This window comes from Canis lupus, chromosome 8 (assembly GCF_003254725.2).
Source record: "Canis lupus dingo isolate Sandy chromosome 8, ASM325472v2, whole genome shotgun sequence".
Classification (NCBI taxonomy): domain Eukaryota; kingdom Metazoa; phylum Chordata; class Mammalia; order Carnivora; family Canidae; genus Canis; species Canis lupus.
The window spans coordinates 60,393,179-60,969,894 of record NC_064250.1 but is presented as its reverse complement, the minus strand read 5'-3'; the positions used below and the strand labels follow the sequence as shown (position 1 = coordinate 60,969,894).

Sequence of the window (576,716 nt, the reverse complement as noted above, 5' to 3'; positions counted from 1 at the left end):
GGATTTGGATGATCCCTTCTGTGAGTAATTCTCTACGCTGTTGTTACAATGTTCTTCCTTGTGCTGCGGAGACCTAGCTTCCTGGGCCCCTGAATGACTCTGTGGAGGAAGTCCCTGAGCAGCCAGGGTTAGTCCTGTCCATCTATTACATATGCAAGGAGTAAACTCCTATGTTCATTAACCTTTTAAGTTGGGGGTTTCCTTATTATTGCAACTACCTTGTTAGGCGCTGTGCATCATCTTAACCACCATAGCCAGTTCATATTGCAAGAAGGCTACCAGCCATTCTCGACGTTCTCTTCACCTCTGTGAGCTGCAGAGGCCTTGGACTTCTGTAGAAAGTGTCTGTTATACAACAGTTTATTTACTGCCCGTATCTACTACCCAGTGACAATGCCTCTTTTTTTTATGCAAGTGCCCTGCTTCCCCAGTTAGACAACATTGTAGATATTGATTTTAGAGTGTAAGAAATGTGACTTTTAAAATTTAATTTTGGGGCTCCTGGGCGGCTCTGCTGGTTAAACATCTGGCTCTTGATTTAGGCTCAGGTCATAATCTCAGAGTCCTGGGATTGAGCCCTGAATTGGGCTCTGTACTGAGTGGAGCGTGATTGAGATTCTCTCTCTTTCTCTCTTGGCCCCTCCCCCCTCTCATCCTCTCTCTTTCTCTCTCTCAAATACATAAATCTTTTAAAAAAATAAATTAAAATTTAGTTTCTTTCTTGAGTTTCCATGCTACTGGCACAGTCCAAAGGAAATTCTAGTTAATCTGGGGCTTTCCTGATTTCTTTTGGAGTAATGTCTAAGTTCTGGACTATGGAGCTTTAGGCACCTGGTTTTCAGTATCACCATCTGGTACAGACATCCTCATTGCTGCTGGGTATTTCACTGTCACTTAGTGTGTGGTTTTTATCTCATTCTTGACTGTAAGGCTGCCCACCATTGGTCCCAATGTTGGTCTCCGCATTTTCATGCTGTTTATATGTATGTGAGGACAAGAGGCTTATGAGAGAGTCCAAGCTATATAAAAATATGTCTATGGAACAATGGGTATAAGAAAGGACTAAGGACAAAAAAAAAGATTAATATTTTAAAGATTAATTGAATTATTTGAGAGGGAGAGAGCACAGAGAGGGAGGGGCAGAAGAAGAGAGAGAGAGAGAGAGAGAGAGAGAGAGAGAAAGAATGAATCTCAAGCAGACTCCTTTGTGAGCACAGAGCCCAATGTATGGCTTGATCTCACAACCCTGAGATCATGACCTGGGCTGAAATCGAGAGTCAGACACTTAACTGACCCACCCCAGTTAATATTTTAATATTTCAAAAATATAATTCGACCACAAAAGGAAAGCCCCTGGGGTGCCTGGGTAGCTCAGTTGTTTAAGTGTCTGCCTTTAGCTCAGGTCATGATCTCAGGGTCCTGGGATTAAGTCTCGCGTCAGGCTGCCTGCTCAGTGGGAAGTCTGCTTCTCCCTCTCCCTTTGCTGTTCCTCCTGCTTGTGCTCTTTCTCTCTCAAGTAAATAAAATCCAGAAAGAATGAAAAAAAGAAAGAAAGACTCTTGAGGATAGAAACTGTATCCTGACCATATCCTGGTACACTATCCAGTGAATCAAATTTACCACCTTAAATATTTGCTGAGGCCATTCAGTGATAAAGAAGAGCCAATGGGTTATAGAAGCAGAGGAAGAAAAGATTCCCAACCTTTTTTGAAAACAGTAATCTTGAGACGCCTGGGTGGCTCAGCGGTTGAGCGTCTGCCTTCGGCCCAGGGTATGACCCTACCTACCAGCCCTTATGTCTAATCATGTTGGAATAACCAATGCTACTTGTTTTCCTCCTGCAATAAACAACTAAGCAACCTCCCAAAATTATTTTCAGATATTGGACAGCAGGACTATAATCCCTAAGAGAAGGGGAAAAAAAGCAAGGTGAAGGGAGCTGTAAATTGAAAGTTTCTCAGCATCCACAGGTATCTGGGAGACAACTGAGTTCCACCTAGTCAATGTGGAGAAACTCACTGACCATAGGATCCTCAGGCTCTATCTCTCTGGTTCTCTCTTCTGCTTCCCTCTTCAGTTTTTAAAAACTGTGGGATATGCCAGTACAATCTTCCTAGCTTAGTCAGCTGATCAGTAAACTTAATTCCAGCTGCTACCTTAATTTCCCTTTGTCATGTATCCTAACATATTCCCAGGCTCCAGGGATTAAGATATAGACATTGCAGGTGGCCTTTATTCTGCTTACTACAACCACTGAGGTATTTATTAGAGACCTCAGAAGTCATGCCATAGTAGTGGAGATAAACTAGCTCTAAGGTAATGGATACTCTAGACCCAACCTAATGAAGCTGTAAAATAAGCTCAAAAGAATTAAGCTAATCCACAAGTACATTAAAACTTGCCAAAATAAATGTCAAAACTCTTTTTAAAAAGACAACATAATCCAGACACAAAACAATGTGATATTTATGATCACAATCAAAGGTTACTAGGCATTCAAAAAAGCAGGAAGACACGATTCATAACCAGGAGAGCAATTAATCAATAGGAACAGACCCAGAAATGACAGCAATAAGAGAAATATCAAACAAGGACTTTAAAATAGTTCTTACAAATATGCTCAAGAGGAAATGACATGAAAACTATAAAGAAATACAATAAAACTGGGATCCCTGGGTGGCGCAGCGGTTTGGCGCCTGCCTTTGGCCCAGGGCGCGAATCCTGGAGACCCGGGATCGAGTCCCACATCGGGCTTCCGGTGCATGGAGCCTGCTTCTCCCTCTGCCTGTGTCTCTGCCTCTCTCTCTCTCTCACTGTGTGCCTATCATAAATAAATAAAAAATTAAAAAAAAAAAGAAATACAATAAAACTATAAATAAATGCAAACTATAAAAAAAGAAATAAATAGAATTTCAATGGAACCAAATGAAATAAAAGTCAATGGATAAGTGTAACAAGAGATTGGACACTGCAGAAGAAAAGATGAGTGAACTTAAAGAAATATAACGAAAGAAACAGAAAAAGAAGTTTGAAAAAAATGAAAAGAACTTTAGTGACCTGCAAGACAAGATCAAGTAGTCAAATATCTATGAGATGGGATCTCTAGAAAAGGGGGAACAGAAAATATATTGGAAGAAATAATGGCCAAAAATGTCCCCAAATTTATTATTTTTTAATATTTTATTTATTTATTTGAGAGAGAGGCAGAGACACAGGCAGAGGAGGAAGTAGGATTCCTGCAGGGAGCCTGATTCAGGACTCAGTCTTAGGACCCTGGGATTTTGACCTGAACCAAAGGCAGATGCTCAACCACTGAGCCACCAAGGTGCCCCAAAGTGTCCCCAAATTTAAAAACTAAAAACATAGGTTCAAGACACTCAGTGAATACCAAGCAGAACAAATACAAATAAAAGCACATCACAACACATAATAATCAAAATTGCTGAAAACCAGTGATGAAAAAGTTCTTAGAAGCCAGAGAAAGAAAAAAACATTATAAACAAGGGACATGGACAAGTAGACTCACAGACTTCTTGTCAGGGACAATGCAAGGCAGAAGACAATGTGAATGCATTATCACAATGTGAAGGAAAAAAAAGTTAAAGTAGAATTCTATATCTAGAAAAAAATAACCATCGAAAATGAAAGCAAAATAAAACTTTTCATCCAGGAGACCTGTACCATAAGAAATGTTAATATCAGCTTTGCAGGCAGAGGAAAATGATGCCGGTTGGAAACCTGGATCCACACAAAGGGAAGAACACAGACATGGTGAATGTGTGAGTAAAGACAAAATCTATGTGTCCCTAACTTAAAAATTTTTTTAAAAAAAGGATGAAATGTTTAAGGCAAAAATAATAACAATGTATTTGTGGGGTTCATCATGCATGTTAGAAGTAAGATGTATGGCAACAATTGCATAAAGGACCCAAAGAGGGAAATGGAAGTATATACTATTATAAGATTCTTAGGTTATATATTACAAGATATATCATGATTTGAAGGTAGACTGTGATGTTAAAGATGCATATTATGAATGATATACCCTGCTCCACCTAAAAAAAAAAAAACAGCTATCAATAATAAGCCAATAGAGAGAAAATAGAATGTAAAAATCCAAGAGATTTTTACTGAATCTAAGAGAAAATCCAAGAGAAAGCAATGAAAGAGGAGGGGAAAATAGCAGACAACCAAGTAAAAACCAAAAGAGTAAGATGGTAGACTTATATCCAACCCTAGTAGTAACTATATTAAATAAAAATACTTTAATTAAGAGTCAGAGATTGTCAGACTGGATAAGAAAGCAAGACCCAATTAAACATTGCCTCCAAGAAATCTAATTTGAATATAAAAAAGGTTGAAGTAAAGGAATGGAAAAAGATCTACTATACAAATATTAATAACAAGAAATCTGAAGTGGCTATATTAATATCAGGCAAGGGATAAAGAATGTGACAAAAGAAAAAGGGGGACAATTCACAATGATGCAAGATCAATTCATTAAGACGACAGTTGTGTATTCAACTAACTGTGTATTCACAGAGCTTCAAAACCCACAGAGCAAACACTGAAAGAATTGAGAAAAGATTTCAGATTCTACAGTTACGAGTGACTTTGAAACTAAACATGGTGGGGTGGGTTTTTTTTGTTTTTGTTTTTGTTTTCAACAAAAGGTTATAGGAAAACATAGGATATAGGATAGCCACATGCAAAAGAATGGAGTCGGACCTGACACCACAAACAAAAATTAACTCAGAATGGATCGAGGATCTAAATATGAGTTAGAACTATGGAACTTTAAAGAACACACAGAGGACAAAAAAACTTTGTGATGCTGGATATGCATTGTGACACTGGGTATACATTGGTGTTACGGATATGACACCTAGAGCACAGGTGACCAAATAAAAAGGAATAAAATGGTTTGCATCAAAATTGAAAACTTCTGCCCATGAAAAGGTACTATCAACAGAGTGAAAAGGCAACCAATGAAATGGGAGACAATACTTATAAATTATATATGTGATCAGGGACTGGTAACCAGAATATATAAAGAACACTTACAACTCAACAGTAAAAAAAAAAAAAAAAAAAAGAAAGAAGAAGAAAAAGAAAAAAGAAAACAACCAAAAAACCAACCTGATTAAAAATGAGCAAAGAATTTAGACAAACTTTCCTCCAAAGAGCATATACAAATGGTCAGTAATCCATGAAAAGATGCTCAACATCACTGATTATCAGGGAAACCCATGTCAAAACCACAATGAGATACCACTTCACACCCATTCACATGGCCAGTTTAAACAACAACAACAAAAACCCAGAAAATAACAGATATTTTTAAATGATTTTATTTATTCCTGAGACACAGAGAAAGAGAGGCAGAGACACAGGCAGAGACAGAAGCAGGCTCCCTGGGGGAGCCCGATGCAGGACTCGATCCCAGGACCCCAGGGTCACACCCTGAGCCACCCAGGTACCCCAAGAAATAACAGATATTGGTGAAGATGTGGAGAAATTGAAACCACTGTGCATTGCTGGAGGGAACATGAGATGGTATCTCTGCTGTGGGAAATAACATGATGGTTCCTCAAATAATTGAACGTCGAACTACCCTGGGCTCTGGCAATTCCACCAGAGGAAGGAGAAGCAGGGGCTTGAGCAGATATGTGTACCTCCATGTTCACACGAGCGTTACACAGCTGAAAGGTGGAAGCGACCTGTGTCCACCACTAGATATGAGTAAACAAAAGTGGTAAATGTGGTTATGTACAATAGAACAGTATCGAATCTCTAAAAAGAGGGACGTTCTGACGCCTGCTACCCCAGGAACAGACTTGAGGACGTCAGGGCTGAGTGACATAAGCCAGTGAGGAGAGACCACACCCCACCATTCCTCTAACGAGGTCCCTAGGCTTCAGATTCATAGAAACAGGGGGTGGAATGGTGGTTTTCAGGGAAGGCGAGGAGGGGGAGGAGGATGGAGAGTTAGTGTTTAATGGTTGGGGGTTTCAGTTGGGGAAGATGAGAAAGTTCTAGAGACGGATGGTGGTGCTGGTTGCCCGACAGTGTCCCTCTACTAATGCCCACTGATCCGTAGGCTCTCAAATGGTTACAATGGGAAATTTTACAGTGTGTGCATGTGTGTGTGTGTGTTTCAAAAATAAACAAATGAAGAGGAGGAGAGAGTCAAAGGATTTGAAAAGAAAGCCTCCATATGTTTTTGGCGGAGGTGATTACATTTCTTTCCTTTTTTCCCTGCTTTTTCCACATCAGAGGGCACATTTTCTCCTGCAGCCCCACCCAGAGCCCTGCTCCCCTCTATGAGCACCCCCGAGTCCCTCCCCATGTGCTGGGAAGCTGTGGCCAAGCAGGCCGTGGGTCTGTAGGCCAGGGGGGAATGCGTCTCTTCGTGCGTCCCGGGCTGATTTAGGGGACGGCCCTTGGCACAAGCTTAAACAGGAAGGAGAAATTCCCGACACTGTTATTTTCTTTTACAACAGTGTCAGGATGCAAGCCAAAGCTCCCAGTATCCTTTAGCCTCAGTTCCTCTAAAAACCCTGGTTCCCCTATCAGATCCCATGGAGAAGGACACTTGGGCTGGCTCTGCAGGTGCACAGGGACCCAGGCCTCCTGGGCCTCACGGACTCTGGCATGGCTCAGTCACCGTGGCCTCCAGGGGCCTCCAGCTTGGCCACAGGAGCTCCCAGGGGACCCACATGTCAGGCCAAATCCCAGACGTGAAGGTGGACTTCCTAACTGAATGACTGAATAAAGGATTATTTTATCCAATAATCAACAGGCCCTGTGGATAGTTCATGCAACCTGGTGACAGCTCAAATCTGAAGCCAAAGTGCTGCCTTTACACAGAGCGACTGACATTGATATAATAATTTTTAAAATAGGAAAAACAGGGGTGCCTGGGTGGCTGAGTGGGGTAAAGCATCTCCCTTTGGCCCAGGTCATGATCTCTGGGTCCTGGGATTGAGCCCGGAGAGGAGCTCTGAGCACATGCCCATGCTTTCCCTTTCTCTCTCTCAAATAAAATCTTTTTTTTTTTTAAATGGGAATAATATTAATAACAACAATATTGGCTAACATTTGGGGGCGCTTTTCATACATGGACTTAATCCTCACAAGAGGGCAGGTTTTATGACTGTGCCCATTTCACAGACAAGGAGACTCAGCCACAGAGCCACCACATAACTTCCCCAGCGACGTGCTTATCCCTCAATTTGAATTCCCATCACTTGACACCTGCTTTCACCAGGAGATGTCTCACTGGAAGGCAGACCGATTTGAGGCTGGCTCTATGTGACTGTATTATTCGAGTTATTTTGCAAGCGAGCCATGGGAAACCACCTCGAGTCTGCTAAAGTAAGTATGGGAATTTGTTAGTGATATAGCCAAGACCATTGGGTATATAATCTGGTTTCAGGCATGGCTGTATCCAAGTGACCAAATGGTGGTTATCTGTCTCTCCCTCACACATACACATATGCACACGCGTACCTTTTCCATCCCTAGAGTCTGCATACCTGTCTGCTGGACAAAAGTTAAAATGACTTGGCATCAAGCCTACATCCGAAAGTTTAAATTCTAGTAGAAAGAGCTTTTTTCCCCCCTCAGAAGTCCCAGCATGAATCCTGGGATTGCATTTGGAGGCCTATCTTGAGTCCCCTAGTATCCCTAAACCAATCGTTGTGGTCAAGCAGAAGGACACCTTGCATTGGCCTGACCTGAGACCATTTGCCCATCTTCATGTCTCGGGGTTAGGGAGGAGCTTGGCTCCACCTACACTGTGTGAACCCAGAGCGAGAAAGGCCAGTGGAGTTGTTATCCCAAGAAAGAGGGTGTGCATGCAGGGCAGACAAAAGTAACATTCCCTATTGCTGCCGGTAAAGCGGTTCACGGTAAACCCTGAATATTATTTAATTTCAAGCTGGAGTGTGTAGGGAATCCCTGTTTCATTGGATTGGATGTCCTGCTTTTTCACTACAAAGCTTGCTGACCAAAGTCCTCTTCAAGTCCTAACAGCTTTGAATTCATGACTCATGGATCACTTAAGAAACTGAGTCACCACCATATTTCTACTTCCATTTTGACATTCATTCAACAAGTATAGACGGCGCCCTTTAGCTGTAAGTAGGATCTGGAAATACAGAAGTGAATCAGTGTCAGGGCCCTCTCCTCTGTTCCAGCCAGGGCTTATGTCCACTGGCCTTTCCTGGGGGTGGCTTGACTTTGTAAATCGCACGAAGCTCTTGCATGTAATGTTGGGTTTTCCTATACCACCATGGATGGAATTTCAAGTAGTAGCAGGTAGTCAATACATGTTTGCTGATTGATTACATGACAGCGAAGATCCATCCTCCTGTACTTATTATTCTTTCTCTATTGTTTATCTGTTCCCAGACCAAGCAGATCATGAGGGATGGAAACCTCCAGCGATCTCTCCAAGAACAGTGATGTCATGCTATTCCTTACAGGTGGTGAGGATGGAAATTATTTGCTGTGGGAGCCCCACGTCTATTGTCATTTGTGTGGTGGTAAATGTATGTGGGAATGGGAAGTCTCACAACTGCCTTTCTTCCCTTTCTGTATTTTTTGCTAACCTTGATCTGGAATTTTAATCTTATTGGGTTATTTCTGGTGAGGTGTTCAAAGACTTTCAAGTACCTCTGCCCTTTTTTTGAACATTAGCTTCTTTTGCGGTGTGTTTGCCTCCTAATTATTGCAAATATAGGACAATAACTATGAAAACAGACAAAAGGCCACGTTTTATGTTCTTGAATTTGATTGCATATTCACAGCTCCACTTAGTACCTCTCTCGTTATTAGGTTCATTTCAATGTCATTTTCAAGGTGCCTGCCAAAATCATAGTCATTTCAATCCAAGTTAATATACATTTAGGGACTAAGTTGGTTCATTTGATTTAAACACAGGACCTCAATATCTGTGTTTACACATGGCTGAAAGCTCCTCGTATAGTTATTGTAGACCGAGGCTGCTGAATACTTATTTAATATATTTATTAATTCATTCATCAAATATTTACTGAACACCTACCCTATGTGAAGGTGGCCAAAGGTACAAACTTCCAGGCATAAAGTAAACAAGTCCTGGGACGTAACGCACAGCATGATGACTGTAACTAATAATATGTGCTATGTATTTGAAAGTTTCTAAGAGAATATATCTTAAAAGTTCTCATCACAAGAAAAAAATTGTAATTATGTGCGGTGTGGACATGAACTAGACTTCTCATGGTGATCATTTCACAGTATACATACATATCAAATCATTATGTTGTACACCTGAACCCCATATCATGTTCTATGTCAATTCTATCTCAATTTAAAAATGGATATAAATAGGGACGCCTGGGTGGCTCAGCAGTGGAACGTCTGCCTTCGGCTCAGGTCATGATCCCGGGGTCCTGGGATGGAGTCCTGCATCGGGCTCCCAGCATGGAGCCTGCTTCTCCCTCTGCCTATGTCTCTGTCTCTCTCTGTGTCTCTCATGAATAAATAAATATTTTTTAAAAAATGAAAATAAAAAAATTTTAAAATAACAAAAATAGGTATAAATAAATAAATAGGTTCATACCTCATGTGCTATGAAGAGATGTAAAACACTGTATGGGATAGGGTCAGGGGAGAGCTTAAAAGCTCTTTGGCTTGCAGCTGGCCACTTTCTTGCTGTGTGTTCACTTGGTTGCCTCTGGCACATGTGCAAACCTGGTGTCTCTCTCTGTGCTAATCTCCTATTCTTATAATGACACCAGTCATATTGGATTAGTGCCACCCTCACAAACCCAGGTCTACTTAATCACATCTTTAAAGGCCTTGTCACCAGAGGAAATCACATTCTGAGATATTGAGAACTAGGGCTTTAACATATGAATTTTGGGAGGACACAACTCAGCCCAGATCTGGGGGTAGGGAAGACCTCTCCGAAAAGGGGAGACCTGAATAAGGAACAAGTCCTGGCTATAGGGTGAGTCATCCAGGAGTAGAGTGCCTCTGGCAAGAGGTGGGGGGACAGTGAGCACCCAGGTTCAAGGCTGGAATATCGAGGAGGCTGTGGTGGCCAGACCCAGTGAGAGAGGGCAAGTTGACCACAGGTTCAGGCAGAAGGCAGCTGATGACAAACCTTGGAGGCATGGTGAGGACTTAATTTTTTTTCTTCTGAATGTCATAGGAAGTCATAGGAGTGTTCTGAGCAAGTTGGAGACATAATCTCACATATGTTTTTAAAGGATTATTTTAAAATTTACAACAGATTTTCCCAAGAATTCAGTGGGAAAGATCACACCAACCATGAAACCTGGAAAAGTTTCTTGGAATAGTTAAAAGGAAGACCCCAGAGGTTACTCAGGGGTCTGAATAAATCTCTACTGATTTTTTCTTTCTTTTTTTCTTTTTTTTAGCAATTTCTTCCCTCAAGGGTTAAGGTATCAGCTAAGAATTATTGGGAGCACTGGATTACAGCCAAGTCTCCTACTGCCACATTCACTGAGGTCGAGTTAAGAACAAGGGAAATATCTGGCTCCATTTATATATGTATATAAAACCTTTTTCTTGAAGAAAAACTTGGGTTAAGATGATCTGGTCTGGATTAATTTATAAGGAGTGATGTTACATTGACCTCACTTGGAACCACTTGAGTCAGGGCAAGCTTCGAGGTGTCTTTTCCCTCTTTCACAAATGCCATCTCTAACCCGGAATCGAATCCCACATCAGGCTCCCGGTGCATGGAGCCTGCTTCTCCCTCTGCCTGTGTCTCTGCCTCTCTCTCTCTCTCTGTGACTATCATAAATAAATAAATAAAAAATTTAAAAAAATGCCATCTCTAGACATACATGGAGGAACAAGAGAGTGAGTAATGATGACTTTTGAAGTTTTGAGCAACTTGTTGCCAAAAAGTAAGGGATCTCCACAAAGCAGTTCCTGTGCATCACACTAAGACTCTATCCTGAATTAACCAACCTGGGCGTTCTGAAGCCCCACATACAGGAAACCTGCATGACTTTGGGGTATACATACCACAAACCATCAAGGTATTTCCCAAGGTGCTTATCCATCTTTATAGCACATTTACGTTGTACTTGGACGCAAGCATGACATTCAACAACAAACATATTCATTGAATACATCAGGAGTCGTTTTCATGGGAACTTGTAAACACCAACCATCAATTTGCCCTCTTATGTCTCCATTAAACTTTGTTACAGAGGGCTGCCTTCCAGGATCTATAAAAAGTTTCCTCATATAAAAGAGTATAAAAATATTAAACACACACACAGACAGAAACTTCCTACTGAAATAGCCTGATTAGAGTTAGTAAAATTTTAGCTGAGATCCGTTATGTGTCAAAAATAACAGTGGATCACTTTTTGAGTCTCTCTTCCTTTTTGTTTTTTTTTTTTTTAAGACCTATTTATTTTGAGAGAGAGAAAGAGAGACAGGGGCAGAGGGAGAGGGACTCCTAAGCAGACTTCATGCTGAACCCGACGCAGGGCTCCATCTGACAACTCTGAGGTCACGACCTCAGCTGAAACCAAGAGTCAAATGCTCAACTGACTGTGCTACCCAGGTGCCCCAGACTTTTCTCTTTTTGAAATACAGTATCTGTTTTATGAAGAGGGACACGGTAAGTAGAAAGAAATTTAACCTATGTCTAAATCACTTAGAGATCATTGGACACAACTTTCATGTGAATATGAAAGCTTTCCTCACCCCACCGACAGGGAGAGAAGATGAACTAACCTGTTCTGGCCAAATCATTAGAATCATATATGTATGAATAAAGTCTTTAGCGAAAGAAATAATCTGCTGTGGATTTTGGTTTTCTGTATCTAATGTGTGTTTGAATATGCGCCTAAAGATCGTCTTTGGACGCGCGAAGACACAAATGCACAACACACACCACCCGAGGACCACAACATGTTCTCCAGAGTCTTGGTAGTGAAGGATGCAACGCGGGGCAGAAGCCAGCGTGCCTCAGTCAGGTCCTCGGTCAAGCATTTGGAGGCCGTCCTCACCGGCTGAATTATAAGAATGCTACAGCAGTAAAGTAACGTTTCGTTTGCTTTAACGAGCAAAGGTAGAGATAGTTAGAGATTATTGATGGTCCCACCATCGTCAGTGGAATGTGGTCCGTGCATTCTGAAAACAGGAAGCCTCACTTCGAGCCTTACTATTGGGTCCTTGCTGTGAAGGGGTGGCCAGTGCTATTAAGTTGTTAGATTAGCAAGGTTCTACTGCATTTTCGCTTTAAGCCGGAGTGCTTTCACAGCTGAGCTGTAATGCTCTGAAAATGCCTACATAACAAGATCCAGACGTGGAGCTCAATCCCAAATGGTAAATGGCCAACGGCGTTTATACACTATTACCTTTGCCGAAGCCATAAAAAGTCAGCACGTCTGAAAAGACACTGTGCCTAAATCCAAAAACAGAGAGGAAGCCAACGCAGGAAATAGGCAGCTCTTTCCATCATAGCAGAACTTCATAGGACGGGAGGGTAGTTCCGTTTTCTAGAGAATACCAGTATGGATTCCAATCCCTTCTTAAGAAGGGAAGTAGAAAGGATGACCCAAACTATCCTATTGATGACTGAATGTTACATTTAGCTCCCAGGAGAGTCCATGGAACAGAATTTCAAGTGGCTCGCATCACATACTTGAGTAAACACGAGCTTTCCTAATAAACTGCCTTTCGGAGCAATCTAAAGTACTAAATCCCTAAGTTCACTCAAACCTGAATTTCTCAGGCAGGCAACAGAATCGAATCGTAGAATGAGAGAGCTAGAAAGAAAACCCAAATGCACCCTGCCGCACTTAGCGGAAGGAGTTCAAGAATCACCTTGCAGAAAAGTACATTTCAGTTGCCCATTTAGGTGCAAGTTTGCCAGGGTGCTGGGATCCACGAAGAGGTTGGCTGTTGCACAGACCCTATTTGCCTTGGCCTGATTCAAGGAAGCCTGTGACTTTCATTCCTCGTGTGATCGATGCAGTGGACGGGTGTGACCCCGGCCGCGTGCCGGGGAACAAAGAACAAGACCTAGCTGTGGGCTTGGGAGGTTGCAAGTGGACACGCACACCTGCAGCAAAGGTGAGAAACACTGGTGAAGTTTTAGGGACGGGTTCAAATAAAGCCAGGAAGGGTTTGGGGACTTGCAACCTAGGACAGAAAGGTATAATTTGTTTCTTGGCTTCATTGCTTAAGGTGGATTCTCAGAAGAGTTTAGGGCAGGGCCAGCGATGCAGAAGCATTCGTGAGTCACGATATCAAGAAAGTCAGATCTTGGGACACCTGGGTGGCTCAGCGGTTGAGCGTCTGCCTTTGGCTCAAGGCGTGATCCTAGGATCTGGGATCGAGTCCCGCATCGGACTCCCTGAATGGAGCTTATTTCTCCCTCTACCTGCTTCTCTCTGTGTCTCTCATGAATAAATAAATAAATCTTAAAAAAAAAAAAAAGAAAGAAAGAAAGTTGGATGTAAAGCAATGCATGGAATCTATCAGTGACTACCTTGGCAGCGTCCAGAGTTACTTAGGGGGAAGCTACTACTGTTTCTTTCCCGGGAGGATGAATGATGGCATCTCACTGGCTATCTCTGCACACTTAGGGATGTTAAAATGAAATGAAACCTTTGCACATGAACAAAAGTCACAGTCATTGTTTTAATAACACATGCGAGCCCCAGGAGTCCTTTTGGTGCTAATGGTTCTGCTATTTCACAAACCAACATTTTAATACATTGATGTCCTCGAATATATACTACCTAGAAATGTTTTTAAATGAAGAAAGTCTGAAAAAAATAAGATAAATGTTATCTTCTAAAAAGAATAAATAAAAATAAGTTCCTGACTGTGTATCTGTTATCCCATCACCAAGGAATGACTGAGTAGATTTTCACTGTACTGGAGGACATGTGTGGAATGACCTGACTTGAAATATGGGCTCCCCCCCAACTTGCACAAAATTTACTTGGAATCAGGTCCCGGAGGGCTGCCTCAAAGAGAATGCAGTCATCACTCAAAAAAGAGTGGAAACTGGTAGAATGTGTGGGGAGGGGAAGAGAGGGGAGGAGACTGCCAATGACCAATGAAGAGATGCACCATGTGTATTATCTTAGGCCATGTTCTCCCAGAAATGAACTTGGAAATGAATATTCATGGACAAAGATTTTTTGAAGGAACTATTCCCCAGGGAATCAGTTTGGGGTGGGGGGTTGAGGGTGAGGTTGGGTGGCAGATAGAAGTCATGCCTCTGGGGGATCCCTGGGTGGCTCAGTGGTTTAACTCCTGCCTTTGGCCCAGGGCGTGATCCTGGAGTCCCGGGATCGTGTCCCACATCAGGCTCCCTGCATGGAGCCTGCTTCTGCCTCTCTCTCTTTCTCTCTCTCTCTCTCTGTATCATGAATAAGTAAATTTTTAAAATCTTAAAAAAAAAAAAAAAAGAAGTCATGCCTCCGATTTCGTCTGGGCAAAGAACTGGGCTTTTGTATCAGGCACCAGCCAGTCATTGACCACGGGCCCCCAAGGAGCGTATAGGTTTCCAGGCCCACTGTGGGAGGGAAACGTACAAGCCAAGGGCAGGACACCTAAGAATGGAAAAAAGGATTCTGAGGGGGTCAGGTAAGACCTGGTACATGTGTGTTCACCCCATGTATTAAAACCCAGGGGCAGGACAAGAAATAGATATTTCAGGTGTGAGCCCAAGGTTCCCAGGGCCCAAGACACCAACTTGCAGAAGCTGGTTTACAATTGAGCAGCTTGTCACAGGGACCAATGTGCAGGTGGCAGCAGCAGAGATTTGTACACTTAGGTTCTTCCACAATGGCCGGGGATCCCTAGGGGCAACGCTTGGGGGGGCCAGGGGCTGCTGAACTCGTCCCTCTTCTCAGGGTACCATTGGGGGGCCCTGGGTGCGGGGCTGCTTGGAAGGCAAAGACAGTCTGACCCCGAGCAGCTAAGAAGCCTCTTATTCCACCCGCATCTGGAGATGCTGAGCCGGTTCCCACGGAGATGACTGCAGCCACCCGGGGTGGACCCTGGGGATGCAGAGGGAGTCGGGGTGTCAGGTAGTGGCAGTTTATGAGGACCAGAGGAGCCGTGGAAGGCTTCCTGGAGGACACGGACTTTGCTCTTGGCCTTGAAAGTCAGCAGAATTGAGACAGGGACAAGACAGGAGGACGGGCCTCCTGGAGGAGGGGGGACCACAGAGGTGACACCTGCCGCGTACTGTCACCGCACAAGGTCAAGACGGCCTGAGCTGCCACGAAGAAAAGTCGGGGCCCAGGAGGCAGGCTGTCCCCACCCTGGGTCCGAACACGGGGTCACCGTCTGAGCAGGCTCCCTGACTCTCCTTGCTCCAGCTTCTTGCGGATTCTCTGCCCAGTTGCCCGCTCAGACCCGCTTTCCACCGGCCTCCTAATTACCACGCACCAGGTTCCCAGTACAAAGAAACGGATGATCCAGGCCAGGACGAAAGAGCAGAACAAAATAAAGACGGCAGGGGGTGTTTTCAGGGAGCCGCATCACAGAACAGGCAAATTTCAGAGACTTTTGCAACAAGGGAAAGCTGATGTGTTGATTAGGAGCCTGTGTCAGTAGGAAGGGGACACGCAGGGCAGGGTGGGGGCTCCGGGTAGGGTCGGGGTATGCATTGTCCTCTGTGGTCTGTTGGCCCCTAGGACAGAGGTCTTAGCCTTTTGTGTCTTGTAAAGCACCTGAATAAAGAGCTCTGGGTATAAATACCCGATTCAACAGGAAGTACTGCGGCCTTACCAGCTCCAGCCGGGGGTGGATTGGGGCTTTTTCAGAGCAGATTCTACCCAGAGGAGCTGTTTGCTGCAGAGATGGGCCAACAGAGAGGTTCAAAACAACAGGAAGTGCAGCAAAGGCGTGAGGGAGGTGCCAAGGCACCCACGACCCGGCAAGGGGGCTGGCGGTGCCAGGAGCCTCCACCCAGCTGCGGGGATTGGAGCCCCAGCCCGGGAACCAGGCTGAAGCGGTTCTCACCCTGGCCTTGCACTTGCCGCCTCCGTGGTCAGGTGTCGCAGCGGGTGCTGCTGGACCAAGGAAGGGTGGGACAGTTCTGCGCTGCCGCCAGGCCGCGTTTCCGAAAAGCGCAAAATTAAATAAGGTGATCCACATAAAGCACTTGGGATATAAGTGCTCAATTAACGGTAATTTTCGTTGTCGGTCAAGGGATTGCCTGAGTGCACAGCCCAGCTCTCCACTCCCTAGACAGGTGATCGCGGGCCAATTTCTTTCCTTTTTTTTTTTTTTTAAGATTTTATTTATTTATTCATGAGAGACAGAGAGAGGCAGAGACACAGGCAGAGGGAGAAGCAGGCATCATGCAGGGAGCCTGACGTGGGACTCGATCCCAGGGCTCCAGGATCATGCTCTGGGCTGAAGGCGGTGCTAAACCGCTGAGCCACCCGGGCTGCCCAATTTCTTAATTTCTCTATGCCTCAGTTCTTTTTTTCTTTTTCCTTCTGTTTTTTGTTTGTTTGTTTTGTTTTTTGTTTTTTATGATTGTATTTCTTTATTTGAGAGAGAGCATGTGAGCAGGTGGGGAGGAGCAGAGGGAGACGGACAAGCAGACTCACAACTGAGCTTGGCCGCTCAGATCATGACCCCAGCTGAAATCAAGTCAGATGCCCAAACCACTAAGCCACCCAGGCAAGCACCTCGGTTCTAATCTTCAGAGGTTTGGATGAATTAATGCATCTATAACATCTTGGACCAATGCTTAGTGCTCAATAAATTTTAGTTTTATGTTATTAAGATATCTCTATGACAGCATCATCAGCACCCTCATCATTTAGATCCGGGAGGGGAAAAAAGCACATTGGGAATATGCTTATTGAAAAGAATCCCCAGAGTTGCTCTGGGGGTCCAGGAGGGGAAAGGGGGACTGGGGTCTCTCCATCTTTCTCTCTACAGAGACTTTGGACAAGCCCTTGGGTGGCTGGGACATTTGTGACCAGGGAAGGAGAAAGAAGGACAGACCGGGAGAGAGAGAGAGATTGATTTTAAGGAATTGGCTCACAGGGATACAAAGGCTGGTGAGTCCAAGATCTGGAGGGTTGGCCAACCTGCTGGAGACCTAGAGAAGAGTTGCAGGTCAAGTCCAAAGGCCAAGACTGCTGGGAGAACTCCCTCCTCCTCTGGAGAGGCTGTTTATCTATGGAGGCCTTCAACTGAATGGGTGAGGCCCACCCACAACAACAGGGGTAATCTGCTTTATTCAAAGTCTGCTGATACAGCTTTTCTGCCCCTGGACGCCGCCGAGTAAGCATCGTTAAAGTCTCCCCTCCCATCGCCATCATGTCTAAGTCAGAGCCTGGGCAGCTGCGGAAGCTCTTCATCAGAGGTTTGAGCTTTGAAACAATCAATGAAAGTCTGAGGAGCCATTTTGAGCAATGAGGGACGCTTATGGACTATGTGGGATGAGAGATCCAAACACCAAGCGCTCCAGAGGCTTTGGGTTTGTCACGTATGCCACCGTGGAGGAGGTGGATGTAGCCATGAATGTAAGGCCACACAAGGGGGATGGAAGAGTTGTGGAACCAAAGAGCGCTGTCTCAAGAGAAGACCTGGTGCCCACTTAACTGTGAAAAAGATTTTTGTTGGTGGCATTGAAGAAGACACTGAAGAACATCATCTAAGAGGTTATTTTGAACAGTACGGGAAAATTGAAGTGATTGAGATCATGACTGACCAAGGCAGTGGCAAAAAGAGAGGTTTTGCTTTTGTGACATTTAATGACCATGACTCTGCAGACAAGATTGTCATTCAAAAATACCATACCGTGAATGGCCACAACTGCGAAGTAGGGAAAGCCCTACTGAAGCAAGAGCCAAAGAGGCCAAAGTGTGTTCTGGAAACTTTGGTGGTGGTCGTGGACGTGGTTTTGGTGGGAACGACAACTTGGTCGTGGAGGGAACTTCAGTGGTCGAGGTGGCTTCGGTGGCAGTCGAGGTGATGGTGGATACGGTGGCAGTGGGGATGGCTAGAACGGATTTGGTGATGATAGAAGCAACTTTGGAGGTGGCGGAAGCTATAACGATTTTGGCAATTACAACAATCAATCCTCAAATTTTGGACCCATGAAAGGAGGAAATTTTGGAGGCAGAAGCTCTGGCCCCTACGGTGGTGGAGGCCAATACTTTGCTAAACCACGAAACCAAGGTGGCTCTGGCGGTTCCAGCAGCAGCAGCAGCTATGGCAGTGGCAGAAGGTTTTAATTATTGCCAGGAAACAAAGCTTAGCAGAAGAGAGCCAGAGAAGTGACAGGGAAGCTACAGGTTACAACAGCTTTGTGAACTCAGCCAAGCACAGTGGTGGCAGGGCCTAGATGCTACAAAGAAGACATGTTTTAGACAATACTCATGTGTATGGGCAAAAAACTCGAGGACTGTATTTGTGACTAATTGTATAACAGCTTATTTTAGTTTCTGTTCTGTGGAAAGTGTAAAGCATTCCAACAAAGGGTTTTAATATAGATTTTTTTTTTTTGCACCCATGCTGTTGATTGCTAAATGTAATAGTCTGATCATGACGCTGAATAAATGTGTCTTTAAAAAAAAAATACAAAGTCTGCTGATATAAATGTTAATCTTCTCTTTAAAATGCCTTCAAAGAAATGTCTAGAATAACGTTTCACAGAATATCTGGGTACCATGACCTGGGCAAATTGACACATGAAATTAGCTATCACACTTCCTCCAATGGTTTTTGGGACCATTGACTTCCCAGATGGGCCCTAGGAGGAGCATGGGCAGAACTGAGGGACTATGAGACATTAGCCAGCAAAACCCAAACCCTCAGGTCCCGGAGCATTGATTGAGATTTCCTAAAATAACCAGCATGAGGGCGTGTAATTCCTGGGATGGCAGCTGGGAACTTCCATCATAGTGTTGGGCCTTTATAGTAAAGTGACACCATCTGCATCCCCAGCCTGGGTAGGCCTGGTGACACATAGGTCACAGTTTCTTCTTAACTAAGTAGATCCTGAAGATTTGTCCATCCGTCTCTAAACCCAGTGGCCAGCGTATGCTGGGACAGGGTGCCAGTCCTCAATAATTGTTCAATGAATAAGTTTTCACAAATGCTTATCTAGTAGTGGCATAGATAAGTGGCTAAGATGTTGAACTGGAAATAGACACTATGACTCATGTTAGTCCAGTGGTCCATGCACAAGATCTTGACAGCAGCCACCCTCAGTAATAGCCAGAGCCCCACGTGGGGTCTCAGTTCCACCTCTGTCCATGGGACCTTGGGAGGGCCTGTCACTCTCTAGACTCTCTTTCATCGTTTGTAAAATTAGGGCATTAGACCAGATGATTTGTGAGGTTTTTTTCCAGCTCTTGCTTCTACAATTCAGTAAGATCATCCGCATGGTGACCAAACACCAGGATATTGTGCATGGAATTCACAGGGATAAAAAGAGATTCAGGGAAAGACACCCATGGACTCCTGTTCTACATTCTCTACTCAGTTTCAGAACAATTGCGTCTTGGAAAGACCAGAGCAGGTGGGTGATTCTTTGCCATCCTGAGATTTCACTATCTTTTAACGAACTATCTTTTAACGAACATTAGTCCTAATGTTTAAAGAGGTATTTTTTAATTACCTAAGATTATAAAATGTAAATACACATAAGGAAGAAATTCAAGATGCCATAATCACAGGGCCCCCCAAAACCCCGTCTGCATTTTTTGGCATATATCCTTCCAGAGTTTCTCTATGAACATATATACAATTTTGTTTTGTCAAAAAAAAAAAAAAAAAAAGAGGGGGACCATGTTATATGTCAGTTATTCTATATTTTGATCTTTTAGGATATTAGGACCAGTCCTCCTTCCTGGTTTGTTTCTTGGTGATTTTTCTCCTTTTCAGTGACTAAAACCTCCTCACCATGTTATCTTAGATTTTGGTTTTATTGTAAATGCTAACACATAAGAAGCAGGGGTTTGCCTCTGTGGCTGGCAAACTCCAGAAGTTCAAAATATGGAGAACTCTGGGGAGGGTCAAAACAGGAAGGAGCTTTCACAAGTGAACCATCCCTCAGTTGTGGGTTGAATTATGTCCTCCTGAAAATATGTTCAAGTCCTAGCCCCCGGTACGTGGAAGGTGACTTTATTTGGAAGTAGGGCCCTTGAAGATAGAGCTGCGGTAAGGATTTTAAGGTCACCCTGGATAAGATATTTGCATGCTGGCAGAAGGGTGGACCCGAAATCCAATGCCTGTGTCCTTGTAAGAGAACAGAGAGGGAGTTTGAGGCCCGGACACAGGAACACACACATGGGGAAAGGCCATGTCTTCACATGGAACAGAGATTGCAGTGATGTGTCTACAAGCCAAAAAACCACCGAGGATTGCCGACCAGCACTGGAAGCTAGGAGAAAGGCATGGAATGATTCTCCCTCAGACGCAGGAAGGAACCAATCCTGCGGACACCTTGATGTAGACCTCCTGGCTTCCAGAATGGTGAGAGAATAGGTGTCTGCTGTTGGAAGCTACCAGGCCCATGGTAATTCCTCATGACAGCCCTTGAAAGCCACTATACCCTCCATATCTCGTGCTCTTTTCTTGCATTTTGTTTCCAGACTTGTCGGGTAAACCCTTGAAAGCCTGCCTCTCCAGCAGACCTGCCAAGTCAGGCCTGGTAAGCAGAGTTGGGCCAACTTGGATTTCCTAAACATGAACATCACTGGTGTTTCCCCTAGAATAAGAAGCATGTGATTTACAGAGAGGGCCCTGGCCCGAAACACTCAAACTGATGAAAGACATCGTTAGACCATAAGCAGAATTCCAGCAGTGATGTACAGTTTACAAAATATTTAGATGAAAGCCCATCCAAGTCCTCAAAATAAAAATAAAGCCACGACTTCATCAACTCCCAGTGCCAGTTGTACAGTCACCTCCATCCAGGAGAGCACTGGGGTCTGGTTAGGCACCCACCCAGGTGATTACATGTCATCTCCTCCCTTCCATCCGTGCTGCTGCTAACAGCCGAGGAGGGGCTGCAGGCAAACGTGTGCACTGTGCGGAGAGAATTCTGTTCTAAATAAACATCTTTTTGGCTCATAAATGCTGTATGTGAGAAGAGTTCTTGAGATCTTTTTAGCTATTTTTCTGTCCTGTCCTAGCATGGCAAGAAGCAGACCTCGCTGCATTTCCCTTGCCTTTTGTTATCAGGCCAGCAGAAAAAAAATGCCCATTACACTTGCTAAGCAAAGTTGCAAGAGAGGATAAGAGGCAGCACTGCTGTGTGGATCACGCGCCTACCATGACAAGGGTCTCTAAGAATCGAAAATCGATGGACTTGGAGCGAGTGCTAATGGTCTAAAATCCGAGCAACCGGTTTTTCAAATGTTTGCTTTAAATTGTGGTCATTAAGTCCACATGGTACAAACTTCAAAAGTTAGTTTATTTGATGCGATGAGCACTGGGTGTTATTCATATGTTGGCAAATTGAACACCAATAAAAAATAAATTTATTTTTTAAAATGTTAGTTTATTTGGAGGATGTTTTCTATTGGGCTAACAGCTTTTATTTTCCTTCCACTGTCACTCGTGGTGAATGAAACGTACAATCTGTACTAATTGCAGTTTAGATCCCCCCTCGCAAATGAAGAAACAGAGGTTAATAGAGTCATGAGAACATCCGCTCAGCAGGGTCTTCTATTTTATGTGTGTCCCATTTCTTCCCATGAACCAGGCCCCTGCGCTGGGTGCTGAGACCCCAGGGAGGCCGTGGGCAGTCCCCTGCCTTCTGGGAGCTGGCCATCCAGCAGGAGCGGAGCAGTGCCCCCACAGCGGGACCATGGAAAGGTGTGTGTGGGGAACATAGCAGCCCCGAAGAAGGCACCAACCTTAGTGGAGACAATGTTGGAGACGCAGCCAACGACTCTTTAGTGGGTCAGGCCTGAAGAGTTGGGTCAGGGTTGGGGAGGTAGGAAAGGAAGGCGAACAATACAATGGGACTCGCACATGCAAAGGCCAGTGGTTTTGGGGATCGGAGAAAATCTGAGAAATAGGAAAGTGCCAAAGAGTAGGCAGATGGAGGCTGGGGCGCTAGGGGCCAGGGGAGACCCCTGAGTTGAAGTCAGAGGAGTAGGAACTCGATGACAAAGGCCACCCTGGATATTGAGCCAAGAAGCGTGTTCTTTCTCTTGAGGCACCTGAAAGAGGCCGTAAAAAAGTGTTAAGCAGGTGCGAGGCAACCGGATTTGCATGGCACGGCCAGAATGACAGGAAACCAGAGGGGAAAGACCGTAGAACTAAAGCTCAGTTGTACCAGTCTTATCGGGAGACAAAACACACCACCTAAAGGGGTGGGGTCCACTTTTATGGAGTAGAGGATGGCCGTGTAGTTAGCGGAACTCCCCCGTTACACACTTTGTCTGTGCAACCTAAGCATAGAAACTGTTCATAAACTATTACTCTGGCTCTAGTACCTGAGAACAATGAAAAAAGAGACAAGACTTAAGCTGCTTTCCTTACTCTGAAGTCCTTGTCTGGCTCAGGTACTTGGCATCAAAAGAAACCATCTTTCATTCCCATGCCTGTGGCCGGCAGGCCTCATGACGGGTGACTTCTGAACGTTTCCAACCAAATTCCCTCCGTTGAGAGTGTTAAGCAACTTGTAATTTTAAGCAATTTAGCCAGATTTCCATATACAAGCAAGCACATTCTTTGAACCAACCCATTGTACAACCTCATTTATCCCTGCAGGTAATAAACTACTATAAATGTGGAATTAGGTATAATCCAGGGTTCTCTGTGCATGCATGTGTAGTCAGACCAACAAGAAACAGATGCACTTATTAGGTACAATAGCTGCCTTCCACTTCACTTACTGCTGATGAATTATTTCTTTTCTTAATTCCAAGTCAAGAAAACACATCATATTTCCCAACTCATGCGATCAAAGAAGAAGCACCAGAAGAGCTAATATCGACAGCAATTGTACAGAAATGTGTTGGTGTGAGATATGTGAGTCTGCTGGTGTAATATCTAGAAATAGAGCATTCTATATATTTCTTTTTTTTTTTTTTTTTTTTTTTTTGGTCTCCACGGGCTATTCAAAGGCATCTCGTTCATTCATTCATTCACTTACTCATTCAACCAACTTTTTAAGGCTCCTACTGTAGCTATGTTTTTAAATATTCAAGGTGGTGGGATTTCCTGTCAAATCAGATACATCCCTGCCCTCCAACAGGTGAAAAGTGGCTGAGGAATTAGAATATTTCGTGGTCTTCAGAAAAGGACACTATTTGTGTGGCTCCAAGCTCCATCTCTTCTTGGTTCTAAGAGGCAGTGTGGGCTCTGGGGCCAGACTATGCAGGGTGTGAATGCCACTCACAGGTGTCACCGCCTTGGCAAGTTATTTGTCTGCTATACTACTCATTTTTCTCATCTGCAATGAAAATCCTCATAGAGCCTAACTAATACTAATATGATTGTTGTAAGGATTAAATAAATTAAGATTTGTAAAGTACCTCAAACAAGGCCTGGCACGTAGTAGGAACCCAGGCATTTTTTGTTATGACCATACATGCCTGGAGCTCCTGCCTGGGAATCATTTACTGTGAGCCTACTATGTGCAGGGCAAAGCCCAGCTGCTGGAGAAGGCCCCAAAAGCAGGACTTGCATTCCAGCAAGTAGAGAAAACCTATGCACCAATACCCATCCATGAGGCAGATGTGGTCCAGCTTACGGGCCAGCTGCAGAGTACTAGCATCAATCGCCTCCTGCTGTGTAACAAATCCCCACAGACGTAGTGGTTTAAACCAACATATATCTATTGTCTCATGGTTTCCATGGGTCAGGGATCTATACGTGGCTTAGCTGGGTCCTCTCTTCAGGTTCTTGTACAGGCTGCACTCAAGGTATTGGCCAGGGCTGGGCTCTCACGTGAAGGCTCAAGCAGGAAATAGTCCTCTTCCACATGCATGCTGGCAAAATTCAGTTTCTTGAGGGTTGTTCAACTAAGCCCCTCAACTCCCTTCTGGCTGTTGCCCAAATGCCCTCAGTTCTGTGCCATGAGAGCGTGCAAGCCAAAGACATGATAGGGAGACATTCTGCTAGCAAGATGGGAATCACCATCTCATATAACATAATCACAGGAGGTAATGATCTGCTCCGGGCAGTGAGGGAAGCCAAACTCTCCATAGCACCCATCTCTCTGATGCTGAGCCACGCACTGTGCATCGACATGCAAATGGGAATCCAAACCATCTTCATCTCTCCAGCAGTTTCTTCAAAGTTTGATTCTGGAGAAGGCAGAAATAAGCTCGGTTCAGTGTCTCATCTGGTCAACAACCAGAAGTTTGAAGTCCATTGTTCATATATTAATTTTTTTTCCTTTAGCAGTTGTGGTACCATGTCTAGATCCCCTCATGTCCTTCCTGTTGGTTCAGTGTAGCCATCCCCCAGTTTCTACAAGCTTTGCTCCAAAAGTTCCTATCTGTAACTTTCCTTTTTTTTCTTAAAAAAAAAATTTTATTTATTTATTCACGAGACATACACAGAGAGAGAGAGGCAGAGACACAGACAGAGGGAAAAGCAGGCTCCATGCAGGGAGCCCGATGTGGGACTCCATCCTGAGACTCCAGGATCACGCCCTGGGCCAAAGGCAGGCTCTAAACCACTTAGCCAGCCAGGGATCCCCTGTAACTTTCTTTAGAGAGTTAATCTATGGTACCCTGGAACCACTTCACTCAGATGCTTCCAGAACCAAAAGAGCCTGGGAAGTTATAAACACCCACGGTGGCCTGACTGACTGGTATAGACATATACAAATCTGGATCCCTTACTTTTAGGTAAGAGAAACTCCACTGGGTAATTTATTCTCGAAAGCTCCTCAAGGGTACAGATTGAATATGGAACTTTACTTGAAATCACAACCTTGCCTGGCTAATTTTTGTTACCTCTTCTGTTTTTCCTACTCCCTTACAGTTTCTCTGGGGGCAAATTGCTTAATTAGTTGCACACAATTTCTCTCCTTGGAGTCTGCATTTGGGGGACCTGCCTAAGATCCCCCAGATGCAGTCCACAAGTAGTCCCAGGAAACTAACTTTAGGGATAAGATTCTGGATGTAGCTCATTCGCCAGCAGGATGAAAATGGGGATCCCATCCCTCATGGGAGGAAGCATTCTGTATTTTTTTCAATTCATTCGAAATTTAATCTGTTTTATATTATATTTCTTTTTATTTTTTTTAAGATTTTATTTATTCATGCGAGTCACACACAGAGAGAGAGAGAGGCAGAGAGAGAGAGAGGCAGAGACACAAGCAGAGGGAGAAGCAGGCTCCATGCAGGGAGCCTGACACAGGTCTCGATCCCTGGTCTCCAGGATCACGCCCTGGGCTGAAGGTGGCACAAAACCGCTGAGCCACCCGGGTTGCCCATTATATTACATTTCATACAATAATATCTCATTTTGCTAAAACTTGAGGACATAAACACAAATAGAACTTTAATTACTACCAAGTCATAAAGCATCAAGAAAGAAAAAAACACCTTTACTAATCCTTAATATTAATGTGGCATCTCGTATCTTCGTACCATTGCAGTTATTAAGACTTTCACTCTTGGTAAATTGTAATGGAATACAGATGGAAGGGGATGCCCTGGCTTGCATGTAATCTCTAGCTTTTGAGAAATACAGAGGAAATAATCATAAATCCTAATCATAAGGACAGAATTGGGTGGAATTGGGCTTGAGCAGGTCTAGAACATATGCATAAACTTCATGAAATACAGGCCTAGATCTCTGTGTTAGCGACCAACAAATGCACCGCTATCGGCTCACACCTGTGGGTATCCCCCATGGCCAGCTGATAGAAGAAAGATCCCCAGTTTGGCTCAAAGATAGTCTGACTCAATACATTGGTACAAACTGGAAATGGACAGTTGCTGAACTATTGCCCCAACCAGAGTGGGCTTTGAAAAGACCAATGAAGGTAAACTGTAATAGGTAGAGCTTTGGGCATTGCACCTGGTGACCCAATTTGTATGAAGGGAGAGGTGGCTCCAGGTAAGGAGACAGACATGTGGTATTGCACATTCGTGCCTACCAGAGAGCATTCATTGCAGAAGAGGCTTTAAGCAACCAGGTGGGCAGGATGTCTTGTCCAGTAAATGTCAGCCAGCCTTGGTCCGTAGCTACTGTGGTCCCTGTGCAATAGGCATAGGTCTCTGAATGTCCTGGTTGTCGTGGCAGAGATGGAGGTTATGCATGAGTCAAAAAGCATGGGCTCCTTCTCACCAGAGCTGATCTAGTGCTGCCACCGCGAATGTTTGACCTGTGGACAACAGAGACCGACTCTGTGTCCCCAGTATAGTGTCCTTCAGGACACCAAAGACTTGGTGGCAAGTTGATTATGTGGGACACTGCTCACCCTGGAAGTGGCAGCATTTTGTTCTGACTGGGATTGATACAAATTAGTGTATGAACTCACCTTTCCTGCCTGAATTGCCTTGGCAGGATCGACTATCTGACAACTCAAAATGTCTGATTTACGGACACAGGATCCCATATGACATTGTCTGCCCTTTTTTTTTTTTTTTTTTGACAAAGGAGTCATGATAATGGGCACATGACTATGAAATCTACTGATCCCACAATATAGCATTCAGAAGCCTCTAGCATGCTATATCGTAACCACATTCGGAAGGCAGAGGTGGGTACTACCTCGGACATGATACTCTGTGAAGTTGGACATCATCCTTTAGAATGCAGTACGTGCCTTAAACTGATGGTCATTATTTGCCATTGTGTCTTCAGTGAGTGAATACGTGGGTCTGGAAACCAAGGGCTGGGAAGAGAAGTAGTCTGGTTCACTATCACTCCTCAGAGACCTTTTTGGGCAACACATCCTTCCAATTCTCGTAACTCTAGGGCATTACGTCTAGAGGTTCTCATTCCTGGAGGGAAAATACTTCAGCTGATCCACTGGAGTCTCTCTTGCTGCTCCCATGCCCAGTGTTAACTGAAAACAGCAGTTTTTTATTGCAGCAGCCACTGCTTGATAAAGACATGGTAGTAAGGAGCTCAGGCTCCTCAAGGATGGAGGTTTGGGTCACCCTACCAGGCAAGGCCCCTAGTCTGGCAGACAGCTAGTCGCAGATGAGGAGATTCCAGAATGGATGGTAGAGAAAAGGAATGATGGATATTCATTACATTCTTGGCACCAGCTCCAGTGGCAGGGGCGGTGATTTGTCCTATGAGATCCATAATCAATTAGAATCTTGAATAAACTGTGACAAAATAGACTAGACTTTGTATGAGCAGCACATGAATCTGAGTGGTGCAAAGGGTGGACTCCAGTGAATGCTTTCGGTAACTGCCCAGAGCCCCCCTTTACTGGTTCATGGTACCTACCCCGAGCCGTTGGGTAGGTCTATCCTGAGGGCTCAGGCCTCCAACCTCCTTCAGAGAACCACCTTCCCTTAATTGACAGGAGCCACTTCACCCAGAATCATTCAGAACAGGAAGCGCTGGGCGTCATGTCCCCCCATTCCCTCTAGGAAGGCCTGTAGCCAGTGACTGACTGGGGTGGGAGTTTAAAAAACAAAACAAAAAACCAGCTCCCTTGCTGGGGAGCTTTGTCAAGCTGACTACTCGCTCCCTTGCTTGCCTCCTTCTGCCCTGTTCTGCTTCCCTTTCTCCCTTACTGGTTTCTCCTGGAAACACTTCCCTCATTGCTTGCACACAATCCTTGGCAGCCCAAGACAGTCCCTTAACAGAATATAAACTCTGTGTGGACAGACACTGGCTAGAGGGGTTAGAAAAAAAATCTTTTCATCTCCCACATACCTAGCCCAGCATGGGATACCTGCCGGGAGTCAAATACCGATTTTGGCAAATCTTAGATTTTCTCCCTTTAGGAAGAGTCAGAAGCTCCTAAGTGGCGGTTCTGCAGTACATTACAAACCAGGGCACCTGTCGATTATCGACGATGTATGGATGCATCCTGTATGTCCCAGATCTGGGGAGTTGGGGCAATCTTGATTTTATTTTTTCCATCCTCTTGTCAGACCATTTCCAGGCATGTGCCCCGCTCGGTGTGGTGCATGTGTGGGGACAGCCAAAGGGATGGTGCCAAAGGGATGATGAGCCAGCCCGGGAGCCGCTGCGGGGAGGAGGGGGGCACTGGAGCATTATAATAAAGCCGGAACCGTGAAGTCGAGCGAGCCTGGGCTTCAGATCCCGGCTGCACCCCCAACCTGCGGTCTGCCCTTGGGGCCGCATTGCATTCGCGTCGGGGAAGTTCGCAGCCTCCCCCCCCCCCCCACCCCGTCACAGGATGGAACGCGAGCTAATGCGTGCCCAGCGCCGCGCGGTGCTCCGGGGCACCGGCCCCGCGACCCCGGGCAGCTCGGGAGGCGCTTCCTTCTGCAGGGGGGAGAAGGGCGGGTCGGGAGCCCGCGGAGCAGCCTGCGGCCCTTCCCGTCCTCGCCCAGCCGCCTGCGGGGAGGCGGGGCCCGACGCAGCGCTCCGAGCCCCCGGCGGGGCGGGGGGACGTCACCGTGGCCGGAAGGACCGAGGCCCCGAGACCCCGAAACCCCGGGCCGCACGCGGGCTCCCGGCCGGCGACGCCGGAGCACTGGGAGGGCCCGCCCGCGCGAGCGCCGCGGAGGCCGACGCCCCCGGCCCCGTCTCCTAGCAACGCCCGCCCCGCCCCAGCCCGCCCGGCGCAGCGCGCAGGCGCGCCGCCGTTGCCATGGCAGCGCGGCCGCCGCGCCCGACGCCGGCGGCGCCTGCGGGCAGCGCGGGCTCCGGGCCCCACGTGGGCGGCGGGGAGGCGTCCCCGACTGGCTGGCGGCGCCTCGGGGGGGCAGGTCGCGGCCTCTCCCGGGGCAGGTCGAGGGCTCGCCGGGAGCCGCCTCCAGGTGTGGCCCGGCCGCGAGGTCGGTTGGCTCCGTCTCGCCTCCCGGCCGACTGGGCCGTTCGGCGGCCCGGAGACTTTCGGGCCTGTGTCCCGGGGACGGAGGTGGTCCTCCGGGTCGGGCCCGGGCCGAGCGGGGTGTTCCGGGTTTAGACCCTCGGACCTTTTTACCTTTTTTCTCACCTGCGCACGAGCAGTACACACACACACACACACACACACACACACACACACACACGCAGCCTCACGTCCCAGCCTTTTCCCTCTCGTCTTCCACCTGAAGGATCTTTCATCTCGGAAACAATTTGCAGAAAAAGGAGGGGCCTCCAGATTCAGCCTTGGAAAGCAGCCCTGGAAATAAGTATCCTATTTCTCGAGGGCCAATTTTAAAACTCTAAACGTCCATGCCTGGAAGGGTATCCTGGATTCCGGGCTGGCATTTGCATTCTTCGAAATCCCTCTCTGCAGTGAGCTGCGTTGGGAGAATTCCGTTGTGGGGTATTAAATTTAAACATAACATCTACCCCTCTGGCTAGTGTTAGGATAGCTCTGCTAAAGGACCCGCTCACAAAGACAAAGCCACCGGGTTCTCAGTCATTCTCTGGCTGGAGAGTATTTTTAACAGAGGCGGAGTCAGTCACGTGTCTGTGAGTTTAATCAAATTGACAAGGGCTCTGAGCGAGAACGCTTGCTCCCTAACGGTAAGACAGCATTAGAAACAGACGCATTCTCTTTGGACTTACTTGAATCAGAGCTTTTCAAATGGAATCTTCACTTGCATATATTTCTCTCGATCTGCTGCAACTGGCAGATTTAAATCAAAATCCTATTTCTTATATTCATTTCTATGGCGAATGTGTCTAGGTTGAGATTATGCATTTTCTTGATCAACGAGGAAATGCGCAGCAATCACTACGAATTGAGCACCTTGCTGATTGAGCAACACTTGAACCTGAAGGCAAGGACGACGTAATCTTAGAATGGAGAATCCTCCACAGTGTATTTCACAAGCATTTTCTCAGCTAACCTTTTTCCACTCCAAAGGATCATTCACTTGGAACTTCTTTGCCAGAGTATTAAATCTCCTAGAAAATCACTTTCACATACTTTTTAGTTTGAAAATGTGATTGTGGTTGGGCAAGTGCTCGTGTAATTTATCTCTCTCTCTCTCTCTCTTCTCTATTCTCTTACTTATGGATCATTTTTTTCCCAGCATCAAAACAGAACCTTTTATTTGCATGTTGGAGAGTAGAGGATAAATTCTGAAAGCTAAGTGAAAGATCTGAAAATAATGCTTTCTTTCTCTCTCTTTTTTAAATATTTTATTTATTTGACAGAGCACGGGCAGGGAAGGGGCAGAGAGAAAGAGCAGCTCCTCACTGAGCAGGGAGCCTGATGTGGGGCTCCATCCCAGGACCCTGGAACCATGACCAAAGGCAGAGGCACCCCTGAAAAGAGTGGTTTCGTTCGCACTCTTGGGGGAATAGAAAGGTAAATATAAAGCTATGTGTTTCTAATTACTTTTTTGTGCATAAAGCAAATCACTAAGATTACTTATCTGCTTCAGATTTGGTCATTTCAGTGTAGCTTCAACAATAGCACAAACAACAATGAATTTTATAAGGAAATAGTGGCATTTGCAAACATTTTTATTTGGTAATTTTCATAGCATCTGATTATTCATTCACTATCCTAAAGGTTTTTACATAAAGGTTATTCGACTGTTTGAGCCCAAAACAACTGGATTGTAAAATACTGATAAAGGTCCACATATGCCTGGTGTGGCAAGTAGAACTGACCAGATTAGCCACTTAACTGGTTGGTTGTGCTCTGGAAATAGAGATCTGGTTACACACGAGTTAGCTCAACCTTCAGTTTTTAGACTTCATTAGCCGCTCTGAAGGGTTAATTGAGAGCAGAGGAGCCCATAGGACTTATTGCATATCCCGCCATATTAATAACATTGGAATGTTAAGAACTTCACTAAATTTTCCCCATTATTTACTAATGTGGAAATGACCTCCATACTACCATTCCAGTTCCAGGGGATTTCTCCCTTCTGTTTTATGATTATTGTTTCCTCAGGAACCAAATACAGGTTTACCCTGAAAGTAGGGTGTTGGTATGAAATCTTTGGTAAGTCAAAATGGCATAAAGCAAAGAAGCAATGACTGCTAATTTATATGGAGAAAATTTTGACCGTTCCCAGACCCCAAAAATAACCTCCCATAGGCCTTTCTGATGCCTTAGGACACGTCTTGCTAACAGATGCACAAAATAAATGGAGATAAAAAAAATAAAATAAAATAAATGGAGATAAAGCACAAATGCTCAGACACAGGTCAAAGCTATGAGGGCTTGATGCTCAGATACTGAATGCAACTGCTGGGGAAGGAGCTGGAAGGGGCCCTTCTCGCCGCTCGGAGTGCCTGCTGCCTATATAACCGTTTGCAGCAAAACACTGAACGATATTTTCACTTTTTTTTTTTTCCTTTGGTAAAAGTGAAAATCCTCTTCTGATCTTCAGTTGGCAAAAAAAAAAAAAAAAAGAGTACTAATATAGGTCTTTTGCAAAAGTGAAGTGGTGTGATGTGAACTTTTGAAAAACGGGGCACTTGTGCTTATCAAACACCAGATCCATTCTGCATGTTCACCTTCTCCTCTTTTCCAAATAATCAGTGACCCTACGCTTTGCACATCTCATCGTTATTACCGACTACCAGCCTCTTATCTAATCCTGCATTAAACTCGATTTACTGTTTTATCTATACTACTTTAATCTTTTAGAGGCTTATCATAATATGGACTCCTTAATGAAATATTTTATCACATGAATAAACTAACCTTGCTCCATTTTTCCAGATTCCTCTACTTTTGCTCATTTACCTATATTTCTTTTATCCTTCTTTAAATATTCATGTTTTCCAGTTTCATTTCTTATGCAACGAAATAAACCAAAATGCTTATCTTGTTACTACAGAAATGACTGTGTTACCACAAAATGTGAAATGTTTCTGTTTAGTGCTTAATGTCTTAGGGTTGGCTCTCCTGATCTCAGTAAAATATTAATGCTTCTGTTGCTAGAAGATTCCCCCATCCTGACATCCTAAAATATTTCTTTCCATCAAGCGGCAAGGACACCTAATATTCTCAAATCATTCCTTTGGATTTAAAGAGGCCATATAGCATAAGGGTAGTTGATAAGACTCTGAACCCAGGCCAGGACTCAAGTCCTGGTTCTGACGCTTATGAGCTGTGTGACTTATAATCAAGTTTTCTTTTAACCTCTTGGGGCTCAGTTTCCTCATGTGTAAAATGAAGATGACAAGCAGTTGGCTCATTAGGTTTGGGGATTTTTAAGGATTAAAGGTGTAATTCTTGTGAAGTTCTTGGACAATGTAGTCATTGCTCAATGCATGTCAGCAGTGGGCATCACCATTATTATTCTTATCTCTATTAAAATATTGTTTCCACTGTTACCAATTAGCGTAGCCTGAATTAGTTTATTAAGCTATCCACAGACAGACGGTATTCTGACAGGACATAAAACATATGTTTTGATGAAGGAGAGGAAAGGTACAAGGAGAAGGGAAAAGTCTAGAGCATGAGCTAGCGCTGGAGGGGGGCACACGTGGGCTTCCTGGAATGCTGAAGCACAGCACGGGCTCATGGGGGTCCTGAAGTGATAAAGTAGAATGAAAAATAGAGTAGAATGGTGTTCATAATATTAGTCATGACATAGACAACCCCACAAGAGAGATGATTTTTAAATATATGTAAGATTGTGAGACCTCCCATACTGAAAAAAATATGAAAAAGTGGGGCATTGGGACACATGCTAAAGACTTAAGACCTAGATGGGAAAACTTTTTTTTTTTATTAATCACTCGTGTTTCCCTGGCAGATGTCAGAATCCACTGTAGAGAATCTAGGCAGAGAGAAATTTATTATACGGTGATAAGTGGCTCCCAGACTTGGTTTTAGGATTGAGGAAAACACTCAAGGCTGAGCTTCAAGAGCACCTCCCCACACAGAACTGGGCCACAGCAGAAGTCACTGTGTCCTGTGCAACAGGAAACCACCTCCCCAGGTAACCAAGCTGCCCCTAAGTCCTGCTGGCTTGGGAGTCACAGGCCTCGGTCACCATCAGGAGTCTGCCTCTTTTGGGAAGCTCCCAACAGGAAGTCCAGAGCCATGGTGCCCTCATGGAACCTGCACCAGCAAAACAGCTGCCCTCCTTTGACCCCTGCTAGCGACCACATGTTGAACCCCATAGAAGAAATTCTCAATGGCTCCTTGGCCATGCTTGCCAGTAGAAGCAGCAGAAGCCAGAGGCCAACCTGGAATCATGCGAGCGCATCGTGAGAAGTTGAGTTATAGCCTGAATTTTGCTTCAAGGAAGTCTGCAAAAGGAGTCTGGGGCATTCCCACCTCTGCAGTAGAGGAAGGCATATGAAGAGGAGGGTGGGATGGCTACTGAACACTAATCCACCTTGTCCACTCTGGGCCACTCCCTCAGTGGTTAAATGTCCATACAGTCTCTTCTTCCCAAATGTATCTGGGTTGGATTCTCTGCATCTTCATCTTCCCTTTAGCTCAGTCACAATCCCATCTTGATGTCTCACCACCTCTGGGTTGACTTGGAAAATTAATCATGCCCTGCAAAACCCTTCATTAAACATTGAAGGCAAAGGGGAGGGAATAAAAAGAAAAGTGGTTGATATGTGTGATATGTAAACAGCGAGGGGAAAAATGACAGGCTACTGCAGTCCTCACTTTTGCTGTTGTCACAAGTCCATAGTTGGTATTTATAGCTTCTTCCTCTACAACCCATTTCAGGCAGTCTTTGCTCCCAGCAAGTTTGCTCAGGTGGCCAGACTTCTTTGCCTGGTGGCAGGACCTACACCTTCATGCCTGAGGGGTCTGAAGGTCTAGATTTGCTTAAGCTTCTCTAACTTTTGCCACTGGATGTGGCGGTACAAGGAGGTACCCCAGAGGCTCTACTGGCCCTCACGATGCAATAGCAACCTCAATTTTCTGATTGTCAGAAACCCAGTGATCATGAGGAACTCAGTGACCAGGTGAAAGTCTTGCCTGTAGTACAGTGGAACCATGTGTTCCCTGAATGGAAGAGTCCATGAATCTCTAAACAACAAGTCAAAGTCAGAGAGATGCAAATAATTTTTTTTAACATATGCTCAAGCTTGATAATGAGGTGCCTTTCCTGTGTCTATCCCCTGGTTCCCAGATCTATGAGATTTGCTGATGGAAGAAACAATCCCCGCATAAAAATAGCTGGTTTGAAGCATATACCACATCCTGGAGGAAAGTACTGTGCAAGATGTGGCTCAGCTGTCTCCCGCAGGCCCTTCCTCTTTCTGTGCGGCAGCGTTCTGAGGGATGGTCACCGAGTAGGCTCAGTGAGTCCCATGGAGGTCAGCCACCTGCTTTTTAAAAATCTAGCTATAGGGCTAGATTTAACCCGCGTGGCTCAGCGGGTTAGCACCGCCTGCAGCCCAGGGCGTGATCCTGGAGACCCTTGATCCAGTCCCAAGTTGGGCTCCCTGCATGGAGCCTGCTTCTTCCTCTGCCTGTGTCTCTGCCTCTCTCTCTCTCTGTGTCTCTCATGAATGAATGAATGAACGAATGAATGAATAAATTTTAAAAATTAAAAAATAATAAAAATTAAAATCTAGCTATAAAATTAGCTTCTTGGTCAGAAATAATGTTGTATGGAATGTTGTAAGAGTGAATAACACATTTGGTGGATTCACATGTGGTATGGCTGCTTGACACATGGCAGAGAGAAGGTAAACCCAAATCTAAGTATTACAGTGAGGACAAAATGTTGCTCCTCCTGTGATGGAAGAGCTCAATTATACAAAACCTGCTACCAGATGGGATGATGTGTCACCACAGTTTCAGTGTTAGGGTGCTATTGGTAAGATGGCCCTTGGTGGTGGGAAGTGTCTGGATCTGCCCCGTTCCTGCCACCATGGCTGCCTTAGGCACATTCTAGGGTGGTCGAGGAGAACAGCTGACTTGCATCCATTGAACAAGGCATCGAGTCCGCCTTATTATTTAGATTCCCCAGTGCAGTGCCGCTCTTTTGTAAGCAAACTTATGGGACGCATTATACCCTGGTCCACTGCAGGAGGCCTGTACACATACCTATTCCCTAGACCACCAGGAAACCAATCACCTGTTCTTTCTTACAAGTCCCTAAGTGTCCGGTTAGATAGACTCATACTTTTGATATCTCTCTTTCTGTACAAACTGAACAACCAGATGATGAATCATTTAAAATTCTAACCATTAGGAGAATTGCTGTTTCCCCACCTCCTAGTGAACCTGTAATGCTGGAGAAATCCACTATCACTGGAGCTTGCATATCATGCAGAACCATCCATGAACCAGGCTCAATTATTTTTAAATCTCTTTACCTTTAAAAAAAAAAAAACTTGTTATAGGAAACTCCTCTGAGGGGTATACACGTGTGTTGAAGGAGACGTGTGACGTGGGGTAGGCATTTTGGGAGTGTGAATCACCTACTCTTGCATCTTGGACCATCACAACCTGCTCAGGCCCAGTATGCTATAGGGTGTACTACTTCCACTTAGGCCAACATGGGGAGTGAGTGGACCCATACAGTGCCCAGTTCCTGATGGGAAGATTGGTCACATGATCACTTGGTTTTCCATTATCAAGCATTCAGCAAGCTAGGAGCTGTTTAAAAAAAAAAAAAGTTCCTTGCCAAAGAGGATGTGGCTTTATTTCAAAATATTAAAATCATCTGCTGTGAATCTCTTACTGGGGCTCACCACAGGCTCTGTAAGCACCCTTACCTGTCACAAATGCTTTGCACACCATTAGATATTCTGGATCATAAGAGTCAGACTGCAGAACTGCTCGCATTAGATCAGCTTGAGAACTTTCTCTTGCTCTCATTTCCACTCAAAACTAATAGCCCTACAGCTTACTTGGTAAATGGATCAGACACCCAAACACAGTGTAGGTTGCTTCCTTCAGAACCATCTACTATGACCATAGTCTGGAAAGCTACCACAATCAGCGAGCTACCACAGTCAAGAATCCTCCCCTGGAACCTGCAGCCCCAAACCACAGTGGTCCTCTGAAAATTCTCATAGAAAAACGAAATGCCTCTATGACCATGCTTGCCAGAAAAATAGCAACAGGGCCTCCACTTCATTTTTGCCTTCCAACTTCTACCTGAGTGTGAACCTACCTTGTATCCATCATCCCAACTTCAAGAGAGTTCGAGAAAAATAGTTTTAAGGTTTCTAGTCTCTACTATAGGTTAAATTGTGTCCTCCACCCCCAATTCATATGTTGAAGTTCCAACCTCTACTACCTCAGAGTATGACTTTATTCTGAAATAGGGTCATTGGAGAGACACCTGGGTGGCTCAGCGGTTGAGCGTCTGCCTTCAGCTCAGGGCGTGATCCAGGCGAGAGATTGAGTCTCGCCTCGAGTTCCCTTCAGGGAGCCCGCTCCTCCCTCTGTCTGTGTCTCTGCCTCTCTCTGTGTGTCTCTCTTAATAAAGAAATAAAATCTTTAAAAAAAATGAAATAAGGTAATTGGAAATGCAATTAGTAAACTCAAGATGAAGTCATTAAAGTAGTCACTAATCCAAAATGACTGTTATCCTTATAAAAAAGGGGAAATTTGGACACAGAGAGACACACAGGGACAATATCATGTGAAGCCGAAGGCAGAGATCAGGGTCATGCTTCTACAAGCCAAAGAATGCCAGAGATTGCCAGCAACCAGCAGGAGCTAGAGGAGAGGCCTGGAACAGCCCCAACCCCCGGGGCCCTCAGAAGGAACCAACCCTGCCTACCAACAACATGATGTTGGACTTCTTGCAGACCCCGGAAATGTGAGGCTATTTATTTCTATTATTTAAGTTATCCAGTTTGTGGAATTCTGTTATGGCAGCCCTGGCAAGCCAAGATAGACTGTGTAGCCACTCCTACCTGTAATTTATGGTGTCCTTCTCGTGGCTTCTAAATGGGGCTCATCAAGTCTCATCACTGTTTGCAAGGAAAGTTCAATCAGTGTCTCCAGTGATTTTACTTTTACTGACCAATCTGCAACATCCATCACTGGAAAGCAACCCCCTCCCAAAATATTTGGGGTGATGTAATTGCTTCTTTAATGAGTAGCCGTATTTTCACTCTGAGATGATTTAGCACACCTTTAAGACATCCAGCCTGTAACATTTATGTTTTACGTCAAGAAAGAATCTGTTTGTATTTGGTCATTCTTGTTTAAAAGAACTTAGCCTTGCGGTTAAACAGGCCAGTCTTGTCATCGTAAGTAAAAATTATAATCGCTTTAGGTTTCTGATTTCTAAATCTTTCTACATTTATACAAAGGTTTAGAACATTTAAGAGAAATTGAGACTCAACATGACGACAAAGTTATAGTAACAGTTATAAGTGACATAAATATAACTATAGTTATAAGATTCTACGTAGTTTATTAGATTTACAAAAATTATACAAACACTTGGGAAGTTTTTTGTTTGTTAAGATAGACACTTGACTCACATTACAAGGAAATCTAATACAAGTATATACATGCAGTTAAAAATGCTTAAAGGCATTTTAACAGAATTTATTAAAGCCTCCTGAAGAGTGTTAAATATAGAATAATAAGATTTGTAAGTCAAATCCAAGAGAGGATTGGCAAACTTTCTGTAAAGGGCCCAGTGGTAAATAGCTCAGGCTTTGTGCACCCTGTGGTCTCTACTGCAAGTCTGTAACTCTGCCATCCATCGTAGCACAGAAGCCACAATAGGCAATATGTAAATGAACAGGTATGGCCATGTTCCAGTAAAACTTTACTTACAAAAACAGGCAGCCAGCCAGACTTGGCTCACAGGCAACCGTGGGCCAACCTCTGATTTAAAAGATTAAAGATTTTGAAATGTGTAAGTTTTCAAATGTATGACTTCAGTAAGTCAAATATTAATTATAAAAACAACATAACCACTGAATAACCTTCACTGTGCATAAAAGCCACCTTCAAATTTATCTTAAAAAGTCACATTGAAATGAACGAGGTGACATTGGGAAACAATGTCAGGTGGCAGAACGAGGATGAATTTTGGAGTTTGATACCTAGTTTTCAGTCCTACCTCTGGTACGCCAGTTAAGTAAACTATTTGGAAAAAATCATTTAGCATCTGATCTGTGTAAAGAGACCATAATCTTCATTGGACCTATTCTCATTAGGTTGTTGTGATAGTCAAATGAGGCCTTACATAAAAGTGTGCATTGAAACTGGAAAGCATCTTTCAAAAATAGAGGATTATCACAACCAAAGTATAAATGCATTTGCACATGTTGTATGTCCACAAAGTGTATCAAGAATTTTGAATAATGTCTTACCATACTTATCACTTGAAAAACTCTCATCTTGGTTGTAACTACTCTACACTCTTCTCATCAGAATTTGAATTCATATAATACTCAGAAATTTGTCTCTTTAACATGAAAAATATTAACCTTGGCATTTTATGATTTCAACAGATTCATCATGGTTTCTTTCTAAGGCCAACTTCTTTCCCAGGAAAAGCCCAATTTTTAAATTTAGTTCATGCTTTTTGTACCATGGTTTGCTGTATAATTTTAGAGCTCGCAGGAATCTTCAGAATCATTCCATTCAATCCTATAAGTGTTCATAGATGAGGATACTGAAGATTTGATGAGCTTGCCGGAAAGCACACTATTAGGGGAACATTTATAACTTAATCATGTTGTAAATGAAAGCTCAAAACCAGTCATGATGGACCCTTTGTATTTGTAAGACTTGTGTGGTGCGTATGTTCCACACCTTACACAAATAGTGGATGACTACAAGGGATGCCTAAGTGATTTACAGCTAAACGTGCATAGTAACAGTCCTTTCAACATCTATTAAAGTGAACTATTTGGAATCATCTACGCAGGAAAAAATTATCACTCGTTCCTCTGGGTTCTTTATTTTTCTCATTTACACTGTAATTCCTCGGTAGGTTTCATAGGATATACTGATAGGAGAAAATAGTAAACAAATCAATTCTAACATTCTTTTTCAGTGTTTGTCCACAGAGGGTTTGCCTATTTAGTTTGCTACTTTATTTTATTTAGTCTAATCAGCTCCCTATAAGAAATACCACTGAGGAAGATTGTCTAAGGTAGAGATGTTTTCATGCTGGCATTGAAAAGCATTAATAGAAGTTAAATGTAGAAATCCCAGCATGCTGAGATAAGTTTACAACTGTAAGATATAATTTCCTTCCAAGTCTTCTCAAATCTGGAAGGTTGAGGATGGTTCATTAAACTCAAATATTTATGTAGTTTTGATAGTCTCAGGGAAAGGAACTGATTTTCATTCTTTTATCATAATCTTGTTATGGAGTTCACAATGCTATCTACTAAACTGGGTTTTTCTCAAAGCAGGAGACAGAGTTCTCGTGCAGACACGGGCCAGTATGATCAGCATGGATTCATGTTGGGAGTTCACGCCTTCTCACCAAGCTGCTATCCAGTATTTTCCATATGTATAGAATATACATACAGAAATAGACCACAAACCCGGGGGGTTGTGGTAAAATTGGCATTATACTTATTTATTGTGTAACCTGTTTTTGTCACTTAATATGGATGTTTTCTCTGATTAAGTGTTTTTTTGAGGCATGATATTTAATGGCCACATGGTATTCCATCAACCAGATGAGCCATCATTAATTTACCCACTCTATTGTTGGACATTTTTGTTTCCAATTTTTCACTGTTAGAAATAATGCGGTGACGAATATCCATGTATATAAATCTTTGTGCCCTGTTTCTGATCACTTTTGTAAGATAACTTCTTCGATGTGAAATTGCTGGTCCAAGGAAAAGTGAATATTTGTAAAACTCTTTGTACATAATGATCACAATAATACCATTTATTCTCTCTATATGCTGGGCACTGTGCTATAATGAGCACAATCTCATTTAATCTTCACAATAAATTTATGAGATAAGCACTATTAATATCCACATTTTTTCGGAGGAGACTGAGGCTTATGCCCAGAAAATGGTTAATACATGACAGCAGGTAGCAGACCCAGCATTTGAGCCCAAATGCTGTCTGTCCAACTTCAAAGCTGATATTCTTAATTCCTGCACTATATTGCCACTTCCATATTTGCAAAATATCTTCCAAAAAGATTATTACAATTTAGATCTCTACCCACAACACATGAGTGTGCCTATTTCCCTGTGCTACTGAGGAGTCTTTGATTACGAGGGAAGCTGAACACATTTTTTCATGTTTGTTGGCCATTTGTGGGTTGTCTGTTCACGTCCTTTGCATAGAATACATGTCTGAAATCTTTCCTTTTGAGAGTCAGATGATCTGAATTCTAATCACAGCTCTATCCCTAATTAGCCATGCGATGTCAGGAAAAATCACTGCCGAGTTCTGAGTCTCTATTTCTTCTTGTGGAAAAATAGGTGCTTCAATCAAATAATCTCGTTGGCCATCTCTAAAGTTTTGTGATTCCATCTGTTGGTCCACCCATTACCTGTCCTTGTCACTGGGCAGCGTGGGAGGAAATAGGGGGTCACCTGTAGTGTATGTCTTCATTTATATATTTAAGGAAGCCTCTACTCCAAACCGTTTCTCCCAGCCCCTAGGATTCATGTGCCTGAAATCCCAACCTTCATTCCCTGAGGCTCTTGTTCTTCATTCTGTTGAGCGTCTCCTTCCTGCTCCAAGGTGTTTCATTCTTTGGCTTCACTGGCATCCTTCTCTGATGGCTTGCTCTGCTCAGATTCCGTCTCAACTCTCTGCCCGTATTTCTGTAATATGTTGGGATTGCCCAGCTTTGCCCTTGGCTCACTGTTCTTTTTATTAGATCCTTCTGAGACCTAATGATCCAGATGGGGTTCCCAGGACAGGCCATGATCTCTTGCGTCCAAACCTCTGAACGTGTTATTCCCTCTCCCTGGAGTTTTCTTTCTTCCTTTCTTTACTAAACAGAGTCCAAGTGTGTCTTCTGGAAAGCAGCCTGGCTAAAACTTGATACATGGGCTAGGAGTCAGTCGTGTCCAAGTTCTACCGTGCACTAACCTCAGGACCTTGGGTAACGTAGGTGTCCTTCTTAACTTTCATTTCCTCATCTGTATAATGGGAGGAATGACAGTAGCTCCCACTTAAGATTGCTGTGAGAAGGATGTGAGAGAGTGCACCCAAAGCTTGGCCCATGATGCTAGATTTTTTTTGTGCTTTCACGGCACTGAATGGGTACGTCTATCATAGCATCTAACATACTGCATTCTGAATATTCATTGCTTTATCTCCATTTGTTAGCACCGTGTCTAGCGCACTGTAGGCATTTAGCAGCTGTTTGTTGGGGGAATAAATGAATCACATTGCAAATACCTTTGGGAAGCTTTCTTTGGGGGGTGATTGTTTTGTTTTCTATTGTTTTGCTGGTTTATTTATTTGTTTGTTTTACTAACACCCTATCAAAAATTGCTTTCTACCCTGACAGGTAAGGAAATAAAATTAATGCCCTGAAATGATTAGAAGGTTAAGAACAAGGATGTCCAGGGATCCCTGGGTGGCGCAGCAGTTTGGCGCCTGCCTTTGGCCCAGGGCGCGATCCTGGAGACCCGGGATCGAATCCCACGTCGGGCTCCCAGTGCATGGAGCCTGCTTCTCCCTCTGCCTGTGTCTCTGCCTCTCTCTCTCTCTTTCTCTCTGTGACTATCATAAGTAAATTAAAAAAAAAATTTTTTTTTAAAGAACAAGGATGTCCAACCCAGAGAGACTGAAGAGCTCCAAATAGGGAGGTAAGAATATGTGGAAGAGGGGCACCTGGGTGCCTCAGTTGATTAAGCATCTGCCTTTGGCTCAGGTCATGATCTCAGGGGCCTGGGATCGAGCGCCCTGCTCAGCATAGCGTCTGCTTCTCCCTCTCCCTCTGCCTGCCACTCCCCCTGCTTGTGCTCTCTCGCTCTCTCTCTGTCAAATAAGTAAGATCTTAAAAAAAAAAAATATGTTGAAGACAAACTTTACATCTTTGTGCTTTCATTGTGGTTACTCTACAAAGATGCCCTAACCACCCCCCCTCCTTTTCTCCCTCACTCTGGCAGATTTTCTTTGGCCACATGAGCTCTCATCACAGGCAGGTTCAGGTCCATCCATACTTGGAGATACCCTGTTACCTGTTTATCCCTGAATGTGTCAACACAGCTTCACAGAGCAAATGAGCAATAAAATATCTCAAACCAGATATCGTCACTAAAACAAAAAAATAAATTTAAAGAAAAGCAAACACACTTGGAAAATGTACTGGCCAGGGGCTAGAGATAGCAGAGAAACCAATGAGAAGTGTATATGAAAAGAGAGAGGTCTACAGGCTTATTGAAAATTGAGATGTCTTTGGGGGAAGAAAAATCAATACAGTCTATGAATCTTTTAGTATAGACTCATGGTGAAAAAGCATGACAGCAGTTTGTGTGTGTGGTTTTTTTAAGGATTTAAAAATAATTATCTATGCACATTAGCTGGTATTTCTTTAAAGGGGGAAGAAAAAAATAAATCCTCATGAGTGCTGTATTTCAAAAAGATTTTAAGACAGCAAAATTGCCTTCCATGCACAAATGGATGCCTGGTCCCTCCCTAACGTGCCCCACAGGTTTATCATAGGTTCTGAGAGCCTCACACACAGGGTTCTCATTAATCAATTCTGGGATTCACACTAAATGCTTAGTGTTACAAAAACAACATCTACCTTCCCTCACACCTCTCCACGATCCCCTAAGCCCAACCATCTTTCCTTTTTTTCCCCTTCTTTTTAAAGTATGTATGTATGTATGTATGTATGTATGTATGTATGTATTTATTTATTTATTTATTTATTTATTTATTTATTTATTTATGACAGAGAGAGGGAGAGAGGGAGCATGAGCAGAGGGAAGGCCAAAACAGGCTCCTTGCTAAGCAAGGAGCTGCTAAGCAAGGAGCCTGACATGGGTCTCGGTCCCAGGCCCTTGGGATCATGCCCTGAGCCGAAGGCCCACTGCACCACCCAGGCGCTTCCCCAACCAACCTTTCTAATGCCTTTAGAAAGTGATATGTAGCTTGTTGAGTTATGCCCTGGAAATGTAATGTCCTTTACTTCTCTGCTGCCTTCCCGTGTCCCTTGGAGTTGTTATTAGGTCTTCCCTGTAAACGCCCCTTGGAGACTGCCCGTTCCCAGTACCTCGCGTGCTGACCTGAGGCATTCACACAACGTGAAAGACAGAATGCTACTGAACACACAGAACTACATTTCCAACTACATTGACTTGAGAAATGAAACCTCAGGGCCAGTGTATGAATTACCCACAGTATGGAAAGGCATAGCCCAGCCTTCTGTACGCTTCTGGTCTTTATGAGCACACATGGAGTGACATACCCTTTTGACATTTGATAAAAGCATTTTCAAAAATATTTTTCCTTTCCAAGTATCTTGTGTTTCCCCCTCCATCTTTATTCATTTTGGATGCTTACTTTTTAAATTATATACATTTTTTTATTGGAGTTCAATTTGCCAACATACAGCATAACACCCAGTGCTCATCCCACCAAGTGCCTCCCTCAGTGCCTGTCACCCAGTCACCCCAACCCCCCACCCACCTTCCTTTCTACTACCCTTTGTTCATTTCCCAGAGTTAGGTGTCTCTCATGTTTTGTCACCCTCACTAATATTTTCACTCATTTTCTCTCCTTTCTCCTCCATTCCCTTTCACTATTTTTTATATTCCTCAAATGAATGAGACCATATAATGTTTGTCCTTCTCCGATTGACTTATTTCACTCAGCATAATACCCTTCAGTTCCATCCACGTTGAAGCAAATGGTGGGTATTTGTCATTTCTGATGACTGAGTAATATCCCATTGTATACATAGACCACAGCTTCTTTATCCATTCATCTTTCGATGGACACCGAGGCTCCTTCCACAGTTAGGCTATTGTGGACATTGCTGCTATAAACATGGGGGTGCAGGTGTCCCGGCGTTTCACTGCATCTGTGTCTTTGGGGTAAATCCCCAGCAGTGCAATTGCAAGGCTGGTTCAACACTCGTAAAGCAATCAATGTGATAGATCCTATCAACAAGAGAAAAAACAAGAACCATATGATCCTCTCAATAGATGCAGAGAAAGCATTTGACAAAATACAGCATCCATTCCTGATCAAAACTCTGTTCAGAGCGTAGGGATAGAGGGAACATTCCTCAGCATCTTAAAAGCCATGTACGAAAAGCCCACAGCAAATATCATTTTCAATGGGGGAAACCCTGGGAGCCTTTCCCCTAAGATCAGGAACAAGACAGGGATGTCCACTCTCATCACTGGTATTCAACATAGTACTAGAAGTCCTAGCCTCAGCCATCAGCAAACAAAAAGAAATAAAAGGCATTCAAATTGGCAAAGAAGAAGTCAAACTCTCCCTCTTCACAGATGACATGATACTCTACATAGAAAACCCAAAAGACTCCACCCCAAGATTGCTAGAACTCATACAGCAGTTCGGTAGCATGGCAGGATACAAAATCAATGCCCAGAAATCAGTGGCATTACTATACACTAACAATGAGACTGAAGAAAGAGAAATTAAGGAGTCAATCCCATTTACAATTGCACCCAAAAGCATAAGATACCTAGGAATAAACCTAACCAAAGAGGTAAAGGATGCTTACTTTTTAAAATGTTAAAGAGGGGCACCTGGGCGGTTCAGCGGTTGAGCGTCTGCCTTCGGCTCAGACTGTGATCCCCAGGTCCTAGGAGTTCCACATTGGCCTCCCCCCAGGGAGCCTGCTTCTCCCTCTGCCTATGTCTCTGTTTCTCTCCCCGTGTCTCTCACAAATTAAAAAAAAAATGAATCTTTTAAAAATAAAATAAAATGTTAAATAAAATTGATGTCAGGATAAGAGTTTGAAAGGGACTAGATGGAAATGTAAGGCTTTGACTCTGTCTGGAATTCCCTCTTCCTCTTGATGTCACTAGCATGTACTCATCTTAAAGACCCAGCTCAAGCACCAGTTCCTGGGATAATTACTCCCTGTCTCTGCAATCTCTGTTAGACTTGGCTCCTCTGAGCTTCTGGAAGCCTCTCCAGCCCCCACCACATCATCTTCCCCTGTAGACTGCACAGTTCTGGATGGCAAGTACCAGACTTTACCTATCTCTCTGCCCAGTGCAGCACAGACACATAGTATAGCTCACCTAATATTTATTAAATGAACAATCAAAGGAATGAATGGATGGATGGATGGATGGCTGTTCAGAGAAGGAAAGGTAAAAAAAAAAAAAGTAGCAGGTGGTAAGCAGGTTTTAGAAAGTGAGAATTAAGAGAGCCAACACTCATTCAAACAATTTATACACGAAGTCCTGGAGTGAAATCCATTTTTCAGCCTCCGCTGAGAGATCTGTTATACAGATTTTTGCCCAAAGTATATGTCAATTCTGAGTAAACTACAGTCCCAGTTAAAACTGTGAAATGAGGAAGAGCTGCGAGCTGCATTCAAGCATACAGTTATAGCAACTTGTTTTAAATACAGCGATAGCTGCGTTTTTCAGAATTTACCCTAGGGGAAAAAAAAGTCCGAAGAAAAATCTATTTCTGTTATTTTCAAGTGTAAATATTCAAATGCACGCGTTATCCCACACCGAAGCAAATGCATCTGAGTGATCTGTGGCAGTGGAAAACGCTTGCATGGCAAGAGCAGAGGCTGACTTGCTTGGTGGTGGTTTGAGCACCAAATGTTTTCCTTCTCCCCCAAAGATTTCCTCTACCTTCCCTTCTAGAACTTGTAAATGCCCTTCGAATGAAAGCCAGTCTTCTGAAGGGTTGTCATTACGTTTCTAGGAACTGTTCGATTCAGCTCAAGTTCAATTCAATGAACTTTTATTAACTACTAAAGAGTAAGTCCTTAAGAGACCCACTAGAGTGCATATCACCTTTGTACTGGTTCAAGGGGAACAGGTTAAGTGTTGACAAAACAAGGTGCATGAGAAGCCTAATCCGTCACTCATACAGCTCTTGGAATATTCCTCCTCGAACGCAGAGCTGATGATGTCACCCTGCTACCCCCTCAAATGCTTCCCATGACCCTGTCTCCTACAGAATAAGTACCGAATTCCTTAATGTAAAGGATGTCTATCTAGCTTATCTGGACAGAATGCCTAGTGCCCCCCACCCCAACCTCACCGAGCTCCCCACACCCCTCTTAGGAAGCAAATTCTCTCAAGCATCTCTACCAGGGCGAGAGCATAAAGACCATATTGGTTGATTAGAGATAGCCCTTCTTTAAAAACCTAAAAGAGTTCCTAAAATCAGAGTGACAATCAAAAGAGATTCTTACAAAATTTCTCGAGAAATATTATGGCCGATCCTTATATACATAATTACTGAACAGCACGTCAACAAGCTCCTACTGAAACGAAGCCTAGAACTGATATGATCTCTGGTGTTCTATGGCACGACTGGGGTGTCAACTGCCCTCCTGTCCTTAGCCGGCATCCTCCGTTTATGTGGCTATCATCATTGTGTGTGACTCACTTCTGGAAACCTAACTATGTCCGCATGAGATCTGTCACCTTTCTGTAGTGCCAAACTATCTAGCTGTCATTCCTCAGACCTGAAAACTCAGTCTTCCTGCCTCATCTCCACAGGGTTCATCTACTATCATGAATACGTCTTTATCATACACGCCTATGTTTTATTGTTATTGATTCTGGACAAATCCCATGAGGCCCTGAAACAGCAGGTCCGGCCTTACAGGATCCTGGGACAATGGGATTGACCGGAGTTGGCTCTCAATACTTGATTCTTCCTGCTAGTCCCTCCCACCTGCCTTTACCACCCTCTGCATCCGACTGCCCTTGGGCACATGAGCATGGACATTTCTGCTGTTCCACATTGATGTCCATAATGAGAGCCACTTCCCGAGGGCTTGTGTTGTGTGCTTTTAGGAAGGTGACGGGGGTAGATTTAGACTGGGGTTTAAGTTTGGGCTCTGTCACCTAATACCTCGGTGACCTTGGGCAAGTCTCGGGCAGAGCTTTTGGTTTCAGCTTTTTTCTTTCTTTTTAAGGTTTTATATTATTTATTCATGAGAGACACACAGAGAGAAGCAGAGACACAGGCAGAGGGAGAAGCAGGCTCTCTGCGGGGAGCCCGATGTGGGACTCAATCCCAGGACCTTGGGATCATGCTCAACCACAGAGCCACCCAGGAGTCCCTCAGTTTCACCTTTCAGAGCTTCCATTTCCTTATCTAAAGAAAGGAAAGAACTGCTACTCATGGTTGGTATATATATGAATATATGTGTGTGTTTTATAAAATTGTTTTTGTGTGTATATGTATAAAATTGGTCATCTCTTCCCTTCATGTTTAGTGTCTTTGCTTTTATTGTTTCTCCCTTATTCTGGAATGCTATTTGCCTCCATCCTCCTCTACCTGTCAAAACCCTACTCATATTTCAAAGTGCAATTAAAATGCCACCCTTTCTAAGACACTTTCTGAAACCTTGCATATCGATTTGCCATGGTTCCCACCTCTCCCTCCGTATACATTTTGTAACCTGGGTTTTCAAGGGTACGTGGACCCTAGTATAATAACAGAGCCACAACAGGCCCCACCAGCTTTTCTCCAGCCCTGTCCCAGCAGCTACAGGAATTACTCCAGCCAACTGTCCTTGCCCAACTACTTGCCTCAAGGAAGCATTTGAGCCTTGACCCTAAACGACCTTGTCCCTAGTTCTTCATATTTTCCCAATTCTGTACTTTACCTTTGTCGCACTTACTCAATGAAATAATCACTGATAGAGGTATGAGTTAAATCTGTTTACCCCAAGCAGACCAGGAGCCATTTGAAGCAGAAGCCAGTAGCTGACTGGTTGGCCTAGTCAAGGGCCTGGTGCATGGATGACACCCGGGGAAGGATGGGTCATATCTGAGCACAGGCTCCGTGGGTGCCTTGGGCTTGTTCATCCACAGATAGTGTTGCTCTCCAGGCTTTCGTGTGCCTCGCCTCCTGTTCCCCCCATTGCTGACACCTGTCAAAGAGAAGCCTTTCAAAGGACCTTCTGTCTTCTGAGGCTGCCAGGATGTTCACAATGGCAGATGCACGTGGTCCTCTCATGTGTCCTCTTTGATCCAACTCTGGCTGGACTGTCCAGTTGCTCAAAACCATGGGTCTGTGCCATGTCCATGGGGTTTCCAAACACAACCCCAGTGGGAGGTAAGACTGCTGCATCAGCAAGGGAACAGCGTGATCTTGAGCACTGGATACCCCATGGACATGCAATTGATGGAAAGATTGCATCCACTTGGGTCTCACCCCTTAGGACTCAGGACGTGACTAAAGGCCACGTTGTACTTAGCCTGTCTCTTCTTCCCTGATCTGGGAAGCACTAAATCTGTAACCAAGTTATATGTTGCCCTGCTATCTCCTCTTGGGGTGACTTCTTCCCCAAATGCCTCTTGGCTCACTGGGCAAATAGCCTTCTGTAGGTGTGCCCTATGGCACTTGCGGGCACTCTGAGACATCATCTGGCTTCCTGCTGCACAATCACAGCACTTGATATACTTGCCGTTTTATTCCAGTCTTGAGATTTCAGATCTGTCTCCCCTAGATTTTGAATTTAAAAAAGTGATTGTATCTTATTTGTCTTTGCATCTCTCTCTCTCTCTCTCTCTCTCTCTCTCTCTCTCTCTCTTTCTTTCTCGCCCCTGCCACAAGCTCCTGCCTAGCATCTAGTCCAGGCTTTGCATATACTAGTTGCTTAATAAATATTTGTTACATGGATGACGGAATCAACAGATTCCGTTATCAAGGGAGAGCAGGCTGGGCAGAGATGCCTAGAGTCCTCAGGGAACCCCAGGAAGGCACATAGGAAAAGGGAGGGGGGGGCAGAAAGCAGCAGCGACACCTCTTCTACCTGACAGCCGAGCCTGTGTCTGAATGTTCTCCTCTTGTTTTCTGGTGATGAAAGGGAAGGAAGGAAGCAGTACATCCCTGCCTTACAGGGCTTCTGCGAAAAATCGATACGTGCTGTTTACAAATTATTTCCTTTCCATTTAAGTATAGGTCTTTGAAGGAGAAAAAGAAGTAAAAGAGAGAGGAAGAATCTGAGACGTAGGGCTGGGGAGAGGTCAACGCAGACTACCCGGGTAGGTTGGCCAGATCTTTAGACCAGCTCATGTCACTCTGCTTTCCCTAGTGTCAGGTCACAAGGCTTTTCCTCTCCTGATGTAGCCACACATTTTTCTTGGGGCTGAATATTTTAGAAAATACATTTGTCTAGGATGGTAGCTATTTTTTGAGTTCTATGCTCGCATGCACAGTTGTTCCGTTCTACTAGACACAGTTTACCGCCATTATGCAATAAGTCTTTCACTTCTTCAGAAACATATCGTCTATTTTTACAGTTCCCACTCTCTGTGGTGAATGTTAAAGTCCCAGAAGGAGCGTGCAGAGAAAGTAAGGATTTATGCACCAGCCACGCTATTGCTCAGGGCTTCAGGGTGTGTTTCCTTCATGTGTTTGCAGGTGACCTGGAGAGTGGGAACTGATTTAACTTCTACTTGACCCAAGTATCCTAATTGGAAAAATGATCTTTGGCTCATTAAAGTAGGCCTTTTTGATGGCTGAAGCCTTGAAGGTTTGGGTTTCTATACAGCAGAAAAAAATAAATAAATTTCTCCTCCCTATCCCTCCTTTTCTTAAACACAAAATGTTAAAATTAAACTCTTGTTTTCCACTGACTGCAGCATTTGCCCCCCCAGGGAGAGGCTCTGATGCCAGATTCAGAAGCTAAGCCTACTTCTGAAGAATGGACACAAAAATAACGTCTTCAAGTCTTCAGCACACATCTGTGTATTTGAATTAATGTGTTGTGTTCCTTAAACCTTTGGAGCAATGGAAACCCTGAAATTAAAATAGTGAAATATGAGTCCTATCTGGCCTCAGCCATCCTCCTGATTTATTGGGGGTGCTTACACCTTAGTCTATGCCTTATGGTTCCCCATCTGAAAAAAGAGGTGCTGGATTTCAAGGTAGGTAATGATCTGACATAAATTCTCAAGCGCAATAATGTTCTTTCTCTGTTGGGGCAAAAATAGGATATATAAATGGGAAGCAGGACTGAAAATGTGACCCTAATTTCTCAAAGAATTCCACAGAACCTTTCAAGCAATGTCGTGATCCTATCCACTGAAGAAAGCAGGTTTAGGGGAAATACAAATTATCCTTGACATTCAGATTAGCTGCTCATGGTTTTGAATATTCAAGTGTGTCACTCTTTCCATCTACGCAATATGCTTGGTGATCCCCCGATGTTTCTAACATTCCAACATTCAGTTTGGAAGAGGAGGTTGCATTACAAAATTTGTCTCATGGGGTAGGTATGCAAAATCTAGCTGTTGGTAATTCACTGCCCCTCCCTGTTGATTCCCTGTATTCTTCTCCTTCTCCGGGATGGATTCAGAGCTTCATGATCCGTGTGCCATACCGGAATGAAAGGCACGGGGTAGGGAACACAGTCGAATGGGATTATCGTAGTGTCCTATGGTGACAGATGACAGCTACACTTGGGGTGAGCGGGGTGTAATGTATAAACTTGTCAGATCACTATGTTGTAGACTGGAAACTAATGCCAACACTGTGTGTCAACGACATTCGAAAAGTTTTTGGAAAAAATTTGTGTGCCGCAGAGGTGGTTAAAAATTTCATAGCAGCCACATTAAAAACAGCAGAAAGAAAGCAGTGGAATTAATTTGAATAATCTGTGTGATGTTTTAATACTACATTCAAAAAACGATCATGTGGGACGCCTGAGTGGATCAGTGGTTGAGCATCTGCCTTTGGCTCAGGGTGTGATCCTGGAGTCCCCAGATCAAGTCCCACATCGGGCTCTCCGCATGGAGCCTGTTTCTCCTCCCTCTGCCTATGTCTCTGCCTCGCATTGTGTCTCTCATGAATAAATAAATAAAATCTTTAAAAAACAAACAAACAAAAAAACCATGATCATGTCAACATGGAATCAATATAGACGTTTTCATTTGATAGTTTACATCTCTTTTTTGCACCATGTCTTGGAAATCCAGTGGGTCTTTTACCCTTACAGCACATCTCAACTCCGAGGAGCCACGTTCCAAATGTAAAATAGCTACATGTGCTAGTGGCTACCCTCACTGGACCACATAGAAGGGGCACAGCACTCCAGAGAGTTCTGTTGGACAGCACACATCTAAGCCCATTCGTGAGGATTTTTGTCTAGAAATTTGTGTCTCTGTAGACGGCATCACGTGTCATCTTTATTTTCCAAAGAACCTTAGGCAGCACCTTCCTAGCCCTCAGAATAACAAGAAAGCCCATTGCTGACTATTTCAGCCTATTTTTCCTCTGGGCTCCAACTACACTCTCTCGTTCCCTGAAAGCAGAGGAAACACAGTCAGATGCTCTCCTCGGAAGCACCTGTTCCGCCTGCCTCTCCCTCACTGCCTCGTGAAGCTTCTCAGCTGGTATGAAAGCTAATTTGTGTAACATTCCTTAAAGTTCCCAACTCTCATTTTAAAAGGGCCTGCCTCCACCCCCCGCCCCTTCAAAACTGCTCAAACGAGTGGCGTGCCTATAAATGTTTAACAGCTGGCTCTCAGGAGGAAGAAGCCCCGACGGTAGCGTTTGCCAGCTTGTGTAGTGTAAATACTCCCACTCTGGACGGTGATCTCAAGCCACTAGTGTGACACATCGAGATGGGAAGAGATGCTCACTACTAGCTGGTGGGAGACGACTCTACACATCGCTGGAGCGCAGTGAGCTATTTCTGAATTCCCCCCATTTTCAGGAACCTATAGAAAATGTATCCTAGAATATCCTTCTCATACAAAGTAAAGCTGTCCAAAGGCTTCAGTGTGTTGGGTAAAAGTGAGATTTGAAATATAGTTGAATTTGGTAGGAAGGCTCACAGCTCAACAGAATATATAGAAGATTATAAGTGCACCATTCTTATATTCCCCATCTATACTCAAAATTAACAATACGGACCTAATCACTACGAGGGCTGTCGAAAAGTTGCTGAAAGTGATAGGTGAGATGTCAGCCAGAGAAAGACAAGGACTGTATGACATCATTCAGACGCAGCATCTAAAAAAGCCTGTAAAACAGAGAGTAGGGGCACCTGGGGGGCTCAGAGGTTGAGCATCTGCCTTTGGCTCAGAGCATGACCCCAGGGTCCTGGGATCGGGTCCCACATCGGGCTCCCCACAGGGAACCTGCTTCTCCCTCTGCCTGTGTCTCTGCCTCTCTCTGTGTGTCTCTCATGAATAAATAAATAAAATCTTTAAAAAAAAAAAAAAGCAAAATAGTGATCACCAGGGACTAGGCAGGGGTCAAGGTGATGGTGTTTAAGGTTGGACTTGTAATGGGTAAGATATAAATTATAGAGCTCCCAAGCACAGTAAAATAAATATAGACAATAATATTGTGCTGTACGTACTTGGATAAATATCACTCCCTGGGCAATCATATGACAATATATGGATATATGGCCATCACAGGCTGTAGACCTTAAACTGCCACAAGGTTACAAGTGAAATGTATTCAATAATAATAATTTTTTAAAAAGTGCTGGAGGTGAGATCAGCTTTCATTAGCACCTTTTCATTCTGGTCAGGTGATGGCTGTATTACCCATTGTTCCATAGGAAGAAACAATATCACATACATAAAGAGCTTGAGAATGTATCTGAATTTCTCATTGACCCATTCTTCTAGGAAAAAAAAAAAAGAATGTGCTTTCTTTTCTTTTCTTTTCTTTTCTTTTCTTTTCTTTTCTTTTCTTTTCTTCTTTTTTTTCTTTCTTGTCTTTTTTTTTTTTTTTTTTTTAAGAATGTGCTTTTCAAGGCTGAGATAAATGGCACAAAGGCAACATGGTCCATCTTAAATGGGAACACAGAATGTGGGACCCTAAGTTATAGTGTGAACTACCTCTAACAAGCTGTAGGATCCGGAACAAACTTTGAAACTACACAGGGCCTCCTTCTCCTCAACTATAAAACCAGGGGCTGGACTAGCTCAGTGATTCTCATGATACACGACCATCACTATTTTTGTCATTTCCACATGCCACCTGCACTATTTTCTCTATATTTTTCCTAAAGCAACTCATCTCTTTTTAGTTAAGTACTGAGTCTTTTCCCAAGTAATAACATCTATAAAATCAGTCTTGATACACTAGCTATTTTTTCCCTAATAAACATTGATATGCAAACACAAGTGTGAATTTAACCGTGGCGTGTGTACCTCCTAAAATCATCTTCCATGCCACATGTGGTTAGCATTCTGTGGGTGATGTGATGTCTGTGGGTCCCACGGCGTTGTCGGTTTACAAGCCAAGTCATAATTTCAGCCACTTCAGTGCTCACTGTGGAAATTTCAGGATTGATTCATATTGCAGTGACACTTGTCAATCAAGATGAGTGAAACTAATGGATCCTCCAGCTATACTGTTGTCCAGGCCTCTCATTAGAGATAAAAGGTGGTTTGAGACTTCTATTCTGAAATGTATTTGCTCCTATACCAATATAACTTTCTCGTTCCATCAAGCCGCAGAAAGATCTGATCAAAAATTTAAATGAACGCATTTTGCATATAATATTTTGTCTCTCACTATTAAGCTCAGTAAATAGGTTGAAATCTGCATATAAATCACTTATATTTGCCTGCTTGTCTCTATGGGGGTTGCAGCTATGGTGCTTTAAATATCATGTGAAATCTTTAAGAGGTTGCTGGGCATGGGAGAGACATAGATTTTTATTAAAAAAAATTATGAATTAGAAAGCAGGACTTTCTTTAGAATTGATGTGGCTTCAATAATTTCAACCAGATGAACCGTTGTCAACAATTTGCATTTAAAATATAATTAATTATGTTAGTCTGCCTGCTATTATACTCGGAAATTGAGATACCATACATGTTTATAATAGGAAATTTCTCAATTGTCTTTTTTAATCCACTATGAAGCTGCACATATATTTCCACAGTAGGAAAGAGGAAAAAAAATTGTGCTGCTAAAGTAATACCAGTCTTTTCTAGGATTATGAATCAGTGGATGGTTTGTGGGATTAGTGATTTCTCTTCTCAAATGAAAACCAGATGGGTAAAGCCAAAAAGCATAAACAGTTAAGGGAAAAAATTGGCAGAAAAAAGTCACATTTGATAATTACATTTGTTGTTATACCTTCTCTTATGTAACGAGATAGTCAGGAACTCGGTTTATAAGATAATGTAACTCCTGAGCTCTGATTTGACCCAATAAAAGTTCAGACTGTTTTGTTTGGGAATGATTAGGTAGCTATATGATAATCGGGTAGCTGTTTTTATTAGAAACAGAAAATTCTCGTCCACACAAAAACTTTCAGGAAATGTTCATCCTGCTGTTTGTTTAAACGTATAATAATAAGTTTATGTTTATGGTTACAACTAAAAAAAAATAGGGTGAACAAACTTAGTGCATGGCCTGTATGATGAAGTGTTTGCAACATCTATAAAATTACTAAACCATACATTTTAGTAATATTTGATGTTTCACCACAAATGCAAGGATCTAATTTGTATCTGCTTTTGAATAGGAGAGCAGAAAGTCATGTTAATCACTCAGTGTTTTAGAGAACGTGATACTGAAGAAATAACATGCAGTTTGCTATTAATCTAGGCAATTTGTCTAGAATCCCAGATGCATTGGCTCGGCCGTTCACCCACATTCCGTGATGGCTGCCATAGCCCGAGTCTGTGCTGGGCTCTTTGCAAGCATCATCCCGTTGCTCCCCCTACTTTTCAAAGGAGGGGGATTGAGGCGCCAAGGGGTTAAGGGATGAGACTGCCCAGCCAGTACAGGGCAGAGCTGGGTTTGAACAGAGACACAGCAGTAGGGCTGTGTTCTCAACTTCTTCCTCCAACCCAAGCTCTGGGCTGGGTGCTGGGAACACAGTCAACTGTGGCTGATGCAGCCCTTTACTTAGAACCTGGGAAAATGTGGAACCTGAAGACGCCCTGGAAATCTGGCCAAACTCCCTTTTGTTCTGCATAAGAAGACAGTGGTTTAGTGTATCTTACTGTGTACTTGATAGACAAGATGTATAGATACAAATGTAGAGATAAAAATTATGAATTGGGTCATAAATGCTGATAATGTCATTCACTAAAGGCTGCAGTATCTTTGAAGCTTGACTATGTATAAGCTAGTACTTGGGTCTATTCTTCACTCAAACATATGGTAAGAATACGGGTGTCAGGGAGTATTATAACTATGGCACAAATGGAGACAAAAAATGAAATAACAATTCTGGTTGGTTGAGTTCAACAAATATACATTGGGTGCCTCTGTACTGACTACAGACATAAGGCTGGGTGAATAATGATGGACTCGACATGCAGGGCGCTGGGCCTCATGGCCGTTACCAGGAGGTGGGAGAAAAGAGACATTTAGCATCATTAATCCATACAGTGTGATGAGGGGAGCTTGAGGGTGTTGTTGGCACATAGCAGGGACACCTAGCCCAGTGAAGGGGTGTCAGGGTTGGAGGGGGTGTTGGGTGGAGGACAGGAAAGAGAAAGGCGATCTGGATAGAAGGATGTTCAATGCCAAGACCTCTTGAGTGATATCTGCAGCTCTTTTGGGTCACTGTGCCAGATTCCTCCCATTTGCTCCCCTACTTTCCACCTTTTGCCCCCAACTCTCTGACAGGAGACTCATTTGCAGAGACCTCATCAGAGAGCACCCATGTGCTCTATGGCTGCTAGTTGAGTTCAGCCAATAGGGAGTCCCAAAAGGAGACTTAGATGCAGGGAGGTGACTGAGTTTAGGTCCTAGTGGGGTGGCTCACTGGTGGTGTCCTAGGACACTCATCCACCTAGCTCTCTCTTCTAGCATCCTTTAACTGCTCTCTCCTTGAGGCAAGGACAGCCCTCAAGCACTGCGCTATCCTAGAGTTTCCCTATACCCCTGCCCATCCCTTTGTACACAGTCTCTCTATTAAGGCTTCCTTGAATTTTCCCAATTTCATGTGGAGGAGTGGTGTTGATTGGTGAGTAGGTGAGGATAGACTCACGAGCTGGTTTATAATCCAGATGAACAAAGCTTGGAATGTAGCCCAAGAGTAGCGATGGCCAAGATCAAGGAGAACCTCGTAGGTGTAAGGTTAAGATTTTGAATTTTATTCTTAGAAGTCTGGCGGGGGGGGTGGGGGTGGGGAAGAAGGCTAACAGGGCATTGGAGGATCTTCCGCAGAAAAGTAACAAGATCACAAATATCTTTTCCAAAGATTTCTCTGGCTGCTGAGTGAAGAATAGGCTGTTGTGATCATAAGACCATGTGGAGGGTATAGTCCTGGCCCCAGGGAGATGCTGGGCAATGGCCAGCAAGCTCATGAGAAATGGTCTGGATCTGTCTTAAGGCTTTAGCTAACAAGGAGTAAGTTTAGATAAGATGTGGTGGTGGGTGCTGGGAATATGGTGAACTAAAATGACATGGGGCACCTGGGTAGCTCAGTTGATTAAGCATCTGTCTTCAGCTCAGGTCATGATCCCAGGGTCCTGGGATCAAGCCCCTGCATCAGGCTCCCTGCTCAGTGAGGAGCTTGCTTCTCCCTCTCTCTCTGCCCCTCACTGTATTCATGTGCTCGCTCACTCTCTCTTTCCCAAAGAATTAAATAAAACCTTTAATTAAAAACAAAAAACAAAAAACAAAAAACCCTTTGGGGCAGCCCGGGTGGCTCAGCGGTTTAGCGCCACCTTCAGTCCAGGTCCTGATCCTGGAGACCAGGAATTGAGTCCCACATCTGGCTCCCTGCATGGAGCCTGCTTCTCCCTCTGCCTGTGTCTCTGTCTCTCTCTCTCTCTGTCTCTCATGAATAAATAAATAAAATCTTTAAAAAAAAAAAAACAACCCTTTAATAAATAAATAACAAAATAGCAAATAAAGTTTAAAACAAAATAAACAGGATTGTTGCCTTTCTGGAACTTTTACTGTAGTTGAGATGTGCTTTTGATGAAGGATAGTTGGGAAAAGGGCAAGCAAGGACAAGGCCCCCTGCCCTAAGAGGAAACCACCCTTAGGAGGATTTTACACTAACTTCAAAGGAGCCCTCTACCCTTTCCCATGTGATAGGCAGATGACAGAAACCTGATTGGGTGACAGGTGCTTGGAGAGTTAATAAGATTAAAATAGCTCCATCAAGAAACCAATAAAAACCTCTAGATGTAGAAACTCTCCTGGCAACCCTCGTGGGTACTCTCCCTCCTCAGGAGCTTTGTGTTATCACTCCGTAAACTTTGCTTTGCTGCCCACCACTCTTCATCCAGTCTACTTTTTCATTCTTCGAAACAGCATGACCAAGAACCTCTGGCACTAAAGGAAAATAAATTCTATAACAACATAAATGTAAAGTTCCAACTGCTTCAGTGCTTTGAAGAAAAACAAAGCCAGGACTACCGCAGTATATAGGGAATCTGTGTCAGGGGATGGGGCGTCATCAGGGAAATCTTCCCCTTGGATCCAAAAGATCCATATGTCCTACAAGGTGGGCGTGGGGTGAGTGGAGAGGAAACAGGGTGTGCAAATGTCCTGGGAATGGGAGAGAATGTCTGAAAGGATCAAGTAGAAGCCCAGGGAGGGCAGTTAGAGGGAACGTGTGGAGATAAGTCTGTGGGACAGAAAGAAAGGTTAAACTTCTAGGTAACATGCGTAAGAAATAAAATTGAAAAAAAAAAAAGAAATAAAATTGAGAAATGGAAGTCAAAAGGGAAGCTAAGATGATATATCATAATTATCAAAGTCATTTCACTATTAGTTTAATGCAGGAGCGAAACCGCTGATAAAACTGTTAATATCATTGTATCAATTCCGTATTGATGATACATCCTTCACTGAGCACACTTTCCTTATACAAACATTTAGAGGGGAAAAAATGATAATAAAATGTGTGGAAAAGGAGTTTGGTTTGTTTGTTAGTTTTAGGGAGTCCTCTCAAGAAGAGGCAGACCGGGGGAGGGGTGATGTGGGGTCCACTTTTAGACCTGATTCCTGCCTTGGGTTTGCATGATGGACTGGGCTTGACTTCCTGATCTGGGGCTGTTTCTGCCTTGGAGCTCTGTTTCTCTTTGCTAAAAAAAAAAAAAAAAAAAAAAAACTGAAGTGAAATTCACATAACATAAAATTAATTATTTAAAAACTGAACAATTCAGGGACGCCTCAGTGGCTCAGTGGTTGAGCATCTGCCTTTGGTTCAGTTCGTGATCCTGGGTTCCTGGGATTCAGTCCCATCAGGCTCCCTCCACAGATAGGGGGAGAACTTCTCCCTCTACCTGTGTCTTTGCCTCTCTCTCTGTGTCTCTCATGATAAATAAAATCTAAAAAAATAAAAATAAAACTGAACAACACAGCGGCATTAGGACATTCACAGTGTTGGGCACAACTACCTTCATCTTAGGTTCCAGATCATTTCCATCACTCCAGAAAAAAAAACCCTGGACCCCTTAAGCAGCAACTCCCTATCACCTACCTCCTCTCAGTCCTACTAGTCATTTACCTATTCTGGATCTTTCTCGTATAAGTGAAATCATACAACTTGTGACCTTTTGTGTCTGGCTTCTTTCATGTAGATTAAGCATTTTTGATGTTTACCTGTATTTTTTTTTAAAGATTTTATTTATTTATTCATGACAGACACAGAGAGAGGCAGAGGCACAGGCAGAGGGAGAAGCAGGCTCCATGCAGGTAGCCTGACATGGGACTCGATCCCGGGTCTCCAGGATCACACCCTGCGCTGAAGGCAGGAGCTAAACCGCTGCGCCACTCGGGCTGCCCCGTTTGCCCGTATTATAGCAGGCATCAGTATTTCATTCCCTATATACTATTCCACGGTGTGGATGTTCCACATCTTGTTTATCCCTTCATCTGTTGATGGAGATGTGGGTTGTTTCCACTTTGACTGTCCTGAATAAGGCGGCAGCACATATTTGAACATTGTCATATAAGTGGCTGAGTCTCACTTTCTCACTCTTCTGGGAAGTGAAATATACCTAGCAGTGAAATTCCTGGGTCACATGGTGATTCTTCATGTAATTTTTCGAGGACCCCGTCTTTGGGCTTTTTTGTTTCTTACTTCGGGTCAGGTTGAGGTTCTGTAGGCCTCACCCAGCAAACTGTTGACCTCACAATGGCATCTGATTATCTGATTATTGACCAGAACCTCAACCATGTTCCTGAAGGGGTCTGCTGAACATCAGGGAACAGGAGGTGGGGAGAGGCCTTGACACTTAGGGAGATGTGGAAGTCCCTCCCCACAAGGAGGTCACAGAGGGCAGTGGTTGGACACTGTTGGTGTCCAGCCACATCTCTCAGGCCCATCCCCCCTCTCCAGGCACTACATTCTCTTGTCCAAGGGCTTTCTTTGGCCAACAGAGCCCACTCTTCCTCAGGAGGCAGGCAGGGAATGCAGGGAGAATTCATGCACTCCCCTCTCCTCCGCGGCTCCTCTCTTTCAGTGACTGGTGGCAATCTAGAGGAAAAATCCTTGACTCAGGTTCTCTGATGGTCTCCTGAATTGTCCAGCTTGGTGATGCTCCTTTCAGTGGCTTTCTTCCCTTCCCTGTGCCTCCTCCCCACACCCCTGCACACACCTGCTCTTCCATATAAACCACTGGTCCCAGCATCATTGTCTCGACTTGCACTTTGGGGGCCCGCACTATGACAGTGTGATGGTTAATTTTATGTGTCAACTTGGCTGAGCCACAGTACCCAGTTATTTGGTCAAACACTATGCTGGGTGTTTCTGTGAAGGTGTTTTTTTGGATGACATTAACGTTTAAATAGTGGACCTTGAATGAACACGTTGCTTGCTGCCTGCTGTAATGCAGGGGATCTCATGGGATCAGTGGAGGGTCCTGAGAGAACAAAGACTGGCCTCCCCTGGGCAAGAACAAATTCTACCAGTAGACTGCCTTCAAACTTGAGCTGCGACTGAAACTGTTCCCTGGGTCTTGAGCCCACAGGCCTTATCCCACAGATTTGGATTTACCAAGCTTCCATAGTCACATAAGCCAAATCCTTAAAATCTCTCTATCTCTCTAACTCTCTCTATATATATACTAGCACTATCCACAATAAGTACACATATTCTGTGTCTCTGCAGAACCCTAACCAATATAGTCAATGAGTGACCTTAATTCACAGGCAGTGCTTTGCATGTGAGCTTTGATGCCCTGATCGGTGTTGGATGAGCTGGTGACATAGAGGAAAGAGCACACATCTGGGAATCACTAGAGCGGCTGCTCCATTCATGGGTCCCACATCAGGCAACTCTAGCAGGTCTTTGAGGTCCCTTTGGGCCTCAATTTCATTTTTTTAAAATATTTTATGTATTTATTCATGAAAGACACAGAGAGAGAGGCAGAGACACAGGCAGAGGGAGAAGCAGGCTCCCTGCGTGGAGCCTGATGCGGGACTCGATCCCACGCCCTGAGCCAAAGGCAGACGCTCAACCCCTGAGTCACCCGGGTACCTCTGAATTTCATCTTTAAAATTGGAAAAGTGATAGCTTCCTTGCCCAACTCACATGGTTGTTGTACAAATTAAATAAGACACTATTTAATCACCCTGAAAATGACAACATACACAAAGTATTATGTATTATTTTTGTTGGGCTTGTCATTCTGCCCCACATACCTTCTAGAAATAGCATATTAGCAGCAGTTTTAAAGCCAGATAAACACAGGACATCCATTCACCCATTCAGCGCCTGAACAAGCTGGCCTTTCTATCTGGAACGGCTCTTCTCCTGCTATTTTCTTAATTTTGAGGCAAGGGAGGGTGCTGGGGGTAAAGGGAGAAAGAAAGGTCAAAAATCGTGCTGAGGTCTCTGGCTTGCACACATGTGTGGATAGCGATGGCACTAAACAAAAGAACAAAGTAACTTGGTAAAATTAGGTGTTGAAAACTACTTCTCTGTTTCAAGGATGCTGCCTGACATTAGAGTACGTTACCCAGGGAAGAGCGTAGTTAGGCGTATGTGTGTATGCGGTGGACAAGTGGGATGGTGAGTTTTTAATGGGGCCAGTTCAGTTGATGGCGTTTATGGGAAATGTAAATGATCATATACAAGATCACTCCGAATTGAGAAATAGGCTGGAAAAAGAGGTGCTAGGAAGAGCGGCTGGCAGTTCATGTGTCACACCATGTGCCCATGTGCCCACCCTTGTCCTAAGCCTGTGATGTGTATGATCTCAACTAATCATGAAATAGTAGTCCTGTGAGATCGGTCCTTTCATCACACGCATTTCCAAGATTCCATAGCTAGCATGTGGCTGATTTGGGGGTTTAAAGCCAACCGTCTGCCCATGTTCACAGGCAGCAAAGCTACAGAGATTGGGAAGTTTTCTTAGGCCACAGGCAGACAGCTGAACTCTAGGGAACAGGAACATATCCTGGGAGATCATGAGAAGAGGGCTTCTCCTGGAAAGGATGGAAGAGCAGAGTTTGGAGAGAGGAGGAAAGCTGTGTAGAAGCTGGGTTAGTAACTCTGAGGGAGGCACATGTTTCCAGAGGAGGTTTTTCACCTTTTTTAGGGAGGCCGAGGGAAGGAGGAACAACACACGTGTTGCGGTTAGCAACCCAGGTGGTATTGGGGTTGCTGCTGGGGTTGCTGCTGGGTTGCACAGACTCTCAGTGGGTAGGCAGATTTAGAAAGGGATTGGGGCTCAGTCTTGAGCTTTCAAGCCAGGGCAGGGTCACCAGGACTGTCCCAGGACATCACTGATGTCTCTGATAAAGGAGGGACACTGATATTGTCACATCATTGATCTCTCTGATAAACTAGTGTTGCCACTGGCACATTCTTTTTCTTTCTTTCTTTTTTCTCCTCTCAGCAATTTGTCATTTGCTTTATTTGGTTTTACCAGGTTCTCAGCTTCTCTGTAATCGTGTGACTCGGATCTGTCTTTGCTACAAGTGTGCAGCTTTGAATGATGAGTCTGTCTTTTCTTTTTCTTACCTTTAGTAAGTCCCATCTGACACTGGAGAGAAGACAAGATAAAGATAAATGTAAGAGTGGAGATTGGGAAGTTAGGGCAGCTCTCCGTCTGTTCTTTGGAAACAGTTATGCAGAGGAAAGGTTTTTTGTTCAGTTCCTGGTTGCTGCACGGACCCAAATATAAGGCAAGGTCTCCCTCCTCCCCAGTATACTCCCTCAGAAAAGAAGTTGTTGCCTGAAGTTAGAATCTTTACTAAGTCCCTCATATTACAGGGTGCCCTCTGAATTGCTTTATTTTGATTTTTTATTTTTTAAAGGTTTTATTTATTTATTCATGAGAGACGCAGAGAGAGAGAGAGAGGCAGAGACACAGACAGAGGGAGAAGCAGGCTCCCTGAGGGGAGTTCGATGCAGGACTCAATCTCAGGACCCCAGGATCATGCCCTGAGCTGAAGGCAGATGCTCAACCACTGAGCCACCCAGGCCATCCCTGAATTGCTTTGTTTTGAATCATAAATGCCACTGGGAGATGTTCCTGGTTTTATATCATGATGGTGGTTAAGTTGTGGCGTCAGTTAAAAAGAAAAAGAAAACGTGAACACAGATCTAGTAATTGCAAATAGTAAGATGACCTCCCAACTACATGGGTTGGAAATTGTTCAGAATAAGCCTTTTAAAAACCAATTTAAGAAAAAAAAAACAATTTAAGAAGTGCAGCAAGTCAGATGAAGATAAATCCTATATGATATCACTTCTATGTGGAATTTTTAAAAGCCAAAGTCATAAAAGCTGAGGAGAATGGTTGTTCCCAGGGGCAGAGCAGTGGGAGAGTTGGATAGATGTTGCTGAAGGATACAAACTTGCAACTAGTAGATAAATATGTCCAGGAGAGCTAATGCACAGCAGAAGGATGATAGTCTTCAACATTATAAACTTCAACATCGCTAAGGGACTAGATCGTAATTGTTCTCACCATAAACAAGAAAATGATAATGATGTAACATGATGGAGGTGTTAGCTAATGCTACAGTGGTGATCATACTGCAATGTATGAATGTGTCAACACATTGTACATTTTAAACATATACAATGTTATATGTCAGTTATATCTCCAAAAAAAGAAAAAAGATAGAAAAGACAAACAACTTTAAGAAGCAATGAATTTAGTGATTACCTTGAGGAGTTCACAAATAGTAAATGACTACTTGTGGCTTAGGATACAATTTCCAAAGTCATTATTACACAGAGATTCCCAAACTACTGTATCTTTAACCATTTAGATAGAAACAAAGGTGATGGGCTCTGGGAAACTCTAGAAAAGTAAAAAAGTGATTCCCGTGATGACAGAAATGGTAAAGCACATGAAGACTTGAGATAGAATCATGGCATGATGGTTTATGAGATTTTAAATATACCTAATTAAAGTACATGTTATGAGTAGACAGCCATTTCATCTATGTTTCCTAAATGTTTGTGTTATATTCAAATTGTCAAAAGGCTTTTGTTTTATATTTTCTCATGGGTATTGCCATATATATATATATATATATATACACACACACACACACATCGCCTTGTATTTGGGCATATAAATTACTCCATAAGCCATGAACTCAATGGGGCTAAGTATTTTGGGCTCAAGATTGAAAGATTAGCACCTATGAGCACAGCAAAGAAAGATGGGACCACTTGGGTAAAAGAGGCCGCCTCTAAAGGCCAACTCAAGACTTGTGTCTCCACAGAGCATAACGATGGTCAATGACACGCCTCCCAAACTGATCTGCTGTTTGTGCTGGCTGCTTGCCACGATGCCCTGATCGAACAACAGAGGCTGAAGAGAATCTCACCCAAGGTCATGCTCCTTTGCCAAGGCATCCACAACCAACAGTTCGTCACCATGGTACAGAAGCCCAACCCCAAGGCCCCAATGCAGAACAACTCTGAAGGGCCATTGCCACTCCAGAGCTCCCGGCAGGGTTAACTGACGCCTTGGAGTGCTGTAGCTCAGCTTCTCTTCTTCCCAATCTTCTATCTTCTCTTTCTCCCTCAGGTGTTCATCTCAAGACCAACCTCCTGCATGCCAACTTCTGCCTCAAAGGAAGAGGGAAGCCCAACTGTAAAAGTGTTGAAGAACACAGTGAAAATGAGGAATATGATTCACTTGAGCTCACTGAGTATTGACTTCTTTATTGTCAGGCTACAAGAATGATGGACAATGAGTAAAGATTCTGCTTTTCTGCACTGAAGTATGTTGGCCGTTGGGACGTTGGGGCGTTGAGGGGGAAGTGCCCATAACATTTCAAAATAAGACAGGAGGTGAATTATTTCTTTATGACTCTAATTGTGCCAGTGAAGACAATTTGTATGTTACCAAGTGACTCACTTAACTGGTTTTTCTCACTAATCTTTTCAGGTCCCAATACCACAATTGTTTTCATGTTTTGTTTGTTTGTTTTTTAAGATTTTATTTATTTATTTATTTGAGAGGGAGAAAGTGTGTGCACAAGCAGGGGGAGCAGCAGAATGAGAGGAACAAGCAGACTCCTCCCTGAGCAGGAGGCCAGACTGGGTCTCCATCCCAGAACCTCAGGATCATGAGCTGAGCCAAAGGCAGACAGTTAACCAACTGAGCCACCCAGGTGCCCCTGTTTTTGTTTTTTAATTGAGGTATAGTTGACATGCAATATTATATTACTTTCAGGCATACAGCATAGTGATTCAACAATTACATGCATTACGAAATGCTTACATGCAGTTACCACCTGTCATCACACAAAATTATTAATATATTATTGACTCTGTTCTTTATGCTGTAACTTTCATCCTTGTGACTTATTTATTTTATAACTGGAAGTCTGTACCTCTTCATCCCCCTTCACCTGTTTAAATGAAGGCAAAAAGGGTTCATCCCCCCCACCTCACTCCTCTCTAGCCACCACCAATTTCTCTCTATATTTAGGAGTCTGTTCCTATTTTGTTTGTGTGTTCATCTGTCTTGCCTTTTAGATTCCACATAGAAATGAGGTCATATGGTATTTGTCTTTCTCTGTCTGACTCATCTCACTTAACACAATACCCTCTCACCCATCCACATTGTTGCAAATGGCAAGGTCTCATTCTTGTTATGGCTCAGTAACAGTCTGTTGTATGTATATACTGCATCTTCTTTATCCATTCATCCACTGGCAGACACTTAAGATGCTATGGAAAATGATGCTGCAATAAACATATGGGTACCTATGTCTTTTCAAATTAGTGTTCATTTTCTTCTGGGAAATATCCAGAAGCAGAATTACTAGATGGTGTGGCACTTCTATTTTTACTTTTTTGAGGAAATTTGATACTCCAACACCGTGATTCTTAAGGTAAAGGAGGACCAAAGACTAACTTTTCGTAGGAACCCAAACTCAACTCTAAAGGATTTTGTCACAATGTTTGAAGATTTTTCAGTTTTGCACTTGATTTTTTAAAACTTTATTGAGAACAGAAGAAAAGGCTGTATTAAAAAGTCACATCCAAATGCTGTAACAGAACATGAACAAATAAAACTAATGAATGGATTATGGATCTCTCTGCCAAGTTGGAAAATCCAGCCTCTGGCTTTTGGTCCTGTATGCTGATTAACCTAGCCTCTACCACTGTGAAGAGTCTTTAATGAGAACTTCTTTCTACCTTCTCTCTCTCTCTCTTTTTAAAATTTTATTTATTTAAGGAAGAGAGAGAGAAAAAGAGCACAGAGGGAGAGTGAAAAGGAAAAGCCCGCTCCTAGCTGAACAGAGCCTGATGAGGGCTCCATCCCAGGACCCTGAGATCATTATCTGAGTCAAAAGCAGATGCTTAACTGGCTGAGCCATCCAGGTGCCCCTCCTTTTTTTTTTAAGGTAACCTCTATCCCCAAAATGGGGATCAAACTCAGGACTCTGAGATCAAGAGTTGCACGCTCTACCAGCTGAGCCAGCCAGGTGCCCCCCAACCTTCCCCTTTTGTGTTTAACTCAAATACCCAACACTGCCTGACAAAACCATAAAACACTTGGTAACTTTAGAGATGCACTATGATGGTGACTTAATGCTTTTCTAACTTTGTAGAAAGAAAATAATAATGGTAATTAAGGAAATTGAGTGTGAACAACACCAGTGACACCAGCATGACTTTGACTCTTTTTGAGTTTCAGATTTTGTGTATGTTTAAATGTAGCAAGTGATGCCAAGCTGTTTTCCTAAGTAGTTATACCAATTTACACCCTGTATTTTTCTCAGAGGATCCATTGGTCAAAAATCATTATCAACACTTGGTACACTCAGTTTTGTTGTTGTTGTTGTTGTTGTTGTTGTTTAATTTAAGGCGTTTTGAGGATCATCCTACTTATAAACATAGACACAAAAATACTAGTAATCTGACTCCAAGGATGTGTAAAAATGTAATACATGTAATGAATAAGTTGAATTCATTTAGGAATGCAAGACTGGTTCAGCATTCGAAAACCATCCATGTAATTTCCACATTAACAGAACAAGGATTAAAGTCACAGAATAGTTTCAATTAAGAGAGCAAAAGCATTTCACAAAATTCAGTATCCATTTATTCTGATATAGTGGTACCTTGTTGTGGTTTTAATTTACTATTGTTATTATTATTAGAGAAGTATTATTAACATTTTAACATATAGAGTTATATTAGCTTCAGGAATACAATATAACAATTCAACAATTCTATACATTTCTCAGTGCTCATCAGGGTAAGGGTACTCTTCATCCTCCTCTATCTGTGGTTTTAAATTTTAATTTCCTTAATGGGTTATGTGGTCGAGCTCATTTTACATGCTTATTTACAACTTGAATGTCTTCTTGTGCTCTATTTCAAGTCTTTACTCATTTTTAATTGTGTTGCCTGACTTTTGCCTATTGATTTGAATAGATACAAGTGCTATGTCTGTTACATATATTGGAAATATTTTTGCTCATTTTATTATTTGCTTATTTAGTCTTTACCTGGTCTCTCTCTCTCTTTCTCTTTCTGGTATCTCTTAATGAACAGAAGATTGCAATTTTTATGGAGTGCAATTTATTAGTCTTTTAAAATACATCTCTCCTCATCTAAGGTCATGAAGATATTTTTCTATGTTGTCTTTTAGGAAGCTGCTTTATTATTATTATTATTATTATTTAGTTTTTATATTTAAGTCTATATTCTACCTCATTATTTGGATCATATGAGGCCAAGTTGTGTTCATATGAAGTCAGGTGCCATTTTGTTACTTTCAATTTCTAATTGCTATTGATGTTTTATAGAAATAGAAATTGATTTTTGAATATTAAACTCATATCCAGAGATTTTGTTAAAATCACTAATTAATTATAATTAACAATGAAGAATCCTTTTAATTTTATACAGGTAAAATGATGTTTTCTCAGAATAATGACAAATTTTTTTTTAAAGATTTTATTTATTTATTCATGATAGTTACACAGAGAGAGACAGAGAGGCAGAGACACAGGCAGAGGGAGAAGCAGGGTCCATGCAGGGAGCCCGACGTGGGATTCGATCCCAGGTCTCCAGGATCGCACCCCAGGCCAAAGGCAGGCGCCAAACCGCTGTGCCACCCAGGGATCCCAATGACAAATTTTTATATTCCTTTCCAATCTTTATATGTTCTATTTCTTTTTCCAGTCATTTTGAACTAGCTAAGCCTTTCAGTATGCAAAATCATCATGTTCCCTATCTCAAATGAAAAATTTGAGCATGGCATTGTTAAATATGCTTGTCTTAGGGTTGTTTGTTTGTTTTCAATAAATACACTACATTAGAAGGAAGAAAGTTTCTATTCCTAGTTCGCTAAGTATTTCAAAAAGTGTAAATGAATATTGAATTTGAGGAAATGCATTTGCTTTATCAATTGAAACTATCCTATGGGGATGCATGGGTGGCTCAGTTGGTTAGGTGTCCAACTCTTGATTTCAGCCCAGGTCATGATCTCAGGGTTGTGAGATGGAGCAACATGCAGGGTTTGCACTTGGCAAGAAGCCTACTTGGGATTATCTCTCTCTCCCTCTGCCCCTTCCCCCTGCTTGAGCTCTCTCTCTCTCTCAATTAAAAAAACAAAAAGAAAAAGAAAAAAGAAACTATCCTATGACTTTAATTTTTTATTCTGCTAATGTGAAGAATTATATTAACTGATTTTCCAATGCTAAAATACTCTTGATTTCTAAATAACTCAAGTTGTTCATTACATGTATCACTTTTTTACATATCACTGGAGTCCGTTTCTTAGTATATTGCTTAGTATTTTTGTTTCAATGTTTATGAGTAAGATTTTCCTCAAATTTTGTGTTTTCCATAATATACTTTTTTATGTTGTGGTATTAAGGCTATGCTGGCTTCTTAAAGTATTGTTGGAAAGTATTTTTTCTGTTTTCTGGATGCTGTTGAGTAAGAATGAACTTTAGTACATCTTTAAATAGTTGGTAGGTGTTACCATGGAAACCAGCTGCATCTGAAATTTTTTTGTGGGGAACATATAAAAAATTCAATTTCTATAGCATATATAGGACTGTTCAGATTTTCTTTTTTTTCTTGTGTTAGTTTTGGTAAGTTTTGTTTTTTGACAGATTTGTGTATTTCATTCTAAGTTTTTAAATCTATTGGTATAATATCTTTTCTTTATCTCCTTAATATTTGTAAGGCCTGTAGAGATGTATCTCTTCATAACTAGTATTTGTCATTTGTGCCTTTTCTCTGTTTCTTTTTTTTTTTTCTTGATCATTATGCCTAGGGCTTTATCAAAATTTTTGGACTTTTCAAAGAACCAACATATTTCATGCCAAGTGCAGAACCCAGCATGGAGCCCCAAGGAGTGGGAATGGGTTCAATTTCACAATGATGGGGCTCCATCTCATCACCCTGAGGTCATCACCTAAACCAAAATTAACAGTTAGACTCAACTTAATAAGCCACCCAGGTGCCCCTCCCTAACTCTTTGAGCTGGTTGCTTAGCTAATTGATTTTTAGTCTTTTTATTTTTTCAAATCCATGCATTTAAGGATAAAATTTTCCTCTAAACACTGCTTTAGATGCATCTTACTGGTTTTGATAGATTATGTTTTCATTATTACCCATTTCAAAATATTTTCTCTTTTGCATTGTGCCTTCTTTTTAACCTGTACTAATTAGAAGCTATGCTGTTTGATTTATAAATATGTTGGGGGTTTCTAGTTTTTTTATTTTTAATTTCTATTTAATAAAATGGCAGCCCAAGGATGCTGTGTATGATTTTAGTTATTTTAAGTTTGTGGCCCAACATATAAACAATTTTTGTAAATTCTGTGTTTGAAGAGAATGTGTATTCTGCAATTGTTGAATAAAATTTTCTATATACATTCATTAGGTTTCTTAATCCATATTATTCAATTATTTTGTAGTTTTACCAATTTTTTTGTCTATTGCTCTGTTACTAAGTGGAGTATATTAAAATTTTCCATTATCTTTATAGATTTGTCTCATTTTAATTCTATCACATAGAGACCTATAAATAACTATCCCTTCTCTCCAGTAATGTTTTTTGCTTTAAAATCTACAGAGAGGGAGGCAAACCAAAAGAGACTTTTAACTATAGAAAACACACTGAGGGGAAGTGAGGGAGATGGGATAATTGGGTGATGGACATTAAGGAGGGCATTTGATGTAACAAGCACTGGGTATTATATACAACTGATGAATCACTAAAATTCTACCCCTGGAACTAGTTTTATACTATATGTTAACTAAATTGAACTTAAATTTTAAAAACTCTTAATGTAAAAATAAATAAATAAAGTCTACTGTGACTGATGTTAATATAGCTACAACATCTTCTCACTGTGTTTGCAGGGTGTATATTTTTTCATCTTTTTACTTTCAACCTTTCTGTATCCTTATACTTAAGATGTGACTCATGTAAGCAATGTGTTGTTCTAATTTAGTATGAAGTTTTTTGTCTTTTAATTAGAAAATTTGTAAATTTACTTTTAATGTAATTACTGATCAATGTGGATTCAAGTTTACCATCTTACCATCTGCTTTCTATTTATCCTACATGTTCTTTGTTCCATTTTCTCTCCTCTTTTGTCTTCTTTTTAATTAATTCCATTTCATTATTATATTTTCCAGCTCTCTTGCTTGTTATTTATACATTCATTTTAGTGGTTGTCTTATATTTTGCAATGTGCATTTTTAATTTATTCAAAGTATGATATAAATGACTGCTCTTCTTCTCTGATAATGCTTAAAACTTAAAACATTAACTCCATTTACTCCTCACATTTTGGGCTGTTTTTGTCATGTACATTAATTTTATATATATATATATCTCAAGTCCTAAAGACATTGTTATTATTTCTCTATATAGTAAACATATATTTAAATTTATCTATGTGTTTATCTTTCATTCTTTCTTGCAGATACCATTTAGGATTTTCTTCCCTCTTCCTAAAAATCTCCCTTTCATATTTGCATTAGAGCAGATCCACTGCTAAAAAAAGTGGTATCCATTTTTGTTTGTCTGAAATGTATTTATTTCATTCTTATTGTTGACGAATATTTTTGCTGAGCATAGAATCCTACATTGGCAATTATTTTATTTCAGCACTGGGAATGTGTGATCCCACCGTCTTCTGGATTCCATTGTTTTGTTGAGAAGTCAGCTGTAAGTCTTATAGTATTGCCTCTTCAAAACTAATATATTATTTTTTTCTGGATGCTTTTAAGAATTCCTCTTTGTCTTTAGTTTTTTTAGCATCTTCACTATGTATATAGTAATACATAAATATATATATGTAATATGTATGTATCACTTGAGTGTTCATAACACTTCTTGAATCTCTGAGACTACTACTATCTCTGCTTATCTTATCACTTCAAATACCAGGCTTACCTTTCTTAGGTTTACTCTTGTTCAAATCTTAATCCTAAAAATTATCTCTGCTTTGATATTTCTATGATATTTTCAGAGTTTCTAGGGTGTGTGTGTGTGTGTGTGTGTGTGTTTTAATATTCTATTCAGCTCTTCTAACTTTTCTCAGAAGCAACATTGGTATAGGACATTTCCTTAGCCACTGTTAGAAAGTTTCAATTAATGTTTTTAAAAACAACTTACCTACAATTGAATATCTATGTGTCTTTAAGGCCATAAAGTTGTTTGCAGATATAAAAATTGAGAGAAACATGAAGGTAAATGATTTGATAGGGAGCAAAGTAAGGACAGTCAGGGACTGGTTGGGAATTAACTTTAAGACTTTTTAATTATTTAAGTTGATATAGTGCTCTAGATGATAATAAACATCACACACTCATGAATGTGAAAATCAAAGTCATTGGAATTGAAGTGTGAACAAAGTGAGGTAAGAATTCAGACAGATTACCCATTGGAAATCAGGGATCCTTGAAATGACTCTGGGACCTATGACAGAGAGGGAGACTAAGCTGTCTTTGATGAATATGGGGAGCAAAGGAGAATTATATTGATTGTTACATGAATCCTTTCTCTATGTAATGCTTCTGAACATGCTGGCCTTGGTATCAGTAGATGAGAGATACAAGGAGTGGTTAGAAAATATGTAATTAGATGGCATGAGGTTCAAAGAGAAAGAGGAGTATGAATGAAGGTATAGGAATGATTATTTGGCTGCAACAATGAGAAGCTAAGGAAATACAGGCATACCTCATTTTATTACAGTTCACTTTATTGCATTTCATAGATATTGCATTTTTTACAAACTGAAGGTTTGTGGTAACCCTGCACTGATCAAGTCTACCAGCACTGTTTTTCTAAGAGTATTTGCTTACTTCATTTCTCTGTGTCACATTTGGGTAATTCTTGTAATATTTCACACTTTTACATTATTATATTCGCTATGGTGGTTTGTGATCAGTGATTATCACTCACTGAAAGCTCAGATGATGGTTAGCATTTTTTAACAAAAAAGTGCTTTTAATTAAGGCATGCACACTGCTTTTTTAGACATAATGCTAGTGCATATTTAACATACTGCAGTATAGTGTAAACATAACTTTTATATGCACTGGAAGCCAAAAAATTCATCTGACTAGCTTTATTGCAATATTCACTTTATTGCAGAGGTCCAGAACCAAACTCACAATGTCTCCAAGGTATGCCTGCACCAGGCCCTTTTTGTCTCCCTCCACCTCTAGCTCCCTGCCCTGTCACATGTCAGTCCTGTGAGAGTGAGCAAGTTTTCTTGAGGATCCTATGAAGAGCATCTGTATCCTTAAGAGAGAGCAGGTTTGGGCTATAATTAGGAAGCAGAGGGAATATTCTGTGAAGTAATGGAATATGTTAGGAAATCTGCTCAGCACTTAACAGGGATTCCAGAGGATGAAACTGAGGGCTTGGGAGGGAGAAGAATGTCCATAAAAACACTTCCATGCCATTTGAAGAGTGTGATGATGAAGTTAGGGCTGAGACATTCTAGCAATCAATATTGAGACCACTAATGTTTATTCATGACAGTGTGAGAGTAAATTGAAAAATGGTTGCTGACAACACAGCATCCCTCAGATAACTTAAAGCCAAAGAGATCTACAGATGGCTTTAACCCAATTAGGAAATGAGTAACACAATAACAGGCATAGTTTTTATAAATTATGTACATGGATAGGAATAACTTAGAGTACAATGATTTACTTATTCAACTTAAATTGCTTTAAGAAAAACCCCTTAAAGAAAAAGATGGCATGATAGCATCTGGCATGGTGCAGTGCTATGGTGTGATGTGACATATCTACTGAAGGCAAGTAACAGACCGAGTTCAAAAGAAAGGCTAGAGTATTACAATCACTCTGATTTCAATCAGACAAATAGATAATATTTCCATCTCCAGAAACACATAGGAGAAACAAGAAAAGACAAGACAACAAAGAGACAATGGTGACATTAATAGAGGAAAGTTTTTGAAAAACTACTATTATAAGAAAATGTAGCCTAGAACCCGAGGCATGTTTGAAATGAGTACTCACTGGCTTCTCAGGAAGTTGTTAGTAGATGGGATCCTATTTAAGCAGACATTCTTAGGCTTGAGACCATCCCTTTGCTTCTGAGATGCCAAGGGCTTAAATGGCATTTCTAGAACAAATGTGATACGTGAATGCAGAAAAATATATAGTGTAAGGTACTGTTAGATTCCCTTCTCCCCCACCATCTTTGTATACTGTCAGATTGGTCATTTTCATGGTAATAAGTTCATAGTTGAGAGTGGATGAAGGGAAGACCTATTAAGGTTTTTGCAAAAACAACCAGCATATTCTTTGATTTTTTTTTTCCTTTTAGACCACGCTTAAACTTTTCTTCCCAGAATTTTTTTTTTCTGCCTAAGTTGTCTTTAAATAATAAAATCCGTACTCGTGTGCACTGCTTGTAATGACTTCAATGAAACATTTAGGTCATTTGAAGCACAGGACTGTTTTGTGATTCACATCATTACAAAATATGTCCCATTAAGATGATGCACAAGCTGAACTGGAGCTAATGAACCTGCCTTCTTGCAAGATAATTCAAACTTTAAGAGTGATATTAACTTAAATAAAATAAGAAAGGGAAGAAAAATCAGGTTCATTGTACACCAGAGATCATGATCCTCTCAGTTCATAAAAGCGTATGTGTTGCTTGGTTACTCTCAGACCATTATTAGAGTGGTTGTAGAGCCCATATACATATATAATTAAGTACCCCTCTGTGGCCATAAAAAGACTGCTGTGTTTCCACAGGGAGTGTGCAAGGAACTTGATTCATAAGCCTTTAAGAGAGTGTGGGTACCTTTAACCTTTCTGGAAAGCAGGATGGAATGTGTGGCATATCTCCACTTCCTATTCAAAGCAAGGGTGGGAACACTATAGCCTGAGGCCACATTAGGCCCACTGTTTGTTTTGTAAATAAAGTTTTATTGAAACACACCCACACCCATTTATTCACATATTGTCTGTGGCTACCTTTAGCCTGTAACAGCAGAATTCAATAGCTGCAACAGAGACAGTATGGCCCAGAAAGCCTAAAATATTTAATATCTGGCTCTTTAAAGAAAAAGTTTGCAATTTTCGACCTAAAGAAAAACATTTGTTCCATAATTGATGGCCATATATGTAACTGCAGAATGAGTAAAGCCTATATTAAATTAATGAAATATTATTTCAGAGCACACCATTTACATTACACATAGTGTCAAAGTTCCAGGATCCTCTTGACCTACTTAGAAGTCTTTTAAATAAAAAAGCCTACGCTCGGTATTTTAATCTCTTCTTCCATTGTCAAGAAATAAAATAAATAAATAAATAAAAACAATAGCCACTAGTTTTGTAAACCCTCCTGAAACACAATGTCTCGTGTTCCCCTTCTGGCTCTGTGGCAGCTGTTAACCATCAAATACTATTTCTAGAACTGTGCTGACATCAGTTGACGATCATCCACAAAGCTGTTTGGCAGGACATGCCCTGTGCGAGTCTGTTAAAATGAAACGGCTCTGTTAAAATTAACTCTATTCACATCACAGGGAAAATATCTACATTTGCCAAATCAAACCCTTCCTATATCAGTGGGAAGAACCATTTTCCAACCTCTAAAAAGGTAATTCAGACGCAGGAGAGGGAAAAAAAACCCTCCAAAATTAAAATGATAAAACAAAAATTTGCTTGACAGCAAAAGTACTTCCAAATGTATGAAATTGAATCCAAAACTGAGCCTGCAACAAATTTAACTGACAAGAAAGTCTGCATAATGGACTTGGTTTTATTATTAATGCTAATATGGGTACATTTTTGTTCTATTGTGCTGATGGCAAGAAGATAAATGCCCACCCAAGGCACTAAAATATCTCTACTCCGCTGAAACACTGATTGTAGTTAGAATGCAAACACTTATTCTTCACTTGTAAGGAAAAAAGAAAAAATATTTTTTTTTAAAGGAAGTGCTACTATAGAGGCCATTTCAGAATCAGGTATAAGCTTTGAAATAGAATTTCTTAAAATAACTAAATGCAACTCTTAAACACCAGCATTTTGTGAAATTTAAAATTATGTGGCTCTGACTCTGTCAAAATGATAACTCTATTCCTTACGATTTTTAATTAGCACTTACGAATTAAGAATTAGCCTTACAGAGTCCTTATGAGCAGTGATGGAAGTTTACATTCAGGGCAAACAAGTCAAACGATGTACATGTTTTATACATCTGCTCTCCCCCCCACCCCACATCTCCCTGAAAATCAATACTCAAAGTTCTCCCCCCCCCCCCACAAGTCACCCTAGGGGACAAGCAGCAGCCAGACAGGGGGTTGTGAGAGGTGGGGACTGTGCCCAAGAATACCTGGCTGTTTTCAGGTCTGCAAGCCAAGGATGGAAGCTCCACAGTTGTTGGTAGTCAGCTGGGCCAAGCGTCCGGAAGCCAGGGAATTCAGGCCAAGCTGGGCTGTGTCAAGCCAGTAAATGAGTTCATCTGAGAAGGAGCCATTGGGTTCTGCAGACCAAGACGAGCAGAAGGTCAGAAATTCTGGGAGGTTAGTAACAGCAGGAACACAAAATGTAGGAATGTCAGCAGTTAAGATGAGTCTACACATACTTGCTTTGAGGGGTCGGCTGTGTGCAGTGTCCCAGTTGCAGACACTCTGAGTGAAGCTGCGGGGGACGAACCCTGATCCCAGCTGCTGCCAGCCACTAATTACAAGGAGGCTGTTACAGACCTCCCTGAGGTCAACATTATTTAAATAGCTATTATACCTGTGCTCTAAGCCTGTGCTAATTGGTCCAAATGCTTCCACCACTTGTCTTCTCTATTAATTTATTGAACCTTGTTCTACTTTCTAGATTGCTTCTATCTGTGGTGGACAGAAATTTAAGATGCACCCCAAGGTTCTCCCCTTTGCCCGGGTATACACCCTGTATCATCATCTCCTCTTCCTGAGTGTGGGTGGACTAGTGGGTAACAGAGCTATCATGCCTCTGATTGTTACTCATCTCAATTGCCTTTTGAGTTAACACAAAAGGGAAAATACCCTGGATAGGCCTGACCTAATCAGGAAACCCTTTTGAAGAAAGTGAAGGGCCAAAGAGATAATATCCTGCTGGCCTCAAGGGGAAAAAATAAACCATTACATGGAGAGATGAGGGAAACCCACGGTAAGGACCACAGGAAGCCTCTAGGAGCTGCAAGCAGTCCCTTGGTCATACAGATATGACAAAAAATTCTGCTGACAACCAGTGAGTGGGGAAGACCTCAAACCTCAGGGGAGATCCCAGCCCACACCTTGATTTCAGCCTGGTGAGACTCAGCAGAGCCTTCTGACCCGTGGAAACTGTGACATAATAGATTTGCCCTGTTTTAAGCCACTAAGTTTGTGGTAATTTGTTACACGGGAATAATAAGAAATGAATACATTACCCGACGGAACTTTCTCCCATAATGGAAAAGTCTTAATTTACACTGTTAATCTGGTAGCCGCTAGCCACATGGGGCTATTGGGGATTTGAAAAGAGGCTAGTGCAACTGAGGAACTTAATTTTTTAGTTTATCTTATTTTAATTAACTTAAACTCGAGTGGCCTTATGTGACTAGTGGCTACCCTACAGGGCAGTGCAGCTCTAGATGAATGATAATGAAGACAACAATCCTTTAATTTGAATCTTCTAGATTACAAATAGCTCTCCTCCGAATTCAATTTTCAAAATTCGATCTTAAATCCTCCAGGAAGACCATCTCATACAGTTTCTCCTAAGTCATGTGTGACTGGCTATGCATGACCCAGCTCCTGGTGAGACACACTCTCTGTTTTCAGCCCTTCCCTTCTGCAAACTGTAAGGCTTCTTCCACTCACGTGAGTGTCTTCAGCTTGTGCTCACCTGAAGTCTTCAGGACCCTCTTCCCTTTATTCTGCATTTGTCTAAGACCTACTTAATACTTCCAGCCAAATGTCACTTTTCTTGGAGAAGGATTCCCCAGCGCCCTGCATTAGTTAACTATTGCTAAGTAACAAACTATGCCAAAACTCAGGGGTTGAAAAAAATAATCATGTTTTTATTATAGTCCATGTGCCTATGGGTCAGTTGAGTCGTCTGATATAAGCTGGGCTCACACGTGTGCCTGAGGGATGGCTGAAGGCTCTGCTTTAAACTGGAATTGACTGGGGCACATTAGCAAGGGCAGGTCGTGCAAGGGTATCACTCTTCCTTCTGGGACCAGCAGGCTGGCCTGGACATGCTCTTTGCAGGAAATGGCAGACGTGTAACAGGCAAGGATAAACACAGGTGGACTCCTTAGGTTTAGGTTCACGATCGACCCATTGTTTGCCTCCTATTGGTTAAATCAAGTCACAAGGCCAAAGCCAGAGGTGAAGTGTGAAAAGTGGAGTAGCCCCTTTTGTGAGCAGGACTGCAACAATCATATGACAAGGGCTTGGATCCAAGCAAGTGTGATGAATTGGAGCCCCAGTGGGATCTTTCATATTTCCTTCATTTAAATTAGATCCTCCATTCTTAATATCTCATAGAAGAGATTTTCTTTCAAGGCCCTAGTACTTGGCAATTGTGCATTTACTTATGAAATCATTTGTTCACTGACGGTCTCCCCCACAACACTGGGAGCTCAGTGAGGCCAGGAATCATTTTTATTTTATCCACTGCTGGGCCACCAGAACCTATGACACCCTTGATTATTTCTTGAATAAATGAATAAATCAAACGTCTGAAGACCATTTTAAAAGCTGAATGTGTTCTGATGAGCAGGAGCCGATAACGCCTAGTTAAAGGTTATGCAAAATTTGGCAGCTGTCATCAGAGCACGAGGAGGTGTTTAACAAATTAATTTATGAAAGTCGAGAGTAGTTGAAAAGTGAGAATGTGTGTGTGAGTGTGTGTAAAATTTGTATGTGTATGTATGAATATATACAGGCCAGGGAGTTGGAAGGAAGACAGAAACAAGGAATTGACAAGTTTTAACAATCACAGACCAGGTCCCTCTCTCCAAGGAATAATGCTAGAATCTTCTAATAACCAATGAGTAATCAACCAGACTCTACTTCACGTAGGAGCCAATAATAGAAGAATGAGAGACTCTTTGTATAGAATATGGTTTACATTTGAAGATGCACCTTTTCAGTCGGGCAGGTGTCTCCAACAATATGATAGTCCTATGACAAAGCACACGTCAAGTCCACTTTTTTTAATATAAATTTATTTTTTATTGGTGTTCAATTTGCCAACATCTAGGATAACACCCAGTGCTCATCCCATCAAGTGCCCCCCTCAGTGCCCGTCACCCAGTTACCCCCACCCCCCCGCCCACCTCCCCTTCCACCACCCCTAGATCATTTCCCAGAGTTAGGTGTCTCTCATGTTCTGTCTCCCTTTCTGATATTTCCCACACATTTTTCCTCCTTTCCCCTTTATTCCCTTTCACTATTTTTTATATTCCGCAAGTAAATGAGACCATATAAAGTTTGTCCTTCTCCGATTGACTTACTTCACTCAGCATAATACCCTCCAGTTCCATCCTCGTTGAAGCAAATGGTGGGTATTTGTCGTTTCTAATGGCTGAGGAATATCCCATTGTATACATAGACCACATCTTCTTTATCCGTTCATCTTTCGATGGACACCGAGGCTCCTTCCACAGTTTGGCTATTGTGGACATTGCTGCTATAAACATCGGGGTGCAGGTGTCCCGGCATTTCATTGCATTTGTATCTTTGGGGTAAATCCCCAGCAGTGCAATTGCTGGTTCATAGGGCAGATCTATTTTTAGCTCTTTGAGGAACCTCCACACAGTTTTCCAGAGTTGTGGCACCAGTTCACATTCCCACCAACAGTGCAGGAGGGAAGTCCACTTTTGATTAGTAGCGGTAGCAGATGTTTTTAGAGATTTTTTTTTTTTTTCTCATCACTTCATGGCCAGTCGGGATCTCAAAAATTTAAAAAGTCCCTCCGTCTCCTATGGCTATACTCCAATTATTCTGTTATTTGAGAATTCTCTGAAATGTTTCTCAGCTTTGTTATTTGGGAATTCATAAAAGGCATATGGAAAGGATCACGGAAATGTAGCTGCCCTGGCTTAGCTGCTGTGTTGCTGGGATGACTGTAGAGCCATCTTTGATTGTCCCTGAGCCACACAGAATTTGAGGGCCAAACACAGGTTTTTGGGTTTGGTGTTAGTCTAGTTAATCTCAGATTCCGGTAAAGATTTTGCGCGTGTCTTCATTTTGTTTGCAGGCGTGATATGCATATGTGTATATGTCCTTTTGAATCAGGATCACAAAGAGCTGCAGGGTGTTAATGACATATTACTTTCTTTCCTACCAGCAGCATCTTGAACTCTGAGTCACCGACAGCAGTCTAATCATAGCCCCGCGAACCAGCAGGGTGCAGAGATTCTAAGGGCCTTAGAAGCAGTGTCTTTTAAAAGTTGTGCATTTGCTGTTGACCCTGATGTAAAAGCATGCAGAAATACTTATTGAGCACCTACTATCTTCTGGTGCTCCAGAAGGTGGATGACCAGTTCCCTGTCTTCACGGGGCACACCATCGGGTACACGAGGCAGACATGCGGAAGCAATGGATTCCAAAGAGGTGGGCTGCGTGAGTGAGAGAAAGATGCGAACAAAGTCAGGGAGAAGGGGAAAGATGAACTGATTAATTTTGCTCAGAGGGTGCTTTGAGAGGAAGGTGATGCCTGAGCTTTGGATGAGTAGGAATGTGACAAGTGGGTAAGAGTGAAAGGCGGACCAGGCAGGAAATGAAACTTGAGAGATGTCAGGGTCATATCATGGAGGACCTACTTTGTTCAACTAAGAGGTCTGGGTCTTACTCCTCTACCTCAGTTGTTTCTCAAAGGGTTGTTTCTGGAAACTTGTCAGAAATGCAAATCGTTGGTCCCCACCTCCGACTGAGTCGGAATTCTGGAAATGTTTTCACAAGTCATCCAAATGAGTCGGCTGAGTAACCACATTTGAGAACCACTGCTCTTGGTACATGAGGAGACACTAATATATCTGGGTGGGGAAGTGGCTGGACCAGATCTAGATTTTTAGGAAGGTGTCTCTGGCCATGACGTAGAGCGTGGATTTGACTTGGGATAGGGGGTGGAAGAGAGTAGAGGCAGTGACACCGCGAGGGAGAGGCTGAGAGTGTCAGTGGGAGCCACGATGAGTAACTGGGATCCCCAGGGAGGATCTTGCCTTTGCTCTGAGTCAGACACACAGAGCTTAAAGGTCTAGGTCATTGGGAGGCTTCACACCCCATCATGTAAATCAGTGGCAGAGGAGCCCCGAGGCTGTTGAAGAATTACTACAAAGGGTTTATGAATCCATGTACTCACCTAGACTCCATGTATGGGAGCTACAGCTTCCGCTGCACACAGTCGATTCACAGTAACAATATACATATTCATTTAAAATAACTTCCGAATCCCTAGCACCTTTTGGTCATCCTGTGTTTGCATTGGATACTAAAATATGGCTACCACTCCATAGGGGATCCTGGAAATTCTGGAAACATTATAGGGAGTCCTCACACTTGATAAAGCTCATGATCCTCTAGATACGGTGTCTGGAGTGCCACTGTGTTAAAATCGTTGGTAATAGAAACCCAGTGTAGCATTTGAAGCTCGCAGACATGGAAGTTTTATTTTTTTATTTTTAAAGATTTTATTTATTTATTCATGAGAGACACACGCAGAGAGAGGCAGAGACACAGGCAGAGGGAGAAGCAGGCTCCATGCTGGGAGCCCGATGTGGGACTTGATCCCAGGACTCCAGGATCACATGGGCCAAAGGCAGGCACTGAGCCACCCAGGCGTCCCGACATGGAAGTTTTAATGCTGTTGCAGCGCCCTGATACTTTCTTTTGCTTTACAGGTTGCGTTTGTAAGCTCAGCACTCAAAAGACTGTTTAGTTCCTATTAGTACTTTGCATAGGATTAGGGTGCTGGCCGCAAGGAAGTGATGATTCTTACATTAGCGCTTTCCAGTCTAAAAACCCCACATCTCCTGAAGGTCTGATTAGCCGAAAGATTAAGTTATTTTACAACCTAATTATAACTTCTTTTTACAAAGAAGAGATCTCTTTATTAAAACAGATAGCAAACATGAAAAAGCAAAGAAGATAGCCCCACAGAGCAAATTACTAAAGAAAATATACACCTAAGTATCTTTGCTCTGTTTCTCCCCCATCCTTGAATCTTATCAATCATCGTTCATCTTTGTTTTAGTCTTAAAGCTTCGTGGACAATTTCCATTCTCAGTGGTTGGAGCCTTTATACCTCCAAAGCTTCTGGCTGCTGTGACTAGTCCCATAGCTTTCCCCAGATTCCCAACCCAAGTGCCCAGCATGAGTCTGTGTGCACATCTAGTAGGATTAATGAAAGAGGTGGACTTTCTGGGGCAAGTGGCTCCTCTGCTCTCACTTACGCACTGCAAGGTTGAGGCCAGTGGGTTCATCCTTCATTTTGTTAAAAATCTAAGACTTGTTCTGAACTTCCTTCAGTGGGAGCCGGGATGACTCTAACTCCTGGTTGCTCACAGCTACACCCACCAAAGCCTTGTTTCTCCTCAAGCTTTGAGTTGCACTGTTTTTCTCTCTTGTGACAACAACTCTGTGTGTGTGTGTGTGTGTGTGTGTGTGTGTATACATATACTACTCATATGTGTACAGAGATTTTAAGGAATTTTTTTTGTAAATAGACTTATTTGTAGAGCAAATTAAACTTTATAGCAAAATTGAGGGGAAGTACAGAAATTTCCCCTGCCCCCCCCCACACACATAGTCTCCTCCACTTATCAACATCCCCAACCCTAGTGATACGTTTGTTATACTTGATGAACCTCCACTGACATATCATCATCACCCCAGAAGGCCATGCTTTACACTAAGTTTTACTCTTGGTGCTGGGTAGTCTCTGAGTTTGGACAAATGTATAATGACATGTGTCTGTCATCCAATATCGCAGAGTAGTTCACTGCCCTAAAAATCCTCTGTACTCAGTCTATCCATTCCTCCTCCGACCTCTCACCCCTAGAAACCATGCATCTTTTAGCTGTCAGAGTCTGTCTTTTTCCAGACTGTCATATGGATGGAATCATGCCGTATGTAAGCCTTTACAGACTGGCTTCTTTCACTCAGTAATATGCATTTAAAGTTCCTCCGTGTCTTTTCATGGCTTGGTGCTACCATTTCTTTTTAGCATTGAATAATGTGTACTTGTCTGGAGGTACCAGGACTGTAGTCTTCTTTATATTAAGGCATTCAACTGATTGGACGAGGCCCATCAAATTCGCTTTACACCAAGTCAACTGATTTTTAACTGTTACTCTTATCTAAAAGTTATCTTCACAGCAGCATCTCTACTGGGGTTTGGCCAATTATCTGGGTGCTATGGCCTAGTCAAGTTGACACATAAGATTAACCATCCCCTGTCCGCCCCTTGTGTCCTTGGCACCCATACACATCCCTTAAATCGTGCTTTATCTCCAAATAAAGACAAAGACAAGGCCGTAACTCCATCTAACGATACAACTACCCTCCATACAACTGAAAACACGTTCACCCTTTCCCCAGAGGAGGATGAAAAGTCCTTAGGTGGTATTTACCCTTCTCCTTGGTATCCTATAATATGAGTACTATGATGTAAAATTAGCAATATTTAAATAGTATAATAAAAAGTCATTTTATACATAAAAAATCATTTGTGTTACATTATAAGTTGATAAGGGAGAAGAAAACAAAGACATTTGATATCTATATATCTTCCTATAAATATCTACCTATAAACATTTACAATGTAATGATTACTGTTCTTATGTCTGTAGCTGATTGCGTGCTCATAGCTGGTATTTATAAATACCTTTACCCCGTCCCCATCCCGTATTCCTTTGGCCGTCAGCGAGCGCCTCCACTGGTCATGGTTCTTTACCTGGCTGGTGACCCAAACCTTCATTCCTGAAGGATGTGGGCCACCGGTAGTGCTGGGTTGCTGGAGTTTCCCTCCACCTTAATCACAGTGCATGGGGATGGTACGAGACACTGTGGAATTTCATGTATTCCAGACACACACTTCCTTACCTACACTGTGGGGCGGCAGGCCAATTTCCCCTTGGTAACCAGGAATAATCACTCCATTCAGCATAGGACTCCTTTGCCTGTTGATCAGAAGCAGGAGGAGGCCAAAATGTCTGGATGGCAGTCCTAACTTCCAGTTCAGTGGAGTCATTGCTGTAGACAGAAGACTACTGCCCCTTCCATGATGGAAGCAGCCCAACATAATCAACCAGGTATCTGGTTAATGACCTTGGGTGTGATGCTATACCAGGGGCTCAGTGTTGGTCTCTGCTGCCAGAAGACTGGACACTTAGCAGTGGCTACAGCCAGCCTGACCTTGGTGACTGAAAGTCCTTGTTGCTGAACCTGTGCATGATGTCCATCCCTGCCATCCCAGCCATTTTGTTCATGAACCCATTGGTCAATGACAGGACTGGCTTGAAGAAAGAGACTGAATAGTATCCACAGAGCTGGCTGTCCTACCCACTCTATAATTAAAATTCTTGCGAGGGTCCCCTTTTGGTGAGCACTCATAGGGGACATAGACATTCTAACATTTTTTACCTATTCAGAGTGGTCTGTCCACATACTTCTTCCCCAGAGACAATTTTCACCAATTTTCCAATCATAACCCCTCCAAGTCAAACCACAGACCTCACATGGCCACAGACCATGAATCCATATCTAATTGCATGTCTGGACATTTCTCCTTCCAAGCAAATGACCAATCAGGTACATTGCTCCAAGTTCTGCCCCCTGAGAGTATTTCATGTCACCGCTGCCCTTCACAGATGTTCCAGAAAGGCGCTGCAGTGTTGCAGCTGTCCACTTTTGAGGAGTGGCTACGTATCACGCAGAACTGTTGTACACAAGACACATGTGTTCTCTTCTTCCAGGTGATCACACGGAACTGTCCATGAGGGCATGGGTGCAGGCTGGGAGAGAAAAGGCAGTACAACAGGAGGAGAGACCCCGGAGAGTTGACACTGCAGTTCGACTCCAAAGGCAGCCTCTTGTCAGAATTCTCTCTCACTAGGTGGTGGTTGGTCTTTTTTAATTAAGACCTTCAACTGATTTGATGAGGCCCACCCACATTGTGGCAGGTAATCTGTTTTACTCACAGTCTACTGATTTAAATGCTAATCTCATCTCTAAAAATGCCTTCATAGGAACATCTGGAGTAATGTTTGACCAAACATCTAGGTACCGAAGCCTAACCAAGTTGACATGAAATTAACCATCATACTGTTCTTTTCTAACAGATAAAAGCTCATCCTCCTAACCTCCACCATTCCTCCTTCTTTTTTTCCTTCACTCTTTTTCTCCTTTTTTTTCCTATAAGCATTTCCTGAGAGCCCACTAGATTCCCAATCCTATAGGCCTACTGATGATGCTGAGCTGTCTCCTTGGTAACCATGTCTAACCCAGAATGGAATACAGACTGCCTTCTGAGGCAGACGATCTTCTTTAAAGGGATCATATATCCCTTTCCAAATTTAAACCCTAACTTACAAGAACACCATTTTACTATTTCTTTTAAACAGAAAAATAGCTGTTGTACAAAGAGATTAATGACCGAGGCTGGCAGGAGCACTAATTTAGATGCTGCTGATTTAAAATTTGTGGTGATTTGGTCAGAGATCAGCTCAGAGATTACTTTTGTATTACAGGGTTTGTCGTGGAAATGAATGATTTAAAGATATTTCAGAGGAAAATATTAAACCCGCTTTAGAAAATAAACTGCTTTCACCCCATTTAGGTGGTGGAATATATAATTAATGAAACACGTAAGTTCCACTACATTTTAAAATACGTTTATTAAAGCAGCTCCAATGATGTCCTATGTGTCAAAACAAACTAGAAAAATTTTGTAAGTCTACTTTAAATGATCATATTACTCACAAACTTTTTATCATGGGGACTGCTTTTCTAGACATGGGACTGCTACCCAAACTAGTACAGGAGGAGACTGAGCCCAGACCCTACGGAGTCACGTGCCCAACGTCACACATTGCCATGCTGCAATGTCTGTTCTTTCCAAATGCCCAGAATGGGCACAAATCTCTCACCACTGTCCAGGCTGCAGCAATGCTCATGGTGCATTCCCAGCATCAGGCTCCTCCTGCCAATCCTAATGGTCTGCCGGTCTTCGGTCTGTGGCCATGACGTGCCTCAAAGTCTTGTAACACTGACATTTAAAATCCCTGGTGAAAAAAAAAAAAAAAAAAAAAAAAAAAAAAGGGATCCCTGGGTGGCGCAGCGGTTTGGCGCCTGCCTTTGGCCCAGGGCGCGATCCTGGAGACCCGGGATCGAATCCCACGTCAGGCTTCCGGTGCATGGAGCTTGCTTCTCCCTCTGCCTGTGTCTCTGCCTCTCTCTCTCTCTCACTGTGTGCCTATCATTAAAAAAAAAAAAAATAAATAAATAAATAAATAAAATCCCTGGTGATACTCTGCCCTTGAAATTGGGTACAGTCTTAGCACACGTACACTTTTGCTAGTCATTAATGGCTCAAAACATCTAACCAGAGCACAAAATGAGTATCAGAAAGAGAGTCCACCACCATCGAAACCATGGATTACAAGACTCTTTGAAGTGGCACATCAGAGTTTACTTTGCTTAAATACTAATAGTTCTGTAGTTCTTTTGCACTTTTCTGGGTATCAAAAAAAAAAAAAAAAAAAAGGCAATGATGGTGGTCATTAGGGAAATTCTGCTAGAGTTTTCAAGAGGAAACTTCCAACTTACCAGAGCATGACAAGATTGTGAACAGGACTATCAGAGAAGACGATAAGAGGAGATTTCAATCTTAAAACACCTGTATACGTTTGTCTTTTTTTTTAAGCCTCCATGCACGGGCTGGATACACACCTGCACCCATCTAAACTAGACCATAAGCTCCTCCAGAGCAAGAACCCAACATTCCTTGAAACGGCAAATGTCTGATTGTTAACATTTCTTCTTCCTTCTCTTCTTCCTTCTCTTCTTCCTTCTCTTCTTCCTTCCTTCTCTTTCTTTCCTCCTTGAGTTTCTCCTAAAGAGCTGTCTCCCTATCACGTAGGTCGTATTCAAATGTACCTTCCGGTTTATGGAATTATATGGGTAACTTGTTACTGTGCCATGACTCATTGTCTTTCCTTTAGTCACTGTTGTTTGGTCTTTCTCCTTCTTCATAATCTAGTTGAAAATTGGCTCTCTATGATTTAATAAAAAATATTCAGAGGAGGGAGATTCTGACTACATCAGGAGCTAGATTAAGGAATGGAGACATAGACTTGGTTTTCTGTGTGTATGTGTGCGCACAAGCATGTTGGTCATATAAAAAGCATACTTATGTTAAATATTCTTCAACCACTTAAAAGCATTTCCATATTTTATATAATCCATCCCACCAAGTGATCAAGAAACACTTCAACACTTCATCCTCTTCAAATGCAGAAACAAAGTGCATATTCCAGAAGCAAGTATTAGACAGAGGTAGCTGATCTGTCTACTTAATGGTGTCTAGTGCCAGGGATGCCTGGGTGACTCAGTGGTTGAGCATCTGCCTTCAGCTCAGATCATGATCCTGGAGTCTCAGGGTCAAGTCCCTCTTCGGGCTCCCTGCAGGGAACCTGCTTCTCCCTCTGCCTATGTCTCTGCCTCTCTCTCTGTGTCTCTCATGAATAAACAAATACAATCTTAAAAACAAAACAAAACAGAGTCCAGTGCCAAAGAGAGAAGGTTAGTGTGAACCAGGCCTCTCTTGGTTCCCCGTAGGTAGTATCAGGAGCGGGGGTGGTGATTTTTTGGCACGCATATTTCCATCACCTCCATGTGCCCATGGCAGGCATCGTTAATCAACCATGGGATTCCTTCCTGCTGGGCACAAATGTGAGCTCAGAAGCTTTCCAGATTTGTAACCCTCTGAGGACTATCCCAATGGTAGGAGTTGACGTGTCAGATAAGACCCACTGAACATTTCTGGTATGCAAAGTGGGGTTTAGAATCCAAGAGGGTGGTTAAAAGATAAGAGGCTGCCTACTGTCTAAAGTAAAATATCCTTATGGTCACCTGAAGATCGTGGGAAGAAATCCCCAGGGCAGGGGTAAAGGCGATGTGTTTGTCATGAGGCAGGTGAGGAATGAGGAGGTAAAGTCCATTCAATCTTCAGTAAACAATTACCAAGAATATAAATATCTGAGCTGCTAGTAATTTTCTTTCCATTTTAGTGTTCTAAGTTACAGTTTCTTTTTTTCTGAATTCCTTGCTCTAAATTACAGAACTTTAAAACGATGGAACCTCCCCTGCATGAAGGAACCTCCTCTTCATCCTCTCCATTAATGAGCTATTGATGTCTCATGAATAAGTTGCACAAATCTGTTTATACACCACTTTGCTCCCCCTGCATCTGTCCCCCCTCCAGGCGTCGTGCTTACTGCTCTTGCTTTGTCTTGTTTGGGTGTTGGTTTTTTAATTACAAAGGACATCGAAATGAATAGAAGCCCCACTACTCTGAAATTCATTTACCGCTTATTGACTTTTCAGTGTTATGAGCAAAACAACATGTATTTTCCTATCAATTTAGCTTCAGACAGTGTGACTCGCTATGGGCCTTCCTTCCTAGAGAATACTGCTCCACCTTTGTTTATGGGTGGGCTTTTCGTTCACTTATTTTTAAACAAAGAATCCATTCTTCAAAGAAAATAGACTATGGTATTAGCTGCTATTCTTATTCATTTTAAAGGAACAATGCCTTTTTTGCAGCAATAACTACCCTGGCCAGAGGTCATTTTTTCAATCATGTCAGTCATAGAGAACACAGCTCAAAGAAAAAGGCCTCTGAGAAGTTAAAATGAGCACCATAGATCTCGCTCACTGAGCTCGTCGTGCATTTTATTTCCCACTTCTTTTGCTGTCACGCAGCAACTGCCTTTTCCCATTTTAGACATGATCTTAATAAACCTGGTTACCTAGTTTCTTAGCCCGCAGAAGATTAGAAACAACTAATTCAAAGGAGATCGAGAGGTCTCTAGAAATCGACACGATGGCTGGTGACCAAAGACAGAAAAAGAACTGGGCCCAAGGATGCAAGCTCCGTGGCAACTAGAGGCCGTTTGATGTTTGGTCACATAGTCCTACATAGAGCGACCAGTAATCTCCATTACCCTGGAAATCCTGTTCCTAACTATGTCTCTGAATCGTCAAGTTTATTTCATGTTCAATATTTTCCATTTTAGGAGGGACACCTGGGTGGCTCAGCGGTTGAGCGTCTGCCTTTGGCTCAGGCCGTGATCCCGGGGTCCTGGGATCGAGTCCCACTTGGGGCTCCCCGCAGGGAGCCTGCTTCTCCCTCTGCCTATGTCTCTGAGTCTCTCATGAATAAATAAATAAAATCTTTAAAAAAAATTTTTTTTTCCGTTTTAGGAGAGGTAGATATATAATATACTTCAAGAGACTCCTGGATAATGGAAGTAATACAGTAAAATGAGAATAGGGTGGGCTTCGGAGTAAAATAGATTTTTTTTTTCCTTCCTGCAGTTTAATTGAGGTCTAGATCTGAAGTATAGATCCCAGGTATAGACCTCAAGTAGGGACACTGCGTGCCCACATTGGGCTCTGTGTTTAAATTGGGGAAAAAATGAGTATAGGAAGCATTTCACCTCTTTCATCTTTTCTGAATAGTATTTAAAATTTATGGGGCACCTAGGTGGCTCAGGTCATGATATCTGGGGCCTGGGGAGGAGCCCCGCATCCTCCAGCTTCCTGCTCAGCAGGGACTCTGCTTCTCTCTCACTCTCCTTCCCATGGCTCCTTCTCTCTCTCAAATCAATAAGTAAAATCTTTTTTGTTGTTGTTGTTGTTGTTGTTTTAAAGATTTTATTAATTTATTCCTAAGAGACAGAGAGAGAGAGAGAGAGGCAGAGACACAGGCAGAGGAAGAAACAGGCTCCACACAGGGAGCCTGACATGGGACTCAATCCCAGGTCTCCAGGATCAGGCCCTGGGCTGAAGGCAGCGCTAAACCGCTGAGCCACCCAGGCTGCCCAGTAAAATCTTTTTAAAAAATAAAAATAAATTTTAAAAATTAAAATTTTTTTTCTAAAATAGACTTTTTTAGAGGTCTACAGCAAAACTGAGGGGAAGGTACAGACATCTCTTATGTAACCCCTGCCCCCACACATGCAAAGGCTCCCCTGTGATCAACACCCTCCACCAGAGTGGGACATTTGTTACAGCTGATAAATGTACACTGACACACCATTATCATCCAAGATCCATACTTTCCATCAGTGTTTGTTCTATGGATTTGGACAAATGTATAATGACATATGCCCATCACTATGGTATCATACAGAGAAGTTTCACTGCCTTAAAATTCCTCTGTGCTCAGCCTATTCATCCCTCCTCTGACCTCCCACCCCTGGAAACCACTGATCTTTTGACTGCCTCCATCGTTTTGCCTTTTCCAGAATGTCACATAGTACGTAGCCTTTTCAGACTGGCTTCTTTCACTTAGTCATATGCATCTAAGCTCCCTCCATGTCTTTTCATAGCTTGATAGTGCATTTCTTTTTAGCCCTGAGGATTATCCATTGTCTGAATGCACCACAGTTTATGTAGTCATTCACCTACTGGAATATAGCTTGGCTACTTCCAAGTTTTGGCAATCATAAACAAAGAGGCTATAAACATCCATGTGCAGGTTGTTGTGTATTGTGTAGATGTTAAGTTCTCTACCCCTTTGGATAAATATCAAGGAGCACAATTGTTGGATCATATGGTAAGAACATATTAAGTTTTCTTAGAAACTGCCAAACTGTCTTCCAAAGTGGCTGTATCATTTTGCATTCCCACCAGCAACTGAATGAGAGAGAATTCCTGTTGCGGCACATCCTTACCAGCATTTGGTGTTGTCAGTGTTCCAGATTTTGTCCATTCTATTAGGCATGTAGTGGTATCTTGTTGTTGTTTTCATTTGCACGTCCCAGATAACATATGATGTGGAGCCAGTTTGGGAGATTTTTAAGTGAACTGTAAATGCAGTCCTTCTCTCCACTACAAATCACATAAAGTTCTTCACCAGACTGTAAGGATTTCTTTTCGTTGATTCATTCACTCACTCATTCATTCATTCACTCACTCAGCTTTCAAAAATATAGCGTGCCTACTACATACCAACCAGCACATACCATACTGTGCTAGTTTCTAGGGATAAAATAGTGAAATAATTGTGGTTGTTAAAAAAAAATAGTATCAAGAATGCTTCCTGTTCAACCACGATCAAAATCCTAGAAAATATGGAAGCTCCCCACTATAACACTTGACATGTGTCAACTTCGAGTTGACATTAAATTAGGTCAACATTCAGTGGTGACAGAGGGAGCAGGATTCATGTTTTGTTTTGTTTTGGTTTTGTTTTTTAAAGATTTATTTATTTTAGAGAGACAGCGCACATGAGTGTGTGTGTGTGTGTGTGTGTGTGTGTGGTGTGTTTACGCCCAAGTGAGTGGAGGGGAGGAACAGAGGGAGAGGGAGGGAAAGAAACAGACTCCCCACTGAGCATGGAGCCCAATGCAGGGCTTGATCTTACCACCCTAAGACCATGATTTGAGCCTAAATCAAAAGTCAGACACTCAACCAACTGAGCCACCCAGGTGCCTCTCAAGATTAATGTTGTGTTTAATTTCCTCCCAAATATAGAGAATTAGCTGAACTAAGGAAGATATAGGAAGAGAGGGGTTGGTCTTGAATTGGCAATCAGCAAGGAGAAGACTTCTCTTCTGCTCTGCTGGTAGGCATTGGCATGATATCAGCCCCTGCAAAGACTGTATCAATTGGATTTTGGTCAACAGGAGAAAGGTAAATGGGTACAACCCCTAGTTTTGACAAGTGGTATTTTGTTTAGCAATGAGAGCAGGTCTTCATATTAGGCTAGTCTTCTATCATATCTTAATAATCTATTGAAAAATATTTATTACTTATATTTACATCAAAAAGTTTATCTGAGATCAGGTTTGAAAGATGGATTTAGGGATGTCCGGGTAGCTCAGTGGTTGAGCATCTGCCTTCGGCTCAGGGCGTGATCCTGGGGTCCTGGGATGGAGTCCCACATCAGGCTCCCTGCAGGGAGCCTGCTTCTCCCTCTGCCTATGTTTCTGCCTCTCTCTTTGTGTCTCTCATGAATAAATAAATACAATCTTAAAAAAAATAAAGATGGATTTATGTGTTGTAGTTACTAGAACTAGAAAAGATGACTTTATTCATAAAGTGGTGTTTATTACTTTAAAGATTCAACAAAATACCAAAGAAAAGTTACTTTAATTTGGGGCATAAAGAAAGGGGTCAAAGTTATATGGCATTCCAAATGGCCTATCACAGCTCTGCCCAAGAATAGAGGGAAAAAAAATCTCACAGTATCTTAGAATTTATTTTCTTCTCTTTATTGATTTTGGCCCTGGCAAGTCTTAGAATTATGGTCTCAAAGACCCTGGGGATTCTCAAGTGATCACCTGTTTCATTTTACTGATCAGAAAATTGAGGTTCAAAAAGGTTAAGTGATGCTTATGGTTGTCTCTTGTATTGGCAACAGAGAATTTACTGGACACAGACACGGAGGAAAGACACAGCTGTTGTTTTTTTCTCAGAAAAGCCTCTCAGGCAGCACAACATCTGGAACATGATATTTGGAATATCTTATATGGCTATCAAGAGTTTCATAAACAAGTCAGAGGTACTTTCATAAAAGGAATTATTAATCAGTTGTTGCCACATTGCTTTATCTGCAGTGCCTATGTTAGCTCTTTTCTGCTAAATTTGATAGCAGTTAACATCAGTTTCAACTTTTGCCTCTTTTATTTTCCTCTAAGTGTGCCAACACAAAATGTCCAGGGTTGTTCCTTTGAATTTCACAGCTTCCTTCTGTACCACTTTGCTTTAGCAGCAAGACACACACTTGCTGTTTATCTAATAAAATTGTAAATGTGTGTATGCATGCATGTGTGTGTGTACAACCTAGTGGTCTAGGGAATTTAACAACCCAGTTTAACAACACAGTAAATGGGATTTTACATTACTAGCTTTTTTTCCTTCTATGTGGTGAAGAAACGATTGGTCTTTTAATTTAAAGTCTTCTCTTAAAAAGAAGGTTGCATCAACTACAATAAATGCTGGATAAAAATGTTTCTGCTAATTAATTTTTCACTGAGCCAACCAGTCTGCCAACCAAGCTGCTTCTTTACTTGAATTCACATTGATAGTGAAATATTTTAAAGCAATAGATTTGTGGTTTCTTTTCTTTTATGACTTTTTTGATTATTTAAAATCCAATACTGCAGAGTGTAATGATCTTTTCAACAAATATTTGCTATGACTTTGGAATTAAGTTGTATTATTTTAGGAGCACAAGGTAAATAAAAAATTATTTATTAATTCTAGGTATGGAAATCCTAGATTCCAAATGACTATATGACCATGAAGAAAGCTCTTAACCTCACTGGGTCTCATTGTCTATATTTATAAAGCAATAGAAATGGGCTAGAGGATCTTTTTTTTAAATAAATATTTTATTTATTTATTCATGAGAGACACAGAAAGAGAGAGAGAGGCAGAGACATAGGCAGAGCGAGAAGCAGGCTCCACGCACAGAGCCCAACATGGGACTCGATTCCGGGATCCCAGGACCACGCCCTGGGCAGAAGGCAGGCACCAAACTGCTGAGCCACCCAGGGATCCCTGGGCTAGAGGATCTTTAATGTATCTTCTAGTCTAAGATGTCATGTCTCTGTATGCTTGACTTGGCCAAGAAGTATAAGAGTCTTATCTAGTCCCAAGGCTTCAAATGGCATCTAGATGTGAATGATTTCCCAATCTTTTATCTGTAGCCTAATCTGTCTCTGGAATGCTGGATCATGTACCAAAGTAGTTATTTGCTATCTCCATTTGGATGATCAGTAGGCATCTCTAATGTAATATAGCCCCAGCAGAATTCCCAGTCCACCCCATTGACCTCCAAATGAGCTTTCCCTTAGTTTCCCCAAATCTGGGGGATGGCTTTACTGTCCACAAGTTGCTTAGGCTAGAAATCTAGGAGTTATCTTTAGCTCCCTCTCCTTCTCCACCAACATCCAGCTATTGACAAATCCCATTGACTCTGCCTTCAAAAGCTATCCTGAGTCTTTCCATTCATGTTCCTCTCCTTTCTCTTACCTTCAGCCAAGCTCTCTGTAGCCCAGCTTCTGGTATTCCTCTCTGCAAACTACTTCCTGCACAAAAGGTAAAGTGAGCTTTTAATAATATAAATCAGACACTGTTCCTCTCCGCTTAACGCTGTTCTGTGGCTTCCTACCACAACTAGGATAAATTGGAACTCCTTACTCTGACTTATAAAGCTCTACATGATATGGCTTTTGTCTCTGTCCACTGCTGCATCTTCCCCTTTCAACTTTCCTCAGTTCCATTCAGTAATTCCATGACCTTATTTCCTTTTTTTTTTTACCATCCCCGTCCAATTCAGGGCTCTCCAGAGAGGACCAATAGTGCATTTATATTTATATTTATATATACATTGCATTTATATTTATAAAGGGTAAATTATAAGGAATTGGCTCATGGGATTACAGAGGCTGAGAAGTTCCATGATCTGCCATCTGCGAGGTGGAAACCCAGGTAAGCCAATGATGTGGGTTCTATTCTGAATCCAAAAGCCTAAGAAGCAGGAATGCTGATGGAATAAATATCAGTCTGAGGGCAAGAGAAAACCAATGGTTCAGTTCAAGTATTTAAGCAGAGAGAGCAAATTCTCCTTTTCTCTGCCCTTTTTTTCTGTTCAGGCCTTCAGTAGATGAAATAAAATGCCCATCCATTGGGGAGGGTAATTTGCTTTGCATAGTTTAACAGTGCAAATGCTAACCTTATCTGGAAACACTGTCACAGACACACCTAAAAATAATGTTTAACCAAGTATCTGGGCAACCAAATGTACTGTGACCCACTCAAGTTGACCCAGAAAATTAACTATCACACATGTCAACCTTACTCATCTCTTAGGGTCCTTGTGATAATTCTCTCATCTGCCTCAAGTATTTTTCCAATAATCGCACAGCTGGTTCCTTCATGTTATTCAATTATCACCTTGAGAGTCACCTTCTCCAAAAGAATCCTTCCCTAACCATCCAATGTAGTCACTCACATTACTATTTATCATGTCATTATAATCATCAGCACAACACTTATGACTATTTGATAGCTTTCTTGCTATTTATTTATTTATTGCTGTATTTCTCCAAAGAATGTAAGTTCTATAGGGACAGATACCTTACAGTGACCACCAAAATACCCCTAGTACCAGAATAGTGCGGCATATGATAGGATCTCAAATACTTGCTGAATTAATGTTGAATAAAGGACATCTCTCAGAACCTTAAGAACCCTAGATAGTGTTAACCAGATAATATTGTTTGTCCCCTTAAATATTTGCTTACAAGTGAATGGTGATTTTGGAAGGAAATTTATGCATTATGGACACATTATAAATCTCTTGAGATCTCTTAAGGATTTATCTAGTAGAGTAGAAGTACTCTAAGCATAAGGTGATACAGTTGTTCTAAGTTCTGTGTGAAAAAAAAAAAATTCTGTGTGAAGTACCATATGATTGAAAATCAAGAGGAAAAATAGTCAATAGAAACAGGCCCATAGATAATCCAGACATTGGAAATAGCAGACAAGGCCTTTAAAATAACTATGATTACCATGTTCAAGAAAATAGAAAAGATGACTTAGAATCAATCCATTAAAAAAAGAATAATGTGAGAATTCTAGAATTGGAAAACCTGCTCTCTAATATTAGGAACCTATTGAATGGGTTTCATAGTATATTAGACACAGAAAAACACAAGAAAAACAAGTTAATTAACAACATTTAACTAAAGCATAGATAAAAAGAGTAGGGGGGAAAACAAGAGAAGATAAAAGATATATGAGATACAGTGAAAAGTTCTAACATATACATAATCAGAGACTTGGAGAGGAGAGAAAAAATGGACAGAAGCTATATTTGCAGTAGACTGGCTGAGCATTTTCCAAAACTGATGAAAAATATCAATCTACAGATTCGAGAAGTTTAATGAATCCCAAGTAGGATGAATACAAAGAAATCACACCTAGGAACATCATATTACACTGCTGAAAACTGAAAAACAAAAACAAAAACACTAAAACCAATCAGAGTTGTGAAGCTAGATGAAGCTGGGAAGGACATAGACAATCCAGAAACTGGGCGGGTTTGTCCTTGAATAATCTAGAACACAAGGTGAATTCATTTTAGTCATAGCTATACTTTTATTTGTAACAATAGATTTGAAAAAATAAATTTTATATTGTCACACATTGAATTCGTCATTTCTGCTTGCTACTCAACATAATTTTCACTCATTCATTCACTTACTCATCCATTCAACCATTCTTGCAGATATTTATCCAAGTGCCTTTTGTGTGTCAGTCCCTGGGTTACCCTCTTGGGATATGGTAGCAAATAGGAGAGATACAGTTTTTGTCTTTTTGGCACTACCCCACATACTTAAAAAAATATATATCTTGCTTACTACTCCCATCCATTCTACAAAAATGCACATTTTACAGATGAAGAAACTTAAATGCAGAGATATTAAGTAAATTTAGCATGGTCCCAGAGCCGGAAAGCAAGAGTGGTGATTCAAAACAAGGTGTGTCAGATGTCAAAGGTTAGATTCTCTCTCCTGAACCACCTTGTCTCTATGGAAAGTCATCACATTTCCCTTTGTTTATCCCATCCCTACAGATCCTTCCAAGTGCAACTGAAATCCTTTATTCTCTCTGAGATCTTCTTTGACTAAACCATTGACTCTCTTCCCCTGATGGCCTATAGCCTTCTTCACCTGCACCACACAGGTTATCACCACATTTTATGCTGTCTTATTGAAAGATATTTTGAGTGATTTGTGTAGTCTTCCTCAAAGCCCTGGAGGATGAGGTCTTAGCATTCTTCTGGGTTCTTTTGTACCTAGCACAACACTGAGTGTCATTATAGATTTGTAGCTTAATTAAAATCAAAGTGTAGGGCAGCCCTGGTGGCTCAGCGGTTTAGCACTGCCATCAGCTCAGGGCCTGATCCTGGAGACCCCGGATCAAGTCCCACATCAGGCTCCCTGCATGAATCCTGCTTCTCCCTCTGCCTGTGCCTCTGTCTTCCTCTCTCTGGGTCTCTCATAAATCAATCAATCAATCAATCAATCAATCAATCTATCTTTAAAAAAAAATCTAAGTGTCATCCATTTATCCTAACTACTGGATTAAGATTGAACCAGAAGGCAAAGGACAACATTTTGATAAGCCCATAATGATCTTTTTAACCTGAGGGATATGGAGTCCACAAATTACCCTGAAATCATTGCCATATATATATATATATATTAAAGGATTTTATTTATTTATTAGAGACAGAGAATGAGAGCATGGGCAAGGGGCAGATGGAGAGGGAGAAGCAGATTCTCCACTGAGCAGGGAGCCCGACATGGGGCTCAATCTAAGGACCCCAGGATCATGATCTGAGCCATCCAGGCACCCTGCCATATTTTATTTTATTTTATTTATTTATTTATTCATTCATGAGAGACACTGAGAGAGAGGCAGACATAGGCAGAGGGAGAAGCAGACTCCCTGTGGGGAGCCTGATGTGAGACTTGATCCCAGGACCCCAGGATCATGCCCTAAGCTGAAGGCAGATGCTCAACCACTGAGCCACCCAGGGGCCCCACCACATTTTATGTCTTTATATATGTATGTGATTGCCTCAAATTCTCAAGGGAGTGTGAGATCCACAGAAGGTTAAGAAACATTCAATGTCATCCTGATGGCCTACTTATTAATGCCCCATCTCACTTTTCTCCACATCTACCTTTTTTATCTAGAAAATTAGAATTTACATGTTCTGAGGCATCACAGGTCATTTCCCCCTTGACACTCATCCTTGTGGCCTGGAAGAGAAGAAGTGCCTGTTTTCACTCTGGAACAACAACAACAACAAAGTTCAATCCTAATCATTTTGAGGCAATTATGAGAAGTAAGACACGCACCACTACATTTCTGACAGGCTTTTACAATCCAGTTTTATTATTCAGCTCTTACTAAAATGCTACTCCCCTGGGAGAGGAAAAAAAAATCTCTGTATGAGTTCTTTAGCACAACAAACATCTTAAAGGAAATATGAAGTAAAAATCACATTGATGTAATTTCAAAGATTCAGTAGGGAGTAGGAATGACCAGGGACCCTCTATCACCCCTGAGAAAGAGAGGGATGATGGAATAAGTAGATTATATAAAGTAGGGTGAGCTGCATTGGGAGGTGGGAAGGTAAGGAGGCACACACAATTGCCTAAATCCCTGAGCCGTAGGGATAAGCCACTGAGGAGAGTTGAGGCTGAGATTTTCTGGTGACGTACACCCTAGTACAACAACCCAGGAATAATTTTTAGAGCAATGCTAGAACACATCCTCCCAAATAGATTAGCCTTCCTATCTTGACATTAACAAAAGCAAATCCTACCACATGATCTGGCTATATAGTCTCCTGCCAATAACAAATTTAAAGTACATCACGGGGGCACCTGTGTGGCTCAGTGGTTGAGAGTCTGCCTTTACTCAGGTCATGATCCCGGGGTCCTGGGATCGAGTCCCACAGTGGGCTCCTGGCAAGGAGCCTGCTTCTCCCTCTGCCTGTGTCTCTGCCCATCTCTGTGTCTCTCATGAATAAATAAATAAAACCTTAAAAAATAATATAAAAAATAAAGCACATCACAGTGTTTCACCCTCACCACTATCAAGAAGTGGTGAACTTCTCATTTAAAAATTCTCCTGGCCACACCTGTGGATCTGCCCTTGGAATTCTGTTCTAGAAATTAAGATGACAGACTGTATAGAGCCCTATCTTACATCGTGGGATGGACTAAATTGGTGCTTCTAAAGGTTCTTACTTCTGCCAAATTCCTATGAAAAGGAAACATTGCCCAAGGGAATGAATTTAGGGCTCTTGTTTGTGTTACTAACTTTGTCTCTAATCCAAGTTCCCATTTTGCTTGGCAGATATACTGAAGAGGCACACATGGTGATCAATCCCACTTTTCAGATAGCACGAACCAGGGCGCACGAGGATAAGGAGGGATGGCATTTTCACAGTAAAGGAAAGCTATGTGTCTAAGACCGTGGTTGGCCTTTGGGCACAGCAGAGTGTCCAAAGCTTCCTGGCTTGCCCTCTCTCTGTTCCACCTTAGCGCTGTGATGGGGCATTCCTTTGAATCTCTGAATCCTGTAAGGAGGATCATAGACAGGGATGATTTCGGAAGCCTATCTCCAAACCTCAAACCTTTGCATATGTCCCTCTTCATCGAACTTTGTTCAAATATCAAAACTAGCTTTACTCCAAAGCCATGGTACATGCCTTGACCCCCCAAATTGATAAGTGGGTTTTTGTGTTGCTTCCCTGTCCTGCTAAATTATCTAGGAGCATAGGCTCTCTAAGGAAAGCTCCTCAAACTCAGCCCGGGGGCTAGGGACTCTTTAATCACCAACGGAATATCTGAATTCAGACTGTTGATCTGGTTTCTGGGTCCCTGTTGCTTTGCTGGCTCCATACCTCAGCATGTGAGTGCACTCTGTGATGCAGCCACTGTACTAGGCCACCTGCTGTGGTGGATGCATCCCAGCACCTGTAAATGGGTTGATGCCATCCCAGTCCACTTCTGGGTTCAATTTTAAATCTTTCTCTGGGTCCTGATGCTTCCCAATCTACCCGTCCTGTTACAGCCACTGGACTGCATCTACCTGGGTTCTGAGGTACAAAAATATGCCTTGCTCAAGAGCAGATCCTTAAAACTCCCCTGCCCAAGCTCTGGAATTGTTCTAGACTCTAGAAATTTCTAGAACCTAAAGATTGGCTTAGGGCTATTGCCACACAGGTGGGGTTAATGGTTTCAGCTGCAAGGAGAGGAGAACTAGAAGCTGGGGAAATGGGGGCTGTCAAGGGAGTCGTAAATAAGCCTCTCCTGAGAACAGGAAGAGAATGCAAGGAAAAAACAATAAAGAGAATATTAATCCCAGCTTTATCTTCTTCTTTTATCTCTCTTCTGGTGATTCCTAGGCCCAGCTGGGGCTCAGACTCACTACGTGAGATGACTGATGTGGGTGGTCCAGGGACCTCATCCCAAGAAACACAGCTACGGAGGTTACCACTACCTGTGGCCCAGCGTATGTGGCATCACAGGGGAAGTCATGTTCACATCTAGAAAAGGACCCATTCGGACCCCAGACAGGACAAAATCCTGGTTAGGACAGATTTCAGTACAGCAGCCCCAGGATGTCCTGCGATCCTGCAGCTGTTCCAGACTGGAAGGACCAGGCACAGTGCCCCGGTGGGGCTGAAAGCAAAGGAAGACAGACTTTCTCCGTCTGGGCCAGGGAATATCAGGTTTCACGGGTCTCCCTCCACGTTTCCATGAAAGGCCACCGAAAAACCTGTTTAAAAGACTAGTTTGTCATTTGTGCTAGAGGAGATCAGATTCAGCTTTGAAGAGCAGCAGCCATCCTCCAAGACCCAATGGCATCTCTTGGAAACCTTCACTTCATACAAGCTCATGCAGTGTTAGCTGGCCTTGAGTGGTGTACACAGCAGGTGCCCAACCTTCCTTGCCCCCACATGGAGGGCAAGCCCCATGCCCACCACCCCCTCATCACTAATGACTCTGCAGTCAACACATTCTCAGGTCAATCTTTTTAATTTTTTCCTTAGTTTATAAAAGCAATATATAGTTATTATAAAAATTCAAACACAAAAAAAAAGACTTTACTAAAATTGTTAAGGACTTACGAAGGTACAAAAGATAGGCAGTTACTCATACTCTGCTCTTGTGCTAGAGAGGAACGTAATGATGTAAGGAAAGGACCCTGCTTTAAAAAAAAAAAAGATTTTATTTATTTAGTCATGAGAAACACACAGAGAGAGGCAGGGGCACAGTCAAAGGGAGGAGTAGGCTGCATGCAGGGAGCCCGATGCAGGACTTGATTCCAGGACCCCGGGATCATGCCCTGAGCTGAAGGCAGATGCTCAACCGCTGAGCCACCTGAGTGCCCCAGGACCCTGCTTTTAAAGAGCAATCACTTAGCAAACCGTATAAACCATACGTGCAAGCATATAAATTACAAGACAGTATCTGGTAGTCTCTGCAAGTTGCAAAAACAATAAACACCTTTACAATGTTTTCCCATGTGTGATCTATGATGTCATCCATATTAGAATCACTGAGGGGTTTATTAAACACGTTCATTTCTGGACCTAACCCCAGACCTACTGAAACAGAAGCTCTGGAAGGGGGACTTTGGAAATTGTGTGACTGAAAACCATATCATATGAATCCTTGCACCAAAAATTAAGAACCAGTGCCTTGGAGCCTGGAAGATAGAAAATGTTTCCTCCATCAGGTGACCCAATGCCAATGTGCTGGTGACATAGGAGATTCCCTGAAGCAGGCTCATGGGTAATACCACTGCAGAATTCATCACATTGTGATGTAACTTCCTTTTCCTTGTCCATCTTTCCAGTGGATTAGGAGCCCCTCGAGGGGAGAGATTTGTCTTCTTTGCTGGAATTGAGTTGGGCCATAGCTGGCCCTCAATAAATGTTGGTTGAACAAATAAATAATTGTGTATGATCTAAACAGGTTTGTCATTTGTGCTGGGCGAGATCAGATTCAGCCTTAAAGAGGTTTGAACAACCTACAGAATGGGAGAAGATATTTGCAAATGATGTATCAGATAAAGGGCTACTTTCCAAGATCTATAAAGAACTTATTAAACTCATCAGCAAAGCAACAAACAATCCAATCATGAAATGGGCAAAAGACATGAACAGAAATCTCACAGAGGAAGACATAGACATGGCCAACAAGCACATGAGAAAATGCTCTGCATCACTTGCCATCAGGGAAATACAAATCAAAACCACAATGAGACACCACCTCACACCAGTGAGAATGGGGAAAATTAACAAAGCAGGAAACCACAAGTGTTGGAGAGGATGTGGAGAAAGGGGAACCCTCCTGCACTGTTGGTGGGAATGTGACCTGGTGCAGCCACTCTGGAAAACTGTGTGGAGGTTCTTCAAAGAGTTAAAAATAGACCTGCCCTACGACCCAGCAATTGCACTGCTGGGGATTTACCCCAAAGATACAGATGCAATGAAATGCCGGGACACCTGCACCCTGATGTTTATAGCAGCAATGTCCACAATAGCCAAACTGTGGAAGGAGCCTTGGTGTCCATCGAAAGATGAATGGATAAAGAAGATGTGGTTTATGTATACAATGGAATATTACTCAGCCATTAGAAATGACAAATATCCACCATTTGCTTCAGCGTGGATGGAACTGGAGGGTATTATGCTGAGTGAAATAAGTCAATCGGAGAAGGACAAACATTATATGGTCTCAGTCATTTGGGGAATATAAAAAATGGTGAAAGGGAATAAAGGGGAAAGGAGAAAAAATGAGTGGGAAATATCAGAAAGGGAGACAGAACATGAGAGACTCTTAACTCTGGGAAATGATCTAGGGGTGGTGGAAGGGGAGGTGGGCGGGGGGTGGGGGTAACTGGGTGACGGGCACTGAGGTGGGCACTTGATAGGATGAGCACTGGGTGTTATTCTATATGTTGGCAAATTGAACACCAATAAAAAATAAATTTATTTAAAAAAAAAAAAGAGGTTTGAGTCCAGGACAGGGTTCTGGGAGAAGAGACACAGCAAAATTTTAGTGATGGGAAAATCAAGGTCAATAATCAAGTGTGTGAGAGAGAAAGGATAATTTAGGTGAATAAGTGTTATAGGCTAGAGAGCAAGAATATGAGAGAGGGTATGAGAGTCCTCGGGTGCTCACAGAGGGGTATAAACCATGTGCTGTATATTCTGTGGGTGACGGGAGTCACGGAAGACTGGGGGCCAGAAAATGATGGAACCAGAATGCATTTTAGGACAACTCATTACATGGCCATGGGCAGCTTCCCTGGGAGGAGGAAGTGAGTGGGGGCAAGTAGCCGTGGATGAGCCCTGGGAGTCACTAGGGATGAAAGACTTGCTGAGATCTTCCATTCAAGCATCAGAATCATCCAGAGTCCTTACCCCCCAAGACATTTTTGTTCTTTTTCTAGCATCCATCTTCTCAGACTCCCAGGTCTGATGGGCTTTTCTCCCCTCGACTGCCCAAGGAGCACATCTCACCTGGCACAAAGATAACTGGGAAGCATTGCAGAGGATGTCGGAGATAGAAGTAGTGGTCAAGAGATGAAGGGGGTTGAACCAAGGCAGAGGCTGTGGGGATGGTGTGGAGGGACCAGGGATAAGAACAATTTCCGAAGCAAAATCTACAGAATTTAGTGAATGAACGTCCAGGCACAATGAAAGGCATGTTAAGGCTAATTTTGAGGTTTCTGGATGCTAATTCTAGAAATACAGACAGAGGGTGCTTAGAGCAGAAGGACAAATAATTCAGATTGGGGCATATTGAATTTGAATTTGACATAACAGCAAAATTTCCAGGTGGAGGGTTCTTGGAGCTTACTTGAGACAGACCTTTGAAGTTCAGGAGGAAGTTGAGTGCTGATTATTGATGATTTGCGTTATCATTCGAAGGTGCGAAAGTGGATGTGATCACCAGAAAGAGCAGGTGGAAAGAAGAAAAGAGCCGATGGTAAAAACACCAGCATTACGAGATGGGCAGAGAAGGAAGAGCCAGTGAGAGAAACCAAGAAGGACTCGCTGGAAAGGCAGAAGGAAAACCAGGAGAAAGCGGAGTTCGAGAAAGGCAAGGGTTTCCAGAAATTGCAGTAGCAGGCTTGCCCAGGGCGAACAGGTAGAGTAAGCCACAGGGCACTCGTTAGTGCATTGTGGGAGCCAGGTAGAGGAAGGCATGGGAGGAGGGGAGGTGGATGGAAACCACGGCCCCCCACTCTTTGCCCAGTATCCAGGGATAGTCACCTTCCTCACTGAGTAACAGCCTCTGGACAACCAAACGCAAAGGAATTCCACATGACAGATGGAGGGCGGTGGTTTTCCTTGAGGCCTCTGCTTCGATTCTCTTCAATCCACCCTGCTTTCATTTAAGACCCGTTTATTCAGGGCTGCTAATGGTAGTGTCAGTGAAAGCCTTAATGATAATCTTTGCCTTCTTGTTTTGTAAGAAAGTATTCCACTTCCCCATTTAACTTGTTTGGAGAATCTTCTGAAAAACTTGCCTTCCTGGTTTTTATCAATGGGAGTTCATATTTTCTCAGTCTTTTAAGGAATCAGCTCGTAGCTCATTGAGACAAAATGATCCATCTCACATTGAAAGCTTCTTATTGTCGAGTTCAATGTCATCATGAAGAGTCAATGGACGAATTACAAGTATTTACCATGATGTGATTGCTACGAGACAAAGAGAAAAGGCTGAATAAAGAGGATGAAGTCTGAATTGAAACATTTTCTTCTCTATTTAAAAAAACAGCAAGAAGAGGGGAGCCTGGGTGGCTCAGTGGTTTAGCACCTGCCTTCAGCCCAGGGCATGATCCTGGAGTCCCAGGATTGAGTCCCACATCAGACTATGCATGGAGACTGCTTCTATTTCTGCCTCTCTCTCTGTGTGTCTCTCATGAATACATTAATAAAATATTTTTTTTAAAAAAACAGCAAAAATGATGTTTTCCCTGTCACTATGGAGGTTTTGTTTTGCTTTGTTTTATTTTATTTTCATTCTGGCTCAAACTCTAATGTTTTACATTGTTTGAAGTCATAGAAAAGACTCTACCCTGCCTGTGGTACCAGAAACACGAGTCTACAACCTACATTTTACCCATGCAGAAAGATATCAACGTCTCTGGTTGACTCATGTATCACCAGCAGCCAAGGTAGTTAAATTCACCATAGGAGCACCTGGCTTATTCCACGGCCACGGATAGCCCCACACCTAAGTGTTATGGCAAGAGGAATCTGGTCATAAGAAGAGTGGGCGATCAGTGCAAACCCAGCACTACTGCTTGAAAAACAGTCGCTGGGTTGTTACAACTGGTATCCAAGAAAGAGACTATGGGACATGGCCCTTGTGTCAGTTGACAGAAGCTGACTCTGGATGATCTAAGCAGAAAATTCATTCATGTACAGCATGGTGGGTGGCAACAGGAATCCTCCGGAGGGCCGGAGGACTAGCTCTAAGATAATACAGCTTGGATCAAGGCCCAAAGTCATGTTGTAGACTGGTCTGCTGATGGCCCTGTCATTGCCCCCAAGGATGCTGTCCTCTGCCCTAAAGCTGCTGTCCCCTCTATGGCTACTGGATTCAGAACCATCCCACTTCTTCCTATCATCAGCTGCAGGGAGGATCTAGAGTATAAGCCTCCCCTCCACTGTAAGAAAGGCTGAGGAAATGGCGTTTGGCATCTCCAGTTTTCAGTGGGGAGGCAGCTCTGCCTCCTGAGGTTGGGGATTCCCCAGACACAAGAAGGAGGTCTTGGGCAACTCAAAAACAGATGTCATTCTTGCCCTTGAACCTGGGACTAGGTCTTCACCTTCATTATGGGCCTAGACCCATGCCCCGAACAGAGCACATGCCAGCAAAATTTTGGTTATGGATGCTCTGCCAGCATCCATTCAGGAATGAGTTACATGGGGCACCTGGGTGGCTCCTTGGTTGAGTGCCTGCCTTCAGCTCAGGGCATGATCCCGGGCTCCTGGGATCAAGTCCCACAGTAGGCTCCCCTGAGGGAGACTGCATCTCCCTCTGCCTGTGTCTCTGCCTCTCTCTCTCTGTGTGTCTCTCATGAATAAAAAAAATAAAATCTTTAAAGTTAAAAAAAAAAAAGAGTTACACCTCCCAGATTGCTATTAGCCTAGAGAGTTAAGCAACTTGACAATACACGTAGTCTTTGCTTTTTAAAGGTGTGGCTCCTTTGCTGAGCCCATTGTAATGTGGCCATAATAGTCACCATATTATGTGGCCATATTATAGTCGCCTTTTTGTGAGGAAGGGGAAGGGGCAGGGAGAGAGGGAGATAGAGAATCTTAAGCAGGTTCCAGGCCCAGTGCGACATAGAGCTTGACCCTGAGATCATGGCCTGAGGTGAAATCAAGAGTCAGATACTTAACCAGCTGAACCACCCAGGCGCCCATACAATCACATTTTTTGATGGGATCTTTGTTAAGGCCATTAATGAAATTCACTATCCACTCAATGAAAATCTCCTTCTGACCCCCATGAATACATTACAATTTGCATGGCATAAAAAAAATAAGGGAATAAAAGTGTGTAAACCCTCTGGTCTCTGTTAAGTGAGAGAGAGAAAAGATATCCTCAGCATTTTAAGATGAACATCTCAAAACCATACTCGGGGTGGCAAACGATATAATCTGTAGTGTTATTTGACAAGATTGTTCTCCTCATCACTGTCCACCGAAAAGCAAAGCATGGAGCTGATTGACTGGCAAGCCATCCATTTTCTGTGAAATAAGGAAAGCACTGGGGGCTGAAATGGTAAAGTTATCAAATATCTTACATCCAAACAGCTACCTTAAAATGACTTCCACACAGGCAACGTTTTCTTCCTGACAGTAATGTTTGCCATTTTAGCGTACAATATGGTGCCTTGCAGACACTAGAAACTCAATGAATTTCTTGCTGGTGATAACTGCTAGAGATAACATAAATTGCCTCTTATTATTTTGGTAACAAAAAACTTGGTGGGTTTTATTTTTTTTTTTTTGGACCCTAAGGCGGAATTTTCACGTCCTAGACCAGAAAGTATAGGTAAAGCGTTAGACCTACTGTGCAGGCATTACTGATTTTGATGCATTTTCAAAAGATTATTGTTGCTGTTGGAGCCTTTGTTGCCAAGAAAGAAGAGTTCCTGTACACCACTCATCCAACTTCCGGTAACATTAATATCACAAATAGCCATGACAGGTGTTATCAGAACTAAGAAATTGACATCGATATGAACCATCAACTAAACCGCACACTTCTTCGAATTTCCCTACCATTGCTTGTCATTGTGAAACTTGAGTACTTATTTGAACTTGAGGGTCCCACCCAGCCGCAGAACCACATTAATTCAGATGGACTGGAATTAGATACAGAGGTGGTCTAGAAAGACTATAAAATCTACCATTTTATTTTATTTTATTTTTTGCTGAAGAATTTTTTTGATTACTTTCATTGTACTTTATTTTTTTTAATAATAAATTTATTTTTTATTGGTGTTCAATTTGCCAACATTCAGAATAACACCCAGTGCTCATCCTGTCAAGTGCCCACCTCAGTGCCCGCCACCCAGTTACCCCCACCCCCCGCCCTCCTCCCCTTCCACCACCCCTAGTTCGTTTCCCAGAGTTAGGAGTCTCTCATGTTCTGTCTCCCTTTCTGATATTTCCCACTCATTTTTTCTCCTTTCTCCTTTATTCCCTTTCACTATTTTTTATATTCCCCAAATGAATGAGAACATATAATGTTTGTCCTTCTCCGATTGACTTATTTCACTCAGCATAATACCCTCCACGATGTTTCTAGCAGCAATGTCCACAATAGTCAAACTGTGGAAGGAGCTTCGGTGTCCATCGAAAGATGAATGGATAAAGATGTGGTCTATGTATACAATGGAATATTACTCAGCCAAAATCTACCATTTTATATGCCAACCGTCAATATATTTTAAATTTTGACTTCAAATAATTTGTGTGCATGCCCTGATGTCATGCTCCCTGGAAACCAAGAATGTGGATACTCTCATACCCCACTTTACAGCTAAAACAGCAGGATTTGGGATTTCCAGCATTGTTTGCAAGATAGTTTAGCTGGGAAATGGCATGGCCAGGGTGTGGACGAAGGCCTCCCAGGGTCCAAAGCCCATGGCCTTGGCCATCACTACTGCAGTATGGACTGAAGGATATTTATCACAGGTGTGGTACCTTGGCCTGTCCATCTGCAGTCTTTGCCCAGGACCCACCTCCAAAGTTCATTGGGATGAGCTGGGGCAGGTGAGCCCGATATGGGAGGTCGTCCTGTAATGATGACATGTGACTCTAAGTGAAGGAGGGTTTTTTTCTGTGATGTGTGGAATCATTTCAGCCCTCAACTCCCACCCCAACCCAGCCCCCTCCAACAGGAAGCTTCCCCTGGCACGGCAGCTTGGGGCCACCCTGCTGCTGGACTGCCCTCCAGCCAGAGCAGCTGGGAGGAGCATGGTGCAAACATCCCCATGTGCCTTTTGCTTTTTTTTCCCCTCTGTGTTTCAAGGCTCAATTAACGCGTGTAAAGTGATCTGAAATGCAGGAATAAAAAGAGCTGGGGAGCTGCAGAGTGCCGGTCATTACCTGAGGTGAGACAGCTGAAAGAGAGGGGCCTAGGGAGACAAAGGGGGTCTGGGGAGAGGCGAGGCGTTCAGCTCAGCAGCCAGCTGGTTGGCACAGAGCCAGATCGGGCTGTTTCTGGCAGCGCTCTGCCCCAAGCTCTGTGTCAAGGCCTCTATTACAGTTCTGCTCAGAATTCCTCCAGGACTGAGCCCAAGCAGGACTGTAACTGGTCCCATGGAGAGGGGACGGGATGCCACCCATCCTCCACCGTTTGCCAACACAGAATCGTTTGCAAATTCCTAGATTCGGTCAATGAAGGAGGGGATGTGACCAATAGCAAAGATATGAATGATGCAAAGTGAGCTTTGTTCGTTCCTTTTGACAAGCATGGGTTCGTGGTAGTGATTTAGTACTGTCACCTGTGGGAGGCAATAAATCCCTTATAAAGTGATGGGTGGAAATAATGAAGTCCGAGTCACGTCTCCCAAGTGTGTGTGAGTGAAAGGATGAGGCTACTGGTTTCGCGGAGAACGTTAAGTCTCATGACATCACACGGTGAAGGCAGGTGGCCTTTTATTGCAATGGAAACACGCGAAGAAGCAAGTGAAACATCTTGCTTTCACTACCACTTGATACCACCTGTATCTAGAAAGTCAGGGAGGGTTACACAGTTCGCTCCAGCAGGGCGAAGATTTCTGGGCACCTCTGTGTGTGCATGAACAGTGGCTATCTATACAGCCTATTCTAAACTGTTTATGATGATGGAGGAGAAAAAGATTTGTTTGGATAACCCGAAGTTTATATTAGGCTTTCATCGTGTTTTTATGTCCTGCTTAGGCTAATGGTTGGGTTGTTCTCCATCTCTTGAGCCCACAAACTGAGGATGTGGCTGCTGGCAGCACCCTGCAGCTTGGCAACTGGAGCAGAAGGAGGCCCACTTCCCCTGACTTCAGTTGGAGAATTCCAGAGGACTCTAGTGGGTCTGGCAGGGGGCCGAGGGTCCGCTCCAGGGCCAATCCTATGGAAGGGGAGGGAGGGTCACCCTCTAAGTTGCCTTCTCCTGTTCAACACCAGTCCACCGTGTGACATGGAAAACCCCCAAAGGAGAGGCAATAGCCATCCCCACTGCCGTTTGTTCCAACTGAGCAGTAAGAGGCCAGAAGACGTTATTGTCCCCAGCCTGCCCCAGAGGACTTCTCCGTGGCCAGGACCCACGGCAGTCATCACCTTTGTTCTTTTCTGAGCATTGCGTTTGTGACTGACTCCCCCTGGAGTTGTGTCTGTGTAATACTTTAGCACATGTAATAGCATGTGTCGCCCATGGGCCACTGAGAGGTCGTTTGAAGACACCAGTGATGGTGTCCTTCAGCTGCGCATCGATTCTTGCCTGATCTAGTATAATAATAACCTCCTAAGTCTCCCTGTCTGTGTCTTGTTTCCTTCTAAATCATTCTCCCTACAGGCCCTAGAATGATCCTTGTAAGACAGAGAGTCCCTTTCAATACTTTGATGGTGCTTTTTATGTCAACTTGACTGGGCTAGGGGGTGCCCAGATATTTGCTCAGATACTAGATATGTCTGACATGGTGTTTTGAGTGAGATTAACATTCGATCAGCAGACTGAAAAAAGGGGATTGCTCTCCCTAATGTGGGTGAGCCTCATCTAATCGGTTGATGGCCCCTGAATAGGACAAATCAGCTGAGTAAGAAGAAACTCCTCCTGCCCAACTGCCTTGAGCTGGGACATCTGTTCTTCTCTGCCTTTGGACTGGAACTGATACGTTGGCTCTTCCTAGATCTCGAGCCTGCCAACATTCAGACTGGAACCACACCATTGGCTCTCCTGGGTCTCCAACTTACTGGCTGTAGATCTTGGGACTTGTCAGCCTCCCTAGTTGTGTGAGCCAATACCTTATCATAAATCTTCTCTCTATATTTTCATCCTACTAGGTCTGTTTCTCTGGAGAACCCTGACTGATACAAATACCTTCTGATTTACTAACTTCATTCATTCATTCATTTAAGAAAATTTATTGAGCACCTATTATTGGCTGATCACTGTTTCACGTTCTTGGCAATTATCAAGGAACAAAACAAAGAATCCTGGCCCATGGAACTTTTATTCGTGTGTGTGTGGGGGGTGGGGGGGAGTTGGTGATGGAGGGAGCCAGACAATGAATAATGGGAATAAGAGGATTAGTAATATGTTAGAAGGAAAAAGTGGAGCATGACATGGAGGATCAGGCGGGATCGAGAAGGGGACATTTGAACAAAGGCTTAGGGGAAATAAAGTGGCCTGCCACATGGACGTTATGATAAAGTTCACACCAGTGGACACTGGCCCCCACAACATCTCCAGTGGGATCTGTAGGCACTTCCTCATTAGAAACCTTTGTTTTAGCCACACTGCTCCCAAGCAGCACTCTGACCTGCCTTGACCTTTGCCCAGGCCTACAACATCCTGTCCCGTGAAGATCGAAGAAGATCATCTTCTCCCCACTTGTGTTTATATCTTAACCCCTCCTTGCCCTGGAAGGTTCCGTCTCACGGCTTCTACCAAGGATGACTACCATGGTGATTTCTTGACCATCTTGAACTGGAGAACAATTGTCCCCTATTCATCGTGCAACCTTGGGTAAGTTTGTTCATCTCTGAAATGGGAATAAAATAGTCCCCTGGTTAAGAGGACTAGAATGAGAAAAAAAGCACATAAAATGACTCAGTGACTCTTAGCTGCTACAATTATTGCTCCTATGTCCCTCCTCCCCTGTTCTGTTATCCCAGAGACTCCAGAGTCTGCCCCTCCGCGGCTGGTCACATTCCAGAACCATTTCCAACCAGCCCACCTTCCCTGCTCCACACCCTGGCTGGATGTCCTGTTTCCTCACTCATAGCTCCCACCTTCCTCTCATCAACCTCTCCCCAGACCACGTTCTGGCTTCAGTGTTTTCTTGGCTTCCCTGGGCCTCTTATCCCTTGCTGGGTGGGATATTTCTTGATGTTTTAACTATTAAACTCTGTGCTTTAGCTCCCTATAAGCAAGCCCCAGACCTGCTGGATCAGGCCTATGGCCCCTGCTTGGGAAGGGAGGCAATGGGGTTTCTATAGTAGAGGGGAAACAAAGCCACCTCACTGTTTACCACAGAAGGATTTTTTTAAAGACATTATGTTTTTAATGACTGTTTGCAATGTACAGACAAATTGAGACGATAGTACAGAGAGTTCCCACATACCTCATACCCAGTTTCCCTTGTTAGTAACAGCTTACATGTTAATGTGTTTTTAAATTTTTTACTTTACTTATTATTATTTTTAGAGGGAGAGAGAGAGAGCATGTATGCAAGTTGTGGGTGTGTGGTGAAGAAGAACGAGAGAGACAATCCCAAGCAGGATCCATACTCAGAGTGGAGCCCAACATGGGGCTTGATCTCATGACCCTGAGATCATGACCTGAGCCGAAATCAAGAGGCAGACGCTTAACTGACTGAACCACCTGGGTGGCCCCTTATATGTTAATGTATGGTACATTTATTACCATTGATGCACCAATATTGATAAATTATTGCTACCTAAAGTCCATATTTTATGCAAATTTCCTTAGTTTTTCCATTCCAGGATCCATCTGGCGTATCACCATACATTTAAGATACATTTTTAAGGGCAGTTTGGGTGGCTCAGTGATTTAGCACTGCCTTCAGCCCAGGGCCTGATCCTGGAGACCGGGGATCGAGTCCTACATCTGACTCCCTGCGTGGAGCCTGCTTCTCCCTCTGCCTGTGTCTCTGCCTCTCTCTCTCTCTCTCTCTCTGTGTCTCTCATGAATACATAAATAAAATCTTTTTAAAAAGATACATTTTTAAGTCATCTCTGTACCCAATGTGGGGCTCAAACTCGTGACCCCAAAATCAAGGGTGACATGCTATGCAGACGGAGCCAGCCAGGTGCCCCACACCACTGTACATTTCATTATCTCCTAAAGCTCCTCTTTGTAGTTGTTAGTGTGTCCTGATTTGGACGACGTTGACCTTTTGGAGGACATGCTGCTCAGGTATTCGGTGAGATGCCTTTCCACTGGAATTTGCTGATTGGCACAGGAGGAATTTAACGCAGGGGATTGCTCACACAGATGGTAGAGGATTTGAGATGGAAAGCAGAGACCATGAAGTCATGGTCATTTCAGCAGAAAGCCATTAACATTTGACACTGGGATGTTAGCAGAATGAGGCAGTGTCACCTAGGCCAGGAGTTGGGGTCAGCTGGCAAAGCCTCAGCCAGTTGCCGCCACTGGGGCAGATCCCATCACAGTCAAGAAGGAGGTGAAGAAATCCTCTTTCCTCCCATTCTCCACTCTTCTTTCAGCACGTCCTGTTAACCATACCTCGCCTTTAACCAGCCCACCCGGGGGGCTGTGAACACAGCCTGCAAATCTGCTCCAAGTAGTACAGAGTAGAGGGTGCCATTGCCAATGGCCCATGACTGGGACAGTTGGCATTTGAACACAGAGCGCCTGTGACGTGGTTTTACTATAGCACTAGCGCCACTGTTGTGCAGTTCTTTGCTTGTCCATGGGCTCTGAATGATGAAGAGGGCTTTGAGGGCATTGTTTGTTTTTTTATACCCAGAGCCTAAAAGAGTACCTTGATCACGTTAGGTTTTCAACATTTGAGGTATATGCAGTTGAATGAATGAATGAATGAATGAGTTCCTTTGGACCACCCACCTCTTCTGATGTGCTCCATCCAGCTTTGAGGAACCGCTCACCACCAGCACCACCAGCACATCTTTTCAGCTTCTCATGACCTCCAACGGCTGCCAAGATGATTCTGAGCCTTGCATTTGCGACATTTGAAGGCCACGTGCATGGTGTGACTACCAACTAATTAGAGCAGTTTTCAACAAAGGGATCAAATTAATTCATCAAGGAAGTTTTACATTAATCCTCCTGAGTTGTTTTTCAGGAAGGTCATCTGCATCTCCCAACGATGCTGCCATGCCCAGCCTCTTTCTTATGAGCTGCCCAAGAAAAGGAATGAATAATTTTTAAGAATTAAATGTCTGTGTCTTTTCAGCTAAATGTCACCCAGCCCTCACCTGCTGGTATTTAAGTGGGTGGGACACATCATCAGAGAAGCTACATTTCCTTGCAGCAGAGGGGAGGAGGCAGTGGACTGACACCAACGGAACTGACTGTGGCTTTCCCATGGGTGCAGGAGGGTTGAGAAGCCACACCCGGTAGTCACTAGGTCTGGGCAAGGACACCCTAGATATCTCAGTAACAGGACACCTGGTATCTGAAACACCTGAGGTTCCAGGCTTTTTCGAGGACTTTTGGGGCTGAGACTGCATGTAGATAACCGAGTTCCACTTGAGAGGACCTCACTCCTCCAGGTGCCAAGCGGATCTCAGTCTCTGATAGGACGCAAAGGTGTCTAGGGAACAGGAGCCTTCCTCAGCCCCAGAGTTTTCTAGTTTTCCGTCTGCCCCAGACAGCCGCGGGACAGAAATCTGACCAGCCAGCGTTCTTGTTTAGTGGAGACTAAAATATTTTCAACTATCCTCTTGTTTCCATTCTGGTTAGTTGCTCTTCTAATACAGGTAAGAAAAGGTGGCTACAGAAGGCTACTTGCATTTTTGTTTCGGATGCCTCACGTTCCAGAGCTTAATGGGGGAAATCGTTGGGAGGGCAGGTGGCGCACTTGAGAAGGCTGAGGTTGTCAGAAATGTTGGGGACTGGGGTTGAGCCCCCAGCCCCTGGGTATACTAGCTGAGCTGATTTATCCTACGGGACTTCCACTTTCTCAATGGAAAATTGGGAATTAGAATGTCTGTCTTATCACAGAGGTGTGGTAAAGATATGAGATGTACGGGCGAGGACTTTGAAGATCTACAAGTGTGACATGTTACAACTAGGTTTTTTTTGCATGGACATAAGGCAGCAGAAAAGGTATCTTTGATGTTTAATTAATACTAAAAATCCTCCATTACATTTATTGGCCATGATCGGGAAGGAGGTGAGCTTGAGTAATTTTCAAAGGGACCCTTTCTGCTCCAGAAATAGAACCCTGAAAACACATTATTTGATTTTCGTTTTGGTGTCAAACCACAGCACCATTGTTATGAGCAGTTTTACAGAATTGTGACCTTCAGACTTGGTGATATCAAGACTGAAGGCAGCTCCCAGTCCTGAAGCCTTTCAAACAGGCCCTTCAAACTAAAGCACTTTAATTTTGAATTAAGGGCTAATAGAATTGCCCTCTTAAATGAGCACTTGCAAGTTTAAATGTTGCCTTCCAGGTGGGCTGCAGTCCATGAATGTGCTAGGAGGTTGCTGAAAGCCCTATTGGGGACCATGAGGGGAATCTGCTATAGGGGTCCATGTGACACCCTTTCCTGCAGTTAGAAATCTAGAACTTCCATTTTCCTAATTGTTCATAAGCTGATCTGTGTATACATCGAGGACCATCATTTACTTTCAGTTTACCGAATTTGTGAATTTTTCACATTTGTTTCAATTCGTAATTAAGTTTTCTCTATGAGGCGCGCCACATGCCACCATTAATTCTTCCTCCTTGATTGCTTAGGAGATACCCGGGTGCATATTTTGATGCAATTTTTGAGGTCTTCTGGAAATCAAATGCCTCTGCGTTTGGCCATATGGGCCTTTGTTATTTAAAATAGCATAGGACAAAGTAAGAGGAAGCAAAACGCAAAGAGGACCTGTTAGAAAACAAAACACTGGAAGCCTGTGTGTAAAAAAAAAAAAAAAAAAAAAAAAAAAAATGTTATGAACACACCAATTTAAAAAAAGAAATTAATGAATTTATTTTTTATTGGTGTTCAATTTGCCAACATCTAGAGTAACACCCAGTGCTCATCCGGTCAAGTGCCCACCTCAGTGCCCAACACACCAATTTTGAATCTTTCTTTTCTTTTTCTTTTTTTTTGCCTTATATTTTTGAGATCTGTCTTTATGGATCCCCCCTCCCCCGCCCCGCCGTGTGTCTTCCCGTCTGCTAAGGTGCCGAATTACAAGTGCCACAGCGGGCAGGCAGACCGCTAGAGAAACCAGTTCCTGCCCCGGTGCCCGGTGCCGTAGAGACGCGGAGGGGCTGCAGATCCGCACACCGGCCTCGGGCGAGTTCACTTGTAGCCGCGTCTGCGGCCAGGGCTTGACCCCGGGCGCCCGCCCCCCCGCCCGTCCGCGCGCGCGGGGCCCGGTTTTGAGAGGGGCCGACGGGTCTGGCCCGGGCGGCCGGGGCCGGGGGTGCGGGGAGGTCCCGGGGCGCGCGAGCCCCCGCCCGGAGGTCCGGGCTGCAGAGCGGGCGGCGGGGCGGGCGCGCGGCGCGCACTAGGACCCAGCGGGGCTCCGGGCCCGGGTGGGAGCCGCGCCGCCGACCCCGGGCGGGCGCCGGGGCTGGAGCCGGGGTTCCGGCCGCGATCGGCTGCAGCTCGGCCGGGAGACGGCGCGACCCGGCGGCGGGGCCCCCGGCCAGTGCAGCGCCGCCGCAGCCCCCCGATGCGGCCGCGAGGAGCAGCGGGGGGGGGCCCCGGCGATCGAAGGTAACGAAAATGGGGCTCATTTCCTGCCTCCCGAGCTTGTGCTCGGCTCCAGCATTGTCACGAGAAGCCCTCGCCGTTCTGGCGGCTGCATTTTGGGGGGCATCGTTCCATTTCTGTTTGTTTGTTGTTTTTAAAGGTGTCGCCCCCTCCACCCCCCCACCCCCTCCACCCCTGCACTCTCCCGTTTCCACCTGGGTTCGGGAGTGATTTATAGAGCATGCAGCCCAGATGGGGGGGAAGATGCGGGGACATCGCAAGTTGACTATTTTTCATTAGTTTTGGCTCAAAAGTAAGTTCATTAAAAAAAAAAAAAAAAGAAAAGAAAAAGTTTCGCAGGAATTGGTGAATCGTCTTTCAAAAATTCTTTCGGAAGACCCGACGGATGGTTAATTTAAAAAAATGTGTTTTGTGTGTGTGTGTGTGTGTGTGTATGTGTGTTTTTTTTTTTTTTTTTTTTTTTTCCTCCCCCAAGTAATTGATGCGATTCTGGTAATGACTTCCCAGGGCTTGACTTTTGTGGGGGGTCCCCGGGCGTTACTTTTATTTTCAAGGCACTAGCGTGTTGCATGGGGAGTTGGGCTCGGGGAGAGTTTACAGCATTTTGCTGTCGCCACTGTTTTTTTTTTTTTTTTTTTTTCCTATCAGTTACCAACCGTGTCCGATCCGGGGTGTGTGTGTTGGGGGGGGGGGTGGAGACCCCTTTGCAAACCCTGTCGCTGGTTATCCTGATGTGACATGTACAGAGGAGAGTTTCCTTTGAGGGCAGAAGCGAGGATCTCTGTCCTTTTTTGGAGCCGCGTTGTTTTGAGGAGCAAACCCTGATCCCTGATGACTGGCTGGGAGGCTAAAGACAGACTATTTCTCATGCTTTGTTTATACTCCGGGGCTGACATTTGGGGAAGGGAAAGGCGGTCCTCCCCGGCAGCTCAGCTCTTAATTGTGGGGTCATTAATTCACTCCATTGATTAGTTTCCACTGGCTGGGCTCGGGGAGCCCCCGTGTCACAGGGCGGGCTTAAGGAGGGGACCCGTCTGCAGGCGGTCGGGACACAGGCTTGCAGATGCGAGCTGTGCCTGCTGCGGCCCCGGCTGCTGGGGCTCCCGCGCGGAGCTGTCGGGGGGCCGCTTGCTGCGCGCCCCGGGCTCGCGGAGGGAAGAGGGGACCCTGTTCCCTGGCTCCCGGGGAGGCATCCTGTTCTGTTCCTTTTGTTCGCTGTTTTTCATTGATCGCCAGCTCTGCCTTGAGAGGGGAGAGCAGCCCAGAGTGCAGAGCGGAAGGCGGCCCAGATGACTACAAACCACTTCAACTCTCACCCTGATTGGTCAGCGAGATGGAGACTTAGGAAAACAGCCACCCCGGACCTCCTTTTTTTTTTTTTTTTTTTTTTTTTTTTAAGTCTCGCTGTAATTTCAGGTTAGCTTTTCCCAAGCGCGCGGATTCCTGCAAGATGGCTTTTTAAAATTTCGGGTGCCGTTTGCTCGAGACAGCCTTTAAGTCTCTCCCCCCCCCCCCCCCCCCCGTTGTTGTCTCTATCCGGATAAAGTAGGCCATTTTGGTGACAAATTTCTTTGCAGACGTCAGCTACTAGCTTGCATTTATAGACCTATCACTTTACGATACATGCTGCATGCTTCTTTCTCCTCCGGAGCCGTACGATGCAAAGTTGTTCAACTTAGAATAATTTCTCCTTGGCGTGTGTGTGTGTGTTTTTTTTTCTTCTCTATTTTTTTTTTTTTTTTTTTTGACCTGGATATTTAAGCGTCGCCATTGGCAGATGGATGTTTAGCTGGATCTTTACTTGGGTCGTTTAAGTGTCCTATGCATGGACACGGATCACGCACTAAATTTAAGTCTGCCACGGTTGAAGAAAAAGGCAAGGAAGAGCAAACAAAATGAGCTTGCACACTGTTATAGGAAATTGTGGCATCTGGCTTGAGGAGGATGCGTTCCACGTCCAAGAAAAGGGGCATTCTTTGCCTTATAAGAATAGGAATTAGTAAATATTGTGGCATTGTGTATCTATAAAACCAAAAAAAAAAATGCCTAAGACCCGTGGACATCTTCATCTGAGCCTTAAAGCAGCTCAATTACAGAAGCACTGTCTCAGAAGTTGTTAAATGTATAAACACTTTTCTGATTGGCTTAAAAATTTAGACACAGGAAGTGGATGGTATCTAATAACCGATGAGTGGAGACTTGGTTGTCATGGAAACCGGGAATAGTAACCCCCACACCCCCATACACTACCATAACCACCCCCTTAAGAAAAACAGCAACAACAACAACAACAACAACAACAAAACCCTGCATGTCATCACAGATGCCTGGAGAACATGTTGGCTTCTGTAAGCTTTCCCACAGCATCTGCTGAAACCCGAGACCATGCCTGTCAGATCAAGGTCATTTTACAACAACAACCAAAAATGCAGCCTCCTGGATTTCGTAACTATTTTCTTAAAAATAAGCGAGGAAGAGAACCTCTTAAGGCGAGGATGAGCCCACGTGCTTACTTAGCAGTTTGCTACCACTGAGCTGTGCAAGGAAAGGCAAAGAAGCAGGTATTGGAGCGCTTAATTGTGGAATCAAACTGATCTGTAGGTCTGCGGTGAGAAGGAAGCTCTTTTTAGAGCCCTAAAGACTAGAGCGTTACCTGTGGCTGAGAAGTCACTTGGGGAAGGTATAAATGACGAGTTTCTGTTTGCAAGAGGGGTCCAAAGTTGAACTGTGGCAATTGAAGTCAAAGAACTGGCATTTTGGAATCCTGCACCAAGGTTTCAGGAGCAGGCATAAAGAAAGGCTGTGTCTGGTGCTTTGGGAAGTACCGGGGAGGGTGTTCTCAGTGGCTGAGCAGGAAGGAGAGAACTCCTAACTAGGGCTACACTGTGCTCAGAACTGCAGTTAGTATTTGATGAATTTAGAACAGTTCCCTCTTCTCTTGCAGATGAGAAGGCTAATCCGGAATCAAAGTTGCTAATAGTTTTCAGCATCTCAGGGAGTGAGTGGTTTCAGTGAGGTGGGTGAGGAAGGGAGAAAAGTTTGGAGACCTTCCCCCTTTTCACTTTGCTGAGTGAGGAAATAACCAAGGAGGCCCTCTCCTCGAGGTTGACTTGGGCGGTCAGCGTGGAATAATAATATAATATAATGTCAACGCATTTCTGACGTTTCTCTAATCTTGTCAGTGGTGGCCTTTAAATTCTAAATTCTTGATATTCCTTTAGTGATGGCTTCCTGCCAATCATGATTGATTGCATTGTCCTGCTTTATCTTAATTGAAAATGGTCAGTTTTAAATCTTTCTTAACACTTGGATCTTTTTAAAAAGCAGCACATTTTCCTTGTTTTTATCAGCTAATTGCATGGGGCGGGGAGAGAGAAAGTGGAAAGAATCCTGACCGTATTTTAATGTTTATATAACATCCTGCCCCTATGCCAGAGGAAATACAGTGATAGAACAATCACCTGTTGGGTTGATGCAGCGTATATATTTCATGATCCCATGTTGTCAGATATTTAACTGACTGGGATTTGGTGAAAAAGGTTGCATTTCATGGCACAAGGCTTCTCTTTTAGCAAAGGATTTCCTGCAGGGAGCTTTCTTATCTATAAGTATGGTCATTGGCAGGAAGCAAGTCGGTTGCTTGTTTTTACAAACTGAAGGAAATGAATGGGATTTGTTGGTTTCTAGAATCTGCCTTCCTTCTCCATTGTCTGTCAAATAGTTTGCTCAGAATTTCTAAAGAGACTCCACATCTTTGGCATTTCTGTTTATTTGTTTTTGACTTTGGGGTTAGAAAAATTGGGCTTTAGACTGCTATGTACAACTTAAATTTTACCAATACAAATGAATAAGACGTTCAGTCGTGTTCAAATTCATTTTCAGTGGTCAGATGTACACATAACTCACCTGAAGCTGGCATTTTTTGATAGCTATGCCAAATTTCTAATGATTAATCCAGAATACCAACCAAATGCCAGTTTCATGGAGAGATAAAGAGAGAGGAGCATCTTCACTCTTTTCTTTGCATCCAAGAAGAAAATTCGTAAAGACTGAATGTCAGGTATATATATATGCCTCCTTTGCTGATGGCAGAAGGTTGGTGGGGGGGGGGGGGGAGCCCGAAGTGGGGGGTGAGTGTGGGAGTGTCAGTCGTACAATCCTGATGAGAAAAACAAATCTTAACCTTGAAGAGATTTCTGGTGCAAAAACTCTGGTTTACTTTTAGGATATTGTAAATAAATGGATTTGATTGTTTTACTTTATGTATGTTTCAAATTCTGGAAGAGAAAACAAGGGTGAGCTTCCTCAAAGGAAAATAAATACATAAACCTGCATTCCAAGGAAACAGCCCCGGGGGGAGGGGGAGGCAATGGGTGAAGAGCGTCTGGAGAGAATGATTTGTTGCAATGGTTTTCACACATTTTTGAAGACATCATTTTTGTTTTATATTTAGCACCAAAAGCGGAATCTTATGCAAGACCCTAGTACATGAGCGGAATAGGAACAGAGCTGCTTTGGGGGAAACCAGGAACCAGGAGCCCAGAGCCTGACGTCTTCCCCTGGGCTGTGCCCGGGGCCTCGCCCTAGAACCCTAGTACCTCCGGTGAAACAGTTTGAAAATCACTGCTTTTAAAGTGTCCAAAATATTCTCTAAAAGAACGCCCAAGGGAACGGCTTGCAGAGCCCTGGAACCTCTTTCGCTGAAGAGAGAACTTCTACCCTGACAGTTTAAGAGGCGCTTGTGCTCAGAGTGAGTAGGAAAAAGGCCTGTATACCGTGTCCTCTAATAAGCCAGCACGTCTATAGCGAGTGATTGGACTGGCTGTCGGTATGAAAGAGCCCCGGACCAGTCTGTAGGAAGGGAAGGGAGAGGGTGTTTTGGGGGTTACTTCCAAACCAGGGCCCCCCTTCCTTTATGAGTCATGGGAACGTCTCACAGAGCCATTTGAAAGTACTTGGTTGCGATTCTTCCAGAATACGTGGATTTACTCTGTTGCCACCTCGGGATCTGTTATATCACTGTTACTCTAGTTGTCAGCGAAAATTATTTCATATTAAGTGTCGTTGATGAAATGAAAGTTTGCCAAGCTATATAATCTGCTTGGCAGACTCAGTAGTGTTTTGAGTGTTGAGTAAAATGATAACACACAGATGATGTTTGAATATCATCAAATATAGTCGCATTATCTCCTCTCTTGTGCGAGTTACTGAAACGGCAGTGTCAGGGTTGGGCTCTCTTAAACATCCCGGAGCTACGAGTACTAAGATTTCTAGGTGTGGTGGATGGAGAGGTCCTCTTCTGCTCCACTCTGGATTTTCAGGACCCCTCGGTTCACGTTAGCGCTGTTAGAGAAGCGAGGAGGAATCAGTGGACACTTCTGGCAAACTGTGGTGCCTCCTGCTTCTTGTGACCACTGCCATCCTCCGTGCATCACTCGTTCCCTGAAGGATGCTCAGGGAGGGAGTTTGTAGAAGTAGGAAGGACAGGAGCGCCTGGGTGGCTCCGTGGTTGCGCATCTGCCTTGGGCTCAGGCCCTGATCCCAGGGTTCTGGGATCGAGTCCCGTACTGGGCTCCCCGCAGGGAGCCTGCTTCTCCCTCTGCCTCTGTCTCTGCCTCCCTCTGTGTGTCTCTCGCGAATAAATAAATGAAATCTTTTTAAAAAGAAGTAGGGAGGACAGACCCCTCTCTGCATTCTCCTTTTCCTCCGCTCTGCTTATAAGTTCCTGTTACCTGCCTGGGGTTGGAAATGGCAATTAGAATAATCGGTGTTCTGGGAAGTCGCAGGTCTTCCAACAGTTTGTGCTGGAACTTTTCCTTTTTCTTTCTTTTCTTTGTAAAGTAGGCTCCACATTCACCGCTGGAACTTTTCCGTTTTCTTTCTTCCTTTTCTTTGTAAAGTAGGCTCCACATTCACCGTGGGGCTTGGACTCACACCCCTGAGATCAAGTGTCCTGGGCTCTACCCACTAAGCCAGCCAGGCGCCCCCAGGGGAACTTTTTCTTTCTTTTTTTTTTTTTTTTAAGAAAATATTTCCTCTACAAAGATGAAACTAGGAAGAGCACAAAATAGTTGGAGGTGGTAGTGGATGGAGAGAAAATGATTGTGGTTGACTTTTATTTGTTGAGTTGTGTGGAAGAAAGCTTTTCATGTGTAGGCTGTTTAAAGCTATCTTATTCCTCCTCCCACTGCATTTCAAAGAAGAGTGAGTGTGTACCCGCAGAAACCAATGGAACTGTCCCAAGGCAACCAATGGAACTGTCCCAAGGCGTATTCATGAAAATAGACCAGTGATTCCTCTTGAGTGAGCATTTAAACTCCGAGGTTCTTGGGGACTTGTGTTTCCCAACTCAAGGATATGATCCAGTAACTGGGACCTGGCAGGAACTGCTGATACAGGACTCCAGACATTATGCAGAGTGTGCGCTGGGTACCTTTGTGGATGTCACTTCCTTAAAATTCGGATAACAGCAAGTCCTCCTTAAAGAGAGGATTTTAGTTTAAAAAAAAAAAAAGAAAAAGAAAAAAAAGAGGATTTTTTTAATTTTTTTTTTTTTTTAAAGATTTTATTTATTTATTCATTCATGATAGACATAGAGAGAGAGAGGAGGCAGAGACCCAGGCAGAGGGAGAAGCAGGCTCCATGCCAGGAGACTGATGTGGGACTCGATCCCGGGACTCCAGGATCACACCCTGGGTCAAAGGCAGGTGCTGAACCGCTGAGCCACCCAGGGATGCCCAATAGAGGATTTTAGTATGTTATAACAGATAGATTTTAGATGATCTCAGGTATCTCTTCACACCTGGCAGTTTCTGATTCCGCAAACTGGACATTTTTGCAGCCTTTAAAACAATTACTGTTTAATGACTAATACAAATCTCTGAGTTAAAGTAGTCACGTTGTTTCGTGGGACTAGATTGAGCATTTATGATGGTCTCTTGAAAAAGAAAGAAGTTGCCCTGGGTAAGTTTGGCAATATTGGGTAACAGAAAAAATTGTGTGACACTGGTAAGAGGCTTTTCTTTACAAGCGCCTCACTGGGGTGCCTGGGTGGCCCAGGTCTTGATCTCAGTATCCTGGGGTTGAGTCCTGCCTTGGGTACTGCGGTCAGCGGGAAGTCTCCCTCTGCCCCTCCTCCTGCTCATGTGCGCTCTCTCTCAAATAAATAAATAAATAAATAAATAAATAAATAAATAACATCTTTTTTAAAAAAAGTTACCACCCCTATATGACTTTAATTGATTCTTAGAATAATCTAGTTTTCATATACCACTACTGTTGTTACTACTCAGTAATGATAAATATGCATTAATGTCCCGTTTTACAAATGAAGAAACTGAGGCCCTGTGTTCCTAGGGCCACATACTCATTGGTAGCCAAGCAGTTCTCGTAACTCCCAAATTCCAGGCATTTTTTTTTTCCCTACCTCACTGGGGCTACCTCACAACTGTTCAACCGTTTCTGTTCCAGGGTTGATGACTTCCCCTTCCATGCTTGAAATGGAACCTCCTCCTGGGAAAAATCAGAGGGCAGGGTAGGGAATATTTGATGTGATTTTGGCAAGAACTAGGGTTTAGCTTCGTGACATTCTGTGTCCCCACGTCTGGCTGTTAGGGATGCAAGGGGCTTTGTAGTTCCCTTGACAGAGGCTTCCGTAATTCCTCTTCATCTTCTGAATTTTCTTTCATCTACCTCTGAGCACATTCACCTCCTTGGTAAACCAAAGGCTCTTACCACAGGGATGTGACTTTCCTGAATTACCCAAGTATTACACCTGGCCTTTCTGTTGTGGCCTCCACAGAAAGAGATTTCCTGGGACATTCACTTTTGTAATTCCTGTGAGCTGCCCAACACACTCAGAGGTGCAAATGCAGTGACATCTCCTTTGTTTTCTGAATAAAAACCAGTGGGCCTAACTTGTCAGATTAGCGGGTTGTCTGGTATCTCCTTCTTGGGGGCCCCCCTACCCCTAACTCCTAGAAACCCCATATGGCTTTGTACAGACCCAAGTGGAGCGGGGTCACTTTGACTTCCTCATCTAAGCCCAGAGCTCTGCTTCTTGCAAGCTGGCAGAGCAGACTTCAGCCAGAGAAAGTTCCTGGGGGACTTGTTTATGCCATTGGCCGCAGTCAGAGGTTGGGCTGGCGCACGCTGGGATGTCAGCCCTGAACGGGAGGTGGCCAGGGCATCACCACCTCCTATGACTGCTCTTATTCTTTCACTCTTTCCACCAGAAAGGTTGACATTTTAGAAGAATGATAATTTTATTTATTTATTTATTTATTTATTTATTTATTTATTTATTTATTTATTTATTTATTTATTTTAAAGATTTTATTTATTTATTCATGAGAGACACAGAGGCAGAGGCAGAGCCAGAGCCAGAGGGAGAAGCAGGCTCCCTGCGGGGAGCCTGATGTGGGACTCCCTCCCGGGACCCCAGGATCACGCCCTGAGCCGAAGGCAGATGTGCAACTACGGAGCCACCCGGGCATCCCAGAATGATCTATCTATCTATCTATCTATCTATCTATCTATCTATCTATCTATTTAAAGATTTTATTTATTTATTCATGAGAAACACAGGGAGAGAGAGAGAGGCAGAGACACAGGCAGAGGGAGAAGCAGGCTCCATGCAGGGAGCCCGACGTGGGACTCGATCCCGGGACTCCAGGATCAGTCCTGGAGCCACCCAGGGATCCCCTGATCTTTTTTAAATAATCCTCTGAACTTCAAAATGAACGAAGGCCCTGGGAAAATGTTTTTTTTCAGTCCAAACAAATGAGAGCAAGAGATGTAGCGCAAGTTCCAAGCATCCAGGCAGAAATTGTGAATGAGGGCATTCATTTGGTTGTGGTTTTTCTCTGTTGCCACCGTTTATCCCGTTTCCCAGGTTGGAAAACTTGTCCACCTACTTGTTCTAGATCCATGTATCTAACTTACCACCGGGGCTGCTTGCTGCTTTCTTGGAAATCCACCTTCTATTCATCTCCTCCTCTTGAGTTCTGGTGCCTCATGCCGGGGATACTGCAGGTCACCTTGAAGGGGCTCTGTCCCTCCTGGTCCCTTGCCTTCCTAGGGACTCTTGCAGACCAGTCGCCCCCAGAACCCTCTGGAAGTGCCTTTACCCCTTAGAGCTGTGCGTGACCTTGACCTAAGACCCAGTGATATGGAAATAAGACTGAGTAACGTGGAAATCCTGAACGGGTCATTGTGAAATCCTAGAGTCCCGGAGAAGCACTTGGCATGGAGCCTGGCACGTAGTCACAAATTATTGTAGCGATTTGTATTGTTGTGTTGTTACCGTTGTTAGGGCCCTCGGCTCCTGAGAGCCATGGCGGGTGCTGGCTCTCTGTTGCCCACCTTACCAAGTCTTCCTTTGTCTTTCAAGACCTTCTGTGGTCTGGCCCTCCCTGTTAGGGCTCAGGGAATGCTTCTGGAACTGATCCCTGAATTTGCTCTCTCCTTCCAGCTCCCCTGACCTTGTTTATATTGTCCCTGGTTCCTATGATCCTCTGACCACAACCTTCTTCCTCCATTCACATGTTGGAAAGACACCAGTTTTACCCATCCTGCAACTCCAGTATATAGAGAAAATGCAATTTATTCGTTTTTTTCTACAGTAAACCTTCTTCCCCGGCACATACCCATTTATTATATCAGGAAAAAGAATAACTTTTTTTTTTTTTAGATTTTCTTAATTTATTTGATGGGGGGTGAGGAGAGCACAAGCAGGGGGAGCAGAAGGCAGTGAGAGAGGGAAAAGCAGACTCCCTGCTGAGCAAGGACCCTGATTGTGGGGGCTCAATCTCAGGACCCCGGGATCATGACCTGAGCCCAAAGCAGACACTTAACTGACTGAGTCACCCAAGCACCCCAAGAATAATAACTTCTGATCCTCTTTTAAAACTCAGTGTGGTCAGATAATCCACTTGGTCTCTTATAGTATTTCTAGTCTTCCTAGGAGAATAATGCCCATTTGCTCATGTTGCCCCCACTCCTTTGTCTGATGGTGTGTGTGTGGGAAGTAGTGTTGAGCACATTCCTTCCTTGTATTTCTGATTGAGGTGAGCAGATTCAGGCTCCTTAGGTGGGGTGACCACTGTTCCTGGGGGCTAAGTCTCTCGCCCACTGGTGCTTCTTGTTTTATACGAGCAGCTGAAGCCTGTGACTCTTATTACATGTAGTCTAATCCAGTGATTTTCAATGACCCACAATAAGATATAGACCCATGCTCTCTAAAATAAATAAATCTGGGGATCCCTGGGTGGCTCAGCGGTTTAGCCCCTGCCTTCAGCCCAGGGCATGATCCTGGAATCCCGGGATTGAGTCCCATATCGAGTTCCCTGCATGGAGCCTGCTTCTCTCTCTACCTGTGTCTCTCATGAATAAATAAATAAAATCTTAAAAAAAACAAAACTATTTATTTATTTATTTATTTATTTAATTTATTATTTTTTAAAAAACTGTGCGTGACCTTGACCTAAGATCCAATGACATGGAAATAAGACTCAGCTCAGCCTCCTCCTCCTCCCACCCAGCCCCTGACCTCACCACTCTCTCTGCTTGGGCCTGCTGTCGCACTGGGCTGATGAAGCTGTGCCCCACACTGGTGTGGGTCATCTCTTCTCAGGGCTCCAAGGGGTATAGGGAGATGGGCACAAGGACGTCTCTTAATGGTACTTTCTGCAGTCAGGAGGCAGTCACCCAGGAGGGGTCAGGCCAAGCAGGAGCCACTCTATCCACTGTCCTCTTTTTCTTCTCTCCTATTTCTTTCCCATAATTATCTGGACCCAGAAAGGGGTGGACGTCCCCTTAGCTCCCCTCCTCCTTGCACCCTGAAGGCAGATCAGGGACTGCTCTGTCCCTGATGGGTGAGATTAGTGTCTTCTGCCATCTTGGTAGATTCTTTTGTGTTGGGTCCTCTAGATTCCTGGTAAATGGTGGAAAATCCTGTCCTGGGACAAAGCCTGACTTTCAAGGCTGTGGAATTTCTGCCTGTGATAGCGTCTCCTAGTTTCCTATCTGTCTATTCTGTGCAAATTTTAGCGGGGATCAGCTAACGATCACAATTCTAAGACTCCGTTGCAGCTAAGAATGGCAAAATTCTAGCTTCTGGGATTCGAGTAGATGTGTGGGGTGTCCGTGTGGTTTGTGTCCTTGTTTTTCTTTATAGCTTTATCACATACTTTTTTTTTTTTAGCCCAAAACTACAATATTGTTCAGTTTTGCATGCTTTGGTACAAATGAAAACATTATAGATACGTGTATGTGTGTGTGTGTGTGTGTGTGTGTGTGTGTGTGTGTGTTTGTACTGTCTCATGGTTTAAAATGTTTCTTATTAGAAACAAAATGAAAAACCTCTGTATTATGGAAACTTCAAAAAGTGCCTGTGACAATTTATAATCCTCACAGTAGTGAATAGGTTTTTTTTGTTGTTGTTTCATGTTCTCAAGACATTTAATATTGTCAGACTGTAGAAGTTCTGCTAGTATAATAAGTGTGAAATAATCTCATTGTTATTTAAATGGTTTTGGTTATTAATAAGTTTTGAATATCTTTTCATAAGTTTATTGGTTATGTATGTTTCTTCGTTTGTAAAGTTCCTATTTGCCTTTCATCTTGTAGTCAGAAACTTTTAGTTTCTTAGATCTTCTCTGTAGTATCTCTTTCTGTTTATTTTCCACTTGTATCTTTATTCTTTTTACTTTTTTGTGTTTATTATATTTTTGAATTTCCTAAAGTGACAGCTTTTGAAGTTTTCTTTTCTATTTTTTCTTTTAAATATTTTATTTTAAAGTAATCTCTATACCCAACATGGGGCTTGAACTCAGGACCCTGAGATCAAGAGATGCAGCCTCTTCTGACTGAGCCAGTCAGGTGCCCCAGAAGTTTTCTTTTCTAATGCAAAAATACAAGCTGTAAATGACCTATATTAGTGCTGTCTCAGGAATTGTTATATGTAAAATTTTCACTGTTGTTCAGTTCTAATTAACTCCTAAATTTATTATGACTTTTTATCTATGAATTATTTAAAAGTGTTTTGTATCTTTCAAGTTATTTTTTTCATTATTGATTTCTAACCATTGTATTTTTGTCATAGAAAACAGTCTTATGATGTCAATTATGGAACATTAAGTCAAGCTTGTTAACCTAATTTTTAAATCTTTACTATTTTTATCAATACTTTGCTGATGTATTTTTAATTGAGAGAGAGAGAAGTGAACTAAAATTTCTCATTGAGAGTAGATTATCACTTTTCTTCATATATTTTGAAGTTGCATTATTTGGTGTATATATTTAGAATTCTTCTGTCATCTTGGAGAATTGAATCTTTTATTATTATGAAGGAATGCACTTTAATGTTCATACTGCTTTTTGTCTTCAAGTGTATTTTGTCTGATGTTCATGCAATAATACAAGACAATCGTGGGAAATAATCAGCTTCCTCTTTATTAATTCTTGCTGCTTGTTTTTCCATCCTTTGTTTTTTTAAACTCTTTGTATCCTAGTATTTTGGATATATCTTTTATACATGACATAAAGGTATATAATGTTTTTAGGCAGCCTGTAAATACTGAAATATGTAATGTTTATATTTTGTAATTATGCATGTTTCAATTTACTCCTTCATGTTATTTTATCCTTTCCATTTGTTTTGCCTCTTCCACGTTTCTTTTTCTTTCATTTCTTGCCTTCTTTTGAATTGATGAGGTTTCCTTTCTTATTTTATTTTTTTCTATTGTGGTTTTGAAGTTTTACACTTTTACTATTCTTTTAGTGGTTTTCTGGAAGTTTGGGCAGGTATACTTATCAAAGTCTAAACCTAATTCATATCTTTCCTTTCCTCCCAAACAATGAAAGAATGTTAGGCTACTTAACTCTAGTCTCTGCCCCCCACTTCCCAACTTAGGTCCCATTTTTGATCAGTGTTTTAGTTGTATCTTATTTTTTTTTAAACTTCACACATTAGACATTACTATTTTATTCAGCTTTACCTACATATTTACTACTTTTTTTGCTTATAATTCCTTCCTCTGCCCCCAGTGACTTACTCCTGAGGGTCACTTCTCTTCTTAGATTTCACTTAGAGAGGATAGGTTGAGGGAAAACTATTTCAGTTACTGTTTGTTGGGAAGTTCTATTTTTTTCCTGTTTTCTAAAAATATAGTTTTGCTAGGTATAAAATCTTTTTGCTAGATATACAATTTAGTTATTTTTCTGTCAACATGTTAACAATTTTCTGTTGTTTTCTGATTTCCTCTTCTGAGAAGTCAATACTAAATCTAATTGTTGCTTGTCATTGAAGGGTATTCTTTTTTCAGTAGTACTTTATGGCTGTTCTTAAGATATTTTATTGTCTTTGGTGTTCTGTGGTTTTATTGTAAAATATCTAGATGTGAATTTCTCTTCTATGTATTTATTTTGCATGGGATTTTTCTGGGTTTTGTGTATTTGTAGATTGAATTTTTTCATCAGTTCTTGAAGATTCTCAGGTTATTGTCCCTGCTCTCTACTCCTCTTTTCTACTTCTAGATTTCAGAATAAGTATATGTTAGACTTTTGTTCCTTGTCTTCTCTATGTTTTAACCTCTTTTTCATGTTTTCTGTCTCTGTCTTTAGTATCTCTATGTGTTAGGGTCTAGATATTTTCAGTGTTTGTCATTTTCCACTATCCAATCTGTCTGATCTTGCCGGCAGCTTATATTACTTATTTCCTTCTATTATTTAAACATTTATTTTATATTGTGTGTCTGATGATTTGAAAGTTTGAAGTCTTTGTGTGTTCATTTCTACTATCTCTTGTTTCTGCTAGTTGTTCATGATGCTTTGTTTCCTTATGCATGTGTGTATGGGGGTTTTGTCTTATTTTACTGTGACTTAATTTCTTTTTTTGTGTGTGACTTAATTTCTTTCTTTTCTTTTCTTTCTTTCTTTCTTTTTCTTCTTTCTTTCTTTCTTTCTTTCTTTCTTTCTTTCTTTCTTTCTTTCTTTCGACTTTGTCAATGGGAATTCTTTGAGGTTTGCACTGAGGTGAATTCTCTAGATTTTGCATTTGTTTCTGCCAGGTGCATGGCATCATAAACAATCTGCAAAGCGAGGGCTTAAAACTTTCAACTTGAGGTTTGGGGAATAATCACATAATCAATTCATATTCAGAAATCCTGTGAGGGCTCTCTTGTGATTACAGATTTTCAGTAAAGACTTTTCTCTCCTCTACTCAATACTAATTTTGGAGACAGGCAATCCTGGTGGCCTTTTGGAGTCCTATTATAGCAGAGTACCTCCTAGTATACTTTCTTCGTACCTTGGTGAGTCCTGGCTTTGTGCTACCAAGATTATTTGCTGTCCCCTATGCTGTGCTTTGTTATAAAAACAGAAGCTCAAGTTCTCCTGTTTGTTACATGCCTTCAAGGTGAAAGCTGATGTAATTGCTATGCTCTGGTATGCCTCATTTTCTTGTTGGCTCATACTAACATCATTTCAAACTATTTTGAAGAAGTATTTTGTTCAGCATCTTTAGTTGTTTGAAGGATTGGACAGGTATCTTTTTTGCCATAGTGCCAGAAAAGGAACTCCCATCCTTCTTTCTCTTTGTCTTCCTTCTTTAATAGTGCCCGAACATATGAATGCCTCTGGGTAACTAGAGTAGGGATCGCTGTGTGCATAAAGCAATAGAGAAAAAGCACAATCATTATTTTCAAAGTATTACTTCCTTCTACACATAATTTAAGCTCTAATTTGTATTAGTTGAGGTAATACTATCTGCTTCAATAAAACCGACAGTGCAATGAATCAAAACAATTCAACTTTATTCCTTACATATCCAAAGTGAGTGTCCTAACTGGAGAATGGCTCTCATTCAGGTGGTGATTTAGGGAACCAGGCAGTTTTCATTCTGTGGCTCTGCCATGTTCAACCAATAGCTCTCAAGGTCATTGGGCTACTTTGGATCACAGTAGCAGAAAAGGGAAAGAACATAGAAATTTAGGAGTGACAGATTTTTACTGGCCATCCTAGATGGGCACCCTCCACTTCCTTTCCCCATAACCAGCTGATACTTGGTAGGATTGTCACATCTGCCTGCGAGGAGGCTTGCTGGGAAAGGTAGTCTGGATGTGTGCCTAGGAGGAAGAAGAACAGGTGTAATAAACAGCCGGTCTGTCTGTGCCATGTATTTCTTTTCTGAAACTTTGGCCTAACCTGTTTCTCACTTCTCTGAGGGCCTTTTTCACTTAAAATCAGTGACACCAAGTTTAGGATTTAACCGTCCTGAATTATTTCATGTTCATCCAGTTTAAATCCCCAACTATATAATAACTTCCTGGAGGGTGTGAGTTTTGTGCTGAACATTTGAAAATGTGCCTTGTCACACAGTTTTGAACACACAGTATGCGCTACAGAAATTAAACCCCCAAATGAAAGGAGAGCATTCTTTTGTTTTAAGGAGATGAACGCTAATGTATTTAGGGATGCAGCATTGTGATCTGCAACTTATTTATTAATGTTATTCCTTTACATTTTTTCCTTAGACTTGAAATTTATCAAAATAAACATTTGGAGAAAAAAACTTTGAATTCCCTGAAGTTTGAAGTGGGCACTACACACAATAGTGGCATTTCCACGAGGGGGTCATTTTAATCTATCTCACTTGATTCTTCTGAAATGTCTTGCTGTCAGCCCTCTTGGTATCCTCCAGGTTGTTATGGAAATTTATCCCATTCTTCTGGAAATATTCGTTGAGGTCTATGAGGTGCTAGATACTGTGGAGCAGATGGTTCTAGGGGTGTGAGAGAAGATCCTGTCCCAGAGCCAATCAGGTGAGGGGGTACAAACAAACTGCTTTGAGTGGAGAAAGACCTTTGCAGTTGATTCTGTATTTGATACAGCAGTGGTGAGGTTCTAGTTGTTTTTTTTGTTTGTTTGTTTGTTTGTTTGTTTGTTTTTTTATAGGATGGGGAGGATCAAGGCTTGGTGCAATCTTAAGTCCTTTAGGAGGGACTTTTCACTTCTTTTTCCTTTACTTTTAGGCCTTACTTGAGACTAGCCCTTTTCCAGGCAAGTAGCAAACCAGCAAGTTGAGTGTAGCTCTTATACATTCTCTAGGGCCACAGATAATCCAGCCGAACTGGACCCTGACTTATTGGCCTCAGTATCACTCTCTGCTTGAGTTGAACTCATTTCTTTGTTGCTAGGCTCTATGTTTTCAATTCTCTATTTTTATTTTCTGTTGCTATTGGTCTTAGTAAATGAGAATGACATATGGACTTGAGTTAAACTGTTGGAATCATCGTTTGTTTTCTTTTCATTGCATAGTTTTCTTTCTGTACTGTACTGCACTGTGGATGGGAAAATACACTGACATCTTAGTACTCTAATCTATTATCCACCTGCTCGGATGCAAGCACAATGCATGTGGCAAATTACTTTATATGCCAATAAAGCCTGTGTTTTGGAAAAATGTTGGGCTGTTTATATTCAAAACATTGTTTTGAATCAAGCCATCTAAAATATGCAGATTAGGAATAGGAAGTGGTGTCCTGGATAGCATCCTCAAAATTCCAGGAAGGGTCAGGCTGCAAAATACAAGATGTGATGAGTCTATAATTAGGTGTAGACCAAGTTTTATTTGCCTGAGCACCTCCTCGGACTTAGCTCTGGCACTGGGCAGAGAATAGCTCTTGAGTCCAGAGGAGTTCACTTTAGATGATGACCCAGCAGGTAGATGTGGCTCCCTCAGTAGCCAAGACAGAGCAAGCCATTGTTTCATTCGTGGAACAGGACATAGAATTTCTGGCAGGTAAGAGGAGTACAGCATTTTTAATAAAATTGATGAAGTGCAGAGGGGTGGGTGCACAGTGCTCTTCTTGGAAATTGTGTCTATTATATTCTTAATTCTAAAGCTTCTCTCTTTAGAATTTTTTCTTGTGTTTGAGAAAGTTACCAAAACTACTCCTTTGGAGGTTCTGAGTCTTAGCCAAAGACATTAATGATATATACAGCCCAGGACCTAGCATACAGGGTAGAATTAATTTATATACATATATATGGATTTATTTATTTATCTTTAGGGAGAGAGAAAGCATAAGCATGGGAAGGACAGATGGAGGGGAGAGAGAGACAGAGACAGAGAGAGAGAGAGAGAGAGAGAGAATCCTCAAGCAGAATCCCCGTGAGCATGGAGCCCGATGCACGATATGGTCCTGTGACCCCAAGATCATGACCTGAGCCAAAATCAAGAGTGGAATGCTTAACTGACTGAGCCACCCAGGTGCCCCGTTAAATTAATTTATATTTTTAAAAGCAGAGTACTCTGTGCAGTATTATTGGGGTGACATATATCCTGACTTGTTTGTAATAGTTTTGGTGTATGCCTACTGCCTCAGTGTAATGACTCCTTTTATTTTCAAAGTCATTGTGGTTTATATGATAAATTATTGTCACCTTACATATAGTGGTAGTCAGTGTATCTAACAATAGTAGATCTGATTTGTTCAGACCAGCTCATCTGCTGAGAAAAGCTGCTTAAAATTAAAAAGAAAAAAAGTTTGGAAGCATTGGAGAGTCATCAAGGCAATGAGGAATGGTAAAGCCAAGATTCAGGAAAGGAAAGCCCTAAGAGATGAGCACAGCTTTTGGATCTTTTTCTTGAGACAGTTGTCACTTCCAAAATTAGTAGCCAAGAGACTAAAAAACTTAGCAGAGCTTTCAACAGACTCATGTGATTGGGGGCATTTTAACTGTATTCAAGTCCTGCCAAGGAGCAGAAGCCCTAGTAAACAACCTGGGGTTTCATTTGGAACCCTGAGTCAAGACAAACCAGAAATAGAAAAACTCACACAGGAACTGAAGCCAAAAATCAAATATTTTCAGATTAGTGTCCCTAGCTTAGTTGCTTGCCAGAAACAAAAGTTAAAATCCTCTCTGGAGGAAGATACATCTTACAGAGCCTCATGTTGTTACTAGAGTTTTTCATGTACTGTATCTATCACCTGGTGAAAAATAACTAGACCTATGAGAAGACAAGACATGATTTAGAAAATCAACAAATAAGACATACCTGAAAGTGTTTGTCTTTCTCTGAGTGACTTATTTCACCTACCATTATATCCTCTAGGCTCATCCATGTTGTGACAAATGGCAAGATCTCATTCTTTTTTATGGCCGAGTAATATTCCATTGTATGTTTATATCTATATATCACATCTTCCTTATCATTCACATGTGGAATTTAAGAAATGAAACAAATGAACAAACAAATGAACAAAGAGATAAAAAATCTGACTTGAATACAGAGAACAATTACTTGTGGTTGCCAGAGGGGAGGTGGGTGGGGAGATGGGTGAAATAGATAAAGTGGATCAAGAGCACACTTCTACTGATGAGTACTGAGATATGTACAGAATTGTTGAATCGGTATGTTTTATACCTGAAACTAATATAACACCATATGTTAAGTATTTAAAAAGAAAACATAAAGGATATAGGAAAGGTTTAAAGATGTATTCTAGATAACTGAAGTTCTTTAAAGTGAGAAATAAAGATAAAGAAGAAAAAAAAGGTACACCCAAAAGAGATCCAGAGAGTGGATTAATCAGAGGTGATCTCTAAAACAACTGTGATTAAATATTAAAGGTTTAAAAGGTAAGATGTAAAAATATTCCAGACAACTGAAAATTATAAATAAGAATCTGGTACTGAAAAATATATTTACTGAAGTTTAATAGATAATTGATAAATCGATGAACTTCTTGGGGTGATGGAAGTCCTCTAAGACTGGATTATAGTGATAGTGATGATTGCACAATTGAATTAATATGCTGAAACCATTGAGTATACACTTACAATGGGTACATTTTATGGTTTGTAAATTGTACTTTAGTAAGTGTTAAAACAGCTCTTGCTAAAGAATAGATGAGGTCAATGGAGTAGATGCAGTTGAAGAGAGAGTTAGTGAACTGAAATACATAGGAGAAGAAAATACCCAAAATAAAGTATGGAGAGACAAGATGATGGAAAGTAAATGCAATTTTTTGAAAGACATGTGAAATATTATAGAAAGGCCTAATATACATGTAATTGGAGTTTCAGTAGAGAGAGAATGGAGAAGAAATAATTGGAAAGAAATGGCTAAAAATTCTCCAAGACTAACAAATGACATAAAGCTGCAGAATAAGAAACCCTAAGATAGCAAGCAGGTTCAGTACAAAGAAAAGACAAGTTGAAAAGTAATCATGGCTGGAAGAGTGGTTAACTCTTATTTTCAAAGGAACAATGATAATATTGACAACTAGCTCTTCAATGAAACAATAGAGATCAGAAAGAAATGGCATGAGATCTTCAAACTGCTGAAAGACAATAATTGTTAACTGTGAATCCTAAGGGATTCCTCAAAAATGACAAAAAAACTAAAAGTACTTTTTAAAAGAATTATCATGAGCTCATCTACACTAAGGGAGGTGCCAAAAGGCATCCCTCATTTTTTTTTTTTTAAAGTAGGCTACGTGCGCTCCATGGAGCCCAACGTGGGTCTTGACCTTAGGATCCTGAGATCAAGACTTGAACGGAGATCAAGAGTCAGATGCCCAACTGACTGAGCCACCCAGGTGCCCCTAAAAGGCATCCTTTGGATAGAGGTAAAATTATTTCAGATCAAAGCTCAGAGATGTAGGAAGGAATGAAGAGTAATAGAAATAATAATCAAGTAACTAAATAAATATTTATTCTACAAAATAATAAAAATTATTCCTGTTGTAAATATATGGTGAATAAAATATAAAAGAAGAACTTAAGTCTGAAGAGATTAAGGAAGTTAAAGTTCTATGATCCATGTATTGTGTAGGAAATGATTTTAAAAAACTAATTTGTATTAGCTATTAATATATCAGGGGTGCATGTTTTAAACTCTGGATAATCTTCGGGGTACATGGGTGGCTCAATCTATTAAGTTCTGCCTTTGGCTCAGGTCACAATTCCAGGGTCCTGGGATTGGGCCCTGCATTGGGCTCCCCACTCTGCAGGATGCCTTCTTCTCCCTCTCTCCTGCTTCTCCTTCTCCCCTGCTTGTGTGTGCACTCTCTTTCTCACTTTCTTTCTCTAATACATAAATAAAGTCTTTTAAAAAATAAACTGGATAATCTTTAAGAGAATGGTAAAGGAATATAGAAATAATAAGCTAAAAGAAGGGAACTAGAATAATATAACATACTCAGATAATTAAAAAGAGGGTAGAAAATGGAGAAAAAGGATCCTATAGTAGATAAAACAAATAATAGATTTAAGCCCAAACCTACCAGCAATTATATGAAATATAAACAGGGTAACTACTCTATTTAAAAATCAAAGATAATCAGTTTGCATTTGAAAAACTTATACACTGCTTTAAAGAGACATACACTATTTAAAAAGATGCAGAAGGGCCAAATGTAAAAGGATGTAAAAAGATATAACATACAAACACTAGCCAAAAGAAAGATTGCATATATATATACATGCATGCATGTGTGTGTGTGTGTGTGTGTATACACACTTTTAAAAAGATTTATTTATTTATTTTAGAGAGAGAACACATGCATTCATGAGTGGAGGGTGGAGCAGAGAGTGTGAGTGAGAATCTCAAGCAGATGCAGAGCCCAGTCTCACAACCTGAAAATCATAACCAGAGCTGAAATCCAGAGTCAGGCATTCAACCCACTGAGCCACCCAGGTGCCCCACATAGCTATATTAACATCAGATAAAGTACACCCTTTATAAGGCAAGAAGAACCATTGGAGATGAAGAGAGATATTTCATAATAAAGAAAAATTTAATTCACTGGAAAAATATATTTCTAAATGTGTATGCACTTACTAAACATACATACACACAATTTTAAGACCTGCAAGGAGAACTAGAGCAATCAATATAATTAGAAATTTTAACACATCTTTCCTAGTAACTGATACACCCAGTAGACAATAAAAATCAGTTAAGATGGGGTGCTTGACTGGCTTAGTCAGTAGAGCATGCAACTCTTGATCTCAGGGTTATAATTTCAAGCCCCACATTGGCTACAGAGGTTGCTTAAAGATAAAATCTTAAAAAAAATCCATTAGGATATAGACAATTTGAACAAAGTTAATTAACAAACCTGATCTAATTATGAAACCGTGCACTTCATAGACAGAGAATATACACTCCTTTCAAGTGCATATAGAATATTTGCCAACATTGCCCATGTTCAGTCATGAAGCAACTCAGCAAATTTTAAAGGATTGAAATTACTCAGGGTGTATTTTTAGATCACAGTGACGTTAAACTAGAATTCAGTGACAAAAAAGGGTAACTGAAAAATCCCCATATATTTTAAAATCAAGCAATCATGGGCCAAAAAAGAAATAGCAATGAAAATTAGCTGATATTTACTTATTTATCTATAAAGATTTATTTATTTATTTTAGTTAGAATGTACATGAGCAGAGGGCAGCACAGAAGAAGAGGGAGAGAGAATCCTCAAGCAGACTCCCTGCTGAATGCAGAGCCCATTACAAGGTGCAATCCCAGGACCCTGAGATTATGACCTGAGCCAAAGAGTCAGATGCTTAGTTGACTGAGCCACCCAAGCACCCCTCAAATTAGCTAATATTTAGAAATTAATGGCCATGAAAATATGACAAGCCAAAAGGGGAATGCTGCAAACACCAAGCTTGAAGGGACATTTGTAGCCTCAAATGTATGTATTAGAAAAAAAAAAAAGAGGCTTAAAAATAAATAGCTTAAGGGCAGCCTGGGTGGTTCAGAGTTTTAGCGCTGCCTTCGGCCCAGAGCGTGATCCTGGAGACCCAGGATCGAGTTCTATGTCAGGTTCCCTGCATGGAGCCTGCTTCTCCTTCTGCCTGTGTCTCTGCGCCCCCACCCCCCCTCATGAACAAATAAATAAAATCTTTAAAAAAAAAAAAAAGCTTAAATATTAATCTCAAGAAGTTAAAAAAGGGACGCCTGGGTGGCTCAGCAGTTGAGCTGAGCCTTTGGCTCAGGACATGATCCCAGAGTCCTAGGATCGAGTCCCACATCAGGTTTCCTGCATGGAGCCTGCTTCTCCCTCTGCCTATGTCTCTGCATCTCTCTCTCTGTCTCTCATGAATAAATAAATAAAATCTTTAAAAAAAAAGTTTAAAAAGGACGATTAAATTTTTTAAAAAGGTAGGAAGAAAATAGCAAAAATAAGAGAAGAAAGTAATGACATAGAAAACACATATCCCATAGAATCATCATTAGTGCCCCAAACTAATAAAATCAATAAATCCTGGTGAAAGTAATTAAGAAGAAAAAGGATAAATAACCTATATCAGGAATGACACAAGAGACGTCATTACATTTAAAAGATAATAAAGGAATGTGATGAATAACCCAGTGGCAATCTTACAGAGTAAAATTTTAGAAGAAAAGAACAGATTTTCTAAAAATGTCACTTACCCAAACTGACATAAGAAAAATAAGAGTCTGACTAGCCCTGTATCTACTTGTATGAATATGTAATTAAAAACCTTACCACAAGGACAACTTCAGACTCAGATGATTTTTCTGTTGAATACATTAAATATTTAAGGAAGAAATAACACATATTTTCTACAAACTCTTCCAGATAATAGAAAAAGAAAGCACATTCTCAGCTTGTTCTAAGAAGTCAGCAGAATTCTGATGCTAAAATCTGACGTGATAAGAAAGAAAAATTCTAGGCCAATTTTATTCATGAATGTAGATTCAAAACTCCCTAAACAAAATACTAGCAATGTTGAATCTTGCAATAAATTACTACATCATGATCAAGTTGATTATGTTCCAGATATGCAAGGTTAGGGTAATATATTTAAAAATCAGTCAGTGTAACTCAGTATATAAAGAACAAAGAATAAAATATAGAATAATGCAGAATAAAGACAAAAATCATATGATCATCTCAGTAAATGCAGGAAATGTATGTGTTGTAATCCAATATTTATTTTTAAAGACTCACTCAAATAAACAAGAAATTTTCTTATTCTAAGAAGGTATCTACAGAAAATACTCTTATTAAAAAATAGGAAACTGCATGCGTAACGGAGGGTATGTTAAAACTTTCCCCATGCTGGTAGGAAAGGACAGACCAGTTATCATCACCTCTGTTCATCATTGTCTAGTGGATCCCTGCTAATGCAGTGAGGCACAGAAGTGGAAATAAAAATATTAGGATTAAAAAGGAGGTAAAGCTGTAATTATGGGGAGTTTCAAGTACTATATATGTAGGAAATTCAAAAGAAATTTCAGGTAAATTGCTGCAACTAGAAAGTGAAGTTAGCAAGTTTGCAGATACAGGTAAATATTTAAAAATGTGTTTCTATTTATCACTAAGAAACAAATTGAATTTAATTAGAATAAAAATGATCAAATACTTAGCAATAAATTTAACAAAAGTTATGAAGGCCTCCATATTGAAAAGCATTTAACCTTACTGAGAGAAATGAAAGGAGATCTAAATCAACGGAGGAATATTTCATATATATATATGAATATGAAGTTTTCTTTTTTTCTTTGTTTTGCTTTTTAAAGATTTTATTTATTTATTCATGACAGACACAGAGAGTCAGAGATACAGGCAGAGGGAGAAGCAGACTCCCTGTGGGGAGCCCAGTGTGGGACTCGATCCCAGGACCCTAGGATCATGACCTGAGCCGAAGGCAGACGCTCAACCGCTGAAACACCGAGGTGCCCCCAAAATATGAAATTTTCTAAAGATGTCAATCTCAAGCTGATATTCAGAGTCAGTGCAATCTCAGTCAAAATCCCAGGAGGATTTTTGTGAAATTTGATAAGCTCGTCCTAAAATTTGTACAGAAACATGGAGGACTGAAATAGCTAAGACACTCCTGAAAAAGGTAAGAGAAGAGGACTTGCTCTGTCAGATATTAAGGTTTATTATTAAAGTAGAGGAGTTGAAGCAGTATGGCACTGGTGCAATAGACCAGTGGAAAAGAATAGAGTCCAAAAAATAGAGTTATGGATATATAGACATGCTATTGGTGACAAAAATGACACTGTAGAACATTAAGGATGGAACCTATTTTTAAAACTTTATTAACAAAGTTTTTTTAACCAAGTTTTTTGTGGGGCTTGAACTCATGACCTTGATATCAAGAGTTGCATGCTCTACTGATGGAGCCAGCCAGGTGGCCCAGAATTATCTTTTTAAAATAAACAGCTGTGGGAAAATTAGGTGTTAATATTAAAATATAATAAAACTTAAACTTACACTCTACACCAAAACCCCTTCTAAGCGAATTCAAGAGCTAAAAGTGGAAGATGAAATAATAAAATATCCAGAAGATGATGTAGGATAGTGTATTCATAATTTTGGCTAGGGAAAGAATTCTTGCACAAGACCTTAAGAGAACCAATCATAAGAAAAAGATAAAATTGGATCATATTAAAATGAAGAACTTAAGTTCATCAGAAGACCTCAAAAGACACAGTTAACGAGAGAGGCAAGTTAGAGACAGATTTGTAACGTCATGAGGAGGAAATACAAAGAATGCTTACAAGTCAATAAAAGAAAGACAAAATTGAAAAATGGGCAGTAGGCTTAAATGGGGACTTCCCAAAAGGTGATAGTCAAGTATCCCGCACACATGGGAAAAAGTGCTCAACCTCCTAAGTCTTTTGGGAAGTATAAATTAGAAACTACATCAAGTGTGACTACATTTCCACCACAATGCCTAAAATTAGAAATGACTTCGGGTACCAAGAGGTGGGGAGGATTGGGAAAAGTGAGAATTCTCCTGCGCTGGTGGTGAGGGTGTAAATTGGTACAGCCACTTGGAAGAGGTTGGAGGCTTCATGAAACGCTAATTGAAATGGAACATAAGCATATTCCTTGAGCCTAAAGTTCTTCTCTGATGCACAGATTCAATGAAAAGTGGATACGTGTAATCCAGAAATCATAGATGGGAATGTTCATATGGTGGTGTTCATAGTGGCCCCAAAGGGGAAACTACTCAACAGTGTCCACGCACATACATGGACATACACACATTTTATTATCTATTTATGCAAACGAGAAACAATATGCGAGTAAACAAAGTCGAGCTGTTCAATGTAGATGAGTTTCATCCACATGTGTTTGTGAAGGAAGCCACACACACGTACCTACACACACATCTGTATTTCATTGGTATAGAGCTCAACAAACAGGTGTAACGGAACTATAGACGTTAGGGATACCTGCTGAGATGCAGAATGATAAAGTGCTATACAGGTTAAGGTAGCTGTAAGGGAGGGCTGCGGTGATAATTAGGAGAGAGAATGATGAGGGAGTTTCAGGGATGCTGGCAAAGTTCTATTTTTTTGACTTGGGTGGTGATTACATGGGTATCTGTTTTGGGATAAATCACTGAGCTGTAGATTTTGTTTGTGCACTTTTCTCAGTATATTTCACAATATCAACATCTTAAAAATCAATAAATAATGTACCCTTGCCACTATTTTCTTGATTGTGAGTCAATGTAAAATATCACCTATTGACTTGCTATTATAATTGAGACCCGTCCTCCTTGCCTTCTTTTGAGTTGACACTATATTATGTAAACACAGTTCATCAGCGAGACCGGTGATATACTATGATGACAAATCCTTTCTTGTGCAGCTTTTAGGTTTTTTTTTTTCCTGTTGAAAACCATACCTCTTTTTGATTCATGTATATATTTGTATATTTACAAACATATGCTTCCCTCCTTCAGTCCTTCTTTTCTTCTTCTTTTTTCCTTCTAATTCTTTGCATGCCTTTGAACAGCATCTTTCAATCCGATTTTGCTCTTGGCCAAACGTATCAGATAACGTACCAGTTCCATTTTGTTTCTCCTGCTCTGATTTGTCCTTGTTGCTCAATGAGCCTGTCTGGGAATAGGGAAATTGTGCGAAGATTTCTATATTGTTTTTGTTCCTTGGATCCCACATTTTCTTCTTTTTTGGTTTGCTACTTTAGGTGGGGCACGTCACTAACAATTTACTAAGCAAGCCTAGGAGATAAATTTTCCAAGAACTTAAATCTCTGAATATATCTTTAATGTACCCTCCCCTCCTTCATCAGTAGTTTGGCTAGGCATATAATTCTAGATTGAAAATCATCTTTCCTCCGCATTTTGAAGCAATACTCGATTGACTTTTAGCTTTTACTGTTGCTTTTGAGAAGTCATGGGCCATTTTGACATACATCTTTTATATGTGAATAGATTTTTTTCTTCATGGAGGCTTCTGGAATTTTAATTTTATCCCTGCAGTGAAATTTCACGATACTATACTTTTGTTGTGTCTTTATAGATCACTTTGCTGTGGATTTAATCAGGCCTCTCAGTTGGAAGATTCAGGCTCCTGTTCTGTGAAATGGTTCTTAAGGATTTTGTGTTTATATATTTGCTTCTTTTATTTTTTAAAAGATTTATTTATTTTATTTGAGAGAGAGAGAGGTTTGGGGGAGAGCACGAGTGAGGGGAAGGGCAGAGGGAGAAGGAGAGAGAATCCTCAAGCAGATGCTTGCTGAGTGTGGTGCTTGACCAGGGGCTTGATCCCATGACCCGGAGATCATGACCTGAGCGGAAACCAAGAATCGGACGCTCAACCAACCAAGCCACCCAGGTGCCCTTGTGTTTGCTTATTTTATTTTATTTTATTTTATTTTATTTTATTTATTTTTTATTTTATTTTATTTTATTTTTTAAAGATTTATTTATTCATGAGAGACACACAGAGAGAGGTAGAGACACAGACAGAGGGAGAAGCAGGCTCCCTGAAAGGACCCCAATGTGGGACTTGAACCCAGAAATCCGGGATCATGCCCTGGGCCAAAGGTAGATGCTCAACCGCTGAGCCACCCAGGTGTCCCTGTGTTTGCTTATTTTAAATCATTTTTTTTCTTACCATTTTCTCTGAACACTAAGAAATTCTAGTAGTCGAACTTTGGACTGATCCTTTTCTTATTGTTTTCCTTTTTTCTTGATATTCTCTTTGTCATATTGCCTTACCTTCTGGATGGTTTCCTTTTTATTTCCAAATCATTGGTTTAATTTTTAATTTTTAACTTAGCCCATTGTATTTGTAATATCCAAGAGCTTAAAATTTTTTCCTGCATGTTTCTTTTCACAGCATGTTTTTCTTTTCTTTTTAACAGAAGCATTGCTTTCTCTTACAAAATATATCAATTATAATTTTTGATATTTTCTTCTGTTTCCTGCATGATCTCTCTTCTTTTGCACCTTCTTACTTTTTAAAATATTTTATTTATTTATTCATGAGAGACACACAGAGAGGCAAGACATAGGCAAAGGGAGAAGCAGGCTCCATGCAGGGAGCCCAATGTAGGACTTGATCCCAGGACCCCAGGATCACACCCTGAGCCGAAGGTGTGATACTCAACCAGTGAAGTCACCCAGGTGCCCCTCACACCTTCTCATTTTCCTGACCATTGAGATGTCTGCCTTTCAGTGTAGGTTTTACTTTCACTTCTAAGTGTAAGGATCAGAAGAGCTTATTGGGAGCTTTGTGCTTGAATAGGGCTCACTCATGAACTGAGCAGCTGCCGTTCGGAGTGCCCAGGTAGTGAGCTAGTTTCTTCAAATTTCAGTATGTGTCAGGAGTTGTCCTCTGGGGCCATTGCATTTTTTTCAGAGAAGGATCTTCTAGTCCCGTGTGATGTTCTGAAAGTCAGATAGGGAGGGGACAGACTCTCCCTGTTCCATTTGCCCTCTGCTCTCTGCCTGATGGCCACCCCTGCTTCTCTTCGACATCTCCAGCATGAAGCCTGGCTCATAGTGGGAAAAGGGGAGGGGAATTGTGTGGTTAATGCCCAGGCGGGCTGAGAACTTGGGGGTCTAACTTCTCACCGTTGAGTCCAAGTAACCTCCATATCTCATTCCCACCTTCCCCTGTGTCATCAGAGGCCTCCAAATCCTGAGCCTTTCTGGGATTCTGTAAGGCCAGTCCACTCATGTTGGTGGGTTTTCCCCTCCACTGGAATTCCGGTGTCAGCTTTCTTCATTATACTGAAATTCAGCTATCTCTCTCCCATTTACCCACCGTCTTCAGGACATTGGTTGACAGCTCTCATCTGCTGTTGTCCCCTCTCTCATTCTGTTTGTCCTCATGGGCATATGTTGACTTTCTGAGGGCAGAAACCATGACTTGCACATCTTTTGTTTTCTTGCGGAGCCAAGCACAAAGGCTTAGGAAGCACTTGATTGATTGATCAGTTGATTGGTTGACTGATACCTGCCTCACTCATCAATGAAGTACTCTGCCTTTCTGGCCTTCTTGAACCTTCCCTCCATGTTGTCTCTTGTTTCTTATTTGTGGGTGGGTAGGTGCAGATGATAGCATCTCCATGGGTGATACATCCAGCTCTTGGTGGCTTCTTGCTCCTTTCTGTTGCCTGGGTGCCCTGGATCCTGCCAGGCATCACCCATCACCTGTGCCAAACACTTCCACCTCCTTTGTCCAAGCCATCTTGATTCCAAACTGGAAAGGAGGAGTAGAGTGGGGAAGGGGGACAACTCTCAGATGCCTGAAGGGGCTGAGTTTCCCTTCCTCTTCTAAACACAAACAGGGTGCTCTTAAAATAGCTTTTCAGAGATTTTTGATGTGAATATAGCCACACAGCCCTTCTTAGGATTGGCTTATTGTTGAAAATAAAAATATCTGGGAACATATATGCCACACTTCATGCTCATGACAGATTTTGAGAAGCTACATCTAGATTGCTGTTTGCTGAGTGGTTTCAGGATAGAGAGCAGCCAACTTCCAGGCCTGGGCTGGCGTTCACAGCATCTCTAATTTAGGCTGCATGGCGCTGCTGCATCTGTAGACCTCAGCCGGGTGGGCTTTTTCTCCCTCTTCTCCTCATACCTTTGAAGTTGGCAGTATGAAATATTTCCAAGGCTGTGTGCACTGTGGGATCCTAGAATCTTGAGGAGCTCTGAGACCATGCTCAGTGATAAGTAGGGCCCTTCTCCCTCTCTTTTCCTTCTTAGTAACTGGGAAATTGTTTAAGCATGGCCAGTTTCTTTGGCTTTCTCGAGGTTTTTTTTTTTTTTTTTTTTTTTTAATTTAAATGAGACTCACTTGATTTTTCACCAGTAATTTGATTTGGTGGAAATTACTAAAGGTTCTGACCAGAGCTATTGTGTTTTGCTATTCCTATAACATCTCATGCCATCAAGGTAGCCTTCATTTGCTTTCCAAAGACTAGGACCTGGAAAATAAAAAAGAAAAGAGTGTATTGTGTTTGAAGTGGCCCACACCTAGAGGTACACTTGAAATGCTTCCGTAAGTCTGGTTTCACGGTAATCTGGAGGGAAGAATGCTCCTTATCTAGAGATTATAAGAACACATTGTTTTACACAAAGGCAATATGATTTTAGTCACATAATCTGGAAGGGCACGTGGTAAACACTGAGCTATGCTGTGTAGTTATTGCCAGGAAGAAAGATGGCTACAGTTCAAATATTCATTGTTTTTTTTTTAAGATTTTATTTTTTTATTCACGAGAGACAGAGAGAGAGAGAGAGAAAGAGAGAGAGGCAGAGACATAGGCAGAGAGGGAAGCAGGCTCGCTGCGGGGAGCCCGATGTGGAACTCGATCCCAGGTCTCCAGGATCACACCCTGAGCCGAAGGCAGGAGCTCACCAACTGAGCCACCCAGGTGTCCTTCTTAAAGAATTAATAATATATATATATATATTTTTTGGGGGTAGGTATTTCCTTACCTTAAATTGGTTGATGGTTAATGATACCATACAGCAGGTCCCTTAATTGGTGGCATATGTTTTGCAACTAGTAAATCTTTGAGGGCACACCAAAAAGTTGCACAGTTGAGTGACAGATATGTTACACCCTGTAAAAGATGTGTGTTTGATTATGTCTCACAAAATTCCAGGCTAGATGTATTTTGGGCATGGAAGCTTGATTGCCCATTTGTCTTTATATCAAAGTGGCTTGAAATCACTTTTGCAAGGGGATTGTTGGCTCTGCCCACAGGTGCCGAGTGCTTTTATTTAGATTTGTATCTTTGCCAAGCCCTTCTTTTTGTTGTTGTTGTTTTTTTTTTAAAGATTTTATTTATTTATTCATGATAGACACACAGAGAGAGAGGCAGAGACACAGGCAGAGGGAGAAGCAGGTTCCATGCAGGGAGCCCGATGCAGGACTCGATCCCAGGTCTCCAGGATCACGCCCTGGGCTGAAGATGGTGCTAAACCACTGAGCCACCCGGGCTGCCCACACATCCCCATACTTAATTTTTTTTTTAATTTTTATTTATTTATGATAGTCACAGAGAGAGAGAGAGAGAGAGGCTGAGACACAGGCAGAGGGAGAAGCAGGCTCCATGCACCGGGAGCCTGATGTGGGATTCGATCCCGGGTCTCCAGGATCACACCCTGGGCCAAAGGCAGGCGCCAAACTGCTGCGCCACCGAGGGATCCCCCCCCATACTTAATTGACAACACAGGAGAACTACATTCCAGATGCTGGCTGGAAGTTTTACCTCAAAAATACTGCTACCAGCACTGATTGGACTTTTGGTGTAGCAAGGTAATGCTTATGAACCATTGCACATTGTCTGGCCTAGTCCCAAATTCAGCTTGACCACTAGAAAGCTCCATACCTGCCATATTAGCCTTGAGCATTCACCGAATTGTGCTTTGTTCTGATGCCATTGTGCACTGTGGATGTCATTGCTACAACAAAAAAGCTTCCGGCACCCTTTGGTGTGTTTGTTACTGTATCCAAACCATGGTTCCTGGGCTTTATTTAATTTGTAGATAATTGTTGCTTGACCCAGACAAGTGGCTTCAAAAGTTTTGAATTTGATCGCCTACAGATGAGGCACGTACCTGGTACTCCAGGATCACACCCTGAGCCGAAGGCAGGCACTTAACCACTGAACCACCCAGGTGTCCTTCTTAAAGAATTAATAATATATGTATATATATTTTTTAGGGGTAAGTATTTCCCTACCTTAAATTGGTTGATGGCTAATGATACCATACAGCAGGTCCCTTAATTGGTGACATATGTTTTGCAACTAGTAAATCTTTGAGGGCGCACCAAAAAGTTGCACGGTTGGATGGCAGATATGTTACACCCTGTAAAAGATGTGTGTTTGATTATGTCTCACAAAACATGATTCCTGTGGCCATTTGAGTTTGCAAATCTTGCTTTACACAGTGTGGTGGTTAATTTTATGTGCCATCTCAATGAGGCCGTGGTACCCAGATAGTTGGTCAAACACCAGTCCAGATGTCTCTGTGGAAGTATTTTTAGATGAGATTAACATTTAAGTCAATAGGCTTTGAGTAAAGCAGATTCCCCTTCATAATGTGGGTGGGCCTTATCCAATCAGTTGAAGACTTTAAGAGAAAAAGACCGAGATCCCTTGAGGAAGAGGGAATTCTGCTTCCAGACTGACTTAAGACTTGAGCTGCAGCATCAGCTCCAGCCTTCTGGACTATGCTGTAGACATTGGGCTCTCCAGTTCCCATAATCCTATGAGCCAGTTCCTTAGACTAAATCTTTCACTCTATGCATCTACAGATCTGTTAGTTTTGTTTCTCTGGAGATATTTAATGCAGACAATGAACTCTTTATAGGGACCTGCAGGAGAAAACAGTTGGTTTCCTTATATCTTGTGAATACTGAGTCATGTAATTGAAAATATTTCCTTCTCTTTTTTTTTTTTTGAAAATATTTCCTTCTTTGCATTAACTTTAAAAGCTTACAACCAAATCTGTGTTTTTTTTTTTTTTAAGATTTTATTTATTCATGAGAGACACACAGAGAGAGGCAGAGACACAGGCAGAGGGAGAAGCAGGCTCCTAGTGGGGAACCTGATGTGGGACTTGATCCCACAATCCCGGGATCACGACCTGAGTTGAAGGCAGACAGTCAACCACTGAGCCACCCAGGTGTCCCCCAAATCTGTGTCTTAACTGTAGCTGCTTTAGCAAATAGCTACTGATAGATACGGACTACACACGCCACAAGCAGGGAGACTCACCAAGAGAATGGTGATGGGGATACTATATTAAGGTTGTATTGGGAGGCTATTTGGTTAGCGCATTTGATTTGAACCCACCTCTTCATCATCCTCCATTTGGTAAGTGTCTCAGTCCTTTCAAAGTGCTGTAACAAAATACACAAAGGCCGGGTGGTTTAGGAAACATCAAATGTATTGGCCACAGTTCTGGTTGGCTGGGAAGTCCATGATCCTGGCACTGGTGGATTTGGTGTCTGATGAAGACCCACTTCTTGGTTCTCAGATGACTGACGCTGTGCCGCAACATCACATGGCAGAAGGGGCTAGGGATTGCTTTGGGGTCTCATTTGTAAGGGTGCTGATTATAAGGGGTCTTTTTCATAAGGGCTCCACCTTCAGAACTGAATCCCCCTCCAAAGGCCCTACCTCCTAATACTCTCACATTGGGAAGCTAGCATGCCGACTGATGAATTTGGAGGGGGGCACAAACATTCCCTCTGTCACAATAAGCCATTTTAAATATTTTTAGAACAAGACAGAGGCATATGCGACCAAAAAGATAGTCTACCTTTTTTTCATCCATCTATTTCAAGACAGCCTTACACTTTTGAGTCATGATCAGAGAGAGCAGTTTCAACTGAGCAGTTTACTAGCTTTGTTCCGGAGGCCATATAAAGTCTTCAGCTGCCTTACGCAAATGCACCACAAGCAAGGTAGACCAGGTCATCTTCGGACCTGGGTTTTGTGAGTCCATAGTAAGAGTCCCACTGTGCAGGGTGCTTTGGTAGTATTTTCTTTATTTTTGGCATTGAGCTCAGCTCTTGGAGTGCACTTTCTCCTACTGACCTCATCTCTTCTCTCACTTCCCTGCTTTTGTCTCGGTTTTCACATTTGGATATATTCCCAGCTGATTTGAAGCCTGACCATTCATTTTTTTTGTCTGTGCACCATACAGTACTCTTGACTCACTTCTCCATGCTAGGCACTGGGACTGGGTGATTTGAGAGTAGAAATACAAAGCAGAATAATAAAAGATTATGGAAATATTACAGGCATGAGAAACAGCCTTGTGGCTCCTCTTATTTCACTCAAGCTTTCCCGCACATGGTCCTTCTCACTTAAAGCCACCTGGACCACTCTATTCAAAATTGCAACCTGCCCCATCCCTGCCATCCCTGGCATTCCCAAATCCCCCTTGCCCTGCTCTACTTGTTGTTTATGCCAAGCACTCTTCATCTTTCAGCATAATATATAGTTTACTTATTTGTTGCTTATATTGTTTATTTATTGATATTATGTGTCTCCCTCTGCTAGAATGTCAGCCCTACAAAGGCAGGCTTTTTTTTTTTTCATGGGTTTTGCTCACTGATGTATATACCAAGGGTCTCCAGTAGTGCCTGACCCACAGTAGATGTTCAGTAAGTATTTGTTTATTGAATGAATTTCAATAAGGTAAACCTCAAAGATTTAAAGGACTGAATTTCTCTAATATGCATATAATGAGGGAACCATTATTTTAAATGACATATGTTCTTACTTAACTATAACAACAACATAAGTAGAATTCAAAGTAGAAAGTTAGAAATGGCAGAAGAAAGAGAATTTTGGGGAAGTTTAGATGAAGAAACCATTACTCAAACTGGGCTCAAGGTAGGCTTGAGGAAAGTTGTAACACCTCAACTGGGACCTGAAGGGTAAATGGAAGTTGATGGGCAGAAATGTAGGTAAAAAAAACCATTAAATCACTTAAAGCAAATAGGACAACATAAGCAAAAATTAGGAGGTGCCTTGTTGGCTCAGTTGGGAGAGTGTGTGACTTGATCTCAGGCTCATGCGTTCAAACCCCACATTGGGTATAGGGATTACTTTAAAAAAAAAAAAAAAGCAAACATTTAGACGGAAGTATGAGATGTGAGTGTAGGGCCTTATGAATTGAGTTTGACTGGAGCAAATGGTGCATAAAGAAGAATACTAGAAAAATCAGAAGAAAAAGTGAGATTGGCCAATTTAAAAAAATGGACAAAAGATTTGAACAGATACTTCACCAAAGAACTATGTGGATTGCAAGTAAGTACGTGAAAATATGATCACCGTCATTGGTTATTAGGGAAATGCAAAATAAATCCCCAGTTCTGCACCGTCAATTTGAATGGATAACATTTTAAAAACTGACCATACTTAGTCTGACAAGGAAGCAAAGAAATTGTAACTCTCATACGTTGCTGGTGGGAATAGAAAATTGTATAACTGGTTTGAAGACAGTTTGGCAGTTTCTTAAAAAGTTAAAAATGAGCCGACCATAGGATCTGGCCATTCCAGTCCTAAGTATTTACCTAAGAGAAATGAAAGCATACAGCCATACACCCCAGGGTGTGATCCCAGGGTATACAGATCTTCATAGCAGCTTTATTTAGAATAACCCCAAAATGGGTTTAGAATTACCCCAACCCAGGGGTGCTTGGGTGGCATAGTCAATGAAGCATCCAACTCTTGGTTTGGGCTCAGGTTGTGATCTCAGGGTCATGAGATTGAGTCCCGTGCTGGGCTCTCCATGGAGCATGGAGTCTGCTTAGACTCCCTTTGTCCCCCTCTCCCTTGGTCCCCCTCCCCCACATTTTCTCTCTTTCTCTCTCAAATAAATAAATCTTTTAAAAAAGAGAAAGGAATTACCCCAACCTAAATGTTTATCAACAGGTGAATGGAAAAATTATGGTACATTCATCCAATGGAACACTATTGAGCAAGAAAAATAAATGAATTCTTGCTACATGCAACAATGTGAATGAGTCTTAATTTTGTTAGTGAAAGAAAAAGAGTACGTATTGTCTGATTCTGTATATGCACATATATATTTCTAGAAGGTGCAAACCAATCTATAATGACAGAAAGCAGTTGAGGGCTTGCCTGGTGATGGCAGGGAGGAGGGGTTTCAGAGGGACATGAGGAAACTTTTGGAGGTAATGAGTATGATTACTAGCTTGACTGTCATGATGGTATCACAGGTGTAGACAAATGTTAAAACGCATCAAACTGTATTCTCTAAATATATCTTGTATCCCAGTAAAGCTGTTTACAGAGGTGAGGCTGGAGTTAGTATACCGTAGGTCATCATGGGTAAGCCAAGGTGTTTGTATCCTCCCTGGGGCTGTTCATTTATTCATCTGGATTAAAAAAAAATATCATTACATGCCGATGGTATGCCAGACATTCTTTGTGGCCATTCATAGAGAACATGGGAGAAGGAAGTAGGAAGTAAATGATGAGTTTCATTCTGGAAACGCCAAGCTCAGGGTGTCTGAGGAATAGTCTAGTCGAGCTGTGTGGCAGGCAGTTGGAGACATTGAGACCTGCCTGGGAAGAGAGAGGGGTAGAGCTAATGATTCAGATCCGTCCCACAGAGAGAGGACTACTGCAGCCCAGAGGTATAAAGAGATATAAGGTGTATTAAAAGTACAGCATGTAGAACACATGCCATGAAATCCGATGGGCATATTAGTTTTATTCTCCCTGAGGCAGAAGACCTGAAAGAGTTCTTTGTCTTGCACCCTTCCCAAGAAAGCAGTGAAATGTTTGTATTCTGAGTCTAGACTCCCTTGCCTCAGAGGGTTGTGGCAACGTCTTTGTGTCCTGGGGCTGAATGTTGGGTTTCCAGATATTTGGAAGTTGACCTCTACCCAGACTTTCTTGAGGAAAGTAGATGGAAGTCACGGATGTGGGGAAGGCAGGTGATGGAAAGTGAGGGTACAAGAACAGTTCGGTTTTGAAGATGGGAGTTCTGGGCGGGGGGCGGCTGGTGGATTTCTGGAACTTTAGGAGAGGGCCTGGGGGTTAGGGGGAATGCCTGGAAGGAGAGGCCCATGCTTGCTTTCCTTGAGCATGCAAGAATGTGCTGAGTTCTATGATGGGGTGGAACGTGGATGCTGGAAGGACTTAACATCAAGCACCATGGCCCCTGGAGCCACAACCAAGGACTCCTGTGGTCCCGATTGGTTTAAGGGTAAAGAACAGGTACTGGGAAAGGGGGTGGCTGATTGGCGTCTTGGAGGCAGGTCTAGGAACTGACCCCCACAGAGCATTTCGCCCCTTCTTTGGGCCCTGGGTAATCCTCCAAGGTGTTTCTCTAACCCTGGGGAAGGGGGAAGGTCCCTAAAAACACTTTAGAAATAATTTCCATCGAAGGATGTCTTGAGATCCAGATTTAATTGGATTTGGAAGAAAGAGAGTCCCATCCTATCCCTTGTACTCAGTGTGCACCAATTATGGAGCATGCGGATGCCTATTGCAGGTGAAACCAGGTCAGGTTTCACATGCTACGGGGAACACATGCTACGGGGAACACATGCTACGGGGGAGATCAGCCTCTTCTGGAGAGTTGATTAGGCCATTAGGTGTTGGTACAAGGAATCGTACAGATGAGGACTGGGCAGGGGTGGGACCCTCTAGAGATCACCTCTTCCCTTCCCTTGCCTAAATCTTTCAGTGGGATGATATCACATCGTCCTTAAAGGGTATAGGGTGGTTCAGAGGTCGAGCGTCTGCCTTCAGCCCAGGGCGTGATCCTGGGGTCCTGGGATCAAGTCCCACATTGGGCTCCCCACAGGGAGCCTGCTTCTCCCTCTGCCTGGGTCTGCCTGTCTCCGCATCTCTCATGAATAAATAAATAGAATCTTAAAAAATAAATAAAGGGTCTGGGGGAAGTTGGTCCACGTTTGGCAGTATTCTGGGGTCCTTTTGTGTCTATGTGATTACCCACTTTGAAAACCCCACACAGTGGTATCTGCACAGAACATATTCTAGTTAAAATGACACAGCATGGTAGTCCCAATTGTCCTCTGAGAGTTTACAAAACTCTTTATAGTCTGGAAGGAAAAGATTTCTCCAAGAGAAACTCATTTTCTTCACCTATTTTATAGATGACAGCGTGATAGAGGAACAAATTCTGATCTTCCTACAACAAGTTCCCAGGTGATATGTTTCTGGAAAATCTTAGGAGTGGATGGTCAGTACTAATCTGGTGTGGGGAAAGATGGGCCACAGAGCCTTCGATTTGGGTTCTAATTCTGGCTTTGCCTCCAATTACTTGGATGACCTTGGACGTATCCCTGGAAATCTCAACTGTCTCCTCTTTGAAGTAGGAATAATCTATCTCACAAACATAGGAAAATAGAGGCAAATGTATTTACTTATTCGTTTATGTACTTACTGAGCAAAGGTTACCAGGTATCTCCCCAGTGTGCCTGGAGATTGGTGAGTTGAGTGAGGAGGGAATGAAATGGCAGGATTCCATCGTGTCAGGTCTTATAGCAGGAGGAGCTTGGATTTTCTAGTAGGTGTAATGGGAACCCGCTAGAGAATTTGAAGGGAGTCACGGAGTCTGCTGCATTTTTTTAAGAGAACGTTCTGGCTACGGTATGCAGGATGGAAGTGGAGAGACCAGTCAAGAGGTATGATAGTATCTGGAAGGGGAGAGGAGCTTCCACTGAAGTAGAAAGAGTCAGGATGCATTTTGGAAGTACAGTCCATGGATTGGAAGTGGAGAATGGGGGGAGGATAAAGGATCCACAGAGGATTATTTTAGGATTTCTTATGGTGATGTCCTTTCCTGAGAGGGGAAAGACTTAGGGCGGGGAGGTGGTGACCGGGGTTTCTGTTTTGGACAGCCTACCCCTGAGAGCATGTTGGGGACTTTAGGAAAGGCAGCTGGAGTCTACGGGCATGTGGAGTTGGACGTGTGGTGCCACAAAAGCCAAGAGAAGAATCGCTTTGGCCAGCCAGCCTGGGACACACAGTAGACACTCAAGGAGAGTTAGTGTCCCCTTTCATGTTAATACTATCATTCATTTATTTTAGGTCTCTCAAAAGATAGAATATTACCTTTCATCCCAGCATAAATTCAATTTGCGGTGGCATTTTTTTTCCCTCTTTCATATGTCTCTCAAAGTTGAAATATAGAGCCCCAAGAGTCATGGGTTGGTCACCCCTCTTCAAAAGCATACATTTACCTGCCTGCAGATCCACCAAGTGAAGATTTCTCTTTTTCTGCCTTAAGTTCACATGATTTAATTTGCCCGAGTAACCTGCTGTCATAGGTTTTCATGGAGTCCTGGTATCTAACGGAGTAATTAATGCTTTAGGCTTTTAGGAACTGTTTCAGGTTTTTATTAATCACTGTTGTGATTGCACATATGAATTATGAAGGAGTTATTTTGGTAGTTGGATTTCCCCTTCAGAAAAATTTCCATATTTGTTCATTATGAACTGATAGCCTGGAGAGGAAGAATAAAAATGGAGAATGTTCCCTGGGTCCATTGCAGACATTTCAAATATCCAGAGTAAGGATCACTTTATAGTAAACAGAGAGAGGGTGAGTTGTTTGAAGTTGGTAGTTAAACGTTCCCCCCCCCCCCACTGCAAATTATTTGGGGATTCTTTGCGACTGCCCTGAATGTATGGATTTTGTGACCTGTTTAAAGATGGGTGACAACATCCGAAGGAGTTTGTGGGTTTTGTGTGATTTGTCTCTGATTCCCAAGTTTGGAGGAATCACTCCTAGGACCTTCACAGTTCCATGTGCTGTTCTTTTGGGAGACAGAGCTCTCCAGGTAACTGAGAGGAAACAGAAACCCATCCCCCTTATTCCTTCTAATTTTATTTAGGGAAAAAGTCATGGATTTTCAACATTATGTGATTGTATTTTGAGATCAGCGTATATGAAAAAGGACCGTGTGATGGTTGGTGTCAAGTGGTTAGAATTCAATTCTAAAGTGTAGGAGACCAGACCCAGTAACTATTTTCGTGGAAGCTCCTCCCCCTGAGGCATCCACCCCAGACATCTGCAGGCATCGTGCATAATAAATGTTGGTGTGGCTCCTTGTGAGTCCTGCTCGCTGCTTTCCTTGGCATGGGGGAAATGTTGATCTCCCCCGTGTTTATAGGAAATTTTACTCCCTGCCTTTTACTCTGACAAGAGAAGACTAGTGGCTTTACTGGGAGCAGGGCTCTTTTCAGTGATGAGGGTGATTTTCCACGATTCTCCCATACTTGGAAAAGATTTTTGAGCCTACAAATAAAAGACAGAGTAGTCCTATCACTGTACTGATGGAGGCAGCCACTCTGCTAGGATCCAGTGCCTTGACTATTAAGTGAAAATACCTGTTATTGCTCTAACTGCCATTTTTACTCTTCCTAAGTGGCCGGTTGGGATGGGGAGTTGGGGGGGTGGGTAGGGGAGAAGCAGCCGGGTTGGGCAGGAGGAAGTCCCATTTGCAAAGCCACCGGGCGGAAGTCATCAGGTGGGGCCTCAGATGTGACCTGAGTTCTGTGCAGATAAGGGGAGGATCCTGTTCTGTGTAGACGGGCCACCCTGCTCGTTCCACGGTAACTTTGCTGTGACACACCGCGCCCTTCTCATCCGATGGTATTTTCATCTTAATGGACTTGCAACCTGCTTTCTGTAGGTAACAGCATTTCTGACAAAGGTGATAAATTTGCTAAAGCTTAACGTTCAGATTCCTTCCCCATATGAGTGTTATATAATTATATATACATTTGAGCTCAAAGGTCCCAGTCTAACAAACTCCCTTCACGGGAGTACCAGCTGAGTGCCCATTCTCTCATTAATTTTATTTGACATTTATGTCAACATTACATTCCTAGCCTAAAAGGAGAAATCACTTGCGTACGCAGGGGCGTGTTTTCAAGCGGAGTATGTAGTTTGGCAGTGCAAAGCAGCCAGCTAAGTCTGCTAAAGCGGAGTTTTCTAAATTAGTTAATATGCAATGGTCTAAAACGCACCAAATTTAAATTGTTCTAACAAAGCCCCAAAGGCCGGTGCACGTGTCTGTTTGGATATTTCTAAGGTGTTTTCCTCCGGGGCTTCCAGGCTAAACTGGTGTCTCTGGAAAATTAAGTTGGGAGCCGTCAGGGCTGAAAAGAAAGAACTGGAAAAGTAAGACACGATGGTGTCAGGAGGGGGAGAATTTGCCTCCATGAGACCCGGCGTAAAGGCCCAAGACCCCCTGATCCTTGTCCCACCTACGGTGACTTCAGAGCCGGAGAGTCACCAGTTGGACCAGTCTGCGTGCAGTTTGCAGTTCAGCTGGATGAGGGGTTCACAGCCCTGCTGCCGAGGCAGGAGGCGCCCCATCCGAGGGCAGGCGCCCCATTATTTCTCTGACCCAGTGATCACACAGCCACGGCGTGGCTAAGGCTGACAAAACAGTCAACAAAGGCATGATTTGGGGTTATTGGCCCTAAACAAGCAACGATTGTTGGGATACCATCAATACCTGTGGCTTGGGGTCGAGGCTGCCCCCAGAGACGAAGGGCACTTACCCGTAAGCAGCATCCAAGGGACCAAACGTGGCAGTTTCTTTTTCTTTTGGTTCCAAAATGCTGACTTTTACATACTTTGTGGTTTGTGTGCTCTAGAGCTGGGGTTTGTGCGCGGCTCTAAGGATGGATTGCAGACGGGGCTTTTGTTCCACAGAGAATTCAGCGGTGCTGGAGAAGGCCTGGCCTTTGGCATAAGTGGGGAGCGGGCCGTTGTCAAGCCTCCCTTCCCCACGCATCTTCATTCTAGTATTCACCCCTACTCCCCATGGCCCCCAACCCCCAGCCCTGCCAGGGTTCACTGACCCCAAACATGCACTCGGGGCCCCTCCAGGCTGTCTTCAGCATGATTCTTGAAGTGCCAAGTGATTGGTGACCAGCCGTGGCAAGGTCCCTCTAGGGCGTTACTAGAGTGATTTCAACTATGATCTTCTGGAGTCCTTGTCTCCTTGGCAGTGTCTCGGGTGGGCTGGCCAGTTCACGTCATCCCTGAGAGGTAGGAATTCATCAGGGAAGAGGAGGAGGAGAGCAGTTGCAGTTAATGAAGGAGAAACTTGGCGTCCGTACTGGCTTTCGTCATCATCAGCTCAATGGCCACCACATTCTCAGCATTTTACTGTAGCTTTGAGGATTTTGTAATTTTTCTTAACTGATCTCATCGGCTTTAGCCTGTGACTAGCCCTGGTAGGTATGTTTGCGTTTGGGGGTACGTTCTGGTGGCCGTGATACCGTGTTTTGTTCCAGAGTTCTGGTATATCCTTCCAACCCTCTTAAAGGCATGACATGTAGGACTAAGAGAGTCAGAGTTTTCTGGCTGTCAGGGCAATTCTGGATTTCCTAGGGAAGAGATTTGGAGAGGTGGAAGGGGCCTGGAGGTCTGGGCCACCTTTGCATGTGTAGATAAGCCCAGAGAGGTAAGGAGCTGGGCCTCCGGACACCTGCCCAATCATCCTTCCTCCTTCCAGCCACATCCTGCAGGATGACCAGAGAAACTTCTCCCTGTGTCGCCCGTGCAGTGGGATGCAAAGTGGTAGCCATCCCTAACCAACTACGTTCCAGCACCCTTTGAGGATGTGGAGTTGAATCCCGAGGTGGGAGGTTCAGAGTCGGGGGGCGGGGTGGGGGTAGGGGGACTTGGGCTGACACCCAGCTCCCTTGAGACCTCAGTTCAGTTATTGTCTTCCACGTGTTCTGAGTGGAAGATGACTAGAGGCACCCCCTGGCACGTTCTCTCTCTGCTCTCTTCCTGCCAGCTACCGAATGCATCCCTGCCAGGCCTTTATCACCCCCAAAGAAGACCTAAAATCTTATTAGGGAAGTATTTACCACAGAACTAATCTGTCCGTATTGAGGCCATGGCTGCGTTTCTAACTCAGTTAAATGAACTACCATTCCCTCGGAAAATATCCATTTCTCTGGATCTCTTGCTGCCGGCACCAGCTGCCCACGGGTGTCTTAGTCTATAACAAAGTACCGCAGACAGGTGGTTTACAAACGACAGGCATTTGTTTCTCACAGCCCGGGAGTGGAGGTCTGGGATCAGGGTGCCAGCATGCTTGGGGGAGGGCTCCCTTCCAGAAGGTCGCAGACTTCTTGTTGAATCCTTCCCTGGTAGAAGGGGCTGGGGAGCTCTCTGGGGTCTCTTTTATTTACCTTTAAGGGGGCAGGGCAAAACTGCACTGTGGCCGGGTGGCCACATGTCCCATTCCCTATGCTTTTGGTTCTCAAGTAATCAACAGCACCCCATTTCGTTCTCAGAAGGACCCAGGTTAGATGATCATGCTGCACATCACAGACTCAGCTTTTGGCTCAGAGTCTCCACCTCGTCTGTGGGGGCAGACCGCCTGTCCTTGCCACCTTGACCTCCAGAGGAGCCACCCCTGGGGAGGTAGGTGGCTCCAGGTTTGGCTCCGGGTTGCAAGGCAGTAGGGGTAAGAGAGTCTGATTTCGAAATCAACTTTTCTGATTTAGGAAAGTGGTCTCTTTCCTAAAGTCATAGAGGATTTACTTAATTTAGATCCTGCTTGATAGGTTAAAAAATAATGTAAAGTGTTTTTTCATAATTTTTAGTCTCCTATTGTGTTAAACCAAACCTCTAAAGACTCCAATTATTCCCTTGATAAATTTTTAAAATGGAAAAAAACAAAAACCAAACCCCCCAAAAGGCCCTCCCTCTCCTAACACCCTCACATTGGGTATTAGGATTCCCACATGTGAATTTGGGGGGACATGACCATTCAGATCACAGCGAGGGGTGACACTTTTCAGCCAGGAAGTGGTCGAGGGTCTGTTCCATGGGGGACTGAGTGAGTGGCTGCAGGGAGCGGCTCAGATCAACGACAAGTGTAGACCGTGACCTCGGACATAATTCCCTCGGCCTCCAATCCCCTTAAAAATGACTCCTCTTTGCCACTAGGAGACCTTGCTTTATACGGATGTGCCCTCTGCCTTTAACCTTCAGGCCTGGGATGGAGAACTGTGCTTGAGTTCTTGCCCCCCGCCCCTCACTCCGGCACTTATTACAGTGCCTGGCTCATTGCCTGGCCTGGTTAGGGGAGCTCAGGTGAGGTCCACACTGTGTGAAGGGGAGCTCGTGTGCAAGCTTTCCTCTCTTGCACTGCTGAGAATTGGCTAGTGAACCGGCTCAGCAGGTGGAGGGCCCAGTCGCATCTTCAGCAAAAATACCCAGAAAGCAACAAGTACAGCTGGTCTTCTCCAAGTGCAGCTTTATTGGCATCTGGCTTCTTGTAATATATTTTTAATATACTATGTATGCTGTATCTGAGTAAATCAGCAGGTATGTTTTGAAATTAAATATTTGCTAAGGGCTAGGTTCTTCTGGTGTTAAATTATTGATAACAAACTTCACAGACACTGTATGAGACTTGATGATATATGATTTTTGAGTGACCTGCCATTTATTAGACTTTATCTGCCCACAGAATCCATTTCCAATTCAGACCATATCTACTTTGGGATTGCTTGCCAGAAATCTATTCCCAGGTTTCTCCTTATTTCAGTGAAATATCTCTGTCTCAGCACCTTTCCCAAGGTGGCTGATCTAATCGGGGGCCAATCATTTATCGCTTCTCATTTCCTTTGGCAGGTCTGTCAAACTGGGAAGTGCATCTCAGGGACACTCAGAAGTACTGGGCGGCCCACCCCCTTCGCCCTTTCCCTCTGCAGCGGAAGGTTGGAAGGAGGGAACTCCCCCAACCAGGGCCCTGCTCCGGGGCCTGTGAACAGAGACAGGACCACCTTCACGGCCAGGGAAGCAGAAGTGGTCCCCCTGCTTTCCCTTCTGTCGGGAGCTGTCAGGAACCTCTCTGCGCTGAACGGTGCTCAGTGACCCTCCAGCAATTAGAACTCATTTGCAAGGCAGAGAAGGCCACCGGGCCCTCAGATCTTTCTCAGCTCCCTCTTCCTGTGTGACTTCTCTGCAGACAGGTGCATGCTTCTGGCTGCTGCAGGGTCCAGCTGGCGGGAGGACTCTCTACCTTGTCATCACAGAAATAAAATTTGTCACCCCGGTGTTCCCAACCTCTGTTCTTTCATGTTTAACCAGCGCTTTGAATCTTTATAAACATGTCAGGGTTTCTATTTTTATTTCCCAATTAATTCAGAAAAGGAGCAGAAGATGTTGCTAATGATAGAAAAGAGAAAGGACACGTAGAACTGAGGGGGCTTCGGTTTTTGAGTTTGATAAGACAATTGAGTGAATATGGGCATCCAGCAATTCGAGCAATTTCTTGGGCTTGCTTGCCAGTACTTTGGTCATTCTTGGGGTGTCCTGGAACTGGTCAGACTTATGAACAGGTCCAGGGGCACCTGGGTGGCTCAGCGGTAGAGCACCTGCCTTTGGCTCAGGGCATGATCCTGCAGTCCCGGGATCGAGTCCCACATCAGGCTCTCTGCAGGGAGCCTGCTTCTCCCTCTGCCTGTGTCTCTGCCTCTCTCTCTCTGGGTCTCTCATGAATAAATCAAATCAATAAAATCTTAAAAAAAATTAATGAACAGGTCTAAACCCATCAAATACAGTGAGAAGATTTTCTTCCGATACTAACAGACGATGATACTTCATTTTCCCATGCACGAGGGAGAACAAAAGTTTTTGCATATATTAATCTTCAGATTATTTGAAATGTATTGTTTTTAACACTACTTCTGAAATTATATTCTCTGAGTACACTAACCCTAATTTACCCTTTGTCTTGATGATTCAAAATCATCTTTCTAAATACCTACAACTGTGGACTTTAGTGATAACAGTCTCAGGGGTGTAGTGTTTTAATTAAATGAGCATTTCCTCTGTCCCATTGTTACCAAAAAGGCTAAAATAGTAGACATGAAATAATGGAAAGAGTCCTAAACTTAGAGCCAAAACTCTGGTTCTATGTTTAATCGTTAATTAGCTGTTTGACCTTTAGCAACTACCTTAACCTCTCTCTGAAAATTTATTTCTTCATCTCTAAAAATGGAGGAATTTGGACCATTGCATTCCCAAGGTTGTTTAGATTTCTAAAATTTTATAATTTTATGATGAAGGGCCAGGGTATGCTGTAATGTCAATTGTCCTAAAGGCTTTTGAGTTTAGGATTATTTGTTTCTTTATGATATGGTCCCACATTGCTAAGATTTTCTAGATATTGTGTTGGCTTTGATGCTTTTCACCAATCCCTGGGTTGTAAACTACAGCCTCCAGGCCAAATTCGACCCACCACCTGTTTTTGTAAATAAAATTTTATTGGAACAGAGCCACACTCATTCACTTACATCTCTAGCTTCTTTGGAGAACCGAGTAATCACAGCCGTGAAGGTATGAGCCAGCCACACTGCCTAAAACATTTGCTATCTGATCTTTATGGGAAAAGCTTGCCAATCTCTGCTTTCTTCTTTAAAAAAAAAAAAAATAATAATCACACACAAAAAAATTTTCCCCCTTTCAGTCTATTACTTTTCATTGCAATCACTATCTCCCTCCAGGATTTTAGTTTTAATTTACTAATCCACCTGGCTAGAGGCTAAGATGCCAGTCGACACAACTAACCAGAATTAAGTTCAAAGAAAGAGTCAATAGGTTCTAACAAAACTTCAAGGGGACGGTCAGGGCAGGTGCCAAGTGCTTGGGCTCTTTAGCTGCTTAGAGAGCCTGGCTTTTCTTATTTATGTTTCTGGATCATTCTTGATAGTTATCCTGTGGAGATGAAGTCTTACCACCCCTGGAAATTTCTAGAAATCGTTGCTTTAATTTTGCCGATGGTTCTGGGTTTGCCATAAAGTCTGCTGCCTGTACGGGTACATATACCACCTCATGCGTGTGGCTTTACCATCATGGGGAAGCTCCCTGGGAAGGCAATGAACTCAACCTGAGACCCAAGGGATGTCATGTGTTTCAGCATCACCCTTCAGCCGCCCTTCCCGCCGTTTGGGTGGACCGGTTGTGATACTGATCCTCCAAGTTATAGAAAATGAGATGAGCCCCAAGCCATCGTGGGCAAGACACTGCGCCTTCCAGTCTCCCCCCTGCATCCTCCCCTGCGTGTGGCCAGGTGAGTCAGCCTCACCAGAGCAGTGCGTCGTAGGCTCAGGTCATGAGAAACTGAGACTTTGATCCCCGTGAAGCCCCTGTTCCTGCTCCACCTGGGTGGCTCAGTGGTTGAGCGCCTGCCTTTGGCTCAGGGCATGATCCTGGGGTCCCGGGATCGAGTCCTGCATCGGGCTTCCCGCAGGGAGCCTGCTTCTCCCTCTGTCTGTGTCTCTGCTTCTCTCTTTCTGTGTCTCTCATGGATAAATAAATAAAATTTTATTTATTTTTATTTTTTATTTTTTTAAATAAAATTTTAAAAGAAAAAGATTAAAAAAAATATTGACTCAGATATGTGCCAGGCTTCTGCTAGTTGTTGGAGTTAGAGCAGTAACAAGGACAGAAGAGGCCTTGCCAGGGTGGAATTCATATGTGATTAACAAGTAAACACGTGAAACAGTTGCAAATTGTGATAAGACACAGTGAAGGATACAAATGTTAGGAGCCAGCCCTCAAGAGGGAATGTTTACAAAGAGCCTTAAAAATCCAGAAGGAGCTTCATTATGCAGATGAGGGAAGAAAGAGCTTCCAGATGGTGGGCACAGCATGTGCAAAGATCCTGAGGCTGATGGAGCCCAGCTCAACAGGGTGAATGTGTGGCCTGGGTGGAAGGCCCAGGAGGTGGGCAGGGGCAGGCTGCTCCCGGGGCCGGGGAGGGGGTGGTGGTGGTGGTTATCGTTGCTGCCATGGTGAGAGCCCCTTACCAGTTTCACGCATTCAGGTCTGTACTGAGCGTGTCACTTGTGCTGCCGTGTGGAGTGTCCTCACTGAGACCAGGCACGTGATAGCCCCAGACCAGACTAAGTTAAAGCTCTGGAGTAGAGAAGGTGAGGAGAACTTTCTTGTGGGTTGATGTAGAAGTCAAGGAGGGGCGGGGAGGTGCTGGGATGCTGACATCTAGCAGGTGGCATTTCTTGAGATGAGAGAAGTTGAGGGGAGTGGAAGGACAGATGTGGGGGGGGAAAGTCTAAAGTTCTGCTTTGAAGTCAAGTGTGTTGGTGGCACAGGGCACCTTGTGGGGCCGGGAAAACTTGAACCAGGGCAACTGTTCTTATCCCTGCCATTCGTGAGTCACTCTGTGCTCGGATGAATGACTAGCCCTCCCCCTGCATACGAACCTCCCCTGGGCACCCCTCCAAACCCAGATATATGCCGTGTCGCACCTTTGTAGTTAGCACCATCGCCCGCGCGTGGTAGGTGCTCAGGCACCAAGCGTCCCCAGCTCATTCAGAGAACCCGGTTCCAAAGCAAGAAAAAGAAACTGGTTGAGGGGGAAGCGATGCCAGGGAAGAGGGACTTTTGTGGTGTCCAGTGACAAAATGGCTATTTTTCTAAGAAGGGACTTGGGACACATGATGAAGAAACGGGAACACATCCAGAGGCCCAGCCTTCGCAGCACCTGTCTTCACTTGTGTACCTGGAACCTCGGATCAGCTGTGCCAGGAGCAGGCTCGCACTGCACACCTGTCTTCTGTCTCCTTTTCATTTCTTCCTCTTTTCCTCCTCTTTGCTCTCTTATTGGCCCCTTAGAAGAGGGAAAAAAAGGTAAAGTGATGAAGAGGAGGAAGAGGGAGGGCCAAGCCGTGGGCTTCATTCAGGTGTAGGGCGAGGGATGTCATTTGGAATACGGAGCTGCTGTCACACACACACACACACACACACACGAATGAGTCGTGAGTAATTTCATCTCTCAAAACCAGCGCGATGAACATTATTTTCGCTCCACGGTTTTCACTATTCTGGAAGATTGAAGCTAGTGATAGTGGTACCACTTATTCACCTAAAAGTGCATTTCTGTGATAGGTCCCATGTCCCGAGCTAGTAATTTTTGACAATGCAAAATAATGAGGGCAGTGTCTTGCGATTTTTAGCAGCTGAGCATTTGTTGCATCGAAAAAAAAAAAATTTAAGTTATTCCTTTCCCTGTAGGAAAGTAAAGAAATCCGCGATAAAATAATAATTAAATGCTGACAGTGCTAAATTTCTACCCAGCATGAGCTGGCAGCGGTTTCGTACCAAAACATTAGGTCATTTGAAGAAGAAAAAAAAATCTGATTAAATACCTCTGTAGGCTTCTCTGATTAGCCGTTCTTAAAAGAGTCTGTGACAGTAATGAAAGGGTGCAATTTGACAGCCGTAATTTCCCCTTGAAAGAAAGGTAACAGAATAGTGGGTGCGTGTGAGGTTTTTACGGGAATTTCTTGTTGGTCTTTACTAGTGGGTTTGTTTTACTAATCACCAGTTTCTTGCAGGTCTGAGGAACCCACCAAGCAGGAATTATGTGAGATGAAAAGTCTTCCGGGGGGTTGAGGCTTGGGGGGGGGGGGACAATTTCGATGCCAGCCTTTCTCTCTTTTCTTCTCGGCGCAGTGGGTTTTGTATTTCTGGGGTTAAATGACCTTGACACGGGCAGGTTTGGGAAATGGAGTGTAGGTTGCAGAGATCCTCCGTGCATCCCGTGTATTAATTTTCTGCGTCTGGCAGCTCCCAGCGTCTCATTGTATTAACTCGCCCTGGCATGAGGGCTGGAGGCCAGATTTGACGGGAGATGGAATGATTATGTGGCATATAGTAAATGCAACAACCACCACTAATTACTCTTTCTTTTCACTTTCTCCTTGGCTTCCACGGGTGATGGGAGGGCTTCTTGAATTGGGGAGTGTTTACCTTGTGGCAGCCCCATTATATACTCTCACCCTCAGCGGATTCACGGGAACAGCTGACTTTCTAGGCCATAATGTGATAGAATTGGAATTTCCAACCTACAAGCAGACTAAACTGCTCATCTGGCCCCAGCGCTTGGTTTGGAAGATGAAGATCTTTGAAGGGGAGGTCAGCCTGGGAGGCTGTTGCAGAATGGAGCCTACAAGTCCAGTCTCCCAAGCCCTGGGCAAAACGGGGTTTCCCTTTCCAGGGGCTGAAGGAGAGCCAGTGGATTTCGTGTCCTACGGCTGCTGTAGCAAAGTACCACATGCTGGGTGGCTCAAAGTCACAGAAATTTATTTTCTTGCATGTTGAGGAAGTTAGAAATCTCAAGTCAAGGTGTTGGCAGGGCCCTGCAGACTGAAGGCTCGATGGCTTTCTCCCCCTTCTGGTGTTGCTGGCCATCCTTGGCAGTCCTTGGCTATGCCCGCAGAGCTCCGGTGTCCACCTCCAGCAAAGCATGGCTCTCTTGCTGTGTGTGTCTCTGTGTCTCTCCTCTTAGAAGGACACCAGTCAAGTTGGTTTTGGGGTGCACCGTATTCCAGTCTAACCCCGTCTTCACTCATTGCATCTGCAAGATCCTTTTCTGAATGAGGTCACGTCGGGAGGTTCTAGGAGTTAGGACTTGGGGGGCGGAGGTGGGGGAGACACAATTCAGTGCCCAGCAGGAGGCGTGGGGTTGGGTTTTCCAGGGAGGGTTTTTGGAGACGTTTAACTGTGATGAATCGCGATCACCTTCAACTGTACTTTCAGAGCTTGTTCTGTCTTTATGCTTTTCCTGTCAAGTGCAGGAACCTGAGTCCTTTCCATTTATTATTAATGATGATGATGTGTAGCTTTCACTTTTTAGCAAGGAGCTGGAGGCATGTGAGTCAACCCAAGGATTAGCCATAAAAAAAAAAAAAAAAAGGATGACATTAAAAACAATTCAGAGACAAGATTTGCATTGTAGATATTTTCGTAGGGATTCTCTGGGTTCTTTTTTCGGTCTCCAAAAAGGCTTTCAGTTTGGAGGGTCCATCCTATTTATTTTCTATGTTTGTTTTGTATGTATTTATAATTTAGAATATACAACAATTTGTCCTATAATTTAAGCAATCCCAATTATCCCGTCTTTCTTCTTAACTGTTATTTATTTATTTATTTTTCCCACCATCCCTCAGTCTAACTTCACCTTCTGCAAAGAGTGACCACTTTTAATTTCTTCAGTCCTGTCATACAGCATCCCTGGTGGCACCCCATTTCCTACTGTCATTATCAGCCTGCCGTGGCCCTCACACCAAACGGATCTGCTCCCTGACCTCCTTGGGGTTCTTCCTACCTCCCTACCTCCGTGCTCTGCTCTGGCTCCTCTTTGCCATCTGCTGTGGTGTCCCCTTTCCCTGCTGCCCCCCGCAACATGCCACCATCCCCAACCCCTCTCCAGGGCTTGCATCCCTCATCCTCAGCTTCCTGGATGCTACTCAGACAGGAAGTGATCTCTTCCTGAGTGAGGGCTGGCCCACCTCCTTGTCACTACCTCATTTGGGCCTCCCAGGACTGCTCGGTGGTGCCATCTCTTTGTAAAATAGTGGCTGGCAAGCCACAAGAGCCCACTTCTACTCATGCTGCCCTTCCCGCTTTGTGTGGCTGTGGGATGCTTCCGAGACGGCCTGCCTGCCTCTCTGTGGTTCTGAGAATCTGATGACATAGAGTATTAAAATCACTTGAAAGTCCTCTCCAAGAAGTGCTATTCAAATATTTTTCACATAATGTGCCTCTGCATCCTTACCTGTAAAATGGACCAGTGAATCTGAATACCCGGGGGGATTAATTTGGTAAGGCACAGAGGGTAGTACCTGGCCTGCAGTGATTCATCAGCCCTAGCTGTCATCCTCCCCGTCATTGTCACTATCTTTGCAGGTAGGATTGTGTGCCTCTTTAGGACTGAGGTTGTGTTTTGGAATCCCCGCCATGCAGAGCATGGAGCCTTGCCCTGGATGATCAGTAAACATTTGCTGGCTAAACAGAAGGTCCCGATCTTGCTGTGTACAGTCCCTGCACCCTCCTCCTCTGTCTCCTTTTTCCTGGGACATTCAAATTCCCCACTCTCCCCCCTCATCACTCTTTAGCCTGGAGGTTTTTAAATGAATAGAAATCAACTCTCTGACAGCAGTGTTGATTTTGGCTCTAAGCCTAAATTAGTTTGATAGGTGAATCTCTGTGGTAACGCGGATGTCATCATTCAAAAGTGGTCCAAATTCATTTTCTTTTGATACCTCCTCGTCAGGATGTAACACGGGCATGTGTTGAAATGGAATATCCTCGATTCGTTTAATTGGATGTGGTTTTGACAGCATCAAGGTTGGTGTAATATCCCTGTGGTAACCCTTTGAACGCACCTGTGAGGACGGAATCGTGCTGCAGAACAGTGGGGCAGAGGGAGCCTGCTTCTCCCTCTGCCTGTGTCTCTGCCTCTCTCTGTGTCTCTCGTGAATAAATAAATAAAATCTTTAAAAAAGTGGTGAGGCAGAAAATTTCTGGTCCGTTGTGTGGTGTAGGGTAGCTGGGTGTGGGTCGATGAGTAGAGAGAAAAACCTTGCAGGTGACTACTTGGAGGTAAACTTTAATATGTTGCCTAAAAACTCCTGGTACAATTTGCTCCCTTACATACAAAATTTGCCAATTACATGCTCTTTGATATTAGTGTGATTTTTGAATTCCTCTTGACCCTCCTCCTTGTGTGTGAATCTTACGGAGACACTTTCCTCAACGCATCCCATTCTACCCATACCTACTTTTTTACATGGCCATAGGAATAGAAATTCCTTTGGGCAAAAATATGAGCAGATCTGTGTGTCTTCTCCATGTATCCGTCAGATGCCCTGAAGGGCGCTGATGCTCCAAGTCTGTTGATAAGACAGACTCTTTCTAGCACATAGGACTTGGGTGATTTTGTCAAGAATTCATGGTGTGGTAGCAAAAGTAGTGATGTTCATTTAGGAAGAGTTTTCCTGCATGGAGCTGATTGGGAAAATGTTCAAGTCCGACTGCGTAGATACAGGTCCAGGAAGACAAGTGGAGCCGCTACAGGGGGATCCAGGAGACCAAAGAAATCTTGTCCTTTTGATGTGATTATGAATGAGTATCATAATCACGCTGGAACCTCTACATACACACATACTCACACTCACACACACATGTTCCCTTCTGAGCCTTGTTACAGGATCGCACCCACCCAACCAGAGCAGCAGTAATGATAATAAACAGCCTTTCTTGCAAATGCCACTGTGCATCATTCACGGACAACTCTTCTGTAGGTAGTTTGGGAAGATCCCCTCTTCAGTTTTCTTCTAAATTCACATTCTGGAAAGCCCAACCAGTTTAATTTGGCCGATCCTATGGTGCTCTGCACAGACTCTAAGGGCACCCCATTTCCTGCCCTTGCTCCCCCCTTGTACTTGCCTTGCTGGGCCTCCCTGCCAACAGAAGGCTCCGCTTCCCCACCTCCGGGTGTGCCCCATACCACCCCAGCCCCTCCATCCTATGCTGTGCCCCTCTGGCCCTGTGGCATGGTGTCCCCTCCCCTGCTGCCCCTGGGCGCGGCCTCCCTGTGGGGGCTCGCATCTGCACCCCTCCCTCCTGGACGCTGCCTGACAGGTGACATGCTCCCGGGGAAGGCCCCCTTGTTGGGACCTCACTCTGATCTCACAGGGCCTCCTGGGGACGCGGCAGGCCCTCACTGTGGAAGCCAGTTCCTGGTGAGGCCTACCGGCCAGGACCTGGTGCCTTCCTCCCTGTCCCCCTGTCCCCCTGCCCCCCTGTCCCCCTGTCCCCGGCCCACGCAGACCCCCCACCTTTTGCTCCAGTTGCTCTGCCTCCCAGCCACCCCAGCAGGGCCACACCTGCTGCCCTCCGGCTCTTCCACCAGGTGCCCATGTGCGGCCACCAGGCGCCTAGACTCTCATCTGTCACCCGCTGCCTGCGCCCCTCGGTTGGCCTGGGCTCAGGGCATGGCAGGGGTCACGGGCTGTAAGGGATCTGGAGCGCCTCCCTTGGAAATTCCAGAACTGAAGCTCTGTCCGGAGCCTGCAGGGCAGAGTCAGGAGGGCCAGACCTGTTTTCCGGGCTTTGGCTGCTGTGTGGGCTCAAGAAAGTTGCTTTTGTCCCCCGAGAGCCACACAGGGCTTTGGAAAGCGTCTGTCTCCGAAACGGTCTTACAGCACCCATTCAGGGGGTGGCATAGCCAGTTTTACGTTATCCAAATCCTCCGAGATAGCAAAAACGTAAATCCCTTGAAAGCAGGCACTACTGGGTGATGTAATTTGGGGTCCGTAAGGATAGGTCATTATAGAGCAATGGGACTCAGACTTGCAAACTGGCTCTGGAGCCACTTCTAAAACTGCTGGCCACATCTGCCACCGTTCATCAAGCCGGCGGAGTCCAGGGCTAGATTTTTGCTGTCCGCAAAGTCTGTGCCAGGACTGAGTGGTGTGGGCACCTTGGGGCAGGGGAGAGCCCTGCCTCCTTGCTCCTAGCCAAGATAGGCTATGTAAGGGGTCCCACGTTCCTCCCCCAGAGGTCCGGGGGCTGTGTGGGACCACAGCCAGGCCAGCTGGGCCTGGGCTCATTCCCGGTTTGTGCAAGGAGAGCAGGCCGGCAGACCCTCACCGTTTTGGGAAGACTCCCTCCTTCCCCCAAAGTGCAAGTTTGAGCCTATACAGTTGTCTCTGTCCCCACGGCTGCTGCTACCCCATCCCATCCCAGAGCTACCGAGAGAAACTGTCCCCAGGACTGGCACCCTCCCCTGGGCCTTAGGAGGACCTTGGCACCCTGATGCCATGCACGTATGCAGAAGTTCTGATATGTGGCATCACAAAACTCCGCGTCCTGTGAGCTTGTGGTTGCGCTTTTCTAGTATATGTGCTGCCGAAGCGAGCACTGGTTGCGCTTTTCTTACCCCTTTTGGTAGCACCGCGCCTTCCAGGGGAGGTAGGCGAGGGTATGAAGGGCTGAGTGAGCTCCGCGTTCAGACAGGCCTCAGGCTGCTCCAGTGCCAGCAGGTGGCACGAGATGTGTTAAGCATCTCAGGCAGGTAATGAAACCAAGCTGCGGCCCATCTTGCCCCCTTGTCCCCCCGGCTTTCTAGCCGGTGCCCCAAGGCCTCCTGGAGCCACCGTGATGGTGCCACCTCGCCTGCTTCTTCCCTTACCCCGGACTGGGTCTGCCGAAGCCCTGAGCTCTGGAGGCACCTGTCTCTCCTCACTGCACTCCCAGGCCGGCTCAGCCTTCCCTGAGGGATGGGGCTCACCCCTACCTGGTGTGAGGCTTGACCTGAAGCAGTGTTTAAGGAGCTTGATCCTAGAATCCCCTCACGTTTTAAAAAGACTTTGTTTATTCATGAGAGACCGAGGCAGAGACACAGGCAGAGGGAGAAGCAGGCTCCATGCAGGGAACCCGACGTGGGACTCGATCCCAAGACTCTGGGATCATGCCCTGGGCCCAAGGCAGATGCTCCACCACGGAGCCACTCAGGTGCCCCGATCCCAGAATCCTTCTTGCCTTGTCCAACTTTGACCTTGAGCCCTGTTTTTTTTGTTTGTTTGTTTGTTTTCTTTTTTTATCAGTTCTCTAAATTGGTCCTCAGATCCCCACCCTGTTTCTGAGCCCAACCTTCCAGTCTATGTACCTGGCTGGGGACCCAGGGACTGGGGGCTTGTGCTCTGCCTTGACCTGTCCACAGAGTAGAGCCTGCCTCTCACCACCAGCCAGACAGATGGGCCCTGCCCGCCGCCCCCAGACTGTCTGCCTGTCAGCTTTGCGTGTGCGCTGCTCCTAACCTGCTTCGCTCGCCACGTCGGGCGTTCTGTTTTCTGCCTTTACACTGCCTTTCTCCTGCCCTACCACTTGTTTGTCCTCGGTACACAGTGGGGATACTTCATGCAGGTTTTGACCATATGCTCCTGGCCCAGGTGGGTCGTAGATAGATAGATATTATCCGGAGAAGTAGAAGCAAGCCTTCAGTGCCCATTTTCATTGTCCCGTCAGTAACTATATGCTGTGAATTTTTACATCTATAAGGTTTCTTTATCTTAAGCTAATTCTTAATTTTTTAAAAAGATTTTATTTATTTATTCATGAGAGAGAGAGAGAGAGAGGCAGAGACACAGGCAGAGGGAGAAGCTCCCTATGGGGAGCCCAATGTGGGACCTGATTCCAGGACCCCGGGGTCATGCCCTGAGCCAAAGGCAGATACTCAACTGCTGAGCCACCCAGGCGCCCCTAATTCTTAATTTTTAAAAGCAATTTTGTCTACACTTACATATGTTTTGGTGCTGGGACCTAACTTCTATGCAACATGAGGCCATGTTTTGTGTGACATTGAAGATATCCTCCTAGCGCCTGTGATAGGATCTCTGCCCTCTGCACCTGCCCCAGCCCAGTGACTGGAGCCCTGCCATAGCCCTGCCCGGAGCCCCTCTGTGCAGCTCACCAGACAAGTCAGGTTATTGCACAGGCCACAGGCTGGGCATGGAGCTGGCTGGTTGGAGCCAGTAGCAGGACCACCCAGAACTAGGTTAGATTCCCACAGAACGGCCCACCTTTTGGCTGTATTGCTGAATTACAGTGGCTCCCTTGTGTCAGGGTAGAGCTCCATCAGCCTGCAGTGGTGTTTCCAGACCACCCTACCATGTGTACATGCTCAGGATTTTTCAGTGAGGTGAAGACCGACCCTCCAGTAAGAGCAGGAATGGAGAGGAGAGTTTTTTTCATCTTTTTATGGAAAGGACTACTCTCCAAGGAAACCAACAGATGGATGTAACTAAAAGGATGTGATCGGTGCCTTTGCTGCAGGTGTAAGGTCAGACTTGTAGACCATCACTCATCCGGTGGTCCAGCCAAGCAGGCCTTGCTGACACTCAAGACCTTTGGTGATAGTCGCAAGGTTTTGGATCTAGGCCCCACCCGATGCAGCTGGGCAGATGATTGCCAAACCACAGCTTAGATCCCTGAACCCCCGTCCACCGAGTCCTTTCCTGCCTATCAGGTTCTGGGTCGCATGCAGGCCCTCAGAGGCAGCTCTGATTGTGTTAGCGTCTTTCTCCTTTTGCCCCATTGCTGGCAACTCCAGATCCCTTGCCCTCTTGCCCCCTCCTTCCCCCCTAACGTGGGGCAGGATGCATGTCTTCAATTTTCTAGCTTCTTTCTAGCCCTTTTCCCAAATCAACCAATACTTTCCATCCCCATACCCCTTTCTGGCAAGCTAGAGACCGCATCCCCAGAATGGACCAGAGACCACTTAGGAATCAAAATCCTAGGTTGGATCCAGAGGCATTCCTTGTCAATAGGCAAAAATTGACAGGCCCCTGTGGGATGTGACTGTCTTCTCTTCTCTCTACCCCCACCCCAACCCCCAGGGGGGCTCCTCCTTTGCCCCATCCTGGGAGTTGGTGCATTCATTCTCCTTCTGAATACTTCAGTAGGGGAGGCCTGTGCTTCCTGGAGAAGGGAGCATGTCCATCCTCCTCTAACCTCCCCTCCACCTGAACATCCTGCTCACCCAGGGATGACAGGCTCATACGCTGGTGATGTACATGGAGAGCCAAAGCTTCTCTAGGCTTTGGCCCAAACAACAGGAGGAGAATCATATAGTTTTACCATTCTTTTTTTGCCTGTTATACAATGAAAACTGGCCAGGTAAATAGAAAATGCAAATTCATCCCTAGAAAAGAAAAAAAGAGAGAGAGAGAAAACACTTCTTGTTTTTTCTACAATCTAAGAGGCATTTTGATGCAGTAAACATAGGCATGCAGAAATCATTAGACTAGAAGGTAAAGGATGTGAATTCTAGGCCTGGCTGGGACTTAACTGTGAGTCCTTTGGCCAGATCTGCTAACAATCTAAAGCTCAGCTTCCTGAGCTCTAAAATAGGAATAAAATTTTTATGCCTCCTTACCAGCTTATTGCAGTTATTAAATTAGACAAAATTCTATGAAGGGGCTGAAGGCACTATAAAACACTCAAAGACCAGTCTGGATATTATTTAGTAGAGAGATTGCCTTTAATAAAGATAAAGAAAGTAGTAGAAAGTCATCTAAGACAGGAATGTGCAGATGGGGCACCTGGGTGGCTCAGTCAGTTAAGCATCTACCTTTGGCTCAGGTCATGATCCTGGGGTCCTGTGATCGAGCCCCTCATCAGGCTCCCTGCTCAGTGGAGAGCCTGCTTCTCTCTCTCCCTCTACTCTTCCCCCTGCTTGTGCTCTCTCTCTCTCTCAAATAAATCTTAAAAAAAAAAAAAAAAAAGAATGTGCAGTGGATAGAAAAGGAAATAAATGGCTCTTAAACGTGTTGAAAGATGCTTATCTTCTCACTGCTACTAAGAGAAATATGAACTAAAACTTTTAAAGATCAAGTTTTTACCTGTTAGATTACTGAGGTTCAAAATACAGCTGGCCCTTGAACAACAGGAGTTCAGCTGTGTGGGTCCCCTTACAGCGCTGAAAATGTGTTTTCTCTTCCTTAAGGTTTTGTTAATAAGCTTTTCTTTAGATTATTGTAAGAGTCCAGTATATAGTACCTAGAACAAACAAAATATGTGTTAACTGACTTGTCAGTAAGGCTTCTGGTCACCAGTAGGCTATTAGTTAATTAAGTTTTAGAGAGTCAAAAGTTCTATATGGATTTTGAACTGTGTGGGGTGAGGGGTGTCCTGTCAGCACCCCTAACCTCCTCCTTGGTCCGGTGTCAGCTGTGGTTGATGGTGCTCTGTTAGCCAGGGTGAGGAGAAGCAGAGCTAAATTGTCGATGGGAGTATAAATTGATACAGCCTCTAGGAAAAGCACATTGGTCATATTAATTGAAGCAGAAAATGAATATATTGGTGGGTAAGCAAATCCATTTCTTGAAATTTATCCTTTAGATGTACTTGCACTTGTACAAAATAAGGCAGCTGTATATGTACCACCCATAGGGAATGAATGATCTCAAAGTATGCTAAGTGAAAAATGCTAAGTATGGGAGTTTACAAAAAAACATTTGATTTTTCTCCCCCCCCCCCCCCCCTTTGGTAGTATTTCCTGTTTTGCATTGGTTCTGTTTTTGTTTTTTGTTTTTCTGCTAAGGGGTGGAATTGGGTGGCTGGTGACAGGGGTGGTAAAATTTACTCTACTTTTTTTTTTTTTTTTTAAAGATTTTATTTATTTGTGAGACACACAGAGACACAGGCAGAGGGAGGAGCAGGCTCCATGCAGGGAGCCCGATGTGGGACTCAATCCCGGGTCTCCAGGATCACACCCTGAGCCGAAGGCAGACACACTCAACCACTGAGCCACCCAGACATCACTATTCTACTTTTCGATGTATTTTGAACCTTTCGAATTTTATACCATATGCAGATATTACCAAATTAAAAAAAAATCAAAAGTAAAAAAAGATCAAAGTGAACAACCAAAAAATATGGCCAAAGCCCCCAATTTTTTTTTTTTATTTTCATCTGGCTAAATTAACATTTAAAATAAAATAATGAGAGGAAGAAAGTCAAGGAAAGGGAATTACTGGCTTCTTGGTTTGTTTGTTTGTTTGTTTGTTTGCCTTTATCATGCTTGACTTTCATATGCCTTTTTGTTGGTTAAAGTGAAGAGTATTTTCCTTTCACTCTTTGGGTGCGGGCAAACTCGCTTGCATGGACTCCTTACAGCGGCAAAAAGTGACATTATTTCCACGATTCTAATGAACCAAACGGTCCTGTCTGTGCTTTTCCCTTGATCTGCCAGTCATTATTTCTGAGATCTGAGTAACCCTTGAAAAATTGTGAGCAGCAGACCTAACCTAGATACTCATTTTCCCTGACCTACCCATGAGTGGTGGAGCTGGCGAGAAGGGAGCCTTGGGGCCTGCTGCCCAGAGGATTAATCCCATGGGCAGAGAGCTAGCTGTCTGGGGCTGGGGCTCCTAATTGGGTATCGAACATTTTTTTAAATGCCTCAAGTTCTACCTCCTTGCTTTATTAGAAATTACAAGTTGTGTATTTGGGGGTTATACTTCCAGAGTTCTGGTTTCTTGATTCTTTCTTCACTTGCCACATGTTTAGGCAAAGGGCTCCTTTCATGGGGCTGGTCTTTTAACTCAATTAAGCCATAAGCACTACTTTATAGTTCTTCCTTCCCGTCCCCTTTGTGTAACATGGGGAGCTGGGTGGCCTCTTTGCCGCGAAGGCCAAGTGGAGCCCCCCAGACCAGGCGCGCAGGCTTTTGAAAATTTTCAGATGAAGAGGCCCAGTGTGAATGAGTGCCAAGTGGGGTGTTTGAGAGAGCCCCTTCATGTTGACTTACTGTCTGTCGCCTTCGTTAGGAGAATTCACCACAGCCCACGTGGAGACCCCCTCCAGGCTCCAGTAAAGAGCTTGTTTTATTGTGTACACAGGCAATTTGGAGTTAAAGGCTAACGTCAACGGAGGCCCGTGTTTACTTTTCTATTGTGAACCAGAGTCACTTGTTTGTTTGGACGGGGCTCAGCTCGGCTATCCATTATTCATACCTGTGAGTCGGAGATGACATGCATGGTCGTGACATATATGTGTGAACTGCGTGCTTATATTTGCTGGTAGGGACTTGAGTTTGGCTAATGTTTTCCCAGGACGTTTCCAGCAATCCTTACAGCCTCACTTAAGCAAACAAATAGTGATATCCGTCACGGAACAACCAGGCACGCAGTTCTGAGTGCTTTTTCAGATGCTCTTTACAATGATTGGCCCAAGGCCTATCCTAACATCGTGTACTATAGAAGCAACTCTCAGTTCTTTGAAGAAGAAGGATAAATCTCGGGGCAACAGATTTCCTTCTGTTTTCCTTCAAGTGTTTGGCTCTAATTCAGTAATTAGTTATACAGAGATCATCAAATCATGAAAATGATGGCATTCGGGATTATTACCTTTTCTTAAGTGACAATTATGAGGTTCTCAGAATCTCTGGGCTCCTGGCTTCTGGGGGTCTTGCATAAGAACTTTTGCCATGGCATGAGATTAAAACAAAAACAAATAAACCAAACAGCTCCAGCAAGAGAAGGTTCTGATGTCCAAGACTGAGTCACGGGTGAGGCCCTAAAAATAGCATACACCTCAAGACAGGCAGCTATCTTGCAGAAAGGAAAGGAAGAATGCTGGGGGTGGCGGTATCCAGACTGTTGTTCTACGAGCACGTCCTGAGAATTTACGCTATGCTCAACACTGTACTGGCTGGGCCCGTAGTCAACCAGATAGACATGACCCACCTTAAGGAATAAACGCAAGACTAGATGCTCTAGAAAGCTGTGTAGGGACAGCAATGCTAACAAGGGTCTCCCTCATGCCTCTATAGAAGGCGATATTGCCCTTTGGACTCCAGCTTGAGGATAGGAGAGAGCTGGGGGTACCGCTTTTTGTAGGGGATGAGAATGATTGCAGAGACATAGTGGTGTCGGTAGGAAGGACAGGTGTCGTTAGGGCAGGTGGGACAAGGGATGGGTTCAAGGGAGAAGGTAAGTATCAGGACCTATTTCTGTCTCAATAGCTTTGACTTGAGTCCCACACAAGTGATCTGAATAGTACAGAAGATTAAAAATAAAGGAGATGAACCCCAGAAAGCTAGACCTACAGCTCTTGAATCCCTCAGCACAGTGGAGTGCCTCACAGAAAGGATGTTTTCCCCTACCTCACCATCCTATCATTTGTAATTAAAAAAAAAAAAAAATTGGCTCTTTTGCCTTGTGCCGTGGTAAAAATATTTCTTTAATTTTTGGTAAGTAAATGGAATCTTAAAGCTTAAACCTCTGCCCTGGGCAAGGAACCAAAGGATGTCATTGTGCATAACTTCAAAGGCTGATAAGCTGTTTAAAGTCACTACCCTCTGAAAGAGTTCCTTTCTTTTAAGGTCAGCCAGAAACATCCGTGTGCACCACGTCCCACCACGATTCTGACGAGAAGTAGAAGACCGTTTCTTCACCACATGTCTGTTGAGACTCCTGTGTGCATTCCTCTACCCCACAGAATATATTTTCTTTCTTTGCTCCCTACAACGGTCGTACTGTGCTTTAGATGATGGATGTCCAGTAAGCATGATATTAAAAACAGCACCTTTTCCATCTGGAGGAATCAAAGGAGCAGTGATCTGTGTTGTCCCGTTTCCATGTTGGTATGAAGCAGTCACCCAAGGACCTGGGGGTTCTTGATGTTTTGGGGGATTATGACCGGTGTGATCTATAAACTGGTGAAAAATAAGCTGCTTTCTCGCTGTCTCTGGTCATCCACCATTGAAAGCCTGTTGCTGACAGGTTGTACAGGTTTAGTTCAGAGTCTGCTGTTCATCCAGGACACTTCGCTCTCTTTTTTTTCAGTTTTATCCCTGGGCCACGCCGAATATGCTGGTTTCTCTCTCTCACCAGCAGACAGTTGGGCACAGCAGATGCCCGCAACCTGTGAAAGCAGGGGTGGAGGATTTTCAGTCAATTGTCCAGGAAATAAGGAAATACTGGCTGTGCTGCTGGAAATGTTTGATGTTCACTGCACATTCTTTCATGCAGAACATCTCCCAGTTATAATAATTTTTTTTCTACGTTTTGACTTTGCAAACGGAGGTCTGCACTGTCAAGTCTCAGAGGATGAGGCCTCGGAGTAGAAGGGATGGAGTCCTGGAAATGATTCATTACCCCCCGAGGTGGAGGGTAGGACATGGATGCTTTGATGGCCCAAGATGGTGGCATTTCTTTTGCGTCTCTCTGGCCCAGCACTTGGAGCCCTGAGCTCCCCCACCCCATGCCTAGGGGTTGCTTAATGCAAGTGTGATTTAGGTTTCTGATGATTGCTTGTATTTCCCTTGTCCTGCACCTGACTTCCTGGCCCTGAGGATAGAGAAAGAATTCTCTAGTCCTGCCCAGTGATGCCACTGTGCATTGCTTGGTCCAGGGGCATCACGTTGTTGCCTTCCATAGAAGGAGCCTTAGCCAGCCTGCCAGAAAAAAATGTGACGTAAATGAGGACTTGGGAACCTCACAGTTTGAAGCGCCCATTTTCACATTCCAGACTGATGCCCTCAGGCAGACTGGAGATAGCTTAATACAAGCATATTTGTAACACTCCGGTTCCAACCAGATCAAAGGGCAGAGAGCCTGCCTGGCTTGCGGCCTCCAAGATGAAAACTGGACTCTGGAACAGAGTCTGTGTGACTTGGCCATGCCTTGAATCCAGGAAGAAATACCAATTCTGTTATGGATATTTGAGCCATTGGATGGAGACTTTGAAGTCTCTTTGCCTCTAATAAATTGGATTCAGTGCCTTCCTCACCCTGCCCCCCACCTTGGACTAGTTTAAGATTGGGGGTTTCTCCTCCCATTGGGGCTCTTGGGAAAAACGAAGGGAACACACACAAGCCCGGGTAGGTGCTAGAGTGCTGGGAGCCAGGGAGGGCTCCGCTCAGACACTGGATCTTTAGGGGTGTTCCAGATGCTTTTGTGACTGGGGTGAACGGAGGAACTGAAGGTAGAAATCGCTCCTCACACAGAATATGGAACTGTTGCCAGCCTTTTTTAGATGCTTAGATTCCACAGACTAGTAACATTTCAAGAGAAAATTTCTATTCATCATCATCTTCTTCTTCTTTTTTTTTTTTTTTTGGAAATAAGGGCTTTAAAAATTACCATTCGTTATCACCATAATTTCATAAAACCACACAGACCTTTGAACAAACAAACAAACAAAAATTCGGTAAGAATTTGGTTTCAGAACAAAAGCAGTCTTTTAAATATTATGCATTTAGCATGATAACAAACAAACCCTTAATACATATTGTTATAATTTTCCTCATTTTGCCTCTGGCCTGTAAAAACTTTGTCACTAAGCACTATTGGTCTGTGAAGAGATATTTGGAAACTGTGTTAGGTATTTGAAAATTGTATCAGGTTACGTAGGTTATGTACCATATAAGACACCCATCTATCCATACATACACATATACATACCCTGAAAGAAAAATTATAATTATTATGTTAATAACACATTTATATTACACTTTTAATTATGGATTACTTTCACATATATTATCCCATATGATCAGTTAGCATATGCCCTTAAACATAAATTAGTCTTAATAGCCTGAGCTAAATAGAATTAAGAATTAGAAGGGAAATCTAGTGTTTAAATTGTTAGTGTCCTAGAGTCAAATATGAATAATTTTAAAAATTATCTACTGCTTTGATTTTTCTGCATCTGTGTTACCCTGCTGTATTAGCAAGAATAAATAAACATAATTCTGTGATGTGCATATGCACACATCTTCATAACCATATGTGTAGCCTGCTTGGATACATGCATGTATGATGTTCTTTCTAAATAGAAAATCAGGGCATATATTCTGAGAAACAAATATACTTGTGGGGAATAATAAAATTATCTAAAATACAGTATGAGAAAATCTGAGGGGTGCATGAGGCAGGGATTAAGGGGGAAGTGAGAGGAGGAGGGAGGAAGAAAAGGCAGGCAAGTAAAAGAGGGAAGTTTTACTCAGAGTAGGGGTGTTTCTAGTCTCAAGTTTGTGTTACTTATTTATTTATTTTTTTAAAGATTGAAGAGAGAGAGCATGTGCAGGAGCCAGAGGGGGGTGCAGAGAGAGAGGGAGAAAGAGAATCTCAAGCAGTCTCCCCACTAAGCATGGAGCCCCCAAGCAGGGCTCGATCTCAGGACCCTGAGTCATGATCTGAGCCGAAACCAAGAGGTGAACGCTTACACTGAGCCACCCAGGCGCCCCTCAAACTTGTATTTAAAAACAAATAGATATTTTGACTTCCTCTTAAGTGTCTCTGTCTTGAACATTTGAAGATATAGGTGTTTCTGATTTAGAATGTTCTCTTTGAACAAGATAATACAGCATTTTCCCTTTGCCAGCTTCTTTTTCTTTGGTCTCCTAGGATTACAGTCTCCCTCAGGTTCCCTAAAGGACGATGCTAGCATTAGCGTTCTGGTTTGCAGGTGTTTCTCTGAAGTAAAACCTATTTCAAGACCTGTAGCCTAGTTGTTAAGTCTGCAGTCTTCCTTTTGAAGACCCTCTACCAAGGAAGAACTTGAATTAGGCATTAATTAGTCAACTAAAGTCTTCAGACACAGATATTTACTGGGTGCCTCATCCATGTCAGCCTTGGTGTTAGGCAGGGGAGAGACTAACAGAGCTCAAGATAAAATAGCATCTACCTTTGGAGAGCTCATAGTCTATTGGGAAGACAGACCAACTAGGATACAACAAATAATTAATAGACATAGTGATTAATTCTGAATAGGAAACAAATGGGGTGCTATCATTGATAGACTTGAAAAAAGCAGGCTTGCAAAATAAATCAGATAAAGAGAAAATTCGACACTGATAATATTGTGTGTGTATGTATATTTATATGAAAAAGACAAAGATTATATGCTATGTTTGTATATGATATATTTATAACATAAAGCATTATTTTAAGAAAGGAAACCATTAGGAAAAGAAAACACTAATTGAATTTTCTCATGGCATCTGCTTATTGAGTAATTCTTATGCAAAGCCGCAATTTAGTAGATGACTTACAGGGAGCAAAAGTCACTCCGGTTGGAAGGGTAGAGCCAGTTGGTCAACTTAACATGAGCACTGTGGACTCTTTGCATGACATATAGCACTAGTGGTTTGACCAGATATCCCAGAGTATCCATAAACTAAAAAATAAAATAAAATAATAAAATAAAATAAAATAAATAAAATAAAATAAAGAAAAAACAAAGAAAGATTTTGTAATCTTTTGAGGTTATATTTACATGTTATTTTGTTCTCTCCCAGTAAAAAACAAAATCATCTAACACACGATGAACATCTCTTCTGAATAAGTCCCTAAGCTTGCACTCGGAGGACAGGAGAGAGGATAATGATACATGAAGGTTGAATATAGAGTAGAAAGGGTTTGGTGCAGGAGCAAAGCTACAGGTAACAGAGGGAGAGCCTGGTTGGGGAGCGGGAGTCCAGCAAACAGTCTCTGGGTTGGCCTTCCAACTGCACCTTAAAGCACGGCCAAGCATCAGACTTCTAGAAAGTGGCAGTGCCATGCACCTGCTCAGCCACCTCCCCAAGCTCTTGGGAACACCTACTAAGCCTCTTCTTCACATTAAAACTAACAACTCTTTGTTTCCTGAGGGCATATGTCTTGTTAGGGAGCAATAATAATATATCAGTTTCCATCAAGTTGTGTTTTATCATCCTAATGGTCACGGAGGAGGCTGCTTTTAGCTCCTGTAGTGCATTTTAATGTGTTGCAAGAAACATGGAACCTGACTAAAGGCGTAATGGATCCATAATGGGTGAGGAGCTGGCGAGGCCACAAATGGGACCTTCCGTGGCTGGACCGTGAAAGTGCTTCACTTGCAGTCACGGTGGCCTGTGCGCTAGAAGGAGCCGATGAGCAGAGTCTGCAACGTGTGGGCAGAGTTGCTGGTCTGCGTCAGAAGTGATCCGTTAGGAATGCTGCCAAGGGTGTTTTTCTAAAAGAGAAAGAAAAGTTTGCTACTAAGTGTGAGCCTAAGTTTTGGGCATTCAGAGGCCAGGCGGGAGGGCCTGCTTTGCACCAGACCCTGGGAAAGGACACGCGTGGCCTTTGAGCCATCAGCCCTGACCATTTTTGGTCTCGTTAGTCTAGTCAAGTGTATCTTGGAGGTGGCTTTCATAAGTGAACACCATAGATGCCAGACTAACTTTTTTTTTTTTAAGATTTTATTTATTTATTCATGAGAGATACACAGAGAGAGGCAGAGACACAGGCAGAGGGAGAAGCAGGCTCCCTGCGGGGAGCCCGATACAGGACTCGATCCCAGGACACTGGGATCACGCCCTGAGCCACCCAGGGGCCCCGGATATTGTTGGTCTTTTTTTTTTTTTTTTTTTTTTAGTTTTTTTTTATATTATATTATATTGTTGGTCTTAAAATAAAATCTTGTGTATCCCAGACCTGACCACCCGGTAGAATGAACTTTAGTCAGTCCTACTGTCTGATAAATTAGGCTTTAGTTGGGTGTTGGGATATTTTTTTTGTCTTTCCCTGATTCCTGAGTTTGGAAGCGAGTGAGTTACAGTACATTTTGATTCAGTTTTAATCCATCAAAATCAAGTTAGTTATAAGTGATGGAAGAGCTCACTTTGTGTAGTCCAGGCTGCCTGGAGACATCAGCCACATGCCAAAAGCTTGCTCGTTGCCCGGCAACCTTGCCGGAGGAATAGATTTTCTGCCACTGGCTCCCTTTTTAGTCGAGGTGGAATCTATTAACACTACTATTCTGGTCCAGAGAACCGGAGCTGGAATTTAACTGAAAGGAATGGTCAGAGTTTTTTGTTTTCTTTCTTTTTTTTCTTTTCTTTTTTTTTTTTTTTTTGATAACCAAACATCATGTTTCTAGCTTCTAAACTCCATTGCTAATTCCACTGACTTCTAAAGAAAGGCTTAGAGTTTATTAATATTGCTGAACGTTACTGAAGCTGAGCAGGCCAGTCCTGTGCCTGTTGGGCCCGTCGGGAAGCGCAGCGTTTGACTTCTACAGAAAGTGTCACACGGGGAACGGGTGGGACCAGGAGCCTCCCCACTGCATGTGGAACAGATGAGAAGGACCTCCTTTGCCCCCAGACTTTTCTAGGTTCTCCCCAGGTGTCCTGGCCGGCTCCCACTCTCAGAAACTTACCTTCTGGCTCTGGAAGCTGTTATTTCTTCAAGTATTCGCGATCTCGCTCTGATTGAAGAGCGGCTGTGTATTCCTTCCTTTTATCCTTCAATCAAAGAGTGTCTTTTCTCCTTTTGTAGCTAAATACTTCACCAGCAGGATTGATGGTTTCCATGTACCAGGGGAGTTTGCTTTACTGTCAGCTCTATTGTTTTGCTCACGCTCTTAATGTAATAGCTTTGGATTGTAGCAAGGGAAGATGTTGGTGAAGCCCAGCGTCTGGTGGCTGGAGTTATGTGCCTCTGCCGAAATGCAATTTTAATAATGGCCTGTATCAGCTCAATGTGTCTTCTTGCCCCTTTGTAAAACAAAGGAAGCTCTCAGAGCGTTAACCCATTGGAGGCAGGAGAAATCAAAGTCACCAGGAAGCCCTTAATGAAATCACACTTGCATCCCAAATGAGAATGCCTGCAAACAGGCTGCAGAAATTCTCTGGATAGGAGAGGAGGGGGTTGTTCCTTTTTTTCCGTGAGTGGGCATTAGCCACCTCATCAATCCCACTCTTTTTAAGGGCCAGATGCAGGAAAGTACAGTTTGTGATTTGGCAGAGAAATGAGTGAACTTGATAAAACTGTGACTAACTCAGTAAAATAGTCTTGGAGCGCATTTCTTTATTTGTTCCAATCATTCTAGACTTATGTTAGTTATGAGTAACTCAGGTATTTGGGTTTATAGTTTCCCAAGTAATCTTAGAATCTGACTGATGTAAGTAAGGGAACTTCAAATGCACAGTTCAAGTGCCCAGTTTTACAAAAGGAAACCAACCAGCGAGCCTCTTTCTCAGCACTGCCTGTGGAGGTGGCAGCCATGTCCTACTTGGCATCACGGCCACCCTCAGACCTCTAGCGGAGCCCAAGATCGTTAAAGAGAGGACCGAGGGGTTCATCTGGGGCCAGTCAGACCCATATGTCAAAATTAAGTGCGACTGGCAGAAACCCAGATGCATTGGCAATAGGGTGCTCAGATTTTAAGGGCTCGATCTTGATGCCCAGCATTAGTTATGGGAGCAACAAGGAAGCAAAGCCCATGCTGCTCAGTGGCTTCTGGAAGTTCCTAGTCCACAACATCATGGAGCTTGAAGTGCTGCTGAAGTGCAACAAGTCTCACTGTGCAGAGATTGCTCATGGCGTCTCCTCCAAAAACCACAAAACCACTGGGGAAAGAGCAGCCCCGTTGGCCCTCGGAGTTGCCAATGCCACGTTGCCCAGTGAAGAAAGTGAATACACAACTTATGTGCATGTTGTATTTGTGTTAATAAAACCATAAAACTACAAAAAAAAAAAAACCCCAAAAAACAAAAAAAACAAAACCCCAAACCCCACCCAAAACAAAACAAAGGAAAGTAGTGAGGTGTAAAAGTTCCCTCAGGGATGCATAGCTATGTCGAGAATGAAGAGCAGGGACTAAATCCTGGCCAATTGACTCCTAATGATGATACTGCCCAGATGATGTATTTGAGATGAAATGAGTGAGGAGAAGCGCCTGTATACATAGTTCTCATTTCATTAATACGTCCTGCAGATATTAATGCACGTGGTGTGTGTGTGCATGTCTGAGGCTGGGTGCTGCGGAAAGACAAGATCTTTACCTTCACACAGTCACATTTAGAGGTAGGGAAATCCCATGGTGGACAATGAAGCAGGTAAGAGAAATACTGGGATAACTACTTAGCCAACATACAAGGTGAACACAGGCGACAGATAACAAAGTCTAAAGTACTTTATTTATTTATTTATTTATTTTTATGATAGTCACAGAGAGAGAGAGAGAGGCAGAGACACAGGCAGAGGGAGAAGCAGGCTCCATGCACCGGGAACCCGATGTGGGATTCGATCCCGGGTCTCCAGGATCGCGCCCCAGGCCAAAGGCAGGCGCCAAACCACTGCGCCACCCAGGGATCCCTAAAGTACTTTAAATTTTATCTTTTAAAGTACTTTGCTCTCGGGGAACACTTCCATTCTTACCACCATCCGAAAAGTGAATTGGATAAAACTTGAACCTCTGGAAGTGTTCATTGTCACACATGAACGTATCACAACAGAGAGAGCTGTCTGGCCAGATAGTGAGCTCTCATGACATGGTGTATGCAGAAGATCTCTGCTGGTAACTATCTTAGGGCTCTTCCTCCAGTCATAAATACTGTGACCCCACCATGCCATTTGTCCATCCATCCATCCATCCATCCCTCCATCCATCCCTCCATCCATTCATTCACTTCCTTCAGCAATAAATACATATTAGACATTTTCAACTGAACCTTTGAAATTTTTTGTGCAACAAAAGTATCTTCAAGACCCAGGTGGACACACTTCTATCGAGGACGATTCCATACAAACTTCTGTTAGCTGCAGTGTTGGGACATTTTATCCTAAAAAATTTGATTTTTTAAAATTTTTATTTATTTATGATAGTCACAGAGAGAGAGAGAGAGAGAGAGAGAGGCAGAGACACAGGCAGAGGGAGAAGCAGGCTCCATGCACCGGGAGCCCGACGTGGGACTCGATCCCGGGTCTCCAGGATCGCGCCCTGGGCCAAAGGCAGACGCCAAACCACTGCGCCACACAGGGATCCCAAAAGTTTGATTTTTAAAGTCACAAAGCTCATTCTTTTTCTTTCAAATTGGTTGCTTTAGTGCCCCAGGCACTTTTATATGCAAGATTTTTTTTTCTTAGGGTGCAATACTGTGCAACTCCATTGTGAAGCTTTGCTTTGGGTTTGGGTCTGTATTAAGCGTGTTTTTTTAAAGGGCAGTTGGGAAAAACTAATTTACTTGGCCAAGGGAGGCATCTGTTTTTAGAGTCTTGATCTTACCATGTGCCACATTACCGCTCTCTCTATACTTCCTCAGAAATATCCTGGATCCCAAAATCTGCTATAAATTTACCATAGATGGATGGATTTTGCATTTCCCTCCACTCTCGTACTGCACACACCACTTAGAAGAAATGAAGTGAGAACACAACTAAAAGTGTTTATCCCGTTGTTCTTTGCATTTTCTTTGTTCTCCAGATGCATCATGATATCTGGAGATCAGATTTCATAGACAAGTAGAAACAGCTGGGGGCACTTGTTTTTGTAATTTCATTTTAACTTCATTTCCTTAAAAATTTGTCTTAAAAATCTGTCTTGAGAAGAGTTTTCTTCGGACTTTTCTCCCATATTGGTGTGCTTTTTTCTTTCCCCATAGGGTTTCATTTTAGCCTGAGAAGACACAGCCATGGTGGGCGACCCCTAATGCACCTCTCTCTGAGTCCACTATGATATTTTCTAAACATGGAAGGTTTGCTTTGTGCTAAGCGCTCTGTGAATGATTTAACTCAGTAAATACCTCCACTCACTCTTAGGGGCAGGTAATGCCATTATTCCCATTTGGCTGATGTGGAAACAGGCTGAGAAAGCTTAATTAATTTTTTTAAAAGATTTTATTTATTTATTCGAGAGAGAGAGCGCAAGTGCACTTGTGAGCTGGGTGTGGGGTCACAGAGAGGGAGGGAGAGGCAGAGAATCTCAAGCAGATTCCTGCTAGCTGCAGAGCCCAACACGGGGCTCAATCACACAACCCTGAGATCATGACCTGGGCTGAAACCAAGAGTCGACTTGGTTAACTTGCTTAACTGACTGAGCCACCCAGGTGCCCCAAAAGTTTAATCATTATTTTTAAAGATTTCATCTATTTATTCATGAGAGACACAGAGAGGGAGACAGGCAGAGACACAGGCAGACAGAGAAGCAGGCTTCCTGTGGGGAGCCCAGTGAGGGACTATCCCAGGACCCTGGGATCATGCCCTGAACATGACGCAGTGGGCAGACGCTTACCCACTGAGCCATCCAGCCATCCCAACTTTAATCAATTTTTTAAGATTTTATTTATTTATTTATTCATGAGAGACACACAGAGAGAAACAAGAGACACAGGCAGAGGGAGAAGCGGGCTCCCTGTAGGGAGCCTGACGTGTGACTTGATTCCGGGTCTCCAGGATCACATCCTGGGCTGAAGGCGGCGCTAAACCGCTGAGCTACCCGGGCTGCCCAGTTTAATCAATTTTTAAGCCAGAGTCACACAGTGTAAGTGGAGAGGCAGACCAAAGCTTATTGTTTATATAATTTAACCAAAGTTAATTACTTATATAATTTAAAAATCTTTCTATTGCTCTTGATGCTAGCTAATATCCACCCCCTTTTCTCCATTCTAGGTATCCCCCTTTTTCTTTTAATCTGTGATGGAATCCTTAAAATACAAAGGGGGAGGTGATTTGTGTATCATTTTCATTAGACCAGTATTTTCTGTGTGCTTTTTTCAGAACACTAGCCTATAAGATGTTTCTAAAAAAACAAACAAAAGACTCTTGCGTTAAATTAATTTGGTCAGAACTGCACATTACATCCCCTTCTAGGAGATTCTGAATTCAACTTTGCATATTAAGAGGTCTGAGAGGTCCTTCAGCAAAAAAGTCTTTTTATTTTTAAAATTGAAAAATTTTATTTTTATTTAATTTTTCTAAATTTCCATTTGACTGCACACCTCTTCTTCTTTTTCTTCTTATTCTTTTTTTTCCCTCCTAACACCTTTAAAAGCACAATTTGGAAAAGTCTTCAGTGAAAAGACAAATAATGAACTTGGTGCATCCGACTATGCAATTGAAGGTTTTGTAAAAGAAGTGGAAGAAAACAGAATGCTCTAAGGCCCCCTGAAGATCACAGCCTCCTGCTTCACTCGGTTCACTTTAAAACTGTTTTATTTTTACCCAGATTCCTCCAAGGCAAGAAATGCAAGTCTCCTGCTCTTAATCACCTACCCTGAGACTTATATTTATATATATATATATATATATATATATATATATATATATATTGCCTAATATATGACTAGTTTCTTTTGTTTTTGTTTTTGTTTTGCAATCACTGCCCCTCGGCACCCACCAGTGTATGGTAAGCTCCTTGAGGGGAGGAACTGGGCTATGGCATCTTTATGGTTTGATGGTGACTTAGTAACTATGTAGAAAATAGAGAAATTAGCTGCATTTAGGAATAAAAGAACAAATGCAGTCTATGGATCTGTTTTTCTGAGTTGACTCTAGCCAAGTAAACAACCCTCTTCTCTTTGAGTGACAGTGAGAAATTTGAGAAGCTGCAGTAACTCATTTATATCACTAGGGTTCCATTTGGAAAATGATACCTCCTGTAGTCTAATTTAATTAGTAATTGTGTTTTCAGTTCCAATTGAAAGCCCCAGAAGAAAGGATGGTAATAAACTGTGGTATTTTGTATTATTATTGTTATCTAATTATATTTACTATTGTGATGGTTTTAGATTAAGACACTTTTCAAGAAGGTACTTGTCAGTGTTATCTAATTAGTTTTTCTCCACCTCTGGTGTATCCTAATGTCCAGTATTAAGTATGAGCCCTCTTTTACAGACATATAAATCGATGCACACAATTTTGTTATTATTGTTTGTTTGTTTGTTTGTTTTAACACATGGCCTGAGGTTTCATGGCAAGTCCATTCTGGATACAGAGTCTGAGTTTCAAGTGTTCTCCGAGAGAGGTCACCTGTACATTGGCAAAGGCTGTGTGGACCTGGGGATGATGGCCCTACAGGAAGTTGGAAGATGTGGGGTCTGCTTTGGCCCTGCCATTACTTATTGGGTGGCTTTGAACCGTTCACTCATTTATTCATCAGGCATTTTATGGAATACCCATCAGGTGTTCGGTGCTTGGCTAGATGCAAAGACTACACAGATGAGTAGGGCAGTGCCTTGTTCCAAACAAACTTGTTTAGTCTGCAGACTCAGACCCATAAAGGAACATGTTCAGAAAAATGCCACGGTTTTGTGAGAAGTGTGGGCAGGTAGAGTGGGAGCCCAGAGGAGGGAGGAACAACATTGTGACACTACAGAAAGGCTTGATGGCAGTACTGATTTGGGGTTGAGTTTTGGGGGAAAGAATAATATTATCAAGGGATTATCAAGGGATTGTGTCATGATAAAGAGTTTGGACTTGATGCCTCAATTAATTTTCTGATCATGGAAGCCAATGAAGAGTTTTAAATAGGAAACAATACAGTCATTTTTGCACTTTAGAAATATAGGGGTGGAAGATGAGTTGACTTCATCTCTGGGAGCCTCATTTTTTTTATCTGTAAGATGGGCTCACTTCTCTTGCCTCATTGGTTGGGTTGGGTTGAGTTGCGTTTCTGTCTTTGAAAGGCAGTAAGAACCGCTGATATGCACTCACTGCTTTCTGAGCACTTGCTCCTCAGAGCAACCCTGTGAAGGTCAGTATTGCTCTTATATGTGTTCTAGAGTTAGGGATGGTCACAGAGGTGGAATACGGACCCAGGGACACACAGCCTAGTGCTAGTGGCACAGTCAGGATTGGAACTGAAGTCTACCAGATTCTGGAATCCCGGTTCCCTGAGCTACCCATGCTGTTAAAGTGCTGGCAAGTCTTTCATCCTCATCGCTCACCTGAAACATCTTACCTGGTGGCTGTGTTTTTGCCTCCAGTGACTTTAGCAAAGAGTTGATGTAGTGGAAAGACTCAAATCAGCACCAAACAAATGTGCCATTGTTTTCTACTATTTAATCTTTGTCTCTGATAATATGGTCTTTTATCATTAAATAGGTCCACATTTATGGAGTAGAATTATGTGACTTTAATTCTTTTGTACTAACTGGGTGTTACAAACAATGTATGTTTCTGAGGGCAAAGTCATAAATCTTCCTTCCAGTGTTAACAGAAAATCAATCATGACTCTGACTCCATCCTTTTGGGGAGTTCTTTGGAAGATCCGTATTATGAGTAGGTAAAAGTAGATTTGAAGAGACATAATGAGACAGATTAGAGCAAGGGAAAGACCTTGGATGGGGTAAGTTTGTCAAGAGTTGTTGCCAAAGAACAGAACAGACAAAGGTAAGGAAGTAGATTTGGCAAAGTCAGCAAGCTCTGCTTGTTGAAAAGACAGTCTGGAAAATGTTCTCCGAATTCACACACACAGGCAGTTGCAATCAAGGGCGAGTTAACAGCACCTCTTTGGTAAAAAGTTTATTCACTATATTTTCTCCATACTAGGTCACTGCAGGGTGAAAAAAGGCTGCATTTTCTGCTAACTGTGAATGAGTGCCTTCAGGTATTGGTGCTCGAAGATTCAGGAGGTTCAAGAAGAATAATTAAAATAAAATGCTGTTCCATGTCCTGACCTGTGTTCAGTGTGCCAAAAAAATAGCCCTGAAAAATGCCAGGGTTACACATTTTGTGGTCTGAGAGGAACGTTGTGATCAGCCTTCAGCTGCTCATAAAAAATAAATACTGCCGTGTTCTTATTTGGACTGTGTCTTGAAGATCTTTTAGAGTAGATTTTCAGCTGAAATTTCACCTCAACTAAAAAAAAAGAAGAAGAAGAAAAAGAAAGAAAGAAAAGCAAAGCTGTGCCTTACTTAAAACATTAGGCATGTCATGCCAGAGTAAAATAATGGAATCAGAAAGAGAAAATGCTCCATTGAGATAAAACAGCTGTCTTTTATACTCACCACTTAAGTATAATTCACCTGCTGTTTGTAGGTTATGCTTTAATGGGAAGGAATATTAAGGGAATGAGAAAGAATTTCTTTATTAAATGGAAGCTCATTGCAAAATATATATATATATATACATATATATATGTGTGTGTGTGTGTATATATATATAAATATATATATCTCCCCAACTGAAGCAGCTGTTTTAGAAGAGCAGGTTCTGGAATGTGAGTGAAAGTCTATCTCCCAAGATCCTGCCGCCTGGTATGTGGGAAGAGTGGAGTAAATATAAGATGCACAGAGCTGTCGATAGAACAGACTTCACGGCGTCGGTGTGAGGTTTAGGGGGTGTCACTGCCCAGCTCACTGTTTCTCAAACTTGGATGTACTTTGGAATCACCTGGGTAATTTGGGGGGGAACACATAATGCCCGATTCCATACTCAGAGATTCTGGTCTAATTGCTCTGAGGTGTGGGATTTTTAAAAGCTCCCCCAAAGACTCATGCACAGCAATGTTTAAGGACCACTGGCCCAGAGGATGACTAATTTCTTTGTCCCCTTGTGTTCTTTGCAGCGAGGGCCCTGTACTCCAGGGACATAGGTTTGAAAGCCTTGGTCCTGAGTGGGGAGCTGAAACCTTCAAAGCTGGACTCAGAGAGTACTTCACTAAGTCTTCAGTTTGATGGATTCCTCTCTGTAAAGGGGCTAAAAAGTAACATTACAATGTTCTTTTGAAAAATGAGCCCTGAGATTTTTTTTTCCATCACAGAGAAAGTATAAGTGTGTTCTCTCTGAACTTCATCGTAGGAAAAAAGAGAAAATGAGCACATCCAGATGCAGGCAAAGTTCCGAGTACAGTAATGGAGAGATGGGGGAGCTATTGTTGTTGACCAGGGTATGGGGGGGGGTGGATTGAGTCTTGATCCTAATTTGCTGCCGTTTAAAAAAAAAAGAAGAAAGGAAGGAAGAAGAAGAAAAGAAATAGAACTTCATTCTTGATTACAGGTCAGCAGATCAGAACCACGGATCCCAACTCAAGTGAGAGCTTTTCTTTTTGGGATTTCTAGGGAATGCCAGACAGTATGGTAAAACCTAAATAAGAAGAAATGTGGCTTTTACTTAGTACTTTGCTAATGATAAGCTTTAACCTTCAATAATTCATTTAACTTTTATGAGACAGGTTTTCTTTTTTTCTTTTTTTAAAAGATTTTATTTATTCCTGAGAGACACACACACACAGAGGCAGAGACCCAGGCAAGAGGGAGAAGCAGGCTCCCTGTGGGGAGCCTGATGCGGGTCTTGATCCCAGGACCCCGGGATCACGACCTGAACGGAAGGCAGATGCTCAATCGCTGGCATCCCTGAGACGGATTTTCTAAAGTGGGAGTAATACTTTCCCTTCTGTCTTCTACTCCAAAATCAGACACACTTTGATAAAGGGTTTTTAATTCCCTATAAGCAGTTCCCTCCGGAGCCAGTACCTTAGCATGGAGTGATTGAGAACCAGAGCCTTTGCTTCATCACCAGCCAGAAATAACGTTGGGAAGTCTCGGGGTGGGGAGTGGTGTCCAGGTGGAGCCAAGAGACAGAGAAGGCTTGAGTGGTACTCCTCAGGTGGAACGTGCTCACGAATCTTGAGATGCTGTTAAAACACAGATTCTGATTCAACAGGTCCAGGGAGGGGCCGAAGAGTGCGTTTCCCACAGACAGCATTTCCAGGGGATGCCAATGACGCCCATCTGTGGGTCACACTTTGGTGGCCTGGCAGTTCAGAACAGCTCTGTGCTGGGGTGGATGCTTTCCTTAGGGCAGCTGGAAGAGATCAGTTGTGGCCTGTGAAGGCTGGTGTTGTGTAGTTGCTGTCCAAGCAGCAGATCAGTGAAGCACAAATATGGGCATAATTTTGTGTCTTTGAGTTCAGGCACCTTGGTGTGATCAATGCCTATTTATCTTCGAGATGGCCCTTTTTATAGATGCTAATTTTTATCTACGTTCCATTTTCTATATGACCCTCAGGAGAGCCTGAGTATAAAAATTTAGTTTTTTTCCCGTTAATTTTTCCCTCCATTTTTATTGAATTCCGGCATGTCTTGGCCTCCCATCTTTCTCTATGATTCAATCTACCCTATCTCTTGAGTCTTTGTTCCCTACATGCAGAGCAAAGTTTCTTTTATCTGGTACCTACAACGATTTCTTTAAAATTCTATAGATAAATGCCAGAATTGTTCAAAATAATCATCCGGTTGACCTCATCCTCATTGGCTATCAGTGGAAATGGTGGCGTAAAATCAGCCTGCCAGCACTGTTCTAAATAAGATCCTCTAATTATATATTTTTTGCCCAACTGATAGACTTTTGTTTTGCCGCTATAAGTCGGGGGCTGTGTTGTGTTTCCCTGATCGCTTCATGATGTTCTTACACACTGTTTTTAGGTTTGTAAAGTTTAAGAATAGATGTAATTTCATGTGTTCTAATTTGAACATGGAGTTTGGGAAGGGAGGAGGGTTTTAAAAAAATATGGTTGTGACATGTTTATTATAAACATGTGACAATGGAACCAGTGATTATGCTGGTGGTATGTACATATTGTACCTTGTCAACAGAGAGCTTTTATGTTTGTGTATTTAACGTGGTATTTTCTTTCTTTAAAAAAAAATTAGAAGTGATGACATTTCTGGGAAGATTTTAGATGCATTCTGGTTTGAAATAGTCCTCTATGGGGGTGCCGGAGTAGCTCAGTTAGTTAAAGGTCTGCCTTCAGCTCAGGTCATGATCCCAGGGGCCTGGGATTGAGTCCCACATTGGGCTCCCTACTCAGTGGGGAGTCTGCTTCTCCCTTTCTCTCTCCCTCTGCCTCCCCCCCTGCTTGTGCTTGTGTGATCTCTCTCAAATAAATAAATACAATCTAAAAAACAAAAAAGAGTCCTCTATAACTAGGCTTCTTCTTGAAGTTTCCATGGCTTTCTCTCAGAACCACAGACCTTTTGAAATTTGGCTGATTCTGACCTGTCGTTCCCCATTCTCGAAGCCCATGATTCTTGCACAGCAGAGCCTAATTAACACATGACTGCTGGGCTCCATCTCCAGAGTTTCTGATTCAGGAGCTGTGAGGTGGGACCTGAGAACTTGCATTTCTCCCATGTGGCCAGGTGATGCTGACGCTGCTGCCCCCCCCCCCGCCCCCCCGCATCACACCTGGAGGACCACCGCAGGTTAAGCCTTGGCGGAGTGCTGTCTGGAACCAGCAGCGTATCTTATCATACCTGGGATCTTGTCAGAAATACAAAGTCTTAGGTTCCAGCCTGCACTTACTTGCTGAATCAGAGTCTGCATTTTTCCCAAGGTCCTATGTAGTTTGTGTGCACACTGAAGTTTGAGAAGCCCTGCATAAAGTAACTTGGAACACCAGAAATGCTCTGCCTATAGCATTGAGATTATATAGCCACCGACGCATGGGGAGAAAAAAAGAAGTCACAGCATCTTCTCTGGCAGGCTGAGGTCAACCTGGCCATAGTTGAGTTTGCTTAGGGGAGTTCGATTCTATACCATTCCAGAAGGAAATGTTTGATTATTCCTTTAATTCTAGGGAAAATTATGTGTGCATTTATTTGAAACCACTTACTTAAAATCATCATATTTACAAATTGCTTATTGTAAAAAAAAGCAAGTGCAAATAATCAGATTCATTCATTGCATGTTCCGCCAACAAATTTTGGAAATACTCAAGAGATTGTAGCAGACAGATGGGCCCATAGATCTGGGAGATTTGTTAGGGGCAGATTTTTCACCACCTTTCTTTCTTTCTTTTTAAATTTTTTAAAATTTTAAGTAATTTCCACACCCAACGTGGGGCTTGAATTTATAACCCTGAAATCAAAGGTTGCATGCTTTGTACTGACTGAGTCAGCCAGATTCTCCTCTTCTCCACCTTTCTCAACAGCCACAGGACTATATAGTAAAACCTGAAGTTCATAATTATAATCCCGAGATATTGGCTAATCCAGTGGAAAGTAAACAGCAACAACAAAAGGTTTTCTGGAATAGTCAGTTATTCAGAACCAAAAATGCTCCCTTCCTGAATAAGTAAAGAGTCTGTGTTTTTTTTTCTTTCAATCTGATTAAATGACAAACCTTTGGAATTCTCAGGTGTTACTTCCTTCTAAGAGGAAAGTAGTATCTGACATTGGCAAATGTATATATATTTTCTTGTCCCAGTTTTCCAGTAATTATAAGTGAAAAAAAGAGGAGTTGAGGAAGAGAGTAGCAGTATGGAAAGATAATAAAAGTATCTAGACTTTGCAATTTTGTAAAATATTTTTGTATTCTTTAGTTGTAAGCAAAGAATACACTAAGAAAACAGGGTACATCTTCCTGTGGTATCTATTTAACATGAAGGATTGTGGCAGGAAATGTTATGCAATCTGGCTAGTAATTAATATTAAACATCATATTTATGTTCAAACAGACCATTTATGTACTAGGAAGTAACATGTACAGATTTTTAAGATACAGTGTGAGGAGGTTGCCTGGGTGGCTTGGTCGGGTAAGCCTCTGACTCTTGGTTTCTGCTCAGGTCATGATCTCGGGGTTGTGAGATCTTGCCCGTCATCAGGCTCTGCCCTGGGTGTGGAGCCTGCTTCACATTCTGTCTCACCTCTCTCTCCCTCTGCCCATCCTTTTCTTCCTTAAAAAAAAAAAAAAAAGATACAGGTGAGACTTTTTAAAAAAATATTTTATTTATTTATTCATGAGAAACACAGAGACAGAGGCAGAGATAGAGGTAGAGGGAGAAGCAGGCTCCATGCAGGGAGCCTGATGTGGGACTTGAACCTGGATCATGGGATCAGGACCTGAGCCAAAGGCAGACGCTCAATCGTTGAGCCATCCAGGCATCCCAATACAGGGTGAGACTTAAAGAAATTTGGTTTTTGTGGCTGGTTGCTGTTGGGGTTACATCTCCAGATCCCTGGAGTTTTATTTGTTTTCTTCTATACAGATTCTTTGGTGGGAAACTTTAAGAAGCATGTCTTAAGATATCAGGTAATCTTTTTTTTTTTTTAAGATTTTATTTGTTTATTTGAGAGAGAGAAGCAGAGAGAGGGGAGGGGTAGAGTGAGAGGGAGAAGCACACTTCTTGCTGATTGGGGAACCCTCCGCCATCCCCAATACAGAGCTTGATCCCAGGACCCTGAGATCCTGACCTGAGCCAAAGGCAGACACTTAACTGACTGAGCCACCCAGGTGCCCTCAGGCAATCATTTTTTAAAAATACCTTTATTGAGGCATACTTGATACGTAACCCGCTGCACATTTAGAGTGTGCAGTCTGATAAGTTTTGATATGTGTATCCACCTGTGAATCCATCCTAACAATCATGATAATGAAGATACTTGTCACCTGCAAAAGCTTCTTCAGTCTCCTTTGTAATCTCCCCTTTCATCCCTCCCTACCCTCCATCAAGTAGGCAAGAGACCTCTAATCTGCCATCTGTCACTTACAGGTTACTTTGCACTGTCTAGAATTTTATATAAGGGCAATCATATAGTATGTACTTTTGGAGGGAGTGTGTCTGGCTTCTTTCATTCAGCATAATGGTTTTAGGATCCATCCACGTATGCAAGATGTATACATATGTAGAGTATGACTTAACCCTCCGGTAGTATCCGGAGGGTAGTATCCCATTGAATGGATATATGGCCCTTTGTTTTCCCGTTCACCTTTTGATGGACTTTGAAGTTGTTGCCAGTCTATGGCTATCAGAAACAAAGCCGCCGTGAACACTTGCGTACAAACACACGTATGGTCCTATGCTTTGTTTCTTTTGGGTAAATGCCTAAGATCGGAACGTTTAATTTTTTTTGGACTGTTTAATTTTTAAGAAACTGCCAAAATGTTTCCCAGATTATTCGTACCATTTTATATTCTCATATAAACGTGAAAGCTCCAGTGACTTTATATCTTTGCTAAGACTTGGTATGATCTTTATAAGTTTTAGTCATTCTACTAGGTGTTTGGTGGTAGTATCTCGTTATAGATTTCATTTGCATTTCCCTGCTGACTCATATTGTTGAGCATCTTCCCATGTCCTTCTTTGCCATTAATTTATTTTCTTTAGTGAAATGTCCATTGAAGTCTTTGCCCATTCTGTTGTTGGGTTGGTTATCTACTTACTACTGAGTTTTGAGCTTTTAAAAAATATATTTATGATATAAATTCTTTGTCAGATATGTGATCTGCAAATATTTTATCATAGACTCTGACTTGTGTTTTCATTTTTTGACCATGTCTTTGGCAGAACAGATATTTTTCATTTTAAAATCCAGTTTATCAATTATTGCTTTTATGGGTTGCACTTTTGGTGTTACATCTAAGAGGTATGGGCTTAACATGATTTTCTCTTTCGTTTTTCTCTAAAAGCTATATAGTTTTACATTTAGATCTGTGGCCCATTTTGAATTAATTTTTATATGTGATGCAAGATATGCATTGAGCTTCATTTTTTAAATATATGGATTTCAAATTGTTCCAGAACCATTCATTGAAACAAACTTATTTCTCTACTAAATTACTTTTATACCTGTTTAAAATTGATTGACCAAGTATGTGTGAGTCTATTTCCAGACTCTTTATTTTGTTGCATTGATCTATTTGTCTATCCTTTTTTAAAAAGTACTTATTTATGGGGCACCTGGGTGGCTCAGCAGTTGAGCATCTGCCTTTGGCCCAGGGCGTGATCCCCGAGTCCTGAGATCGAATCCCACATCAGGCTCCCTGCATGGAGCCTGCTTCTCCCTCTGCCTGTGTCTCTGTCTTTCTGTGTGTGTCTCTCATGAATAAATAAATAAAATCTTAAAAAAAAATAAAGTACTTATTTATTTATTTAAGTAATCTCTACACCCAACATGGAGATTGAACTCATGACCCTGTGATCAAGAGTTGCACACTCTTCCCACTGAGCTGGCCAGGTGCCCTGTCTTGATGCTAATCCCACAATATTGATTATTGTAGCTTTATAATGGGTCTTAGGGTCATGTAGTGAAATTCCTCCAAATTCGTTTTCTGCCTGTTGTTTTACCTGTTCTCAGTTCTTTGTGTTTACACGTGATTTGGTAATCAGCTTGGCAACTGCTACAAAAAAACCCTGATGCTCAATTTTTAGATTAATTTAAAGAGAATATCTTAATAGAATTGAGTCTTCTAATCCATGAACATGGTCTATATGTCCATTTATTTAGGTCTTTAATTTCTCTCAACAATGTTTTGTACTTCTTACCATATGAGTCTTGCACATCTTTTGTCAGATTTATCCCTTGGTATGTCCATGTTTTTATGTTACCGTGAATTCTGCTTTTTAAATTTTAATTTCTGATTGTTTGTTAAGATAAAGAAATACAACCGCTTTTTGTTTATTCATGTTGTAGTGTGCTGTCTTGCTGAATTCACTTATTCTGAAGGCTTTTTTTTTTTTTGTAAATTGTTTGGTATTTTCTACCAAGATGATCATATTATGCAAATACAATTTTACTTCTTCCTTTCCAGTGATTACATTTTACTTCTTTTGCTAGCCTGATAATTCTGGCTAGACCTCTAGTACAAGACTAAATAGAAGTGATGGGATGGGGTGCTTGGGTGGCTCAGTCAGTTAAGCATCCAACTCCTGATTTCTGCTCCGTTCATGATCTCAGGGTCGTGAGATCAAGCCCCATGGTGGGCTCCGCGCTGGGTGTAGAGCCTGCTTGAGATTCTCTCTCTCCTCTGCCCCTGCTCCTCACTCTAAAAAAAGTAGAAGTGGTGAGAGAAAATCTTGCCTTGTTCCTGATCTTAGGAGAAAAGCATTCATTCTTTTAAGTATGATAGTATGATAGATACATTCGCTATAGAATTTGGCTTTGTTTTTTCCTCTTTTTTTTTTTTTTTTTCTAATAGATGCTCTTTAATAAGCTGGGGAAGTTCCTTTCTATTCCTAGTTAGCTGAAGATAGATTTTACCAAGAAGAAATATCAGATTCTGTCAAATGCTTTTTCTCTGTTTACTGAGATGATCATATGATTTCCTTTTTAGTTGTTACTGTGTTTACTGAGATGATCATATGACTTTTCATTTTTAGTTGTTACTATGGTGAATTATATTGATTTTTTCTGATGTTAAATCAACCCCACACTCCTAGAATAAACTCCACTTGGTCTGTATTATCTTTTACATTTATTCTTAGATTTGATTTGTTCATCCTTTTTTTGTTGTTGTTAATAATTTTTGCATGTATATTCTTGAAAGATATTGGTCTTTAGTTTTCTTTCCTTGTATACCTTTGTCTAGTCTTTCTACTGGAGTGATGTTGGTCTCATATAATAATCAGTGGAGAAAATTCTCCCCTCTTAAATTTCTCAGATGTTTTGTTTATAGTATTAGTTTTATTTGAAATGTTTGGTAGAATTCACCACTGAAACTAATCTGGGCTTGAAGTCTTTGAAGGGAGATTTTTAGCTATAAGTTCAAGTTTACAAATAGATGTAAGATTATTCAGATTATATAATCTCTCTTTTTTTTAAAGATTTTATTTATTTATTCATGGAAGACACACACAGAGAGAGGCAGAGACACAGGCAGAGGGAGAAACAGACTGCCTGCAAGGAGCATGAGGTGGGACTCGATCCTGGGTCTCTAGGATCACATCCTGGGCTGAAGGTGGTGCTAAACCACTGAGCCATCCAGGCTGCCCTATATATCTCTTTCCCGTTGATTGCTGTTAATTTGTATCTTTTAGGGAATTTGTCAACTAAATTATTGAATTTATTGGCATAAAATTGTTACCACTGTCCACCTATTATACTTTTAATATCTACAGATGATAGTAGCATCACCTTTCTTATTCCTGATATTGGTAATATGTTTTTTTCCTGATAATACTGATTAGAGATTTATCAGTTCTATTGACCTTCTGAAAGAACTAGCTTTTGGTCTAATTAAAATCCCCTATTTCTTGTTTTTTAATTTTTTTCTATTTAATTGATTTTTTCCCTCTATTCTTTCCTTTCTTCTCTTTGCTTTGGGTTTCATGTGCTGTTATTTTTCTAGTTTGTGAGGTGGAAGACACTGAAGTTACTGATTTGGGATCTTTCTCCTTGTTTATATAGACTCTTAGGGTTATAAATTTTCCTCTTATTCTGCTTTAGCAGTGCCCTACAAATTGTAATATGTTGTTTTCATTTTCATTCAGTTTAAAATACTTTGTCATTTCCCTTTTGATTTATTCTTTGACTTGTGGTTATTTAGAGACATGTTATTTATTTTTCAATTGTTTGGGAATTTCTCAAATATTGTTCAGTTATTGATTTCTTTTCTTTTTTTTTTGAGATTTTATTTATTTATTCATGAGAGATACACAGAGAGAAGCACAGACACAGGCAGAGGGAGAAGCAGGCTCCTCACAGGGAGCCCAATGTGGGACTCAATCCCAGGACCGGGATTGTGCCCTGAGCCAAAGGCAGATGCTCAACTGCTGAACCACCCAGGCGTTCCTCTGTTATTGATTTCTAGTTTAATTCCATTATGGTCAGAGAACACATTTGTATAACTTTAATCCCTTTACATCTATTGATATGTTTTATGGCCCTGAATATGGTCTATCTTGGTAAACATTTCCTGTGCACTTGAACGGGTAGTGTTCTGTTGTTGGGTTTGGTATTCTTAACATTATATCAGTTTTGTTGATAGCATTCAAGTGTCCTTTCTTTGCTGATTTTCTGCCTTCTTATTCTCTCAGTTATTGAGAGAAGGTTGCTGAGATCTATAATTATGGATTTATTTTTCCTTATAGTTCTATCACTTTTCTTCATGTATTTTAAAATTCTGTTGTTAGGTGTCTACATATATAGGGTTGTGTTGTTCTCTTGTTAATTGACACCACTGTATTTATGAATTATTCCTTTTACTTTGGTAATATTCTGTAGTTTAAAATCTACTTTGTCTGCTATTAATACAGCCATTCTGGGGGATCCCTGGGTGGCGCAGTGGTTTGGCGCCTGCCTTTGGCCCAGGGCGCGATCCTGGGGACCCGGGATCGAGTCCCACGTTGGGCTCCCGGTGCATGGAGCCTGCTTCTCCCTCTGCCTGTGTCTCTGCCCCTCTCTCTGTGTGTGACTATCATAAATAAATAAATAAATAAATAAATAAATAAATAAATAAATAAAAGTTTAAAAAAAAAATACAGCCATTCTGTCTTTAGATTAATACTAGTATAGTAGATTTCTTTATATTTGTGACTTTGTAGTTAAAGTGGATTCCTTGTAAGCAGCATGTGGTTTAATATTATGTTTTTTTCTCATTTGACAATCTCTGTGTTTTAATTGGGATATTTAGATTATTTACATATAATATAGTTATTGATTTAGTAGAGTTTAAACCAACCACTTAGTTATTTGTTTTATGTTTGTCCAATCTGTTCTTTAGTACTCTTTTCTGCTTTTCTGCCTCCCTTTGGAGGGATCATCCTTTTTTGATTCTATTTTATTGTTTGTATTTACTTAATAGCTGTATCTCTTTGTATTATTTTATTTTATTTTATTTTATTTTATTTTATTTTATTTTATTTTATTTATTTTTAAAGAATTTATTTATTTAGTCATAAGAGACACAGAGAGAGGCAGAGATATAGGCAGAGGGAGAAGCAGGATCCTTGCAGGGAACCCAATGTGGGACTTGATCCCCAGACTGGTATCACCCCCTGAGCCAAAGGCAGACGCTCAACCACTGAGCCACCCAGGAGGCCCTCTTTGTATTATTTTAGTAGTTTCTTTAGCATTTGTAGTATATATCATCATCACAGTCAACCTTCAAGTTTTATTACACTAGTTATTGTATAAGAATCTTTCAAAGAGTATATTGCTATTTCTTTACTCCTGACCTTTATAGTCTGGTTATCATATCTTTTATTACTTCCATATTTGTTACAAACCCCACCGTTCATTGTTAGTATTTTTGTTTTAAACAATTGGATGCCATTTAAAGTTGCCTTTTAAATAATAAGAAAAAGGTATTTTATATTAGTCTCCATAGTTATTGTTTCTGGTACGGTACTTTTTATTCTTTTGTTTATGTCCAGAGTTCTATCTTGTATCACTCTCCCTGGGCCTGAATGATTTCCTTTATCATTTCTTACAGTGCTGATCTGCTGGAATTGAATTCTTTTAGTTTTTGCATGTCTGAAAAAGTATTTAGTTCACTTTGTTTTTAAAAGTTATTTTCACTGGATATAAAATCCTAATTTGACAGGTTTTTTTTTCTTTTCGCACTTTGAAGATGTGTCTCCACTGTTTTGTGACTTGCATTGTTTCTGATGAGAAATCTACTGTCATCTTTATCTTTGATCTTCTGTCCCTAATGGGTTTTCCACCCTTTCTGAGTGCCTCCACCATGTTTTGTTGCTGAGTTTTGGTTGTTGTTGTTGTTGTTTAATCCCTTTTTTCTATTTTTCCCTTTTTGACACAAAGAGGTGTGGCTCTCTTTATATGTCCCTTGCTTGGTGTTTATGGATCTTCTTAAACATGAAATGTATGTCTTTTTTTTAAATCAAGTTTTTAATTTTAATTGCAGTATAGTTAACATACAATGTTATATTAGTTTCCAGTGCATAATATAGTGATTTAGCAATTGTGTATATTACTCAGTGCTCATCATGATAAGCATGCTCTTTAATCCTCTTCCCCTATTTCACCATCCTCCACCCACCTCAAAACTTAGGTCTTCAAACAAATTTGGGAAATTGTATCTTCAAATAATATTTATGCCTTGTTCTTTATCTTTCCTGTTCTCTCTTCTCCTTCTTAGACTTCAATTGCTAAACTTGGATAGATGGATAGATAGTCTCATAGGTCCCTGAGGTTCTTATTGCTTTCCATCTTTATTTCTCTCTGGTTTATAGACTGAATAAGTCTGTTTTGTCTTTGAGTTTATAGACTCTCTTATGTTCTTTCTATTCTGCTCTTAAGCCCATTCAGGAGATTGTTTTACATTTCAGATTTTAATTTTTCATTTGGTTCTTGTTACTATGAAGTGTGTTTTGTTTGTCATGCATATTGATTTTTGTGCTAAGATAGTATGTGCATAGTTTTAATAGGCTTTTAAAATCCTTGTCGGTTAATTCTAATGTGGGTCATTTTGGGGTCAGTCTTTTTGATTGCTTTTGACTTTTCTCTGGAGTATAGGTTATATTTTCTTGTTTCTTCATATGTCTAGACATTTTAGATTATAACACAGATGTTGTGAATGACATATTGTAGAGACTCTGGACTCCGTTATTCTTTTTTAAAGATTTATTTATTTATTAGAAAAAGAGAGAGCAAGATTGCATGAGTGGAGGGGGGGGTTAGAAGGAGAGGGAAAGGGGATCCCTGGGTGGCGCAGCGGTTTAGTGCCTGCCTTTGGCCCAGGGCGCGATCCTGGAGACCTGGGATCGAATCCCACGTTGGGCTCCCGGTGCATGGAGCCTGCTTCTCCCTCTGCCTATGTCTCTGCCTCTCTCTCTCTCTCTCTCTCTGTGACTATTATAAAAAAAAAAAAAAAAAACAAAAAAAAACAAGAAGAAGGAGAGGGAAAGAGAGAGGGAGAATTTCAAGCAGACTCTGTGCTGACTGCCTGGTACAGGGCTCAACCTCACAACCCTGAGATCACAACCTGAGCCGAAACCAAGAGTGAAACACTTAACCGACTTAGACACCCAGGCACCCCTGGATTCTGTTTTTCTTGAAAAATATTGATTTGTCTTGTTTTGTGTCATTAGGCAGTTATCTAGAGTTCACTGTAATTCCAACCCTTGTCTTTTTTTGTGGTGAGCAGCAGCTAAATCTCTTTATATTTCGTTTAGCCTTAGCTTATATGCTTGTTATCTTCCCCACATGGATAGTTACAGATTGAGGCAGAGTTTTTCCACAAAATGTAGGGCTTCCATCTCTCAGACTCTCCTTCCTGGGATTTTGCCCCTTGCTTTATAGCTTCTGTGTTTGCTGTGGACTCTGCCTTCTGGTGCTTCAAGCTGGTAACACCTTGAGTTTCCAGCTATGTTTTAAGAGCCCATATGGCACTGACTTGCTTTTTTCTTAAAAAACAAAGTCCATCCATCACCTTTCCTTTTTATCAAGTGTAGATTCCCCTATAGTTTTTGCTTTCCACTACATTGAGGTATTATTTTTGTTTCTTTGTTCATTGATTTGTTATTTAAAACTAAGGTTGGTAGTTGTTATTTTCAAGAAATTGGTCTGTTAGAAACTACTTCATTATTATGAAAAGCAAAACCTTTCTCTTTCTTGAATTTTTAAAGCTCTATCCCTGGCTCTAGGTTCTTAAATCTCCCTCGGTTTCACCCCCTACAGTGAAGACATTGCCTCCTCCCTCCTACCCTGGGCAGTTCTAGTCTTGATTCCTGCTCTTCCTTGAGGAATTGTGTACTCTAGTGTCTCCATCATTTCAGGACAGGTTTTATATCTTTACACCTGATTTTCTGGCTCCAGGCTCTCCCCCTCCAAACCATCTTCAACATCTTCAGCCAGAACTTCCTAAATACCAACTGCACAGTTTCTGCCTTGCTCAGACCACTTCAGCAGATCTCTGCTGCCCATGATGGTGGTCTCCTTAGCCATAGATGGTGATATGTCAGTACTTCTGGAAGCTGGCTGCCCTTGCATTTTTCCCCACCCCTTTCTGCATAGTTTCTAGCTTTCCTGAGGGGCAGGGAGGCAGAATGAGTGGCAGCATGTCATCTCAGCTGCACAATTAGGACTGCACTCTTAGCATTAGCATAAACACCTCAGAAATTCAGGGAAAAAGGAAAATGTGGTTTTCCTTCAGGTATTGGCATCCTGTGGCTTGCAACCTGCTCATACACATGCATCCCCATTTGGGCCCAGCCTACCTGACTGGCCTCAATGAACTCCTCCAGCTTCACCAGTTCCTCTAGCTTGGCCCACCTTCCCTTTGAGCAGGCCGACCGTGCTCGTTCACATCTCTGTGGATGACTGCTTGTGAAGAACTCATCCCAATTCCTGTTTCTTTTCTTACACAAGCTCTTCCCCGATTTCCAACGATTGAAAGTTATGCTGGGCCTTTCTCTTGATATTTTTGAATTCTTTAACAGGGTTTCATTACAAGTAACAGAGGCCCCCCCCCCTTCAAACAAAGGAGACCTGGGTGTCTGACTTGCCTTTTTTCATTGTCTGAATCCTGATTCTCTCATCCTGAAAAAGATTATCTAATTGGTCAGGCTTGGCTCAGCTTTGTACCCTTTCTCTAATCTGTCTGGGGCCAGGGAGCCAGGTGACATGGTTTTAAACATGGCAGCCTGGTGTAGAGCATTGGGGGGCGGGGGGGGGGGGCAAGCAAGGAAAGAGAGGTGCCCACTAGGTGGCAGTAGTGTACACAAGCTTTGTTGGGCAACACTGAGGCCGGTTTGCCTGGGGCTACAAGGAGGGGGGCCCTTGCTCCTGAGAGCAGGAGTTCAGAGACTGCTGCTGGAGGGTTGAGGAGGGCAGGGTCACTCCAGGGAGAGGATCCTTGGAGAGGGTCTCACACCTGTGTCTCCATGATGTTGCAGGTCATGGGGGAGGGTCTAGGTCAGGAAGCTCCAGAGGGCAGTAGTAGCATAGGGACTTATACCCCACAAGGTTCTTTCGCATCAATGACCAGCAGATAGTGGAGGTGGTTTTGTAAGGTGTATGAAACAGACAGGCTTTAAATAGCAAAACATATGCTTGTTTGGGCTATTTAAAAAAATAATGGGATGTATGAAAATTTGAATTTGGCACCAGCAGACTTTCGAGCTAACAGGTCTCAGAGTGTAGTGAAGAAATTATTAACAATCAAAGGGCCAGAACACATGGGTCATCTTTGGCTCATTTGTGTAACACCCAGAGTTTGTGTAACTTAATCTCTGTTGATGATGGTATTTGGGCGGAGAGTTGAAAGGAGGAGGAGACAGTTTCTGAAGAAAGCAGAGGCTCCTACCATTGTGTTTCCAGCTCTTGTCCCAGTTGTCTCTGCGTTATAGATGTTGGTGTGTTCACCATCTCCTGTAAGCTCATTGGTATATCACCTGGATTTCAGTTAAAGTAGCTTATACTTTTTTACATGTGGTAAATCCCATTTGTTGAATGAATGAATGAATGAATGAATGCTTTTTTTTCTCTCTGAAATGCAGTCTACTTGTAGAAAGGCATATCCCTTACTGGTCTTCATTTCTTCCCCCCTCTTCTGGGCTTCTCTGTATTACTCCTTTGATACATGCCATCTTCTGTGGTTGTGTTTGCACTCCTACTGAGATCATAAACTTCTCAAAGGCGTGACACTGACATGCATCTCTTTAATCTTTCACCTTGTTAGAGTTGTGCCTTGCCCAGGGAGTGGGAAACGCTAACCCATCTGGTTGGGGTGCTTGCAAGCAGACGACCAAGCCCTCACGTGAATGGGAAGAGCAGAGTCTGGAACTTGAGTCATGTTTCAGGAGAACCTTGGCGTTGGCCAAACATGACTCATCTTGGAGAACCAGCACGAATAGAAGGTCACGTGATAAAGTCAGTGCCGGGGAGAGTGTGGAGGAGAGCTGGCCAGGGCCTGTGGACCAGTGAGCAGTTCGGAGCTGAGACTGGGAGCAGTAGATGCTAGGTCACAGTGTCTTTTCTACAGGAGGTCTGCTTTGCAAAGCTACTGGAAGCCTGACACTTGGTGCTTAGCACAGAGCTTTGCATGCACAGCCACTAAATATTGTTGCATGTTCCTGAACCCTCAGTAGGATTTTAGTCACCAAAGTCAGAATGTGTATCACAGCAGAAAGACAAGCTACTGCATGTAGAATACGAAGTGTGTGCTCATCCTTGAAATTTCATTTGCTCATTTACCTCTACACCTTAGAAGAGTGGAAGCATGGATTTCCATCCGGCTGCTGTAAGGATATAAAAGATTAAAGCAACAGAGAGAGCAGAGAGAGAAGAAACTGTAGCCAGATTCCATTTTCCTAAAGCTCAAAGTCCCTGAAGCATTTATCTGCACAGATAGCCATCTCTGCACGCATAGTATCTGCACACAAATAAAATTCCCTTCTGTGTGTAGGTGCTTCACAAACAATGCTGTGGACTCTGCTTCCCCAAGATGCACAACTTGCGGATGAAATCAACTATTAATCTGGAGCAAGCGGGTGCTTAATTTGGACTGTTTGGATGTTGTTTTTTTGTTCACACCCAGTGGTGTTTTGGAAACCCTGCGACTGTTTCCAGCGGTGTGGCTTTGGACCGATGCTCTGGCGGAGATGAGCACACCTGCTCCTAGGTCCCAGAGGCAACCAGGCTATCACAGTTACGGCCTCTAAATGCGCCTCAGGTACCACGGGCCTCAAGATTGGCTTCTGTTGCACGTCAGCACCCTTGGCATTCATGCCCAGGCGGTATCAAAACCGAACTTTTAACTTTGCGCTCCGTGTGCCATTTGAACAGTTACGCGCGTGTTCACACACATTCGGCCTGGTTGGTTTCAACCTCATGGTCTTCAGGGTATTTGAAGCACTTCTGAAAAGTAAAACCTGATACCTCCCTAAATGACAGTGTGTGCCATGTGTTGACAACGGTGACCTTCTTGGTGGCCGTAAGCCCTGGGCGCAATCTTTCTCTGCCCTTCTCCAGAGTGGATTGGCGATCTGGAACTGGCCTTTCCAGAATAACGCGGAATAACGCTCAACCACGAATGTTTTGGCATCTCTGTGCTGTGGAAACAACAAACAGATGTCGATTGATTGAACTCGTGGACCTCTCTTCTTTTGCGGAGAGCGCAACAGATAGACACACGGGAAGCGCTGAGTACAGGGAAGCTACTAGAATGGCAAGATGCACAGATGGAGTGGGGACTATAAAATTCTTCGAAAGCGCAAGCTGAATGTGTGATGAACTAAAATTAAATGTAGTTGTTTTCGGCAGTGTGAGTAGTGGAAAGAGGGCCGTCCTGACAGGCAGCGCAGGCTCTGTTCCTAGCAACGTGCGTGACCTTGACCAACCTCTTTGGGCCTCTGGTTTTGTAGCCGTGAGATCTGGTCGCAGCACGTCCAGCGCGTAGGCATCTGGCTCTAAGACTGTGTAGTAAGGAACCTTTCTTTGGGTGTGTAATTGCATTTAATTGGGGTAACGTTGCTGTTGTCCTGGCCCGTGATCCACACAGAGGTTCACCCCAGGGAGGAGGTGAGGACGGCCCGAGCTTGCACTGGCAGATGTTGAGGTCTCCAGTCCGATTGATGCGGAGGCCAAGGGCAAATCCGTTTACAATAGCCCGCTCCCTTTGGGACCTGCAGCAGAAAAGCGCAGCGGGATGCAGAATGTTGCTCCGTTCTTCCCGTTCTTCCCGAAGCTCCAGCCCTGTGGGATGGGAGTGGAGCGCTTGCTTACCCGGCCCTTAGGACGGCTTCTCTCCATTCCTCTTCTTCCCTCACTCACTGCTTTTCTCTTTTTCTGGCATCTTCTCCTCTGTTCTGGCTTGGCTGGTTGTTACCTTGTCTTCCGTGGTCAGCAGCCCTCACCTGGTTCTCCGGTCACCCTTTCACAGTAGCTAGAGGAAACAAAGATAAAGCCATGTCCCCTCCCTTCTGGCTCATCTGGAAATGCTACCAACTTTTCTCTAAGTGGAGGGTGTGTGTGTGTGTGCGCGCGCGTGTGTGTGTGAGACAGAGAGAGAGGTAGAGAGGGAGGGAGGGAAGGAGAGGAGGGAATGAAAGAGTAGGAGATTGTTACAGTTGGGGCAATAGTGAATCGGGCTTTGAGATAAAAAACAAACTCAAAACGGTGGTATGGGAGCCAGCGTTAGACAGCATGGAAGGAGGGTTTGGGGAAGCTGTAAATGCGTAGTTTCTTTTTTTTTTTTTTTTTTTTTTAAGATTTTATTTATTTATTCACGAGAGACAGAGAGAGGCAGAGACAAAGACAGAGGAGGAGCAGGCTCCATGCAGGAAGGCTGATATGGGACTCGATCCCCGGTCTCCAGGAACACACCCTGGGCCAAAGGCAGGCACTAAAGCGCTGAGCCACTCAGGGATCCCTGCGTACTTTCTTTCTTGTATTTCACTCCTACTGCTTTTGATGTGTGAAGGTTGGTCCCTGTGCCACCCAGCAGCCCTTGCTTCACGGTCCTAAAGGGGATCCCCACACCTGCCACTTTGGCATCTTGATTATTTTGAGCCGAAGGCCCTTGAAAGACAGCTGTTACCGGAGGGGCTCTCCGCTGACCCCATCTGTACCTAAGAAGGACATGCATTTCCTGTGAGGAAGGTGGCCTCCCAGGACCAGGAAGAGGAGAGCATTGTTCTCACTGGTGATGGGGAGCTGAAGCTCAGATGAGGCTGTACAAGGCAAACTTACTGCAGTAGCACTTATCTCCCTGACACATTTCCTTGTCACTTCCCACAAATCCCTTGTTCCTTTGCTTTGTCACATCTCCACAATGTATCCCTCTTTGTTAAAATGGCATATAAACCCCTGGGTCTAACCACCTGGGGCTTGTACTTCTTTCTGTGAGACCCCCTGTGACACATAAAAATGTTAATACCACATAAAATTTGCTTGCTTGCTTCTCCCCCTTTTAATCTCTCTCTTGTCGGTTTAACCTACAGGCCCCAGGTACCGAACCTAAGAGGGTAGAAGGAAAGTCTTTCCTCTCCTAGAGTTCTGAGCAGCTGTCCTACAGCTCACCAGGTGCGTGGCTTCCTGCCCTGCCCTGGAGGGAAGCAGACGTAATTGTTAGTTTGATGCCATAGGCAGATGGCTACAGGCAAACAGGAGCATGTGTCTAGAGAGTCTGCGCTGTTAGGACTGCAAAACCTCGTTAAGCCTAGGTTAGTGTAGGTCCAGCATATTTAGGCGGTGACCCTAGGCCTCAGGGCAAACTGAGCTGTGAGTGAATGTGAATTGTAATGTGAGTTATAACTCAAGTGGGTCCTCTGAGAACCCTAACCCCTGGGGATCTGAATCTGGATCAAGTCAAGTGAGTCCGGACCCTCATGAATGCCCCTAGGCCAGCCCCGGCTAGGTATGCACATCTAGAATGGAAAAGGAGTCGAAAGTGGCCTTTGGGGTAAAGGCAGGCAGGGGTGAGCTTGGTCATTTCAATCTATGACTTCAAAGTCCTAACTTCCAAGCTCCAAACATGTCTTGTCATTCTGAAGGTGACCATGACCACGGGTCCTCTGGGCCCTTCGGGGGAGCTGCCCACAGCTCCGCACTGATTGGAGATGTGTGCTGGTGAGGTGCTCAGCAGCGTGGATCCTGGCTTCCACGGGACACACAGCCCTCTCTGCTTGGTTAGGGCCTTTGGGGGGGATATGCTGGACTGGTCCCAGGGAAGGTCTGACTTTTACCGGTTCTGCGGATGTCACGAGACTCCTCTGGGATCCCTGTCCTGGGTCTTAGAACTGAAGCCACTGTCAGACCAGATCCCACGTTCTGGTTATAAAGAGGAGCAGATGGCAGAGAGTTATTGGGGGTTTAGGCGGCTGGGGTTCTCATCCCAGGCCCACCACCAGATAGCAGTGAGACCCTGCACAAGTCATTTGCCTCCCTGAGCCACCACCTTATCTCATGTGTGAGGAGGAATCACCATCCTGCCTTCTGGCTTCTCTTGAATCCTCCCCATGTGCAAGCAGGAGTGGGAGGCCCCTCGCATGGGGAGGCCTGCTTGCCAGTTGCGATCTGCCTCTTGTCTGTGGGGGCCCCAGGAGGAGGAAGGAGGAGGAATCTGGGCTGAATGGTGAATGAGAGCTGGAAAACCAGGGGGATGCCTTTCTCCACGAAGCCCATACTTGCAGGACAAGATAAAAATATCTCCTCCAGTCTAACAACGGACCTTTTTGAAATATTGAAGAGGTAGTTTTCCCAGATTGGAAAATAGCATATTAGATATAAGCAGGTGATCTCTGAAGTCTGAGAGGATGAATCTGGTTGGTACCTTAACAGTTTTATTAAAAACTAATTTTTTTTCCTTCATTCTACAAATACTGAAGAGCCTATCATGCCATTATGCACCACACCCTGGAATAGATATGGCAATGAACAAAACAGAAAAAAATCCTTGCCTTCTTGGGGCCAATTGGCTAGTGGAGAGATGGACAAGGAACTGTGTTGGGTGCTGTGCCTGGCATAGAGTCTGCTTGTCCCTCTTCCTCTGCTCTTCCTCTTGCTCCCTTTCACTCTCTCTTTCTCTCTCTCTCAAATAATAAATAAACAAAATCTTTAAAAAAAATAAGAGCTACTTGATAGTGATTTGATTTTTGGCTATGTGCAGAGCCTTTCTTTGGGAGCAGGAGAAAGGCCTAAAATCATCAGTCACAGAATATGTTCTAGATCCCACTACTCAACGTGTGGTCCATGTTGAGCTCCACCATCCCCCGTGTGCTAGTTAGAAACACAGAGTCTCAGGCCCTATCCCGGACCTACTGAGGCAGACCCTGCCTCTGGTGGGGCCTGCAGGTGATCTATGGATGTATTCAACTAAGAAGCACCATCTAGAGCCATCTGTGGCTTTGGGCATCAGAAGCCTGGGAGTCTGAAGCGCGGCCCCTGAAGACCCAGGCGATCTAGGGCAGGCCCGCCAGTACTGTCCGCCTGAGCCTCTTCCTCTGTGGAAGGAAGAGATGACAGTGACACGGACACGCCCCTGCCCCAGCCCTGCTCCTCTGCTTTTCCAGGCACACATCACTCTTAGCACCCTGCCCCTTATTCACGGGACCACCCTCTCCGGGGTCATGTGGGGTGCGGGGGTGCTCCAGGATGCTGGTCCGCTGGCTTTTGTGGCATGTCTAGGATGTGTTTCAGTGGGCTCAGAGATGGCCTTTCCTCCTAGCAGAGTGTCACCGATGGCCCAGGTCTGCGTGCGGCCTCCCCGCATCACGGGCTCCCTGCCCACTTGGGCAAGGCTCGGGGGCTCATCTAGAGACCACCTTCCCATCATCTTTCGCCGGGTCTCTTAATGGGCCCCGGGGTTGCAGGTGCAGGAAGGCTGGTTGCCTTTGTGGGTGCGTGGAGATGGCGCGTCCCGGGAGGAGCAGTGCTTCTGCATCGTGCCGGCTGGTCCCCATGAGGACTGGGCATCGCGTCCTCAGCCTGCCCTCCTGGAGAGGGACAGCGCACGGCCCTGTGGCCTGGGTACGAATCCCGGGGTCTCGGCATCCTAACTGTGGCTTGGCTATTATTAACTTCTGAGGAACTTCGGGCGAATCACTTCGCGTGCCTGGCTATCAGGCTGCGTATTGATAAAATGGGGTTGCGATCATTTCTGCTTCACAGGCAGGTTTATTGAGGCTTCATTATATAAATGCTTCTTAAGTGTGTGATTTCCGGGCCTAAGTCACTAGGTATCCTAACCTACTTTTTTTTTATTTTAATGAGTGTGAAATCCTGTCTCTCCTTCTGTCCATTTAACGACTGCAGCATTGACGAGCAGATAGTGGCAAATGCCTATTAATGTTACTTGCGGATCAGCGTGGGTTAAGAAACAAACCAGACGTCGACCTTCCCTGGCTGTTTCTGAATTAGTCACACACTTCCCATTATTTGTGTATGTCAGCAGTATGACCCAAATAACGTTAGGGTTGATCTCTCTTGGAAAATGTTCTGGGCTTCTCCTGACAATAGAGTTAAAGGCAAGCTGATGTATGGCTCGCGATCAAATAGAAAGACCTTTTCAGCATAGCACTTGCTCAACTAGGGAGTTATTATTGAACGTTGGTTTCTGGACATGGTCAAATTCTCAGGTTTCTCAAGTGTTTCCTGGCCTGCTAAGGGCTGGAGTAGAAAGCAGGCCACATTTTTCCATTGGTAGAGCAACCCGATCGCTCCAGTGGCCCCGCGTCTTACCTTACCGCCTTGGAATTCCAGATCGGCCCCATGCTTGCTGGGCTTGGGTGTTTTCAGATCTTCGCTGTTGTGCCGATCCATGGCCTTCTGGGCTTGCCTGACTGACGACTTAATCAGCTGCTGTCCATGCTGCATAAAGCAGCTGGGCTCAGGGACGCTATTTCATTAGCTGTGTAATCTTAGGCACCCTCCAGGTTAAGGCAAGCAAGCGAACCACACAGCATCCACAGCAACCACCCAACCACCGAACTCCCTTGGTCACCCTGGGTCTCTGATCAAGTTTAGGCTGCAGAGATAAAGTCAGACCATTGCAGCTGAGCTTGGCAGACCCCACAGAGGGAGCCAAGTCCCAGATCGCCTGTGTTATCCAGACCTTCCCACTTCTGCCTTGGATTCTGTTTCACTGCCCAGGATGGAGATCATATTTGCCTTCTAGGGTACTTGAAGGCCTGTTGAAGAAGGACGTGCTTCCTGGCAAGTTCATGTCTGGTTTGGAAGCTCCTGGGGCGGCGGGGCGAGTGGGGATTGGATGCAAGAGCTCAGGGTCTCAGGTCTCTAGAAGGGCAAATTGGGATTGAAGAAGTGATCGCTGTTGGTCCTATGGGCCGTGACTGCTTCTGCAGGGAGTTTGGTCTGGTAACATTGCAATAAGTCATCTTATAAAAAGTTCGTACCAAGAAGGGCATCTCTACCAAGCAATATGAAGCCGCTCCTCAGGGATTTTCCCCAGCCCTGGGGCTTTGAATTGGGGTGAGGAGCGGGGAGCAGGCTGGAGACCTGAACAGCTGGACCATGTTATCGTGGACACCAACACCGTCCTCGCACTGAACTGTGGCTCTTTGCCCTGCTCCCTGCCCTTTGCTGTGCTCTCTGATGTCCCTGAGAAGAGCACCAGTCTTCATAAACTGGGGCCGACTGAAAGACCAGTCCATTGTTTTGTTTTGTTTTGTTTTTAAGATTTTATTTATTTATTCATGAGAGACACAGAGAGAGAGGCAGGGACACAGGCAGAGGGAGAAGCGGGCTCCCTCTGGGGAGCCCGATGTGGGACTCGATCCCAGGACCCCGGGGTCATGCCCTGAGCCGAAGGCAGACACTCAACCTCAACCACTGAGCCATCCAGGTGTCCCAAGACCAGTCCATTGTGAATTATTGCCAGGATAGATCCAAAAGAATGCTATCATTTCTGTTCTCCCGACTTCTTACCGAGTTGGTAAAAGATGGCACACTTCTGTCACGAGTCCTGCCACCTACTTCTCATCTCCAAGTGCATAGGAATCATAGCGTTGAGTGTTTGGACCTCTCCATGGCGTCGCCATCCTGCAAACACATGGGATGGATTCTTGACACGTGGCTTGGAAAGCAAGGGAGCATAATTATTGCCATAGATTTTAGTCTCCTGCCAGGGTTCGTGTCTCCCAAATGCACGTGAGTGGATTAGCAATGTGTGTGACCACTTGGCTGGTATGCTCCGTGACGGAGTGACCCAGTTAGAGGCTTGGCCCGGGCTGGTTGGGCACTGTCCGGGAACCTTCCCAGCTGGGGCCAGGGGCTTGTGCTATTCTAGTCAAGAGTGCAAACAAGCAGCAGAGCCAGGGGGACAGTCCCTGCTATTGGTTTAATCCCTGGCTCATTTCCCTCCTAGCCATGTAGATAAATAGACTGGAGTAAGAAGACAATCCAACGGGCCCGACATTAGAGCTTGTGTCACCGTGTCACCTATGTCTTTGGGAAGCAGCCATTGTAAGAGGTCTTCAGGTTTTGCATCCAATTGCTAACCAAACCTGAAACACTTCCAGACTCCTGAATGTGTTAAGATGCCCAGTGAGGCAAGAATCATTACTGCACCCTCAGTAGTGACCAAGCAGACCTCCAGCGTGGTCGTGACCTAGTGAAAATCCCACACTAGCCAGGCTGGGACAGCAGCCCAGCCCCTGACTCCGTCTGCCCTACTATTGTCTCTCAGATGGTGAAGTGGCTCAATCTATAAAACGTGTGGTTGCTATGAATTACTGTTGTTGGTAAGGAGAATTGGAAACATTCGCATTTCTAGATTACCTTTCAAATATTCAAATTCATGCACCAGTAGCATATGGCTAGAACTTTTATTTTTTCACTCAGATGTCTTCCAATGTGCTGCATTGAATTCCAAATCCACATCAGGTTTGAATTTTGAAAATGCCAACTGTATACTAACTGAATGTGAGAAATGAAGAAAACTTTCATAAATGTTTTTTTTTTAAATAAATGGTGATTTATTTTTCAGCAGTTGGATAAAGCAGCTGTATGGATTTTTTTTTCCCATTTTGTTTCATTTGCATCTTGATAATATTGAGGGAACAATATTGCTGATGTATTCTTAGTTAATTTTCTAACAAGAGAGTTCCACAATACCACGTAGCAAACATCCAAGGAACACGGACCCTGGCATTCTTTCCCGTCATCTCTGCTGGCCAGGAACATGGACTAGGCTTTGGGTGGATGGAGAAGCCTTGGTTGTCCTCAGACAGCTGTGTCTGCTGTGTCTTCTCGATCTGTCCAAAATTTTGGTCCTGTAATTATCCGACTCTGTTTTCTTCCCGTTTGGAATTGAGTTTCATTTGCAGGTGCCATTCATGTCACTTACCAGAGAAGAGATTCTCAAGCACTTTAGAACTAATAAAGGAGGGCTTTTATCTGCTATGTTTTCCTCAGTTGCGAGAAAATTAGTCTGAATGTGCGGATTTTGCATGACCTCAGTCAGAGACACTATTGCTGGAAAGAACATTAGCGTGAAGTCAGAAAACTGTCTGATAGAATCCGGGGACGGGGTTCTAATAGCTTCCTGAGCTTTGAGGTGCTCATTTGTAGAAACCTCCCCCAGCTCTACCGTCGAACGTATTACCACAAAGTGCGATTTATGCATTGTACATCTTCAAACCTAAGTCAGCATTTACTGTCAAAGAAAACCTTATTTTATGTACTGCTAAGAAAAAAATGCTGCCTAATATAATTAGATGCACTCATTTCAGGGAGCTGAAATGCAGAAAAATGTGCATTTTAGAATTGGTGAAATGTAACTTAATTATGAGTGGAGCTGCAGTTGGGTTGTTGAGATAATGCTAAATTTTATAATTTTGTACATGTTGATGGAGATTTATTTCTAACATATAAAAACCTAAAACACCCATGTATCCATTACCCAACTTTGGCAGATCTGAACATTTTGCCACATTTACTCAGATATTTTAAAAAAGGAAACATTGGAGCGCCTGGTTTGGTTAAGCCTCCGACTCTTGGTTTTGGCTCAGGTCATGATCTCGGGGTTGTGAGATTGAGCCCTGTGTTGGGCTTCACACTCCGTGTGGAGTCTGCTTGAGAGTCTCCCTCCCTCTCTGCCCGCCCCCCCTCACAGGAGTACATGCTCTCTTGCAAATAAATATAAAGATCTTGATGCGCCAGGCTGGCTCATTTGGTTGGGCATCTGCCTTCACCTCTGGTCATGATCCTGGGGGCCCTGGGATTGAGCCTTGTGTCAAGCTCCCTGCTCAATGGGGAGTGTGCTTCTCCCTCTCCCTCTGCCTCTTCCCCTGCTTGTGTTCCCTCTCTCTCTCTCAAATAAATAAATAAAATCTCAAAAAAATTAAATCTTAAAAAAAATAAAAATAAAAAATAAAACATTGATGATACAGTTGCAAGCCCCTATGTGCCTCACGCTCTAATCTCAAGACTCCTCTCTCCCTCATGACCCATATAATCCCTATCCTGATTTGGTGCTTATCATTCCCATGCGTGTTTGTAAACAGGTTTGTGTCCACAAATACATTTAGCATTTTTAAAACACAGCTTGTTGTCTACTAGTATCCATTTCCTTTTAATCATAGAACCTCGGAGCTTTATTTTATTATTTTTTAAAGATTTTATTTATTTATTCATGAGAGACAGAGAGAGAGGCAGAGACACAGGCAGAGGGAGAAGCAGGCTCCCTGTGGGGAACTTGATGTGGGACTCAATTCCAGGACCCCAGGGTCATGACCTGAGTCAAAGGCGGACGCTCAACCGCTGAGCCCCCCCAGGCGTCCCAAACCCCAGAGCTTTAGCTGAACGCTGCCTGCCAGCCATTGCTAAGTGACTAAGTTCTGGCTAATAGATGAACATGACAAGGGCTATACAACTTTAGGGTTTTGCCTTTAAAAGAAAGGAAAAAACCCTTCGTAGTGGTAGTGAGCTGCCTATCCAAATGTGGGAAACACACCAGGAGGTAATAGAGCTACAAGGTCGAAAAATCCTGCCTCAACGAGGCCCGCTCCCTAACCATATCCCACCCTCCCTGGTCCCACCACCAGATTGTCTATCATCTTAGGCTGGGAGATAAACAAACTTCTTTTTATTTAAGTCATTGGTGTGATTTGATCTCCATTAGATCCAAAAATGTTCCAGTAGAAGTGGTTTACATTCTGATGATGTACATTACTAGTGACCTATTGTATTAAAAACTTCCTTTTGCTTAGTAGGATTAGGATAAAGCGAATTGATCTAATTCATTGCATCCTTAGATTTAAAAAGGAAAACAATACATTTTTTAGCTTCCCCAGTGGCCATCTCTGTTAGTGTCCAGTCCTGGAGTGGACATAACCCTGTTGAGAGCACATTAGTTAAGTGCAGTGATTATCTTCCATATGGAGCTAGAGCAAGTTCATACACACTGGGGCTGGCTGGCTGCTCTGTCCCCAACTGGAGACATCTAAAGCCATTGTCACAACGGAAAGGGAAAAGTTTCCATTCCCAGGAGGATTTTCTTCCCAACACGACTGAGTGTCCATGTGAGCATCGTAAAACTGGGGCCTTCCTGGTCATTTTCTCCAGGAGCCTGGCCCCCAAAGCTCCCCGCCATCTGCACGACGGAGTAGAACAATCCAGGAAAAGCAGGGCCCTCATTAGCTGGCTGGCATCCTTGCAGCTCTGTGCCCAGGCACCTTGCTCATTGGAATGCTTGCTTCCTACAGAGTGCTGAGGTGGCTTAGGGGTTCCACGCAGAGGCGCAGTGTCTGTTTCAGAGCCATAGGTGGATACTAGGGGGGCACAGGGACCAGTTCCTTCCTGTGCCACTTTGTGGCCCTGATTGTGCCTGAGGGGAGCACACCCACCAGGCTGCCACTACTCTCTCTGGCCAGTGTGAACTCTGGCCTTTGAGGCAAGTCTGCTTATTGGTTTCCCTCTCAAAGGGCGCTTTGAGTGCTGCAAGGCAGCTGGCCTCTCCTTTTGAGTGGTGGTGGTGCTATCACTGCCAGTCATATGGGGTACACCTTGACGTTGGGCCTTTTGCCCCCTTTTACCTTATGAATTGGATTCTTAAACCTAGCGGTTTAGCGCCACCTTCAGCCCAGGGTGTGATGCTGGAGACCTGGAATCGAGTCCCACATCAGGCTCCCTGCATGGAGCCTGCTTCTCCCTCTGCCTGTGTCTCTGCCTCTGTCTCTCTCTCTCTCTGTCTCTCATGAATAAGTAAATATATAAAATCTTTAAAAAAAAAAGAATTTTATAACAATAAATAAATAAATAAATAAATAAATAAATAAATAAATAAAATAAAAGATTGTCAGGTGAGTAGTTCTCAGACTCCTGCAGGCCATACATGGATCTGATGCAAAGATCATGGGTGTCCCCTATGCTGTTGTGCCGACCGCTTCCAAACACATGTCAGGGTCCCCCAGAGTGAACAGGAAGGTGAGCCCTGCTCTAAGAGATTCAGCCCATGAGTTAAGTTTACGGTGGAAAAAGCTCAGCCAAATGATACAAAATTCCTTCCTTCCACAGAGGCTGGAAATTCTGCAGCGCCGAGTCCAGCACAATAAGGAAAAAAGGCCAGGGTAGCATGCGAAAGTCAGAATTCTGCATTCTGCCTAATTGAACTGCACATTTCCTTGGACAGTTTTTCGGATTCTAAAAAAAAAAAAAAATTAGAAATAAAAATTCCCCTAAACCCGGTTCTCACATCGATTTGCCGAGTAATCGGTTCCCCAGAAATTCCATTCTATTTTGAGTGTTTTGGCATTCATTGCTAGTATCTCCAGAAGTTATTTAATTTAAAAATGAAAATTAAACGTAAGCTAGAATTTAAAAACAAGCTGGGTGTGCCCCGAGAGGGCTCGATTTATAAACCTCATCATGCCAAAGAAATGGCCAAAGAAGTAAAGGACATTGCTGCGTAAAAGCACTCAAAAAGGTTTTAAATGGTAGGCAAATTGCTCATTAGGTGACTGGCTTTAGGCTAATTGACCTGGAGTCAATGGCATCCAAAAGTTGACACTTTTGTGCCCAGGGACACTCTCTCAGGCCTGTATTCATCTTATTTCAGACAAAATTCTAATCAGCTCTCTTATTTGGTTTCCCAGCCTCTGGCATATTAGATGTGAATCAAGCAGGGAGGGAGTGGCGAGAGCCAGGCCACTTTGCCTGGTGAGAAGGCCAGCTGATACCCTGACAGCCAGGAGCGGGAAGCAGAGGCCAGAGAGAATTAAAATGTAAATATAGGGATTAGCAAATCACAGTAGTGTGGGGCCTGTTCCTATGTGGGTGACCTCCTCCCCTGCCCGCCCATGCCTCTGTGGCTTCTGAGAGCACCTGTGTATCATAATGTGCATGATGCCAGTCACATCATGACAAATATTTATAACAGGCTAAATCACATGCTCTGTGCTTTGCCCAATTCATTGTTTGGTTATACAGTCCAATTTAGAAGTGTTTTCATCCAAAGGAACCAAATCGTACTCTTGGATGGGGCATCCATTTGAAGGTGCCCAGTTTCCCCCTGCCCTCCGTGAGAAGACTGCCCAGGACACCTGCCCATAGGATGTCTTCCAGGGCTTTCTGAAACTCCACCCCCGCCCCCAACCCCGGGCCAAACTACAACAATTCAGTGGTCTGGAAAAATTTCACTTCTAGGAAGTCCTCTTTCCCCCAAATATGTAGCATGACTGAATCCGGTTAACTCTTGACATTCAGGGTAATGTGTTCAGGAGGCTTGTGAATAGCCCAAATCATGATGAAATGATGGTGGCTGTGAGTCCAGAGTGGCTTACTTCCTTAGGGTGGTGTGTTAGTCTAGAGAAAGAGAACCACTTGTTTGCTTGTTTGTTTCTGTCTTTCTATTTATAAGTGTTGTTACTGCAGTTATTTTAAGTCCTTTACAACCAACTTCATTTGTGAGCATACCCGGGGGCATATGGAGAGACCACTACGTCGGGTAATAGAAGATAAGATTCTGCTGCTTGATGTCTGACCGTGGGCCCATCACTGATTTTGAGAACCTCGGTGCTCTCTAGTGAGAGATGAGGTTGAGGACACTTGCCCAGCTAATATTATCATAGTATAGTCTTGTCATAGTCAAATGGGATGACCTGTGTGAAAATGCTTGGTAATACCCAACAAATGTAGATAGAGAAGTGCAAAGTAAACGTAAGGAGCCCCTGCTGTATTGCTGTGGCTCTGCTCCTTACGTTGGTAAAGTACTGCTCATGATCAGTTAAAATAGGTCATCTTTACCCGCCCTGCTAATACCCAAAGGCTAGGCTTTATACTCCCCCTAACATCATCTTGAGATGCTTTTATTTTATTTTATTTTAAAGATTTTATTTATTTATTCATGAGAGACACAGAGAAAGAGGCAGAGACACAGGCAGAGGGAGAAGCAAGCTCCCCATGGGGAGCCCGATGTGGGACTTGATCCCAGGACCCTGGGATCATGCCCTGAGCCGAAGGCAGACGCTCAACCACTGAGCCACTCAGGGGCCCCTTGAGATGCTTTTAAAAAGTGACATCCCTTTCACTACTAAGGTGTATTTATCTTTTTTCTGTTTTGCTTTATCTTCGGGATGAGTTGATTATTATCATAGTATGTAGCCAAAAGAATGATTCAATTTGGGGAAGTGACAGGAAATTTTTGCGTATTGTTGGTAGGATGTGTTTGCCATAATCCCCACGAATACAGTAGTGGTTTCTTTAAAACGTGCCAGTTCGGAGTCACGGATCTGCACTTTTCAAGCCTACAATTGATTGTTTAGTGCGAAAATTGTATTCAAGTGAAGCACATCAGCATGCAAATCTAAAGTGTGGCCATTTTCATCTAGATTGAATATTATTAACTAGCCCAAGGGATAGGATGTAATTAAGATTTTGAACAGCTTACTTTTGTCTACTGCCATGAGTAACCTCAACATGTAAAGTGGCATACTGGTTGGAATAATAGGAAGATGGCCCGATGTGCCCAATATGTATACATTTTGCCTCGTAGGTGTAATAAAAGAATATTTGACTTTTCGCCACTGTTCCAAACATCTGATGAGGGCAGCGATTTGAACTTGAGGCAAATAAGAGAATATTCCGATTCCAGGAAAATCACATTTCTTTCTGAATGATGGCGGATTTCCATCTTGTTAGCCATTCACTCATTCTAATACCTTTTTCCATGGGCTTAGGAACAAAGACCGAGCGGGGCCAGATGAAGCCCTTGTTGAGGGTTTATGCTTTTTGCCTAATTAAAGCTATTGGATTTACAGCCTGCTCATGCAGGCTCTGGTTCGAAGGAAGAACAACTCTTTTTTTTTTTTTTTGTAATTTTTATTTATTTATGATAGTCACACACAGAATAAGAGAGAGAGAGAGGCAGAGGCATAGGCAGAGGGAGAAACAGGCTCCATGCACCGGGAGCCCGACGTGGGATTCGATCCCGGGTCTCCAGGATCGCGCCCTGGGCCAAAGGCAGGTGCCAAACCGCTGCGCCACCCAGGGATCCCGGAAGAACAACTCTTAGCTTGGATCCACTTCAGAAACTTTGCAAGACCTCCCCCTGCCTCCCCCAGAACTGATAAGGCACATGTCCCAAAGCATCTTTCTTTTGGTGCCACTCCATGGTGACTTCTTCTTTGGTGTGAGACAAGATGTTCGCTTTTTTGAAATAAATTTAAAAACAAATTTATTTATTTATTTATTTATTTATTTATTTATTTATTTATTTATTTATTGGAGGGGGTCCTACCCACCCCGTATTAAAAGAAGGAAACAAAGTTGTCGATTCCTCCCAGGAGAAGTTAGTGAGGGGCTCCGTTGCCCTGCTCTACTACCTTAAGCGGCTACCCAGCAGGCTGGGTTGGCACACAGCTCATTTCAGCCATCCGTATTTTCAGGTGTACCGTACGTATTTAGTACATCATTTGATAATGCTAAAAAATATTAAAGCAGTGTGAGACTAAAGGAGAAAGAAGATGAATGTTAGCATTCCCCTGGGGTTCATGGGTGAAGGAATTAACACAGCGTGGCACTCTACCCTAGCTGTGTTTGTTTCCATGGCAACAGCTACGTACATGTTTCAGACTATCTACAGTGACACAGTTGCAGAAATAGTAGCTTGCAGGTTTCTGATATCGCATCAGTGGACAGGCAGCACGCACTATATTAAGTAAGTGTAAAAGAATTTAAAATATAGCTCTGATTCCGAGGTCTGTGAGCTCAGCGGAGCCATGCGTCGGGGGTGTCGACATTCCCCTTCCTCACGGCGGCAAAATCTGGGCAAAGTTGAAAGTTGCAAGATTCGAGTGCAACGATTGCCCTTGCTCGGGTAAATAGCAAATGAAACAAATGTGAGTGAGTTGCAAAGGTAAGGAAATGGCCTTGGCGGATGACAGGTTTAAGAAGGAGATGGTCAGGGAAGCTAATTTTCGGGGAGGGGGGTTAGTGATGGGCAAGGAATGAAAGCTCTGGTTGAAAATAGCTGAGTCTGAAAGCAAAGCTAATGGGCAGCAATCCTTAACTGCTGCTGAGTTTATGGCAACTAAGGTCTTTGAATGTATCAGTGTGGACATCGCTTCCGTATAAAAACGATCAGGTGAGGAGCAGAGAGGTTGGTTAGGTGTGCAGTTAGAGGGAATTTGGGGCTCCATTGTCTTTTCTGAATGCTTATGTAAATACCTCTCTTCTCGTGGGGATGACCCTGGTTTGTCTTTGACATTTTGCCGCTACTTTTTGGTACCATTTGCTGGGCTCTCGTGTGTTTATGTTTTGCTGCCACATTGTAGCCTGATAAGACTCTGTGTTGCTTAGAGAGCAGCCAAGTAAAGGATGATAGACTTTGTAAGTGTGTGACTTTGCACTCAGATTGTACGGTAATTTGGGAGAAGTGTTCAGATGTGTATTTATTTACGCGTTCGACCTCTGCTTTTGAATAGCAGCCTAGGTATTAGGTTAATGGATTTCAATGTGCACGTTATGATTGCAGGAGCTTTCAAGTATGTTGTAGTTCAATTTATACTGAGTCTTTAATGTCAAAATATTTTTATTTAGGCCCATTATTCAGTTTAAGCTACATTTACCTTACAGTTTTATTATTCATGTATCAGTGAAGAGAATGTAAAATGGCATGGTAATTTAAGCTAATCTATTCATTTGAGGAAGATTCATCTTCTGACCATAGGTGGACTTTTACAAAAAGTGGCATGAGACGTGCAACTCTTTCGGTATGTACGAGACTGTTTTATGTGCATAGGAAACTATCTACGGTGCCCACTGCATGTTGTTCTTCACAGCAGTTATTTGATTAGATGTTAGGAGAGCACCTATTGCAGGGGGAGAAGGGGCTGTGCTCTCTGGAGCTTCCCCAACACCTGGGTATGTGGGGGGCTGGGACCGACTTTGAATTCTAAATCAGGGACCTGAACCCTAGAATATTAAACACCCCAGTGGATAGGTATGATTTGCCTTTCTAAATAAGGTGGTCCAAAATGAAATTAAGGTTGAAGCCTTCTATCTATGCCCATCTGTAGCCTGAGCCTCCCAGACATGGGAACGGAAGGATGTGTTTTCTATGGGGAGTTTGTGTTTTGGTGGCTCATGCCCAGGGCGGCTCCTTTCTCAGAGGATGAGCCCCCCCTTTCCTAAGACCGTGCTCATTTCTGTTTCAGTTGTGGGACACTGGCAGGGGGCGGGCAGGAGGGCAGGTTTACAGACCTCCACCCCCATGCCCAGCTTCTCTCCATGACAGCTGCAGAAAGCCACCTGTGCTTGTGCCCGTCCCCCTCCGCACCCCTATGCAGAGGAACCAGATGCCATTGGTATAAGGTTAATGGATTCATTTGTATAAGGGTTTACATGATTATCTGCTATGACACTTGAGGGGCCCTGGAAACTTTGGGTTTATTAACCTTGGGTTCTGAAACCAGAAATCAAAAAAAGCGTCAATGAACTACTTGGGATGACTGACTCAACTTCCATCTGCTTGGAAGTACTAGAGCAAGCCCTTCCAACCATCGAGATGTTTGGGTTGGTTGGTTGGTTTGTTGGTTGGTTGGTTTTTGTTTATCGTCCTCCAGAAATATTTTCCAGTGTAAACCCCCACACGGAAAACAACAGCAACAACACATCCACCAGTCTATATACCATGTTGTTTTAACTCTTTTTTAGGAATAGAAAAGCACATGAACCTAGACGTAGAGCCCTAGGCTGAACCAGTCATCCGAATGTAAAATCCTGGCAGTGCTTGTAGGAAACTCAGTTGCTTCCATTTGAAGGTCCAGGAAATTGATTTGGAAAAAAATAAATTTGAGGGATTCCCAGATAGTGGCAGCATGGAATAAATAAGAGAAAAAATGAAGGTACACGCTGATCTTATTGCCAATCTTAAATGGTAATAAAATCTCCAGAATAAACTTCCTGCAGTGTTGCTCATTTGGAGTGTCCACTGCCCAAAACTTCTGAAGGTTCTTGGTGATCACGGGGAAGGCTGGCGTCCAGGGCTTTCCCATTGGTCCCTCTTCAGAGCTCACTCTCTCTCTCTCTCTCTCGCTCTCTCAATCCTCTCTCCTTTGACCATCTTACGATGCTGCCCAAAGGCATTAAATACCATGTCTTGACCATGCTGGGAAGTTTCTGGGCTTTTGCTCTGGCCACTACCTTTGCCCAGATGCCTTTCCTCCCATCTTTCCAGCTTTAACCTTAAAGAACTCTCCCTTGCACTCTCAGTGGGATGACTCCTCCATCCTTCATGTTCCCATAACAGTTTCTTTGTCTGCAATCATAGCCCTTATTGCACAATATGAAGACTAGTTGTGTCTGTCCTTAAGTGAGATGTAAGTGTATTAAAGACAAAGGACCATGACTCACGGACTCTTGTAGCTTTTGCCACACCTGAACAGTACTTCAAGCTGTCCTATTTCATTGAATCCTTAACACCTCCTAAAGATATATGTCGTTGAGTCATCTCCAGTGCTCGTGTTCTCTGCTCGAAGAGGGTCTGTGGGATCCTGAGGCTCCTAAGGCTGCGTCTGTCACAGCACCAGGCATCCAGACCAGTTCAGCCTCTTTCAGATGCTTCCAAACTTCTGGCGGTTGGGCATCATCTAAACACAGAAACCAAGTGAATGGCTGATTTCTGTTTTCATATTTCGAGAATCACAAGATTTTACAACCAGAAGGAACCTTAAGGAACTGAACTCATATTACAGAGGAGAGAACTGTGAGTCTGACCTGTGAGGGCCTTTTCCAGAGCCACATGGTTGGTTAGCGACCCGGGCATGTGGATCTGGCCACTAATCTCTCTACACGATCCCATCTATGGACCCTTCCTGGCCGTGGCCTTGGGTTTCACTTAAGACATCACCAGTCAGCTCGAGCTTTCTGCCCTGTGTTAAGATCGGCTGGCTTTCCCTCTTTAAGCACCATCCTGGGACGGCAGTCCTGTTACCCACTCCTTGCCCAGGGCTGATACCGCTGGGATAGAATGAAAAACAAAAGTGGACTTGAGGTTTTTAACTCCGGGGCCCCAGGAGCAGCGCTGACAATTCATTAGCCATCGCCTCCCCGAGGACACGGCAGCTGCTGAACTCGGTCAGGTTCAGAGCCTTAAAAAGAGTGGAAAAAAGAAAGCACATACTTTCCAGGGCCTGGGCACCGCAGAGCCGGGCCAGCTGGGCGCAGCCCCGTGGCAAGAAGATCTCTTCAGTTTCGGAAACACGAGACCCCGGAGCTTGCACGCAGGGCGGGGCGGGGAACGTGGCTGCAGCTGGAGCTGATTGGCATTGGGTCTCTAAGCCGCCTTCTGCCGTAGCCCTGTCAGGCCCTGCCCCTCTGGGGTGCCCACGAGTACCTAAGGAAAGAGCCAGCCCGCCAAGTTGACATAAGGAGCAAGCTGTGTGTGTGCATGTGTGCATGTGTGCGTGTGTGTGTGCGTGTTTAAAGCCCTGCGTCTGAAGCCCACAAGCTTTTTCAGAGGAACTCCTGGCTTTCTGTGTAAACGTCTACTTCCTCTTGTCCAGAGCTGGCCTGGGAAGGGAATAAAGCGCAATTCGGGTTTCCAAGTTGGAAGCCTGATTAATCTCTCTGCCAGTTACATATGGAAATAAATTAGTAAATGGTCCATCTGGGACTAAACTCCTACAGAGATGATAAATTATCGCCATCATATATGTCACTGTTGCCGGAGACTGAGTTGTGCTCACCAGGAGCTTGCTGAAAGATAACTGGATGCTCTATCGTGGTCGAAGGAATAAAATTAAAAAAAAAAAAAAAAAAAACGAGTAAAAAAAAAAATTTGCCTTGAAATGTTTCTTGGGAGGAGGGTTTGGTGGATGCCAATTTGCTCCTTAGGCTTGCTGCTTCTGCAGCTATTTAAAAGGTGAGTCTCAAGGGCATAGGGAACATTTTGCTTTTATACTTTCAAAGGCCAATACAGTAAGTATTAATTCGTACCAAACGTCTCGATGGGCCAGATAATTCTGTACCGTACAGTAGCATTGCACTTTGAATTGTCATAGCAACTTCGGGTGTCTTTTCTTCTTTAGTCTCAGTGAAGGTGGGGCAAGTCGGCCTCTAATTCTCAATCAGTGGGAAACAGGTTTGGAGGGTTAAGTCCCTTACTCCCAATGACTCACATGGCTTAAATGGCAGAACTGGGATGAGCAACCAGATATCGCCGACTCCAAGTCCCTTCCCAGTCCTGTTCCAATTCTGCCACAATCTTGTGTGATGTCAGGACGTTTCTGTATCCGGTCATTCGCCCAGCAGCGTCAGGAACTAACACATTCTATTTATGCCAGGTTTCTGGAGGCAAAAGCCATACCTTCTTGATTGTGCAGAGGTTTTTTTTTTTCCTTCTCTCATCGGAGATGTCGAGTGCTGGTTTAACGTTTTTCCTCCCGACGTGTCTTAATTTGTTTAAATTGAGGTATAATTGACATATAACAGTCTATTAGCTTCAGATGTACAACAGAGTGATCCAATATTTGTGTACATTGTGAAATGATCACCACAATGTAAGTCTAGTTAGTATCCCTCACCTTCCACAGTTACACAAAATTTTGTTTCTTCTCATGAGCCCTTTTAAGACCTATTCCCTTAGCGACTTTCAATTCTGCAGTATTGTCTACTGGTGAACTGTAGTCACCATGTTGCGCACTTCATCCCCATGACTTATTTACGTTGTAACTGGAAGTCTGTAGCTCTTGATCCCTTTGCCCCTTTCTTTCCTCTTCCTACTGCGGGGCTTCACTTTTTTTCCTGTGATTAGGGCACACCGCCATCCACATGAATTATTTTTTATAAAACTAAAACCACAGATGTCTTCAGGGGCTTTTTAGGTATGGTAACATTTTGCCCCTTTGCAGAATGGCCCGAGGCTACCGTGACATCTAGATTCTTGGGCCTACTTTAAAATTTTCTTTTGTGTCTTCCTCCCAGGCAGAACTGCAGCAGTTAATTCTTGAAGCAGTGGAAGTGCACCCTTCTAGAAAGTGTAGTGGGGAGAAAAAAAAAAAGTACAGAAAAGCAAACTGGCTTTAGAAATCTTTGAGTCATCAAGTTTATCAGACATAAATTTCTAAACAGAAGCAGTAGGTGCCACGGGATGGTCTTCACACAAGAAAGAGAAGCCGCAGGCCCCTAGCATTTACCTGTCTGTACTTGGAAGCCACCTTGTCTCACCCAGAATGCCTTCAGGTTTCTCACGTATCAGCCAGACCTGGTTGTGCCATGCACCTGCCTGGCCCCTCACACTTCCTCACTTCTGGGCCTTTGCTTCAGCTTTTCCCTGTTCCCACCTGTCAAAATTCTGTCCAGATCTCAAGGCCCATTATTATTGTGACTGTCTTGATACATTTCCTTACCTGCTTTCTCCACCCCAACCAGAAAGAAACATCTCCTCAGAAACCAGCTGTTTATTAGAGGAAGTCACACTGCCTGTAGTTGTCTGCATATGTGTTTTATCTCCCATAGTGGATGATACATTTCCTTTTCTTTTCTTTTTTTTTAAAGATCAATTTATTTATTAGAGAGAATGAGAGGAGCGTGCACAAGCAAGGGGAGTGGCCGAGGAAGAGAGAGAATCTCAAGCAGACCCCATGCTGAGCATGGAGCCCTAGGTGGGACTCGATTTCATGACCTCCTGAGATTAGGACCTGAGCCAAAATCAAAAGTCGGGTGCTTAACCTACCAAACCACTCATGTGCACCAAGGACGATATACTTAAGGCAGGGATTTGGTCATCCTCACTCTCTCTGACTCTTTGTCCCTCTACAATCCTTAGTTTAATGCTTTGCCTGTTATTAAAGGTTAACACAGGGGATCCCTGGGTGGCTCAGCAGTTTAGCGCCTGCCTTTGGCCCAGGGCTTGATCCTTGATCCATGTGTCGGGCTCCTGGCATGGAGCCTGCGTCTCTGCCTCTCTCTCTCTCTCTCTAGGTCTATCATGAATGAATAAATACAATCTTAAAAAAAAAAAAAAAAGGTTAACACACAGTAGAGTAGCATAGTTTTCTTTGACAACGACAGAACAAGTGTCTTTGAATGGGTGGATAAATTAATAATCAAAGGCTTCTAAGAATGACTTGGAAGTCTTATTAAAACAGATTGCTGGGCCCCACCTCCAAATACTCAGATTCAGTAGATCTTGAGTGGGGCCCAACAATTTGTCTTTCGAACAACTCTCAGGGGATGTTCTGCTGCTGTTTCAGGGACCATAGTTGAGAATCGGCGATCTACTGAATTTATTTCCTAGTGTTCTCAATGCCGAAGTTCATAAGATAACATCATTCTTTTCATGAGAGAGTCTATTAATTTGTCTTCTCCAAGGCGTAGGCTAAGAAAATATCTTCCATCAGAAATTATTATGCAACCTATCTCCTGTACCAGCTTTCCTATTTTGTAAGATTATTGGCTAATGGTGGCCCAGTAATTGGTAGCCTAAACATTTAGTGGGATTGATGGGATCTTTTCCCTCAGGAGTAGAGCCAGAGGGACTCCTGGGTGGCTCAGCGGTTGAGCTTCTGCCTTCGGCTCAGGGTATGACCCGCATCGGGCTCCCCATGGGGAGCCTGCTTCTCTCTCTGCCTGTGTCTTTGCCTATCTCTCATGAATAAATAAGTAAAATCTTAAAAGAAAAAAAAGGAGTAGAGCCAGAGTAATTTTATTTGATAACAGAAGAGAGCATCATTGCCTTGCAGCCCGTTTACCTGGTCCGCCCAGCGGATCAAGGCTGGTCCACGTGTTGGAGTGCTGGCCTTGAATGCTTGCTGGTGCTCTGATGTTGTTCCTTTATATAGACAAGTGTTTCTGTGCCAGGTGTAGAGAAGTAAAATAATCTCGTAAATGTCACAATGACCATTGTAGTAAAATAAGATAGTCTCATATCAGTGGCATGTATTTTCAAATTTCTGGGTCCTTTTATGCCCCACGAGGCAGTTTCAAGAACACTCCATCCTGAAAGACCCAGTGATTCGATCACTTTCCAAGAAATAAGAGGTAACTGTTGCAATTGATTTTTTTTTCCCCCTAAAGTCTTAACATCTTTTAGAGTCAGGCCAGAGATGACATCCATTGTGTTTGAGAGGGTCCTCTCTCCTCTGCTCTAATCCGACTCTCTTCTCTTCCTCTCCAGCAGTCACTAGAAGCATCATCTCTTAGAAGACCAGCATTCTTGTGATGATGGAGGTCTGTCTGTCCTGTCTGTGACTGGAGCAATGCTGACCTCGGCTTCCTGGACCCATTCCGACTCAGGTACCCAGGCTCTGTCTTCCCCTGCTCACCTGCACCTCGGGGAGATTGCACCAAATAAGTGAAATACCAAAGCTGAATTTAAATGCAAATGCCAAATTGATTGTTTTCTTCATCAATTGGTATCCTCCCCAATCTTCTTAATGATTAATTTATGCAGCTGATCAGACTGACAATGTGGTCAATCCAATTTAGGCATTAAGATAATGAAAACATTCAATCACATCTTTATTTAAAATTTTGGTGTGTGTCCTAGACACACAAAGCAAGAGAAACACTGCTGGGAATTGTCATCTAGAAACTACCTTCTATCGTAGTTCCTCTAAATCAGTTTCTTTCCCATAATACCATGTGTTTCTTGAATTATATTAATCTTTCTAATCTTGTACCTTTTGATTGAATTCAGTAAGTATTTTTGAGTGTCTGTTATATGTTCTTGAGACAGATGGGAATCAAAAAAATATATATAAGATGCAGATCTGTCCTTATAGAGTCACGGCTTAGCCAAAAATCCATGACTCAAGGAAATGGCAGATGGTAGTGGTCAGTTTAGGGCCAGGGCTGTGTACTAATTAATGGTAGCTCTCTGGTTTAGGGAATTGAGAGACTTTGAGGATTGGTATTGAAATAGTTAGGGAAGAATCTGTGGAAGAGAGAGGGCCTCTGGGGGTGGGGGAGGCCCCCCCATTTTTTTTTTTTTGCTGTGGATGTTTTGGCCGGGTGGAGGAAAGAAGAGCAACATGGTGCCTGGATAAGATGGTGGAAATGAGCCCACTGGGAGCCTGGGCAGTGAGAGCCCTAAGTGTGTGGAGCAGATGGGGTTGAGAGGACCCTGATGCCCTGTCCCAGCCAGAGCCAGCTTCCCCCTCAGAGCCTGGGTGCCTGAAGGTTTCCCTGGGGAAGTCCCAGCTGCCCTGCTACAGAGGCGCCTTGCTTGGTTGGCAGCTTTCTTCATGAAGGGACCGTGGTCACTGTCATCCCGCCCCTGGCTTGGTTGCTACCAAGCTGGCCTTTCTACTTCTTCGGGTTTATCCACATCTGGCCTTTGCCTGTCTACCTGATTATTTACTCTTCTCTTACACACCTGCACCGCACCCCCCCCCCCCCCAAGCTCTGCTTGGCAGGTGTGGCTTGACAAGGCCTCAGGGATAAACCAGAGGCCGTGTGAGGTCAGTAGCTCGGTGATTCACAAGGCGCGATTCAGAGTCGGGAAGTTGAAGGGTAGTAGGCAGAAGCCAAGAACGTGAGTTTGTAAGTCGATGCCGAGAGTTCTGGAAGCCAGAATTCAGTGAGGGTCCTGGGGCTGGAGCTGAGCCCACAGTCAGGGATGGGGAGCCAAATGCGCTGATTAATTCTGGGATAGCCCAGCAAATCATGCCCACGCCGACCTCTTTTCCACTGCTGCTTTTGGATAAAGCAGTGGTGGCTTTCGCTGCCTTGGGTCTTAAAGATGCTACTGAGAGTTGCCTGCCCAGACTCCTGCCCATCCTGTCAGGCCTGTCCTGGCTGTGATCCACTGGCAGGCTCCGGTGCTCCTGCTTTGCTGACCTAGGAGCTAAGGCCTTCCTGGAATGGGAGCCCTGGATCGCCAGCCACCAGGAAGCAGAAGTACTAGAATAAGTCTTTGTGTTCTCCTCCCACTAAAGCCTTTGCCTAATTGTGGGCCTTTGTCTTCTGAGGCTAGTCCAGGGATCAATCAGCGCCCATCAGTCAGGTGTGGCCTGCTGCTTGTTTTGTGTGCCTTGGACAGGCTGAGAGTGGTTTCTACACTTTTAAATGGTTGGGAAAAATTCAAAGAAGGATATTTTGTGTTGCATGAAAATCAAATGGAATTCAGATTGCGGTGTCCCTGAAAAAAGTTATACTGGAACATAGTCCTGTTGATTTGCAGATTGTCCATGACAGTTTTTGCACAAGAGCAGAGTTGAAAAGATGTGTCAAAAATTATATTTACTTTCAGACCTTTTGTGGGGGGGGGGGAGTTGTCATCCTAGCAAGTTGCCCAGGCAATTGTGTGACACAAGTGTTTGAAAATTTGAGATGCAGAATATTTTGCCCCATGAGGAAAATAAGATGGAATGAAAGATTAGTAAAATTTGCATAGGAGAGGAGAGAATCCTCAAGAATCCCCAAGCAGACTCCCCGCTGATCAGAGGAGCCCCACAGGGCTCCATCTCACAACCTATAAGATCATGACCTGGACTAAAACCAAGAGTTGGGTGCTTACCCACCTGAGCCACCCAGGCACCCTTGAGCTATCTTACTTTAACCAAATACATATTTTGTTTTAAACCAAGCAAGCAGTGAAGACTTATTAGGAGTAAGTCATGCCATTTAACCTTGGCAATACTTTCCCAGTCTGGTGAGGTTTTGTGATATTGTTGAGTGCAAACTGTGGTCAAAGTTGGAGATGCGGGATCTTACTCCTACCAACTAGCTGAGCCAGGGCAGGCTGTGGTATATCAGGGTAAAATGTACTCCCCACATCTCAGGCTTAGTACAACAGACGTTTATCTCTCACTCAGCCAGAATTGGATTGCACCAGAGTGGCTGTCCCGCATCCAGTTTTGAGGCTCCAGGCCTCCTCCCTCTTGTGACACCGACATCTCAACATGTGACTTCCTGATTGCTCTAGCATGTGAAAAGAAGAATTGAAAACACACACCCTCTCTCAAGTGCTTTAGACCAGAAGCGACTCAGAGCAATTTCACATCCATAGTCCATTGGCCAGCATTAGTCACATGATCCCATCATGTTGCCAGGAGGCTGGAAAATAGGGAGGAGTATGAGGGTGCTTGGGGTACCTTCTGGCCTTGCAACACTGGGTCATTGTGGGAAACCCTATGCTTTTTCTTTGCTCATCATTAAAAGGTAATTAACCCAGCTCTACGTTTTTTCATATAGTTTATGAAAGGGTCAGATGCAATGTATGAAAGAGCCTTAAGTGGTAGAATGAGTTGTGAATTTTGTAAGATATAATCATTACCTGATTTCTATGGAAGGTGTTGAATGCTGATAGACTGGGGTCAGGATAGTTGCCTACGCCCCAGTATGCCTCAGACTGTCCTAGCATTTGCCAGTTGACCTAATGTAATTATCATATAGTCCTCCCCTTCACACCCAGAAATATCCTAGCATAGACAACAAATTAAATGATCACCCCAGCTTGACTCCACTGGTCGTCCTTCAAGATTAATGTTAGCTACTGCTTAGGAGCCTTTTCTGAGTCATACTGTTCTAAGCTTTTGCCTGCCTGCCTTGTTTCATTTAATCTCCAAAACCAACTTGCAAAGTAGGTACACATAATCTCACTTAATCTGAGGTAGCCGAAGAAGAAAGGTTTGCCTTGAATCCAGGTCTATCCTGCTCTTAAGTCTTCCATGGGACTGCTTCATTTACCCTTCTCGGGGACTGCCCCCTGGACAGCATGGGACCCCACTTCCCTGACACTGGCTTAGGAACTGTGCCCAGGCCACACACTGGTAGAGGGCTAAAGGCCTGAGTGGTGAGACTAGCCCTTTCAGGCCTTGATGAGAAGATGAGACATGGACTCACTAGGTGATTTCTCCAGAGCCAGCCAGGAAGTAGCAGGACCCGTGAGTCCCTTCCCCCCCGCCCCCACTACCCTGGCATCAACAAGCACAGCTTTTGTTAATACTGGGCACTACATCTGACACAGGGAGAAAGGTTTTATTTTGAAATCTAGGGTGGAGGAGAACTCTAACCAGTGAAGACTTGCCATATGCAATGCAGTTGATTCAAACAGGCTCCTTCCCAATACCAATAGCTAGGAGGACCTGAGCTCTGTTTTCAGGGAGTTTATTTACAAATTTGTTTGTTGGAAAAAAAAAAAAAAAAAAGCTGAACCACACCAACGACCAGTTTGCTTACAGAATGATATCAAACAACAACCCATTTATTCATGAGATGGTATTAATTTCCCCAGTTTCTGGCCTTCCTAATCAGTGTTCAGAACTGAACCCATGGAATCAAAGGGAAGAGTTTCTGAAAAATGAACCAAATGTGGCAGAGTCATCTATTGCATTGCTTGCTTCAAGAAACCCCCCAGAAAATGATACATGTGGTTTCAAAACATACAAAGAAAACTAAAGGAATTCCATTATGAAAGAAAAATTAGATGGAAATTTCTAATCCTGTCTCATAAACAATATAGGAATAACTTTAAAATATTCTGCTTTAAGCATGCATTTAATTTGTGCTCTGGGAACCAAATAATGTTGCTAAGATAAAACATTCTAATAATGATTTATGTAAATTTATTTGTACAAAGTAATGGTGTAGTTGCCTATAGCAAATTGCTTGGAATATGAAATGACATTTATGAGGTCTTTTTTTTCCTCTGAATGAATACAATGGAGAAAATGAGAGACTCTAGAAAGGGAAAAAGAAATTCGTGTTCAAAATGGAGTCTGACGCCTTGGCAAGCAGAGATAACTGGACAGGTTAGAGGCTGTGTAAATAGTCAACAAACAGTTCAACATATTTTCCAATGACGCTCCCATTATTTAAGCCATTTTTAAAGTCACACAAAGAGTGTGTATGCATTAGATTCTTAGAAGGCTACAACCCTTTATTTTAGTGATCATAAACTCTGCAGATACCATAGCTCTTTCAGAATAGCCGATGACAGATCACTTGTTCCCATGGTGTCCTCATAGGCAGGGTGCTTACAACATGGGGTATAAAGAGGCCAAATGTAATTAAAAATTGGGCAATTAATCTCCACTCCCAGTTACTTTAATACCAAGGAGAGTTATGCTTGAGTCATAAATGGGGCCCAAATGTTAATAAACAAAACAAAAACCCTCCCAAGGACTGATTCACAGACCTACAGGGAATTTTCGTATTGGCTGCCCAGTTAGTATCTTTGATAATGGCCCTAGGTGTTTTCCAGAATTTTTTTTTTTTTTTTATGATAGTCACACAGAGAGAGAGAGAGAGAGAGAGAGAGGCAGAGACACAGGCAGAGGGAGAAGCAGGCTCCATGCACCGGGAGCCCGACGCAGGATTCGATCCCGGGTCTCCAGGATCGCGCCCTGGGCCAAAGGGAGGCACCAAACTGCTGCACCACCCAGGGATCCCCAGAAATTTTTAATTAAATAGAAATCCCCATATATGTAACAGAGTGAGAGTTTCTGGCGCTATGTTCTGGCCTCCTAAGCGCCCAGTGTAATTTGCCATAACCTGTATCATTTGGAAAAGGTATGATATTAGCTCCTTACTTTTAGAAGGCATTTATTTCTTTTTTCCCCCTCAAAGTGTTTTTACTATCATCTCCCCTTGGTTATTGCAATCATTTTTGTGAGAGAGGTAACTAGAGTTTGTATTCTCTCTGTAGGGAAACTTAGAGCCACAGAAGTCGCAAAGCAAGGTCACAAAGCAAGACATCACAGGGTGGGGGTGGCCGGGTAGCCTCCACACTAATGCTGGTCCTGTTGTTACCACAGATGAAAGCAGATGAAAGAGATTTATGAATTCTGGAGAGCTTGATTTAATGAAAACAAGTTTGGTTCTCTCATAAGCCATTTTTGAATTGCACCAACTACCCTGAGAGAAATAGGTTTGTCTAATTGGACAGAATGATTTTGTAATCAGGCCATTAGCTGTTAGTGTGGCCAAGGCCTGAGGGCTGAAGTTAGAGCTTCTGGGGGAGAGAGGCACAAAGCCTGAACAGGACTTCCAAACAGAGTGAAAATAACCTTGATTTCAAGGAAAGAGGGGATGGCCTGGGGTTTCAGCAGCACCATAACGTTAAAGTACATTACCTCAAAGGCGATGGCTGGTGGTAGGATTTGTTTTGGTGAAGTGGCCCAAGATTCCCAGGGCCAAGCAATGGATATGAGGGCCACGGTTCTGGATTCCAGTCTTCGCTCTTCCTGGCTGAATGGCTTTGGATGTGATTTCTGAGCTGTGGATTCCTTGAAAATAATGTAAGTTTCCTGAGTCTCCATTTCCTCCACTGTGCAATGGGAATAATGGTATCTACCTGGTAGAGATGGCATGAGAATTAAATAAAATAATTTTTATAAAATACTGGGCACAGTGTTTGGCAGATAGGAAACACTCATTTTACGGTAGCTCTTAAAATGATTCTAATTGTTATTGCTTGAGAATGTACAGTACTGGCCGACAATTGGAGATAAGATTAAAATCCATCTTTCATTTAAATGAAAATTCATCTAAAAGATTTCTAAGTCAGTTGTTTCCGTGTATGAGAAGATAACAAGGTAAATATGGGAGTCCATTCATTTGTGCATTCAATAAATGGCTCTTAATGTCGAAGGCCCTTTGTAAACTGTTTTCGAGGCTTGGCGAGGCCAGATACAGCATTCTGGTCTCAAAGGATAAGGGAGGGTTTTTGGTTTTGTTTTGTTTTTTTGTTTTTTTTGTTTTTCGATGTAGACACTGTGCAGGCCACATTAGTATAGATGGTGTTTGTCTTCCAAGAATTCAGGAATTAAGCTGATCTAAATCCTTAGCTGTTGCTGAAAGCCCTGGTTCTGGTCCAGACTCTGCAAGTTGGTTCCCTTTAGAACAGTCATCTTGGCTGGCTGTAGAGTAGGTTTATGTCAAGATAAATGGATGGAAAGTCTTCGGTCATTTGCTCCTTCTGCTCTTTCTGCCTGCAGAAGAAGCCATTCACATTATTTGCACATGTGTTCTTGGCCATTGTAGGGCAGGCCCTAAGGCTGAAAGTGTGAATACACCCTTTTGTTAGAATTCATTTCCATTAGAAGCACATATACTACCTTCTTATCAAAGGGTTGAAATGAATCCAATGTAAAATGTGTTGACTTTTTTTTTTGAGACGGCTACGTAGTTATATCACCTTAGAGAAGGTGTTTCACAGAAATTCTCTGAAGGAAGATAAGGAAATGTGAAACCTTCTCAGACGAAATGAGAAAGTAAGTAATAATTCTCAGATTCCGGATCCGCTCTGGTCTATTTCAGTGGTTCCTAGACACCAGGCGGAAGGCAGAGGGAATGCTTAAGGTGCCCCCCTGGAGCCCATGGTCTAATGGTGGGGATGGGGCAGGGGGCAGACGAATATGCATAAATAAGCCTTCAAAGATGAACTTTTCCCCCCGTCCGAGGCAAAGAGATAAATAAGCTCAACAGAGTGAGTTCAGTATCCTTACTTGGCAAAATAAAAAGTTGGCAACCTACGCTCGTCCCCAAAACTATTTTTGAAATCTTATTGTGGTGCAAAATCACGATCTGGGAACCTCCCTGACTTGAGCTCTCTTGCTTCTCTTTGGTGCTATTCTCACCTCTCTCCCTACTTTCCTTGCTGGCTCCCACTACTGTTTACAGGAGGCCCCAGCCTGTGGCTTATCCTTCTTATTAGAGAGGAGATTAGCAAGTGTTAGAGACATGCCAGCAATTAAGACTTTCTTTCTGATTTAAGGAGGAGAAAAAAAGCATTTGAAAAGATGAGTAGGCATCTGCCCATAGCACTCTGAATTAAGAATCCCCAGTCACACGTCTATCTCCTGGTGAAGTCTGGTCGACCCCATCTCAGCAGAGGGCAGAGGGTGAGCCGTTACTTTCCAAGGAACATGCTATAGTGTGCTAGCTGTTTCCTCACACTTGGATGTATGCATGTGTCCACAGTTATTTTATTCTTACTCTGGCATGTGCATGTGCACTCCCAAAATGAATACTTGGGTGTTGACAAGGGATCGAGTCGTTTGGGCCCAAACTCTTATCTATTCTTAAAGCTTGGAGCTCCATCAGTGGCGGTAGCAACGTAGCAGAAGACAGAGCTTTTAGAGTTTAATAAGATAGAATTAGCCCCAAAGGAACAATTGAAACTCAGACCAGGGGCATCTCCCGTGGAGTCCGAAGAAGAGCTGTTCTGAAGCTGGTACCCCTTGAAAGACAGTGGCACCCAGATTGGCCTTATTAATATAACAGCTCATAATAAAGGAGGGGAACCCACTTTTGTAAAGGCCATAATGCCATCCCCAGGCCCAAGCACATGGCCTCTGAGCAGGTGAACTTTTAACCGCTGACACTCCAAGCCTCGTAGAAGGTGTGTTGGTGAGTTGAACCTACCTGACAGCCGGTGGGGAAGTGCGCTCTCCAGTAGGACTTTATTCCTGCCAGAAGCTGTGATGACCTCATTGCCGTTGACTGCTCTTCCCTAAATACCAGAGGATAGCATTCCCTCACATATAATACATAGTCTCCAGGTGAGCAAAAAGAAGCAGGAGATTGGTTGTAGTAGCTACCAGAAGGTCCAAATTATTCCCCAAATAGAGTCTAATAGCCTTTACCTGTGATTAGTTTGATCTGGTGAATGGATCCCCTCTCTCCTGAATCAGCCTGGGGTGAACTGGCAGAGATTTGGGCAATGCTAAGCTCTGTTCAAGGACTATGTGATTTCTAGAGGGTTCGCTCGGGCGCCGCTAAAGAAATGACCTGCTCTTTTCCAGACATGTGGCTGTGTGTTAGGTAGTTATGGGCTTGATAAATGCTTTGAAACAGTGATGGAGCTATTTTTATCATGGCTTTTAACTTTATTCCTCCTGTGGATGTAACTGAAAGGTTGCAGTTACAAGAATCTATTGTTGTGCGTATCTGTATATTCATGTAATGCAGACGTATATGTAATATGTGTGTGTGTGTAAATAAATTACGTCATGGGACACATTCTAGGATTCACTGTTTTCTGAAGATGTTGAAATATCTAAGTTACTACCATCATAACTGGTCCCACTTCTCTATCATTCAGTCTCTCCTTTTTTAGCTCTTCTATCTGGGACACATAAGTAGCCTCTGGATATATATGCACTTAACTGAACAAAAATGTCAACAAGCTGCTATTTATTTTCTTAAACAGCCCGAGCAGAGATGTTTGGCTTGATTGCCGAAAATTGTTAGCTTATCACTGAACTGTCCTGATGATTCTTATTATTCAATTTGCATTGCTTACAATAGTAATTATTACTACATAAAAGAGCATGATGCTTTTATTTGTATAGGTCTTTCATTAATAATTTAATTGACTATTAGATCCAAGTGGTTCTGTGACACATACATCAATGTACTTAGAGACCAGCCCTGGGCACCTTGGGAAATCAGAATGTAAGTATTATAAGGCTTGGGCTGGGGATATAGGTAGTAGGCAGGTCCTTTGGCCCTGACATCCAATTGATTGGCCATAAGTTTCTCTCATCCTTATTTCCAAGCATTTTATTGATTGACCAGCAGTGACTCTCATCTGGTTATTTTAACAACCCCAGAAATAAGATCATGGCATAGTTATCTTGCTCACTAAAATGACTGAATTGGTACTGATTTATAAGTGGAAAGGTATTGATACAATATATTGACCCAAAGTGATTGACTTGGTGGCTTCACTTAGAATCTGTGTCTGTGGGGCCTATTCTTTAGAAATGGGAAGATTTTATGATCACAGCTTAGCTGACGTTCCTAGATTGCACTGCAACTGTGTAGGACATATGTTTTGATACATCTTGCTATAGAAAAACTGAGTTTGTGGATTTTTTAGTGTAGGAGAGTACTCCAAATCTTCTCACGCTTTATATATTAAATAAAATGATGACTTGAAATATGCCTTTGGAGGCATGAGAACCTGACTTTGGTGGGTGTCAACCCATAGTGATGTTCAAGGAACTGTATTTTAAAACTCTGGATTCAACAGGGAAAATAAAGTCAACAAAGGAATGCCCATGTGGCCAGCCCCCCACCTGACGTCTGGGAAGATGAATGTATGTGTTGGTCAAGAGTACCATGGAGGAAATTTTTCTCGTCAGTAATTGGAGTTTATTAAAATGATTGTTCAGGACACCTGGGTGGCTCAGTCGGTTGGGTGTCTGCCTTCAGCTCCAGTCATGATCTCGGGATCCTGGAATCAAGTCCCACATTGGGTTCTCTGCTGAGTGGAGAGGAGAGCCTGTTTCTCCCTCTGCTGCTCTGCCTGCTTGTACGCTTTCTCTCTCTCTCTCTCTCTCTCTCTCTCTGTGTCAAATAAATAAATAAAATAAAATCTTTTAAAAAAATAAAAAAGAGTGTCAAGGCGCCCGGGTGGCTCAGTCAGGTAAGCCCTACTGTTGGTTTGGGCTCAGGTCATGATCTCAGGGTTTCGAGATCAAGCCCCACATTGGGCTCTGCACTCAGCATGGAGTCTGCTTTAGACTCTGTCTGTCTGTCTGTCTCTCTCCCTCTGTCCCTAGCCCTCTACTCCCTGTACTTACTCTGTCTTTCTCAAGTAAATAAATAAATCTTAAAAAATAAATCAATAAAACAATTGTCTTCTCCACTGGCTTTGAACAACATTCTTTACATCCTTTAGAGAAATGGACTAGTTACCTGAAGTAGGATTGGCTTATTTCTTTAGTATTATCCTTTTCCAGGGACTGAACCAAGGGGTAGCCAGGGCTCTAGTGCCCCCATACTCTCTGTCTCACACACATCTAAGTAGATAAACGCTCACTGTGTTCATATGCAGATACAGTATCACGTGAAGTTCTCTCCTGTCCCCTTCCCGACCTACCAATGCTCCCTCTAAGCTCTTCCTACCTGGACATTCCAGAAGGGCCACGATTCCTTGGTTTTCTCTTCTCGGCTCTTCATTGTGGGCTGTCCCAGTGTTTGACATCACCCTTCAGATTTCATTTTCCTAAGTGCGCATCTAAAGGTTTCTTTTAACAAAGACAGAGCCTGGTGGGTGGGGGCATAGATCTGTGCGTACAGCTGTCAGGAGGGACGTGTTCTTCACTCATCAGGCTCAGGGGAATTCCTGTTGTCCTTGCCTCCATCCTATCTGTGGCTTCTGCTGGTCTCCACCAGGCTGCTCCAGGGCATTTGCTGGAAGTCTCCTGTCCTGGAACAAGCCCCGGGGTCTGGGCTTGGGGTGTCAGCATTTCCAACATGGCCTTGGTGATGTTGTTTAAGGCCCCAAAAGGAATTTATTTGCACCCAGGAGGGACTCCCTTAGCCAGCAAAATTCAGCTATCTGGAATTTAACTAGGAGTTAGGGAGAAACAAAAAATATCTTAGAGGACAAAACAGCTTTCTCCAAATCCAAGCATTAAACTTTAAGTAGATCTTTGCTGGTTTTGTCTTCTTAGTGTGACCACACTCCCAATTAACTTGGCTTTCTGATTCCCTTTACTTTTATAGATGAGAAAACCGAACCACAAAAAGGCTAAGTAATTTGTCTAAACTCTCCAAGCTATGAGTGGTAGAACAAGTTCTTATGATTCTAGACTTAGGAGAATGTCCCGGATGGTGGCAGCAAGATAAGGAAAGGGGTTGAACTGTGTTTAGCTCTTTTGTGTAGACCGTAGCAGAAAAAATGTATAGTAATTGCAGGATGATTTCCTTCAAAATGGCCACTTTTGTTTTTTAATTCTAGTGTGTGAGGAGTATCAGCTGGTTGAGAAATCCCAGCAGGTGGAACTGTCCTTCCTGATTCTGCCAAATGAATGTGAAGTTACTAGACTTCCCTTTGCTGAACAGCTAGTTTAGCTGGTGTATAAATAGATGCTTGTGAAATATTTTTTGTATCGTCAAGATGAATGAAGCCTGGACTCAGTGTCATGATGATCAGCCTGGGTAGGAGATGGACCACTTCTGGAACATCTCAGCGTGGAGATGGGCTTCTCCCACATGACTGAGGATGATTGCTTCATACACGGAAGTCCCTGCATGGAAGCGAATGGCCACGAGCTTGTTGACATTCCACCAGTAGCCTTCATTTGTGTTGAGCTCCTTGGTTTTCCAAATAGTGCCATGCATACGATCTCCTTGGCTCACAGCTGTCCTGTGTGTTAGGCCAAGCAGGCATTGGTGTCATTTTGGTCAACCAGGGGAGGACAGGCAGGCTTGGAAGGAGGTGCCCGTGGCCTCAATGCTGGGGAGAAGCTGCTCTGAACGCCTGTGCTCTTCCTGCCTGGCCTGGTAGGGCACCAGAGGGTAATAGAAGCAGATCCTTTCCTTCTTCCAAGAATCTTTCTTCCCAGTTGAAAAAGGCCAGTTTCATGGAGAAGGAGAAAAGGGAATGCAAAAGTCCAGTCACAGCATGAACCTCTTTGCTCTCAGATGGAAGAGATGACTTAAGATGACTTAAGGAGGAGGAAAAACACCTTGGAACCTCAGGCAGTGTGTGGACAAAGCTATCTCCATTTGCCAGCCTCGGCCAGTGACCCTGCAGCCCGAAGAGCCCCACAGCCCTGCTTCCTGGGCCGAGGACGACCCTGGGACATCCCAGTCTGGCCAGGGAAACGCATGCCTTGGGACTGCTGGTCCCAAGGGGGGTGCTGACCTTAACCCTGGCAGCAGAGAGCCCCACCTACCTGCCCAACCCTGCTGTGCCCTGGCCGGAGAAGAGGAAGGGGGGTGCCCATAGGTCATCAGATGTTCTTGCTGGTCCTAGGGTTCAGGGCATCCCTCAGGTGGACCATCCTGAGATCTGGTGCAGGCTAGTCTCTAGAACCAGCTCAGGTTTGACTTTCAGCCAATTAGAGGACCACCAGGTCTCTAGTTTTCTCATCTGTAAATTAAAGAGTTCCTAACCTTACTCATTATTTAAAGAGGTTCAAATCGAAACAACAAGGAGATACCATTTGTCTGACTGGCAAGTATTTAAGAATTTCAGAATATCCAGTTCTGGAGAGGGGTCAGCAAACAGGCACTGTCCCTCAGTTTTAAAGGCAGAGAACCTAGGGGCTGCATTGGGCAACGTCTGCAAAAGTTACACGCAGACACCCCACGGGTTCGCCCTTACAAATGGATCCTGTGGATTTGCTCACTGAAATGTCAAAAACTAGTCAATGAGGGTATCTTAATATTGTTTATAATAGCAATAGCCCCAAGTTGGACACAGCCTCAGTACCCATCACTGGAGGATTGGAAGAGCGTAAATCCTTGGCCCAGTTGTCAGCATTGCACTTAAGAAATAAATGAGTCATGAGGTTGTAATGTACGACACGGGGAATATAGTCAATAATATTTAATAACTTTGTAGGGTGACAGATGGTAACTGAACTTAATTGCTGGAATCATTTAATCATGTATCAAAATTTTGGATCACTGCGATGTATACCTGGAATTAATAGGATATCGTGTACCAATTATACTTACATAAAGAACAGGATGAGTTGGAAAGGGCACAAAGATATCATGGGAATAAGTAATAATAATATCTATTTCTGAGTGTCATCCATTTTCTAAGAAGTTCACACATATTAACTCAACTATTCCCCATTTTACGGATGAAAAAGCGAAGGCACAGTGAGATTAAATCAACTTGAGATTATAATCTCTCTAGAAAGTAGTGTGGTGACAGGAGTACAAAGCTACCATTCTGGGTTCATTGCCTTCTTCCCTTCGTCGATCTGGGCAGAAAGAGCACAGTTCAACATGTTTTCCTGTCATGCTCCTTTATTTAAGCAAAATACCGGAGCCTGGATGGCCCATAAACAACAGAAATTTTTTTCCCTCAGTCCTGGAGGCTAGAAGTTTGAGATCAGGTGCCAGCCTGGTCCAGTGAAGACACTCCTCTGGGTCTCAGACCCCCTCTCCATGCCCTCACGTGATAGAAGCAGGTAGGGAGCTCTGCGACATCTCTTTTTTTTTTTTAAGGTATTAATCCTGTTCATGAGAGGGGAGTGCTTCCAAAAGGCCCCATCTTCTAACACCATCACACTGGGGATTAGGATTTCAACATATGAATTAGGTGGGGGTGGTGGTGGGGCTGGGGGTCACAAAATTCAGACCATAGCACCTTCCTAAGTAAAAGAAAAAGCAAGTTGCAGGAAAGTGGGGTCCTATTTCTGTAAAAAAATCAAGTCATATATATATATGTGTGTGTGTATATATGTGCGTGTGTATATATGCTCATACTTTCACAATTATTTTTAGAGCAGGATATACAGGAAGAAAGTAGGGGGAACTGAGGGTTCAGGTAGGAGAGAAGGAAACTTTGTATACATTCCTGTACTATTTTGTCTTTAAAAAAAGGGTATGTTGGGATCCCTGGGTGGCGCAGCGGTTTGGCGCCTGCCTTTGGCCCAGGGCGTGATCCTGGAGACCCGGGATCGAATCCCACATCAGGCTCCCAGTGCATGGAGCCTGCTTCTCCCTCTGTCTGTGTCTCTGCCTCTCTCTCTCTCTCTCTCTGTGACTATCATAAATAAAAAAAAAAAAAAAAAGGGTATGTTTGTGATTTTTATTTTTTTAATGTTTGCACAGGGCTAATCTGTTTGCGTAGGGCTAATCCATCCAGTGGGAGGAAGGATAATTTAAATTGTTATTTAAACGAGGGGTATTTACGTTTTTAATTTTTTTCTATATTTAAAAATTAAATTTAAAAAAAATTTTTTTTTAAATTTTTAAAAAATTTTAAAATTATATTAAAAAATCTAAATTCTGAGGCAAGCAGTGGAGTGATGAGGTGAGGTGCCCGTGTACAGAGGGATCTTTCATTTTTCCACCACTTCTAATCTAAGAGCCTTTTACTTACATGTGTACTGTATCTGTTTACAGCCTGTAGGTGGACATAATTTAAAGGCTTGATTTAATAAACATTTAATGCCCCCCCCCCAAATAAAAGAAAAATAAAAAATCCAAATTGAAAATTTTTATATTTAAAAATTATCTAGCAAATAATCGTAATTTTAAGTGAAAAGTTTGGACATAACCTTCTCTGACAGTCCCTTCCAGGTTAGAAATATCCCAAATGCATTTGTTGAGCAGGAACCCGGCTCTTGTCCTCATGTCACATGTGATGGAACCGTGCTCCCTGCCCACAGGTCATGGTGGACAGTGATGGACATATCTGCCTGAGATGCGTCAACCTCCAGGATCCCACCATTCCCTGCTGGAGACTGGCTTGTATTGCTGGGCGGGCACTCGTTTTCTTCCTTAGCAGAGAGCTGTGTCTGAATCGAGGGTGGGGAAAGCCATTTAGAGAAGGAACCAGTGATACGTAGCTGTCTCTGTTCAGGGACTCCGGGCAGGCTCCAGCCCGACCTGGATCCTTCTGAGTTCATGATTATAACCACCATGGACAATGGACGCTAGCACTTAAATTTGTGCCAGGCACCGTGATAATCTCTTTACGAGCAAGTGCTCTGGTTACTGTTATTCTCCTCTTTTTATAAATGACGATGCACCTGTGCCCCCTTGCCTCTGCCTCAGTTTCTCAGTGGTGAAAGCGGTGTGCCTCTCCCCCTACTCCCATGCTGTATGCCCTGGGTGATCAGCATGGGGGCCGGAACAATAATTGGACTGAGAAAACCCTTAAGAGAAGGGAGGGACTCAAAGAGAGTGGCCAAGATGCTTGTTCAGTTGTCCCGAGTGCCCCATAATTTTCCATCTCATGGTAAAGAGTCTGGTTTAATAGGGAGGGGGGTGCAGTTGTGTCTCGTAATCCCTCGTAACAGTCTGTTCCCACCTCTGTTACAGCATTTACCACGCTGTAAAGCAACTGCTGTTGTGGGTTGTGCCCCCCACTAGGCTGTGGGTTCCTGGTGGACCGGGTCCTGATTCATTTCGCTGATTCACATGTCTTACTTAGGTCTCCAGGACCCTGTCCAGCATGGGTAGAGTTAGTGTTTGTGGGCAAAATGGTTGGGTGAGCAGTCAAGAGGCACAAGGAACCAGGTGGCACAAAAACATATCCGCTACCCTGGCCTCCGATCAGAAGAGAGATGACAAATAAGTGGAGAGTCCTCTTAGTTTGGCAAAGTTCTATTTGGTAGCAGAATGGCTGCCCCTGGGGACCCTGGATGTATTGGTTGCTCTCATGGCACTTTGCTTTCAGCAGAGACACTTGTCTGCTTCAGTGAACAGAGTCATGATTTAGGAGGAGCAGACACGGAAGGAAGAGGGATGAAATGGAGGAAAAAAATAAGTGGCAGCGATGGACCAATGGTCCTGGGAGCTGGTGGGGCAGGAGAACCAGGGAGGCTCCCAGGGGGACGGGCCCTGCATTTGCTTGCTGTCTTCTCCCTGCCCACACACTCAGTGGTGTTCACGCTGTCCTCATGTGGGGGCAGCTGGGAGAAAGTCTTTTTTTTTGTATGTTTATGCATTATTTCTAGAAATGAATGAAGCTAGTGAGATGGGGGCCACCTCAGTATTCTCTCTCAGTAATCAGTCTGGAAAAAAAAAAATCCAAAAACAAAAAAATACCAAACACTGTTCATCAAAACCTAAATATGGGAATAAGCATTTAAAATTAATTTTGTGGGGCGCCTGGGTGGCTCAGTCGGTTGGGCATCTTTTTCAGCTCAGATCATGATCCCAGGGTCCTGGGATCGAGCCCTGCCTCAGGCTCTCTGCTCAGCGGGGAGCTTGCTTCTCCCTCTGCCCCTCCCTCTGCTTGTGCTCTCTCTCTCTCTGTCTCAAAGAAATAAAATCTTAAACAAAAAAATAAAATTAATTCTATGATACCATCTGAAATGATGTCCTAAGCCTACCACGTGTAGACAGCTCCAGAGCTGAGATTCAAGTGGGGCATTTCAAGAGCGCCTTCTACCTCAGTCAGTGGCACCAACAAATCTTCCTCTTCTGGAGAGACTGGAATAGGACCTCTCCGTATCTGAAGTGATTAACAGCTCAGGTTGGAAGTGTCAGATCACTCTTCCCATTCTTTGCAGTGTTTAAATCTGTGAGTTTCGGGGAGACCCTTCTGCATGTGGTCAATGGCGTAAAACACACCATCTTGTGAGGCCATCTTGAAAACTTCCCGGGGTGTGTAGTACCGAAGAGTTAATAAGCAAGAAGGTGGATCCCGCTTCATAGACTAAGTTAAGGAAGGTTTCTCAGCCAAGGATTCTGGGGAGGGGAAGTCACTTAAAAGTTTTACAGGTGTTGCCGGAAGGGTAGTAGACTCTATGGCCTTGTGTTGATGACACCAGGATTGCTTTTTCATGAGCTGTAGGGATGAGAGCTCTTGGCTGTGATTCTGGGGAGGGCGGTGTGTGAGAAGAGCTGCCTCTAAACGTCCAAGTTAGTATAGGCCGCCCCCCCCCCCCCCCCAGTCTGGGAAATGGGGCAGGTCTGGGAAACAGGAATAAGATAGAGAGACATTTCACAGCTTCCCCCATACAGGACACTATCTTATTCTTTGGTGCCCCATATCCATTCCGCTGCTGGCATCTGGCAAAGACAGGCATCTGTTCCATCTGCGTTACACAAGGCCGGGGACGGTGGACTAATAGACTTCTACCCCCCATGTCTCCGATGCCCCAGACGTTGGTCCACAGCCAGATTATCAGGGGATCCCAGCTTCTTATGGCCCTGGAGCAGTGCTACCATGTTTGGGCCCCAGTGGCTGAGGCCAGAATGAAGAGACCTGAGAGCCTCTGTGAATTAAAGGCTTCTTCAAAATCCGCTCTCTGTTCTAGAAGGACCAGACACTATGGGAATAACTAAAATGCAAAACTCTTGGCTGAGGAGGGCTCAGGATGGGTAAGAACTGGTCCCTTCAAAACCGCCCAACCTGTCATCTTGTAGTGTAAGGGGCAGAGTGCGCACTTTTAGTTTTAAACCTCTCCCCCTGGAATTTCCTAATAATTTTCCAACTGTCTTCTCTTCCACCAGTCCTGGTCCAGCTGGTTAGTGTGCATGACAGAAAAAAGAAATGATGTAGGAACGTGTAGGCCTTTGACCTTGAATGGCTTTTTCAATATCAGGAGTTTCCTAAGTAGTAAGAAGAGTTTTTCCTTGATTTCTGTCTCATGGTTGGGAGAGTTCACCAAAGTTGCCCTTCCCACAGTGAAGGGGTTTGCCCCTAATGGGCGAGGATTCCCGCTTCTCCCTGTCCAATTTCAGATAGCCTTCCGGCCTTTCTTCTAGCCAGCGAGGACTCCGAAATGCCAGAGGAGAGCTCCCTGCTGTGCTATCAGGAAACATTCTTTTTTTTTTTTTTTCAATATTTTTTTTCTTTATTTATTTAAGATAGTCACAGAGAGAGAGAGAGAGAGAGAGAGAGAGAGAGAGGCAGAGACACAGGCAGAGGGAGAAGCAGGCTCCATGCACCGGGAGCCCGACGTGGGATTCTATCCCGGGTCTCCAGGATCGTGCCCTGGGCCAAAGGCAGGCGCCAAACCGCTGCGCCACCCAGGGATCCCCAGGAAACATTCTTTAATGAAAAAATCCCATGTTTCCAATCTCATTTTACTAGATGAAAAGCTGATTACCTGGAGGGGATGCTCATGCAGGCAGGGCCTGTCTCTCTTGTTCACTGCCATGACCCCAACCCTGCTCATGACAGGTCACTAACTTCCTGAGAGGACAGGTATGGGCCTGGATGCCACGAAGACTTTCTTTTTTTGTACTGGCTTCCAGATTCTGAACACCCTTTCCTCCCCTTCCCTAGTTTGACCTCTCTTTGAATCCTGTCCATCTTCCCATGTCTGTCCAGGGAGTCGCCCACTGAACACCTTTTCTGACCACACCAGTCCTAGAGGGGTCTGCATCCTCTGGCACCTGCTCCGGATGTCACATTATATGTTTCGAGTAATTTCCTGCGAATCCCGGTTAAAGTGCTGCTATATTTGTCAGGGATTTGCTTTTAATTTTTATCTTGTCAAATTCGAAATCCCTGAAGGCTAATAGCATCCCTCTCTGCTTCGGTTTTTGATACATACTTTTCTTCCTGAGTGAGTTACCATATTCATTATTCATTCCAAAAAAAAAAAAAAAATAGTCCTTAAGTGTTGTGGGCCAGGATCTGCCCTGGTGCAGGGGAAACAGGGAGAGAAACATGCTGGTGAGGCTCCTGTTCTTGTGGCACCTACACCAGGAGGCGGAAGACCGACAACAAACAGATGAGAGATTGCTGATTACAGTCCGTGCGCTCACTGAAGAAAGTAAAACGAACTGTAGGGAAGTGCCATGGTGCCTCTGGTTTAGGAAGACATCTCAGAAGGGAGGGCTTCTCAGCTGATTCCCAAGGAGAAGAGAGAAGGAAAGCAAGGGTTGGGGGATCATCCATACCCCAGGAGTTGTCGGGTGTGTGAACACTGAAAGCCTCTTTTGGTGCCTGGAGCATCTTGCCTTCTTTGGTATATTTTTTGCATTGTTATTTTAAAATACTCATAGACTTAGAAGTTGCATTAAAAAAAAAAAAAAACTATAGAGGGGACATATGTCCTGCCTCTGGCTTCCCCCGTGATAACATCTTCCGAAACTAGACTATCTCATTGCAATAGGAGATTGACATGGCACATGACTCTTAGGTAGGCCACAGACCTTATTTAGGAGACTTCACCAGTTTTTGTACGTATTCATTGCATATAAAGGACTTGCCTGTGTGTGTGTGTGTGTGTGTGTGTGTGTGTGTGTATGTTTTAAAGTCTACATTTCTTCACCTCTCTTTTTAAAAAAGATTTATTTGAGAGAGAATGAGAGAGAGGGTGTGGAAGCGGCATAGAGGGCCGGGGAGGGGAGGAGGGACAAGTAGACTCTGCGCTGAACACGGAGCCCAACTCAGGACTTGATCTCACAACCCCGAGATCATGACCCAAGCCAAAACCAAGAGTCAGACGCTCAACTTGACTGAGCCACCGGGTGCCCCCTTGTCATCTCTTTTGAGCCCAGTTTGCTCTGTGGGTTTTGGGAATGCCTGACTTATTCATTCAGCAAACGTTAATTGGACACCTACTACGCGTCAGTCCTGTGTCGAGTATTGGAGATGTGAGGGTGATTGATGCCTTGGCGAGCAGGGGCCATAGAGGCAGCAGCTCGGTGAAGGTTGAGGGAAGCTTTCCAGAAAAGGTGCTGATGTTGGCCCAGTGAGAAGGTCTGGATGTGAGAAAGGACGACCCATCCTGGGCACGCCAGACGCAAGAAGGGTCAGTCCAGAACAGTCAGCAGGTTTAGAGTACGAGGCTCCAGCGTGCCAAGCTGGGGGTTTGGGGCTCGGCTACTCTGAGGATTCCCCAGTGGCCCACCAGGTAGGGACTCAGAGAATGATTGGGATCATCGGCCAACCCTAAGTAGTTTATTTTCTCTCCGCTCCATCCTTTTGAGCAATAAAGGCAGGGTTTACTGTGTGCAGAGCTGACCGGGGAGCGACTCCCAGATGCCACCCAACGAGGCCTCTCCCAGGCAGAGCGCACTAGCCACTCTCACGGAGCAGCATTCGGCTGAGAAGCGCACGGGTTTGCATATCATTGACCTTTGTTGTACATGAAGGAACTAGGTAGGGACGCTAGTTGGACGTTCCCTATAAGTTTCTGAAGAGGGAGAGAGAGATGCCTGTTGGTTGCTGGATCCCCACGGGTTAAACAGCGCCCATTCGCTGAAGAAGGAATGTTCGAATCTAATCAGGGCACTTAGTATGTGGCTCTGACCTTTCGAGCGTGTCGTTCGGGGCAGCAGCCCGGTTACACTCAGCCTGCCTGCACAGCTCCGCTGGAACACTCTGGAAACGTGTAACTAGGATGTCCTAGTCTTTTAGAACAAAATGCAAGAGGAAGAAGCGACGCCACCATGTCCCCAACAAGCAGTGGCTTGGCTTTCTAGAGGAAGGAGAGAAGCAAAGGTGGACTCCAGGTCAGTGTGCTGAGTGCTCTCGGGACTTCTGGCACCGACTGGGCCGCCTGGGTCCCCTCCGTGCTCCTCAGCAGCCACCTGCGAGGGTGCTTGGCGCCCCCCCTCCTGCTGCGGGGCTGACGGGCCTGGGCCTGAGGTCATCCCACGCGGATGGGCACCTTGCTTGCTCAGCACGCCGTCCCCTTTGAGCTGGCTGTCTGGCCGTGGGCGCGGGTTGCGGAATGTGGCCCTGCGTGGGGACGCTGATGCCGCACCGGCCCTTACCTTCCTCCCAGAGGTTCTGGGTTTCGTGATACGCGTGATGAGCCCACCTTCTAAGTCCAGGGGCCCTCGTGCAGACGGGAGAAGCAGCCAAAGCTGTGGCTGATGGGGGAGGCTGGGTGGGCACCTGGCTGCTTGTGCCCTCTTGTGTAGTATAGGGGCTCCCCTCTGCCCTGCGAGGGTGCTGGGGCCACAAGTGGGAAGTGACCCCGGGACCAAAAGCGCTTACTCTGCGCAGCCCCCTGGACAGCACTGCGCGGCCTCCTGAGTGTATAGCAGGTGCCAGAGGCCTAAGGGGGGAGAGCTAGACCAGGCGGCCCGAGCCCCATCTCACTGCTGCCCCAGCCTCATGTGTCCTGGAGTAAGCACCCCCTCTTTAAAGACTTTATTTATTCATTCATGAGAGACAGACAGAGAGAGAGGCAGAGACATAGGCAGAGGGAGAAGCAGGATCCCTGTGGGGAGCCCGTTGTGGAACTTGATCCCAGGACCCCGGGGTCATGCCCTGAGCCCAAGGCAGACGCTCAACCACTGAGCCACCCAGGAGCCCCCTGGAGCAAGTCTCTTAATCTGGCTGGACTTCATTGTCCTGCCTGTAAAGTCACAATTGCCAACTAGACAATCCTAAGGTTTCTCCCAAAATGAATATACTGTCATTGTGCACTAAAGGCTAATGGTATGGGTGCAGATTTAAATTCACCCTGATGGGGGGGATCCCTGGGTGGCTCAGCGGTTGAGCACCTGCCTTTGGCCCAGGGTGTGATCCTGGAGTCCAGGGATCGAGTCCCTCATCTGGCTCCCTGCATGGAGCCTGCTTCTCCCTCTGCCTGTGTCTCTGCCTCTGTGTGTGTGTGTGTGTGTGTGTGTGTGTTTCTCATGAATGAATGAATAAAATCTTAAAAAATAAATAAATAAATTCACCCTGATGAAAAGGGTGTTTTGGGGCGATCCAGCTCATCAGGGGGTTTTCAAGGAATAGCGTGACCTTTTGGGAGTCCCTCTTCTCAGGTTTCCCAAGCTTTTACTGCTCTACAGTAGCTACAGTGTCATTGTCACCGTAAAGTCATTTAAAATGGCCCTGCAATGGGACACCTGGTGACTCAGTGGTTGAGCATCCGCCTTTGGCTCAGGGCATGATCTGGGCAAGAGATCGGGTCCCACATCGGGCTCCTTGCTGGGAGCCTGCCTCTCCCTCTGCCTGTGTCTCTGCCTCTTTCTCTGAGTCTGTCATGAATAAGTAAATAAAGTTAAAAAAAAAATAAAATGGGCCTGTTGCTTTTTTTGAAGGACACATCCCGCACAACTCTTTTCTGAACCCCCCCCTCATTCAAAGGGCCCACTGATAGTTCACGATGCAGAGACCCCAACGTCGAGACTTCCGCAAAGTTGGGCCACGTTAGCTTGGCCTTCTTGCAACAGGAGGCGGACGGGGTGAGCAGCAGAGAATTACTTTTCCTGGCCCGTTTGGAGAGCTTGCAAATGAAATTTGTTTCCTTTTGTCCTTTTCGACTCAGCAAATACCGTGTTTGACTCTTGGCTGTGAGTGGGGCTGGAATGAGCGTGGCTAATCTCTATTTAAGGGCTTTATCTTCTCCAGGGCCAGATCAGCCAAAATCTTGTGCTGCTGTCGTTGACTGGGGCCTGGAGGGGTCTCAATGGTTCTGTTCGTGGGGCTCAAGGCTGGGGCTCACGGCGAACCCAGAGAGCTCCACACCCAGGACAAAGTAGCTGGCAGATTGGGAGGGCAGCTGGATAACTTTTTGGTAATTATTTGTTTTCAGGCGTGCCAAGGCTGCACTTGAAACTCAAATTATTCACAAGCATAATAGCCAAGTTCTCAGTTCACGGTGTATCTTCCTGCTGAGTGCAGAAGGAATGGGGCAATTTTCTGAGACGCACATTGTAAAACACTTGTTAAAAGTGCATCAAAGAGGCAGTCGGTGTCCACGGCAGACCTACATGCTGAGTTTGGGGAAAGAACGATGGGCTTGTCCCGGAAGGAGAGGAAGTCCCTCAGTAGAGAGAGAGCCCAGGTGGCTGTCTCCACAAATGTCCCTTGTGCGTTTCTAACACAGGGACAAGCAGAGCGAAGCATCCAAGGCCCAGGGAGCCAGCCCGGGTGAAGGCAACGAGAAGAGATGCAGATGGCAAGAGATAGAGAACAACGGATGCCTCTGGAAGGAGAAAGCCCCGAGAGCCGGCGTTGTGGAAGCAGCGGGCTCCCGTGGTCTGATCCGATGTCGCGCTGCACCGTGCCTTCCTCCAGATGTCCTGGTCGCTCTGGCTTTGAGCAGAGTGCCCGTGCAGGCAGGACAGACACCCTGATTGCCCTTCCCACCCCCCTGTAAACTCACCCACACCTGCTCCTCGGTTTTGCCCGGATCTCTGTCGCCCGTGCTTCTGTGCATCCGCATCTCCGGCCTCCTCTACACGCCACGCCGTGCGCAGAGGCAGCAAGGCTGCGGGATGGGGCTTCGGTGCCCGTGGAGACTCTGCAGTAACTGCCCCCGCCTCACTTTTGCTTGTTCCTTCTGTGTCTTCCTTCATTGGTTTGTTCAGGTGATCCTTTGACTCGGTGTGTGTTTAGTGAGCACGTACTGTCTGCTGCGTGCTGTGGGTGCTCAGGATCTGGCGGTGGACGTGGCAAAGGAGGGCTACGCCAGGTACCACCATGGTGTGTGTGTGCTGGCTGGGTGAACATCTGGGACTGTCTCCGGATCACCTGTCCACAGTTAAATGCCCAGATTCTTCAACTGGGACATGTCCCCACTAAAAAAAAAAAAAAAAAAAACAACCACAACAGAGATTTTTATTAATACAGATTCCAGGCCCAGGTTCCAGAGATACTGAGATCTTCACTACCTTAGTACGTACTTAGTTTGTTGGGTCAGACAGGTGTGATGGACTGTCAGTCTTTTGACTTACGAATCAGCCATTCAGTTCAACAGAGATTTCCTGAAGACCTACTGTGTGTCAAAGCGCTCTGCTTTTGTTCTGCATCACCGCAAATCCTTTCCCCCATTTCTCAGCGAGGATTAGAGAGGGCCGTATGAGTAATAAAAATGAACGAACATGGGAAAGGTAGTCTCTGTGGCAGGGACTCCTGTTAGTAGGGTTTCTGCCGATGGGCTGGTTGATCTCCATGATTTTTCCACCACGCCAGTAGGAAGTACAGTCTTCAGCTCTTCCTCCCTTTTCTCAAGTAAGTACTGTTACTTGTCCCCATCTTCCAGATGAGAACACTGAGGTTTCAAGGGGTTAAGTAACTTGCCCAAGGTCATACAGTGAAGAGTGTAGAACCAGGGCTTGAACCTCAGCCTCTCACTCCAGATTCCATGCTTGCAACCCCTGTGCCTTGTTGGATTGGCCCTCACAAGTAGGCTGTCAGGTGTCTGGAGGCGAGCTCAGAGTCACATGTTGACTCGTAGGGCTGGGGCTGAACCAGAATTGCCCACAGACACTGCTGGTTCTCTGCGACTGGTCTTCACGTTTTCCTAGCGCACACATCTTTACCGGCACCTTGTCGGTGTCTGGAAGACAGCGGCCTAGCTGAAAACCTGCATAGAGTTAGTTGCTTTGAAGGAGAAACCCTGTGGTTAAAGAAGAGGCCATTGCTGGTGTCAGTTATTAACTAGTAGTTCCAAAGGGGTGAGTTGAACTAAATTGTGTGTAACTTTTCTGATAATTATGGTTGTAACAGATGCATGGGCCGTAGTGAGTTGGGGCTGTGTTAATATTGGTGATACAATTAGTTCCCATTTTCTGAGACCGACTGCGAACCAGACATGCTGGATATCTGCCATATATTATTCCCATCTTCCCCAAAGCCCTGGAAAGTGGTTGTTGCTCTTCTGCTTTACAGAAGAACCAAGGGCTCACGAAGGTTAAGTGACTTGCCCAGGACCATACAGCTTATCAGTCGCTAACCCAGCCTCGGCTGCTCCTAACACCGTGCCTTTCCAGTCCCCTATTTGTTCATTAACATTTATTTATTTTTATTTATTTATTTTTTTTACTGACCACCTACTAAGGTGCCAGCTGCTCTTCTTGGTGCTGGGGATGCTATGGGGAATATGGTAGATGTGGTCTTTGTTTCTTGGGGCTTATACGAGACAGTGGTGGCCTTCCAGAGCCTGGGACCCCTATGTAAAACAGGCAAGTGGGGAGAATGGGATCCAAGACATAATACGAAGGCCTTGAACCAACAAGGCCCAAAGCCTCTTCTGTAGTTAGGGTTTATTTTTTCATTTTTATTTTTTATTTTTTGTAGTTAGGGTTTAATCAGGCAAGTAACTGTAGAGATATGAGTCCTCCAAGGAGGTTTAATTACTTATCAGTGTAGGTTAAAGGAAAGTACAATTAGAAGATTCAGAATGGGCATTTTGGGGTTGGCAAGCTTGCAGTTGTAAGCCCCGGGCTGACTTGAGAACAGCCTGCAGAGGGCGGGCCATCTAGCTGCCATCTTGGTAGTCTTGCTTTCCTGGGCCCTCCCACCCCCACCCCCCAGCACCTAGTCCTGGCCCCAGTCCTCCGGACAGGTGAGGAGGCTGATGGCTACTCATGCAGCTGGCACCCCTCCCTGTTACTCCACAGGCTGCATGGATGGTACTGGTGCGGAGTCATCCTGGTTCTTGTGCTGCTCAAGGTCAGCATCTCTGGCCCACCTGTTCAACGCTGATGGCATCTCCCTTCTCCCCATTGTTGTGACAAACCATCCTCACCTATTTGCAAGCATTCAGTTCTCCCGTTGAGAACCTTAAAAATGTGCTGGTTTTTCCCACAACACTAGTACCCTTTTGCTCTCTTCCCTTGGCTGGCTCTACACGACCTCCAGATGACTCCAGTCAGACTTTCCTCGATTGTTCCTTTTCCCACGGTGTCCTGTTTTCGGGCCCTGGGTCTGTCTGGTATTTCCACAAATGCCCATCAAGTACCCCTTTCATGAAGGCTCTGGTCAGGGAGGGGTCAAGATCTTTATGTGAGAGAGAATATCAGACATGGTTCGCTGCAAGCCCTTCATCTCATGGATGACAAAGCTGGAACACGGGGGAAAAAATTGGTGCAAGTGGACACTCCCGACTCATTGCCCGCACTCTGTCACCCTGGCTACTTCTCAAGCTCAAAGTAGCTGTAGTGGGAAGATTTTGGAGGCGCTGGAATTTTGAACTCTCTATGCTGGAATTGCAAAGATAAAATACATAGCTCACAGCCACTATCTTCTAGAACATACAAGAACCAGTCCTTAGTCTCACTCCAGCATGAGATGAGGGACGCAGACAGTGTCGTAGATGATCAAACAATGTGAAGATGGAGGAATTCACTTGTTAACCTCTGATTACATATTATTGTTTAATGTTAAAAAAAATAAAAACATTAAAATCCTGACGAACATAGAAATGCTTTTCACGGAAAGTTTAAAATCCTGCATGATCCACCCATCACACATGTTCTTTGTGCGCCTATTAACACATCTGATACTATCGTTAAAAAAAAATAGGCTTGTTCTTCAGTCTGCAATGTGCGATTCTCTCCAAGCATCTGTTCTCACAAACACCTCAGTTTACTTGTTTCTTTTGAAAGCTGCAAGTGTCTGTTCTATGAACGAGCCGGATGTACTAAGTGATCCCTTTTTGATGGACATGGACTTCTCTCCTGTTTTCCTCTATCACGGATGATGCTGCAATAGTTCTCGCACGTGCATGTTTTTGCACAGTTGTGCGTTTCTGGACAACAAATCCCCGTGGGAAGGGATTTTATTTAGCAATATTTATTCGAACTTAAATAAATATTGCTAAACATTCCTTCTTGAATGACAGGACTTACTGACACTCTCATCCACATAGAACGGGAGTGCCTCTTTCTTTACATCTTCATCTGCACCGGGTTTTCACCAAGCTTTGAAATTTGGGAGCTAAATATTTTTAAAGAGACAGTGTTATCATTCGGGACAATTTAAGTTCATTTTTCACATTTGTTATCTCTCTTTGTTATCTCCCACAAAGACTTTAAAGGTATGGTTACATTTAAGACAGGCATTTCTTTTAAAGGGTTTCATTTTTGGAAACCTGAGGCCCACATCTAGTTTCTCCCCAATCTTTTTTCCTGTGTTCCCTGCTGGAGCGGCCTTGTTCTCTGGCCCCTGGCCCACAGGCTGTTATTGAAGTGGAGGCGTTGGTCTTCTCAGGGCTATTGATAGGGGGACATAGCCCATCCCCAAGGCCCCACACCTTGATGAGGGCCAGGGCTGAAGAGACTTGGTGAAGCCGGCTGATTTTTTTAAGCTAAGCACCCCCTTAAAGCGGGCTTCCCCCAGCAGGCTTTAGAGCACACATTTCCTAACCCAGATGGCCTCGCCAGCCTGGACACCTGGCTGGGGGAATGAACCGGCACCCCCTGTGTCCGTATTAGTGCTGCTTCCGTGATGGCGCTGATGGTCTCAGCTGTGCACATTCCGCCTTCCCCCAGGAATGCTGGGGAGATGGAGATGGGTTTGGCCAAGGAGCCTTTCCATGGTGGCTCCGCTCAAGCACCAGTTAAGCCAAGGGTGGATAAATGATCCTTCCTTGGAAGGTCAGTGTTGTTGGGATGCCCTCTTTTTAAAGCTAAATTAAGAAGAAGCAATATCATCTCTAGAAAAAATAGTGCAGTGACCATGTTCTGGGTGTTCTCAGTCTGTTCTTTCTGCCTTTCTGTGTCCCAGCCCCTTAGGGACACACCCCGATAACATCCCTTTATGCCTCCTTGAGGGGCATGTGGATCCCTGCTTCTCTCCAGCCTGTTCTAGGGAATGACCTTGGTATTAGTCATTTACACACTAGTGTGAAGGCAGGGCACCTGATTTTAGATATGAGGCAGCAGTACGTGAGGATTGAGCATCAGGTTGAGGCTTTTAAGGTGTGGTTCATTCTTGCTTTCTGAAATCACTCCATCAAAACAGTCCTCTCTTTTGTATCAAACGCCTTCAGAGTGCTGAGATGGTCAGACAAGGCAGACGGTGGAGTAGTCATATTCTCCGGAATCCAAATGATTTGGGAAACTCTGCAGGCCCCAACCGCCCATACCCGAGGGGCGACTTCCGAAAATATATTTTTAGGTATTTAAATGGTCTTTTAATTTAAACCGTATAGTATATCCACACCCACAGGCCTTCACAATTTTTCCAATGGGTAGTGAAAATGGAGCAAAAAAACTGAATCTGAAGTGTTAAGGCAGGCAGGGGTGGTGAAGATTTCACTTGTGGGACTGTCCCCCTCAAGCTACAGTAATTCCCCAGAACACACACAAGGACTTGGCGTCATTCCATATATATCCTGGCCTGTTCTCAGGCTGACGCCTGTGTGGTGACACAGCACTGACAGGTAACACGATGAATTGAAAACATATCAATCCAAAGGCCAGCTCAAGGGAAGCCTTGTTAAACTAGAACGTGGTCTGGAAGCTCTGTTTCCAGAACTGTCGGCTGAGGGAGAGGACACAGGTGGCCCAGTGGTCATTTTTAGGGTGAAGGCCCTGATGTGAGGAATTACATTTCCTGACAACGAGGCAGGATATTCAGAACGTCATGTTACGTGATGGGCTTCACCTTCCCCGACAGAGGATGGGCTTCACCATAGAATGGCTCCCAGGGGTCGGGTTGATGGCAAGAGCTGGCTGCCTCACCCTGCACTTCTGTGGATGACGTCAGCATCCTGGCATTGACGGCAACGTGAGAGCTACCCTGTGTAAAGTTGGTATCTATTTGGGGATTATTCAATCACCGGTGGCTTTCTCCCTCCTTCTGTCTTGGCTGGTCAGCGTGAGCTTTCTATTTGCAAAATCCTGGGCTTCTCATTATGAAAGAGACCTTAGGATTCATCCAGTTGCCCCAATTGCAAAATTGGAAAACTGAGATATCCCTCCTTAAGCCGTTGTTGCCTCTGGGCCATATGCAATGTCCCGTAGATACCAAGGAAGGAGAAGCTAGCCCTGAGGGACTTTTCTGGCATGCTGCATGTTCAGATTCCTTTAACAGGCAAGCCCAGGAAAGTTATTTCTGTCAAAGGCACGGGGTACAAAGTTTTAAAAAGATAAAATATACAATATTCATCTTCTTAGCTGAAAAGAACATTGGAGAAGAGCTGCTCCTGCCTCCACTGTCAGAAAAAGATACTGAAGTCCAGAGTGGTTCCAGGGTTCATCCAAGGGGATGGGGTTTTGAGGCAGACTTAGAGTGGGGTTGGGTTGGGCTTCAGGGAATTGATGAAGTTTCAGCCTGGGGTGTTAACCAGGGAGGAGGAGAGAGAAGAAAAAGGATGAGAGAAGGGAGTCCTGCCCCTAAGGCACCCGGGAGAGAAGGCGTAGATGGCAGCCACAGGCCAAGGGGACCTTTATAGATCTGTCCCTCGGTGGGCAGATGCTAGAGGCATCCTTACTCATAATGCTCTTGGCCTGACCTGCTCGTCCATGAAGCTGTGATAGCAGGAGCTCAGTAAGATCTTGCAGAATGCATTTCATTAAGTCTAGAAACATCTCTGTGGAGGTTGGGAGAATGTGAGAATGCCATGAAATGGGCCAGAGCTGAGTCTATCCGGGGGCTCTCATATGCGGGAGTGGTTGCTCCTCTCCTGCTGTCCCTTGGCTCAGTGATGCAACAGTGGGGAGAGTCCAGAGCTGCAGGAGGGCTCCTCTAGCCAGCTGGGGGCCCAAGCAGTCTCCCACACAGGGCAGAAAGTGGAGTAGACCCAGCCTATGGCTCTGTGCCCTTGGAACAAGCAGATCCTGCTGTCAAAGTGGCACCATCACTGGCTTAAGAACAAGGGACATGGCCAGTGTGCCTCTAGTGGCCAGGATGCCCTCATATTAGTCCTTTGCTCTGTCCTCTTGCTGGACCCCCCACCTTGATCCCCTTCCCCCATAGTCCATTCCCCTTAACTCAAGAAATCTGACTTTTAGGCCAACTGGATTTTCTTAGAGGGCTGGCTTTCTGGCTCCCCCCATGATCCCGTCTCCCCCAAGAGGCCTCCTGATGGCAAACTCCCTTAGAGTTGCTGAAGGAGGCAGAAGTCCATGGGCAAAGCGATCCGATCCCCGTGGTGAATTGGCTGAGCCTCGTACGCATATGGGGTTGTAGGTCTGGCAAAGCCACAGTTCCAAAAAAGAACGCAAAAGGTCCTATAAGTTGGCCTCCTGCCCCCCAAAACGTGGTTCCAAATGTCACCTTGGCATTTTCTTCTCAAATAAATTCTGTCTTGTTCGTATCACAAGGAAACTGGAAACATGGACTTGAGAACTTCTGTGTTTATTTCTCAGTCCTCTGATTGACTTGCTGGGTGACATGTTGAACTATTACATTTCTTTCGTGGATAAATGTGAACATGAGCTTTGAGATTTTTATCTGTTGAGGACTGGAGGCCTGTGGTTTATTTGGAGTCAAAGAAAAGTATTTGGACTTCGGTATTTTGCGTGTGTATGTTTGTGTGTGTTTATAAAAATAGGATATAAGGCAAAGAGTAGCTTAATATTATTGGATGGTAAAGAGCCATATGGATTTGAAAAAAAAAATTCACAGATGATTTAGAAGGTTGATAATATTGTCGTTAGAAACCAAGGCGCAGGGAAGATTTGGATAGAAGTGCTGTGTCCGATTGCTAAGAAAACAGAAGGCGTGATGCTTTGGAGAGGTGCTTTGCCTCTTAGGAGATATGAACGATTTTTACGCTTCAGTTCTTTGTAGTATTCTCATGCAACACAGGAGAGATGCAGGAAAAAAACCCATCTTGAAGATGGAGAAATAAAGACACAGAAGGTAATGTTGCTGCAGGAATTCTGGGACAGAGGTGAAATTTGAATCCAGAGCTTCTTGCGTCTCTGGCTGCAGCATGGAAGGCCTCATGGAGCAAGGGTGTGTGTAGGTGTTGAGCACCCTTCATCGCCGAGATTCTGGCTTCTGCGAGACTCCAGGTGACCACTGGCCCCGGGAGGCAGGAGCCTGGGGCTTTCTGGATCAGGATCTACACACAGCTGTCTTCATTTTCACAAGTGACCTCCTTGACCTCTGGGGTGGAGGGAATGATGGACTGAAACACTCTGATGGACGTACACATTTGGAATTTGTTGTGCTGATGTGTATTAGGAAGAGAACAAACCTCTTCCTAAGAAACGTATGTTAAAGGTGTGTTTGGGAGGTGAAAGGTGAATCTTTAATGCATATGCAGCTGAAAAAAACATTTATTTTATTTTTTACTTATTTTTTTGGAAAAAAAATGTTTTTTTTAGAAAGCACTATGGACTTTTAATAAACTGTGGATATTTATAGACAAGTCAACCAAAACAGACGTGGTGCCAGGGACACAGAGTTGGTTTGGGTTTTTGCTGTGTCCTGGGTGATGGGGGATGTTTCCTGGTTTGGGAGGTAGAAATGGGAGGGTTGATAGTTCGCCGGTATTCGGTACCATGCTGTCGTTTTCAACAGAGAGGATGTCAGAGGGAGACTGCTCAAAGTTCAGAAAGATACTCTGAACTGTGTGGGGTTGCTGGATAGCACGTGAGCTTCAAGTCCCCTTAATTCCTCATTAAAACACCTACTTGAGGGATTCTGCCTTTTCCCCCTGACTCACGTGCTCACGCCATGGAGAAAGCTCATGCTTTTCCATCTCCTTGGTCATCGGTTGAAGATATAAGTTAGGATCTCCTTTCTGGAGAGCCGTTGGGCAGTAGGGATCCAAGGCCTTACAATGTGAGTACTCCGACCCGGCGATTACACTTTTGGGACTTTACACCATGCAGGAGTGAGGCCGTGCATCCGACACGGTTCACAGTAGCAGAACACTGGAGATGTTGTGAGTGTCCAGCAGAATGAGCGGGGGCTGAGTTCCTGGTCACCCCACATAAGGCTCTCCAGGCATCCACTCATTCTGCATTGTTTATTAAGCACCTCCTGTGTGCCAGGCCCACAGAAGGGGTGATGTCAAGACTGACACGGCTTCAGCCCACCTGAAGCTCAAAATTTTGTTGCAGCAACAGATTTCATATAGCGTGAAGCAGAAAAAGGAAAAAGAAAAAAAAAAAGAAAAAGAAAACGGGCACAAAGTGTTTTGACAGTGTGCTCTCACGTCCCTTGTATGAATAGAAAAACCTGGAAGACAGTCTGAATGAACAGAGGCCTAGAAGCTTTGGGCAATGGCCATATATCCATGCATATTTTTTCCCCTTCAAATTCTTCTCTAGTTTGCAAGTTTTCCACAGTGACCATTATGATTTTTATACATTTTTTCTTTTAATGTGCCTTGGACGATAGAGAAAAAGAAGTGAGCAGACCTGGATTCTAGATTCAGCTCTTCCTTAAACATGCAGTGAGCTCTTGAGGGAGCCAGAGAAGCCTGGGGCGCAGTCTGGGGAGAGAGGCCTCTGAGGCTTGCAGCCTGCGGTTCCCAGATCCCAAGCTCTCGTCTCCTCTGAGGACACTGGGGGATTGTGCCGCACGGTTGGCAGCCTGGGAGCTTTCCCAGGAGGCAGGACTGCGGCCAGGCTGCTGATGCCCCAGTCCCCGGGCACCCTTTTGGATGTCCTGGGTTCTGGTCCTCTAGGAATCTGGGGTGTGTTCAGAGGAGGAAAAGGAGTTTGTGTATTAGGCGTATGTAATTAAATTAAGGAAGTGCCTCTAACCCTGCAAATGAACATCGACTTGGATTATCTCAGCCAAATGTTACCGCACCCCGAGAAAACAGGTGACAGCAGCTCCACTGAGCGAGCTGTGTCTGGGGCCAGTTATGGTGTGCGAAGCATTTTGCGGACATTTTCCTAGTTGAGGCTCCTGGCGACACCCCTGAAGTGGGCTCATCACCCCTGTTTTATAGGTGGGGACCTTCCACTCAGAAAGCAGGTAACCTGAGCAGGCCACTCTGGGAGAAGGGGCTGGGAATCCAGTGCCGCTCTCTGTGCTCTGAAGCGGCGTCTCTAACCTCCCCTGGGTTGTGCCTCCCGCTCCGAGAGGCGGGCTGTATCGTCGCGGACCCGCAGGTGTCAACAGCCAGGCGGTGCGTGAGGGGCAGGGTGCTGGTGGCCTCAGGGGGGCCGACTCTCAGATTGGGCACAGTCCTATTTTTGTTGCAACCGGATGCAGAGCCGGCTATTCTTAGCTGCCTTTTCTGGGAGGGTTATAAACGAGGAAATTGGGGTTCCATGCACGCACATACACACACTCAGAAAGTCTAACCTCCCTGTGATAGCTGTAGTAACCTTTCCTCCTGCTTTGTGATTGGAAGTCAGAAGCCAACTATTAAAACCTCATCATAAAAAATAGAATAGAATAGAATAGAACAGAATAGAATAGAATAGAATAAAATAAAATAAAACCTCATCATATACCTGTGTCTCATCAAAGAGTGAAACCTTATATCAAGTCCTGACCTTTGTTGTTTGACTGTTATTCTTGAAATAGTTTCCTTGCAGGTTCCAGCTTTGCTTATTTAGTAGTTTTTTTTTTTTTTCTTTTTTAAATGAGACATCCGGGAGGTATGGGGGACACACAGGTTGGAAACTTTAAGTTAAAATGAAGAGAAAGAATTGTTTCTTTTCCCCCATTGAAACAATGTTTCCATCGATATGATAGATACTATTTCCTGTGTTTCAATTTCAGTTCTTCTGTAGCTCAGATTCTTCTGATTCATCCTATATACCAGTGTCTCTAAAATACGGCTTTCATGTTATCATCTCCTCCTTCACCTAGAACATTCAGTGTCTCCCCATTGTCTCGGATAAAATACAAACTTGTAGGTTTTTTTTTTCTTTTTTAAAGATTTTATTTATTCATGAGAGACACAGAGAGAGGGGGTCGGGGCAGAGACACAGGCAGAGGGAGAAGCAGGCTCCATGCAGGGAGCCCGAGGTGGGACTCGATCCCGGGTCTCCAGGATCACGCCCTGGGCTGAAGGCGGTGCTAAACCGCTGAGCCACCCAGGGATCCCTCCAACTAGTAGGTTTTGAACTCATGTTCCTTCTTCATCAGTCTGCAACCTTGCGTTTCCGGGGCCATCTTCCCAGTTATTCCCAGGAGGGATCTTGCTCACACGAACCGGTGTCTCCGGCACGGCTCTCTGAAGATACCCTTGGCCTTTCTCACTTTGAGCATTTGTTTTATTGCTCAGTGCAAGAGAGAACCTAGTAGAAAGTTCTCCTTTCCTTTTTCCTTTTTCTGAAGTCTTCCCCTTTCTTTCAGGCACTAGTCACATTTTCCTTTTTTTAAAACAAAAACAACAACAACAACAAAAAAACGAGTAAACATTCCTTGAACATCCCAGCCTGGGGTGGCCCGAGGTACGAGATCACTCATTCTCTGCAGTTGGAGGCACATGGCCTGTGGGGCTAGACCAGCTCAGCGCCCTGCCCGTCACAGGGGCCCCATGGGCACCCAGTGAAAACAGTATGTACTGAACTGCTGGCTAACAAGCTTCCTGTCCCGGCCACAAAATACTGCTGCACCAAGACAGGACCTCTTACCCTTCTGAAAACAAATAGTAATTCTTCTTGTCGTGTGTGTGTATGTGTGTGTGTGTGTGTTCAAAATGCATATGTTGGGGGGGTATTAGCTAATTATTTGTCATGCATTTGCCACCCATGACTAATCCTATTATATGAATGAGATGGAAGCCCAGAGGTGAAAATACTTGTGTGACCTCACAAAGCTGAGCCTGTCAGTAGAACCAGCCCTTGAACCCACATTTCCTTCTGCTCACTTAGGAGGCCACTGTTCCTTTTAAACCATGAGTCATAGGCCGTCAGGAACTTCTGTAAATATTCTGATGGCTTTTGTCATCCTCTCTTTTTCTCGCTAAAGAGCCAGATAGTAAACATTTTAGGCTCTGCAGGCTATGTGGTTTCTATTGCAAGTCCTCAACTCTGGCCCTCTGGTGGGAAAGCAGCCATGGGCACTGCGTAACCCAGCGGGTGGGGCTGTGTTCCAATAAAATTTTATTTACGAAAACAGGCAGTGGATTGGATTTGGCCTGTGGGTTATAGGTTGCTGACCCCCTGCTAGAGAGATGGTTTTCTTCTCTCTGTTCCTCATATTGGGCTGAAAAGTCAAGTTCAGGCATTAAGGAAATTTCAGTTTGAATTCTGAGCAGGCCCGGCCATAAAGTATAGGCCAATACGTAAATTATGTCTGTGACTGGGAAGGCTGGCTGGTTAGGGATAAACTGGGAAGTTGCAGATGTTCAAGGGAAAGACTGTGTACCTAACTAGCAGTAGACAGTAGGTCATTCCAGGAACATGGGTGTTGGTCTCAAGGGGGAACAACTCTCAGCATTCGGGGCTGTGCTAACCAGCATGGGGGTGCTCTCCACTATAGAGGTGCACCATCTCCCCACACAACCAGACTGTTCCGTCATGCCCAAAGCTTTCACCTGTAGCCCACAGGCTGTCCCATTGCTCCCATCTGAATGTGGACCCCAAGAAAAGTCACAGTCATGACAGATGTCTTACAGTGAGCTCCCTGGTCGTATTATCACCCACTGTTTTTATTGGTGGCAGAGTGGAGCGATCCATCTGCATGGACATAAAGGTGTATCATAGGGAATTGTTACTAGGAATGACTGATACCCCTGTCCTGAAAGGAACAGGTGGGTTTGGGGGAAGAAAGTCTTAAAAACTAAGACTTAGCGTAGCCCCAAGACTCCCTCCTGAGAACACATGCACACTCCAAGGGCAGCCCCCCCGACCCCCAATAGTGCTTTATCATTAGGGTTGGCAAGTTTATCCTGGTTCTGAGCGGGGAGAGCTATTTGCCCTTTTATTTCAACAGAGACTATGCGAGGCCCAAGACCGAGAACACAGACGTTTTCCCACCATCTTCAAGGAGTTGTAGAAAGTTATCAGGAAATCTTGATTAATCCCGGAAAAGGATTTTGATGTTTTTTTTTAAACTTTTTTCTGAATTGAAGTATTGTCGACACACAGTGTAACAAAGCTTCGGGTGTACAGCATAGTGATTCCACGTTTTGCTGTGCTCACCCCAAGTGTAGAAGAATTTCTGTGGCTCCTTAGTAGCTTCAACTACAAAGAAAGAACAGGAAGAGATGTTTGATCTTTACGCTTAGGAGAAAAACGCCCTGGTTTTAGGCAGTTCACATAAATCCTGAGCAGGTAATTCTTTAAGTTGGCTCTTACCTGTTGTTCTATTATAATTCTCTTTATTTTCCACATAATAACATAATAATAGTAAACACTTGCAGGGCATTTAGCCTGTGCCCTGCATGCCTGCAGATGCTTTACATAGGTCTATCTAATCCTCCTGGCAGCCCTAGGTCAGTGGTATTACATCCCCATTTTACAGGCGAGGACAGGAGCAGCCTGTGCGCTTACTCATCCTGCTGCCTGCCTCTTGACTTTTATTTATTTATTTACTGGTTAGTTAGTTTTTATTTTCATTCCAGTTAGTTAACAGAAAAAACATGGCATGCTTCATGAATCCACCTGTCATCCTTGCTCAGGGGCCATGCTAATCTGGCCTGGATTGTTCCAGTTTTCTTGTTTGTGCTGCCAAAGGGGCCCTGCCTCTCATCTTTTAAATGGATGTTGCGGCCGGCAAGAGCACAAGTGTATTCCTTCTAAGGGATCCATTCCTTCCAGAGTGGACTGACCAGCCCATCGTTCTATTCCTTACTCAGCAAAGATTCCTTCCCTTGTCTGCCAGGCTGGACTCTGCCTGTATGGCTTTGCTCAGAAGGTTATGGTGTCTGTCCCAGTGGGTCATTGTGGCTGCCAGCAGTCTTGGGTGAGGTGAAGGAGGTCCCCTCTGTTATGTCACCTCTGTGAACCGTCTTCAGCCCAGAGGGGCACACCTGTTTCCCAAGGGTGCACCTGTTAACCAAGCTCACAGGACAGGTGTGGTAAATCAGAAGGCCTGTGTGCTAACCGGCAGTGAGAGAGACTACTGAAGGGGTTTGGTGAACTTGGGAATTGGGAAGGGAAGGTTGGGTGATTGAAATGCTCAGGGCCATTGGGAAAGTCAGTGGGCCACAGCGACCTCTCCCTCCTCTGCAGGAGGACACTTAAGTTCTTTAGATTTGTTAGCACAGTACATCCTGAGGCTGGGAAGTAGGTGTCGCTCCTTCTCTGGGACTTTGCATCTGTATATGCCAATCTTGCAGAAGGATGGCCCTTTCTATTCTAGCTGGTGGGGCTAGTAGGGCCAAGCAGAGACCCTGAGGTGAGCAACAATAGTGACCACTGACACTATTTTAATGGTAAAGTCCAAGGTCTTGCGTCCCACGGATTCCCTGGGCTTCTCACTGCTCCAAGAAGGTAAAGCACACTCTGCCTTGCAATTTAATCTTTTTTTTTTTTTTTTTTTAAGTAATCTCTACACTCAACGTGGGGCTTGAATGCATGACCCCAAGATCAAGAGTCATGTGTGCCACTAACTGAGCCATCCAGTTGCCCCCACTTTCATCATCTTAAAAATTTTTTAAAATTTTTATTTATTTATTTATTTTTGAGAGAGAGAGAGAGAGAGAGAGAGAGAGAGGGAGAGAGAGGGCAGGAGAATCTGAAGCAGACTCTATACTGAGTGTGGAGCCTTCTCCCAACCCTGAAATCAAGACCTGAGCTAAAACCAAGAGCCGGACGCTTAACCACCTGAGCCATGCGGGCTCCTGTCATCATTTTTTGACATTAAATGAGTGGCACCAAAACATAGCGGGGCCTGTTGTGAGTGGGGAGGGCTGATGCAGAGGGTTCAGGTCGCTGGGGAGCAGAGCCTCACAGGAGGGCCCAGGTTCTTCAGACACAAGACAGAGTCAGCGGGAGTTCGTCAGACAGGAAGCACTGTGCAGATGCCACAGTTGTTCTGAATTGAAGGGAAGACAGGCAGCCGGAGGCTGGGATGGGACCCCTGAGGTAGAGCCACCTGATGGGACCCGTGAGGAAGAGCCACCAGGGCTGGGGAGGAAGGACAGCTGAGGCCGCAGCTGTTCAAGGCTTCCTTTTCTGCAGTCAGCCCAACACTCCCTCTTTTCTCCTTGTGTCCCTCCAGCCGTCAGCCTTCAGCTCTCAGCAAGACCTGGGCGCGTGGGCCCACTGTCACCACACCTGTCGCACCATGGCCTCATCAGCATTACCTGAACCATGAATAACATCAGAGCAGATGACTGGTCACTGACCAAGAGGTCGGGGCCACAGGGTGACCCACTGCAGAGTCCCACTGTTCCCAGTGACAAGGATTAAACCCTCTACCCCGCAGGGAACTGAAATAGGGCTCTTGTCTGCCCTGTGGGCTGGAGATAGCCCCTTCCTCCCCAGCCCTATTCAATTCGGGAGCCTCGTTTAAGAAAAAAATGTAAAATTACAAATGATGAAAGAAATGATGATGCTGAAAGAAAATGTAAACAAGTCTATGTTTAAAAAGCTGGCATCCCAAACATCACAAAATCCAGAAAAATAACACATGATTATTAATTGGCTGTTTGACATATGTCTGCATTTCCTTTTTTTTTTTTTTTTTTTTTTACCTACATTTTTTGGGCTGTATGCTCTTTGATCACTTCTTCCTACAACAGTGATTTCAGAATACCATTTCCCTCCAGATAATAGAAGGGTAATTCACTCTTTTCTCTAGCTTGGGTGATTGGGACTTGTTTTCTATTATTGATGGATTAGGGAAAAAAGCTTGTTTGCTTCACAAGTGGTTATTGGTAATGCCATGTAAATTTTTAGGATGATTGTCAAATGTGGGGGCATCTCTCTCTGTTTTTTTTTTTCCTATATGAGCCATAAGACTTCAGGACATATAAGTGCTTTTTTTAAAAATTTTTATTTTTAATTTTATTTTTAATTTTTATTTTTAGTTTTTTCATTTAAGTGCTTCTGTGCGGTGACAAAGCCTGTGCTCATTCCACACATCTGGGGTCCTTCAGGGCCGTGTGAACAAGGGGTGCTGATGCCTTAAGCTCCAGTATCTGGTGGCAAATCACCCTCCTCGATATAAATGTTACGTAGAACCTATGTGATCATTTTATGTATTGACACTCATCTTTTTAATTTCATAGTTTTAGGATTACTAGAGAAAGTGTTCTCATTGACAATAAATATAATCTTACATGAGTTTGGTATGTGCAGTGGTCACTCCTTCTGTATCATTTGTTAATTGCCTACTCTGATCAGCCTACCTCATGTTGATCACTGGGAAGCATTCGATGACATAAAGCAGATAAGACACAGCTCAGTGTCTTCATCTAGTAGCTGTTCAATAAACAGCCATTAAGGCTCGCATCACCCCTTCATCGGCACCTGATTTGGAACTGGGTGCTTGGAGATGTGAAAGTGGGATATTATCCCTCCAGGAGTTAGAGATGGGCCTAATTTTGGGTCCAGCTCCGAGACCAAAGTGGGAGTCAGGGTTTGTCTCAAGTTATAAATAGAATGGTCCTCGGGGCACCTGGGTAGCTTGGTCAGTTAAATGTCCAACTCCTGATTTTGGCTCAGGTCATAATCTCAGGGTCCTGGCATCAAGCTCCATGTCAGGCTCTGTACTGGATGTGGAACCTGCTTGAGATTCTCTCTTCCTCTGTGTCCTGCTTCCTCGCTTGCTCTCTCTCTCTCTCAAAAATAAATAAACCAACAAATAAAGAGAATAAAATATTTAAAAAATACAATGGCCTTCCCTCATTAGCCATGAATTCTCTACAGTTAATCTCTATCCATGAATTCTTCAGTCATCAATAATACTCTATAAACATAGCCACAGTTACATATTAAGCCATACTTTTAAAGAGCTTGATGATAATGTTTAGTTTGCTGTGTCTCCCCCAAATCTTTTGATTCTTACCAGGTTCAGCCACAGAGGTTGTCAAAATATGGTTTTCTATTTTGCAATGTTAAAGACTCTCCTGTGGCAGAAATATCTGTGTACAGGGAGTCAAGAAGCTGGAGTTGCCACAAACTCTGCATGGGTACCTGCTGGGGTGCTTTTGGTTGCAAATGACAGCAAAGCCACATTAAGCGTCCAAAAGACAGAGGGAGTCTCAATACCCAGCGTGTGTACTGGGTCCCAGCTGGGCCTGCCCGTTCTTTCTTTCATGCCCATCCAGGGGCCGACCAGCGGGGTCAGTCCCACTTATTCCATGGGACTGGATGTTTGGGGTGCTGTTGAACACTGGCAAGGACACTACCCATGTGCATTCTGTGACATGTGGGCCCTAAATCACTTCACTCCTTTGGACTTTATTTGCCTCATTCAATTAGGGGCTCGTCCGACACCATTAGTAAAGCCCTTCCCAAGAGTAACCTTTAAGATTTTATTTTCTGTTTGCATTAATTGGTTTTTGTAATGAATAAACAAATCTTTTCTGGCCACTGCTGTCAAGCCAAGAATGTAATTAGTAAATAAATAGCTCTGTGTAGATTAAATGATAAGTCAGGGCAGTCAGCCTTAGTGACTTTGTTCCTACTCATGAGTTGTAGATTTTGATCTAGAAAAATGGGCCATAGAGGCTGTGAGGGAAGAGCCTTGGAGCATGGCTGCTAAAAACTGCCCTGACTTAGTAAGCGCCTGACTTCGTAAGGGTATCTTTTGCACAGCAGACGCGACTTGGTTGTTCCTTCACAGGAGATCAGGGAAGGTCTGGGCAGGCCTCCTGTTTCTTACCATAACCATTGGAGCTTTGCTCTGATGCTGGTATCGCAAGGAAGCCAGGAAAGGTTGCATTTGGATCCGGAGGGAGCTGGTGTTGGCAGAAGCCAGAAGGACTCTAAATGGCAGTGCAATCAGATCCCTGTGGATAGCTGAGGGTTTCTCGGGACTGAAACCACAGACCTCAGCTTTCTACTCCATCCACTTTTTACAGAGCCTTTGGCTAGCCCTGAGATGAGATTCCAGTCATGGCAGCAGGAGAGCTTTCAAGGAAGCACAGGGAGGTGGTTCATGACAAAACGAACTCCTCGGCCTCAGTACCCAAATCTAGGTGCCAGAGATGGCAGTGAGCTTTGGGAACAGCTCTCCTCCACGTCTTCAGTGCCCGGGGCTGGGAGAAGATTCCAGAACACCTGTGGGGCCCAGGGCTGCCTCAGTAGTTTTGCCCATCTGTCCAGGACCTATGGGGAAAAGTTAATCGGATTGGTAGAGCAGTCAGTCTATTTCCACTGCGACTTGCTGATTTTTGAATGAATTGATAGAGTTGCCAAAGGTTGGTCTGTGCTTTGATCGAATTCTCTGTAATTTAGCTTCTGGAAGATAGTTCTGGGGTGGTGGTCAGCACTGTTTCTAAACTGGCAGGCAATATTCTCTGACTTTGTGTGCAAAGTACAAAAGTGCAGAGCTCGAAAATGGTTTCTAGTGAAATGGAAGCATTAGCTTGAAGGGAAGCTATCAGATCTTGATCTCAGTGGTCATAGCAGATGGAGAAAAGGTTCATTTGTTGGCGTGGGGGAGGTTAGAGTATGGATTGAAGAGAGAGCACATCGTTCTGTGAGTTGCGTAACGGGCACCTCCATGGCACCTTGTTTGTTTCTGAGGGTCCATCCGAATGGGAGATGTGGATAGACTTGGAGTTTCGGGCCTGGCCTCTAGAGCTGTCACTATCATGAGTTATTTTTTGTTGTTGTTGTTGTTTTCATGATCGTCATGCTTTTATGATCAGTAGGAGCACGGCGCTGGTGTACCACCACTGCCCTGGGTATTTGGGTATTTTTGTCCCTATGCTTGTCTGTTCAGTGAATGGTGTCTGCATTTGGTACGAGCCTCAGGGGCTACCCCTGGCAGGACAGAAGGGATGTCATGGTTAGCGGCCCATTTTGCAATATGCGATGCAAAAAAACAGATGAAACAGTCCCCCACCCCAAAATCTCTAACGAAGAAGCTCAGGATGTAGACTGCAAGCAGCAAGGTACATTTCTGTGATCTTGAAAACTAGGGATGGAGAGCATGCAGAGATTAGAGAACGCAGCGGTGAAGAGTGTGGGCTCTGCAGGCCCCAAACACACGGGGTCTTGCCTTTTCAAGCAAGCACCACTGGCACACGCCTTAATTTCTGGAAGCTCAGGATCCTCGTCTGTAAGAGGATGACCGCACCTCCCTCATCAAGGTAAGTGGAAGGAAGAAATAAATAATGCAGGCAGAGCTCCAGGCGAGTAGGAAGCAGGGGAGAACTTTTGGCGTTGTGTATGTTTTATGAATCTTTGGATTGCAGGAATTGGGCCCTTGGTGTTCATTGTTCCGGCTATTGCTGGGCAGGTGGTCCTCCCTCAGGAAAATAAAGAGTAGGGCCGTGTCAGGAGTGTCTGCGGACCAGCCAGGTTTCCCACCCGTGGAAGGAGAGGGTAGCTTGCTGGCAGACATGTGATCAACGTGCGGCTTGACTTCAAAGCCATGTTTGGTCCACACCTTTCCCCAGAGAGGTGGCAGGAATCGAGTTCGCGGAGGGCTTAGAGCAGCCAAGTCTTCAATAGGATGCCATTTGAGGCTTTTCCATTTCTTTGGTTGGAACTGGGTTTTCACACATGGTGTGATTAAAAAACAACGACGACACTGCAAGAACTCTTGCACAGAGGACCAAAGGAATGGCTTCTTAGCAGATACAGAAGGGTGGAGGAAAAAAAAAAAACAACCATGCCAAGCACGTGAAGACCAACCAGATTGCGTCGGTAGGTGGCAAAGTACTTGGCTATAAATATTGCAGGACTCCTCTTTCTCTACTTAAAAGAAAAATTGCTTTGCATTTCAGACGACAGAAATGGCCGGACAAGCCTTTGGTTCGTGTGCAAGAAACTGTGAAAACAACATGAAAGATTTTCCTAAAATGGGGTTTAAGTCAAAGCCCCGGTCTCGATTTGCCTTCCATGCATTATTTCTCATATGTTACGCAAGACTCCCCCAGGCCCCAAACCATTCATTTTTCCTGTAATCTCGAGGTGTGCGCAGGGTCCGACGGAGCTTCAAACCTTTCTGCTTTCACTTTTGGTTAGTTGGAACCCCTATCTGGCGGGATTTGAATATGAGTGTTTTCTGTGGCTTTTCTGTGGCTCCTTTTCAAAGTATTCAAAGCAGTTTAAAAATACAGAATGTTCAGCGATCTGACCAAGAGCTAATGTAAGTACTTATTTGGGGGCTATTTTTAAAAAGATCTCTTAGGGCAGGTTTGAAACTCTTAACTCTGACTCTGTCTTGGAAGTAGCCACGCCGATTAAAAAAAGGGTCTGAAAAACAGGAGACTAGTCCTCTGCAGTCACAATGCTTTCCGTAGCGACAGTTAGGAGCAAAGAGCACAGTCTAGGGAAACAGAAGAGCCGAAATTACTTAATATTAAACAGGAAACTGACCAGGGGAGTGTGCAGCAACATGGTGGGTTTTCAGCAAATCTGTGGCCGGGTTTGTCCGTAACAAAAAGCCTCAAGGAGAACTTTGATGGTGAGTTTCCATGAAAATCTTCCCCAGAACGTGGCCACTGGAAGCAGGTTCTGTATTATAGAGTTTTGAAGCAACCCGTTTCCACCAGAGCCAAAGGAAATTTGGAAGCAAATTGAAAACCTCTCCAAGAGTGGAAAATGCTCTGCACTTGTGTTCTGCCTTTGTGCAGGGCTGTCACTCACCCAACATGTGCATATGAATATTCTTTCTGAAGACCTGGGCTTCATTTTAAGGTCAGCCTTCAATTTCTAGAGAATATAATTTGCTGCTATTTTTAGGGCCTCATGATTGCTCGTAATAACTAATGGAAAAAAAAAAAAAAACCTCAACAGAGAAATAAATGTGTAACAGCTGTGTCTGCTTAAACTTGATTAAAGGCAGTAAAAAAAAGTAAACAGAAGAATGAATGTGACAATAGACAAGGGGGAGACGAGTATCCCTCTCATTGGGAAAAGTTTTGCAGACATAACTCGTTCTCCTTCGGAGGCTGGCGATGTCTGTGTTTAAAGTTTACTTTACTGTTTGTCTTGAGTGGGATCAGTGTTGTAGTGAATAATTTATAGCCAGCATGAATGAGCTCATTAGTCACCTTTTCAGACTTTAAATGAGTTTTGTGGTTGTCATTACTCGAGCCTTCTGTTCAGCCGCCGAGCAAAATGACAGTTTGGCAGTTGGCTGCCTTGTTGTCGGGCAGCCTGCTCCCCTTCAGGTCTGTGTTGCTTTTGTATTTCATTGAAACCTTTCCTTTCTATCCCGGGGCTGGTCCACGGACTCTCACATTTCAGATGCCTTTTGCACCCCAAGCTTAAAGGAGAAGTTTTTCATGGATTAAAAAAAAAAAATCTTTCAGTTGCGTCTGCCACAGAGAATGAAGTGGATGGAGTGAGCTTTTTCCAGCAACTGCTGTGTATTATTCTCTTTGTGCTTGGTTTGATATTCAAGTTATTCAGAAGCAGCAAGCTGGGGAGTCGTTGCTCAGCGCCTGAGCCGGGCACTCACAGGGTGGCAGGCCTTTCGGGCCAGGGGGTGTCCCTGGAGTATAGAGGCTGGGAAGGAGGTTTCAGAGCGGGTTTGCATTTTGACAGTCCTGAAAAATCAATATGAGGTGAGTGTGTGGGGATGAAGAAACGGAACTCCAGACAAACTGCCAGGCCAGATTTCTAGGGCCAACAAAAACCATGTTATTCCTGCAAAGGGCTAGAGAAGATGACCCTTCAGGATCCCGGCCAGCTGGGGGTCCAGATCGTGGGGCCTGGCCATGACGTCTTCCTCAATTCTCCGTCTTCCCCGTGCAAATCATTGAGAGAAAGCAAACTGTTGCAGCTGCCTGCCCACCGTGCCTTTGGAGGCTTGCCTGGGAGGCTGGTATGTGAGGAAGACGAGCCTGGGCATGCCAGTAGCAGGTGGGATTTCTTTGGAACGGATGTCGTGAGGTTCATCCCTCCCTTTGAACCTGGCCTGGGCCACCTCCGGAGCGCTCTGACGTCCACTCTCTGGGACTGGACTCCATCCGGAAGTCCAAGACCCCGTGGCATGCCCACCTCGGGCCTCGGGTAGCCTCTGCTGGCACTCAGGCCGTGTGGAGACTTGCCCGGGGTGTCTCAGCCAATGGCCTGGGCCTCTGTTCTGAGGTCTCGTTGACGTTTGCTGTGAGCAACAGGCACTAATGGCTGCCATCGCCAACGTGGGCAGCGCACCCCCTTCCGGGATCCATATTGTTAGACAGCTGGCCTAGCACCGTGTGAGGCATGTAGGAAAGATGCTCAGTATTCCTCTCTGGAAGAAATGCCAACTTAAAAAGGATGCCTGGTTGTTCAAAGGGGGCCAAATCTTTGAAGCCAGCGATAGTCACATGTCTTTGAGCACGGGGGGACTGCAGGGTGTGGGGGGTATTAGGTGCATGGTGCACCCACAGAGAGACGGCGGTCCACTTGGCCACTTGCTTCCCAGCGCCCACCCCTTATGAGACTGAGTGCTCAGCGTGCACTTGGGCCTCACAGTGGATGGGCATGTTTTGCTTGCACCTGAACCAAAACAGTAAAGGCATGCAGGAGGCTGTTTCGGGAAGGAGGGAGGATTCGAAGCAGAAAGCGTTGGTGAACTGCACGACCTAATAGAGAAGAGCAGCCTCCGGGTTTGCAGTCATCATAAGCTGAAAGTTGCTCATCCCCCAACCAGAGTTTTACGCAGCAGGGAAATAAATATATTGGTGATATCCTAACCTAGGCCGTGCGTCCCAGAGACCTTGTCAAATGCGTAGTTTTTACTTGTGTTTCAAAAAGGCCATCTTGAAGAGGGGAACCGACTGTCTGCTTTCCCATCCTTCTGAGAAAGTAAAACAAGAGACCTTATTCCTTGGCATGGTTAAGGCCTTGGCAGACTTAGCAACTGCAGCCCCCGAGACCATGGTACTTGGTGTACTTGAATAGAGGGAAACAATGAGAGCTCTTCACAACTTTGCAGGAGGAGAAGGTTGATGGTGCTACTTTTCTTTGACTCATCTGTGTAGTTATTAGATACCAGCTTGAGAGCAATAAAAAGAAGCTTTTTTTCTTTTTTTCCTGTTAAGTGATCGATATTTTTGATTACTGCTGTGCCACCTGTGCTATGAGCAGAAGAGAAGTACAAGGCGGGGTCCTTGCCTCTCAAGGCACTTACAATTTGTTTGATGCTCACTATCTAGTTATATATATTTTTTTATTACAAAGATACACCATACCATATTGATTAGGACCCAGGAACATGGAACTTCAGCTTTTCGCAAGTAGTGTCTTTTCATTCCGTTTAAAAGTCCCTTTTTCCTTCTTTCTCCTTTATAGCCTGCTCACAGTGTTTTCTCTCTTGAACCCCGCCACTCCTATCCTTCGTGTCCTTGCCACACACACCCCTCCCCCTGCCCTGCCCCTCCCAGGGGTTCTCCAAGAGGAATTCAGATGCTCTGCATGGATCTGAAGCTTCCCTTGGTTCCTACCTGGGACCCGGCTCCAAACTCTGGAGCTAGAGTCTGTGGGTTCAAATCCCAGCCCTGTCACTTACCAGGCAGGTGTGACCTTGGGCAGGTGACTAAACCTCTCTGTGCCTCACGTTCCTTGTTTATAAAATGGGCACAATAATATAGTACCCTCCTCACATGGTTAATGTGAGGCTGGATTGAGCCAATATTTGCCAAACCTTGAAATCCTGCCTGGCACCGAATAAGTGCTACCTAAGTGTTTGTTAAATACAGTTGGTCATTATTCATGTATTTATTCCTATTTGCAGATTCATGCACTTGCAAAAAATTACCTGTAACCCCCAAAGTAATGAATAACTCGGGGTGCTTTGATGGTCATTTGTGGACATGCACAGAGTAGCCAAAAATTTTGAATTGCCCCAATGCACACATTGCCAGCCTACGTCTAACAAAGCAACGCTCTGGCTTCTTCTTTCAGTTCTCATACTGTAAACAAGCATTCGTTCTGTGGTCTATTTTGTGCTCTGCTTTTTGTGCTTTTTTTGGTGGTGGTGGTGGTGATTTTTCTGTTTAACATGGCAGCCAGTCGTAGTGCTGGAGGTTTAGTGTTCCTGGGTGTGTGAAGGCTGAGTGCCTCGTGGACAATTTACAGAAGCCTTGTTGGAGAGGTCTTCATTCAGACATGAGTTATAGAGCTGTTGGCTGAGAGTTCAGTGTTAAGGAATCAACAATGTAAGGTATGTTTAGATGGAAAAGCATCTAAACATGGTTACATAGTCATCAGGTCACGAAAATGCTGTCACCAGCAGCTCACAGGAACCTGGCCGTGTGTTTCCCCCTGGGAGCAGTAGTTCAGTGTTTGCTAATTCATTGTTTGTAGAAACTTTATAGGACATAACTTCCACAAATAATGAGCCTCGGCTGTAGATAAATGGAGTCCAAGAGCTCAGAGTGGCAGCTTTTTCTAGGGCGAGCTTCTGACTGCCAGAGTATCCCTCAGAAGGCAGGAGAAGCGGAAGTAATTCTGGCCACGTGGAGTTCCTCAGCTGGGCACAGATTTTCCTATCAGATTTGAAAAAAGAAAAAAAAAAAGATATAATCAATCTGGTCTTTTATAAGCACAAACTGTTAGAGAAGATCAATCTGAAACTAAGAGTAAATCTTCCCCCTCCCCCCCAGATTCCTAATTCAAGAGTATTTTCCCTTATCTTTGGACCTATGTTAAGAGGTTGTAGGGGAAGTTGGATACTCGAAACCTATAAATCAAAAGCCTTCCTACAACCAGACAATAGACACCACAACACGGGGGACCATGTTTGTTATACTTAGTGGTTCTCCTGTTTGCTCAGAGCACCAGCCTTTTCAAAAGAAAGGACTCACTTTGTTCCTTCTGATTGAGAAGATCACAAAATTAAACTCTAACTTGCTTCTCCACGCTCTCACTTTTTGAAATGTTTGCAAATTGTTTCACCCATATCCTACAAGGGAACGTGAAAATGATCGTGAAAAAGGAAACCTTCACCGAAAATGACCGGAAAATCCAAATGGCAGGAAACAAAGGGAGCATGGGGCTGGGGGTGGGGGGGTGGCACAGAATATAATAATATGCCTGCAGCCTCTTATTTCAGCAATTTCCGAGTTTTCATGATTTTAAACAATGTCCCAGCAAACCCTCCTAAATACAGTGTTGCATATTCTAGTGCATGTTTCCAGTAAGTGCTGCCCGCGTGGCTTATGTGTGTCAGGCTCTAGGGTGAGTGTGTGGACCTTCCAGAACCGCTGGGTCACTGGGGTAGGTAGTCAGGTGGGCGACTTAGTGATCTTGTTAGAGTGCCTCCCTAGGATAAATTCCTAGAAGTTGCAAATTTAGGGTCCCTGGCTGGGCTCACTTAGGTTGTCATTGAACAGTTGTCCCCAGTCACATTCTTCCAGACACCCACACCAGCACGGGTTGGGTAATTTCTTTTCGGCCTGTGCCAGTCTGGTAGATGAAATGAGATGTCAGGATCGCTTTCATTTGCATTTCTATGTTTGTTTTTTTTTTTTTTTACTGAGGTGGATCCTTTCTCCATGGGGGTTTTAATCATTTTTGTTTCTCTTTTGATGAATTGGCCCCTTTTCTCATTAGGGTGATGACTTTTTTTTTTTTCCTTTTTTCTCCCCTCATTGAGTTGTAAGGGTTATACGTTTAAATATTAACCCTTTTTTCCTATGTGTGGCAGATATTGCCTCATTTTTTTAATCTATCTTTTTGCTTGATTGATGACCCCAGCACGACACGCAAATTTTAAATTGGTGGGCAGTCAAATCTGTTAATGTTTTCCTTTGGATTTATTTACTTAACAAAAACTGTGCTAAGTGCCAGGGCACCGTTGTATGTGTTTTGCAAATATTAATTCATTTGATCTTCATCAGAACCCTATGAAGTGGGCCTTACTGGTAGTCTCCCTCCCTACCCCCCGCCTTTTTTTTTTTTAAGATGAGGAAACTAGGTGGGGAGAAAGAAGTTAAGTACCTTGACTAAGGTTACCCACCTCTTGTATGTGGTAACGTGAGAATATGAACCTGGCCCCAGGTTCTTAGGCTAGCCATCAGGCCATACCACCTCTGGCTGTGGTATTTTGCTCCGTATGTGTGTTTATCTGTAGTTACTTCATAAATGCTCCCCTAGTCTCCTAGATCCTTGAGGGCAAGTGCTACACCTTTTATTATTTCTCCAGGTTCCTTCCTGGTCCCCTCCACGCAGTCCTAGGCATAGAGTAGCTAGATGCTCCATAAATACTTGTTGACTGAATGCATTAACTAAATCTGGATTCTGGATCATTTGCTCACACTTGTGCTTATGCTCAGAGAGGAGTTGACAGGTCCTGTGTTTTCATGTTGCCTCCAGCAGGAGACTTGATAAGCTGGGGTTTGGCTTGGGCACCTGAGCTAATGAACTTCACTCCCCCGGTTTGGCTGTACTTTTCCCTTACCACACATCCCTCCTTCCCTCCTCAAATAAGCTTCCTGGCTCTGTTCCCTGCTGGAGAAACTTGAAGAAGCCTTTTCCCAGGCTACACCCTTCCAAACCTGTCGTGTAAACACCAAGAATGCACGAGAGGGAAATGCAAGAGAGGATGACAAGTGCCAAGATGCTGGACCAAGTCTTGAAATGCTCTAAGACTGGAGGGCCTTCCAGCCGTGCCGCTGGGTCTCTCTTACTTCCACGTCCAAGGCTAAGGGAAAAATGGAGCAGCTTTTCTACCAATACCAAGAACATTCTCATCAAAGTTGAAGAGAGACAGTCAACCCATGATTGAGTAGTTTTCTTTGACCATAATCTTCCCCCTTTCTCACTTTAGACAATCCCTCTTGGTTTTGTCTTTGAAGGCTTTTACACATTCCTTCCTTCCAGTCTCATAGACTATTCTTCAGTAAGTCAGTGGATTTCAAAGTTTGATCCCTCAACCACCAGCAGCAGTGTCCCTGAGAGCTTGCTAGAAACATGAATTCATGCCACGGCCCCAACCTACTGAATCACAAACTCTGGGGGTGAGGGCCAGCAAGCTGCACATTAATAAACCTTATAGGTAATTTTGGTGCACACTCAAGGCTGACAACCACTGTTCTCCATGGGATCCTCCGCACTTATCATAGAACATCGTAAACGTAAATGAGCTCTCATGGTAGAAAATTTAGAACATAATAGACATGAATGAAAGAAGCAGGCCAAAAAAATCATCCCCCAACTCTGCCACTCAGAGAGGATCACTATTTTAATATTTTAGCGTATTTTATAATTTTTGAAAACATAAAAAAATCTTTATTCCCTTTTATGTGGATTATGGTCTTTCTTTCTCAGGAGTTCTGCCTGCTTTGGGTTTTTCATTTTTTCCCCCTTTCTTCTCCCCAAACTTGTCTTGAATCCACAATTCCAGTCTTTTTTTTTTTTTTAAATCAATCTTTAGGATTTTGTTTATTTATTTTACAGAGAGAGAGAGAGTGCATGAGCTGGGTGTGGGGAGGAACAGGGGGAGAGAATAGCAAGCCAACTTTCCCAGTGCAGGGCTCTTTCTCACAACCCTGAGGTCATAACCTAAGCTTCTGAAACCAAGAGTCAGATGCTTAACCTACTGAGCGCCCCCCAGGTGTCTTCACAATCCTTTTTTTTTTTTTTTTTAATTGAGATATACTTGACATAACAACGTTGTGTGTGAGTTTAAGGTATATAACATAGAGATTTGATACATTTAAATTACAACGTGATTACTGGTGTCTCATTAGCTGACACCTCTGTGTCACATTATTAGCATTAAAATTATCAATTAAAATCTAATCCCTTAGTTTAAATGTTTCCAATACAGTTTTCTTGTTGATAATCACTGTGCTGTGTATTTTTTTAATTAATTAATTTATTTTTATTTATTTATGATAGCCATACAGAGAGAGAGAGAGAGAGAGAGAGAGGCAGAGGGAGAAGCAGGCTCCATGCACCGGGAGCCTGACGTGGGATTCGATCCCGGGTCTCCAGGATCGCGCCCTGGGCCAAAGGCAGGCGCCAAACCGCTGCGCCACTCAGGGATCCCTGTGCTGTGTATTAAATGGTCTCTGGGACTTACTTTTCTACTAGTTCCAAGCCATTCTTTTCAAGCATATTTCTGATAGTGTCACTTCCGTGCTCAAAAATATTCAGTGGGTTCCTCTTGCCATTTGAATGAGTGCGTATAAACTGTTCATTTTAGCATTTAAAGAGTTTTGTCATAGAATGTTTCCCCTCTTATCCACCAATACACATACTCCATAAGGAACAAACCCCCTTTTGTCTCTGGCACCTAATAGAATGTTACGTACTTGGTGGGCACTCAGTAAATATTTGTTCGAGGAACGAATGCATCTTCTAATACGGTCAGATCATAGTTGATAAATCTGCATGTGCTATTCATTTCTCCAACCCAGAACAGTAGCTCCTGCTGCACTGCCTTCTCAAAATGCACAGGCCTGGGGCCCATTGTAGAAGATTCTGATCCATTATGTGAGGCTTCCTAAAATACATAAGCTCAGGTCTATAACATGCCTTCCTCATTTCTGCAGGTCAAACTCTAACCCATCTTTATTGGATATCCTCCTTCTAAAGTCATTCCCAGGCCTGTCATGCCTGATGGTTCCACCATGGCCCTGGCCTCAGCTGATAGGAGGGTGTGGGCAGAAAGGAACAGTCACCTAAGTCAGGCTAAGCCAATCAGGTGATTTCCCTGAGAATATAAACCATGTCATGGAAGGCAGAGGCAGTCCGAGGGTGGCGGGTGCTGCAAGTCAGGAGGTTTGGACGTGGTGCTGGCAGCCACACACGGTCATAAGTGAGCAGAGAGAGCCAACCTCTTGGGAGGCGAGTGGAATAAATATGTAGAGGGAAGTAGGAAAGACTGTGGTCTCAGAGGGAAGGGGAGGTAGAGAGCAAGAAACTGCTTGATGACGTCCCAGTTCTGAGAAGCACGGCGGGGCACCTGGGTTCCCGCTCATGTGACCCCTTTAGTCACTGGAGCCAGCTTGCAGGATCCCTGACCAGAAGACCATCTCTGCAGGCCTGCCTCAGATTCCTTCCCGGCTGTGCAAGTCCCCAGTCCACCCACCTGCGGGGGTCCTCTCACTGCTCATCTCTTCAGGTGTTACTGCGTCAGGGGGACTGGGAGGCTTTACCCTGAACTAGTCCATAAATAATCACGTTGGCCAAAGAACCAGAAATGGGAAGGGCAGGGAAGCACGTTGCAGGGCAGGGAAACACGTTGGAGAAGAAGGAAGAAACCATTAAGGGGAGAGGCACTCTTCTGTACAGAGGAGGAGGAACCTGAGGAGACCTATTGGGTGAAGAGTCCAGGTCTCCCTTCCCTTCCCCCCAGACTCCTGTATACCCTGGGGGTGCCTGCCCAGAGCAGCTGGGGAAGGGTCTTAGCAGCTCCCCAGCCAGGGAATAAGTGTTGCCCAAAGTGACTTCCAGGGCACGCATAGGATTTTGTTGTCAAACCTGCTTATAGAACAATTGTTGAAATAGTTCCACTTGCTTTTTTTTTTTTTTTTAAAGATTTTATCTATTTATTCACAAGAGACACACACACAGAGGCAGAGACACAGGCAGAGGGAGAAGCAGGCTCCCTGCAGGAAGCCCTATGTGGGACCCGATCCAACAACCCCTGGATTACACCCTACACCCTCAGCCGAAGGCTGCTCCACCACCGAGCCACCCAAGGGCCCCTAAACAGTTCCACTTGTTTTTTGAAGACTTCTCAGGGGCGAAGGCACAAGGGTAATTTGTAAATGTTTAGGAGGGGAATTGAAAATGGAATTTTTCCAAAGAATTTGGGCCCTGCCTCCTTTTTATCAGGGAGCATCTTTCGGAGCTGGGGTTCTGTGGAATTAGAAGGTGGAAAGGCCACCCCAAAGGCTGCCTTTGGCTTTCAACAAATGTCTGAGTGCCCCACGTCAGAGGGACGGATAGGCAGATGTTTGTGCTCCCCCCTCCCCATCAGGCAGTGCTGGTCCACCACTTCCTCTTCAGGATGATGTCTCTTGCCACATCCCCATACCCATGGGAGAAAGAAATTAAGGAATACAGACGGTCCCTGACTTAACAATAGTTCGACATACGATTTTTTGACTTGGTGATGGTATGACAAGCGATACACATCCAGTAGACACCATACTTCAGGTGGGGAATCTGGATCTTTTCCTGGGCTAGTGATAGACTGTCCGATCCCCTGTGGGGAGGCCGGGCAGCTGCAGCCAGTCGGGGGAGACAGCCACCAGGCCTCCAGCCATTCTCTACTCGATACAACCACTCCGTTTTTCACTTTGAGTACAGTCGTCAGTTAGGTACAGGAGATACTCACCACCTGTGATAGATGATGTTTGCCTGGTTGTAGGCCAATGTGAGCGCTCTGAGCATGTTCAAAGTGAGCGAGGCTGAGCTGTCGTGTATGCTGGGTTAGGTGTATTAAATGCAATTTTGACTCAAGATATTTTTGACTTCTGATGCTGGGCTTCTTGGGACATGACCCCATCGTAAATAGAGGAAGGTCCATATGTTTGAGGATGGAAGAAACCAAAAACACGCAGAAGGAAAGAGAGGCTAATAAAAGACAGCTTACCTCACCGTACTCCACCCTCTACTTAGGGCTTCCCCTGGCCCAAGGCTTGTGTGCCTTAAAGGTGTTCGGCCTACATGGCTGGTTCACACACTGGAGGCTAAACACAGCTTGCACGGACAATTTTAAGAGCGACACACTCTGAGGACAGAGGACTGGAGCGAAGATTAACATGCCACTTCTCTTACTGCGAAGAGATTTCTAGCTATGGCGTGAGTGTGGTTGGCCATGCGGAGGGTTGGGCGCTGGTCATGGAAGGGGGGAGTATTGCTCTTCCTCTTTTGGGTCAGGGGGTGGGGGTGTGGGGCAAGGCGCTTGGACCAAGGTCTCTTGGCCTTGGTTCCTTTGATGGGAGATTCAGCCCACACGACTGATATGCTGAAGGAGAGTGCCACATGCTTGACTGGTATCCGGTTGTCCCCTTGTCACCAGTTCTGATGCTTAGAATCTCTGGCTTAAGGCTTCAGAGGTATCCGTCTCCCTCACCTTACCCCTTTTGCTTAGCAAGTTTGGGTAGGTCACATCCAGCGCTCAGTAATTAAAAGGGGTGGGGCTGGATGGCCTCCACCTTGGAGTCATCTCCTGGGGTGGGATTTGCCTTACAACTGCTAAGCAGTCAGGCCTTGTGGCGAGTGTCCTTGGAGAAGACTTACCATCATCCACCCCTCTGAAGCTCTGTTGAAAGCAATGACTTCCCAGATCCATTGGAGTTTCTTTGTTTTTGGGGAACAACAACAAAATCATATCCAGAAGCCCTTGTGGATTTGTCTCTCGAACCTGGCCAGGTTCAAAGGTGCGGCAAACTAGAGGCCTTTCTGAGGGAGGTCGCCCTGGGCCTTCTCCCTGGGTTGCCTGCAGTTTTCAGGGAGCTCAAAATGGCCAGTCCCCTGGCTCAGGTGGGTTCAGGTGGTGGTGGTGGTGGGGTGGGGGGGGGGGACGGACGGGCCTTTTCACCTGGGCTTCTCTTGTGTGGAGGAACCTACTGATGTGGCTGCGTGGGAGAGGTGTGCAGTCCTATTTTTATCTGTGTCACCACCAGGGTGTCCTGTCGGACTCTCCAAAGGCAGCTGGCTGGGGTGGCCTCGGCAGTGGGTGGCCCTTCTCTGGAGGAGCCCGAGCTCCTGGAGCGGTCGCTGGGGGGCCCTGCGAACTGTCTGTCGGGTGCTGGAGAAGTCACAATGCGAGGGCGCGGAGGCCGGGTCCGGCCCCGCTGGAGAGGCCCTCCCGGCGTGGCCTCCAGCACGGGCCTCCGGCTCGGCCGCCTGTAATGGCCTCCCCCCCCCCGGCAGACACGCGCCGGCGGACGACAGCAGGAGCGGCCAGCGGGCCGGGAGGCGGCGGCGCCTTTGTGCCTTGGCTCCCGGGGCTCGAGGTGGGCGCTGGAGGAGGCCGGGGGCCGCCCCGGGAGCCCCGCCAGGACGCCGGAACCTCCGCTCCCCCTCGCAGAGCCTCGCCCGCATCATAATTCTTTTTATTTTTACTTTCGAGCCTTGTAAGGCGTGCGGATGGGGCAGGAGCGTTCCGGCGACACGCTGCCGGCCCGCCCGCGGGGCCCGAGCCTGGGGAAGGGGCCGGCTGCGCCCCCCATCCCGGTCCCGGTCCCCGTCCCCATCCCCGCGGCGCCTGGGGAGCCCGCCCCCCGCCCCCCTCCCCGCCGGCCTGGGCCCCGGCTGCGCCCCCGGGGAGCGCTCGGGCGCGGCGCGGGCGGGGGCGCGGGCGGGGGCGCGGGCGGGGGCGCCCCGGCGGGTCCGCACCCTGCGCCGCCGGCGGCCCGGCCCACGTTTTCGCTCTCTCCGGCTCCCTCCGCCCCCTCCGCTCCGTCCCTCCCCTCCGCGCCCCTCCCTCCCCGCGCTTCCCCTCCTCCTGCCTTGGTCATGTGTCGCCTTTTTTTGTTTGCAGTGGAAACAATTTCTCGCCGCTCGGCGCGCCCCGGCCCGACGCGCCGCGGCGGAGGCGAGCGGGAGGCGGGACGGGGCGGGGAGAGCGGCGGGGCCGGCGGGAGGACGCGCGGCGCGCCCGGCGGACGCCGCAGGTCCCATGCCGCGCCGCGACCCCCGCGCCCCTGCCGCCCGCGCCCGCGCCCGCGCCCGCGCCCGCGGCCGCCCCCCGCCGCCCGCCGCCCGCCGCCCCGGGCTCGCCGCGCCGCGCCCGCGCGTCCTCAGCCGGGCCCCCGAGCGATGCCCGCTGGGCGCCCGCGAAACTTTGTCGGCTCCCGCTGAAGGGCTGCGGCGCCCCCGCGCCCCGCGCCCCGCGCCCCGCGCCCCGCGCCGGCCAGGTGAGTGCGCTCCCCCTGCCGCCGGCGCGCGGGGGGGACTCGGCGGCCCCGGGCGGCGGCGCGCGTCCGAGGCCATCGTGCAGGCGACCTCGCCGCCCTCGGCCGACCGGGACGCCGCAGTTCCTGGGGGAAGGGCCCGGGCTGGGGTGGGGTCGGCGGGGGCGGCCCGGCGGGGAGACGGCAGAGCCCCCGGAGCCGGGAAGTTGCCCGGTCCGAAGAGTTTCCTGCCCCGACGTGCGGGCTGCTTCGCGGCGCCTCGATTTCCGAGAGACGCCCGAAGGGAGCGGAGTTGGCATTGTCCGCCGAGGACGGGATCCCCGCCGTCCCGGGCCCCGGGGGCGGGGCGGGGGTGCCGATCTGGGGGAGACCCCAGGGTGGGGAACGGGCCCCTAACAAAGATGCCCCGTCCCCTCCCCCCAAGCCGTGCGGGCTTGGCACCGGCACCGAGAGCCTCCCGAGACCCCCCGAGCCCGAGCCCGAGCCCGAGCCCGAGCCCTCCGCGCCCCGGCGCTCTAGGAAACCCTCCCAGCGCCCGGGACAAGTTGGGGGGACGGCGGGCTTTTATTGATGTGTTCTTAAGGCTCGCCGCGGCGCGGCCAATAAAAGGTTTATGACATCTGACCGGCAGTGAAGGTATGCGAGCTCCCAATTGCCCAGTAGACGGGGAGCGGAGCAGTTTCCTCGTTGCCGGGCAACGCGGCTGATGGACGCGGGCCGCAGCCAATCGCTGCTCCCGCAGGTCCCCTTGAAATGTTTTTGACAAGTACAGTAGACGGGAGTGGAGCGCGTGCGTGTGTGCGCGGGGCGGGGGAGGGGGAAGGGGGTGGCCCGGCCCGGCCCGGCCCGGCCCGGGGACGGTGCCTTGACTCCGTGAAGTTCACTTCCAACATCTGTTCAAAGCCGGGCCAGTAATGCGGTTGTCAGTTCTTTGGAGACCTTCTGATAGCGGGCAAGAGACCCGCTCTCCTGCTGCATTTTCTCCTTTGAAAAGTAAACAAGATAACAAAACACAGCAAGGCGTGTAAAAACAAAAAGAGGGCGTGTGTGTATGTGTGTGTGTGTGTGTGTGTGGGTGTGTGCGCGCGCGTGTGCATGGAACGCGACCAACAGCAAACCGAAAAGTTGTAAGGAGGTCACTAGTGAATAACTATTTGCGTATCTGGTGGAGCAGCCTTATTGGCAGCAGATTAAAAATGTTTGCTTAACTGCAGACTCACATGATCCGGATTCTCGCTCTCTCTCTCTCTCTCTGTCCTCTCTCTCTCTCTCTCTCTCTCTTTTTTTTTTCCTCCTCTAAAACAGGAGGAAAAAAAGATTTGGCAAATTATGTAGTTAGAGTATAATAATGGAAAACTCCTCAGCTGTGGTTTCTGGGAACTGTTTTTTTTTTTTTTTTTTTAAATGGAACTGTAGTGATCAGCAGCTCTTGATACGGTTGCTATGAAATGCTGGATTTATAGGGTTGCAGTTAGCAGTCGGAGAGCATGGGGGATAGAAACACAAAGCAGACAGATGATGCAAGGGTAGCCGGGGCCCCGTCACCCTCTTTTCTTGACAGTGCCATTTTTCTAATAAAACCATACTGCTGGCAATGTTTGTTTAAAACAAAAGGAAACATGGAGTGTAGTGTGTTAGTTCCTTTGGGAAGCTACTGACAAATAAGCAAATTGAAAAGAAAGAGCAGCATGTTGTCATAGCAACAGTGCAATTAAATTACTTTACTGTCAGCCATGATATAATTTTCCTGTTTGGAAGCTCAGGAGACATAAAACTTTCATCTGGAGCTGAAGTTGACTTCAGCGGCTGAGGATTCGTTCTGCTTTGTGTTCCGCGTGGACATTCCTGGTTCGTGGAAACTTAGGGTTTTTCGATGGGGATGTGGGAAAACTTTGAGAGAGACAAGCGGAGCTTTGATTTGTTCATAAAGAAGGTAAAAGACATTATCAGGTTGGTCTCTGGCCTCCCCCCTCCTCCCCCCCGCCCCAAACCTGAAGATACAAGATTATTCTTTAAACTGTGTCCTGTAGGGAATCCCTGGATGGCTCAGTGGTTTGACACCTGCCTTTGGCCCAGGGCGTGATCCTGGGGTCCCGGGATCGGGTCCCTCATCGGGCTCCCTGCATGGAGCCTGCTTCTCTCTCTGCCTCTCTCTCTCTCTGTGTCTCTCATGAATGAATAAATAAAATCTTAAATAAATAAATAAATAAATAAATAAATAAATAAATAAATAAATAATAAATAGTGTCCTGTAGTCCTCAGGTGAGGTTCCTTGTTGGACAGAGAAATAGTCCCTGTGGCTGAACCTGAGATGTGTCAGCTGGCCCACTTGTCTCGGACTTTGGTGCCCATGGAAGTTTTCTATCTTTGGAGCTGGGGATCGCTCAGCCACCCCAGAAAGCTTTCTCATGCCTTCCGCCAGCACGTTCTGTCTGCCTTTCGACAGAGGGAGGGAGGGTGCTGCAGTTCTCAGGCACCCTCGGCTGGCCGTTGGGTGCTTCGCATTATGCTTTCTAGAATCCCATTCTAGAGCTTCCGTAGCTGAAGTGGCAGTTACTTTCAACACAGTGTCAATGGGCATTCAGAGCCTGAGAATGATCATGTCTGCTTTTGTGTCCATTCTTTTTTTTTTCTAGATAGTTTGCTTGATCTTCTTACTCGGGGACAAAATAAAGCGGACCTGCTTCTTAGGCCAAGCACATTGTGCGAGCGCTACAAGCGGACGGTGGGAGACCTCTTTCATTATCTTTACTGTTCTTTCTATCACATTGAGTACTCGAGGGTTGAATATGCTTTGTATCTATCGGGGTCATTCTGTTTGTGGACTTGCCACGTCCTCATTTTCTTTTCTCGTCAGAAGTTGTACTCCCTGTTCTAGGTCATTGATAAAAACGGGGGGTGGCCTGGGGGTGCAGAATAGAACTCTGTAGCCATTTCTGTCGAATTTGCCTTGCAGTCTTGAAGCGGCCAGTTGCTCTGCTGACGCTCTTCACCACTTCTAGTTGAAACTAGAATTAGTTAGACAAATTAATGGCTTGTCTTCACATTCGCATTTATTTGTGCGGTGCCCTGAGTTACCCACTTTTTCACGTGGGGTGTAGTGTCCTGACGGTTGCATGCACTTTTGCCTCCGGTTCCAGTCTGCAGAATTCCTTGTGACCACTCTTGCCACTTGCCAACTGTGATTGAAGTTGCAGAGTTTGGGGCCACTGCTTATGCAGAAAAGATACTGTCAAAGAAAACACGGCCAACCAGTGTGGGCCGTGGTCGCAGTTTGAATTCTGGGGCAGTTGTCATGGTTTTCGTGTGGAGACAGCTGAACTTAATCTGAAACCCGGGGCCTTAAACTTACAGGTATTTCCTTTTTTGTGGGGCAAGGATAAACCTCAAGGTGACAGGAGTGGTGCGTGTGCATTTACTTTGTAGTGTCTATCGTGAAGGCTTGAAAGAATTTTACCGGGGCAGATACTCATTGTTTGTAGAGAAACTGAGGCACCAGGACATAAATGATCATTATCAGCAGGGGCACAGTGAGAGTCTTCATACATCTGGGAAGAAGGTTTTGTGGATTTTCCCATTCTTTTCATACTGTATTTGCATATTGAGATACTGTAAATATTTCCACTTTCACCGTCTTTAAGAAGTGACAGTCACTGTGCTACATGCTGAATGCACCGATTTTTACTTCTTAGAGCATTTCTTTGTGGTGGAGGGGTGGGTTTGTGTTGCTACCCAGTTGTGGGAGCCATGAGACGGTGCTTCTGTGGGGTGGGCCAGGGGGAGGGGTGTCTATCCAAGTGGCAGGGGTGGGGAGCGGGCTCGGGAGAAGTAGGAGGGCGCAGCTGCCTTTCCGTTTAGGGGTTCCCCCCAACTCATCTCTTCTTTGTGATGTGTTTACCAGGAGCCTTCACATAAATGGGTCCAGTCATGCCTCCCAGCAAGAAGCCAGAAAGCTCAGGAATTAGTGTCTCCAGTGGGCTGAGTCAGTGTTACCGGGGCAGTGGCTTCTCCAAGGCCCTGCAGGAGGACGATGACCTCGACTTTTCTCTGCCTGACATCCGACTAGAAGAGGGGGCCATGGAAGATGAAGAGCTGACCAATCTGAACTGGCTACACGAGAGCAAGAACTTGCTGAAGAGCTTTGGGGAGTCGGTCCTCAGGAGTGTCAGCCCCGTGCAGGACCTGGACGATGACACCCCGCCATCCCCTGCCCACTCGGACATGCCCTACGATGCCAGGCAGAACCCCAACTGCAAACCCCCCTACTCCTTCAGCTGCCTCATATTTATGGCCATCGAGGACTCTCCAACCAAGCGCCTGCCAGTAAAGGATATCTACAACTGGATCTTGGAACATTTTCCGTATTTTGCAAATGCACCTACCGGGTGGAAAAACTCAGTGAGACATAATTTGTCTTTGAATAAATGTTTTAAGAAAGTGGACAAAGAGAGGAGTCAGGTAAGCCCTCTGTGTCTGGAGCTCACATTTTTCTCTTTTAAATGTGTCATTTCTCCCTGTTTTTTTTTTTGGGGGGGGGGGAATGTTATGGCATGTAAATTCACCACACTGAAGGAGTGGTCATAAATGAGTAATTTTATTTCATTCATTTGGTTGCAAAGAACTTCCCTTGCCCTTAAACGTCCCAGTTAAAGAATGTTTTTGGTGGTTGTGCTGGACTGAGGGTTTCCCACCGTGGTATCCGAACATAATCACAAAACGGGAGTTTGCACACTTGATTGGTTCTCGGCATCGTTCCTCGACATGGGTGGGACACTATGGGTTTACAGTGCAAACACAGGGCAGCCGGTAACCATGAGGTGTGTGTCTATACATTTGAGGAGAATTAACCGCCCAGGGCGGGAGAAAGATGGCATTTCTTTTCTTCCTGAGTGTGGACTTGGAGAGAGACCACGTCTCTAGGATTCTGGAATAAATGGACAGTCATGGACATTGGGAGGTGACCAAACAGTATACTCGAGGACCAGACAAAGACGTGAATTGCCCAGGTAACTCTCATCACAGCAGGTGTCTATGTAAGCGGCCACTTTGAAAGACACCCAGAGTATGAAAACTCAGGGTAGGGTTCCAAAAAAGATTGAATTTGGACTGTAAAGCCTTAAGGCCCAGGTTTCCTGGCCTGCCGGAGTGAGATGGTTTCTGTGATTTGCTTTCCCTTTCTGGGAAGGAACGTCATCGTCGGTGTGGTAGAAATAGGATGGAGTAGGATGGACGGGCAGGGCTGGAACACAGAGCAGCATGCTCGGACTTTGGAGATCCCAAACATGACGTCGCTGCAGCTCAAACAGAAGCTGGGAAGCAGTGTCTACAGCCTTTTCTCACCGTCCTTGCATTTTCCAGCTTCGTTTTTCGTGGTGGTAGCATTGCGGTGGGGAGCTGGCAGTCTGCTCTTTACCCTTTCTAAAGTTCAGGGGTAGGGTCGCTGTTGGGGCCTCTCTTCCTCTCCAGAAACACGGTCCCATTTCCAGTAGAATCTCGAGCCTGAGAAAACCCTGCTCGGCTCGGGCACGGAGGCCTATTGCATAAGGATGTGGCGAAGCCATGCTTCCCCTGGCTGCGGCTGGGCACGTTTGTCTGCAAGTGCTGTTCACCTGGAGTTTATGCTCAAGATGGGCAGTGGGCATGCAGGGCTTGAGGGGGTTGCCTGGGAACCCCAGGAAAAATGAGGACACTCAGGAGCTTTGCCTTTGGCCACTGGTGTGTGCAGGGGCTGCGTCCAGTGTGCAAGTGCCAGTAGTCCCCATGTCCCGGTTTTTGCATAACTGACAGTTGTAGGGTGCTGCTGTTGTCCTGGGTGCCCACTGCTCTCCTTCTTCCCCTCCACATCTCCAGACCAACCTCTGGACTCCGCTCTTGTCGCCCGCTTGACCATCATTCTTTGAACTTGAAGAGGATTTGCTGCTCTGCTGTAAAGACCAAGTCTGTGATATTAAAAGCTGCTGTATCAGTGGGTCCTGGTGGTTGGTTAGGAGGGGAACAGCTTAGAAAAGCAATCCCAAGATTAGAATATAGTGAAGAAAATGCTGTTCAGGTCCCCCCGAGCAATGTGTCACCACCGATAAAGCAACGAACAGCGCTCTTCGTTTGGTGTGAACCTGTTCAGCATGTTACTGCCTGCCTGGCTCCGTGTTTGCCACAAGGCCAGGACATATAAAAGTAATTTAGCAAGTGCTTGCCCTGAAATGTTTGACAAGAACAACTCTGTAAAGTGTGCGGAGAGACTTGGGAGGATTATTCATCAGCCCTCCAAGTGACAGGTGTGTTGGATGGGGTGTGTGTGTTAAGGCACACTGGCAGGTGTGCCGTCTCCCCCCTTTTGCGCCCCCAGTCCCCACTCTGGGAGTCATGTTTCCCTGACTACTGCCTGTTGTAAGGGAATGGCGTTTGGGATTGGAGATTGTTAATCTTAGGAAATGTTCAGTTCTGGCTTCCGAGCCATGCTCACCTGTATTGACATGTTTCTGATCAAATGCTAGTCAGTGTTGTGGTTGGGGATTGGTTTCCCATCGTTTGTGATTTTGTGAGAACAAAGCCTAGAGTGTCAGTTTTCTTCATTTCTCTTCCTTGCTTGGGCCAACTGGTGGCTGCATTCAGAGGCATGGATTCCCTGGCACTCCCAGGTACTTCCAAGACACTGATGCTGTAGCCCATCCATTTGGGGTTTCTTCTCTGGCCACCTGAGTAAAGGGGAAGGCATCCTCCCTGCTACTTGGCCCAGTGAAAGCCCCTTTGGCTGTATGGGTAAACTTGTTTTTCCCCCAGGGGATTTTACTTTATGGTAGCTCCCACACTGAGATTGGGCCCCAACATAGTTGGTCAAGTGCACCCGAATGTTGGTGACAGATACGTTAGTTGAAGGAGAGAATGGAAGGCTTGCACATCCCATTCACATTTTTTCCCTTCTAAAAACTTGGAAGAGGGTTTTAAGCTTGACGGGACTGAGAATGCAGAATCTTATGTGGTCCTTGTTCCCCAAGGGCTTGGAACATGTCCCCCGTTGGACACCTGCCTGCCTGGGATGTGGGAGAGGGACCTTACAGGATTGCACTAGCAATACCCCGGGCACTTCAAAGCAATGAGCATTTCTTGGCTCCTTCCTGGAGATTCTGATTCAGTTGGTTTGAGGTGGGTTGGGGACAATTGGTGGTTCTGATAAGCTCCATGGATGTTTCTGACTTGCAGCCAGATTTGAGAATCCCTGAACTAGATGCCCTCTTGGGTTCTTTCCAAAGCTGAGATTTCATCGGGAACATCTCATGAATGAGTAAGTCGGAAAGAATAGACAGTTCTGCTTCCGTTTTATCTCTGTCTCTCTTTTTTTAAACATTTTATCACTCATAAGACTTAGAAACATAAGGACTTAAAAAAAACGGACTGTAAAAGATAGAGTTTTATTTTTATTTTGTAATCCTGGGGAATTTCAAACATACGTGTGTAGCGAGAGTAGCGTGATGAATCCCTATCACCCCCTTTTGCCCATCACCAGATTCTGTAGTCAGCAAGGGCTTTTGGCATAAGTCTTTGGAAGCAGATCCTAGATCTCACGTCGATTTGCCTTCCGTGTGCAGAAGAATAAGCTCCAGTTCCTACATCACCTCAATGCCAGCGTCCCCCTGAACAAAGTGAACACTTCCTTGGTATCACCTAATACCAAGTCCGTACTCAGAGATCCCTGAGGGTTTACAGAATGTTCGGTTGGAATAGGATCCCAGCATGGTTTTGGTGTGTAGTTGTCCGTTAGGCCCCTGATGTCTGTTTTCATCGACAGCCAGCCCTATGCCTCCCCACTTTCTGATGCCCTTCCTTGTCAAAGACACTCATCTGTTGGGCTCTAGAGTGCCCCCACGTTCTGTCTGCTTCATTTGAATTTCATCTAGCGTGTTCTTCGGTCCCCTTGTATTTTGCATGAAATAGAAGTAAGGCTGGATCACCTTCTGAGTTCCCCCTCACCCCCCTCTAGAATGTTTTTTAGACAGTTCTTCTGTGTTCTCACATCAGGAAGGCTGGTTGGCCCCTCCTGGGGGATGATGCTGAGCTTGAGCCATGGGTTCATGTGGGATCAGCTGCTAGCCACCTCTGCAAGGTTTTCCATCGGCTTTTCATCTTAAGAGTTTCATCTGTGGACGGACCTCTGCCTGAATCAAAGTAGAGTTTCAGAGTCTGAGAAGAAGTTTTATATCCCCTAAATACAGATCTTAGTTAAGACTATAAGAGGAGCACATGCTAACCTGAGTACTTGTAAAGGAGGAGTAAAGTGCAATTCCTTTTTATAGGCTGGATGGTAATGGTTCATGCGTGTGTGTTTATTTCTGTGCTTTTTCTTACCAATTTAACAAAAACCATTGTTGTCACAAAAGGTTTATAAAGGAAACACTGTACAAAAGTATGTTTATTATATCTGGGGCTGAGCGCTTTATTTATTTATTTATTTATTTATTTATTTATTATACTCTTTATGTGCAACATAGGGCTTGAACCCACGACCCCAAGATGGAGAGTCACACACTCTTCCGACTGAGGCAGCTGGGTACCCCCAGGCTGAGTGCTTTAAACACAGTTTCAGCTTATTAATATGGGCAACTTGTCTAAGTTGAAAGAGGAGTGGATTAGAAGCCAAGATACCTGGTTCTAGTTTTGATGCTGGTGCTGGTAGCTATGTTGGCCCTCAGTCTTCTCATGTATAGAAGCAGCAATTCGTAATTGCTGGGCTTCTTAATTGGGGGTCTTTGGATATCACAGGCTTTGCAGACAGCCTGAAATTATTGACTTCATACCCCGTGACTATGCATGTTGCATTTTTCTGGAGGATCCCAGAGTTCTGTTTGTTCGGTTTTTAGATTCTTTAATGGAACCTCTGACTCAGGAAAAGTGAAGAACCACCTGTGTTTTATAATAACAGTAGCAGACATAAATATGCAAACACCTTCTTCGAACTTGCCATATGCAGTATCCTACTTCCTCACTACAATCCTGTGAGGAAGGTCCCATTTTCCTTCTTAACATAGGTGCTGAGTTGAGCTCAGAGTGGTTAAGAAACTTTCTGGAGATCACATGGCTGGTAAAGTAGGAGAGCAGTAAATCACTCTAATTCCCTCCAGTTTTGAAGGGCCTGTCCTTAAATAAACCCGGGTGTTTAGTTATACCTCAGTAGACAGGCTATTGTAGATCATCTCTACATTCTTCCTCAAAATATTCTATGAACATGAGTTATAGGGAACTAACATGACACCAGTAAACTCAGAATTTACTGTGGGGGTGCAGGGTAGAGAAAGGTAAATATAGAGAGTCTTTTTGTGCTGTTGGGATAGGGCCAAATTCTGTCTTTATCAGCAAATGGAAAGATGGGGCATGTGCATGAAGCCTACCCATGCCCTCTCAGCTTCCGGCTGCCAGGCTCTATCCTGAGCCTCCTCCACTGATTTGGCCCAAGTTCAGAGTCCCTTCCCTCTGCATAGACACCGTTTATACAAGCTCTCCCTCCCAATTCCCAGCCCCCTGGATGTTTTGCTTTTCCACCCTGGTGGATGAGATTCTTTTTCTTTTCTTTTTTTTTTTTTTTTATGAGATTCTTTTTCAAAGGCACTTTGGAAATTGTGGTGGCATCTCCTACGTGGCAGGACCTCCCTATTATGCACAGTTGGCTCTAATTCCCTCCTCTTGGTGGTTCAACACAGTGTCAAGAGCATTCCCCTTTCCCATGATGCTAGTCAATGTACCCATTTAACTGATGGTCATTTTAGAAGAAGAGGTGACTTATTTTGAATAAGTAATGCTCTTTGAAGAACTGCGCATCCTGGTTTTGATGGGGAGGGTCCTAAAAAGTCAGGGTAGTGTTGGGTGGTGAGGCATGCAAAAAATGTGTTGGGGTTTATCAATTTCTTCTGAGGCCTCTGGGGCAGGTGACGATCCCATTCATCCCTGAGTATGGGCTGCCTTTTTTCACCAGGGCGCCCCACCCAGTGCACCGCTTTCTGTTGTTGGTGCTAAATGCAAACTTTGTTGCCTGAGGAGGTTGGGGTCTCCAAAGGGCCTGAAGTAAACATAACCCTGTGTTGCAGGCCCTGGAATAGGAAGCACTTCATACCAGCATCCTCCTTCATCCCAAGGAGTCTGCACCACCCTTGGCCATGCTCTCCCTCTGATCCTATCAACTCTGCTTCTTGCTGATTCTTCAGGTATTAGATGCCTTGGCGGTGGGGGAGGGGGTCGTGCATTCCTGTTCTGGTCTTGCCAGCTGTTGATTGTCTGCTCATTCATTCATTCAAAGACTTGGTAAAGTAGTTATGGTCAGTACCAACTCTACTCAACTACACCAAATGCTGAAAGGATACAAAGTTGAATGTGTGGTGGCCTGGGCCCTAGCCCGTGGTCCAGTGAGCCCTGCCCACAGACTTGCCTCAGCTCTGAGAACTTAACCAGCAGAAGCCCTTCCTTCAGCCTACTTTCCTCCTTTTGCTTATCTGTTTCCTGTTTCTCCCATCATTCTTTTCTGGCCCTTCTGTTTCAAAGTTAACACTGCTTTTTCAAGTCCCTACAGTGACTCCTATTGTTGACCTTGAGAAGGGTCCCTACGAGTCTTCTAGAAAGCTTGGTTCTTGTGGACTCGGGAGCCCCATTGGTGTATCTGTCCAGTAGCTCTCCCCATGAACGGTTCAAAAATGTTGCATTTCCTTTGGCAGGGCTTTGTGATACCTGGTAGGTCTATGGGTTGCTTCTTCATTGATGTACTGCCTGGATCTCCGAACAGCAAGAAATTGCTCTCAGAACCTCCCCTGTTGAGCTGAAGAGGCTTTGGGATTTCCCTTTGAAATCACTTTAGCTGCAGGATAATTCTCTGCAGTAAATGATATGGGAAGTTGGCACACTGACCTCCTATTTGAAAGTCATGGGTTTTGCTTCTTTCACAAATAGTGATGAGTTGTTTGGATTAATCCATACTTCTCTCACAGAGCCCTTGGTCATCTTAATGCCCTTAAGTTTTGGCGAGGTGATGGCAGGTCTTAGATTTTGTAGAAAATTCCACCATCTGCCCGGTGGACATTTTTGCACTTGAAACAAATGATTATATATTTTAAAAAGGCTAATGTAATGTTTGATTTGATGAGACTGTAGTTTATTAGGCAGACCTTTGTTTATGTATTTTGGTTCCATGGTCCCATTAAAGTACCTTATTCCCATTCCCTACCCTTGTCGCTTGTCTCGATGAATGTATCTAACTAGCCCGGTGAGAGTTTATCTTTTGGCTGCATTTGGTTCAACAGGGGCCTGATGTTCCTGTCAGAACTTACCAAGTTGTTCTTGTGGAGTGCTTCCGTATTGGTAGGCCATCAATATCTCTTTACCTGTGATTTCAGGGACACCGGGGCCCTCTGCTTACTAGTTTATTCAGTAGAGAGATCTGGTAATCTGAAAGGTTAAGTTAAAAAGTGAGATTTGGTTCTTGCCTTTTAGGAGCTTATATTGCAGGGAAACGAGACAAAATAAAAAATAGAAAAAAGAATAAACCACCACAAGTATGGGAAGTGTGCCACATCAATAAGTGATAGGTGTCATTTGAGGTCAGAGAAGCTTCTCTTCCCTAAAATGGGGCATATGGATATTCTTCATGGGGAAAGCACTCAAATAAATTCACAAAGCATTCTTCTGGTGTGAGAATGAGCATGCGACCTCCAAGAATGGATGAGTTAGGATGAAATTTGACTATTCGAGAAAATCCAAACAACAGTGAGTTAAACACGTTACAAGTGGATTGCTCGGACATAAAATAAGTCTTGAGGAGTTGGACAGAGACCCACATTCCACCTCTCCTTCTGCTCTGCTGTTCCTAGTGCACTGCTGGTTTCCATTCTCAGAGCCTTCTCACGGTTGAAGATGGCATCAGCTAGCATGCTCTCCATTTAGGAAGTAGGTAGGGGGTGTGCAGGGAAGGATCAAACGGGGTCCCACTGAGTTAGCAGTTTTAAGGAGCTTTTTCAGAAATCCCACACTCTGCTTTCATCTCATTGGCTATACTCTGGTCACATGGCTGCAAAGAAGGCTAAGAAATGGAGTCTTTCAGCTGAGACCATTGCAGTCCCAAATAAAACGTTGGTTTTGTTACTATGCAAGTGTGGGATTTTCTGTCAAAGAGGTCTAGAGGAGATAAATGTTGCTGGACCCGAGGGATATGTTGGAACAGTGTCAGAGAAGAGGAAGGAGAGAGATGGGTGGTTAGGAAGGTTATGTAAATACAAGTAAGGAGTTGGTGGGGGAGCTAGGACGCCAAGGGAGGGGGAGGGGACTATAAATTGCTCTGGTAACTTAACTAAAGCAGAGACGCTGACCTATTTTTTTTTTTTTTTAAACATGGCAGTTAACCAGGATTTTGCTTCAAGATACTCTGGTTAAATTGCATTTAACATTTTGAAAAGCAAATAGCTTAATGTAGCCTGTGCCCAGTATGATAAGAAGAGAAGCAAGGCAATGTATGGTGGGAGATAGAGAGTGGTGTAAAGTTGTTTTCTGAATAATAAGTTGCCAGTCTGCTGTGTGAGGTTGCAGAGCGTTCCAAGAACGGAATGCAGGCTTTGCTGTGTGCGCCTGCGCATGCACCGGGGAACTCGGCGGGGGACCAGAAAAATCCAGGCGGGGCGAGCATGTTGCTGCTCGGCGGCTGGCGGCTGGCGGCTGGAGGAGGCTCTGTGCTTACCTGCCCTGGGTCTCCTCCCCTGGTCCCCATGGGAGAAGTGGGGATCTGCCCTGCTCCCAGCGGGGTTGAGTTCCGGGCTGCCTTCCATTTACCAGAGCTCTGTGCAGGATACAGGACCGATAAGTGATTTAACTGATGTCATTAGACAGAAAATCATCAGCTTGCAGGACATTTGTACACTTTGTTTTTAGGGAAAAAAAAGAGGCCAAGTCACACGAGCGCTGCTCTAATTGTGGCTATGATAGTGGAGGGGGAAAAAAAATCCAGGGTCTCCCAGAATCAGAGCACCACAGTGTGGCCCGGAGCCTGGATGCAGGGTCTCACCAAGTACTCTCAGGATACTGCATAAAATGCCCAGGTCCTTCCAGTGTCTTCCACAATGCGGTCATGTAAAGTGAGACCCTGTGTTCATAGCCATGATTTCCAGACCGCAGAAGCCTTAGTTTGCAAACTAAAAATCAGACTCGGCATTTACAAAAAAAAAAAAAAAAAAGTTCAGTCATTTTAGAAGCATTTTTAGCAGTGATCATTCCTGCCACACATCTATGTGGAATGCCAAGCACAGTTTTGGGTGCTGAGGATATAGCGGTGATGTGTGGTAGTTAGTTACCTGGCTATTCCAGACGATCGGTAGGGCGGGGAGAAGGGGACGGGGGCACATGTTGAACACTAGAGCCATACGTGAACACATAGGTGATAGAGCAGATAGTGATACACATGGTGAAGAAGACAAAACAGGGTAAAACCCTGGAGAGGGGTGAGGAGGAGGGTGGGAGGCTTCCTGGAGGTGTTGATGGGGCCATGCCTTAAGTGGCAAGAGGGATGCTGCAAGGCCTGGAACAGAGAGAGCAGCAGGTGCAAAGGCCCAGAGGTGGCAGCAGCTGGAAATGTCCAAGGGACAGAAAGGAGGCCAGTAGAAAGGACATTATATAGAGAAAATGTGAGGTTTTATTTTTTTTTGATTTTTTCCTTTTTCTGTATATTTTTTTATTGGAGTTCAATTTGCCAACATATAGCATAACACCCAGTGCTCATCCCATTAAATGCCCCCCTCAGTGCCCGTCACCCAGTCACCCCATCCCCCGCCTACCTCCCTTTCCACTACCCCTTGTTCGTTTCCCAGAGAGGATGCAATGTTTTAAAGAGCCGTTCTGGAGAACCATGTACCTGGGACTGGCTCTGATGGTGCAGGTTAGAGAGGTCAGAAATGATGCTGGGCTTAGATCAGGACTGGGGTTTGCAGATGAAGGCCTGTGGGCAAACGGGGGTTGGGAAGTCAGATGGGGGATAGAGCAAACATTCTGTTTTGGCGATGTTAAATTTGGGGTGGCTTTTGAACATCTGAGCGGAGCTATCAGGTTGGGGGTTTGATATGTGAATTCCAAGCTCAGTAGAGAAGTCAGAGCGGAGGTAGAAATCTGGGGCGCATTAGTGGTTAGTTGGTGGAAATGAAAGCGGATTTCTGGATTACCTCTCCATCGGAAAGGAGGAGAAATCAAACCTCCATTTCAGTTCTTATAAAAAATTATATTTCCATTGCTATTTTGAATAGAGAATTCACTTTAGGGTAGCTTTGGCATGGTGCATAAAAACAAAAGAGGTTCCTATTTAGGGGGAGAAATTCAGAATTATTTCAAAAAATAACTTAACCTGTAGTTATTGTAGTTCCTGCCAGTAGTTTTGCAGGCAGAAAACAAACCGTTGCTTTTTGTAATGAGATTGTAATTTCCAAATGTGCTCGGGGCCGGTGGCGCCTCGATATGGCGATATGATGAGAGGAATGCACTCTAGTAAACATCCCATTTAGCAAAGCCCCCCTAACCCATGACTTCTCCCTGAGTTCCCTGCCATCTGGTCCCTGGCTAGAGAGAGGAATTTTTCTTGTATATGTGTTTCCATAGCAACGAGTTTGCAGTTGATATGGAAAGTAAGCAGTTGCCCTGGCAACGGAGTTGCTGATGTGGTGGCTCCTCGGCTTTCAGGAACAGGATAAGCTGACCAAACTAGTTTAGATGCATCGCAGAGGGCAGGGTGATGTAGGGCTGCACGCGGGCCCTGCCAGTGTAGCATCAGCTCTGCCTTAGGAGCGACGCAGCCCCTCCCTCTTCCCCCGGGAAGGCTCACGGAGGTAATAAATCAGACAAAAGTAGCTGCTGTCAGTTGAAATAGATTATAAGAGGGATTTCCCGGTGGAATTTATTTAGCGTCTCTTAAAGGGGAATGTTGTAGTCAGGGTACATTTGGTTGCAAAGAAAAGAAAACCACCCGGGTTGGCATAAGTAAAAGAGTGTGTGTCTCAGAGACACAATAATCGCTCCCAAAGGGCTGGTGGGTGATGTACAACCGAGCGCATCTTGGGTCCGTGGGCCGTTGGAACCGTTCCCTGCGTCCCTCGGTGGCCACATGGGATGCTCATCCCTGCCTTTCTCTGGGGTTGGGTTCCCGGAGTTCCTCGCAGTCTCGCTTCCTCTGCGTGGCTGTTGGTTTCTGCTTCTGAACCCCGTTGGCTTGCCCCAGTGGAAGTTTGGCACCAGCCCCTTCAGTGTGATGGTCCCCGTGCCCAGTGATATTGGCCCCATCGTTTCTGTCCAGTGTCTCTGTCACAGTGCCAGACACATGGCCTTGGTCTCCCTGGGGGTTAGATGTCCAGCCCTGGTCACAAAGGGCCAGAGTGTCCGGGATCCAGGGACACCTCTGCATGAGGGCTGGAGCTGGGGCTTGAAACGTTCCCGTGGTGAAAAATTCTCCGGGAGGCCTTTGGCCTTTCGAAAACATCTCAATAATGAAAATAAAAATAAGAGGAGCTTTTGACTATTTTGTACTTTCTGCTTCGCTTCGTGGCTCCTCAGGACACCTGTCACAGGTGTTGGAGACTGATACACCAGAGAACTCTGGGACTGCCCCAAGGCTCCCTGCCACTTCTTTATCATTGCTGGGATGACTTCATCTTTCTTGCCTTTTGTTTCCAGAGATTTGGGGCTGAAATTTCCCAAACTAGCAAAGTTTTTCTTTGGTGGCTACTTCTTCCTGCCAGCTGCCCTCAAATTGCCTATAATCACGGGGTTGAGTGATTACCCAAAATTATGAACTCTAGCCCCCTGTTCTAGACAGGAATAAATGTCAGCTATCCAACACAAGTTGTCCTGATTTTCAAGATCAAGAGGTTGGGTAATGGTTCTTGCTAAGCAGCCCATGTCATCACGTTGTGATTTTCAACATGGGGAAAAAATGTAATTATTCTAAACCGAGCACTGGTGTAGACATAGAGAGATCACCAAACTTTGGTGTAGTGGACTGGCCAAAGATAAAAAGAGACCGGGAAGGTTAAAAGTGGCATTTGCCATTTGCCAGGGGATTGACCAATGGCCAAGATGAAACGATTTGGAAATCCACAGGAGAAGATGATCCCTAATGGTTAGCAGAACCATGGTGGGACGCCTGGAGATGACACGGAATTTCATTAGCTGAACCCTTCAGGATGGCCGGGGCAACAGGGGCTGATGGCAGGGAGAGAGGAGGTCACCAATTACCAGGGTTAGTAGCTTGCACACAGGTGGAGGGTGGGCAGGGAATGGAGTGGGAAGGCTCATGTGGGAGGCTGAGTGTGCAACATGGGAACTGATATTTTCACAGAGCCTATGGGGGGCTGTTTGGAATTGCGTGAAGCATTTGTATCCATGACCTGATAGCTTTCCAGCAACTGCAGAGTCGATGTTATGTTCTTTTTACAGGTAGGGAAACTGAGACTCAGATTCAGTGGCTTGCTGAAATGGCATGACCAGATGTTGAACCAAGATTCTTTTTTGCTTTGCCATTCCCCCAGCTGGCTGAAGCAGAGGGCTTCTATAGGACAGAGAGGGACCTAGATTTAGGAAGGTAGGTTGAGCTGACTGTGGAGTTCTTGAGAGCCACGCCCAGGAATCTGGACTTTGCTCTGAAGGTGGTGGGCAACCCTTAGGTATTTCTGAGCATGGGTGCCCCATATACAAAGGTACGAAAGGAGGCAAGTGCTTCCTGCTTATGCCTTAGAGGTTTGCACAGCAGCCCTCTTCTCAGCGCAGAAGGCCACAGCGGTCGTGGAGTGATTTTCTACAGACTTAACTAACAGAGACCAGATTTTTCCACAAACAACAACAACAAAAGAAACCCCACCCCAATCTGCAACTTATTTTTCATTTTAAATGTTTCACTCTTATTTTTATTTAATGCATCCTGTTTTCATTGACTATTGCTTTTATTTGTTGGCCCCACCACTTCTATTAATGTCTTGACCCTTCTGGAATTCATACAGTTCATAGGGGAATGAAACGAGTGAGCCCCTCTCTGGGGATTGGGGTTTTTTTTTTTTTTGACATTGGGGTAGATTTTCCTCTCTTGCCGTTTGAGATGGCAACGTCTTTGCCCCTTCAGCATTATAAGGAAGCGTGGTGGTATTAATCTTTTAGCTCTGTAGGGAAAAGGGGCCGAATGGGTGATTTTACTCATGCTTTTGTTCATTTGACCCTCTGAACTCTCAGAACTTGGAGGACATTGCATTAGGTACTGTGGAACCTGAGGCACAGGGAGATGTATGGCTGGGTCCTTGGTGGACACCTTGGGGTCATCCCTGATGCTTCCGTCTTCTTCAACCTCATACCCAATCAGTTACAAAGATCTCTTGATTCTGTCTCCTAAATGTCCCTCCATCTGGCTGTCCCATTCTCTCCAATCTCAACTATTGTCTGGAAGAGCGACACAGGGGCCCCCTCCTCCTGCTTACTGTCTCTGCTCAAGTCCAGGTGATAGCAGTGCTGCTGGAGGCTTCGATGCCCAAATGCGAACTCGGCCACCACCTTTTGGTGGTTCCTGTTACCTCAAGTGGTTTGTCACAGAGTGTGGCTCTGACCACCAGCTTTAGAATAATCTAGAATATTTATTAGAAATGCAGCTTTCTGGGCCCAAGCTCAGCTTTACTGAGAATTCGTGGTGTGGCCGCCTGGGAATCTGCATTTTCACCAGCTCTCAAATGATTCCTTTTTACATGGGTATTTGAGAAGCAGAGTTGAGAGGACTTGGTTCAAACCCTTCAGCACAACTTGGAAGCTCTGCCTTCCTAGTACTTTTCATGGTGGCAGATTTCAAGACTGTATGACAACGGACTTCAGAGTCCATTGTAGCTCTCACGGGAGACAACACATCACACATATCATCCGTGTGGGACCCATCTTGTTTCATCCTTCCTCCCCTTGCCCCTTCCCACCCTCTTTACTGACTGATTGATTGAAAATTTATGTATGTGAGAGTGCACATGCCTGCATGCGTGACTGGGGTAAGGGGGCAGAGGGGAGAATCCTAAAGCAGACTCCCTGCTTGAGCATGGAACCTGACTCAGGTCTCCATCCCAAGACCCCAAGATCATGACCTGAGCCGAAATCAAGAGTGCTCCCTCGCTGGATTACTTTAAAGCAAATCCCAAGCACCAAATCGTATCATGATGTCTACACATATTTCGGAATGTCTCTCTATACGTGAGAACTCAGACACACACGCAGCCCTACAAAACCATCATCACTCCTAAAACCAAATTAACTGCGATTCTATACTGTCACCTAAAATCCGGTCCATTTTAGGATTTACCTGATTGTTTAAAAAAAAAAAAATCAGCAGTGGTTTATTCAAATTAGAATCCAAAGCAGGTGCGCATATATGGCATTTCATTGATGTGGCTCTGAAATCTCTTTTTGACCTGTGCTCCTTCCTCTTCTTTCCTTCTCACCATTTAAAGGACACCGTTTTCCCTTTCATCCTCTTCTCCATCATTGTTGTGATGTTCAGTCTTTTTTTTTTATCATATTGCCAGGCGCCGTGTTCCCACAAAGGCTGTGTGCTCCAATGCTGACTTTTGCTCACGTACGCTGTTCTCTCTGCCCAAAATATTCTTCCTCCCTTCTTCCCCTCCGGGTGCTGCATTCTCCACTTGGACGATCCAGCTGAGCCGGGCCTCTGTGAAGCCACCTTTCCCATTGTGGTTCTTGTTCTCCACTTTGCCTGGTATTTCGCAGTGTGATGATCTCCTCAGACTCTGCGCCTGCCAGTGTTCCCCTTTCAGCTCTCCCACCACCCTGAGGTGCAGGGCAGGGACACTACGTGGTTCACTTTTGCACCCCTGAGGGCCAGCACGTTGCCCGACATGTGGTAGGTACACTTGAAATACCTTCTGAGAGATTGGATGAGCCATCAGACACCAAATTCAAGTGTTTATAATAAACCTAGGTTCAGCTTTTGGGAAGTTACTTGACTGTTGACTCTCATCATATGGTTTGTGGTACCTGCAGGAGTAGCTTTCTCTTAATTAGGAAGAAAACTGCTTTCTAATTTTTTTTTTTTTTCAATCCACTGTAAGATTAGGTTTGCCCAGATAACTGCCTCTGTCTCCCTTCAGGAACCAACCGTTGTGGCCATTACTGCCATCCTCTTGTCAAGAATTAATAAAAGGAAGAGCGTCTTGGCTTCACTGTGCTGACTGAGGAGTGTGTTTTACAGTTGGGAGAGAAAGAGGTGGTTCAAGGCATGCAAGAGAATTGACCCTTGTCTTGGGAAATTCACTTAACTGTACATAACACCCAACAGCCTGTCACTTTTGTGAGAATGAACCTGAGCACAGCCTGCTGGTGGTAGAGATCTTAGAGATCTCTTCACTGAGATCCCAGAAGGCCATGTTGGTTCATAGAAGAATCTGAGGTCCACCCGGTGCCAGTGACTTAGCTAAAAACCCGTATATCTGGGTGAAGAGCCCAGGTCTCCTGCTTCTTGTGTGATGTTCTTGTCTGCATTGTTTCACAGCTTCCCTCCTTCCTTGAGATTCTGATCGATTGGAAACGGACATGAGCCCGTGCCATTTATGTGAGGTGTATTTTCCTTCAAGTGTCATCCTTTGAGTCACTGAGTGTACTAAATTTTTTAAATCAATGATGTGTCATTTCTGTTGGTGACCCTTGAAAATATGCTCAAAGCTATCAAACTTTTTTTTTTTTTTGGTTAACTACTAGGAATATCATTGAATTTTAGGTTTTGAATGAATCTCTGGACACTCTTTTGAGTTACCTGCTAATTCATATTATAGCCATCCATCCTCTCCACACAGATCCTTCCCGGTGAGCAAAGGACCTGATCCTGTTTGTTGATACAGATACTATGTGTAGGGAATGCAGATTGCCCCGAAGCACTGGCAAGTGTGTAATCAAAGGACTGTTGGAACATTTTTTGACTTGAGTGTCTATCCTAATTAACTCTCTATTATCTCTGGGGGTTTTTTTGACCTTTTTTTTTTTTTTTTTTAAAGATTTATTTATTTTAGAGAGAGAGAGCTTGTGAATGCATGAATGGGGAGAGGGGCAGGAGGAGGGAATCTTATTATTTTTTTTTTATAAAGATTTTATTTATTTATTCATGAGAGACACAGAGAGAGGCAGAGACACAGGCAGAGGGAGGAGAAGCAGGCTTCATGCAAGGAGCCGGATGCAGGACTTGATCCCAGGAATCCAGGATCACACTGAGCCAAAGGCAGACACTCAATCACTGAGCCACCCAGCCGTCCCAGGAGGAGGGAATCTTAAAGCAGACTTACCACTGAGCACGGAACCTGACACGGGGCTCTGTCCCACGACCCTGAGATCATGACCTGAGTCAACACCAAGAATCGGACGCTTAATCCCCTGAACCACCCCAGGTACCCCTTGACTTATGTTAAAGGCTTTCCCCCATCCTTATAGCTCAGTTTATATCTAGGGGGGTTGTTTCTCTGAAATACTATTAACAAGTAATAAGGTCATGGTACCACTCCTGTATGGTGCCTAAAACATTCTCATAACTCGTTCATTCAACAGATGTTGATTTCATGCTTAGAAAGAGGCTTTGTGCTAGGCATCGGGAAAATGAGGATGATTTCAGTCCAGTAGGAGAGATGAGTGTCTAAGAAGTGCACGTGCAACATGGCATATGACATCTGTACAAGGTGCTATGGGAGGGCGGGTGAGGGGGTGACCACCTCCCAGTTTTTGTATCAATCAATGAGCAAGGTTTCCGTTATACAGGGAGGGTCAATAGGGAGAAGGCTTGGGAGGTGCACAGGGTGCTGAAGTAGATGCAGAGGGTGTCAGGATTCTGGAGCTAACTTGGTCGCTGACCTGTGACTGGGGTAAGTGCCTGCATCTCTCTGAATCTCGGATTTCTCCATTCAGTTCAGTAAGCCTTCTCTCGTGAGCCTGCTGTGCTTACTCAGCGTGTTTATTCAGCAACTCATGTGTGAGTGGAGCTGGCTTTGATCCATGGTTCCCAAACTAGTTGCCCCAGAGGACTCTGATTATCCTCCCTGGTCTATGCTTTTGTTTGACACTTAGGATGACCAGCAGTCACAGGGTCAGATCTGCCGTAGATCGCCGGGGTCAGCACGGTGTGCCACGGGGAAGAACATTTCTACCAGCAGCACAGGGCCTCTGGGCGGCTGCTTGCAGAGCGACATTGATGATTTCTGAACGGTTTTGGGGGAGCATCGGGATGGAGCCTCGTCCTCGTGCTGCTGATTCTGCAGAAGACCTTTTCCATTTGGGAAAGTGGCACCAGGATGTGTGTGATCTGCAGGCCTGTTCTTGCGCCGTAATTAAAATGTATGCAACTGCGTGAGTGGGGACTCACTGGCTGGCTGCTTACGTTGGATCTTGTGTCTCCCTGGGCCCTGCTGTGTCGGTCCCTGCAGGTCGCAGCCAGCAGTTGGGACCCTGCTCTTCCGAGCACCCTTCCAGGGATCCTGGCACCCCAGGATTAGGGCACATCTGCTCCACGCATCCTATTCCTGCGGAAATGGAATTCTAGAGTGTGCATGGCCTTGTTGGCACCATTGACACACGTGTACCTGTCCGGATCTGTCAGGCTACCCTGCCCACGGTGGGTTTTTGGTTTTTCTCTTTCTCTGTACATTTCTCTCTCTCTCTCACTCACTCACTCTTTCTCTCTCTGTTTTATTTTTCCTGTGTACATTTCTCTTAATGATGATGTCTCCTTTATCAAAAAGCACTTAATAAACTCCCAGTGAAATCAGAAGCTGTTAAGGGCACTTGTGATGGGGCTCGTCTTACGTGCCCAGGTCCCTGCCCCAGACAAGTGCTACCTCTGGGCTGTGCGCTCCCCTCTCCATTGCTGTTACTGAGTCACTTCTGTGTCTCCCTGGACAAGCCTGCTGTCTGTGCAGGCGTGATTTATTGCCAGATGGTTATTTTCTTAACAGTGATTGAGTTTTATGAAATGTAATCCCAGTTAGTAGCCCCCCCCATGTAAAATGTTTGGCTTACGCACTTGGAGCCATTTGTTTAGCCCAGTGTTGAGGTTTACCCCCAGGCTTGGTGGGGAGCTGTGTTCATGGTGGTCACCCGGCTGGGGCTGACAGGGGGCAATGCTTTACCCTCAGTACTTTGGGGACCACACAACGGTTTTCAGATCAGCCGTTCAGAAATGGCAGCTTACTCACATGGGGTCCTTGTTGGATTTCTCATGGCCCCCAGCATTTGCCTGTCCAAGCAAGCATTGTGGGTTGAGTTGTCTCTCTGAAAAGGTATGTTAAAGCTCCAATCCTTGGTACCTATGAATGTGGCTTTACTTGGATGTAGGGTCTTTACAGACCCAATCAAGTCAAGATGAAGGCATTACTGGATTAGGTTGGGCCTTCATTTTAGTACAACTGATGTCCTTATAAGAAGAGAAGAGAGGCAGGCCTGCATTTAGGGAGGCTGGAAGCGGAGGTCGATGTGACCCATCTACAAGCCAAGAAACTTAAGGCTTGCTGACATCCCGCAGACGCTTGAGAGAGGTGTGGAACACATCCTCTTTCAGAACTTCCAGAAGGAACCAGCTCTGCTGACACCTGGATTTTGGATTTCAAGCCAGAACTGTGAGAGAATACATTTCTCTGGTTCTAAACTACCCAGTTAGTGTCACTTCTTTTTAGTGGCCCTGGGACGTGAACATAGCAATGAAAAGAAATAGTGATGAGTTTCTTTCTTCTTTTTTTTTTTTTTTTTTAAAGATTGTATTTATTTGACAGAGAGGGAGAGCACAAGGAGGGGGAGTGGCAGGCGTGGGGAGAGGGAGAAGCAGACTCCCCACAGAACCAGGGAGTTGGATTCAGGGCTCAATCCCAGGACCCTGAGATCATGACCTGAGCTAAAAGCAGATGCCTAACTGACTGAGCCACCCAGGGGCCCCCGGTGATGAGTTTCTGCCTATGCTAAAGGCATAGGTGCCTAGGAATTATGCAGTGGGACTGTGTCCTTTACAGAGGAGGGAGCTTAGGCCAGGGAGGTGTGTGGCCACACAGTGGGGGCTGGTGATCAGCTTGGCTCCAGAAACCATGTCTCCAGAGCTTTGAACTTCTCCCACTGACAATTGCCTTTTCAAGTACATTTGAAGCCTTGCTCACATTCAAGAAGCAGCCACCTTCGGGGGCAAGTGTTTTCCAATTTAGATGGTAAGTGAGGGGAGCACAGATCTTTTCGACAGAGTGGGGAGGATTTATAGGGTGTTGGTTGTATTTGCTGTGCACACTGCAGGCAAAGAGCACAGGGGCACAGGCCACAGGTCCCAAATGGGACCCATTATTCTGGGGTGGTAACATATTGGTCATGCCCTTGAACTTGCTTCTCTTTATCAGAAGTGATTTATAGCTAAGTGCCAGTGGACCCCTTTCCTTGTAAGTGAATGCCTTCTATTAAAAAAAAAAAATCCCTTTGCACCGTTTCTGTCAGGTGGAGGTGGTATGGGATGATGGAGCAGAGGAAGGCTTAGCTTTCTTTTCTAGCTTTATTTGAAAGTCTTAAAGCAGATCCTCCTATTTTATCTTATTACTATTTTTAAAGTCTTTATTTTCTTATTTAAGCCATCTCTACACCCAGCATGGGGCTGGAACCCATGACCCCGGAGGTCAAGAGTCTCCTGCTCCTCTAGCTGCAGCAGCCAAGTGCCCTATGTCCTCCTGTCTTAAACTCATGATACTTCATTCCACCCTCTCAAAACCCAATGTATCATTCAGAAGGCACTCTTCCTATAGCACTGGCGCTCATGGCTCACTGCTCCCTACTTTGGGTTGAGGTATTTATGAGCCTGGCTTGGGGCCCCCCCTCCTGGTCCTCAGACACTAAAGCCCCCACCCCGGGCTGCCTTCTGCACCCAGGCACCTGTCTCAGGGACCCACTCGCTTTACCCCCATGTCCACGCAGGGTGTTCGATGCATTGAACCTGTAGAGTGGTGGGGTGGGTGCTCCATGTGAACTGGTACAACTAAGTGCTGCTACACCTGCTCAATGTTTCTTACTCAGGGCCTTGGACGTTCATGGGGACTCCTGTTTGTGTTAATATATTCTTCAACCCCAAATCCTTTTGCTTGAAACTCGAAATCACGGGACTCTGTTTGCACAACTGTGGATGCTCGCGTCAGTTGAGTTCTTGGTGCAGAAGCGGAGGGACTGACTAACTCTGAGTCAGAATCCCTTTAGAATTATTTAATGTATTGGCTACTTTGTTCCCAACGATTCAGTGTTTGCGTGACCTCAGTTTTACCAGGCATCTGAAGGCACTTTTGTCGAGCGTCTTCAATCTGCCCAGTGTACCAACATTTTATTTCTGAGCAACAGTCGTGCCCTTGAACCTGGCTGCTTTTTAAGGAGGGCGTCCTGCCTGCCGCCCTCGAGAGCTGAGGTCAGTCAGTCCAGTGCTGGTGATGAGCAGGTCAGACTAATTCTTGGAGGTCAAGGTGAGTCTCTCTTCCAAATGTCTCACCCTTCATAATTGGTCCCAGGAGACCAAATACAAGTAAGTATGTGCCGTCCTCTCACGCCAGTCCACTTCATCTCTGACTTGGGGTGGGCTGGCTCCACTCTGCAGTCCAGCAGCTGGAAAGAGAACTTTCTGGAAAGCCACCTTCTACCCACAGCTTCATCAGCTCATCCATCTAGAAGCTTTGAGCTTCTTTTCTTTTGTCAGTGACCTTCTTTCCTGGGTGACTGACGAGGGCAGGGACTCTTGAGGAGTGGGACTGAGTGTTAAGTATGGACTCGGCCTCAGAGAGAAAAAGGTCCCCTCACATCCGTGAAGGCTTCAGCAGTGGCGTCCCCCACAGCATTGCCAGGGGTTGGCAGGGACTTCAAAAGGCTTTCTGGAGATTGGGTCATAGAGTGAATTCAATTACTTTGGAGCTTCCTTGCACCATTTTTATTTTCTTTAATACCTTTTATTTTATTTTCTGGCTTCCCTCTACCCCCCCCCCCCGGAATAAAGGCACATTCCATAATAAGAATTCTCTAGCATCCAATACAAAAGTGATACCACTTGTCAGTTTGAAGAAAAAGCAAATTGTCTGCTCTGTGGGTTGGGATTTCCTCTTTAAAAAAAAAAAAAAAAAGCAGCTTAGAGAAAATCCCTGAACATAGTCTTCTGATTGAAAAATATATTAGTGGATTTCATGGCTTTATCATTTTCTTAAAGTAACAGTTTTCCTTACTTTTAAAACATATATATTGCTGTTGAGGCATATGGCTGAAAACATTCCCAGTGCAGGATTTTTGATGGTTGACAAAACTGGAAAAAAAAGAAAAGTCTTTGTTTCATAAAATTGTGTAGTTGAAAAGAAGCTTATTATTCCTTAGGTCAACCCTCTGCCTTGGGACAAAGGGCACGAGCCTCTTCTGCAGCCATAAGCAACGGCCTGGGTCATTTCTGTGATGCTTCCACGGTGGGGGGTGGAGGGAGCCTGCTGACCTGTCTGGACGCCCGCAGACCACCCTCTGTCTGCTGAAGCTGGCTTTCTACACGTCATCAACAAGCAGATGCTTTTAGCCATCCCACTGGCCTGCCAGCTAATACATCAGTTTCTACAGAAGCTGAACCCTTTGGCTATGAACCCTTTGGGTTAATGGTTGGGGGGGCTTGGCGGCGGGGGGTCTGCCGTCAAGGGAAAGAAGCAAAAGTAAGGGCTCGTGTGCAACACTGCTCACGAACAAATGAATCGTGGATGCTTGAGTCCAGAAGGTGAGGTATTCAGGAGCTGCTTTGCTTGCGTTTGTGCTGAGCACTGCCAAGAAGGACCAGCTTCATACGAGTGAGGTGGAGGTTGTAAGCTACGTTTTTGACTTTCGTACGTTTTACTTGCAAAGTCCATTTTCAGGAAAGCATCGCCCAGTGGGGGAGAAAGTATGGCTGTGAAAGCCCAGAGAGATCTGCCCAGGCGTCCCCTCGGGCTGCACTTCTACCCACTGGGGCCTTTCCAGATGCATGTTTCATGACAGCAGGCTGACCAGGAGGTCAGCAGTCTCCTGGTGTTTGCTGGGTCCCCTCCCCACTGCCTCGGATGTCTAGGTTCCCAGGATTTTCTGTTTTTGGATCACCTGACGTTGGACTCCCCCCGCCCCCCGCCCGGTTTCCCCAGGCTCCCTCTGTGAATGCTGCTTGGAGTGGCTGAGCGGTCCTGGGCCACTGCTCTGCTTGGACTGGTGAGCACTGGTGAGTGGCCCTTAGAGCCCTGTTCCGTCCTGCCTGGAATGCATCCAGCTTTATCACATCTTGTGGCTGCACCCCTCACCCCCCAAAGCCTTTGCTGTCGGCTTCAGGCACCGAGTTTCTGATTTTCCTTTTTCTTGCCCACTGGCTCCTTCTCATCATCTGCATCTTGCTTTAGGGACACCTCTTCCGAGAGGGGTCCTCCTTAAGCCCTCCTGCTGGGCTCCTTCTGCACTTCTCCCCCAGGAGCACTTAGCCCAAAGTGTGTTTATACATTCATTTGTTGCTTGTTTACCACCTGTCTCCCCCTCAAAATGTCAGGCAGTGCCTTGCACAGGGGGCTCCTGAAGATCTCCCGCTCTCTGAGATCTGAACTGGGTGGTTATCTTTGATTTCTCATCTCCTCGGCCCCCGGTTTATGGAGCACTCATGAAGAGCAGAGCCCAGCAGCTGGCTGTCTACACCACACACCCCTCCATGTACACCTGCTTGTGGCCCCACCCGTTCCACCCCTGAACTGTAAGCGCCCCATTTCTTGCCTCCAGGCTCTGTCTTCTGTACCCCAAGCACTGTCACCACTGTATCTCCTGCTCAAGGGGGTTCCTTATGGGGCGCTGCCCCCATGGAAGTAAGTTCCCATCTCCTCCCTGATGTTCTAGACGTTTTAGAGTCTGTGTTCATCCTCTAGTATCCTTATGTCACGTTGTTCCCTGTGCATGCCCACCGCTGGAGACAGGCGGATCCCTGCCTTGCTCTACGAGACCCACCAGGCATGGTCTACTGCTCGTGCTATCTTTACCTGCACCCCCCCCCCCCCCGCCATCTGAATCCCCTGACCTGGCTCTTTGCTGAGGACTCTGTTTAAATCCCATCTCCTTCCTGGCATCTCCTCCTCATTTTATTAATCTCCCTTTGGCCCTTGGCATTTATAGTCTGTCTATGCAGTTTATAATAAACTTTATAGCAGAGTCTGTCATCTGATGAAATCAGGAGCAGTGCGGATGATTTTTAGGAGCGTGGAGGTTGGAATCAGAAACCTGGGGATGAGTCTTTGACCATTTGCTGGCTGTGTGTCCTTCAGCGAGTTAATTACTGTTAATGAGCTTCGTGTCCTCATCGGTGATGGGAGAAGAATAATGCCTTGCTCACGTGGTGGTTGAAAGATGAAATGCTACAATGATGGCACAGCTCCCGGAATATAGTAGACATTCAGTGAACATTATCCTGGTGATCATTTCCCCGTGTCGGTGCTGGAGACTGATTTGTGGGCCCCCCTCTCCTAAAATTCATATGTTGCAGCCCTAACCCTGATGTGACTGTATTTGGGGACAGAGTTTTTAGAAAGTCATGAAGGTTAAATGAGGCCATCAGGGTGTGATCCTGTAGGATTGATGGCTTCATAAGGAGAGGAAGAGAGAGAGAGCCCTCTGGACACGGAAACACCAAGAAAGGACACTCAAGGACACAGCAAGAAGGTGGCTGTCTGTAAGCTGGGAAGAAAGGTGTCCCCAGGACTCAATCAGGTAGCCCTTCGCTCTTGATCTTGTAGCCTCCAGACTATAAGAAAGAAATTTCTGTTGTTTAAGCCATCCCTACTGTGGTGTTTCGTGAAAGCAGTTGGAGCTACCTAATATGGTTGGGTTTTGCTCTGATTGGATAACGATTTGTTGAACTGATGTTAATTGAGCACATACTATGTGTTAGGTACTTTTTAGTTTAACCTCACATGTCTTTTTTTTTTTTTTTTTTAAGATTTTATTTATTCATGAGAGACACACAGAGAGAAGCAGAGACACAGGCAGGGAGAAGCAGGCTTCTTGCGGGGAGCCCAGTGTGGGACTTGATCCCAGGACCCCAGGATCACTACCTGAGCCAAAGGCAGACGCTCAACCACTGAGCCCCCCAGGTGTCCCTGACCTCACATGTCTTATGTCTCGATTCTCATAACCACTGAGGAGGTTGGTTCAGTAGCTTGGTGGTCAGGCTCCATGGTCTCGCAGAGCCAGCATTGGGACGGCGGCCTAAAGCTGGAGCCTCTGAAATGGCACCTTCTGGAGTTGTGCGGTATGAGGACCCTGGGGGCAGGCCCTGTGTCTCTAGGCCCCAGATGATGAATCCCTTGATGTCCAAGGCGGTGCCTTGTGCTTTATCTCCAGTGGCACTTAGCAAGTGCTCCGTGTGCAGCAAGCAATTAAAAAATAATTTCTGGTTGGCTCACTGTCCCCAGACAGTTGTATTGCCTACATCTGGGCAAAGAGTGAAATTACCAGCCCCGACCCCAGGTCCCCAGAGTGGGTCCCCAGAGTGGGTCCCCTGAGTGTCTGCTGGCAATGGGGCCAGTTGAGGTGGAGAAGCCTGCCCAGGAGGTTGCTGGGCTGCGGAAGGTAAAGGAGAATGAGGTCTTCGGTGGTTGGACGTTCAACCTTTGTAACTCAGACCCTTCCATTTTATTCTCTCAGTGAGTAAAGTGAGTCTGCAAGGGTGGTATGTTTGGGTTTTTGAAGAAGATTAGCCATGTGGAGTCTGATGTAAGGTTAGGGGTATGATGGGTGATAGCTTTTAGATTTCCAGGTCCATGTCTACATAGACAGGGGCACATATTCATTACCAGCATCCTTATAATTCATATCCCACTTCCCTTTAATAAGGTTAACATAAGGTACGTAAGACGTGTTACAGTTAGGCTGAATGTGTAAAAGTACAAAATAGACCTACTCTGTGGAGAGAGGGCAAAGCAATTATTCCAGATTCTTAAGCTGATTATATGTGCTGCAGTCGAGTACCCTGACAGCCAAGGCAAAAATGGAAACTCAGCTGGTTTTATCATTCTGCTTCTGGTAAAATGCCAATTTAGGAGAGTCATGCAGACCTCAGGTGCCACGTTTCAAGAAAGACCATGTTGTGGGGCCCTTTCTCCAAAGGACATAAAACCACATAGTTTACAACAGAGCACTGGTTTAAGAAGGTTAATGAAGTTTGATCCTGGCTTTCGCTCATGCTCTTAGTTAGGGGCTTATTCTTCTCTAATCCCTGGATGACTCCTGTTCATCCTTTCAACTTTGGGGTCTCCTTCTCCAATAATCTTCTGTGATGTTCTCTGCCCAGCCTGGGCTGAGTCTCTCTTCCCTCGGTGGAACCATAATACTATGGGCGCTGGTTTTTTTTTTTGGGGGGGGGGAAGGGTACCTCCATATTCCTTTATATGGTCTCTTACAACTAAACTAGGTATTCTTAGGACTCATTTCTGGTGTTGTGAGAATCACACACTGATGTTTGTTGAAGGAAGGAAGTTTACTGACCTATATTAGTAAAACACTTTATTAAGTAGGTGAAACCAGTTTCTGCCAGTGAAGACCATCCGCTGATTTCCAGTGTTTGCCCAGAGCACCTAGCTCGTCTGTAATGCAGGGAGCTTGTATCTCTCACTGTTGTGACTGCCTCTCGTCCTGCTTCTTCCACCAAGATGTGACTCACACATTCCATGGGCGCAGTTTCTGCCTCTGCAAAGTTGAGGATGTTGAATCAGTTCAGGGAGGACAGAGCGTGGAGTTCATCATCAGTCCCACATTCCACCCCCACGGTGGGCATGGTGGGCATCCCTCAGGGGCCGCAGGGGCAAGCAGATGCAGGGTCGGGGCTCCATCTCTGAGCGTCACTTCTGGAGGCCATCACCAGACCACCAGTTCTTTGGGGTTGGTATCAGAGAAGAAGCCCATTTACCATCTGTGGGATCTTTGATGTTCTTTTTAGCTCTGATGATTCTAGAAAATTCTCCAATCTTCCTCTGTCATCATGGTAACGGGATAAATGGTATATTCTCCCAGAGTTCATTTGCTCCTGGAATCTCAGAAGGTGACCTCCTTTGGAAATAAGTTATTTGCAGATGTGAGTAGTTAAAATGACATTGTACTAGGTTCGGGTGGGCTCTAAATTCAATAACTTGTGTAAGTGGAGAGGACACAGACATCCAGGGAGGAGGAGCACTGTGTGACGATGAGGCAGGGATGGGACCGGAGCAGCTGCAGGCCAGGAGCTCCCAGGATCACCCAGACCTGGAAGGAGACAAGGAGGGCTGTTCCCTGGAGCATTCAGAGGTAGCACAGTCCTGGTGGCCCCTTGATTTCAGCATTCTGGCCTGTTTCTACCAAGTTTGTGGTATTTGTTACGACAGCTCTGAAAAACCAATACACTCACCTCCTTTTTTTCCTTTTTTTTTTTTTTTTAAGATTTTATTTATTTTAGATTTGGAGCACGTGTGGGGGTGGAGGTAAGGGAGGAACAGAGGGAGATGGAGAAGCAGACTCCCTGCTGAGTGCAGAGCCCAAGGCTGGGCTCAGTCCCAGGATCCTGAGATCATGACCTAAGCCCAAATCAGGAGTCAGATGCTTAACTGCTTAACCAACTGAGCCACCCAAGTGCCCCACCTCTTATTTTTATTTAAAAACCGTCTGTTGCCTTTACTCTCTCTGATTGCTAATATGCCCCTCCTCGCCTCTATCTAGGGGAGGAGGCCAACAACTTTGGAAGACGTCTTTTTGCCCTGTTGCCTGTGGTGGAAAGAACCAGACGTTTCTTTGACTGTTCATAAAAATTTAGACATTGATAAAAAGCCCCTTTTCCCAATTAATAGATGAAAGCCTATGAATTACTTTATATTTTTGTGGGACATATGTTTAGTTCAGACTCCCTGAGGTCTTATTCAAATTATCGAAAACCTGGCCTCTGCTGTATAATTCACAGATGGTACTGACTCTAGCCAAAAAAGAAAAAGACAGGGAAAAAAAAAAAAAGAAAAAGAACGGGGGTTGAAAACACAAAACTACTCAAGTGTTCTGAGCACTAGGGAACAATGTTGGCCTGGGGCTGCCCCCCGCGGGAGTCCGTCCCTCTGGGCAGGGGGACTGACTGGCACTGTCCCTCTTGCACGTCCGGCTCAGTGCAGCCTCCGAGCTGACATCTGTCTTCTTCCTGCTTCAGACACTAGCTCCTCTTTGTCAAGGGTTTTCTTGTGTTGCTGCGTGACCTCAGCACTCTGCAGAGTGAGTGATTGGGGGTACCTGGGTGCGTGGCTCAGCAGTTGAGCGTCTCCCTTCGGCTCAGGTCGTGATCCTGGGGTCCAGGGATCAAGTCCCACGTCGGGCTCCCTGCAGGGAGTCTGTTTCTCTCTCTGCCTGTGTCACTGCCTCTCCCTAGGTCTCATGAATAAATAAATATGATCTTTAAAAAAAAACACCCAAAAAACAAAGTGGGTGTTTGTTGTCCCATTGCACAGACAGGGAAACAAAGATCTAGACTCCCACATCCTCCCAGCCTACTTCATAGGGTGTGTGTGTGTGTGTGAGGGGGGGACCATAACCTAAGCAACCTCAGGGGTGCACAGAGGTGAGTTAGGGGAACCTGAGGCACAGGGAAGGGGCAGGCCCTGCGGGGAGGCTGGGATGCTGGGCCGGTAAAGACCGTGCAGCGCGTGTCTCAGGCCTGGAAGGTAGGGTGCCATGCATATCCTTTGGGGGCTGTGGAAAATGGGAGTGGGGAGACTGGAGACTGTGACGGGGGGTTTGGGGCAGGGAGTGCCTGGCGGCAGGGAGCGGAGTGGGGGGTCAGCACCCAGGAGAGGCTGGGGGCTTGGTTGGGGTGGGCCGCCCTCCTAGGGGTGGACTCCATGGGCTCTGATGGCAGCAGGGGGGAGCAGGGGTCGGGTGTAAGCCTGCCTGCAAGCAGGAGGCACCACGCACTTTGCAGCTTCACTGTCATTTAAGCAGACGTGGCAAAGCCCTCCCTGGACTGTGGGCACTGGGCCGCCTGGCCTTGGGGGCAAGCTCGGCGTAACCGGGGAGTCAGGGGTGTAGCTCCCGTTAGCAGGTGGGGAGGGGCTGTTCTCACCACCAGATGTGGGAAGGCTTTATGAAAATTAAGAACAAACCTGTAATCCGTGGGGTTTTGCAGGCGAGGCCTCCTCTGAGCCCTAATCCCCCTGTGAGTCGCTTCAGGAACAGGGGGAGTAACTAGTCCAGGGTAGAGAATTGTTGGGCTGTTTATCGGTAATGTTTGCAGATGCAGTTGAGTTACCTTGTTGCGGTCTTTGCAAGGATCCTTCCAGAAGAGGGCTTTCCTCCTGTGGTCCCTGAGCTTGATTTGGGGGTTGCATCGAGAGTTTTGGGCCTGGTTTGTGTTTAGTCGCCGTGGATGAGCGTCTTTGCAGGCAGTTCTGAGGTGGCTCCCAGGACTGTCCGACCTCATGGGGCCAGCGGGTCACTATTGCAGCTTTTGGTAGGAAGGGGGACCAAGGCACCCAGCGCGTGGCCTCAGCACTGCCTGGGGAGCCGGGATCACCTGGCTTGTGGGCAGGGTTTTTACGGGGTGCAGACTAAGTGTGGGGGTAAAGACAGTGATGTGTGCGGGGCTGTCCTGCATTCAAATTGGGCTTGGAGTTAGAGATCCACCTGTCAGAACTTAGTAGTTTATCCTGCTTCAGGGCAGTAGTTCTTAACTGGAGGTGATTTTTGTCATCTCCCTCCACCCCCCTCGTTCTCCCCACCGGGAGACACGTGGCAATGTCTGCAGATATGGTTGTCACCACTTGGGTGAGGGGTCCTACTGGTTATCTAGTGGTTGGAGCCTAGAGATGCTGCTAAACTTCTGCAACACACAGAATGGCCCCCACAACAGAGGAGCACCCTGCCCTGGATGCCCCAGGTGCTGATAGGGCCAACCAAGGTTGAGAAACTGTGGGTAGTGGCCAGCAAAATCTTTTCCCGTCCTCACTGCTGTCTCCCAGGGAAGAGTCGGAGTTCTGGCCGTGGGATGGGGTTCCAGCACAGCTAGGGAAGGCCCCCAAGTGACGGGCAGGGTGGGGAGAGGCCTGCGTAGCTGTGGCAAGGAGCCCGGGGTCAGGCCACCAGCTGTGTGCTCTCAGTGGGCTCTGCCCTTTGGAGTTTAGGTGAGTGAGGAAAGCCCACCAGGAGATTTAAGGCCCTTTCCAGCTCCCACACCCCAAGATTCCAGAACTGACCTTTTGTCCTCATAACCCCAGGCACGATTCAGGTAATGGAGGCAAAAGAGATTTGAGGAGACCTCATTCTCTTGCCTTTCCTACCAGTTTTGCCTTTGCTTTTTTTGGGGGTGGGGTGGGGGTGGGGGTTTCCAAAAAGGCTAAAAATTGCATACCATTAATTTCATGCTTAAACGCCCTCCCGCTTTTTAATCAGTAAGAACCCTGATGACAAAACATGAGAAGGTTTCTTCTGTTTCAAGGAGAGATGATTTTAATGTCCTCGACACATTTCTGCTCGATGTCTGATTCCTTGGCAGCAGACAGACGTGTGCCTTTTCAGTGTCTCTGCGGAGGTAAACCCAGGCTACCAGGAGGTCCCCAGACAGCGCTGGCTCTGGGAGACGTCCTGTGAGTGTAAGAGAACCTGAGAGGCAGGATGTCTGGGTATTCCCCAGCTGATGTAGCAGACGTTAAGTCATCCCAAATAGCTGTCTTCACTCCAACCCCCCCCCCCACGCACGTGCGTGCGCGCACACACACACTCACACACACAGATGCGGTATCCTGGGAGCTCATGGTCTTCTCCGTCAGTAAATGGGTAATACGCACAAAGAAGCCGGGCTGTTCCTCTGTGCACATTAGAGGAACAGTCTTTGTCCTTCTCCTGGAAATCCTCCCTATTAGATGAGTTTGCTAGGGCTGGCATTACAAGCATCATAGACTGGGGCGGTGGCAGGGGGGGCCTTACGAAACAAATGTATTTTTGCACAGTTCTAGAGGCTAGAAATGTGAGATAAAGGTGTCTGCTGGGCTGGTTTCTTCAGAGGCTTCTCTCCTTGGCTGGTAGGTGGCCACCTTGTGTCTTCACATGGTCTTCCCTCTGTGGGTACCTGGGTCCCAATCTCCTCTCTAGGATATCAGAGCCCAGCCTCATGGCCTCGTTTTAGCTTAATTGCCTCTTTAGAGACCCTGTTTCCCAAATATCATCACATTCTGAGGGTACTGAGATGAGGGCACCGTTCAGCTCAATACACCTGGTGCAGATGGGTGAGGTACTGGCTCTGCCCAGGATAACCGACTTTACAAACGGCAGGACTGTCACCACTGCTGCTTCCCCCTCTTCTCATATTTTTCTGATGGAAAAACTCAAATATACAGAAAAGATGCAAGAATAGTACAGAGACTACCTATCTACCCCACTACCTAGAATCAGTCGTCATTACCATGTTAAGTTCGTCTTTATGTAAAAATCATGAGACCCCATTAAGAGAAAGTTGTAGGCATCACGGCGCTTTACCCTTTAAACCATCAGCGTGAATCTCTTGGGAACAAAGACATTCTCTCCTGTATAAGCGCAGCACGTTACCACGCCTAAGAAAATCTAAAATAATTCCCCACAGCATCTAGTTAGTCTGTATTCAGATTCTCCAATTGTACCCCAAAGTGTTTTTTCTTTTTTATAACTTTGTGGCTTTTTAAAACCAAGATGTAGCGAAGGTACAGGCATTGCAACTGGATTTTTAATATCTCTGTTGTCTTTACAGTCTGGAATGATCCTACCAGCCTCCAAAGCCCCTTTTTTTTGAAAAGATCAAGGCCTGTTGTTTTAGGGGAGGCTCACATCTTGAACTTGGCTGAGTCTTTCCTTGTGATGTTGTTCAGCTTGGCCCTGTATCCCTGGAAGTCAAATCCAACTGCTTGTTTAGGTTCAAGCTCGTTGAAACAGTTGCCAGGTGGTGCTGGGTGCTTCCTAGGCCGCCCGAACTACCAGGTTGTCCTGTTGTGGGTGATGCTAAGTTCGAACCCTGGCCTAAGGTGGTGATGCCTCATCTCTCCACTGCAGGGTATGGTTTTCCCTTTGTGATTAACCTGTAAGCTAGGGGGAGATAATTTGGCACCGTGTGCATATCCATTGATGATTCTTGCCTGAATCATTTCTCTGGGGGGTTGCAAAATGGTGATTTTTCTAATTCTGTCATTAGTTGGCATTACAGTTCTTAAAAAGGAACTGTAGGGCCGATTCGCAGAGAAAAGGATTGGTGTATAATCGCCTCTAATGGTGGCAAGTAAATCTCTGTGAATATCCTTGTGGACTCAGGTTTTTATTCAGTGTTTTATAATCAATGGCGGTCATTGTTTTGATGCTCAAATTATCCCAGACTTGGCCAGTAAGGCCCCTTTAGGCTGCCTTTCCTGTCCTTTGTCTATGTCCCCTTTAGTCTCTGAGGACTTCTTGCTTTCTCTTGCACAGAGGCGTCCTAGGTTTAGCTTCTATTTTTCATTTCTAGCCACGGATTCATCCATTTCTCCAAAAAGCTCTGATTCCTTTTAGAGGTGAATGGTATTGAGAAGCCGAATCTGGATGCTGGTGTGTGTTCATTGTGGCTGGGGTGTTAATTATCTTCAGGGCTTTCAGTGGACAGAACTAAGAGAAAACAGAATAACAAGGTCATTGATGTTTCCAAGTCACATCAACTTAGAACTTGGGGTTTCTTAAAGTCTGTGATTTTGTTTTTGTAGGTCTTTGCTTGGCTTCCAATGCTGTGAATTCTAGTAACACTGTTCACCTTTTGCTCTATTCTGCAAGATACATAAGATAACTTCAAAATTATACTGTTACTATTAATATAATAAGTCAGATCGAAATATAGTATTTCCCCCTCTTTCCTTTTGTCTTTAGTGTACATTCCACTAGAATGGACAGCTGGTATTGCGTTCAGAAGCCATGTGACAGAATCCTTTTCCCTGTAAAGCTATGTTGCCAATTTATTCTTCCAGTTAGGTTGTTTTGTTTGCTTTTTAAATTTTTGAAATTCTTTTTATTTATTTATTTGAGAGAGAGAGAGAGAGGGAGCACAAGTAAGGAGCCCACCTTGAGCTTGATCCCTCGGGGATCACGACCTGAGCCAAAGCCAGACACTTAACCCACTGAGCTACCACCCAGGCACCCCTTCTGTTTGCATTTTTAAAATTTATAGTTTGCTTTTTCCTAAGAAATCAACTTGATTGAGGCACAATTTAATTTATAATAAGCCGCACCCATCCAAAGTGTGCACTAATATGTGTACCTTTCTGTAACCAGCTACTGCAGCGGCCCCCAGGGCATCTTCATCACCACGGTTTCCCTGTGCCCCTTTGAATCCATCTTCTCTCTCTTCACTCGAATCCTCAGGCAACCACTGAGGTATTTTCTCAGGTTTACCTTTTCTAGAATTCCCTAGTAACAAAATCATAGAAGAGTATAGTTTTGTTTCTGACTTCTTTCACTCAGTGTAATGTTTTTGAGAATCATCAATGTTGTGTGTATCAGTAATTCATTCCTTTTTGATTGCCAAGTAGTATTCCATTTTATGGAGAGAGAGAGTTTGTTTATCCAGTCAGTGACCGGTGGGTTTTGGATAATTTGCATTTTTTAAGGTATTATGAATAAAGCCTCTTTGAACGTTCTTGGACAAGTCTCTGTGTGGATATAGGAATTCATTTCTTTTGGGTAAGCATCTAGGCCTGGCATGGTAGGATCCCATGATAAGGGTATATGTAATTCTATATGAAAATGGCCCAACTATTTTCTGAAGTGTTTGGCTCATTTGCACCTGTCCCCACAATCTGCCACACTGCGGCAGCTTCACATCTGGACCCGCGCTTGGTATCATCGGTGTTTTTAATTTTTAGCTGTTCCAAGGACAAATTGTCACAGCTCATGATTTTCACTGGTATTGTTCTCCCTTTGCTTGACTTTTTCCTTTGAATAGTAAAACATGTTTTAGTTCCCAAGTCAGTGTTCTATGAAAAAACATACACAGCGAAGCCTCATGCTTCTTCGCTCTCCATCGTACCATCGCAGGTGTGGCATGCATGAGGAGAGGATGTGTTTCTTGGGTACCCGTGTTGGTGTCAGCACCAGGTCATGAGCAAAGATGGGAATAGCCCCTACCTTTGTCGTGGTTGCAAATGACTAGATATTAATCAGATAACCTCACCAATAAATGTAAACTCGTCCCTTGGCTGCACACTATGTGCAGGAAGAGCTACCAGGTGAAGCCTGAGGCTGTTGTACCTGGATCCCCTCCCGGTTTCCCAAGAAAAAGACACTGTTTACCTGCTCCCTGCCTCATACGTGTTGCAAAATTTCGAAAGTGCTGCAACTCTGGGACCTGTAGCAACAGGCTGAGGCCTGGGAAAGTAAAGAGCACCCTGCTGCTGGAACCCAGGTCCGTGGTAACGCCACCAGGAGCTTCCACATGATTATTTGGCTTGAGATGAAGTCCTGTAGACGTGTTCCTCTCAGATCCCTGGGTGAAACACACTTCGCTGTTTTTTAAAAAACCTATATTGGTCACACATGGTTCACATTTAATTTGTTAAAATCCCTTTTCTGTTTCATTTTCAACGTTGTAGATATTGATGATCCCTCAGCGGTGAAAGAATGTCAGTGCTTGTTATCAGTGGGTTTTTTTTCCCCCCTCATTACATCTTTTAGGTTTGCTGGCCATCCCCTCACCACCCCCCCTCCCCATGAGACATCTCATAGTTTTTAGATTTGAAACTTCAGTTTATGTTTCTAATTTCCTGCAGGTCACCCTGACCTGGTATGAAACACTGAGAGTCTTCGGGATGCTAGGTCTTAAATTCTTAGAAATTTTGATTCAGTGTTATTGTCATAATAATTGAATTCATCCCCCGTGGTTGTCGCGCACCCTGAAGTGTCTTAGGTAAGATGTAGTTTCGCCCGGCTGTTCTAAAACTGGAAACTTTATCCACGCTGTTGTCCTGTTTGTAATTGGGATGCACAGTTGATGTGACGGAAACACAATAGTCGTCACTGATGATGCACTTTTAAAGGAAGTCTGCAGAGAATAGTTTTAGAAACTGCACACTTTTTGGACGCCAGGATCGCGTTTTCCCATTTGGATGCTTATTCTACTTTTTAGGAAGACGAATTCTGGTCTCTCAGGGTGTACAGCACGCAGTACGTTCCCAGGGAAGTGGTGGTGGTATTTTCTCCACCCTCCTCCCCGGCTATCCTCTGTGATTTGGAGAAATTACAGGGGGTTATTACTCTGCGCGTGTTGTGGCACGTAGATTCCAAGAGTGAAATTCTAGGGTGATCGATTTGGTTTTCATTTTGCCAAGTCGTTGTCCCGGCAGGAGACACTTGGCACACTCTGGCCGAAGCAACAGAGGAGTATTTGCTAAAGGCAAATACTGGACCCGGTATTTGCAGCGCTGGACCCAGGGGTACTGGGAACCGGTGAGGGTAGTGCATGCCCACCCCAGCCACCCCCAAGGCAGGGCCGATGGCTGGCTCCTCTAGGGAGCTGCCCTCACCCCTGGTTCGGAAGGCAGGAAGGAAAGGGGCCGGTGTCTGGACTCCGACAAGAGAGGAGCTGGGGTGACAGGCCCTCGGTAGGGGCACGGCCTTCGCTGGCGTGATGCAGCCAAGTAACTCCCTAGAGCCAGGGGAGTAAATCCCGCTGTCATCCTCCTTCCACCCTTCACTTCTCTTACCCGTGCCGCCTCTTGGTGGCAGCAGACCGGAAGTCAGTGGGCAGGGGAGCCTGTCCCTGTGAGTCTACACGTTGGTCTCCTCCGGCTGGGAGCAGCATGAGTGGCTCTGGGGTCATTGAGGTTCATCCAGCACACTTGGGGAAGGAATGTAGGATGGGGAGGACCAGCTGCCATCGCCCCGAATGCCTCGTGCATGTGCGTGCTCTGTCCTGGCCAGTGCCCGAGCAGCAGGGCACTGTGAAAGATATTTTAGCATCTAAGGATCTTTCTTTAATTTAAAATACCTACACGAGGGCACCAGGGTGGCTCCATCGGGGAAGCATCTGCCTTCGGCTCAGGTGAGGATCTCAGTGTCCTGGGATCGAGCCCCATGTTGGGCTTGTTGCTCATGGGGGGGGCCTCCTTCTCCTTCTCCCTCTCCCTCTGATGCTCCCTCTGCTTGTGTGCTCTCTCTGTCAAAGAAATAAATATAATCTTAAAAAAAAAAATCCCCAAACAAACAAAAACTCCCTATATAGAGCCCCAGACTGGTCTCAGCTAGGTTCTGATCGCCTTCGCTTTCCAGCATCGGGTAACTGCTTTCCCGTCACCAGGCGGTGGCCCAGGATCCGAGCACCTCTGTGCCCAAGCAGAGTCTGCCTTCCTCGCCCGCCCCCTCTGAGTGCAGATGGTGGTGCCGGCCTTTCTGAGCGCCCCAGGCCTGCAGGAAGCTTCTCGAGCAGGGTGGCCACGCTGGCCGGCGGTCGGAGCAAGCTTGCGGCCCAGGACTGCCCCCCAGCGAGCTGCCACCCGGGGGGCACAGAAGTGCTGCGGAAGCACATGCACTGTTTTGCCATCGCCGTCCTTGTCTTGGGGAAGAGCTGCACAGTTGAAACACCCCAAAAGCAAAACTTCTTTTCGTTGTCTTAAAAGATTGATGACCTGGGTGCCTGGCTGGCTGGGTCAGAGGAGAGCATGTGACTCTTGATGTCGGGGCCGTGGTTTGAGCCCCATGTGGGGGTAGAGAGAGTCCTTAAATAAACACAACTTGACAAAATCAATCAGTGAACAGAAGGTCGCTGACAGTGTCGTGTCGTATGATGTACACATGAGGATATAAGTCACCAGCGATGTGAGGCGTGTCCTCCGTGGGGTGTGCAGATCCCACAGGCCATGTAACCCTGGACCCCCGAAGCTGAGTGTAACCGAGGCTATGTTCATTCTGCCAAACAGATCCAGTGTTGATAGCTCAACAGTGGGCTGATGCTGGGGAGCTTGGCTCTCCCTCCCCCGTTTTAGACTGTGTCTGCCAAAGCAAAGTCCCTTGTCTCCTTACTCCCTTCAAGTTTCTCTACTGTAGGCCGCAGTTCTGAGAACCTCCTCCGTGCCGGGTGGATCCCAAGACTGGGGGTCCCACCCGGGGGAGGGGATGTAAGCATTCACACGGACACACTCACGAGTCATCCCACACCTTGCGGGGGCCTGTTTGTCTTGGTGAAGATGCCGGCGCTCCCTGGAGCGCACACACAGACGTGAGGGGCTCCCTGGAGCGCACACACAGACGTGAGAACACGGCCTGCAGGCTGGATTCTGCTCAGGGAAGCGTGGTTTGCTAGAAACACGGAGGTGGCCCTGGGGCCTGAGACGTGGGTCCTGGCTCTGCCCGTTGCGGGTTATGATCTGGGGCAAGCCCCTGTCTTTTGGGAGCCTGTTGCCTTGGCTGTCAACCGGCTTCATGTCAGGATTCTTTCGTGCAGTGGCTGAGGGCCACCGGAGCAATTGATTGCTTTTGCAGTTCATGGTACAAACGGAAAGGTGATGTGTGGGCTGCTGGTGGCCATGTGCCTGCGTCGTCCTCATAGTGGCGGGGACTTTTGACCCTGTTTCTCCTCTGATGCAAACGATGGAAGCCTATGTGCCCTTCTGGGAAAGGATGTCTGTTATATTTACTGCGGTACGTGGCCCCCGGATCATTTGGTTTCACTCCGGAACGTGCTAGAAGGTCTTACTGCGGCCTACTGGCTGCAATGTTTGTAGCAGACTCACCTTTTAGAGGGGAGGGCATCAGGTTCTTTTTTTTTTTTTTTTAAAGATTTTATTCATTTATTCATGAGAGACACAGAGAGAAAGAGAGAGAGAGAGGCAGAGACACAGGCAGAGGGAGAAGCAGGCTCCATGCAGGGAGCCTGATGTGGGACTCGATCCCGGGACTGCAGGATCACGCCCTGGGCCGAAGGCAGGCGCCCAACCGCTGAGCCGCCCAGAGATCCCCGCGCGTCGGGGTTCTTGAGTCACCTTGCTTGCATTGGACCCGGGGCAGGTCAGCTAACCACCTGTCTGGGCTTTAACGTTATCCTCTGCGGGGTCCCACCACTCCCTCTGTTGTCCTAGGTTTGTGGGGAAAATTAAAGATGCTTGAGAAGTGCCCGGGATAGCGCTTGGCATGTGGTCGGTGGTCTGTTCATGGTACTGGTTATTCTTGTCGCTGCTGCGACTGCTGCCACCACCACTGCTAACTCAAATGTTTGGGTGCACGTCGAATTCCAGGGGCAACCGGCATCTAGGCCAAATGACTCAGCAATATACCAAGCAAAACAAAATTTTGGGTGTGTGTAATTTCCACGGGTCCTCAAGGGGGTGGCTGTTTTGGGGAACCCCAACAAATCTTCATGGCATGGTCTGAGACTGGCGTCAAGGTGCTCAGCTCTCGGGGTGCCCCCCGCCCCGTGGGGATGTCCAGAACACCGGCTGCAGTTGGCCTTCCTGAGGTCCCTTTCAGGGCTCCTGAAATGCTGGGCAGAGAGTACTTTACACCATCAGGTGAAATGTGCCGTGTAGAGTGTTAAACCGGAGACTTTCCCCTTATGCATAATAATCAGGTAACTCCTAACCCTCGGCCGACTTCCTCTCTTGTTTGCTCTCATGTCACCTCATGTAATTGCCAGTTACTAACCTCATGAGCTCCTGGTTCCGTCTCGGGAGGGCCTTCTGCGTGTGTTCTGTGCCTCGGGTTATAGTGGGTCCTCAGGTGAGCTGGGAAGCCCGCAGATGCAGGTGCCCCTTAGGGCCCTGGACCCATCTGGTGGGTCGCTGTGTTGGTAGCCCAGGTGAATCCCCGCCGTGAGTGGCTCCGTGTGGACACCAGCTCTTCCAGGCGACACACATCCCAGCCTCACTGTAACCTAGCACCCTGCATAGCGATGCATCTTCGGAGGCTGGCCGCCCCCACCTCCTGTGGCACCTCCCAGGGACGCAGGAAGATGCGATGATGAGGGTGAGGACTTTGAAACTGGCCTCAGGGGGACTCTGTGTGAGGCCAACGAGGGGACAGGGTTTAGACCCCACCCTGCCTTGACTCCAGGTGGCCACTGGGTCAGGTCGCTCAGCCTCGCCACAGGTTTCGTGTGGTTTCATGTGGTTCCCTGGGTCCAGGTCAGCTGGGCTTTTTGGGTAGATGCTGGTCACGTAAATGTTTCCCTCAGTGCTAGCCACAGGATTGGTTCATTCTCCCTCTGCATCCCTTCTCCATCTCCCACACCGCCCTTCCCTTTGCCCAGTGCTCAGGGAGGCCTCAGTTACTTTTGGGGTTCTGGATTTGCCTCTTCTGACCTGCAGGTTCCCGGACAGCCCCACCGCCTCCCTCAGCAGATTTGGCCTCACCCTCTGCTCCCGCAGGATCTATCCATATCTTGACCAGCACCCACAAGATTTGAAAAGGAATCCACAACACTTACCGTGTCATTTGCTCCTTGTTGCTTCTCCCACTTGGGTTGGGGCTGGTTTCAGATTTGTCTTTGCGACGGATGTCACAACATCAGCTGGTTCTCAAACCCTGTTTGTTGAAAGGATCCACTTTGCTGCTGGAAAGGAAGTTTCTCCCTTCATTGCGGGCTGACTTGGTTGTAGCAAGATGCCGCAGCCTAAAGCTGAATTCCTGGCCCCAGAACCCCAGCGGAGGCCCCTCGTGGACCCCTAGGGAGACTGGTAACAGGTTGGTCCCCTAGCCAGTGGCCACCCCTTATAAAGCAAACATACAAACAAACCAACAACCCAGTATTGCGTGTTTTCCTGAGAGAGAGAGTTTTTATTATTATTTTTTTAAACAAAAGGAATAACTGTTATGTTCCAACCCAGTTACATGCACACACCCCATAACTGTAACTTTTACCTGGCTAGATACGTTCAACAACCTTTAGTTATGGAAATAAGGTGATCAAATTATATGTGCCAGTTAGATAAGATCATATTGGAACATTTAAAAATAGATGAGTAACTACTGACAACCAGCAGATAAAGTGGCACTACGTGGGCCAGATGTAATCCAGCCGAGGGTATCTCTGTTTGTCAGACCCACAGGTGCCTTTATCACCCTCCATAAAACATTGTGTTAATTATCATTTGCAGCACCTGAATCACTTTAAAGAAAGTAGAGGTACTGGAAAGAGTGCAAGTTCAGTCCAGAACTGGAGCTGCCTGGCATCTTTTCCCCTCCTCACTTCAGCTGGGTTTTGAACTTTTTTTTTTTTTAAGATTTTATTTATTTGTTTCAGAGACAGAGAGAGACACAGAGAGAGAGAGGCTCCATCCCACAACCTTGAGATCACACCCTAAGCCAAAATCAAGATTTGGACTCTTGACCGACTGGGCCACCCAGGCGCCTCCTGGGTCTTGAACTTTTAAAATAACCAAGATTTTATTTCTGTCAATGCAACGAATGGTAAATTTACCTCCCTTTGTATCTGTTAGCTTTAGGTGAGTTTGCCTTTTAAACTTACAAAAAAAAAAGCATGAAAAAGCAATCTATGTCTTTTATCCTACCATGTGTCCTCCTGGTAATTTGCTTTTGCAGTTTTTATTTTAAGATTGTGAGTGTGATACAAACCGTTGTTATTAAAAAATTACAAGAAAGAATATATCCACATCTTGGACAACTTTATCACATCACTGTGCATTCCGGTTTCATATCAGATGACGAAACCTCCTACATCTGAATATCTTTGTATCTGCAATAAAGTTGTCAGCAGTTAAATGGTCACGAAGAACTTACTTATCTGTCCGTATATTGTGTGTATGTGGCGGGGCTATGAGGGGGGCCACACAATATCTGGAATTCATTTGAATTCAACTCTCTGAAGTGCTGTAGTCTGGCTATCTTTAGAAGTGGATAAAACAAGCAGCCTCGGACATTTCCTGTGTGTTTTTGCAAGTGCCTGAGAGTTCTTTTTAAACCTGTCTGTGTCCACACCTCCTCCTCCTCAGCCTGCCCAGGTAACACTGTGAGGTTTCAGATCGTTAACCCTTATTTGCTAATGGTCCCCAAAGGACAGATTGGTGAAACTCATTTGGAAGAATCCCAAGATTCAGTTGGATAAAAGCAGTGAATTTACGGATGCCAGTTCTTTGGCCTTCTGATTTTAGAGTATGAAGGGGATGTGTGTGTGTGTGTGTGTGTGTGTGTGCAGGTGCGGGTGTATGTGTGGGTGTTGGTGTTCCCTCCTCTATTAGAAATCACCAGTGTAGAGTTTGACAGTATTTGTCAGTAAATACATATTTTGGATGCTTGGTGATCACTTTATCATTGATTGTTATTATGGATTGTCGTCAGGCCCTTGCCTGGCCTTGGCAGTTGGGAAACAGTCACCTAGAGAGTCCGAGAAATAACTCATTTCAACCCAGACACTCGCTAGCTCTGCCAGCCTTCGTGAGTTGACACGCCTCGGGTCTGCCCCCGGCCCTGCTCCAGGGAAACCGTACTAATGGGCAGTGGAGGACCGAGAAGAAACCCGACTGCCCAGATCGAGAACGAACTGAGGACAGATTCCTGCCAAGCAAAGCCCTGGTAAACTCTGACAAACGGGTCTCCTTTCACACCTCCCAGCCCTTTCAGCCACGCCTGGCTTTTCCTAGAGATCAATACAGTTTTAAGGCATCTCTAGGGTTGATTTTGGTTTTGTTTAGGTGTGGATGCGAGGAAGTGACCGATCATCCTGCAGTGTGACTAGCACGCACAGAGCCCGCCCGGCGTCTCCCCGGCAGGAGAACCATGTCCCGCGTGCCTGCAGCCGGCTCTCGCCTACCTGTCCCCGCTTCGTTCCTTTGCCCCCGTGTCCACGGATGCTCGTGAAGGGAGCGGGGGTTCCGAGGTAGCCCAGGTGTGCACAAGCACCGCCTTGCAGCTCGTGTATCCGAGTATCGTGCCGGTGACGTCTTGATCGTGATTTCCGTCTTTGTAGCTTTGGGAACACGTCTGTAAAAATAACAGCAGGACGGTTGCAGAATTGGGGGTGATTTGTGTATGTGATGTTCAGAGGACACCTTGCTCAGTGGCTGTGGTTATCGGGCTCTGTTTCCAGCTCCCGATGCCAGCGGCCGGGAGGGTCCTGCCTCCCCGGGATGGAGGGAGACTGAGGCACACGGGGCTGGGGCCTTGAGGGAAGCTTCCGTACTTCTGTCTGGGTGTAGTTTCTCTTTTCTCATCCCTCCTCCTCTTGGGGGAAAAAACAATGCGAGAGGAGTGGGGAGAGCACAGTGCGGCATTTCAAACCGGGCCACACTGTAAAGTGTTAGGGAACTCCACGTCAGATCATGGAACTTCTTTGTAAAAAATCTTTCTTCTGGAGTAATTGTCTGTTTTGGGGAAGTGAACGACGATCTATTTAGATAAAGACTCTTTGTGATCACTTTTGTTCTTTCTCCTTCTCTCTGTCTTTCATGGACTTGGCTAGCTCCTCAGATCATTTTCTTAATATTTAAAATTCAGAAATCCCCCTTGATGTCTTTAGATGATAAATGACAGAGTCTAAGAACAAAAAGGGCCTTTAGGAATCCCTCACTTGCCAAGCATTTTGGTGAGGTTTGAGGTCGTGGTCTTCGGTTAGCGTAACTTTTCTCTGTTCTCTGTTTCTCTTTCTCTCTCTCTCTCTTTTTTATTTTTCCTAGCGTCACCCAGCTTCTGTGACTTCTTTTGACAGAAAGGAGAAATCGAATTGATTAAGCGTCTTTTACATGCCGGGTTCAGTGTTAGGGTGCATCCTGTGCATGACCCCGTTTGAGCCTGAGAGCCCGACGTGACTCAGAAAAGATAGTATTACGTCTAATACGGCGCCGGTCTGGGCGGACAAGTGGTTTATTTCCAGTAACACAGCAGGGAAGCAGTGTAGACAAGAACCACGTAGGTCGATCCCTTTGTTGCCTGGGAGCCGTGTGTGGGATGCATTCTGGAATGCTCCCCGGGAAAGCCCTGGCATTGCTTCTGGCCCCTGTCACGGGCACATGGGCGTATTTGCCTTTCACCATCCTGACGGGCCGGGAAGCGCGAACACGAGGGAGCGAGACTATGTGGGGGGCCCGGTGGGAAGGGGAGAGGGGGCGGTGAGAAGTCTGAGACGCTGCGTGTTCCATCCGGGGGGCTGCCCTGCACAGGGGGTGTGGGCATCCCGTGGGTCTGCAGGAGGGGCTGGCCAAGGGCCCTGTGTATGTGTGCGTGTGTGTGTGTGCACGCATGCATGCACGCAGTGTTAACACCTTCCTCCCCCACAGGGTTCGTCTTTGTCCTCCTCTGTTAGGCTGTAGCCCTTTGGTCCCCTTCTGCAGCCCTTCAGAGTTGTTTATTGTTTGCCTTCCTCTGGAGGTCCTGTGCCCTAAACAGTGGACCCTGTCTCTGTGTCATGGTGTGTCCTAGTAACAAGTGTTCAGTGACCTGCTTCAGAACAAGACCCAAGGGGCATTCTTTTGTGAGGCCCAGGGAAGTCAGAATAAGTTTGTGACTTGTTGAAGTCCAGATTCAGCCTTGTCTGGGGGCCAAGGGTGGGTTTTCTGGGGAAGGAGGGAGCCTGCAGCCATTTATGGGAGTATCTGCACCTCCCCCCCCGCCCCCACAGCCCCCCAGCCCTCCCCGCCTCCCTTCCCTCTCTTCTTCCCTTAGGCCAGCTTGACCCCAGGAGCCTGAGCAGGAGCCAGCTCCAGAGTGGAGGAGGAACCTGTGGGGCTGGGGGCCTGGGAAGCATTCTCCCCTCCTGGGACCAGCCTGTGTGTGTGTGTTGGGGCTGGTGGCTGTAGCAGGAGCTCTTTCCAGTGGATTTTCAGCCCACTCTCTAGAGCCCAAGAGAACTTTCTATTTGTTGGATTAGAATGGCAACTTAATGAAAAATGTCATGTCTGGGGGCCCCCATCTATAAATACTACAAGTGTCTTGATGCAGAAGGAGTGGGACACTAGGAAGGAAGGAAGTGGGGAAACGAAAGCCCATGTACATTAATGAATCCCTAGCAACACGTCATCAGAGCAAATGGTTACAAGTTCATGGGATGATGGAGTCTGACCACCTGATTTACAGAGGAGGAAACAGACCCAGAGAGGGAGAGGGACTGGACCTACATAGTCTAGAGGTCCAGAGTCTGTGTTCAGAGTCTGTGTTCTGAATATCGACAGGCTTACTTAGCCCATCTGCCCCCCCCCCCTTCCCCACTCCTCCCTTTTCTGCCTCGAAGCACTCCATTTCGGCCATTATTGGCACACACACCCCAATCCCACAGGACCCAGCCCAACTCTCTTAGCCTTCGAAGACCCTTTACCTGGCTTTAGGTTCCCAGAACTACAGGAGCTTTGAGTCTGAGTATAGGAGCTGGGAGGCAGGGGGCAGCGGACGACGGGCTGTGTTTCTGATCAGTGATTATGGAAGGAACCACAACCTGGCCTGTCCTTCAGGCCTGTGGCTGCTCTGGTTCCTTAGTGGCAGCGTTGAGTAGTCGCCACAGAGACCCGGTGGCCTTTTGACGACTAAAATATCCACTCTGACCCTTTAGACAGAGGTTTCCCAGCCTCGCCTATAGAATCCATTAGTGTTAAACCTCCAAAGCCAGCCCACCTCGGATCCATCTTTGCTCATCCCTGAGCTCCTGTCATGAGGGTTGGGGTCAGCGAGCCTACAGCGGAAGGAAGAGGTGGCCTATGTCCTGTGTCCAGCCAGGTCATTCAAGTACCTTGATCAGCAGTTCTTAATGCATCAGACACCTCAACGGTTCTATGTTCAGATGGGCGCCGGACGTCCCTCCCTCTCAATCTTTGACGCGGTTAGTTGCTCAGACCAGACCATTCTTCATCATTCCCCTTTACCTGCCGCTTCCAGTCTGTTGCCAGGTCCAGTAGTACATCCTGAAGCTGCCCTTCCTCCACCTCCCTGCTGCCACCTGGTCCCCTCAAGCCTGGACTGTGGCATCAGCTCCTAACAGGCCTCCACGGGTTCTCTTGCCCCTTCCAACCCATTTATCCCTACAGTGGCAAGCTCCTGTCTTCTAACTCCTTACTCATTATTTCCTTCATGGCAGGCATTCCAGCTGGTGTGACCTTGCTTATTTATTTCTTTGCTTACTTGCCTGTCTTCTTCCCCCTCCAGAATCTGAGCTTCCAAGAGAGCAGTGCCTTTTTGTATTGTATTCACCCTCATGGCCCCCATGGTGCCTGGATGCGGAGGGGACCATATGGGCGAGGGATTGAACCAGGGTAGATGGTGTTGGAAGCACCCTCAGAAATGGCGCATCGGAAACATCAAGAAGAATCCTTTCAAATGCACTGAGAACACATACCCAGCTCCCCACTCCATTTTGACCTGGGCCCTGTGTCGTCTTCCCTCTTCCCCCAGCGGGGCTCCTCCCCTGTGTTAGGTGTCATGTTGAGATCATCTTCCATTACTACTGGAAGGAGGCTTTCTCCCTGAGAAGTGATGACAAGGTAGGGGCGTGAGGGGGATACCATTGTCCTAGACCAGCATGTCCCCCCGCCGCACTTCTTTGACCCAGAATCTGAGCACGATGTGCCTGTTCCCTCGCCATCCAGGGCGCACCTGTGTACATTTTGCATTTCACAGATTGTCTTACTTACATCCCACACTTAATGCTGTTCTCATCCCTTTGGTTATCTTCTGTTGCATAAAAACCATGCTGGTTGTGACCCGTAATGTGGATTTCATGACCCACTTGTGTGATAGCCCACAGTTTGAAAGTCATGTTTAAAATTTAGTACTTAATCTCAGGAATTGACAGCCTAACTTGGAGCCCCCACATGAAGGCCCGTACGTACTAAGGCAGGCTGATGGAAGATGTGCTGCGTGCGGGTCCGTGGAGCTGTGTGAAGGGATGGGAGAGGTTCACGACTTGCTTAGAGACATCTCAGAAAAAATGTTACCGTTAGAAGTTAGATTTAAGACTTAATTTTGTTGTTTTATCTCCTTTGTTTTTTAACCTTTCTAACTAATCAGTTCTTACTCCAATATAGGCTTCCTCTTGCTTACTCATGTTTTTTATTGCTCACAAGGAGCTGTCTATTATTCCCCAGGTGCTTTTTAATTAAAAAACAAAAGTGGGCCACATCCGTGTCTTCTTACTCGATTTATTTTCCCCCTCTACTTTTCGCATTAGTATTTTTCAACTGTATGGGCGTGTATGAAAGATCTTCACTCAGAGACACATTTTCGTCTTTGTAAACATGTATATAGATAGATGTCATCTGAAAGAATAGGTATACAGAAAAATATCTCTCAGTGAAGATCTTTCCTCTTTATTATTTTGAATTCCGTCATATTTCCTGATGTATGGCCCCCCACAGTTGTCCCGGGTTATATTTTTATTTTTTACTTTTTTAAAGATCTTATTTATTCATGAGACACACACACACACACACACACACACACACACACACACAGAAACACAGGCAGAGGGAGAAGCAGGCTCCATGCTGGGAGCCCGATGTGGGACTTGATCCCCATGTGGGACTTGATCTCTGGACTCTAGGATCACACCCTGGGCTGAAGGCAGATGCTCAACCGCTGAGCCACCCAGGGATCCCCAGTTGTCCCGGTTTAAAAAAATAAAATCCCTGTTCTTCAGATGAGATGCAGAAATTTCTGTAAAAGCCCTGACTCTAAACTTATTACACAACTATAATCAAATTACAGCTGCCTTTCCCCTGTTAGGGGCATTAAATCCAATTTTTCCTGTCCTAAGAAACTTGAATATTCTCTCTGTGCGTATTCCCATTACAAATTTTTTCGAGCTGACCTTTTTATTCCTCGGAGCCGTTACATGAGACCAAGAAGGACACTTGCAGATGAGATGCAGTGCCAGGCTCTTTCTGTCCCTTTCAAGCTCTGTATGGCCATTGGAGGGAGTAGACAGATGATTGTGTCCCCGTGGGTGTGTCCTGAAGATGCTGTTTTTATTCAATTTTCTCTCTTTGGGAATGGCAAGTATGAGATTTTGAAGTTTGTGTCTGGTCTGCGAAAACCTAGCAGCAATTCCAGGGGTCCTGGTGAAATGCAGAACTGATCCAGGTAGGAGTCGCCATGACCTGAATGAAGCTTGGGCAAATGTCTGTGGTGAATGACTGTTGTAGATGGCATGCTGACCAGTTTGAGGTCAGACCTCAGCTTGATGGGCTTGATGACCACCGTGTGAAGACCTGGGTGAAAGAAAACTTTGAGCATTGATTGAGCTTCCAGGCTGCCATGAGTCAGAATTGGTTTTCTGCGTGAGGGACAAGTGACTGACCGTAGCAAGCGCAGGCCCAGCAGTACCTGGGAGTTGCTGGAGGCTCCTCCCACTGCCTCTGTTGGTACTTGGTGCTTCTTTATGATGGACGGCTCTGGGAAAATCAGATCTGACTGAATGAAAGGCATTGGATAGCCAGCTCTGCTCCTGTTTTTCTGCCAGAGAGGAGATGTTCATGACATCACCATCACGGTTACAGGTGTTTGACATCAGGCTATGGCTGGGCCTCACACCCATTCCTAAGGGGTTTTTTATTTGGCCAACGAGGAAGCCAAGACTTTTTGAGGACCCTGATTTGTCCAGGACCACACAGGAACCCTCTCTGTGGCTCCAGAATTCCCGATTGCTACTGTCACTCCCCACCCCCACCCCCCAGCTTCTTGCACCTGGATCATTAATTTGCAACCCATCCCCCCCAAGTGTGGGTTTTTTCCCATTTAGTTCATAAATAGTAATGTAGTATAACAAAAAAGGAGACGTAGGCCAGGATTAGAAGAAACCACATTCTTGTCTTACTGTTATTTGCCTAAGAGGGTCAATTGTCCTTCATTTCTTTGTCATATTTTTATTCCCTGTAAGATTAAACAGCCCCGCCCTGAAAGCCACCTTGACAACAGAGCCCTTAGGTTCCCAGAACTGAAAAAATGTCATTGCAGAAATGCCTGGGTTGCCAGAAATGCCTGGGTTGCCTGTGGACCCTGGCCCTCAAGGTAGCAGAATAGGGGCCCTGTGTTCCAGCAAAGCAGAAAGGTCCCATCCCATGGGGAGCCTTTTGGGTGGAGTCAGGCCAGGACCCACTCCTGCCAAGGAGTTGCTAGCTTTTGTGGTTTGTTCTTTACATTACCCAAATTTGTAGTTGCTGGTCTGGCTGGTCCTCCCCCACCCCTTCTCTGGAAAATGCGCTTTGCATCTCTTTTCCAAAGGAAAGAACAGGTGGGTCCCGGCAGCTCTTTGGTGACCTGCCTGCTTTGCTGGGAGAGCCTCATCCGTGCCCCTGAACTGTTCTGGGCTTGAAAATGCATGCGTGAAAGGAAAGGCTACATAAGGACATTGAATTTCTCCAAGTTGACATTTTTCACGTCTTTAAACATCCAGACGGTTACACTGGGATGTTGGTGTCCAGCTGAGGCCGGTTGGCCTGCCTGAGACGTGTGTTTGGGCTCAGGCCTGTGCCCCCCCACACTGGGGGGGCGGGTAGGCTGGGGTGGATCCGACCGGACGCTGATCTTGGCTTTCTGAGCCATTCTCTGTTCTCACTGCACCAGAAAGAGTTAACTCCAGTTTTTGCTGCTTCCTTGGTGTTGTGATAGTAAAGAATTTTAATGGGTTCCGTGAATAAGTCTGTAAGTAAACTACTTGCTGAACTCCTGACTGAAATACAGAGTTTTAAAAGGCTCTTTAAAGATTTTAGGAATAACTCATTTTTTTTGTTTTCCTTCTAAGGGGTTTTCTTGGAGTCTCTCCCCTCCCTCCCAGAGTTAAACAGTCTCATTGTTTGCTTTCTCAATGTTTCCCTAGTACAATAGTTCTGAAAAGAAGAGAGCCAGTCCCTTGGCTGCAAGCATGGGGTGGGTGGGGGTTTATGTAATTTGACTTCTTTTCTCTCCAAATCAGTAAATATTTACAAACGACCTTTTATCAAACAGCTTGGGTACATTCGGTGACTTGAAAGCGTGCAGCGAGAGTAGCGACTGCCCGGCCTGCTGCCAGTTCCGTGGGCCTCACAGGAAGGATTGACATTATTATTATTATTATTATTATTATTATTATTATTATTATTATAAAAATGCTGTCCACAGACCCAAAGTGGGCCTCCAAGCAAATCTTTCCATGGAACCAGTTTTAGGAAATTTGCATTTTTAAGTTTGACTTCTAAGGACTCCTCTGCCCTTAGGCCCCATGGGGGTGGAGTACTGGGAACCTGGGAGTCCAGAAAATAAATACCGGCCTCTGGCTTAGATTTCTCACTGCTGCCTGAGTTCTTTTGTTTCTCGGGGAAGGTAATTACAGAATTCCATGTGAAGCTTAAATGTGTTCTTTGGTGAATAAGTAGGAAAAAACAAGCGGATTACTTTTCCGTTTTCTTGCGAAGTGGTCCCGAAATGAGCCGGTTTTCCAAACCCAACTCTCAGATTTTTTTTTTTTTTTTTTTTTTTTTTACAGTGGAGATGGGAGTTTGGAGACAGCCCACCCTCTTTTTCTTTCAACATGTGAAATCTGACCAAGTTAGGACTCACTTTTTTAGAAAGGGGATCCTTTCAGAGTTGACACTGAAAAATAATAAAGGAATCTGGGTTTGGGGGCCATCAGGATATGAACATCACAATATTACTGTCCCAGCATCACCTGGTAATAGCGCGCTCATTTCGTCTGCCAGCCCTAATCCAGGTAAGACTGCCCCACATTTTACGGTGCCGTACCATCAGTGTCCAGTATTACATATTTCTGGCTGGCGAACAATGACAAATAAGTGAGAGGCTTTTAAAAATAAGTAACTGTGGTAATTGCTCTTTGTCTACTTACTGCAGAATATTGAATGTTTCTTTATTAATCATTTTTATGTTTTAATTCTCTTTGCAGAGCATCGGGAAAGGGTCATTGTGGTGCATAGACCCAGAGTATAGACAAAATCTAATTCAGGCTTTGAAAAAGACACCTTACCACCCATACTCACACGTGTTCAATACACCTCCTGCCTCTCCTCAGGCATATCAAAGGTAAGCAATTCAGAAGTCGTCTTCTTCTTCTTTTTTTTTTTTTGGGCTACTGAAGTTGCATTATTTTGGCAGAGACAGGCACTGAAACTAATTTAATAGGCTGTATGATATTAAAAATAACTGTAGATAAATGAGAAAGAAATGCAGTATTATTGGAGGCATACCCACTGTTGTGTTTCCTGCCAACCTTACCGCTTCTGCTGCTTCGGAGGAACGTGCTCAGAAGGCTTCACAGTGGGCGAAATACTGTCTTCCTGGGTAGAAACATTTACAAAGAAAAGTTGACAGCTTTAACATCTCCATGTGTCACGGTTTGTTGGGATAGAAGTACAGGCATGAGTCAGGTAAGCGCTTCCATCTTCCCAGCATCTGACTCAGAATGTCTACAGGTGTTCGCTGAAGGACTCACTTGATTGTTGTCATTCCTGGTCTCCATGTAGATGGTGCTCCAGAGCGATCATTTTGTTGTGGTTACTTGGTGTTTGGCTCTTCAAGGAGAACAGCAGAGAACAATGGAGACTTTTATTCCTCCTCACATGCCCATTTGTTTTGAGACAGTGAGGTCATGGGTGCCATTTTTACAAAGATGTAATTGGAGGGGAGAGTAGGAAGCCTGTCACTTAAAAAAAAAAAAAAGATAAAAGAAGGTGTTATTGTTAGATTCCAAAAAAATAGCCCCATAACACAGATACGAATTTTAAAATTGATTTTATCTCACATAGCGCTAGAGTTGGAAATGGATCCTTTTACTCCTGAAGGGGTAAAAAAAAAAATTTTTTTTTTTAATATAAAGAAGTGTTTCGATTGTAACCACCCAGTTGAGAGAAATCATCCTTGGGCTACAAGTTTATGTCAGTGAGGGATGGCATGGATTCGTAGATTTCCGTGGTTTTATGGTCCACTTCTTTGCATTCTTTCCCTTGTCTGGTGTTTGCTCTGCAGAGGGGAGTACGGAGTGAGATCCTCTGAAACCGCATTAATGAAGTTCTTGTGTATCTTAGTTGAGAAGCATTCCATCACAGGCCCTAGACAATCAGTCTTCAGCAAGAGACGCGGAGGAACAGCTGGGCTCTCCGAGAAGACTGCTGTATGTCTGCCTTTGCTAGGCGATTAGCGTGATGGTAGCCATAGCAACTGGAGCATCTCCATAGTAACGCGTAGCCGAGACAGGTGCAGTTGCATCACAAGGCTGTTTGTTGCCTGGCAAAAGGACAGGCCATTAGTACTTAGATATACGCTGTTGCCTTAGAAACAAATAACCCTACATAGCAACTACAGTTGGTTTGAAAGATTTGGGGGAGGAAAAAAAAAAGGTTGTAGTGGCTTTTGTCTATGTTCATAAAAATCAGCGCAGGCATACTTTATTGGAAATGACAACTTGAGGTCATATAGCTGTAGGAGATAAAATGGGATTTTCCAAAGCAACCCAACCTACATTGTAGAAATGTCCAGAAGGACAGAGCCATATGCTTGGTTTTCTCCTTGTGGCTGTAGCTACTCCTGAGATGGAAGGGAACTGGGATGCGAGATTCACTGATAGCTGAGGTTGGTGGGGGAGGCAGTGACACTTACTGGAAGTCTCCCCCCGATTCTCCAGGTCCTTTGTCATTCTACTCTCTACCCATCCCTCCAGACCCCACAGAAAACCCTCACTCTCCTCCCCAGTTTGTGTCTTGGAAGTATTTCATATCCTTTTGTTCCTAGGAAGTTAAGAACATAAGTGTTACTCACTGGGTCATATCATTGGTTCATTTAGATGGTATTTTGTTGCCAAATGCGACCCCAAGGGAGACACAGTAATTATTTAATAATTTGAAGGATTATGGCAGAGCTCTGGGGGTTGCAGACGCAGGCAGAGGCTTACTGAGCTGGCCTAAGCTTAATGACTTCATTTGATTTTTTTTTAATATAGGCATAAAAATGCAGACAAACCAGAGCTTTTGTAATGAGAATAATTTCTGATCGAATACTTCAGATCCCGCTCTGTCACCTCCAGTTCCTCTTCTCCCAGGTGACTGAAGAAAAAAAAGTTTCTGTATCTACCCACGCAGGCACTCAGATTTCACCTCCGTAAAGGTCACTGGATGTGTGGAGTGAGATGGCATATCAGATTCTCTCTAGCTGGCCTCTTCCGTGTCTTCAGTCTGAGGGCAAGTCACTTTTCTCTCTCCTGGAGACGACAGTCCCTTCGTCTCATGCCTAGATTTTGTTCCAGGATCCTCTGGTGTGTGTCTTTGTACTACAGATCCTAAATACCGGATGACTATGGTATTTGTGTAGCTTACAGTGAAGTGACATCCCGGTCAATGCTAAGCCATCGGGCCACTTGTTGGTGTGACTGAGGGAAGATGGACATGGAACAAAACAAGTCATTGAACAGGGACCCAAAAATGCCAGCTTGACCTGGTGTGGCAGGTCTGCTGGGCTGCAGGGAATCACTTGTCAGCCCCTTGCAGCATTGGCATGCGGGGCACCTGGGAAGTGCTCAGCAATCAGGAGCTGGTGCTTAGCCTGCTGAAGACGGTGATTAGACTCGATGGCTGGTTTCACTAGGACTTGCAGGTGTGCTTGGCAAGTAGCGCTCTGCACCGGGCTGCAGGTGGCTGAAAACTGCAGGGAAAACGAGGCCTCTGAAAACATGGCCAGTTATGATGCTAACTGTGGCAGCCCGTAGATCAGGCCCCTGGGTTCCAGCACGCCCTTTGGGAGGCTTGTTAGGCCCTGTACCTGCTTCATTTGATGCCACAACCATGAATGGTTTTCGATGGAAATGCAGAGCTCAGCGACCTCAGCCCTTGGCTTCGTGGAGCTGCGGTAACAGGGCAGGAACCAAGTGAAATAACAGAAATTTACTTTCTCACTGTTGGGAGGCTGGAAGTCAGAGATCAAGTTGTCAGCAGGGTTGATTCCTTCTGAGGCTGTGAGAGAGTATCCTTCCCAGGCCCCTGTCCTGGTGTGTCTGGTGGCTGCTGGCGTTCTGTGGCGTTCCTTGAGTTGGAGAGGCATCACCTCGGCTCTGCTTTCATCTCCACGTGGTGCTCTCCTGGTGTGCTGTCCATATCCCAATCCCCCCTTTGTATAAGGACGGGAGTCATATTGGTGGAAGGGCCTACTCTCCTTTGGTATGATCTCATTTTCACTAAGTAGACCTCCAATTACTGTTCACATCCGAGGTACTGGTGGCCAGGACTTTCCCATGAATTTTGGTGGGAGGGGACACAAGCAATTTCACTCATAACAGCCCTTTCCTTAGCAAGGCGCTTTTTTTTTTAAGATTTTATTTATTTATTCATGAGAGACAGAAAGGGAGGCAGAGACACAGGCAGAGGGAGAAGCAGGCTCCCCATGGGGAGCTTGATGTGGGACTTGATCCCATGACCCCTGATGTGGGATTCGATCCCAGGATCACGGCCTGAGCCGAAGGCAGATGCTCAACCACTGAGCCACCCAGGCGCCCTATTACTAAGGCATTTTTGATGGTAAAGATACAGAGAACCAGAAAATAAGGAGTGATTCAAAACACAGAACAATGGGGCACCTCAGAGGGATACTGGAGCCAACCGGAAATTGTTCCCCGTGGCCAAAACTGGGACAATTTGAGGAGCAAAATAAATAACAGTGTTGGGTTATGACCCCGAATGTGAAGTAAATACCTGGGAGTCCACACTGAGGTAAATAAATGATGGAGTAAGTAAATGGGTAGGGAGACAAATCTCCCATACAGAAGACTTCCAGACGATTTAGGGAGATCCTCCTCCACTCCACGAGTTGGAGCTTAATTCCCCATCCTGGGTGACCACACTTTTAATGACTTACTTGCACAAAGTGAGTATGGACGGAGCAGAAGAGGAAGTTTATAGCGGGAAAACCTGGTACACACCACCTTGGCCAGGTGATCAGAGCTAACGCCCATGGTGAGATTGGGACAGTAGGCACCTTTGAGATGATGTCATGGAACTGACAGTTCACTTCTGCAGTCTCCGCCGGGCCCCCAAATCCATAACCCTGCCTAATTACAGGAAAAACACCAGACAGGAGTTTTGTCCCCAAGGCAGGGGTGGGGTGGGCCTTCTACAAGATACCTGACCAGCGCTCTTCAAAGCTATCAAGGTCATCAAGAGCAAGGAAAGTCTGGAAAACTGTTACAGACCCGAGAAGGCTAGGGGCACACAAGGGACTGAATGGAAACGTGATATCCTGGATGAGTTCCTGGAACCCAAAAGACATTAGGGAAGAGCTAGTGAAATGTGAATAAGCGGTATAGTTTAGTTGATGGTCATGTACCAGCATTGGTTCCTTGGTTGTGACAAATGTCCCTCATAATGTAAGCTTTTAACATTGGGGAAACTGAGTGAAGGGTATAAGGGAACCTTGTGCTGTCTTTGTAACTTTACAAAGCAGAAAAAGAAGATTTCGACACACAGACCAGTTGAGTTTATCGATTTTAAATATCCACATCATTTTTGGTGCAATGAAAAGTCAGATCGTCACAGCAGTGAGCCTTTTTGCCTGATGTCCTTTAGGCCTCTTTTGTCATTGAAATACATTTGAAGGGTTGATTATTGGGAGCTCTTGCTTTTGCCTTGTTCTCTAGGTCTCTAGGTTCTCTAGATCTAGTAGATCTCATAGGATCTACTGAGCCGTATGAGGGGATATGCCTGTTATTTGACTGTTAAAGTTCATGGAGCTTTATTTTTATGAAACGGCACCCAACTTTGCTTTGTAAGGTCCTCAAGGCCAGGCTCGGGGAACTCCAACTGAGCATGCTAAACTGGCTTCCTATAGGACTCTGAACCATTGCCACTGTGGCTTTCAGATTCTCAGCCTGGGAAGAGGTGGGAGGGATGGTATATTTGGGTTTCTTGCCCACAGTCTTTCAGAAAAATTCTGTTGTCTGTTTTAATGGTTATGTTGCATATGCCCCCTCCATCCTACACATGGGGTTTCTTGTTGAAGGATATGCATATTTTATTGTTTTTTCATATAGATATTGCCAGATTGCCTTCCAATTTTATACTGTGTTCCCATCTACACTCCCACCAGCTCTTTAGGAATTTCCCATTTTCTAACCTTTCTCCATGTCTGATGGTTAAATAAACAGCTCCCCAGTGGGGAGCTGTTCCTCCACTTTTGCGATTTTGATACTTTATAGCTGGAACATTTAAAGTTTACAATATAGATTAGTGCCCTGTAAATAGTGGATGTCCCAGTACAGTGTTTATGACAACAGACCGTTTTTAAAAAGTGTGTATGTGGGTGGAACTTACATAACATCTTCTCTGGTATAGCAGCCAATCCAAAACTGGTTTATAGAAGAAGCATTTTAGTCATCTCTTACCATAGGTGGGAACAAGTTTTAGAATCAGTCAAAAAGTATGGTTTGTAGAGCTTTTCCTGGCTGATCCATTCTCAGAGAAGGGAATTTGTTTTTGAGATCTATTTATTTATTTTAGAGAGAGTGCACATGATGAGTTAGGGGCAGAGGCAGAGGGAGAGAGTGTCTCCACACTGAACGTGGAGCATGATGCCGGTTCAGTCCCATGACCCTGAGATGAAACCAAGAGTCAGATGCTTAACCGACTGTGGCACCCAGACATCCTGAGAAGGGAAATTTAATGAAGTGAAATGAATTTAGGAGCTAGACCCAGCATGGTTTCATGCTTCCTTGATATGGGCAAGGCCATCTCAGCATCTTGTATGCCTCTGGTGTATGTGATAGGTTGGCCACAGTGGGGCTCTAGCTGAACATGGCCCCGAGTGAGGGGACTTCTGTTTCACAACCCCTCTTCTATTTGTCATGTAAATATCTTCACTCTAAAAATGATGATAGCCTATTTTATATTTTGTATATTGAGTCCTACTATGTGTGAAGTTAGAAAAATCCATAAGACTTTGATGATCTAAGCCTAGAGAATTATTATTTGGATGATTTTATCTAAAGTTTCCAGGGTCAAGACATTAAAGTGTCTGTTATTCTCACTTTTTTTTTTTTTTTTTTTTTAAATAAAGGAAATCCTGGGGGCACCTGCGTGGCTTGGTTCGTTTAAGCATCAGACTCTTGATTTCAGCTCAAGTCTTGATCTCAGGGTTTGTTGAGTTCAAGCCCTCACGTTAGGCTCCACACTGGGCCTGGAGCCTACTTAAAAAATAAATAAGTTAAGCAAATAATAAGTAAATAAAAAATGAAGAAAACCCTGGACATTCACACTTGTCATTTAGCTCTTTATGTTTCTTGTTGCCTCTTCAGAACCATTTAATGAGCCACGAAAAATACATTAATGGCCTTTCCAAAGATTTTGGCCTTTTGATATTGAGGGTCTTAATTGCACTAAAATGGCTGGTTTTAGTGCTGACTCAGAGTGCTGCCTGCTACCCTATTCATGTGCTTTGAGCTTGTTCTTTGTAATTTTTTTAAAAGTGCCTATTTGGCAGAGTAATGCCACTAAGAATATAGAACTTGTAGAGAGTGGTCAGTATTTATTCAAATTAATGAAATTATCAGTGAGTCCTTACCAGGTTAAGTGAGCTTTGGCTGAAGGAGTGAGTTAGTAATGGCCAATGGGGGATTGCATTGGGAGGAGGTGAGAAGGAGGAAGGTGTTTGGGGAGCTCATCCTTTTAGACAATTAGAAGATTAGAAAATCCTTAGAATCTTAAGCTTGTTAACATAACTGTGTTAATTCCCCCACTAAAATGCTGAATTTGCACACAGCGAGGAAGAGCTTATTCATTGCTTGGATAGCATCCAGTAATTTTTTAACTTATAAGACATCTTTCTTTCCAGTTATTCAGAGTGGTGTGCATTTAATCGTTGGCAGAAGAACTGTAAAACCGCAATAAGATTGGTTTTAACTTGCACTGAAGGAGTTCTGTTGTTGGACTGTCGTGTCATTGCAAGTTTTAATTCGGCAAAGCATGAAAAAAGAATGTGAGGATTTAGATTAGTTGCATCATAATTACATTTCTAATATTTACTTGTAAACAATCTATTTGTTGGAAACTGAATAGTTTTTTTAAATTCTCATATTCAGTACACTTATCTGTGTACATTCAATTTAAAAGGGTGAGCGAGGTATGATGTATTTTGAAAGAGTATGCTAAAACCACAACTTTTTGCTTATAGTAATTTTTAAAAAAAATACTGAATTACAAAAAATCAAGATGAAGCCTCGCTGTGCTTAATATGTAGAAGGATATGCTAAATTCATGTGGTGAAACAGCTCTGGGAGTGAATGACAAGGTTTTCTAATGGTAGTACTTCCAAATGTAAAGTTTATTTTGTTAAAAAAATTGGCAAGACAGTACAAAAGGCTGAAGATTGTAGGGTTTCACTCTTGCATACTAAAAAATAAAACAGTGCTCATTTACAGCGTGAGCTTTAAAAATCCACTGGTTGGCTATAATTTTATTTGCATCTCAAATCATACTATCTGTTGGCTTCCATTATATTTTCTGAGTTAGTCACAGAGTATTTTTAATCTCGTCTTTTGCCTTCATTACGCTGTTCATTGTACATTTCCTTCTCCTTCAGTCCTACATTATCTTATTTAAATGGCAAACAGCCCGTTATCTTTGAGCACTTAGGTACGAGGCGTAGCATGTGAATATTGTACCCACTTGTCCAATTTCACTCTCTTTTCACACGCACTTTGAAAGTTGAATGTTCAAGCAGCAGGGCTGATCACATCCATTTTACTCAGATGCCAGGAGAGCCACACAGACTTACCATTTGGTCCCCGATCTCTTTGGGTGCCCTCAGTCCCTGGTTTGTAGTCTAACAGCAAACGTGTTAGGAGCTCTTAAAATCCACCGATAAATATCCCGAGATGACAGGTAATGAGGAAGTTCTGTATCCCTAATCCCTCTGGTTAGAAGGTAACGGTGTCGGCGGACCCACCAGGAGTTGGGGTCTGTATTCTCTTCCTGTTATTTGCTCTTCCATGAGCAGCAGAGGACCAGGACTGGGGAACCCAGTGGATTCCTGATCAGAGCACCTTAGGCATCATTAGGCAGTGTCCGCAAAGCGGGGGATGACCTGCGTTCTGCATATTTGTCAAACTCCTCATCTTCCCAGAGGGGGAGAAATTGAGCTCTGTGTTCGAAATATGAAAGAACTGTCAAAAATGTCTACAATCAATGCTGTACCATGCAAAGCAACATGTGCTTTTTGTCTTGCAGCAGTGTAAAATTGGCAAATTTTTCATCACAATAGAAACTAAAAACCCACCAGTGCCATGTGTAAGCCTGCTCTTTCCTCATCTTCCCAATCAGAGCTAAAAACTTATAGATTTTACAGATTAGAAAGGGAGGGGGATTAAACAGAGAGGTGTAATATAATTAGATTTAGCAATAGTGGGACCCATCATTCATAAAAGATGTGAGGGAGATAGAATGGGGCAAGGATTCGTTCACTCTAAGTGTGTCAACAGTGAATGTTGGTCAGAAGGGCGCCGTAAGTAGTCTTCAATAATATTAATAAATGATGAGTGTTTGAACAACTGATGGGATGGCCAGTAATTCCCGCTTTCAGTGTGGATCAGACCTCACTGGGAAGTTTCTGTCCAGCTGGGAGGGCGCTTGGAGATGATGCGGAAAGCAGCCAGCCTGGCTCTGCAGGTCCAGAAAGAGTTGGGAATGTGTCACCTGGAGGAGAACACCTTCAGGAGGTCATCGCGCCTGCCATCTTGAGCTTCCCCCAGGAGGAACTGGAGCCACTGGGTCAAAGTTACAGGGAGAAAGGTTGGGGCTCAATTAAAGAAGGTATCTCCCCTGGAATAGCATCTAACCCTCTGCCAGACACAGAACAGGAGCTGGACCAGTGTTGGGGTTGATGGGTAAATGTTTGGGTTGATTGGTGAACGAGCTACCCCTGGGGATCCTTGTCAAGACTAGACAACCAGTTAGTTGCCAGGGAGGGTCCTTTGGAAAGATTTAATTACCACTGGGAGAATTGCAGGGTTCTCCCTTCCAACTCTTGAGATGTTGTGTCTCTGAGTCTGTTGAGCTGCTCTGGCAGGTACCGAGAGGGCACCCCCTCTACGGCAGAGTGTCTGCAGTTCTCCAAGCCTACAGGGCTATGCTGGAAACAAACCATGAGGAAAAACGTGCCTGGCTTTCTTACTCAGAAATGAGAGGTCAGATTCTTCTCATGAAATTGTTAAGTCCAGATTTCAAGACCATGATGGGACTAATTTAGTTACTCTTTATTCTGTGTCACCCAGCCTTTGGATTCATGCCCTATAATTACCTCCCTTGTTTTAGTGACACTTCCTTGCATTTCCTTCCGTGTGAATAAAATTATCACTGCAGTGTTTTGCCAAGCAGAAGATCATTTCCAAAAGCTGTCCATCAAATCATCCGGACCTTCCCCCTATTGTTTACCCACTGAATTAATGAGAGCGACACCCACTCTTTGTGTGAATCTCCACGCAAGAGCCAAACCGCTGTCCTTGTTCTGTAGAACCACATGTTTTTGGCCAGAGCCTCTGATCACATTCTGAACCTTTTGTTTTTCTTATGTAAGGTCCACGTCATATTATTTGTCAAACCATCTTTGAGACCATGCCTACATGCGAAAGGTGCAGAAAGAGGGTGCGAAGTGTCAGAAATTTAGTTAATTGCTAACTCTGGCTGCTTTTTTAAGCCACGTAGAAAAAAAAACATCCATAAACCATTTAGACACATTTCTTAATCCTTATCTTTCTCGATGGACTTGCTTAATCACAAGAGTCCAAGTTGAGACATGTTCCCTGTGTATTTATCTACTTTTGAATGGAAAGTTTTGGTCAAAGTCTGCTAACCAGCTGCTTATTCCGCCTGTATCCCTGTGACAAACTGAGTACTCCTCACCCCCTGGCACACATTCCCCCCTCGAGTTTGGCAGGAGTCAAAGTGGGGGGTGGGGGACCCATTCAGAAGCAAACAACGAGAAGATTTTTACCAGTTTTCTCTATCTCCTTCCCTCTCCTTCTCTCCCTGACTCCCTTCCTTCTGTCATTGGTGGAGCTCGGGAGTGCTGGGCTTTTTTTTTTAACTATAAGGAGAGCAGAGTTTCCTATATTAGGATTCTTTGGGGCTAGAAATTGACACACACACCCCTTTTTCAGCTTCTAGGGAAACCGAGGCACATAGAGAGACTTTCCCCCTTCTAAACTTTCCAGCAAAGTCACCCACTGGAGGTGGGTATTCCGGCCAGTTTGGAGAGTTCCTCAGGCCCCCAGCCCCCTGCCCAGCCTTGTGCCTTCCTGCACCTGCTGTGGGGTGCCCCCCCCTGCCCTCCGCTGGTCCCACAGGCAGACTATTGGGTGCAGCCGCTATGACTGCAGGAGGAAGAGAGAAGTCTGGGAAGCAGTGGAGCTGCAGAAAAGTGACAAAGATCTAGAGATCCCAAACTCTTAAGAGTAGTGCTGGCTCCCCAGCTCTCCCCCACCTCCCCATCTGTCCGAGTTGTGCCCCTTTGGTAGACTAGAGGTCAGACAATGGGCTCTGCTCGGGGCCTGTGCCTGATGAGCTTGGTGCCTGGGGCAGGGCCTTCTACCACGTGCAAGAGGACACTGACGAAGCCAGACTTGAGAGCCCCACACATTTGGCACAGACCAGGACTGGAGCCCCCCTGCTGCCCCCCGGCTCCTGCAGACCATACACTGTGGAACCAGGCTCCGAGCAAATCCCACCAAGTCTCAGGAAGCCTTGCACGTTTGAACCTTGCCTGGGCGATCCACTGGCTGTGCCACCTTGGACAAGTTACCCAGCTTCCCTGAGGATCTGGGCCATGATTCTGACCTCAAAGGAGTGCCGGAAGCATTAAATGAAGTAAAAGGACATGTCAGATGCTTAGCACTTGAGCCTGGCCCACAGAAAATCCATGTGTTTTAACTTCTCCTTCCTCACCATTGCCAGACTTTTCCTTTTGATGATTGTGTCGTCTTGCTTGTGTCCCAGCTGCACACCGGTTTAGCCCTTGGAGAGATGGGGTTTGCATTGTAAAGTATCTTTCTGTACGTTGTGCTCTGTAGTTTCTACAGGATTTAGGACCTATGAACAACAGGACTCTCTCGGAGTACTCTCTCCTGGTTCTCTAAACAGCACTGGCCTACAGATGTTGCTCAAAAGATATTTATTGGTGATTTCTCTTAGAGAGCAGAGCGCAAATTATAGAATAGTGCAGGACATTTCTTCCAGCTGGTCAGGGATGCCCAAGTAAATTGGCCACCCTCCTCGCCTTTGCTGTCACAAAGTAAGAGATGGGTGGAGAGGGAAGGAGATGCTCTGCTCCAAACCCCTTCCCTCGAAAAGATAATTCAGCGATTTTTGCAGTGTTGGTGCTTCTGGCTTTTCCCCTTATCTTCTCCATCTGTCTGCCAAGGCCCTGGCCTACCTCTGGGTATCACGAAGCCTGAGGATTCAAGCCAGGTCATTCCAGAAGCCTAAGAGAGAGCCTCAGGCTACCCCCAGTTATCACTTCCAAGCTGTTGACTCCAAGGCACCAGATACTTGTCAGAGGACTAAACATTTTGCAGCTGGTGTAGAAAATGCAAATGTGCCTAAGATGGTGCTGGCCAGGAGTTGGTCCAGCTTTGTCTCATTCATTATCCCTTAGTGAAAAGAAGCCTCCTCTGTATACTTCCTGCAAAACCCAGCCCTTGAAAGGTGAGGGGCTCCGGCTCTGCCTCCCCTGATCATAATGGGAGAAGTTTTCACCACAGGCCGGCCAAAACAGTCAATTGTGCTCATTCTTTACCAGATACATAATCCGTGTTTAAATCTCTTGGCAGTAACTCATTAGGCTCCCCCCACCCCCCACATTCTTTTCCTCTTTGATGAGAACAAAGCCTGTCTCCCCTGTGCCAGATCTTGCCCTTCTTTCTCTCTCTCTCTCTCTCTCTCTCTCTCTCTCTCTCTATCCCTGGAAACCTCACTGCTTTACTTACATCCCTTAGGAAGAAAGTCACCCAAAATGTTACCCTTCTCTACCTGCTAAAAAGATGAAGATCTTGTTTCTCTGCACTTTGAAGTCTGTGTTCAGAACTCACAAATATGCTGTGGCTTCCACGGAGGTTGCGCTGGCGATGTACCTCGTGTCCTGACCAGCTCGGGACCCCTTGCTTGAGCAGTTCCTGCTTCCGGCTCTTTAATGGACTGTTTCTAGAGAAAGGAAGGCTTGGACCTCCGGTAACTCCAGTGGCATTTTATTCTTATTAAATCCCTTTGAAGTTCCCTCTTTCTGACACCAGCCCCTCATGCCCTCCCCCCTTAGATGTGGCTGTTCTGTTCATCAGGGTTGTGGAAGTCAAAGTTCTAGGAAAAGCAGCCTGAATTTCTGTAAAACAGCTCTTTGATGCAGAGTAAAGCAAAAACCTATTTCCATCGAATAGTCTAGACTTACAAGACACAAACTCTGAACGTCAGCTTTTTTGCAGTACAGGATTAGAAAGAATTTTAAATTCAGTTAGTCCCTCCAGTTTTGAACCCTAAACGGGTTTGATTCTGGACTATGGATGAGAGGCAGAAAACCAAGCGTTGGTTAAACACCTACGATGCGCCAGGCTTGGTGTAACAGGCATCACGTATGCAGTTTGTCTAAACCCTTAAATGGTCCATTGAGGTGGATTTTTCTACTGTTCGACATTGGAGAGAACCAGGTCTGAGCAAGGTCTCCTGTGCCTCTTGTTGGTTGAGGGAGGACCTGAGCCTGCAGAGTCTTCTTACTCTGACTGCAAAGACTCAGCTCTTCCCACCTTATTATTATTGTTTTTAAGATTTTATGTATTCATGAGAGATACAGAGAGAGAGGCAGAGACACAGGCAGAGGGAGAAGCAGGCTCCCTGCGGGGAGCTCGATGCAGGATTCGATCCCAGGACCCCGGGATCACGCCCTGAGCCCAGGGCAGATGCTCAAGCCCTGAGCCACCCAGGCGTCCCAGCTCTTCCCATTGTAATGCAGCATCTTGTGGTCACTGTCTTCTTTTTTTTTTTTTTTTTTTTTAATTTTTATTTATTTATGATAGTCACAGAGAGAGAGAGAGAGAGGCAGAGACACAGGCAGAGGGAGAAGCAGGCTCCATGCACCGGGAGCCTGATGTGGGATTCGATCCTGGGTCTCCAGGATCGCGCCCTGGGCCAAAGGCAGGCGCCAAACCGCTGCGCCACCCAGGGATCCCTGGTCACTGTCTTCTAAGGAAATATTCTTCAGTATCTAATTTTTGAAGAGGTGAGCCTGGGAAAGAAGAAATGGCATATCACCTTCTCAACAGCATTGTAGGTTTTTATAAAGAGGGTAGGACAGATGGGGGCGAGGGGTAGGAGGCCTCCGTAGTGGGGTGGACAGGAGGGAGTAAAGCACCTGGCAGGAGCTCCGGGGGCTGGATGGGGAGGGACGGAGCCAGCTGAGAGGTTCTGACCTGCGTGGCTGGAGGACGGCACTGTTGGGGGAGAGGGGGAGAGAGGTGCCCAAGAGGACCACGGGACACGCCCGTGCGCACACACGTGCATGACGATCGCTTCTGTTTTAAACAAAAATAGACAAGGAAATGCGGGGTGGGGGAGTATCATACAGCATTTCTCCAACCTCGGATTTGGAGAGCGCCTCATGGTTTTGGAGATTATTTATGCTGACTATTAACTAAGAGAAAAGAAATCCAGAGTTCACGAGATCAGTGCTTGCCGTGTCCGTGTGGTCCCCTCTTAAAGATAATTAGGATTTTGTTTTCCTTTTTCCTCGAGGCCTGCTTACTCAGTCATCCTTGGGAGTAAATGACCATACAACTACCTTTTTAAACAATTTTATTAAGTTTTTGGGGCACCTGGGTGGCTCAGTGGTTGAGTGTCTGCCTTTGGCTTGGGGCATGATCCCGGGGATCACTTCCCAAGAAACTTGGGATCGAGTCCTGCACTGGGCTCCTCTGCCTGTGTCTCTGCCTGCTTCTCTTTCTCTCTCTCTCTCTCTCTCTCTCATGAATAAATAAATAAAATCTTTAAAAAAAGAATCTATTTGTTAGTCATAGAACTATCTTTCTAATCATTTTTTATGTGTAATTTTTAAAAACTATGTCTGTGAGGAGATCTGACAGGGGCTAACCACCTTTCAGGTTTGAGTATTTTGTTTTGTTGTTAGTTTGGTCATTGTTGTTCAAGCAATATATTTTGTTAAGGTTCTTTAAAAAAAACCCAACCACTGGCCTGAACCTTTAATATGTATGGACTCAGTAAATATTTGTGAAATAAAATGAATGCACGTAATTATCATCTTGTATTTGACATTGAAGTTATAAAATGGGCTAAAGACACAGGATTCATTTTATTTTGTCATTTTAATTATCATCTTGTATTTGACATTGAAGTTATAAAATGGGCTAAAGACACAGGATTCATTTTATTTTGTCAAGGAGTAAGCAATGAAGATTCTTCCCCAAAATACTGACCCTTTCTGGTTGACCCAAGCATATAAAATTAAGCTGTAAACAACTATTAGGATAGTGCTCTGAAACTGCGTATTTGCTAAGGCAAGACTTAGGTGGTAGGAGATGATAAGCCCTGCTGGTTATTTTGGTTTATTTGTGCCAGGCCGGGTAGACTGCATGGTGGCAAAATGGCACATGGGAGGATGTTTTTGATAATCTAAAAAGGTGTAGGAATGATGCTAAATTTGAGAGAATCAACTGAAATCAACGTGCTATGCTACTGAGCTGTTTTGCCATTAATCTTGGAAAATTTGGTTCTAATAAAGTCTCCAGATCAACATTAAGGGCCCAAGGGGTAGTGTATCAGAATCACGAGAGGAGCTCTTAAAAAATTATGCAGGATGTTGATGGTGGGAGGGGCTGTGTGTGTTGGGGGAACCTTCCATTCAACTTGCTGTGCACCTAAGTTCTCTGAAAAATGAAGTTGATGGTTTTCTTTTAAATTTATATATTTATGTATCTGATATATATATCTGACCCTGGAGAGTCGGATGTAATATTTAAACATCACTGCCTTAGCGAGCTGTAGTTACCGTGGGGATATTTGCCTCCCGCAGTAGCATGAATGGGAAAATCATGTTGAGAATTACTGTCCTACATCGTAGGATGCTGGAACAGAAAAGAACCAAAAATCACCCAGTTTAGTGTTCCCCAGTTGGGTACAACAGTGAACAGTTTCCAGAGATGTTAGGACTTCACTTTTTTGGGGTAATACATGAAGTTTTCCATGACCAGTAAGTTTGGGAAATGTAACTTTGGGAAAGTATAACTTTTTTGCGGTGAGCTGATTCAGATGTTTCCCACACTGTATTAAACAGACGTTTTTGAAGGGGGAACACACTTATCAGCACAGTCCAAGAATGCCAATTTGGGAACAAATAACTTAAAATAAGGTTGTTATAAAAGTAGCCACTCGATAATGGGTTAGGAAATCAGTTCAGGGGTTGCAGCCATCCTTTTTTTGTTTTTTTTTTTTTTTTTTTTAAACAAAAAATAATAGAATAGCATAGAAAATACCAGAATGCTTTGCATTTAGGAGGGCTACTGTCATTTTGTGAAACTTTGCTTCAGTTATACACGTGAGTTTATATGTACTTAGTCATAATGAAAAATCTATTTCTTAGATTTTTCTAAAGCTGATGACCACAGATATTTTTGGAAAACACCGATGTAACAGTTCCTCATTTTTATAAGTGAAGATGCTGAAATGGGTGTCAGGGTCATGTGGGAGTCAGGGACAGAGTCTAGGTCTACTCTTTATCCTCTCCCACCTACGCCAGGGTGCTGCCAAATCCACCCATCATCCCTTTTAAAAAGCAGCATTGATGGAAATAATGCAATTATTCATCAGCAGATGGCTGGATAAATAAAATCTAGTTTGTATGTACTGTGGAATACTATTCAGCCTTAACCAGAAATGGAATTCTGAAACCCGCTGCAACGTGGATGGGCCTTGACATCATGCTCAGTGGCCTAAGTCAGACACAAAAGGGGAAGTGTTGTGGGACTCCACTTGGGTGAGGTCCTCTGAATAGGTAAACTCATAGACGGAAAGTAGATTGGAGGTTGTCAGGGCCTGAGGAGAGGAGAACCAGGAGTCAGCATTTTGTGGGGACAGAGTTCCGATTTGGAATGATGAGAAGGTTCTGGAGACCCATGGTGCCCATGGCTGCACACACTGATTATACCCATGGCCACTGAATTGTACACTCAAAAAATGGTTAAAATGGCCACTTTTATGTTAGGAGTATTTTATCCCAATAATAATGTTTAAAAGAACCGAGCCACAGGGACGCCTGGGTGGCTTAGTGGAGAGTGTCTGCCTTGGGCTCAGGACATGATCCTGGGGTCCTGGGATCGAGTTCCACATCACGCTCCCCTCAGGGAGCCTGCTTCTGCCTCTCTTTCTGTGTATCTCATGAATAAATAAATAAAATCTTAAAAAAAAACAAACACTCAGCATAATCTTGTGAGTTGGACGCATAACTCAGGGTGTTCCTGTGTTGTCACTGCTGACATTTGGGGCAAGGTAATTCTTTATTGTGGGGGCTCTCCTGTGCCTTGTGGGATGTGTAGCAATGTCTCTGACCTCTACCCATCAGATGCCAATACTGCCCCCCCTCCCCCAACTTGTAATAATCAGAAACATCCCCTGGAGGGCAAAACCACCCCTGGCTGGGAGCCAGTAGCAAGCTCCAAATACCTTCTGCTGTGTTTCTAAGTTTTAGCTGTCGAGGACATTGTCAGTTGTTATTCTGGAGATAATGGAAAAGTGCTTGGAGTTTTTGTTTGTCTGTTTGAGTCTTGCTTTGTTAGTGCACAACTCAGATCTTTGAAGTGTGTGCAAAAAATCGTCAGCTGGAAGAAAGCAACACCTGGTGCTGGTATCAGAATTAATCTGTTAGCCGTGGAACAGGGTAGTTCCGTGATGGCTGTTAGGGTTTCAAGTGTAGTGTCTGCTGGAGATCTGCATTATGGGGAGGGTCTGGGCCTCCTGCATGGTTATGGAGTAAACAGGAACCAGCAAGGAGAACCTGATGAGGCCTGCATTGGTAGCACCTGGGAATGCTGCTTCTGTTTTTGCTGCCTCTGCCACGAGCATGGCTGGACAATGTAAGCAATTTAATTCCTGTATCTCTGTCTCCTGCCTCTAAGTGGAGGATGACACCTGCTCTTCATCCTATTACATGACCCTGACATGGTCACTTCATCTGTTGAGCTCCCCTCCTCTAGTAGTCAGATTTGTTTGAGACCATGGGATTCTTTATGCTTTCCTTGCTTGTTACAGAGCCCCAAACGGATTCCCAAGTTCCATCTTCCAAACCTCAAAATATCCATTTTCTTCCCCTAAGCCGGATTAGCTGGGTATTTCTTTATTCACTTATCTAGTGTTGCTGGAGTTCCCGTGTGCCGTGCTTCATGTAAGTCACTTAGGACACTTAGGTGACTAAGCCAGGACGCCTGTCACACTCTAGTTAGAAAGACGGACTTACAAATAAATCTAATATAACATGAGGATTGTTTCCTGTCACCTATACAAACTGCTATGGTTTAATCTTCACTTCATGTATATTTTGAAGCTCTTTCTAAGTCTGCAGAAACAACCATGGTTAATGACTATTATTTTTTAAAGATTTTATTTATTTATTCATGGGCAGCCTCGGTGGCTCAGTGGGTTAGCACCGCCTTCAGCCCAGGGTGTGATCCTGGAGACCAGGGATCGAGTCCAACATCAGGCTCCCTGCATGGAGCCTGCTTCTTCCTCTCCTGTGTCTCTGCCTCTCTCTCTCTCTGTGTCTCTCAAGAATAAGTAAATAAAATAGACACACAGAGAGAGACAGAGACACAGGCAGAGGGAGAAGCAGGCTCCATGCAGGAATCCTGATGTGGGACCTGATCCCAGGACTCCGGGATCATGACCTGAGCCAAAGGCAGATGCTCAATTGCTGAACTATCCAGGTGTCTTGATTAATGACGATTTTGGAAGGTGTTGGTATGTAGCCTGGGAAAGCACTACTCTGGGAGCCTGAAAACATAGGATTTTTTATGTTGACACTGGCCCTGATGAGCTGTGGGCCCTTATCCATGTCACTTTATCTTCCTGGTTTGTAAAATCATCATCTCAGAGGTCCCTTCTGACTCCAGCAGTCTAAAATATAATCATCATCATCATCACATTATAATTATTAAATACCATTATGATATATTTCAGAGCTAGGAATCTCACAATTAGCCGGTCTTTGTAAGGAGGATTTATTGTAAGGTTGTTTTTTTTGTTTTGTTTTGTTTTTTGTTTTTTTTTATGATAGGCACACAGTGAGAGAGAGAGGCAGAGACATAGGCAGAGGGAGAAGCAGGCTCCATGCACCGGGAGCCCGACATGGGATTCAATCCCGGGTCCCCAGGATCGCGCCCTGGGCCAAAGGCAGGCGCCAAACCACTGCACCACCCAGGGATCCCTATTGTAAGTTTTTAAATGGGTTCCTGCTCACTTGTGCCTGGTGGGGAGACTTGGACATCTCTGGTAAGGTTTGAGGCCCCATTTAAGGGGTAAATCAGTAGTCTGAAAGATTGAAACCCATGTGCTTCCCTGAAGTTCCATATGAAATCTGAATATACTCATCAACCTCAGAGGGCTTCTTTGCACAAAGCTTTTGGAGAGGTAAGGTAGAGAGCCTTTTGGGGGGTAGATGCCTTTTACCTGTATCCTTCTGTTTACCTCCAGAATCACATAAACTCATTAGAGGTTATTCGTTCCTTCTGCATTTGATTGTTTTTTAAATTTTTATTTATTTATTCATGAGAGACACAGAGAGAGGCAGAGGGAGAAGCAGGCTCCCTGTGGGGAGCCCGATGCGAGACTCGATCCCAGGACCCCGGGGTCACTCTCTGAGCCAAAGGCAGACGCTCAACCACTGAGCCACCCAGGTGCCCTCTGCACTTGAATTTTAAACCTTGTCTTCCCCTCTGTAACTTCTGGATCCTGTAAGCGCCATCCCCAGGTTACCAGGGCTGGTGATCTCTGGGATGGCTATAGGCAGGCTCATGGTAAGGGATGCTCCATCGGGGATAAGGTCCGTAGTCATAGGTCTGTTGTGTAACAACAGGAGAGAAATATTTGGAGCACTCCTCTCTTATTTCAAGACACTTAGCATACTTATTAATATTTCAGGGATGGTCTTGCAGATAAATCTCAACCATCAAGAAACCATCATGTGATCTCTCACAGCCCATCAGAAAAAAATTTCCTCAATCACCTGGATGATACTTGGCAGATATTGCCTTATACCGTGGTCCTGCGTGTACGTGTGCCATTTCTCTTACAAGACTGTAATCATCTCCTAGAGCTGTGATTGTATTTAACCACCTGGAAAGACCCCACGACCCGGGTCAGGCTGTGCGTGCACGCGTGTGTATTGGATACCTGGTTAATGTTGGGGGAATGAATTGATGGATCACAGTGTCAGGCGCTGGGAAGCACTCAATAAATAGTTGTAGAATTGGACTGAATTGTAAGCGGTTAAATATTTCACAGTTCTCTAGTCTTCCTACTTTATGCCACTTACTGAGGGTTAGAAAATAAGATGAAGCTGTGGAGGCACCTAAAGAGTAAAAGTGGTCACTGGTTGTCTGAAGAGCTTGTAGAGCTTTTAGCTGTTGTACAGTTCTGATTCTTTCTTTTCTTTTTTTTAAACAATATTTACTATTTCTGGCTATTATGCACACTCATATAAAAATTTAATTAGACCCTTTCTTTTCAATTAATTGTTACGGCCCTGTTTGTTTGCTCTCTCTACAAGAGCCTGCGTTATGGGAACAGGAGAGATCAATTTGCTATCACAAAATTCATTACTTTTGACTCAAGTCCAGCGTGCCTGTGAGGGTATGCCCCACTCCTGGTGACGTCTCAGGCAGTTGGAGGCTTGTAGATTGTGAAACAGGCAAGTACTCAAGTGACTTTTAAGAGAAAGGATCTTTTTGAGCCAAGAGGAGTTTTGATTTGGCCATTGGCCTTCTCAGGGCAGCACAGGAAGCAAAATGAAAATTCTGGACGGCTCATGAGACTGAAAGTAGACATGCGCCTTATTGTTTTATATTTAAGTATCTAGAGAGTTGAAATTGGGTTCAGGGTTCTGGATTAGGAAAGCTATTTTCTTTGGTAGTATCTGTAAATGAAGGTGTGTGTTCAGGAAGGCAGAGGGGTCTATAGTTTTGTTCTTTCTGTATCTCCAGGGCCCACACAATGCCTGGCACAGCTGTTCAGTAAATACTTGCTGAATGAGACTCCATGAGATAAATAGCTTGTTTTGCTTTTGATCATCGATTACAGTGCTTTCTGGATTAAAGGTTCTCTGTGACCATGTCTCTAAATCTCCGTGAATCATGTCTTGGATGTTTTTCAGCCTTGGGAAATACTACCACGCCTGTCTTTGGGAGCTATGGCTACAGTGTCTAACTTGGCAGGGCAGGGCAGGGCGCTGGGCCTGGTCCTCAAGAGTCGTAAATAATGCCCAGCCTGGTCTACACAGCCCCCGAGGGCAGAGTGTGGCCTTGGCCGCCACACATACCTCGCACAAAGCAGTCTGCCACCATTGCTGGCTCTGCGACATTGGGGCAAGTAGCAAAACCTCTTCTGTTGCGTGTTCACCCGTCTATAAGGCCGAGCCAGTAAGACCTCCTGTCCTGAATGGGTGGTGGGTCTGAAGTGAGATAGCAGGTAACATCCCTTATAGAAAGATACTCAGTAACTGTGTCCATTTGTGATTCCTTTACGTTCCAGCAGCACGGGCCTCTTATGGGCCTCTTATGGACGTAGTGGTTTCCAACTGTGCTCTGTACTGAATGGTTTACCTCTTGCTCTTGTATGAAATGAGGAGTATGAGAGAAAGGGCCCGGGAGCCTGAGTTCCTTGGTAACTCAAGGAATCTTTGATACGGTGCAGTCAGAAGCCAAAGCGTGAGTGCAGAAGGAACTCCTCCTCTGTGGTGTGGTGCTCGTGTGTGGGTGTGTGTTGGGGTAAATTAGGGAACAAGAGCTCCGGGAGCAGGACTGACCAGTAGAACTCCTTGTGATGGTGGAGATGTTCTCCCTCTGCACTGTCACCTGCACAGCCACCGGCCACACGTGGCCACTGAGCACTTGACATGTGGCCAGTTTGACCGGGGAGCTGAATTTTTAATTTCATTTCATTTTCATCCGAGTGAACTAATCACATTCGACAAACAACTAGCGCCTTGGAGAGCAGGGCTCTAGGGCCCAGTGGTCTGCTTTTCCCAGGGTCTTGTGAGAAACGCAGAATCTCAGACATCACCTCAGATCACCTGGATCAGAACCCACTTGTGGGTGCACCTGGCCGGCTCAGTCAGTAAGAGCACATGGTTCTTCGTCTTGGAGTTGTGGGGTCGAGAGCCCCATGTTGGGTGTAGAGATTATATGAAAATAAAATCTTTTTTTAGAGAGGGTGCATGAGGAGGGGGGCGGGGACGGGAGAGGAAGAGAGAGAATTCGAAGCCGACTTCCCACTGAGCAGAGAGCCAGGTGTGGACTCCACCTCTCCACCCCTGAGATTGGGAGCAGAGCTGAAACCGAGAGCCGGATGCTTAACCGACTCCACCACCCAGACGCTGCAAAAAGAACCTGCTTTTTTAACAAGGTCCCCAGGTGGTTCTTGTGCACGGTTGAGTTTAGGAAACGGGGTGTTTGAACTATAAACCCAAGTGCTGTTGCAGTGCGCGTGCAGGATGCAGGCCCGGGGCCTCCGGGTTCTTTCTGTCATCCCTCTGCCTTGTCGGCCGCTCACACGCCCTACTGTGGTTTTCAGGGGACCCGTGCATGTGGCTGTGTGCGTCCCTGTGGTTCAGACATCAAACAAGAAGGTTATGTAGGCTATTAGCTCAGTACTAAATGCTGTTTTGCTTAATTCGTCCTCCGGAACCTTGTTAATTTCCGTATTCTCGTGTTTTCTCCCCAAAAGATAGCTCCCCTTTTACCTTCCCATTCACTACTTTATAGCTTTCTTTTTCCTACTACTTTGCCTTAATGAAGTAAAGGTTTGGGAATGTGCTCACGCGCGTGCACACACACACACACACACACACACACCTTTTAGATGTTTCAAACCAAATCAGTACATTCAGGCTGTGGTTACCTTAATGCTTCCAGCTCACCCCGGCTGGTGATAAATATTTCAAAAGGATAAATAGCATTTACTCTTCAAGCAAATTCAGAGGTATGTCCCCCATGTCTCTGGAAATACTGGTAATTTCTGTAATGGGGCCGATTTCACCAATCGAAGTAACGAAATTTCTAGAATTTCTTTGCCATCCACCAGTTGAATCGCTTTGGCTACCATGGGTATTGCATGGGTACTGATGCCAGCCAAAGTTGAAGAGCTCTGTGTTCGTTGTAGTGGAAACTTCACGTTGCCCTTTTCATGTCTCGGCTCACAGATACCAGGAGCCGATGACTCTGTACTACCGTGTGCCTGTATCATGTTGACAGCAGGTTGGAAGGCGTTGAGAGTTGACATCTGGAGAGTGGTCAGGGGTACCACAAGGAAACTGAGGCTGAAGGGCAGCGTGCTAAAAAAAGAGCCCCACCCCGGCATCCCATGTCCCTAGAACGTGTCTCTAAAACAGGGTCACAGCGCCAGTAAATGACAGCGCCAAAATCGAGCCCCTCGAAGTTTGGTTCCCAAGTGTGCCCGCTTCCCCCACCCGCCCCGAGCCCCAGGGATGGGCTCCCTCTGATTTCCCTGGTACCTGCCCCTCCCTGTCCGAGCTGTCACTGTCACCGCTTCCCCTCCTCTTTCAGATCTCCCTCACATGTCACCTTGTCAAGGACACCTTCCCTAGCCACCCCCCAAAAACAGCCCGCGTGTGCACACCCACCATCATTCTTTATTCCCACTGCCCTTCTTTCTCTCCTTAGTCCTCACAATCACCCTTTTCTTATATATTTATTTGTATATATGTCCCTTGAGAGCAGGGACTTAGTTTTGCTCATTGCTGGATCCTCCAAGTCTAGAACAGTGTCCAGCCCTTAAGAGCACCAGATAAATATTTTTGAATAAACTGATGCATGAATGAATGCATGAAGGAAGGAAGGAATGGGTCTCTAACCTGAGAAGCTGCTGTCATCCTGCACATGGTCTCTTTCTTGCTTCTTCCTTGGGGTGTTCCCCTTGCTGACCTGAGAGATCCTTCTGGAACTTCTACTTGCCCCTGACAATTCCTTCCAGACAGTTCCTGGTTTTCTGACTCCTGACTGCCTCTGCGGCCCCTTGTCCTCTGCTGTACCGCCATGCCCTTGTTTTTGGATCGTGCTCTTACACCTCCTGTCCCTCCTCGACCCCTGCCGCCCCGGGCCCTGGGTCCTCCTACTGGCTGGAGCTTGTCTGTCTGGCATTTACAGCTTCAGGGCCACATATGGCTCAGTAGACTCGAAGTGTTCAGAGGGTAGGAGTCCTCTGTGTCTTGTTCCCCTGCACTCACCCACCTCCAGGCTGAGCCCCCTGCTCTCACTAAAGCACCCCATAATAGTAGCGGAGGGTGGATGGGGCCATTTCATCCTACGGGTTGATCCACACAGGATTTGTTGGAACCAAGTCTCACTTCTCTAGAATTAAGTGTTTCTTTGGCACTACGAGGTCTTACTGTTCAAGCTGTGAGATTTAGAGACAAAATGCTTCCTGCTAATTATTAACAGTTGCCCTGTAAGAACAGAGCCATTATGGGGCCCTGAACCCTGGCATGCTGCCCCCCTTCCAGCAGCGAACAACGTTGTGGAGCAGGGAGGAACAGTAAAGGCCCCTACCCCCCTGGCACCCGTAAGCCCTCAGATTACCCAAAGAGGATTGTAGTCTTGGGGCCAAAGGAGTAGAGAGTGGGTAAAAGGATTTGAAATGAGATTATGGGCCCTAAAAGCTCCTTGCTTTTTTATTCAGGAAATAATTTACCCATTTTCTTCAAGGCAGCGAGACAATCCAGTTTAGGGATGGGAGTGATAGATCAATGTCGTGGGGGCTCTTGAGATACTTAAAAATAAGTTGATATCTAGAGTGGCGCTTATTGGGCTTCTTGTTAAAAATCAAGGAAGGAAGAAAAAAAAACACAACAGGAATGGAAAGAGGAAAGCTCCTAAAAGTCCTCAGAACAAAAAAAATTGAACACAGGATCTTTTAAGAGCGAACAAAGACAGCCTCCGTTTAAAGAACATCTTACTTGGTCGGTGTGCCTGCCAGCCAAAGTCAAGCCAATGGGTAGTGTGATCAGAGGGCTGTTTATTTTGAACTCTGAGAAGGAAGGTCATTTCCCTCGACCCCAGCTCCCTACCTGTAAGATCCTTCATAGAAACCCTGCAGGTTTGGCAGGGGCTGAGCGAGAATCGAGCCAGCGTGCCCTGAGTTTTGCAGCCGTCCTAACAGTTGTCTTAATGTTCTACCCAAAGTCTTTTTCACTTCAGATGCTTCCTGGAGGCATATTTCATTGGGCCTTTGGCTCAGGTGCCTCTTCACCCTAAATCCTCATTGGCGTCCTTCCTCTTCCCCACACTGTTGGCCTCCCTGCCTTCTCTTCTGCTGACACGGAGTGGCTTTTTGCCGATGAGAAGTATACTTTTCTCCCTTCCAGGTTTGAGGGAGATGGACCCACAAGGGATTTGTCTCCCACCACTGATACATGGGTTTGATTCTGTCATGACCATGGGCGATTAGCCCACTCAGTGAGGTATGCAAGAGGATGCTGGGTCATCTGAGACCCAACTTACAGGATTGTAGATTGAGTCCATCTTCAGCACGGGGAGCGGTGCATGGGGGATCCTGCAGGAAACGCCTGAGAGATGCTTCATAGTGTGGAACCCTCGCGCCAGCCAGTTTAGAAAACCAGAGCACGCCGACTACAAAACTTCTCACAGTTCTGAACCCATGGATCTGTTTGCTGCCAAGAGTAAGAATGTGCTGAATGAACGCTTGAGCGTTGGGGGGATATTGCATTCTGCTCCTGGCGGTGTTCAGTTCGTAGTTATGTGGATGTCACGTACGTGCCCACTCTCCAGAGGTCGCAGGAAGCGCCTATTTTGAATAGGTGACTGAGGAAGCTTCTGACTTGCCCCTTTCTCTTCAAAGGGAAAGAATCTCCATCATCAGAGCCTCTACCCCCTGCAGATGTTCTTTATTTGAAGATGGGGGCTAGCCAGGTTTCAGTTAATTAAAGTTTTAATTGTGTTTGATTCTGCAGCAAACCTAATGTTTACCTACCTTAGTAATGAAATGCAAGGTGTCGTCTTGAAGCTCACTCTCTTACTGGATGGCAAGGGGAATAGAAGCAACCTGGAGTCCTGCCAACCCTCCCTGGTAACTTGTATTAGCTGTTTGTTTTGGTGTTATATTCAGATCTGAGAAGAGTGCCGACCTAAGCTTTATAATGTGAACATCACGCAAGAATTGCCCTCATGGCTCAATTTGTGCCCTTGTATGTTGGACGTAAAACATCACCCCTGTACAAAACTCAAATACTCGCTGTCCTTGTGTGCAGCAAAGAGCTAACAGAGCCTGAGCCTGCTCCCCTTAGAAAGTCTTGCCTTGCAAGTTTGACCGTTGGCTGGTTTCTGGAGATATGGTTTTTGAGAGGTTCCTCACCATTCCTAGAACTGATCGTTCCCTGTGCCTGAATAATGTAAGCAACGCAAGGGATGGAAGAAATCTGGAATTTTGGAATGCGCTAGGCAGAGGGTGCCTATGTGGGCAGTCCCCAGTGGAGACCTTGGGCCCGGGTCTCTAATGAGCTTCCTTTGTAGGCAACACTTCGTGTGCCATATCATGACCCATCGCCAGAGGGATTAGCACATCCCATATGACTCTCCTCCGGGGGCGCTCTTGGAAGCTTTTACCTGGTATCCTCTAGGCTTTGTCCCTTGTGCCTTTTCCCTTTGCTGATTGCACTTTGTGTCCTTTTGCTGAAATCAGTCATAACCATGAACATAATATGCTCTGTGCTGAGCCCTGTGAATTCTCCTAGGGGCTCCCCCGACCTGGGGGTGGTCGGGGGGAGGGAGGGGGCGGGTGGCTCCTGACACAACCTTCTAAACCTGCTCTACCTCTTGAGTTTTTCTGTCTGGCAGTTTTTTTCCCTTCAACCCAGTATCCAAAGTCCAAAACCTCAGAATCATCTTTGATTTTTCTCTGATTCAGGTGCCCAATCCTATTGATTTTGCCTTAGAAATGTCTCTTGAGTCCATCCTTCCCGTAGCCCTTGCTGCTGTCATGGTCTGGACACCACCACCCTCTACCCCACCTATCTCTCCCTGGACTTTCCACAACCACGTCCCTACCTGGTTTTTCTGCCTCGATTCTCTGCTCACCCCATCACGTTACCTTACTCCAAAACCCGGGTGGAGCTGCCATTACCAATGGAATGAAACACAGATGCCTCAACTTGGCCTCCCAGGGTTCTTGTACAGCTTCATCTGGTGGCGGTGTGGCCCAGTGGTTTGGGCTCTGCTTTGGGTTGTCCACTCCACCACCCAGTAGCTGCTACCACAGGCCAGTTATAACTCCTCAGTACATCAGCATCCTTTCCTGTTTATGAGATTTCAGACAGTACCATCCTCCTAGTCTTGGTGCAAGAATGAAATGAGCACATGTCTAAAATCCTCAGAACAGTACCTGGAACCTAAAAGATGCTCAGTAACTATTAGCTGTGCCTATTTTTATGGTTATCACTCAGTATTCTCCTCTCTCGGCTGTATGCTGCTGTCTCTGGCTCTTGCTTCTTAAAAATGAATGAATGAATGAGAAAGAGAAAGGGAGGGAGAATGAGGAAAGGAGGGTCAGTTAAAACATGGCTTTTGCTCTCTGGAAACCTGCTAGTTGGGGATGTAAGATGCCCTAAGAGATTAAACTAACAGTATGAAAGGAATATGGGTCAACCCGTGACATGCTGTAAAAGGATTCATAGAACGGAGGGGTCTGTGTAGGGTTGGAAAGAAGCAAACCGAAAAGTTTAAGCAAAGTTACGGAACTGGTGCTTTGCCATCGTTTCAGATCCCACAGAGAGAGGCAGAGAAGTGTCAGGACTTGGTGTGCTTCTAAGAAACAATCATAAAAGTGAAATCTTCCTGAGGGACCCTTTGACTCTACCCCTGCTGAAACTTGTCTTTCTCTGGGGTGACATTGTGAGCTACTTAACGGGGTGTGCGTACTTCCGAGAAGTCACCGTAGGATGATTTCTGAAGGATTGTCTCCAGAGTATCTACATCTCCTCCTGGCTCTCTAGCGGGTAAAAGGCACTCTTGGAGAGAGGAAACTAATATATCAGCTCCAGAACAAACGCCCAGGAAGGATGCTTGCCTCCGAAAGCATGTTGGGGGAAGTGCTGGCCGTCACCGAGTGTTGCATCACTGGATTGGTAGGAAGGGTCGGCACCAGTCAGTTGCTGTTGGTAATAGACCCACATCAGGTGAAGACAGTTTTGTCCTGTCCGCTTCCTCGGCAACGGCTAGAGGCAGGTTACAGAAGGTGTTACCAAGATTGCTGGGGTGCCTGGCTGGCTCAAGTCAGTGGAGCATGTGACTCTGGATCTCAGGGTTGTACATTTGAGCCCCGTGTTGGACGGAGAGATTACTGAAAAATAAAATCTTTAAAGGGGCCCCTGAGTGACTCGGTTGGTGAAGCGTCTGCCTTTGGCTCAGGTCATGATCCCAGGGTCCTGGGATGGAGCCCCGCGCCTGGCTCCCTGCCCAGTGGGGAGTCTGCTTCTCCCTCTCCCTCTCCCTCTGCCCCTCCTTCTGCTTGTACTCTCTCTTTCTCAGATAAATAAATAAAATCTTAATAAATAAATAAAATCTTTTAGAAATTGCTGATGCTGTTTTACTTTTCTGCATTAGGCACCCCCGGGAGTCACCATCCTGAAGCTGCATTGCAGTTCTGGGACCATGGCTCGTTCACCATCCTGAAGCTGCATTGCAGTTCTGGGACCATGGCTCGTTCACCATCCTGAAGCTGCATTGCAGTTCTGGGATCATGGCTCGTTGGGCAGGTTCTCGTATACAGAGCTTTGTATCGTTCAGCTTCTGCTACATAACAAAGTGACTCTAAGAATAAGCATCTCTTTTCTCAAAATTCTGTATGTTGGTGGCGTGGGCTGGACCCTGCCGGGATGGCCTGTCTCTGTTCCTGGAAGCAATGGTTGGGCTCACTTGCATATTTGGGCCTCAGCTGGGATGATGGGGAGAGCTGGCATCTGTCTCTGTGGGGTCTCAAGTTCTTTCGGAAGTTGTTCCAAGCTCTTTCACGTGGTGGCAGAAGGATTCCCGGCAATGAGAGAAAACAATCACCAGTACTCAAGCACTCGTCCAGTTTCTGCCTATGCCCTATTTCCTAATGCCCTGTTGGCCACAGCAAGCCACGGGGCCAAGCCAGAATCATTGTTGGCAGGGCCCACCTAAGGGTGTAGGGCTATTTCTGCAGCACTTGACGTCACTTAGTGTAGGGTCCTGCCAGAAACGGAAACAGTGGTGTCGTTGCCAGCTGTCTTGGCTGTTCTCCCCCAGACGGTCGTCCACAGTGGGCACAATCAGTGGATTAGACGCTCCACTCACTGGTCCACCTGGGCCCCCTTAGCCCTCCTTCTCTCTAGGACCAGCGACAGCACGGAGACTTTCAGCCATCTGGCTCACAGATTGACGGGCACTCCTAGTCCCAGAGGGCCCACCAGGAGAACGTGGCCAGATCAACACAAATCTGACGTTAATGCTAGGAAAGGAACTCCAAGTTGACCCAGCCCACGCAGACAGTTGTGGCAAAATGACATCGAAAATCCCCTGCCGTGCCTTCAGCCTGTTCTGAGCCTGGTTCCCACCTCTGAGGCAATGCTTGTGGCCATCCTCTGCCTCAGCCAGTGGCCAGATGACACTCTGGGGACAGCAGAACAACGGAGGAGAGTCTGGGGCATGAGAAGGAGGGAGACAGGCCTGGAACACCCAGATCCTCAGCAGGGTTGCCACCAGGTGACTGACCCCTGGCGTGCAGGGAAGGAGGGCTGGTGCACTTGATGATTGATTCATTCCCGTTCAAATAATCTGATTTTAACTTGTTTATCTTTAGAGGATTATACTGGTGAAGATTACAGTTACGAAATATTATTGAAGTGTTGCCTCTTGATGATGGGCCAAGAGACAAGAATTGACGGAATGGTTTTGAGATCAGAGACATGTTTTGAGGCAGAGTCTGGCACGAGTGAGGGAAGGGAGAAAAGGGTGGGTGGGCTTCAAGTCCTTTGGACCCCATGCATCAGAGGCACCTAATCCCCTGCTCCTGGTGAGCTGAGCTGGGGGAGAGGCATAGGACCATTCAGGGCCAGAGAACTTCTACCAAGTGGGTTTGGGTAGTAAACCAAGGATGGGACGAGGCTTCTGAGGCATGGTGATGGGCGAGAAGACCCCGTTGCTGCAAGCCAGGAAGAATTAAATTTGAGCAAGAATGAATTTTCCGTTCAAGATTACGACTGCATCTCAGGTTGATCAAATTCAACTGCCATGGTCACTGGAAGTCAGGAGCCATCACAGGTGGGAACCGTGAAGGTTCTAGGCTGGTTCTGACATCAACATTGTTGCAAATGAAAGGTGGCCAGAGTGACTACCTGTGTGTGTGCATGCATGTGTGTGTGTGTGTGTAAGGATGTGTGCACATGAGTACGTGTAGCCTGGGATGGGAGCACATGTGGGGCTCCATACCAACCTGTCCATGTCATGTCAATCTTCCTGTCGTGGTCTGAGAGTCAGGAACTGAGCTCATCCTGGCCACCATTGTGTCCCCAAGGTTTTGAGTGTTGCCAGGCACCTATTAAACACTTAATATTTATTGAATAAACGAATCAAGAAAGGCTGGAAGGGATTTTTTTTAAAAAGCGTTAAGGTGGCAGTTTTTAAAGAATGAACTTAGACATTTTAATCAGTGGCAGAACAATGACTGTTGATATCTCTTAAGCTCTTTTGGTGGCAGTGAGATAAGAAATAAAAAGAAGCTGACAAAACAAGTGGCTAGAGTTAAATTTATAGACTATTAAAAACAAACATGCACTAACGTAAAAACCCAAAAAGCTAAGTGATACAGATTACCAGCCCAGTGTTGAAGTATACTCTCATTTTATAGTATATTTATATTTTTCCAGAATTAAAACAGCTTTATTGTATTTTCTGATGAATAAATTAATATATATGTAGAATGGACAACAGTAGCAGTGTAAAGAATTCAATAAAATACCCTTATTTTCATGTCATTAACAAGAAAGAAAAAAATTTTTTAAATTGTGATGAAATATACATAAAATTTACTGTCCTAACCACTTTTCAAGTGTTGAGTTCAATGTCAGTAAATGCATTCACGTTGTTGTGAAACCAGTCTCCAGGACTTTTTCGTCTTGTAAGACTGACACTCTGTGACCAGCAGCTTTGTGTTTCACCCTCTCCTCAGCCCCTGGCAACCCCATTCTACTTTTTGTTTCTATGAATTTTGAGTATTCTAAAATTTATCTTTTTTTTTTTTTTTTTTTTTTTTTGGTCTCTGCCTTATTTCCCTCAGCATATAATGTCTTCGAGTTTCATTTGGGTTGTAGCATGGGTCAGATTTCCTTTGGGGTGATATTCCATTGTGGGGGTACATACATTTTGTTTATCCATTCCTCTGTCAGTGGACACTTGAGTTGAAAATGCTGCTGTGAACATGGGCGTTGAACATGTTTTCACATGTTCCTTTACGCCCACAAACTCTACATGAGATCATGTCATATGACCATATGTGTAGCTTTGTAATGTGTATTTTTACTTTGCACTGCGCTGTGTGCTCCTTCCCTTGTCAGCTAATAACAATATGAGGTACTCTTACAATGGTGTGTAACATGTGTGCCCTTGTATGGATTTATCTAATTGTGGTTGCATGTTGAGATTGTTTTTTATTTCTGGATATTATAACTGTGCCTTGGTAGCCACGCAAAATGTATACCTTTGCTTCTTTGCCTAGTAATAAAAATTGTAGTGGTTGCATCTCAGGCTGGATCATGCAGAAGCAGAGGCTGAGGATTTGGGTGTGAATGATTTCCTGAGAGCGTGTTCTCTGAAGAAGAGGCACAAGGGAGGCAGGATGGGGAAAGGGACCGAGTAGAGAAGTCCAAAAGTCTGGGTCTGATTGGAGCCTAATCACACTGGCAGGGTTGTCCCCTTTGAGTCAACAGGGACTGTTAGCCACTTATCTTGTGACTCACAGGCCTCTTGGGGCCCTTCACCAAGAGCAGTTTTCTGAGGAGGTACTGAGCCTGAGCAGTTAGTGCAGCTCTCACAGCTGGGGGCGTGGTGCAGCCCATCTGGTGTGGGTGGGTGGGACATCACCACCCGTGCTAATAACATTTCTGTATGCCCTTGATGGTGCTAAGTACAGCAATGCATATTTCATAGTCTTGTGGTCTGGGTGCTTATATTATCTCTAGTTGACAGATGAAGAGCTGATACTGAGAGAAGATAAGTAACCAAGTGTCCCACAGCTACTAAAGGGGTGGGTGGCGTTAGAAGGTGCACTTCTGTCCTTCACCAGACCCCAAGTTCTTTATCCATAGGCTGCAGAACCTAGTAATTAACTTCCAGAAGTGGAATTACTAGACCAAAAAGATAGACATTTCAGATATACATCCATATCCAACTTTCTCTCTCTACCCGCTTCCCAAGTTGTATCGATTTATATTCGTTCTAACACTGTTCTCGTGCCATCCCTGGGTCTTGTCAGTCTTTTAAATATCTGCTAATCCAATTGATAGAAAGTTTTGCCATGATTTTCCTTTCTTTTATTACTGCTGAGATTGACACCCTTCCCCATGTTTATGAACTAGCTGGATCTTTTTTCTCAAGGCCCAGTTTTTGGTTAAGGCCTTTTGCTCATTTTTGATGGTCCTTTACATGAGCGTTGGAATCTTCCAGATACCCCGCAGGGATTTGAAATGCTACATTTATAGTGCACTTGTTTCGAGCCAGTGCTTCATTCTATTTTTAGACTTTCACCGAGTTCTTGGTCTGACTTTTGCTAGGATCATACTCTTTTAATTATTGTACAGCTTATTTTAAAAGATAAAAACTTGTAGGATTTTTGTTGTCAGCTCCATGTGAACTGAAGGGTTGCCAAGTCTGGGTCATTTATGGGCCCTCCGGCCCCAAATGAGAGACAAACCTCTTTTTTTTTAAGCAGTTAATAACAGTATATGCTGGTAGCTACTTTTCTTTTTTTTTAATTTTTTTTTTTTTTTTTTTTATTTATGATAGTCACAGAGAGAGAGAGAGAGAGAGAGAGAGGCAGAGACACAGGCAGAGGGAGAAGCAGGCTCCATGCACTGGGAGCCCGATGTGGGATTCGATCCCGGGTCTCCAGGATCGCGCCCTAGGCCGAAGGCAGGCGCCAAACCGCTGCGCCACCTAGGGATCCCGGTAGCTACTTTTCTTTAGTGAAGGCACATTTTTCTTTCCAGCTTTGTCTGTAATACTTCCATTTGCATGGCAGTCCCTTTCCCTAAAGGAGAGTGGTAGAGGTAACCTTGAACTTAGTCGTTCTTTGAATTATCAATGTAGCAGCTAGGACTGAATTTGCAATTGAGAGAAAATTCAACTCAGAGTGGCTTAGGTGTAAGTGAATGTCTGGTAGCTTTAACTAGAAAGTCCAAAAGTGGGTCTAACTTCAGGCAGATCTTAATCCATGGCTCAGTCATTAGCGTCTCCCTGTCTGTCCTTTGGCATTCCTTCTGTGTTGGCTCCATTCTCAGGCAAGCTTTTGCCTCCTAGAGGCAGGATGGCTGCCCAGTCCAACTGAGTCTTTGAAGGTCAAGTCCACTGGTAAAAGACTGGATCTCCTACCCCCAGATCTGGGCCTGAACACCAGTAGCCATTACAGAGGACTGTGTATGCTTTTTGACCTATGCCTGGTGCCCAAGTGAACTTGGAGAGCTGTTACTAGAAGAATAGAGAATGGCTGCTAGCTGGCCAGGACATCAGTAAATGCCCTCTATGTTCACATTGGTAGAATGCGCCTTAATGGTGTTTTATTTTCATGATGGGAAAAGTTTGTAATGTCAGACTCAGAAAGAGAATGGGGGTTTGCCCTGCGTCTGGTGTCTTATAGACAAAGGAATCCCCCTTTCAAGTGATTCTGAGCCTGGACCATCTTGGGAGCCTAGGGATGCTGAGGCCTAAAGTGATTATTCGCAGAGCTTAATGAGGTTCTCATCTTTTTAATGAGGAGAGCAAGGCTCAAGCCTGCCATTTCATTATTTAACCAGGAAATGGCTTCTCAGTAGTACCACAGGACTTGCTTTTAGACAGTAGACCTCAGCTGGCTGCAATGGGGTTAAACCGAGCATGTAGACGCTAGAGAGAGACTTCTCGTTGGCCATAGTACATTTCCTCCTCAGCCTCTTATTTGGGTTTTGTTGTTACTTAAATGATTAGATATGCCCAGATAATGAAAGTTTTACTTAAATTTCTTTTTCTTTGCTTAAAACACAGCTTCTTCTTGAAATCCATCCTTCCACCCCTTTTTAAAATAAACTCGAGAGTCTAATACCAGAAGCAACCTGCATAGTGAAAATAGCAGTGGTTGGTGGCCTAGGGAGGTTCAAGGGCACATAAGGGATGATGCTAGAGAGAGAGAGCCTCAGCCCTTGTGTTTTAGTTTGGGCTGTCGGATTAATAAAAAGCAAGGACAACCAGTAAAAAAGAAATCAAATTGATATATTAGGAGAGAAAATGGAGTCACATGAAATGCTTAGTTAAAGCCCCAAAATGCAGAAAAAGAATGGAAGACAAAACTAAGAACAATGAACAGAGGGACACCTGGGTGGCTCAGCGGTTGAGTCTCTGCCTTCGTCTCAGAGTGTGATCCTGGAGTTCTGGGATTGAGTCCCACATCGGGATCCCTGCAGGGAGCCCGCTTGTCTGTCTGCTTTATGTCTCTCTCTCTGTATCTCTCATGAATAAATAAATAAAATCATAAATAAAATCTTAAAAAAAATAAGACAAGGAATAGAAAACAACAATGCATGTAGTAGATATTAATACAACTGTATCAGTAACCACTCTGAATGGCAGTGGCCTAAACGAACCAATTAAAAGAGGTTGTCAGAGTGGATCAAGAAACAAGACCCAACTACATGTTGTCTACCCACTATAAATATAAAGACTCATATAGATTAAAAGTGGACAAATGGAGGAAAATACAGCATGCTAAAACTAACCAAAAGGAAGCATCAGTAGCTTGTATTATTTTCAGACAGAGTTCAGAGCAAGGAAAGTTATCAAGGATAAAGAGGGAAATTGCATAATGATCAAGGAGCCAGTTCTTCAAAAAGTTATGACAATTCTTAACATGTATGTTTGTAACAATAGAATGTCAAACTACATGAGGCAAAAACTAATAGAATTGCAGAGAGAAATAGATGAATCCATCTATTATTGCAGTTGGAGAGTTCATCATGCCTGTATTGGGGATGAACAGATCCAGGAGGCAGAAAATCAGTAAGGATATCGTGGAAACAATAATACCATCAACCTACTGGATATAGTGGACTTCTATAGACTACTTCAACAACAGCAGATTACACGTTCCTCTCAAGGTTACATGGAGCATTCACCAAGATAGACCACATTCCAAGTCATAAAACACCTTAACAAATTTAAAAGAACAAAAATTCTACAATGTCTGCTCCCAGAAAACAGTGGAATTCAATTTGGAAATCATTGAACAGACAGGTAAATAGAAATGCCAACATACATGGAGATTAAAAACATACTTATAAATAACACATGGATCAAAGAAGAACCTCAGGAGAAATGTAAAGTATTTAAAATTTTAAATTACTTAAATTAAAATTTAAAGTATTGTGTACTTAAATTAAAATTTAAAGTATTGTGAACTAAGTGAAAATAAAAACACCTTATCAAAATGTGTAGGATGCAGCAAAAGCAAAGCTTAGAGGGAAATTTATAGCATTGAATGCATATGTTAGAAAAGTTAGAAAGATCTAAAATCCATAACCTATGTTCCTGCCTTAGGAAGCTAGAAAAAAGACGGACAAATTAAATCCAGAGTTAAGCAGAAGAAAAGAAATAATATTACAGCAAAAATCAATGACATTGAAAACAGAAAATCAATAGAGAAAGTCAGTGAAACCAAAAGCTGGTTCTTTGAAAAGGTCAATAAAAGCCAGTCTAATTAAGATAAAAGGAAAGAAGACCCAAATTACTAATACTAGAAATGGAAGAGAGGACATCACTGCACATCCATCCCATGGACATTTTAATAATAATAAAGGAATACTATGAATAATTCTGTGCCCACAAGTTTGATAACTTACATGAAATGGATCCATTCCTTGAAAGATACAGTTTACCAAAACTCACACAAGAAGAAATAGACGATCTGAATGTTCTTGTTTCTTGTAAAGAAATCAAGTCAATAATTAACCTTCCAAAACAGCAAGCACCAGGCCCAGATGGGCTCACTGGTGAATTTCACCAAACATTTAAGGAAGAAATTATACCAATCCTCTACCATCTCTTTCAGAAGCAGAGGGGACATTTCCTAATTTATTTGGGGGCCAGCATCACCCTAATACCAAAACCAGATGAAGACATCACAAGAAACTACAGAGCTGTATCACTCATGAACATAGTTGCAAAAGTCCTGGACAAAATATAAGCAAATTAAATCTTACAACGTTAGGTTCAGCATAGACTAATACACTATGACCAAGTGGAGTTTATCCCAGGTTTGCTAGGCTAGTTCTACTTTTTTTTTTTTTTTAAGATTTTATTTATTTATTCGAGAGAGAGAGAGCATGTGCTCTCTCTGTGTGAACAGCAGGAGGAACAGAGGGAGCGAGACAAGCAGACTCTACACTGAGTGTGGAGCCTGATGCAGAACTGCACTTCAGGACCTGAGATCATGACATGAGCCAAAAATCAAGAGTCAGCAGTCCAATGCTTAACCATCTGAGCTACCCAGGCACCCCAGGCTCAACATTTAGAAATCAGTGTCATTGACAGACTTATAAATATAATTTACACTACTCCACGAGGGGGTGGAAAAGAATTTTTGTAGCCATCAAGGTAATCCCATACACCTGACATGCCCACAATGCACAGTCCTCCAGGGAATACCCCAAGCTCCTGCACGCTCTCCTGGGTTTCAGGTTCCCGCTCCTCAGGCCTCTAGGCCCATAGCGGCTCCCCCCCTCCCCCCACTTCTCTACAAACCAGGCTGCTCTGCTCTCCCTCCAGCCCCTTCATACTGAATTGAGCCCATGAAGTCCCATGTGGTCTACCTGCCTCCTGGTCTTCTGGTAGCTTCTGCTTCTATAGGTCTTCCTTGAGTCTATTTGAGGACACGGAATGGCTCAACTCCTGCTCTCAACGTAGGCCAAGGAGGTTGAAGGTGACCTGAAGCTGGTGTCCATCGTGGTTCAAGGCTATGCCCTGGCCCCGTCAACTGCGGTCACTGCTATGGGCTCATGGGCTGCATGCAGAACATGATGGTGTGCCTCAGCTTGTGGTAGAGAGGTATTTTTCTGAAGCAGGCATGGACAGCAGCATCAGAAACAGTGAGTTCAGCAGGTATCAAGCTCACTGGGTATGTCGTTGATTGTCAAATACTGTTTTCCCACTTCAGCCTGAAAATACTAGGATTTCATTTAGAGAAGAGTGGGGCTATGGTGGCCCGGGCACCTTGTGTTCATCTGCAGAGAATGGAGTAGGACCTCCTGGGGGGATTCCAGAAGATTCAAAGTCATTTCTAGGAGAGCTCATCGCTACCCAGCAGGGGTAAATGGGATTTTTTAAGTTTTGATGTTAATTACTCTCCTGCTCTTCGTCCAGAATTGTCACAATCTTAAATACTGACAAAACGTGAAGATCTTTAGGCCCTTTTCTCTTTCTCCTGTCAGGTGCAAGAGTGTCCCAAAGTTACTTATCTCTGGCACATCCTGGGGTTTTGATTAATGAGATTCCTTTAGGATTTATTGTCAGTGATTCTGCAAGGCTTGAAAAATTGCACTTTTTCTCAGCTTTCACTGGCAGTGGAATTGGGAAGGATGGTCAGATGATGAGGGCCATGGTTATGCACAAACCATAGACTGTAATATGATGCGAAACATGTGTCTGAAAGGATAAGCAGCAGTGCAGCCTGCCAGTGAGCTTCAAGGAGATACTGAGTCTGGGTAAATGGAGAGCCCCAGGGAGAGGGTAGCAGAAGCAGAGACCTTTGGCTGTGTCAGACTTCAGCAAGAGCACATCCAAATTTTAATCTGGATCAGTGCTTCCCTAGGAGAGTTTATGGACATACAGCATTATCCAGTGGGTGGGCTTATTTACACACAAAATATAATTGATTCCATATTTCTCTCAGACCTAAAAACAGTATGCATGTTTGTTTTTAATAACAAAATTACTCAAGTTTAGGAAACGGTGTAGATTTACATAGATCATCTGATGAGTTACTCAAGAGGAGAAATAATCTAAGAAAAAATTTTTGAAGATTCCAAGTAATGATTCTTAAACTTAATACTAATTTAATTAGCATTCCATGGGGACTATTTTCTGGAAATTTTGATGTTGTGGATTCACTAAGCAGCCCAGACCCAATTCCTTTCAGTGGGAATTGGCTTATTTGCATGGTTTTGATCGTGTTTAAAGTTAATCCGAAATCCGTTTCTTTTTCAAGAACTAAAACGTCACTGTTATTCCTCTTCAGAGGTCTGCAAACTTTTGTTGTAAAGGGCCAAATACTGAATATTTAGCACAAAATCAGCATGTATATAAATGAAGGCGTGTGTTGTGTCTTAATAAAATATTATTTATGGACACTGGAATTGGGATTTCATGTAATTTTCACGTGTCATAAAATAGTCTTTTGATATATATATATATATTTTTTTTTATTTCAACCACTTAAAAATGTAAACACCATTCTTAGCTGTAGAACAGTACAAAATCTCTGGTTTCTGCTCTATCTTTGTAACTGGTATCTTGTCTTTTTGGGAGAATATTCCCATACTCTGCATATGATAGGGACCCACACTGTATGTGCGTGTGCGTGTCCTTTACTCCTCCAGCCTCCCCTCTAGGGGATGAAGTAAGGTCTCTAGACTTGAGAATTTTGATTGCTCAAGACTATGCCACCAGCAGTATAGCCCTGATGGCAGGAAGGCCAGCTCTGTGGACTCTGAAATAACTCTAGACTCGTTCTCCCCCCACCCCAACCCCCGAGAATTCTGAGTGACTCTTGGAACAGAAGGAATTGAGTGAGAACACAGACAAAGGTAGTAACTCTAGTAACTCTGAGAGTCACAGGCTGTTGAGTCTTCCGTCCCGATAGCTTTGTAAAAATAGTAAAAATGGTGGTGGTATCCTCCTAATTTGTTTGCAAGCGTATCTATTTTAAAAGATTTAGGTGTCTGTGGTGTTTCTTCTCATCCTTATTCTTAGAGAAGTAGGCAAAAGACATGCTTCTACAAAATGTAAGCATATGGTTTTGCTTTAGTACAATATTTAAGGAAATTAGGAAAGTCGCAAAAACATCCAGTTTCCCTGAAACGATCTGCAGGACGTGGGACAGTGAAACAAAGGCAGATATGCATTGTATTTAGCTAAATCTGTTTAATAAGGAATCATTCTTATTAGGATGCTCTCCCCAAATCCTTAATAAATATAAAGCTTTTAAATATTTGTCCCATTTTGTAATTAGTCTAGATTTAGCTGCGGCTCTTCCTGATTTGGGAGGAAGCATGCTTGACTGTTGCCAGGCAACAGCTAATCGCGGTATTAGCTGCCAGCAAGCTGTTGGCAGTAACAGTAAATTCTTTTGTCTTGTTAACAAAAAAAATGAGTGTTAAAGATACAGCAGTATATAAAGTCTGTTCTGTTGTTCAAATATATATAACTTAGGCGATAAATTCCTGAGCTAATGTAACCTCAGTGTGCTGCTAAAATTTATAGTGGATTGAGAGTACCCATTCATTCTTGTGCTTGAGTCAAGTGTATCCTCTCATCACTCTAAAACTCATAGAAGGGGACAGGGGTGTGATAGAGGTATTGTTTTCTTAAGGTCTCCTAAAAAGAACCCGAGGTTTTTTGTTAAAATGTGGATTCAGAAGTACACACGAACTTCTAGCATCAACGTCCCAAGTGAGGACTCTGGTTCATGAGCAGGTATCTCCAGTTCTCTGTCACCGACTTCTGTATCCCTTCCCCCCGGTGAGCACCAAGCACATGTGGCAAATCTGGTGGCAGCCAGGGCCCTTGTCCCCCTGCAACTCAGTTCAGCCAGACCTGGGGCAAGTTTACTAGGACAAAACCTCATAAAAATAATTCTCACTTCATAAGCAAACATAGTGTGAATCATCCTTTGGACACACGGGATGAAGAAAGGAGAGAGAAAAAAAAAACCACTACTATTTCATTGGTGCTTCTGTGGAAAAAAAAAAAAAAAAGAAAGGAAAGGAAAGAGAAAATAAAAGAAAAAAGAAAAGAAAACTGCACTATACCCCCAGAAAAGACCCCAGACCATTGTTGGCACTCTCTCTTCTGCTTACAAGTTTCTAAAAGACATAGTTGATCGGGACATCTGGGTGGCTCAAGCAGTTGAGCATCTGCCTTTGGCTCAGGCATGGTCCTGGAGTTCTGGGATCGAGTCCCACATCGGGCTCCTGCATGGAGCCTGCCTCTCCCTCTGCCTATGTCTCTGCCTCTCTCTGTGTCTCTCATGAATAAATAAATAAAATCTTAAAAAAAAAAAAAAAGACATAGTTGATCATCTCTCAGGGGTCACATGTTCCATCAGGTACATGTCTGCCTGTTCCACTCATACCCATGGTGGCAGGTGGGGGAGACACCGCAGGTCCTGATGGGCCACCAGGAGAGGAGCTGGAATGAAAGTTCATGTTTCCTCTGGTTTCCAAGCTAGCGCTCTGATGTCCCCTCACTTTGGGTCCCGTATCCAGAAAGATCCAGTTGCCCAGTAAACCAGAATAAGGCATCAAAGAAATGGCCAAGATGTTGAAAGTACTTCCTTCTTTATTTTCTCAATTTCTTAAAAACAAAAACAAAACCAAAAAAAACAGCTTAGGTGCTTGTAACAAGATTTTTAAAAGGACCCATGTTTACAAATCCTCTTCTCTATATGACCGTATTCTTTGCTACCTCCCCTGCCCCCCTACCCCAAGCAGAGGCAGAAAATATCCCTGCCCTGTGTTTTCACCCAAGTTGCCGCTTACAGCTTTTCCCTGAAACCTGGCCATTTTGGATTTTCCCTGCCAGCCTCACTGTTCCTCCCAGGCTAGAGCTCAGCGGAAAGAAGTGTCGTCACCAGAGCTGCAAACCCATTTCTGTCCCTTTTCAATGTGTGTGTGTGTTTTTTTTTCTTTTTTTTACTATCAGCTGAACTACTTCGGCATCATGTAAACATGTTGGAGTCTGTTAACAGCTGCTTCTCTTTCAAAGTTGAACTGGCTCAGAACTAAAAGGGGAACTGCTTTCAGGTTCTGCTCAAGTTTGCATGTGACAGCATCAAAGCTATTTTTAGTGGAGTGATCACCGGGAAGAAGCTGAAAACGTCTGCTTTCAACTATAAACAGTGGAAAGGATCGCTTCTGCGCCGCTGCAGCTCTCAAGTCCATTTATATAGGAGACAAAGGGGTGTGTAAATCTCTTCTTCAAAGTTACGCTGGCATCCTGCGCCTGTTTAGAGCCCTGTCCCCTCTGCCCAGAAGAGTAATGTTAATTTAGCGCTCGGCTGCCCGGGCTCCCAAGTCCCAACCAGATGCACCAATGAATAGTGAATTACTGGAGTGTCATTCCTAGGTGTCCATTCGGAAAGGCAATGTATAGATGCTCTGAGACATCCAGGAAACTTTTATTTCCTGTAGATCACAAAACTCAAGAGACAACAGGAAATGCGAGGTGGGTTATATAAACATCCTACTCTAGTGGAAAGAGCATGAGTCACTGACTAGTGGCAGGACCCTTCTGACTGCACCTTTCAGCATGAAATTTTCTTAGCTGCAAGATGAGGATCATGATCCCAGCTCTGTATACTTTTTAAGGCTAGCCTTTGCAGCAGATGTTTATTGAATACCTACTCCACACCGTCAGCCTCAGAGAACCTCAGACCAATAGAACAGTCGCTGTTCTCCAGAGACTTCATAGTCGAGCCGTATAAACAAATAGATGACAGTGTGATACACATAAAGGGAACAGCATGGGAGTGGCTGGTTTCTTATTGGGCAAAGGGAGAGGCGGAAATAAGACAAGGAGCAGAATTAAAAAAAAAAAAAAAAAAGAGCCAAAGAGTTTGCAGAGAGGATCACAGAGGGAGGGATATTTCAAGCAGGGGCAGCTGAGTGGAGCAGAGACAGAAGTGAGCTTTCTGGGGTGCCGGGGGTGCCCTTGCACAACTGGGTGTTGCCAGAGCAACAACAGACAGAAGAAAAAAAAAAAAGACAAAGGATGGCAGCAGATGAGCAAGTTGAGCCAGTCACATACAGCTAAGGTACTTGGAAGTGACACCAGGCTACAGGGAGCCTGGGAGGGTTTTGAAAACATGATGGGCTGGATTATACAAAAGTTAAATTGCCACCACTACCAGGGAAAGCTTGTGCACCTGCAGATACGAAGTGGTAGCAGTTCACGTCATAAGTGTGCCCTCAACAGAAATTGTCACCTGGGAGAGGCGAGGGTGGGGGCCGCAGTCCAAAACCAGATGCCAAGTAACTCTGTTGGGCGTTGCTTTTGAAGAGGAGGAGCAAGTAAAAGGCACAGAATAAGTGTGCTGGGAAGGCCTTTTAGGGCCTGATTGAGAGCTGGGCTCTCTACAGGGGAGTTGAGGGGAGAGGGTGTGCGCCCCGAGGCATGAAGTGTGTGCTTTGTGTGGTCAGTGGACACTCAAAGGTGACTGTAATGACCAAGCACCAGGCATCTGTATGTAGGAGTTGAGTTCCCCCAAAGGTTTCAGGAAGTTAAGGTTTTCCTGAATATGCTTAAGGCTTCAATTACGTGGTAACTTTTATATGCCATGGCAATTCAAAGAAGAGGGAAGTGCAGAACAAAACAAAGCAAAACAACAGCAAAAAAAAAAAAAAAAAAAAAAGAAAAAGGAAAAAAAAAGAAAAACCTCACACAAAGCTACACATAATGTTTGTGCGGGAAGGAATATTCGGAAGTCACCACATACCACCAAGTTTTGTAAAGCACAGTCTCCCTTATCTGTAACCATGGCCAAGATGTACCATTATTTTTTTGAAACTGTCTTCTCTTTTTCTCTTTGAATTTAATATACGGTGAAGGAAGCTTAGCAACATTCTTTGCTTCATTTTCCTTTGAGGGAAAGAATGAGTGTTTCTGTAAGTCTTCTAGAAGAATCAAATGGGCATTCCATTTTCCAGGAGTTATACGAGTCCATCGCGTAGGCCCTCGCCCCATGATGTGGAAAGAGCACTGGTGCAGTTGGGTTTCCAACCATGTAGTTGGCTTCCCTGAGCAAGGCTTGGGGCACACGTGAGAACCCCATGTTTGAGAATAGGAGAAAGTTACAAGTAAGCAGTGACTTGGTACAGGTGGGTGGGGAGGTGGCCTCGGAGCCCATGTGAGGAAGGAATGGAGGGAACATCTTTGATGAGGCAGCCAGCTCTCTATGCTCAGTTGGAAGTATCGGGACAAAGGCACAGTTCAGGTACTAATGCCCATCATAATATTGCTGCCTTGGCAGACAGAAGAGATGACTTTTTTGGGAATGGAGATTTGCTTTTTTTTGTTGCTTCAAAGTCCACCGCAAATAGATCCAATGGACTGTAGGGAAAATGTTTCATAAACTTCTGCGCTGTTACATGCAACTTCAGTGTTTAATTGGGTGCCTGGATGTGGGACCCTTGCTGTAACATTCAGGCAGAGGTGCCCAGCCCTTGGCCTTCCGCAATCAGCATTCGTATCTCTCATCTTTGTGGTGGGGCGTGGGATGGGACTGGCTCTCATGGGGAGGAAATGAGTAATCAAGGTAAATCACAATTTTCCCAAAAATAGGTCATTTTCCTGTCTGTGACTGGTGTTCAGCATTGTAGGAAGGAGCGGGAATCAGACTGCATCAAAAATTTGGGCGCAGCCTTGGGCCTACATCTCTTGATCTCCACAGGCCTAAAGGATGAAGAGATCATAGTGACTTTAATATTTATTCGTGAGGTTTTTCTCTGAAGGTTGTAATAGTTCAGTGGAATAATGAGAGGTAAGGTTGTTCTTCACATTACCTGTGTTGGGCAGCGTGTGGTTGTGTGTCATGGCCTCAGAATGAGCCTGCCATCCTGGGACAGAAGGTACCCACGTGCCGCCCTTCCTGCTTCTGGGTTAGGGGACAGGACCCAAGGATGTAAGTGATGCTTGTCATTGAGTTCACGACAAAATAATATTTTCACTTAAGAGGCATTTCTTCTGAAGGGAGTCCATTCTTAGATTTTTAGATAAAGGTTTCCCTACTGTCACCTGTCTCCAGCTATACCAGTTCTGTCTACAGTCCCCAACTGGTTCCACATATTCAGCGGAGTTCCTGGTACTCTGTCAAGGTGTCCGCAGAACTGCTGCCCAGGGAGGAAAGATCTGGATGTGGTCAGTCAGTTGCGGAGCCTGCACAGCCAGAGAGGAAAGCCAGGAGCTGTCCCTGTGCCATCAGCAGCTGCTCCATCGCAGAGAACTGCCATCAGCAGACAAACTATTCCCTGAGGGGGCTTCATGTCCCTATTCCTGGGGCAGCGATGCTGAGACAGGGAAATTCCATGGGAACTCCTCCAGGTTTCAACTCTCCAGGAATGCACCCAAGAGTCTCTGAAGCGACTGCTCCTAGGGCTCTGATGGTGGTCAGTGTTTAGGGAGCACTTAGTACAGGCCGCATGCTGAGCATCCAGCTCAGTGGATGACACCTTTGGGGGAATCTGCAGTGTCCCAGGGAAGGCAGCTAGGGAACTAGCAAGACAGTTGGTGCTGAAGTCCATGTGTCGAGGCCAATGCTAATCAGATTGCAAAGAAGCAAGTAAAACTCATGTCAGATTGGTCTTCATGGAAGAGAGAAGATTGTTGGTGGTTTCTGTCCAACAAGAAGGGGTTGTGTCTAGTTTTATTCATGGATTCCTGGCATAATAGTGAAGGGACCCAAGGGCAGTGGTCTCACTGCTATGTGTCCAGACCTGTGTGTCATTCTCTGTGCCACCCCAAATCCTTTGTCTATTTACCCATTCATGTCCCTGCCTCTCAGAGAGCAGTATGGTTTCTTTACTGCCATGTCCCCATAGCACATGTAAAAGTGTGTTTAAAGATTTTTTTAAAAAAATATTTTTATTTATTTATTCATGAGAGACACAGAAAGAGAGAGAGGCAGAGACACAGGCAGAAGGAGAAGCAGGCTCCATGCAGAGAGCCCGACGTGGGACTCGATCCCGGGTCTCCAGGATCACACCCTGGGCTGAAGGCGGCGCTAAACCGCTGAGCCACCCGGGCTGCCCAAGCGCGTTTATTCAATGAGCAGATAAGCAAGAAAAGATGGGCATACCTGCTCCCCTTTCCAGACCCTCAGGACAGAGGAAACAGAGCAGCACCACCTGCCCCACCGGTGTCTGGCCAGTCACTAGGGAATGTCTGCCTATTTGATTATCTAATCTATTATTTATTTTGAAGTTGTAGTAAAATACATGTAATAGAAACTCATTATCTTAATCATTTTTAAGTGTACAGTTTGATACCATTAAGTACATTCACTTGTTGTGCTGCAGCCATTGGCATCATCCATCTCCAGAACTTTTTCATCTTCTCCGAAACTGGAACTCTGTACCTATGAAGCAGCACTCGCGCGATCCTCTCCACAACCCCTGGCAACCACCATTCTGCTTCCTGTCTCATGATTTTGACTGCCCTGGGCACCTCACGTAAGCGGCAGCAGACTCTGTTGGTCTTTTTGTGATTGGTGTATCTCACAGGTTAAGGCCTCACGGCTCGGCCATGTGATAGCCTGTGCCAGAATTTCCTTCTTCTGAGGCTCAGGACCATTGCGTGTGTATACCGTAGTCTTTGTCTATTCATCCATTGATGGACACTTGGGTTGCTTCCACTTTTTGCCTGTTGTGAATAGTGCCACTATAAACAAGGGTGTACAAGTATGTCTTTGAGTTCTTTCGGTTCTTTTTGTGTGTATCGAGAAGAGGAACTACTGGATCATATGGTTAATTCTATGTGTAATTTTTTTTGAGGAACCACCCTACTGTTTTCCATAGTGACTGCACCATTTTAAGGGCATGTTTCCAGTTATTTGACTCTTCCTGGATGTGGCTTGCTTTTCCTCTGTGAGTTTTACAAATGCCTCCTCCTTTCTGCTCAGCTTTGTCCTTTGAACCAAACTGAGTGAAATCTGGCCCTACAGATAGGTTTGGGTTAACCTGGCTGGATGGGCCACACCTGCAGTCAGGCTGTGGCTCTCTCCCATCCACCTTTAGAAAGTTTATCCCATTGGTGAATCCCTCCCCCTACCCCATTCCAGGCAGATGTCCTCTGGGGAGTCCCAGGCAGCTCTGAAGATTAAGCTAGAACCAAACTGGCCCTAGACTTGTAGCTCTTAGAACAGCTGCTCAGCTTCCCTCAACTCCACCATTTTAATTGTGATTAGTAAGTTCATTTGCATCTAAAAGGAGTCGTTTTCTTATCAGCACCATTGAGTTGGGAACCAGTGTGCTCCATTTATATAGAGTGGCCTATTTTAACCAGGCCCATTAAGCAGTAAAAGTAAATGTGGGTGTTTTACAAATGCAAATATATCATGCAAATAATGTACTTTATGCTGAATGATGCCTTGGTTTTCATATGTAAAATTAGAAACTGTGTGGCACGGAGATAATGATAAACACCTTTGCATCTGTTCATAAAATGTATCATGAGCTGGATGCATCTAAAATCATAGCTGGGGTTTCAAGCAGCATTTCTTCAGTGGACCCAAACGTGCATTCCATATTATCAGAAATATACATGTACTTATCTAGTTATTTATATATTCCTAAGTAATCAAGAAATCACAGAAAAGAGTAATCTAAATTGCCTAACCTATTACTTAACCATCAGTGATGAGATTTATCATTTCGTTTCCATTTTTAAAGATTTTTAAGTTTTTTATCTGAAATGATGACAGAGAAGGAATGTTACTATACAGGCTAGTTCCTTGCTAAGAGACTTAATTCTGTTTCAGAGATTTTTTTTTTTTTAATCCTTAGTGTTTGAAGTAATTCTGAGGTAGCGTTTCTGCTGTTTTATAAAATCACTTAGTAGAGTAAGGACGCCCATCTTGTGTGTGCAGCAACCTTGGCCACGTTCTAGGAGGGAAGTCACCTTTGGTCTCTGCCCACATGGCATTTCTGCTCTTTGGAAGTCAAGACACAGACCTATGGAAAGTGAATTAAAGGTGTAAGAAGTCATCAGATCAGACAACATTGCAGAGTAGGATCAGTTCCCAAGGTCGTAATTACTAAACCAGTTCAGCGGAGGGGAGAGGTCCCAGGGTTAGGAGTGGCCGGGAGCATCCGTTCTCCTTGGGACCTGGGATTTGAGTTGTGAAATGCTGGACAGATGGCACCTCAACAGGCAGAGAGAACACAGGAACCGGGGCATTTCAGGCAGAGGGGAACAGCACTATGGGGTCCACATGTGCTCCAGAGACCCTGTCAGGGTTGCATCCTGGGTAACAAGGAGAACACTCTGGGGAAGACTATCGAGACTTCCGAGGGCAGGGAACCTGTTGGCTTTGACTCTGCCCTACAAACTATTGGTTTTCCCCACATTTTTGTAATCACCAAACTCTTCAAATGAGAAATTATGTAGGAACTCAATACATAAGGCACAAGAAAGAATCACTGCTTTGTTGACACTGGCTCAGGACCACACCAAGACACCCACCCCCAGCCCCACCAGAGGCAGCACCAGGGGCAGCTCCTGGGGGTTTCCTGAGGAGCAGTTTGCAAAGCAAGGGCACAGCAAATGGAGATGCCCATGCTGGGCTGTGCTTGAAGAAGGCTACTAAGGGTCTTAGGCAGGGAGCCCTCAGGTCAGGGGAGATTTGTTAAGGCACCGGTAAGAACACCCGCATATAGGTTGACGCTGTTGATCCTTAGAAAGAAAGTCTGGGCAGCACTGGGTGACCGCAGACAGGAGTGTGGGAGAGGCAGGTGTTGGACACTCCCAAATTTTGAACTTGAGAATTTTACAGGTGATCACTGAAGGATGAGTGATTTTTTTTTCCCCTGCTTTGTTTTTGTGAGGAATGCTGAGTTACATTGTAAACTTCTATTCCCTCAACAAATACTTGATAGGTGGTAGCCAAGTTCCAAGCACTGCAGTAGGTGGCAGAGATTTAAGGAAGGAAAAGACAAAGGTGTCTAGGTGTTGTGGAGAGTGAGTGCACCATGTGAGAAGAGAGACCGCCGTGGACACTGTTAGGGTTTGAGTGTCCCCTCCCCCCCCCAGATACCTATGTCGATGTCCTAACACCTAGTACCTTAGACTATGACCTGATGTGGAAATAAGGTCATTGTAGGTGTAACTAGTTACAGTTAGATCACACTGCCCTAGGGTGGGCTCCTAAGCCAGTATGAAAAGGGGAGATTTGGACACAGACAAGTACACACCAGGCCGTGTAAACATGAAGGTAGAGACAGGGTGTTGCATGCAAACGCCAAGGAAAACCAAAGATTGCCATCAAATCCAGAAACTCCGGAAGAGCCATGGAACTGATTCTCACGTATAGCCCTTAGATGGATCCAACGTTGACCTTGGACTTACAGCCTCCAGGACTGTGAGACAAGAAATTTCTCAACTCAACTGCCACTCAACTATGGTAGTTTGTTGTGGCAGCCCTAGGGGACTCAGAGACCATGAGAGACCCGGGGCAGTGAGGAAATGCCCGTGGGGACCATCGCCAGGGGAGGCAGAGGCGGGAAGCCTGACCCTTCGTTGACAGGATCGGTGGGGCGGGAGCTGAGGATCATGTCAGGGCGCAGCCAGAGGTACATTCCAGAGGCGACCGCCAAGGTCAGCTGGAGATACAGAATTGGAAAAGCCGGGTTTCCCGTGGTTCCATAAACTCTTCCAGGAAAGGAGTAGGAGGTGGGAAGAGCGAGGGCTGACATTCTCGGAACGCGCATCGTTGCGGGGCCGAGGCTGGGCGGAGAGCTGGCAGGGTGCGTGGAAAGGAGGGGAGGACGACGAGAACCGGGCTAGGAGGGTGGGTGTTCTGAGATTAAAATTGGAAAGGATTCTAAGGGGTCACGTCGGAAGTCAGGGAATTTATGTCAGCCGGAGCGTAAAGGCAAGCCTCTGGCGAGTTCCTGGAGGAGGGCAGGAGGCCGCAGGCGCAAGGGCCCTCTGCCCTGAACGGCCGGGGGACCGGGAGGCCCCTGCTGACGTCCACGCGAGGGGCCTGCGGCCAGTCCCCGGAGGCAGCCAGGCGACGGGGTGGAGGCCAGGCCGGCTCGGGGGCCCTGCTCGTGCGTGGTGGGGCTCTGGGAGCTGCTCGTCGGGGTTTGGAAATGGACGAGATGAGAGAAGTGCTGAGCCCTCTGGAGGGAGGGGCCGGGGGAGACTCGGAGGAGTGCGGGGGGCAGTGGAGGGAGCATAGGCCCCAGAGGCCACTCTGAGAGGAAGCAGGTACAGGCGCAGGTGGAGGTAACGGAGGGCGAACGAGCTTCTGCCGAATGGCCTTGGTTTGGGAAAAGAGGAGGTGATGTTGCCGGATGGAGACGTGGAGGGAAAGGTTTGGGATTTGGCAAGTGGTTGATGGTTGGGGCCGGCCTAGTCGGGCAGCCGGGCCAGTGGGTGCGGGCGGTGTCTGGAGACATCTGTAGTTGTGACGCAGGGGAGGGGTTGCCGCGGGACCCCGCGGGTAGAGGCTGGGGAGGCTGCCGGACACCCTCCGAGGCCCAGGGCAAGCCCCCGTGACAAAGAATTCTCTGGCCCCAACGGTCAGTAGTGCCGAGGTTATTAAGAAACCCTGCCACACGGGTCAACAGAAGTTCACGGACATGCCCAAGGAGGGAAGCCTAAACTCCAGGCTGTGCTTGGGGGACCGTTTTTGAAACACTGATTCATTTAAAATAACACAGGAGCTCGTGCCCCACAACAGCCACCCGCCTCTGTCTGGTTCTCACAGGCCTTTCAGCCCCCAACACATCCGGGGTCTTGGCCGTGATGGGCCCCCAAGAGCTCTTTATAGGGCGATCCATTTGCAGTCTCTATAGTTTTTCTTACTTGGCTGAGGTAACAAAGTAACTGCATTTCTTACCACGGTCTGTGTTTTGCCCTCAGGGTGATCTTGCCTGGCTCTCAGTTCTGGCTCTTGTGGTCCCGGATCATTTTCGTCTATACGTTTTAGTAATGCCTTCTCGAGAATCCACCTGTCCTGGTCTGTTTCCACCAGACCTTGGAAGGTCACTATGGGCAGCTGTGCTCGCCAGTTTGGATCTCTGCAGGATTCTAGTCAGAGTTATCTCTTTATTTTATTTTATTATTTTTTAAAGATTTTATTTATTTGAGAAAGAGAGAGCATGCACACAGGCCTATGAGCAAGGGGAGGGGCAGAGGGAGAGGGAGAAGAAACGAATCCCAGGCAGGCTCCTTGCTGAGCGGGGAGCCCAACTCGGGGCTCGATCTCATGACCCTGAGATCATGACTGAGCCGAAACTGAGAGTCAGACACTTAACTGACAGCCACCCAGGCGCCCAGGGTTCTCTCTTTTTTGTTCTTAGCTTTCTTTAAAGGAGGTGGCCTCTGTGAAGCTGCTTCTTGCAGCCTGTTGATTTTTATAAACTGTTCGTGGCTGCCCGGGACTGGAACATTCACGATGAGATGACTTCCAAGCATCTGGGAAGAAAAGAGGAGGATGAAGGCGGGGCTGCCGTGCCCATCACAGGAATAGAGAGCCAAACTGGGGGATGGCACAGGGTGTAGAGGAAGTGCTGGCACCAGGCACAGGGTCCTAGTCATCAGGATCACCAGGGGGTTCTCACAGTTTGCCCGTGTCCCTTTGATGTGCGTTTTCATGTCTCATCCCCCGAGCTCCGGCTGCTGTCATTGTCCCCGTGCCGTTGACACGTGGCCAAGTGAAAAGCCACTCAGGCGGTGTTTTGCACAAACTCCAGTGTCCACATCTTGTGCTGTCCCCGCCACATCTCAGTTGGGACCAGGGGGCCACTGGAGATGCCCTTGAAATGTCGTCATGCCCTGTTTTATTTGGAAGGTCATAAAAGTATCAAGAATGGCCCCAACCAAGGATGCTGAACTTTGAGCTCTTTCAGGGTGCTTCTCAAATTAGGAGTGATATTTTGCAAAACTTTATACCTTCTTACTTGCCTCTCTCAGTCCAGCCTGCTCTGATGCCTTCATGCCAAACCTCAGTGACTGGCCTCCTTCCCCCAGGGAGGTTGTGTCAGTGTGTGGTGTCAGTCACATTTGTTTTTCTGTTATTTCCTGGTGATGAATACACAGACTTAAAACAATAGAATTTCAGATATTTGGGGGGAGGGATTCCCCTGCTATCACAAGTGCTTTGAGTGTTTTATTTTGGGGTGAACACAGTCTGGTGGTAGATGTCCAAGCATTGCCTTCACCCTCTGTTTCCGGGGCTAAGACTATGACAGGAGGCTGTTCAGTTGCCTACAAAGTATCCGTCAAGCCCTGGCCTCTGTAAATACTAGATTTGGATAGACTGGTTCTCACTATATCCTTTTTCTTTTCCTTTTCCTTGTTCAGGCTTTCTGCTTTCTTAAGTGTGTTGTGGACCATTCTAGAAGAGATGCTAATTGTCCCTTCAGAGACACAGCACATAGGTTGGTCCTTCACTGACCAAAACTCTTTAGACTTTGATTTATTTCTTAGAGTCTTTCTTGCACATGTTCCTTCACTCATGCACTCTCTTCCCCTCTGTCTCTCGTTTTACATTTTAAAAAATGTAATTGTGGTAAAAATATATTTAGCATTAAATATTAACCATCTTAAGTATTTTTTGGGGGGGGTGTATGTACACTTGCATTGATGTGTAACCAGTCTCTGGAACTCTATCTTAGAAAACCTGAGTACCCATTAAACAACTCTTACCCCTCCCCTCCGCCCCTGGCAACCTCCATTCTCCTTTCTGTTTTTGTGAATTTTGACCACTAGAGTCTAGCACAGTATTTGTCCCTTTGTCTCCGGCTTATTTCACTTAGTATAATGTCCTCAAGGTGCACTCATGTTGTAGCATCCTGTACTCTCTTTTAGATACCCCGGTTCACATTCCAGACCTGAGTTCTTAGAGAAAAGTACCTTTTTTTTTTTTTTTTAAGTACTTAGAAAAAAAAGTACATTTCTTATTCTGCTTTTCATTAGACTCACAGAAGGTCCAGGCCTGTGTATGGATCTTGGCAGAAGCTCCCAGGGTCTTGGTCACAGTCTGTCTGGTTCTCACAATGATGAAAGCTCATGAGTGAAGGGGAAAAACCATGACAGGATGCATCTTTATGCCAAGAGCCACCTTCGGGCTGTATGACCTGTTGGCTCAATGGGTGTCCCCTTGGGAGTTCCAAGTAATGCAGCTTCGAGGGTCCAGCCCAGGAAGCGACTGGGGGCTGAGATCTGCAAACGCTGGGTATGCTGTTCGAGATGGTATCATTCCTCCCTTGAGATTTTTGCTGGCTTAGCTCTAGTTCCAATGATCAGCCCAGAGCTGTGGGCTCAAATGCCAGTTTGCAAACTGGTTTTCTGGCAGACAGAGCCCTCTTACCCTGTTGGTCAGCTTCCTTTGTCCTGAGTGGGTCTGCCATCTAGTGCTGAAGGTCACGGAATTTTGTTAAAGCGTTGAGATGAAACATTTGTGACGCCTGAATTGTGCTGTTTCTGCTAATTATGAGCCCATGTGTCTGTCTTTCACATGTGATAAGCCTGATTGCTTTTTCTAGCCTGGGATTTTTGCCTTGAGATTCTTCTTGTTTGCTTGCTTCACGTTTTTATTTAAATTCTAGTTAGTTGTTACGGAGTATAATATTAATTTCAGGTGTAGAATTTAGTGATTCATCAGTTGCATTGAACACCCAGTGCTTATCCCAGGTGCCCTACTTGATGCCTGTCACCCATTGACCCCATCCCCCCACCCATCTCTCCTCCAGTGACCCTCAGTATGTTCTCTCTAGTTAAGAGTCTGTTTTACAGTTTGCCCCCCCTCTTCCCACCCATACTCATCTGTTTTATTTCTTAAATTCCACATATGAATGAACTCCTATGATCCTTATCTTTTTCTGACTGATTTATTTCTCTTAGCATAATACACTCTAGCCCCGTCTGCATCATTGCAAATGGCAAGATTTCATTCTTTTTTATAGCTGAGATATATTCCGGTGTGTGTGTGTGTGTGTGTGTGTGTGTGTGTGTGTGTATACACCCCACATCTTCTTTATCCATTCATCAGTTGATGGACATTTGAGCTCTTTCCATAACTGGGCTATTGTTGATGATGCTGCTATAAACATCAGGGTGCATGTATCCCTTCTAATCCATATTTTTGTATCCTTTGGATAAATACCTAGTAGTGCAATTGCTGGATCATAGTTTTATTTTTAACTTTTTGAGGAACCTCTATGCTGTTCTCCAGAATGGCTGTACCAGTTTGCATTCACACCAACAGTGTAAGAGGGTTGCCCTTTTCCTGCATCCTTGCCAACACCTGTTGTTTCCTGTGTTGATGATTTTAGCCATTTACCTTGAGATTCTTTGTGAAATACCATCCGCAGCTTCCTTCCATGGAGAAGGATAGACAAGAGTTCAGTGCCAACAGACTGGAAGATGAGATGCGGTTGGGCCCACTGATGTGTACATTTTGGCACAGTGGGCTGGCGCTGGAAGCCCCTGCCTGGTCTTGGACTGATCATTTACCAGGCTTGTGATGCTTGGACAAGTCCCTTCACCTCTTGGGGCCTCCATCTCTTCAGATCCTCCTTCTGCCCTGCCCACTCACTGCATGGAGGATCCCATTGGAAAAATGTTGATTGTTGTACTTTGTAAATGGTAATTTGCTATCTCGGCATCCTACCCTGTGTGTGAGCACATGGGTGAGGTGATTAAAACCCACTCTGCTGGGTTTAAGGGGGCCCTGTTGGCCAGTTCTCATGGCGGTGACCACCTACAAGTCAACCAACACTTAAGTGATGGAGTGTAGAGAGCCGCCTACACCCACACTGCCCTCTTCATTTGCCACATGAACGAATGGTTTCCAAGGTGGCTCCAGCAACTCCTATGAAGACTTCAATTAGCTTCTTCTCTAAATTCCTATGGTTTATAAACACTATTTTGGTAATTTCATATAGTTTTTAAAAACCCAACTTTGAGCCTTAAAGGCCAACAAGCTGGGAATATGACCAGATGGAGGGCAGGGAAATCATGTTGCTGCCTCCCCAACTTGCAACCACTTGAGCTGTATCCACTGGCCTTTCTGTATTCATTTATGTCTCTTTAAACACAGTCACAGGAGGTTGGTGCTAGGTGAATTCCTAGAGGCCATAAAATATGGCTTTTAGTATTTCCCCTGTGTCCCTCTCAACCCCAGGGATGGTTCTCAATAGGTACTTAATGAATCCTTGAGTCCCCTAACAATTAGAAATAGCCATTTCGAGGGACCATCCAAGAGAAGCCTGCAGACTATCTGGCCAATGACCTCCAAAGCTTTGCAATTAGCCTGATAGGGAACAGCTTAACTTGAGCTCATAAGAGACCGTAGGTGAATTCATCACTGACAGTGGGCCCGGGTAAGAGCAAGTGGGTGGGCCAGCCCAAACCTCTCTCCACGACTGGAAGTATCCATTATGTGGGCACTGCGACAGAAGGACCAGAATAGTGATCAGTGACTTAGGTACATTAAAAGGATGTTGTAGAAATTGCCGAGTAGATTTCTATCATGCAGAGAATTTTCCTTATCTTAAACCACTGGATTTACCTGACCTCAGTTCCCTACATTTACTCCATGCCTGGCGTCTGCTCAGCGTTCAGCCAAATCAAGGTCGGGATAAAGAGGAGATTTGGATGGAAGTAAGCTGGATATTCAGGTTCCTGCAGTAAGACTCAATTATTGAATTCTCTCAAAGCACCAACTCCTCTATAATGAAGTCCTCAGTTTTTAAATATCTTTAGAAATCAGGTGATGCAGGATTGGCAACAGCCAGCTTGCTGTTTCCTGCTTTCTTATAAAAATAAGATGGTAAAATCCCAGGGAGTTGGCAGGAAGTTGTTAAAAGATCATCTGGAGCATTTTAATGCACATTATTTTTCATGCATCTTTGAGCCTTAAAAGCCTCCATGGAATAGGACAGGAATCAGATGGAAGAGAAAATCCGCTTGCCGACATCCCGTGGCCCTGAAACCCCAGCCAGATCTGGTGCCCTGTGCAACCTGGCCACTTGGAGGCCACAACTACAGAGCTGAGAGGACTGCAGGAAAAGCTATAGCCTTGATGCGTTCTTCTTGCTTACTTTGAGTATAGGCAATCCCAAGCAAAATAAAACAAAAAGGTTCACTTATGTCAGGGCTCATAGTGTGTTTTCTAGCACATTTGGCATTATTTTGACATTTAACAGTATTTTTACATGCGATCACTCTTTTCTCTCTCCCCGTCTGCACCTCACCAATCATGTACCACGTCCCCATACCTGTTGTGCCATCTGTACCTGTCTAGTAATGGAACTTTGGTCAGCAGAACCTGTCACTGGCGTGTCTCCTTGTTAACGCTATCAATTGCTGTCCTGTCCTAGCAGAGGCCCTGGTTGACTGGCAAAGGGTTCAGATAGCCTGTTCTGTGTGCGCCTGCCCACCAAATTTACAACTCTGTTATCAGACCAACTTTAAATTTTTCTATTGTGATTGACAGCACCTTAGCCAGTATCACTTGCCATGGGCTGTCTTCGTAAAGGTAATCTATACTGCCTCTTGGGTTGGATATAGTAACATTTTTGACTAAGTGCTTTCTAACATTAACCTAAACCAATCCTTGATTTACTAGAACCCACTTCCCACTCCAAGGACATTTTTCTGAGACTGGCTTGGTTATGAAGTTTCTCACCTGGCATCTTGAAACAGTGAAAATGCTCCTCTCTATGTGTAGTAAAGTGTCTTTGTGTGTACTGATCGTACTTTCATGCCTCTCCTACTACCAGACAATGGGCAGTAGCACATCTACTAAATGTTTTTTATAGAATATGGAGTGCAACGTTTTAAGCAAAAACCTTAAAAACAGGATACAAAACAAGAGGATGGGGGAGGGAAGGAGTCAATCAAAGCCTTTTCTGCATATGCTGAGGGAAAAAGGCCCAGAAAAGGCAAGTTTGTGTTTATCACAGGCAGGTGTGCCACGTAGTAAATTCATAAAACTGGGAATAAGTTAGCAGCCACTCGTGAGTTCTAGGTTGTGATGGTGAACTATGTGACTTGGCCATTTCGTTTACCTGCAAATGACTTCAGTGCCCAAGAAGGTAAAGGGTCAGGACAGGAAGCAGGATACCCACACAGGTAGGGTCTGTGCTGTAAAACACGAAGCCCATTCCCCTTAAAACGAGCCTTGTGGTTTTTAAAGACGTGTTTTCGGAGGGCATAGATAATGTGTGATTGGGAAGGCGTGTGGAGGCCTTCTGAGTGGCATGTTTGGAGAGCTGGCTGTGCTAAGTGCAGGGAGTGAGCGTAGACGAGCTGTGCTGACACTGATGTCTCTTCTGTTTCAGCACATCAGGTCCACCCATCTGGCCGGGCAGTACCTTCTTCAAGAGAAATGGAGCCCTTCTGCAAGGTAGGTCTCTAGGAGCCCCCCACCCCCACCCCACCCCCTGGCCCTGTGCCCTTGTGCTGGATAGCACGCAGGACAGCTCTGTCCTCTTTAGCAGTGGGCACTGTCTGGAGAAGTGTGGCTGTTGTGGGTTGGGGCCGTTTGTCCAGTTCTCTTTATTTCTTCCTACTCACGCCTCCTGGTTGCCATGAACCGTGAATCTGAAACTGGGACTGGTTCTTCGATTTGCCACCACTGATCGTATCTCAGACGTGTTAGGCTGGCTTTGGTGGAACTAGAATGATGTAGCAGTTAGGATATGACAGTAGCATCAGCCGAGCTGGAAAGCTGGTGAAAACAAACACCGTGATCTGTTTGGGGTGCTCTGGCACTTTGGTTATTGTGGTGGTCCACTTATTCCTTGCTGTCCCCTAGCTGTCTGCATGTGCCTGGAGGATTGGCTGTGGTTTGTTCCCCAGACTGGGACTTCAGTCACCCCTCTACTGTTCCCCATGAGTGGCCTTTGCAAGGGGGACAGCCTTCCTATTGTCCAGCCCACCCTTTGCTGCTTTGCTGTCCTATCCAACATGCTCAAGGATTTCCAACAGCCTTTCATCTCTATTTTAGCTATTAAGTTTCTTTTGAAATGACTGAATAATGTGAAAGAGGAGTAAATGGTTAAAAGTAGTCATGAGGTGCCTTCTAGATAACTTCTGGATTAGAAGATCTGCTATGCAGATAAGCTGGAATTGGTGGGCTTCAGCTCCCTGTCCCCATCCATCGGTCGGCTAGGTGTCAGAGTGGCACAACTGGCCTGCAGCAGGTGGGTCTGGGTGCACCAAGAGCTTTAGAACTGGACTGGGCGTATAGTGTGGAGTGGTCCGTGCATTTAGGTTGGCTTAGAGCTGGTAAGCCTTTTTTCCTGAGAAGCACATGCCGAGGGCCGGCCAGGTATGTGAAAGAATGAATATAAATGTGGCTGAGCAAAGGGACATTTATCTTCAGGTTTCCTGAGCGGCTCAAAGAGGTGGCATCACATTTTTGTTGTTTTATAGGCCATGCGATTACATACTGTCTTTTTAATAGCCCGTGAAATCGGGAACCGAAGGATTTCCTTGCCTTTTTGCTTGGTCCAGGTGCAATTTAGGCAGGCAGGTCTGACCAATTCTCATTTTAATGACCATTATAGATATCCTAAATATTTAAGGGAGAAAGGAAACTCCCTCTACTCTCAAAGATTAATACATAATTTAAAAAAATCTGTTCTCCCTTCAGATAGCGTAAATGGAGACCAATTATGATGAGCCTTTGGGAGTTTTTTCAAGTGAATTTCAAAGTTATGTGCATATTTATTTTTCCTCTAGATCTGTAACAATGATATCATTCATGTTTGGATTATTTTCAGAGGAGAGATTTTATTTAGCGAGCACATTTTCTTACAGGATTTTTATTCATTAAGTTTCACATTAAGTAAGGTTTGCTCTTAGGATATTAGTTTCTGGTTGTTTCTCCGGGCAAAAGCATGAAGAAAACATCAATAAGGTTCTGAAATTGAGTGATTTCACTCTGAGATTCTATCTCATGGGTGTGGACCTTTTTTCCTTTCCTGATAGGGTTTAAAATTCTAATTATTCTGGGCGTTGCGAATCACATTATTACAGATTTCAGATGCTTATTCAATCCACATTCACTTCAGTGCAGCCCTCCTATTTTTTTTATTTTAATTAAATTAATTTTTTTGTACATGTGAAAATCCGAAGACTCTTGGTCAGAATGTGAGAGCGTGGGCAAGGCTTTGTTCATTTTTTTCCCTGCAGTATTTCCTTGCTGTACATGTGCTGTATCTGCAGTTAGAGTTCTCAAGACACTTTTATGGTACTAAGATTTTTCAAACCCATGTGCCTGTTACCCCTAATTAATATTTGTGTGTTCCTTCGGTGGTGGTACTGGTTCCACCAAGAAATTGCTAATGCCCATGAGCAAAAGTTTTATAATAAAAATATGGATATATAAAGAAGGGAGCCGCCCAGTCATACCAGTAGACAGTTTAGGTCAGACTCGAGTAGAAGAAAACATGCCTGATTTATACTCACTTTGTCATCTTTTTATACTTTACATTTTCAAAATGTGCAAATGGTCCTCCTTTTCCCCTGTGCCCAGCAGGAGGGCATCTCTCCCAGGTAGTTAGGCTAGGAAAGAACTCTGTGGGTAGGTCCCAACCACAGAGATCGGAACTGAAGGCAAGCAGGTGCCCTAAAGAACCCAGTTCCTAGAACCAGGATAAAAGGTGACCTAGAGGCCCAGAGACCTGCTGGCAAAGCCCAGCAATTGTGGGCCCCCCTTACAAGCAGAACCGGCCGAGCTGGTCTACAAGGGGGTCCTCGGGGAAAACCTGCTTTGTGCAGTGGCCCTGCCAGTTGAGCCCACATGCACAGAAGCTTGGCAGAGGAGCACATGTGTCCCGTTGTTTGGAGGAGGGAGGCCGATGTTTGTCAGGAGGGTGGGAGAGAAGGGACCTGTCTGTTCCTGGGAGCGCTGGCACTTGAACAAGACCTTGGAAGGTAGCTTGTGGGCATGTGGAAACAACCAAAGGCATGGCACAAATGGGTAACGGGAGTCTGTAGGCAGGGGAGGGCATGGCAATGGGGACGCCACCTGGTAGGTGTGGACAGGGAATGATTCGAGGTCACTTTGCAGCGACGACATCCCACGTTCTCGGCAAGATATGCCTCAGAGCACTGTGATGTCCAGAGAGGGGATGGAGGAAGTCAGACTCTGAAATCCATGAAACAATAGGACATGATGGTTACACATGGGAACCCATGGGTGTTGTCTAGTGGTTGTTGTGTTTATTAGCTATGGAGTGGAAACATGGTAGCGATTTTTTTCTTTTTCCCCCAGCATAAAACCAATTGCAAGAATTAACTGGAAGGAAGCACTTGAGGTTCTCCTTGAGTGTGGCCTCTGTATTTGGTTCTTGCAGAGTCACTGGCGAGAGGGCGTGCTGAATCATCTAGCAGTTTTGAGGATAATAGGGTAAGATTTGGTTTAGATTACACAGGCCTGGGTACTTAACATAATTGGTCATTTCATCAATTCACAGTATTTATTTTAAATGCCATTTAAGCTGCTCGAGACAATTTTAGGATGTTAGCAGTTTCGGGGACCAGAGAGTACTTTGGTTCTTGTACAATGGAAACCTAGCTGCGCGCCAAAAAGGGACAAACCCTTTGTTTAAAGGGGACCCAGGACAGGTCCAAATAGATGAGCGTGGCTTATTCGGGGCCCTGAAGGAGTGGCCAGCTGACAGGTGTCTCCAACTGTCCCCTCCTCATGGCTGTGTGTCTCTGTTACAGTCTCTGTGTGTTTGAAATACATTTTTAAAATGTTATCAATTAATAATATCTTATGTTTTTAATGAAAAGAGTAAGGAGTTTTATTTTTTTTTTCTTTTCTAAACACCCTTGTGCCTCCCCCCCCACACACACACACACATATACACACTAATTCCATTCACCCACCAAACTTAAAATTAGGTTACTGTATTTAAACATCACCCTTGGATGAGTTATTTTCATGAGTCACTGGTTACTAATTAAAGACACTCCTCACCCCTGGTCTGACCCTTCATCTGGTCCCTGAAGATCTCATCCCAGCACTACATATGTTGTTGCTGTTTTTTCCGCTCCCTGCCTTCTACTGAAAGTTCCTACAAGCTACCATCATCTTGGCTTCCACTTCTGGCCTTTTGGGCTTCGTAGGGCCGTGGGCCTCGGAGATCCCCATGCAGTTCCACTCAGAGAGCAGCCTCTGCCTCTCCCGTTCTGTGCCAGCTGACACACCACCACTGCCCCACCTCCAAGCACAGCTTTGTCATCCACCCATGTGTGTTGGCCACTGGATTAGGCTGAGGAGCTACCCAGGGAGGCCCAGGGCCTGCCCCCTCAACCATTTACAGCCTGTTCTGGGGTCAGACTGCACATCCCAGCCCTTGCAGCAGAGCTACTCAAGCACCGATGCCATGCCCGGTTGCTAACCACCCCCCTCACCCCCCCATCGCCGGCCTTCCCTCCACCTTCCTTCTCTCTCTCTCTTTCATTCCAGGATCGAGCCACTAATTATTATTAAATCTGTTTCCTCTGGATGCAGTGGTGGAATTAAAATAAATTCCCTAACACGCATAACAGATTTTTGTTTCCATTCACTTCTGACAACCCACTGGATGAGCTAATGAAATGGAAGGAAGACCTCCAAGGCATTCTCAGTGCACAGAGCAGGATCATGCTGTCACAGGCCCAAGAGCAGAGAGGGAAAAGGACACCGGCTCCTTTGCTGTCGGCTGCACGCCATCTAGGAGTACACAGATGTGCACCTGCCATCAGCCAGGCACAGATGAGGCTGACCGTGACCATGGGATGACTTGCTTTGGGGAACGCCAGGTTTCCAGGTTCCAGGTTGACATTAGGTGCTGCCTTTCCTGTCTTCTGCCCACTGTCCACAGCCCTGACCCTCTGCCACAGCTCTGCTAGGCACTTTTACTACTCAAATGTATGTAGTATCTCGCTTTGGCTGTACTTCCTGCCACGAAAGGCTCATGAGCAGGTATTTAGTGTATTACAAACAAGCTCTAGTAGGAGAATCACCAGATTATGAGCAAGGGGGCCTCATCATGGTCCCCACACTACCACTTGGTAACCTTCGTGAACTTGGGCAAGCCACAGAGCATCCCTACATTTTTCTTATTCTTATGTGTGAATTAAGGAGTGGACCTTAGCTATGGCAGCGGGTTCCTATGGAGTAGCAGCTCCGTTCCACTCTAGCAACTTGTTTCCTAGAAGTAGGTCCCAATGGATTTGAGGCTCAGCTCTAGCTCACTGGGAATAGTCCTACCTTGAGCCAGCTGTGTCTGCAGATAGGCCCACAGAGAGGAAACAGGGTGGTGGCGGCCTGGCTAAAGACTCCAGTCCTTGAACAAGACAACTAGAAGGTCCCATGGATCTTAGGGAGGCGGTACATTATCAATTTGGATAGCCTGGAAGTGAACCAGTGAACCCTCTCTTGGCTTCTTGGGCCACTGGCTTAAGCTTCTCTGCAGAGGTAATAATAATAACAACAACAACAACAATGCTTGTCTATGGGGCCTTTGTGAGGATTCAAGAAATTCATACTGGGCATTGAGAACATGCTAAATTCCTAATCACAGTTAGTTATTAGAACATCTTAACAAAACTCTGGCTGGGAAAATAGACTTGAAATTCTCTGAATAGGATTGATTTCCCTCTGTCATTTACCTTCCCTGCTAAAATCTCCCTCATCCATTTGCTGGAGTTAGTAATTCTCAGAACAGGGCCAAAGACTGGGGATGCCCCAGATCCTGTTGGATTTATACATAGATCCGAAAGATTTGTTCATCCCTTTATCTCAGATTCCTTTCAAACAGACCTGCTTCCTTGAGAGGTCACCCAGTTCACAAATACGGAGCTACCCGCCTTGCTCTAAAATTGTATGTACACAGCAGGTACGTAGACAGACACGTGAGAGAGTATGGATTTAGCACCACCTCACCATGGGTTTGAGTCTGTCCCTCCCTGAGCACCAGCTGTTGGACCTAGGGCCTCAGTTTTGATTGTCTCTACAATGGGGCTACCAGATGTGTTCCCCAGAATCTTTGTGTTGGTTAAGGGAGAATGTGAATGTGCAGACATAAGTCTAGTCCAGTGCCTGGTGCCTCACAAATTGCTCTATCAGAGCAAAGATATTTTAACTTGAACTCTTTCATTCCCAGGATTTCTGATCATTAATCCTGGCAGATATAGTCAAGGTGAAAAGTTCCAAAACACCTCAAAGGAGCAGACTCCCAATTTCCCCCTCCTTTGCATGATTTCCATTGTTGCTGCCAGCGCACACTGTTGTTTCCTTTCCCACAGAGCCAGGATGGCCCTTGCAGGACCCCATCTCTCCCACAGCCGTAGGCCTCCAGGCCCTGGCACTTCTGTACTTCTCTCCAGAAAGACCATGGGTCGGATCTCTGGACTTGGGCTTTGCCTTGACCCTCCCCCACTCATTTCTTTCATATTTGGTTGTAGCCCCTGGGCTCTTTGGCTCCTCTCATCTAATCTGTTCCACAAGCTGACTCTTTTGTCCGTTTTGCAAACGAGGGCATCCACCTAATGCATAAACCTCCTGATTCTTGTCCCCAGGCACACCCGTTTCAAAAAAATATAGTAATAACAGAAAGGGGGGCGGGGGAGGAAAGCCTCCCTACATTTCCCCCCCAAGTCCTAATTGCCTTCTGTCCTCTTTTGGTCTGTGGAGCCCTTTGGTTCTTAGGAGGGGCCCCTTTCTCTTGGCATCGTGTGTCTTATTGTTCTGTACCAAGTTATCTGTGAAGATATTTACGTAACCACAGCTACAAAGCCAGGAGGCTGTTTTTGTTCCCAGTCAGGTGAATTTAAAGGCATGCTGGTCACTTCTCAAATCACTCATGTTCTATGTGGTCACTGACAACATGCTTTTAAGATTAAGCATAAGGAAATGCAAAAAATATATGGAAATGCAATTTTAAAGGAAGGCTTTGCTGAATTCTGACCTTACTGTGTCTTGCAAATCCAAATGTACCCCATCTGCAGTGACCCTGACTTCCCCAGTGTTTGCAGCCTGTCATGGAATATGAGAAAACATCAGTCCCGTAGCCTGGATTTTCCCCTCTGGCTCGCACGCCCCCCTGGCCTCTCTCCCACTGTCTCTAGGAACCATTTTCACGGAAGTCCAGTGTTGCACTCTGAGAAAATGGGACCCTGTGGACAGAACTAGGGAAGTCAGAAGGATTTGCCAGTCTGATGGAGGATGTGGCATTAAGAACTTCCTCTGGGTCAGGCACCTGCTGGGCAGGTCAGGCTAACCCTCCTGTTTCTGCATAAATGTCCATAGGAGGGGAGACAGCCCGGAGTTTAGGAGAAGGGAGGTGGGGGCTGGCAAGGGGTACTGGGAGTTAATCTAGAAATGGCCACTGCAGTTAACGGGTACAGATGAGATTCTCAAGGGGACATAGAATGCCAAAGAGGGAGAAGGTCAATGTTGAAAAACATAGGTTTCTGATAGAAAGTGGTGGTAGCTGACAACACCACAGTTAACAGCAGAGAAAAGCTTAGTTAGAAACTGGGGAAAATCACGGGCACCTGGGTGGTTCAGCGGTTGAGCATCTTCCTGTGGCTCAGGGCATGATCCTGGGGTCCTGGGATCAAGTCCTGCATCGGGCTCCCCACAGGGAGCCTGCTTCTCCCTCTGCCTGTGTCTCTGCCTCTCTCTGTGTGTCTCTCACGAACAAATAAATAAAATCTAAGAAAAAGAAAAAGAAACTGGAGAAAATCACTGAAATGAAGGACAAAGAGTTTCAGAAAGAGGGGAGGGACAGGCACCCACTGGTGCAGACAAGCCAGGGCAGATGGGATTGAAGAAAACCCTCCTGTCGACTCTGATGGTTTCAGTGGCACAAGAGGCTTCAGGGCAGAGCCACTAGGCTACTTTCTATCTTTATGAACCTGCCTGTTCAGGAGATTTTTAATAAGTGGAATCATAGAATATGTGATTTTCTGTGTCTGGCCATGTATATTTTTCCTTTCTTTTTTTAAAAGATTTATTAATTGATTATGTATAATTTGAAGCAGGGAGGGGCAGAGGGAGGGAATCCCCAGCAGACTCCCCACTGAGCAAAGAGCCTGATGCAGGGCTTGATCCCACAACGCCGAGATCACAACTTGAGCTGAAACAAGGAGTCGGATGCTCTACTTAGCCACCCGGGCACTCCAATTCTTTACACGATTCTTATATTAGCATTATACATTAGGTATTACGATTCCTGTTTTGTACATGGGGAAAAAAATCAGGCCTGAACAAATGTCCTGCTCAAGGTCACAGAGCTGGGATCATAAACCTGGACTCACACTAACGGATCTTTGGTTGAGAATGGCATAAGTATTTTTTGAAGTGTTCCACTTGAGAACTGTGTTGTTCTGCAGACTGAGGCTAGGGAGCATCCTCTTGTAATGGTCAAAAGCAATTTGCAATGACAAGGCAGAAAGATGGAAATGAGTACTTAGGTTATCTTCTTTCATTCATGTAATCAAGGTGCTTCGTTTCTCTTTTGCGCCCCACACAGGACTATTGTAAACAGCTAAACATTAAGACGTTTTAAAGACTGTGGATAGAGAAAAAGGGAAATCCTCAAATTAGTCATTCAGAGATTAATACAATGAGAAGAATCCACACCTTTACAGAATGAATATCCTGATGTATCTGGATTTTATAGTAGGAGATAGCTATTTTTACACCAATTATAATTCATCAATAGGAATATATCCTGGCGGTTTAATTTTTGAATGTTAAAAATGTTTCTCTGATCTATTAAATTGGATCAGATTATAAAACACATAAAGATTATGCAATTTTGGATCACACTATACTGCAGAGCCTGCTTTTATCAAAGTGTTCAATCTTAAAATACAATTGGAAAAGTCATTCCCCTTGAAGTTCTGCTTAACCGTGCTCAGACAGAAGCATAGAAATATTTTTATGCAATTGCCAAGAGGTTTGCAAGTCAGGAAGAGTTTTTAAAAATATACTCACCTAGCTGTTCACATTACAGTTTCAGAAGTGCACTTGAAAGCATCTATCTACCTGTAAACTGCAAGAGGTCAAGTCTGTGTTTTTGTTTGGTTCCCTTGACGACCAAAAGGTGTGGCTGTGAGAACTCCTGGGTATCGCGCTCACTGCAGAGCACGTGATAGGTTAGGAGTGTACGTGTGCGTGTGTGTGCATGTGTGTGCATATGTGAGTGAATGTGGCCCAGGCACCCAGGCTTTCACTACCCCACCTTGTAAATTTCTCCTGCCCTGGCCCCCTGCCCTTCATTTCTCTGGTGAGCCCACCCTACCCCATTCTCCTGTTGGCCTTTGTAAATGATAGCATGAGGGTAAAAGACCTCAGTTTTCAAATCAGGTGTACCTGGATCCCTTCCCTGCCTGGCTGCCCAACTGCCATCTGACCTCGGAAAAGTTACGTGAACTCCTTCGGGCTGTGGCAAAATGTGAAAACACCGGTCCTGCAAGATTGGTATCACTGTGGGGATTGGCGATGACAGTCTGTGCAGCGTCCCTGGCACTTCTGCAGGAGCTCCACATTCAGGCTTTTGCTCCAGGGGAGGCAGCGTGCCTGAGACCGAAGAGTAGAGACCTTGGAGTGCCCAGTCTTGGTGCAGAGGCCAACCTCTGTGGTCCACCAGCTGTGTGACCTCAAGCAACTCCTCTGATGCATCTGAGCCTTTCCTTCCCAGCCAAACAGCAGTATTTCATGGGATTTTTGTGAGAGTTAAAAGATAGAGTATATAAGGGGCTGGCATGGTGGTTGGCAATTCTTGAGTGTTTAATGAATAGAATTCGTTATGCTTTTGATAGCATTTCTGCAGTTTCCTAAGGGTTTCAATATCTCCCATCCCCAAATAACAATAACATAAAAAAACCCTTCCCCAGTTAAACTGATGTTATACCTTCAGGAGCATTTAAGGCTGTTTCCAGTCTCTCTCTGAAGCTCCTGCTACATTAAGGCAAATACCCAGGAGATACCTGATACCCGCAGGAGGAGTAGAACTGGAGTTCTTACCAGCTGTTCTCACGGACACTTTGGAGTGACTAAGATCTTGCATAAATGTGACACAGAGAAAGAAGGTTCCTTGGGGATGGCTTTGAATGGCTTGTGATCTCTGCTCCTGTTTCTTCCTCACAGTGTCTCTGTGCCAGAATACAAACTTTTTGCAAAGATGCATCTCAGAGGGGGGAGGAGGAGCAAGAAAGGAGAAGGTACACATAAAGAACTTTAGAAAATCATTTAAAGGATTATATCGAACTTGTCCTCCACTTCATGGTCACCCTAGCCTAGCACACATAGGTTTGCCCCTTTTTGGGCCGTGTTCTTTGTTTTTTGTTTTTTTATGGAGCATAGTTAGGATGATCTCATGCTGCTAATTTGACACAAATTGCATTAAGGTGTTAGAACCACATGTCTGTGCATAGAATTGCTCTAACCTAGTGTCTTGGCTACGGGTTCATTTCCCACACTGTGAGCCAGACTGTGAAGACATCATGAGGAGAGATGAGAAACCCATGACCTGTAGAAAGGCTACTTCTGTTTATCATTTGTGTGTACTCTATTTCTCAGACTCTAAGACACTTCATTCTTTGAGTTTTGCCATGGTTGGGAAATGAAACAATTACGAATGAGGTCCACCTCTGTGGTCCACCAGCTGTGCGACCTCAAGCAACTTTCAAACGTTCACAGCTATCATAAGCCTAAAATGGTGTCCTTTTGTGGGACCTGCTGTTCTTCCCCTACCCCAGCTTCCAATATATATTGCAAATGGGGGAGTTCCAACTTTTTATAGGAGCTCCCTGGCCTCAACAGCTGGTTGAGAGATGGGCGTGTAACCCAATCCAAGCCAGGTATTTCTTACCTTGGATCTGGGGGCTCTGAAAGATGTGCTAGATTCAACAAAGGGTACCATGTGGAGTCAGCCAGTGTCCAAGGAATGGCACCCAGGCAAAGAAGCAGAGATGAGGGGCCACTCTCCCACTCTCCTTCCCATGGTTGGAGTAGATGAGCTCTAAATTCCCCATTTTACTTAGCTTGATTTGGAGTGTGTATGTGTGTGTGTGTGTATACCCAAGAGTCCTAACTAATAAAGAATCTCTAAGTGGGGCGCCTGGGTGTCTCAGTGGTTTGGTGTCTGCCTTCAGCTCAGGGCGTGATCCCAGGGTCTCGGGATCGAGTCTCACATCAGGCTCCCCTCAGGGAGCCACCTTTTCCCTCTGCCTGGGTATCTGCCTCTCTCTGTGGCTCTCTCCTGAATAAATAAATAAAATCTTTATAAAAAAAAAAAAAAAGAAAGAAAGAATCTCTAAGCGAATAGCCTCAGTTAAACTAAAAGTATGTCACTGATTTCTGTGTGTCAGTAAAATTCCAACCTCTCCATTGGTCTAGAAGGCCCACTTAGTAGTTTGGCTGTCCAGTGAAAGACTCCCAAGATGAGCTTAGAGAGCTTTTCTGAGTTGGTGACTTAAGTAGGATCATGGTAGTAATAATACCTGTTCTCTCTGTTCCCCAACTCAGCTTAGCACCTGGTAGAAGTAAGCTTGGAGAAGCTCACGTTGGGTTTACAAGGTGGCTGCCTCAGCCTCTTGGGCTGCAGACATCAGCTCAGAGTCTAGCATTTCCTCAGTGTCCTCAGGAAAAGTTCTGAGCAGCATTGTAATTAGACCAGCCTGGATCGCATGACCACTGGGAACTATCAGTGTGACCAGAGGAATTGGTGGGGAGGAGCTCAGATTGTTTTATGCTGAGGATGGACACATCACCTCGAAGCACATGCGTGGATTGGGAGATGAAAGGTTCTCCAGATGCACGTCTGGATCAGTTCCCGAAGAGGGGAAGAGGAACTGTCCGTTACAACAGCACAACCATTTTATTTAAAAAGCAAAGCACTTGGGGGACGCCTGGCTGGCTCAGTTGGTAGAGCATGTGATTCTTGATCTCAGGGTTGTAAATTGGAGGGTCATATCAGGTGTAGAGATTATTTAAAAAATAACTTTTAAAACATTGTTTTAAAAAGCACTAGATACAAAAAGTGTTAGGTTATGTATGCAAGTATACGTAGCCACTAAGTGGAAGATATAAGGCCAGAATGCAGATCTTCCCACTTGGGACTTGTCTGGCTTTCTTTTCATGATAATGGCCATTATCCAAGGGTGTACAGGATTATCAAGATCTCAGGGCAGAAGGTGGTGTCAGTCAAGTTAAAGTAATTTCCCAGGGGCCCAGCATCTTCGCTAATGATGACATCCACTTTCCTGGCAGGGTAGGGATTGCTAAAATGTGTTGCCTTAACTAGACTCCCCGCATTGTTGATAAGGGAAAGATGGGAAACGGCTGCCCTTGACTGAGGATTAACCTTGAGTAACAAACCTCTGTATCCTCACGAACTTCCCTTCCCAGCCAGAGTTGGTCCCCGGAGCCCCATCGTTAAGAGTACAAGATGCTTGGACAGTTGGTGAATGTATTAATCAGCTAGAGCTGCCGTAACAAAATACACACTGGCTGGGGTGACTTAAGCAACAGAAATTCATTTCCTCACAGTTTGGGAGACCGGAAGTCCAAGATCAAGGAGGTCCAGGGGGGCAGCAGGTTGGCCTCTCCTGGTCGTCCCTTCTCAGCTTGCAGATGGCTGCCTGTCCCTGTGTCCTCGCATGGCCTTTTCTGCGTGCACATGCTTCCCCTGGTCTCTTTCTTTTCTTAGAAGGACACCAGCCCTATTAGATCAAGGCCCTGTTAGGGTCCTGTTGCATTAGAGCCCCACCCTTATGTCCTTGTTTAACCTTATCCAAATTCAGCCGCATTGAGGGTTAAGGTCTCAACATATGAACTGGGGGTAGGGGAGAGGCGGAGGGCCTTTCCGTCCAATTCAGGGCAGTGATTCCGTGCATTCATCTCCCAAACAGGCCTCCATCTCCTACAGGGCGCCAGGTACCCGCCTGCGACCGGGGGATAGAGATCAGGAGGTCTCCTGCCTCCAGGAGCTTGCCGTCTAGCTCCAGGGTGGAACCGCCTGGAGTCGTGGTGGTGCGCGCCCTGTCAGACTCTGGGGGAAGGCCGCACACAGGGCTGGGGGGAGGGGGGGTGAAGTGGGGGGGGGGGACCAGGGGGCTGGGCAGACCGAGGGGGTGAGAGCCCCTGGATCGCCGCCATCCGGGTCGTCTTTGGGTTTCTCATTACTCAGGCTTCTTAGGAAAAACAGTAATAATCACGTTGTAAATCAGCGTAATTTGAAGAGTAGTTAGTAATGAAAATCCAGTTCAGGACCAGAGATGGAGCCTCTTCAGGCTCAATCGCTAGTTCCCACCTTAATTTCTTAAAATTAAGAGAGTGTTAATGGGGAGACTCAAAATTGTTCGTAATCCAAAATGTAGCAGGGCGGGGAGGGGGATGATAAGATGCTAAATGCAAAAACAAGTACCGTGTGAGTGTGTGTGGGGGCTGGGGTCACGGGGTGACAGAGTTCACATCTACATAAGGCCATTTAACTGTAAATGACATTTCTTGGACACGTGCATCAGTGGATTCAGAGGAAAATGAGGTTTCCTAAAATAGCAGTTGTGCAACACGCAGAACTCAGTTTGGCATTGGAGGGACCCGGCTTTGGATGGGACTGTGAGGCTCCCTCCTACCACCCCTCTCCTGCCCACACACAGCTCCATGTTCACTTACACCTGTACATCTATGCCTCTTGGCTTGGTCAGATAGTCGACTCTGAACTTCTGTTTCTTCATCTGTAAAATCGAAGGAAAGGAAAAGATGTGCAAGCCGGAACCAAGTGACTCTAGCAGGGTGATCGCTTTGGTTCAGGGTTTGCCTCCTGCCAGAGTTTGCTGGGACATGCAAGGAAAAGTCAAGGTTGTGGCTTCTTTGGGGTGTAAGATAGTGACTGGAGAGGGTGGAAGGGGGGAGCTCCTGAGGTGCCAGTTTGCTCTTCTGAGCGCTGGTTACATGGGTAAATCACTCGGGAAAATTCATTGTGCTGGATAGGTATGTGGACTTTGCTGGGTATGTTACTTTGGTCGAAAGTTTCAAAAACGATTGGGCAACAAAAATTTAATTATACCTCCTTGATTTCAGATTTTCATTACGGCACATGTAGTGAACCTCAGAATTCTTACATGATTAAAGATGAGATTGTCATAGATTTTTATTAAATCAATGTAGTAAATTAAAGCTGCTGAAACACAAAATAACAAGAATTTCTCTCACAATTCAAGCGTGTTTTATTAAGGCCCGCTGAACCTGCTTGTTATTGATATTGTTAATACAATATTTAGATTCCATTTTGAACATGCCAGCTGGCAGAGATTACTGAAATGTCAATCTTTCCTGAGAGTGAGTTTTAAAAAAAAAAAAATTCAGAACCAGAAGAGTTAAGTTCTTAAATGTAGGTTAAGATGAATTTATGGGACTATAAGTGAAATTGGGGGAGAAAATGAGAACTCTGGAAAACTTCGAGGGAAGTTCTTTGCCAGAACACATACATAGGAGACTCCCACAAACTTGAAATTTTTACATAAATTGTACATAATTTTTAAATAAAAGTTTGTTCCATCATCTTAGTGAATAAATATGTTGGTGAAGTAATTGATTTAGAAACCAGTGTTAAAGCCTTGAAACTTTTGTAGCAAACATTTCATGAATGAAGAAAACAATATATTGGAAAACTTGAGATTTTAAAACAAGCCGGCCAGGGTGAGGAATGGGCAAAATGGGTAAAAGTTGTCAAAAAGTACACATTTCCAGGTATGAAATTAAATCCCAGGATGTAATATACAGCATCATGACTAGAGTTAACACTACAGTATTGCATATTTGAAAGTTGGTAGGAGAGTGGATCTTAAAAGTTCTCACCCCAAAAGAAAAAACAGTCTGTAAGTATGTGTTGTGATGGATGTTAGCTAGACCTATTAACGGTGGTCGTTTCACAGAGTATAAAAGTATCAAATCATTATGTTGTACACCTAAAAATAATAGACTGTATATCAAATATATCTCAGTAAAAGTAAAATAAAAAGTAAGATGACAATAAGCGGACCAGTTACACTGAGATTTATAGTTTCCAGGGAAATATGGAATAACCAGGATCTTTTTCCACTGGAAGCATGTATAGTTGTGCTTGTACCTTGAAGGCTGACCAGAAGAGTGTCCTTCCTCTGCAGCATTTGTCGAAATGATTGAAGTGTTGTTCAGGAAAGACTGTCAGATCTCTGAATCATTTGTTATCTTCAATTAAACCATAGGGCCCCACATACCAGTCCTTTGTAAATAATGTCTGCGTGGCTAATGCTGCCTCTTAAATTTTCAGATCTCTTAAGATTGGGTTGTAATTTAATACAAATAAACAAACTTAGCATAATTTTTTTTAAGATTTTATTTATTTATCCATGAGAGACACAGAGAGAGAGAGAGAGAGAGAGAGAGAGAGAGAGAGAGAGAGAGAGACAGGTAGAGGGAGAAGCAAGCTCCATGCAGGAAGCCCGATGCAGGACTCGATCCCAGGTCTCCAGGATCATACCCTGGGCCAAAGGCAGGTGCTAAACCGCTGAGCCACCCGGGCTGCCCACTTAGCATCATTTTTACGTTAATACTCATATTGGATTTTGCCTTCAGAGTGTCCCCAAGCCTAAGGCTGTGTGTGACCCTGCCATCGTTCAGGGATAGAGAGAATCCCAGGCAGGTCTGTGTTTGCTTTCCCAAAAGAAGTAAGACAATATTGCAATATGTTTTCTTTCTATAGTTAAGGTGAGGTACCTGCCCGTTCTGATTTTGACTAGTCACACCGAGGAATACACATTAAGGCCTACACACTAAATGATTCTGAAGGCCTTTGTTGACTTTTGCGGCCCGTCCCGACCAGGCTGAGAGGTGTCAGTTGCGTGGCCTGTATTCACACCCTTCATCAGCCCTTCCGGTATTTTCATCTCCCAGATGAGACAAGAAAGTACACACCCTGGCTTGGGAGTCACGTCATGGTACTAAAATCGAGTTGTGAGAGTGCCTCCGGCATGTGTCTCTTACATGTCTTCGTGTGATTTCTGATTTGTCCACATTCTTCCTTCACATCTCGTAAGAAAAGGTACTTGCTTGATTTTTAGGACAGGGTAGTTTAAATAGTCTTTCCTGTGTATTTGGGCTCATCATTTTGGTGAGAGCAGCAGAGCGCCACAGATCACATCCTGGCCTCTGGTTTGGATATGGTGCATGCGTATATGCAGGGAGCAGCTCGGGTCACGGGGTGTCAGAGCCGGGAGCTCTCATAGACACCTCGCTGGGCGCACTCTTGATGAATGGACAGGTGAACGTGGCCCAGAGTGCCGGGGCTGGCCCTGGGTCACAGGGCAGATTTGTGGCGAGCAGCCCCTCGGCAGGCCAGTCCAACTCTCCCTTTTGTGCCATCCTTTCAAATTGGGGAAACTCCCTTTTTCCTCTTGGTCTGCTAAAGATACAGAAAGGGAGAAAAGAAACCCCAAACTGACAATCAGTGAAGTAAGACTGAAGACTTCTTTCTCATCATACTGGCACCCATCCTGGCCTGGAATCCCAGCTTCCTCCTCACTGGCAGCATCCTGTCTCAGATCTCAGTTTTTCCATCTATGAAATGGGCAGATAGGACCCCTACCCTGTGCTGGGTAGCAGGGAAAACTTACATGGGATCGCTTCAGTGCCTGGCATACAGTAAGCATTCCATCATTAGAAACTACCATGCAGGGCAGTCCGGGTGGCTCCCTGGTTTAGCACTGCCTTTGGCCCAGGGCCTGATCCTGGAGACCTGGGATCAAGTCCCACATCAGGCTCCCTGCATGGAGTCTGCTTCTCCCTCTGCCTGTGTCTCTGCCTCTCTCTCTGTGTGTCTCTCGTGAATAAATAAATCTTAAAAAAAAAAAAAAAAAAATGAAACTACCATGCAACCATTTGGTAGCTCTGGCTCTTCTTAGGCTCCTTCTGAGAAATTGCACGCCCCAGCCAGCCCTGGGTTTGAACCTGGCACACTGCTTATAGGTATGATCTGGAATCTGACTGAGGCTGACCCCAACCCACATACAGAAGCTAAAGAACAGGAAGGCATACGCCAGAAGGATAATCATAGTTATTTTGAGCCATGGATTAGGGGTCATTTTTTTATTCACAGTATACTGGCTGCTATAAGGTGGTATTGGTCACACAAATTAAAAGAATAAGAGAAAGTTTGCAGCTGCTAGCTTATGTTCATTAGGTTATTGTTCATGGTTAGCTTCGATCTTCAGAGATCAAGCAATGTTGGCAAAACTGTAAAATGGCAAAATGTTTAAGGCATTCTGCACTACTTAAGTATTAGATAACAGGGAAGCTTTAGATCTCACCTTCCTTGTGCCTAGTGTGTGCACCTGAGAATCCTTTTAAATAAATCTCCATAACTTTGGATTATTTTGTGGAAGAGAAAACGGCAACGATGGAAGCACTCAGCCTTCAGGCCCCATTGGCCACACACATGAGGCCAGGGGCAAAGCCACATGGACCCAGACCATGTGGGCCCCACACCCTCTGGCAGGTCTCCACCCTCCTGATTCAGAGAAGGTGAGGGAACTGCTCTGTATTTTAACAGGATGGGACGATCACCACAAGCAGAGGGGGTCTTCCTGCAGCCCAGAGCTCTGGTCCAGGCTGTCAAACCCCACTCCTCACCCCTGGACTCCTGGCCACCTCAGGAGTGGTCCGGGCTCTGTGCCGAAGAGAACAGATCTCACAGACCCAGAAAAGCATTTCAGTTCGCAGATAGCGATCTTTTTGATCACATTCATTTTGTCTGGTACACGGGGCCACAGACTTCCACTGTCTACTATTACGTAGACCAACCTGCTGCTTTTCCATAAGGAACAGAATTTTAGTTCAGCGTGTGGAACTGCTGCATGAAGTTGAGAGACCACAGATTTGGAATTGAATGTCAGGATTCCAGATTTTGAATTTGTATGTAGCTGTTTTTATTTTACTTAAAATTTCTTATAATTTTAAACGTACTTAATATGCACTTCAGATATGCTTCCAGATGTTCTCTGGCAACCAGAGCTGGTAGGAAGGCTTCTATTCCAGGAGTTGACCCCAAAGCCAAAAACTTTCCTCCAAGCTGTAGTCTTTACTTGGGTGTTCATTACCGTTTGCTCTAGAGATACTGTGCTGCAAAGGGCTGCATGTCAATGAGTATATTTAATTAATTAATTAGTCTAACATACCCCATCTTGGTTCAGAAAGCATTTGCAATAGATTGCAAAAATGCAACATAACTATAATTTTTTTAAAAGCATATACAGAAAAAAAAATTAAAAAAAATAAAAGCATATACAGAAATCAAGACAAAGGGAAAATAAAGGTAGGAAACCCAACACTAATCTATAAAATTAATGTCATAACTTCTCTATTGGTTTTAGGGATAGAGTGGTCCCTCATGAATTTGGCTTTGAGCTTCCTAGTAGCAAAGGCAAAGAGAGAAACGTCACCTGTTTATTTTATTTTTTGATCACTTGTTTGGCTTAAATGTTCAGAAGATTAAAACTGATTCTTAACTAAGGAGGAGTACAGAGGTCCCTGGTATGAATTTATTTGTCCTTTAGATCCCAGAGAGAGAGAGAGAGAGATCCTGAGTTAGCAGGATACAGAGGATGTCGTCTATCACATCTCTTCAGGCAGGGCCACTGCAACAAGACCTCTAGGAGGCAGTTCTTCAGTGACAGCTCGAGGATGTTGGCTTCTAGCCTGAATGAAGGTCTGGGGTAGGGCCATGGAAGCTGTCCTATAAAAAGCTCCCAGGTGATTCTGATGTACAGACAGGCTTGATAACCTCTGTTTTCAGGTAGTGAGAAATATGTAACTAACCCAGGTAGTGAGAAATATGTAACTAACCCAGTCAGTGAGTTGTTGCTGAACAGGAGCTAAAAAGCCTGTAAGAGTACGAAGCTCACGGAGGGAGTAGGCTGAGAGAGAAACTAGGGTGGGGATGGCTGATCCTGAACAGACACCTGGATAGAGACCCTTGAAAAGAAAGGACAATGAACATACTTCTAAGTTATAAATATTTAATATTGGTTATACTTATCATCATTGCAAATTCTTTAAATTATAAATATAATAAAGTTTAGAAAAACATTTACCAGTGAACAGGGCTCCAGTGATGCTGGCTTTCTACCCCAGGGGCGAGTGCTTATTACCCCTGCCTCTTGTGTGCCAGGCACTGAGCTTGCCACACACCTGCACACCCTCACTTGAGCCTCACCATCACCCTGGGGGGTCGAGGTGGGCATTGTCCCAGACACTGGCAGCAACTGGGGAGGGGAATGGAGGAACTGGGATTTACTCCACATTTGCCCATTGCAGGAGCACCCATAAACTTGGAGCTCCATTTGTGCTTGTTAAGATTTCCTTTCGCCTCCCTCTCGCCCTTTCCTGGTTTGTTTTTTTTCCCCCCAGTGGAAACCTTCCATGGAGCCAAAGTAAGGCAAAACATGAAATCGGAACCTTTCCAGTTGAACTACGAGCTTTAGGGGCCAAGAGTTCTCTGGCTCAGGCTCCCCCTCGACACCAGTGTCACCCTCACAGAAAGGCCATGGAAACACTACTGTGCCAGGATCACCCTGCCTCCCCCAGCAGTGCCCCAAAGCGCTTGTGTGATGTGACTCAAAGCCCCATTTGTCATGGCTCGGGTGTGTGTTCAAAGACACTCCAGTTTCCAATCAAGAGACAGATGGTTATTTCCTATTTGATTCTTTATGATGTCTCATTTACTTTTGCAAATTAGGAAAACAAATACGAAGCCTCTGCTGTGGTATTGAGGAGATCACGTACAAGGTTTGGTAAAAGTGTACACACCATTGTCTTCATCTGTGTGTTCTGAGGAAATGCTTTTGCCCCTTAGCACTGACCCGCACCCAAACTACGCACTTTGCATGATACAGAGGTTAAAATGGGCTGCAGATCTGATCAGCTGTTGTCTCCCACCAGGATCTCAACCAGAGACCAGCCAAAGTGTTTCGAACTTTTTATGGTGAAAATTCAACCTGGTGGGGAAGCCCAGAGGGGATTTTGAGAGATTTTCTCATCTAGCCTCCTCCCCCAGGATCGGATTATGCACAAATTGGTACTTACAGGTAGTAATTAGTTCTGTTCTTAAGAGATTTCTCTAGAGGATAATTTTACTACTTTCTCCAATAGTATGTTTTAGCCTGAATTTCTGGAAGGAACTTCTTCCCACTCTTTAATTTGAACCTCTCTTACGTTTTAAATACAATTTCCTTTACTTCTGTGCTCTGTGAAGAAGAAAACAAACAATAAAACAACAAAATGGTTTTGTCCCCCGCATCCTATTATAACACCTTGAAAATGTCAAGCTCCCCATCAAACACACATGGGCCGTGTGGGAAGGTGGGACTCAGCCTCTAGCAGTAGAATGGCTGTGTATCCTTATGTGTCCCTGTGAGTCAGCAGAGGAGTTGGTGATAGTGATTAGTGGGGTCCACCTCCTCCTCCCACCCCTGCCCCTGGGGACCCCCACCGCATACCTCCAGGGTAGATGGCAAAGGATGGGTCCTTTTGGCACCTGACAAGAGACTTCTCTTCTCAGAGATAACTGGTTTACACGCTAGTTAAATCTTAGGCCTCAGAATCATTAACTCAAGAATGTTTTTTCCTACTGAGCTCACCTGCGACTCACACACAAAGTAATGCTTTGCAGGATGGCCAGGTCTTAAATGAATAACTTGAGAAGTCTAAACTCCTTCAATGGGGCTGTGATTCTTTGAAAAGAAGGCTCACAGAGGTCCCACCTGCTCAGGCTCCTGTTGGCAGGATGTCAAACTGTGGTCTCATAGCCAGATTTTCCCTGAATAATGAATGAGCCAGTGCTGAGCAAGTCAGAAATAGAAATCGATAAAGCTAACCACCAAGAAGAGGCAGCCCTGCTGTAGAATGATAGAGCATCGAGGCCGGCGGATGCCAAACACAATAACACATATCCTTAAACTCTCTCCAGTTAGGGAAAGAAGAAAAGCAAACTTGAAACTTGGGAAGAGTCCTAAGGGATCAGACCTTGAGGACATATCAGGCTCAGCAGAAATGGGGAGCAATATACAGACAGTTGGTAGAGCAGCAGCTTCGTGCAGAAATCTCCTGGGAACCCAGCACCAAACATCTTCATAAATCCTATGTTTGCAGCTGTGTGACCAAAATAGATCCCTACACAGCCTGTTTGTCTCAGCCTCGTGGAACGTGGTAAGGCCACGAGGCCCAAGAAGTAACCGTGACCCCTGCCCTTGCTCAGCACTGAGCTGTGCATCATGCATCTGCCCGTTTCTGACTCCCTACCCCCTAGCCGTTCAGGTGGGGGCCCGCACAAACTGGCTTTGATCACCGGAGATGCAGTCTTACTGATGGATTGATTTTTGTCCGAGGGAGTGGTTGTTCCATGATCGACTACTCCTCTCCCCCTTTGAAAACGACAGCAGGCATCCTTAGGAGGCAGGCCAGTGTTGGAGTGGGTAGCAGAAGGGGCAGGGCTGTGCCAGCATGCTGATTGTACATGGCTGGCCAGCAGGCAACTGGACTCAGTCCTTTGGTTAGGGGCACATCAGGTGCATGCCTTGGGCAAATGTTCAGACCCCCTTCCACCCCACTCTCCGAACTCTTTGTGAATCTCTGTCATTCACGAACAGGAGTCTTGTCCCTTAAATGCATTGGGACATTTTTTTTAAATTTATTTTTATTGGTGTTCAATTTACTAACATACAGAATAACCCCCAGTGCCCGTCACCCATTCACTCCCACCCCCCGCCCTCCTCCCCTTCTACCACCCCTAGTTCGTTTCCCAGAGTTAGCAGTCTTTATGTTCTGTCTCCCTTTCTGATATTGCCCATGCATTTCTTCTCCCTTCCCTTATATTCCCTTTCACTATTATTTATATTCCCCAAATGAATGAGAACATATAATGCATTGGGACATTAAAACCAACAAAAAGCATGAGAAGCACTGGAGAATGGTTCTAGAAGGGTGGTAGGAGGGGTTAGTCTGCAGAAAGCACTAATGGATTACCATGGATGAGTGGCATGCCAAGTGGTGTCTCCTTGGGCAAGAGTGTGGGGGAGGTCACAATTTGCTGACATCTGAGTCCGGATGCTGGGCCTCACTGCTGGTTGAGTTAGAATCCTGTTAAGAATGTTTTAGACACAGAAGGAACATTGGACGAGGAGCAAGGCCTCCTGGTTTGATCTTTGCACCGCTCCCCTAGTAGCCAAACCCACACGTGCAGTTTGTGTTCAAGTCTCTGGGCTTCAGATCTTCATTCAGCAGGATGGGGTGTGGGATGGGATCCGTTGTCAAGGTTCCACCCAGCCCCTGGCATTCTTTGTTTGTTGGAATAGACTTTTGTCTTAGGGCTTTTTGCACTTTTCTCGCCATTCCCCAACCCTAGTACTGTGTCTGACTCCAGCTGAACCAGTGCGTTGTGAATGAATGACTGAGTGTGTGTGAGTGGTTGAATGAATGAAGGAACACAAACCAGGGACTCATCTTATGCATCGTATATATGATTTAAATATGGAAAGCCTAGTTTCTCTTGGGTTTGACTTGAGTCTACACAGGTGGAGATTTGGACACTACCTGAAACGCCACATCTGTAGGAACGAGCCCACAAAGAGGCAGACAGGCTCGTGGCTGGTGGAGACAGAAGTGCTGGCATGGCTGTGAGTTTCTCCAAAAAGACATTTAACAGTGTACTGTGTCCTTAGCAGTCTGTGCCTTCATCAGAAGAGGGCTTTGCTGCTGTCGAGTCACGCACTCCCAGCGTGCCAGGGAGAACTTCATGGAGCAGACCCTGGCCTCTGGGAACTTAGCCTCTAAGACATTTGCACTGCCACAGATGCTCCATGTTCGGGAAATCCAAGTGGAGGAATAAAAAAAGCTCTAAATCAATACATGAGTGTCATTAAAGCACTTAGCTCTCCTTCAGATCCCTGCTAAGTGCCTCTAATGCATTGTTGGGGGCGGGGGTAGTGCATCAACAGAAGGTCCATGTTGGGCTGAACAGGGAGGGGGTGGTCAGAAAAGGTGGCCTTGAGGGCTCTGGGCCTGAGGAATGGAGAAGGACACAGAGCTCTTCAGGGGGCCGCCAGGGAGGGCCTCCTGGGAGAAAGGAGTATTCAGAAGCACCATTTGTAAATGACGCCACCCCACTGAGCATAGAGCACAGACTGGTGGCCCCGGGCTCGGGGGCAAATCTGGCACACAGATGGGTTTTTGTCATCAGACAGAGTGATTTTGAACATTTTAATTCAGTGGTAATGCTTAAAAATCAGGACATTTCACATAATATCTAGATTTCTGGCTTCTCTTAATAACTGGGAGATGTGGCAATATTGGGACTGCCGTGTTGTGGGGGCAGCAGCTGGCTGGGCCTGCATGGCCACACTCTGTGCTCTCCAGGTGCCGCTTCCCACTGCACCCTCCACCTGCCTCCTCTTAGCACTACCCCCTTCCGCCTTACTAGCACATTCCACTCTGAGTCCCCAGTTAGAGAGCAAGCTTCCTGGTTCTGCGGAGGGGGAACCTTCCAAGTTTGGGCAATTGATGCGGCCCTGCGGAAGGTAAAATAGGTGGTGGGGGATGGCAGCTGAAACATGCCCAGCCGCTCCCTCTGCAAGGATCCTGATCTAAGCACCCTGGGTGCTTTCACTGGTTCAACTCCACAAACACCTGGGAAGGTAGGCGCTGGCAAGACCTCTGTTTTCCAGACGGGGAAACTGGAGTGCAGGTTTCTTTACTGGAAATACCTGCCCAGCAACATGCAGTTCCTACATGACATAGCTAGGATTTTCGCCCAAGCAGGCTGGCTCCGGGGTCCGTGCTCTTGACCAGTAAGGAGTGTTAACCATCACCGAGTGCCGGCGCAGGCCAGCCCTGGTGCCCAGTGCTTCGTGGGGTTCATTGCCGTGGATCCCGCACAGCCACCGGGACACGGACTACGCACAGATGAGGTCTGGGAGAGGTCGAAGAATTTCCTCAGGGACACAGCTGGGGTCCTGCCCTGGAGGAGGGCAGCAGAATCAGGAAACCCCGGGAGATTTTGAGAAGGAAACTCGGGAGCTCAAAAAACAGACTTAATGCTGGTGGGTGAGGGGCCAAAAGCCTGAAAGAAGGAAGAGGCAAAAGATTGATTGAAAGAATCCAGACGAATGTGTCTGTACATTCCTTTCTTTTTGACACAGTGTTAGGTTGTGGTTCTCTTGACGTACCTTCCTTCGTGCTCCAGCCCAAAAGGAATTCGCTCCCACTAGCCCGTCTTTTACCTTAGGAAGTGACTCCGGGAATGAAATAAGATCTGATCTGTTCTGTGCCCTCGACTGAGATTTCTGCAACCTGGTCTGTTTCAAGGGAAAGAGCCATTTGATCTCCCACTTGGGCAGCATTTCAGGGCAAACAGGAGGGACCAGGCCTAATCGAGTGATGAAAACTTGAACCGAGTCTCTGCCTTGAAGCAGCGTAGAGACGTACCAGCCCTGAGCAGCTCTCCTTGGGGAGCCCCTGGGATTCACTCTTCCAGAACCTTCATGCCCTAAGCGAACGCCAGGTTCCTGCTGGAGGCCCTTATCCACAATGCCCGTGAACCCTTCCGTGAAGAAGGCAAGAGGACGCCTCCAACCGCACGCTCACTCCACATTTCGTCCCCCCCAGGCCCAGGCAATCTCACATTATGCCTTGATGAGCACCGACACCCTGGGGCGGCAGGGGAGCCATTTGTAGCTGAACTGTGGTAGCCACAGGCTGAGCCACTAAAGGCAGCGCTCTCCTCCCTGGCACAGTCCGCCGAGATCAACACGAAGACACAACAGCGGCCGCGCCGTGCCCTTGACAACCCTCCTAAGCTCTGTCTGACCTTGTCGCCCGTCTCTGTAAAGTGACTGCCCTCTCCAGGTGAATCAAGTGGTTCCCACGGTCCTAAACCTACCCATACTTTGTGGTAGCACCTTCGTTTTGCTGTGATTTCCATACTCTTAGTGGAAAACCTCTGTAAGTTTTATATTCTATTTCATACTGTATCTGTGTATCTATTAATCTGGTTTCCCCTTTAACTAGCCTCTAATTTTCATGTAAAACTGTGACTCAGATAAAATATACCCTGTTCAACTTGGCTTCCTGAACATCACACACCTCGCATGGGGGCAGCATATGGCCCACTTTGAGGAGCTCACATAATAAATGTAATCCTAAGTTCTGTAGCCTGGCTTTGGCTTGTAGTTTATCGAGTTATTAGCTAAGTATCCTGTGTCAAGTTACTTAACCTGTTTTCTCATCGGTTAGACCGTTACAAGAATCACTGTATTGTAGGGTTGTTACAGGGATTAAAGGTGGTCATTTAAATGACTGTGTTAAATGGCACCTAGTAGACACTCAATAAATGGTTGTTTTTCAAGATGCAGTTCTTCCAAAGAACTTTCCCTGTTTCTTTTTTTTTTTTTAATTTTATATAATGTGTTCATCATTTTATTTATTTTTATTTTTTTTTAAAGATTTTATTTATTTATTCATGATAGTCACAGAGAGAGAGAGAGAGAGAGAGGCAGAGACTCAGGCAGAGGGAGAAGCAGGCTCCATGCACCGGGAGCCCGTGTGGGATTCAATCCCAGGTCTCCAGGATCGCGCCCTGGGCCAAAGGCAGGCGCCAAACCGCTGCGCCACCCAGGGATCCCTCCCTAACTGTTTCAACCAAGACTTACTGTCTAAATTTTTAGTGGGTCTATTGCGAAGCTACTTTGTATCTTTGAATCATTTAACTTGGGAGTTGTTACGACTTTTGTCTCATTGTGTCTTAATGCTTCGAGGTCAAGGACATGTATTCGAACTACTTTGCATTTTTCATCACGTAGCATTGGTATTCTGTAAGCACATTGTATTATTTGTGTATAGAAATGATTTTATTGATCGAAAGTAGTATGTTCTATTAGAGTACAAATAACTTAAATATGAAGAAATACTAGGGCACCTGGGTGGCTCAATCGGTTAAGCAAATGACTTTGGCTCAGATCATGAATTTGGGGTACTGGGATCAAGCCCCGTGTCTGACTCCCCACTTGATGGGGAGTCTGCTTCTCCCTCTCCCTCTGTCCCTCCTCCTGTGCTCACTCTTAACTTGCTCTCTCTGAATGAATAAATAAAATCTTGAAAAAAAATTTTTTTTAAGACTTGGCAGTTGAGTGAGATCTTGATATATAGAAGGACAGTAGGATACCTTAGGTTGGCTCCTGTTAGCTCTGAGCACTCAGTATTTGGAAGCCCCACTCTAAATTATAATAAATTAACCAAAGTATACCCATCTCCCGTATTGAATATCATTTTCTACATAAGACTTGAGTTGAATTGCACTTGACTGGTTAACATCTAAGTGAGCACTTATTTCAAAATTTCAGGGTGCTTTTGGCGCAAATTTCGTTTTTCAGGTCTCATGTTCTCATAGGCTCAGAGACCAGAAGCACTTGAATGAGAACCTGAGATCAGACTAAGGAGGAAGCAGTGAGTTCTTGGGAACCAGTGGTTCTTCAGTGAGGGTGTTTTGTTGGAAGAAACATAAATCTAGCACTTTCAAATCCTAATCTTTTGTTCTCCTTAGATAGTTTTCAGTAAAGACTTGGGGGTGGGGGTTCCAGTCAGTGGGATGGAGCCTATATTAATCTGGGGACAGCAGAGGCATTTTCTTGACCATGATGTTCCCCCATGACCCTGGCAGAGCCAGAGTCACGTGGTTTCTCAGAGTGCAGTTCCTCATCTGTAAAATGTGGGAGTTGGTCTAGGAGGTGCCAAGGGCTGCTTTCTGTGACAACTGACAAATGTTTTTGTGGATTCTCTCAAAATTGTTCCATTGCTGTCACTCGGTAAACTGGAGTTAGAGCTTTTTTTGTTTATGGACACTAAAACTTGAATTTCATGTAATATACTAAAATTCTTTTTCAATAGTTAAAAAATATACAAACCGTTGTTGGCTTATAGGCCAACCATGCAAAAACAATTTGGGTCCACGGGCTGTAGTTTGCTGCCTCCTGAGTTAGTCTGTCCCCTTTCTGAGGCCGGGGGATTTTATCCAAGTTCCCATGGCAGTCCTGTATGCCACAGTGTCTCGTGTGGCCTTGTACCATCACCACATTTGTATCTGTTTCTCCCAGACATCTTACGAGCAGGAACCAAGATTTTCCTCTACAGCCACAGTCCCTGGTGGATAGTAGGTACTTGCTGAACGCTTTCAAATGAATGGTGTAGCAATTATCACACTTGCAGATGACTGTGTCTACATGAGACACTGGGAGATTATTGTTTCGTTGCTAGAATACAACATCTGTTTGGATGGATCCATAGTGGAAGGTAGTTTGTAGTATGGCAGTGTCTGCTTTGTTGAGTTGTCCTCCTGGCATTTCCAAGGCTGTGATGCTTGTAAATAAATTCTCCTTACCTGGCAGCCACTGTTTCAGGAGCTACTCAGCTGAGCAGCTCTGTGGCTGTGCTCGTAAGTGAACGAGCTGTCGGGTAGAAGAGGAAAGGGCCTGGCAAAGGAGGGTGGACAGAGCTAGAGAGGACAGCAGCAGGACCTCGGCTGCTACAGGTGTTCCATAAATATACGGTGTGGGTCCATAGGAATCTTTAGAACACTCCTCTAGCTGTTGGCAGCCTTTTGAGAGTATAGCCTATCTGTGGAGTCCAGACTCTCGAGAGGCTCATTGGAATGAGGCCCTGAAATATTTATTTTATCCCTTGTTTGTAATTTTAAGGCAAGAGCTTTATAATTTGCACTGAGGAATGATGTTCGAGATTCAAGAACGATGGTGTTTGTACTGGCCCCGCTTTCCCAGGAGAGCGTTCCGGGGCACTCCGGGCAGGTAACCGTGCGGAGAGTGGGAGGGCAGGAGGCTCTAATACCAGGATGCACAAAGAAAAAATTATGACCATTTACTTGTGTATTATTTTCTCAATTTGAAGCACTTGAATTCCAGAGCTCTTAAATCAAGAGGTTGAATTCCTGGCATTTTAAAGTAGACCACTTGAATAAGCTGTTAAACCATTAGAATGGCTTTTTAAAAAATTCACCCGTTTCCTGGATCATTTGCTCTGGAGGTTTACTTAATTGAAGTTTTTGCCATTTCATTTGACTTCAAATCAGAATGATTTCTATAGTGAAGGAAGTTTTAATTTTATTCCTATGGGTTTAGTAGATGTCATACCTCAATCTGTTCCCCAACAGGTGACAGCAGGCAGTTTTCTACGTAGCCCTCAGAGAGCATCCTGTGGGCTTGCAGCAAGTGGGGTGTGTGGGGTAGGGGAGGTGGAGTTCTGGGCCCCTCCTGCTTGCTGTCTGTCTCGGGGCCACCTTTCCCCTCTACGGTCCTCAGGACTTTGTCTATTTGACAGAGCCCACACAGGGAAGAGCTCTGCGGTTTTGAGAAGTAACGAGAAATGGGACTTTTGAAGCATTCTGTTGTGTCTTTTACCTGGAAATGTCTTTTGCACTGATCCCTTCTTCCAAATCAGAACTCTGGTGGATGGAGCAGCCTTCTCCTTTACTTAATCTCACAAGTGGTTTATAACCTTGAGGCTGAAGGTTTCCAGACTGGGTGGGGGTCAGGGGATGTGTACAGTGAGAATCATCCAGTTAAAGAGAAGGAGACAGAAGGAACCAAGCACCTGTTTCTTTCCATCTTTTGTTCCTTGTGAGGCCTTTTTGAAGGACTGAAAGACCAAGAAATTTTGAAATGAGAAATCTGCAGTAAATTTTGTTTTTCACTTTCAGACAAAGAAAACACTTCTTGCCCTTGGAGATTTTGTGCCCAGAAACGCTTTCTTAATCTATTTCAAGTTTCAGAGTAGAAGAGAGTTGTCAGCTTTTGGTCAGTAGATCCATGTGGCTTCATAAGGATGGAAAGTAGAAAGAACTTTGCTCGGTGCATCTTGTACATATGCTTCTAAAAATAGGATGTGTTCATGATACTTGATTTTTTTTTTTCCTTCACCTTTATTAGTGTTTTAGTATTCCTTTACTACATGAAAACACAGAAAGCCCAAAACTTAGGTGATCCATCTTGGCTGCTGCCTTGAAACTAGCTTTGCAACATGAAGCTTCAGTTTGCTCTTCTATAAAAATCATTTTTGCAGCGCCCACTGTGTATTCCATAGCACTTCAACCACCTGACACTGTACGTCTTAATTTCCTGTCTTCTTATCACACCCCAAGAATGTCAACAGCTAAAGGCAGGGCATTTTCTTTTTCCATTCATTGCCGTATGCCCAGCATTTAGAATAATCTTTGGCGTGTGGTAGGTGCTTGGTTAATATGAGTTGAAGGAGATGAACACCCAAGGTGCTAAATGAAGGCAGGAAGTTGGACATGATGATTCGGCAGGGCCTCTCTGGCTTAAGCATTTGACCGTCCACGCTGAAAGCCTTCCCCAGAAACTGTTGGGGTACATTTTTATCTATGTATGAAGGATAAGAGAGATTTCACATACCCCGATCTCAGTTTCTTGTGTGCTTCCCGTCTCTCTAATCTTAAGAAGAAAGCTAAGTCTGGGGAATCTTCATTCTTGTAGCTATAAGAAGACAAGGTAAGTGGTTTTTCTTTACAGTCTCCTTTGAAGTAAAATTCTTATACACGTCTCATCCTGAAGGGCAAATTTCTTTTTGGATGTATATGTCAGCTTACATATTAGCACATGCCCAGAGCCTATGGGAAATCAGACAGCAGGCCTTAAAAAAATCGAATAGCTTTGCCTTTTCATACCCTTCACACTTTGTAAGGTTTTCATGACAGTTGGTAGGTGAACTCTGAACATATTTGGCCATAGGCAGATTCCTGTGTCCCTTGGCTCACGAGAGACACAATAGAAGGATTTGTAGATGACATCTGCAGGTATGGGTTAGAAAGGGAAAATATTTGAGGACTCCCGGATTATGTGGGGATCTCGCCTTGGGTTGCATTTATATTATAATGTGAAGTTTAAGGTCAGGAAAGGACACTCAAGGTGTAATATATTTATGTCCAAGAAAACATTTTTGTCATTTGCAGAGACTTGATTTCACTTTGCTTGGTTTCTCGGGATGATTCTATATAAAAAGCATGTCAGGATAGCTGATGTTAAGATTAACTGCGTGTCTCTACTAGTTGACTACGAGTTGGGTTTTGTAGGATGGGTGGTTGTAACTCTCTTCTGGGCATCTCTCTTAGCATCCGTACAAAAGAGATTTTCTTGTGTAGCCGGGGCTGAATATAGCTTTTTATTGTTTTCATTCTCCTGCGAGATGGAGCTTAGGGGAGCCCTTATGTGACCCGCTGCATCCCGGAGAGAGTGCTCACGTGGTTCTATTGGCAGAGGCAAGGCAGGCTGGGCTATGTTTAGATCTCTCCCTCACAGTTGCCAGGTGCCCATTCGGGGCCCTCCCTCACCTCCACGGGTCATGGGAAATGGCAGAAATAGGGCTGTTGAGGTAATTTTTTGAAGCACTGTTATTGTGGTTGACATTGATCATTTGCTTCTTCAATTGTATCTTGTGATGTCAGATGTACTGTATTTACCTGTAGAAGGAGGAAAATAAACCTTCTCTCAGAAAAGGGCAGCATTATTATGTGTTCATGAAGTCATAATACAGCCTCATCGTCTCCAGTTGCAGCCACCTAGGAGGTCTTCTCCTAACACGACAAGGCTGATGCAGAGAGGTTATGAAAGAACGTACACGGGTTGTCAAAAGTATATCTAGGTTAAAAAATGTTGCTATCCTCCTAGCCCTCCTTCAAAGAGGCTATTTATAATACAGTGCGGGTATTTGTGCTGCTTGCATTGTATGCATCCTGAATGAGGAATCAGCGCTTTAAAAAGAACATTAAAAATAAAACCCACGTTGTAGAAATCTGACTTAGGCGGTCAAGAGATTGCGGGCTTGTAAATGGCCACTCATTTCCTAAGGCTGCTCAGATGCTTCCTCTGGGTCATGAGATATTTTGACCTGGCATCTAGGCTTTTCTTTTCTTTTCTATTCTTTTTTTTTTTCTTTTTCTTTCTTTCTTTCTTTTTTTTTTTTTTTTAAATATTCTAGATAAGAAATGCATCCATACCACCTAACAGTCACCCTGCAGGCTCTTTGGGGATGTGAGCCCCCAACATCCTAAGGTGGGAGGGGGCGGTTATCTCCTCCCTTGAGTTGACTTCCTCCAGCCCTGGGGCCCCACTAAGCTCTGGCTTGGGCCACTTCACTTCCGTCTCCCACTAGGAGACAAGACCAGTTGAAGAAACTCTTAGGTAAAAAAACTGTAAATTACACCTCAAAAACGTTGAAGAAAAAAACAAAACAAGCACCCTGATTAATGGACTGTGCCATCATTGTGTGACTTCTTGAAGTGGTTTTTTAAAAATGCCTCCTTTGTCTAGAGTGTTTTGGTGCAGGGTATGTATTCTTGGATTGTTTTTATTCTTTTTTTAATGCGTAGCATTGATAGGAAAATGCAGAACTCTTAAAATAACACTTGCAGTATTTAGATTGGATGCATTCGCCTCTCCCCTTGGCACTGATTTCCCGACTTTCTCCTTTGCTTTTTCCTGGTACTTAAGCATCCGTTTCTCGAGCATTTTCCCAGTGTAATTGTTGATTAAGTGCTGCACATCCCGGGATGATTAGGAGAAGATTGTTGTATTCAGCTTTTAATCTTGTGAGTGTCAAATATTTTACTGTAATGGTATCTTTATTATTATTATTATTCATAGCTCTTTCTGTTTGAGTAATGCAATCAGGCAAAATAAAGGTGATGCCACACATTCGGCATTTTTAAAAGAAGTCTTTGTCTCAAAAATGGAAAGTGCCATCTGCAGGCCATTCTCAAATGCTGACTGGGATTTCTGAAGTTGGGATTAGGAATAGTTTAGGCTTCTTTTGGTTGCAAGCAACAGAAAACAAGGCATTTCAGAAGAAATGGAGATGTGGAGAAACCTACTAGAGCCAGAACCGAGGGTCTCTGAGGACGGAGAGAGAGGCTAGGCACGTTGCTCAGCAGGAGTGGGAAGCAGAAGACTGCCAAGAGTGTGGGCAGCACCTGGGCCTTTTCTCTGCCTCTCTCTCCATCTTATTCCCAAGTGTCCGCTCTGGGGGCAAGAGCATGGCATTCTGAGGAAAGTGATTTACAGCCAACTACCTGTTGCTTAGCTGAATGAAAGGAGTCCATAATATGAATACGTCCAGTTGCTATATTCACAGAACCAGCAGACTTTGTGGTTCTTTCCATCTCCGCTTTAAAGGTAAGGAAGCTGAGGTTGGGACGCAGAACATATCACCTGATGTCATACCAGCAGAAAGCAGGAAGCCAGGTCACTTGTTCCAGCCAATTCCAAAATGCAGAGCCCAGGTCTGGTCTGCTCCAGCCACTGTGGTAGGCCGGGGTTGCATTTCCATGAGCTCACAGTGGGAGAGCAATAAGTAGTTAGCAGGAGGAAGGCTAGGTAGATGTTGGCCTGAAGTAGAAAATTCTCTGGGAATAACCCACATATTGAGTGATATTTGTGCACATGTTGAGGACTTAACCTTGGCATGAACTTTCTATACAGAAACCTGGAACACATCCAAACCTTTTTGGTTGGCCCTCGAGCCGCAGAGCATCAAGGCATTATGCAGTTGTTTCACCATAGGCAGACCGTCCCAGGCAAGGTTCTGTTTGGCCTAGCCACATCTCATCCCCTTCTTGTCACTCAAAAGATGCCAGGGTCCATGATACAGGGAATGACACGAACTGGAACATGGAGGCTCAATCAGAATCAGTGCTAACAAAATCACGGAGCTAGGGAAATGGGTGCAGTTTCTCCAAGAGTGATCATCTGTGGCAAGCACTGAGTGGGGCACAGAAAATCAGGCTGTCTGTAAGATGCTGCTCAGTAGAAAGAGGTCAGGGCTGAGGGTCAGGATCCGGGGAGCCAGGCCCAGCCCTGCCACTGACCACCTGCAGGAGCTCAGGCAAGTGCCTGCCCATTGTGCCAGTCAGGCTCCTTTTCCCTTTTCTTTTCAGTATGTTGTTTAAAAAAATAATAATAAAGTACATAAAAGTATACAGTAGCCCCCCCTTGTCTGTGGAGGGTATATTCCAAGACCTCCAGCGGACGCCTGAAACTATAGATAGCACCACACCCTGTATAATAGTGTCTTTTCCTATACATACATCCCCATGATAAAGTTTAACTTAGGGACGCCTGGGTGGCTCAGTGGTTACGTGTCTGAGGCCCAGGGCGTGATCCTAGAGACCTGGGATCGAGTCCCACGTCAGGCTCCCTGCATGGAGCCTGCTTCTCCCTCTGCCTGTGTCTCTGCCTCTCTCTCTCTGTCTTTCATGAATAAATAAATAAAATCTTTTTAAAAATAAAGTTTAATTTATAAATTATGCACAGTAAGCTTAACAACTAATAATAAAATAGAAGAATTAGAACAACATTCTATCATAAAAGTTATGTTACTGTTGTCTCCCTTTCTTGAAATACCTTACTGCACTCATCCTTGAAGTGAGGTGAGATGATAAAATGCCCACGTGAAGGGACAAGTGAGGTGAGTGACGTGGCGTTAGGCTATTGCCGACCTTCTGACTGTCCGTCAGGAAGAGGGTCATCTGCTTTGGGAGGACCGTTGACTCGTGGGTATCTGGGAAACCACAGATAAATCAGAAGGGGCAGCTTATCTAAGAAAAAGTAAGTCATCATCCTGTCGAAGAAATACAGCTGTCCCCAGGCCCCCTCCTCACAGGTAACCCACGTGACCAGTGTCCTGTGTCATTTGCTGACTGATGCCTTCACACACTGAGTCTGTATGGACATCTGCTCACATGGGCCCATGCCATCTGCGTTACTCTGCTCGTGAAGACTGTTCTGTCCCCACGTGTATAGAGCTGACCTTTTCCTGGGCCCCAGAGCGTTTCACTGCACCCCCAAGTGAAAGCACACATTGTGCAGTGTTGCAAAGTGACTCCGTGTTATTTGTTTCCTTAAGTGAGTGAGGTTGAGGCCACTTACATTTCTTTTTCCGTGTATCTCCTGCTCGTGTCCTCATCTCATTGGTTTTCCTTTTGAATTTTTTTCCTGCTTCACCTTGTTTTTCCAAAGAGAGAATGAGCCAGGGGCCAGTCAGTTTCTGGGAATAGGACTTCCTTAGCTTGGAGAGAGAGGGACGTGTGCCAAGAAATCAGGGGACCCAGGAAAAGGCCCGGCACTGGCTCTGGAGGCCAGCGTGGTTTACCTGGTCCCTCTTTCCTCCCCAGTATTGCTGAGATGGGGTCATGCCAAGTTCCTCAGCAAGCCTCAGACTGAGTAAAGGGGCATGTCCGCACCACACAGAGTAGTGCTTGACCAGGGCTTTGCCAACTGAACGAAAGAGAGAACATAGCATCATGGGACAGGATTCTTTTTGGAAGTCAGCTAGTCCTGTTGTAGACATTGGCCTGTGTTCAAATTGTGTTGACTCTAGGATTTATGAGCCACATGAAAGCTCTCCAGACCTCAGTTTCCTCATCTGTAAAATGGAAATAACAATACTGATGTTGAAGGCTGTTGAGCAATAGAAACAAAGAAATAACATATTTAAAGTACTTAGGACGTGATGAGTTTTCAATAATCGATAGCTTCTAGTATTAGTATCATTGTTATGACCATCACCGTTGTTATCATCACTGTAAATCAAATGAATTGGAATTGGGGGCGTGGGGGAAGGCTGAACAATTGGCTCATGAGGCAGCTGTATTATATCAGACCTGGACTTCATGAACCTAGTCCAGAGGAAGCAGTGTGGTCTCCAAACCATCTGCATCTTTGCAGTAGGCACTAACTCGTACCCACGTGGATTTCATTTGTGACTCTAGCATTTTCCCACAGGTCTTGTGTGTCTGTTTGCTAGTCAGGGGACGAAATGGTCATCCAGTTTTCTGGCCTTGAAAAAGGAGCATGATGTGAAAGTATTCTTCTTGAATTCTAAGTGATTAAGATGTAAAAACTCTCCATCCCATCCTCCCTCCACCCCCAAGAAGTCTGAGGGACAAAAAAAAAAAAAAAAAAAAAAAAAAAAAAAAAAAAAAAAAAAAAAAAATTGATCTTTCTCTCTGCATCCCTTAAACCCAATTTACAAAATTAACAAAGGAAGATGGATGGACTGAAATAAGACTCCCAGAGAAGAGATGGGAGCCTCCTAATTGATCCTCACAAAGCTGCTGGTTATTTACAACCAGGAAAATTGCCTGCTTGGAGATACCAATTCAGCTTTCTGGTTCCGCTGGCTTGACAGGAAACATTCACTGTGGCTGGCTGGAAAAGCTCTCAGGGAGGAGGAAATCGGAGTGAGTTACGTCCGACTATTTAACACCATCTCATTCACAGATTTCTGCCTCTTTCCCCAGTTGATCATTCACAGTCTCTTTTTTAGTATATAATTGTTCATTTTAAATTTTTGTGTTTGCTATAGCTGAGGGTATATTAATTACTGACAGTCTGTAATTATGTTGTCTCTTTGTCGTTCCTGTGGTGGCAAGGATAGTGAGCTAGAATTCTTCCAATAGCAAGAATTTTCATTTATAAGGCCCCCTCCCCAAACCATTTAGAAACTGACACATTTCAAGCACAGTCTGGATACAGTTGAGTAAATGCTGTGTTACTGATCTTTCTTAACCAGCTTTTAAGCTCAGACGTGCCACTGTATTCCAACTTAAATGACCCAATATTTTGGTTTATTTACTCAATCCACAACCACTTACGGAACATCCACTGTGCACTAGGTGCTTGGGATATATCTCTGAATAAAACAAACAAAAACAAAATATCCTGCGGTTCTGTGTGTAGCTGAGGGAACTGCCCAGCTGACCACTAAAGCCACTGTCTGGCTGGTGGCAATGAGTATGTGTCCTCTAGGCTGCTGAACACTTGACCTTTCCCAGCACTGTAATAATGAGGAATATGGTAAGAAGTTAGAAGCCACTGGCAATCAAAGTTATTATTTCACATTACAGTCCCCCTATATGATATTGGCAAGCTGAGACATACTTGGAAAACATAATAATTTAAAGATTATCAGATTAGTTCCAGACATCCCCAGGGTCTGTGTGCAAATTAAATTAGAGATACATCGAATTGATCCAATCAAGAAACAGGGCTGCGATTAAGGGACATATTCTTGCTAAAGGGACCAGGTAAACAGAGTGACTGTTGATACTGCCTGAAGCCACATTCCTCAAAGGGGGGTTCCAGGACCCTACCTTGAAATTGACCCCTGGGAATGGTTGCCAGGGTTGAGTTCTGTTCTGGTGCTAGAAAGGTGGAAGGTTGGGGAATTGGTTGGAAAGGGAACAGAGCTTGAAGACTAACGGTTCATCAGAATTGGAGTCAGAGAGTCCTACTGTTGGAGAATGTTGAAGGGCAACTCCTCAGAGGGGAAAGGATTTGGAGGAATCCTGGTAGGAAATACTCTAAGAAGGCACATGATTGAGTTCCCCATGCATTTTTCCTAGAGTTTGTAATGTGCTAGAGAGAGACCCAAGACACAGGCCCTACGCCCTGCTCATATGGAACTTACCTTTCAGTGGGGGAAGCAAGGCAGACCAACAAGACACACAGATGGACAGATAGCCGGATGTGATGTGATGGCAAGTAATGCCATACAGTTACGAGTGCTACAAAGAATTACAAGCAGGATAAAGGAATACTCAAGATCCCACTTTACTAATCCTTTCTAGTGTTTTAGCAGTTCTCAATATGAGAAGAAAACACTGCTTGGAGGAGGGATCCGTTTTTGTTTTCTGTTTTTGGTGGAGTGTTCCCAACTTCATTGCATTTTTTTTTTGTTTTGTTTTAAGAGCAAGAGAACAAGGAGAGAAGGGGCAGAGGGAAAGGGAGAAAGAGAATCTTAAGCAGGCTCCATGCTCGGTGCAGAGCTCGACATGAGGCTCCATCTCACCATCCTGAGGTCATGACCTGAGTCGAAATCAAGAGTCAGACACTTAACCGACTAAGCCACCCATGCACCCTTTATTGCATCTTTAAAATATCACAAAGAGGTCTGCAAAATCATATGGCATCCTGTTTTCTCTTTAGCCATACAACTTAGATCTTACTCCTTAGCCCACTGAACTGTTCTTTTTCTCAGAGACTTACATACCATCCCCAAATTTTCTGAAAACCATGTTTTAACTGGTGCTGAATCCAAGCCGCTGAATTTCATGCAGTTCAGTGTCATTTCCTTCAAGAATTAACTCCTCTTTCTGGGCTTGATACTGAACAAGCAACACCTGGCCTCATCCAAACCCTAGGCATATAATTTTTGCCCAGGCAATTTCGGATTTCAACAAGAGACCCATTCTCCTGAACCTCTCCAACATTGATGTGGAAGGGAGCATACTGAGAGGTCATCTTGTAACAGAAGCACAGTGTAATGCCCTTGATCATGTTCTGTACAGGACACAGATAATGCACATAGCAGCCAGGTCCTTTCCGTTTCTCCACCATTTGTCAACCAGGAGCCTCTTTCTTTACAAGGAGACTGAGTTCTACACTGATTTGATTGAAGTCTCTGCAGGGTTCCTCTGGGGGCCTTCAAAATAATTGTGTGTCGCTTCAGAGTGATGTCAACATTTTCTCGAATGTCAACAGTCTGATTGCTGAGAATGATGCCACAAAGAGCAGTTGTTGTTTCTTAATTAACCTTTTGAGATAATTGTGGATTAACATGCAGCTGTAAGAAATAATACAACGAGATCCTGTTGTACCTTTACTCAGTTTCTCCCAGTGGTAACATCTTGCAAAACTATAGTGCCCTGTATGTATAATCTCATCTGTGTCTACAAAAAAGTCTTGCTGGGATTTTGATAGGAGTTGCATTCAACTTGTGTATTAATCTGGGGACAAATGATATCTTTACTGTATTCAGTCTTCTAATCCATGAATATGATATGCCTCTCCACTTGTTTAGATCTCCTTTGATTTCTTTCATTAGGATTCTGTAGTTTTCAGCATACAAATCCTATATGTGTATTTCATTTTTCTTGAGCAGTTGTAAATGACATTTTAAAAACTTTTTGTATCTATTTGTTCATTGCTAGCATATAGGAATACAATGGATTTGGTGTATTTTCCTTGTATCCCGAGACCTTACTGAATGTACCTATTAATTCCAGGAGAGTTTAGGGGCTTTTTTTTTTGTGGCTTCCTTAGGATTTTCTATGTAGACAGTCTGCAAATAGGGCGAGTTTTATTTCTTCACTCTTGATTTATATGCCTTTTATTTTCATTTTCTTGCCTTATTGCACTAGCTAGAACTTCCAGCCCTATGTTAAATAAGAGTGGTGAGAGCAGACATCCTTAATTGTTCCCAGTCCTAGGGAGAAAGCATTCACTCTTTACTCCATTAAGCTTAATGTTAGCTATAGGATTTTTTGCAGATGCTCTTTGCTAAGTTGAATAAGTCCTCTTCTCTTCCTAGCTTGGTGAGCATTTTTATCATGATTAAACGTTGGGGTTTTTTTGTATGCTTTATCTACATCAGTTGATATGACTGTTGCAGTTTCTGTTCTGTAGCCTGTTGATATGATGGATTATGTTAATTTTTAAATATTGAACCAGCCTTGCATCCCTGGAATAAACCCCACTTAGTCATGGTATATAATTACATTTATATATTCCTGAATTATATTTGCTGATATTTTGTTAAGGATTTTTATACCTGTTTTCATAAGAGATATTGTTGTGTAGTTTGCCCTTTCTATACTGCCCTTAGTGAGTCTGCTTTCTTCCCTCCACCTTTCAGAATCCTCTTGTGTTTGACTTATAATTAATGTTCAAGTGTTTTTAGTTGCATCAGTGGGAAGAATAGGGGAAAGTGCATCTATTCCATCTTCCAGGAATTAGGAAGTACCTTCAGATGGTCAGTTTTTAGATATACTGTTAAACTGATGTATAATTTGCTACCAGCAGAAAAGAAAATCCTGAATTCACATCCTGATGAATAAAAAATACTACCAGGTGACCATGGTTTAAGTTGCTCAATTATTAAAAGAAACTGAATAAAGAGATTTGGGCTCAGCAGAAAGACATAACCATGTCAGCACCTCCCCATCACCTCACCTAGACTACCCAGTAGAAGAAAGACTCCATTAAGGTCACCAGAGCATCAGGGACATTAGACATTTGAGCAGCACACCCAGATAGAGACCTTTTCGTGGAACTCCAATCTGCTGCTGTGCCCACAGCATTCATTTAAATTGTGTCACCTGAAAACTGGTGGTAAAACCAGGTGTTTAGAGAAAGGTGTCCTAGGCACTGCTGTAGGCTCTATGGTACTTCTCTCGGGATTATTTGCAAAATGGTTGTGTGCCAGAAGGGGTCTGAAACTTAGGTCAGCATGGTATTTAACTTCTTTGTAGACAGATGATGACAACAGGTAGAGGAGGTGGATTCTCAGTGTCGGGGAGAATTTCTTTCTGCACTAGAAGAGCTGATAAATACTGGCCTAGGCCAGCTCCAGGAGTCAGGGTGCAGTGTATGGAAGTCAAAGGTGTAATTTTTCAGAAAATAGAACTTTGCAAAGGCTTGAAACTCAGGCCTGCCCACTGAGTCTACCAGGCCAGAAGACCAGCAGCTGCGCATGTCCCCATGGCTAGAGTACTTTAAGTCTTAGGGCGTGGGGGCAGTGGGAAAACTCAGCAGGATAACTAAAGGCTCAGCTTCTAAATAGCAGGTGCAAACTGAGGACAAATTGGGGACAAAGAGACTCCCTGCTTCTAGATTACTGTTACGTCATGGGACCCCATGGCAGGATGCTGGAACTCCCCAAGGCACCAGAATCCTCACTGGTAATGGAGTCACTGGCTACTACTGTCAAAGGCTCCTTCCAGCCCCCTCTTGTGACTGAGATCAGACCTTGAGTAAGGACAGCTTGCAGATGGGCCACCCAGGGATGTGCTTTCCCCCTTATCTGAGAGTCAGAGGCCTCATGTCTATACCCAAGAAAGGAATGCATTGTAGGGCAAAGCCTGCTTCACCCAGAGCCATGTACCAGCCTTGGGTTAACTCTGTCGCTCTTTAGCTGTGTCCCCTGAGACAAAAGACTTCTCAACCTACCTGGGTTTTGATTTCCCCCATCTGAAGGAGTAACTGATCCCTGTAGGGGTTTCCCATGGCCAGTATAAAGAAGCGTTGCAAACTTGGTGTCTTAAAACAACACTAACAGTTTTGAGTGTCATAACTAACAGTTTTGAGTGTCATAAGTCCAAAATGTACCTATTGGAGCTAAAATCAAGGTATTTTAGCGTGTGCCTTGTGGAGGCTCTAGGGGAGAATCCATTTTCTTACCTTTTCCAGCTTCTAGAAGCTACCTACATTCCTTGTCTTAGAACCCCTTTTTCCAGCTTCAAAGCCAAAATGGTAGATCGGGTTTTTCTCCCACGAAATCACTTACTCATAAGGACCTTTGTGATTCCATTGGGCCCACCGGATAATCCAGAAGAATCTACTACCTCTAGTACCTGGATTCCCCCAGGCTCTGTAACCTGACATATTCACACATTCTAGAAACTGGGACATAGGGCAGCCCGGGTGGCTCAGTGGTTTAGCGCCACTTTCAGCCCAGGGTGTGATCCTGGAGACATGGGATCAAGTCCCATGTCGGGCTCCCTGCATGGAGCCTGCTTCTCCCTCTGCCTGTGTCCCTGCCTCTCTCTCTCTCTCTTTCTCTCTCTCTCTCATGAATAAATAAATAAAATCTTAAAATAAAAAAAAAAGAAACTGGGACATAAACATCTTTGGGGAGGGGATATTTTTCTGCCTTCCATGATCTCTAAGACCCCTTCCAACCGAACATGCTGCAGTTCCAAACACTAAGTGCTGGGGCTCAAGGGTCAGCCTTTGATGGAAACCTCCAAGGTCATGGTGGCTGCTGGGGCCCACGAGTTGCTGGCACTGAATGGTGTCAGCATAAGCCGCTCACATAGCCCTGCTCCCGTTCTTTACTTTAAATGGTTAGTTATCCTTTGGCCTTCCTTGTGATTTCCAAGAAATATGGCTCAAGAGTAGAGGTTACAGAGCTTCAGTAAGGGAATCAATAGGCCACAGGTTCTAACAGCTCCTGGTTCCAAAGGTCTCTCTCCATGGTGAAGTTTTCAAAACAGGAGATATTTATTTCCAATCTCCTCTTATCTTCTTACCAGTTTACTTTAGCAAATATTTGCAAGGACCTACTGTGGGTACAGCGATTGAGTAAGAAGTAACCCCTGCTCTCAAGGAGTGGTAGGCAAAGAGGGTACAAATGACCATAGTTCAGGTGTCACCAAGGAACAGACAAAACAACATCACAGGCTGGGTGCAGATGACTTGGCTTTTCACTGGTGAAATTTGAGCTGGAGCTTTAAGAGAGAAGGACTTCTACAGCTGAGGGTACGGGTGGCACTGCTGGCAGTGGGGACTGTGCCGGCCAAGAGGGGAAACATGAGCATGTTCCTGGAGCATGGACCAGAAGTGCATAGGGCTCCACTGGGCAGAGAACTCTGCTTTCCCCATCTCGTCTCACCTTCCAGCCATTGAAAATAAATATCTTTCCCCCATACGACCACTAGAACCCTAATGCCTTTCTACTTAATATTTTTCCTTCCACTTTATCCTCCAGTGGACTGCGGTCCTCCCCTCCTGCATTTGTGCACTTCAGTTTAGTTTTCAGTATGTGATTACCTAGTGCTATGGGTTGAATTGTGCTCCCTCTAAAAAAAGATAGGCTGAAGTCCTCACCCACCCGCCAGTACTTGGGAATGTGACCTTAGTGGAAATAGGGTCTTTGCAGCCATACTCAGTTTGCATCTTGTAACCGAGATGCAGCCGTTAGCAAGCCCTGATCCAATGTGACTGGTGTCCTTATTAGAAGTAGGAAAGTTGGACACAGACACACACAGGAAGAGTGCCATGAGGTGATAGAGGCAGAGATGGGAGCAGTGCAGCTGCAGCTCCCTTCCCAAGGGAGGCCTGGGAATGATGACCGCCACCAGATGAGGCGAGGAAGGAATCCCACCTACAGGCTTCAGAGGGAGGAACATGGCCCCACCAGCACCTTGATGTTAGACCTCTAGCCTCCAGAACTGTAAGACCGCAAAGTCCCACTGTTCTAAGCCTCTCTGTTTGTGGTTCTTTGGTAAGGCAGCCCCTAGGAACTAACACTTTGCACTCAGCCCTGTTCCAGGCTAATTTGGCTTGGTTTCTACTTAGATGACCTTGGTGCATCAGGGAAAGTTCAGTTCTGCTGTTGAAGTCACACCAGTGGCCAGCAGGTAGAGGGGAATCTGGTCATCAGAGGGGCCCCTCGGTTTCCCGGCCTATTGTCTGAGTTCTCTGGGATGTACAGCGAGGGACAACAAGGGAGGGTGGGATGAACAGGCACATCCTCTTTGCGATTCCTTCACCCCCAGGGACTCTCCAGGCACCCCCAATTGTGACGTGGATCCTTTTAGAAATTTGGAGCTAGACTGGAATCACAGGGTTTTAGGGCAAGGGACTTCAGAGTTCATTTATTCCACCTCCTCGTGACAAATGATAAACTGCCCTGGGAAGCATCCTGTGATCCGTCCAAGGTCACACTGCTGATAGCCAAGTCAGGACTTGAGTTCACATCTTAACACTTCACAGCCAGACCTTTAGGATTTAGAGGGGCTCTAAAGGCTGTGGAGCCGGCTTCCAAAAGTTTTCTTAGGAGCACAGAATTTTAACTTACATCTTTAGACCATTCTGTATTTACTGGGAGAGAAAAAGCATAGGGATTTAAAAAAAAGAAAAAGAAAAAAGGGAAACATATTGACCTTCAGGAAGGGGATTGAAAAGAATAAGTTTATGTGACTTTTTAAAAAGTCCCGTGGATGCTTAGCTTTACCATGTGTTATGGAAAAAGAACTCCACCCCCCAGCCTCGGGTGGATGGGCACTTCTCTCTGGCTCCCAGCTTCAGTAGTTGCCTCCCCCCCCCCGGCCACCCCGAGTGCTGCAGAGTGTTGAATTTATTAAATCAGCAGCTATTATACGACCTCAGACACTACCAAGTAGCACTTTTCAGCCTTGTTGTGACTTTCCTGTCCTCCTGCCGGGTGAAGTGGAGCCGCTAATGTTGTTTCAATAGATTTCAGCTTTCCAGAGTCGCTTTAAATCACAAGTCCGGAATGCCGGGTAGATTCATTACGGCAGCAGCAATGCATACACGGCATCTTGGTAGCTTTAAATCAATATCTCTCCTGAAGGTTCCGAGGAATGTCCTATGCAAGGCACATTGCTTACGCGTGCATCCTTTGTGTTGGGTGCCCTGGAATGTAATTTCTATCAGTAAGACATAAAGGAGACGTGAAGAGAGATCATTTTGCTTGGCAGCACACGATGAAAGGAATGGGGGGGGGGGTTGTATCTTTTTGTCGTTACTATTTCTGTTTCTTGGCCCCCTCCAACAAAGAAATGCTGGGTGGCTTTCAGGAGTCTTTCCGTGCAAAATGCATCCTGTCACAAGTGATCGGTGTCCTGCCATTCTGAAATGGTGCAAGTGGCTTTAGCAGCCCTTGCGAGATGACCGTTGCCATACCAGGCGGCAGAGAGCAGCTTCCCAGAGAAATCGACGCTGGTCTCTTTCCTCCTGGCCCTCTTGCAACTGCCAGGGCGCTGTCACTTTAACAAGCTATCACCCTGAGATGGGGTTGCTTCATTGGGGCTGTGGGAAAGCAAGGTTGGAAGGGCAGAGACTTTTGTCGATGGTGAGTAAGTGGGATTAGTTAAACCAATATTGAAAAATGGTTTGCACAACTCTCGGCGGCTCGTGTTACTTCTGAAAGGATGTGCTCTTTCAGCCTTCGTTGGCACAGATACAGTTAAAGTTGCATCAGGACCTCTGTTATATAATGCTTCCCGGTTATATAATTAAGGGTCCTGTTTTTTCTTGTCCTGGTTTATATTGATCGGGACGAGGATAGAAGATCACAACAGTTCATAGTCTCCCATAATAGCCGAGGCAGTAATTTTATTGATGAAAGCACATGGGGTCTATTGGTTGTCGGTAATGCTGTGTGCAAGATCAAGTGCGCGCATGTGGCCAGTTGTGTTTGAAGAATAGAAGCGGAGTCTCAGACGCATGGATCATCCTACAGATGAGCACTTTGAAAGAACTGACCTTCGGATTCTGGCTTCGGGGAACCTTCTGGTTTCGGCCCGTGTCTCTAGCCGGTCAGAAACCTAAAACAGGCAGAGGTATGGAAAAGTACAGTCACGTAGTGTTCCAGCTGCCGTGGGGCGGCTCCTTTGGCTTTTGCCAGACCTGGCCCAGACACAATTAGGAAACATTACGACCTAAGGGCAGGTAGGCTTCTTGGGAGTTAGGTCCACACTTCACACTTGAGCAGCTGCTAACACCTGCTCCCATCTGGGCCCGTGCCCAGCTCTTTGAATGTAAACTCAAGAGCCATAAATTGCCGCCCCTCCAGCCAGGCAATTTGAGCAGACCCAGAATTGGTCTCCGCCGTCCCCCTCCTACCATCTACCTAGTCTTAGAAGGATTGCGGAATAGGCACGTCCGCCCCACGCCCTGCACCGTGGGCCCAGGGAGGTAGGCAAGAAAACAGGACCACAGAGGGCTGCCCTGCTATCCCTTGATCTTCTCTGGCTCCGGGTAGGAGCATTCCAGGGCCCTGGCATCCCAGCTGTGTGGCTGGGGACCTTCTCAGTAGCTTTTCGTCCTCAGGGACCGGTGCCCACATCCTGCTCTAACAAAACTCTTGTCAGCAGAACTTCAGAGGGCACTCTTTCCACTCTGCCAAGCAGATCAGATCCTTGCTTTGCCCCTTCCTCACCACTTGAACCTGGACCCACTGTCTTCCTCTTCATCCTCAGCTGTCCTCACTCACAAGCCCCTGGCTCCTTAGTCCCCACCAGTGCCCTCCTCCCCTCAGGCCTGGGCTGTTTTGTTTTGTTTTTTAAGATTTTATTTACTTGGGAAAGAGAGAGATTGAACGTGTGTGCACAGAAGGAGGGGGAGAAGCAGATTTCCCTCTGAGCACAGAGCCTGACTCAGGACTTGATCCCAGAACCCTGAGATCGTGACCTCAGCTGAAGGCAGATACGCAACCCACTGAGCCACCCAGGTCTTCCTGGCATGGGCTGCTCTTGACTCCCAGAATTCCGTGTGGCCAGCACAGCCAAGAAGTGATGCTTAACATATCTTTCTGCAAAACAGTAATATTCTGTTGTCAATGCTTCCTGAAAAGCAAGCACTAATGCCAAGTAGGGTTGTGGATAATTTTTATTTTTTTCTTTATACTCTTGTTTTTTGTTTTTTTTTAATTAAGTTTTCTACAATAAACATGTACTACTTTTCACCCTGGAAAGAAAAAAAATATATTTTAAAATAGCAGTTTGGGAGACCAAAAATAAAAACAAGTAACTTTGCTTTTTTCAATGGAATCACAAAACAGCAACAGCATAACTACCCAAGGTAAATCAGTGCAAAAATATTAGGCAGGCTTGCTTCTCCTCATCAAGTAATAAATGGTCTTGCACAGGTGAGATGGTGTGGGACATTATCGTCATTATCATCAACCTCAAGTCCTGATATTTTTGCAGAGCTGATGGGTATGTGCTACTCCAGTAGACACCATGGGGATTTATTACAAAGCTGTTGTGAGGCTCAAATGAGAAAATAGATGTGAAAGTACTTTATAAATGGAAGCTATTATTTCCAACAAAAAGTAGAAAACTTTCATCTACGTTGGGAGACAAGGTGCAGAACATTGTAAGGATATGTCTAAAGTTTAACGTAGAAGAAAGCCATAGCCTCTACGATCTAAGAACTTCAGTTCATTTCGGTTCATTAAATAAATATTTACTGGGGCCAGCCATGTGCCCAGAACAGGTTATGGTGCTTGGGATTTATCAATGGAAACACAGATACAAATCCTTTCCCTTGTGGAGCCTTGTGAGGGAGACAGATGAGAAACAATACATGTAATAAATTAAAAAGTGGTCATCAAAATAATAATAACTGTGACTGACACTCAAATGGTGCTTACATTGTGCCAGGCCTGGTTCTGTGTCCTTTACATATAGTTCCAGGCATGCAGTAAGGTAGATACTCTTGTTAACCGCACTGGGGGAAAATGATCCACTCAGAGGTGAAGTGACTTGCCCAAGGTCCCACAGCTAGAAATGCTGCAGCCAGAATTCCATCTGCGACAGTCTGGCCTTTGTCATAGAAGGTGTGTTGGCAGATAGGAGACCGTGGAAGAAGAAACAGAGTGGGTGGGGGATCACGCATTCAGCAGACATCCCGGGTGCTCTGTGCCTGGCATCATGTTGGATGCCTGTGGTGCAGAATGCAAGGGACCGTATCCCTGCACGGAGGAGTTCGTGGTCTCCTGGGCAAGATGGAGGGGTACACAGACAAACAGTGAACCATGCGATCACCTGGTTTCCGAGGACACCAGAGACGCCGTATTGGAAAAGCATTGGTTTCCATGATCCCTTTTTGGTGGGCTCATGAATTCCTGGCATGGACTGCCTTACCTTTCTCCGAAAGCCGCTGGCCGGTGCTGTTATATGCTATCTTGCTACAGAGTCAAATGAAGCCAGCAGCTACTTTGTTTTATTTTATTTTTTTTTAATTTTTATTTATTTATGATAGTCACATAGAGAGAGAGAGAGACAGAGACATAGGGAGAAGCAGGCCCCATGCACCGGGAGCCCGATGTGGGATTCGATCCCAGGTCTCCAGAATCGCGCCCTGGGCCAAAGGCAGGCGCTAAACCGCTGCACCACCCAGGGATCCCACAGCAGGTACTTTGGTTAACATCAGGCCACAAAGCCAAGGGCCTTGGCCATCCTGAGCTCCTCTTCTCCCTTCTATATCAGTAGGGCCGGTTCGGTTCCCCTTGATGCCCTTCTGTTCAGCCGGTGCCCTGCTGCCGTCGTCATTTGCTCTTTTGAATGTCATTCCTACTACCTGTCGTCTGTCCTCAACGTCAGAGAGACCACTCTTTGTGGCCTTCTCCCTCTACCCAGCCCTGCACACTGTCCTCTGTCCCAAGACTGGCAGAGGGGAGCCAGGGAGAACACGAGCCCCTCAAGAAGAGCCCTTGCAAGTTTGTTCCACAGCACATCTTCCTTCTGTAACTACAGTAGTCTCTTCCCAGGTGCCCTGACACTGGGTCCTTTTCTTCTCCCACTTACGTGATCCCACAGTCACCAGGATAGAAGGATGTTCTGTGCCGAGCTACTGTAATCGCATGGTCAGAGCCGAAAGTCACAAGGAATTAATAAATACTTTTTTAAAAAAAGATTTATTAATTTATTTATGATAGACATAGAGAGAGAGAGAGAGAGGCAGAGACACAGGAGGAGGGAGAAGCAGGCTCCATGCCGGGAGCCCGAAGGAGGACTCGATCCTGGGACTCCAGGATCGCACCCTGGGCCAAAGGCAGGTGCTAAACCGTTGAGCCACCCAGGGATCCCCAATTAATAAATACTCTTGTGCTATAGGGGGTTTTGTCTGTTAGGGATTCTGTTTGCTTCCCTCTTTCTTTTGTCTGACAAAGTCCATGACCAAGTCTGAACTGTCTTTGCTGTTGCTCAGGGTTTCTTGGGGTGAGCACTGTCCCGGGGGAAGTGCCCCCTGACCTGTTTTGGTCCCTGGGACAAGCACTCTTACCTCTTTGCCCAGAGGCCTGAGTGCAGGAGAGTGTCCTCATGAACTGCTCTCACAGCTCAAGACTCCCTGCCTTTCTTTGGGGCAGTGGAACCAGTTCCCTTCAGTAGGCCTATGGTGGTAGTTTTTGTGGCTCATTAGAAGCCTGGCATTAGGGACACCTGAGGGGCTCAGGGGTTGAGCATCTGCCTTCAGCTCAGGGCATGACCCCAAGGTCCCAGGATCGAATCCCACATCAGGCTCCCTGCAGGGAGCTTATTTCTCCCTCTGCCTGTGTCTGCCTCTGTCTCTCTGTGTCTCTCATGAATAAATAAATAAAATCTTTAAGAAAAAAACAAAACAGCAGCAGCCTGACACTAGGCTGGGTTCTTGCAGGACGGTTTTCTCAGTTCTCAACACAACTCGTTTTATGGTTGGGAAAACCCAGGCTCAGAGAGATACAGTAGTCTCTTCCCAGGCACACAGCTAGCAAGCACTAGAACAGGACCTCAGTCCACATTTTGAAATACCAATATTTTGATTTTTTTGAATATCAATTTGATATATTTTGAAGTATACCATCCGAAAGGGTGTCAGGATTAGAACCTTTCAGAGGTTGTTATATTAGTTCTGAATAAATTCTGTCATGTGGGGAAATGAACTAAGCCTGTCTTCCTGAAGTGTCTTCATAAAACACTTTCAGGCTCCTACAAACCATGCGCTTTTTTTTTTTTTATCTTTTTAACCTTATTATTTACTTATTTTCTCATAAGCTAGAAGAGGCAAGATTGAAGACTTTCCCCTAATAAAATAAGAAATCACATTTTCTTCAAATCTGTGCTTTTCTATCTCTAAACAAGTTGAAGATGACATGCTATTAGGTTGATGACTCCACCTCACAGGTTAAGAATGAAACGGCAATTATTTAAAGGCACATTTTAAGCTGTAGAAATGGGCAAGCAGGTGATGCTTATGTACTGTGACCTTGTTAGTTTGCCACACATTAGCAGGTTTTGCAGTAGATTTTACCGAGTAGACAGAAAGAAAGGTTCATAACGTGGCATCCAGGAACATCTTGAGGGTTCGCTGATGAGTTTTAAGGGCCCTGGCAAATCCCAGAAATTATATTCCAAACATGTGTCTTACTGAGCTTTTCTAATTAGAGATTCCTTCTTTTTGCGTCAGACCCTCAAAGAACATCTTCACTGTATCCGTGTTTGCTGTTGGGTAACAAATGACCACGAACAGTGGCTTAAGGCAGCATGCTTTCATGTCTTACTCCTGCCTTGGGTCAGGAATCCAGGCACTGCTTGACTGGGTCCCCTGCCTGGGGTCTCACCAGGCAGCAAACAAGTGTCGGGCAGGTGGCAATTCTTTCTGGAGCTTCGGTCCTCTTTCAGGGTCACAGGGTTCAATCCTTGGCGGTAGAAGGATGGGGGTTCCCATCTTCTTCCCAGCTCTCAGATGGGATCCACTCGCAGCTGACCGACTGGTGGCCCCAGCCACATGGTCCCCTCCGTCATGGCAGCTGATTGCTTCAAGGCCGGCAAGAGACCCTCCTTCCAGTTGGCTGTGACACCGTCTTACGTGACGTAAGGTACAGATACCCCACTTTTCGAAAGTTCACGTTACATAGTTTTGCTTTGACAAAAAAAAAAAAAGCAGCATTCATTTCTGTGTTCTCTAAATGAAAGATCCCAAGAGGATTTCCATTTTCAGACACACACACACACACACATAAAAGGGAAAATAGCGTTCAGAGTTTGTCTTGTCCCAAGCAGCAGAGTGGCGCCCGTCTCCTGCCCCCTGAACTCCACGTGGCATCTTGGCATCAAGCTGCCGGAGCACTGACCCATGAGAGTGCCTGTGTTTTCTCTCCATTTATTTTGTGAATCCCTTAGTAAGATGTGTCCTAAGGTGTCAGAAAAACCTAAAAAGGTTATCTTTTTTTTTTTTTTTTTGGCCTGGGAATGATCAGAAATTTTTTCATGTAATTTACAGGTGATTGCTTCTGCACTTATACAAAATTTCATAGGGATGCTCTACTTTCAGATGCTGGGGAAACACATAACCCCAAGAGTGACTACTCACTGCCTTTGGCATATGTCATTATTAGAAGCAAGTAACAGATTCCATCTTCCCTGAAAGGGGCAGGGAGGTTCCATAAGGCCATGACCCACTGGGGGTAGGGGTCATCTCAGTATTTGTCTGACAGTCACCTCCTAAAAGCTCAGAATAATCACTGCTCTGGAATCTTCAAAAAACTACACGGCTGACATCCCACGAACATTTCATTCGTCCACTAAGGAGTTACATTACATCCACAGGAAGAAAAACAGCATAGCTAAATGGGGAAAAAACTGATCAGCCTTATTTCATCGAGATAGAGTGGGCATCACGAAGGGCGTCCAGTTGGTGAAGTATTAAATGAGAGAAAAGAGCTTATTCTAGGCCATGTGGGAGAAGATCCACAGCAAACACGGTATTACAGTTTATGTCATTATCGTGGCCCTATCCACTCTAATTTTTAGAGACAAAAAAAAAACATGGTTTGGACAAATGGGGTGCAGCCAGACCCCAAAACAGCTTAAAACTCCTGATTCGTGGGTGCTAAGGCATAGCAGCCTGCTGACTCAGCTCATTCTTGTTTTACTCAGAGTCTAATTCAAGGTTAATAAAAAAAGTTAGAAAATAAGTGTTGAGTTGGTTTGTGGTAGAATTTAATGGGATATTCCCAAAGTTGCTTTTTCTCCTGCTCTGTGTACCAGGTGTACTAGTTTCCTAGGGCCACCTTAACAAAGTACGGACACTGCGTAGCTTTCACAACAGAAATGTGTTCGTTCACAGTTCTGGAGGCTAGAAGCCTGAGGTGAAGGTGTTGGCAGGCCCATGCTCCCCGCGAAGCCTGTAGGGAAGGATCTTCTCAGGCCTCTCTTCTCACTTTTGGTGTTTCCTTGGCTTGGGGGAACAGCATTCCCATCGCCATGTGGCATTTTTGCCTCTGTACTTCTGTGTGCCCACATTTTCCTTTTTTAATAAAGACCCCAGTCGTGTTGGATGAGGTGCCCACCCTGCTCTAGTGTGATTTCGTCTTAACTAAATTATATCTGCAACAGCCCTCTTTCCAAATAAAATCATGAGGTATACTGGGTAGGGCTTCAGTGTTAAGAATTTGGGAGGCAGGGAATGGACATGATTCAACCCATAACACTTAAGAATAATTTCCTATTTCCCTGGCACCCATTCTACTCTAGCAAGTAAAAATGAAAGTCTCCCCGGTGGATGAATGGTCAGAGAGAGCTTCCCCTCCCCCGCCCCCGACCCCTCATTTGGAAATTCATTATTTTCTCACTAGAATGGCAACCTTGCTCTTTGGACTTAATTTTAGAAGTAAAGCTCTGTTCATTCTGCATCTACCCTGGTCAGTCATAAACCTATTTCTGGTAGTAGGGTACTGGTCCAGAGGTCAGTTTTCTGGTAACTTCACCTGTAAGTGGGGTAGGGAATGGAGAACCCAGCTCACAAATGAAAGAATTTTGAGCAGAGGTACCATAACATTCACAGAATAAACTCTTTCAGAGGACCCTGTGGGGGCTCCTGGATGGCTGTCATTAGAACATGCAACTCTTGATCTCCAGGTTGTGAGTTCGAGCCCCACGTTGGTCCTAGAGCTTACTTTTTTTTTTTTTTTAGAGCTTACTTTTTAAAAGAGAGAGAGGGGGGCACATTGGTGACTCAGTGGTTGAGGGTCTGCTTTTGGTTGAGGTCATGATCCCAGGGTCCCGAGTCCCACATCAGGCTCCCCACAGGGAGCCTGTTTCTCCCTCTGCCTGTGTCTCTGCCTCTCTTTCTGGGTCTTTCATGAATGAATAAATAAAATATTTTTAAGAATTTAAAAAGAGAGAGTGAGCGTGAGCCCTGTGGAAGTTTACTAATATCTTATTAGCTTCTATTTTATACATGATTCTGACATTTTTTTTAAAGTCTGAGTTTCCAGTTTCCAGTTCATAGGATAATAGAAGCATGAATATATATACAGGGCAAACCCAGAGCAATAGGTGGTGGCAGGAGGGGAATCTCACAGAGCAAATTCCAAACTAGATCTAGTTCAAAGAGTACTTGTGTTATGATGCCTTTATTGGTATCTTCCTGTGAATTCCAATATCACTTTATGCCTTCATTAGTCAGTTGGCACCTGTTTTCTTATTTGTAAACATATTTTTGTCTCATCGACCAGATGATTGTAAGAGCCAGGATGAAAAAAAAAAAAAAAAAAAAAAAAGAGCCAGGATGTGCCTAGCATAATACCTGACACATAGTAAGAGCATCAATAAATTCTTACTGAAGACTGAATAACTCAAAAAGATGATGTCATATAGGCAGGATGAAGATTCAAAGCATTTTGAGCAGAAAAGGTTATTTACTTTTTAAATTCTTTATTCAAAATCTAAAACCTTACCTTTCCTTAGCCTTTGAAGAGCTGTTCAGAGATACCGTTATTTTATTTATAAGCCTAGCAATTTTTAACAATCACTTTTAAGGGGGCCTTTTATTAATGTTTGGTCTGATTTGCACACTTAGTTAATTAAGCTCCTTTAAACATTTTAAACTGCATTTGTAAAGGAAATCGAACATATAAGGACTCAATTGCCTGATTCAACAAACAAGCCTCCCAGAGCACTTAAGCAATTCTTATAAATCTAATTAAGCTGAAAGTATGTTACATCTTATGGTCTTTTAACTTTTCTTATACTGTATATGACCTTCGTGAGATTTGGACTTAAAATTAAAATGTAAATTGGTTATTTAATTCCACATTTTAGTTGATTTTTCAAGGTTTGCCCACTATTCTTATAGGCCAATTTGCTTAATTATAGCAAATATTTAAAATACTAGGCTGACATTGATTTCTTATTAAAAAAATAATTCTGCAGATATAATTTCTTAAACATTTCTGTGCTTTATTCTCGATCTTCCTTGGGTTAAAAGTGCTTCACTCAAGTTGTCCAGGGGGAAAGACACCTCTCCCCTCTGTCTTCCAGAACCTTTGAAACATCAGGGATCTTGGGACACTTCTATTCACCAGCACCCACAAGTGCTCCCCCCTTCTGCCCTTGACTGTCCACTGGAAGAATTGGCACATATCCCCATCAGGTGCTCCTTGAAGGGACCTAGCAGGTGCTTTGGACAGCTTTGAGAGAGAAAGTCTGAGCAATTTGAGGCTTTGCCCAGGAGCACAGTTCAGTTCTGAGACTCTCTAAATCTTCCTTACCCTGAAGAAATTCACAAAGGTGGACAGGTAAGCCCTACACAAACTGCTGGAGAGCCATCAGCTGCTTATGCCTCGACACCTCCCAAGACATCCCAGCCTTCATCTTTATGACTACCTTCATGGCAAACACTAGATGGAAGGCCGTGGGGGTCTGGCCATGGCACTACCGTCAATGGTCTGTAGCCCACTCCCACCCAGTGCTTTTCCCTCTGGAGGCCTGACATCAGAACCACCCATCACAGCCTCACCAGCTTCCTTTTGTCCACAGTCCCTCATCTTTCTCCCTCTCAGAGAAATCTAGCACACAGTGGCCAAAGGTTGAATTCAGAATGCGGGCCTGGGTCAGAACCATTACAATCACTCAAATTACTAGAAATATCAGACCAAATCTGGCCCTCTGGTTCATATTTTTAAAAATTTGAGCCCAAATATTTTCTTATCCTGCAGAAACACTAAGGGCACATTCCATTGTTCAAATATTTTCATCAGAACTTTTGCCCCCAAATAACAAGTTATAAAAATAAAGTTGCCCACATTTTCTTAAAAAGAAAAAAAGAAGGAAGAGATGCTTATTTTGACTGAACAACAATTAATTGTTCTTTGAGGTCATCTCACATAATTTGGATCTTTGCTTTCCTAAGTGAGGTTTGGAGGGGGGGGGTGGTAGCATGGGGGGGGGCCTTCTCAGCATGCTGGGATTTCATAATGACCAATGGGTGGGTATTGGCCTACACTCAGTTGAGTATCTGTGCCCCTGACTGCTGAGCCAAGCCGAACTTTCTTGGGTTACTTTCTAAATGTGGCCACAACCTAAACAAAAGGATGTCACTTGGCCCACATATCCTAGATTCAAGGCAAACACTCATAGAGGTCTGTATCCACTAACCTCTGGTGTCCCCAGAATGGATTTTACATTTTCTAAAAAATCTTATGTATTGGAGATGTCTTTCCATGAGAGTCCAAAGACCTTGCAAGCCAGTGGGTCTGTGCATGATCTTCATAGAGTGCCAAATATTGAAATGCCTGTGGATCCTCACCTTTGACCAACTAGAGCCCCCCCCAGCCATTCCATGAGTGACATTGGCCCTGAAAACCATCATGTGTTACAGCAATGCCCAGTGATGTGTTTCCATGGTGACGACTAAGTCCCTAAAGCAAAGATTATTATAGATGGGGTAGTATAGGATACGGTTTTAAAATGTTGTTAAAATACTTAAAGGGAAAATAAATATTCCAAGAGGCACTGCTTCGTGTCCTGGAAAATTGTCTTCAAGGGAATGCTATATTTCCCAACGGTGTGGCTAAGAGAGTTCTTGCCGTGTGAGACAAACATTTGTTAAAAGTCTGACAAAGGCTCTTGATCCAATGAGGAAGTTGGTAAAAGCAAGTCCTTTATAACTGCATTGAAGAAAAGCCAGAATAATGCAGGTCCGTTATCATTTATTTGTTATAAGATGTTAAGGGATTTGCAAGGCTTCCTGGCTTTTGCTACATATATCACGAGCCTGACTGTAACCAAAGGTTATATATAATATGGTGTGGTGAATAATGCATGGGTAGTGATAACAGACTTTAAAAGAGCGGGAGAGAGAAAAGAAGGTGGCTTTTAAGTACAGTGTGGCATTTCCTTTTCTGCCATGGTGATACATGATATAGTGCTCTGTGGTGTGCAAAATGTTACTGGTTGTCATAGCAATAGAACACCATCCCGGAGAAAGGAAGAAAGGCTGGCGTAAGACACTTCGCTAGAATAGAACTACGGTTACATCAAAACGATCGTTGTTAGCACTGTATTTATTGTCAAATAGTAAAATACATGCTCCTTTTTTTTTCCCCCTTTAGTGGTAATTCTGAGTGGCCCTGATGGCCGTCCCTGGGCTTGGATTATACACACAGTCTTCTCCCTTCATTTGAGAATTTTGTGCCTTTTGCATGTGCTCCTTGTTGGTGTAAAAATATATATACATATATATTTTTAATTCCTGCCTGGACTCACTTTCAGCCACTGGCCCAACTCTGTAAGCTTCGGGGTTTGAACACCTCCATAGAGCCCATACTTAATTTCTGTGTCTCTCTCTGCCCTTGGGGTTGCCACCCCTGGGTGGTTTTCTTTCCAGGCATGTTTGATCTGGCTAGATCGTGAGTGAAAGACTCTTCCAGGAGAACCATCTACCCTGACACTAAGCTTTGCTCTCTGGTGGTTCTTGGGCTGTCCTCTTGTGATGGAGCCTCCAGTGAGTTAGAGCCTGTGTTTCAGAGTGTATGCTTAGATGCAGTCGATGGAAATTCCTCTTTTGCCCGGGCGGATGAGCTCCAGAGGGTTCTCAGAGGGCCAGCCAAGGTCCAGAGTACCTTTTGGGTCCAGATCAGTCATCTTTGCCACAGCCATGGCTGCATCCCTCCTGACTGTCCAGCCCTTGAATACACATTCGTGATCCAGCGAGGGGTGGGGTAGGTCGTGTGGCCAGGATTGTGTGTGCACACAGCCCAGAGGAATCCATTGTACTGCCTGAAAGCATAGCTTGGATTGTGCAGGTCCTTAAGGTAATGCACTTTGGGTGCTTCGTTTTGGTCTGTAATGATGATACAGCACTTCGTGATCGCCAAGGTCTCTCCTCTTCGCTTTACACACATCAGCTCATTTAATCCTGACTGCAACCCTTTCTGCATCAGGAAGCTGATGCACAGAGAGGCAAAGAATCTAGTTGGATAGCACGCTGATGGGGTGTGCAGGAGCTGGCCCCGGAGCCTGTCGCACGCCACTCCGCAGGTGCATGCAGGGAACTTGGCTCCTGTAGGGAGAACCTCTGGGTTCAGTGGTGCACAGAAAGAAGAAAGACGGGGTGATGGGGAAGAAGGAAGAAAGGACTTTGAAACTCCAGGAGGAAGTGGGACTTGCACGAACTGAGGTGACAGGCCAGAACAAAGGGAAGTTGGCTCGGAGGTGGTTTTCCATACAGAATTAGACATTAGTACAATAAGGTGGATTATAAGTAAGCTAGCTACTAGCTTACTAGTACCATGAAAGGAGAGGGCCTGCCTCAGACTGCTTACACTGTCTGCCTTAGCCATCTCAGTGCTACACCCCGGCCATGTCAGTGCTCCCCTGAAGGCACCACCCCATGAGTCAGGGGGGTATCAGACATGCACAATTTATGAAGATCGCTGTAATAGCAGCTAACGTGAATTGACCATTTCAATGTACCAGGCATTACTCTGAGGGCTTTGCATGTATCGGTGTGATTGATCTGCACAGCAGCCCCATAGGGAGGGAGGTGCCATTATCACATTTTCCAGTTGAGGAAACTGAGGCACAGAGCAGTTAAGTCAGCTTACCCAGGCTGCACTCCTAGTCTGCGGCCAGGCTGTCAGTCACCCACTCACCAGGTATTTGAGGACAGCACACTGACTGTCCTCAGCTCCTGGGGCATGGTGATGAGCAAACAGACAAGGCCTTTCCCTTGTGGGGCTGCCATTCCCACGAACGCACACACACTCACAAGTTACAAGCTCTGAGCATCTCTGATGAGGTCTGTCACATATTAAGTGGGGGGCAGGAGTGTCTTAGGAGGAGAAAGGAGTTCACAAAGATACAAGATCTGGGGTAACTAGATGTCTTAGAGGCAGAAAGTAAGGATAAATGAGCTCAGATTCTGGAAGACCTTGGAAGCAAAGGAAGTCTTAGCTGGGGGTGGATTGGGAACAGAGTCTGTGTGTGGAGACAGGGCCTGCTCAGGATGGCCTCTCGTGACACAAAACACCAACCAGGAAGAAGTAGAGTCGCAGTGGGCTGCTTAGACACCTTCATTTTGCAGAGGAGGAAAGCAAGGCCCAGAAAGTTTCTCCTGAGATGCATTCCTGGGAGAGCAGCCACACGCGTGCTTGCTGCAGCTTCTTTGTAAAAGCCCCAGATTGAAAAGAACGTAAATAAATGTCCAAGGATGAGCTCCATCCATCTGCACCCCAGATGAATAAAGGAGAAGACTTAATGCCGAATGAACAAAGCAAGTTGCAAAGCAATGTATACATTTGTCTCCATTTATGTAAAACAACACCTCTATAAATAGTTTTGGAAAGATGCAGGTTCTTGTCTGAAGAGAAAAAGCTCTGGACAGATACCAATCTTACAGGGAAGGTTACTAACCTTCTGAGAAGGGCAGGGCAATAGGATCGAGCAGCCCTTATTTGGAAATGGCCTCATATTCAAAAGGAGCGACTACAGTCTTGTATTGGTCATGTGATTTAAAATTCAGTTTGTTTGTTTTTTAAAGGACCATTAACTTGTCTGATGATACACATTGAGTTGGTGGAAAAGGCAAGGCAAGCCTGGCTCACAGTCCCCACGCAGGCACCTAAATATTCAAGCATGGAGGGGTGGGGAAGAGGGGACTCCAGAGCTTCGTAACCAGCCGTGCATCGCCAAGGAACCCCGGGAACCATACAAATGCCAATGAGTTAAACAGGGTTTTGCTAAATGAATGTGTGTTTTTCAAAAAAAGACTCCCGTTTCTAATGGCATTAGTATTCCAAGCAGCTGAATCCCAGGCTGGAGAAAGGTACAAATGATGATTGCTCATTAGCAAATAGAATACAGATGTTAGGTTCATTTTGCCTGAGTGCCTCGGCACCTTGGGGAGCCACTGGCATCGTGAGCCAGGCCCAGCAGCAGTGCTGCAGGCTCCGCACGCGGGAGGGTTCCAAAACCGGGCCACTTCGAAGTTGATTGGGCTGTGTAGTTGGTTGGGACTGATTGATCAGAGTGAGGAGCAGCTAACCCCCCAATTCTTTTTTAATATAGTCCTTATTTTACTTTTTTGGTTTCATTTGTTTCTTAATAACCATCTTAGGAACTGGGGTGCCTGGCTTCAGGAAGAAACTGAGGCTCAGAGAGGTGAAGCGACCTTACCCAAAGCCACAGAGCAACTGAATGGTGAATTAGAACCCAGCTGCCTCTGGCTCTAGAACTCTGACTCTTTGGGTGCCCTCTCTCACTAACCATTGAGGGTACGAGGGTACGGGAAGTGGACTGCACAAAAACATTTTTTGAGATCTCACACTTGCCCTTTTCTTAAGAACCCACTCCTCTTTTGAGCAGTTTCCCGGAAATGCATCCCATTTCTCAGGAGCCTTTGAAAGCTAAATTGAGGTATTCTTTTTAAAAGCAGGGCAGAGCAGGTGCACGCTGGGGAAGGTTAGATCCGGAGAATAGCAAGATGCGAATTCAGCATTCCTTGCCTGCAAGAAGCGTCTGGCCTGGTCTTAGGGTAAAGATTGAAAAGCAGATCATCACAGTGGAGTATAGCGACAGTTCCACACAACAGGAAACAGTGCGTGGAAGTTGGGTTTTCATTAAACGGTGAGTATGGTTTCTTTAGGAAGAAAGGATGGGGCAGGGACCCCAGGTTAGTAATGACATGAATTAAAATGCTCACAGGGGATGGGACCCCTGGGTGGCTCAGTGGTTGAGCGGCTGCCTTTGGCTCAGGGCGTGACCCCGGGGTCCTGGGATGGAGTCCCACATGGGGCTCCCTGCATGGAGCCTGCTTCTCCCTCTGCCTGTGTCTCTGCCCCTCTCTCGGTGTCTCTCATGAATAAATAAATAAAATCTTAAAAAAAAAAAAATGCCCACAGGGGCTGAAGGTGCTGGAGGGTGGCTAGAGGAGCCAGGCTGCTCAAGGGGAGTGGCCAACCATTTAGATTTGAATGCCTAATGGGAAGGTTGGATCAGGTGATATAGGATGGAAAAGAGCTGGTAAAGGCTTAGAAGGAACAGGCTGGTGCCCTGTGGACAGGGGTTTAGCAGCGAGACAGGTCAGGACAGAGCTTCTGGTGCCCTCGAGGCTTGAGGACGTGAGTTAGTGGCCTGGGTGCACTCTAAATGGATTTGCAACATGATTGTGATGGAAACTCCTTACCTGCCAAGGGGTTTCCCACCTTGACCTGTCTTCTGCAGGTTATTCTGTTTGGGGTGAAACTGGGATTTAAAATTTTTTTTTGTTTTTTTACATACACAAAATTTTATTTTCAGTTTTTAAACCTCAGGGATGATGGGAACTTTATACCTAATCAGGGCATAATGTCTTTTATTACTCCAGTGTTTTGTTCCCGGTCCTATCACACACACACAACCACACCCTGCTTGCAAACTCTGCTTGTGTATCCACATGAACTCTTCTGCGCAAGCCTGTTAACTACCTTTCCTATCATTGGAGGCGCCCCTGGTGAACTGAGCCACACCTGCCGCCAGTGGTCCAGCCCCATAAGGCACAGGGGCTGCTCGCCTGACCTCTGCGCTCCTTGGCAAAAATGTCCTATTTCTGACTTTTGATCAGAACAGGTAAGCACACCTGCTCTGGCAACTCTCAGCAAGTTCAGAAACCTTTTCCTGAGAGACTAAGGCTACTTCATTAAGAAGGACCTGGCCCATGTTCAAGGTAAAATAGAGTTTGAGATACAAGGGCCCATTTTATTATTCTCTCAGCCTCTGTCCAGCTGTTAAAATTTTAACACAGCCAGTCATCAGATTTTGCAGCTGTCTCGCCACCAACCACCAGACACACGTATCGAATGTCACTATAGGTCTCCCGGTCCAGCAAATTCTCTGGACTCCTGTGCAACAGCAGCCGTACAAAGAAGCCACTTTCCCTTCTGTGTTTGGGCAGGCAGGGATAAACGACCGGCCCCATGCCCCATGAAAAACAAAACGAGGCTTTCAGAGACAACTGACTTCACTTCTTGCTCTGGACCGAATGTTTTGACTGTCTTTTACACTAAGTTCCCGTGCTCGAACTTTTCTCACCTTATTGAGTGGCTAGAATTTGGTCTGGTCAGATGCATTCTGCCTTGGGGGTCTAAAATTAATTTAGAAACGACATCTTAAATAGCGGAAGCCTTTTATATAATGATGTGAAAATTGTTCTGCTTTTGAAAATCAAAATCAAACATGAAACAGTATGTGTCTCTGTAAAGAAGTCAGATATCTTGCTGGGATATTACTTTGGCTTTCTGCCAAAAAAAAAAAAAAACACACCAACCCCTCTATTTATTCTCCTAATTCTGAAGAAATGAAGCAAAAAGGTATTTGAGGAAGGAGGGGAGGGGTTGTGATTGTTTAATCCTCAAGACTAGAAGCCAGATTTGCAAAGCAGCACTTTTGTTTTTCTTTAACTCTAATCCAGACAAGAAAAATTGGACGCCTTCCCCAAATAGAATCTCTAAACTGTACCCAGTGAAAGCTTGAATAACTAGTTTGGATTTTGAAAGACAGAAGACCCTTCCCGTTGCTGACTGCAGTTTAATTACATAATTAACCGACCAGTCCTGTTTTTATCTGTTTTAGACGCCTTGCAAAATAATTTTCCATAGAATTACCCTGCCATTCTCATGTACTTTGCCTTGTTAACCATCTGAAGGTACATTCTTTTAATTCCCTTGCTTTTTTTAAAGGGCTTGGCTTTGCCTCACCTTACCTGATAAACAATTTACAGTCAGAAGCAGCGTCTGGCCCTCTGATACAGATCAGAAAATGGAATTGTGTTACTCCCAAGGAGCCTGTTTTTTCTTTTAAGAAAATACTCTCCTTAGATAGAAGGTGTTCACATTACTTGGTCCACTAGGCTGGGAGGAAAAAAAAATCTGACAAAATACAGAAAATATGGTTAGTTCCCATCAAAATTGAATCACCTCGGGGCAGGGGGAGAGGGGTGCTAATCCAGTGAAAGGGAACTTCTAAGAGGTAGGTCAACATCAAGTGTCTGCCCTGGAAAGGATCCTTTGCACCCCTCCATCTTTTCAGGGCCGTAATTGAGTGAAGAATATAACCAACTTGACTTACAAAAGCTGCTGTTTGCTCCCTCCGTCTGCCCCAGAGCAAACAAAATAGGCAGGTTCCCAATTTGGAGTCGCTGGCAGGGGCAGCGTGAGGCCCAGGCCTTTGTTTGCTGTTGAGTTGTCCGGGGCAGCAGAGCAAATAGATGTGAAGAGATTAACCAAACAAGCAGGCCCAGCGTGGGACGGGTGGCCCTTTCTGTCCTGCCTGGGAAGTGCAGCTTGCCTGGCGGATGAGGCCCAGGCCTGGGCCCCGGTGGAGCCTTCCAGAGACAGACCCCTTCCTCTCCCCACACTGGGTGAAGCAGGGCTGAGCGTGCTCGCCGGGTGATAGAATCAGTTTTAGAGTTTCAGTCCAACCTCCTTACTTTACAGATAAGGAAACTCCCTCATTTAATAGATAAGGACACAGAAGCCATTTGTGCTAAGTAACCTGCCTGAGACCAGTCGGTAGATAGTAAAAAGAAGATACCTCCTCAAAGTTTGAGAGCATACACTGATTTATTTATTAATCTCTGGTGGGGGTGGGGGTGTTCTCACTTCTTTGAGAATGTTTTGATACTTTCTTGGCTTGCATGTTGCCCCCCCCCCCCCCCACAGTTTTTCCAATCTTCAAGGATCTGTGTGAAAGCTCATAGAGGAAAGACCCATAATTAACAAAGCGCAATGATGGTCTCATCATCTTTGATACTGTCAAAACAAGTATAAAATTTAGAAGAAGCAATCGCTTATTAAATTATTATATGCCCCTGAGCAGCTATACCATACACAGGTTTTGGTATTGCGTGCTTTCTTTTTTTTTTCTAGAAACACAGTTGTCAGATTTCCTCTGGGTGGTAGTCTTCCTGTCTCATCTACAACAAAAGGAAAGGGCCTTACTTCCTCCATTTAGGTGAGCTGGAAGGGTTCCACCGTCAGACCAGTGGCTTGCCCAAAATATAGGGTTTTTTTTTTTTTTTTTATCTGTACAGACCTTACCTATCTCCAAAAAAAAGAAGTGACTCAAAATGATAAAAGTGCAAAAAATGACAGTGTCAGCGGTGCTTAATATAGGAGTGTTTTTTTGTTTTTTGTTTTTTAAGTAGCTCTGTGGGAAGGAAAGGGAGAGAAGTTGCGCTCCTCCAGGGCTGTCTTTCAGGGGTCCAGGCTGAGAGAATGACAGCCATTGATTCAAAGCTCCGAGTTTCCTAGCAGCAAAGGCAAAGAGAGAAATGTGGTGGTGCACACCACTCTCATTTCTAGTACAAGCATACATACCTCTGAATTGCCTGGCTCCGGGAACAAGAACAATCTCAGGGCTTTGTCCGAGAGAATAACTAGTGCCTTTAAACAGAAATTAAGGACAAATGCAGAAGCGTCACACGTACCCTTTCCTGACAAAGGAAGGATTCAGTGCTGACTAAGGTTGCTGTGTGGAAAGAGCGCTCCCAAAGCTCAGAGAGGAGACCTGGACAAACAAATATCTAGTGCCTTCTAGATAATCTCACAATTAGTCAGTTTTCCTTCATGATTGAAAGTGAAGTTTTCCTTCTTAACAACATCATTCCACCCACTAGTGCCACAGTGGGTCAGCGCTTCCAGGAACATCACAGAGACAGACTTCTTTCCAGACATCATCTGCAGGGATGAAGGTGTCTTCAGGCAGTGAAGCTGCTGCCCCTGAGATTGGGGGACGGCAGGAGGGTGTCCCATTGAGAGGTGCCCCCACCCCGACCTACTCCTCCCCCAGGCTCAGCCACCGCGTCCCTCTTCAGGAGCTACATGTCCTAATGTCTGAGGCCGTCCTCCAGCCCCTCTCAGCAGGAGAGCTCTCGGAGGAGGTGGCCTGTGGTACCTCTCCTTTCTCCCTTTCTCTTACCACCTTTCCCACTCTGTTTGAGACTTCCTTTGGGGGAGGAGCAGAGGGAGAGAGAGAATTCCAGCCAGGCTCCATGCCCAGCACACAGCACGGAGCCCAACACCTGGCTCAATCTCACGACCCTGAGATCAGGACCTGAGCTGAAATCAAGAGTCAGGTGCTTAACCGAGAGAGCCACCCAGGCGCCCCTCTGCTTTAGACTTCTCCTTCATCAGTCTCTGTCACATCCAGTGGTGGTTTGGATTACTATTCCCTTTCTGATTGCCCAAGGGGCTCAGAACCCCAACATTCCCTTCCTTTCATTACCTTCTTTTTTTTTGGGGGGGGATAGATGGAAGAGACTGAAATTGTTGGGGGCAGAGGGGAGGAGGCACATATAGAGGAAATAACCAGAAAAAAAGAAAAAAGGTGATCTCTAGGCCATGCTGTGTGGAAGAAGGAGAGCATGGAATCACAAGTGTATTGTCAGCGTCCATGGGTCTACTCTGACCCTTTCCTATGCCTTAGAAGAAACTGTATACAAGCAGACCTCAGAGATATTGCAGGTTCACTTCCAGACCACTGCAATAAAGTGAGTATTTCAATAAAGTGGCAATAAAGTGAGTATTTCAATAAAGTGAATCAGATGAATTTTGGGGTTTCCCAATGCATAGGAAACTTGTGTTTACACTATGGTCTGCTACGTATGCAAAAAGGAGTATGTCTTAAAAACAACAAATGCACCTTAATTTTTAAATACTTAATAGCTAAAAATGGTAACCATCCTCTGAGCTTTTAGCAAGTCATAATCACTAATCAGAGATCATCAGAGCAAATAGAATAATGATGAAAAAGTTTGAGATATTGAGAGAATGACCAAACTATGACACAAAAGCACAAAGTGACCAAATGCTATTGGAAAAATGGCACTGATACGTTGCTTAACTCAGACAGACCTTCAGTTTGTTAAGGAAAAAAAAAAAAGGCAAAGTCTGCGAAGCACCATAAAAGAAGACATGCCCCTATGTGGAAGCCACTGAGGGGCTTAGCCGGGTATCGAGGAGCACACCCAGGAGACACTTGCATGCTCAGGAAAAAGGGAATGAGAAGACTCCCCCTTCTGCCACCAGCCTCATAAAACATAGAAGCCTATCCATTTTGAAATTGTATCAGTTAAAGATTTTATTTTCTAAGTAATATCCACACCCAACATGGGGCTTGAGCTTTCAACCCTGAGATCAATAGTCGCACTCTACTAACTGAGCTAGGCAGGTACCCAGGAATTGTATCTACAGTAAATAGATCTGAGCTTCCCAGTTTATCTCTTTAAAAACAGAGAGCTATGGAATATAACTGCTTCAAACTGGTTCTCATTTAACCAACTGTGCCCTCATTGCCCCTGCTGGAGGCAAACAGCTCACTGTGTCCTCTTCAGTGATGTCCTGGTGCTGTGGTCTGGGCTACAGATCAGGAGATGGCAAGTGTTCTAAGTGGTTAAAGCAGAAAGGGAGGCCATACAGGGAATTTAGGGACTTAACAAAATTGTTGGAAGAGCCAGAAGAGAAGCCAGGCTGGCTTTTCAGAAATGATTTCCAGAATCCTATAAAACTAACCCCCAGAGAGACCGATGTCACTGCAACTACGAAGTCAGAGACGCACTTCATGTCTGTGTCCCAGAGACCATTGCCATTTCCATACCAGCCCCAGGAGGGTGCTGGAGGACAGCCACTGGACCACTGCTGCAGGGAGAGCTGGAATGTCTGCATCCCTGTGTGCCTGCTCAGACAGCCAGAGGGAGCCCCGCCTTCCCTGCGCCTCCAATCACCAGTTAGCAGAGAGAATTCACACCCAGGGTGGTAGCTGCAAGAGAGTCTGGAAAATGAAGGTTTTTCTTGGGGGTGGGGGTTTAGAGGCTATATAATCCCCCATTTCTGCTGCACACAATCTGTGAATTACTGAATTCTGATAATACACCACCATCTGATAATACACCATCACCATGCCCACTCAGGAATAGGTCTGGGTTTGCTCTGGCTGCCGTTAACAAAATACTATAGACCGAGTAACTTAAATGGAAATATATTTCTCAGTCTGGAAGCTGGAAAGTAAAAAAATCAAGGTCCAGTGGGGTTTGGTTTCTAGTTTTGCTTCTTGGTCTGCAGAAGGCCACCTCTCACTGCATCCTCCCACGGCCTTTCCCCTGTGCTCATGGGTAGGGGGGGACGGACAGTTTTCTTCTCTCTCTTCCTCCTCTTCTAGGACCACTAATCCCATCACAGAAGCTCTACCCTCGTGCCCTAATCTAACCCTAATTCTTTCACAAAGGCCCCATCTCCAAATACTATTGCATTGGACGTTAGGGCCTCAACTTTGAAATCTTGGGGAGGATACATACGTTCAGTCCTTAACAAAATGCCTTTTCCTTAATGTTGCAAAAACCTCAAAATTATTTCAAACCAAAGAATCACAGTTCTTCCTTTGAGCAAAGGGAGAGTTTTTAGTCCTGTCCTAAGGATGGACTCTGGGGCAAGACGTCATCGCTGATGGGGGAGTATAAAGCCAGTGATTCTTACCCTGTTCTATATAATCCACCCCGGAGGAAGCAGGATAAAAGCTATGGACCTTTCTAGAAATGTCACAAAATACCAGTGTTTGCACGCACTTTCTACCTTCAATTTTCCTATGGGCTGCCCACGAACCCCCGCCCTTCATTCAAGGTTCAGTGTGAGCCACTTTCCTTCCTCACAAACTGCTTGTGTTAGGGTGGTCATCAAGCAGCCAGGGTGTTGCCAATCAGGTCCCAGGGCCCTAAATGAAATTCCATGGCTGGAGCTTAGATCCGTCTGTCCAGATTGGCCAAGAGAGAATTGGTTTGTGTGGTTGCATACTACTGAGCCTCCGATTAGGATCTTTCCCATTACCTTTAGTTAATAAACATGACCGAGATGACTTGGCCACTTTGCAACATTGAAGATTGTGATAAAAATGAATTTACTGGGGAAGCTTAATCTCCAAAATTGCTTCAGGTTTGGGTTCTCATCCTTCCAGCACTGAAAACTGCAGGGAGAGAAACATGTAGAATGATACCAGCTGACTTGGTGGCACATGGTACATTCCAGATGAAAGGTAATGAAATAAAAGAATCAGATAAATTAACAATTGTATCCGAAATGGAATCAATAAAATTAAGTCGACTTTGGATTCATTAGCTATTCCATTTAGGGTTTTGGCTTTTTGCAAAGTGCTTCCATGGAGAAAATAGGCAACTAGAGTGTGTGAAGATATGTAAAACGTAATTGTGTCCTATGGTCCAAACTGTATGGTTTCTTTTGAGAAAATAATGAAACAAAACAGAGTCAGCTGAATTTGCTACTCAGCAGATGCCAGGGTTTTGCGATGTGGAAGGAATGTTTTGCTTTTAAATATACTCAGTCTGATGAACCACCCCAGGAAGGGGCTGACCTCACAGCACCCTTCTTTTTAACCCTTTCCATCACCCAGTGCTGGGGCCATGGCCAACTAATAGCTAAATGAAGTATGTAGTCCAGAACCAAAATTTAGGAAATGATGATATTTAATTTGTGACTTGTTACATAAATTACTGTAGCAAATATCTCTTGGGGATAAATATGGTGGATGCTGATTTACTGAGCGGTAAAGCAAAGCTCTAGGGAACCAAACCTTTTTATGTTAATAGGATGTTTGAGTGACAACACTCTGCTAGGTGCTGGAGCAAGCCACGGTTCTGGAACCGTGACATAAGGGCAAGTATTTTTGCAAAATCCCCGTGAAGCATGGAATTGGAGTTTCTGGGCCAAAGTAGCTGCATGAAATGCTTCAAGAAATAATGTAAACTTGAAGAATTCCCCCACGGAAACATTCCCGCTTCCTCATTACAGTGGTAGAATGAACTTTTATCAATGCATTTGCATTGGTATATCATGCAGTGACTTTACATTGAGATGCAAATGAAGTGGTCTCAATTAAATACCTTTGTTGTGATGTATTTAGACTTGTTCCTTTGACTTTTCTTACTGAACCAAAAGAAAATAAAGTAGTAAAGTAGTATTTCTTTGTAGTGACATGCCTATAAAAGCAGTAAGGCAATTATTCTTTTATTTAAACTCTAGTTTTGGACACCTCTGAATAGTAGTTAAGTTTTTCTTTTCTGAATAGAGGAGCTTTTACAAATATAGAGAACCATAATTCACTCCTAGGCTGTTCAATTCAAGAAAACTACATTGGTTTAAAAAAAAAAAAAAGTACATTTCTCAGGGCCATTTACGTGAAGCTCATGCCTCCGAGCAAGAATTGTCACTCGGCTGTATAAATGTTGTGACTTGACACTGTCTTATCCATTTGAAACTACTTGTATCAAACTTTGGGATTTTCGATCCCTTTTTACTGCCAGGAAAAGATTAGCTGGTGCTGTACCATCCCTCTTTCCAATTTTTCAAGCATTGGCTGAGGATTTAAAATACTGTTGGAAAGAACTTGGCTGTTTGTCAGGGTTATTTAATGACTCCTGGTGAAAAGTGGAGAAGCCGTGCTCCTAAGGAGTATGAGAGACACAGATTAGCTGCTTGGGCTTTGTGTTGGAAGCAGGAACTGGAATTAACGTGGCCACCAAATAAGGCTCCAACCACAAGTTGGCCATAAAATGTTTCTGTGCGTTCTTCACCCCATGATTTTGTACCATTGCTTTTGTTTCCCCTCTCTCTGGACCTGCCTCAGGCATTGCATCTGTAAGATGATTTCCGAGGGTCTCTTTTAGCTCAAAAATTCTATTTTTCTATGCTGAGAACTGAGAGCAATCCAGGTAGGTTTTATTTCCCCCGCAAAACACTATGTTACATATAATGATTCAGGCTGTATATGCTAGAAATACTGCTAAGTGAGGCCAGTTAGGAGGTGTCATAAAACAATAATAAATCCAAATTTTTAAAGTGAAGTAGAGGCTCTGCAGCAACTTTACAAAACACTAACGTGGAAAAAAATGGTCAGGAATTGATCTTTTCAACTTTGTTATTACATGGCTAATTAGACAGTAGATGCATGTCATTACCAGCATATTAATTTGAGTGGTTGCTTCTGCCTTTTTGCCATGGTCAAAAAGGCAGCGTAAAGCTCTTGGCTAGTCTCTGTCTCTTGAAAGAAAGAAAATATTTCGCAGTGAAAAATGATAATTAGTAAACCCCAAACAGATCGAAGTTCCACAGGGAATAAGCACGGATGCTTGGCCTCACACACTGCCTGGGGACTCTGGCTGCCCATCACTGCGACAGGGACAGGGACAGCCTGTACCCGCCTTTTATGTACTTCTCAGCGTGTAGGCAGCGCTGCCACAAGAGGTCAATTTGGATACTATGGTCACGTTTTAAAAAGAGAACCGTAATTATGACCTCTAATTATGTACAGTTATGCCTGCTGAGTTAAAGATAATGGCACCTCCTGCTTGGAAGTATAAGTTAATTGCCTTCAGGGGTCAGGAGGGCATTGACCCCTTTCCCCACCCTGCACACACTCCCCCAACCTCAACCAGGCGTGCACCATAAGACAAAGTAAATTGGGCCTGCTGTGCTTTATCATGCTGTTTAAGCATCGGGTTTAAGCACTGTTTAACTCTTACTCCAGCGGAAGGTCAAGTTGAACTCGCTTTCAAGAGGGAAATAAAACTTCAGTGAGTCTAGACCCAGCCTAGATTCCCCAGCGGCCTTGGAGCCCAGCATCACCTGGAGCTCCGAGCCATGGGCCATATTTTTGTTCACAAAGAGCGCCTTCCACATCTGCTACAGTTGGTCTGGTATATCTTGCCATCTTTTTTTCGAACTATGAAAACTTTTTACTTGGAACATTTCAATATCTATTGCAAAGAATAAAACAATAAACCTCTGTCACCTTTCACCTAGTGATCTGTAAATCCAGGCCAGGCGTGTTGCCTCTGTACCTCTCCATTTCCCACCACCTTCCGCCCCCAAGGAATGGGGATTCTGGGCATCCCTACATACCATATATAATTTCTTCTGTATGTATTTCAGTATGTAGCTCAAAAAGAAAAGACATTTAAAAAAACACCATCACAGTATCAATAACACACCTTAAAATTTAAAGATGTATTTATTTGAGACAGTGGAGTGTGCACATGTACATATGTGCACAAGTGGGAGGGGCAGAGGGAGAGGGAGAGTCTCAAGCTGACTCCAGGCTGAGTTCAGAGCCCACCACAGAGCTCAGTCCCACAACCGTGAGATCATGATCTGAGCCAAAAGCGAGAGTCAGACACTTAACCAACCATATCACCCATGTGCCCCTTGATTACAGTTTTTTTAACCACTTGTTTTTCAAATCAGGAACCAAATAAGGTCCATACATTGTAAACATTTGATCTGTTCCCTATGTCTCTTTCAGTCTGTTGGCCCCCTTCCATAATTATCTGTGCGGTCTGTCATTTTTTCTTCCTGCTGCTGCTGCTGTTAAAGAATTTGGGTTATTCTGTAGAGTTTCTACAGCCTGAGTTCTGCTGATTCAACGTGTGTTGTCACTTATTCCTTTGTCCCCTGGATTTCCTATAAATTGAGTATTAAATCCAGAGCAGGGTTTTTCAGCCTTGGCAATAGATGTTTAGGGGCCAGATAACTCTTTACTGTGAGGGGCTGTCCTACACATTGTAGGATGTTTAGCAGCATTTCTGGGTTCTACACACTAGATGCCAGGAGTGCATGGACACACACACCAGTCACAACAATCAAAATATCTCCAGACATTGCCACGTGTCTCCAGATGGAACACTTTTTGGGAGGTAAGATTACTTCTAAGTAAGGTTTATACCTCTATCGGGTGATCCGTTGTATCTGTTTGTTTCTTTTTTCTGATGATATCAGCAATTGGTTATCACTGCTTGCATAAATTCATTTATTTAGGGGCCTGCAAAATTTTGCAAATGCAAAATCTTATTCCATTTTCATGTATTATCTAGAATACTTCTTTTTTTGTAAGATTGATTTGAGAGAGTGCACGTGGAGGAGGGGCCAAGGGAGAAGGAAAGAGAGAATCTCAGACAGACTCCATGCTCATCATGGAGCCCAGTGCAGGGCTTGATCTCACAACCCTGAGATCAGGACCTGAGCAGAACCAAAAGTCAGAGGCTTAACCACCTGAGCCACCTAGGTACCTCTTGAATACTTCCATACAGAGAAACATCATCTCTTACACTTAGCTAGTTCAGGCATATTCCATATAGGAACGGCAGAGCAATTGCTTGCTTCTTGCTCTCATCACTTTTCAAAGAATGAGTCTGTTCCCTAGCACTTGCCATAGGCAATCAGTGAGTTTTAGGATTTTTTAGAATACCATTGCAAGCTATTGGGTGTAAGTATTTTTGATGTATTTCATTTTAATGTGGTTACCATCCTCATGGGAGTTTAAATTGTCCCATCTTTGGCCAGTGGGAGGGCCCCTCGGTAGGTTCCTAAGTCCTTTAGGCATGAAGTCTATAGACTTAGTAGTGCGCTCATTTTCTAGAGCTACAAGGTGCTCTGGGCTTATTATGTGTATTTCCTGCTCCAGACCAGTGTCTATTAGTGGGAAATGGTAGAGACTACAGTCTGTTGCCACTAGTAATTTTAACCATGTAGTTCTGTTTGCTGTGGATCTCAGGCTCTACCCAAATACGTTCATAGCACCTTGATTGTATACCTTCTTAGATGAGTTTACAGACTACTCAGAAGCACATCCTGTTTGCCTATAACCCTAAGCCCCTCTGGAGATGAAGACTAATGTCTCTTTCTTTGGCTTTTCAAGTCCGTGTTACAGGCTAGACCACAGTATATGGAAATATTACGCCTGAGCTAACCACAAAGGAGGCCTTTGTGGCTGATCATATGATAGGTTCTAGAAGTAGCAGAGCCTAGAAACTAATCAGTTCTAGGAATGAATGAGACATCCTTAAAAGTCCATTTCTTAAGGACCAGAAGACCCTTGATTGAGGCAAGCTCTTGATCAGGTCTTGACAACCTCATAGAGTCACCATCTTTATACTTTGCTGACCCTCTGTGGCAGTCCAACAAGCAAAAAGGTTCTTCCCAGCTCTTCATCCTATTCAGATACCTGGAGTTGTGCCTTGCTATGTAGAATGTGTGGGCTGGCCGGCTCTGGCCCCCAGCACACCTTCTGCTCTTGAAGCGAGCGAGCATCCTTCTTAAACTAAGAATTCAGTGACAAGGAGAATTCCTCCCTTTTACCAGAATGGAAATAAGACAGGCTTGTTAGAAGAGAGATGCTGTTCCAGAAGGTGAACGATCTCTAATCTCCCACAGGGACTACAGAGAGTGTTAAGAGTGTCCCCACTGACAAGGGAGGTCATCTCTTTGAGAAGATGCTATGTATGGACAAGAAATGATTAGAAGATAACCCAAGGCAGGTTGCCGGTCACAGTGAGAAGAGCTCTGGGTGTCTGGGAAGGGAGAGACCATTGTGGAGGTTTGTGGAGGATGCTTCGTGGCGGAGTTAACATTTGGTGGTGCCATGTACCGCGTGCCCACACACACGCAGGCACAGCCAGCCATGCTTCTGCCAGCACCCCAGGCCCCCCCAGCTGGTTATTAGTGTACCAGATAAGTCTTAGAAGTGATTTGGAGCCTTCTTTGCCAGGAGGCAACAGGTAGGTGCTCTCAGAAGAGCATTGCTCAGAAGGGGGATACACTACATTTTATTTTTAGTTCATTCATTCCATTTTGCCATCAATTCTACCATCGATGTGTAGAATACAGCAGGCTGCATGAAAAAATAACTTTCAAAGAATACTGTGTTGAATATGTGAGTTCAATCTTAGGTGAGATTGGCTCTGTGAAGAGCATTTCTGTGTAAAAAAGCAAGCACCTTTTAAAAACAAGTTCTTTTCCTTACCTAGGAGAAGCACAGCGAGAAATAAATACCAGGGAAGGGGAGGGACACAGGCGTCTCTCAGCAATTTCTCTCCATCATAATGAAAACCAAAGCCCAGATTTCTGCAGTGTCTCTTCTGTCTGTCTGTCTGTGTCCTGCACCGTCTTGCCTCACTGCACACACACGTTCTCGGGAGCAGTGGTCACTTTGGGGGGACAGCAGGCTGGTGGCGCTGGCTCTGCTTCTGCCCGCTTGGCCTATCAGGGTAGACCAAATGCCCATCACCAAGAGTCTCGGTGGTCAGAGCTTGCACAAATAGGCTTTTCGGGCTTCTCCAGAATATGAACTGAGAAAAACTGGATATGCTTAAAAAACAGATCATCGGTTTGATTTCCCCACTCCTCAACCCTCCCCAAAGCCCTTACTTTGAAAGAGCAGTGGCCACTCTGAGGCAGACTCCCAGACAGGACGCAGGCTTCGTGAAAATATGCTGAATCCCTTCCTAGAAGAATCTTGAAAGGGTGAGAGAGCCCCAGGTGCCGGCTTGGTGGCAGCTGATCGACTTTCCCTTTTCTGTCTTGCCGTTGCCTTTGTGCAGTTTTGCTTTGCATAATCCTTGCTGTAACTTTTTTCCTCTTGAAAGATGAAATATGCCTTTCATGCTAAGAGAATGAACTCCGTTGCTATCGCGAAGTAACCTGATCCACCAGCTTGCTGGGCTGGCCTGCAGAGCTGTCTCCAGATGGTTTTGTCCTCGCTGCAGCCCCAGTGGGAACAGACCTTCCCCTACCACACCGTCACCTTTTGTCACTTTTACCTCTAGAGTCTACCTAGGTCTGTTAATCATATTGTCTGGTGATTGTCATCTCTCTCGGATTTTTTTTTTTTTTTTTTTTTTCAGAAATAGATATGCCCCAGACACAAACTGGAAACCTTTATTTGGCTTAGCGTTTATAGCTCTGGAATGAATACATAGAATCTGCAAGAGGACATCAGGTTTGGCCTGAACTCACCTCTTTTAAAAGACGCTTCCCTGAGCAAGCTCTTGCCCTCAGCACTTGGGCCTACTTTATCCCACATTACATTCATTATTTTTTTAAAGATTTTTTAATCTATTTATTCATGAGAAAGGCAGAGGGAGAAACAGGCTCCCTGCAGGGAGCCTCATGTGGGACTCGATCCCAGGACCCTGGGATCACGACCCAAGCCAAAGGCAGACGCTCAACCACTGAGCCACCCAGGTGCCCTCAGTTAGTATTTTTATGTACTAGGTGTTTTAACCACTTACTATGGGCTGAAAAGTAAGGAGGTCTTTTTTTTTTTTTTTTTTAATCAAACACATCCCCCACTCCACCCCACAGAAAGGGAGATCCTTCAAAGTAGACTCCTTACAACCCCAATACTTGTTTCAGAGTTGCAGCCATTCCCAAAAACTGTTCTAGAGACTTTTCTGGGAATTGTCTTCAGAACAGATTTCCCATTCACCCACCAGAAAATCGGCTCATTGCTTTATGGTTAGACTAAATTTTAAGCCCAAGCTAATCATTCCCAGCCTCCTTACCTATGAACTGTTTGAGTTCAGGGCTCTTCTACCTGTATAGAAGATTGGGATCTCCTTCAGGATTGGGATAGGCTGGGCTCCTCCTCATTACTCTTCCAGTAGCACCATGTTATGCTTAAGTTTTGTTGTGTGGAAAGCATAATCCTTTTATGGTCAGGATGCCTTTACTTACAGCCTTAATCTTGAACCTATATGTCCACATTGAACTGGATCTGAAAGGAATTGCTGATTATCAGTTCAATGATATTTTTTGTTCTCAACAATGGATGGATGGTGCCCATGTGTCCTTGTATGCAACTGAGTGTGCACTATTCAGTGAAAACAGAATTAATAACCGTTATATTATTACAGCCTCTTCAGTGTACCCACTTACTCTGCAACCCCTAAAAGGTTCAGGACATCCCAGGAACCAGGTTTAAGACAGACACCAGGAAAAGTTGCCATGTAGACTAAAGGAAACAAGTACTTTGTTGGTACTTTATTTTTTATTTTTCAACCGATTTATTTTATAATGTAGGTTGTTTCTGAATAAATGTTTCAGAGAACTACACAAAGGTTTAAAAAAAAAAAAAACACCAAGCACCAGATTTGCTTTAATCTTTTTTTTTCTAATGTATTTGGGGGGCGGGATGGAAAGGATTAGACCAGAAAGCATAAAAGGCTAAGCATTAAAACTGAGGCCCAGACAAAGCTCAGTGACCAGTAATCCTAAGAATCAGCAGCTGCAGTTAACTTTGGAAGAATAGCCAAGGGGATGGGCTGGCAGGATTCAACATGGTTCCCTATCAAGACCACCCTCCAGCTGCCCAAAACCAGTGCCAGGGTCCTTGGTGTGTCACTTATGGACTGAAGCAGGAATAAGGATCTCCAAGCCTGTCATGGGAAATGTGCTTCCTCCTCCTTTGGTTCCTCTTTGTCCCTGAAGCTCAGGTCTCTAAGGGAGAAAGAGATGGCTTTCAAGGACCCCCTTGCCAGCAGGTGTCAACAGATGATTGTAGAGAGAGAATGTTTGTGTATGTAGGGAAGGGGGCCTGCTTGTATCTGTATTTCCTTCTGATTTCTTGATAAGAGGCCCAAGCAGGATTTAAGTCACTAAGTTTTAGTAGTGACTAGTTTTCTTCTGACTTTCGTTTGGGAGTGGGGTGGCCAGAAAGCTGTTGGTTTTCTGAGATCTAAAGGTAGATGCAGAAGTCCCTGCCTCCCTGGCACCCTGTTGATCAGCTTCCTGCTCTGGGGTCCTCTGAACGGACAGGGACCTCCTGACTAGCTAGAGAAAAACCTGAAGGCCATCCTGCCCTGCCCTCCAGCTCCCTATCACACTCAGCCTCCCCAGAGTATCACTTCCTGTGGGTGGGCCTCATTGTCTGTTTTCTCCCACAGCACTGTGGGTCGGGCTCTGGTTCTGCTGCCCTCCGTCTCCTGACACACACACACCTGGCAGACTGGCCTCACTTGTTGCCATGGACACAGGGCACAGCAGTGGAGAGAGCTGTCCTGGGCCTCTGTCTCCCCAGACAACATACTAAACTTTCATTTGAAAATCAGTTGTAGCAAAGGGGGGCTATTATGCCATGTGAACTTGAACTCCCATCCCCACCATGCAGGTGCAAAGGATCCAGGTGGGGAACTGCACATTCCTCTGTCCATCCTGCATTCTCTGGTTCCAGTTTCTCGGGGCACCCTCTCCTGGGATGCTGTAACTGATGACTCGATGGGCTGTAAACAGATGATTTGTTGTTGTTCCCTATACACCCATCCATGTCCTCTGACTGCAGATGGGTTCTGAGAAGAGCCTCTGACTGGTCTTGGGAGTAGTAACAGAAAATTCTGGGTGTCACTCCCAGATGGAGAGCCTCACCACTTACCCACACCATAGTGTCCCTGCTGTGGGGTTAACTGTGGAGTTGCGGTGGTCTCCCCTTCCAGGTGTTTGAGAAGGAGCTCTCAAGTAAGGGAGTTGATTTCAGCACAGGAAACACCTTCAGTGACAAGATCATCTCAGATGAGTAATTGTTGGTGGCGTAGGCCCATACAGGTGCCAGCACATTACACGGGGCGGTGTGTGGTTCTATATGGTAGACATTTGTGCAGAAGGCACGGGTAAGGTTTGGCTCTAACACGTCTGTCTGATGACACTCTACTGTCAGAACTGGGAGAATCAATGCTTCCCTGGTCCCTTTTGAAATTCTTGTGAGTCAGCATAATACACACATTCCCAGACAAAGTGGGCCTTGTGTTCAGAGTTAGCCCCTCCAGTTCTTTGTGGCTTGGATATTAGGGAGGAAGCCAACCGCAGGCCGGGCAAGCCGCTGATTTGTACCTTGGAATTCTGATGTCAGGGTTGTGAGTGATATTTACTCTCACTAATGCACCTGCCAGTGTCACTCAGAGACTGGCTCTTTGCTTCTGGAAAAAGAGGCTTTGCACGTCTACCCAGTTGAAGACAGACCTCATTGAAGATGCCATGCAAATGGAAATATTCAATTGTCAGCATCAGCAAGACTGCGATGCCTGGTGGGGGCTGGGCTGCCATGAGAACAGCTGGAGCTGTGGGAGAGTGTGTGCTGGGGTTGCCTGCAGCCCTATGACCTTGACTAGAGGAGGAAGTGGCTTCCAGGGTGGGGACTGGGCAGGAACTGATCTTCCCGTAGGCTGGAGGGAATTGGCGGTTGAGAAAGATGAGCCAACAGTGTGGAGAGGGAAAAAGGACTAAAGATAGATGCCTGGGTGGTCCCCAACACTCCTGGCCAGTCGTATGCCCTGTCTGTGCTCTGGTGCTCTGATTGTCCTGCTGGCTTTTGGCTCCTGTGTTGGGGATCTCCGGGGCCTGGTACTGTCACTGGCTTCTCTTCTGACATCCTTCTTCTGAGACATCAGCGTGGCCAGGCCTTTCAGTTCTCAGGGCTCTCGTGAGAGCTTTGGCTCTGTCACTGGTTGAAGAAGCCAGGACCAAGCAGGAGGTTTTCAAAGGAAAAGCAGTTCCAGAATCTAGAGGGCTTCAGCATTCATTCCCTGTACTCCTCCCTCCCCGCGTCGGAATCCCCTTTACCCAATCCCTGGATGTCTCAGATGTCTCCTCTGCCGCTACCTGTCACTTAGAGCATCCCCAGGGACGCAAAAGTCAGGGAACACAGTAAGTGGATTTACGACTGAACGAGGTGCAAAGCAAAAGGCACCTGCCAAGAAGCCTACAGTTTCTCATTCACCTACAAAAAGTTAAAAAAAATTCTTTTTTTTTTTTTTTTTTACCCCATCACAGACAGGCCTCTGTAGCATAGTTTAATGAGCCAAACAGAACCAAACCAGAATGCCTTCCTTGCCTCTTCAAAAATGGTTATGACTCTTGGGTCAGAAGTCATACCCTGTTCTGGGTGTCCTGTCACCTTTACCCTGGTCTTCAACTTCTAGAATTTTTTAGACTGTTTGTACTGTCACCCTGAATCCATGTGAGTCCTTTCCATTTGCTTCCAGGTATCTGCTAGAAAAACTTCCCCCAACTGGTCAAAGACATTAAAGAGGTAAATGTGCATTGTTAGGGTAATTTGGAGTGTTGGCTAAAAAGAGGTGTTGGAGTGGCAGTGCCAGAGAGATGGGATGGACCCTCCTGTGCCCCAGGAAAGGACTTGGAAGCAGCATAGATTTGGAAAGACAGGCAGTGAACCAACAGACCTTTCAGAAATGCAGAAGCAAAGGGGACATTTGAATGGAGAAACCTAGCAGACGTCCAAGTTAAAGTGTTTCTCATTGCGTGGAGAAAACAAGCTGGAAGCATCTGCCATGGGGAGTGTCAGTGAGCTTTTACTTCTCAAGCAGAGAAGCAGCAGTGACAGTGATGGACTCAGAGAGTCCATGGCCCTTGGGGGGGGGGGGTGGTCCCTGGCTCAGCCACCCTAATGCCACATTAGAGATAGGGCATCTGAGTCCTCGAGAGCCGACGCATCTGAGAGGAGAGACCTTGTCGTCTGACTCCCAGCCCAGGGTACACCCTGAGCTCTGGGCTTATCATCCAGAACCTTTTCCTAGAATCCCCTTCCATGTGAAATGGAATTAGGGGCAATAAATGGGCAATTTACGCAAGTTTAAAGGGAACTGACTTGGATAAATGGGTTCCTAATTTGCAGAGTTGATGGTGACGCTGCTCATCAGAGCCAGTACAACCCTCCTTCAGAGTTCACTGCTTCTAAGCTGAGAAAGAATCGGAAGATGTGTGAATGGGAGCCTAATAATATCTAAAATGCACTTATCGATTATTCATCTCCTACTCCCTCAGCTTGATTTAGATTCTCTTTTCTTGCAAAAACAATGATTAGGTTCAACTGGCTTAATTGTGACTTTCAGCTTGCTCATTTCTTCAGAGTGTCAAAGCTTTGGAGTTTTCTTGGACTCCGTTTTTTGGAGAAGAGCCACTCTTGGTGTTCTCTAGCTCTAACTTCCATCTTAAAGATGATTTTTAAAGTCACCACTTGGAGTCAATCTTTGCTTGAGATTTTTACTCCCTAAAATCCCATCTATCATGAAGACTATCCATTGGGCTTTGTGGTACCACTCCCCCCACACACACACCTATCTGGCTGTAGGAACCCCTCAGATCATTGCATTTCTACCCACGGTGAATATCCTCTTAAGAATCTTCAGCCAACAGGGAAGTGAAATATTCGTGGTAAATGACCTCACTGCTTCTGACAGCACTACCCTGTGCTGCTACCTTAGAGCTATCTTGATTGATTGCGACAGTGGCCAAAAAGTGCCACTCCCTACTTCAGTGGTTTCAAAGCCACGGACACAGTTCTTTTAACCTAGGCCTAGGGGACTTTGTAAAAAAAGCGGGGGGGGGGGGGGGGCACACCACAACAAAGTAAATTTCATATGTATTTATCTTTGATGTGTACTGTTTGAGATCCTTTGACTCAAAGACCTGCTCTTCTTGACCACAGCGCATGGACCCTTAAGCTTAGAATAGGGTTTGTCGATCTCAGCACTGTTCACATTTTGGACTGGGTGATTCTTCATTGTAGGAGGCTGTCCTGTACACTGTACAATGTTGAGCAGCATCCCTGGGCTCTACCCACGAGATCCCCTCTTACCCAGTCATGATAATCAGAAATGTCTCCAGACACAGCCATATGCCCTTGGAGGGAAGGAGTACAAAACCATCCCTGATTGAGAACCACTTAACTTAGAGCATATGGAGTGTGCATAAATGAAATTAGGCATATCCAGAATTCCCCCTGGAAATGTATACCTTGCTGGGATTTTTATTTTTTTGCTTGCTTATTTGTTTTCATCTGTTTCTTGTCTTCTTGGCCCTAAAAGTTATCCCGCGTAATTTTTTTCTCCGTTTTCATGGATTAACCAAATACTTTCAGATGTGTCACTCGTGCAGAGTTGTAGAAAGTGGGTAAAGATATTTCAAAGCAAAGAGACCTAGTGATGTTATAGGTGATAACAGATTTCTGGGGAGCACTTGTCCTCCTCAGTGGACTGCTTTGGATGGCATCCATATGCCCTTGATTTGTTACTACCAAAGGTGGTTCTTCACCTTTCCTACACAACAGATTCCTCTGGTGAATTTTTGTAAAACTCAGTGTCGTCTGGGGTGGGGCCTGACATTTGTTTTTTTGAAGTTCCAGGGGGATTCCACTGTACATCAAGAGGTTTATGCACTGCGGTGCCTGGCCGGCTCACTTGGTAAAGCATGCAACTCTTGATCTCAGGGTCACGAGTTCAAGCCCCACATTGGACCTAGTGCTTACTTAAAAATAAATAATTTTTTATAAAAGTGCTAACTTTCTTTTTAAAAAAAAGGCCTATGCCCTGGAATCAGCAGCAGCAACAGCCTTAGCTGTTGGATAAGCCATGCATTTGTTTGTTTAACAGCGATTTATTTAGCACCCCTGTTCCAGGCACTGTTCCAGGTGCTGGGAATACAGGGAGCAGAGGAGGTTCCTGTAGCAGGGCTCACTTTCTAGTGGAGAATACGAGAGAATATGAGCACTTGGGTGTGTGCACTTGTTTGAATGAGCGTCATGTCCTTATATCCCATGATTTATGTCCACATGTGTGTCATCTACTGTTTGGTGGTTTCTTTATGCTTCTTGAATCTTTTTTATTCAGTTATATAAAGACCTGTCAACATCCTGTAAAACATTTCAGGTATGGAAGTGTAGAAATAAACCCATTAGACCTATGGACAATTAAATGATTTCTAGGAGAATCATTGATTATAATTCTCAGGCTTCCTGTATGGGATTTCGGTATCATTTGGTTAAATCGGTCAGTTCAGCCATGCTAGGGGTGGTACTCACATGTTGTAGCCCTCTATGGCCATGAGGACTGAACCAGGAGCTTCCAACTCACCTTTGTATTCTTAGTTTGTTAAAATAGATGGTCTCTGGCGTCACTTCCCTATGACCCCAGGTCCCAGAGGAAGGAGAGTAAATGCAGACAGGAAGCTACCCTAGGGATCCACAAGATCCCTAAGCCAGGCTGGATGCATTGCTCAAAGTGAACCCTGCACATGCCCAGAATGACCGGTCATGGCTTTCCAGAGACAGTAGGGTATTCTCCTAGCCTTATGAAGAGTGTCAGCTTCCTCCAGGGGCATTGGAACAAATACAGCATTTGGTAGGTGCCCCTCGGAGTCCATAGTTCTGGCAGCCATGAACCAGAAAGGGAAAAGGAAGGCAGAGGGCTTTAGAGGCAGAGCCAGAACTATATGAAATGAGGTGAAGTCCCCTCCCAAGTCTGCAGCCACCACCCACCATTTTAAAAGAAATGTGCTCCATCCCAGCAAAATTAAAGTTACATGTTAATTGGCAGCTTACCCACGAATTCTTGACCCCAAGAATTCTCATTCCTTGACCAGTTCTTTTCCCATCACACTCACAGAGAAAAGATCTCTTCCCACCCCACCATACCCCCATCTCGGTGCCCCAAAGAAACCCGTCTCTGCATTTTGGGAAAATGAAGTGCAGTATATATAGTTTTGTTTTTTGTTTTGTTATTTTGTTTATTCATGAGACAGAGAGAGAGAGAGAGAGGCAGAGACACAGGCAGAGGGAGAAGCAGGCTCCATGCAGGGAGCCTGACGTGGGACTCGATCCCCGGTCTCCAGGATCATACCCTGGGCCAAAAGCAGGCGCCAAACCGCTGAGCTACCCAGGGATCCCCTATATAGTTTTTAATCCAAGAAGCTGAACCATTGGTTCTAGAAACTTTGCTACCTATTTCTCTCACTGTAGCATAATGTAATTGTGTATGTACCTTCACGAGAAAAGGATTTGAAAGCATCTTTGAGATGTGTGACCATTTTTTCAGTGCTGTACCACAGAAAAGAGGCAATGTGATAAGACAACCGCATTAAAGATGAAAATTGAAATGGGATGCTGGGAACTGGTCCAGAGGAGAAGTAACATTTGTTACTGAAGCATGAGCAGAGGAGGAATTTCTTTTAATCCAGGTTTGAGACTGGCTCCGTTTTAAGGATGGTCATCACTTTACTAAGCATCCATGATGGCAGCCTTGATGTTATACTGAATTAAGCCAAGGTAAATGATTTGGGGTTTCTGTATGAGGATGCTGAATCAGGTATTTTTGGAAGACTCTCCTTTTCAGAAATAGAGGGGATGTTCCTTTATTCTCCTGTACCCCTCAGCTCAGTTCCCCAGAGAGGCAACATGAAGGATACTCCTGCCAAGTGGATCTTCATTCCTAAAAAGAGTTCTTGCCCAAAATATCTTCTTCTTGTGCTGATAAAGTGGATTGAACCATTTTGGGGAAGAAAACCTCTTTTTTAAGCCCAGGGAAAATCCTGTGCCGTCAACCCACTGCTCACTTTCCCCTGCATCTAGTTCTGGACCTTTTATCCTTCAGCATCAGCCGTGCTTCCAGAGCAGAAACATCCCCTAGCTCCTAAACAGTTGCCTAGTTGCCTAAAACCTCTCTAGCCAAAAAACTCCTAAGACCCCATGACCTCAAGGCCCGTGTCCTTGATCAAAAGCATACTGTTCAAAAATTTGCATCAGAAAGCCTCTCTCATACCTAGAGATGTATGCCACCACTGGTCTCTCCTGACCACAGAGAATGTAATCTTTCAGGGAAACCCACAAAAAATAACACGTTACCTAAGGTAGCAAATGGGGGTGGGCCCAGAGAGAGAGGTTGAGGAAGTAAGAGCTGTGAGCAGCCTGAGGAGGGAGTGGATGGGCCATGCTTCATCCTCTTAGGGAGGGGGACACAGGGAAGGAGGAGGGGATTGCCATGCCAAGACTGAGTCCTCAGGGACTCAGGATTTATAGGGAGCAGCAGTGTACTGGGCACAGGTTACAGATGTTTTATTTTTGCTCTCCCCGTAGTCTACAGCCTAAAGGACAGAGACTGTCAGTACTAACATTGTGGCATGTTTTTATGCATAAAAAAGCCACCACAGGAAAACTTCAGATAATGTATGTGAATATGAAAGGTTGCCAAGGTGTGTTATCTAGTGAAAAATTGAAGAAAAGTATTTTTCATATAAACCCCTTTTTAAAGAATGGGTACAGGTGCGTAAGTATAAATACCTACCATTGGTGAGCATACCTAAATGTCTGTATCTGTATAGACAACTTTAGACAATTTCTGGGTGTCTGTACAAGAACATGTGAATCTGGGGGGCACCTGGGTGGCTCAGCGGTTGAGCGTCTGCCTTTGGCTTGGGGTGTGATCCCAGGGTCCTGGGATCGAGTCCCGTATTGGGCTCCCCACAGGGAGCCTGTTTCTCCCTCTGCCTGTGTCTCTGCCCCCCTTTGTGTGTCTCATGAATTAAAGAAAGAGGAAGGGAGGGAGGGAGGGAGGGAGGGAGGGAGGGAGGGAGGGAGGGAGGGAGGAAGGAAGGAAGGAAGGAAGGAAGGAAGGAAGGAAGGAAGGGAGGAAGGAAGGAAGGAAGGGAGGAAGGAAATGTGAATCTGAGAATGGGTCTTTGGGGAAGACATTTAATTCTCAAATTATATCTACCAGATATATATTTTTTCTTACAGTGAGCACACACTGTCTTCATAATATTTTGTTTAAAGAGGGAAGAAAACTTAGTAATAGGTAGATGCAGAAGCATGGGAGCATCTCTTTGGAGAGATCGCAGATTGTTGGCTCTGAAGCACACACAGGATGTCGAGGTGTGATGAATAGGAAGTCATGGCAGATATTTAGGAGCAGGTCCGAGAGACCTTTTTTCCATAGAAACGTGGCTGATCAAACCTTCCCTCAGGCTGCCTAGTGTGCCCCAACCCACCTGGAGTCAAAGTGGGGCCTTCCAGTGTTGATCTGTACAGTTCTAGGAGGTCTGTGCTGAACCAACCTACTGGATGAAGAAAGTTCTGGTTGATGACTCCCATTCTCATTTACCTGTAAATCTGAGTATGGAACCCAGATAATGTGACACCAACGCATGAGACTGAAAAAGAAGCTGCTCAAGAGGGAAATCTTTGCACCTTGGGGGTAGGCAAAGATTTCTTAGTTAGGGACAAACAAAACTGAGTCTTAAAAGAAATTCATAAATTGGACTTCATAAAAATGTAACGCTCTGCTTATTAAAAGCTGCTGTTAAGAAACTGAATAGATAAGCCACGGATTGAGGAAAAGAATATCTCTCACGAAGGACTTCTATCCAGAATGTTTAAGGAACTTTACAACTTGACAGTTGGGTTAAACAACCCAGCTGAGCAGTGGGCATAGACGTGAACAGAATTTTCACCAAAGAAGATACACTACGGGCCACTTAGCTCATGAAGAGATGCTCAACATCATCTGTCATTAGGGAGATAAACATTAAAACCACAGTGAAAGACCACCACACAGCCAGGAGAATGGGTAAAATTTTACAAGCTTGACAGTTTCAAGTATTGACAAAAGTGTGAAACAACTGGAATTCTCAGACATAGTCCGGCCTCTTGGGAGGAGAGTTCATCAGTCCCCTGTAGAGTTAGACATGCTCTTCCCAGCAGCTACCCAAGGGAAGGGAAAACACGTTCACAAAAGACAGATGCAGAAGCTCATAGGGGCTGCTTCTAGATGATCCCACTCTGGGATCTTCCATCTACAGGTGCACAGATAAAGTGTAGTTCTGTCCACACAGCAGGATACTGCTCAATAATGGAAGGAATAAGAAATCCACTGTGGTACTACATCAGGGAGAGAGAGAGAGAGAATGCAAACCAGGACTTGCCCAGGACAAGGGTGGGGGTCTGGCTGCGAATGGGCACAAGGAAACCTTGGGGTGATGGAAATCTGTATCTTGTGCTCTCTGTCTTCATCCTGGTGGTGGTGCCCCTGGTATACAATTCATCAGACTGGACACCGAGGAGGGCACGCACTGTGTCCCCTGGGGAAAGGGTCCCATGACCGTGATGCCAGTGTGCACACGATGAACGTAGAATGCATTTTCTCAAACCATTGCACTTTGCCTGTTTGCTAATTCCAACTGCTGAGATGTCAGGAGGAGGACATCCCCCATGCCTTGCACTCTCTTGCCTTCTGCCTTATAGGGCTATGTGTTTGCGCTCTTACCACACAGGAACTGGTCCATTCGGGATGCAAGGTAGGGCACTGTAGAAATGATCACGAATAAGATCATGACAGGACTGGGTGTGGCTCCTTCCCTAAATGCCCAGAGACCAGCAGGAGGGCCAAGGTGGCATGGGAGTCTTTGTCTGCAAAGGCCTCCACGTGGCACGTCTGATTGGGCAGAAGGATGGATTGGGAGACTTCTCCTAAACTTGTCCTGTGTTCACGTTGATGTGTTGATTTGGCCCAGCTGGGATGGGGGTGGCAGTCGGGGTGACGTTTTGTGGGTCCGAAGCACTTTCCAAGTTACCCCTTAGGTTCTGTGAAATCCATGTGGGTGTTGATGGTACTTTTTTCCTTCAAAAGCTGTCTTTCTTTTCTTTTCTCATTTCATTCCTTATGTCTATCCGTGGCCCTTTGCACCTTCCTCCCATGGTCCCATGTGTTTTTGAAGAATAAAGAACCACTTTAATTTTCTGGGAAAATAAATGGGAAAAGATTCCTGATTTCTTTCCTCTGGATTTCGCCTTGTTCTGTCCCCATCGAACCTCCTGGTCATTGAGGAAAAATCTGGGTCAGAGTCCCCTGGGGAGGCAGGGGCCACCCAGCCAGGCCAGCCCTGGGTGGCCAGCAACACTTGTGTTCTCGAAGATGGTAAGGAACCTTCACTCAGCCAAGAGACAGGTGTGTTTTCTCACTCAGCCCTAAGAGAGGAGGGGGTCTTTTCCAAGAAAAAAAAAAAAAAAAAAAAGGAGCAGGCGACTGCCTCAGTCCCTCCACTGCATCTTCTAGAAGCTCTGAGCCCTGCCTCTTGGCAACAGGCCGTGTGGGGAGGGCACAGGGCAGCAGGAACTCTCAGAGCTGTGAGTGGGACCTTGAAGTCTTTCAGTTCAACTAATATATATATATATATATATTTTACTACCAGTGGGGAGCAATGACTGTTTTAGGAATTTCACCCCAGGAGTTGCCAAATAAGTTAATTTACCTGTTTCTCATACAATATTTCTCATACAAAATAAACCTTCACTCCATTACAGAGCATAAGTAACAGGCCTCCTGCAGGCAAAATCGAAAAAGGCCTACAGAATAAAGCTTCTTTCCTCCACCACCACCACCACCACCTCCTCCTCCCTTTTTTTGAGACATTGTCTTCTGGAACCAGCGTCATCCGTATTATTAATCGCTTGTGGGGCTTTATACTGCATCACATTACTCCCTTGGAATTAAACTGCACATATAAAGTATGAAAAATGTACTTTTTTAAACAGTAAAAAAGTCATTTCCTAGCATAATACCCAAAATAAAGTGCCGTGGAGCCATTAGTAGTAAATTGAATTTTTTGGTGTGTAATTTGTACAAAAACTGACAAGTGCGAGCGCTCCTGTCCCCCATGCCCCCCCCCCCATCATTCGTCATTGGGTTTAGCGGACACAGAGGTGGTAATCTGCAAGGGCAAGCATTTTGATGTCGACTTCAATTGCACACTTCATTTATTTGGACAGGGCACAGGCAGCAGCTTCTGTCACGAGGCCTCACCGCACTATTAGCGCATTTCGCCCCAGGGCAGCTGGGACGCTGCGCTGGGGCAGATGTTCTTTTCAGCCTATTCAGTGACCATTCTTGGGGGTTGTTTACTGTTGCCATGGCAACTTTCATTTCCATAGCAGCAGCGCTGCTGTTTCTCACAGGAAAATGAATTTAGTTATAAAAGGATAATATTTTTCTCTGTCTCTGTATAACCTGCCATCTGTCAACTGGTGGATCAGTAAGGATTCAGAAACCTATTAAGAATTACAGCAACGAAGTGATGGGAATTTTTTTGGGGGGGGGGGCATATTAAAAGCGGTAATAGATGCGGAAGCAGACATTGTGCCCCCAACATCGGGACTTTAATTTTTTTCTTTAGATTTTCAAGTACGTTTTCTTTAATGCCTTCACCACCTCTACCGCCACCGTGTGCGGGCACACACAGTCTCGTAAAACACAATTCACATTCTGCTGACAGATGGAAGTGACCCGAAGTCTTGTTTGTATCACACTAGATGCGGGTATATTTAGGGCTGTCTCTTCTTGGAGCTCTGAGCTTCCCCCGTCCATCAAAGATTCCTATAGCTGAACTTCGCATCGTCACCCCACTGCCTTACTCCGCCGTGCCAGGGTAGCAAGCTGCGGGGGGGGGGGGGGGGGGGCACAGATCACCAACTTAACAGGAACATACAGTGCGATCTGTGAAAATCGCAAAACTGAGGAGGGACCGTGCTTTGTCTGAAAAACTTACAACCTGCCCCTTAAATCTCATTCTAGAATGCCTTCCTCTCAAATCCAAACTGGAAGAAAGTCACCTTTGGGATAGCTCGTCTAGTTCCTGGATGTTTTTTTGTTTTTTTTTTCTCTGTTGCTTTCATAAACTAACTTGCAGGGGGAAGAACACACACACGCACCAGCCCCGTTGTAAATAATGTTATTTATTGGTTGATTTTTCCAGATCCTGACATTGATGCTGCCAGTGCCATGATGCTTTTGAATACTCCCCCTGAGATACAAGCAGGTTGTGAGTAGATATTTCTATAGCCTACAGCACCATAGTTTGTGAACTTAACCTTCTCATTTATATACCAGGCCATAGGAACAACTAATGCTCAACTAGAACTTCCCTCGTAGAATCACTTCAGAACTACCTCAGTGCATGATTACATGCATATGCGAACAAACGTGCAGCCATGCATATGTATGAATGAATGCATAGGTGTGTTTCTGAGATGACAGAGTTTTCATATGATCTCAGAGCTCAAGACTTGGGGGAAGGGAAGCAGACCCATAATGAGTCCCCATGGAGAGAACTTCCTTTCTCCCACAGGAGTAGTTCCTGGGAGTTTGTGGTTTCTGCTAGAAGAGGCTATGTCGGGCCAGTTTCACAGTTATGGAACTGAGCAGTGCCCATTTCTAGAAATTTCTTTCCCTTTTGGGACCTCATCAACAGCAGGCTACCATTTTATAGCTAGAGAGGAGAGGTAGCAAGGTAGGTGTAAGGAGCTTGGGGTGGCCTTGAAATGGACCATCACTTGGATGAGTATCATTCCCACCAGCCTTCCAAGCTGTCATAAAGAAGAGGAGGCCGAATTTAGCTAGCAGGGCTCCTGTCTTCACCTTCTGAGCAACATCAAGCTTGAGACAGCGCTTTTCCTTCCTTGAACTTCTCTTCTATCCACTGCCCCGTGTTTTTTCCCGCCTCTGGAGCTAGACTACCATGGTTTTAGAAAGGTCTCCATCCCGAGTGATGATCTTAAATGGAGGGATCTGTCCCCTCCTCCTCCTGACTTGAATCTAGTTCCTCTGCTCGCACTTCACCCCCAGCCAGAACCCTGTTGAGCAGATGGCCAACTCACTTGCCAGGGTCTGCTCAGGACATGGCTGCATGGTAGCCTCCCGTGGATGGAACATACCGGTTGGAGATGATAGCATAACACAGCAGAGCCCACGACACTCAGGGACTGGTGCCTGCTGGCTCATCCTTAGGGCTGGGCCTTCAGCTTGTTTGGGGCTCTGGCTGCCTGAGGGCTGCAGGCCTCCTTAGAGAAATGCCCCAAATTGGAGAACATCCATTCTTGGGTGCTTTTGTCAGTAGCAGACTGATACGCAGTTCCAGACCATCCTTCATAGCCCTCCTTGGGTCACAGCCTTCCCCAGAGCCTTAGGAAATTTGACTCTATCCTATCTTTTTCCTTCCTTTAGAAGATTCAGGAGATGTGGCCACACATTCTCAGGGGAGACTCATCCCTCTGGGGCTGCCATTACCTGTTCTGAAAGGTGCAGAGTTCCCATTCTTTCTTTGCTCCACTCGGATTGCCAGCAGTTGAAGTGTTAGGCTGCCCACACCTCCGAAAAGCAAATGCCACTGCTTTTTGCCACTTGTGTATCTAGTACAGTCCAGTAACTAGTAATGTGGTTTTTCAAAGATATTTGAAGTTACAGAGAAATTGAAACAAAACAAAACAAAAAAACGCCATTCTCAGATAACATTGCAGGAAGAGTACAGACCGGGTTGTAACCAAGTTACAGTCTGAAATGGTTTCCAGAATCAGATTGCATAACTTATCCTGGGGAAACATATTTGTTTCATCGGAGCTGTGCAAGATTCTCTAGCATCTTCCTTAGCCCCCAGCCACTGTACATGGTGATCGTTGGCCTAAAGACATGATTTTGATGAACCAAAATAATGGAATTAAGAGGGACACGGGCAGGGGGATTGGTCATTAAAGAATTCCCAGCAGCTTCCATGCAAGTCCATTATCCCAAGGTTCTTGAGCACAGGTAGAAAAGAAACAGGATTGATTGTGATTCGCTGACAAGTGAGTGGCTTTTAATGTTCTCGTGGTTAAGTGAGCTTCTCCCCACTCTCTCACCACAACAACCCAACTATAAATAATGACTTTTTTCGGGGATCCCCGGGTGGCTCAGCAGTTTAGCGCCTGCCTTGGGCCCAGGGCACAATCCTGGAGTCCCGGGATCAAGTCCCACGTCGGGCTCCCAGCATGGAGCCTGCTTCTCCGTCCTCCTGTGTCTCTGCCTCTCTCTCTCTCTCTCTGTCTATGTCTATCATAAATAAATATAAATAAATAAATAAATAAATAAATAAATAAATAAATAAATAAATCTTTAAAAAAAATAATTACTTTTTTCAAGGTATCCAGAGTCTTGCGTGGAAATACTGAATTTGAGTTTCAAAAGCTCGATGTTCATGTGTTGAAGCCATAGGATCATTTTTAGGCTTTTCTTCCTCCCTCGCTCTTAACCACTGTGAGAAATCCAGCTTCAGCCTTCCTGAAGGGGGGCTCCAAGGTCCTTCCACGAAGGAAAGAACCAGGAGGCCCACAAAAGTCATGGAAGGAGAGGCCCACTGACAGGTGCAGCCAAGAAATCCGTGTGTAAAGACTCGGGAGAGGGGTAGGAGCAGCATCTTTGTATTCACCTTCCCATCGACCTCACCCCAGTGTTGAGTAAAAGCCCCTACTGGTCAAGTGAGAGCTTGGTCAACAGCCCAGAGTAAAGCTCCCGAGGGTGGGGGAACAGGACTGTAGGAAGGACGTGAACCTGCCATGAGTGTCCTCTGCGTGCACTTGGGAAGCCAGTCAGCCTCCTGTAAGCCCGTGGGAGGTGTGTGTCTCCACCCATGGCCTTGGTCTTCTCTCAGCATTTCTTGGCTTCTCTTCCCCTCCCTCCTGTTTTCATTTTACTTGGGTCATGTTTTTTTTTTTTTTTTTTTTTTTTCCCTGAGATTCAATGAGTGCCTTTTGCAGCTGCCATCCCCCTGCCTCACCAGCTTTGCCCAAGGCCTGGAAAAAGCAGGAGGTGATTCCTCCCTGACAAGATTCAGAGGCACCAGCACCCAGCCACGGCGCTGGAGGACGGGCGGCCTGGCCCGTGGTGTTGGTGTGCGTGTGTCCCCGGGTGGACGTGTGAGCACAGCGGGTTCAGGCGGCCCCGTGTCTGCACCGAGGCTGCTGTGCTCTGCTCCCCAGGCCGGGTGGTGGCTGAGTGCTGTTTACAGAGCCTCCCCGGGCGTGCTGCTATTTATAGCCTCTTGTTTTCCCCTCCTGGGCTGTGCGGTGCCCTGTTTGAACAGAGGCCACCAGCCTTGTCTGTCTGCCGCGGTCACTTCCAGCACTAAGAAGCTGGCCCTGGGTGGCTTGAAAGCCTTTTCCTTTGCCATCGACCTTCGTGGCCACTCCACTTAAGGTCACCAGACGGCAGCCACTTCGATTGTTTCCTGTCATCCTCCCTGGGCCCAGCATCTGCAAAGCCAGCTCGGGGCTGGCAGACCGGCCACCGGCCAGGCCAAGCTGAGTAGATCATACAAAGGAAACTTCTCAAGAAGCTGGTGAGAATCCCAGTCGGCCGAGCCCCTTTATCTTTGAGGAGGGGCCCCACATTGCCCCGAGGGAGCTCAGCACCCCCCCACCCCATGTTTTGCTTGGGTCCCCTGTGGGCTCCCTCTGCCTCTCCTGATGACCTGATGCTTCCTTTTCGATGAAGCAGCTGTGTGCATCTCCTCCAAACCAAAGGCTTCAGTGTTTTGTCCCCATTCCCAGCAGCACCAGTGATGAGGTTATCTTTTCCAGACTTTGCCATCTTGCAGCACGGGGATCATCCTACAAGGTGCACCATTACATCTTACATGCGCTCTAGGACACTACTTCCAGAAAAATCCGCACGGGACATTGCTGCCTCGTTATCTCTTGAACTTTGGATTCTGCTCCTAGTCAGATCCATCCACCTCTTCCCTCCCTCTCCCCATAAAAGTGGCTACAGAGACTAATTCCAGCTTCTAGAGTCTACTTAAGTACCTGCTTTGCAGTTCCCCTTTGACAAGCCCTGTGAGTCATCTTTAACCCCAATGGAGGGATTGTTATGAAGTCAGATCACCATTACTCATCTTCAAAGGCTTATATAATCCCTAGTTGGAATGTTCCCAGAGAGGAACACTGGATAATAAACAAAACAACAAAATGGGACAAGCCGAGGGGAGGGACCGAGGCGACGTTCCGCACCCTGCCTGGAAGAGGGAGATGTATCCAACACACCAGGCACCGGAGAAGGATGCCAACCGGGACACAGGCTCCCCCATTCCAGCCCCCTCCCCAGCATCCTTCCAAAGTAAGCAGGTGGAAAGGCCGACTTCGGGAAAGGGAAGGATTATCGGAATCACTTGCTGCTCAGCTTATGGCCTCTGGTAGCGTTAGCCAGGGCTGCCCTCCAAAGGCAGCAGTAGGAGCTCAGAGGTTAATTTTAGAAGCTGTGAAAATCAAGGAAGCTGAGCATCAGGAGGGAAGCTAGGGAAGCTGGGATGGGGAAGTGCTGAGGGTGGCAAAGCCTAGAGGGAAGTTTGTCTTGTGCCATAGACATTTTTTTTTTTAGATTCTCAAGGTGATGACATTGAGATCCCAGTGAGCAATGCTGCTTGGTTCATGTGTGTATTACTTTCTTCCTGGTTAAAAATAAGGACGTTTAGTGTCACTCTCTAACGTAAGAGAAAGCAGTTGAGCAGCAAGAACTGGGAGCTCTGGGGCTCCTGTCCTTGGCACCTCATCCCAGCAACTAGAGAATCTCAGACGTGTGTCTTCCTGCATGTAAAAGCTGAATATTGAACTCATGTAACAGAACGGAATGGTGCTGGGGGCCTGTGCCTTTGCAGTGAGAGCCACAAACATGTCTAGTTTCTCACTATATCCCTTCACAGCTGGAGCCGAGGTACCCATTTCAGTGCATTGGGTGGGCTGGGCTGGTTGGAAAGTGCTTGGGCTTTAGGTGTTTTACCCCAAGGGTAATACAGAGTAAAAGGAAGGGAAAGACAGACGTGCTGACGGGCAGAGGGCTGAGGAATGCATACATGCTCCTTCACAGTCCCCTGAATCCAAGACTGTTAAATATGGACCTCAATGCCTTTCACAGACATTTTAGACTGGCTGTGATTCATTTTCCAGAAGCCTCGTTCCTGACGCTTGGGGATGGAGACAGGAAGGAGAAAAGATGGGAGAATAGTTAAGTGTCACAGCTGGCTCCTGGCAGCCCGTGAGCAAATACGAACGCGTCGCCATCCCAACATGAAGAGCGTTGCCAGTGATAAGGACTGAGAAGTGGCAGGGTTGGCAGGAGGAGCACTCAGTTGCAGCTCATTTGAGAGCAAACTCCAGGAGTCAGGAGAAGAGCCGAGTTTACAATGCCAGAAGTCTTGGAAGGTTCAGGAAATAGCACAGGGAAAGCCTTTTAATGCTTCGGGATAGCTCTGTCCATGAGATTCTCTTTGAAGTGACTACAGTTCATTCATCAGGAAGATGTTTTTGTGAGTGAATGCAGAGAACTACAAAAAGCATTAAAAGGCTGGAAGAATTTCCCCCGTGTCTTGACCCCTCACCCATAGGTCCTGTTCCTTAGAGATAATTAGCAGGAAGACGCTAGAGAGATGGGATGGGATGGTGGAGGGATGAACAAGATGATGATAATGAGCTTCTTTAAGGGACCAGCCACTGAGCTAAACAGTTTATATCAGTCTTATTTAATACTCAAAACAATCCTATGAGCTATGTTTATACTGAGTTTACAGGTGAGGAAACTGAGGCACAGGCAGGTGAAGGCACTTGCCCAGAGCTGCAGGGCTAGTGGTGGGACAAGACCAAGACAGGGACAGAAGCCGTGCTGCCCTAGGCTTGTACCCTTAACCACTGCGGAACACTTGCTCCCTGGAGGCTTCAATGAGGTGAGGCCCACCAAAGGACCCTGGTCTCTAGTCCGTGCTCACTGGGGACTGGCTTCCCTCCTTTGCTCTCCATCCTGTTGGACATGCCCCTGGGGCTTACCATTTCTGGGCACTTGGGCAGAGGACTCCGAGCTGGGGCAGTGTCCTTGGGGTTGCTTTGTCCTCTGGCTGGCAGATGACTCACTGGCCGTGCCAGAGTCCGGAGAACCTGTGCTCTGTGACTCCCTATCTGCCGTCTTCACTTTCCAAGGCACCCCAGTCTCTGTCCCAGGATTTTAGGGGTTTCAGGCATTTTTCTCACAGGGGCGACTCTGAGATGTTTCACACGATGGGGACAGAATCGCCATCGAGAGTAGTCCCTGCTCCTCCAGCACGCACTGTGGCCAGAAGATGGCCAAGTTCTTCCAGCCTGGTTCTAATTCTCCTTCTAATGGGCTCTCAGCTCACCTGGAATGGAGAAAGCCTGGGCTGCCTCAGGATGCTCTGAGGATGATGGTGGTGGTGGTGATGTTGCTGCTGCTTACATGACTAAGATGTATTTTCTTTATTAATTCAGTGAAATCTCCACCATGTGAGATAAACCCCATTTCTGTCCCCATCCTCTTACTGGAGTGGCTCGCTCAGGGGACACAGGCAGGAAATGACAGAGATGGGACGCAGACTCAGGTCCTCCCAACACCAGCATCTGGCTCTCAGCCACTACATGCCAGACAAGTTCCCTGCTCGGAACCCTTTAATGGTTTCCCCAGTACCCATGGGGTGGAGCCCAAAAGCCTCTCATTCCCACAGAGCATCATATGCCCTACCAAAATTACTCTTTGTTCTTGTGCACATTGTGATTTTTACTACTTCCTCTCCGCCTCTGAATGCTGACTTGGATGGTGCTTTCTACAGGGAGTCTTTACTTTGGGTCAGGGGTCTCCATCCTTCCGTGCCTACAGACCCCCCCTGCCCCAGCACTTACCACAATATATTTCCCTCGCCTCTTCAATTCTGTCTCCTGTATAACTGTGTCGACCCCTTGTCCCCTTCATCAAATACATAAGTGGGTACTTGCTATGTTAACCCATTAATGGATACAATCTATGTATGGGACTGTTATAATTTTGCTGGCAAGAATTAGTGATACTGATTTTAAATTTTTTAACTTATTTTAACAAGTAGTCCTATCTATCAAATTCACTCGCTCTCCTGGAAAAGATCCCTAGTAACTGATATCTTCAATAATATTATAAGAATTAAACGGAGTCTACGGCTGTCTGGCCATTTCGAAGAGACTCCCAAGCAGCAAAATAGCTGAAAAACCCTTTGTCACAGTCCCCAAAAGAGACAAACAGAAAGTCTCTCTTTTCAAACAACCTGATGCATCTGTCTACAAACTCCAGAGTTCTATGGATTTTTGCATGTCTGTCCTTGAGAATTATGGGTATTTTTCCTGCCATGTTTTATTGTAAAAGTTTTCTAAATTTAGTTCCTCCGTTTACGTCTATGATCCGTTTCTAATTAACTCATTTATGGCATGAGGTGAGGACCAAGGTTCATTTTTTTCCCAAATCTCCAGTTGTTCCAACCCTGCTTTTCTCCATTGTGTTGTCTGGATACCTCTGCCAAAAATCAGTTGGCCATGTATTTGGGGGTTTATTTCCGAAATCTGTTTTCTTCCTTGATCTCTATCTCTCCACTTACACCAATACCACCCTGTCTTGTAGCTCTGTAAGAAGTCTTGAAATCAGCAACACAAGTCAGTTAATATAAATTTTAGACACTCTTGCTTAGAACTCATCAGCTAAGCAAAATAGGATACTTACCTTCAGTATCACATTATGCAGGTTTCATGCTTTTAAGACACTTGGTTAAGTCTCCTGTCTCAAATGATCTGCTATCTGAAATCAGGCTGCTGGTAAGGGATATGGGTAAGAGTTCCTGATCTAGTGCAGCCTGCTGTCACAGTTCAATATGGTAAGAGAAGGGCAAGATTCCGGCCCACTGGACTGCACTGGTAGTACTGGCTTTGGGCACTGATTTCAGTTCTGTCTCCCATCCACCAGCGGCTGGGGCTTTACACTAACCTAGGAAAAAAGTGGCAAAAATATTAGCAAGAGCCACAGAATTCTCAAGGACTCGGTCTGTATAGCATTATCTCATATTCAGGAGTGGACATTGACCCTACATGAGGGACATCTAATTAACCTTGGAATATTTATGTAAACATGTCTTTAGAAGCCTAAAAATTACAGGAGTAAAAAGTAATGTTTGTGTTTTGTCAAGAGCATGCCTCTCAATATGGACTTTAAAAACTTAATATCCAGAAGGGTTTTCATTTTTGAATGCATAATTTTCTAGAGCCTCTTTGGTGTGGCCTTTGTTTGAGAAAGCGTGATTTATCCACCTTGCCTCTGGATGAGACTGTGCCAGGGCTGCTAGATGAGCACAGCCAGAGCTCTGGGGAGTCCGGATGCCATTCAGAGGAGGAAGCAGAGATGTGGGTAACTTGCACGAAGTCACAGGAGGAACTAAGATGAAAGCTAAGGCTGTGAGCCCTGAGGACACGTGGAGCAGTGTTGGTAGTACGGGACGAGTATTGGCCTGAAACAAATGAAAAAGATGGACTGTTGGGGGTTTCTTGGGGTTCCCCTGCTGTGTGACTCAGGTGTGAGGCCACTGGGAGATTGTCTGGAAAAGGACAGGATCTCATGGTTGCTGGCAAAAAGGTTGCCCTACTGTTGCTCCGGGGATGAGGGTATTTCGGAGAAGGCAGGATGATGAGACAACTCTCGGGAGATTTGGTTGGGGGAAGCTTCGAGAGAGTAGGAAGTGGGCCCTCCAGAGTGGGCTCTGCAGGGTTCTGAGGCGGGAACCAGAGCTTCCCAGCCAACCCTCCACTTCCAGCCGACACTGAGGAAGGGTCTTTCCTCAGGCAGCAGAGATCATCGTGAGCATGAACTGTGTTGTGAGCGCTGAGGTGCCACGTAGCTTGTAAGATCAGCTTTGCTGTTGTCTTGGCTCTCTCTTTCCCTTGTTAGATTAAGGACGCGTAGAAAGGTGTTCTCAGCTTCTGACTACGACCAGAGAAGCATGAGGGAATGAATGCTTTTGTTTGGTCATCGCTGCCAGACTTGTGTCTGTGTTCTTGGGGTCTTGTTAGGGCCTGGCTAGAAATAAAAGCTTATCTTAATACATGCAAGGAAATCATGTCTGAAGCCCATTTTTTAATACCCTTTTTTAAAGTAATGCATCAGTAATTTGATTGTAAAGTACTGGTCTGACATGGCTGACCGAATCTCTTTCTCTTGAGGCATGGTATCTTCCTTTCTCCTCAGTGTGCATGCATGTGTGTGTGTGTGTGTGCGTGCGCGTGTGCGTGTCCGTTTCTCTCTGTCTCTGCTTCCTATGCCAATACCACTTTCTCTCTCTCCCTCTCTGGTGTATCCAAAACTTCTGACTCGAAGCAGAAATCATCACACCTGAACTCACCTGTGGTGTCTCTCTCCCACTTGCTTTTGCAGTGCCCCCTGGAGTGATACAGAATGGAGCGCGGGCTCTGAGCCGAGGGCTGTTTCCCGGAGTCCGGCCTTTGCCAATCACTCCCATCGGGATGACGGCAGCTGTGAGGTAAGGGAGACGCCCCCTGGGCAGAGCTGGCCTAAGGAACGCAAAGGGCGCCATGTGTCCCACGGGCCCACTTGGGATGGAGAGGCCCAGCCTCTCACTTGGGAAGACAGTACAGCTGATTTGGGTGTTCAGAAAAGTCAAAGTAACTCCCAGAGACCCCAGGCTTTTCCTTCTGGGCTCAAATTATCTTGGTCTCTTTGCATATACGAAGATAAAGACAAATTAAGCTTTTTTTGTTGTTCTAAGAAGGGGGGGGCAAGTTGGGTAGAAGGAAGTAGTGAGCAAGTTAGTCATTCGACTCTAGGCTAACTGGTCTACCTCTAGAGTGAAACGCAAACTTGCAGTGAGTGGGATATAAATCACAGCCGGTGTCCTTCCCTTGCTCAAAATCAGATCAGTTGCCAAACCACATGAACTCTTCTTGGAAAATTGCTTCCCTCCATCCTTCTGTGACTCCATTGCCGGTCCTGGATTAGTGTCTCTTCTCTAGCTACGACCCCTCACGGGTGCCAGTGTGAGTGCCGCCTCTCATCTTCCTGCTGCTTCTTTGCCGCCCCCCGCCACCCACCCATCAGCCACTGCTAGACTGATTGCCTAAAATGTGTCTCTCTGGCTGTCCAAAGAAGCACCTTCTTTGACTCCCACACATCAGCCTGACATCATCACCCCAGTCCTCCCATCTCCTCGAGCCAAATCTGTTCCCCAAATATGTCCAGTGGTGGCCCATCTTACCCACTCAGTTGCCTCTATGTAGACATCCCTCAGCCTCCATGTGCAAAGCAGCACCCCCTTCAAGGTCCATCACCGGAACACTTGCTTTACAAAGCAACTGTGGATGGATTTCTCTTTGCTTTGAAAGCCCCATGCTTTGGTTGTGGCCATTTGATGAGTGAACCTGTGTGGTAAAGTTCCTCTGTGTGTCCCCCTCTGCTCAGTAGTTCGCTTGCCATAAGCAGGGGCCAGGTTCTCACTTGCTTGGCTGATGGCTCCTCATGTTTGCATGGTGTCAGGCCCAAGCTGTCACTTGGAAGGCCCATTGCACTGAGCTGTGCACCTTCACAGCATCCTCTCCTTGCTCACTCTGCACTTTTGGATCAAGTTTGCATCTGAAGGCCATTTTATCTTAGTGAAGTCTCATGTCCGGCTAAGAGAAGAAAAGGAAGAGGTCCTGACGGTTGCCCTGCAGAGGTGGGACTCAGACTTAGGAGGAGCTGGTGGTGGAATTCCTGACCTCTGATGGCCCCCTCTCCATTGGGGCTGGAGTCTCTGAGCTCAGAGGAGGGACCTCAGGAGATCTCAGGATCTCCTGCTTGTGCAAGCACCCTAAGGGAATGTGGAGAAGTTGGTTCTGTAAGCATTTGAGGGTCTATAAGCTGGATTCAGCAACTATTACAGGAATGAACCATTGCCTCAGGTGAACAGGATACACACAGGAAGAAGGGGCATGTCCTTTCTTCCTCTACCCTCTTCCCAGGGTTTCTGAGGCAGCTCCTGTTGTCTGAGCCTAACATGGAGCCAGATGGTGCAGCAGACCTGGGGCTGGCATAGCCCGTCCCAGCCCACAGAGCACCATGGAAGAGTAGATTTAGGGCTGAGGAACACTAGCTTCACAATGGCACCACTTGCCTGATGGCTGTCCACTGTGAAGGCACTCGTAGTCTCAGAATGACCTCTCTGAGCCTCAGAGAAGTTTTCGGTGAAATGCACAACTGTTAGTTTGCAAGACTAAACAGGTTACCATGTGCATAAATAAGAGAGAACCTGACAGTCAAGGGAACTGTGGTGCATTGGTGCATTATCCAAATGCCAGCTCTGCACCCTCCACCTCCGTTTCAAGAGAAATTAGGGAGAGGAGTGTTGCAAACTCTGTAAGGTCAAGAACCTTGGTCAGAGGACTCTGCTTCCTTCATGCCCCAAATGCCTGGCAAATAATGGGCATGAGATGCTTTTGGAAAGAATAAACATAAATAATAGCCGTGGGGGTGTTTGCAGAACCCAGTGTCTATATAAAACCCATTAATAAGTCTTTAGGGTGCTGAGGAATCTTGTTTTGCTCTTTCACATTCATTGTAATTTAAAAAAATTTTTTTTTTTTTTTAAATTAGACTATGTATCTGAGGTCAAAAGGAAAACAGTCCACAGAACAAGGGCACATGTCTTCCAGACCCTGTGGCAGTGACCAGGGGTTCCTGGGCGTGTTTAGCGCTTCCGCCACTAACCCCCCTGCAGCTTAGCCAGGGATGGAGGGAGGGCCAGAGAGTCATTAGCACCCACTAAAGACCAGTTTCCTACTCTGCTTTGCGTGATAGGTTTTCTGTGTGAGTCTAAGCGACTTCTCCTTAAGTGAAAATATTTGTCTTTCAGGGATTTTTTTTTTCCACCACTGAGTGGCAAAGGCCATGTTTGTTTGTCTTAACTCTGAAACTGTTATTGACATAGATGAAGTGTTACTTTTATTAGCTGATCATTACACAGCTTGTATTTGCTGGGTTCCTTTGCATATAATTATGATGTGAAATCTCCTTGTAAGAGTATCTGTCAATAGTGTAATTGACTTTACAGTGTTGACTTTTTACTCAATAACCTCAGAGATTGGCCCATCCTTAGGCGTTGGAAACCTGCTTATTTTTAAATTTGCCTGGGCATGGAGTCCTCAAGGCACATTATCCTCAAAATGACTCTCACACATCTTAAAGTTTTATGCCTGCCTGTGTCTTCTGTTTTCCCAGAGAAATTCCTTGCAGAGAATACACTGAATGGAACAAATGATGATAGCCCTAGAAGAACTGTTTCTGGCCCTTTCAGGAAACAGGAGCCCCAAATTTCTTAACATTTATAGCATTATGGGCTGCCTCCCAAGTAGGGACCATAGCAACTCTCTGGGATCTGGGTCACCTTGCTTCCAAAACTCTAAAGGCTCTTTTTGATCCCAAGTGATCATTCAGGTGGTAGAGAAGAATTAAATGTCCAGGGCTTGCCAAAAAGGACTGGGAGAAAATTGCTGAGGTTGGGGTCCTTCAAAAGCCTCGGAGCCCAAAAACTACATCTAAGAACTCAGGAACCAAGTTTCCCCAGTCCTTATTCTGTGGCTGTGGGATGTTGGGCAGGTGTGCCTGGCACATGGCGTGCACGAAGTAGATGTCTGATAAAATAAGTAAACACAAACAACCCAATTCAGAAATGGGCAAAGGACTTGAATAGACATTTCTCCCAAGAAGATATACAAATGGCCAAAGCACGTGAAAAGATGCCCTGCCTCACTGGTCAGTAGGGAACTGCAAATCGAAGCTATGAGATTCCACTTCACACCCATTAGGATGACTCGTAGCAACAGCAGAAACTAACAAGTGTTGACAGGATGTGGAGGACTTGGACCCCTTGTGTGCTATTGGTAGGGATATAACATGGTGGAGCCATTGTAGAAAACAATAAGGCAGTTCTCAAAAAATTAAAAATAGAATTACCATATGATCCAGCAGTTCTCCTTCTGGGTATATACCCAAAAGAACCAAAAGTAGGGTCTTGAAAGGATGCTTGTTCATAGCAACACTATTCACAAGAGCTAAAACGTTTAGGCAACCCAAGTGTCCCTCGACAGATGAATAAATAAGCAGCACGTGGTACATAACACACAATGAAACATCAGTCAGCCTTGAAGAGGAGAGACATTCTGACACATGCTATGGTATGGATAATCCTTGCGGACATTACATTAAGTGAAATAATCCAGTCAAAAAAGACAGACTCTTCTGTTCCACTTAATGCAAGGTATTTAGGGTAGTCAGAATCATAGAGACAGGAAGTAGAATGGTGGTTGCCAGCAGTTGAGGGGAGGAAGGACTGGAGAGTTCGTGTTTATTGGGTGCAGCATTGCAGTTTCATAAAAGGAAGAATTCTGGAGATGGATGGTGGTGGCTGCACACTATTATGAATGTATTCAATACCACTGACCTGGACAATTAAAAATGGCTAAGATGGTAAGTTTTTCACGTTCAAGTATTTTGCCACAATAAAACCAGTTGGAAAATAAAATTAATGATGTGGGGAGCCTCTTGGATTCAACTAGCCTGCCCTCTACTCACCTTCCCAGCTCCCCTTTCTGACCACCTGAAGCTGAGCCGCAAACCCCAGGAAAAGGCAAAGATTGAGCTTCTTATGCCACCTTCAGGACAGTGTACATCTGTACCCATTGGTTTTAAGAGGTGGTGGGGGTCATCTGAACTGCAGCAATTTATAAAATTAAAAGAAAGTTCCATCCAGTCACCATCTAAACCTGCTTAATTTGGGACACCTGAGTGGTTCAGTGGTTGTGTCTACCTTTGGCTCAGGTTGTGATCCTGGGGTCCTGGGATCGAGTCCTGCATCGGGCTCCCCACAGGGAGCCTGCTTCTCCCCCTGCCTGTGTCTCTGCCTCTCTCCGTGTATCTCTCACAAATAAATAAAATCTTTTTAAAAGTTTGTTTAAAAATAAATAAATAAACCTGCTTAATTTTATTTGGACCTCAAATGAAAACTGCAGTTCCCATGAAACATATAGTGAGTCAGGAATGAATGGTCTTACTATAATGTGGAGCATTAATACCTAAGGTCCTGTCAGAATAGTCCCCAGGAAAATTCTCAGCCTAAGATCTGCTCCTGCTCACCTAACTTTGTCTTTCCCCTTGAGAAGATGTTTGTAGGAGTTCAGGGAGCTGACAACCTTCAGTGTTAATATAGGGTGTTAGTCTAATTACAGGACCTGAGGGACGATTTGCCAGTGGTCTTTTTCTTTTTTTAAGATTTGATTTTTAGGTAATCCTTACACCTGTCGTGGGGCTTGAACTTAACCCCGGGATCAGGAGTCACCTGCTCTACTGACTGAGCCAGCCAGACATCCCTGGGCTCTCTTTTTTCAATTGAAGTATAGTTGACGTGCAATCTTCCATTAATTGCAGGTGTACAACATACTTGGACAAGTCTGTACTTTATGCTGTGCTCATGACAGGCGTAGCTACCGTTGGCCACTGTACAATGCTATCACAGTATCACTGACTATATTCCCAAAGCTGTACCTGCCAGTGGTCTTTTTATATTGTATTTTGCTTTGTTTTTAAAGACCAAGCACCTGTCAGCTTCGTCTTCTGAAATCACGGTCTTTGAAGGCAGTTCGGAATCTCAGGATTAGGTTATGCTTTATGGTAGGAGGGAGAGGAGGAAATACTACCGGCATAATATGGCTTATTTTTTATTTTTTTCTGAATTTATTATGATAACTGTAGGAATCTGTGCACTTCACCAAAGTTTTCAGATATATTGGCATAAAGTTACTCACAATGTGTCATCTTTTAAAACACCTTGGTAGTTAGGTTCCTTTTTCATCCCATATTTTAATTCAACATCACTCTTCTTGCTTAATCTTGACATAGTTTTTTGGTTTTCCTCTCAAAGAATCAAGCTTTGGGGTTTTTTTGGTTTTTTTTTCATTTATAATTTCCTGTCTTTTTGCAGGTTTATTCTTTTTTCTCTTTGCCTGGATTGGTTTCTTGCATTTTAAACTTTTCTCCTTTTTTGTATACAAGTTTAACATTAATGTCCTTGAAACTACTGCCTAGCTGCATCCCATAAGTTTTGATGCCTTTTATTTTCATTAATGGTGCAAGTATTTTCTAATTTCCATTTTGATTTCTTTGATCCACAGATATTTTTAGAACCATGTTTTTAAATTTTCAAACTGAGGAGAAGGTGGCCATTTTGTATTTTTAGTTACCTCCTCAACACTGATTACTAAGTACCAGGCATCACGGTCAGAGGGTTGCTCTGTAGACACTGCTGCTTTGAAATTGGAGGAGACTTGCTATATGGTCTAGTATATGTCAGTTTTTATAAATATTCTATGTGTGCTTCAATATGCCTTCTTCATTACTAACACATGTCCTGTATATGTCTATTAGATCAAGTCTGCATGCTAACCCTGTGTGTGTGTGTGTGTGTGTGTGTGTGTGTGTGTGTGTGTGATGGGGGGGTGGGAAGAGCAGGAAGGCATGCACACAGGAGGGAAGGCGGGCATGCTTGATCAATTGAATACTGAGAATGATTTATTAAAATCTCCCATTACAATGTGGATTTGACCATTTCTCCTTGTAGCTCTTTCAATTTGGGTTGTATGTATTTTGAAGCTATCTCAGCAAAGATATCCATGTTTAGAACTGTTATATCTTCCCGGTGAATTGAATCTTTATGAATGTTTAATGACTCTCTTTATCTGTAGTAATGATTTTGCCTTGAAAATCTGTCTTCTCTGGTTTTAATATAGCTATAGCTACACCAGCACGGGATGATAATGACATTTTCCATCCTTCACTTCTATTTTTTTGTCTTTGTATTTTAGGTTTTTCTCTTAGGAAAAAAAAAAACAGCATTTTAAAAAAAAATCTGTGTTAATGATCTTTACCTTTTAGTAAAGATTTTTAGCCCTCTTTAATAACATATTTGGATTTATTTCTGCTGTTTTCATTTTGCATTTGTTTGCCCTATTTCCAGATTCTTTTTCCTTTCTTGCATTATTTTAAATTGATCAAGAGTCTCCCATTCCTTTTTTTCCTTCTAATGGTTTAGAAGTTACATATTCTGTTTCTCTTCTTTTAGTGTTGATCCCAGAACTTGTAACATGAATATTTTAAAATGTTTAAAGTTAATCAATACTTTTAACCTCCTGATCAATACAAGGCCCTTGGAATGCTTTAACTGCTCTTCTCTCTGCGTCATCTCAGATGATGTGCTACAGTTGTCCATTACTTTGTTTCTATTTCAGGTTTTTTTTTTAAGTCACTTAGTCATGATTATCATTGTGTTGTTCAGTCAATACTTGATTGCATTTTTTTGCTTATCATTTCTTCTTGCATCTCAGGCCTTTTTTTTTTTTTTTTTTTTTTGGATCCTTTTCCTTTTTTCCTGAAATATATTCTTAAGTTCCTTATAGTGAGTATCTGCTTTTAGTTAAAAGCCTAACAGCTTCTTGTCTGAAAACATATTTATCTTGCCTTCCTTCTTAGAAGATAGTGTTACTGTATATATAGTTCTAGTTTAATCGTTCTTTCTTTTCTCTCTCACTTTGAGAATATTTTTCCAGTTTCATCTCTTGCTTATTTTATCTTAACTGGTATTCCTCTTTATTTTTTTTTAAGATTTATTATTTTAGAAAGAGAGAGCTCATGCATGACGAGAAGGCAGAGGGAGAGAGAGAATCCCAAGCAGACTTCCTACTGAGCACAGAGCCCACCACAGGGCTTGATCCCAGGACCCTGAGATTACAACCTGAGCCGAAGTCAAGAGTCAACTGACTGAGCCACCCAGGCTCCCTACTGATACTCCTCTTTAGGGGATATGTTCTTTTTTTGCTACTTTTAAATTTTCTCTCTTTTTTTTTTTTTTTTTTTTTCAGTACCTTTCATCAAAACGGGAAAATTCTCTGATCGTTTTCTCTTCAATGTTGGGTCTCCCCCATGTTCTGTTTCATTCTGGAACTCCAGTTGGATTTACATTGGTTCTTCTTACTATAGTCTGGATTGCCCAATCTTTTTCCACATTTCTGTCTCTTTGTCTCTGCTGCAGGATATATAGTCTCTTCAGATCCATCTTCCAATTCACTGCTTTTTTTTTTTTTTCCTCTAATTTTTCACTTTCAGCTTCATTTAGGTTAATTTCAGGGGTGATACTTTTTTCATCTTGGGGAACTCTGATGCTTTCCAAAATCTGTCTACTTAGATTTCATAATCTTTTCTTTTTTTCTAATATTTTTCAACTCCCACTTTCATTTCTGTGAACATGCTTGACATCATGTACCTACTTATTTCAGTATTTGCCAGCTTTGCAGTTTAGATTCTATAGTTGGTTTTTCTGTTGTCTCTGGCTTATGGTAGCTTATTTCTTTTGTGGGTTTTTTTTTTTTTTTCTATGAACCTGTGTTCCTTGAAGTCTTATCTGCGTGAATTCCTCATGACCTGATATTATGGATTGTCCTTCCAAAAAGATTTTGTATTTTCTTTCAGTAGGCACCCCTGGGCACTGGAAATTAAATTTAGTTTGAGGCCTTTGGGTCCACACAGTGGACTTCTGGCATCCTACCCACAAGACTCAAGGCTTGGGATTAAAAGAAACTTAGGAGGCTTTTCTTATTTTGCGTCACCTCCGTAGCAGAGGTTGAGGCTGGCTCTTATCCCCACTATCTGCCTGTGGGGGCAGTTACTCTTCCCTAGAACCTCACTGAACTGAGTGTATCATCATTCAGAGGTCCTAGCTTTTTACATTTACATAACATTTTTACATTTATACATTCCTAGTGGCCTGCTTGGTGGTTTTAGGTTATGAGCTTTCTACTTGAATATTTGATTAACCTTAGTATGTGGGGATCTTTGATGGCTTAAATTCAGGTTGCGTTCTTCAAGAGAGGATTTGCTTTCGAAACTTACGCTGGGAGCCTAGGGACCAGTACACCTGAGGCCATCTTAATCCCCTTCGAGGAGCCTCGGTAACCGTGGAGCTGGCTAGAATCAATCTTCTGCCACTGTCCCCATCATCATGAGTTTGGGCTCTGTCCCAGTGCTAGAATAGACGTTTGCTCTAGGGAAGCCCTGGCTTTCTAGGTTGCCTACTACCATTTCAGAGTTTGTCCCTTTATTTTTTTAACTTTGTATTATGTGACATTCTTTTGGTACATGTGTGTTTGCATGGGTTTCTGAGATTCCCCTTATTTTCCAGTGAAACTAGCAATGACTTAAAACTGTGTTGTTGTACCTTGTCCAGGATCTTTTGTGTAGTAGTCAGAAGAGTGTCTTCCAGATGTCTTCTCTGCCTCCTGGCTGGAAATGGAAGCCCCAAGCCATCTCTTCTCTTCGTGTCTTTCTACCTGTGTTTGGTTTTAGACAAACCGCTGCACTAGCTCTAGCTCCACAACTGGTTCACAATCCCATTAATTGCACGCTTGTCCAAAATCCAGAGTTCTCAAGTCAATCCCCTGAGAGGACAACTTCACCCTAAATGGTAGTCTCTAGATTTAAAACTCGGTTCCAGAGAAAACTCTTGTGCCCAGGGGCAAGGTGGAGGTGATAATGAACCAAGAGAGGAGACCACAAAATGGCCATATCTCATTAGAATCTGTACTTTGACTTGTTAGTTGCAAGCATTGCTCATTCCCGGTCTGAGCTAATATGATTTCTCACCTTTTATGTTTGATATTTCCCATCAATTTGACAAGAGAACGAATATCAGGTTTTTGAGATTAGTAACACGTGCTTTTGTCGAGGCCTAGTAAAATCAGATGACTGTAATTTATGCTAACATGATCATCATGAGTGGTGTTACATAGAAGTTCAGTTATATCTGTAAAATGGCAGACGTCTCTAATGTATCTCATGCTCATTTCAATGAATGATTTTGAAGAAGCAGTTGGATATTTACCGTCCAACATGTTCAGGATGACTGGTTCCTTCTTTTCAGTATGTGGCGTCCCGTAATGACAACCCCTGGCAGCAGGAGGTGTTCGACACCAAGTCCGTGCAGCTGGCTTGTTCCGCCACGGACAACATCACATCAAGTTATTCATAATTGAAGGAGCTTGTCACTCCCTGCTGGGTTTGTGTATAATTTATGGATTACAGGCCCATTGCTACCATCTCAGGGAAAGTTAATTTTATCAACTGAGAGAGATACGTTTATATTTTAATTCCTACTCCTGGAACTTAACGTCTGCATACCTGTTTTTATCCAGAAATGTGATCAACAGGTATATTCGGTTTCTTGTGTTCATCACAACTTCCCTACCCGAGAGAGACAGAAAGATACTTCAAATTCCTGCTTGAGCTGTCTTTGAGAACTAGCTGGGGCACCTTGGACAAGTCAACAGGACTTAGGTAGTTTCTGTTCGTTTAATCTGTAAAATGATTGGTTGAATTTGGCCAGTGTTCCAGCGTGTGGATTATGGAATCACTTTTGGCGTGCAGCATGGTTCTGGGCGGTACCAGAGACCTTGCCATACAGAACAGTAAACTCATGGGCTACAGAAGTGACATCCTGTTCTATTCTCCATGTGATTGTAGCGTGTCTTTAGGACTTCTCTCATGCTTGTTTATCTCCTTTAAGAAAGAGAAAGTCTCAGGTCCAGAACCTTTCCTCCTGTAATAGTCTGGAGCTCGAATGTTTGGTCATCGCTGTCATTCTGAGATCTATCTCCCACCTCCCACTCCAGATTTTTTATTTTTTAAAAAGTTTCTTGTGGAAAAGAAGAAAAGCAAAATGAACAGCAGCTGCCTTTCACCTAGATTCACTAAGAATTAGTCTTTGGCAGTACTTGCCTTCTTTCATACTCTTGCTCCCATGATTCTCTCCCCCTCGCTCTTTCTCTGTATATCCTGTGCTGCTTAACTGTGGTAGTGAAGTGAATTATTAGCTCCATGTTGTTAAAAAATAAGGTTTCAGAACTAAATTGATTTTCTCAAAGCCCGCCATAGCCCAGTTTGCTCATCCAAGTGTCGCTGGCTTCACTCTGAGACTGTTTTATGCCAGTTCAGTAGACCAATTATTTTGGATTTTACAGCTGTTACCTGAAACAACAAAGATCAAGAGAACCATTATCTGAGACTTTCAATTTCATTTGTTTAATAACTATTAATAGCTACCTGGGCAATTAGTTACATTTATCGAGTTTCATATTTGGAAACACCTCAAAGCAATCTTCCTAGCCACTTTTATGCACCCAAGACAGAGCCAAGAAACAGGAAGCCTGCAGAAAATAGATATCGCAGGGACCATTCCCCAAAGCTCAGAGGCTGTGTTTGCAAGCAGGCCCATCAGGAATTCCTCTCTCGGGTCCTCTTTCCTCCAACTTTATACCCTGTCCCCATAAGCCTCCTGGCCCAGAATAGAAAGAAAACAAGAGTGCTCAGGTAAGCATGTCCCAGCAGCAGGAAACAGCAGTGAGCCGTCTGACGGTAACAGGGGAAACCAAGGCAGAAGTCTCAAGTACCACTAAGAACCATCCTCTCCACTCAGAACTCGTCATTTCACCATCACCCCACCCTGTGAGGGAGACGAGCCTGCTGCAGGTCGCTAGTTAGCAGTGCTGGGATGTGAACAGAAGCCTGTCTGCCTTGAAAGCCAGGCTGTTCCTAGAAGGACTGGGCAGAGGTGGTATGAATCTGGGGTCACAGAGGACAGGACACAATCTGGGAGGCCCTTCTGGAGACTGCTAGGACTTCATGGTGCGCATGAATCGTCACTGTGGCCTTGTCTTTGCTGAGGTTGACCCTGATGGCCCTCAAGCATTTTGCTGGTGCATATGACAGTGGGGCTTCTCACCACCAGCTTCTCTTTAGCAGAGCACTGTGGGCCCTGGAACCAGAAGAGGGGAGACTCCTTGGCTTCACTCCCTGCTACTCCATTTACACCAAGGACTCTCCTCCCCTTCTACTTTCTCTCTGGGCTGCAGCCAGGGTCTTGTGGAGCCTCACAGCCCACAGGGATGGCAAGAAAAAGAGGGTAACAGCTTGTGACTGAATCTTCTCGTTGGGCACAACCCCAAAGGCCTGCCAGGTGCCATACGTTTCGGGGGTATCCAGTAAGGCGTGTTAGGGGAGACCCACAGTATCTCCCCAGACTTCGTGCTCTCTGCTGCACAATTGCATCTGCTCCAGCACTTGCTCAGTGTATGTTGTGTGTCCACTCTGGGCCCGGCACATGCTAGCCACTGGGGGACGTATCATGACCGGGCCCCGTCTTGTGGAGCTAACACTCTTCACAGGAAGCACACAGACATCGAACAAGGCATCACGCAGCTCGCACAGACGGTGGGAAGTGCTCTCTGTGGAGGGAACGTAGTAGGAGTGTGTACAGTTGGGGGTGTGTAGGAAGGAAGGAAATGTGTGCTCATTTTCCCCAGATCTCCTAGAAGCACGTCATTGGGTGGATGGGCTTACAGGACACAGGGCGGGCATGAGGCAGGAGCACACCTCTCCTCCCTGCCCACAACCGTCAGCCCTCCTGTCCAAGGTCAGACGCCAGGTCTTCCACAGACCTTTCCTCACCCTCCATCTGTTCCCTCCAGCTCGAAGTGATCCTGAGATTCATCCCTGACCACCGCCTCTTCTGAACACTCACTGTGTCCTGTGCTCTATCAGAAATACAGCTGCCATCCAGGCAGAATCAGGGCCCGCCCCTGGGACTGAGTGGCCTAAGGAGGAAAGGACATCACAATCCTCTCCCTCAGGCCAGGCACTGGTCCACACAGACGGGCCTTCCCTCCTGCCCTCGGCCCCACAGCCAAGTGGGTGCAGTCACCCTCCCCTTTGCCAATATGGAACCACAAGGGAGTTCAGTTCATAACTCAGACGTAATGACGTGAGACCGTGGGTCCTGATGGGAGCGTATGGAAGGGAGCTAGTTCTAGGGAAATCAGAAAAACAGCGAGAGTCGGTCAGATTGTCCTAAGAGGCCATCTCGAGAACCAAACATTGGTCTCAATCCCAACTTGGCTGCACACCAGCTGTGTGGCTTTCTAGACCCTTCTTCCAGCATCTGTAAAATAAGGATGTTCAGGTTGGCTTTCCAGAGCTGCGTGCACCCACCTATGCAGAGGGTGCCCGGCAGGGGGTGGAAGTGCCATAGCTTACTGCTCTCCCACCTGTGACATAACCACGACCTGCTCCTCTGTTCCACTGTCAGCATCTTTGTGACCGCGTCTGTATCTGGTCCCACCTAGGCCGCCTCCTCAGGACCCTCCCTCAAGCCGTGCGTTGATGTGAGGGGTTTGGTGAATCTTGGCAGAACGAACTGGGGTGGGGGAGCCTCTGGAAGAGAACGGGCCCAGCCGGTTGTCGGCAGGTGTGCAAAACCATACACAGCTGAATCTTTCCAGTTTAATGTAAGAGATGGCGCTCCCACCGCTGCCACCTCAGAAGAGTGTGGTTTTGCCATCTATGCACAAGAGGAGAGAAAATGTGGGTGCTGGAGGAGGAGCCGGGTTCGGGTGGGAGGTCAGGCTTCAGGATGCTGTGATGTCTATAGAGCCAGGTCTGCCGGGGTGGTGGGGAAGATGGGGTCGGGGGTCAGGCTTTGGGATGGGGGTGGGGGGACAGGGAGGGGATCAGGCTTCGGGACCCTGTCTGCAGAGCCAGACCTGCTGGGGAGGTGTGGGTGAGGACGGGGTCAGGGGTCAGGTTATAGGTCACTGTCCACAGAGCTGAGCCTGCCGGAGGTAGTGGGTGAGGACGGGGTCGGGGGTCAGGTTTCAGGTCACTGTCCACAGAGTTGGGCCTGCTGGGGGTGGGGGGTGAGGACAGGGTCGGGGGTCAGGCTTTGGGATGCTGTGATGCTGTCTGCACAGCCAGGCCTGCCTGGGGGGTGGAGGGATGGGGTGGGGGTCAGGCTTTGGGATGCTGTGATGCTGTCTGCACAGCCAGGCCTGCCTGGGGGTTGGAGGGATGGGGTGGGGGTCAGGCTTTGGGATGCTGTGATGCTGTCTGCACAGCCAGGCCTGCCTGGGGGGTGGAGGGATGGGGTGGGGGTCAGGCTTTGGGATGCTGTGATGCTGTCTGCACAGCCAGGCCTGCCTGGGGGGTGGAGGGATGGGGTGGGGGTCAGGCTTTGGGATGCTGTGATGCTGTCTGCACAGCCAGGCCTGCCTGGGGGTTGGAGGGATGGGGTGGGGGTCAGGCTTTGGGATGCTGTGATGCTGTCTGCACAGCCAGGCCTGCCTCGGGGGTGGAGGGATGGGGTGGGGGTCAGGCTTTGAGATGCTGTGATGCTGTCTGCACAGCCAGGCCTGCCTGGGGGGTGGAGGGATGGGGTGGGGGTCAGGCTTTGGGATGCTGTGATGCTGTCTGCACAGCCAGGCCTGCCTGGGGGGTAGGGGGGACGGGGATGGGGTGGGGGTCAGGCCTCAGGATGCTGTCCGCAGAGCCGGGCCTGCCTGTGGGTGCAGCCCCCACCCCCCACCCCGGCCGGCAGAGCAGCAGACTGCGGGGAGCAGGGCCCTAGGCGTGAGCGCGGGCGCTAACCTGTGTCCCCTCCGTGTCCCTTCCCGCTGCCCCATCCGCAGGAACGGCCTGGGCGGCTGCCGGGTGCGGACTGAGAACGAGCCGTCGTGCGGCTCCCCGGTGGTCAGCGGAGACCCCAAGGAGGATCACAACTACAGCAGCGCCAAGTCCTCCAACGCCAGGAGCACGTCGCCGGCCAGCGACTCGGTGTCCTCCTCGTCGGCCGACGACCACTACGAGTTCGCCGCCAAGGGGAGCCAGGAGGGCAGCGAGGGCAGCGAGGGCAGCTTCCAGAGCCACGAGAGCCACAGCGAGCCGGAGGACGACGAGCGCAAACACAGCCCGAAGGAGGCCAAGGATGCCCTGGGGGACAGCGGCTACGCGGCCCAGCACAAGAAGCGCCAGCATCTCGCCAAGGCCCGCAAGGTCCCCAGCGACACGCTGCCCCTCAAAAAGAGACGCACGGAGAAGCCCCCCGAGAGCGACGACGAGGAGATGAAGGAGGCGGCGGGCTCGCTCCTGCACTTGGCAGGGATTCGGTCCTGTTTGAATAACATCACCAATCGGACGGCAAAGGGGCAGAAAGAGCAAAAGGAAACCACAAAAAATTAAAAACAAGTCACTGATTTGTTTTGAACTTTCGGCCATTTGGTTTTAGCATGTCAGGAGATTTCTAATGATTTGTGGCAATATCAGCAATTTTTTTTCTTTCTTTTTTTTTCCTTTTGGTTTGGTTTTCTTTTCTTTTCTTTCTTTCTTTTTTTTTTTTTTTTTAATTTGCCCCTCCTTTGTTTTGGACCCTTAAGAATTTTATTTTTAAAGGAGATTGAAGCCATAGAACTCATATTGACACTCAGCTGTTTTACAAAAGCTTTTCATTATCTGAAGACAAAACCGAAAAAAGCCAAAATTACCATTGCTTCCTCCAGCTTTGTCAGAAACACGTGGCTGAATCCGCAGGGATGCCAACGATGATGCCACAGGAACACCCACTCGGCACCTAGAAGGCACGCGTGCAGAGTAATCATCAATCAGGCCCAACCCTTAGGTCTAAACATGGTCAGGTCGTCCCGCCCATTGGGGTCGCTGAGTGAGTGCGTGCGAGGCGACTGGGGAGAAGGATGAGCCCTGGTCCCCGGGGAGCTGACCCAGGCTCTTAACCCTGGGTGTCCAGCTGTGCCAGGAAAACCCTTGGCATTGCCGTGGGTTTCATTGCCATGAATCGTGCAGGGGTGGGTGGACGGAGTGGGAAGCGGTCTCCAGTCCTTTGTGCTTCTGAGCTGTGCGGCCTGGTATCATCTTAGGAGGTGGACTCTGGGCCACTCATTTTACACCAGGTGTCCGCGACTAATGAGAAGAAACTGGGTCAGTTTTTAGTGACATTGCTAATCACTGAATTTTGTTCTGTATTAAATTAAGAGAATGTTTCACAAGCCATAAGCCTGAAGGTTGGCCCTGTGCACGCGCAAACAGAGAGCAAGAGAGATAGAGAGAGAGAGAGAGAGAGAGAGAGAACTGATGCAGAAAACAAGCTCTGTCTTCTTAACTGCCCAAGTGAAAATCAAGTTCAGGAAATTACAATAGCTGTTAAGGAAGAAAATAATGGTACAGATTCTTTTTTCTGCCTGTCAAAACTATTTGATCCGAGTGAAAACAAAAAAAGCTACAGAACCTGCCATTAGTATTGTGGTGTATTTTTAAAAGATGAAAGGCACATTGATGGACAAACAAAAGTAAAAAACATGGCAAAACAAAAAACAAAAAAACTCCTATACTGCCCTCAAAATGGAGTTTGCAATTAATGTCAGTCAGGATTCTTCTTTGCAAAATCAGTGATTTCCACATTCAGCCAGTGTAGCCAGCAGAAATTTCTGATCCACAATGCATGGATTCCTTTGAAAAAAAAGAAAAAAAAGAAAAAAAAAAGAAAAAAATCACAAAACACAAAACTTTTTTTTATTCAAAAAATAACAAAGTTCTTGTAAGGTAAATAATGTATTTAGCATGAAGCATGAATTATTTTCATATAAATATAGAAAATAGAGAAAAGGCTATGCCTCTAATTTTTAAGCCCTTAGGCTTAGAGTTTCTTTTGGTTTTCTCTTTTTTTTTTTTTCTTTGATTTTTTTTCTGTTGTTTTTTGTTTTTGTTTTTGTTTTCTTTCCTTCTTTCTTTCTTTCTTCCTTTCTTTCTTTCTTTCTTTCTTTCTTTCTTTCTTTCTTTCTTTCTTTCTTTCTTCTTCTTCCCAATGATTTTGTTTTGGTTTTTTGAAGCAGGTGTTTAAGGTTTAACCTTCTTCAGGGACAAATTCTGACTGTTGGGGAATCTTACTCTGCAATATAAAATATCTTCATGTTCTGGTAGGGCCTGGATGGTGGAGCTCTGTACTGCCTTGTCTGAACTTCAGCCCCCGACCCCCCGATTCTCTGTTGAAAAGTGTGTCCTTTCTCTTTGTACATGTTTACCATGACGCAATAATTCGAGGGCAAACTTAGTAGTGAGTGTGTATGATAGAATCAAGAGAATTCTGGGATGCTGACTTGTGGAGACCATGATCGTGATTTGGTTCTAGGAAAAAAGGCAGTGAATCATTATGCAAATTCGCCAGGAGAAGGGGAAGCACGCTAATGGGCCTTATTGCATGAGGGTGTGAGTTAGGGTACCCGCAAAGGAGGGAGCGACTCGGGGGTTGGAAGGACCAGCCCCAGATGGGTTTCCTCCGAAGCCACCTCCCAGTGGGACGGAGGGTCCGGCCACCTCTGCCACCTGAGCACACGACCCGACCTGGAACTAAGCCCACCTAGATTAGGAGAGCTGAATTTAGACCGGACGATGTCACAGCAGACCAGAAACTCCCGTTATCTTTGCCTGAAAGGAATTGTCTTGGGAGATCCAGAGAGAAGTGTCTGAAAGAATAAGATCTCCTACCCACGTGGAGGGGAATTTTAAAACCCCAACAGGAACACCCACTCCCAGGACTCAGGATGTGGTGGGTGAGGGAGAGTGGGGGACCAGGGCGGGCGGGGGGGTAACACAGTGATCTTGAAAGACGGGCCAGTGGCCCGCCCCGTGGCCACGGGGCCATCACGAGTCCAGTGGCCAGGACGGAGGGAGGGAGCTGGCGCATACCCTGTGCTTTGCTTCCTCTGGGTTGCTGATGAGAGAACCTGGGGAAAAAAAAGTCTACACCGCAGGACAGGGTCAAGTTCAGTACCTGAACCTGAACGCTTCCAGCATATTAGTTCCGGGTGTAGATGCGAAGAGGATGTACTATTCAAGTGCTCCCTCCATCTCCCCCAAGTGTCCGACACCCCAAGAGCTGTGTCTGCTGCGGAGCTTGAGCAGGACTCCGATGGGTTGTCACCTGACCAAGCTCGGAAGACACCCCTTTCGGCCCCCCCACCCCCACCCCCAGGGTGAAGGTCAGACTTCCCTCCTGAAAAGGCAGAGGCGACATCCAGGACTTTCTGGCGGGGACTTCTTCCAATCCAAACCCCCCCACAGTGGGCTGTCTCCCCTCATTTCATTTTTCTAAAGGAGCAAAAGCCTCTTTTAGAAAACAATAAAATGCAATGTGTGTGATTTACTTTTCTGATCTCTTTGAGAAATAGATAAATATAAAAGTGTGTTCTTAACTCCAGAACCACTCTTTTTGCATAAATACCTCATCGGGCAGCTTTCTAAGTGTTATTTCCTGAGTCTCCCTCGGCACCCGCGTGGGCGCCACCAGGGGGACATCTAGGGGAAACTTTAGTGAGGGTACTTTTTTCTATTTTTCTTCTGTTTTTGGAGGCATACACATTATGCATAACCAAAACAATGGCTCAATTGTGTTTAACTTTGTATTTTGATCGTTGAGAAAAAACAAAAAAAACCAACAACAACAACAAAAAAAACCAAGTATCAATGTGTATGTGGCCGTTTGTAGTTAAATTCATCACAGAAGGAGGTTGCCCGCGTCCTTGCCAAGCCAAGGGGCAGGAGGCACCCTCTCTCACTCCCCTCCTCCAAGAGCAGTAGAGGATTTAAGCACAAGCCTATTTGTGAAAGAATATTTTGCTCAAATGTAATTCACTTTAGTCTTGGAATTACTTCCCAAACGTCAGGTGTTCTTCTAGCTTCCAAACTTAGCCTATGTACTCATGAGTCTGACAGGTCGCCTGAGCACCGTTCAAGGGGTGTGGTGTTTTTGCTTTCATTTCTCCTGCTGGGAGAAGTGGCGTTTTCATGTGTCATTCCAGTATCTCACCTACTCACACGGGGCGGGGGGGCGGGGGGAGACGGGGAACTATAGCAATATTTAAAGATGCTTTGGAAAACAAGCATGAACACATCAGCACCACGACATCTACAGTTACTTGCTGTTGGCCCTCGGACCCATTTAAGAGGAAGAGACTGTAGCTCTTTTTTCTTAAATGCTCTACACATAGACAGTTATTTTTATGCTACTCTAATCGTCCTTTATCTAGTGCTACGTGGAAAGGGTCTGCATCATAGATTTTTCCCAGCCTTATTATATACCATAAGCTCCTACTTCCCTTCCCTCTCTGATCAGTACACTTTAAAGAGTTCTTTGGTAAACAAAGCTGTCTATTTGGAACCCACGTTTGGGTGGTGGTTTGAGATGGCCCAGACGACTGTGGCGGTTTCGGTCCCGGGGCTGAGTCTTTAAAAGAAGGGATGCGTCCCAGGCTTTTCCCCCAAGAGCCGACCTTTCCCGTGGAGGCAAGTCGGCGCATCCAGCCCCTGCCAGGTGCGACAGGAGCTATCCCACAGGGCCTTCTAGAAGCTGCCCCAGGGACAACTGCAGGCTGCGGGCTCTGCAGAGTGGACACCGGCCAGATGGCTCCCGTGGCCCAGCTCAGCCCCGGGACGGCCCGGCACCAAGGGCTAGCGACTCGCCCTCCGGTTATCCCCACGCCACGCGTGTGGGCTCTTAGCCTCTCACCGAAGGGCTTTTGGAGAAGGAATCAGAGTTCTGTACAAGTGACCTACATGGGAGGGGTTTGCATATGGGATGGGGTTCAATTCAATGTGACTTCTCTTTTCCCTCTAAACTTGATTCAGGTTGGGACTCGTTTCTTTCTGGTGGATCACAGCTGCCCAGATGTTGCAATTGATTTTTTATGTTTCTGTAGAGAAGTTTGTTTTTTGTTTTTGTTTTTTGTTTTTGTTTTTTTGGTTTTTTTTTTTCCTTTCATCTTCAGGATTCTTGCCACCAAAAGAACACATTTGAACTCTGTGTCCCCTCTTGATTGTGACTTAACCAGTGTTGACAGTTAAATCCTTGGTGTCGTAGGTCCCAGCCCTCCAATACTATATCAAACACTGTTATGCACATAATGCAGCACTGTGATCTAATTTAAATAATACTTTTTTATTATTTATACTACTATATATAATATACATCAACACTTTTGCTATATAACCTAAGTGATAACCCTCTTTTAGTTACCTGCCAAACTCGGGACTTTGGTTTATATTGCAGTTAACACAGTTACCAAGTTGTAATGGTGTCTTCTTTTCCTTTTTTTTTTTCCTCTTTGTAACGGAATGTGTAAATCAAAGTATATACATTGTGTGGTGTTCCTGTTTCTGGAGTTTCATGAGGATTTACACATGGCATCCAGTGTTCTGTATAGACCCGCCTACCTTTGTGAATTCATCTGTTAACCCCTCTTCCTTGGAGAGAGCGCCAGAGGTGGTTAACTCCTTGTTTTCCTCTCTCTCCTACTGGTTATTCTTGAATTAAGCACAGACTCGTCAGCTCGGTTGCTTTATCATGAATAATGCGTGTGACCTTGAAATTCTTCCACAGTTCAGCAAACAAGTGCTAGCTTCACTGACCAAAAATTAAGGAAGGAAAATAACGATTTTTTTTTTTTTTTTTCAAAACGATCCATCTCGTAACGGCCGAAACCGATGTGTCTATGGTGCTGCATTTTGCTGTCTGTCCTTCTTTTGAAATCAGACCTAGGTGAAAGACCACTTCTGACTTTACTGTGATATGCTCACAAGTACCCTTCCTTGTCCGTTTCGTTAGCATTGAAATCGAGACTATTTATTTGGAATCTATTCAGCAGTGTTTTTTCCACTGTATTTCATTTGCAAAAGTTGAGAACAGCCTTCCCCACCTTTTGCAAATAACTGATACTCCATATTGGAATCGCACAGACTTCGATATGGTGAGCCTATCAAACCTACAAATTGTATTTCATCCTTCCATGACTGTGGCCTGAGTTCCCCAGCCCCCACCCCCTCCCCCCCCCTTTTTTTAGGTGAACCTTAGCACAATTTCAGTTATTTAAACATGAAGCATTTCCTGAGTATGTATGTTGAGGCCATTGAAGCTCAGAGCTGATTCAGTAACCAGTTCCATGCCGTGTTATTCACACTCACTACTTATACTGCCGTGGTGAAAAATGTGGGTGGGGGGGAGTTATCCGGGTGTGTCTGGGAAGCATTATACACTTGTACATTTTTTTATACTCTGATTCTGTACCATTTCTGAGTTTCATTTTTGTTTTACAGAAGAAAAAAAAAAACAGTGATAAAGCAATCAGAAGACTAAGAGGTTTACTATCGATGCTTATGGTCGTCTGACCTTTGCTGGCCAATAGACCCACATGGCCAAATTATAATTTACTAGAGTAATAATTTTTCGAGAGCCAATTTTTTTTTCCTCTGTATTTTCTGTATGAAACTGCCAATATCATGAATAGAAAGGGAGAACCGTAAAGGAGAAAGAAAGTGACGTTCAGTTGCGTTTGCGTTACCTAGAGGAGCAGTGTGGAGGCAGGCACGATCAGCCGAACTTTAGGGACCTGATGGTGTTGCTTTGGAGGCATCCATACCTGCATTTCGCATTCTTCATATGTAATCATATTGCCAAAGACAAACTATTTCATCATTTATTGTAAATAACACTTTTCCCCCAGACCTACCATAAAGTTTCTGTGATGTATTGTCTTCCAGTTGCAATAAAAATTACTGAGTTGCATCAATCGAAGAACAATGCCACGTAGTATTGTGTGCGCCGCGTCTCCATGTGCAAGTGCCGAGGAGTAAAATCACTTATATTTCTTACCTGCACTAGGGTGTGTGTCCTGTTTTTTACAGTTTGATTTTAGGGTCCCAGCCACACTTTGACTGTACCTACCCATCATGCATGCTTCCCGGGTTAAAAACAAAAAACAAAACAAAAAATCACACACCTTTTGTTAATACGCAAACTCCCAAAAAAAAAAAAAAAATACGCAAACTCCCAGCTGAAGGCTGGGCTCGCTTGTGGGTCTCAGGACTCCAGTGGTTGGGAATGACAGCAAGCCTCCCACCACAGAACCTAGAGCTTGTGGTTAAGACAGACTCCGCCTTTCACTTGGAAGCTGTCAAACAATAAACTAAAATTCTACTTTGGGGCTGGGGCCTGCCAGCCTACGCTAGGTGCTGAGGGTTTCTTGTGGTAACTTGGAATCCTTAGACTTCCTTCTAGGATTTAATGTCACCAATCCATGACACCTGAAACACACCCCAAGAGCCAACAAGGAGCTGGATGGCAGAAGGAGGCGCTCAGGCGGTTCGTAGATCACAGGCCTGTCACCATGCTGGAGGAACAGAAAGGGTGTTCTATCTGGTGATGGTTTTGTTTCAGTGCACTGTGTACATCTGTGGGTTCCAGCGGCAGCGGTAACCTCGGGGGAGCTGGCCTGTGCACTGTCCTGCTGGGCCCCCACATTCATTGGTGTCTTACAGGTTCTCAGGCCATAATTCCTGTGCTCAAGGTGTTACTGCAAGGTCAGGGGGCGCATCCGTCCCAGAGAGGCCCCTCCCGACAAGACTTCCCAAAGTGGTCACCCAGGACCCCCCATGTGGGCCAACCTTGCTGCCATTTCCATTCCCACTGCTGAAAACCACCCATGAAGCTGTGGTGTCTCCTTCTGGAAGATAGACCTTCAGTATTTGAGGAGAACTGGTTGGGAGGAAAAGTAGAAGAGTCACTTGGGTGGAATCTATGAATCAGGTAGTTGACCAAGCTGAGTATACATGAGGTCAAGTCTAATGGCCGGGTGGCCCTGGTAAGAAGCTCTTATTAAACATTTTTCATTAAGTCAGCCTCAAAGTGGCTAGGAAAGAGTCACCCAGACTGAGGGATCTCTGCCCAGATGATAACACCTCCAAAATTCTGCTCTGCCCTCCAGGGGATTTCGACCATCCCACAGAAGAGGAGGAAACCCTGGTCATCAGTGGTGACCTGCAGGGAAGACCAAAATGCAAGGTCTCTGGGCTACAATATGGTTTAAGTGAGAAAGGAGACCAGTAGCGAAGAATGGAAATAATATGACAGGAGGAAAAAAACTGCCACCAAAGTCAAGTTCGGGGTATTAGGTATTGCATATTATTTTTGTCAATGTCTCATATGCTACCCTCATGAGGCCCCTCTTGTTTTTAATTCAAGGAACATTTATTTGCTGTCCTGGTGATTGCTGGGTGACCGTGACAGGTGGAGCTAGCCTCGAAGGGACTTGCAGGCTAGTGGCAGAGGAATCCTGAGTGTGCATGGAAGGCAGATATGCAGGCTTAAACGGTGCCCCAAAGAGCTTGGGGCCAGTCCTTCTGGAATAGAGCTTCCTGAGGTTGTTAAGCAGGAGCAATCTTACTGGACCCAGCTCAGGGTATTGCCAAGTGACTGATTTGAAAGGACAGCACTGAGATGCCTCTCTCCGCTGCTTCTGTGTGTGCTCGCTTCCTTCCCGTGGACTCGTGTGCCTCGCCTCCCCACCTGGGTTCTCTGCCCTCAAGTCGGTGCCCAGCCACCCGGTCCTCCCTCTTCAATTCACACTCCTGGTTCCTTCCCCAGAAAGAGGTCAACAAAGGATGATCAGCGTCTTTATCTTCTTATAAAGCAGCTTGGTATAAATGAAGAGAGGGAGGAAATCAAGGTTCCGTGACTTTCTTTCCTTTCTGCCCTGGTTCTAATAGCCACGTTTGCCATGCTGCACTGTGCACTTGGCTGGGGAGCTGTATGTCTAAGGGTTCTTTGAGCCAAACTAAGAGATTCTGGACTCTTCCTTGAAAGTTTAGTTAGTTGTTGGAGAGATGCCTTATTTGCATATCTAAGTAATACTCCTCTGATTTTTAGGTAATCGAGCTGTGGGCTGTCCCTGCATGTTATAAATTCTTCCCGGATGATTGAAAATGGGTTCTTTTCCAAAAACGTCAGGCAAACAGTGTTTGGCAAAGTTGCATGACCCCTGAGAGCAGGGACATTCTCCCCAGGGACTGCAGGGACCCCAGAAGACCCTTTTGTGTGTCGATGCTGTGTTAGTGGTGTTTCTCCTCTTGTCTGCTCTGCGGATGAAAAGGAAGTGTCCCAACTAAGCAGTCATCACCCTTCCAGAAAGTTTTGAACAGATGAGGGCAATTTCGGAGGGAGCCTGGGCATGCTGAGGAGGCTTTTAGGTGTGGGAGGTCCATGTCTGTCACCCAGCGCCTCAGACCCCTACAAATTAAAAGGCCCTGCATTATGTACAGACATAGTAGGTTTTGACCATTTTTCCATTGATTGGGTTACAAAACCAAGGAACTGGGGCAAGACAACTATATATTCACTTATATATGACTCAAATATAAGTGAATATTAAATGTCCACCCCTTCCCTTTGTTCCATGTGAATAAACCTTCCCAGGACGGTTCATTTCAGTAATGTCACAGCAGCAACATCTCAATTTGAAATCATTCTTGGGCATTTTTGAATAAAGTGTCCTAACGACTTGAGAGCTGTGTTACGCTACTTCACACTGAAGCACTCAGGGAGCACACGGCTAAATTTCCTTCAAAATGCCGCAGTTTATTTGAGAAAGATCAAGGAATTCTATTTTTTCTCATCTGCTATTCATCTCAAAACTGATCCCTAAAAATATATAATGAAGAAGCAGTGGAGTCCGATGGGGGAAGTCAGAAAGCAAGACGGTGGCTGATTCCTTAATCCCTCGGGAATACAGTTTCTTCATGAAATAGAGCCACTCTCTTCCCATCGTAAAGCTGGAAAGGGCGTTAGACACCATTGAGTCCAAACTCTCTGGTTTATGGACTGAGCTGTTGAGGCACAGAAAAAAGGGAGGGATTTGCCCAAGATGACACCACGAGCTAGTGGCAAATCTGGCCTTCAAAAGAAGAAATTACCCTTCTTATCTTTTGTCATCTCCATCTGCCTAGTATGCAATTACAGTCATCATCTCTGTGGAATTTTGTAGGTGGCGATTCCCCACAGGTGCACACATGTCATGTCCTCTGTGTTTTCCCTAGGGCCACAGTGAAAATGACTTCTTAAATGATACGTAACATTCTACTGAGCCAATACCTGTCATCTTCATTGGTTACCTTTTCATTGCTTTTTTTTTTTAACAAAAGATTATTTATTTATTCATGAGAGACCCACAGAGAGAGGCAGGGACATACGCAGAGGGAGAAGCAGGCTCCCAGCGGGGAGCCCAATGCGGGACTCGATCCCAGGACCCCAGGATCACTACCTGAGCCAAAGGCAGACGTTCAACTGCTGAGGCACCCAGGTGCTCCCCTAGTCGTTGTTTAAATTGCTTAGAGTAATACCACAATGAATATCTTCAGGCATGTGGCCACTTGCATATTTTCAACTCTTTTGTTCGCCGGCCTGTTGGACTCTTGGGACAGAGCTATTTGCAATGTACAGGCTTTCCAAAAGGCGTCAGAGCTAATAGCAGCGAATGAAAACACCAATTGCACTGCACCCTCCCCAGTATTGGAATTTATTTTTTCTCCCTAAGTTTTGCTAACAGATAAAATCTACATTATCACCATTTGAATTTTCATCCAATTATTAGCAAAGTAATTTTTAAAAAATTTTCATAAGTTTAGGCTCATTTATTTTCTCTTTTCTAAATCATCTGTGGCCAACTCTCCAAGGGTTAAAAAAAAAAGAGGAAAAAGGAAATCAGATACATAGATTCTTTTGCCTAACGTTGCTGATTAGCCATTAAGTGGTGCCAAGATGACCAGACCCATCACCTGAACTCGGGTGGCCCCTTTGTCGTCAGACCCTCTACCTGCCCTTCTATTGAAACAAAAATCTCACTGCCTGAAACTTTTTACCTGAAAGTCCTTGGACTAGCCTGGAAGCCCACAAAAATGCAAACCTAAGCCTTCCTGCACATGGCAACCACCTCTACATGTGGAAACAATAACTTCCTCCCTTAGTCTTTTCCAGAGTAAGCACTTCAAGGTCTGGCTACCCTTTTTTTCTTCTCTGGACATGTTCCAGTTTGTGACCAAGGTTGAGAGCTGAAAACAGAACTCCAGGTGAGTGTGAGGAGGATGAGCTATCACCTCCTCCATTCTAGATCTTCTATTTCTATTCACGTAACCAAAGACTGAATTTTATTGTCAGAAGACTCATCACCCCACTGATTCAGATTGAACTTGCAATGAACTAAGACAAATCCCAGTCGTTGGTATATTTTTCCAGATACTCATTTGGGATCAAAGTGCAGGACTTTCTATTTATCTCTCTCAAATACCACCTCCTTAGATTTGGTCCAGGTTCAAGGCTGGCTGAGATTCACACTAAAGTGGGTGTGTAAGGGTCCTGATTTTGTGCCAGCTGAAGCATTTGCTTTTCCCTCACAGATCTGAGAATGTCTTTTGTATATTGATTAGGACAGAGCTGGAGCCCTGCGGGTCTGGAGAACCCACGGTAGGTCAGTTCCTTTCCCATCAGCCCATCGGGAGGGCAGACGCACTTGGCTTTATGAAAATGTACCCTACGCTTCTCTGTCCGATCGAAACTGCCAAGTACATCCTGGATCTCCAGGTATAAATCCATAGTCTTCCTTTAGAAAAGAGGGAAGAAACTCATACTCTGTGCTAATATGAATTATGCAAATCTGAACAAAGGCAAGTGGGAAAGAATACAGTCTCACTTAATGTGCAAAACTTGAAGTGATGTAAATCCCGCTTTATTCCTGTGGGAGAATTACTCTTGAAGTAGCCATGCGTTGAATGATATGAGGCCCGAGGGAACACATCCCTCACACAAGCACGTTACTCATCCATTCCTTCCTTCCTCCCCTCCTTCTCTGCTTATATTTTGGTGAGCCCAACCTGGCCTCCTTGGCAGGAGCTTACCAACCATTCTTTTTTTTTTTTTTTTTTTTTTTTTTTTTTTTTTTTTTTTTTAACCAACCATTCTTATAATGATCCATCCAAGAATATTGTCCAGGGGAGAATGGAGGCTAGAGATCTAGGGTTTACAGACGGTCTCCTGTTCACAATCAGGAAAATCCAGCGCCGTGCTCCGTGGTATTTCTTCGGTGGGTGTGCAAGTCTATTTAGAGGGCTGCCCTAGCTAGCCTGTACTTAGCCTCTGAATATAGTCAAATGCATCTAAAATAATTGGGCTTCCTTTAAAAACAATGACGGTGACAACCCAGAAGTTGAGTTTGGTTACTTCTGGCACCTATTTATTCTTTAAGTACAGGACGCCTTGTCCAGCAGGGTGCATATATTTAAGCCCACCCCCCAAAACGTGAAAGGACAGAGAAGGATGTAAGAAGAAACAGATTCAGAAAGTTTTAAAATAGACTCTCTCCTTCTCGCTCACAGTCAACCCACACTTGGCGTTCAGCGACTGCTATGTGCCGACGCGGCTTCGGTGCTGGGGGTGCAGAGGAGAGCTCTGGCTCCTACCTTGGGGCGTCGTCCCCTCCGAAAATCTAGCTGTGCCAGTGTCTCACTAGCAGCCGCTCAGTAGTGGGCGGTGTTGTTTAGACATGAAAACGCCGGCTGCAAAGAACAGTAGGGCCTGGCCCCCCTCACCCCCCTCGGCTCCCCACCTCTGCCAGTGGCTGTGAAGGCAGGAAGCAGGGCCCCAGGCTGGCTGAGCTCAGCTAAGGAGCGTCAAGGAATGAAGTGGCGCCACAGCCCCCCTCGTGCACCTGTCCCCGCACTCAGGGTGTCCATCCCTCACAGCCACCCCACCCTGCCCTCTGTCTGACATCCTCCCATGCACCCTAAGCTCTGCCTGCCACCCCGGTTGCTCTGCAGGGCCCGGGAGCCCTCCATGCGGGGTCCCCATCCCCTTCCCCACTGCAGGGCCCACCCCGAGCTCCCGCTGCTCAGTAAGCTCCACTTGCTGGGATGTCCCCTGGCATGGACTGTGCTTTCTGCGTTTCTGGAATGTTCTCTCAGGCCCCACATCTTCCCTCTGGGTTCAACTTCTGTGCTCTCTGCTCCCAAGATCCCTGTAGTTTAAGTCCCTGCATTCTAGCACTTACCATGCTTCCCTCTAGCTGTTTGCCTCCCAATCTGTGCCATGTTGTCCCAAGGAACAGGCGTCCTATCCCGTACATCCCCCCGCCCCCCGGGGCTGCCACAGCGCCTGGGGCTCAGTGGTCACTTGGCAGCTTTAGGGCGCACAAGCTGTTGCTTGGACCCTCGCCTGGATGCTCCCCCGGAGAGTCTTGTGCACCCTTCTCCAGCTGTGGCCAGAGTAGGATGGAGGGGAGCTGGACATGCGTGTGGGGACACGTGGGAACACAGTCTCACCTCCTAACGTGGAGTTTCTGGAGGTGAGGCCTCGCTCACCACCCTGCGTGGGGGTTCGGGAGTGGACTGGAGATGCTTTGGCCTGGCTTGGCCAGGCCGCATCCACGCCCGGACTTTCTGCCTGCAGACGATGCCGCAGCTGTGGTCAGCAGGGCGAGGGGACCACCAGCAATGTCGCAGCTAGAAGGGCACCTGGGGCCTCTGGACCAGCCCTCCCCAGGCCCCACCAGATCTCCCACCTGTCAGGCCAGCCCAGCCTCACCTCCCACTGCCTGTGGGTGTTAGGGGTGTGGGGGCAGGGGGGCAGCAGGGGGACCCCCAAGGCGACCCCAGCCTTCAGCCGGGCCTTGGTTTCCAGTTCCTCTGACGTGGGCTGGCCTGTTCGCTCGGGGGAGATCACATCACCACATGTCCGCACCCACACTCTGAGCCTGGCTGAGGCAGAATCCTCAAATCATCACTTGGGGGGGGGACAATCGATGCTCTCGTCCGGCCTTTAATGACAATCAGTCCTCTCTGGGGCTCTTTGCTAAGTAAGTGTCACTGAGAACAGTTGCAGGTCGTGAACCTGCTCACCGGCCTGGAATCTGCAGCTTCCCCCTGCTGCTGGGAGTCAGGGTGTCTTGCTGCCGGCGTGTCCTCCGTCGGTCATCCCCTGTGCTCACTGTGCAACTCATGTTCCTTCTGGTCCATTTTTTAAGTGAACATGACAGCTCCACATCATCAGGAAAGAGAGTCCATCCTTGTGCCTGATCTCCGAGGACGAGGCTGGGGAATGCCCAGTGTCGGGGGGGCTCTCTCTGCTGACCCTCAGACAAGGAGGCCAGATGCTGGAGCCAGGCACACTAGGTCCCCTGTCCCAGCTCTGCCCTGGACCAGCTGTGTGGCCTTGGGCACACCACTCACCCTCTCTGAGGCTCCATTGCAGCATCTGTGGAAGGGGATAATAATCGTACTACCACGTAAGGTGGTTAAGATGATCGAGTGTAGTGGTGCATGAAAAAGAGGGTTAATATAACATGTGTCACATTTAAGAGGCTCAATAAATGACTACGATTATTAATAACAACTCTTATTATCATTTTATCCTTAAGAATCCCAGAATGATCTAGCCCAGCCTCTACCTAGAATCCAGATTGAGATGTGCTCTCAATATACTGGATTGTAGAGACTCAATATGGGAAAGACAATTTAAAACATTTCATTAATACCTTTGAAAATATTGATCACCTCCTGTGATGGTATTTGGATATATGGGGTTAAACAAAAAAATATATTATTAAAATTAAGTGCATCTGTTTCTTTTTATTTTTCTTAAGTACCTACTGTTAGAAAACTTGAAAGGCTCACAGGCAGCTGGGATTCTATTTCTCTGGGACAGTGCTGTTCTTTCTACATGGAGTTGCCCTCAATGGAGTCCCATCAAATAGCCGAAAGTAACCCACAGTGGCAACAACAAAGAGCAAACAACAAGCGAAACACTGAGGAATCTCGATCTTTAGTTTATGTCTCTGAAAAGCAACACAGAAGCATCATCCCTGCTTCTCACCGTTCCTTCTTCCGTCCTGTCCCAATTTCCTTGTACCCAGTGCTATTTTGAAGCTTCAGCTTCGCCACCTCCCCGCCCCCACTGCCAAGTACTCCCGACACCATCTCTCCACATCAGCCCACAGGACATTTGTTTGCTCTCCACTCTTCCACCAGTTTCACGACTACACCCTCTTCCTGTAGGATCCTTCCTCTCCTCCTCCTGCTTCTCCTGCCTGGCCTTTTCTTATCTATTTCCTGAATTAGCATCTCCGAGGAACTGCTCTCTGGCTTTGACAGCCACCCCCCCACCCCCACCCAAGGGACTTGGCTGGAGCAGAGCAGACTCCCATTAACCAAGGCCTCAAAAGACTAATGACTAAACAAGAGTGCCAGTGGGTCAACTGACTCTTCCTTGAGTCTTGCAGAGTGTGGTTATTCTCCATCTTGGGTTTACAAGACCAAAAATAATTATTATACTACAAAGAGTCTTCACTTTATGTAGTTATTTTCAATAATGCTAGTGATTGGTGCCAGGATTGGAAAGATTATGAAATATAGAATTGATGCTATTTGACCAATAATAAAAAAGGATGTTCTAGGCAGAGAGTCTTTTTCAGGGACTGGATGCTCCCGCTGCAGTGGAGGAACACTGACCCTAGGTTTACACTACCCGATGGGTGGGGTGCACACTGAACAAGGCCAGGGGACTTTTACATAGGGTGTACAGTGATGCCAAATGTACGGGGCAGTTCCCAGGATCAGGGTTCCCAAGAAGATGCTTTGGTCGCCTCGGTGAGGTCAGTATTAGAACCAAGAAAATCTGAAGAGATGTTTATCAAAGCCATGGGAGACCCTGGTGGACGCTTCCAGCCTGGCAGCCAAGTGAGATGACACGGAGGCCAGACTGCCCCAACCTCCAGATCTGCTGACTCTTCTTCTTGGCCAGGGCGGGATAAACACAGACAAATTCTTACTCTTTGGCCATCTCTCTGCAGAGGCTCCAGGAAGAATCGTGCTGTTCTGATGAGGCTCTCCTCCAGCCGGGACAGGAGGCTTTGATGGGGTGTCTGCTCCATGATAGGTCAGGTATCCCTCCAGGTACACAGGCCCCCAGGACTTGACCTCAGGGTTCACCCATGTCCTTGGCCACTGTTCTGGGTTCAACTGTGTCTACCTCTCCTTTCCTACATTCACATAAGGAAGTCTTGACACACACATGCCGCCCCCCACCCCCTCCCCAACCAGGACTTCAGAACTTGACCTTATTTAGAAATAGGGTTGTTTGCAAATCGGATTGGGTAAGGTGAGGGCATACTGGACTAGGGGGAGCCTTGAATCTAATATGAACGGGGAGTCGTTGGTTATGGTAGCCCTGGGAAACCAACACCTGCAGCCACCTTTATGGGTGGCTCATCTTTCTGCCTTTATGGGTCAGCTCCTCCTGGTTTCACCTGGGAAGGAAGCTTACTGCTCTTCAGGTTTTGAGAATCTTCTGTCGCTCGTGAGTACTAATCACCCAGTAATATTACGAAAGACATCTTTTGAAGTAAAACATTTAAATTCTTGGCTTTGTTTATTATCAGGTAGCCTTGTAAACCCCTTGAAGGAAACTTGCTTTAGTATGCACTCATCTTGTTTAGAGAGTCGACACGAGGAACTGTCACTACAAGGGAGTCGTCTGTGTGGGTGACGGTCATTGGAGGATGTTGGTCATTAAGTTACTCAAGGACTCAGAGCCAGAGCCCTAGTGACCCATGACAAAATCCTCTCAAAATTCAGAGCCAAGAATCTACTGCATTTCTGTTTATTTATTTTTCCCCCCATGACAGACTTATATACGATGCAAGGTATACACAGTGTGTATGTGTCGCTGTTTTTTTCAGACTGCAAGGAAGTTGGGATTTCATTCCCACCACTTCCCTCAGCCAAGAGTTCTGGGTGTTTTCTCCTTTCGCAGTCCTGCATTTCGTTCATCTGTTTAGCTTCATGAATGTTGGTTTTATTGTTCCTTTACTATGACAATAGCCACCTCAACTCTCTTTTGGAGGAAAGCAGGATATGAATCAACAAATTGAAAAGAAGATTTTTAAAAAATGCAAAGCAATGAAGTTTCGGGAGATAGGGGGTAGGGAGGATGATTTTTTACCAGAAGCCTTGTCTTAAAAACAAAAACAAACAAAGCAAAACCCAGCACAGTCCTTTTCCAGCTGACATGTACCGCAGGCATGTGGGAGAGGACGGAGATGAACTGAGGAAGGGGGGAGGCGGGAATGTTCACATCCATGGGGCAAGAGCTGTAAGCTGACACAGGAGCATGTGGCCATGCGTCTTCTCTACAAGTGTTTCCATGTCTCCGCTAAATGTGGAACCAGGCTGTTCTTCGGGGACCCAGTTTAATCAACTTACATATTCTTTTCTGCATCTAGAGTAAACAGCAAGTCTGTTCCAGAAGCTCTATGAAAGGCCAGGCTCTGCTTCCAGCTTCCTGATTAACACCACTGCTGCTCCTATCTGGGACTAGTCATGGGACCCAGAGTGGAGCACAGTCACCAGGGTACAAATGTCTCCCTCTCCTTTCTGTGGGATTCCGCAGGGGTCACTGAGGGACCTGACTCCAGTTCTGCTGCCCCGGCCCTCTCACTTTGGGAAACTGTGTGGTAGCCCTCCTGATCTAGGGGCTGCCGAGAGGCTGGGGCTGCACCCTGACCAGTGGGCAGGTCTCATGCCTAGATGTCCTGCCACACTTTTCAGGAGCCCTGAGCTGTGGGAGGAGCCATGGTGTCCAGTCCCCAGCGTCATACCAGGCCATACTAAGGACAGAGGTAGGACCCAGTGAGACCCTGGCCATGACCCTGCCAAAGCCCTTTTTATCGGGAAGAGTCTTTTGAAGCTGCTCTCTAATTTTGGAGTTTAAGAGTAACTGAGGGAGTGGGGAGGAACCCCCATTCAGAGATCTGGAGGTCTAGCCTGGATTTAGAGAAGCCCAATGGTGTTCTCTGGACCTTGCCTGAGGTCCCTGCTGAGGGGTGGGTCTCTCTGGCTCCCTCAGTTGTTCTTAGCACCTGCACATAGGCACAGGCAGGCTTACCCCCCACAGGTGGGTGGGCAGAGTCCTGGACAGGGAGGGCAGTGGAATCACGTCAATCCTACGGTGTGGTGAAGCTGTTGGTGCCCATCCAGGCTCCTTTAGTATACATGCATAGAGCCCTGCCTGTGGGTCTTCTTCCGGCCAGGGTGGGCCAGTGAGCAGGTGGTGGACACCTCACCCCAGCAGCCCTCAGCCAATGACAGATGGCAGCTGGAGTTTAATGTTCCAGCTTTCTTAACCTTCTGCTAGGGTAGTTGTAAGGTGTGTGCTATACTCTTGCTACTCAGAGTGTGGCCCACAGGCCAGCAGCATCGACATCACTGGTAGCTTGTTAGCAGTGCAGAATCTTGGGCTCTACCCTGACCTGATGCATCAGAATCTGCATTTCAACAGGGTCCCAGGGGTTTTGTGTGTGAGTTAGTTTGAGAAGCACTGTCCTATGCTGCTTCCCAAAGATCTCCAAAGGGATGAAGTCCCGGTTGCCCCATAGTAGTCTGCTCCATGCCATACTTTTACAGATTTCCTGTACCTTTGTGTCTCACTTACCCTGCCCTCCCCCCCCGCTTTCTGGGATCCCCTGCCAAATACACTATGCTGTCTCCAGATCTGCTCCCGAGGAACCAACCTAAGACCCATGGCCTCTTTGGGATGAAATAATGGATCTGCTGCAAAGCCCAGCCCAGCCCTCCCAAGTTGTGCCATGCTGGGCAAGTGTAATGGGATGAAAGTAATATTTGGTTCTTAGAATTCGTCTGGGGATTAAATGAGATGGCTCCTGTGAAGAGTTTGCACCGTGGCTCTCACAGAGTAGCCCTTCCATAAATGTTGGTTATGACTACCCTTCTGCTGCTGCTTCTGAAACCCTCCCAGACTCCTGCACCCAGTGAGTGTCCAGACATCCAGGTCATGCAGGAACAGGGACATAGAGCTGTAGAAAGGGCTCTGGACCTGGAGTGGGAGAAAAGGGCTTGGACTCTGCTGTGCAGCCAACTAACTGAGCCTCAGTTTCCTTATCTGTGAAATGGGAATGTAAACAACCAACCTCACAAGGCTGTTGGGAAGAAGAAATTAAACAGTGTGTAGAAACCATCTGGCAGTAAATCTGGTATGTGGTGGGTGCTCAGCAAATGTTTGTGGAAGCAAAAGTAGAAGGGACGGTGCTCTGAACAATCTGCTGGGTTTGTGGCACCTCTCCCAGCACAGGGCATGACCCCAGAATGACTCATCATTCTTAGGCCTCAAACTTGGGCCTGGCCTTCTGCCCACTGGTGCAGCCTCCCTGCGTGGGTCACCCCAGCACCACCTTCGCCTGAGCAAACAGGAAGCGTCAATAGGCAGAAAGGTTGGGCCTCTTGCTCCTCCGAATGAGGCTCACGTCCTTGCTTCATGTGCAGACAGGATTCAGTACTGTTGCTTGAACCTAACCCCTTCCCCAGGCAAAGCCCGCAAGAGCCACTGAGGCCCCGCTGTTCCTCTGAGCAGATGGGCAGGCCCTGGACCGGAATGAGGGAGCGTATTGCGAGACAAGCCATCGCTCCCAGCCTGCAGGATGGAGGCGGACTCTCCACTGAAGGAGCGAGGAGACGCAGCCTGCTGTCCCAGATACGGCCCTCAGCTTTAGCATCAGCGGCGCACACTCGCCTGTGTTTTCCCCTGTTTTGCACACAGAATCCAGTTAAAACAACCCTCTTAATGTCCTTGTCTACTAGTTATATCACCGTGTCATGTCTGGGTCTGTTTCTATTGACTAGTTTTTCACCTCATTTTGAGTTATAGTTTCCTGCTTCTTTGCACACCTGGTAATCTTAAGTTGGATGCCAGATGCTGCGATGGGTGCTCCAGATGGGTGCTTGCTATTTTTGTTTCCTTTTACATATTCTTGAACCTTGTTCTCGGATGCAGTTAAATTACTGTAATCCTTCTGAGGCTTGTTTTTAAGCTGGGTTAGGTGGGACCAGAGCATACTTTAATCTGAGGCTCATGTTTTCCCATTGCCGAAACAGCACTCTGAGGACTCTCTGTGCCCTGTACATCACCCATCTTGGCCAGTGGGAATGCGAACCACTCCTCCTAGCCCGAGGGGAGCCCCCTGGATGGCCCAGCCTGCTCTTTTTTGTTGCTCATTTTTTCCAGGTAATTTCTTTACATGTATGCACTGACCAGGGGTTAATCAAGGTCAGATCTTTTTTTTTTTTTTTTAAGATTTTATTTATTTATTCCTGAGAGACACAGGCAGAGGGAGAAGCAGGTTTCATGCAGGAAGCCCTATGTGGGACTCGATTCCAGGACCCTAGGATCATGCCCTGAGCCGAAGGCAGACACCCAACTGCTGAGCCACCCAGGTGTCCCTAAAAAAATTTAGGGATCAAGTCCTGCGTTGGGCTCCCTGCTCAGCAAGGAGCCTACTTCTCCCTCTGCCTGTGTCTCTGCCTCTCTCTCAATCTCTCTCTCTCTCTCTCTCTGTGTCTCTCATGAATAAATAAAATCTTAAATTAAAAAAAATTTTTATTGAGATAACATACACCTAACATAAAATTTACCACTGAAGCCATTTTTAAGCATGTGGTTCAATAGCATTAAGTCCCTCTGTCTCAGTTTTCAGTGAAAAACGCTTATTTTTCTTCTAATAATTATTAAACACTTACCAAGTGCTAGGGATTGAAGTCACTGTTAGGGTTACACCTATTTCAAAGACAAGGAATGTAGAGCTTAGGATGTAACTTGCAGAGGTGTCAGAGTAGTTGGTGGTATGGTTCAGATTTAGTGCCACAAGGCCGAGAGACGAGCTTCACTGAGAAAGGGTCTCTAGCTCTGATGGCCTTCACCTGTGTGTAAGGACTTCCACTGGAAAGCTATTTCTTGGCTCGGAGCAGGCATTCTGGAAATTAGCTCCCAGTCCATGGTTATAGGAGCCTATTCACCCAAATAACAGAAGTGCCCTGGGCTTGGGGCCAGACTGATGTCTGAATGGTAGAGCGTCTGTCACCTGTGACCCAGGACAGGGCCAGGCTTGGCACACAGATCTGAGAGGGGCTCCATCCCCAAAGCCCTGTGCCAGGCAGGGCTGCACCAGGACTCTGCACGCGTGGGGTGCTGGTAGGACCCCAACACCACAATACACAGTCAGCCATTTGGAGTTAAATGTCAGCTTCATTTGCATCCCTGGCTTATCTTAAATTGCAATTACAAATCTTCTGAAATCCCTGTTTAACTCCTTACCAGCTCCAAATGGGCACGTTAGCAGCCATTGATCCAACCCATCAGGGATTCTTGGCTTCAAGGAGTCGATCCCTTTATGTACATGAATGAAAACAAGACTCTTGTCTCAGAAATACTCTAGCGGCCTCTTTGCAAAGGCGGTGGGTCATTCACTCCCAGCCTTTCACAAGAAAACCCTAGAAGCACATTCCTTTGTATGGTTTCCGTTTGTGTCAAATGCACTTTAAGAATCACAAGTGGGGTCTTAGTTATTTCCCACTAGCGACACAGGAACTTGGAGCATTTGATAGACACTCCTCTTACCGGCGGAGGAGTGAAGGCCGAGGGACAGTCACCCTCACAGGCTCTCCATCCAGTGGGGCCCACGCAGAGGCCACACACCTCCAGCACCTCTGTCCAGCCACTGCCCCGTGAGGCTCCATTTGCCTGGAGGCGGGTGGCCCCTCTTACTGTGTGAGTGGCTCTCTCAGCCCTGGGAGGCCCAACTGCACTTTTTCTTCTGTTTCCCTCCATGGGACATGGAACCCAATGTGCTCTTGGATTAAGATGTCCAACCTTCGCTCTTGCTTTATCTCCAAGCAGTCGCAGTTTTGTGGCTCCCAACCATCACTGGTCTTCCCAGTAGTGACATTCAGGGAAACGAGGAAGCCGAATTTTACCTCCCTTTACCCAGCACAGAGTTCGCCATAAATCTCAGCCCTAAAGAGACTGCAGACAAGGAAACAACTACCTAACAGACAGATTCCCCAGAGCCCCAGCAGAACAAGAATTACGCATTGGGTAAAATCATGATTTGTTTAAAAAAGATCTGAGAGTGTGCAATCCCAGGAAGTCCGCTTTTCTGGTGAACTGAGATTTTTGATTGTCCCAGCACTTGAGTGGTGACTGGGCATGGGAGGGTGGGGCTGAGGTCGTCTGTGGGGGGTGATAGAGAATCTGAAGGGCATTGGAGCAGCTCTTCTTTGAAGGTCCAAGGACGGTGCAGGACATCCAACAGCCTCACCTGTAATCAAGGAAGAGAACTACTCTGGGGATGAGGGCGTTCCCGGCATACTGGACACTCAGAACCAGGGCCAGCTTCATGGTTGTGTGACTAGGGCAGCCACATGGGTGCCACGTTCAGAAGACCTCCAAGCTCTACTGTCACCCTCTTGAAATTCTCCATCACTTTTGAACAAGGGCTCCTGTGCTTGGCTCTTGATAGTAGATAGCCAGACCTCCCTGGGGAGAGTCATTCCTAAACCCTCCTCTTCCTCCATAGGACAGAATTATTTTCAGTAATGGGGCACCTGGGTGGCTCAGCAGTTGAGTGTCTGCCTTTGGCTCATGGTGTGATCCTGGGGTCCTGGGATTGACTCTTGCATCAGGCTCCCTGCAGGGAGCCTGCTTCACCCTCTGCCTGTTGTCTCTGCCTCTCTCTGTGTGTCTCTCACAAATAAATAAATAAAATATGTTTTAAAAATTATTTTTAGTAATAATCATGAAATGGAACAGATAATAACAATGACCAGAGGAAAATGTAGACATTGAAAATTTTCTTTTGTTGTATGTATGATATATATATATCATAGTATATATACAAAGGGATCAAATATATAGCATATATATTTAATCCCTTTGGTTGCAGCATGATATAATATTTTATGAAAATAATTTTTTAAAAAAGAAAATAATTGTCTAGTAACTAACAATTTTTCAGTAATGTTTTATTCTCTTGACTTGTTCTTTAGCTTCTAAACAATCCACAATCTGACAAGAAGAACAAATTTCGATTTTAAAGATAGGATTTAAATCCAGTGAACAATTTTAGGCATGAACAAAATTTGTACTTTCCAAGCAAAACCGCTATACCTCATGAATGTGTACTTGGTTTTCTGTTACACTTAGACACAACATTAAAATTGTAAGTGCTCGCAGGGAATGGAGTCACTCAAGTTCTGTGCAGTCATTTTGTCACATTTCTGTTTGAAGGCGAGCTTCATGTATGGTACATGGTTGGGAATGAAGCTGTGCCCCAAGTAAACTCGGGTGACTTCAAGCCATCGTGGAGTGAACCTTGGAAGGAACCTGACAGGCTGCTCCAACTATGTTCCAAACTGGAGGTGACCCCATAACTGGGGGTTCTCTAAATTAACTCCTATGCAAAAAATGAATTATGTTAAAGGATATGTGACCAAAAAACTAATTTTAAGATACCATCTATCTTATTAAAACTTAACCAGAACTGCAGTAGTTATTTACAAATTAGACCCAAAGAACTGTCTTTGAGGGATCTTTATCACCAGTAACGTTTAGTATTGCTGACACATGATGCTGGTAAAAAGCAGACCAACTTTAGGACATCTCGTTATTGTTTTAAAATTCTCCACCGACGACGTGCCACCTGATTGCCTACATCTGGGCAGGTGTACACCGCTGCCAAGAGATGCCCTTTTTATTTTGCCATTAAAGTCACAAACTTTTTCAGTTTGAAGGGCAATAATAGCCAGTATTGCTAAGGATTTGGGGCTGCTAGCAGCAATAAAACCTTTGGGCAGGACAACATGGCCAAATGTCAAAAGTACATATCCGCTGACCTAGATATTTTGCTTCAAAGATTTTAGTCTAAATAGATGGTCGTGGGTGTGCCTAGAGATTTAGGAGTAGAGACACTCAACACCGTATTGCTTATAATAAAGACATGGGAAGTAAATCAGTTGAATACATTCAGTCCATCTATGCATTTCGAGTATGTAACAGCCATGTTTAAAATGTGTAAAACTATTTAATGGTATGGGAAACTTTTCATAACATATTCTTCAGTGAAACAATCAGGAGTATAAACCACAATGTATTATATTTCCCTTTTTAAAAGAAATCAGAATATGCATATTATTCGTACATGCCACCCACTTCCCAGCTGGAGCACGAAATACGTGTACATTTTCTTTTATATCCAAATTCTGATTCCAGACTCCCGCTCCCCCAAAGATCACCAGAGATCCATTTTTCCAGCTCCCAACTAAGGTCATTCTGGAAAGTAGCAGGGGAGTGCTTGGCAGTTTCACCAATCCGACCTGCTGCTGCTTCCCTCAGCAGCCTTGCTTTGCCCAGAAGGCCCGGAGGTCACCTCCAGGGGCTGTCTTGGAGAAGCAGCTCTCTTTCTCTGGCTGCTGGCTCCAAGCAGGTTCCCCTCTTTAGCTGTCCCAACTGCCTACACCCCAAGCTCAGGTGTTTAGCAAACCTTTGCTGAGTGCTTGGGGGAATAACGCAGAGTCAAGTGCAGCAAAAGCCTTGGTAGCCAAGGGCTCACTATCCCTTTGGGCTCACAGACCCAAAGCCACCCTGCCACCCTCAGGGTCCGAACAGAGCAGACACCAGCCCAACCCCTGACCCCGGAGTCCTGATGAGGATGTGACTCCTTCCTGTGCAAGAGCAGACCCTCACGGCCACCCCAGATGCCCAGAAAGAGAAAGGATCTATTTCCTCCAAGGGAGGCACCCCCACCCCTACCCACAGACACACACCCCATGTGCATTCAGGCGCACAGGCTTCCATCTGACCTCTCTGATCTAGAAAAAGCAAAAAGTAGGCATCAGCATAATTCCCAAAGCTGGTTAGTTATATAATTAGATAACACAACGTAAGGAAAACCAACAGTCCCACCCAAATCGTCATTTAGATAAAAATCGTTTCCCCAACTCCTCCAAGGCACAGTCAGGCCTTTAGAATCATCTCCCTGTTTCCGTTAGTGACTAGGCCATACTAGACGGTCGCTGTCATACTTATTATGGTCAGGCCACTTTTCTCTCAGTATGCTAGATAAGTCCTTCACATTTGTGTAACTAAAGAGCCCTGGCTGGGGCTTTTTTGAAAAACATTAGAAATCTGCTCTAAAGGAGAAATGATGTCTCTGCTTCCAGAAATGAAAAATTGTTAACACGTTTCAAATGTTGTTACTCCTGTTACAGGCTTCCACAAGGCAGGGCGCATTCCTAGCACTCACCCTATTCCCAGGTGTGTGTGTGTGTGTGTGTGTGTGTGCAGGAGTGTGCAGGCGTGTGCGTGCCTGTGTGAGCATGTGTTTTGTGTATGCATTAAAAATTGGTAACGTGTACAAAATCACAAATCATGGCCAAATTAAAGTGAGGCGATTATGGGCAATGTTAATTTCCTTTTAATTGCCTTGGGTTTCTTTTGCTTGAATTTTAAGATTAGCTCAAAAAGTGGAACAAGTGGGGCAGCCCCGGTGGCTCAGCGGCTTAGCGCCACCTTTGGCCCAGGGCCTGATCCTGGAGACCCTGGATCGAGTCCCATATCAGGCTCTCTGCATGGGGCCTGCTTCTCCCTCTGCTCGTGTCTCTCATCTCTCTCTCTTTCATGAATAAATAAATAAAACACTTAAAAATTTAAAAAAAAAGTGCAACAAGCACAAAGGTGGGCGTTTTGTTGCTTAATATTTTATTTTATCTTCCCTTGATCTTTCTTCTAAAAACCAAAGCCCCGCATGTCTGATTAATTAAGGTTTTCAGTTAATCAAATTTTATTAGATATTTTACAAGTTTTCTAGACAATTGCCTGTAAGCTGGTCTGATGAGAAAGGGCAGATGGGACCTGTCTCATCATGGAGAAGAGCCCAGTGAAAAGAGCAGACTGAACAGTGAAGGTGTTCATGTAAATCAATGCGATTTGGAATCGGAAGAGTTTGTTTTAAAAAACATCCATCTCAGCAAATAGTGAGCTGAAATTAGTGATATTTATTTAAAGCCACACAATGAGTTTTGAAACCGCAGGGGCACCTTGATTATCTTGTCTGTAGCTCACTTTTTGGGACTCAAATCTGATTTTTAAAAAGTATTCATTTTAATTTTAAAACTTTCAAGCAATTGTTTTTCTCTGTGCTTGAGCAGTTTCCCATCTGTCAGGTGGCAAATGGGCTGGTGCTTTTTAAAACAGTTTTTTATTTCAAATTACCAACGTAATACATATTCATTGATGAAAATATGATAAATACAGAAGAGCTCAAAGAAAAACAATCATCCATAATCCCACCATGCTGTTCATGAAAAAGCTGCTCATTTGAGGCTTTTACTTCCAGCCTAATACACACACACAAACACACACACACCATAGATACATACAGACATAGCTACATGTAAACACACACATTCAGGTATACACGATACGATAACCGAAGTGTCCTGGGCACACTACTTCATAATCTACTGGTTGTAACTTAGCAGAAGTTGTAAACATAGCTTTAGATATTGTCAGTTAACATCTTTGTAATGGCTGCATTGTGCTCTATCATAGCGTTGGGTATTTAAATTATTTCCACTTCCTTGAGATCATAGTGACTACTTCAGTGTACATTTTTGTTGTATATTCCCTATAAGTAATTTCTTTTTTTTTTTTAAAGACTTTATTTATTCATTCATGAGAGACACAGAGAGAGAGAGGCAGAGACACAGGCAGAGGGAGAAGCAGGCTCCCTCTAGGGAGCCCGATGCCGGACTCAATCCCAGGACCCCGGGATCACAACCTGAGCCAAAGGCAGAAGTTCAACCACAGAGCCACCCAGGAATCCCTATAAATAATTTCTTTAAAACAGAATTGCTAAAGCAAAGGCAATGTGCGTTTTCAAGGTTTTTGCTACATATTGATACAACTCTGGACAGGTTGTACTAATGTGCATTTCTTCAAGCCAAAGGTGAGCACACTGTTTTCTCCCATACTGAGTATGCCAGCATTTTAAAGATATTCTAATATCTTTGGCTAGTGGAGCTGAAATATTAAGATGTGGTTCTGTTACGACAGCCCTAGATAAAAGAATTAAAACACTGTCAAATACCAGACAGTAGTATGCACCTGTCTTGCTTTCCGATGCTTAAAGCTGGATCCCCATCCTATGTCTTACTGCAGTGTTGTATGAGCAACAGGAATGCTGGACAGACAGAAAAAATATATATATAACAAGGAAATAAATGTGTAAATGCACACACACATATATGTACATGTATCAGTATATCCCAATTTTGTAAAAATCTGAATACGTTTGTATACAGACACTCATACACATACGCCCTCCCAAAAGACATAATAAAAATCCTAAATCACAATGTCCGCCGCAGTTATCTTAGAGAGGTGGGTTACAAACAGTTTTTGTTTCCTTCCTTTTATTTACCAATGTTTTCAAATGTCCTATGATGACCATCTACCACTTTTGAAAACACATACACCCAAATAATCAATGTGGTTATTTTTTTCTGAGCAAACAAAACTCCTCCTGGCATTCTAGGCAATCGATTAGCCCCTTCCGCTGCTAATCTCTTCCTCCCGCTCCAGTTGTCCTGAGGTTTGGAAACCAGTGTGGGTGAGCGGATGATTCAGTCATCAGACCACCCAGGTATACCGGGACCAGCCGGCCCCTAACCATCTGAAGCAAATTGCTGGGCCCAGTTTCTTCATCCTTAGAATAAGAAATCAGGGAAAGGTTTCAACTCGAACATCAGCTGGAGTGGGGTACTGTGATGAGAACGTTTTGGAGGCTGACTCCAAAATGGAATCTGGAAAGTCAGAAAGACTTCTGCGATTGACTAGTGATGTAGGCCTCAAGAAGAACTGCAGCGGTTGATCAACCGTGCCGTGGAAACGAGAGCGGGAACCCTCAAGTCTCCTGCAACATAGTTGTCTTGCCTGGACCCCACATCTGGAACATCCCTTCCCAGTCTCAGACTCTACTTTCTTGTGCTTCTTCATTCACTATGTCTTTCCATATTCTCTCTCCCCTTTCTAAGTGCCTCCCTTTTTAATGAAAATCAGAAATTTAATGTGGTTCAATAAATACTTACTCTAGGAAATGTAAAGGTAAAAAGGTAGAAGGATCCCTCCCTGCACTGGAAGAACCTCCACGGGACGCTGGAGAAGGGAGTCCAGGACCACATTTCATCAAAGTTTTTCTTGAATTATGAAGGAAGCTGAGCATAGTGGTGGCCAAGGAGTTCACCTGAAAGGGAAAGACCAGGGATGCAGGGACCCAGATGCTGGTGAAAGAAAAGTCACCAGGCAGAGGAAGGAGGTATACCAGTTGTCCCTGACCTGCTTCCAGCCCATCCTGCGCACATGTGGCCCAGTTCCACTTCACCTGCCTCCATCCCCTGTGTCTGACCCCTAGGGGCTGGCAGGGGATTGCTGGCCATGCTTCAGGGGGAGCACTGGTGAGTCTCTGCTGAGTCTCCGCTGGTCTTAGATGGCAGCGTGGAGGGCAGATGGTTGGGGATGGAAGACTAGGGGAGCTGTTGGTGTTCAGCAGCATCCTTTCAGTGCGCAGTGACAAGTAACAGGTTAGACCTGCCCATCCTAGGGAACATGGGGCCTTGGCTCAGGGACATCTGCCCTGTCAGCTGTGGTGAGAAGGGAATAGTGAATGCAGAGCTTTCATTGGGAGGTAGGCCTCAAGCCTGCTACTTTGCATGCTTTCCTGCTTGGGCAGAACTTTTTTTAAGATTTTATTTATTCATGAGAAACAGAGATAGAGAGGCAGAGACACAGGCAGAGGGAGAAGCAGGCTCCCTGCGGGGAGCCTGATCTGGGACTCAATCCCAAGACCCTGGGATCACTACTCAAGCCAAAGGCAGAAATTCAATCTCTGAGCAACCCAGGTGCCCCTAGGCAGAACTTTAGATCCCAAGTATATACCCCTCTCTGGGAGATCCACTTTCAGCTAATAGGAAGCCAAACTTCTGACTCATAAAGGCACCTGAATGGGGACTTTGAGCCCCAGTGGAAAATTGGTCCAGATGTTCTCAAATGTCCCTTCCAGCCCTGAGACTATACATCCCCTTCCTTCAAAATGCCACCTTGGTAGTCAGTGTATCACTCACTCTGTTAGATGAAAAGGCTCCGTTTATGTGATATGTCACTAAGGCTGCCTGGCCTGCGACCCCAGCATCTCCACTTACCATCTCTGTGACCTCAGGCAAAGCAATCAATCTCTCTACCTCAGTTTCATCACCTATGAGATGGGGATAACACTACAGCTTGTGACCTAGGGCTGTTGTGAGGATAAGATGAGCTAACGCGTGCTCATGTGTTGAGTGTTGAGTATGTCTGTTCTTCCCTGTAACCTGAGTACATAGACCGTGACTCATCTTTGTGTCTTTAGCAGCCCGACGTGACGGCACCAGAACATTCAACTACAAACACTTCCCTCCGGCATCCTCTTTCAAGAGAAAGACAAGAGTAAAGAATAGGCAGATGTTTGAGATGTGGAAATAAAAAGAAACTTCCAGTGGAACACCAGAGTCAGTAGAACTCCAGCCAATCTCCTGTGTCTTCTCAGGCAACAAGTAGTTCTGTGCAGATGATCACAGTTTGCAGGGCAGGCAGGAGCCTCAACCAGCAACACGAACTTCAGGACGGGGTCTTGTGCCAACAGTTTCGGTAGCAGGGCTTAGAGGGGTGCAGTTTAAAAATGTGAACTCAGGAACGCCTGGGTGGTTCAGTGGTTGGGCATCTGCCTTCGGCTCAGGGCATGATCTCAGAATCCAGGATCGAGTCCCGCATCGGGCTCCCCGCAGGGAATCTGCTTCTCCCTCTGTCTGTGTCTCTGCCTCTCTCTCTGTGTCTCTCATGAATAAATAAATAAATCTTAAAAAAAAAAAGTGAACTCATGGGGTGCCTAGGTGGCTCAGTGGTTGAACACCTGCCTTCGGCTCAGGCTGTGATCCTGGAATTGAGTCCTGCAAGGGGCTCCCCACATCCCTCTGCCTGTGTCTCTGCCTCTCTCTGTGTCTCTCATGAATACATAAATAAAATATTTTTTAATGTAAACTTATTTATAGGCGTGCCTGTAACAAATACAATTACAAAAACCCAATGAAAACGTAAAATCGTTAATGTATTTATTTATAGAATTGATTACACCCAACAGGACATACATTTATTTATTATATTCTCTGAAATACAATATCATAACAAGAGCTGCCACATTGTAATCTTCCTACATAACACTTTCCATTCATTAACATCATTCTCACTGTAGGTGGAGCCTTTGAGAGAGAGGCAGAATAAAAGGGGGTGTCTGACAGGTGAGGGTTGGCCCTAAGGTCCTCCCCATCACCTCTGAATCAGGAATTGATGGAACCGTTCCTAACCCCTCAAGCAATGGGACTCAACCTCAGCTGCGCATGGGGTCACCTGGGGAGTTTTTAAAAAGACTCATGTCCGGGGACCTGAAGGTGCTGTCGAGGCTGAGAAACGCTGGTTCAGGGCAGGTGTTTGTCATCCCTGACGGTAAGTGACGGGGGGTCGGGGGCCTCCTTGAAAAGGGGCCAGCAGATGCCCATCTGTGTTGCATGGGTTCTTAGCACAGAGGCCTGGTCCCAAGGTCTCAATCTGTTAGGTACACAGTGGCCACATCCCCTGCTTATGGGATCTGCTATGAGCAATGCAAAAGAGATGGAAGAAATGGAAATGGTTATTCTCCTAAACAGCTGAGAATATAGGAAGGGTTTAGAAATGTGGAAATGCTTGAAAGCTGACTCGTGCTCATCGACATTTAAAAATCCAGTTGCTGTTCTCAGAAAGTTATTTTTTAGAGACTCAGAAAATGTAATTCTGTGTCGCAACCTGGCTGGCTCTCCTCAGAGAGCTTCCCTTCTAAAATCACTGAGAAGTCTGGAAAGGAAATAGGAGTCAAGTGCAGGGGACAGGAAGTATGTGCAGGAGGCCATGGTTTGTGGGCCATGCTTCTCTGCTTTGATCATCAAGAAGACCTGCTGGGGGGAGTAGGAGGGAAAGATAACCTCAGCTGACAATAATTTAGTGGGAAATGGGAGGCACGGAGGTCACAGGTCCTGACCACAGTGTGACAAGGGCCAGGAAGTGTGTTCTGGTTGTGGCTTGTCCAGGGACAAGATGTAGGAGAACCTTGGGACATCACATAATGAGCCTGGCTTTCACGTCCTCCTCTGGAAAAATGGGGAAAGGGTCCGACATAGTTGGTACCCAAAGCCCCCTCTAGCTCAGATGTTCTGGGGCTGGTGAGTTTTTAAAAAGTACGTTTAAAGTGGCTCTGAGAGGGAGAAGAAGATAGACCTCCCCCGAGGGAATTATGTTCAGGAGGGTTTTAAGAACAGCAAAAGGAAGAGCTGGATGACACATAAGGAAACGAGAGGGTCTCCGGACAGGCCTGAGCCTGAGTTGCTGGGTTTTTCTGCTGACCTGGATGCTGCTGTTCAGATTACGAGGCAGCAAATGGCAGTGGTACCAGCTTCTTCCCAGTTTCATGGGGACTTGCCGTTACCATGGCGATGGCGAGGTGGTGTGATGTGTGGCTTTGTGCTGAGACCACCTCCTTCTTTGTTCTCATCCCAACTACAGGTACTACCTCTGGGGCTGTAAGAAAAAGCCCAAGTAGGGGATTTCTGAGCGTGTTTGACTCACCAGGAGCAAATCTCTTTTCTCTCCTGCCCTTGCTTCTATCCTCTGGGAATTAAGTTTCCCGATTAGAAGTGCTGAGGCTCTTGGGTCCTATTTTCCTGAAGGCCACAGAGAACAATATCTGAAATATAAAACCCACTAGGTGAGAAGAGAATAAAGTTTTGGTCGGTCCCTTTGTCCTGCCTCTGGCGATCCTAGCAAGAGACACTTTATGGGAAAGACACAGCAGCTGCCTTCAATGAAGTCTGTTCCTAAAGTTTCAGGATATGAGCCTCTTTGACTTGCCCCTTCATAGCTCTTTCTGGCTCCTGGATTCATGTGAGCTCCTCTAAGTCCGTCTGGAACTTACTTATTCTTGCAGCCTTTATTGGATTCCAAATGTTAGAGGCAACCCCTGAGATTGGCAGCTGAGACGGGCCCTCATCAATCAGCTGTGGACTCTGATTGTGAAGTAATGCTCTCCGCAGAACATTCCCTGCTGGGTTTTTTTCCTCGGATCTGCCTCTAAAAACCTATGACCCTGAGCAAAGTCCTTCAATCTCTTGGAGTCTAGGTTTACTATCCTGAAAAACAAAAGTAGGAGCATCTGACCACCCCTAAGTTCATGGGGTGGTGGTATTTTTGAGGGCAAGAACTGTGTGCCCTATTTATTCATCACTGCATCCCCAGGGCCCGACATGGTCCCTGGCACCACTGCAATGTCAAGTGGTACAGGTAAAAGGGAACATTATGTCACGGTGACACTTCTGTATCGGTTGGAACTCTTGGTGGCAAATGACAGAAAACCAACTTCTACTAGCTGAAGCAGACACAGGAAGTTTCCATCTCTCACACCTGGGAAGTCCAGGGGTAGCATTGGCTTCAGGCCTGACTGAGGTCCAAGGACTCTAGGAAGCCAGGAGAGCATAGACATCAGAGTGAGAACTCATTTTGCTTGTTTGGGCCCATACCTCCGTAGGAGTGGAAAGTGTCGAAAGCTGTCCAGACTTCTCATCCTGCCCTGCCCCTTCCATGTTCACTGACCTTGGGTGAGTCACTTTTCTCCAAGTCCTGGCCTTCAACTCTCTGAGATGGATATAAGAATAACATGCTTTTCAGAAGATGGTTAAAAACTCCAAAAAAAAAAAAAAAAGTAAGAATGTAAAATTTTCTCCTAGCCTTAAAATGGAATTTTTAAAAAAATTTTTAAAAATGGAATTTAAATGCAAGGTAGGTGGCGTGTACGTTATGACGGGCTTACGTAAGCATGAAAACCTAACGTCTTTTGCAAGAATTCACTTTAGGGAAGCATGTTCAGAACCCCTCTTTACATAAGCCCATGCCTGTGCTCACTTAGACCTACCAGTCAGTGCTTTACGTGGATTATCTCATTCAATCCTTACCTCGCTCCGTGTGAGGAGGCACCGCTGTTAGTTCCACCCTAAAGATGGGGGTGCACACAAGTAACCCCTCCAAGGACCACAGAGTGTTGGTAGCAGAGGCAGGACACTGATCCTCGGGTCTGACTGAGGCTCCCACGTGCACCGCGCCTGGGGATGTGCTAGCTCTGCCCTCCGGGTGTCCTTGCCCATCACAGCATGTTGGGGCCGGAAGGGACTCAGGGAGTGGGGGGCCTCCACTCCCCTCTTTCTGGCCCAGCAGAGCCAGGGCTTAGGTCCAGCTTTCTGTCCTCCGTTCTGCATATACCAGAGACTCTAAGAGGAAGGCTCCAGAAATGCAAACCGAAGGAACCCACTAGAAGACAGTCCTAGAGTTGCTGGAGAAGCTGGGGAAGCAGGCCGGGGTGGTGCCCTGGGAGCAGCACCCCCACTGTGCTGCAGAAGCGGCCTGCAGGGCACCCCTCCACCTCTGGCGTCAGCCGGTGAGCAGCTCCCTGCTTCTCCCAGAGGCCATCTGCGGGCTCTGTGCAGGGTCCCACTCATGGGCACGACCCACTCTGGGTCATGTTGTACCACAAATAGACACCTGTTACATGGAAACTTAAGGATCGAGGCCTCTGGAGCCCCTCACCCTGTCAGGCGCCCCACGCTGTGAGGGGGATGTTTGGCATCTGGATCCTCTGCCTCTGGGAGCAGCTGGCTGGGGGGTGGCTGCCCATTTGGGTCTCCCTCCTCAGCCCCTCCTCCTCCCCCAGCCCTGACCACCCCCCCCACCGAAAGGCAACCAGGCATGGCTTGGAAAGGAAACCCTGGGGTGTGAGGGGTGACTTTTCTAGGAATCTCAGAGGAGAGCGGTCACCCAGGATGGAGAAAACCCCAGCTGTTGGTTGGTCGAGGGCCCTTCCCACCCCACCAGCCAGTCTTCTGACTCAGTCTGGGACAGACCCTGATGGATACCCTGTGACAGCAGAGAGCTTCCTCCTCCTTTATTTTTTTTTTTTTTCCTCCTCCTTTAAAAGAGCTGAGTTCTTGGCTTATTTGATTTCAATGTTTTAAATCGATTTGTTTGCAGGGCTATTTATGGCATGTCAGAGGCCGCCCTCCTCTGACACCCCATTTGCTGCCATCACAAGGCGCTGGCCCCATATTATAGATGGGTGACCTCAGAGAGGGAGACAAATGACCCCCCACCCCCACCCTCCACCCCGACACGAGGCTGGTTCCTGACGGTGCAAAGATGGGAACCCACGTTGCTGGACTCCCAGCTCAGAGGTACTCTAGACCTGAGATTTTTGAGTCTAAATTCCCCTCATTTTTTTAAGCAAGGAAACTGGGGCCCAGACGGGGGCCAAATGCCTTGGCAATGTTCGCACAGGTAGTCAGTCCCCGAACGGGCACCCGAGGTGGCACAGAGCGTGACTCTGAGCATCAAACGAAACCAGGTTCAATGTCTACCTCTGCCTCCTTCCCAACCAGCCGCCCCTGGGAACGGGCGCCCTGAGCTCCGTTTCGGGGCGCCGCTCACACAGTGAAAGGGAATGAAAACCTGAAGACACGAGGGCGGCAGCGGGCACGGGGTAGGGATGTGATCCACGCTAGGTCCTCTCTGCCCGCCCCACGGGGACTCCGAGGCTAGTGCTCCCGCTGCAGGCCGGGCCCCTCATGAGGCACAGAGACTTTGATCCAGCACCAGCCTGTGATCCTCAAGGGGTCACACCAGGAGGACCTACGAGAATTCCCCGTGGCGATCTCGGAAACCATCGTCCAGAGGCCCAGGTAATGGACATGTCCCTCTCGGGGGGCACGAGCCGAGATTTCGTGAGCGGTGATTTTGTCGTTCCGGGTTTTTTTCCAACTTGTCGTCTTGGAGGATTATTGATGCACAGGCCTTGCAGCTCTGTGTCCCCCACACTCCCAGGGCGGTGCCTGGCACCCCTCGTCCCTCCTGTCTCCTGCCCAGCCCTGACTTTCGGCTCCGGGTTATCTCCTTGTGTTCTAAAGAGCTAGGGACCCACACGGCAGGGCCCCGCGGATGAATCAGACCTGCTTCTGTGCAGCCCTGCTCTTAAGCAAAATATATCGATCGCTGAGGCTTTGGAGCTACTTTAATCAAGTCATCTAAACACGGCTTAAGCCTCAAAAGCCGAGCCATGTGCCCGGCTTCAAAGCGCTTACTTACACTGAATTAATTTATCCGGGATGTACTAATGCTCCCCACGACCCTGCGGATTATAATGTTAGAGGTCGCAATCAGGGCTCCGAGAGTATCCCCAAAGCCCGGCCGCTATTGATTGTCATGGAAAATGACACAGAGGAGTGGGGTGCAGGGGAGGAGGGAACAGAGGGATTGGACTTGATTAAGACTGAAGCATCCCAAGCCCACAGCTGCCCCGGGTCCTGAAGGCTCTGGGCACCCCCCCACACCTTGCTCCCAGGGCTGGTTTTGGGGTGGGATGGAGTGGAAGCAGGGTCAGCAGGAAGGCTTGCTGGGCAATGCTCCAGCTGTGACTCCAAGTGGCAGCCAGAGGGATGGCTCGTGCGAGGGTGTGTGTGTGTGTGTGTGTGTGTGTGTTGTAGGGGCTGAAGGAAACTAGACATCTGCCGTCCTGGAGACCAAGCTGCTGGTCCCCACCCTGCTGGTAGTTACCGCTCCCTCCCCTCCCAACACAGTCGGGAACCAGTTCTCCTTGACCTCAATTTGGGCTTTTGAGTGAGACCCTCAACCACATCCCAGGTCTGGAGACCATGACTTTGTTACTCCTCCATTCAACAGGTGTTTGAGAGCTTGCTACGTGCCAGACACTCCTGTAGGTCCTGGGGATGCAGTAGTGACCGGGATAGACAAGAATCCCTGGCCGCGTGGAATTCGTTTGACACTAGGGGTTCGAATTCCACTAACAACATCCTGTCTTCTGTCCTTGTGACAGCCTGGTGGTGAGATGTACTCCAGAGGAAGGGAGGCAGGGATAGGGAGGGCATCAGGACGTGCAGGTAGGTGGTATCTGTGTGAATTTAAGTCCAGTGGTCCTCACTGGGAAGGTGACATTTCAGCAAAGACCTGAAGGACAGGTGAGGAGCTGCAGTAGACTTTTGTGGGAAACGTGCTCAAGGCAGAAGCATGTACAAAGGCCCTAAGGTAGAGTGTGTCTGCTGTGTTTGCGGGGCAGCGAGGAGGCCAACGTGGCTGGGACAGCATGGGCAGAAGCAAGAGTGTGATGACAGGAAGTCACAGACAATAGATTCAAGGGCCAGAAGGAGGCCAAGGGCAGCCGATGTATTTAGTCCCCTGGGCCACAGCGACTGGCTCAGGGTTGGACCAGAGACAGGAACCATGAGGAGTATGTCCGAGGTGGTCAGCAGCATCTGGTCGCCTCCCAGAGCCTGAGGACAGAGCCGCAATGGAGGAGACTGGAGCCCAGAGATGGGTGACATGGTCTCAGTCTCCCATCCTCCTGAGCCCAACAAAGTCACAACATTTGGGGTTTTCAGTTTATGGGAGCCAACATATTTTCCTTTCTGCCTAAACCGTTTTTGAATTGGTTCCTGAAGCCGCAAGATCCCTACTCCCTGGCACTAGTGTCAGCATCCCAAGCACCCGTTTTCTCTCCACACCAGGCTGGGGAGGGGGCCCGGCTCACCTTTCTCCTTAGAAGTAGGATGGACTTCAGTGGCTCCCTGCCAGGAGACTATGAGAGCGTGCATCCTCCCCACCAGGCCTTGCCCTGCTCCCTTCCTTTTACTCTCTCTGCTACGAGGGTGCCCTGGGCTGGCAGGGATGAGGATGCCAGAACCCAGAACCCCTCTCCCAATTCTGGCCCCCCCCCACTCCACCTCCCTTGGTTGGACTGTCCTGTTGGCTCTCTTCTACCTGTATTAGCACCAAGGAAAGACCTAACATGTGCCAGATTTTCTCTCTGTCCACTCTCTATATGGGTCATTGCATTTCTGCTGTTTTTGCACCTCTAGGAGCTCCCCCCGGTATCCCCCAGGATGACCCCAGTGGTGGGCAGACTGGCCTCCAATTCTCACGCTCAGTGCCCAAGGGCCATGGGCCACTAAAGCTCACAGCTAGGACTCCTGGGCATTATGGGCTCCTCGTGTCTCCAGTGTCCCGCAGGCCCGGTCCTCACATAGCCACATTGCATGGCTGCAAATGCTGTTCTGTGTGTGTGTGTGTGTGTGTGTGTGCATGCGTGGGTGTGTGGTCACAGCCAGCCAGGCTCCCTCCAATCTCCCTGGGGCGTTGTGGAGAGTCCAAGAGATGGCTTACATTTTCCCATCCTCCCCTGGCTCCGAGCACCTCTGAGTTGGATCGGACCACAATGCCCAGGTGCTGGTCCCCCTACCCCCCCTCCTCACCCTGCGCCCCGGCGTTAACACAAGGCATTGGTATGAAGACTTTGCTGAAAGTGGAGAGCCATGGAGGCGGGTTACATCACAGTGGCAGGTGATAAAAGAATTCAAGTATCACGCCTCCCTCGGTTTCTTTGGCCATTTCCAACAAGCAGGCCCAGCCTTTTGCCTGTTCTCATCCCGGCCAGGTTGCTGAGCCCTCCCTCTCCTTCTAAACCACTCACGCCTCACCTTTTGGGTTCATTCCCCTTCCTGCCCTTTCTTCCCATTCTTTCTCTCCCCTGTCCAACCCAATTCCTGGTGACTTTTGCAAAGAAAAGGAACTTGTTCTGTACTTCTGCTGAGCTCTGGCCTTAATGTGTCCGCTTATCAAGGGGACTAGCCCTGCAGGTCCCTCTTGCGAGCAGCACAGAGGAAACAGCTTGGATGTGTGCTCTGTCTCCCCTTTCTCCCAGTTACCCAGTCTCTGCTGGGGGAAGGCATGGATTCGTGATGTGTTCCCTGTTGTTATGTCTGAACGATTCCATCACCTGCAAGAGGCAGGAGCAGCTACCACAGTCAGCCTTGGTTTCAAGAAGTAAACTTTGCTTTATTAAACCCACACCATTTTACCAGCAGTGAATTGAATGCTCTGTGAGGTTAGATGGATAAATAACCTGTCCAATCTAGCACAGCTAGTACCCAGGAGAGAGTGGATTTGAATCCAGGCGTGATGACGGCAAATTTATGCCATTTTTTATGACAGCATTATTGTGAATTCAGTAAAAATTTGTATCGTGGCCTCCACCTAGACCCAGCCAGACACATCCACTGAGTGCATCCTCTGTGAGAGCCCCAGGCTGGGAAGGTTGTGGAGGGGGATCGGAGGATGCACGATGAATGGTCCCTTCCCAAAATGAATTCTTCATCTCACAGGGAGACAGGCCAGATGGCCCATGAATGAAAGTGAAGATTCAGAAAGTTCAAGAAAAACAAAATAAACTACTCCAAAAACTCTTTACCTGTCTGTTAAAGACACAGGATAGCCGTGCTTATGACCTTGGTTATGAACCCATAGCCAGTTACTTACCTCCTCTGTACTTCACAGGCTTTTTTTTTCATATGCAACATGAAGATCATAACAGTACCTCTCAGGGCTCCTGGGTGGCTCAGCGGTGGAGCGTCTCCTTTCAGCTCAGGGCGTGATCCCAGAGTCCCCGGATCGAGTCCTACATCAGGTTCCCCGCAGGGAGCCTGCTTCTCCCTCTGCCTGTGTCTCTGCCTCTCTCTGTGTGTCTCTCATGAATAAATAAATAAATCTTAAAAAAAAAAAAAAAGGAAGGTTCATGCAACAAACACTAGTTGTTCACCAAAATCTGCTCTCCTCATTTTCCATGGTGCCGGTGTTGTCATGGACACATGCTGCCAGCTTAGGACTACATTTCCCATCTTGCCTTGAGGCTAGGGGTGGTGACCATGTTGAAAAGTTCTCTCCAGGATAACATGAGTAGGACAAAGGGATCCCCTCCCAGGCTGGCACCTTAAGACCTGGGGTGTACCCCTTCCGTGTTCTTTGCCCCTCTTGTGCCAGCTACAGAACTGGCCAGACAAGAGTAGTGGGCCCTAAGGCACTGCTTCTCACACTACCTGCGTGGAAGAGCTGGATTTCTAGACCACCTTCAGTTCATTGACAACCAAAATTTTGTTCTACAACCTATCCAGTGAGGGGTTTACTAGTTATACACTCAGATGTCCTGGAAATGTCAAATTGCAATTTCTGAAAGCTAATTCTCAACAACGTGACTCAACTCGTGGTATTGCTACCAAGAAGTCTGTGTACTTGAACTTTCTGCAGACCCTACTTTAAGTAGCACTGTTCTTGGGGGATGCAGAAACAAGGTGGAAGGAATCAGGGTTCCTGATGACAGCGTGCAGAAAAGAGTGGCCTGTTGGCCTTGGACGACTTGGATGCTTGTATAAAAGAAGGAATTTACAAATCCATATTCTCAAGCCATGGTACCTTAGGATTGCTTTCTTAGAGAGGTGCATTTTACCCTAATACAGATGGGGCATGCAATGTATTAAAAGGAAGAGTGGAGGGCACTGGGGGAGCTCAGTAGTTGAGTGTTTGCCTTCAGTCCTGGGATTGAGTCCCACATTGGGCTCCCCACAGGGTGCCTGCTTTTCCCTCTGCCTGTGTCTCTGCCTCTCTCTCTGTGTCTCTCATGCATAAATAAATAAAATATTTTTAAAAATAAATAAAAAATAAAAAGAAGAGTGCACTTTCACAAAGTGACCCCCTGATGCCCACATGTGGCTACGCTGGCTCCAGTTGTGGGGACAGTACCACACCTCTACACAACATTCCTGAGCAAACCTGTGTCCCTCTACCAAAGGATGACACAAGAGCCCCTGGTTCCCTGCCACCAGCCCCCTTGCCAGATGTCTTACAATTTGTAGGTTCTTCGCATTCCCTGAAAGGATTTGGATCCAAGTAAATCCATGTTCTGGGGCTCAAGTGAAATCATAGGTTGTTGAAGTGCTTTGAAAAAAAGCACGATAAGGAAAGTTTAGCTCATAAAGCAGCTGGAGACCCAGAAAGGATTGAAGTCAGGATTTAGGGACCCACAGGCAGATCTCCATGAGCTCTGAGAGACCCTCAGGGGCACCGAGCAGGATCTAAACCTGGGCGGTCAGCCAAAATGCTTTCGACGCCTGGAGTCACACTGCTTCCAGCGGAGCAGCCTCTGGCGGGTCGTGTCGCATCCTCTCTGTGAAGGAAGATTGCTACGACAACATCGCAGGATTGGTGTGAAGGTCTGTGAGAAGGCGCCGTAAAGACCTGAGTGCACCTGTGTGCCAGCCGGGGCCCAGCAGGAAACAGATGGCACATCGGAGCGGAGTGATTTGAGATTGTGTATAAAGAGCAACTGGCAGAGGCGTGGCAGCGATGGGGGACGACCGCCAAGGGACCGCGAGGGCGAGGGCCTGGCCGGCTCTGTGCATACAGGACAGGGAAGGGGTCGTGATCTGCCCCGGGCCTGCAGGGGAGGGGACAGGGCCGTGATGAGCATCTAGAACTAGTTCCACCTGGGTGATGGGGCAGAGACAGCCATCCACAAGGAATGGTGGCCTGTGCTCAGACAGATGCCATCAGCCGGGCGGAGGCCCCGGAGGGAGTGAGTTGGGGAACACACACCCTGACCTTGCCCCCTTCTCATCCCCTGAAGTCCTGCTGCAGCCTCCCACTGGCCAGACTCTGAGGGAAGGGGCTGGGGGAAGGGAGTCCTTGATGCTGACAGCCTCCTGGGTGCAGAGGAGGGTGGAGAAGCAGGAGGGAGGACCCACGGGTCCAGTGCCTACAACCAGCCCCCCATATGACACGGCCCATCTTACAATGCCACTTTAAAAGGCAGGGTGATGGGGATCCCTGGGTGGCTCAGCCGTTTAGCGAATGCCTTTGGCCCAGGGCGTGATCCTGGAGTCCTGGGATCGAGTCCCACGTCAGGCTCCCTGCATGGAGCCTGCTTCTCCCTCCTCCTGTGTCTCTGCCTCTCTCTCATAAATAAATAAATAAATAAATAAATAAATAAATAAATAAATAAAGGCGGGGTGATAGTCCGTGGTGGCCGTGACTGCTAATGAGCAGGCCACACGCCTCTTCCAAGGCCCCACTTAGCTGCAGACCCGGCCTCCTGGATGCCAGGCCCACAGGCCTGTTCTCACCCCGAGCAGAGTTGGAGCAAATGGTTCTTTCTGGGCTGGCTTCTTGCCAGATCCTTTTCCACCTCTTTATTCCTTATTCTCTGTCGTCCTTGCCTAAGAAGCCGCCATCTGGCCACAACCTGCCTTAGGAAGGGATGGGTGAGTCGCGGCCCCGCCGTCCATCCCCCGCTGCCTCGAAAGATGACTGGTGGCTTCGTGTCAGCAGATGTAGCTCAGTGGCGCTTTAATATCCGAATGTCCCCCCCTCACCTTGCGGGGAGGGCTGCCGCCTATTGAAGGCGTTTCACACAGAGAGCCGTGATTGCTGTAGCAATAATTTCCTTCAACAGCCATTAAAACACTCCTGAATGTGTTTTCAAAAAGAAAAAGAAGAGGAAAAGAGGGCGGACGGGGTTGGGGGGTCAGGGGGTGGCAGGAGTCCTTCCTATTTCCTGGCAAATATCAATGTTCGCAGGGTGAACTTGAATTAGATGGGATGTTAACAGTGGGGTGTTTGCTCAGGGCCCCCCTGTCACCCCGAGCTCAGCCTGGAGGTGTGGGTGCAGGATATGCATCAGGCCCGCCCTGAGACCTCAAGGTAAAGTGCAGGTAGAGCCCAGCTGGCCTGGGGGTGGCGGGTGCCTGGGCTGCCCGTCCACTCCATCCCATCCGAAGGGATGTTGTCTCAAGTCCCCAATGAGCCAATCCCACTCCTGCTCCCTCACTGGCCCCAGCTGCCAGCTCTTGGCCAGGGCCTGGGCTCAGCCCTGTGGTCCATCCACCAAAAGGTAAGCAAAATAGGGCTGCGGCTTCATTCATCCGCACCATGCCAGGTATCTACAGGGATGTCTAGCAGGTGCCGGGCTCCCTGGAAGGGGAGGTGATAGTGGGAGCGTTTGCAGAATGGGTAACAGCTGGCACAGTGCCGGCCACAACGATGCCCAGCCAGCACAGGTCCTGGACACGGGGCCGGGCCTGACTCTCACCCTCTAGCTGCTGGGTTCTGGAGGCCAGGGCAAGCCGGGGGAGATGAGGGGCGGCCAGGGCAGTGGGGTGGGGGGGGGGTCACGCAGGATGCAGAGTGTTAACTGGTCTGGAAGGGCTTCAACATCTTGCCAGTTGTCAGAGTCCTACTGATATTTGGCAGCTGCAAAACACAAACAAGCAAACAACCACCAACGTCTCCCATGTGGAGTCTGCCTCCCTGCAGGTCCCAAGAAGCAGTCGGCTTGCCTTTTCTACCCTTCTAGTAGGGATATTGTTTTAAAATCTTGCCCCAAGTGAAACCAGCCACCAAAGGGTTAAGGGGCTAATCCCAGGAGCTGCAAACTTTTGCCCAAATATTTTTGGTTTGCTGTTAAATTCCCCCCACCTGAGACTCCTAGGGGGAGGTGGGCTTGAGGCTGGCTCTGCTGCCCCTAGAATGGAGCCCCTCTCCTGCTGACCTTTCAGTGACTGGCTTTGCTGAGCATCACACAGAGGAACTTGGGTTTGGTTGCAAAACCGGTGGCAGCTCCATTTTCTGTGCTAGGCCGAGCGAGGCAGGCTCCGTGAAACATCAGGAGACAAGTTCCAGGCCACCAAGGCACAGGGCTTGTGCAGCAGAATGCCTCAGTCTTCATTTATAGCAAGACTGAGCAACATTCCAGCAGGTCTGCGCCCTTTGGACTGGAGACGCGTCTAGACAGCCAGCACCAGCACCAGCACGGAGGTAAGAGAAGAGGAGGTGGCCTACTTACCTGGGTTCACAAGACCGTTGCTTCCAAAGAAACACATGTTTGATCCCTTTCTGTTGCCTCTCTTGGGCCCCATGATGGGCTATTGTGACATCCAACCACAGCTTCCTGACACCGTTTGCCACACCGGAGGGCAGGCCTTCTCTATTGGATCTTTTTCCAGGCAGAAAGCTCTCATCTATGGACAGGAAAGTCATTCTCACAGCTGCCTACGGAGTGGCCTATGGTTCCTCACTTTGGAATGAGGCTCCCTGATGATGAGTTTAGTTTCGTCCCTGGAAAGTAAGAACCGTAACGTGGTTACTGCTGACATCGCTCGTCTGTGAAAGGAAGGGGTTTTGCAAGCACTTGGCAAAACCATTGTTCATGAATCGACCCTGGGTTTCTGGGCACCCTGTGTTCTGAGGGTTACGAATGCTACCCAGAAGGCAGAAGGGCCGAGAATCAACAGGACGGAGGAGAGGATGCAGTTCATGGTTCGCGAGGATAGAAGCTGTGGTAGTATTTCTCTTAAAAATTACCAAAGGGGAGACCAGATGCCACCTCTGCTCTTCCGGCTTGCTCTGAGATCAAGTCTGCAGAAGGTTTCCTTAAAATCAGTGTTGATGTGCTAGTCAAAACCAAGTTACAGAACAAACCTAGGAGGACAAAAAGCATTTGCACAAAAAAGGAAGGTACGTACAAGGAATCTGTATATCTCCGGCTGTATGGAAACTGTTGGAAGAGTACACAGTTTAGTGAATTCCTTCAGGCTTCAGAAAATCTTATCTGTGAGACCACGTGAGTGATGAAACTCACCAGTTTCCGTCTTTGCTTCAGCTGCTGGGAAGCTTAGATTTAAATCTGTATTCTTGTTCTAGTCATGGTAGGTTCCACTTGAGAACAACGGTTCTCAATCTCGGCCTCAAGTTAGAATCACATGGGCAGCTTTAATAAAGCCCAGGGCCCAGGCCACACCCCAGGACGATGAAGTCAGGGTCCCAGAGGGATGGGACTCAGAATTTTACTTTTAAAATCCCGGAGTGATTCCATTGTGTGGCTGTTGGTAGGCTCTGGTCAAAAAGAAAGGAATCCTGCTCACCTTTATTTACATTTTCCTTGGGTTGGATTTTTATTAATGGGTAATTTTTCAATTTGATTTTGTGTATTCTTGTAAATTGCCTCAAGTCCGCTACTGAACAAGATATCACATAGACAAAACTGATAAACTTGTTTTCAGGCCATATGATCACCAGGCGAGAGCCGTGTGATTTCAGTGAGACTATTTTCCGTGTGAGGGCACCTACTAGAGAGGGGATGGGGGCACTAAAATTCCATCATGCCCCTGGGTGTGGGGTGAGTCTGCTCTTAGGAAAAAGCCCGCATCTCTAATTCCAAGAAAGACGCCCTTGGGGGGCACCCGGGTGGCTCAGGGGTTGAGCGTCTGCCTTTGGCTCAGGTCATGACCTCGGGGTCCTGGGATCGAGTTCTGCATTGGGCTCCCACAGGGAGCCTGCTTCTCCCTCTGCCTGTGTCTCTGCCTCTCTCTGTGTGTCTCTCATGAATAAATAGATAAAATCTTTTAAAAAATAAAATAGAAGATGCCCTTGGGACTAGTAGCTGCCCAGACACCCTATTTGTGGGTGGGAGCAAAGAGGTGTGGAGAATTCAAAATTTTTAAGAAATAAGTTCCAGGAATGTGTCAGTATATTTTCCTCCTCATTGCCTGAGGGAAAGTTGGCTACATAAGGCTTATGTGGAGGTCCAGGGGACAAGAGCTCTGACTCCCTCTTGAGGGAAATCTCCGCATCATAACTTGCTAAGGTGGGGCTGATTGGGGTAAGTATCTCCACTGGTCACTGTTGTCGGGGGGAGCCAGGTAGGGCTGGTTCCAGGGTAGGGGAGGAGGGGGCGCCATCATTGTCTCCTCTCACTCAGATTGCCCTCTTTTGAACGTCCCCCTGTAAGTCAGCCCTTGTTCCCCTCAACAAGCTGATTGTGTATAAGTAGGACTGGAGCAGAGTGGCAGGAAGGCTGGCTATTGCCTTGAGCGCCGGTTGCAAGTTGAATGCCCACAGGGCCAGAGAAGCAGAGAAATGTGAGCAAAGTGTTAGGGTGCAAGAGGATCAGGGGTGGCAGGGACTGTGATGGAGTAGCTCAGAGAGTATGTGAGGGACACGCAGTTCTTCATATTGAAGTGGAGGTGGGACAGGGGTGGTTTGAGGGCAGTAGGTAGGTAGGGTGCTGGGGACACAAGAGCCAGGGGAGAAAAGATTTCCAAAGGGGAGGTGAGGCCACCAACTAATGTCATCTACTTTGAAATTTTGCCCAAGGGCACTGGTAGCCACCAGGTGGAACCCTGAAGCTCAAAAGTGTCACACACATGCATCTTTGGTCACAGGCAAGGGAAGGGATGTTGGGAAACTGTCCAACAGCTACTGGGGAAAGTGAAATTGCATCTCTCGTCAGCCTAGGGACTTCATCCACGTGCTCATGGATTTCCTGAGAGCCCCACGTGGGGTTAAGAGGGCCCCTTATCCCTTGGCATCCAGCTCTCCCAGAAGTCCTGGGCAGAGGTGACCAGAGGTACCTGAAGGAAGTCAAGGTTTGCACTGGTGAGAACAGAAACTTCCAGAACCCTTGAGACGGATATTAGCCAGCTTATTGCCCAGGAGACTATACGAGAGAACTTAAAAATAGCATCTTCTATAATTGCTTGAGTCTCTGGATGTTTAGTAACCATGTCTGGCAGTCTATACCCAAGACAGGCTGGCTGTGGGGAAAGCCATTGTTAAAATAAAATCATTAGCTTAATAGGCTTGATGAAAAGGATGGCAAGATGGGAATTTCCTCTTGCAATATGTTCTCCACGCAAAACAGTCCCTGAAACCAGTAGGCCATGTTAATTATTGACTAAAATGCCCCTGTAGCTCTCAGTTGTTTTTTTCTTATAGACCTAACACGCATTACCTCTGAAAACAGCTTCAAGTTCCCAGAATTTGCAGCCTCAAATAGGGCTGTATGTTATTTCATTGTTTTCCTTTCCTTATTGTCATTTGTTTTGTTTCCTAGTGAGAATGTGCAGTACTCAACACACAGGCACACACACACACACACACACACACACACACGTGTGCACACTCACACCTGCACACGTTTTTGCCATTTTCCAAGGGAAAGAAATGTTAGCTAATGAACTGAAAGCATGGAGTGGTGAAGACAGTTAGCAAGGCCAAGTGCCCAGTGATGACAGTAAAGACTAAAGACTATCAAGCCAAGCATGAGAACGCAACCCAAGAAAATTGTGCCCAAGCAAAAAGGACCAGCACTGGGTAAAACCTGCTACAGAAGTGTGTCGAGAAATAAGTCCTTCCAAAGCCCACCTGCTGTAGATGAAGATGGCCACAAATTATTTGTCAATCTCCCTCGCCCTACACCTTGGTCGGGAGAGAGAATTTATCTCCCTTCCACTGACTGGCCCTGGGATCACTTTGGCCAAGTGAAATCACTGTGCCAGGTCAGTGTCTGAGTCTTCTATTGGTCTTCAGTTTGGAAGCCCAGAACGGCCAGGTGACGAGTGTGAGTACCTTTGCTGGGAAACATGGTGGGACAAGTCTGAGTCCTTTTGCTGGAGAGCATGGTGGGAAGAAGAGGCTCTAAGACTCCACGGAGAGTGAGGGAGGCCCAGTGTCCCAATGCCCAGCATCCAGAAGACTGTAGCTTCAGCTGCCATCTGGCTGCGGTTACATGATCTCTCATACATCCAAGTCGTGGAAGAGCCACCTGGTCAACCCACAGAACTGAGAGAGAGAAAAAAATGATTGTTACTGTTTTGTTTTGTTTTTTAAGATTTTATTTATTTATTCATGAGAGACAGAGAGAGGCAGAGACACAGGCAGAGGGAGAAGCAGGCTCCATGCAGGGAGCCAGATGTGGGACTTAATCCCAGGACTCTCGGATCATGACCTGAGCCAAAGGCAGACAGACACTCAACCACTGAGCCACCCAGATGCCCCAATTGCTACTGTTTTAAGCTGCTAATCTGGGGAGTGGTTCATCACGTAGAAAGAGCTCATCAAAACACTCCCCAAGCAGAGGCAGAGGGCACATTTCCTAGGAGACAATTTCCCGCCGCTGTCTAGCCCACCACTCCCTGATACTGTCTATGCCCTTCCTTGGTTTTCTAGGTGTTGCCTTTTCTCAGATGGTGGAATTAGTCACAGTGAGGCAGGAGTCAAGGCCCAGGAGGAGAGGCCTTTCTTGCAAAATTGACTTCTTTTCAGATTAACTGGGTGCCACATCTCAGGGAGGACTGCAGGCCACAGGCGAGGGCAGCCAGCCAATGCAGGGGTGGGCAGGCAGGCAGGATGCATGAGTCCTAGTAATGAAAGCAAGAGGGGGTCCTCATCAAGCAGGACAAAGAAAGGTGCCAGATTCTAACCAAAAAGGCCCAAAGTGTCTTGGGAAGATAGGTTACTGTTTTCCTGTCCTTATGACACCATTTTTCTGTCCAGTGTCTTAAAATAGAACTCTGACCCAATCCAGTTCCTCCTTGGAGGAAAAGGAGAATGGTTTGAACTCACAGTTACAGAGCTGGGACTTAGTGTTGGGCATCGGGCCAGGTGCTCTCTGCACAGTATCTCCTACATTTCTGTGCAGAGACCTGGTCACGCTGGCTGGCTTTTGGCTGCTTGAAATCCAAAAAAATTTTTTAGAAGATTATTTATTTACTAACTTGAAAAAGAGCACACATGGGAGCAGGGGGAGGAGCAGAGGGAGAGGGAGAAGCAGCCTCCTCACTAAGCAGGGAGCCAGACGCTGAGGAGCTCCATCCCAGGACCCCAAGACCAGGACCCGGGCCAAAGGCAGATGCCTCACCGACTTAGCCACCCAGGCACCCCGAAATCTAAAACTTCCAATTATAGTTAACTTGAACCTTGAATCATGTGTTTTATTTATTTTGCTTTAGCCCCCACTTCAATTCAAGATAGAAAGAAGGTGGCAAAAAATAATCCAAAGGAAACAGTGTGGGATTTGTTACTTTTGGTAGAAGCGGAAATGTAGCAACATCCGTGTTTGAACACGCATGCTTCCACCCCTGCAAATAGAAATGTGCCAAGAGGCATTTAAAATGTCCTTTCTCCTTGATTTTCTGATTTCACATTTCACCCTGACATCTGAGCAGTTTCAACATAAGATCACAGTAAAGCATTTCCTTCTTGTTTAATAAGCAGGAGTTGAGGCCTTGGTTGTATTTGAATACACCAAAAGCTTACAGAGAGAGAGAGAGAGAGAGAGAGAGAGAGAGAGAGAGACTTTTAAGTACTTGGTTATTGTTGCTTCATAGAAGAAATCAGTTCCTGTCACTTGCAAGGCATATAACGGGGATGTAAGGGAAGGGTTCATGGTAGGGATGACCTGTTGTTTTCTGTGTCTACTGCCAAGGGATGAAAGGACTTCTCATCACCAAGAACTGTTAAGCACCAGGAGCAGCTTGAGTGGTGACGAAATGTTCGTGTGAGGTTTTTCTTTTTGTTGTTATTTTCTAGAATGGTTTGGGAATGGTGGCATTTGAAGGCAGGAAGTTGCGGCTTTGTTATTCTTGCTACCCTCATTAGTGAGTCACAATTCATTTATGTTTAAAAGTAGCTATAAATAAAGCCAGGGCATGGTCTCAGCACTGTTCAGATTGAAAGGTTATTGCAGGTGGGGTGAATTGCCATATATATATATATTTTTTTTTTTTTGCAAGTCTCCCATTTCCCCCTATTCTTACTAAATTCACTGAGCAGACTCTTTCCTTGACTCACATGACCATATTGCTTTGCCTAAAAGAATGCGAACAGTCAAAACAAACCACCCCTGAGTAGAGGTTTTAAATGTGCTTATGTGGGTTGGTTTGACCATTTGCCCAGCTGTCTGGCACTGTGAGAAGAATCCACCCCAGGTAGTGGCTAATCTTTAAGCTCAGGTTTGTCTGTCTTTCTTTTAATATTTTATTTATTTATTTGACAGGGAGAGAGAGAGAACACACAAGCGGGCAGAGCGGCAGGCAAAGAGAGAGGGAGAAGCAGACCCACCACTAAACAGGGAGCCCATGCGGGGCTCGATCCCAGGACCCCGAGATCATGACCTGCGCCGAAGGCAGACGCTGCACCGACTGAGCCACCCAGGCACCCCCTAGGCTCAGGTTTTGAGAAAAGACATATGAGGAGTAGACTTGGATTTCCCCAAAGCCTGAAGCCAAGCCGTGACAGCCAAGTCACGAAACTCAGAAATAAGCATTTGTGGTGGCGAGGCACTGAGATTTTTGGAGTTGTTACACAGCATCAACTCAGCCATCGTTGACCGATAGAGGACATTTCAGATGAGTTTTAAAATCCATCTTCTTTTTTCTCTACCTGCATTTCCAAACTTTCTACAACGAACAAGTGTCAGTTAATGGGCTCCGTCGGGAGTCCTGTGTTGAGCTGACATATGGGGACTGACTGGGCACTAACCAGGTGAAGTAGTATAACACAACCTGGCTTTGAGGAAAATTAAGTTTGCTTTTATTTATCGGGTACCGCCTGCATGCCACAGCATCACAGGTAACATTTAGCCCGAGGACTAGATTACCATTGATCTTAACATGAGCACGCTAGAGGCTAGACAGCAGGAGCACCTGGCCGTCCATCAAAACCCTCACTCCTCTCCCACCCTATGGGGCTGTGATCGGAAAGCGGCTGCCCAACCGTGAACCAACTCACGTCCCAGAGCCCCTTGTGCTCAGTGCTGTTGTTCTGACCGTCAGGACTGAGCCCCAGGGAGGAGTACTCCTCCTGGGCCGGGCCTGCTAGGAAGCAGGTGTGCCTTCTCCACACCAGAGCGTTGCCCTCTCTTCCAGGAGGGGACACTGACCACAGTGGGATTCTGAGTGACCACGTGGAAAGAAGCTGCCCATTGACCAGAAACACCTGCCTCGGTCCTTCACGAGCAAGAAACAAACTACTCCATCAGACTACTGGAATCTGGAGGTGTATTTGTTGTCACATCGGTGTTACACAGGTTAATAGGGCACCGATTTTAAAAATTGACTTGGTGTTTTCTTGATTCACACGTGTACACAGCCAACCTTTTAACCGGGCGGAATGTTTCCTTTGTGTGAGCTGAACTACAGGCCCGATTTTCTTTCTTCCCCCACCTGGTAGGACCTTTATGGTGTGGGTCCTGTGTGTCACACCTGGCTGAGAACTGCTTGCTTTTATATACTATTAATTTTGCGTGTGCTTCCCCCACTTCCATGAATTCTTACGGGCGATGCTGACATTTCCAGCATGAGGAATGTTTTGCACAAATCAGAGGTGCTCTGCTGGAACCTGAAACACATTACCTTGAAAGAAATACCATATTTACTCACATAAATCTAAAAGGCCACATTTGTGAGGGTGGAAGCCAGACCGAGGAGCTTGATTTGGGAGGCAATGGGGAGCCATTGTAAGTTCTCTAGCAGGGGAATGATATGACTGAAGAGGTGTTTTAGGAAGATGAATCTGATAGCAACACACCAAAGAAACGAGAAAGAAAATAGCTCAGAGGCCTAGGGACCAACTGTTGCAACAACCCAGTTGTGAAATAAAGAGGTCTCGTCTGGGATGACGACGCCAGTGGGAATGGAAACAGGTGATGAGGTGAGGTTGCAGGAGGGAGAGAGCAATGCGTGCCCACTGTTCCCAGCTCATGGCCGGCTCTACCAAACCCCAGGGGTTCCACGGACCAGTTCACTCCTATGGTTCCCTCAGCCCTAGCTTCCCTGTGACAATCACACTACGGACAGGATTATTAAAGTTACGCTCTTGTTTTTTAAAGAATGCTCATAAGAGAAGAAGGACTAATTGCTCCACTAATTAGGAATGAGACAAATGAACTATTTCCTACTCGTAGTTGACTAATCTCTAGAGAAGAAGAAAAGATTGTACGTCTTAGTTGCAGGGGAAGAATTACTTGCACACGTCTTTATGCGGGAATGAGAAAGTCAGCTAAAGGCTAGGAGACCAGCACGAGAGCAAAGCAAATGCCCGAAAATGGTTTTTGGTTTTTTTGAAAGCATTGGCAAGTCACTCCTATGTGTGCTCAGCTGGAGTCAAAGTCACGCTGCCAGGGTTGAATCTGGCTCTGCCTTCCTCCCCGACTTCACCTTCCCCAACTCTCCTCTGCACACAGGGCTGCAGAGACAGGTCTGCTTTCTGGTCCTCAAATGCACACACGCATCCATACCTCAGGGCCTTGAGCCAGCTCTCCGCTCGGCCTGGAATAACCTTGCATTGGCTTCTTCTTGTCCCTTACATTTCACCTTCAGTAGCCCCTTGGGGAGCTTTTCCGAAATCTCAATCTAATGCAGCCACCTCCCCCTCCCACATCATCCCCTACGGTGTCTCCTTGTTTTAATTCTGAGCATTTATTTCATTTTTGACATACTTCCATGTATCTGCTTGTTTGCTTGTTGTCAATTCCTCCTGTTAGAATGTAAGTCCCCTGAGAGAGCACCTAGCCAGCCTGATTCCCCATGGTATCTGCAGCTTCTAGAACAGTCCCCACATACAGTAGGAGTTCAATAAATATGTGTACGTCATTGAACAGCCACTTCAGGGACTAACGATGAAAGTGCTTGATGAATTAACCCTGGGATAAATATTCTCTTCTCAGAAAAGCTTATTCAATGAAAGACTTTTCCCCCTGTGGTTATATTTGATTAAGAAATATATTTTCGTAATTATGACTGAATTTTTCCAATCTGTATTTTATATCAGACAACTAGACTCTAGGAAAACATAAGGTTCCTAATCAAGGGGAGAAAAAAAAACCCCAAACATTTAAAAAATCATCTCTGGGAGAAGTACAACCTTAAATGCAAGTCATGAATTTTATGCATGGTTTCTGTTGCTAATTAGCCTCTTTCCTATTCTTAAAGCTACAGTACCTTCTTGGTAGCACCAATCACAGGGCTGTGCACACATTCAAAAGTCAAAAAATACCAAATCGAGGATGAAGACACAGTGCTCATGATCTGTGGGCTTGGGTATGGCTGAGAAGTCCAAAATATACTATTTATCGCCACCTCCAGGAAGTCTTTCCTGATCCTCCTGGGCAGAATTGAACTTTTTCCTTCTCTGCTCTTACAGCACTATTTATTTGACTCTATAACCACCTGGGTATCTAATGCCAATGTGGCATTTAATATGTACTCAGTTATATGGATGTATAAATGAATAAAACTATATAAGAAAAAGCTGCATGGATAAAAGCTTTAGAAATCACCTAGCCCCTGTTTTCCCAAAACTTAATTATTTGCATCTCCCATCACAATCTTGGGCATACTATTAATGCTTACGGGTTTCTCTAAATCAGTCTTTCTACTTAAATACATTTATATCTTAAGAAAACTACGCATCATAATCAGTAGAAAACCGCTGTGGCTTGCCATAAGTAGAAAGTAATCCCCACCCCTCCAAAAACCAGTGAAAGCTAGATAAAAGCCTTAGCTTGGTCTTATTGGCTGAATTATAACCCCCCCCCACACACACACACACACACTCCAATTCCTATGTTGAAGTCTGTGATTTGGGGATAAGACCTTAGAGGTATTTAAGTTAAAGTCAGGTTATTTGGGCGGCCCTAATCCAATACGACTGATGTCCTTATAAGAGGAGATTAGGACACAGAGAGAGCAGACCTGGGTACCATAGAGAGATGAGCAATGAACTAAAACAAAAAGACAAGCCAAGGAGTAAGGCCTCAGAAGAATCCAAGCCCACCAACCTTGATCTTGGACTTCCAGCCTCCAAAACCAAGAGGAAATGCCTGTAGTTTAAGGGCCCCCCTCCATCCCCATTTGTGGTACCTTGTTATGGCAGCTGGAGCAGACCAACGCGCTGCATATTACCACCAATGAGGGACACCCAGCCCAAAGTCTGATCTCATTTGGTTAGAAAAGATTATAAAAGAAAGAGAAGTGTAAAAGACCTACTATCACCACCTGAGACTTTCTCCTTGACAAAGAATTACATAGAATTGAAAAGAAAATGATTTTTCCCCCAAGATTTGAATTGGTCAGGCTGGAATATGCTGTGTTAGAAATAACCTCAGTGTCTTAACACATTAAAAGTTTATGTCTCACACCTGTGTGCACGAGTAACTCACCTGCTGTGTGTCCTGCATAGGTTGGCGGGAGGGCCTCCCCCACCAGGTCACGCAGAGCCCTGTGCTGATGAAGGCTCCACCACCTGGAGTACGCAGCACCTTCTGTCACCACGTGTGAGGAGGAAAGTCTGGAGAATTGTGCATGGGCTTCCCACCCTCTGCCACCCGAAGTGATGCCCAACCTCGCTGCTCACAGTTCACTAGCCAGGACTTATCAGAAACCAATGGATTCTTCGGGGGATGTTTCTGTCTCTTCTACAAGATGCTACTTAATATCATATTCCTGTCCTTAAAATCAACTCAAGGGTGCATCCATGATTTGGAAAAAAAAAAAAAAAAAAGAAGATCTGGGATGATCTCTTAATTGCATAGAGGAAATTCACACCGTAGGTGCTTATTTGGTGTCATATACTCTCTTCGTGGTGGATTTGCAGCCAGAGCTCTGATCTCTTCAGGTCTATACTTAAGCTCTTTCCGCTCAGCCCCGTGAGCACAAAATTGTAGCAACTAAAACAATTTGGAGGTCTATTTTTGGTGTAAGAACTCTTCTTCGTTGTTTACAACAGGAAATGGTCCACAGGCTGATCCTGAAGAACGTGAAGGCAACTTGGCCCATTTAACATCTCATCCGGAACATGCAGGGACCTTTCCCACTCATGTTTGAGGCAACTACATCTGCGGAATCAATGTGAACGTATGATTGCTCAGTGTTGTCTGGTTAGCATCCAATTATGTACAGTGTATTTATTTTAAATTTAGAAGATGCACACAAGAGATTTCCAGGAACAAAATGAGAAGAAATTGGCAGAGCACTGAATGGAAAAAATTAATGACTTGAATTATACAGCCTGTGAATCAAAGCCGACAAGAGGGGGAGCGAGGGGGAGACAGGAGGGTGAACTGTTCATGCTGTCGTCAGCCGCTGGTCCTGAGAGGGACCTGAAAAGTGTCACCCTCCATGCAGCTGTCACAGCCTTTATCTTCACGGCAGGGCGGGGCGCTTTGGATCACGAGCGTGGCACAGTTTCAGGAGTACGAAAGGAGTGCCCCCAGACAGACCTCCACGGCAAACCTCTGTTTTCGAGAACAAATTCGAGCTTAAGGTGAATTGAAATCACTCCATCAGCTCCAGGGGCGGGGGGGGTGGGGGGGGGTGGGGGGGGCGAGAGGGAGGTGAGGAGGGCGGAGAGCCGGAGTAAAGCCCACACCCAGGGGGGCTCTGGGCATTTCTGCGGATGGAAGGATTCGATTTTTGCTGAGCCCCACCTATTAGGCGTCAGGGACCTTCACACACGTTGTCCCATTTATCCTTCGGAATTGTCACTGATTTTAGAGGCAAAGACACTGGGCGAGGTCAGGCCGATTGCCTTGCCCTGGCTGGCACTGCATCCCCTCAAACTTCATACATTGAAATCCTGGCTCCTCAGGACTTGGGCATAGGGTCATTGCAGAAGTCATGAGCTGACATGAGTAGGGTGGGCCCCAACTACAGCAGGAGTGGTGTCCTGGTAACAAGGGGAAATTTGGAGATGCATAGACACACACATAGACACACAAGGAAGATGCCATTGGAAAGAAGGCAGGGACAGGAGGGATGCGTCTAGAAGCCAAGGAGGCCAAAGATTGCCAGTAAAGCCCGTAGAAGCCAGGGGAGAAACACGGAGCAGATTGTCCCCCACAGCCTCCTGAGGAAGAAGCTACCCACCCAACACCTCAGTCTCAGGTTTCTGGCCCCCGGGACTGAGAAACAGTAAATGCTGCTGTTGAGCCCTCCATCTGTGGTCCGCTGTGCTGGCAGCCCCAGCAAATTAATACAACACAGTCACGAAGCGGGCGGCCCTGGGTCCACCTGAGCCAAAACAGGGTCTGCGAGGGCAGGGTCAGTACCTGCCTTGGCCCTCCTGGAAGTTCCTCTTCCTTTCATAAGGAAGAATGGAGGCCCAGAGGCTAGGCTGTCCTGTCCAAGGCTTCACAGCCAGACCATTTAGGACAGGGGCAGATTTTTCTGTTTTTTTGTTTTTTTTCTATATTGTATCATAATTCTTTTCTGTGTTGCTCAGATTTCAGAATGTTCGAGCCTGCTCCTTGGATTCATAGTAAATCAGGAGGAGAAAGCAAAAAAAAAAAAAAAGAAAAGAAAAGAAAAAAGAAAAAGAATGTCCCTGAGCTAGATGTGCCTGAAACCTGTTCATGGAGGAAGGAGCCGGGATCCTAGCAGGCTGTCGTGTCACGGCATACGGAGACTGTGTAGGGTTGAGGCCGAAGGCCCAGGGGCTGGTAGCCTCCACGCACACGGAGGGCTGGCTGCTGGGATTGCACTATGTCCCCTTTATCAGTCAGCCAGACTCACAGTCTATTTTGTCATTTGTCCTATGAGTTAGGTCTTACTATTCCTGAATTACACGTGAGAAAAGAGATGCGGGCACCGTGCAGTTGCTGGGGTCGGCCACCCAAACCCCAGCCTTGCAGACTCCACAGGCCCTTCTGCGCACACAGACCACGCTGCCCCACTCAGGCCCCCTGGATGTGCTCTCTGACCGGGCCTCCCCTCCCTGAGGCTCAGGCTTTGGCTTCCCAGCCATCTTGCTATTTCTCCGTCTTTCTGTGGTTCCCTGTGCGTGAATTGTATCATAGACAGTAGAAGCCATGTTCCAGCACAGCCATGGAGGAGCTTGTACAAGGTGAACGGAAGGTCAATTTGGGGCCCTTTGCTGACTGTCACCTCCAAAGGAGGGCTGGGTTTGGGGAAAGGATTCTGGAGAGCACTAACCCCAGGGAGGTGATGGAGGCCGAGGGTTCTACTCTTGTCTCTAATCCAGTGAAAGAGACACCTATGTCCACTTGGAGGCCTTGGGATGTGCCCCTGACCGAGGACCATGGGGACATATGATGCATACCCAAGAGAGCCATGCTCTAGGAAGCAACTGTGTTCTCACCTGGTCTCACATGGTCTCTCCATGTGCCATGGACCATGGGTGGGCCAGGTGAGGCAAGTCCTGCTCTCTACTGTCACTTATGTCCATTCTGCATTCAGGTGAATGGAACGAGTTTGAGTTCACCAAGTACACTGGGCTCCCTCCTACAACACCTTGCCTCGCCCTGACTCGCAGCCAACGTGAATCAGCCCTTCACTCCAGAGCTTAGATGGCACTTGCCCTGCGACCCCAAATTGCCAGGTCAGCTTTCCCTCTGGGGCTCACTGGGATTCCAGATGTCCAGGAACTCCTTAGGTGAAGAGCAGAGTCTAGTTCACACTTTCCTCCCACAAGACCTCTCTCCTTCTACAACATCTACTCAGTGAATGAATGAATGAATGAATGAGAACCTCAAGATGCTCCTGAACAGGCTTATTTGGGGCCATCACACCCTAAGCGAACTGCAGGCTAGTGGTCCTTCTCAGCCCAGTTGACCCCCCGCCATGTGATGCGTGAGCCACAACAGACAGGGAGGAGGGCAGAGGGCCATCCCCCACCAGCCCTGCCACAGACTGGGGGGCAGTCGTTTCATGAGCGTTTCAGGGATTGGGAAGTCATTTAGAAGTGTGATGTCGCCCATAGGGAGGAGACAATAGTTGGTTTGCTCCCACGAACTCATGGAAGAAATTCCATCCCGTCCCTGAAATTTCATTTCCTCGGGGGGACACGGGCGTCATCGCATGCCCTTGTCCCTCCCTGATTTATGACCAGGCATAGTCAAATGCATGGAGGTACTGATGAGGCAGTCCAGGCACACGAGGGGGCCAGGACTGTGACAAGGCTGCACCTGGGCTCGGGTATGTTCGAAGGGTGCAGCGTGTGAAGGGCTGGGTGTTGTCAACCGTCCCCCTTAGCGACGGCAAGAGATGGACTTACACCCGACTGGCTCTGGGGTTGGTGGGGGACGCCGAGAGACACATTTCTGCCTTCGAGGGACTTACACTGAACTCGAGATCGTTGATAGCTCCTTAAGGGGCTGCTGTATGAGCCGGATGCTCGCTGCAACCTCCTAGCCCTTCGGGCCTCAGGAAGCTTTACCCAAAGCTCCAGGAGTCCACACAGGTCCAGAACCATCTGCGGGGTTGGCGAGGGGTCCTGGGAGGATCGCAGCCCCTCAGCAGCAGGTGGGCTCCTGCTCCAGCCCTGCCGGCCGGAGACCGTGGCCCCTTAACTGCCTCAGTGAGCCAGACTCGGGGGATGCTGGATGCCCCCCAGATCCTAACTCTGAGAGCGCCGTGTGTGTGTGTGTGTGTGTGTGTGTGTGTGTGTTAGACCATACAGGAGGTTTGGGAGGAAGGGGGCACAAAGGTGTTTCCATGGCAAAGTTGCACGACTTAGAGTTGGCCTTTGAATCAAAGAGTCTCCTGGGCCCCCGATGCTGAGGACATCACCCCATGGTCCCTGGCCACGTGCTGACTCACTCACGCTGGAGCCCTTCCTGCGTCTCCTGTGCTTCCCCGGGATTCTCACCTGTGTGCAGAGCATCCACCCTCCTCTTTGCAGAGCAAATCCCATCTCCCACACCCATCTGTCTCCCACACCCGTGTCTCCCTCACCCGTCTGTCTCCCTCACCCGTCTGTCTCCACACCCGTCTGTCTCCACACCTATCTGTCTCCACACCCGTCTGTCTCCCTATCCCTCTGTCACCAAACCCATCTGTCTCCAAACCCATCTGTCTTCCACACACGTCTGTCTTCCACACCTGTCTCCACACCCGTCTGTCTCCCTCACCTGTCTGTCTCCCTCACCCACCTGTCTTCACACCTGTCTGTCTCCACACCTGTCTCCCACAACCATCTGTCTCCCTCACCCGTCTGTCTCCCTCACCCGTCTGTCTCCCTCACCTGTCTGTCTCCCTCACCGTCTGTCTCCCACACCCGTCTGTCTCCCTACCCCTCTGTCACCAAACCCATCTGTCTCCAAACCCATCTGTCTTCCACACATGTCTGTCTTCCACACCCATCTATGTCCCTTGCCCGTCTGTCTCTACACCCATCTGTGTCCCACACACGTCTGTGTTCCACACCCATCTGTCTCCACACCCGTCTATGTCCCTCACCCATCTGTCTCTACACCCATCTGTGTCCCACACCCATCTCTCTCCCACACCTGTCTGTCCCCCACACCCGTCTCCCACAGGTCTCCCAGGCCCACTTCCAGTGTCCCCCCTGCAGATCCAAGCTCTTCTGGCAGGGCAGACCCAAGGGTCTTCACCATGTGTCTTTGGTCCCTATACTTAGGGCCTTGGGAGGCAGGACTGAGGCCTGGAAACCTCCCATGAGTTTTCCATGGGAGGAAACCTGGCAGGAGGATCTGAACCTGAGGCCACAGGAGCAGGGACCATATCCTCAGACCACCAGTTAGGTGCCTGTTGAGGGAAGAACCGGCCCCAGGTTGTCCCACAGGAGAGACCAGGGGGAAGCACAGCCTGGTTCTGCCCCAGCACCGCACTGGCCCCTAGCTTGTTTGTTTGCTTTTTATTCAACTAGTAAATATGTATATACACACAGACATTTTTTATATATAATATTTATATTTTATAATATATTTATATGTTATATATTAGTAATATATGTGATTTAATACTCATCTCTGTGTGAGTATGCCATGTATAAAATCTATTCACTGAGAGAAGTAAATGTATATTTGTATTTACATTCACATGCAGCCTGTACCCCTGAACATCACCTGGCACCCAGGCCCTGAAGTAAAACATGCCAGTCCCCCATGTGAAGCATTCCTCTGTTTTTTTTTTTTTTTTTTATGTATGTATTTATCCATGAGACCCAAAGAGAGAGAGGCAGAGACACAGGCAGAGGGAGAAGCAGGCTCCATGTGGGGAGCCTGATGTAGGACTCGATCCCAGGACCCCGGGATCACGCCCTGAGCCAAAGCATATGCTTCACTGCTGAGCCACCCAGGGGCCCCGTGACACACTCTTCTGAATATGAAGAGTGCAGATTTGTTTTACCTGGTTTAGTACTTTATATAAATAGAATAGTAAAGTTTATCCTCCTTTCATGTCTGGCACCTTATTTGTGAGATGCATCCCCATTTTTGGATGCAGTCGTATACGGCTCACGTCCCTTTCAGTTGCCACTGCGTGACTCTGTCGTGATATATTTATATATTCCATTGTGATTGTTTCTAACTTGGATTGACCGTGTGGCCTCTGCTTTTGAATCAGATCTTTGCAAAAGGCCAGACACCTGGAAGGAGACGCTGGACACCAGAGAGAGTCATTCATTCACTCTGCAGACATCAGCGGAGCACCCTCGGAGGTACTGGGCTCGTGGACCCTGGAGCCCAGCAGAGACCAAGGCTGATATGACCCGGCGCTCACAGAGCTGTCCATCTATAAGGGAGGTGGGTGAGGACGCAGATACCTAGAACCGGAGACTTGGAGCTTAGTCGAGGGTGGAGAGGAGCCAGCAGAGGGGGGGCTTGGAGGGAATCAAGCAGGGTGGGGGTGGAGGGAGTGTGGTCAAGGAAGAGGATCAGTCTGCAAAGGACACATTTGTAAAACCCAGACCTGCCTATGCCTGAGGTCTAGAGAATGGGGTGGGGTGTGGGGTGAGGTCAGGCTGCCTTGGTCGGCAGGTGCTGGGTCCCCAAGGGCTAAAAGAGGCATTTTAGGGAGCCAGGGCTTATCATGAGGACAGAGGGCCTCCATCTAGATGGATGAGCAGCCTGAACTGCCTTTTGGAAGCCCCTCTTGGTCGCGGTGCAGGGTGGGTGGAAGAAGGCATGCCTAGAGGCAGATAGCCAGGCAGGACATGCTTGGCCAGAGAAGCAGTGGTGGATTTGAGCCTCTTTCCCTCAATCCTGTCCCCTGACACAGACCTCACAGTGCAGCCTCCCAGGCAACTGATTTGCCAGAGGCCAGGAACAGTGTCCTTCACAGGACACATGTACCTGGGGAGTCCCACATGCTTCCTCTAGTCCCCCATGCTGTTCAGTCTGGAAGCCTCCAAATTAAACACCCACCTGACCTTCCTGTGTTTCTGGAGCCCTCTCTTCCCATCCAGAGTTCTGATCCCGGATGGCTGTCCCCCCACCTCCACCCTCACCCCCTGGAGTACCGCTGGCTTGGTGACTCCGAGGTAAGGAGTCTGGGAACGAGGAGGGTTGGTCTTGCGTCGTTGTCGTGGGGAAAGAGAGGCAGCTGCTAGGCCACATTTCCTCCGCCTTGCTTACTCTGCATTTTTGGGTGAGCTGTTTTTGTTTAATGTAAGCAGAGCAAATCCATCCATAGCAAAATCAGAGAAAATAACTTGTTGATGTGTAAACCGGGATGTCACAAATAACCCTGTTTGTTTAATTATAGCAGGCTGAGTGCTGTGAGCAGGGAAGGGGGTGGTGGTGGCGGTGGTGCTGATAGAAGGGGAATTCAGGATACCACTGCCGGCGTCCCACAGGCCTGGCGCTGAGACCTTGAGGAAAATGTGAGCGCCTGGAGCCACGTGGATAAAGTGGGGCACATATGGTGCATGAGTCAAGCTCATCTGAGTGGGTCGACGGCTTTCGGTGCTAATGGGAGTCTGCTGTAGAGTTGCTAGACAGAAAAATTAAATCATAGGTAAAAGGATAAAAAAGATGCATGGAAATAATTAAGCTATGAGCGCAGGAAACTTCGACTTTATGACTAACTGTTTTACGAAGAAGATGGTTCTTCCTTGAGAAATGCATCAATCTGGTTGAAGGCAGAGGACACTGGGCAGGGGAAGAGGGGTCTCTCCACTGCACCCCATCTATTGTTGGCTCCTTTTCCATTTCAGGAAGAACATGGAAACCAGGACTTTAGAAAAGTCCAGAGGGATGTATTATATCATTTAAGATCATGGCCGTGGGCTTAGGTAGACCTGGGTTCAAGTCTGGGTTCAAGTTTCTCTTCTCTTCTATGTGACCCTGGGAGTTAGCCCAGCATATGTACTTCTGGTCATCAAGTGTTGGGGTGATACAGGTCGAGAGGCATGGACAAGCTCTTGGCACTGCAGGTGGCACAGGGGTGAGTACCTGTGAATGAAATACAGGTATACCCCACTTTTTGAAAGTTCACCTTATGTCATTTTACCTGTTCTCACCGACTAAAGGGAGTAAAAAGAGAAAAATTGCTTTGGTGAAAAAAAAGACAGAGCAAAAGTAGTTCAACGTTTGTTTTGCCCTCTGGGGCTGTTACAGGGGCATCGCACGCCCCCGGCGGTGAGAACGGTGCTGCCAAACTCCTTCCCCTGGAGCTACCCTTAGCATCCCAGCATCAAGCCGCCAGAGCTTGGCATCGTGTCTGTGAGCATCCGGGCTTTATCTATTTTGTGCATCTATTAGCAAGATGTGTCCTAAGGTATCAGAAAAGCTTTCCTAGAAATACTCCACTTTTGGAGAGTGGGGGAACCCAGGATCGATACTCAGATGGGAAATGAAAGCGGTGCACAAAGCTGTGTTGGGTAATTCCCTCCCCGCACACGCCACACATCCCTCCCTCCTGCGTCACCTCCCAGGAGCTGCCCCCAAGGCCTACACTGCGCCTTGTAAGGGAGCAGTCATTCTAAGTGGCTTAAGACTGTTCTTCCTCCAAGAAGGGAACACATTGGCTGGTCAATGCAGGTGCAGGTTTGCCTTTTGGGAGATGACTGAACATGACAATTACCCTCAGAAACTTGGGAAAGGGCTTTGAGGGAAAAAGGTGAGGGTAGCACCACATTATAACTTTCCCAGGCTCATGGCACATTTGAATTCACGGGCCTTTTTCCTGCACTGAAAAAAATTAATGAATAAATAAAAATAAAAACTCATATTGTATGGCTGCATTGACATAAATAAAAGATCAGTGTGATGTAGCTTGTCTTCATTATTATATATTCGTATAATCATTTTATTCTGATTTTAAAAGAAATGAAAATATTCTTGTGGCCTCTAGGCCCAGTGCCTCTGTTGGTGGGCAGGAGTTAGGAGCATGGAAAGTAAACGCATCTTCTATCTAGTTTTTATAAAATTAAGGTTAGGGTTGGGCGTTAAAACCTAACGCCCTAGGGTTGGGCGCTAAAATGCAATTTTTATAAAAACGGGAATGGATTGAGTTTTCCATAAAACTACCTTTCTTTAAAAAAAAAAGAGCTTTTTATTGCACACTTTGTTTTCTGTTTTGTTTTCTTTCATGGCTAAACTCAGGCTTTCCCTTAGGAAATGATCACAAAAGTGCATAGCAATTTCATTTTATTTATCTTTTTTTTTTTTTTTTAATGTACTGTTAATCTGACAAGATAAAAACACCCCTGGGTTACCAGACTGCTTTTGCCTGCTTCTCCTGGCTGGCTTCTGTATGGAACGACATTCCTTTGTTGAGCACCCCCTCCCCAGCTGTCAGTGATTCTGATTCAGGTAGGGTCCTTGAAGTGACCAGGGCCCAGCTGAGTAGTCCCCCTGGACCATGATTGGTTCAATGATTATAGGCACCTGATTGCAGAGAGGCCAATGGGAGCCGAACCTGGAATTTTTGCTGGCCATTGTGGAAAGGAGGATCTCTCTTCCTCCCAGGGGGCTGCGGATGGTAAATACCCACCAAAGAGTGAAACCAACACAGAGGAAAACAAAGCAAAGAGGCAGAGAGACCTGAAACTCCGATAGCATCAGTTGAACACCTGGATTTACTTATGCCTGAAGCTAGTTAACCCTCGGGATTGGAATTATAAGAACCAATAACTTGTTGTTGCTGTTGTTAAATCCGTTTAAATCGAATTTTCTTTTAAGAAAAATCAAAACAAAACACTCTAATACAATTGACAACTTCAGACTTTTAAAAAAAATTTTAAAGCCTTATGAAATGCACATATGAATGTCAGAGAATGTTTGTTTTATGCCTACCTAGAATAAGAGATAGATGTTCCCAGTCATGTTCAACTAGTATTTCCACTTAGGGGAACTGGCTTCTGCAACTACCCCCCCTCTTCCCTTTCTCTTACTTAGAAAAATATTACTTTTAAGGGTTCCTTCATCAGCAACAGGCTTCCTTGAAAGACATTCTTCTGAATTAAAAAAATGATCTCTTTTTGTTTATGAGGAACAGGTGGAACAGGCCTTCCCTCCACTGTATCCCAGAAGTGTGCTGTTTGAGAACTTCCTCCTAAGAGGAAAATCAGCAAACAGTGACAATCAATGCGTGTGATTCATTCACTACCAGCACTGTTTCTCAAAGTGTGGTCCCTGGACCACGGCATCAGCATCGTCCAGGAACTTCTTAGAAATGCAAATTCTTAGGCCCCATTCTCGATTTACTGAGTCAGAAACTCTGAGGTTGGGGCCCAGCAATCTCTATTTTTATAACGCTGAGAACCACTGGCTTAGGAATTTCCTCTTTCAGTTACTATAGACACAGCTGCCGGGTGATTAAAATCAAACCTGAGTAACTGTTGTAGAATCACTCTGGATTGGAGCATTTGCTTCGCACTTGGAGGATAGGAGGGGGTCAAACTATAATCAATTGGCTATTTTCTCTCTCTCTCTCTCTCTTTTTTTTGTCCTTTTTATTCATTAGTAGTTGCTAAATATACATTCGATTTTTATTCTTTCTTCAAGCGTTTATTTTTCTACACTTGACTCAGCATATTTGCTATATATTTCCATCGGTGTTGAGGGCCAATCAGTATCTATGACCTACCCTCATGTAGAAGGTTAGACCTTGTGGGGTGCCAGGTGGCTCAGTTGGTTAAGTGCCTGACTTGTGATTTTGGCTCAGGCCATGAACTCAGGGTTGTGAAATGGATCCTTATGCTGGGTTCTACACTTAGTGGGGAGTCTACTTGGGATTCTCTGTCTCCTCCTCTGCTCCTTCCTGCATGCTCTTTCTCTGTCTCTCACAAGAAGAAAGAAAGAAAGAAAGAAAGAAAGAAAGAAAGAAAGAAAGAAAGAAAGAAAGGAAGGAAGGAAGGAAGGAAGGAAGGAAGGAAGGAAGGAAGGAAGGAAGGAAGGAAGAAAGAGAAAGAAAGAAAGAAGAAAGAAAGAAAGAAAGAAAGAAAGAAAGGAAGGAAGGAAGGAAGGAAGGAAGAGGATAAAAACGGTTAGATCTTGATATTTCATTGCCTTCTCAACTCCCCATCCCCACCTCCATTTACTCTCCTTTCGCCCATTCTCAAGTTTTGTTGAAATCTTTTGGAATTTAACAGGTGGAATTATGTTCTTAACAATTTATTAAGCTTCATGGCCATGTCTTTGATGGTCATTTGGGACTTTACTGGTTTTACTAATTTCTTTGCATACTTCTTTTGCCTCATAACCTAACTTCCTCTTTCTTGGATTCATTTTTCCTATTGTTGGAGTCCATTCCCTAGAGAATCTTTCAGAAAGCACTCCTGGAAAGAAACTGAGTCCTCATTCTTCTAAAATTGTTTTCATTTGGCACTTATATATTAATTTTTTGCCTGGGTATAGAAGTCTAGATTCAAAACCATCTTTTTCTACAGAACTTTGTGGTACTACATCTTATGGAATTTTATACTTATTGCACTTGAAAAGTCTGATGTCCCTCTGTTCTTCCTTTGAAGTTAAACTTTTGGAATTTTTTTCTTCTCTGGAATTGGTGGAAATTTTACCAATATGCCCAGGGCCAAATCCTCTGTACTCCTCTCTTGTGCTTCTTTTCAGTACTTTGTGGGTTCTTTTAGTATGAAGTCTTGAGAATCTCTTTAGGTTTGAATTTTTTGTGTGTAATCTATTTGATAATTTTCTCTATCCATTTTCTTTCTAAATATTCTTTGAGACGGAGGTAGGCACTCTTGGTTCCGTTTTTTTTTTTTTTTCTCTTCAAGATTTTTTATTTTATAGTAATCTCGACACAAAACGTGGGGCCTGAACTCACAACCCTGAGATCAAGACTTACATGCTCCACTGACTGAGCAAGCCAGGTGCCCTCTGGTTCTGTTTTTTGTTTTTTTTAATATTCACTTTTACATCTCCCACATTTCAGTGGTTGGAATCTTGCACTATGTTCTGGGTAGACTACTTACTTCAATATTTCAGTTTGTTAATGCACTCTTCAGTTGTATGCATTTTATTTATCAGTCCATCATTTGTGGGGATTTTTTCATTTGAAAAGTTGTAAGCCATAGAAAATTGCAGAAGATAACATAACATGCACCCATCACTCAGAAACAATAAACACTAACATTTTTGTCATATGTGCTCTGGTTCCTTTCTAATAAAATATTACTGATAAAATTGCAATTTATTCCTCTCCCTACTAAATTTACTCTTCTCTCTACTCCTTTTCTTAATCTTCCTCAGAACAATTACTATCATCAGCATTATGTGTTTACATGTGTATTCCATCATCACCCCTGTCTTTCCTAGCTTTTGGTTTTGGCTTGTTTTATTTTGTTTGTTTGTTTGTTTTGGCATCTTAAATAGTATCACACTGGACTTACTTCTCTGTAACTAGTTTTTTTTTTTTTAGCTCAACAATAAGTTTTGGAAAATTTATTTAAGTTGTTGGGTATCTAGTTCATTCATTTTAACCACCGTGTAATAGATCCTTGTAGGAATATGTGCAATGCTTTTATTCATTCCTCTAGTGATAGATATTTGAGTGGTTTCTAAGTATTTTTGCTATGAGAAACAACACTTCAGAAAACCCATGTGCTCGTCTGCTGGTGCATGTGTGAGAGTTCCTCTAAGGTTTATATTCAGACAAGGAACTGCTGAGTCAAATGATATGCACATTTTTTATTTATTAGGAAAACTGTTAAATTATTCTCCAAAGATGATCTACAAGATGGTAAGATTGTTATATATTCCTGGCAACAGCCTTTGAGAATTTGTGGCTCTGTATGTCTTCACCAACCCTAGATATTGTCAAACTTTTCCATTTAGGACAACTGATGGGTGAATAGAAAGAAAGAAAGAAAGAAAGAAAGAAAGAAAGAAAGAAAGAAAGAAAGAAAGAAAGAAGAAGAAAGAAAGAAAGAAAGAAAGAAAGAAAGAAAGAAAGAAAGAAAGAAAGAAAGAAAGAAACCCAGCAAGTGGAAATTGTATCTTCTATTGGACCTTCATTTTTATTAATCAAGATTTTAGTCTCCAAGAATCCTTTTAGTTTCTAAGGACTACTTTTCATAGAAGTTTTGTCTGTCTACCTGTCTGTTTATCTATCTATACAGCTATCTATCTGGATTTGCAGCTGTCTCAACTGTCTCTGAGAACATTAATTATATTTATTAAAAGCACTTCTTTCTTTTTAGGTTCTTCATTGTATGAATACTGTTTCTTTGGGTGTAAATTCTGGAGGTGAGTTGGTGCTTCACTTTCATTCTGTTAGTTTTTCTAGAAGTATTAGCAGTTTTTAACATCTGCTCATCCATATTGCTCTGGCTAGAGTGGATTTCTCAGCCCACACAAGAATCCCTGAATTCCTGTTTACCTGGCCATGTCTGCAGGTACTTAGGAGAGAAACCTGGCTACTCTGTGTGTGGGGCAAGGGAGAAGCATGTGCAAGGGTTTGTTTGAGAGCATGAGGTCTCCTGTGCACCATCATGGCCATAGATGGCTGAGGCACTGCTCAGCTACCCTGGCCAAAGTTTTCTCAGAGTCTTCTTCCTCTCAGCACCAGACTAGTCTGGTCACCCTCCTGTGGCCCAAGTCTTCCATCTGCTGCTTCTAGTCTTGGTGTTTGTACTGGCTTGCTAGAGTGTGGAGCAAATACCACACACTGGATGTGTTCTCTCACAACAGAAATTCATTTTCTCACAGTTCTACAGGCTAGAGATATATCCAAGATGATGGCGTCGGCAAGGTTGTTTCTTCTGTGGCCTCTTTCTGTGACTTGCAGATAACCTCCTTCTCCTGTGTCTTCACTTGGTCTTCCCGCTCTGCCTGTTTGTGTCCTAGTCTTCTCTTATAAGGACACCAATCATATTGGGCTAGGGCCACCCTAACAGCTTCATCTTAATTTAATCACCTCTTTATTTATTTATTTATTTATTTTTAATCACCTCTTTAAATGCACTACCTCTAAATAGTGTCACATTCTGAGATACTGGGGATTAGGACTTGGACATAGGAATTTGGGGAGGAAGGAACACAACTCAGCCCGTAACAGTACTATTCTAGGGTTCTGCTGGGAAAAACAAATTCTTTCGTGGAAGGCCTCTCTTTATTCTATCTTATGTATGCTATAGTATACAAACTGGACTGTTTCATATGAAGGTTAGCTAATTTGTTCAAGTGAATCCTGTGATTAGATATTTACTTGTATTTTTCTCTATGGCCCTTTCTAGTATAAACAATCTGGGCAGTAAACTTCTTATGGCTAAATAATTGTTCATAGGTATTTCCTCCTATATAGTTTTCATAATTTGAATTAGTTAGAATGTGATAGATGAATTAAGGAAATTTATTTGCATCATAGGGATCTGTAATGATTACAACTCAAATGCCTAGTGGGAACTAATATCAAACATGTAAGGGAAAAAGCTGTGGAACACTCTGGAATGAACAAGGGAACTTCTAAAGTGCTGCTAATGTTCTGTTTCTTGATTTTGGTGCCGGTGATATGGATATTATCCAGCTGGTAAAAATGCATTGAGGGACACCTGGGTGGTTCAGTATGTTGGGCATCTGACTCTTGATTTCGGCTCAGGTCATGATCTTGGGGTCCTGAGATCAGACTCTGAGTTGGGCTCCGCAATAGGCACGAAGCCTGCTTGGGATTCTCTCTCTCTTCCTCTCCCTTTGCACCTCCCTATCCCACGCATTCTCTCTCTCTCTCTCTCTCTCTCTCTCTAGAAGAAAAATGCATTGAGCTATCTTCTTATGATCATGTGATACATGCATATTCCTGTACAGATAGTATATTCTGATAAAAATTAAAAGAGAGAGAATCTGGTGAGTGGGCAGGCTAGGAACACAGTAACTCTAAGTACTGCTTGCTTGGTTGGCATTGCATTTTTTAAAGACAGTAATGAATTATATGCTGTGTGGCAATTTATTTTAATGGTCTGGTGGTTCTCAACTCTGGCTGTACGTTAAAATTGCCTGAGGATGTGTTTTAAAAATACTGCTGTCCAGCCCAGCTCCAGATCAGCTCAGTCAGAACCTCTTGAGGGTGGGGCTCTGACATCAGTAGTTTTACAAAGCTCCCCAGTGATTCTAGTGTGCAACCTGGCTTGAGCAAAAGTGGTCTAGAAACAAAATTATTTTGATCACCTGTGGTCTGTTCAGATTTGCTCAGTGATTTCAGATTTTTTTGGTAAAGATTTTATTTATTTATTCATGAGAGACACAAAGAGAGAGAGGCAGAGACACAAACAGAGGGAGAAGCAGGCTCCCTGGGGAGCCCGATGTGAGACTCAATCCCAGAACCCTGGGATCATGCCATGAACCAAAGGCAGACACTCAACCGTTGAACCACCCAGGCATCCCAATTTCAGATATTTTTGTCAGTTTAGATCAAGCACTCCTTTTGCAATAGTAAAAAATGCACATAGAGTTAAAATGTACTTTATTACCAAAACTCCTGCAGGCCAAAACCTTTTTACCATGAATGTGAGTTTAGTACCTACTCATCTCCTTTTTCTTTGAAATCACAGAAACAATTTCTTTAATAAACCAATTTTTGTAAGCTCGGGAATGTGGTTATTGTGTTACAGTATGATGAAGAGTGTTTCCTCCGATGCATTCTTCAAAGTAAAATTGTTGGTTCAAATGAGTGTTTTCTCTTCCAGCTTCTCGTATTGCTCAATTGCCTGCCAGGATTACCATGGATAGAAAAGCAAGCTTGCTGATACCCAGTCTCACTGCCTCCCCGTCTCCCTTACTTTTTTTTTTTTTTTTTTAGGAAGAATGTGTTCATTAGAAAAGTCCTAATTGTATATAAAATATTAAGGAGAACATTAAAACCACCTGAGGTTCTATCAACCAGGTAGCCGTTCTTAACACATTCTTGTCTCACCATCTCAGGGATGTACAGATGTATGTAATGTGCAGGTGGTGAGACAAACAGCAGCCTCTCTTCCTTCCTGCCCACCACCTCCCCCTGATGCTCTGTGGTCAGGACAGGTGGTTTGAGCCTGGCACCAGGATTATTATTATTTTAAAGAACTGAAAATATAATCATTTCAGAAGAATCATTTCAATCTTCTGAAATACAATTCAGAAGAAATGTATATATATATGTGTGTGTGTGTGTGTGTGTGTATTTTTTTCAATGCACACGCACATCTTTTTTCTTCTTCTAGATTCAACTGAGTGGTCTCTGAAAATAAATTTTGGGTTTATTTTAGATGCTTTAGGAGAGAAACAGCCCCAACCCATTTCTTTCTTCTCCCCCTCACCATGTCCAATCCACACTCACCCCCACCTGACTAAGTGAAGGATACGATTGACTTTTCACTGGCCCCTGAAGCTGCAGAATCTTAAGAAATAAGAGGAGTCTAGGGCACTGGGGACCTCCTCAATGGATTCTCTCTGCAGGTAATTTACATGGGGCACAGACATCTAAATCATCTGCAGTTGAACTCATTACCCCATCCCTGACTTCTTAGTCCAGGTCACGGTGAGTGGTGTTTCTCAGGCTTCTAAATGGGAGCTCAAGGTCACACTTGACCATGCCTCATCCCTAAGCAGAATCTGGCCATTGTGCCCTGACTGATTCCACCTTTCTTACTTGGTTGTAGGGTCAGGCCTCACTTCTCATCTGTCATCCTCTAGCCTATTCTCAGAGTTACCTTCTACTACATATCTGATCCTGCCCCTTCCCTGCTTTCAAGCCACTCTGGACTTCCTTTGGTCCCCGGGACCAAGTCCAAGTCCCTAGCTCAATGGTCAAGGCCCTTTACCATTAAGAGCCCTTTACGCCTTCATTCTGACCCCAGCTGCCCTCCATGCCACCACCAACATGCCAGCCACTCTTCAAATACCCAAGCTTCTGTGTCTTTGCAGGGCTGACCTTTGTCCTTGAACATCCTTCCTCAGCTGGAGAAGGCGTCCTGATCTCTCAAGACCCAGTTTAGATGCCTTCAGTTTGAGGGCATTTTCCTTAACTCCCCTATCCCTCCTAGAGCTATTCCTAGAGGGGTGAGGGGTAGGAGGGTCATTCGACCTGGGCCACACATTCAGAAATAATCTCAAATTCAGACTTTTGATGCTGTCTTCAAAAAGATGCATGTATACACACATACACCCACAGGATAATATACTGACCGCATTGAAAAGCAAGATTTATCGTGTGCCTCTAAATATGTCTCATTACCCAACCACGTTTGCCAATGTGTGCTATAAATTCATGGTTATTTTCAAATAACAAACTGATTATATAATGACAGACACAATCATACTGCCCTGTACTTTTTGTGAAAGTTATTAATTTGTAAAATGCAATATTTGAAACATCCCACAGGTTTTGTTACTCATTTTGGCATTTTCTTCTTCTTCTTCTTCTTCTTCTTCTTCTTCTTCTTCTTCTTCTTCTTCTTCTTCTTCTTCTTCTTCTTCTTTTTCTAAATACACTGAGAGCAGTGAAGTCTGGGTAACTTTCTGCTTGGTCTCCTGCAGAAGTCAAGATACATCCGTTATGACTCCTGTTATGTTAGGTTGCAGCAAAACCAGGTTATCAACAGGCCGAGTTCAGTGGGTATAAAAGAAGACAGCTCTACTCTCTTCCTGTACTGCCATCCCCTTGCTTTGTGGTCTCTCCCTGCCCCACAGCTTTTCAGTCACTTGTAGCTATGGGAACAGTTCTATGTGGGTCCTGAAAAGCTGGTCTAGCATAGATCAAGATTTCAATCACATCTAGTTCCATGGAACTCTCTCCCAGCTCAGGCCAGTGGTTGGAGGATAGGGTGGGGACAGGAATAAGACAGAGGTCACCCTTCCAGGTTGCTTTGTACTCCTTCCTTGCCTCTTACTGGTTCTTCCCGAATTGGGAAGGGGAGAGGTCACTTGAGGGACAGAGTTGGTGCTCTTGAGATGTGCATGGCCGGCGCCCTCCCTCAAAAGGCTCATTTGTGAATGCCTTAGAGAGTTTCCCAACTATCTGACTCATACACCCTCTCTCTGATCTCCAGCAAGCCCTTGTAGTTCTTACACTCACCTCCCGTGCACTCACAGGATATTGAGAATGAGGACCCTTCAGCTGGCAGGAGCCTTTAGGAAGGTCCTTCCATGAGGCTCTCTGGGCCCTGCTTCCACTGTGGCCTTCCGTCTTCTCTTTCTCCATGCAGGAAACTTGGGCAAGCCTCCTGCCTTCTGTGCCCTGTACCCAGTTAGGAGACATCTGACTCCACGTTCATGTCACCTGGACTCCCGGGAATACATCACATTCTCTGTGGAACCGTCTTCCTGTACCTCATGCCAGTGGCCTCTGTGGGACAGGCCTTCGAGTCTCTGCAGTTTGGCAAGTGCCTCCAGCGGAGGGGTAAGGGCTCAGCTCCTTTCTCAAAGCCCCCCTAGTCTCCAGGATCTGTTCTCTTAGGGACCCCATTTGGGGGGTTCTCTCCAAATTGAGTGTTTTTTTCTCCTACAAATGACCCATATTTGTTTCTATTGCTGTTATAATAAATTACAACAACTTAGTAGCTTAGAACAACATGCATTTGTTCTCTCACAGTTTCTGTGGGGTAGGAGCCTGACACGGGTCTCACTGTGCTAACATCAGGTGTCAGCAGGGCCCCTTCCCTTTCTGGATCTTGAAGGGAGAGTCCACATCCTTGGCTCTTCCAGCTTCTAGAGGCCTCCACTTTTCTTGGCTATGGACCCAGCCACTCATCTATCATGGAGGCCGGCGACATTGCACCTCCCTGACCGCTCTTCCAGAGTCACATTTTCCTTTCTGACAACAGTCGGCAAGGGAATTAGATTTGCCAACCCCCTACACCCTCTTCCCCTGCACACCCCCCTGCCCAAAATATCCAGGATGATCTCCTCTTGCTATGGTCTTTAAACTTAATCATTTCTGCCAAGTGCGTTTTTTTGGGGGGGAGAGGAAGTGGCCAGGTAAGGTAACATATACACAGGTCCTGGGGATTAGGACATGGCCTCTTTGGGGGAGTAAGACTGTGCCACATCCTATTGTTTCTATGACCCTTCCCTCAAATGTCTGGCCTTGTTTTTATATAGGCTGGAGGAGGGCAGTGGGATTGCCAGCTCTAGGACAGGCTATGCCACATTTCAATACCTCCTGCAGGGGCGGCTCTCTCTAGAATATAGGGCACATATTGCCTATTGCCCTCAGCCTGAAGAAGGCTGCAACTGGAATTCTACGCATCTGGAAGAGTCACACGCCGTACACCAGTCTTCTCTCCCTCCAGGCTATGAGAGCCTTGAGGGCAGGATCTGTTTCTTATTTGTCAAATATTGGTGCCAGGCACAATGCCTAGAGCCAGCGAGCCTTCTGGAAAACTCTGTTGTGTGTATGGACAGAAAAGAAGAACCAAAGGTTGTCGGCTTTATCGCCCAGAGGAATTCAGGATATATGGCAGTTACTGTAGCTGCTGGATAAAATTACATAATACATATATTTTTTAAAAGTAGGTGGACTTTAGACAAATATCAGGCCATATTAACTTGCCAAGAAGGGAAAAAGATTTGTGACTCTCTGGATTGATGATGATGATCTCTTGGCCACTACGGGAGACTATCCAGTGGAGTTCTAGCCACCCTTTGCACAAACAGTTTGCTGCACTGTCCAGGTCCGTCTACACGGGCTCCTGGTACTGCCTCAGAGCTATGGCTCTAAATCGCATTTCTTCTCTTAAACAGCTGCAAAGTTTACTGCGGGTAGATTATCTTCGGTGCTGCTTTAGGGGTCCTAGAAAGGTGGGGAACACTTGGAATACTAATAATTTTCAATGGATCTGGGCATTAGCGCATTAGGACAAACAGACAAACTGGCTTTCACCTCCGTATTGACAGGAGTGGGCACCCTTGCTTATAGAGCAGCTCAAACAGCTCTGTGTTCCCTCCTATTTTTGTTTGGTCCCCAGGCAACCTGAAATTCCTCCTGTGACTTTTGAACAAAGCACTGTGTGTGTATGGCAAGGGTGGGGAGGAAACGTGGGCCAGGCAGCTGGAGTTGGAGATAGTCTTTCACACTCTGGCTTCCTTATTTGAAATACCATGAATACTGGAAACTGAGTCACACCCGGATTCAAAACACAGTGAAAATTCCCAGATAACTTCTCTCTGTGTGTGTGTGTTCTCATTTATGCCCTCGTTCTTCTCTGTTTGGTGAAATAAGCTGAATAATGGTCTCCTTCATGGGTAATAAGAATGAATATTAGGTACTAACTCATGGAACCTGTACATCTTACATTACATGGTTTAAAAAAAAGGTGGGGGAGGACTTTGCAGAAGTGATCACGGAGGATTTTGAGACAAGGTGAGTGTCACCCTACATTTTTAGGGTGAACCCTAAGTACTATGACATGTATTCTTGTCAGACAGGGTGGGGGCAGGAGGAGATTTGACTACCACCGAGTAGAGAAGGCTATGTGGCCAAGGAGGCCTAATTGGGGTGATGCAGCCACAAACCAAAGGATGCCAGAAGCCCCTAGAACCTGGAAGAGGCAAGGAATGGATTCTCCCCAGGACCTCCAGAGGGAGTACCTCCTGATGGCACCTTGATATCAACCCAGGGATACTGATTTCGGACTTCCACCCTACAGAGTCGCCAGAGAAGAAACTCCTGTGTTTTAAGCCACCAGATTTGTGGCAATTTGTTCCAGCCTTAGAAACAAATACATTTGGCATATAGCTGAGAACAGATAACATACATTATTCACGCTTTCAACAAATATTCACTATGGTACAGGCACACTTGAGCCAGGGAGGCAGGGAGGAGAGGGCTAAGGGTCACTCATGATGCCGTCCCACCTACTCAGTGATATAACAATTGCTTCAAATGGGCACATTTTTCTGAAGAGAAATTTTATCATTTGCGTCAGGCTGTGAAAGGTTCACATCTTAGAAGTTAAGAACCTTTCATGTAAATATGGATGGCCAAAGTTCTTCCTTGGCTGACATCGAGGACAAAAAAAAAAAAAAAAGAAAGAAAGAAAGAAAAAGAAAAAGAAAAAGGGCATTCTTTGCCTCCCTTGAAAGAACAGATAAAGAAATGAAATTTAAGTATTTTTTAAAAAGATTTTATTTATTTATGTATTTATTTAGAGCACATGCAAGCAGGGGGAGGGGCAGAGGGAGAAGGAGAAAGAGAATTCCAAGCAGACTTTGTGCAGAGCATGGAGCATGACGTGGGGCTCAATCCCAGGATCCTGAGATCATGATCTGAGCCAAAATCAAGAGTCAAACACTTAACCAACTAAGCCACCAAGGCGCCCCAGAAATTTAAATATTAAATTGCATTGTTTATATGAAAATTTAGAGATCATTTGTTTATGCAAATATTTACCAAGCACTTGCTGTGTGCCAGCTGCTGCTCTAAGCCACCAAGGGGTACAGAGGGAACAAGACAGACCCAAAAGGCCCTGCTCTCATAAAGCTAACATTCTAGTGGAGAGGAGCAAACAAAACAAACCAGATCACTATGTAATGAATGAGTCTGGTGACGTTAAGCGCGAGGCCGAGGGATAGAGGCTGGTGGTGGCCACTGAGGCATGCTTCACTTAGACAATGGTAAGCAAACTGATTAAAACTAGTCGCTAGTTTCCTTTAGCTGGTAAACAACCTAGCAGTAAACAGAAGGAAACCATTCAAATAAAAGAGAATTTTTTCCCCTGGTGAGATCAGATCTCAGGGTCACTCCTTACCTGGTGAATTGTCACCCAGAGGAAAAGAGGGAAGCTCTGTTGGGTTGCTGAGAATTCATTTCAGAGGAAAAAATATACACACGCTGACAGGCAAAGTGGCCAAAACAATCCAGAAGACAAATGGGACTTGGGTTTTTAGGTAAATGTGAAGGAGTAATGGACTGGCCTGAGAGAAGAAGCAGGAGGGACTTGGTTGGGTGTTTTGTTGGGTTTTTGTGTGTGTTGGTTTTCAGTATTTTGTAACTGAGCCTTTTAGGGATGATGTTTCTAACTTCCCTACTAAACATCAATGGTAAGCAGTTGTTCACGTTCAGGGGCGTCAGACGGCAGGCCTCGGCTCCAACCCAGCGAGTTGGCCTTTGCAAGACAGTCCCAAGGATCCGGAGGGGAATGTGAAAACACATTGCTCCCTTGAGGGCCTGGGCCAGCAGAAATGAGATTTCCAGGGCCCTGGGCCCTGAAATGCAGTTAGGATGCTTGTGCCCAGCAATTTGAAGGCAATAAAACTCTGATTCAATTCCACAGATGGAGACAACTGAGAGGCAGTAGAGGGTAGGTGACAGAGCGGATGGGATTGGACACAGAGCCAGCTGGGGCTGGAAACCCAGACCCT

The 576,716-nt window shown here is 45.3% G+C and overlaps 1 protein-coding gene, 6 long non-coding RNA genes, 1 other non-coding gene and 1 pseudogene across 22 annotated transcripts; 4 read left to right on the top strand and 5 right to left on the bottom strand.

The window, feature by feature from the left end:
* Nucleotides 1–17,290: 17,290 nt before the first annotated feature.
* LOC112657607 (heterogeneous nuclear ribonucleoprotein A1-like) lies at nt 17,291–18,293 on the top strand (annotated as a pseudogene).
* A 10,487-nt stretch (nt 18,294–28,780) lies between these two features.
* On the top strand, nt 28,781–50,786 carry LOC112657543 (uncharacterized). Of its 4 annotated transcripts, XR_007412493.1 has the most exons (6): nt 28,781–28,928; nt 30,262–30,415; nt 41,732–41,778; nt 47,073–47,283; nt 49,065–49,152; nt 49,768–50,755. It is a non-coding gene; the product is annotated as an uncharacterized LOC112657543 (long non-coding RNA). The 4 variants fall into 4 exon arrangements; XR_007412496.1 differs by lacking the exon at nt 28,781–28,928 and having other exon boundaries at nt 28,953–30,415; nt 49,070–49,152; nt 49,768–50,786; XR_007412495.1 differs by lacking the exons at nt 28,781–28,928; nt 41,732–41,778 and having other exon boundaries at nt 28,953–30,415; nt 49,768–50,783.
* Nucleotides 50,787–59,218: 8,432 nt separating this feature from the next.
* LOC112657719 (uncharacterized) lies at nt 59,219–64,322 on the top strand. The gene is made up of 3 exons (XR_003135244.2): nt 59,219–59,278; nt 63,752–63,909; nt 64,060–64,322. It is a non-coding gene; the product is annotated as an uncharacterized LOC112657719 (long non-coding RNA).
* Nucleotides 63,750–84,453, bottom strand: LOC112657720 (uncharacterized). The gene is made up of 4 exons (XR_003135246.3): nt 83,096–84,453; nt 75,358–75,507; nt 73,020–73,125; nt 63,750–64,123 (listed from the first exon to the last, which is right to left on the bottom strand). It is a non-coding gene; the product is annotated as an uncharacterized LOC112657720 (long non-coding RNA).
* Nucleotides 84,454–114,888: 30,435 nt separating this feature from the next.
* Nucleotides 114,889–508,238, top strand: FOXN3 (forkhead box N3). 11 transcript variants are annotated; one of them, XM_049113398.1, is made up of 9 exons: nt 114,889–115,007; nt 227,675–227,793; nt 287,236–287,792; nt 336,166–336,302; nt 381,090–381,242; nt 392,085–392,149; nt 477,848–477,913; nt 487,123–487,228; nt 501,297–508,238. In XM_049113398.1, the coding sequence occupies exons 3-9, from the start codon at nt 287,250–287,252 to the stop codon at nt 501,844–501,846; spliced, it is 1,620 nt and encodes a 539-aa protein (XP_048969355.1). In that variant the 5' UTR covers nt 114,889–115,007; nt 227,675–227,793; nt 287,236–287,249; the 3' UTR covers nt 501,847–508,238. The 11 variants fall into 11 exon arrangements, with proteins under 11 accessions (XP_048969355.1, XP_048969364.1, XP_048969363.1 ...); XM_049113407.1 differs by lacking the exons at nt 114,889–115,007; nt 381,090–381,242 and adding exons at nt 131,579–131,805; nt 138,598–138,899 and having other exon boundaries at nt 477,848–477,910; XM_049113406.1 differs by lacking the exons at nt 114,889–115,007; nt 381,090–381,242 and adding exons at nt 131,580–131,805; nt 138,598–138,899.
* On the bottom strand, nt 264,033–264,138 carry LOC112658114 (U6 spliceosomal RNA). The gene has a single exon (XR_003135519.1). It is a non-coding gene; the product is annotated as a U6 spliceosomal RNA (small nuclear RNA).
* On the bottom strand, nt 289,107–297,910 carry LOC112657007 (uncharacterized). Of its 2 annotated transcripts, none has more exons than XR_003134784.3 (5): nt 297,691–297,910; nt 297,131–297,291; nt 296,041–296,139; nt 294,641–294,758; nt 289,107–291,487 (listed from the first exon to the last, which is right to left on the bottom strand). It is a non-coding gene; the product is annotated as an uncharacterized LOC112657007 (long non-coding RNA). The 2 variants fall into 2 exon arrangements; XR_003134783.3 differs by having other exon boundaries at nt 289,108–291,487; nt 297,208–297,291.
* Nucleotides 316,812–322,522, bottom strand: LOC118355532 (uncharacterized). The gene is made up of 3 exons (XR_004818197.2): nt 322,352–322,522; nt 319,624–319,772; nt 316,812–318,980 (listed from the first exon to the last, which is right to left on the bottom strand). It is a non-coding gene; the product is annotated as an uncharacterized LOC118355532 (long non-coding RNA).
* LOC112657008 (uncharacterized) lies at nt 332,577–337,608 on the bottom strand. Its single transcript, XR_003134787.3, has 3 exons — nt 336,495–337,608; nt 333,586–333,740; nt 332,577–333,496 (listed from the first exon to the last, which is right to left on the bottom strand). It is a non-coding gene; the product is annotated as an uncharacterized LOC112657008 (long non-coding RNA).
* Nucleotides 508,239–576,716: the final 68,478 nt, after the last annotated feature.

Bases quoted from the DNA above. Each gene is read 5' to 3' on its own strand.
- FOXN3 (XM_049113398.1), top strand. From the start codon at position 287,250: ATGGGTCCAGTCATGCCTCCCAGCAAGAAGCCAGAAAGCTCAGGAATT. The intron at 287,793-336,165 runs GTAAGCCCTCTG...TTCTCTTTGCAG, and splicing joins TGGACAAAGAGAGGAGTCAG to AGCATCGGGAAAGGGTCATT. The intron at 381,243-392,084 runs GTAAGCGGCAGC...CTTCTGTTTCAG, and splicing joins GACTGCCCTGGGCACCTCAC to CACATCAGGTCCACCCATCT.